Here is a 569,185-nt window from a genome sequence, read left to right as displayed (position 1 = left end):
AGCTGAGCTCTCGCCAGAGCTTTCCCCTTCCAACCCGCTCGAATTGCCCAGATCCCAAGCTGGGCTTCTCTCTCCATCGCCCCAGAAAGTGGGTCTTGGAGACCGAGGCAAGAATTTGGGCCTCCGCTTCTGTTCCAGACCCCGGACCCCTTGCCAAAATGCGGCAGATGTGCAGATTGGGCCGCGCTTGGTTCCTGGCTGGGTTTATGGAGCCTGCGGCTGAGGCAGGCTCCGCAGACCCCGAGCCAGAGTGGGATTTAACGGCGGCCGGTGCGCTGTGCTTGGTCAACCCCGGTAACCGTCACGCTGCTAGTGATATGAAAAAAACCTGCCAGCGTTCTGCTTTTCTGCCCCGCTGCAGTCTTTAGCACCCGCCAGGATTCTGTCCGAGTGTTTGGATTTTGCAATCCTCCTGTCTTTGGCCAACTCCCCATCCTTGGCGGAGCGCTCGCCCTTGGCCGGGCTCCGTGCTGCCAGCCTTGCGGGACCCTAGCCCCGGGCGGCTCTGTCTGAGGCCCACTTCTCACTGATGCGGAGTGGCCCAAGGGTGGGAGCAGCGGTTAATGCCGCACTGATTAATACAGGCTCCAGTGAAAGCGAAAGTAAGAAAATAAAACGGATTTCATTATACATATACAATGTGTGTATGGATACATGTACATACATATTACACTTATGTGTATGTAACGCACGTTTGTTAAAATGAGGTCATAATGTTCATGCTGTTTCATAACCCACTTTCTTTCAATGACCACCTTTTCATTTCAGTAAATCTTCGTATTCTCATGTTGCAGCTTCTCCATTTTTCTTTAACATGTTTACAGAGAGTCTGTGCAAACCTGTACCAAATCCAGAACCATGCATCTATAACGTGCTAAAAGATTGTCAACCTAGAATCCTATAACAACCACAAAAAAGGCCTACCTAAATGGAGGCAAAGTAATGACTTCAGACAAAAAAAAAAAAAAAAAAAAAGGAAATCTGAAAATCTGAGGGAATTTGTCACCAGCAGATCTTTCTTATGAAAAAATATTAAAGGAAGTTCTTTAGCTGGAAGGAAAATGATACCTGAATGAAACTCAGATCTACAAAACAGAATGAAGAGCACAGAAGATAGTAAATATGCAGATAAATATAAAAAATCTCTTTTTTACTGTTAAAATTATTCTTTTTTTACAATATAACAAAATGTATTTTCATTGGGAATTAATTATGAACCCACAATGCATGTAAACTAAATACAATACTTCAAATCATTCTGCCCAAAGAAATTACAGATCACATTTATTTAATAACAAAATGTCTAATTGTTTAATAAAATGTTTTTAGGAACTTACAATATAATTTTCAAAAACAAAGAATAAAAATATTAAATATATCACTTTATGGCAGAGGACAACATAAATTTATTTCTGCAACACAGCAGGCAAACTTTTGTGCTAGAAACAGTGGAGAAAAAATTTAAAGCAAAAAGTCAGGAAATGGGTGTTCACAAATTTCTGGTTAACTGAGGCTCAATAGTTATTGTAAGAAACGGGCGTTTGAACATCAGATTTTAAAATAAAATATTTTAAATATTTTTATTTTATAATATTTTAAAGATTTTATTTATAAGATTTTATTTATTTATAAGATTTTAAAATTTTAAAATATTTTTATTTTATAAAAATAAAAACTTCCTCAAACACCAGAGTTTTTCACCTCAGCAAATGTCTTTTCCTTTGATAATTCATAATCCTGCTGTTCATTTGTCACATATATGAATATCTGGTAACTTCATAAACAACTACCAATGGCACACTTCAAATGCTGAGTCTGTTGAATTTTCTTATATCTTTTTCCCCAATGAACCTAGAGCCTATAACAGAGAAGATACTGAAACATGCTAAGATAATAATTGGTCTTAGAGAGACTTCACAGCAAGTATTTAATGAAAGCCACTACATTTCCAGCTCTAAAAAGAGCCAGACAGACACAATCCCTGCTTCCAGAGTTCACCGTTCAGACAGAATACAGCAGGGCAAGCACTGATTCTGAATCATTATGAGCTTTGATTTCATCTTTCAAGATTTACATAGATACTGATTTCTTCTGGAAGGGCACATAAAATCTTCCCTTACACACATCATTCTTTGGATTCTCATAAGGGGTATTTTGAAGTCTGTATGTTGACAAGGCCAGTAGATACTTAGTTTTCTCTAATTGCCTTCTACTACTTAAGACTATGTCAAGTATTTTGTTTTCCCTTTCAGTTCTCCCCAACCTCTACCTTCTGCAGTGTTGTCTATCCAGTTGGCTTTTCTGTAACACTTTGCTACACCTTTCTGTTCCCCTTCACTGTTTTCCTCCGTTGCTTTCCTCCTTAACAGAAGCCTGGTCATCTAGGTTTCCCCATCTTTCCTTTCCTGGCTTCTTATTCACATGAGTGACTAATCTTAGCACTTCCTTAAAAGTTGGATCTTCAATAAATATAACTTGTCAGCACTTTCAATCTGCATCTCCTTGAGCTTTTTTTTTTTTTGATCATCAGATCTTCTGTGCAATAATATTCTCTTCCTGAATGCTATTTAGAAATATTATCCTCAAAACACCAATGGTTTCTTGAAGATACTTGTTTTAAAAGTTGTATCAAAAGAGATTGATAAAGGAATCTATAACTCAGCAAAGGATGCTTCTACTGTATTGTGAATTCCCACCATTACAAATATTGGATTCTGCAAGTCCAACATTAAAACCTGGTATGAGACATCAATTTATACACATAAGAGTTACATTATTATTTTAATTTTTTGTGGATACTAAACTGAAATTTATATAATACATGAGGTTTTAATCTTAGAAAAAGTAAATGATAAAAATTTAATATAGTTAATTGTTCACTGATATGTCTATTGACTTCATCATAACCTATATATTTAATTAAAAATCAAACTATGAGTCTGCAAATCAGATGCTATCAAGCAAATTGCCATCCAGGATCCGTAATTCTTTTTATATTTTTAAGTCAGATGAATATATAAGATTCAGTAAATTTTAATGTTCCAAATTGTTCTCAAAAAAAAAATTATCAGAACCTTGCAGTTAACACAGTTGGCTAATTCATTTCCCCCCAATGAACTACCTATTTGTGTTGTGAGGTAGCAAAGACTATGATCTTCTGTGACAGTAGTAGCCTTAATTCTTATGCATTCCCTCTTCATATGAAGAGTATGAACAACAAAAAGGGACAGATGAGTCACCTTTCATTATTCATTGACTCTTAGTGTTTTCATAGTATGTTAAATGCCTGATTTCAATTTTACAACAACAAAAATTACCAATATTTATTCTGAAAGGCAATCGTATGTTCCAAGTAGCAGATATTAACAACTTCCAACATGATCTCTAGGAATAATCCGCAGTTCTGAACCTTGTTTTAGAAAAACATTTCCAGCAGTCTGTGCAAGATTTATTCCTATTCCATCATTGGTAATAACTGCACTTGTTGCAGCAGGAGCTTTAAATTATTTGGCTGCAAACTTTAAGACTGCTGTGAAAGGTGTACTTTCAGGAAAGTACAAAGTACACTGAGTACTTTGTATGGCAGCTGCGTGTCCGATGTCAGCATGATCTTAAAGGAAACCTTCGACATGGTGGTACCAGGATGAATCTAGAACACACGCCAACTCTGCGGGGTAGCACGACTTCCTTCACTGTGCTGAAAATTATTCTTAAAATAATTAAGTTTTTAAAGGAATAAAACTATGTATTGTGGTGCTTATAATAGAAATATTTTGTTTTTAGGAATAGAAGAAATGGGTGTGTATTGTTATAAAGCTCTTACATAATTCACAAAGTCATATGCTATGATTAAACTGTGGTAAGTTGAAGGTGCATATTGTAAGCCCTAGAGCTACCACAGAAGAAATGGGAACAAAAACATATAGATAATAAACCAACAGAGGACTTTTCCTTATGACTCCTATTTTCTTCCTGTTTTTATAAAAATATTATTTTTCCTACCTGTTTTTGCTTTATAGACATGCAGTGGACTTTTTCCCCATAAGTTATTGGGGTACAGGTGGTATTTGGTTACATGAGTAAGTTCGTTAGCGGTGATTTGTGAGATTTTGGTGCACGTATCATCCAGGCAGTATACACTGCAACATATTTGTAGTCTTTTAATCCCTTGTCCCCTTCCCACGCTTTCCCCAGAGTCCCCAAAGTCCACCGCATCATTCTTATGCCTTTGCGTCCTCATAGCTTAGCTCCCACGTATCAGTGAGAATATACAATGTTTGGTTTTCCACTCCTGAGTTACTTCACTTAGAATAATAGTCTCCAATCTCATCCAGGTCACTGCAAATGCTGTTAATTCATTCCTTTTATGGCTGTGTAGTATATGTGTGTGTGTGTGTATATATATATATATATATGATGGAATACTACCGTAGTGTATATATACATATATCTCACAGTTCCTTTATCCACTCATTGATTGATGGGCATTTGGGTTGGTATCATGATTTTGCAATTGCGAATTGTGCTGCTACAAACATGCGTGTGCAAGTATCTTTTTCAAATAATGACTTCTTCTCTGGATAGATACCCAGCAGTGAGATTACTGGATCCAATGGTAGTTCTAGTTTTAGTTCTTTAGGGAATCTCCACACTGTTTTCCATAGTGGCTATACTAGTTTACATTCTCACCAGCAGTGTAGAAGTGTTCCCTGTTCACTGCATCCATGCCAACATCTACTGCTTTTTGACTTTTTTGTTATGGCCATTCTTGCAGGAGTAAGGTGGTATCACATTGTGGTTTTGATTTGCATTTCCCTGATAATTATTGATGTTGAGTATTTTTTCATATGTTCATTCACCATTTGTATATCTTTCCTTGAGAATTGTCTATTCATGTCCTTAGCCCACTTTTTGATGGGACTGTTTTTTTTCTTACTGATTTGTTTATGTTCATTGTAGATTCTGAATATTAGTCTTTTGTCAGATTTATAGATTGTGAAGATTTTTTCCCTCTCTGTGGGTTGTCTGTTTACTCTGCTGACTGTTCCTTCTGCTGTGCAAAAGCTCTTTAGTTTAATTAGGTCCCAGCTATTTATCTTTGTTTTTGTTACATTTGCTTTTGAGTTCTTGGTCATGAAATCTTTGGCTAAGCCAGTGTCTAGAAGGGTTGTTCCAATGTTAACTTCTAGAATTTTTATACTTTCAGGTCTTAGGTTTAAGTTCTTAATCCATCTTGAATTGATTTTTGTATAAGGTGAGAGCTGAGGATCCAGTTTCATTCTCCTACATTGGACTAGCAAATTATCCCAGCACCATTTGTTGAAAAGGGTGTCCTTTCCCCACTTTATGTTTTTGTTGGCTTTGTCAAAGATCACTTGGCTGTAAGTATTTGGATTTATTTCTGGGTTCTCTATTCTGTTCCATTGGTCTATGTGCCTACTTTTATACTAGTACCATGCTGTTTTGGTGACTATAGCCTTACAATATAGTTTGAAATCAGGTAGTGTGATGCCTCCAGATTTGTTCTTTTTACTTAGTCTTACTTTGGCTATGCAGGTTCTTTTTTTGGTTCCATATGAATTTTAGAATTGTTTTGTTCTAATTCTGTGAATAATGATGGTGGTATTTTGATGGAAATTGCATGGAATTTGTAGATTGCTTTTGTCAGTATGGTCATTTTTACAATATTGATTCTACCCATCCATGAGCATGGGATGTGTTTCCATTTGTTTGTGTTGTCTATGATTTCTTTCAGCAGTATTTTATAGTTTTCTTTATGGAGGTCTTTCGACTCCTTGGTTAGGTATATTCCTAAGTATTTTGTTTGTTTATTTATTATTTATTTATTTATTTGTTTGTTTTTGCAACTATTGTAAAAAGGGGTTGAGTTCTTGATTTGATTCTCTGCTTGGTCACTGTTGGTATATAGAAGTGCTACTAATTTGTGCACATTAATCTTGTATCCAGAAACTTTGCTGAATTCTTTTATCAGTTCTAGGAGCTTTCCAGAAGAGTCCTTAGGGTTTTCAAGGTAAATGATCATATCGTCAGCAGTGACAGTTTGACTTCCTCTTTACCAATTTGGATGCCCTTTATTTCTTTCTGTTGTGTGATTGCTCTGGCTAGGACTTCCAGTACTATGTTGAAGAGGAGTAATGAGAGTGGGCCTCCTTGTCTTGTTCCAGTTCTCAGAGGGAATGCTTTCAACTTTTCCGCATTCAGTATTATATTGGCTGTGTGTTTGTTATACATGGCTTTTATTACATTAAGGTACGTCCCTTGCATGCTGATTTTGTTGAGATTTTTAATCATAAAGTGACACTGGATTGTGTAGAATGCTTTTTCTGCATCTATTGAGATGATCATGTGATTTTTGTTTTTAATTATGTTTATGTGGTGTGTCACATTTATTGACTTGCATATGTTAAACCATGCCTGCATCCCTGGTATGAAACCCACTTGATCATGGTGGATTAGAATTAGAACAAAACAATTCTAAAATTCATATGGAACCAAAAAAAGAACCTGCATAGCCAAAGTAAGACTAAGTAAAAAGAACAAATCTGGAGGCATCACACTACCTGATTTCAAACTATATTGTAAGGCTATAGTCACCAAAACAGCATGGTACTAGTATAAAAGTAGGCACATAGACCAATGGGACAGAATAGAGAACCCAGAAATAAATCCAAATACTTACAGCCAAGTGATCTTTGACAAAGCCAACAAAAACATAAAGTGGGGAAAGGACACCCTTTTCAACAAATGGTGCTGGGATAATTTGCTAGTCCAATGTAGGAGAATGAAACTGGATCCTCAGCTCTCACCTTATACAAAAATCAATTCAAGATGGATTAAGAACTTAAACCTAAGACCTGAAAGTATAAAAATTCTAGAAGTTAACATTGGAACAACCCTTCTAGACACTGGCTTAGCCAAAGATTTCATGACCAAGGACTCAAAAGCAAATGTAATAAAAACAAAGATAAATAGCTGGGACCTAATTAAACTAAAGAGCTTTTGCACAGCAGAAGGAACAGTCAGCAGAGTAAACAGACAACCCACAGAGTGGGAAAAAATCTTCACAATCTATAAATCGTTTTGATATATTGTTGGATTTGGTTAGCTAGTATTTTGTTGAGGATTTTAGTATCTATGTTCATCAAGGGTATCGGTCTGTAGCTTCCTTTTTTGGTTATGTCTTTTCCTGGTTTTGGTATTAGGGTGATGCTGGCTTCATAGAATGAATTAGGGAGGTTCCTTCTTTCTCTATCTTGTGGAATAGTGTCAAAAGGATTGGTACCAATTCTTTTTTGAATGTCTGGTAGAATTCTGCTGTGAATCTATCTGGTCCTGGACTTTTTTTGTTGGTGGTAATTTTTAAATTACCATTTCAATTTTGCTACTTGTTATTGGTCTGCTCGGGGTATCAAATTCTTCCTGATTTAAGCTAGGAGGCTTGTATTTTTCCAGGAACTTATCAATATCTTCTAGGTTTTCTAGTTTATGTGTGTAAAGGTGTTCATAGTAAGGGAGGAGACCACACCTCATATTGTCTTATGCCCAATTTCTGCCTCCAAAGAAAGAAGAAGTAAAACCTAAAAGGCAGAAATGAAATCCACAAGCAGACAGCCTGATGCCACACCCTGGGCCTGGTAAAGATCGACCCCTGACCTAATTGGTTATGTTATCTATAGATTACAGACATTGTATAGAAAAGCACTGTGAAAATCCCTGTCCTGTTCTATTCCATTCTGATTACTGGTGCATGCAGCCCCCAGTCATGTAACCCATGCTTGCTCAATCAATCATGACCCTCTCACGTGGACCCCCTTAGAGTTGTGAGCCCTTAAAAGGGACAGGAATTGCTTACTCAGGGAGCTCGGTTGTTGGAGACATGAGTCTTGCTGAAGCTCCCGGCCAAATAAAGCCCTTCCTTCTTTAACTCAGTGTCTGAGGGGTTTTGTCTGCGGCTTGTCCTTCTACAATAGTAGCCTTGAATGATCTTTTGTATTTCAGTAGTGTCAGTTGTAATATTTCCTGTTTCATTTCTTAATGAGATTATTTGGATTTTCTCTTCCTTTCTTGGTTAATCTTGCTAATGGCCTATCAATTTTATTTATCTTTTCGAAGAACCAGCTTTTTGTTTTATTTATCGTTTGTATTTTTTTGTTTCAATTTCATTTAGTTCTCCTCTGATCTTGGTTATTTCCTTTCTCCTGCTGGGTTTGGGTTTGGTTTGTTCTAGTTTCTCCAGTTCCTTGAGGTGTGACCTTAAATTGTCTGTGCTCTTTCAGACTTTCCTCTTAGCATCACCTTTGCTGTGTCCCAGAGGTTTTGATAAGTTGTGTCATTATTGTCCTTCAATTCAAAGAATTTTTAAATTTCCATCTTGATTTTGTTTTTGACTCAATGCTCATTCAGGAGCAGGTTATTTAATTTGCATGTATTTGCATGGTTTTGAAGGTTCCTTTTGGAGTTGATTTCCAGCTTCATTCCACTGTGGTCTGAGAGAGTGTTTGGTATGATTTCAATTTTCTTAAATTTATTGAGGCTCGTTTTATGGCCTATCATATGTTCTCTTTTGGAGAAAGTTCCATGCACTGTTGAATAGAATGTATATTCTGTGGTTGTCAGATGAAATGTTCTGTATATATCTGTTAAGTCTATTTGTTCCGGGGTATAGTTTAAATCCATTGTTTCTTTGTGGACTTTCTGTCTTGACGACCTGTCTAGTGCTGTCAGTGGAGTATTGAAGTCCCCCACTATTATTGCGTTGCTGTCTAACTCATTTCTTAGGTCTATTAGTAATTGTTTTATAAATTTGGGAGCTCCAGTGTTAGGTGCATATATATTTAGGATTGTGATATTTTCCTCTTGGACAAGGCCTTTTACCATTATATAATGTCTCTCTTTGTCCCTTTTAACTGCTGTTGCTTTAAAGTTTGTTTTGATACAAGAATAGCTACCCCTGCTCGCTTTTGGTGTCCATTTGCATGAAATGTCTTTTTCTACCCCTTTACTTTAAGTTTATGTGAGTCCTTATGTGTTAGGTGAGTCTCCTGAAGGCAGCAGGTAGTTGATTGGCGAGTTCTTATCCATTCTGTGGTTCTGCGTCTTTTAAGTGGAGCATTTAGGCCATTTACATTCACTGTTAGTATTGAAATGTGAGGTACCTTTGCAATCATTGTGCTTTGTTGCCTGTGGACTTTTTTTTTGTTTTTCTTTTTAACTTGTATTTTTGTTTTATAGGTCCTCTGTGATTTATGCTTTAAAGAGGTTCTGTTTTGATGTGTTTCCAGGATTTGTTTCAAGATGTAGAGCTCCTTTTAGCAATTCTGGTAGTGGTGGCTTGGTAATGGCGAATTCTCTCAGCATTTGTTTGTCTGAAAATGACTGTATCTTTCCTCCATATATGATGTTTAGTTTTGCTGGGTACAAAATTCTTGTCTGATAATTGTTTGTTTCAGGAGGCTGAAGATAGGGCCTCAACCCCTTCTAGCTTGTAGGGTTTCTGCTGAGAAATCTGCTGTTAATCTGATAGGTTTTCCTTTATAGGTTACCTGGTGCTTCTGTCTTGCAGCTCTTAAAATTCTTTCCTTCATCTTAACTTTAGATAACCTGATGACAATGTGCCTAGGTGAAGATCTTTTTGCAATAAATTTCCCACATTTTCTTTGTGTTTCTTGTGTTTGGATGTCTAGTTCTCTAGCAAGGCTGGGGAAGTTTTCTTTAATTATTCCCCGAAATACGTTTCCCAAGCTTTTAGAATTCTCTTCTTCCTCAGGAACACCGATTATTCTTAGGTTTGGTCGTTTAACATAATCCCAGACTTCTTGGAGGCTTTGTTTGTATTTTCTTATTCTTTTTTCTTTGTCTTTGTTGGATTGGGTTAATACAAAGACCTTGTCTGTGAGCTCTGAATTTCTTTCATCTACTTGGTCAATTCTATTGCTGAGACTTTTTAGAGCATTCTGCAATTCTAAAAGTGTGTCCAAAGTTTCCTGAATTTTTGATTGTTTTTTTCTTTAAGCTATCTATTTCCTTGAATATTTCTCCCTTCACTTCTTTTACCATTTTTTGGATTTCCTTGCACTGGGATTTTCTCTGGTCCCTCCCTTATTATCTCAATAACTAACCTCCTGAATTTTTTTTTTTTTTTTTTTTTTGGGTAAATCAGGGATTTCTTCTTGGTTTGGATCCATTGCTGGTGAACTAGTGTGATTTTTGGGGAGTATTGAAGAGCCTTGTTTCATCATATTACTGGGGTTGGTTTTCTGGTTCTTTCTCATTTTGGTAGCCTCTGTCAGAGGGAAGGTCTAGGGCTGAAGGCTGTTGTTCAGATTCTTTTGTCCCACAGGGTGATCCCTTGATATAGTACTTTCCCCATTTTCCTAAGGATGTGGCTTCCTAAGAGCTGAGCTGTAGTGATTGTTATCTCTCTTCTGGGTCCAGTCACCCAGCAAGTCTACCCGGCTCTGAGCTGGTACTGTGGTTTGTCTGCACAGAATCCTGTGATGTGAACCATCTATGGGTCTCTCACCAGTACCTGTTCTGGTGGAGGTGGCAGAGGGTGCAACGGACTCCATGAGGGTCCTGAGCTTTGGTGGTTTAATGCTCTATTTTTGTGGTGGTTGGCCTCCTGCCAGGAGGCTGCACTTTCCAGAAAGCATCAGCTATAGTAGGCCCCAAGTAGGCCCCAGTGTCTGTTCTGCCCCTCTTTGTGTCCATTTGTTCTTATAATTTAGCTCCCACTTATAGGTGAAAACATGCCATATTTGGTTTTTTGCTCCTGCATTAGTTTGCTAAGGATAATGGTCTTCAGTTTCATTCATGATCCTGCAAAGGACATGATCTCATTCTTTTTTATGGCCGCATTGTATTCCATGGTGTACCTATATCACATTTTCTTTGTCCAGTCTACCACTGATGAGCATTTAGGTTGATTCCATGTCTTTGCTATTGTGAATAGCGCTTCAAGGAACATACGCATCAGTGTCTTTATGGTAGAAAGATTTATATTCCTTTGGGTATATACTCAGTAATGGGATTGCTGTGTCAAATGGTAGTTCTGTTTTTAGCTCTTTGAGGAATTGCCACACTGCTTTCCACAATGGCTGAACTAATTTACACTCTCACCAAAAGTGTATAAGTGTTCCCATTTCTCCATAACCTTGCCAGCATCTGTTATTTTTTGATTTTTTAATAATAGCCATTCTGACTGGTGTGAAATGGTATCATGTTGTTTTTGCTTTTGTTTTTTTGAGATAGATCTCACTCTGTCACCCAGGCTGGAATGTAATGGCATGATCTTGGCTCACTGTAACCTCTGCCTCCTGGGTTCAAGCAATTCTCCTGTCTCAGCCTCCAGAGTAGCTGGGACTACAGGCGTGCACCACCACGCCCAGCTATTTTTTTGTATTTTTGGTAGAGATGGGGTTTCACTATGTTAGCCAGGCTGGTCTCGAACTCCTGACCTCAAGTGATCCACCCACCTCAGCCTCCCAAAGAGCTGGAATTACAGTGTGAGCCACTGCGCCTGGCCCTCATTGTGGTTTTGATTTGCGTTTCTCCAATGACAAATAATATTGAATTTTTTTCATCTGCTTGTTGGTCAAATGTGTCTTCTTTTCAAAAGTTTCTGTTCATGTCCTCTGCCCACTTTTTAATGGGGTTGTTTTTTTCTTGTAAATTTGTTTAAGTTCCTTATAGATGCTAGATATTAGACCTTTGTTAGATGGATAGATTGCAAATATTTTCTCCCATTCTCTATGCTGTCTGTTCACTCTGTTGATAGTTTCTTTCGCTGTGCAGAAACTCTTTGGTTTAATTGGATCCCCTTTGTCAATTTTCGCTTTTGTTGTGATTGCCTTTGGCATCTTCATCAGGAAATCTTTGCCAATTCCCATGTCCAGAATGGTGTTGCCTAGGTTGTATTCCAGGGTTTATATAGTTTTGGTTTTACATTTAAGTCTTTAATCCTTCTTGAGTTGATTTTTGTATATAGTGTAAGGAAAGGGTCCAGTTTCAATCTTCTATATATGGCTAGCCAGTTATCCCAAGACCATTTATTGAATAGGGAGTCCTTTCCCCATTGCTTATTTTTATCAGCTTTGTCAAATATCTGATGGTTGTAGGTGTATGGCATTATTTCTGGAATCTACTCTGTTCCATTGGTCTGTGTGTCTGTTTTTGTACCAGTTCCATGCTGTTTTGGTTACTGTCGCCCTACAATAGAGTTTGAAGTTGGGTAACGTGATGCCTCCATCTTTGTTCTTTTTGTTTAGGACTGCTTTGGCCATTTGGGCTCTTTTTCAGTTTCATATGAATTTTAAAGTTTTTTTTTTCTAGTTCTGTGAAAAATGTCATTGGTAGTTGGATAGGAATAGCATTGAATCTGTAAATTGCTTTGGGCAGTATGGCCATTTTAATCATACTGATTCTTTCAGTTCATGAGCATGGAATGTTTTTCCATTTGTTTGTGTCATCTCTGATTTCTTCAAGCAGTGTTTTGTAATTCTCATTGTAGAGCTCTTTCACCTCCCTGATTAGGTGTATTCCTAGGTATTTTATTTTTTGGTGGCAATTGTGAATGAGATTTCATTCCTGATGTGCCTCTCATCTTGGCTGTTGTTGGTGTATTGAAATGCTAGTGATTTTTGTGCATTGGTTTTGTATCCTGAAACTTTGCTGAAGTTGTTTATCAGCTAAGAGAGCTTTTAGGCCAAGACTATGGGGTTTTCTAGGCATAGAATTATGTCATCTGCAGACAGGGATAGTTTGACTTCCTGTCTTGCTATTGGGATGCCCTTTCTTTCTTTGCCTGATTGCTCTGGCCAGGACTTCCAATACCATCTTGAAGAAGAGTGGTGAGAGAGGGCTTTCTTGTCTTGTGCAAGTTTTCAAGGAGAATGCTTCCAGCTTTTGCCCATTCAGTATGATATTGGCTGTGGGTTTGTCATAGATTGTTTTATGTCTGATTGTGTGGTGGTCAGTTATAGAGTACGTGCCATGTAGCAATGAGAAAAGTGTATATTCTGTTGTTTTGGGGTGGAGAGTTCTGTGGAGGTCTATCAGATCCATTTGGTCCAATATTGAGTTCAGGTCCTGAATATTTTTGTTTATTTTCTGCCTTGATGATCTTCTAATACTGTCAGTGGAATGTTGAAGTCTCCCACTATTATTGTGTGGGAGTCTAAGTCTCTTTGTAGGTCTCTAAGAACTTGCTTTATGAATCTGGATGCTCCTATGTTGGTTGCATATATATTTAGGATGGGTAGGTCTTCTAGTTAAATTGAACCCTTTACCATTATGTAATGCCCTTCTTTTTTTTTTTTTTTTTTACCTTTTTTGGCTTGAAGTCTGTTTTGTTTGATATTAGGGCTGCAACTGCTGCTTTTTTCTGATTTCCATTTGCTTGGTAGATTTTCCTCCATCCCTTTTTTTTTTTTTTTTTTTTTTTTTTGAGCCAATGGGTGCTTGAGAAATGGTTGTCCTGGAGACAGAATACCATTGGCTCTTGCTTTTTTATCCAGCTTGACATCCTGTGCCTCTTAAATGAGGCATTTAGTCCATTTACATTCAAGGCTAGTATGTTAGCAACTTGATATGTGTAGATTTGATCCTGTCATTGTGTTGTTAGCTGGTTATTATGCTGGCATGTTTGTGTGCTTGCTTTATGGAGTCACTAGTCTAAGTACTTACATGTGTTTTTCTGTTTGCTGGTAATGGCCTCTCCTTTCCATATTTAGTGCTCCTTTCAGGATCTCTTTTAAGGCAGGTCTGGTGGTAATGAACTCTCTCAACATTTGCTTATATGAAAACGATCTTACTTCTTTGCAGAGGAAGCTTAGTTTGGCTGGATATTAAACTCTTGGTTGAAGATTTTTTTCTTTAAGAATGTTAAATACAGGCCCTCAATCTCTTCTGGCTTGTAGGATTTCTTCTGAGAGGTCCATTGTTAGCCTGGTGGAGTTCCCTTTGGAGGTGACCTGTGCTTTCCCTCTAGCTGCCTTAAACATTTTCTTTCATTTCTCTCTTGGGGAACCTGATGATTATGGGTCTTGGGGATAATCTTCTTGTGTAGAATCTTGCAGAGGTTCTCTGTATTTCCTGAATTTGACTGTTGGCCTCCCTAGCAAGGTTAGGGAAGTTTTCTTGGACAATATTCTCAAAAATGTTTTCCAAGTTGTTTGCTTTCTCCCCACCCCTTTCAGGGATTCCAGTGACCCATAGATTTGGCCTCTTTACATAATCTCATATTTCTGGGAGGTTTATTCATTTCTTTTTATTCTTTTTTTCTTTATTTTTGTCTGACTGCTTTATTTCAAAGAATCAGTCTTCAAGTTCCAAGACTGTTTCTTCAGCTTGGTCTATTCTGCTGTTAATACTTGCCACTGCATTGTGAAATTATTTTAGTGTGTTTTTTCAGCTCTATCAGATCAGTTAGGTTCTTTATTATACTGGCTATTTCATCTGTCAGCTTCTGTTTTATTGTGATTCTTGGTTTCATTAGATTGGGTTTTGCTGGTCTCCTCAATCTCAGTGATCTTTGTTCCTATCATGTTCTAAAGTATACTTCTGCCATTTCAGCCTAGTTACAAACCCTTGCTGGAGAACTAAGTGTGGCTGATTGGAGGACATAAGATACTCCAGCCATTTGAGTTGTCAGAGTTCTTGTGTTGGTTCTTTCTCATCTTTGCATGTGGATGTTCCTTTAACTATGATGTAGATTGAATACACTCAGAAGACTTCTTTTCCGGATGTTTTCACAGGTCAAGGCTTTGTGCAGGGTCTTTATGTATAGCTGACTTATCTTTGGTTTGACTGGATTGTATGTTAGCAAGGTATTTTGGTGCTGAAGCTTTGGGGTGTGGTCCAGTTGGTGGTGCTTAGCGTACTGGCCAGTTAATAGACTCTTGCTCGGTTATGTGGTTTTCGTGTTTCCTCACAGTTGCAGCTGTGCTCTCTCTCAATGCTCTGAAAGTGTGAGCTCCTCTCCCACTTGAGTTCTGGCTGTAGATTGTCTTGGCACTCCTGGGCTGCCCACCACAGCTCTGGGGTGATCTCAGGGTTTATGTTGCCTCCTTGACTTGGAGGCAACTGATGAAGGGACCTTATTTGTAGTGGTCATGGCCAAGGGTCTTTTGCTTGTCTCCTGGAGGCTCCACCCTAGAGAGATGCAGATCAGCAATCACTCAGTGCAATCGGCCCAGAATGTGGGGGGTCTGTGCTTTGGGCCCCAGCTGGATCCACATCCCTGCCTAGTGATGAGCAGGTGGGTGGGTGGGGAAGCATGGGAGATGTTCTGGCTTCCTCTTCTTGGGTCAACTGCTGCTTGTTGGAGGTGTAGAGAATGTACTTAGGGTCTTTGCTCCTTTGCTAGTCTGAGGGCAGCAGGAATAGTACCACTGCAGAGGCAGTGGCAGAGGGGCTTTCAGTTTCCCATGGGGGTTCTACCTCTGAGTAACATAGAGCTGCTGTTACTGGGAATGTTCAGCCAGTAGGGTGAGGTGGCTGCACTACTGGCATGAGCTCAGGGTCCTGCTTGTTGGGAAGCAGGGGGCTGAGGGTTCACTAGGAGGAGAGCCTGGCCTCTTCTCCATATAGTGACTGTGGCATGCTGTAGCTTGGTTGCAGCCCTCAGGCTCTGTTTCTTCCCCAGATTGAGGGCAGCAAGGATAGAACCACTGCTGTGGCAGTGGCAGAGGGGCTGTGTTGGATGCCTCTGGAAGTCTCTCCCCAGGGTAATTCTGGGCCACTATCAGTGGGTATGCTCAGCTGTGGTTACAGTGGCTGTTCTGCAGTAATGAGCTGGGGAAACTGCCTGGCAAAGAGTGGGGAATGGGAGTTCCCAGGGAATAAGGGCTGGACTTCTATCCATATGGTGGCTGCAGTGTGCTGGCAGTGCCAGCATAGTGACTAGGTGCTTTTTTCTTTCTCCAGCTTGAGGGCTGCTAGGTCACTAACACTGCAACTGCAGAGGCAGAGGGATTGCAGGTTGACTCTGGGATTTCCTCCTCAAAATAATGTTGAGATGCCTCTGATTGAAGTGGCCAGGCAGGGGCAAGGTGGTTGTGCTGGAGTCCCAGGTCAGGTAGCCCTGCCCATTGAGGAGAAGTGAGGACCAGGACCTGCATGGAGAACAATACGGCCACTTTTCCATCAGGTGAGTGCTCTGTGCTTGGGGTCTAGACCAGCCCCTGACTTTCAGAGAGTCTCCAGATCCTGGAGACAGCAAGGGCGAGGGCTGCAAGACAGCAAAGACAGCAACCTACCCCTCCCACTTGGAGCTCTGTCCCAGAGAGTTGCCAAGCTGCTACTAGCTTGATAGCCCCAGTGGGGGGTGTCTGTAGAGGTTTTATAAAGGAGAGTGGCTTGTAGGGTTTTATAAATGGCAGTTCCCTTTATAATTTGATAGAACCTTCCAAACAGGAACATTTGGATTTAAAACCCTTCCCATCTCCATCAACCCAGTGAGCAATAATAGTCAACTTTTCAGAAGACAATCTTTCCTAGGAATTTTAAAACAAAATGCAAATGTAAATTACAAAATGTAAATTATAAAATGTAAATGTAAACTAAATATATTAGTTTACTAACTCTATGTTTTTCATACCCTGACAACTTCTTTTACTCTCCAGAAGGACTACATGTTGTAAATTAGGAGTCATTTGTCCTTTATATACATAGATAAATAAAACAAAATGCACAGACATAAGAGACAATGATTAATCTTGCCTCACTATAAGCACCCTGGCATAGAGTTCATACACTTCCTCCTTCTCCCTCCCCACCAAAGTAGTACACAAACACAATGTGTATTACGCAAGATGTGGTTTGGCCATTCCTCTCCAAAACAACATTTCATATGAATTTTAACACCAAAGTACCAAAATGTGTTATTTTACTACCTCTAATTTTAACAAGTGTCTGGCACTTCAGAACATCTAGAAAGACTAGATATTAATATTTCAAAAAAGTTCTTAGCATTGTCAGCTATGTATACAGTAGTGGTGAATAAAACACACACACACATAACAATGGTGAGAATACGAAAATGTCTTCTGAATATAACCAGTCAGGCATAGAACCTTCTTCCCTTCCTTCTCAGGTCTTCCGCTCCATGTCCTCTAACCTCCTGAATAAATGTGGACTTGTCACTCTTGGTGTCACTTCCAGAGGTGGTCTGACAACTCCATTTCAAAAAGTCATCTACAGAAGACATTTATTTTCTATGATTTCTTTTTAAACAAATGGGAATATACAAGATATGTGATTTTCTAACTCTGTCATACCATGGGAATCTCTTTACATCTAGAAGGGCTAGATTTAGCAAATGTTTTCTTTTAAAGAGTTGGGAGGAAAGTTGAGAACAGCTTTTTCATATTAAATACACAGGCCTTCTATAAATGGCCAGTGAATCTTCCCAAAGTGTGGTGGGCCTTTCAATGGGCCAAATGTGGCATGTTATTCTACCATGTTATTCTACCATTCTTCCAACATCAACATCTGGTAGGTAGAACCAAGACCAACCCTCACCAATGGGTGCTAACCGTTCCACCCATCATTCTTGGGGGACTCCACTCACCTTCCTGTGGTTAAGGCCTTTGTCCAGTGTCGTCAGGACTAGGTAGGTCTCGCCCAACTGGGACAGAGTGGTCACCCCAGGACCCGGATCTGTGTGGCTCCATGGCCTAAACAGGCTGCCGAGCCTGCTTCCGTAGACCTGCCTTCTCGGGCCCTACACACCCTATAAATGGCCTCTGCGCCCTCCCAGCGGCTACCATATTTCCCGCCCCCCCGATACCTGCCGCCACCCAGAGGCGCTGCATCCAGGTGGCACTCAGGGCTTCCTCTAGCCCCAGCAGGGTTGGGTCTGAAAACCCCCCAAGTGGCAGAGTCCTGGCAGGATCATGGCAGGGTCCAGGCTGAGAGATGGCAGCCACAATCAGGTCATCTTAGAAATAATATTCCATTGGATATACCACAGTTTGTTTTTTCATTCACCTATTGAGGGACATCTTGATTGCTTCCAGTTTTTGGCACTTATGAATAAGGCAGCTATAAACATCCACGTGCAGGTTTGCATGTGGATATATATTTTCAACCCTTTTATGTAAGTACCTAGGAGTGTGATTGCTGAATCATATGTAAGCCTGTGTTTATTTTTGTAAGAAGCTGCCAACCAGCAATGAGTGAGAGTTTCTGTTGCTCCACATCCTCACCAGTGTTTGGTATTGTCAGGTTTTTTGTGAGGTTTTGTTTATATATTTTTTGGATTTTAGCCATATAGTTGTATAGTGGTAACTCATTGTTTTGATTTAAAATTACCAGCCGGGTGTGTTGGCTCACGCCTGTAATCCCAACACTTTGGGAGGCTGAGGCAGGTGGATCACCTGAGGTCAGAAGTTCGAGACCAGCCTGGCCAACAGGGTGAAACCCCATCTTTACTAAAAAATACAAAAATTTGCTGGGCATGGTGGTAGGCGCCGGTAATCTCAGCTACTCGGGAGGCTGAGGCAGGAGAATTGCTGGAACCCAGGAGGCAGAGGTTGCACTGAGCTGAGACCATGCCATTGCACTCCAGTCTGGGCTGACAACAGCGGGACTCCATCTCAAAAATAAATAAATAAATAAATAAAATTACCAACCCATAATGTTGGCCATTTATTCCTACGCTTAATTGCTATCCATAAATCACTTTGATGAGGTGTCTATTCACATCTTTTGCCCATTTCAGTTGGATTGTTTTCTTGTTATTGAGTTTTTGGAGCTCTTTGTATATTTGGGATACACGTCTTTATTAGATGTGTGTTTACCAAGTACTTTCTCCCAATCTGTGGTTTGTCTTTTCATTATCTTAATAGTGTCTTTCTCAGGGCAGAAATTTTTAATTTTAATGAAGCCCAATGGCCTATTTTTTTTTCATGAATTATGCTTTTGGTGTTGCATCTGAACAGTAATCACCAAATACAAAGTCATGTGGATTTTTCTTCTTTAGCCTGATGATATATGGTGGATTACATTGATCAATTTTCAAATAATAGAGCCAGCCTTGCACTCCTGGAATAAATCCTGGTATATAAGTCATTTTATATATTGCTGATACTATTTGCTGGAAATTTATTAAGAGTTTTTGGTCAGGCATGGTGTCTCATGTCTGTAATCTCAGCACTTTGGGAGGCTATGGTGCGAAGCTCACTTGAGCCCAGGAGTTTCAGACCAGCCTGGGCAACATAGTGAGATCTTGTCTGTACAAAAAAAAAAAAAAAATCCAGGGATGGTGACCCATGCTACTCAGGAGGCTGAGGTGGGAGGATGGCTTGAGTCTGGGAGGTTGAGGCTACAGTGAGCCGTGATCGTGTCACTGCATTCTATCCTGGGTGACAGAGTGAGACCCTGCCTCAAAAAAACAACCAAAAAAAGAGTTGTTACATTCATATTTATAAGGGCTATTGGTCTGTGGTTTTCTTTTCTTGTACTGTCTTTGTCTGGTTTTGATATTAGGTAATACCATAAATGAATTCACAAAATGAATTGGGAAGTGTTCTCTCTTCTGTCTTTTGGAAAATAATATGTATAATTGATGTTAACTTTTTTTAAGTGTTTGGCAGACTTCTCTAATGAAATCACCTGGACACAGATACTTCTTTCTTGGGAGCTTGTAAATGACAAATTCAAATTGAGGAAGCAGTTCGTTTCATGTTTTCTTATTTATGAATGCAGAGTTGTTTGTAGTATTCCCTCATTATCCTTTGGATGTCTACGTGGTCTGTGTTAGGTTTTGAAGGGAAGGCAAGGGTTAAAGAAAGACACAGGGAAAGCAGCGGCTCTACAGCAAATGCAGGCTTTATGTCCAGCATAAGACCTACAGAAGTGGGGAACCGGAGGAGGAGCCAAGATGGCCGAATAGGAACAGCTCCGGTCTACAGCTCCCAGCGTGAGCGACGTGATTTCTGCATTTCCATCTGAGGTACCAGGTTCATCTCACTAGGGAGTGCTAGACAGTGGGCACAGGTCAGTGGGTGCGTGCACCATGCACAAGCCAAAGCAGGACGAGGCATTGCCTCACTCGGGAAGTGCAAGGGGTCAGGGAGTTCCCTTTCCTAGTCAAAGAAAGGGGTGACAGATGGCACCTGGAAAATCGGGTCACTCCCACCCGAATACTGCGCTTTTCCAACGGGCTTAAAAAACAGCGCACCAGGAGATTATATCCCGCACATGGCTTGGAGGGTCCTACGCCCATGGAGTCTCGCTGATTGCTAGCACAGCAGTCTGAGATCAAACTTCAAGGCGGCAGCGAGGCTGTGGGAGGGGCGCCTGCCATTGCCCAGGCTTGCTTAGGTAAACAAAGCAGCTGGGAAGCTCGAACTGGGTGGAGCCCACCACAGCTCAAGGAGGCCTGCCTGCCTCTGTAGGCTCCACCTCTGGTGGCAGGGCACAGACAAACAAAAAGACAGCAGTAACCTCTGCAGACTTAAATGTCCCTGTCTGACAGCTTTGAAGAGAGCAGTGGTTCTCCCAGCATGCAGCTGGAGATCTGAGAACAGGCAGACTGCCTCCTCAAGTGGGTCCCTGACCCCTGACCCCCGAGCAGCCTAACTGGGAGGCACCCCCCCAGCAGGGGCAGACTGACACCTCACATGGCTGGGTACTCCAACAGACCTGCAGCTGAGGGTCCTGTCTGTTAGAAGGAAAACTAACAAACAGAAAGTACATCCACACCAAAAACCCATCTGTACATCACCATCATCAAAGACCAAAAGTAGATAAAACCACAAAGATGGGGAAAAAACAGAGCAGAAAAACTGGAAACTCTAAAAAGCAGAGCACCTCTCCTCCTCCAAAGGAACGCAGTTCCTCAGCAGCAACGGAACAAAGCTTGACGGAGAATGACTTTGACAAGCTGAGAGAAGAAGGCTTCAGACGATCAAATTACTCCGAGCTACGGGAGGACATTCAAACCAAAGGCAAAGAAGTTGAAAACTCTGAAAAAAATTTAGAAGAATGTATAACTAGATTAACCAATACAGAGAAGTGCTTAAAGGAGCTGATGGAGCTGAAAACCAAGGCTTGAGAACTACGTGAAGAATGCAGAAGCCTCAGGAGCCGATGCGATCAACTGGAAGAAAGGGTATCAGCGATGGAAGATGAAATGAAGTGAGAAGGGAAGTTTAGAGAAAAAAGAATAAAAAGAAATGAGCAAAGCCTCCAAGAAATATGGGACTATGTGAAAAGACCAAATCTACGTCTGATTGGTGTACCTGAAAGTGACAGGGAGAATGAAACCAAGTTGGGAAACACTCTGCAGGATATTATCCAGGAGAACTTCCCCAATCTAGCAAGGCAGGCCAACATTCAGATTCAGGAAATACAGAGAACGCCACAGAGATACTCCTCGAGAAGAGCAACTCCAAGACACATAATTGTCAGATTCACCAAAGTCGAAATGAAGGAAAAAATGTTAAGGGCAGCCAGAGAGAAAGGTCGGGTTACCCTCAAAGGGAAGCCCATCAGACTAACAGTGGATCTCTCGGCAGAAACTCTACAAGCCAGAAGAGAGTGGGGGCCAATATTCAACATTCTTAAAGAAAAGAATTTTCAACCCAGAATTTCATATCCAGGCAAACTAAGCTTCATAAGTGAAGGAGAAATAAAATACTTTACAGACAAGCAAATGCTGAGAGATTTTGTCACCATCAGGCCTGCCCTACAAGGGCTCCTGAAGGAAGTGCTAAACATGGAAAGGAGCAACCAGTACCAGCCACTGAAAAATCATGCCAAAATGTAAAGACCATCGAGACTAGGAAGAAACTGCATCAACTAACGAGCAAAATAACTAGCTAACATCATACTAACAGGATCGAATTCACACATAACAATATTAACTTTAAATGTAAATGGACTAAATGCTCCAATTAAAAGACACAGAGTGGCAAATTGGATAAAGAGTCAAGACCCATCAGTGTGCTGTATTCAGGAAACCCATCTCACGTGCAGAGACACACATAGGCTCAAAATAAAAGGATGGAGGAAGATCTACCAAGCAAATGGAAAACAAAAAAAGGCAGGGGTTGCAATCCTAGTCTCTGATAAAACAGACTTTAAACCAACAAAGATCAAAAGAGACAAAGAAGGCCATTACATAATGGTAAAGGGATCAATTCAACAAGAAGAGCTAACTATCCTAAATATACATGCACCCAATACAGGAGCACCCAGATTCATAAAGCAAGTCCTGAGTGACCTACAAAGAGACTTAGACTCCCACACATTAATAATGGGAGACTTTAACACCCCACTCTCAACAATAGACAGATCAACGAGACAGAAAGTCAGCAAGGATACCCAGGAATTGAACTCAGCTCTGCACCAAGCAGACCTACTAGACATCTACAGAACTCTCTACCCCAAATCAACAGAATATACATTTTTTTCAGCACCACACCTATTCCAAAATTGACCACATAGTTGGAAGTAAAGCTTTCCTCAGCAAATGTAAACGCACAGAAATTATAACAAACTATCTCTCAGACCACAGTGCAATCAAACTAGAACTCAGGATTAAGAATCTCACTCAAAACTGCTCAACTACATGGAAGCTGAACAACCTGCTCCTGAATGACTACTGGGTACATAATGAAATAAAGGCAGACATAAAGATGTTCTTTGAAACCAACGAGAACAAAGACACAACATACCAGAATCTCTGGGACGCATTCAAAGCAGTGTGTAGAGGGAAATTTATAGCAGTAAATGCCCACAAGAGAAAGCAGGAAAGATCCAAAATTGACACCCTAACATCACAATTAAAAGAACTAGAGAAGCAAGAGCAAACACATTCAAAAGCTAGCAAAAGGCAAGAAATAACTAAGATCAGAGCAGAACTGAAGGAAATACAGACACAAAAAACCCTTCAAAAAATTAATGAATCCAGGAGCTCGTTTTTTGAAAGGATCAACAAAATTGATAGACTGCTAGCAAGACTAATAAAGAAAAAAAGAGAAAAGAATCAAATAGATGCAATAAAAAATGATAAAGGGGATATCACCACTGATCCCACAGAAATACAAACTACCATCAGAGAATACTACAAACACCTCTATGCAAATAAACTAGAAAATCTAGAAGAAATGGATAAATTCGTCAACACATACACTCTCCCAAGACTAAACCAGGAAGAAGTTGAATCTCTGAATAGAAAATAACAGGATCTGAAATTGTGGCAATAATCAATAGCTTACCAACCAAAAAGAGTCCAGGACCAGATGGATTCACAGCCAAATTCTACCAGAGGTACAAGGAGGAACTGGTACCATTCCTTCTGAAACTATTCCAATCAATAGAAAAAGAGGGAATCCTCCCTAACTCATTTTATGAGGCCAGCATCATCCTGATACCAAAGCCAGGCAGAGACACAACCAAAAAAGAGAATTTTAGATGAATATCCTTGATAAACATTGATGCAAAAATCCTCAATAAAATACTGGCAAACCAAATCCAGCAGCACATCAAAAAGTTTATCCATCATGATCAAGTGGCCTTCATCCCTGGGATGCAAGGCTGGTTCAATATATGCAAATCAATAAGTGTAATCCAGCATATAAACAGAACCAAAGACAAAAACCACATGATTATCTCAATAGATGCAGAAAAGGCCTTTGACAAAATTCAACAACCCTTCATGCTAAAAACTCTCAATAAATTAGGTATTGATGGGACATATTTTAAAATAATAAGAGCTATCTATGAAAAACCCACAGCCAATATCATACTGAATGGGCAAAAACTGGAAGCATTCCTTTTGAAAACTGGCACAAGACAGGGATGCCCTCTCTCACCACTCCTATTCAACATAGTGTTGGAAGTTCTGGCCAGGGCAATTAGGCAGGAGAAGGAAATAAAGGGTATTCAGTTAGGAAAAGAGGAAGTCAAATTGTCCCTGTTTGCAGATGACATGATTGTATATCTAGACAACCCCATTGTCTCAGCCCAAAATCTCCTTAAGCTGATAAGCAACTTCAGCAAAGTCTCAGGATACAAAATCAATGTGCAAAAATCACAAGCATTCTTATACACCAACAACAGACAAACAGAGAGCCAAATCATGAGTGAACTCCCATTCACAATTGCTTCAAAAAGAATAAAATACCTAGGAATCCAACTTACAAGGGATGTGAAGGACCTCTTCAAGGAGAACTACAAACCACTGCTCAAGGAAATAAAAGAGGATACAAACAAATGGAAGAACATGCCATGCTCGTGGGTAGGAAGAATCAATATCGTGAAAATGGCCATACTGCCCAAGGTAATTTATAGATTCAATGCCATCCCCATCAAGCTACCAATGACTTTCTTCACAGAATTGGAAAAAACTACTTTAAAGTTCATATGGAACCAAAAAAGAGCCCACATCGCCAAGTCAATCCTTAGCCAAAAGAACAAAGCTGGAGGCATCACACTACCTGACTTCAAACTATACTACAAGGCTACAGTAACCAAAACAGCATGGTACTGGTACCAAAACAGAGGTATAGATCAATGGAACAGAACAGAGCCCTCAGAAATAACGCCGCATATCTACAACTATCTGATCTTTGACAAACCTGAGAAAAACAAGCAATGGGGAAAGGATTCCCTATTTAATAAATGGTGCTGGGAAAACTGGCTAGCCATATGTAGAAAGCTGAAACTGGATCCTTTCCTTACACCTTATACAAAAATTAATTCAAGATGGATTAAAGACTTAAATGTTAGACCTAAAACCATAAAAACCCTAGAAGAAAACCTAGGTATTACCATTCAGGACATAGGCATGGGCAAGGACTTCATGTCTAAAACACCAAAAGCAATGGCAACAAAAGCCAAAATTGACAAATGGGATCTAATTAAACTAAAGAGCTTCTGCACAGCAAAAGAAACTACCATCAGAGTGAACAGGCAACCTACAAAATGGGAGAAAATTTTCACAACCTACTCATCTGACAAAGGGCTAATATCCAGAATCTACAATGAACTCAAACAAATTTACAAGAAAAAAACAAACAACCCCATCAAAAAGTGGGCAAAGGACATGAACAGACACTTCTCAAAAGAAGACGTTTATGCAGCCAAAAAACACATGAAAAAATGCTCACCATCACTGGCCATCAGAGAAATGCAAATCAAAACCACAATGAGATATCATCTCACACCAGTTAGAATGGCAATCATTAAAAAGTCAGGAAACAACAGGTGCTGGAGAGGATGTGGAGAAATAGGAACAGTTTTACACTGTTGGTGGGACTGTAAACTAGTTCAACCATTGTGGAAGTCAGTGTGGCGATTCCTCAGGGATCTAGAACTAGAAATACCATTTGACCCAGCCATCCCATTACTGAGTATATACCCAAAGGACTATAAATCATGCTGCTATAAAGACACATGCACACGTATGTTTATTGCGGCACTATTCACAATAGCAAAGACTTGGAACCAACCCAAATGTCCAACAATGATAGACTGGATTAAGAAAATGTGGCACATATACACCTTGGAATACTATGCAGCCATAAAAAATGATGAGTTCTTGTCCTCTGTGGGACATGGATGAAACTGGAAATCATCATTCTCAGTAAACTATCACAAGAACAAAAAACCAAACACCGCATGTTCTCACTCATAGGTGGGATTTGAACAATGAGAACACATGGACACAGGAAGGGGAACATCACACTCTGGGGACTGTTGTGAGGTGGGGGGAGGGGGGAGGGATAGCACTGGGAGATATACCTAATGCTAAATGACGAGTTAGTGGGTGCAGCGCACCAGCATGGCACATGTATACATATGTAACTAACCTGCACATTATGCACATGTACCCTAAAACTTAAAGTATAATAAAAAAAAAAGTGGGGAACCAGCTTAATGCCAGTGCCCACTGCTGCTTACAGGTTGGGTTACTTATAGATATGGGTGGAAGGGGTCTGGGCAGTATGGCTTGCTGCCCTGGAGAACGTTGATAATGTGTTCCCAGGATGAGGTGGTTCTGGCTCTTGTTCTGGCAGAATATGGTGTTCCTTGCACTTGCTCCCAGCAGAATATGAGGCAGGCTGTTTCTCATGGCTCCAACCCCCGTGGAATGTTTTACTTTCACCAAGGTCTGCGAAATGGCGGGGGACTTACAAAATGGTGCAGTTTGGACTAACATTTTGTATTGATATTCCCCCATTTCATTCCTGATATTGGTAGTTTATATGCTATTTTCCTTCGTTGTAAATCTCCCAAGAGATTTGCCAGTCTTGTGGGTCTTTTTTCAAATAACTGGCTGTTTGTTCTATTGATTTTCCTATTTTTCTGTTTCCAGTTTTATTGATTTTTGCTGTTTATTTCCTTCTTTTCTGCTGGTTTTGGGTTTATTCTGCTCTACTTTTTCTATGATCTTAAAGGGGGAGCATAGCAACTCTTCTTTTTTTTTTTTTTTTTTTGACAGAGCCTCACTCTGTTACTCAGGCTGGAGTGCAGTGGTGCGATCTCAACTCACTGCAACCTCCACCTCCCAGGTTCAAGCCATTCTCCTGCCTCAGCCTCCTGAGTAGCTGGGACTACAGGCATGTGCAACCATGCCTGGCTAATTTTTTTGTATTTTTATTGGAGACAGGGTTTCACCACGTTGGTCAGGCTGGTCTCAAACTCCTGACTTCAAGTGATTTGCCCGCCTTGGCCTCCCAAAGTGCTGGGATTACAGGCGTGAGCCACCATGCCAGGCCTCTTCCTTTCTAATTATATTAGTTTCCTATTGCTGCTGTAACAAATTACCACAAAGTTAGCAGCTTAAAACAACATGAATTTATCATACAGTTCTGAAAGTCAGAAATCCAAAATCAGTTTCCCTGAGCTGAAATCAAGGTGTCGGCTGGCTTGTATTCCTTCTGGAGCTGTAGGGGAAAATCCATTTCCTTGCTTTTTCCAGCTTCTAGAGGCTGACTGCGTGCCTTGGTTTGTAGCCCCTTCCTCCATCTTCAAAGCCAGCAGTGCACAGCACCTTCTCTTGGCTCTATCCTGTGCTTCCATCCTTATATATTTTCTCTTTCTGTGGCTGATTCTCCTGACTCCTTCTTATAAGGACCCTTGTGATAATATTGGATCCACCTGGATAATCCAAGATAATCTCATCACAAAAGTGTTAATTTAGTCACATCCAGAAAGTCCCTTTTACTATGTTAAGGCAACACATTCACAGGTACTAGAGATTAGGATATTTACATCGTTACGGGGGCTATAATTCAGCCTACCACACTAATGTGTGCATTTAGTGCTTAAATTTCACTTTCATCACTGAATCTCCTTACTGTCACTACCTATGTCTCACAAATTTTGATATACTGTATTTCCATTTTCACTCACTTAAATACATTTTTAAAATTTCCCATGAGACTTCCTCTTTGATCTATGGATTATTTAGAAGTGTGTTTTTAGTTTTTAAGTGTTTGGAGAGTTTCCTGTTATCTTTCTGTTATTGATTTGTAGTTTGATTCCATTTGGGCCATAGAACACCCTTTGAGTTTAATTTTAATCTTTAAAACTTTAATCTTTAAAATTTATTTAGGTTTCTTTTATGGCTCAGGTTATGGTCTATCTTGGTATATGTTCCATGGCATTTGAAAAGAATGTATATTCTGTTGCCGTTAGGTAGAGATTTCTGTATATGTCAGTTAGATCGTGTTGACTGCTGTTGACTGGTGGTGTTATGTTCTTCTATATCCTTGTATATTTTCCTTTTTTTTTTTTTTTTTTTTTTTGTAGAGACAGGTTCTCACTCTGTCACACAGGCTGGAGAGCAGTGGCATAATCATAGCTCACTGCAACCTCATCCTCTTGGGCTCAAGTGATCCTCCTGCTTCAGCCTTCCAAGTAGCCAGGACTGCAGGTGCACACCATCTTCCCCAGCTAATTTTGTTATTGTTGTAGAGATGGGGTCTTGCTATGTTGCCCAGGCTCCTGTTGCAGATTTTTTGTCTACTTGTTCTAGCAGGTATTGATAGAAGGGTGTTAAAGTGTCCAGCTATAATTGTAGAGTCTATTTCTCATTTCAGTTCTAACACTTTTTGTGTCACATATTTTGCAGGTCTGTTGTTTGAAACACATACACATACAATCACTATATCTTCCTGATGGACTGATGTTCATCATTACATAATGTCCCTGTCTGTCTCTGGCAATTTTACTAAAAGTAAAATCTTACTTAAAGTAATATCAGATATTACTTCATCTGATATTAGTATAGCCACTCCTGCTTTCCTTTGCTTGCATAATTCTTTTTCCATCCATTTACTTTCAATTTCCATACATTTGAAGTGAGTTTCTTTTGACAGCATGTAGTTGGGTCATGTTTTTAAATATACTCTACCAATTTGTTTTTTAATTGGTGTATTTAGACCATTTACACTTCCTGTAATTATTTATATGTTTGGGCTTAAGTATCCCCTTTTATTTTTTGATTTATATTTCTTCTGTCTGTTTTTCTTTACTTTTTCCTGTCTTCCTGTGGGTTGTATGAATATTATTTAGAATTCCATTATGATGTATCTATTATGTTTTTAGTGTATCTGTTTGTATAGTTTTTATAGTGGTTGCTCTAGATATTGCATTATATATACATAATTTTTCACGGTGTACTGGTGTCATCATTTTACCAGTCCTAGTAGGATCTAGAAATCTTACCTCCAGTTATGTCTCTTTAATCATTTTCACTTGTTTATAATAATATGTTAAGTATTTCCTCTATAAACATGTAGAATCACATCAGACAGTGTTGTAATTTTTGTTTCAACTGTCAAATGTAATTTAGAAGACTTAAGCAGAGAAGGAAAGCCTACTGTTTTTTGTACTTACTGTGTTCTTTTTCCTTCCTGATGTTCCATGACTCCTTCTTTTTGCATTTTTTTTCTCTTTAGCTAACTTCTTTTAGCTGTTCTATTAGGGTAGGTCCTCTGGTGATGAATTCTCTTACTTTTCCTTCATGTGAGAATGTCTTGATCTCCCTTTCATTTCTGAAGAATATATTCTCTGTGCATAGAATTCCAGGTTGAGAGTCCTTATCTTTCAGCATTTGAAAAATATTGTACCACTTCCTTTTGGTCTCCAACTGTTATTCATTATTATTTATTCATAAATGCCCATCTGTACCTATTTTAAATACATCTACATAGTAAAATATAGTTATGTAAAACTTCTGAGTTTACTAAGTCAGATCTAATTTTTTACTTGTAGCATCAATAAAATTTACTTCTGTACCAATAACAATTACATACAAGGGTCAACAATTTAGCTCCCTAAAATTAAGCATCCCTGAAATTCAATAGAAAGGATTCTCTAATAACATGGTCACATTTTTAAACCTATTTGGAGCAACAGTTGGAAATATGTGATGAATAAGCTGAATAAATTATACAGAAGTGTTCTATCTAATTTATTAACTGAGAGGCCAAGGCAGAAGGATCTCTCGAGGCCAGGAGTTCAGAACCAGCCTAAACAACATAGTCAGACCCCCATCTCCGCAAAAATTAAATGGAATTAAAATTTTAAATTAGCTGAGTGTGGGGCTGAGGTTCTAGTTACTTGGGAGACTGAGGCAGGAGGAACACTCGAGCCCAGAAGTTCAAGCCAGCAGTGAGCCATGATTATACCACTGCACTCCAAACTGGTTGAGAGAAGGAGACCCTGTCCCTTTAAAATAAATAAATAAATAAATTGTAGCAGGACAAGCCACAGACAAAACCCCTCAGACACTGAGTTAAAGAAGGAAGGGCTTTATTCAGCCAGGAGCTTCAGCAAGACTCATGTCTCCAAAAACCGAGCTCCCCGAGTGAGCAATTCCTGTCCCTTTAAGGGCTCACAACTCTAAGGGGGTCCGCATGAGAGGGTCGGGGATTTTCATGGTACTTTTCTATACAGTGTCTGTAATCTATAGATAACATAACCGATTAGGTCATGGGTCAATCTTTAACTACCAGGCCCAGGATGTGGGGCCAGGCTGTCTGCTTGTGGATTTCATTTCTGCCTTTTAGATTTTACTTCTTTCTTTGGAGGCAGAAATTGGGCATAAGACAGTATGAGGGTTGTCTCCTCCCTTAAAATCACGAACTGGTGGTATAGTGAGGAGCTATTCCTTCCAAAATCTTTTAAAAACATTACTGGTCATGGCTGAGAAAAGTGTCTCTGGAGTCTTAAAGTTAGCGAAAATAATTTTTCCCAATATAATTATCTTACTCCACATACGAAGTCTTGTAATCCAACCTGTAGAGAGTTGCCATGCACTGTGACTTACTTTGTATAATATAGTCTCAACCCTTTGTACTCATATGTGTGAGAAACTCTCAGTATCTCTCATTACACACAGTGATTTCAACATACCATAAATGGGCTGATTAAAAGTGAGGTCACTTTATGTACAAGGAAATACTATTCTCTGAGTTACATGGCTCAGATAACTCACAAAACCATCTACACCACATCAAAGTGCATTTGGGGTACACAAGTAAAGCCTCTACTATCAGCTACAAATTCATAGAGCCTGGAACTTCCAGGAAAATCAAGCAAATATAAAGAATCTGAATTTAGAAGCCAACTAATACAACAAAAAAGTAATTTTTAAAAGCCTGATTAAATTTTCAGTTAAAATATTCACATAATACTACACACTTTGAGAACTTTTAGTAATTAAAAGAATGGCTTTTAAAACTTACTTAAAACTGTTTAATGAGAACAGGTGGCTAGAGAAGCATTTTATACCACAGATGATTAAATGGACTCACCTTGTAAAGGGGTCATGAAAAAATAAGTTAAAAACAAGTAAAGTGCGTTAACAGATCAGTAAAATAATTTGGAAGACTATACATACTTCAAGAAAATGTTAATACATTTCCAAAAACACTAAATGTTAAGCTTTTTGTCTTGAAAAATACACAAAAATGTTTTATTTAAAAGATAAAAGTAGAAATTACTCTTTAAAAATCAACAAAGTAAAATTTTGAGATACAAAATGGTATATTAGGGGTGGGGGGAGTTTTCTTTTTAAACAATAATAATGACTAAAGGAAACTCATGAAGTTTAATATCAATGTGAAAAATTACTATAAAATGATTTTTAGCCCCACTTGTTAAGAAACTATATTATATAGTATTATATGCTATTTCTTTTCTAGAGCACCAAATAATCATCTTATATTAGGTGTTTTACACTGTAAATGAGCTAATTTGTTTATTTATTTATGGAGATAGGTCTCACTCTGTAACCCAGGCTGGAGTGCAGTGGAATAAACACAGCTCCTTGCAGCCTCGACCTCCTGGACCCAAGCAATCCTCCTGCCTCAGCCTCCCAAGCAGCTGAGACCACAGGTGCACACCACCATGTCTGGCTAATTATTAAAAAAAAAAATTTGTGTGGAGTTGGGGGTCTCACCGTGTTGCCCAGGCTGGTCTCAAACTCCTGGGCTCAAGCAATTCTCACATCTCAGCCTCCCAAAGTGCTGGGATTACAGGTGTGAGCTACTGGGCCCAGCCCTAATTTGTTTTTAAATCCAAAAATAAATCAACAACAGAAGATAGCACTCTAACTTTTAATATTTTAAAATATTTTCTGCATAGCTTCCCCAAATATTAGCATTCTAATTGTGACCAGCATTATGGTTTTTAATGAGCCTAATCCAAGTAAATAATAAACAAATGCGCATGAGAACTGTGAGAAATAACCATTGGTGTATGCTTATGTTCCATAAATAGTTATCAAGTTTACCTTTAAATTGCATGTTTAGTTTTTCCTTACAACTTAACACTAGATACAGGAAACTGTAGAAGTCATAAACAAAGACTAAACAAAATCCTCTCTTCTTGCTAAGATGTGTACATGATTGCAGTAGACTTATGCTGAATATAAATATATGTTACATACATGTCTCTTATTCTATACAAAATCTCAGCCAATATTTTCCCACAGAGGAGAGGAATCTGTTCTCTCAAATTGAAAGTTTTTGCCCTTTAAAAAGGTTATTTTAAATAGCCCTAAAGAAATATGTTCTGAAAATAACAGTTGTATCATATTCCACTTACTATTTTCCGGTTGAAAACTTCAATAAAATAAGTTTACCATAGTCAATAAGCCTGTTCAATGAACACTGAAAAATAAAAATTTATCCCCAGAGTGATTGCAAATGAAAATGTGTGCTATTTCAAAATTACATGTACCTCTTTAAAAATCAGGGCAATTAATAGAACACTTAAATCATATTAGCTAAATTCAAATTTAGCCCCTAACAATAAAGTTTTCTTATTCCTTTATAGTGTCTTACAAAATAATGAATTACTTAATTATCATAATTTTCTTTTGCTACTTATTTCAAACTATAAAGTTAGGACTGCAAATTGATGTAGGTATCTTATATTATTGGTCTACACCTACTTATTTATAAACATTAATGGAAACAATACTGTTCCAATCTACCACAAGGATTTCCTTCTATTTTACAAGCAAGAACTTCTAACCCAGCTCAACAACAAATCACACTTTAAATTTGGGTTTGAAAACATGTATTATTAGAGGCACATGTTTAAAAACAAGTACAGTATGAAATCTTGCTTTTCAGTGAGCCAGTGAATTTTCATTCGTTTGTTTGTTTCTATGAATATTTGGTTTACTTCCTTCTTCTGGGCAAGATTAGTATGCAATTCTCATTAGCAAGTCAAAAACCTACAGACCTAAACTATATGAAAACTTAACTTGGTATTGTTAGATGGAGACAGGTAAGCTAACACCAAAAGAACAACTGTACTAAATTTTAACACTATTCTTTAATAGTTTCATTTTCCTGAGTTTGTGTTTGTTCTTTGGCATTGGTTTAGGATATAATCCATTTTTCAGAAGGTGTTGCTTGCTGAGGTCAATTTTGGGCACCATGCTAAATCTGGAAAGGGCATAAAGCTTCAAGAGGGTGAAGCAAAGTCTCTTGTATGTAATTATTTTTCTCCAAGATGGAAAGAGCAACAGGTGCACACTCCAGTGTAGAAAGACATCTATTAATTGGCTGCATCCGAATTACATACTGACTAGAAATGCTCGTTTTTAACTGCACCTGTTTGGGGGTGTCAGAACAAGGAATTCTTACAGAAAATGTCCTTAGCCTGGCTCCGTGTACCATCAATGACGATGATTGTAGAAGGATAAACAGGAGAATCTAATATAAATTCTTCCAGATTAGCAGCTTCAGCCCCTGGATATAATATTAATGTACCAAACTACCGGCAAACAGTTGAAAGTTCAGGATCTCTTTCTGCACTGAAGCGACGACCAGTCTTCACTTTGCGCTTGTCCTGGGGGAGGCATGCTGCTGGTAGAGGAACTGTCCGCAGCATTTTGTCTTCCTCTGCTGGATGCTGAATTATGCACAAGTAGGTAGAGATATGCAAAGGGTGCGCTGGGAGAAATGGACAAAAACACACTTTCTGAGGCCGGCTTGCAGCGGCTGCACTCAGGCCTCAGCTCGGCCGGCTCCACCTGCAGCTCCCACAGCCCGCCCGCACTAGCGTCGTCCGCCTCTGTTCCCAGGGCAGCCGTCGCCAGCACTGCGCCGCCCTCCCGCTGCTCCTTGTAGTTTGGCGTCTGAGACCTTGAGGCCCCAGGCGGTCGCGTGACGGGGTCGCGCCTCTTTCTGCGACTCCATGGCGGACACTCTGGTCAGGCCTTCGATATAATATTTCAATATAGACTTAAGGAATAGATTGTATGTGTACATATAGATATGGGTATAACATAAGTAACTAAATTAAAACAAATGTCCATAATTTGGCCCAATTAGAAATCCAGAATGTATATACCAAAGAATTTATATTACAAAAAGATAAAAGGACATTGATTAGATTTTTTGTCTCTACAACATAAGGTCTAAATTAACTTTAGCATTTGCTAAAATATACCAGCTGACATACTTCATGGACTCAATCAATACTGGGGCTCCAATTATACTTGGAGTGGGCCGTGGTGGCTTACACCTGTAATCCAAGCACTTTGAGAAGCCGAGGCGAGTGGATCACCTGAGGTCAGGAGTTCAAAACCAGCCTGGCCAACATGGTGAAACCCTGTCTCTACTAAAAATACAAAAATTAGCCAGGCATGGTGGCAGGTGCCTGTAATCCCAGCTACTCGGGAGGCTGAGTCAGGAGAATCACTTGAACCCGGGAAGCGGAGGTTGCCGTGAGCCAAGATAGCATCATTGCACTCCAGCCCGGGCAACAAGAGCGAAACTCCTTCTCAAAAAAATACATATTATACTTGGGGTTCTCATTAAATTTAAATATTGTATGCCCTCTAATCTTAAAAAGGTAACTAAAGTTAAAAAATATTTTGGATAACTATCCCTCACTTTACTGCTTTGGTTGAATTTCCCATAGTTTTGTACCCATTGCTTTAAAGTATCTCATATTGGACACAGACTCTCTGACACAACATATAATAAACTAAAGTTAAAATTTTGGCACTTAAAAAATGGCTTGATAAAATGGGACCCTATAAATCCCTCTTTAAAATAGTTAATATGGCACAATTTAAGTTAGAATAGGCCCTTCAAGGATTAAGACTTGTTATATAGAACCTCATTATGAAAGGGGATAATTATCCCCACTGCTTCTCATTAAACAGCTCAATTTTGCCTATTCGAGCCGTTTGGGAGGCCAAGATGGGAGGACTGCTTAACCCCAGGAGTTGAGACCGGCCTGAGCAATGTAGTGATACCCTATCTCTACAAAAATTTTAAAAATTAGCCAGGTGAGTTGGTGGTGTCTGTAGTCCTAGCTACTCAGGAGGCTTAGGTGAGAGAATCTTTTGAGCCCGGGTGTTCAGTGATGCAGTAAGCTGTGATCACACCACTGCAATCCAGCCCAGCCAACAGAGCAAGACCTTGTCCCTAAAAAAAAAAAATAAATAATAAAAATTAATGGAGATTATTGCCTTCTCCTGGAGGTAGTTGTTTCCTATTAGTCAACTCCTTGACCCACTCACTCCCCAGTGCCCTCCCCTACCACTCCCTCAAGCTTCCCCCCGCCGACCTCTTGTCTTACGTCTCTGACCATGACCACCCCTTCCCCTTGGTTATACACACATACACGAATGTACACATACATTATTCATGTATCAGCCATACTGTTCAACAATATGACTGCCAGACCTGCCACTTTGATATATATATAATTCAGACTTTTAATCCACTTTACAACTCCACCAAGATTATACTAAAGACCCCCCAAAATTTCAGATCTACTTTCTTGACTAATGATGCACACATGAAAAACTTACTGATGGGCCAGATTGCAAGGACTCCTCGTATATCCACTTGTGTTCTTCCTTCTTACTCTCATAGTAAACATTTTCTGGGCTGTTTAGGTGAGCTTATGCCTCACTCTCTAAATACGTCCACTATCACTACCCCAGGTTTCTTGCAATGATGCCAAATAGGCACGGGGCCAATGACTCTTATTGTGTTTTCTTATATTCTGTATTTGTCTATTTGGCATCCAGGCACCTGGAGGCTTCATCAAAGTTTACATTTTCTTTTGCTGATGTTTCAATTTATCCTACAAAACTATGTTCCATGTAGATCTGGCCCATCTTGAGGCTGCTGTTTCTGCATTCATCCTCCCATGGTCACATTTCTTGGCCAACAGAACCACAGAAACTGGTCTGCCATGAGTTAACGTTTAGTCCAAATCATTTTTCCACTTTGGCTCTGCTTCAAATGGGGCTGGGCTGGTGATACTGAAGACAATCAATGCACCTATAAATTCCAGACAACGGGCTCTTGTCATTTTCCCAATCTTTCCTCATCGCAATGTTCCACAGCTGCAGTTGTGCCAAGGCCTCTGAGTCCCAGTGGAGCTCCTTCAGTGCACAGTTCACACAATGGTGAACTGGCTTGGAGATGCCACGAGGAGTTCTGGTGCACACAGTGTGTGATGATGATGGCCTTGCCCGTGCCCAGGTCACCCATACCGGCAGCTGGTACAGGCTGACACACTGTGCTGGCCACAGTTGAGGGCTGGAGAGAGACTCCAGGAGTGCAAGTATGCTCTCGTTTTAGGTTCTTCATTTTGATTCATCTCTTCATTGGCTGGATTTCATTGTAACATAGTTTTCAAGAAGGTAGAAGAGAACTACGTTCCGTTTCCTATATCCTTTGATAAGAATGTCTGCCTATTTCCTTTATAGTCAAACATCATCTCGTTTGGCAAAACATGTGTTAGTAAAACTTTTCTCAGAATACTGAATGCATTGATCGACTTCCTCTGGCATTGGACACAGTGGTGGAGAAGGCTGAGGCCCTGATGGGTAATTTAGGCTCTATTCTCTGTTCCAAGATCCCACTGAAGGTCTTAGGCATGAATTCAGAACACCCAGCCAAGGGTGTATCCCACTCTGCTGAGCTTCATCTTGGTCCCTTAGCTCATCTTAGATGAGTGGGAAATGCCAGACCCTGGTGCTCCTTCCTCTTGTTGATGAAAACTCTCGTTGTCTAAAAGAGTTTCTACTTATACCTTGGCTGCTTTCCTTCAAATCTTAGTTAGAGAGGATTTTCCATATTTTGTCATCTCACGCTTCTTTATTCAGAACTGCTTGTAGAAAAATAAAGTAACCATTCTTGTGAGTTCTTTAAAGGTGCTAGCTGACCAGTTAGGAAATCCACAACCCTTCCAAGTAAATAGTGTGAAAGTAGCTCAAGAAGATCCAGAGAATTCCTGGAGTTTTGTTTTGAGGAAATGAGTTTTGCCTTCTTATTCATTCCCACTGTGGAAATTCTGAGTTTCATCAAGGATAATCTTTTGTAAGTTATAATTGTTTTCTAGGTATATGCTGGGAGATTTTCACTGTTGTCATTAAGAATAAAAGTGTTGCAATTTTTCCCAGTTCAAGCATGGAAGAAAATTTATTCAGGAACTACAGACAGAGTAAATAATACTGTGCACAGACGAGTTAACAAATTAATTTTCCTAATATCCCTCAAACAATATCTGTGAAGATTATTTAGGGAGAAGTGAAAATAGACAAAATCCAATTATCCAACATCACATTAAGTTGCTTAACTTGCAAAGTTTTCAAAGAAATATTTTCACAGAATTAGAGAATGTTATCAAATATATAATGAAAAATATCTCAGTAGCCCAGTCCATTTTCCATCAGGTGAGCCTTCGACAAGATTTAAACATCTTTTTATCATTCTTCTGAAAGCAATCTATACCGATTATCTGGTATAGATTTTCTGCAAAGGAAAACTGGTCTCTCAGAGACTTGAGTCTCTTTAAGGCTTTAAAAAGGGCTTTCAGCAAGTATTTCCTTCTTGTAAAATAGTAGGATTCAGGGTAAATTACTTGCGACCTTAAATCATACTGGCAGCTTGTCATGCCTTCAGGGCTCAAGTAGAAGATCTTTGTCATGACACACACTTTTTTAGTGTAACCACCAATTTTTGCCAGCTTCTGCTTTAAGGTTAGGGCAGTTTGTGTAGAATAGCCTTTAAACTCCTCATCCTGTACCATGTGGAAGGTGTATAGGACTGGAGGACTGTCCTGGGAAATCAGAAGAGCATCACAGAGGACTTTGTGGTTCTCTTGCAAGCCCAGATCCACAGACCAGCTCCTAGAGAAGATCAGTGAGCCCTTTCTGACAGAGTCCATTTCTTCACATATTAATTGCTTAAGTCCTTCATGTTGTAAGAACAGTTTTCTGCAAAGGTTTTCTGGAGAATACGTTATCCTTCCTGATAGCCCTGAATAAGGAAATAATAATAATAAATTATAAAACACTAGGAAGTTCCCATTTAAGCCATGGCAAAGTAGCTTGTAAAAAACCAATCCTCCCATCAAAAACACTGTAAAAGTTGTATAAAATACATCAAACAATAATTTAAAGAACTAGAAAGCACCAATAAAAGCAGTATTTGAAGTGCCACAGTCTTTGATAGAGGTGAAACACAGAAAGTAGCTTCACATTCACCCCTGCTTTTTCCCTAAGTAGATTTTCTATATCATGGCATGGGTAAATAGAACCCAAGGAGAAATCATCAGTCTTATTAGGCTGAGGAAAAGAAGTAAGAAGAGCTGGAATATGAGAAGTAAAATCTCAGAGAAAATGAAGCTGCAGAGAAGAAGCCAAAGTCTACATACAAATTTCCCTCAACTCATTGGCTAATACAGGTCAGATGCTGGAAACACAGAAGAAAATATCAACTGGGAGACTAAAGAGCTGAATGTAAGTTTCTTCAGCCTCATGGTGCTCAGGAAACACAGACTGGAATTCCAGTCCCAAAAGAGTGGAGGGATCTTGGTAAACACCAGAGACATTACAGCAATAGAAAAGCCATGACCTAGTAGTAACGGCAAAATTAAAAACTATTATACCTAGAAAAGCATAAAAAAACTTCAAAAGAATAAAAGCAATGGGTGGTACTCTAACTACCTGTCAGAAGTAAATATAGCCCTTTTTGGAGAAATGTAATATCTATCAAAGTCTCTACAATTTGTAATCCATGATACAATAAAAAATTATGAGACAATAAAAATCAGAATGAATTACTAGAAAACAGGAGAAAAATCAGATCAGAGAAAAAGACTGACAAGTGCTTCAGATATTGTAGTTATCAAAGAGGGACTTTAACTGTAATATATTTAAAAACAAAAAATAATAATAAAATAGATGAAAAGATGAAGATGTCCTTATTCTCTTACAGCCTTAGAAAAACTAAAATTGAGGGATAAAAATTGTGTGGACATTCCTTAACTGAAAAATACAGTAGGTGGTAATAAGAACTTATTTGATAATATTTAACAGCAGACAGAGCATAGCAGAAAACAGGACTAGTCAATAGGAAGACAGGATGGTAGCAAAAGTCCGAACTCAAACTCAATTAAAAAAAAAAGGTAAAAACAGAAGATAAGAGATATGTCAGAAACTGTCAAAAGGTCTAGCAAATTTATAATATAAGTCCCACAAAGAGAAAGGAGAGAAAAATAAGATAAGCAATATTTGAAGAGATAAACGATTATAGTTTTTTCAAAGTTGATTAAAGATATCACTCACAAATACAAGAGTATACCAATCCTTCTCAAACTCTTCCAAAAAATTGAAGAGGAGGAAATACTTCCAAACTCATTTCATGAGGTCAACATTACCCTGATCATGAAGTCAGTCAAGGACACTACAAAAAAAAAGAAAATTACAGGCCAATATCACTGCTGAAACTAGATGCAAAAATTCTCAACAAAATGCTAGCAAACCAAATTCAACAGCACATTAAAAGGATCATTCGACCCAGTGTAGTGGCTCACGCCTGTAATCCCAGCACTTTGGGAGGCCAAGGCAGGTGGATCACCTGAGGTCAGGGGTGCAAGACCAACCTGGCCAACATGGTGACACCCCGTCTCTACTAAAAATACAGAAAATTAGCCAGAAATGGTGGCAGGCACCTGTAATCCCAGCTACTCGGGAGGCTGAAGTAAGAGAATCGCTTGAACCCGGGAGGTGGAGGTTGCAGGGTGCCAAGATAGCGCCATTGCACTCCAACCTGGGTAACAAGAGTGAAACCATGTCTCAAAAAAAGAAAAAGAAAAAGAAAAAAAAAGATCATTCATCATAATAAGTGGGATTTATCCTTGGGATGCAAGCATAGTATAACATGTGAATATCAATAATTGTGATATACCACATTAATAAAATGAAGGGCAAAACTATATGCTCATATTAATGGATACAGAAAAAGCATTTGACAAAATTCAACATTCTGTAATTTAAAAAAACCTCTTAACCAACTAGGTATAGAAGGAATGTACCTCACCACAGCAAAGACCATATATAAAAAACCTAGAGCTAACTCCATGCTCAATGGTGAAACGTTGAAAGCTTTTCATCTAAGATCAGGAACAAAACAAGGATGCCCATTTCACCACTTCTATCCAATATGGAAGTCCTAGCCAGAGCAATTAGGGAAGAAAAAAGAAATAAAAAGGATCCAAACTGGAAAATAAGAAATTAAATTGTCACGGTTTGCCCACAATGTGAACTTATATATAGAAAACCTTAAAGATGCCACAAAAAAATGATCAGAACAAATAAAAGAATTCAGTAAATTTTCAGAATACAAAAATCAGTAGCATTTCCATACACTAACAACAAATTATCCTATAAAGAAATCAAGAAAACACTCCCATTTACAATAGCTACAAAAAATACTTGATAATAAATGTTATCAAGGAGATGAAAGATCTCTATACTGATATCTATAACATGCTGATGAAGGAAATTGGAAAAGACACAAATAAATGGAAAGATAGCTTGTGTTCATGTATTGAAAAAATCATATTTTTAAAATGTCCACACTACCCAAAGTGATCTACAGATTCAACGAAAACCCTATCAAAATTCCCATGTCATTTTTCACAGAAAAATGATTGTATACCTAGAAAACCCTAAAGACTCATCCAAAAAGCTTCTAGATTTGATAAATGAATTCCATTAAGTTTCAGGATACAAAACCAACGTACACAAATTAGTACCGCTATACAGCAAGAGTGACCAAGCTGAGAATCAAATCAAAACCTCAATCCCTCCTACAACAGCTGCAAAATAAAATAAAATACTTAGCAATATACTTAGAGAAGGAGGTGAAAGATCTCTACAAGGAAAACCACAAAACACTGCTGAAAGAAATCATAGATGAAACAAACAAATGGAAACACATCCCATGTTCATGGATAGGTAGAATCAATATTGTGAAAATGACCATACTGACAAAAGCAATCTACATCAATGCAATTCCCATCAAAATACCATCATCATTCTTCACAGAACTAGAAAAAATAACCCTAAAATTTATATGGCACAAAAAAGAGTCCACATAGCAAAAGCAAGACTAAGCAAAAAGAACAAATCTGGAGGCATCACATTACCTGACTTCAAATTATGCTACAAAGCTATAGTTACCAAAACAGCATGGTTCTGGTATAAAAATAGGCATGTAGACCAGTGGAATAGAATAGAGAACACTGAAAGAAAGTCTAATGCTTACAGTTCAATTGGATCTTCAACAAAACTAGCAAAAACAAAGTGGGGAAAGGACACCCCATGCAACAAATGGTGCTGGGATAATCAGCAAGCCACATGTAGAAGACTGAAACCAGATCCTCATCTCTCACCTTATACAAAAACCAACCCAACAGGAATCAAAGACTTAAATCTAAGACCTGAAACCATAAAAATTCTACAAGATAACATCAGAAAAACAATTCTAGACATTGGCTTAGGCAAAGAGTTCATAACCAAGAACCCAAAAGCAAATGTAACAAAAACAAAAATAAATAGATGAGAAGTAACTAAACTAAAAGGCTTCTGCACAGCAAAAGAAATAGCAGAGTAAGAAGACAATCCACAGAGTGGGAGAAAATATTTGCAACCTATGCATCTGACAAATGACTGATATCCAGAATCTATGAGGAACTCAAACAAATCAGCAAGAAAAAAACAAAGAATCCCATCAAAAAGTGGGCAAAGGATATAAATAGACAATTCCCAAAAGAAGATATACAAATGGTCAATGAACATGAAAATATGCTCAACATCACTAATGATCACGGAAATGAAAATTAAGTCCACAATGAGACCATCTTACACCTGCAAGAATGGCCATAATTAAACGTCAAAAAATAATAGATGTTGCCAAGTATGCACTGAAAAGGGAATTCTTTTATACTGCTGATGTGAATGTAAACTATTACAACCACTGTGGAAAGAAGTGTGGAGATTCATTAGGGAATTAAAAGTAGAACTACCATTTGCTCCAGCAATCCCACTACTGGGTATCTACCGAGAGGAAAATAAGTCATTACATGAAAAAGATGTTTGCACACACATTTATAGCAGTACAATTTGCAATTCCAAAAATATGGAACCAGCCTAAATGCCCATCAGCCATCAAGTGGATAAAGAAAATGTGGTATATATACACCATGGAATACTATCAGTCATAAAAAGGAATGAAATAATGGCATTCGCAGCAACCTGAATGGGGTGGGAACCATTATTCTAACTGAAGTAACTCAGGAATGGAAAACCAAATATTGTATGTTCTCACTCATAAGTGGGAGCTAGGCCATGAGGACACAAAGACTAAGAATGATACAAAGGACTTTGGGGACTCAAGGGGAAGGGTGGAAGGGGAATGAGGGATAGAAGACTACACATTGGGTACAGTGTACATTGCTCAGGTGATAGCTGCACCAAAATCTCAGAAGTCACCACTAAAGAACTTATTCATGTAACCATAAACCACTTGTTCCCCAAAAACTAGTGAAATAAAAATTTTAAAAATTAACATATAAGATACCTAGAAAAAGCATACATTTTAAAAGTACTTACTACACAAAATAAATAAATTTTTGAAACCAATCTGCTTTGTTCTCACAAGAAAATAAAAATAGCCTGAAATAAGGATCTGAAATATAAGTCAGACTAATACTGAGATGCCAGCTATTGAATTTAGGATTCCTTAAAAATATCTTACCAAAATTAACACCAAAGGAAACAGAAAGAGTAGGCAACCCTTTTATTAAAAAACCAGAAATATGTCAGGCACAGTGGCTCAAGCCTGTAATCCTAGAGCCCCGATAGGCTGAGGCAGTTGGATCACTTGAGCCCAAGAGCTTGAAGCTGCAGTGAACCATGATCACACCGCTACACTTCAGCCTGGGTGACAGAGCCAGTTCCTGATTGAAAAAAGAACTAACAGTCTTCCCACAAAAGGAAGACAAACCATTTTACAGGCAAATTCCACCACAATTTCAAGCATATCATTCTAATCTTATATAAATTTTTTCAAAGGATAGGAAAAGAGGAAATAATCCCCAACTCATTCTGAGTTCAGCACAATTTTAATACAAATACTAGGCAAAGAAAGAGAGAAAACTATTCTTAGACCTTGTCACTCATGGATTTAGATACAGAAATTCTAAATTAAGTATTAGCAGCTGAATAAAAATGCATAAAAATGATAATACTGCAAGACCGAACTGAGTTTGTTCCAGGAATGCAAAAAAGGCTTAATAGAAAATATTAAACATCATTTGCCAATCAACATATTAAAAACATTTAATCGTGTCAACAGGAGTAGAAAATGTGTTTGATAAAATTCAGTATTCATCCATGATAAAAAAAGAAAAAACATTTAGTAAACTAGAAATATCATTAAACTTCCTTAGCCTGATAATGGTATATTCAAAGTACCTAAGGCAAATCTCAATTTCTTTTTTTTTTATTATTATACTTTAAGGTCTGGGGTACATGTGCACAATGCACAGGTTTGTTACATAGGTATACATGTGCCATGTTGGGCAAACCTCAATTTAAATGGGAAAGCCATAGACACACTCTCTTTAAAATCTGAACTAAGACTATTTGCATTAAGAATTGTCTAAAAGTTTTCTTCAGTTCATTAGGACAAGAAAAAAAGACATTAAAGGCAGAAAGATTGGAAAGGAAAAGACAAAACATTTTATGATCTGCATATTTGTTTATACAAAATGTAAATAATCTATGGACAAATTATTTAAAATAATAAGGAAACCTAACAATGTGGCCTTATACAAACTCAGTATGTAAAAATCAACTGCATTTCTACACATTAGCAATAAACAAGAAAATGGAACTTTTAAAGAAAAATATCTTTACAACAACAAAAATAAAAGGAACCTAGACATAAGTGTAATAAAAGATGTACAAAATGTGTACACAGAAATTTATGAAACTATAAAGGCATTAAAGAAGATATAAATAAGTAAAAAGATTTCCTATACTCAAGGATACAACTTACTGATGTAAATATGCCATGTCTTCCCAAATCTATCTAGAGATGCACTGTAACTGCAAATCAAAATCCCAAAAGTTTTTTTGGCATTTAAGCAGATTCTTAAGTGTGTATAGAAGATTAAATGATTAAAAATTGCCTAGACACTCTCAAAGAAAAACTAAAGGGCTTACCCTACCAGATATCGATACTTAATATAACATTACAGTGGCAGGGACAGACAATTTGATCAAGGAAACATAATAGAGATTCTAGAAAGAGGATTATCTATAGATATACAGTTGACCCTTGAACAACATGGGTTTGAACTGCGTGGGTCCACTCACGCCAAGATCTTCTTCCACCTCTGCCACCCCAAGATAGCAAGACCAACCCTTCTCTTCCTCAGCCTACACAACGTGAAGGCAATGAGTACGAAGACCTTTAAATGATCCATTTACACCTAATTTATAGAAAATATATTTCCTCTTCCTTATGACTTTCTCAATAACATTTTCTTTTCTCTAGCTTACTTTATTGTAAGAATATAGTATATGATACTTATTGTAAGAATATAGTATATGATACATACACACAAAATATGTGTTAATTGACTACGTTATTGGTAAGGCTTTGGGTCAAAAGTAAGCTATTAGTAGTTAACTTTTTGGAAAGCCAAAAGTTATACACAGATTTTCGACTGCATGCGGGTTTGTTCAAAGGTGAATTGTACTTAGTAATATGATGAAGGTGGCATGGCAGATCATGGTGAAAGTGAGACTTTTCAGTATTGCGGCTGGGAAAGTTGTTATCCACATGGAATAAAATGAAATAGCATGCTACATTACTGTCTATTGAGATGGATTGTGTATTTATTTATTTGTTTGTTTGTTGTTTGTTTGTTTGTTACTTACTGAGACAAGGTCTCACGCTGTTGCCTGGGCTGGAGTACAGTGGTGTGATCTCAGCCCACTGCAAGCTCCGCCTCCTGGATTCAAATGATTCTTGTGCCTCAGTCTCCTGAGTAGCTGGGTCTGCAGGTGTGCACCACCACACCTGGCTAATTTTTGTATTTTAGTAGAGACACGGCTTCACCATGTTGGCCAGGCTGGTCTCTTGGCCTCAAGTGATCCGCCCACCTCTGGATTGTGTATTTACATGTTAAATGTTGAGTGCAAAACTTTAAAATTTTTAGGAGAAAATTAAAAGAAATATCTTTATAATCCTAGTGTATAGAAGGATCTCTTATGCAAGGCACAAAGAGCACTAAACCGCAACATTTTAAATGATAGTTTTGCCTACATTAAAATTTAAAACTACTACTTATGAGAGTATACCTTAAGAAAAGAGAAAATGCAAGCCACCAGCTTGGAGAAAACATTTGGTAATGGTTAATACCTATGACTAAAAGAGGATTTTATTCTAGAATCTCTAAATTACTCCTATAAATCAATAAGAAAAAGACAAAGCTTATTAGAAAAATGGTCAAAGACAAAATAGACACTGCACAGAAGATGAAATATATATGGCCAGTAAGTATATGGAGAGATGCTCAACCCAATCAATAACCAGGGAAATGCACATTACAAAGACATACCATTTTATACACATTTGATTGAGAAGAAGGAGGTCAAGAGAAGGACAACCATAAATAAGAAAAATTTGACAATTGGAGAAGATGTGGCATTTCTAATATATTGCTGATGGGAGTAACATGACCTATCTACTTTCAAAACAATTTGGCATTATCTTATTACTTGAATATTCACACACCTCCTGAGCCAACAATTCTACTCCTACTTAGGCACCCAAGAGAAAATCTTGCACATATGCACTAGAAGACCGACTAAGAATGTTCAAGGTAACACTGTTCATGTCACAGAAAGCAGGAAATAACTCAATTGCCCATCATCAACAACAACAACAAAAACAGATAGATCAATGAGAGATCCTGAGTACTGATGGCGTTTCTTCAGTAACTGAACATAGCTATGCCTGAAGGTGGGCCTCAATCTAGACTGCTCAGTGACATGATATATATGCTTTCTTTTTTTGTTTGTTTAAACTAAACTGACTTGGGTTGCTCTTACTTTCAAGTAAGCGAGTTTGTATTGCACCAAGAAAATTCTAAGCCAAATATAAAGAAATAGGATTTGACAGATTCAATGACTTAAAACACCAAAGAATTCTCATAAACACAAGAATGTGCTTTCAGAGCAAATTTCAAGACTGAGCTGGTTTGAAGAGAAAGAGGTTTGACTACAGTCACACTAACAAATCCGAAGAAGCCAGAATGAAATTACCTGGACAGTGATGTCTCTGCCGTTGCCATTCCAAAAGAGGCCAACTGTGGGGAGCAGGTAATGACGTATTTATTTGAGAGATCACCTCTTCATATGAGCTGGAAAATTCTTAAAAACAAAAATATCACATTCTTAATTTCGCAGAAGGGAGACCCCAACTAACTAATGCAAAGTATTATATATTAAAAGTCTACTTGTAACTGATTCTGTTTTCCAAAAAAAAATTAATGTTAGATATTGTGGTTAGATTCTTAGGTCAGATACAAATTGCAAAATTAACTTTTGATGCCACTGACACACTATATTTCAAATGAAAATTAACAGTAAAAATGCATTAATAGTAATTTAATACATTACCATATAATTGGGTTTATTTTTAAAGCAGTTAAAATGAGACGTGATGGCTAGTGAAGGAAAGCTGACTTTTGTGCAGATTCTGAGGAAGAAGCTTACATTTTCAGACATTTTATAAGCTGCTAGTACTGGTCCAATTGCTAGTACTGGTCCAATTTCATTTGAGGCTTTCTTTTCCCAAACGCAGAGAAAATACCAGCATTATTCCTTCCTTACTAGTACAAATTAGGGCTACTACTTGGCTCACAAATGTGAGAAGAAAAAGGAAGGGGTTTTATAGGAAATAAATAGAAAGGGACGCCAGGCATGGTGGCTCACGCCTGTAATCCCAGCACTTTGGGAGGCCGAGGCGGGTGAATTGCCTGAGGTCAAGAGTTCGAGACCAGCCTGGCCAACATGGTGAAACTCCGTCTCTACTAAAAATACAAAAATTTAGCTGGGCGTGGTGGCGGGCACCTGTAATCCCAGCTACTCGGAAGGCTGAGGCAGGAGAATCGCTTGAATCCAGGAGGCGGAGGTTGCAGTAAGCCAAGATCCTGCCATTGCACTCCAGCCTGGATGACAGAGCAAGACTCCGTCTTTAAATAAATAAATAAATAGAAAGGGGACAAGAAACATGAAGGATCAAGTAAGTAAAAGAGGCAAATGTTCCTGAAAGAAAGCAATGGTTACTTACTGAAATAGAGCTCAGAAACAAAAAGGAAAAGGATTAAACGGGGTTTCCTTCAAAACTAGTATAGACGTGGTAGGGAAGAAACTTCCAGGTTTAATTGGGTCTTTGCACCAGGTAGGGCTACTAAAAGTAGATGATGTGCTTATTTTATGAAATATCTATCTTCTTCTAAGGGTATAGAAGAAAACAAGAGGCAGGGAACTTTTTTTTTTTTTTTTTTTTTTTTTTTTTTGAGATGGAGTCTCGCTCTGTTGCCCAGGCTGGAGTGCAGTGGCGCAATCTCCGCCCACTGCAACCTCCGCCACCTGGCTTCAACCGATTCTGCTGCCTCAGCCTCCTGAGTAGCTGGGACTACAGGCTCGTGCCATCACACCCAGCTAATTTTTTGTATTTTTAGTAGAGACGGGGTTTCACCATCTTAGCCAGGGATGGTCTCTATCTCCTGACTTCGTGATCCGCCCGCCTTGGCCTCCCAAAGTGCTGGGATTACAGGCGTGAGCCACCGCGCCTGGCCGAGGCAGGGAACTATTGATTGTATCCACCAGAGATTAATAGTTTAGGTGCTGAAATTTGAGGACTATTGATCTTGCCCCAAATCCCATAGAGAAAACCTCCCTGCCACCCAAGCCAAATGCATTCCTGTTGCGAATCCCCCGCTCTCAACTTGGTTCAGCCTCCACCATGAACTGGATCCATTCCTTCCTGGTCAACTGCATCACACGGTTATCTTTCACATGCCAGGAATCAGGCTCTTTAGCAAACACCGCACAGCAGAAGCGCTCCACTCTGAGTGCACAGACATATCCACAAAGACTTCCTTTATCATATACTCCAAGGAATTTGCATGAATAATTTATCTTCTTCTTCTCCATACAGAAGTGATGCACAGGCATCTTCCTAATGGACTTTTCGATTTCTCTTTCTAAGTTATCGAGGTCACTCATCTCTGCTTTAAAGCCAATTATTTCTTTATCTTCATTTAAACCAATGAACAAATATCCTCCATCAGTATTTGCAAATGCAGAAACATATTGAGGGAGAATCTCTTTAATTCGTTGTAACAACTTTTCTGTCGAGAAGTTTTTAATTTCAACATGTGTGGATTCAGTAAAGGTCAATTTTTCTTTCCGATCAAGTTCTGTTCTATCAAAAAAAACCCCGGCCAAGGCCTTCATGTTATTTTCTTCTTGTATATCAACACGGGGCCTCTTTGCCACCAGCAATTCTGGTCTTAAATACAATCTCCCTCTAGTCTTTTTCATGTCTTTGAGGAACTCCAGTGCAGCAGTGGCATTCATGACTTTTGCAGATGTTATATCTCTTTTGTACAAATTGGAGCTCAAGGTGGTAATCCGCAGACCAGAGGTGTTCAAGCTCCATGACTTCACAAAAATCAGAAAGTAGTTACCATTCTGCATGAAGTCTAAGTACTCAGGAACAAATAACAGAATGTTACTAAAAGAATTTTCCAAATCTAGTCCTATTCCATCTTTTGTATAACTATAGTCTTCATTCTCAATTTCAGCCTTGATCACTCCCCCTCCAGAATTGAGCAGAGCACACATAGCTCGTGAGACACTTTCATTCTGCTTTTTTCTCAGTTTACAATCCTTCATTTTTTTCCTACTGTTCTCTCCAAGAGTGACTCTTCCCACATCTAGAACCAACTCGGCATAAATCGTTTCCAAATCAACACTGATGTTCATTTTCCCAGCAGCTATGCAGTGTCCAAGCAGAAATTCTTTTCTGTAAAATAGACAGAGCCATTAGAATAGGACCTGAACTAGAAAGATAGCAAATTCTGTATTATGAGGCAAATGCAAAAAAATCCTGTGCTGTATATATTCCACTAGACTGGTAAGTATATGGATATGAAGAGACTGGCAAATTTTGAGCTAAGACCACAATAATTTATACTCCTACTGAATTTTCAAATTTGTTACTATAGTTTTATATAATGTATTCTAATTATGTAATCTCTTTATCCGCCTTTTTTCTCCTTTCTAGTCCCTAATATTGTACAACCTGTTTTCTCTCTCCTTTTCTTAAACAACCCCTGGAGTGAGTCTATGTTTTTATCTTCTCAGTGAACCAGGCTTTAGTTATACATATTATTTCTACTTTTCTTTTTATTTTAATAATTTCAGCTTTTACCTTAATTATCTCCATTTATGGGTATAAATCTTTTGGAAGATTTCCCATTAAGGTCTAATGACATCCAACATGTCATGTTAATTATTTTTCCTTCTTATAAGAATGAAATAGATTTATAAATTTTGGCCATTGATCTTAAGCAAAGTGGGCTAAGTCATTGTGCCCTTTTTAAATCTAATATCCACATATTTTCAATAAGGAAAATTCTTATATACAAAACACCTGTGCTATGGTTTGAATGTTTGTGTTCCCCCAAAATTCATATGTTGAAATTATAACTCCCGAGGTGATGAGGTTTTTGGGAAGTGATCAGGTTATGAGGGTGAAGCCCTCATGAATGAGATTAGTACTCTCCTAAAAGGGACCCCGGAACACTAGCTCATCCCTTCCACTATGTGAGAACACAGCAATAAGTAGGCAGTCTGCGACAGGAAAAGGGCCCTCACCAGAATCCAACAGTGCTGGCACCTTAATCTTAAACTTCCCAGCCTCCAGAACTGTGAGTCATAAATTTCTGTTATTTGTAAGCCACCCAGCTTGCGGTATTTTGTTATGGTGGCCTAAACAAACTAAGACAGTGTGCTTTAGTCTATGTATCCCTAATCCATTAGCTCTGTTCCCTTAAAATCTATTAGGATCACTGCCTTGCTCTAAATGGAAACTTTTAAGTTAAGAAGTGTAACTTAAGTTTAACTTTTTTTTAAGTGTAACTTTTTAAGTTAAGAAGTGTGACTTAAGTTTAACTATTTTTAAATGTAACAAGTGTAACTTCTAAGTTAAGAAGTGTGACTTAAGTTTAACTTTTTTTAAGTGTAACTTCAGTGTAACTTTTAAGTTAAGAAGTGTGACTTAAGTTTAACTATTTTTAAATGTAACAAGTGTAACTTTTAAGTTAAGAAGTGTGACTTAAGTTTAACTTTTTTAAAGTGTAACTTCAGTGTAACTTTTAAGTTAAGAAGTGTGACTTAAGTTTAACTTTTTTAAAAAGTGTAATTTAAGTGTAACTTTTAAGTTAAGAAGTGTGACTTAAGTTTAACTTTTTTTAAAAAGTGTAATTTATGTGTAACTTTTAAGTTAAGAAGTATGACTTAAGTTTAACTTTTTTTAAAATGTAACTTAAGTGTAACTTTTAAGTTAAGACATGTAATTTAAGTTTAACTATTTTTAATGTAACTTAAGTGTAACTTTTAAGTTAAGAAGTATGACTTAAGTTTAACTTTTTTAAAAGTGGAATTTAAGTGTAACTTTTAAGTTAAGAAGTGTGACTTAAGTTTAACTCTTAAGTGTAACTTAAGTGTAACTTTTAAGTTAAGTTAAGAAGTGTAACTTAAGAAGTGTAGGTTTTCCGAGTGGCATAGAGACAATTGAGAATAAAGTCCATCATAGGTAGTAATTGCTATACTAGAAAAGGAATGTAAAGGGGGTCAGAATATTCCTGTCCACAACTGAACCAATATCATGCAGATACTCAGCTAAGGTTGTGGATACCACCTGTGTCCATATAAATTCCTGATCACATGTAAACAATGTTAACATTAGAGCCCCAAACCATTTGGACAGTTGGGGTTGAATCCTTTAGTTCTTTGTCCATGTTTTCTCTTAGCTCTTTGAAGATACTTAAGACAGTGCCTGTTTTTTATTTTATTAATTTATAAATAAAATCCTATATATTGATCATGTACAATGTGTTTTTTTGAAACTTGTGTATATTGTGGAATGGCTATGTTGAGCCAACTACCATATGCATTACTTCACATACTTATCATTTTTTGTGGTGAACATTGCTACTATTTTAGCAACTTTCAAGAATACAGGCCCAGCACAGTGGCTCATGCCTATAATCCAAGCAGTTTGGGAGACTGAGGTGGGAGGATCACTTGAAGCCAAGAGTTCAAGACCAGCCTAGACAACAAAACAAAACCACATCTCTACAGAAAAGTAAAATAAAATAAGAATTGGCTTGGCACAGTGGTTTGTGCCTATGGTCCCAGCTACTTAAAAGGCTGAGGTGGGAGGATCACTTGAATCCAGGAGTCCAAGGCTGCAGTAAGCAATGATCATGGCACTGTACTCTAGCTTGGGCAACAGAGAAAGACCCTGTCTCCAAATAAATAAATACATAATAAAGAATACAACATATTGTTAACTATAGTAATCATATTGTACAATAGAGCTCTTGAACTTATTCCTCCTATCTAACTGACATTTTGTAACCTTTAACCAACATTTCCCCAAACCCCATCTTCCCCCAGTAACCACTATTCTACTCTATACTTCTATGAGTTTAACTTTGATAGATTCTACAAATAAGTGAAATCATGCAGTATTTGTCTGTCTCTACTTGGCTTATTTCACTTAACATAAAGTCCTCCAGATTCATCCATGTTATCAAAAATGACAGGATTTCCTTCTTTTTCTTAAGGCTAACTAGTATTTTATTATCTATATGTACCACTTTTTCTTTATCCATTCATCTGTTGGTGAACACTTAGGTTGCTTCCATATCTTGCCTATTGTGAATAATGCTGCAATAGACATGAGAGTACAGATATCTCTTTGATAGACTGATTTCATTCCCTCTGGATATTTATCCAGGGGTGAGGTTGCTGAATCATATGGTGGTTCTTTTTCTTTTTTTTTTTTTTCTTTTTTTTTTTCAGAAACCTCCATACTATTTTCCATAATGGCTAAGCTAGTTTAAATTCCTACCAATAGTGTGCAATGGTTCTCTTTTCTCTACACCATCTCTTTTTATCTCTTGTCTTTTTTATAATAGCCATTTTAACATGTGTGAGGTGATTTCTCATTGTGGTTTTAATTTGCATTTTCCTGATGATTAGTAATGTTGAGCATTATTTCATATATCTGTTGTCCATTAGAATGTCTTCTCTTGAGAAATGTCTATTCAGATCCTTTGCCCATTTTTTAATCTGTTTTTTTTTTCTTACTATTGAGTTGTTTGGGTTTCTTATATATTTTGGATATTAACCTCTTATCAGATGTATGATTTACAAATGTTTTCTTTTATTCTGTAGCCTATTCTTTTACTCTGTTGATTTTTTCCTTTACTGTGCAGAAGCTTTTTAGTTTGATGTAATCCCATTTGTCTACATTTGCTTTCATTGCCTGTCCGCCATTGGGATGACATCCAAAACATCACTGCCCAAGCCAATGTCTTGGATCTTTTTCATATATTTTCTTCTAGTAGTTTTATAATTTCAGCTCTTACATCTAAGTCTTTAATCCATGTTGAGTTGATTTTTGTATTTGGTGTGAGATGAGGGTCTAACTTCATTTTCTGCATGTGGATATCAAGAACGTTATTTTAAAATCTTTGTCTAATATGTCTGATGTCTGGCCTTCCTCAGAGATGTGTTCTGCCAATTTACTTTCTTCTTTTGAATAGGTCATATTTTTCTGTTGTGTGTATGCTTTATGAATTTTTGTTGGAAATTGGACATTTGAAAAAACAGCGATCTCTCACAGTCTTTGCAGACAAATGCTATGGCAAGGCAAACCTTCAATGATGGGCTAAGTATACTCTGATCTTAGGGATCAGCTCAAGGAAAAAGCTTAAGGTCTTCTCAGGTCTTTTCTGAGCATTTATCCTGCCTGGATTGAGCGGGGCTTTCTTGATTCCTCTACATACATGCCTGCTTTTGAATGTCTTAGTTTACCAAAGAATCTCACCCCAGCTCATCTTCTGAGCCTTAGATGGTTATTCTATGTCTCTAGCTATAATCTCTTGCCTAAGACATCTGGGGGTCTATAGTCTTCTTGCAGCTTTCCTGAGCAGTGGCTGTCACTTCTCCTCACCTGAGATCTGAGTTAGGGGACACAGAAATGAATCCTTCAGGCAGTCCCCAGACAGGTTACAACATTGAAAATAAGTTTTACTATGCCCCACCAATTCCAGGGAGGAAACTAGGAGCAGTGATGCTGCCTCCTCAAGACTAAGACCTTGCCATGCAGGGCAAAAACTTGGGCAAGGGTGAGTAAAAACACCATGAAATTTCCTACAGTTTTGAATGCTGCTTTTCCTTGATTGGGCATTCATTTAGTTGCAACAGATCTTTGTTGTTAGTTCAGCCAGTTTTGGGTTGCTTTTGATGTTTCCATGGAGAAACAGAGTTGAAGCTTCCTAATCCACTATTTTTCTGACATCATTCCTGTCACCATTTCTTTATATTAAATGCAATTCGATAATATTTTTAAGATTTTGCACCCATGATGTCCCTTTCTCCTATTCTTGTTGACAGACAATGCAATCAATAGCTTCACAAAATGAGTTGAGGATGTAAGCTGTATTTCTATTATTTCACATTTTACCCAACATGAGGACCTTTTTGCAGTGGGAGAGTTGGTCATGGTTGGCCATACTGCCCAAAACGAAAATATACTATTTGAATCTTGCTTTTCCATGTATCAATATAGTATATACAACAAGTTTTGCAAAAATAATAATTAGCTATTCTTTAAAAACCTTATTAACTGCATAATTTCATACATGGTATTAATGTACCATTATTTAACTATTACCTTACAACTGAACATTGAAGTTGCTTTCAATCATTCGATATAATTATACTAGAATCTTGACTCAGTTATTTCAATGTTTGGGTATGCTAATCACACAGTCTAATTTTCATTGAGTCTAAGAGTGCCCTGGCAAAGCACTTCAATTATATATACAGATACGGTTCAGATATATACAAAGATGGTTAAATCGAGTATGGGAGGCCAGAACATGTAGACAGAAAAGAAGCCAGATTTCAGGATATAAGAAATGGAACCTTGAAGGGGAAAAATTATGTAAGAGAAGAAAGAGTCTGAATCTGTGGAAATAAAGGTTCACGGTGAAACATAAGGTTATATTTGAACTTGTGCCTTAGGTACATAATTAAGCTGAAATTATGTAAGTATATAGAGTGTGTATATGTACACACAGAGAGAGACAGAAGTTTGTAAAAGTTAAATTACTGTACCAAGTGACAAAAACTTCAAAGATTTTGATATATATTATCAAATAGTTTCCCAAATAATTGTATCAGAATTATCACTAGCAAATTTATCTTAGTGGTGATTACAGCACTTTGCCCTGAACCTTTTGTGGGGGAGAGGATATGGTATGAAAGCTACTAGAAAGCATCTTAGTGGGGATTACAGAACTTTTCCCCTGTAATTTTTGGGGGTAAGAGGATGTGGTCTAAAAGCTATTAGAAAGCAGCATCTTTCCCTCAGTGTTTCCTGAAAACTCAGAGAGAACAAAGAGAGGCTGCCTTCTAAGAGATATTGGACCTAGCATTCATTCAAATAGGCTCCCTGGGCCTGGGTCCATAGAAGAAAGCATTTGCATATGACCCAGAGAGATTCCAAAAAAAGAGAACCTAAGTGGGGAGGACCTGACTCCTGGTAGTTGAACAAGAGTGAAGCCAGGTAAGCACAATCATTGAAGTTTAAATTTAAAACTCAATAGTAGTCTCAATGTGGCATAATTATGCTAGAAAGCAGAGGAAGATGTATATCTCTGCCATGCTGAGCTTTCTCCTTAGTATTATAGCGCAATTAGTGTTCTTTAGACCCAATTTCTTCATATTTCTTGCACATGAGGCTGCCCCAAAGGCAAGTCCACCTTCCCTGTTGACCAGACAGAAGAGATTCTCCATCTCTACCCACAAAGGCTGCAGGAGAATCAGTTCCACTTCTACCCAGGCACACAGCCCCAGCCCTACAATTTTCTGGTAATGCCTCACCAAGCAGCCTCTGCTCTGCTCCCCGATTCTTTTTGCAGCCTCTCTAACTAGAGTCTTGTCCCCTTTCCTCTTAGCCCACCTTTCTGCACTGTCTACATCAGGCTGGGCTCTGTGTAAACTTTTTTGCCTAACCCACCATACACAGAAGGGGACAGAAATCACATCTCACCCTCAGATTGATTAAGGAGGGTGCTCATACCACTGAGAAACTTGGAACCCATGGGAGCTGCAGTTGAGCCACCTTATAGAGGACCCAGCGCTTGTGAACTAGCCTGGGATCCTAGCCACCCCAGTCCAACATCTGCAGCTGTGTAAAACTTTCCATAGTTGAAAATCACTGCCTTCAAGCATACATCTGGGACAAAACCCTTAAAAAATGAGCTGGGGATTGAGCTTACCAAATCCCTAGGGCCTAAAACTTACTGGCCTCCCTTAAACCTTGGGTCTAGGTTTACAGGTTAGATGTTTCCACTGAAATCCTTTATACTTTTGACTATAGGGGAAATTCTATCAGACCTGAACTCACTATTTAGGCTATGTTGTTGGCTATCTTTAATGGGAAAAGAGACGGCATTCAGATCTCCTTAGAGTTATGTCAGAACAGCAGGTTAGTAGGAACTGCCCACAGGGTGGGACAGAAGTTGTAAGAGCTACCTCCTGGGAAACAAAAATCATGCAACACTCTTTGCCCTCCTAGGATGTCACTTTGCATTTAGTTCAGGACAGCACTGCTCTCATCCTTCCCCCCTTCTTGATAATAAACCAGCAGGGCATGAGGGTGCTTGGTTTTTCTTTTAGGATCTAGCAATGCAGTTCATCAGTGCCTGGTCGCATTTCACCTAAAGAACCTATTCCCCAACTCCCTGCATGTTCAGGACTCCAGGAGAATGGATAACCCTGGGAGGTCTGGACACCCACCAAGCCTGGCCTGACCATAGAGCACTCTGCCCTCCCTGCCTCTCTAGCTCTGCTTGAACACTGCAGATCCCTGGCTCACTGGCCCCACAGCTCTTTAAATTTTCTGGTAATGCTTTAAATTTTCTGGGCTGCTCCCCAGCCCATGCAGGAGCAAAAGTTCCACCCGACCTATAGCTTCCAAGTCCACCATTCTGAAGTCCTCAACAGCCTGCAGTTTATTAGAAGTTGCTACAGAGACAGGAAAGTGTTACCGGTGGAGGGTGTCCTGCTCACTGAAACATTCTGTTTGCAGGAGAAAAACAAAAACTTGGTCTGTTCTAGGATCTATGTGTTTCCTTAAAGTCTTAGAATGAGCAACTCCATTTTGGTTTGGTTTGGTCGGTTGGGGCCATGAGCTCAGTCCAAAACACTGGCCTTTCACTATTTTGTTTTTTAAAATTCCCCCTTTTTGTTCAGGTTCTCACTTAGGTGAGAGTGTAACCAAAACGTAAGGCCTTAGCGCCGCTCTCAGTTACCATCATTTTGGGTTTCCAGTCTCAGCACACCATCCATAGGTTACCGTGTCCTCATGGTCACATATTTGTTTCACTTCTCATCATTCCAGTTGAAGAGAGACCATTTGACATTCTAGAGATGGCTGCATGCAAACATCGAAAACCTTTGAGAGAATACAGTGCACCAGGGAGCCTATTATTATGATGACTATTGCGAGGATAATACCAAGAGTTTAGAGGATGCTCCTTGCCCAGGGTTCCCATAAACCAAACCAGTTAAAATTAAATAGATCAAATAATGAACTAAATAAAGAATCTACCAACTTAAGTAAACAATCTCCTCACTAATCCCCTACAACTGAATCTCTTAATCTTCATTTAATGTATTTCTCCATAGACTCTAAGTGCCAGCAGCTGCACAGATACTTCTCTGTTCAGCCAATTCTATCATAACTTTCACAAAAGAATTTAAAGTCTGTTGTGTAACTATGGCCTTTACAGTAGATGTTCTGAGAACATCTATCCTATGGGTTCTAGGTTGTGAAGGGGTTGATTGTTCTCAGTGAACCATAAAAAGCTTTCTTTACCTGGTGAAAATACACTGTAGCATAATCATGGGAAAAGCTTTTATACAACAAGAAAACATGCATTGAAAGTGACATTGAATAAAATCCCTTTGTAAATGTTTAAATGGCCCATCGGGTAGCCAAATGTACCTGAAGCTTTGATTGTCTTCCCAGGAATATGGATTTGAGAAACCAAACATTGGTTATAAACAACTTTAGCAATTTATAAGTCAGCGGTTTCCATGGCAGTTTGATTTTTAAAGGTCAAACTTCCTCGCACTTCAAAGAACGCTGAGGCCAAACAGCACCAAAGGAGAACATCACACTTTAACCCGACACAACCCTGCTTAGAACAGCAGCACAAGAGCCTGCATACATGCAACTCCATCCCACTTTACCATTCAACAGCAAACTCCAGATTCCAAACAATATTGAGGCCAAACACTACTGCAACTGGAAGAGAAAATTCTAAGGAGGGCTTAGTACTAGGCCTAAGAACCTCTACCAAAGGAACCCCCTTGGAGAGGCTGAGGTCCAGAGGATCCTCCAGAGCATCCCCCTTTAGGGTCCAATCTTAGAGTGTCAGACGTCTCTGACCTTAGGTGGTCACCAGTGCCACTTTACATGTTTTCCCTCCAGAGGCGATGGCCTACTGTGAGCTTTCCTTTTGTCTCTGGATGAAGGCCTTGACTTCTAGCATCCTTATAATTTGATAAGGCCATGCTTTCCCATGGTTCCCATTCCACTAGAGTGATAGTCATGAACTTTAATGATATGAAATGGAGGCTAGGTGGGTTTCTTTTATCCTTAGCCAGTAGAGTAGGGGAAGGGAAGAATTTAACATAAGGAAAGAAGGTTTAAGTCACCTGAAACACGTGTGAGTTCGCCCTGGAGAAGCTGCGTCACACATAGGGATCAGGGACCACAACCAGAAAAGACAGAAAAGAGCCCTTCCCGCTTCTGGGCAGGGCAACTATCCCCATTCACTCCTTGGCCTTCAAGGCAGCACTGGAGAGTAGCCCCCGGCCAGAAACCTGCAGTCGCCTCCGTGTCTAGGCGCTACCCACCAAGGATCCCACGTTGGAAAGGAAAAGAGAAAGAGAGAGATTTACCTGTATGGAGCAGAAAGGAAAAGGGAAAGGAGAAAAATAAATCCCAGACTTTGGGCTTACCTCCTGGTTGGCTTGCCAAAATATGTTACCAGTGAAGAGTGTCCAGGTTCTTGGCGTGTTGAACAAAGAACTGGACAAACACACAAACAAAGCAAGGAAAGAATGAAGCAACAAAAGCAGAGATTTATTGAAAACGAAAGTGCACTCCACAGGGTGGGAGCAGGCCCGAGGATAGCGGCTCAAGAGCCCGGTTTCAGAATTTTCTGGGGTTTAAGTACCCTCTAAAGTTTTCCCACTGGTTACTTGGTGTGCACACAATGTAAATGAAATAGGAGCCCGAGATCAGTCTGAATGGTTGCAGAAAGCGATCAACGGGAGGCTGAAGTGAAGTTACAAAGTTATGCCCTATGAAAACTTCTGATTGGACGCAGAAAGCGAAGTTACAAAGTTACATTCCTATGCACATGAAGACTTGGCCCTGGAGACCAGTCTGATTGGTTGCGGGAGGGGACCAATCAGAGGTATTTTCAGTTTTTCATCTGCCATGTAGAAAAGGAGGGGCTACAAAGGAAGTTTGTGGAAAGTTGGGATTTTCCTCCAGACCCTTATTCTCCTGCTTCAGAAGGGAGAGAAAGCAGACCGGGATGGGGGTGCGGGGATCTTCCCGGGAGTGGTGGGGTTGTGTTACCAGTGCCCCACCTCCTTCCGAGCCAGCAGACTCCCCAGAAATGAAAAACTAAGGCTGGAAGGTTTAGCGATGGAGCAGGACCAACTTACCAGCTCGCGGTGCTCCCTAGAAGCTGGATTCTTCGCAGGTGCGAGCACACCCCAGATGCCAGCGTGGACCCTTGAGCAACTGGAAGTTAAAAACCCACGAGAACAGCTCTGAGTGATCTCTAGGGAGCTCTCGTTTCATTTTCACCCATGTGTATTTTCTAAGACAGAAAGAAAAAAGGTAATTTAAAGAAAACAAAGAACAAAGGAACTTGGCGAGGCCCAGGCTACAGTCCGCGGGCTCACTCTCCACAGAGTAAAAAGAACGCGAATCCTTTTCTGTTTTCCGGCCCTCCCCATCCTGGGCTGCGGCTCCACACTTCCCCAGCGTGGCCTGCATTTCTATTGGGCAGTTGGCGCTCCGGAAGTGTCCGCACTCTTTATTATCGACTCTGCGCCTTTGGGCAATTGTCACTATTTTGGTTCATCAAAATTGAAGAAATACCAGGCATTCTTACCATGCCCCTAAAGGGGTGACTCAACCTTTCCAGCTGTACTCGCATTCCCAGAGCAGCACTGCTGCCCCCTTGCTTAAAAGCACGGTTGCCCCCAGGAACCGGGCCAGGGCAGCTGTGGATGGACAGGAGAGGACAAAGGTGCAAGGAGCGGATTGCTCCAGGACAGACAGATTCAAATACCTACCCCTGGCAGTGTAGGGAGCATCTTGGGGCCATTTGGGAGATTCCTTTATTGGGATGCTCCAAAGGCTAGTCTGGCCGGATACAGTCCTCCTGCCACTTTGCTTTCCTTTAGCCCCCTTATTATGGTAATTATGGTAATACATGTTTTTCCTGCTAACTTGTCTAAGAATTGGTGTCTCAGTACATAGCTTTTGAAATGCACACAGGCCACAATGACTCATCACAGGGGAATGTGCAAGTCTGAGTTGCTCCTTCTCCGCAAGCTCCACCTACCCCACTCTGGACTGCATTAACTGCCTACTGCCTATTCTAAAATCTTAAGGTACCTAGGAAGAGTACCTATTCACATTAAATAACGTATACATTGAAAGCACATAGCTGCGCTTTTCTTCTTCTCATCTGATCCAGACGCCAGCTCTATGGATACAGTCTCACCGAAGTTAAAAAACTATTCTTCAGTCATTGGCTTAGAAAATGCTAGTGCCGGCTGGGAGCAGTGGCTCATGCCCATAATTCCAGGACTTTGGGAGGCCGAGGTGGGTGGATCACCTGAAGTCAAGAGTTCGAGACCAGCCCAGCCAACATAGTGAAACCCCCGTCTCTATTAAAAATACAAAAAAAATTAGCCGGGCGTGGTGGCAGACCCCTGTAATCCCAGCTACTAGGGAGGAAGAGGCAGGAGAATCAGTTGAACCTGGGAAGCGGAGGTTGCAGTGAGCTGAGATCATGCCACTGCACTGCAGCCTGGGCAACAAGAGCAAAACTCTGTCTCGGGGGAAAAAAAAGGAAAGAAGAAAGAATGAAAGAAAGAAAGAGAGAGAGAGAGAGAGAAAGGAAGGAAGGAAGGAAGGAAGGAAGGAAGAAAGGAAGGAAGGAAGGAAGGGAGAGAAGAGAGAGGAAGGGAGGGAGGGAGGGAAAGAAAGAAAGAAGAGAGAGAGAAAGAAAGAAAAAGAAAGAAAGAAAGAGAAGGAAACAAAGAAAAAAAGCTAGCGCAGGCCGGGTGTGGTGGCTCACGTCTATAATCCCAGCACTTTGGGAGGCCGAAGTGGGTGGATTGCCTGAGCTCAGGAGTTGGAGACCAGCCAGGGCAATATGGATGTTGAACTTTATCAAAAGCTTTTTCCTCTATTCAGATGATCATGTGATTTTTCTCTTTTGAACTCTTAATCTGTGGTGAATTACACTGATTAATTTTTTTTTCTTGGAGACAGGGTCTCAAACTGGCACCCAGGCTAGAGTGCGGTGATGCAGTCACAGCTCAGTGCAGACTCAGACTTCTGGCCTGAAGGATCTTTCCTCCTTCAGCCTCCAGAAAGTCTGGGATTACAGGAGTGAGCCACCTCACTGGGCCTGATGATTGATTTTTTAACGCCAAAATCAACGTTGAATTCCTGACTGAACCACCTTGGTCGTGGTGTATTATCACTTTTACAAATTGTTGGATTTTGTTTGCTAAAATTTTGTTTAGAATTTTTCATGTAGATATTTGAGTGATAATTGAGTGACCTGCAATTTTCCTTTCATACTTTACCTATCAGACTTGTTATCAAGATTATGCCAGCCTCATGAAATTAGTTAGGAACTGTTTCCTCTTTCTAGGAAAGCATTTGAGTAAGACTGAAATTCTCTAGCACTGAAATTCTCTCCTCCTTAAACTTGCTTGTTAGAACCTGCTGTGACAATGGTTACAGAATTTCTGCTTTGATCCACGAGTTAAACACTTTTTTAATTCCAAAAGATATGAACATTTTTCTAGTTACCGTTTTATTACTAGTTTATAATGTATTTGCATGTGGGGTCAAAGAATGTGATCAGTATCAGTTCTCTGAACTCTTTGAATAATTACTTTTTAATTAGAAAAAAATCTCAAATATTATGCGTTCAGAAGCAAAAACACCCCCCCTCCACACACACACACACACAATTTATTAATTACAAAAAGCAAATTGTAACTGCACAGTAGGGAAACCTGGCAGACGCCACTTTATCCAAATGATCAGAGTTAACATCATCAGGAATGGAACTAATCACTATCAAGTGCCTTCTAATACCATGAACTGAGAACCGTAACAGCCCTTCTATAGAATTCATGCCAAAAATGCATAACCTGAATCTAATCATGAGAACACATGAAATGACCCAAAATCAGATACTCTGCAAAATAATAGGCCAGTCCTCTTCAACAGTGTCAAAGATATGACAAAGACAGATTAACATCTCCAGATTAAATGAGACTTAAAAGAAAGGAAAGCTCAATACAATGCAAGATCTTAGATCAAATCCTGGACCAGAACTTTTTCTCTTTTGAGAAAAAAACATAAAGACACTTGAGGCACAACTGATATAATTCAATAAAGTCTATAGATTAGATAATAGTATCAGGGTTAATTTACTGATTTTGATGATGGTACTATAAATGTCCTTTTAGGAAACACCCACTGAAGTATTTAGAGGTAAATGAGAACACTGTCCGCTACTTACTTTTGAATCTCAGGAAGAAAAATGGTAGAAGGAGGCACAGGGACAAGGCGAGAGAAGGCCATCAGGATCATCTGTGGTCAAAGGACTCTGGGCACACTGACATTTAATAACTAATTTTAAACTTTTGATTGTTTTATTATTATTTTGTTAGACATGGGGTCTTATTCTGTTGCCCAGGCTAGGATTCAGTGACACGATTATCGCTAACTACAGCCTTGAACTCCTGGAATCAAGCCATCCTCTCGCCTCGGCCTCTGGAATAGCTAGGACTGCAGGAGCACACCACCACACCCAGATAATTTTTTGTTGTCTTCTCGAGGGGGGGGTCATGCTATGCTGCCCAGGCTGGCCTCATATGATCCTCCCACCTCAGCCTCCTGCTAATATATAATTTAAATATTTGTCTTTCACTATGCTCAAGGCTTTACTAAGTTTTGTTAAAAGTAGGGCCAGGTGTTGACTGTTAATTCGTGCAACAAAAGATGTGACCGCTTTCCATGCTTGAGATTCAGAGCAGAAGAAGTTTAGGAAAGTCATTATGTCAAGCCAACTAGAAACTAGCAGAGACCTTGGTACAGCACTCCATAGCAAGAAGTGGCAGGAGACTACAAGGACAGATCTGTGAGCATTCCTGGAATTCTCAGAAATCTTAATGGAAATAAGCTAGGTTTAAAAAAATTTTAAAAAGGAGGGCACTAAGTGGGGTATACAGGAACTTTCTGTACTATGCTTGCAACTTTTCTATATGTCTGAACTAAAAAAAAAGGCTAATTTAAATTTTCAAAACATTTTGTTTCGTTTTACAATGGCTGGATAGATTTTCAGATCTTTAATGAAGCAGGTCCTATATGACTAGAGCCAAATTACAGAGATAGGCAGGTACCCATCAAAACCCAATTAAGCCTGACACAGTGGCTCATGCCTGTAATCCCAGCAATGGGAGGCTGAGGCAAGAGGATCACTTGAGCCCAGGAGTTCAGGGCTATAGTGAACTATGATCACACCACTACCCTCCAGCCTGGGAAACATAGTGAGACCTTTTCTCTTAAAAGAAAAAAAAAAAAAAAAAAAAAAAAAATTTAAAGTTAATCTTGCTTAACCTTTTACTGGCTCATTTTTGGCTGTATCATGGAGTTGCTGGCCTCAGTCTTCTCCTTTTCCTCCATTTAATCATTTATTTTACAGAACCTTTTTTTTCAGTTTAATGAAACACAAACTCTCAATTTTTTATTTAAAACAGAAATGCAATAAATATATAAGCTAAACATTTCCTCATCATATGGAAAAAGAAGAAAGCATCAGTAATCCTCTTTGGTCTAAACAAAAATTCATAAATATTTATATATTTTAAAATATGATACTGTTTCAAATATTACTAGGGCAATAAATCATATAGAGAGATTCAACCAGTCAGAATTAGACTTTTAAAGAATTACTCTCAAAGGCTGAAATAACTCCAAAGACCAGGGAGTTTACTAAGAACATTTACAAAGATAGCTTTTTGGTGCTGAGCTGTATCTCATTTAATGCAGCCAGAAAGAAAGAAGAAACATTTTTCTCCTTATTTTGCTGATCTGTCAGATTTTGCTCAAGTTAGAAGAGCCTACAATTTCAAGGCTAGACAACTGGAATTCCATGAGTTAACACAAAGAGGGGAAAGACTGGCAGAAAAGTTCAAAACTTACAATATGGAGGGAAATCAGCCAAATAGGATTACTTATAAATGGAATATTGGGCATGTGGTTTCTTAATTTTCATTAGTTATGCAAATATTTTATTGTTAGTATTTAGATTAGTGTTTTAGAATGTTTTGTAGAGACTGAAAAGCAAATAAGTAATTGCATTAGCATTGTTAAGTATCAGTGTTTTTAGTTTGATGTATGATCATACAGCTGTGGTCTCAGGCTGCAATAACAAAACACTAGAGACTGGATGGCTGAACCAACAGAAATTTATTTCTCACAGTCTGGGGGCTGGAAGTCGAAGACATAGGTGCCAGCAGGGTGGGGGGGGGGGGGTTCATTGTGAGGCTTCTCCTCTTGGTTTGTAGGTGGCTGCCATCTCTCTGTGTGCTCCCATGCCCTCTTGTTTGTGTGCACAGGGAGGAAGGGAACAAGCTCTCTGGGGTCTCTCCCTATAAGGACACCAGTCTTAGCAGATCAGATTCTCCACTGTGACTTCCTGTAACCTTAATTACTTCCTTAGCAGCCCCAGCTCCACAGTGAAGGTTGGGGCTTCAACATGGGAATTTAGGGGTGAGGATGGGACACAAACATTCAGTCCATAACAATGGCCCACCAAACTATGAAAGCAAATAGAAAAAAAAATCACAGTTCAAGAATGACATAAAACTTAAGTAGGTATGCTATAGAGTAATGCATACAGCTACGCTGAGATGTTACAATGTAACAACATAAACTCACTGCATTTTTTTTCTTCTTCTTCTTCTTTTTGAGACAGTCTCACTCTGTTGCCCAGGCTGGAGTACAGTGACATGATCTCAGCTCACTGCAACCTCTGCCTCCAGGATTCAAGTGATTCTCATGCTTCAGCCTCCCAAGTAGCTGGGATACAGGCATGCACCACCATGCCCTGCTAATTTTTGTATTTTTAGTAGAGATGGGGTTTCTCCATGTTGGCCAGGCTGGTCTTGAACTCCTGACCTCAGGTGATCCACCTGCCTCAGCCTCCCAAACAGCTGGGATTACAGGTGTGAGCCACCGTGCCTGGCCAACGCTCATTGATTTTTAAAGAAAATCTTTCCCAAGTTTGTTCACCGTACATCTGATACACACTTTCAGAACCAGATTTGGGTTTCTAATATTAACTTCTACTGAAAGCCAGCATTTTCTCTTGGCCTATAATTTCTCTGTAAAGGTACCATTAATGTTCACTATTACAATTAGGCCTTGGTCTGGGCTATTCTGATAACAAACTCTGGAGATCACAATTTTAAGGATTAAATAATCATAACAATATTGTTTGTTCTGCCAAAATGATTAATCTGACAGTGACTGAATTATCTTGGGACTCTCCCAAGCCCTAAATGAATACAGCAAAGATAAATTCAGGAAACAATTGCTTCTCCTATGGCCTGTAAGCTCCTAACATGCTTCTGCAGAAAACAATTCTGGACAAATTTTTTAAAGCAACAAACTACATGAAGTCACATAAAAGAGAACTCGAGAACTCCAGCCTTGGAAGAAAGGCCACAGGCTGAGTTTCTTATTTTTATGGCTTTTACCCAAAGTGCAAGACACAGGTCTGCATTGTGCAGGACAGCTAAAGTTCCTTTAGAAAACCACCATCTTTCTGGCTGCAAGAGTCAGGGGTCAGAATGGGGGGCAGCCACCGCTGCTGAAAAGAGTTGGGGGAGGAACCCCTGAAAGGAGAGCCAGAAATGGGGGAGCTCCAAACTCTTTGTGTCAGCTCCGTCCAAATCTCTAACTGACTTGTGAACTAAAAAGAAAGGTTTCTACCATCAGCAGACTGTCACCCATAGACATTTACATAGCATTTTGGTTTGGAGTTCTTCCTAATAGTCACTTCACAGAAAAATATATAGGTGCTGTTTTGCCCTGGAAGCCAGACAGATCAGAATATTGGGTAAGATAGCTGGGTCAGCTGTCCTTGGATGGATCCCAAACACTATGCTCCTTTCCAGGCCTGAGAATCGCCGGACACTGTCCAACACAATGTGCTCACCCAACATATCACATGCATCACTGAGCTGCACCACCATTTTTTTCTTCCTCATTGCTTTCAAGAGCTTAGACTGATACTGCTCCACTTCTGTCACGGTGCTGACAAGCACAGCAACATCCTTTGGAGAATAGCCCCTTTCAAAGAAGCACCTGCAGGTGTCTGCCACATAGGTCACTATTTGCTCCAAAGTAAAGTTTTTAATAATCTTTGTGTTGCCTGGAACACCTGGAACCCATTTAGCTTCACTGAGAATTGCCAGATACTCATGGGGGATATTAATTGGAGGATTTTCTATAATTAGTTGCATTTCTTGTTGTATGTACTCGGCTATTTCATCTGCATTGCGAACTACTCTGGTGAGCTCTTCTCTTGGATACTGTGCTGAGAGAGGGGGAAGGCCACTGTGACCCAAGTGACTGGTCTGAAAGTAGTCCAGAAAGATCCAGAGAACTCCTGGACAATCCTTTTCTCTCTGAGTGATGGTTTTTGCCTTCCTATACCAGTCCCCATCTTCAGTACGGAAATTCTGAGCTTCGTCAATGACGATGTGTTGAATGTGTTCAAAGTTTTCTCTTAGGAAAGTTTTCCGGGTCTCTGCTCGGCAGATATTTCTATGACTGTAAAAATTAAAAGAATACACTCAGGTTTTCTCTAAGAAAACAAGGGGAGAAAATGATTGTATCATGTTCCTCCGAGCACAGTACATTACCACAGATCATTTTACCACTCAATTCTCAAGGAAGAAGGTGACTTAGCAGAAAAAATTAAACCCAGATTAAATAATACTTAGAGACGTAAGATCCAACTGCTTACCTGATAAAGTTCCTCAGAGGCTGGTTTTCACAAACGTAGAGAATTCTGTGTGCCTCACAGTGAAACACATTCCTGATCTTCTCCATGATCTTCATGGCCATGATGGTCTTCCCTGAGCCAGGTAAGCCGTGGACAAACAACTCTCTGTTCTTGCGGAGGCTTCTGGAGAATATCTCATACTGCTGGGCTGTGAGCAGATTTAAAACTTCACAGCCGAGCTGGTCACTCAAGAGAGACCTGAAGCCGAGTAAGACAATCACGAGGGACTGCAGCAGGGCTTCCATGTGCTGGGTGCCTGCAAGGCTATAGGACGCGGGGTAATCCATCGGAGACACTGCAGCCTCCAAGGCCTCTGCGCTGCTCTCAGGACTCAGGCAGAGGACCTTGGCCTTCACACACACCTTCCCGGTGTAGCCCCCCATGTTCACTAGCTTCTGCTTCAAAGTAAAGGCGGTGCGAGTGCAGTAGTCCTGGCCCTCTGCATCCTGCTCCCTGAGAATGGTGTAGAGAATGGGGGTGCTGTTCTGTGCTATCAGCAGAGCATCACAGATGACTCCTGGCTTCTCCTGCAAGTTCAGGTCCACAGCCCAGCTTCTAGAGAGGATCACAATTCCCTGGGAGAAAGGTCGCATTTGCTTGTGTATTAACTCCTTTAGTCCTTCATGCTGTAAAGACAGCTCCTTCCAGAGGGACTCTGGAGTACATTCCAAATGTCCTGGTGGAACTAGACAGGAAGAAAATAGAAAGATGTTTTCACTGTGTTTATGTGATTTTGTATGAATCACATGTTACGTTTAAAAGAGAGAGGAAAGCCCCCAAAGAACTGTACAATTTAACAGAAATTCCTTCTGGTGCATCTCTGGTTTTTTGTTTGTTTGTTTGTCTGTCTGTTTTTGAGACGGAGTCTTGCTCTGTCGCCCAGGCTGGAGTACAGTGGTGCGATCTTGGCTCACTGCAAGCTCTGCCTCCCAGGTTCAGGCCATTCTCCTGCCTCAGCCTCCCAAGTAGCTGGGACTACAGGCTCCCGCCACCACGCCCGGCTATTTTTTTGTATTTTTAGTAGAGACAGGGTTTGCCCATGTTGGCCAGGATGGTCTCGATCTCCTGACCTCATGATCTGCCCGCCTCGGCCTCCCAAAGTGCTGGGATTACAGGCATGAGCCACCACGCCTCGCCTGGTGCATATCTCTTTAACCCACAACCTACAAATCTGGTAAAATGAATGATGTCACCCTTCTATGTATCTCATGGACAGTGGAGCATGTCAACTGAAATGTAATTTACTGAGCCTGAGAAAGTGAAAGCCATGTATTCAATTACTCTTGCACCTTGGATTCTTAATGTGGAATGTTTAAAAACTTTTCTGATAAGCTAATGACTATAAAGCTCTCAGGTAAGTAAAGAAACTATTTGGTGGTAAACAGACCTAAGGAAGGCCTAATATATGAATTACCTTGCCCTTGATAAATGTTTGGACATACGTAGGATATTTGTGTATCATATTCTTTTGTCAAATCTCATACTTAATATGTTCAATGCATGAAGTTAAGCCATTTCCCTCCTTGAGAAATCTAGGTTTCATTTTGTAAGTAGGAACTCCGAGAAAAAAACCTTGCTAAAAAATGTTTGGGCAGCAGGGAGAGGGGTTACATAACATTGTCTATGGGCTTGAATTATTATTTGGTGCCACCTCTGAAGCATTAGCGAGTCGTTCCCTCTAGCCTCTTCCAAAGAGAAATTATTTGTGGTTTTTCTATATTCTTATATTCTACCAGGTGAATGTTTTTATTCCTTTTAGACATAATTCCTCCATCCTTGAAAAGTAGACCAGAAGTGGCTAGTTATTCCATTGTTCCCCTTGTAGTTGTACTAGATCACTGGTTTCCAAACCCAGCAGGGCATCAGAATAATTTGGGAAGCTTGCCCAAATGCATATGGCTAGGCCTTTCCCCTGGAAATTAAGCGTTCATAAGTTCTTGGTGTGGGCCTGGAGATCCGCATGTTTAACTACCTCCTATGGCATTTCTAATAATCAGCCAGATGTGGCAACCAATGGGCCAGATGATTTCTAAAGGCACCTGAAACTCATCCCCAAGAGGCTTGTGGCATTGTCACTGTATACACCTGGATCTGCAGGACACAATCTTTCATGGATTTGTTTTCCACGAAATGTATTAAACGACTTCCCTCTCTCCTGATGTAAAAACTGGCAGTTAGTACCTGGAAATAAATGTTGTTGTAGATCAGCTTTGTGTTCCAGACCTTTCTTAGAATACACTGGTCTGCAAAGTGAAGGACTGTCAGATAGACTCAACTGAGACTCAAAGGCCTCAGCAAAGTCTGGAGGAAACTCTGAAAGAAAGAACATTTTAATTTACACTATATGATTTCATGTCTCGCTATTGGAATAGGCTGTACAAGGCTGTGTCTAAATTTCATCTAACATGGTACAAGTCAGGCCACAAAGTCAGATGCTTTACCCTTTCTTGACTCTATGTCCAGGTTCCCAAAGACTCATCATTAAAAGCCCTTTTTCTGATCCTTGAATGGTGTTTCCCCATGCAATATAATGCCCCCTCTTCCATGTTTGAATAGTTCTTTGCTTGAATTGCAGTGAAAAAAAACTCTCTTTAAGTTATAATCATCAGGTTTTTATATCCCTGTGCACGCACCTCCACTAACCTCAACTTAAACGAACCTCAACCAACACTAGCTCTTGTCTCCCAGAGTTGATTTTATGCTAATCTGAGGTACAAGCTAATCACTATTATGAGGCTCCAACAGATTCCAATTCAATGGTTTTATTAAAGGAACCAATTTCCAAGGTTTTTCCTTTGCTTCTTCTTTTGTGGGAAATCACCATTCACAAAATATCTCATTTTGGCTTTTTCTCACCCAATAAAACTTCCCATCTATGAAAAGCATGGAGATTTAGAGAAAGTAAATTTCAGTGGGTGTGAGAAGGTCAAGCTTAGAGAATAAAGAAGGAAGTGGTATTGGGGAAGAGGTAGAAAGGTCAGGAAGGGAGAATCTGGTTCCCTCTTACCTGGATCTGCGTCCATCATTTTCTCTACCCATTCCTCAGTTGTCAAGGGGCGGATGTACTTCTCCCTCACCATCCATGACTTGGGAGCTTCCGAGAACACCACACAACAGAATGCCTTCACTTTAATCACACAGAGATAGCCATACAACTCTTTCCCACAAAACACTTCTACGATTTTGGTGCTGTACTCTACCCGAGGTTTTGAAGAGCAAAAATGGACAATGGGCAACTTAGAAATTGCTCTTGCAATTACATTTTTCAAAGAGTCAGGGTCAACCTGTTCTTTGGCACATCCCAGGACTTTCCTACTCTTATCATCCACTCCAATAAAAAGATAGCCTCCCTCAGTGTTTGCAAATGCAGAGATGTACTCTGGAATTATATTTTCTACATATTGTTGGATGTGTTTTGTAGAGAACTGTTTAAACTCCACGGATGGAGACTCAGGAAAAGATAGGATTTCACCATATTCAATAGTGTCAGTTTGGAAAACTTCATATGCAGGATTTGACTCAGATATGTTCTGGTATACAGCTTTCATAATTTTACTAGGTGGAGACCCTTCATTAATCAGATTATATTTGGACTGTCTTTCCTTGGTCTTCAGGAAATCGAATGCCTGTCTTGAATTCATGCGAAGCACAGAGGTGCCAGATCTACAGTATAATGAAGAACTAAGGCTGCAAATGCGGGAATTGAAAGAACCATCTTTAAGGAAAGGATCACCACTCCAAGATTTAACAAAAATATAAAAACACCTTCCGTGTTGCTTAGTCTCAAAGAAAACCTGCAAATATGGATACTGAATAAGCTTTCTCAAGGATTCTTCTAAATCCAGTCCCATCTCTGTGGGACGCTCATCCCTGTTGGCCATTTCCATCTGAATCACTCCTCCTCCTGAGTTTAATAAAGCACACGCAGCCCGTATAACTCTCGCCCTCTCTTGGTCTCTCTGAGTTTTCTGCAGCTTTTTTCTGTTTTCTTCTCCCAGAGTCACTTCTCCGACATCGATGACCAGGTCTGGGTAAGATGGATACACACCCAGGGAGCAGTGATTTGCCTCCATGTTGAACTTGCACCTTAAAGTATTAGAATATTTGTTTCATTTTTGATTAAAAAATTGTTACAGGCCTGCAATTCATTTATTAGAAAATATTTAAAACGTGTCTAATATGTGCTGGGATAAGACAATAGCAAGAAAGACAGGTATAGTCTCTTTAGGAGCTGACTGGCTGGCAGGGAAGGGAACTAATGAAATTAGCCTTTACCATCATCTGTGACATGGGCTCTAAGAGGGAAAACACATTGAATAGGGTATCTGAACGAATCTGGAGACCATGGTTCCATAAGACTTCCAGGAGTAGGCTCCATTTAGGCCAAGACTTAAAGGATGCACTAGAACTGGCCAGGTGAAATCATTAGCATTGAAACACAGAGGTAGTGGATCAGCTGAGGGGCATGTGTACCATGGCATGAGAACATCTAGGTTTGGAACAGATTCTCCATGAACATCAACTTTAGAAGATAAGTAAAAGAAGACCACATTGAAAAGGAGACTGTAGAAAGGTCTGAGTATGAAAAATGAAAGAAGTAAGAGAAAAATCAAGGGTATTTGGTATTAACAAAGCCTGGAACAAAGTCACCTGCCAAGGTTTTAAGATGTCTAATACTGCTGACAGATACAGCTAGGTAATGACTGGAAAGTGTTACTAAACCTAAGTTTAGTAAAATCAAGGTTAACTGTGACTTTGAAAAATGCTCTTCAGACACCTGGGAAATGGGCATCAGGAGGCAATAAACCAAGGGATAAGGTCTTGGAGAACAGAGTCAATGAAGATGGCTTGAATTCCAGTTCTGTCATTTAGTACTGTTATATTAGTCTAGATATTTACTCTTTCTAACTCTATTTTCTTACTATAAAACATGGTGCAGCCACCTGTGACTGTTATTATGAAGATTAACTCAGATAGTTTACAACAAGCATTTAAAACTATGCTTTGGTTCACAGGTGTTCAGTAAAGGAACCTATATTAATTGACATTATTTTACAATGGGTTGAGGAATGAATGAGAGGTAAGGAAATAGCATCATCAAGTGTACACCTGCTGTCTTCTTACACCAAAATCAGTCCTGAAGTACCTGTAGGCAGAAACATGTTTAGAGAGAGGCAGCAGAGTTCAGAGGTCAAGATTCAGAAATAAAGGCTGGGACATTCACCATCTTACCAGTTTGCCTAATTTAGACCCTTGCCTAGAAATTTCTACCGTCAGGATTCTGTCTTGCATTCCGAGATCACTGAAACATCTTTGTCAAGTTACCTGTAAAATATTCTTTTTGATATATGGGGACTTCAAAGTTAAATCTTTTCTCTTTACCCCCATGAACTTTATTGTTAAAGCCTAGATAAGCTGATAGTTTTTCATTGGTAACTGTATTCAAATGGCAACCCCACCCATATCTTTTGCAGGCAGAAAAGTCTTAGGGAGCTCTATCCCAGCTCTTCCTTTGGGTATAAAGGTATTATAGTCAGTGCTACTTGCAGATTCTTTGTAAGGTAGAGATATTGTTTCCTAAATAAAATTGAAACCCTAAATAAAACGGAACTATTCAATAACAAATTGAGAATTCAGGCGAAAAAAATCAGGAAGCTTACCAATATATTTAACAAAAGCAATTGATTCTGTTGTATTTACAGAATAACTTTGCTAGAATCCCTTTCTTAATGTAACCAGACTTCCCACCAGCACAGTGAATGCCCACCGCCTGCTGTCTTCTTCCACCAAAATCAGTCCTGAAGGACCTGTATGCAGAAACATGTAGAGAGAGGCAGTAGAGTTCAGGGGTCAAGATTCAGACTTCTTTGAACCCCCCCTACACATGCATGGGAATAATTAGAGATAATTCTTGCCCTTGCTTCTCTGTGGAAATTGATGGAAACAGTTTCGCCTCCTACACAGGTATACTGTAGGTAAAATCACAACAACACAAATCCTCCCATCCACTCCCAAGCCCCCCACCCCACTGAGGAAAACTGGTGGGGACTGGCTAGTCTCAGGCAGAAACAGAAGGAAACAGCTGCGACAGAGTCTCCCTCTTGGGAAAACAAAACACGGAGCTCTTTGTCCTTCTCAGATAGCAGCTCTGTATTTTACAGACGTTGGGAGGGAGACATTTTTCTCATTTCTCCCCTTTCTAGATTGCAGGGTAATCAGGATAATGGGTACAGGGTAATGGCAATTCTAATTCTGTTTTGTTGTTTTGTTTTGTTTTGTTTTTGTTTTGATACAATGTCTTCCCGTGTTGTCCAGGCTGGAGTGCAGTGGCGCCATCACAGTCTCAGGCGATTTTTGCCTCAGCCTCCGGAGAAGCTGGAACCACAGGTGCGCGCCACCAGGCCCGGTTAATTTATTATTATTAATAATAATATGATTATTATTATTAATAATAATGATAATCATATTATTATTATTAATCATATTATTATTAATAATAATAATATGATTATTATTATTATTATTCATAGCGATAGGGTCTCCCTACATTGCCCAGGCTGGTCTCGAAATCCTGGGCTCAAGTAATCCTCCCACTTGGCCTTTCAAAGTGCTGAAGCTACAGGCATGAGCCACCACACCCGGCCTAATTCTGCTTTTTAACTCTTAGATTAAGAACAATCATTTACAGTGGTTAGTGAGTCAATGCCAAGAACCCTGAAACAAGAGTCCCAACCTTCGCAACGGGGGAAGCCTCCAGGACGCACTTGGCTCTGCCTGTTTGTTCCGCCCCCGCGGAAACCGCTGCTCGCTGGGCAGGGGCTTTCTGTTTTGCAGCCGGAACAGGAACACAGATACGCCCGCCAAGCCGCCGGCGACACCTTCCAACCCCTTTAGCTCTCTGCACCGTCCCTCCCCACCGCCCCGCCTCCACCCGCGCCGCGATCAAGTCCTCATAGCCTTTTAGGGAATTTGCTCAGCAAACTAGCTGAACCCCAAAGGCAGGGGAGAAGCACACAAATACCCCGACTCCACCGGCTGGCCAGAGCTGGGGGGCGGGGGTTGCTCTCCTAGCTTGCTCCCCATCCGAGTCAACGCCAGTCCAGGGTCGTGCCGGACTAGACCCTAGGGCGTGGGTACAAACGGGAGCTCCGCAGTCCCCGTAGGAGCAGGGACCCTCTCTTACCTCTCAAGCTCCAGCGCGTCAAGCTCCAGGACACTCCGCGTTTCCCTGGAGGCGCCAAGGTCAGGTTCTTATAACCAATGGTTGGCGCCTACCTGGGCAGGTCCCACACAGGGGATGAACGAACCAATGGGTCCCAGGCAGGGCATGGACGCGCCAATGGGAGTGTCTACAAAGCCCGGGAACACTTTGCCACGCTGTCTAGAAGGCCTGGCGGGAGGCTCGCGCCTATGAAATCCCAGCACTTTGGGAGGCCTAAGCGGGTTCATCGCTTGAGCCAAGAAGTTCGAGACCAGCCTGGACAGCACAGTGGGACCCCCGTCTCTACAACAACAACAACAACAACAACAACAACAAAATTACTCAGGCTTAGTGGTGCGCGCCTGTAGACTCAAATGTAGTCTCAGATGCCCGGGAGGCTGAGGCTGGAGGATCACTTGAGCCCGAGGAAGTCGAGGGTAAAGTGAGTCGAGATCGCACCACTGCACTCCAGCTTGGGCGACAGAGTGAGAGCCTGTTCCCCCTACAAAAAAAAAAAAAAAAAAAAAAAATGTCTGGAAACGCCAAGTTTTCTGATTGCTTTCGAGTGGTTCTTAGTTCTTTCTTACTCCCCCTCCGCCCCCCCTCCGTCCCTATCTCTCTCTCCTTTCCCGGAGCCTGCGGTCCCGCCTTCCCCGGACCCCTCCTCTGAGGGTCCAGCCAAGCTCTCGCCCGAGCTTTCCCCTTCCACCGCACTGCAACTGCCCATACCCCAGCTTGGGCTTCTCTCCCCACTGCCTGCCCCAGAAAGTGGGCCTTGAGACCCGGGAACCCCAGGTCGAAATGCGACGGATGCTCGGATCGGGCGGCACTCGGTTCCTGGCTGGATTTGTGGCTCCGCAGACCCCGCGCCAGAGTGGGATGTGGCGGCGGCCGGTGCGCTGTGCTCAGTCAACCCCTTGGAGAGGAGGACTACGAAACCCATATACTCGGACAGAACCCTGGCAGGTGTTAAAGGCTGCGGCAGAGCAGAAAAGCAGAACCCTGGCTGGTTTTCTTGTAACACGAGCAGTGTGACGGTTACCGGGGTTGACCAAGCACCGCGCATCGGCCAAGTTCTCACTGATGCGGACTGGCCCAAGGGTGGGAGCGGCGGTTAACACCGGGGTGATTAATATACGCTCCAGTGGAGGCTAAAGTGAGAAAATAAAACGTACTCCAATACCACCCCCCCTCCGCCCCAGAGATTACCACCGACCACTATTAACACCCTATTGTACATATCTTTACGGATCATACATATATATTACACAAACGTATATGTAATACTTTTTTATTAATACAAAGTCACACTGTATGTACTATTCTTAATCTGCTTTTTTCAATGACTTCCACCTTTCCATTTCAGTAAATCTTCATATAATCATATTCCAGTTTTTCCATTTTTCTTTAAAATGCGGTTTATAGATTGTGCAAACCTGTACTGAATCCAGAACTATACATCTGTAAAGCGCTGGAAAAAAAAAAAGGCTGTCAATCTAGAATTCTATAACCACCAAAAACAAAACAAAACAAGTCCTCCAAAATGGAGGCAAAATAACGACGTATTCAGACCAAAAAAAAAAAAAAAATCTTAGGAAATTTGTCACCAGCAGATCTTTACAAAAACTATTAACGTGTTTTTTTGTTTGTTTGTTTGTTTGTTTGTTTCTCAGATGGAGTCTCGCTCTTGTTGCCCAGGCTGGAGTGCAATGGCGCGATCTCAGCTCACTGCAACCTCCGCCTCCCAAGTTCAAGCGATTCTCCTTCCTCAGCCTCCCGAGTAGCTAGGATTACAGGCGCCCACTACCAGGCCCTGCTAATTTTTGCATTTTTAGTAGAGACGGGGATTCACCATGTTGGCCAGGCTGGTCTCAAACTCCTGACCTCAGGTGATCCACCCGCCTCGACCTCCCAAAGTGCTAGGATTACAGGCATGAGCCACTGCGCCCGGCCTAACAAAGTTCTTCATATTGAAGGAAAATGACACCAGAATGAAACTCAGATCTACACAAAAGAATGAGGAGCATGGAAGATAATAAACGCGTAGGTAACTATAAAAGATTCTCTTTTTCATTGTTAAAAATTATTCATAAAATAATTGATCTTTAAAGAAAAACTATGTATTGTGGTGCTTATAACAATGAAGACATGAAAATTGTGATAATTGCAACGCAAAGGAAGGAAGGGGAAAATGAGTGTGTATTGTTTTAAGGTTCTTATATCACACATGAAGTCATATACTATGATTTAACTGTATTAAGTTGAAGGTGCATATTGTAAGCCCTAGAGCTACCACTAAAAAAAGGGAACAAAATCATATAGACTATAAGTCAACAAAGGAGTTTTCCTTGTGACTCTTATTTTCTTGCTGTTTTTATAAAACTTTACTTTTACCTGTTTTTGTTTTATAAACATGCAATTGACTTTGTATGCTTTTTTTTTTTTGCCAACTTTGCTAAACTTTGTAGTTAATTTTGACGATCAATCTCTATGTTCTTTTAGGTCATCTAAGAAAACAATAATATCAAATGTGCATAATGAGAGTTTTATTTCTTCCTTTGTAATCTGCATACTTTTCTTGTTTCCTTTTCATGTATAATGCATTGGCCAGGACTTTCAGCACAATGCTAAATGAACGAACTAGTACCTAAAGACACAACCTAACCATACTAAAATCCCATCTTTGGGGATCTGTTTCCTGGGATCACCTTAAAGAACAGTTTCTGTGTTAGTCAGGGTCCTGTCAGAAGACCAGTTATTTTGAACAGAGATGTTTTAAAATGAAGAACTATTCACTAGACATAAAGACTTTTTAACTCAATCATGGAAAAGGCAAAAAAGTAACACCACAGTATTATGGAGGTAACTATGGAAAACAGCCATCACCCCTGAGGCTAGGAGAACAAATGGAAGAGATCTTTGAGGGAGTATAAGGCAGCCACTGTGAGTGTTGGGAAAATTTTTTTAAAAATCTGAAAGGTGTTTATGGGAAAGTTTATAAAACCTTATTGGAAAATACTAAATATATAAATAGGTTAAATCATATACCATGTCCATGGATTGGAAAACCCAACATATTAAAGACCACTTTGGGAGGCTGGGGCGGGCAGATCACCTGAGGTCGGGAGTTCAAGACCAGCCTGACCAACAGGCAGGAGAATCGCTTGAACCCAGGAGACAGAGGTTGTGGTGAGCCAAAATCATGCCATTGCACTCCAGCCTGGGCAACAAGAGAGAAACTCCATCTCAAAAACAAAAAAATAATAATAATTCTTACCAAACTGATGAGTAGATCCATTGAGATTCCATTTTAAATCCCAGCAGTATTTTCCTAGAACATTACACACTGATTATAGATTTATATATAAGACTCGAAACGCTCTTTGAAAGAAAAAGCACGTTGTGAGCAGACATCAAATTTTCTTATACAGCAATAATAATTAGAAAAAAATAGAGCATGGAATAAATGACAGAGCCTAGAACTCATATATTGATGGAAAAATCTATGACAGAAGTAGCATTGCAGTTAAGTGGGGAAAGGAGAGACTATTTTATAAATTGTGTTGAGATATCTGGTATCCCTAGAGAAAAAATATTAATTTGCATCCTGTCCTCCAAAATCTATTCTGCTAAAATAAAAACATAAATACAAAAAAACAAAATCAGTAAATTTTTAAGATAACACAGGGGCCAGGTGCAGTGGCTCATGCCTATAATCCCAGCATTTTGTGGGGGGTCAAGGTGGACTGATCACTTGAGTCCAGGAGTTCGAGACCAGGCTGGGAAACATAGTGAAGCTCCATCTCTACCAAAAATACAAAAATTAGCCAGGCATGGTGGTGTACGCCTGTGGTCCCAGCTACTCGGGAGGCTGAAGCAGGAGAATCACTTGAACCCAGGAGCTGGAGGTTGCTGTGAGCCGAGATCACACCACTGCACTCCAGCCTGGGTAACAGAGCAAGACCCTGTCTTCCAAAAAAAAAAAAAGGCAAAACCATGATGTTCCCACCTGTTATGGCTGTTAACGAACCTCTTCCTTACAGACAGCTGGAAAATGACTAGGCAGTGGTGATATAACCAATATATCCAAGGCCTGACCAATTACGTGGGAACCCTTCTTAAGTACAGATTCCATAAGTAGAAATTGTGCCTTTGCAAATTAGGTTACTCACTTTCTTTTTTTATCTTATATAAGATGCCTTCTTTTTCTCAGCTCACATTTCACATTCACATGCCTTTTTTAGTCTTTACATAAATACAGAATTTACTTTTTCATGTACAGTAAAATTTACCTTTTATGTATAGTTCTATTAACACATGTTTAGAATCATGTAACCACCACAAAACAGAATAGAGCCACCACCACCACACACACACACACACACACACACACACACACAAACTAATGATTTCCCCCAATTCCAGTCCCTGCAAAGCACATATTTGTTCTCTATCCCTAGTTTTGTCTTTTCCAGGATGGTGTATAACTGTAATCAAATAGTATGTAACCATTTGGGATTGGCTTCTTTGCATAATATCTTTGAGTTTCTTCCCTGCTGTGTCTGTTAATTTTTCATTCCTTTCGATTGCTGAGTGGTATTCCATTGTTTGGATGTACCACTTTTTGTTTAACCATTAACCCATTGGAAGACATTCAGGTTGTTTCCTGGGTTTGTTAATTATGAATAGAACTGCTACAAATAGCCATGTATAGCTGTGATGGTTAATACTGAGCGTCAACTTGATTGGATTAAAGGATACAAAGTATTGATCCTGAGTGTGTCTGTGAGGGTGTTGCCAAAAGATACTTGCTTTTGAGTCAGTGGGCTGGGTAAGGCAGATCCACTCTTAATCTGGTGGGCACACCCTAACCAGCTTTCAATGAATATAAAGCAGGCAGAAAAACGTGAAAATGAGAGATGGGCCTATCCTCCCAGCCTACATCTTTCTCCTGTCCTGGATGCTTCCTTGAACATCGGACTCCAAGTTCTTCAGTTTTGAGACTTGGACTAGCTCTCCTTGCTCCTCAGCTTGCAGACAGCCTATTGTGGGACCTTGTGATAGTGTAAGTTAATACTTAATAAACTTCCCTTTATATATATATATCTCCTATTAGTTCTGTCCCTCTAAGAGAACCCTAACTAATACAGATTTTGGTACCAGGAGTGGTTCTAAAGGAACAGATATTAAGGATGGAGTTTTTCATTGGTTTAGGGGTTTCTGGAGTTGGCTGCTTAATAGGATTAGACCCAAAAATGCTAAGGACTCTACTTCTAACAGTATGGAGAACACTGATAGTCCTTCACATGAACTGTTTAGAGAGTTGTGCAAAATAAATGCATTTGGCACTCCTGATTCACTGCTCATGAGAGGCAAGGGGTTTAGTGACACTGCCTAATACTTTTGACCATATGCGGAGAACCAAGGAACATAATGAAGCTGGTTGGTTGCTCCTAAGTTCAGTAGGCAAAGTGATGAAAGAAAATGATGAGTTCAGGGATTCTGTCTCCCGGCTTCAGAAGCAGATACTGAGCCTCAAATCTGCTAAGATTACCCTGAGTGAGAGCCTTATCTCCTGTAGAGAAAGAGCTGAAATTGTGGAAAAACAGACACAAGCTCTTATGCGAGTGGCTGACCTGCAACAAAAGATGCATGCATAGCCTCGCCAGGTGTCTACTGTTAAAGTGAGGGCATTGGTTGGAAAAGAATGGGACCCTGCAACTTGGAATGGGGAAATGTGGGAGCACCCTGATGAAGCTGGGGACACTGAGTTTGTAAACTCTGATGAACTTAGTGAGAAGGGAGAGCTTCCCCATCCCAAGTAGTGGCAACATCCCCTCCTCGACCCATGCTGCCATCAGCCTTTCCTCCTTCGTCTGAGGAGATGAACCCTGCGCTGCCTGAGGTAACAGTGATGGCCTCCCCTGAGGCAGTTGCCAGGCAAGATAATGTTGATTCTCCTCAGGAGCCACCCCCAACACCCTGTTTGCTTCTAGACCTATAACCAGACTAAAGTCCCAGCAGGCCCCTGGAGGTGAGGTTGAGAGTGTGACCTATGAGGAGGTGCAATACACTCAAAAAAACTGTTTGAGTTCCCTAATTTATATAAACAGCAATCTGGAGAACAGGCATGGGAATGGATATTAAGGGTATGGGATAATGGTGGAAGGAACATAGAGTTGGATCAGTTTGAATTTATTGATCTGGACAACCAAAGTTGCCATGGTGGCAGGGATGGCGGTTATGCATGGGCTCAGGAACATGGACTTCCACTCACCAAGGCTGACCTGGCTATGGCCACTGCTGAGTGCCCAATTTGCCAGCAGCAGAGACGAACACTGAGCACTCAATATGGTACCATTCCTCGGGGCGATCAGCCAGCCACCTGGTGGCAAGTTAATTATATTGGACCTCTTCCCTCATGGAAATGGCGGAGGTTTGTCCTCACTGGAATAGACACTTACTCCAGATATAGGTTTGCCTATCCTGCACGCAATGCTTCTGCCAAGACTACCATCGATGGACTCACGGAATGCCTCATCCACCATCATAGTATTCCACACAGCATTGCCTCTCACCAAGGCACTCACTTTACAGCTAAAGAAGTGTGGCAGTGGGCTCATGCTTATGGAATTCACTGGTCTTAACATGTTCCCCATCGTCCTGAAGCAGCTGGATTGATAAAACAGTGGAATGGCCTTTTAAAGGCACAATTAAAATGCCAACTAGGTGACAATACTTTGCAGCGCTGGGGCAAAGCTCTCCAAAAGGCTGTGTATGCTCTGAATCAGCATCCAATATATGGTACTGTTTCTCCCATAGCCAGGATTCACTGGTCCAGGAATCGAGGGGTGAAAGTGGAAGTGGCATCACTCACCATCACCCCTAGTGAGCCACTAGCAAAATGTTTGCTTCCTGTTCCCGTGACATTAGGTTATGCTGGCCTAGAGGTCCTAGCTGCAGAGGGAGGAATGCTGCCACCAGAAGACACAACAATGATTCCATTAAACTGGAAGTTAAGATTGCCACCTGGACACTTTGGGCACCTCCTACCTTTAAGTCAGACTAAGAAGGGACTTGCAGTGTTGGCTGGGGTGATTGTCCCAAACTATCAAGATGAAACCAGTCTACCACTCCACAATGGAGTTAAGGAAGAGTACTCATGGAATACAGGAGATCCACTAGGGAGTCTCTTAGTATTACCATGCCCTGTGATTAAGGTCAATGGAAAACTACAACAGCCCAATCCAGGCAGGACTACAAATGGTCCAGATCCTTCAGGAATGAAGGTTTGGGTCACTCCACCAGGGAAAAAAAAAACCATGACCTGCTGATGCACTTGCTGAAGACAAAGAGAATACAGAATGGGTAGTAGAAGAAAGTAGTCATCAATACCAGCTATGGCCACGACCAGCTGCAGAAACGAAGACTGTAATTGTCATGAGTATTTCCTCCTTCTTTTATTAAAAACATGTTTGTGCATGTATACACTTGTACTAAGAAAATATCTTCATTTTATTTCCTTTTCCTTTATCATGTGACATAAGATTTATTGACTTCATATCAGGATTTAAGTATTGTTAACTTTATGTAATAGTATTTGGGTTAGGGATTGGTGCATTTCTAGTTGTATGAAGGAGAGTTGTATTATGCTAAACATAATTATGACTTCATTATTGTCTTTATTTGAATATTATGTATAATCTCAAATGGAGATGTTTTTGGGTTCAAGTTGACAAGGAGAGGACTTGTGATGGTTAATACTGAGTGTCAACTTGATTGGATTGAGGGATACAAAGTATTAATCCTGGGTGTGTCTGTGTGGGTGTTGCCAAAAGAGATTAAAATTTGAGTCAGTGGGCTGGGGAAGGCAGATCCACCCTTAATCTGGTGGGCACAATCTAATCAGCTTCCAGTGAATATAAAGCAGGCAGGAAAATGTGAAAAGGAGAGACAGGCCTAGCCTCCCAGCCTACACCTTCAGATTCTTCAGTTTGGGAACTCTGACTGTCTCTCCTTGCTCCTCAGCTTGCAGACAGTCTATTGTGGGATGCTGTGATTGTGAAAGTTAATACTTAATAAACTCATATATATATGTTATATATATTAGGATATATAATAAGATATATATTATATATAATAGTTCTATCCCTGTTAGTTCAGTCCCTCTAAGAGAACTCTAATACAAGCTGCGTCCCAGAGACTCCGGTATTTTATCTCTTTGTTCTCATTAGTTTCAAAGAACTTTTTGATTCCTGCCTTAATTTCATTATTTACTCAGGAGTCATTCAGGAGCAGGTTGTTCAATTTCCACGTAGTTGTGTGATTTTTAAGTTAGTTTCTTAATCTTAAGTTCTAATTTGATTGCACTGTGATCTGAGAGACTGTTATGATTTCAGTTGTTTTGCACTTGCTGAGGAGTGTTTTACTTCCAATTATGTGATCAATTTTAGAGTGAGTGCCATGTGGTGATGAGAAGAATGTATATTCTGTTGTTTTTGGATGGAGAGTTCTGTAGATATCTGTCAGATCGCCTAGATCCAGAGCTGAGTTCCAGTCCTGAATATCTTTGTTAATTTTCTGTCTCAATATTCTGTCTGATATCGTCAGTGGGGTGTTAAAGTCTCCTACTATTATTGTGTGGGAGTCTAAGTCTCTTTGCAGGTCTCTGAGAACTTGCGTTATGAATCTGGGTGCTCCTGTATTGGATGCATATATACTTAGGATAGTTAGCTCTTCTTGTTGCATTGATCCCTTTACCATTATGTAATGGCCTTCTTTGTCTTTTTTGATCTTTGTTGGTTTAAAGTCTGTTCTGTCAGAGACTAGGATTGCAACCCCTGCTTTTTCTCTGCTTTCCATCTGCTTGCTAAATCTTCCTCCATCTTTTTATTTTGAGCCTATGTTTGTCTGTACATGAGTTGGGTCTCTTGAATACAGCATACCGATGAGTCTTGACTCTATCCAGCTTGCCATTCTGTGTCTTTTAATTGGGGCATTTAGCCCATTTACACTTAAGGTTAATATTCTTATGTGTGAATTTGATCCTGTCATCATGATGCTAGCTGGTTATTTTGCAGACTTGTTTATATGGTTGTTTCATAGTGTTACTGGTCTGAGTACTTCAGTGTGTTTTTGCAGTGGCTGGTAATGGTTTTTCCTTTCCATATTTAGTGCTTCCTTCAGGAGCTCTTGCAAAGGCAGGCCTGGTGGCTGTGAATTCCCTCAGCTTTTGTTTATCTAAAAAGGATCTGATTTCTCCTTCGCTTATGAAACTTAGTTTGCCCGGAAATGAAATTCTGGGCTGGAAATTCTTTTCTTAAGAATGTTGAATATTGGCCCCCAATCTCTTCTGCCTTGTAGGGTTTCTGTTGAGAGGTCTGCTGTTAGTCTCATGGGCTTCTTTTTGTAGGTGACCTGGCATTTCTCTGTGGCTGCCCTTAACATTTTTTCTTTCATTTCAACCTTGGAGACTCTGAATGATTATGTGTCTTGGGGTTGATCTTCTCGTGGAGTATCTTACTGGGGTTCCCTGCGTTTCCTGAATTTGAATGTTGGCCTGTCTTGCTAGGATGGGGAAGTTCTCCTGGATGATATCCTAAAGTATGTTTTCCAACTTGGTTCCATTCTCCCCACCTCTTTCAGGAACCCCAATCAGTTGTAGGCTTGGTCTTTTTACATAATCCCATATTTCTCCAAGGTTTTGTTCATTCCTTTTACTTCTTTTTTCCTCTAATCTTGTTTGCCTGACTTATTTCAGAAAGATAGTCTTCAAACTCTGAGATTCTTTCCTCCACTTAGTCTATGTGGTTATTGATACTTGTGATTGCATTGTGAAGTTCTCGTGTGTTTTTCAGCTCCATCAGGTCATTTATGTTCCTCTCTAAACTGGCTACTATAGTCACCAGCTCCTGTAATGTTTTATCATGATTCTTAGCTTCTTTGCATTGGGTTAGAACATGATCCTTTACTTCAGTGAAGTTTATTGCTACCCACCTTCTGAAGCCTACTTCTGTCAATTCATCCATCTCAGCCTCTGCTCAGTTCTGTGCTCTTGCTGGAAAAATGTTGTGATCATTTGGAGGAGAAGAGACCCTCTGGCTTTTTAAGTTTTCAGAGTTTCCGCATGGATTCTTTCCCATTTTTGTGGGCTTATCTACCGTCAATCTTTGAGGCTGCCGACTTTCAAATTTTGCAATGGTCTCAGCAGAAAATAAACAGTCCACAATTTAAACAGACCTCATAGCATTACAAAAGTTTACAGAACCCCTGTGTTTTCATCATTTGTTTCTAACAACAAAGATTACAACGACAGAATTGAATGATCAGAATGTAAAAATATTTGTGCAAAACTGCATTAATTGTTCTTACTATCTAATAGGGGTAAAACTTAAGAACACACAATGACAATAATGAAGAAAAACTACATTAAAAGTAATTCTACTTTAGATTTCAAACATGAATTATATTATTACTAAACATTAAAAAAAAAAAGTAGCACCATGAGAGCAGCAGGAGCAACAAATGATTCGACAATTATGCCAGCTAAGGAAAGCTGACACTGGAATATGCCAAAGTTAATCTCCACAATAGGTATCCATCTGAAAAGACTGGAAACAACTGTAGGGCCTAAAACTCACTTCGATTTCTTTATTCTTGAATTTGCAGGTCATAATTGAAGTATTTAAGAAAGTCTTTTCCCCTCCCTCGCAAGGAGTGTTTCTTGCTTTACTGTCAATCATTCAAAGAGTTGAATCATAGACTCTGGATTTACCAACACCAATCCATTTAACTGGAATTTGAAGCTCATCTTCAATAAATCGAACATAGTTTTGTGCATTAACAGGTAGTTCTTTAAATGCCCTTGCATTTGATATGTCTGTGTTCCATTCTCATGGAGTCTTATATTGAACTTCAACTTTAAGACTTCTTGATTTGCTGGAATATGAGGTATGATTTGACCATCTAACTTGTAAGCAACTCCAACTTTGATTTCCATAAACATGTCCAAAATATTCAACTTGGTAACTTCCAGCGCAGTAAATCCATTGATAATATGAGCATATTTGAGCAAAACGAGGTCCAACCAGCCACATCTTCTTTTCCTTCCAATAGTTACACCAAACTCTCTACCCTTTGTTTGTAATAATTCTCCAATTTCCTTGAGATTTTTGTAATTCACCTTCAATGTCTATTTCCAAAGTGGGATGTATAGATTTGTATTGTTTAGCTGGAACTTTAAACATCTCAGAGAAGCCGACAAGGTCAGAAACAAGATCGCACATCCTAAGTCCACTCCGAGCAGCTTTGGAAGAATAAACTGGGCCAATGCCCTTTTTTGTTGTACCCAAATTTTTTCCTGCTGGTTCTTGTCTCTGTTGTTCCTGGACACCATCAGCGGCTTGATGAAAATCAAATACAATATGAGCTCTGTCAGATAAAATAAGCCTTTTTCCCAGCCTTCTAGTCCTTTTCCTTTTTGAACATTTTTCTCTGCTTCTTCAAACAATCCAGGTAGATGAATTACCACACCATTTCCATTGAATGCAGTAACATTTGGAATAATTATTCCACTGGGTAAGAGATGAAAATCATACTCCACAGAATGCACAACAACTGTATGGCCAGCATTATTTCCTCCCTGGCAGCGGCGCATGGGGTCCTGCGCCAGCAGATGCGCCACCTCCCCTTTGCCTTCGTCACCCCACTGCACACCGAGCACCACCGTCACCCAGTTTCCTCCGGGCCGCGCCCTGGGGCGGCCGCAATCGCCGCTGGGCAGGGAGGATGCCTCCAGGTAGTTCTTGGCGAACGCCGCAGCTCCGGTGACGCGAGGAGAGCCGGAAGGAGACGCGGCCGGCGAGGGGTGAGCGAACTGTATTGCTCTGCGGCCGCCAGCCACCTGCGGAGGAAGAGGGAGCCAGAGGCCGGCCCCGCCCCCGCCCCCGCCCCCGCCCCGCTGGGCCGCCACACTCCAGCCAATCCCTGCCCCGCTCTCCGCCACAACCCGCTCAAGGAGGGGGACTCTGACTGCCCCGCGCAGGTGGCCTGCCTTGGCAGCACCGCCCGCGGGAAGTGGCGGCCTGGCGCGCTACTCGGAGAAGGCTATAATTTAGCCTACCACACTAATATGTGCACTTAAATTTTACTCATCACTGAATCTCCTCACTCTCATTATCTGTGTCTCACAAATTTTGATATGTTTTCATTTTCACTCGACTGCATTTTTAAAATTTACCCTGAGACAACTTCTTTGACCTACGGATTACTTAGAAGTATGTTTTAACTTTCTAAGTGTTTGGAAATTTTCCTGTTACCTTTCTGCCATTGATTTGTAGTTTGGTTCCATTTTGGTCGTAGAACACACTCTGAGTATAATTTCAATTCTTTAACATTTGTTTAGGTTTGTTTTATGGCTCAGGTTCTGGTCTATCTTGGTATATGTTCCATAGGTATTTGAGAAGAATATATGTTTTGCTGTTGTTGAGTAGCATGTTGACTGGTGGTGTTAAGTTCTTCTATACCCTTGCAGATTTTCTTTAAGACGGGGTCTCGCTCTGTCACTGAGGCTGGAGTGCAGTGGCATGATCACAGTTCACTGCAACCTCATTTCCTGGACTCAAGCAAGCCTCCCACTTCAGCCTCTCAAGTAGCTAGAACTACAGGCATGCACCAACATGCCCCCCAAGAAATTTTTTTTAAGAATGGGGTCTTGCTGTGTTGGGCAGGCTGCTCTCAAATCTGCCTTATAGATTTTTTGGTCTACTTGTACTACGAGGTACAAGGGTGATGACGTCCCTAACTACAATTGTGAAGTCTACTTCTCCTTTCAGTGCTATCACTTTTTGTGTCACATATTTTGCAGCTCTGTTGTTTGATATACATACATTTAGATGGCCATATCTTCCTGGTTAACTGATCTTTTCATCATTATTATAATGTCCCTATGTGTCTCTGGTAATTTTCTTTACTTTATCTGATATTTGTATAGCCGCACATATGTTTGCATAATATGTCTTTTTTTTTTTTTTTTTTTTTTTTTTTTTTTTTTTTAGACGAAGCCTTGCTCTGTCACCCAGGCTGGAGTGCAGTGGCACAATCTTGGCTCACTGCAGTCTCAGCATCCCAGGTTCAAGTGATCCTCCCACCTCAGCCTCCCAAGTAGCTGAGATTACAGGCACCCACCACCAAGTCCACCTAATTTTTGTATTTTTAGTAGAGATGAGGGGGTTTCACCATGTTGGCCAGTCTGGTCTTGAACTCTTGGCCTCAATTGATCCACCACCTTGGCCTCCCAGAGTGCTGGAATTACAGGTGTGAGCCACCATACCTGGCCCTACATGATATGTCTTTTTCCATCATTTTATTTTCAACTTTCATACATTTGAAGTGAGTTCCTTATAGACAGCATACACTGGGTCATAATTTTTAATCCACTCTGCCAAATGGTTCTTTAATTGGTATATTTAGACCCTTTATATATTATATAATTATTGATATGTTTGGGCTTAAGTATGCCATTTTATTTTTTGATTTCTATTTCTTCTCTGTGTTCTTAATATTTTTTTCTTTTCCCTGCCTTCCTATGGGTTATGAATATTGGGCAGAATTCTGAGTTATCTATTATGCTTTTAGTGTATCTCGTTGTATAGCTTTTATAGTAATTGCTGTAGGTATTACATTATATATACATAATTTTTCACAGTGAACTGGTGTCATCATTTTACTAGTTCTAGTGAAATATAGAAATTTTACCTCCAGTCATGTCTCTTTAACCACCTTTCTTTGTCTATAATAAAATTGTATTAAATATTTCCTCTACAAACATGTAGAACCACATCAGAGAATGTTATAATTTTTACTCCAACTGTCAAACATAATTTAGAAGACTCAAGCAGAGAGAGAAAGCATATTGCATTTACCCATATTTTTACTTATTATGTTCTTTCTTCCTTTCTGATGTTCCATATCTCCTTTTTTTTTTTCATTGCCTCTCTGTTTAGATAACTTCTTTTAGCTGTTCTGTTAGAGTAGGTCTTTTGGTGATGGCAATGAATTCTCTTATTTTTCCTTCATCTGAGAATGCCTTGGTTTTCCTTTCATTCCTAAAGAATACATTCTCTGTGCATAGGATTCTGAGTTGAGAGTTCTTTTTATTCAGTACTTGAAAAATGTTATGACACTTTCTTCTGTTCTCCATGATTCCACTGTCATTCAAATTGTTATTCTCTATAAAGAAGGTGTTTTCACTGGCTGCTTTAAATATATTTTATGTCCTTAGTTTTCAGATATTTAATTAAAATTTGTCTTGGCACAATTTTCTTTGAGTTTATCTTGTTTGGGATTTGCTTAGCTCCTTGACTCTGTGTTTACCTGAGTTATCAGGTAAATATCCAAGAGAACAAAAGAGGAAAAAAATGATTGGGACAAAAGAGACCAAAAGGAGTGAAAGAGAGAAGGAAAATTTTAGCCTAGAGATACAAGCCACTCTAAACCATTTTGTTTAACGAAAAAGTGGGAGAAAGGGGACTGCTGGGGCTTGTCCAGGGAAAGGCTACTGCCAAGAAGCACTGTGTCCCTTTCTCCTCCATTCTTTCCTCTTATCAGTCAGAGATAGAAACTAAAACAGCCTAAAACTGGGGGGTGTAGTGTGACGGATCCCCGACCAGGTTACTTAAGGGTTTATTTCTGCTGCTTGCACCCTGAAGGCTGAGCACTGAGCAAAGGCCATGATGCCTACCTGAGGAGAAGGTGTCCCTGACAACCCAAACATCCCAGAATGTCTCTGGGAACATACCAAGGAAAACAGTCTCATTGCAAACAGTAGGCAAAGAGCCAGAATATTCGCTTAAAAGAAGCTTAGGGCTGGGTGATGAGGCAGGTCTCTGGAGCTATCCTGCTCCCACCAGGAATACCTTGTATGTAAGTCCTGGTAAATTCATCTACTCACAAACCTAGATTTGTCTGAGCCATTCTTTGGTTTCTTGGCTCCTTCTCAGTTTGGGAGTATGTTGCAGTCCCAGTTTTTCTTGTAACAGCATGAGGGAGAGGAATAGAAAAAAAAAAAACCTGAATTCAGGGTGCCTAAGTCTATTTTGTGTTATAAGGAATTCCTGAGGCTGCGTAATTTGTGAAGAAAAAGGATGCATTTGGCTCACAATTCTGATGTCTAGGAAAGTTCAAGATTGGGCATCTGCATCCGGTTATGTCCTCAGGCTGCTTCCACTCATGGCAGGAGGCAAAGAGAAGCCAGTGTGTGCAGAGATCACAAGGCAAGAGAGGAAACAAGAGTAGAGAGAGGTGCCAGGGTCTTTTTAACAACCAACTCTTATGGGAACTAATAAAGTCAGAACTCACCCCCAAGAAAGGGCATTAATCTATTCATGAGACATCTTCCCCCATGACCCAAACACCTTCCATTGGGCTTCCTCTCCAACACTGAGGATCAAATTTCAACATGAGGTTTGGAGGGGACCAAACATCCAAACTATAGCACAGGGAGAGAAAAAAAATAACCAACTGAATTATATGTAGATAAAATTTTTGTTAATTTTTATTTTAGGTTTGGGGGCACATGTGAAGGCTCATTACACAGGTAAACATGTGTCATGGGGTTTTGTTATACATATTATTTCATCACCCAGGTATTAAGCCCATACCCAATAGTTAACTTTTCTGCTCCTCTCCCTCCTCCCACCCTCCCCCCCTCAAATAGACCCCAGTGTCTGTTGTTTCCTTCTTTGTGTTCATAAGTTCTTTCGTTTAGCTCCCATTTATCAGTGAGAAGATGCTGGACTTGGTTTTCTGTTCTTAAGTTAGTTTGCTAAGGGTAATGGCCTCCAGTTCCATCCATGTTCCTGCAAAAGACATGATCTTGTTCTTTTTTATGGCTGTGTAGTAGCCCATGGTGTATATGTACCACATTTTCTTTATCTAATCTGTCATTGATGAGCATTTAGGTTAATATAGACATAATGAATAGATTGTACATGTACATAGATAAAGATATCAAACGTATGTCTAAATTAAAACAAACATCCATAATTTCACCCAATTGGAAATCCAAAATTTGTATACCAAAGAATTTATATAACAAAAAGATAGCTAAGGTCGTGATTGGGTTTAGAACTGTAAGGTTTTTTGTTTTCTGTTTTTTGCTTTTTTTAGAGAGAGATAAAGTCTTGCTCTGTCACCCAGGCTGGAGTGCAGTGGTGCCATCTTGGCTCACTGCAACCCCCGCCTCCCAGGTTCAAGTGATTCTCCTGCCTCAGCTTCCCAAGTAGCTGGGACTACGGGAGCACACCACCACATCCAGCTAATTTTTGTATTTTTTAGTAGAGACGAGGTTTCACTATATGTTCGCCAGGCTGGTCTCGAACTCCTGGCCTCAAGTGATCCGCCTGTCTCGGCCTCCCAAAGTGCTGGGATTACAGGCGTGAGCCACCACGCCTGGCCAGGACTGAAAGCTCTAAATTAACTTTAACATTTGCCAAAATGCACCAATTGAGAAACCTCGTGGACTTAATAAATACTCAAATTATACTTATGCCTGAGGTTCCAACAAATTTAAACATTGTACCCCATATAATTTTAAAAGGTAGCTAAATAGCTTTTTTAAAATAGCTATGCCTTATTTTATATCTTGATTGAATTGCTCATAGTTGTTGTACTCAGTGCCTTAAAGTATCTCATATTGAACATAGACTCCACGTCACAATAAATAATAAATTAAAATTAAATTTTTGGCACTCAAAAATTGGCTTGATAAAATAGGATTATATAAATCCCATTAAAATAGTTAATATGGTTCAATGTAAGTTAAAATAGGCCCTTGAAGGATTGAAAGTTGTTACATAAAACCTCATTTATATAACATAAAAGGGATAAAGGAGATAAGTATTCCCTGCTGCTTGTCCGTTTAACAGCCCAGTGTTGCCTGTTCTTAAACCTGGAAAATAATAAGCAGCAGGCACCTCACGGTGGAGGACTACAACGTTATTGCTGTGGTCTTGTCGACTAGGGCCTCATAGCCAGTATCTAGTATGATTAACATTACTAACTCTATCCAATCAATAACTGCTAAATACTCTGTTCTTACAGACTTGGCTAATATGTTCAATATGTTCAATTCTCTGCCTATTTCAACAGACTCCACTGTAGTTTGCCTCCATTGCTGAAGAGACACAATATACCTCTTGCAGACTACACCTCAGTACCTTCACAATTTTGCCATCATGCACACATCTTACAGACAAGATCTTTTTTAATACTTAATTTTTCTAGAGCAGATTCACAGCAAAATTGAGCGGAAAGTACAAAGATTTTCCATATACCCACTGCCCGCACTCATGCATAGCCTCCCCCATTAGCAACATCTCCCATTAGTGTGGTACATTTGTTACAATTGATTAATCTAAATTAATACATCATAATCACTCAAAATCCATTGCGACTTTTACATTAGCATTCATTCTTCTTGCACATTTTATGGGTTCAGACAAATGTATAATGACATATATCTACTATACAGTATCAAAAACAGGATTTTCATGGCCTTAAGAATCCTCTGTGGTTCAACTATTCATTCCTCCCACTCCCTTAATCCTTGGAAACCACCGATCATTTTACTGTCTCCATAATCTTGCCTGTTACAGAATGTCATATAGTTGGAATCATACAGTATATAGCCTTTTCAGATGGCCTTCTTTTTAAAGAGACAGGGACAGACAAGATCTTAAGTGCATGCACCTTCCTCTGGGAGCACAGATATGATATTACATTAACAACCTCCTCCAAGGAGATGTCACTTAATCTACTCATATGGACATAAGAGTCCAACATCTTTTCATCCTTTTTGGGTTTTCATGGCAAAATATTCTTCACTTACAAATTTTACTTAATCTCATTGATGCTGTAACTCACAAAGGAACCCACTTTAAATGTGGCAGCCTCAAACAAAAAGGCTCTAAAAGCTATCCAAATTAATACCAACAGACAGACTCATTGGTGCCTGCATTGATTCCTTTACTGAAGAGACTTTAACAAGCTCTACTCATGCCTCCTAAAGTCTAGACCACCTGTGATGGCTACGAATTGCCTGAGGGCTCTCAGCCTCATGCTATATGCCATTAAAACCGCAAATGACTAGCTCCATACTGGGCTCTCCTGGACATAGAGGCTTTCACAGATTCTGAGTCTGTGACCCTCCATACCTGGCTACCTGTTATGCTTTCAGTCATGGAAACAGCACCCTGCAAGCTCAGCCTCTCAGAGGGCCCAGGTTTGTCTCTAACCTGTCTCAAGGAGGCTACCAAGTCCTGGGCTCTCTAGCATATTCACACGCAGAAGGGAGTGACGTCCCCAGTCCTTGGTCCCTTGCCAGATGCCATAGTGCTGGAGGAGGTCACCTCTCCCCCAGACCCCTTGGTTACCTGGAAAGCTCCTTTGGATTGACTGAGTGAACAGCAATAGAAGTTCACGGACTATATGAATGGCACTGCCAACCACCATACATGATGGAGCTAGGTGGAATATTACTGAATGCTGGATGCCCTGGCCAACAAATGGCCCCATCTCCACATTCCTTTTGAACAATTGAGCCATTGCCTAATGAATTGTCCCTTTCAGATTAAGGAACACTAAGAACCTCTTTCCTCTTAGATACCCAAAATCACGTGTCTATGTATATTAAGGCCACCATATGAGGCCTTACAATTACCAAGGTAATAACCAAGGCACACATTTCACATTGCAAAATACACACTGAATGGGCTCCCGAAACAAACAGGCATTCAATAAAACTTTCATGACCCTAATAGGTCCCAAATAGCCAGTTTAACAGAGAGACATAAGAGTCTCCCCAAACAACTTCTTTTAAAGTTCCAGTCCAACAAATGGACCTCTCAATGGGTCTTTATCTTGCCCCAGGCCTTAACCTATTTTTATAGATTTTCATTATCAAACCCCTCCCATCAGGAGGCCACAGCAGGTGTGTATATTCTCTGGGGTCCAATTAATAGTGATTGTCCAATGGGCTAGGCAGCTGCTTATCTGATATGGGACCCGTGTGAGCCTAAACTTCAACCATGAAGCAAGCAAGCAAGCAAGCAAAAACCAAAACTCTGTCAAATGCAACTGCACACCATTCTGTTTTCTGTTTATCTTTTTTGTTTTGTTTGTTTGTTTTTGCTTTTTGTTTTGGTCTGAGACAAGGTCTCACTCTGTTACCCAGGCTGGAGTGCAGTGGCGTGATCACGATTCACTCCCCACTCTACTTCCTGGGTTCAGACAATCCTCTCACCTCAGCCTCCTGAGCAGCTGCGACCACAGGCACACACTACCATGCCCAGCTAATTTTTTATGTTTTTTGTAGAGACAGGGTTTTACCATGTTGCCCAGGCTGGTCTTGAACGCCTGAGCTCATTGAAATTATAGATTTGCTTTGGCCTCCCAAAGTGCTGGGATTACAGGCATGAGCTGCCATGCTCAGCCTGCTGATCTTACTGCTGGTATGGGTGCTTTTGTTGTTTTATCATCTGGAGGCACCAACCCTCCATACAAGTCATTGTTTTAATCAATCATGGCAAATGCTAAGACCCACATCAACCTGAGTCTGTATTTACTTAAAAGAAATACTCAAGACCCATATCCTAGATGACATTTTCCTGGATAGGCACTCACTGCTGGAGATTATGCTGCCTCAGATGACATCGATCCAGCTTACCATCAGAGATGAATTTACCCCTGCACCAGACATGGCGTCACCCTAAACACAAAAACCTTCACCCCAGTGACACCCATGGACTGCCTCTTCTCAGGCACAAACTGCACACCGAACATTTGGCCTTTTTTCCTTTGATATCAGGGATTCTATTGTGTTTCTGAGTGTGCTGTCTGCTTAGCCTATCATCCTGGCATACTCCTTGCTCTCTGCCAAAACATACACCCCGCACTCCTATGCCTGAAGGAAAATTTAATAGTAGTTACCACTACCTACGCCATTCTAAGAATTAATGGAGGGCCAAGCACAGTGACTCATGCCTATAATTCCAGCACTTTGGGAGGCTGAGGCAGGACTGCTTAATCCCAGGAGTTCAAACCAGCCTGGGCAACATGGGGAGACCCCATCTCTACAAAACATATAAAAGTTAGCTGGGCATGGTGGTGTACACCTGTAGTCCCAGCTACTCAAGAGTCTGAGGCAGGAGAATCTCTTGATGTCGGGAGGTCAAGGCTGTAATGAGCTATGACCACACCACTGCACTCCAGCCTCGGTGACAAGGGCAAGACCCTGTGTCTAAAAAGATAACAAAAATTAATGGATAGTATTGCCTTTCTCTGAAGGCTGTTGCCTCCTGAGTCAATCCCTCAACCCACTGGGAAGAGGACCACTAACTCCCCAGTGCCTACCCCTACTACCCCCTCAAGCTTTCCCCCGTGACTTCCTGCCCTGTGTCTCTGACCATGACCACTCCTCCTTGGTTATACACACACGCTAATCTACACATGCATTATTAATGTATTAGTTCCTATCCCCCAACAACCTGACTGCAGGACCTGTTTTATATAAAATATATATAATAAAAATATATATATTATATATATTATATATAATATATATATGTATTTCAAACTTTTAACCCACTTTAAAACTCCACCAAGATAATAGTAAAAACCTCCAAAAATTTCAGATCTACTTTCTTGACTAATGACATGCAAATGAAGAACTTAGTTATGGACCAGCCTACAAGGGCTCTTTATACTTCCACATTGTTCTTCTATCTTACTCTTACAATAAAATATTTTCTAGGCTATTTAGGGCAACTGTACCCCATCCTTTAAATAAGTCCACTATTACCACCCCAGGTTTCTTACGATGATGCCAAATAGGCCCAGGGGCAATGGGTCTTACTGTGTTTTCCTAGGTTCTGTATTTGTCTATTTGGCATCCATTAATCACAGGGCCAAACTAATGGCCAACATTCTTTACATCCCCGCTGTGACCCAGAGCTCATACTCTAAGCTACTCACACATCGAGCCAATATTTTCCCTACCCTACATAAACCCAGGGCCATGTAACAGACAACTAGGGACCGTCCCTAGGCCCCAAAGCCCATCAGAATTATTCAAACTATCGAGTCCTAAGCTGTTCCCCCTGCCCAGCTGGACCTTTCCCACAGAAACCCTAATAATAAAGGTTCCGAATTAGATTTCCCCCTCACTTCTGCTCCTCTTTCCTTAACCAACTGGATGCTTTACCACATGACCCTGCATGACAGAGCATGTCCCCTTCTCTTGGAACTATAAGTAATCAAGTCTTTTTTCAATGGCGCTAGTCCATCTGTGTTGACACTCAGTCACCTCCATAAATCAAAACTTCAAGAGTACATTTTCATATAATATTTTATCAGGCATCTGAAGGTTTCACCAAAGTTTATATTTTCCTACTGCAAAACTATGTTCCATGTAGATCTGGCCCATCTGGAGGCTATTGTTCCTGCGTTCATCCTCCCATGGTCACATTTCTTGGCCAACAGAACCATAGAAATTGGTCTGCCATGTGTTAACGTTTAGTCCAAATCATTTTTCCACTTTAGCTCTGCTTCAAATGGGGCTGGCCTGGTGATACTGGAGACAATAAATGCGCCTGTAAGTTCCAGATAACAGGCTCTTGTCATTTTCCCAATCTTTCCTCATTGCAATGTTCCACAGCTGTAGGTGTGCCAAGGCCTCTGGGTCCCAGTGTAGCACCTTGAATGCATAGTTCACACAGTGGTGGCTTCAGGGTGCCAGCCAGGAGGAGTTCTGGTGCACTCACTGTTTGATGATGGTGGTCTTCCCCATGCCCAGGTCACCCATCACCAGCAGCTGATACAGGCTGCCTGAGGTTCAGGGCTGGAAAGACTCCAAGAGTGTGAACATGCTCCCACTGTTTTAAGTTCTTTTTTTTTTTTTTATTTTTATTATACTTTAAGCTCTGGGATACACGTGCAGAATGTGCAGGTTTGTTACACAGGTATACGTGTGCCATGGTGGTTTGCTGCACCTATTGACCCATCCTCTGAGTTCCCTCCCCTCACTCTCCCCGCCCCCCAACAGGCCCTGGTGTGTGTTCATCCTTTCCCTGTGTCCATGTGTTCTCATTGTTCAGCTCCCACTTATGAGTGAGAACATGTAGTGTTTGATTTTCTGTTCCCATGTTAGTTTGCTGAGGATGACGGCTTCCAGCTTCATCCATGTCCCTGCAAAGGTCATGATCTCATTCCTTTTTATGGCTGCACAGTATTCCATGGTGTATATGTACCACATTTTCTTTATCCAGTCTCATTGATGGGCATTTGGGTTGGTTCCATGCCTTTGCTATTGTAAATAGTGGGGCAATAAACATATTTGTGCATGTGTCTTTTTTTTTTTTTTTTCTGAGACAGAGTTTTGCTCTTGTCACCCAGGCTGGAGCGCAATGGGGTGATCTTGGCTCACTGCAACCTCTGCCTCCCGGGTTCAAGCAATTTTCATGTCTCAGCCTCCCAAGTAGCTGGGATTACAGACGCCTACCACCACTCCTGGCTAATTCTTGTATTTTTAGTAGAAACGGGGTTTCACCATGTTGACCAGGCTGGTCTCAAACTCCTGGCCTTAGGTGATCCACCCGCCTCAGCCTCCCAAAGTGCTGGGATTACAGGCATGAGCCACCGCGCCAGGCCTGCATGTATCTTTATAGTAGAATGATTTATATTCCTTTGGGTATATACCCAGTAATGGGATTCCTGGGTCAAATGGTATTTCTGGTTCTAGATCCTTGAGGAATCGCCACACTGTCTTCCACAATGGTTGAACTAATTTACATTCCCACCAACAGTGTAAAAGCATTCCTATTTCTCCACAGCCTCACCATGCAGTGGAGACTTTTTAATAATCTTTCTTTTAATAAAAGATTATTTAAAAGTTTTAAATAATCTTTTATCTTGACTTTTCAATAATCACCATTTGACTTGCGTGAGATGATGTCTCATTGTGGTTTTGATTTGCATTTCTCTAATGATAAGTGATGTTGAGTTTTTTTTCACACGTTTGTTGGCTGTATAAATGTCTTCTTTTGAGAAATGTCTATTCATATCCTTTATCCACTTTTCAATGGGGTTGTTTTTTCCTTGTAAATTTGTTTAAGTTCCTTGTACATTCTGGATATTAGACCTTTGTCAGATGGGTAGATTGCAAAAATTTTCTCCCATTCTGTAGGTTGTCTGTTCACTCTGATGGTGGTTTCTTTCCCTGTACAGAAGCTCTTTAGTTTAATTAGATCCCATTTGTCAACTTTGGCTTTCGTTGCAATTGCTTTTGGTGTTTTTGTCATGAAGTCTTTGCCCATGCCTATGTCCTGAACGGTATTGCCTAGGTTTTCTTCTAGAGTTTTTATGGTTTTGAGTTTTGCATTTAAGTCTTTAATCTATCTTGAGTTAATTTTTGTATAAGGTGTAAGGAAGGGATCCAGTTTCAGTTTTCAGTTTGAGTCTTTAGTCCATCTTGGCTTAATTTTTGTATAAGGTGTAAGGAAGGGATCCAGTTTCAGTTTTCTGCATATGGCTAGCCAGTTCTCCCAGCACCATTTATTGAATAGAAGATCCTTTCCCCATTGCTTGTTTTTGTCAAGTTTGTAGAAGATCAGATGGTTATAGATGTGTGGTGTTATTTCTGAGGTCTCTGTTCTGTTCCATTGGTCTATATGTCTCTTTTTATGCCAGTACCATGCTGTTTTGGTTACTGTAGCCATGTAGTGTAGTTTGAAGTCAGGTAGCATAATGCCTCCAGCTTTGTTCTTTTTGTTTAGGGTTATCTTAGCTATACAAGGTCTTCTTTGATTCCATATGAAATTTAATTTCATTTAATTCTGATTTGATTCCATATGAAATTCTGTGAAGAATGTCAATGGTAGTTTGATGGGAATAACATTGAACCTATAAATTACTTTGGGCAATATGGCCATTTTCATGATATTGATTCTTCCTGTTTATGAGGATGGAATGTTTTTCCATTTGTTTGTGTCTTCTCTTGTTTCCTTGAGCAGTGGTTTGTAGTTCTCCTTGAAGAGGTCCTTCACATCCCTTGTTAGCTGTATTTCTAGGTATTTTATTCTCTTTTTAGCGATTGTGAATGTGAGTTCACTCATGATTTGGCTCTCTGCTTGTCTATTGTTGGTGTAATGGAATGCTTGTGACTTTTGCACATTGATTTTGTATCCTAAGACTTTGCTGAAGTTGCTTATCAGCTTAAGGAATTTGGAGGCTGAGATGATGGGATTTTCTAGATATAAAATCATCTCATCTACAAATAAAGACAATTTGACTTCCTCTCTTCCTATTCGAATACCTTTATTTCTTTCTCTTGCCTGATTGCCCTGGCCGGAACTTCCAATACTATGTTGAATAGGAGTGGTGAGAGAGGGCATTCTTGTCTTGTGCCAATTTTCAAAGGGAATGCTTCCAGCTTTTGCCCATTCAGTATGATATTGGCTGTGGGTTTGTCATAAATAGCTCTTATTGTTTTGAGATATGTTTCATCAATACCCAGTTTATTGAGAGTTTTTAACATAAAGGGATGTTGAATTTTGTCAGAGTCTTTTTCTGCATCTATTGAGATAATCATATGGTTTTTGTCATTGTTTCTGTTTATGTGATGAATTACATTTATTGATTTGTGTTTGTTGAATCAGCCTTGCATCCCAGGGATGAAGCCCACTTGATTGTGGTGGATAAGCTTTTCTGACATGCCACTGGATTCGGTTTGCCAGTATTTTATTGATGATTTTTGCAATGATGTTCATCAGGGATATTGGCCTGAAGTTTTCCTTTTTTTATTGTGTCCCTACCAGGTTTTGGTATCAGGATGATACTGGCTTCATAAAATGAGTTAGGCAGGAGTCTTTCCTCTTTTATTGTTTGGAATAGTTTCAGTAGAAATGGTACCAGCTCCTCTTTGTACCTCTGGTAGAATTCAGCTGTGAATCTGTCTGGTCCTGGGTTTTTTTGGTTATTAATTACTGCCTCCATTTCAGAACTTGTTATTGACCTGTTCAGGGATTTGACTTCTCCCTGGCTCAGTCTTGGGAGGTTGTATGTGTTCAGGAATTTATCCATTTCTTCTAGATTTTCTAGTTTATTTGCATAGAGATGACAGAGTCTTGCTCTCTTGCCCAGGCTGGAGTGCAGTGGTGTGGTCTTGGCTCACTGTAACCTCCACTTCCTGGGTTCAAGCAATTCTCATGCCTCAGCCTCCCGAGTAGCTGGGACTACATGTGTGTGCCACCACACTTGGCTAATTTTTATATTTTTAGTAGAGACTGGGTTTCACCATGTTGCCCAGGCTGGTCTTCAACTCCTGACCTCAAGTGATCCATCCAACTCGGCAAGTTCTCCATTTTGATTAATCTCTTCATTGGCTGCATTTCATTGCAATATAGTTTTCAAGAAGATATTAGAGAACTATGTTTTCCATGTCCATTGGATAAGAATGTCTGATATTTCCTTTATAGTCAAATGACATCTTGGTATGGCAAAACATGTGTAGGTAATTAATTTTCCTAATTTCCCTTAAGGAATATCTATAAAGAACTTAGGAAGAAGCGAACATAGGCTAATCCCAGTTTTCCAACATCACGTCAAGTTGCCTAACTTGCAACGTTTTCAAAGACGTATTTTTAGAGAATTAGAGAATGTTACCGAATATATAATGAAAAATATCTCTGTAGCCCAGTCCATCTTCCATGATTCAAGTGAGCCTTGGACAAGATTTAAACATCCTTATCTATATTGATTATCTGGGAGATGCTGGAAATGTCAAAGGCTAATTGGTCTATAAAAGAATTGATTCTCCAGCCGGGCGCCGTGGCTCACATCTGTACTCCTAGCACTTTGGGAGACCGGGGTTGGTGGGGGGGGTGGATCACGAGGTCAGGAGTTCAAGACCAGCCTGGCCAAGACGGTGAAACCCCGTCTCTGCTAAAAATACAAAAAAAAAAAAAAAATTAGCCAGGTGTGGTGGCAGGCACATGTAATCCCAGCTACTCGGGAGGCTGAGGCAGGGAATTGCTTGAACCCAGGAGGCAGAGGTTGCCGTGAGTCGAGATCGTGTCACTACACTCCAGTCTGGGTGACAGAGTGAGACTCATCTCAAGAAAAAATAAACAAACCAACAAACAAACAAACAAAAACGAAACAAACAAACAAACAAAAAGATTTGATTCTCCTTAGGTAAGATATTTGAAAGGGCCTTTTCCAAGTCTTTCATTGTTTGAGCTGTTGTCCAATAGTAGGATTCAGGGTAAATTACTTGCGAGTTTAAATCATACTGGCAGCTTGTCTTGCCTTCAGGGCTCAAGTAGAAGATCTTTGTCATGACACACACTTTTTTAGTGTAACCACCAATTTTTGCCAGCTTCTGTTTTAAAGTTTGGGCAGTTTGTGTAGAATAGTCTTTAAACTCCTCATCCTGTACCATGTGGAAGGTGTATAGGACTGGAGGCTTGTCCTGGGAAATCAGAAGAGCATCACAGAGGACTTTGTGGTTCTCTTGCAAGCCCAGATCCAAAGACCAGCTCCTAGAGAAGATCAGTGAGCCCTTACTGACAGAGCCCATTTCTTCACATATTAATTGCTTAAGTCCTTCATGTTGTGAGAACAGATTTCTGCAGAAGGTTTTTGGAGCACAAGTTATCTTTTCTGATAGTCCTAGATGGGGAAATAATGATAAATTATAAAAGACTGAGAACTTCCAACTTAAGCCATGGATACAAAGCAGCTTGTATTAGATTAATTCTCCCACCAAAAGCAACTATAAAAGCTATGTAAAAGTGTATCAGGGCCAGGCATGGTGGCTCACACCTGTAATAACAACACTTTGGGAGGCAGAGGCAGGAGGATCACTTGTGCCCAGGTGTTCAAGACCAGTCTAGGCAACACTGTAAGACCTCTTCTCTACAAAAAGGTTAAAAAGTTAGCCAAGCATGGTAGTGCATGCTGGTAGTCCCAGCTACTTGGGAGGCTGAGGTGGGAGGATCACTTGAGCCCAGGAAGTTGAGGCTGCAGTGAGCTGAGATCATGCCACTGCACTCCAGCCTGGGCAACAGCATGAGATTCTGTCTCAAAAAAATTCTACATATATATATATTTTTTTAATTTATATATATGTATGTATATATATATCTCTCATAAAAGTATAATTTAAAGGACTGGAGAGCAACCAATACAAGCAGGACTTAAAGGGCTACAATCTTTAATACAGAAGAATCACAGGAAGTAGCTTCACATTCACCTCTGCTTTTTCCCTAAGGAGATTTTCCATATCACAGCATGGGTAAATAGAGCCCATGCAGAAATCAGCAGTTTTACTGGGCTAAAGAAAACAGAGGTCACACTTCAGGGCTGCCAGAGGAGCTGGGATTTCAGAAACAAAATCCCAGAGAAGATGAAACTGAAGAGAAGAAGCCAAAATCTACCCACAAATTTCCCTCAACTCACTGGCTAATACAGGTGAGATGCTAGAAACACAGAAGAAAATATCAACTAGGGCTGGGTGTGGTGGCTTATGCCTGTAATCCCAGCAGTTTAGGAGGCCAGGGCAGGTGGATTGCTTGAGCCCAGGAGTTTGAGACCAGCCTGGGCAATATGGTGAAACCCTGTCACAAAAAGAAAGAAAAGAAAGCAAGGAAGGAAGGAAGGAAGGAAGGAAGGAAGGAAAGAAGGAAGGAGGGAGGGAGGGAAGGAAGGAAGGAAGGAAGGAAGGAAGGAGGGAAGGAAGGAAGGAAGGAAGGAAGGAAGGAAGGAAGGAAGGAGAAAATATCAACTGATCAACTGGGAGATTAAAGAGCTGAACATCACTTTCATCAGCCTCACGGTGCTCAGGAAACACAAATTGTAATTCAACTCCCAGCCAAGTAGAAGGGTCTTGGTAAATACCCCAGACTTTAAGACCCCAGAAGAGCCATGACCTAGTAATTAGTGCAAAATTAAAAGCTACTATACCTAGAAAAGCATAAAACAAAACTTCAAAAGAGTAAAAGTTATCACTGGTGTTCTGTCTGCCAAAAAAAAAAAAATGTGTAACCCTATCTGAAGAAATGTAACATCTACTAAAGTCTCTACAATTTGTAATCCATAATACTATACAAAATTAAGAGACAGGATAAAAATCAGAACAAATTACTAGAAAATAAGAGAAAAACTGGATTATAGAAAAAGACTGGCAAGTGCTTCAGACATTGGAGTCGTCAAAGAGGGACTTTAAAATAACTGTTACATCTTTTTTAAAACCCCCCAAAAATAAAATAGGTGAAAAGATGAAGATATCCTGATTCTCTTACAGGCTCAGAAAATTGAAATCAATGGATAAAAATCATCAGGGGTTTGGTGGCCTTAAGCCCCAGTTTGTTCAAGGGTCAGTTGTATGCAGTAATATCCCAGAGGTGGCGATCAGCAGGTGAAACTGAGTTTTCAGTAACTGGATCTAGGAAAAGTGGTTATCCACATGGGATAAAATGAAATAGCCCCCTACATCACCGTTTATGGATGTGGATTACATATTTAAATGTTAAACGTTAAGTGCAAAACTTTAAAATTTTTAAAAGAAAATAAACAGAAATATCTTTATAACCCCGGGGTAGGGAAGGATCTCTTACACAAGGCACAAAGAGCACTAAACCACAAAATTTTTAAATGGCAAGTTTGACTATATCCAATTTAAAACTGCTAGGGAGAATATGCCTTGGGAAAAGAGAAAATGCAAGTCATGAACTTGGAGAAGACGTCTGAAATCTGTACTATCTGTGACTAAACGAGGATTTTATGTTAGAATCTGTGAATTGCTCCTAGAAATCAGTAAGAAAAAGACAAAGCCTATTACAAAAATGAGCAAAAGACAGAATCGCCACTTCATAGAAGATAAAATATCTTCTATGGGAGATATTTTCTTCCATGTATATACCCAAATAAATACCGATTTGACTGAGGAAGAAAAGAAGTTCAAGAGAAAAGAAGTTCAAGCAGAAAGATGAAGAGAGAAGTCTGGCATTGGAAAAGATGTGGCATTTCCAATATATTGCTGGTGGAAGTAAAGTGAGCCATCTACTTTGGAAATAATTTGACATTATCTTATTACTTAAATATTCACACACTGCCTGAACCAACAATTCTACCCCTACTTAGGCACCTAAAGAAATAGAATTTGACAAATTCAATGACTAAAAACACCAAAGAATTTCCATAAACAAAAGAATGTGCTTCCATAACAAATATCAAGACAGAGCTGGTTTGAAGAGAAGGAGGTTTGAACACAGTTACACCAACAATTCCACGGAAGCCAGAATTAAATTACCTGGAAGGTGATATCTCAGTGGCTGAATTTTGAAGTTAATATATTCACGAAGGCGACAACTCTGAGAGACAAGGGAGACAAGTGATGATGTACTTGCTGGAGAGGGCAGTTCTTCCCATACTATGGAATAATGTTAGAAAACAAAAATCACACTCTTAATTTGGCACAAGAGAGACTCAAACTAACTAATGCACAGTATACCAAAAGTCTACTTAGAACTGATCCTGTGTTCCCAATACAAAACATTAGATGTTGTGGTTATGTATTGTGGTTAGATTCCTAGGTCAGGTACAAATTGTAAAATTAACTCTTGGTGCTGCTGAAACACTCTATACTTGGAAGGAAAATTAACAGTAAAAATGCATTGATAGCAATTTAATACATTGCCATATAACTGAGTTTATTTTAAAAGAAGTTAAAATTAGAAGAATGTGATGGCTAGTGAAGGAAAACTGGGTTTTATGCAGATTCTGAGGAACAAGTTTGCATTTTCAGAGATTTTGTAAGTTGCTAGTTCTGGTCTAATCTCACTGGAGGCTTTCCTTTTCCAAAACCAGATAAAAAAAATCAGCATTATTCTTCTCTTATTGGTACAATTTAGGGTTACTCTTTGGCTCATAAATGTGAGAGGAAGAGGGGAAGTCTTTACAGGAAATAAATGGAAAGTGGGTAAAGAAAGATGAAAGAGCAAGTAAGTAAAAGAGTAAGTGTTCCCAAAAGAAAGCAATGGTTAGTTACAGAAACTGAGCCCCGAAAGAAAAAGGAAAAGAATTGAACAGGCTTTCCTTGAAAGTGAGTAAAGACGTGGTAGAGAAGAAACATCTAGAATCTTTGCATCAGATAAGGCTACTAAGAGTAGATATTTAGTTATTGTATGGAATATCTATCTTCTAAGTGTGTAGAAGAAAACAAGAGGCAGGGAAGTATTGGTTGTATCCACCAGAGATGTTGAAATTTGAAGACTTTTAATCTTGTCCCTAATCCCAAAGATACAATAAAACCTTCCTGCCACCCAAGCCAAAGGTATCCTTATTGCCAATCCTCCTTCCTCAACCTGGTTCTGAATCCACCATGAACTGGATCCATTCCTTCTCGGTCAACTGCTTAACTCTGTTATCTTTCACGTGCCAGGAATCAGGCTTTTTAGCAAACACTGCACAGCAGAAGCGTTCCACTCTGAGTGCATACACATATCCACAAAGCCTTCCTTTATCATATACTCCAAGGAATTTGCATAAGTAATTTATCGTCCCCTTCTCCACACAGAAGTGATGCACAGGCAGTTTCCCAATGGAATTTTTTGTTACTTCTTCTAACTTAGTAAGATAACTCTTCTCTGCTTTAAAGCCAATTATTTCTTTATCTTCATTTATACCAACGAATAAATATCCTCCATCAGTATTTGCAAATGCAGAAACATATTGAGGGAGAATCTCTGTAATTCGTTGTAACAACTTTTCAGTCGAGAAGTTTTTTATTTCAACGTGTGTGGATTCAGTAAAGGTCAATTTTTCTTTATAACCAAGTTCTGTTCTGTTAAAAAAATCAGCAGCCAAGGCTTCCATGTTACTTTCTTCTTGTACATCAACACAGGCCCTTTTTGCAGGGAATTCTGGTCTTAAATATGCTCTCCCTCCAGTTTTTTCCATGTCTTTGAGGAACCCCAGTGCAGCAGAAGCATTCATGACTTTTGCAGACGTTACATCTCTCTTGTACAAACTGGAGCTCAACGTGGCAGTCTGCGGACCAGAGGTTTCCAAGCTCCATGATTTCACAAAAATGTGAAAGTAGTTACCATTCTGCATGAAGTCCAGGAAATTAGGGACAAATGGCAGCATGTTACTAAAAGAATTTTCCAAATCTAGCCCTATTCCATCTTTTTTATAACTATAGCCTTTATTCTCAACTTCAGCCTTGATAAATCCCCCTCCAGAATTCAGCAGAGCACACACAGCTCGTGAGACATTTTCATTCTGCTGTTTTCTCAGTTGACAATCCTTCATTTTTTTTCTATTGTTCTCTCCAAGAGTGACTCTTCCCACATTTAGAACCAGCTCAGCATAGTTTGTGTCTAAATCAATACTGATGTTCATTTTCCCAGCAGCTAAGCCATTTCCACGCAGAAATTCTTTTCTGTAAAATAGACAGAGCCGTTAGAATAGGAGCTAAGCCAGAGAGACAGCAAATTCTGCATTATGAGGCAAACGTAGAAAAATCCTTTACTGTATATTTTCCACTAGACTGGTAAGTATATGGGTCTGAGATAACTAATTTCTAACAAATTTTGAGCTAAGGCTGTGATAATTTATACTCCTACTGAATTTTCAAATTTGTTACAACTGTTTTATACGATCTTATTCTAATAATTTTAATCTTGTCTTTATGTGTTCGTTGTGACCTTTCTCATCACTAATATTGTACAATTTGTTTTCTCTCTTCTTTCTTTAAGTAAATCCCTGGAGGGATTCTATGTTTTTATCTTCTCAGTGGACAAGGTTTTAGTCATGCAAATTATTTCTTCTTTACTTTTTATTTTAATAATTTTAGCTTTTACCTTCATTAATTATCTCCTTTTATGGGAAATCCTTTTGGAAAACTGCCAGATAGGGTCTAAGAGGGTCCAGCGATAATAATCTTAATTATTTTTTATTCTTATAAGAATGAATTAGATTCACAAATTTTGGGCATTGATCGCAAGCAAAACAGACCAACTCCTTGTGCCCTTTCCCTATCAAACATCCACGTTTACAAGGAGGTAATCGTGGGTGGCAAGCCACCCAGGTGCCAAGGCAAGAGACTGAGGGCACAAGCTCTTCCAGTATAATAAAGAAAATATATAGAATAAGAATAGTTATACTAAAAATAGATTATAGATATGATTATATATGATTATCATTAATCATTAGTTTGTGGTATTATTATTCCAATATTATAATAATCTTTGTTCTACAATTATAACCTAGAAAAAAACCAGGCCATACAGAGATAGGAGCTGAAGGCACATGATGAAAAGTGACCAGAAAACAAGTGTGAGCCCTTTGTTACGCCCGGACAGGGCTTCTAGAGGGCTGCCTGGCCTAGCGGTAACACCAGCGTCAGGGAAGGCACCCGTCACCTAGCAGACCTTGGTCTAACAGTAGCATCAGTGCCTGGGAAAGGCACCTGTTACTTAGCAGACCGGGAAGGGGAGTCTCCCTTTCCCCGGGGGAGTTAGAGAAGACTCTGCTCCACCACCTCTTGTGGAAGGCCTGACATCAGTCAGGCCTGCCTGCAGCCATCTGGAGGCCTAACCGTCTCCCTGTGATGCTGTGCTTCAGTGGTCATGCTCCTGGTCCACTTTCATGTTCCACCCTGTACACCTGGGTCTGCCTTCTAGATAGCAGTAGCAGAAATAATGAAAGTACTAAAAGTCTTTGAAATGCGTAGAAGAAATAATGGCATAAGCCGTGCTCTCTGTCTCCATCTTGGCTGCCAAACAGGGAAGGGCCCCCTGTCCAGTGGACACATGACTCAAGTGACCTTACCTATCATTGGAGATGGCTCACACTCCTTACCCTGCCCCGCTGTCTTGTATCCAATAAATAACAGCGCAGCCTGGCATTCGGGGCCACTACCAGCCTCCGCACCTTGGTGGTAGTGGCCCCCCAGCCCAGCTGTTTTTCTTATATCTCTTTGTCCTGTGTCTTTATTTCTACAATCTCTCGTCTCCGCACACGAGGAGAAAAACCCACAGACCCTGTAGGGCTGGACCCCACAGATACTATTGGTTTTTTTGTTTGTTTGTTTTGTTTTTTGTTTTTTGTTTTTGTTTTTGAGATGGAGTTTCGCTCTTGTTGCCCAGGCTGGAGTGCAATGGCACAATCTCAGGTCACTGCAACCTCCACCTCCTGAGTTCAAGGGATTCTCCTGCCTCAGCCTCCCAAGTAGCTGGCATTACAGGCACCTGCCACCACGCCTGCCTAATTTTTTTGTATTTTTAGCAGAGACAGGGTTTCACCATGTTGGCCAGGCTGGTCTCGATGATGATCCTGACCTCAGATGATCCACCTGCCTTGGCCTCCCAAAGTTTTGGGATTACAGGCATGAGCCACAATGCCCAGTCAAGGTAATATTCTTATATACAAAACACCTGTGCTCTACCTTGAATGTTTGCATCCTCTCAAAATTCATATGTTGAAATTCTAACACCCAACATGATGGGCGTTTGGGAGGTGATTAGGTTAAAGGGTAGATCCCTCATGAATGAGATTAGTGCTCTTCTAAAAGGGACCTCAGAAAGCTAGGGATGGCAGCCTGCCATCACAAAGGCTGCAGCAGGGAGGGGCAGCTAGGGCTGCACACTTTCTGGAGCCCATGGGAGCCCTGCCTCTTCCAAGTTGGGACGTGAGCTCCCCAGGTGCTGCTGCAGCCACCCAAACCACCACTGTAGACCCAGGCCTCCCGCTCTCTGCAGCATGCTAGAATCCTGCCCCACAACCCTGCCCCATGCAGCTGCAGCCACCCAAATCGAGATTGCAGATTCAGGCATCTCTGCACTCTTGGGGCCTGAGAAGGTCCCCCTGCCCTCGCAGGCTCAGAAGTGCCTGCTCCCACTGCCTGGCTTCTCCTTCTCCCTGCTGTCGGTGCCCACTCTGATCTGGGAGCAAAGGCTGGCCAAACTCCGGAGACATAAATGGCAGTGGGAGGCAGACAGATTCCTGGGTCAAAGGCAGCGGGTCCCCAGTAGGGCCACACCTTCAGGCCTGGGAGGGCCTGAAGGCTGGGGACCGGGCTGCCAGTCCTGTAGACTGTGGGGACTTGTGGTGCCTCTTCTGGGGCTGCATGTGGACCAATGGTACACACTTCCTCCCCTCTGAGGTCCATAAAAGCCCTGGGCTCAGCCAGAGCAGGGGCAGAGGAGGAAGAGATGAAGAGAGGACCAACTTCAGAGAGGAACTACCCTCTCTGCTGATAGCAGGAGAGGACAGGACAACCAGCTGCAGAGTGGAACTACCCTCTGTGCTGAGAGCTTCAGAGACCTGCAGAGACATTGGCTGCAGAGAGAAGCAACGGTCCCCAGGGCCTCCTCTCTGCTGAGAGCAGCAAACGTAGGAAGGACCAGTAGCAGATAGAAGCTACCCTCCCCAGGGCCTCCCCTCTGCTGAGAGCTGAACATTCCATGGGATGACCTGCCTACAGAGAGGAGTTACTCACTGCAGGTCTCCTCTGAGCTGTCCTAACATTTAATAAAGCTCATCTTCGTCTTGTTCACCCTTCACTTGTCTGCATACCTCATTCTTCCTGGACACAGGACAAGAACTCTGGCAAAGGTGCCGCCAGCCACAGAGGTTTCTGGCCAGAAAATCAACACCCTGAAGATCCTGTAACACAAGCTCACCCCTTCTGCCATATGAAAAACACAGAAGAAGTTGACAGTCTGCAATGGGAAGAAGGTCCTCACCAGAATCCAATGATGCTGGTATCTTGATCTTGGACTTCCCAGGCTCCAGAACTGAGTAATAAATTTCTGTTATTTATAAGTCACCCAATTTATGGTATTTTGTTGTGGCAGGCCAAACAGACTAAGACAGTGTGCTTTAGTCTATGTATACATAATCCATTAGCTCTTTTCCTTTAAAATCTATTGGGATCACTGTTTTGCTATAGATGAAAACCTAAAGACTGTAGGTTTGTCAAGTGGCCTAGAGACAGTTGAGAGTAAAGTCCATCACAGGTAGTAATCACTACACTAGGAAAGGGCTATAAAGGGGTCAGAATATTCCTGTCCACTGCTAGACCACTATCATGCAGATACTCAGCTAAAGTTGTGGATACCACCTACATCTCTAAAAATTTCTGATCATGTGTAAACAATAATAAAATTGAGGCCCCAGATCATTTGGACAAGTGGGGTTACATCAAGAGAATTCATATGCAAATCATGGTGGTAACATACAGAGGAAAAAGAACCGTCTATTCCATATAACACTTAACAATTTACAGGGACCAGACTAGATGTTCAATAAATGACACAACTCCTTGTGCACCAGAGTAGTCACCACTCCCCATGTGATTTGGGGACTCTGTGCTTCTGCATAGGTGTGCTCTGAGACTGTAATGTTTTCCTCCACCTTTGTCACCTGATAAACTCTCTATCATCCATCCCAGAACTCCCATATTTGTCCTTCACTCTCTGCTACTCCCACAGAACTTTGTACCTATACTTGGCACTAATTTCACCATAGATCTAGGGAAATATTTAGAAACAAAGCAGTGAAGTGGCCAGAGCAGTTGTTTTCAAACTGCAGGAAATCAAGCAAGGACTCCCAATCATTTAAGACACCAGAAGGAAAAGCTTTGGTTCAGTTCCTACCTTAGACACTGAACCTCAGGGGGTTCAAAGCACGTTCCATGTTCTGGAATGCCCTCCTTGAAATTATCTAAACCATTTCCAGTGCCAGGTACCAATCAGCACCAGCAGTGACATCCTGGCAGGGTGCCCCAGACTGGACAGAACTACTAGCATCCCTGTTCCTTCCATCTGGGAAACTCAATGGCCCTTCACCCAAGAAACCCTGGGACTTGTGGCTGTGGGGTTGTCCTAGGACCTCATGGCTAGGTCCTATTCCAGGAGAATAGCCTGGCAAGTGCATTGCTCTCACTATCTGGAGCAGGATTTCTTTCACAGGATCAAGTCAGATTGGATTGCCAGGATGGTGCTGATAATGCTGATTTGGGTTTATTCAAATTGTTTATATAGACAGAGGCTCACAAAAAAAAAATTTACTCGGGTAGAATTTATTACTGAAGTCATCTGGTCCATGGCCTTTCTTAGTTGGGTTTTAGATTACTGATTCCATCTCCTTACTAGACATAGGTCTATTCAGATTTTCTGTTTTTTCCTGACTCAGTGTTGGTAGGTGATGTGTTTCTAGGAATTTGTCCATTTCATCTAGGTTATTTGATTTGTTGGCATACAATTTTTTACAGTACACTCTAATAATCCTTTTGATTTCTATAAAATCAATAGTAATGTCCCTTCTTTCTTTTTTGATTTTAGTTGAGTTTTTTCTTTCATCAATCTAGCTAAAGGTTTGTCAATCTTGATCTTTTCAAAAAACCAACTCTTTATTTTTCATTAATTTTTTCCTACATATTTTGACTTTTTAGTATAGTCATTTTGACTAGATGAGATGGTATTTCATTGTGATTTCGCTTTGCAGCTCTCTGATGATTAGTGATGTTGACCTTTTAAATGTTTGTGAGCAGCTTGCATGTTTTCTTTTGAGAAGTTTCTGTTCATGCCCTTTGCACATTTTTTTAAATGGAGTTGTTTGTTTTTTTCTTGATTCATTTAAGTTCTTTATAGAGTCTGGATATTAGTCTTTTGTTGGATGCATGATTTGCAAACATTTTCTCCCATTCTCTAGGTTGTCCGTTTACTCTGTTGAGACTTTTGCTGTGCAGACGCTGTTTAGTTTAATTAAGTCCCATTTGTCTATCTTTGATTTTGTGGCATTTGCTTTTGAGATCTTTATAATAATTTATTTGCCCAGGGCAATGTCTAGAAGAGTATTTCCTAGATTTTCTTCTAGAACTTTTATAGTTCGTGGTCTTACATTTCAGTCTTAATTTTGACTTAATTTTTGTATATGGTGAGAGACAGGGATCCAGTTTCATTCTTCTGCATATGGTTAGCTATTTATTGAATAGGGTGTCCTTTCTCCATTGGTTATTTTGGTGGACTTTATCAAAGATGAGTTGGTTGTAGGTGTGAAGCTTTATTTCAGGGGTCTTTATTCTGTTCCATTGGTCTACGTGTCTATTTTTGTATCAGTACTATGTTTTGGTTACTGTAGCCTTGAAGTATAGCTTGAAATGCAGTAATGTGGTGTAAGGCTCCCTATCCTGTTTTGTTCTTTTTGTTTAGGATTGCCTTGGCTATTCAGGCTCTTTTTTGGTTGCATACAAATTTTAAATCATTTTTTCTAATTCTGTGAAAAATGACATTGGTAATTTCATAGGAATAGCATTGAATCTGTAGATTGTTTTGGGGAGTGTGAACATTTTAATGATATTGATTCTTCCAACACATGAGCATGGAGTGCTTTTGCATTTGTTTGTGTCATCTATGATTTCTTTCAGCAGTGTTTCATAGTTCTCCTCGTAAAGTTCTTTCACCTCCTTGATTAGCCCCTGCTCTCCAATTCTTCTTGCAGCCTCTGTAACTGGAGTCCTGTCCCCTTTCCTCCCAGCCCACCTTCCTGCACTGTCTGTATCAGGCCTTGCCCTGGACGAACCCTTTTGGTTCACCCACCATACACAGAAGGTGACAGAAATCACATCTCACCCTCAGATTGCTTAAGGAGGGTACCCATACCACTGGGAAACTTGGAACCCATGGGAGCTGCAGTTGAGCCACCTTATAGAGGACCGAGCACTTGTGGACTAGCCTGGGATCCTGGCCACCCCAGTCCAACACCTGCAGCCATGTAAAACTTTCCGTGGTTCAAAACCTCGGGCTTCAGGCATACATCTGGAACACAATGCTAAAATTAAATAAATAAATAAATAAAAACGAGCTGAGGACTGAGCCGACCAAATCTCTAGGGCCTAAAACTCACTAGCCTCCCTTAAACCTTGGGTCTAGGTTTACAGGTTAGATGTTTCCACTGAAATCCTTTATACTTTTGACTATAGGGGAAATTCTATCAGACCTGAACTCATGATTTAGGCTATGTTGTTGGCTATCTTTAATGGGAATGGGGGTGGCATTCATATCTCCTTAGAGTTATGCCAGAACAACAGGTTAGTAAGAACTGCAACCCACAAGGGTGGGACAGGAGGCAGAAGAGCTACCTCCTGGGGAGCAAAAAGCATAGAGCGTGATTTGCCGTCTTCGGATACCACTTTGCATTTAGTTTGGAATAGCACTGCTTTCACCCTTTCCCTCTTCTAGATGATAAACCAGCAGCGCAAGAGGGTGCTTGGTTTTTCTTTCAGGATCTAGGGCGCAGTTCGTCAGTGCCTGGTCACATTTCACCTAAATAACCCATTCCCCAACTCCCTGAATGCTCAGGACTCCAGGAGGGTGGGCAACCCCCATCCGATGGACACCTGCCAAGTCTGGCCCGTCCATACAGCACTCCCCACTTCTCCAGCTCTGCACCAACACCTCACGGGCGTGAGCCACCGCGCCCGGCCGCCCTGCGGCTTTTTAAGGCGCTCCCCAGCCCACGCACGGGCGGAAGTTTTGTCATCTACAGCTTTCAAGTCCTCCATTGCTAAGTCTACAACAGCCTGCGGTTTTGACAGACATTGCTACAAAGACAGGAGCCAACTTTCCCAGAAGGGAGAGAAAGCAGCCTCGGGTCTCCCCGAGATCGGTGGGGTTGCTCTGGCAGCGCCCCACCTCGTTCCGGAGCCCACGGACCCCCCCCCCCGGACCCCCGGAATAAGAAACGGAGGCTGGAAGGTTTGGCAGTGGAGCGGGACGAATTTATCTGCCAGCAATTCCCTGGAAACAGGATTCCTTGCAGGCGCTGTGCCAGCGCGGGCCCTTAAGCAACTGAAAGTTAAACGCCCACGTGAATAGCTCTGAGGGATCACGGAGAAGTTCTCGTTTCGTCTGTACCTATTTGTATTTTCTAAGGCGAAAAAAAAAGTTATTTAAAGAAAACAAAGAAAGAACGAACCTGGCGAGGTCCATGTCTGCGCACTCTTCACCAAGTAGGGGGACCTGAGTTCTTTTCCACTTTCCTGCTCTCCGCGTCCGTGTGAGGCTAGCCCCTCGCTCAGCTGCATTTCTATCGGGCACTCGACTCCCCGGAAGTGGTGGCACCGCACGCGCTGTTATAGACTCTGCGCCTTTGGAAACGGTGTGTCCGCGAATCCAACGACGGGCGCGGTGACTCACGCCTGTAATCCCAGCACTTTGGGAGGCCGAGGAGGGTGGATCACCAGCTTAGGAGATAGAGACCATCCTGGCTAACATGGTGAAAACCCGTCTCTACTAAAAATACAAAAAAATTAGCCGGGCATGGTAGCGGGCGCCTGTAGTCCCAGCTACTCGGGAGGCTGAGGCAGGAGAATGGCGTGAACCCGGGAGGCGCAGCTTGCAGTGAGCCGAGATCGTGCCACTGCTCTCCAGCCTGGGCGACAGAGCAAGACTCCGTCTCAAAAAAAAAAAAAAAAATTGACGAAGGACCAAACCCCTAAAGGGGTGACATTCCAGCTTGACTCGTATCCCAGAGCAGCCCTGCTGTCCCCTTGCTTGAAAGCGCAGTTGACGCCAGAAACCGGGGGAGAGCAGCTACTAATGCACAGGGGAGGAGGGAGGTGCGAGGAGCGGGTTGCTCTCAGAGAGACAGATTTGAACACCTACCCCTTGCGGTGTAGGAAGTATCTTGAGGCCTTCTAGGCCAATTAGTTGGCTTCGAACAGTCCAGTGGCTCCTCTAACTGGATACAGCCCTCCTGTCACATTGCTTTCGTGGGGCCCTTATTATGGTAATTACGATAATACACGTTTCTCCAGCCCACACGTCTAAGAACTGTTGCGAGAACCCATACTTTTTGAAATGCACACAGGCCAAAATGACTCACTAACTGAGGAGTTCACCAGTCTGAATTGCCCTTTCTCCCTAGCTCCATCCCACTCCGGACTCAATTAAGGGCCTGCCGTTGGAAGTCCCATCTAGAATCTTAAGGTACAGGCAGAGTACTTCTTCACACTGAATGAGCACATGCATTGAAAGTATATAGCTGGCCGGGCGCGGTGGCTCAGGACTGTAATCCCAGCACTTTGGGAGGCAGAGGCGGGCGGATCACCTGAGGTCAGGAGTTTGAGACCAGCCTGGCCAACATGAAGAAATCCCGTCTCTACTAAAAATACAAAAATTAGCCGGGCGTGGTGGCACGCGCCTGTAATCCCAGCTACTCGGGAGGCTGAGGCAATAGAGTCTCTTGAACCTGGGAGGCGGAAGTTGCAGTGAGCCCAGATCCCGCCACTGCACTCCAGCCTGGGCGACAGAGCGAGACTTTGCCTCAAAAACAAAACAAAACAAAAGTACATAGCCGTGCTTTTCTTCATTTCATCTGATTCTCACGCCAGCTCTAAGGAAACAGCTTCACTGAAGTGAGGAAACTCTTCTTCAGTCACTGACTTACAAAATGGTAGTACAGGGATTTTCCCAGACCACCAAGAAGGCATCCAAGAAGTAAGCAAAAAAGATTACGACGTCGTTCCTATACCGCGGCAGTGGCTCACGCCTATTATCCCAGCACTTTGAGCGGAGGAGACAGGAAGGTCGCTTGACCCCAGGACTTCAGGACTAGCCTGGCAATATAAGGAGACGTCATCTCTACAAATAATTTTTAAAAATAACCGGGCGTGGTGGCAGTGCACTTGTGGTCCCAGCTACTAAGGAGGTTATGGTGGGAGGATCACTTGAACTTGGGCTGTTGAGGCTGCAGTGAGCCGTGATCAAGCTACTGCACTCCAGCCTGAGCGACAGAGTGAAACCCTGTCCGTATATATATGTACATATATATATGTAAAATGAATGCAGTAATATACCCCCCAAAATTATATTAAGACCAACAGAGGTTTACTCCCGGTATCCAAGAGTGATTTAGATGTGAAAATCAATCGGCCTATTCACTGCATTAATGAAAAAAGGAACATCACATGATCATCATTTCAATAGATACCGAAAAAGCATTTGACTCTTGAAATTTATGCTCAGAAACAATACATATGACATCTGCACTTATTCCATAGGTCAAAACAAGTCACCTTGCCAAGCTTAATATCAATGGGGCAGAAAACTGTCATCTACTTCCGGAGAGGAACACCAACCTTGTGGAATATTATGACAGTTTATACAGCACAGCATCTTATGCTCCAAGTGGGACAAAAATCCCACAACCAGTCATGATTTTTAAAAAGAACCCTTAGCAAATTGGGAATAGAAAGAAATATCCGACATCCAGATCCTCACCACGAACACTTCCACCACCTCCTGTTCCCTCTCCCTCCAAAGCGGCGCCGTAGCCACCGGCCCCCTCCTCCCCAGTGCCCCAGGCGCGGAGCAGACCGCCGGCAACCTCCTCTACACCACGCCGCAGGGACCCTCCAGCAGAGCCGGGCTGCTGCAGCCACCAGCGCTGGGACGGCGCGGCAGTGGCCCTCTGGCAAAGTGAAGTCTGGAGCTAGGAGAAAGCGGTCATCAGTACCTCTCAGATGGTTCAAAAACCCCCAAGGGCAAAGGAAGAGCTGCACTAAGAAGTCCAGATACTCCAAAAACTCCAAAATCTACCTCAGAAAAAACACGGTAGGATAGTATCTTGATCTGCTCACCAAGAAGTTCATTCAGCTCCTGAGCCAGTCACCCGATGGGGTCTTGGTTTTGAACAAGGCAGCGGAAGTGCTAAAAGTGCAAAATAGAAGGATTTATGATATCACCAACGCTCTGGAAGGCATCCACCTCATTAAGAAGAAGTCTAAAAATAACGTCCAGTGGATGGGTTGCAGTCTGTCTGCGGATGGGGGCATGCTGACCCAGTGTCAAGGCCTGTCAAAAGAAATGACCAAGCTCACTCAGGAAGAGAAGAAATTAGATGAACTGATCCAAAGCTGCACCCTGGACCTCAAACTATTAACCGAGGATTCAGATCGTCAAAGGTTAGCTTATGTTACATATCAACATATTCGAAAAATTAGTGGCCTTAAAGACCAAACTGTTATAGTTGTGAAAGCCCCTCCAGAAATAAGATTTGAGTGCCTGACTCAATAAGAGAGCCTACAAATACATTTGGCAGGTACCCAAGGGCCCATTGAGGTTTACTTATGTCCAGAAGAGACTGAAACACAGTCCAATGACAACAAACAACCAAGACCCCAATGGGAATATCCTTAAACCCACCTCGTTGGCTTCAACCAACTCAGGACATAGTGATTGCTCAATTTCTATGGGAAACCTTTCTCCTCTGGCCTCCCCAGCCAACCTCTTACAGCAGACTGCGGACCAAATTCCTTCTAATCCTCTAGTATGACCATTTGTGAACTTACTGCCTCCCCTGCTGCAAGATGACCATTTGTGAACTTACTGCCTCCCCTGCTGCTCCTCCTGAGCCTCGGGGCGGAGGAAGGCATCAGCGATCTCTTTGATGCCTATGATTTGGAAAAGCTCCCACTGGTGGAAGACTTCACGTGTAGTTGATTATGCTTCATGTGAACTCTCCTTAAAAACCAATTTTTTTAAATCATGGAACCAGAACATATGCCATGCAATGTTGTCCCTTCCTACTTTCTTCCTCCAGGAGAGTATCATGAAGTAAACTACAAACTTCAGAAGAAAGCTGACATTTTCATGAATTTTTTAAAAATTAATAAACAAATTGTCTAAACGCACAGTTGCAGGCTCCCTTGGGAAAGCCCTGCTTTGCTACAGGCTCCAAGATCTCCTGGCTAGGTCAGCAAGTGAGAAAATGTACAATCAGGTGTCTCTCACCCCGACTTTTCCTTCCTCCTTCCTCCCCGGATTGGCTTGCTGTGCCTGAGGGATGGGCTGCAGAATGGGGTCTGGCCACCTGGCCTGCTGGGAAACAGCAATCTTCCTTAATAGCATTTCAAGCCATGCCTTCTCCACAGAATGCATGTCTTTGAGGTCTGCTGATATGGAATGGAACTGCAGCAAATGCAAACTTGAAGTCATGCAAAAGTATGAAATGAATTTCTTCAGCTCTTCTTAGGAATATTCAAATTACTGTCATAATTCAGTTTAAGCTATGAACTGTGTGTCCCAGTAGGAGGTCAAGAAGATCTCCACAGGCTTCTGGATGAAGAACCTGTTTTCAAATATACTTGTTGCAGATACAGAAGACTAGTAGAGTTCTGCCACTCTAAGCTGTTGTGGATTTTCCTGTCTCCATGAACCACTCCCATTCCCCTGTCCCCAGTGTGTTTGTGAGTTTCTAGTTGATTTGTAGCAAATGCCTACTTAGTTCTTTGTGGATTGTTTTGGACTTTTTATTTTTTTAGCTGCCATTTAAGCATTCCTGTGGCACCCATCACCATTTCAATTTAATTGTTTACTTTGAAGCGATTTTTGCAAATTCACATTACTTCAGCAGAGGGAGAGAACCTCTACTGATCAGAGCATCTAAACCTGTGTGATCTAAGGTTTATCAGCTTCTGCAAGGAGCTTTGTCCCATCATGCTTCCATTCCCAGAAGGAGGAGCTTGGAGCGAGTCAGTGCTGGGGCTTGCTAACATGGGTGGCCCATTGGAAAGGAGAACCAGGTTGGGTGACTTAGCCTCAAGGAGCAGCAGGCATGGGTCCCTCCATCCTTGGGCTTCCTGGGCCCCTGTGATGGGGGAAAGGGCTCTCTTATACCACACTCAAGGAGACCACTTCTCAGGATGGAGTCAGATGGAGAGACCTCTCGGGAGAAAGACATCCCCGTTGTGTGAGTGGCATTTCCTTAAGCTGGCAGGAACGGGGAGCTCCCACTGTGTTGGGGGCTGGAATAGTTCTGGCCAGACCCCGTTCCCCTTCCTCTATGAAGGAATAAGTTGGACCAAGGGAAGTTGGGGACGTAGAAAATGAAGCAAAACAATTCCAGGGTGTCTCCCGCTTTACTCTTCAGGAATGGTGTCCCAAGTTGGAGGTTTTGTGTCAGCTGCAAATCCTACCAGTTATGTCCAAGAATGGCTTTCCCTCGGGCAGGTGGCAATGGCCATCTCCCACTGGGAATATGGCGTAGTATCTCCGGTCCATTCCTTGGATGCTAAGGACTGTGGGAATGAGGGGGTCAGATAAAGAACAAACCTCAAAACAATTAAATTGAAATGTTATGTGCCTGACCCAATGGTAGGCACATAGTAGGCACTCAACTCATATGTTTAATTGAATTGAAAATATCCCTTAGGGGGAAAAAAAAAAACACACAAGCAAAAAACCACAAGAGCCTCAGCCAGTTTACTCCAGGTAGATTTCCACAATATGCAAAGTGGTGGTGGGGTCAAGACAGGTGACACCAGCACTTTAAATTCTTTGTGTGGGTATGCGTGGGTGTATGTTTGGGAAGAAAAACGAAGGTGCAGACTATCTTCCTTTTTTCTTCTCCAACCTCCATCCCTGGCTTCCTCCCCTCACACACACTGGACTTGGTACAAAATGTCAGTGTGGTCCTAGATGAAGCATTGGGGTGGGGGAGGGAGAGGGAGCTTTGTGTAAAGTGCCTACTGGAAATGCACTGTGGGGTTTTTCCTGTATGGGAAACCATTTATGCCAAGCTTTCCCCTATTTCCCAAATTTATATCATCTGGTTAGCTGCCTCTGCTTCCAGCTTTGTATAATTCTCTTTGCCAGCTGCACAAAGCTGATTTTCTCCAAAGTCTAAAGACTGAGCTCACCTGGCTAGATTGTTGTGTGTTTTGTTGAAATTTTTCATAATGTAATGCCATATTTATTGTTTTAAAAATGAAAGGAATACTAATAAGTCTTAAAAGTTCCTTCATGCCTAAGATTTTTTCCAGTTACTGGGCTTAACTGGTGTACATTAATTAGATGTCCATACTGTATTTTGTTTGCATCAAGTAATTTTCTTTTTGACTTAGTATCTGGCACACAAAGTGGGTTAGTACTACAGTATTTGCATTACTTTAAGTACAAAGTTAGGTATGTGCTTATATGTACAGAGTTGTGCATAGCAATCATTTTATGTAAGTTGACATGTAGTCTACTCGCATTTTCATTATTTAGCAGTTTTGTACAAAAATAGCAATTAATTTGTAAACACTACCAGAATACTTTCTAGCTGGCTTGTAATTTTTTAAGAGTGTTATTTTGTTTTGGTTTTGTTCTTAGTTGTGGTTCTTCTTTTCATTTTTGTTGTACGTGTAGATCTGTAAATAAAATTGCAGTATTCAAAGCTTAAGCTTTTGGGAAAAAGAAAATAAGAATTCAGTGTGTGCATGACAACTCGTGTGTATGAGAAGGAAGGATTTGAAGGAAGATGAGTTGCAGAGTAAGTCGGGTAGCAGTTGTCAGAGTGTGGGAATTTATTTTCCTACGGGGTACGTGATTTTGTAAAAAGGAAGTATTTCTCCCAAAATTGGGAGTAGGCAAACTACTAATCGGTTTAGCTTTGTGTTATATGCTAGTTTAAAAAAGAAAATATGTAATATAATGTAAAAAAAAACAACAAAAAAGCTTTTATGATGGATTTTGTAAACAGATTTGTTACAGGGTGACCTGTTCTCTAGCTGTGATCTTACCACTTCAAATGGGTGTAATTTGAATAACTTTTGTATGGTAAAGGATCAATAAAATGACTTTTTAAGAAAAAAAGAAATATCCTTAATCTGTTAAAGATTATTTATAAAATAAAAACTTTGAAAAAATCACACTCAGTGAGGAAATATTAAAAACTGTCCCAGGAGTTTTAGGAATGAGGCAAGGATACTCTTTACTTTCACTCCCATTGCAGCTTGTGCTGGAGGCCTTGGGCAGTGCACTAAGGCACACATAGCTGAACAACCCTGAAAAACAATAAATCTCTAATACGACAGCAATGTGCCAGGGCACACAAATAGACCAGCAGACCAATGGGACAGCAGAGAGGATCCAGAAGCAGGCAATATATAGTCACCGGATTTAGAATGCAGGAAGGGAGCAAGCTGGAGCAGGGGAGGGAGGGGCTTCTGTGGTGGGAGGACTGGTTCAGGGCCAGGACTGGGGTGAGGAGAGTGACGCAGGGCCAGGCAAAGGCAGAGTTGGATCCTGTCTTTATTTAACATTTTTATGTTTTATTTATCACCGATTTTTGCGTTAATTTTATTTATTTATTTTTTTTATTTATTTATTTATTTATTTATTTATTTATTTATTTATTTATTTATTGAGACAGGGTCTCCCTTTGTCACCCAGGCTGGAGTGCAGTGGCTGGATCTCTGCTCAAGGCAACCTCCACCTCCCAGGCTTAGATGATCCTGAGCCACTGGAATAGCTGGAACTACAGGGGCGCCCCACCACACTGGCTCATTTTTGTTTGTTTTCTGTAGGGAGGGGGTTTTGCTATGTTGCCCAGGTTGGTCTCAAACTCCTAGGCTCATGCGATCTGCCCGCCTTGGCCTCCCAAAGTGATGGGATTATAGGCATGAGCCACCACGCCTGGCCGCATTAATTTCGATTTTTAAAATATTGTTTATCTTGTTCACTGAGAGGTGATGTTTGTTTGGTGTCCCCTTCAATTTTGGACTAGCAAGTGCTTCACTCTCCTTAAACAGCCCTCCCCATAGGTTCATTGTCTTAAGTGCCGTGATGGTTTCAAGGGTTTCTAGGTAGGTCAGTTTCCTTCATATTGTACACTTTAAGTATGTACAGTTTCATGTATGTCGATTATAGCTCAATATAGCCATTTTTACAGTAACATATAAAGCAATAGAGTGAAGGCTCTGTGCACTGGCGGCAGCCGTGGTCTCCGGCCCAGTTTGTGGCATCTCCAGGACACAGGCCAAAACAATCCCCCAGGGCAACGGCGTTGGACCTGAGACTCCTGCTGCAGGTGTCCCTACTCCCCGCGCCTTCTTTGGCTCTCCCCGGGGTGGGTTGCGGCGCTCAGAAGCTTAGGCCCGCGCCCACCTCCCTACCCCACCCCACCTCCACCAGTCCGATTCTGCTCGCGAGCCGCAGAGATTGGTGCCCACTCGACCCTTTTCGGGGCAGGCAAGGATTAGACCGGGATCTGACACCAACTGGCGCTGTCCTTCGCGCCCACTAACAACTGGTCAGGGTGAGGACCGCCAGACCCACTGGGATGAGGGCAGAATCTGAAGCGTGCAGCGTGAGCGACAGAGGCTGGAGAAAGCTGATTTGAAACACACACACACACACACACACACACACACACACACAACAAAACGTCAAGACGTGGCAGTGTCTACAGCGCCTTCGAGGGCATTTAAATTCCCCACCAGGAAACTGAGACCCATGCTGAGGTCTCGCCTATTCCTGGGTGCGCAGTGAGGTCGCCCCCACCCCCGGAATGGCTGTCACAGCAAGCAGGAGAGCAGCCCTGGGAACTAAGGACGTGACCAGTTACCAGGGAAACATCCTGGAGACACCACCTGTGGTCATCCCTGGGGAATGAGGTTCAGAACTATTCCTTAGTCCAGACACGGTGGCTCACGCCTGTAATCCCGACACTTTGGGAGGCCGAAGTGGGCGAATCTTATGAGCCCAGGAAATCAAGGCTACATCAGCCGTGATCGCGCCACTGCACTCCAACTTTGGCGACAAGAGTGAGACCCACTCCAAAAAAAAAAAAGATTTATTAAATGTTAATTATGAAATATTTCAGACGTACAAAAAAAGTGTACCACCACCAGCGCATCCACTACCACCTTAGAGAATGAAGCCCCGCGTTTCCTCCTGGACAAGTTTCCCTCCCTCCCTACCCTTCCTTCTTCCGACTTCCCTCCGCCCCACAGTCCCTCCGGCCCCTCCTTTCCCTTCCCTCCCCTCCCCTCATGACCTCGACTCCCTTCGCTTCTCCCTGGAAGGAGCGAGGCGGAAGATCGAGCCCCAGCGCTGCCCCACAACCAGGCTGGATTTAAAGCCTATGCAGTAGGCGTCTGTCTTCGCGGTGGCAGCATTTTCCTGTCCTCCCCAGGACTGGGAGAGTGCAGCGCTCCTCTTTCCCTTTGCAGGTGTATGAAAGCGAGATCGCCTTCTCAGCCTTCTCTTTGCACCTCCCCAGACCCTCAGCTCTCCAGTGATTCTTTTGGCTTTGTGCAGGGAGCGGGTCACCCATTCAGCAAAAAGTCACCGAGGGCCCAAAACGTTTTGCCAGAGAAATAGGATGGCTGAAAATGTTACCCTAATGGTACAAATGGAATAACTCTGTAGGCGCACATAATTACCTGTGTTTTCCCAGGGTATCAAAAGCCACTGTAGGCTGGGCACGGTGGCTCACGCCTGTAATCCCAACAATTTGGGAGGCCAAAGTGGGAGGATTGCTTGAGCCTAGGCAGCCTGGGCAACAAAGCTAGACTCCTGTCTCTACAAAAAACAAAACTAGACCGAGCGCAGTGGCTCACGCCTGTAATCTCAGCACTTTGGGAGGCCGAGGCGGGTGGATCACCTTAGGTCAGGAGTTCCAGACCAGCCTGGCCAACATAGCGAAACCTAGTCTGTACCAAAAATACAAACATTAGCTGGGCGTGGTGGCACACACCTATAATCCCAGCTACTGGGGAGGCTGAGGCAGGAGAATCGCTTGAACCCGGGAGGCGGAGGTTGCAGTGAGCCGAGATCGCACCACTGCACTCCAGCCTGGGCGACAAGAGCAAAACTCCATCTAAAAAATAATAATAATAAATTAAATAAATATAAAAATAAAAAAATAATTTTTTAAAAAAGCAAAAAACAAAACAACGAGCCACCTAGGCTTAGTAGCACTGTCTGTAGTCCTAGCTACTCAGGAGGCTGGGCAGGGAAGACTGCATGCTAATATTCATTTCCATTATAACCCAATTTAGTGGAAGGCCACGTTTACATTCTCATACTGTTCTATTTAGTGCAATGAATACACTCATCTGACTTGGTAATAAAGTGTAGTTATTTTAGAAGTTCCAAAGCAATCCGACAGTCTTGAAAATGCCTTCTTTGCATTTTCAAAGAAAATGTTTATTTCACACCAGGGAGAATCAGGGAGAAGATTCAAAAGCATTGTGTAAACCTTGAATTCATGAAACAATTTTAACAAAGGGTATAACTTCAGAAGCATTAAATTTGATTCTCTTGTATTTTTGTTACTAAATAATACTAAAACCCTCTCAATCTTCGTGAAAAGTCTTAGTAAGGAAAGGATTCTTGGGCCAGGCGAAGTGGCTCATGCCTGTAATCCCAGCACTTTGGGAGGCCAAGGTGGAAAGATCGCTTGAGCCAGGAGTTTGAGACCAGCCTGTACAACATAGCGAGACCCTGGCTCTAAAAAATAATAATAATTAAAATAAAGAGTCACAGAGCGGCCGCCCAGAGCGGCTGCGGGGGCGGCGGGGCGCGGGGCTCCAGGACACAGCTGAGCCGGCGGTCAGAGCGAGACCTGCAGCAGAGACGACGGAGGCGGAAGCATCTCGATCCGGGAGGCGGCGGCGTGGGGAGCCGGCGCCGCCTGGGATGTTCAGTCATGAAATGAGTGCGTACCGAGGAGATCCAGATGGCAGTGTCCTGCTACCTCAAACGCTGGCATTACGTGGACTCTGACGGTCCCCTGAAGCAAGGACTGCGGCTGCCACAGACTGCTGAAGAGTTGGCGGCCAATCTCACAGTACACAGAGAATCTCATTGTGCCGACATAGTGTCTGCAGCCCCTTGCCAGGCAGAGCCCCAGCAATATGAAGTACAGTTTGGACGACTGCGGAATTTTCTCATCGATTCTGATTCCCCGCATAGCCACGAAGTGATGCCTCTCCTTTATCCTCTCTTTGTCTGCCTCCATCTCAGCCTGGTCCAGAACAGTCCAAAAAGTACAGTGGAAAGTTTTTACAGCCGCTTGCATGGAATGTTTCTGCAGAACGCTAGCCAGAAGGACGTCATTGAGCAGCTACAGACCACTCAAACCATCCAGGACATCCTATCTAACTTCAAGCTTCGAGCATTCCTAGATAACAATTACGTGGTCCATCTCCAAGAAGACAGCTACAACTACCTTATCCACTACCTCCAAAGTGACAGCTATACTGCCCTGTGCAAAATCCTCATCTTACATATTCATCTTGATGTGCAGCCTGCCAAGACAACAGACTAACAGCTGTATGCAAGTGGCAGCTCCTCCCGCCGTGAGAACAATGACTTGGAGGCCCCTGATATGCCCAGCCCTATTCTGCCAGAACGATGCTGCCCTGGAGGTCTTACAGGAGAGCATTAAGCAAGTCAAGGATGGGTCTCCCTCCCTCACTACCATCTGCTTCTATAACACCTAGCAGCTGTTGAACACTGCAGAAATCTCCCCTGATAGCAAGCTGCTTGCTGCTGGGTTTGACAACTCCTGTATAAAACTTTGGAGCTTACAATCCCAGAAGTTAAAATCAGAGTCCTGTCAAGTAGACATGTCCCGCATCCATTTGGCTTGTGATATTCTGGAGGAGGATGTGTGAATACCGTTTTTTCTTCCCTGCAACTGCCTTCCTAATTTGCTTAGAATGTCCTTACCAAACACGACATATCTTAGAATGGACTTCCTAATTTTCCTCATCATATAGCTAAAGCCAGACTAATGCCATGTAACCTGTAGCCATTGAATTCCTGCACATGCCTAACCTAAGGTGTAAAAACAATTTTTAGCAACGTAACTTAACATTATTAATGAATGGTAGTATTTATACTATCTGAAATGTGGATAACAACCCTAAGCCTAATTAAAGACCTTTAGCTAATAATGACTTTAGCTGAGATTTGCAGTAAATATGCACTTATGTGTGCATACATTTGCTCAGGTATAAATAATTAGAAGTAAGATTACTGAGTCGAAGGGCCTGCATTGTAAACTGTAATGAATATTTCTTTTCCCACAGAAGGTTGTACCATTTCACAGTCTCAGCAGCAGTAGTGAGAACACTGTTGTCCCTGCACCCTCACCACACTGGATGGTATTGCCTTTCTGAGGCCAGTCCGTATCCTGTGGATCCATGTACCCCAGGGTGTTCCCAGACCCCACTTTGAGAAGTAACACAGCAAGTAGAGTTGCTAGCTCTCCCCTGTCAGTCAGTGTTCAATCTTTTTTGGTTTGTAACCATTTAGTCATTGAAAAGGGCAGGCGCAGCTTGGGTTTCAGGTCACTGAAAAATCACTACCTTAGAAAAAAATGTAGGCCAAGGAAGATAGAAATTAAACTTCACAGAGTTAACTTTCCTTCAGAGTGTTCCTGCAAAAGCTGTGGGCCAAAATATTTTTGTCTTATCACCACTGAAATTCAGGTAGCTCTGCCTCATGTTACTTTGGATGGAAAATTCTTTATACGATGTTTAAAAATTAAGGATCAAAAATATCACGCTAACTAAGTTACAGTTAATGATAAGGATATCAAGAATATTCGGTGTACTAAATTAAGCCATTGTTTTCCTGTTTCTGTTTTCTGAGTCTGCGTCCAGTTAGTATGGCCTTTGAATTTTTGATTACTGCAACCGAGACAGTATAATTCAAGGATTTCCTTATGATCAGTAAAGAGTCTGATTCCTACGTAGAAGCTTTCATTTCTAGTTTTTTTTTTTAAACTAAGGGAGGAGACCACCCCTCATATTGTCTTATGCCAATTTCTGCCTCTAAAGAAAGAAGAAGTAAAAACTAAAAGGCAGAAATGAAATCCACGGGCAGATAGCCCGGCGCCATGCCTCAGGCCTGGTTAAAGATCCACCCCTGACCTGGCCAGGCACAGTGGCTCACGCCTGTAATCCCAACACTTTGGGAAGCCAAGGCGGGTGGATCATGAGGTCAGGAGATCTAGACCATCCTGGTTAACATGGTGAAACCCCGTCTGTACTAAAAACACAAAACATTAGCCGGGCATAGTGGCAAGCGCTTGTAGTCTCAGATACTCAGGAGACTGAGGCAGGAGAATGGCATGAACCCAGGAGGCGGAGCTTGCAGTGAGCCAAGATTGTGCCTCTGCACTCCAGCCTGGGTGACAGAGTGAGACTCTGTCTCAAAAAAAAAAAAAGATCGACCCCTGACCTAACTGGTTATTTTATCTATAGATTCCAGACATTGCATAGACAAGCACTGTGAAAATCCCCTGTGCTGTTGTGCTCCATTCTGATTACCGGTGCATGCAGCTCCCAGTCATATACCCCACTGCTTGCTCAATCAATCACGACCCTTTCACGCAGACTCCCTTGGAGTTGTAAGCCCTTAAAAGGGACAGGAATTGCTTACTCGGGGAGCTCGGTTTTTGGAGACGTGAGTCTGCCAATGCTCCTAGCTGAATAAAGCCCTTCCTTCTACAACTCAGTGTCTGAGGGGTTTTGTCTGTGTCTTGTCCTGCTACATTGCTTGGTATTCTGACCGGGAAGCGAGGTGATTAACAGACACATGGTCTAGGCAGCCCCTTAGGCAGCTTAGGCCTGCCCTGTGGAGCATCCCTGCAGGGGACTCCAGCCAGCTTGAGCAACATGGATCCTGAGAGCACTCCTGGGTAGGCGTTTTCCCTGGTGGAATGCCTTGTTAGAGCAGAGCACGGCAGGCCCCCGTGGAGGATCAATATAGTGGCTGAACACCAGGAGGAACTGGCACTTGGAGTCCGGACATCTGAAACTTGGTAAGACTGGTCTTTAGACCTTGCCCACTCCATTTGAGTGGAAGCATGGCCTGACCACCCACAGCGTGCCTGTACCGGCACTTAGGTTTTTGTTTTTGACTTGACTTGGATTGCTTGATACTTCGGTTTTGGTTTTGACCTGGCTTGGATTTCTTGATACTCCGATTTTGGTTTTGATTCTGGTTTGGTGTAAACTGTAAAAGTGTGTGTGTGCCCTTTTTACCCGTTCTTTGTTTTGTGGTGTGCATGAGGTGTGAGTGTGGTGTTTTGTCTCAAGGAAGCATGGGTCAGGCACAAAGTAAGCCCACCCCACTAGGAAATATGTGGAAAAATTTCAAGAAAAGATTTAAGGGAGACTATGGAGTACTATAACACCAGGAAAGCTTAAAACTTTGTGTAAGGTAGACTGGCCAGCATTAGAGGTGGCCATCAGAAGGAAGCCTGGACAGGTCCCTTGTTTCAAAGGTATGGCACAAGGTAACTTGTAAGCCAGGGCACCCAGACCAGTTCCCATACATAGACACTTGGTTACAGCTGGTTTTAGACCGCCCCCCACAGTGGTTGAGAGAACAGCAGCATAAGCGGCTGGCAGAGGCAAGGAAAGACCAGCAGAGAGAGAGAGAGGAAGAGACAGAGAGACAAAGAGGGAGTCAAGAAGAGAGAGAGAAAGAGAGGCAGAGAGAGAGGAAGAGACAGAGGCAAAAGGAAAGTCAAAGAGAGAGAGAGACAGAAAGTCAAAGAGAGAGAGAGAGAAATATACAAGTAGTTAAGAAAAAAAAAGTGTACACTATTCCTTTAAAAGCCAAGGTAAATTTAAAACCTATAATTGACAATTAAAGGTATTCTCCATAACCCTATAACACTCCAATACCACTTTGTTGTCAGTGTAAACAAGGGGGTATCCCAAAAGCACTGAGGCCTTCCTATCAAAAATCCTTAGCCCTGTATCCTATGGATGGCCCAAATGCATTCAATCTGTAGTGGCAACTGCTTTGCTAACAGAAGAAAGTAAAAAATAACTTTTAGAGGAAACCTCATTGTGAGCACACCTCACCAGTTCAAAAGTATCCTAAGGAAAAAAAAAAAAAAAAACGATGATTTAACATTAACCACTGAAAATTCCCTTAACCCAGCAGGTTTCCCAACAGGGGATCTAAATCTTAATTACCATACAAAGGTCCGACCAGACCTAGGAGGAACTCCCTTCAGGACAGGATGATAGATGGTTCCTCCCGGGCAATTGAAGGGAAAAAAAAAAGCCATCTATACCAATTCTAAGTTAGTTTGGACTAAACAAGGTCTTATTAATAGCAAAGGATAATTGAAATCCCAAACTTACAAGGTTTTCAACAAAAGTAAAGTTTGCTAAAAGTTAACACTGTAACATGTATTATAGTGACCTGTAATCTTGTGGCCTTAGACAATCTAGTCCACAGACATAAAGGAAGTTTGCTTTGGAAAAGAACGGTTATCTTCAGGAAAAAAAGGGGGGCAGAATTTATGCAAAAATAATGTTATATGGTAAATTCTTGTCCTGAAATAAATTAACCGGTTGTTTAAAGAAAGAAATGTTTGTAATAAGTCAGACAGCTGAGGCATGTCGAAGAATTGTCTGTGAAAGTCGTGAAAGAGAAAAAAAAGTTATAAAAAAAAGTGTGTTAGAAAAAGAATTTATGCAAGAAATGTTGTATAATTTAAAAGTAATTAGGCCTCCTGAATGTTAAACTATTGAAGAGACAGTTTTGTGCAAGGTGTATAAGGAAAGTAAAGTATACCTTTGGTAAAGGGATTATAAGGAGGCATAAGAATGTGGACTTTTTACCTACATTAAAGGGTTAAAAAAATGTTTTAAAGGTTTAAGCAAGTTTTAAAATGTTAGTTGTGTGTAAATTCCGTGTGTAAATATATTAGCTAAAGTTAAAGGGGTATCATCCAGTTTTTCTGAGAACTGGACATTAAAGTAAAAACACAACAGGTTTCTCTTAAAGCACTAACCTGCTCTTTAACAAAGATTATAAAAGGTTAAAAAGAGTCTATAAAAATCTTACCTAATGGTCCGACATTAAAAATTGAATAAATATGCCTACAAAGTTTATTAAAACTAACTTTAACATTAATAGCATACTAATATAAAGGTGAAATTTAGCTTATCTGGTATAAAAATCATACAAGAAGAATTGTCAAATATAAAATAGTGTTTGGCTTCTTTGGTCTAAAAACTAATAAAAAATATGTACTAAAGGAAATTTCTTAGTAGAAAGGCACCAAGGACTATAAAGTCCACTGCTGATGTCCCCACATTTAAAACAAATGGTCAATTTCTTTAAAAAATAATTACATACTTGCTTTATCTTCCACTTTCCTTTCCCTCAAAACTAAAAGTCTTTTAGCACATGTACCACCCCTAGAATTTCTGGTAAACCTGCACCAGCCTGAAGATCATGTTCTCATCAAAGGGTGGAAAGAAAAAAACTCGAGCCAGCCTGAGAAGGACCCTACCTTGTGCTGCTATCCACCGAGACTGCTGTTCATACAGCAGAAAAGGAATGGACTCATCACACCCGAGCCAAGAAAGCACCACCCCCTCCAGAGTCGTGGGCCACAGTCCCAGGAGAAAACCCTACCAAACTAAAGCTAAGAAAAGTTTAACTCCTTCTTCTATTCTATTACTCTTTCTTCTTTCTTCACTCTATTTCTGACCATCTAGTTATTAACATAACCAAGTCAATTTTGCCTCAAACTATTGCATTTAATGCTTGCCTTGTTATACCCTGTGGGGACTTGCCAAGTCAAAGACAGCTCTCCACTTCAGAAAAGTACCTCTGTCCCTCCTGACTCTCCTCAGACTGGGCATTAATAAATTGGGACCATTTAATCCAGGGAGATTTTGATTAAAAACCCCAGTGTCAACCAGGAGTCTTGCCCCCCAGTAGAGAGCTTTTATGCTGTAGTTGGTCCAATGTTCTGTGGACCACTAAAGAGCAAGGGTGGACTGCCCCAACTGGTTTTCGTAATTTCCTAAAATCATACATTCATTTTACTAGAGGATCATAGACGTTAAAGACTGAAAGCAAACTTTGGCAATTAAGCAGGATGCCAAGATGCAAATGCCTGGTTGAAATGGATCAAATATTCTGTCCACACATAAAACAAAAGCAATTGTTATGCTTGTGCACATGGCAGTCCAGAGGCCCAGATTGTCCCCTTTCCACTGGGGTGGTCCTCCAGTCGACCAGGCATGGGCTGCATGGTAGCTCTTTTCCAGGATTCTACAGCCTGGAGTAATCAGTCGTGCCAAGCTCCCTCTGCTATATCCCAAAGTCCAGCACCCTGTGGGTCAGCCCCCAGGGGACATCCAGCTTCCATCTCCCAACACTAAGTTCACTTCTTGTCTCTCACAACAGGGAGGAAACTTAGCCTTCTTTGGAGACCTGAAGGGATGCAAGGAGCTTAAGAATTTTCAAGAGCTTATCAATCAGTCAGCCCTTGTTCATCCCTGAGCAGATGTGTGGTGGTATTTTGGTGGACCTTTACTAGGCACTGTGCCCAATAACTGGAGTGGTACTTGTACTTTAGTCCAGTTGGCTATCCCTTTCACCCTGGCATTTCATCAACCAGAGGGAGGAAAAATAAGATATCATAAAGCAAGAGAAGCCCCCTATGGGTCTTTCAACTCTCACATCTATTTAGATGCAATTGAAGTCCCATGAGGAATACCAGATCAACTTAAAGCCCAAAATCAAATAGCTGCAGGATTTGAGTCAATATTTCGGTGGGTGACAGTTAATAAAAATGTAGATTGGATAAACTACATCTGTTAAAGCCAACAGCAACAAGCTTTTCATGAGTTAAAAGAAAAACTCATGTCGGCCCCAGCCCTGGGGCTACATGACCTGACAAAATCTTTAACACTATATGTGTCAGAGAGAAAAAAAAATGGCAGATGGAGTTTTGACCCAGACTGTGGGGCCCTGGCTGAGGCCTGCCTACCTCGTCAAACATCTAGATGGAGTTTCTAAGAGTTGGCCCCTGTGCTTAAGAGCCTTGGCAGCAACAACTCTGCTAGCACAAGAGGTGGATAAGCTAACTCTTGGGCAAAACCTAAACTTAAAGGCCCCCCACGCTATGGTGACTTTCATGAATACATCATTGGCTACCAAATGCTAGATTAACCAAGTACCAAAGCTTGCTATGTGAAAATCCCCGCATAACCATTGAGGTTTGCAACACCCTAAACCCTGCCACCTTGCTCCCAGTATCAGAAAGCCCAGTTGAACATAACTGTGTAGAGGTATCGGACTCCGTTTATTCTAGTGGGACCAACCTCCAAGACCACCCTTGAACAGTAGACTGTGAGCAGTACATGAATGGGAGCAGCTTCGCCAACCCCTGTAAAGTGACTCTGAAGAAGACGAGAAGCCCTGCTCCAGTCACACCCAGAAGCTAACTGGTCCACGCATGGCTGAAGCATGAGAAAACTCTTCATGGGACTCATTTTCCTTAAAATTTGGACTTGTATAGTAAGTACTTCAACTGACCTTCCTCAGACTGAGGACTGTTCCCAGTGTATATATCAAGTCACTGAGGTAGGACAAAAAGTTGCTACAGTCTTATTTTATGCTTATTGTAAGTGTACTGGGACTGTAAAAAGAACTTGTTTGTATAATGCTATTCTATACAAGGTATGTAGCCCAGGAAATGACCAACCTGATGTGTGTTATGACCCATCTGAGCCTCCCATGACCACAGTTTTAAAAATAAGATTAAGTACTGAGGACTGGTGGGGGCTCATAAACGATATGAGTAAAGTGTTAGCCAAAACAGAAGGAAAAAAAAAGGATACCCAAACAAGTCACCTTGAAATTTGATGCCTGTGCTGTCATTAATAGTAATAAGTTAGAAATATGATGTGGTTCTCTTAATTAGGAAAGAGGCTGTATGGCAGAAAATAAGTACATTTGTCATGAATTAGGACTGGGTGGAAATAAATGTAGATACCGGTCTTGTGTCATTTAGGCTATGTGGATAAAAAATAAAAAGAATCCTGTCCACCTTCAGAAAGGGAAAGTGGCCCTTCCTGTAGCAGTGGTCAGTGTAACCCCTTAGAACTAGTAATAACCAATCCCCTTGATCCTTGCTGAAAAAATGGGGAGTGTGTAACCCTAGAAATTGATGGGGCTGGACTGGATCCTCAAGTAAATATCGTGGTTTGAGGAGAAGTTTATAAATGCTCTCCTGAGCCAGTATTTCAAACCTTCTATGATGAACTAAATGTGCCAGTACCAGAAATTCCAGGAAAAACAAGAAATTTGTTTTTGCAATTAGCCGAGCATGTAGCCCAGTCTCTCAATGTCACTTCATGTTATGTATGTGGAGGAACTGTAATGGGAGATCAATGGCCATGGGAAGCCCGAGAATTAGTACCTACAGACCCAGTTCCTGATAAATTCCCAGCTCAAAAGACTCACCCTGATAACTTCTAGGTCCTAAAAGCCTCAATCATTAGACAATACTGTATAGCAAGAGTGGGGAAGGACTTCACCCTTCCTGTGGGAAGACTCAGCTGCCTTGGGCAAAAACTGTATAATAGTACTACAAAAACAGCCACCTGGTGGAGTTCAAACCACACTAAGAAAAATCCATTTAGTTAATTCCCAAAGTTGCAAACTGTGTGGACCCACCCAGAGTCCCACCAGGACTGGACAGCCCCCACTGGATTATACTGGATATGTGTGCATAGAGCTTACACCAAATTACCCGACCAGTGGGCAGGTAGTTGTGTTATTGGCACTATTAAACCATCTTTCTTCCTACTGCCCATAAAGACAGGCGAACTCCTGGGCTTCCCTGTCTATGCTTCCTGCAAAAAGAGAAGCATAGCTATAGGAAATTCGAAAGATGATGAACGGCCCCCTGAAAGAATCATATAATATTATGGGCCTGCTACTTGGGCACAAGATGGTTCATAGGGATTCCAGACCCCCATTTATATACTCAACCGAATCATATGGTTACAAGCTATCTTAGAAATAATCACTAATAAGACTGGCAGAGCCTTGACTATTCTGGCCCAGCAAGAAACTCAGATGAGAAATGCTATCTATCAAAATAGATTGGCTCTTGACAACTTGCTAGCAGCTGAAGGAGGGGTCTGTAGGAAATTTAACCTTACTAATTGCTGTCTACACATAGATGATCAGGGCAAGCAGTTGAAGACATAATTAGAAATATAACAAAATTGGCACATGTGCCCATGCAAGTGTGGCATGGATTTGATCCTGGGGCCATGTTTGAAAAATGGTTCCCAGTGCTAAGAAGATTTAAAACTCTTATAATAGGAGTTATAATAGTAATAGAAACCTGCTTACTGCTCCCTTGTTTGCTACCCATACTTCTTCAAATGATAAAAAGCTTCATCACTACCTTAGTTTACCAAAATGCTTCAGCACAAGTGTACTATATGAATCACTATCGATCTGTCTTACAAGAAGACATGGGTAGTGAGAATGAAAGTGAGAACTCCCACTAATGAGTGAGATTCTCAAGGAGGGGGAATAAGGGAGGAGACCACCCCTCATATTGTCTTATGCCCAATTTCTGCCTCCAAAGAAGAAGAAGTAAAAACTAAAAGGCAGAAATGAAATCCACAGGCAGACAGCCTGGTGCCGCGCCCTGGGCCTGGTTAAAGATCAACCCCTGACCTAATCAGTTACGTTATCTATAGATTCCAGACATTGTATGGAAAAGCACTGTGAAAATCCCTGTCCTGTTCTGTTCCATTCTGATTACTGGTGCATGCAGCCCCCAGTCATGTACCGCCTACTTGCTCAATCAGTCACGACCCTTTCATGTGGACCCCCTTAGAGCTGTAAGCCCTTAAAAGGGACAGGAATTGCTCACTCGGGGAGCTCAGTTTTTGGAGACGTGAGTCTGCCGATGCTCCCAGTGGAGTAAAGCTCTTCCTTCTACAACTCGGTGTCTGAGTGGTTTTGTCTGCAGCTCATCCTGCTACAAGACGGTGTCTCACTCTGTCGCCCAGGCTGGAGTGCAGTGGCACGATCTCAGCTCACTGCAATGTCTGCCTCCCAGGTTCATGCCATTCTCCTGCCTCAGCCTCCTGAGTAGCTGGGACTACAGACACCCGCCACCATGCTGAGCCAATTTTTTTTGTATTTTTAGTAGAGACAGGGTTTCACCGTGTTAGCCAGGATGGTCTCAATCTCCTGACCTCGTGATCTGCCCACCTTGGCCTCCCAAAGTGCTGGGATTACAGGCATGAGCCACTGTGCCCAGCCTAATTTCTAGAATTTTATATACTCTCCAAAATATTTTCATTACATTTATATTTGAATTTTCAAACTTCTCTTTCCCTTGGAGACAGTTCTCTTTTCCTTGGAGACAGTTCTTCTGATAAAACTGAGGAATATTGCCTGCATTTGCTTTCAGTTTTCTGTAAATACAAAAAATAATATTTATACTGACCTTATTAGCTTTGATGATACGGAGTTTGGGATTATTCTGGGCATTAAAAATTAATATTAAGGAAGATAGCATTATGACATCTTGTAACAGTAGACCAAAATAAAACATTTTAAGACTCTGGCCACTACTGAAAACTAGCTCTGTGACTTGTCCTATATATATTTCTGGGTATTATCTGAAGACTCAAAAGTGAGGAACAGAGTGAGGAATCCCAGGAACTGAAAGAAATTAAGTATGGCTGGAGTTAGGAGAAGGGCTAAGACAGGAAGTGATGTGATGACAGTGTCTTATATGAGCAATTATGACAGCCAAACTAAGGTAGTGACAGTGGAAAAGGAGGCATGGATGGACTAGAGAAGAGCTCAGTTATTAGATTACTGTAGGGGATGAGGGAGAGGAAGCACCAAGGGTGACGTTTGTGTCTCAGGCTTAAACAGTTGGATATCCATCAAGAAAAGAGCAAAAGATATCATCGGAATGGTGGTTTTGTTTAAATACTTCTGGCTTTCCACCACTGTTCATATTGAAAGTACTGCAGATGCTCGCCAGCCTCTGCCTTTTTTAAGAATAAACTTTTTTAAAACTAAAGAACTAAAGCTGAGATTCTTCTCTTCTGTTGTTGAGGGGCTTCCTGTGTGGGATTTCTGCATGCCCACCCATTTAGTCACAGCAATTTGGGAAGTTTTCTCTTTGGTTTCTGACAATGAGCATTTGGGGGGAAAGCCAGGCATAAATTAGTTACAGTAGTTGGTGTTTAATGTTTCTCCAGTGAAAATTTGGACTTTTATTTTTTCCTTGTAGAATGCATAATTAAAACTCATACTATTATTTTGAAATGAAATATTAAATATTTTTTAAAAAGAGACTCTTTTTTTTTTTTTTTGAGACAGAGTCTCGCTGTGTCCCCCAGGTTGGAGTGCAGTGGCGTGGTCTCAGCTCACTGCAAGCTCCGCCTCCTGGGTTCATGCCATTCTCCTGCCTCAGCCTCCCGAGTAGCTGGGACTACAGGTGCCTGCCACCACGCCTGGCTAATTTTTTGTATTTTTAGTAGAAACGGGGTTTCACCGTGTTAGCCAAGATGGTCTCGATCTCCTGACCTCATGATCCTCCTGTCTCGGCCTCACAAAGTGCTGGGATTACAGGTGTGAGCCACAGCATCCGGCCAAAAAATAGAGACTCTTAATGGAGGAGCCATAAACTCACATACCCATAGAAGCCAAGCAGGTAAAAGCAAGTAGTGGAACCACATGGATTCATGAGATGATAGGAAGTACAAAACAGCCATGTAAGTCAAATTAAAAAGCCAGCTTCCACTTTCTGCTTTAATCTTTTCAAAGCAATAACTATTACATAAATCAGTGAATACAATATTTCAGCAGTATTTGAAATGGTGTTCATACCCAGCAATTCCGCTTCTAGACATAAATCCAAGAGAATTGAAAACATATGTGCACACAGGCACTTGTACATGAATATTCATGGAAGCATTATCCACAACAGCCAAAAAGTGGAAACAGTCCAAATGTCTATCAAGATGAATGAATAAATAAAATGTAGTGTATGCATGCAGTTAAATATTATTTGGCCATAAAAAGAAATGAAGCACTGATGCAGGCTGCAACACGGATGAACTTGAAAACTTTATGTTACGTGAAAGAAGCCAGTCATAAAAGGTCACACACTGTTATTCCTATTATAGGAAATATCCAGATAGGCACGTCCATAGAGACAGAGAGGAGAGGAGTCGTTGCCAGGGGCTGGACAAGGAGAATGAGAGTGAGCGCTAATGGATGTTGCATTTCTTTGTGAGGTGGATAGTGGTGATCATTGCACAACTCCGTGAATGTACTAAAAATTATTGAATTGTACACTTTGAAAGAATTAATTATATAGGATGCAATTATATCTCAGTTTAAAAAAAAGGAAAACAGTAACCAAAATCTCCTATGGAAGCATAAAATTTTCTCTGTTAATTATGCCAAATAAAACTGAATTCACAGCAGAAAAAAAAAAAGAAGAGAAAGGATTCCTAAATTCTTTAATTACTACTAATATCTGACCTGAAGTTACTTTGAATGTCTTGCTTCTTCATCAGCACTGACCATAGTTCTAGTCAGATTTTCCTATTTTTTTAACTCAAACTGTTGAGAGAGAGAAATGGCGTATATTAGAAAGATGCAATATTGTTTAAACTTTACTACTCTTTTGTTTTTACATTGATTTTCATGTTTATCTTATTCTATTTTGACTGTAATGTATACATTTAACTAAAGATTGTATTTCTCAATTGTAATTTTTTTCTAGTAGAAAACATTTTAAGATGCAGAGTTCTTTTCTTTTTCTCCAATCCCTTTAATATTCACTTAAACAATTAAGATTGAAGCGATAATAAAACTGCATTTCTTACATTACAAGATTTTGTATGATATTTGTAGTATATACCAATTTTCTCATAATCTCTTCTGCAATAACATTTCATTAATACTCTGGTCCTCAGGTTGTTTCAACAAGGTCAGAAAGATAGGCAAGAAGATGGTAAAATAAACTTACTCATGGGTAAAAGGAATCAAATATTTACTATGTACACTATTCTAGGTTTTACACACTTTACATAAATTAAGTGTGACATAAGTTCTAGTTGTCTGTTAATAGAAAAGCATCACTTTGGGAGGCTGACGCAGGAGGATCCCTTAAGCCCAGGAGTTAGAGACCAGCCTGGGCAAGATGGTGAGACCTCGTCTCTACACACACAAACATACACACACACACACACACACACACACACACACACACACACAGAGCCCCTATAGTCCTAGCTACTCAGGAGCAGGAGGCTGAGGTGGAAGGATCCCTTGAGCCCAAGTATTTGACGTGGCAGTGAGCTATGATTGTGCCACTGCACTCCAGCCTGGGCAACAAAGCAAGACTTCATCTCTAAATAAAATAAAATAAATAAAAAACATAACAGCAATTCCAGGGCCAGCTAAGTCTATGTTTTACATGTGCTTTCACTTTAAGTACAAATTGTGGAAACAAACAATGTATCCTTGCCTAAAGATACATTGTCAACATGGCACTAATACATATTTTCCACTTCCAAAGGTTTTTTTGTAAGTGTACAACGTTAGCACATGGAAACATTCAAGCTGTTTATCATTCCACTGAAATCTGGGTTTTGTTATGTTTTGTTTTGTTTTTCTGTTCTCACCTGCTGAGCAGCATTTGGCCAGCATCACCACAGGGACTTGGTTCTATCACCTGGTAAACTTAAGATGGGAACAGAAAGTGGCAATTGTGTTTCTGGGAGAGAATTTTAAAAAGAGCTGATTTTTTTTTTTTTTTTTGAGATGGAGTCTCGCTCTGTCGCCCAGGCTGGAGTGCAGTGGCGTGGTCTCAGCTCACTGCAAGCTCCGCCTCCCGGGTTCACACCATTCTCCTACCTCAGCCTCCTGAGTAGCTGGGACCACAGGCGCCCGCCACCATGTCCGGCTAATTTTTTTGTATTTTTAGTACAGACGGGGTTTCACTGTGTTAGCCAGGATGGCCTGGATCTCCTGACCTTGTGATCCGCCTGCCTCGGCCTCCCAAAGTGCCAGGATTACAGGCATGAGCCACCGTGCCCAGCCTGTTTTCTTTAACTTAACACTGCTAGCTTTAAAAGGTAGTGTCTAATTTTAAAGCACTGAAGTTGTCATTTAAATAAGAAAATGTACTTGGCTTAATCAACTGTGAAATGAAGACGATATCACTGCCTTTTCAAGCATTAGACCAAAGCCAATTATTTTGAGCCAAGCGATACCAAGTTTGTATTGCACTACAGTTTTCAAGGACATAGTGTTTCTACCCTCTCTGAACCTAAGTTGCCCCCTCACTCCTCCAGCCAACCCCCCTTTCTCTGGGCCCGTTCTTTCCCAGCTGAGCTGTTTGCCCCTTGCTCCCTTTCCCTCCTCTATTTGCCTTTGACTGTCCCTCTATCTATATCTGGGCTAGTGCAAAAGGTTTCTTCACTGCCTGGTCAGTCACTGACCAGTCACCACTGCACTGGGGTGGATTTGGGATCCTATTAGTAAAACTGACTATCTGGTATGTTTGTGCTGGTCATCTCCCCTGAAAATGATATTGTGCCTCATCATCAAAAGTACTGTTTAAGGGATAAGGATGGCAAACCCACAAGGTATCTGAGAAAATCCTCAAATGTGTGAGTCACCTAGTCAAATGTTCACTTATATATGCTAGAGGTAAGTTCAGAGATGAACTGTGACTTGCCGAAGGCTGTGCAGCTGACCAGAGGGAGACACTGGAACTGTATTTCTCTTTCCACTATACCATAAAAAAAAAACAAGGTTAATGACACTTAAAAAGAGTTTGTAAGTAAACCAAAATGAAATGCCTAGTACATAGGAAAAGTCTTTGGGATCTCCCCACAGATTTTTAGGCAGAATGAAAGCTATCTGTACAATGAGAAATGCTGCTCAGTTCGACAGATGCCACCAAGTACCAACAGATGCCACCAAGTACCAACAGATGCCACCAAGTATCCTTACTGTCATTCTGAAACTGAGTCTGTGACTGCAGATAATATATGTCACTATTTGAGAATAAGAGGTCCCACCCTCTCCATTCTTTTCAGGTCCTCAGTCACAAGGTCACACTTTACTTTCATTGTTTAACAGGATAAATTAATCAGGTTGAAGTAGGACTTAGGAGGTACATTGAAGATAAAAGCAAAAGGCAGCAAACATTTTTACAAGTAGATCATCGCGGTTACCTTAAAAGTTAAGTTTCAGATTAATTTACAGAGTAGTGACAGAATCATATAATTTCAGTGAAAATCAACAAAAGAGTTGTATCACTGAAAAAAGATAAATTTGGAAATACTAAGTCAGGCAAGCACGCGAAATTCAGAATATTAAAAAAGGCAAGGCCTGGTTGCCAACATACGTTCCTCAGATGAAGGTGGATATGAAGATGCTAAACAGAACCAAATGAATGAGAAGCTGAAAGGGACACTTCGCAGGTCAGCAAATGGACTCCCTCGTTCAATACATTGAGGAAAGTGAGCTCACAAAGCTTGATTAGGGGTATACATAAATCTAATTCCTGGTGCTGTTTGCAACTACTTATATTTTAAATGCAAGGAGATAATTGCTTAGAACACATTAAGCTCACTGATTTAAACAAAACATTTCAAGACTGACACACTGGAAGGTGGTAATGTTAACACAGCACAACAGCACACCTTGCAGATTTATGTCTAAGAGATTAAATGGAATCATCACCTCAAAATTTTAATCCTCAGTTTTAACAAACACAATCAAGTCTCTATCAAATTTCCTGATTTATAGCATAATGCACTAGCCATAAAAATGTGCATTCTTCAGTTTCTCCTACACTTTTTTGCCTATCTTTCAACACTGAGCCCTGGGTGTTTTTAACATAAGCAAGGCCATATGCACATGTTAATCGCATGTTTTAGAAATGAACAAAATCTGTGATATTTCAGTAACTCATAGTGTACTTAAAAAATGAAAAGATCTCTATCAAAATATGCTTTTCACTGGGAAAAATAAATGAACCAAATGGATTTACACAAAGTAAACATTAACTTTGGTAGATTTCAATGTAGAATAGTTCATAACAAGCATATTTGCCCTTCTGCTTAACTACCAAGTTAAGAATTTTTAAAGTATTTTAACTGAGATTTTATTATGTTGACATTTGTTTCTCATTCCACATCGTCTTCCGCCAAGCGCCAGCACTTACAAGTCTCTGATTAACTGGTAGGGGCTTTGTCAGAAGCATCTGGATCACTGGTAGTGGAAGGGTTTGTTGTAACACTTGCAGTAACCACTGTGGCTGTCCACACACAGCACTTGGATTTGTCAGGTGGTCTACACCTTTAGCTAGGATCTCTTCACTAAAGCTATATCTCTTCAAGGAGGAATTTCTGGACAGCTTCAGCATCTTTAAGGTCAGCTAACTTGGAAAGCTCAACTCACTCCTCGGCCAGCTTCTGTTTCTTTCTTTATTCTGGACGCCTGTTCTTTAAGTTGGGGTCACTTCAGTCTTTTGCGGTCGAAGTAGATGCAGTACCCGATGAAAAGGGCCCCGAATACCCCAGCGGCGATGGCTCCGTTCCGAACCAGCCTCTTCCCCAGAACGCTGAGTGTGGACTGCGGCGGTGGGGGAAAGGAGCGGTTGCCCACGAACCATCCGAGCACAGGGAGCCGCTCAGACCCGACGCCGGCGGGACAGGCACTTGGAAAGCAAGATCCAGGGTTCTGAAGATTAAAATCGTTAATGCATTTACTGTATTTATGCAAGTTTGAGAGAGAGTCATGTGTATAGGATTACCACTGAGTTTATATTATTTTCTCCATGCCTGGAGAGTGTTTCTTTTGTTTTAGTTTATTTGTTTGTTTTGGTTTTTTGCTTGTTTGTTTTTGAGACCTATTCTCGTTCTCTCACCCCAGGTTGGAGTGCAGTGGCGTGATCTCAACTCACTGCCACCTGCGCCTCCCAGACTCAAGCGATCCTTTCGCCTCAGCCTTCTGCGTAGCTGGGATTGCAGGCGCGGCCACCACGCCTGGCAATTTTTTTTTTTTTTTTTTTTTTTTTTGAGACGGAGTTTTACTCTTTGTTGCCCAGGCTGGAGTGCAGTGGCACGATCTTGGCTCACTGCAACCTCCATCTCCCAGGTTCAAGCGATTCTCCTGACCTAGCCGCATGAGTAACTGGGATTACAGGAGCCCACCACCACACCCGGCTAATATTTGTATTTTTAGAAGAGACGGGGTTTCACTATGTTGGCCAGGCTGGTCTCGAACTCCTGACCTCGTGATCTACCCACCTCTGCCTCCCAAAGTGCTGAGATTACAGGCATGAGCCACCGCACCCTGCCAGTGTTTCTTAAAGAGTTAGCATATTTAAAGAATTGGATGTTTTGGGCTTAATTTCTTATTTTTTCCCTGGGATTCTTAGAGACCCCCTCTACTAGATTTATATAAACACTTAGTAACATCTTCAAACTGATCAATATAGGACCATAGAATTTGAGAGACATTAATATCCTTATTTCCTAATATCCACTGAAGATAGTTTATCTTTCCAAGGAAACTATTTCCCTTAGTTGTCCTTCACATATCACTACCACTTCACAAGAACAAACAGTTTTTGCAACTCTATTACTTCAGCATCAAAAAGGTTGGGGTCCCTACTAGGGGCATGGAATCCTCTAAGATTCTTCATTCCATTTTCCAGCTCCCCAGCATATAGGAACCTCAGTGCACCAGGCATTAATTGTCCTAAAGCAAAACATTCCATCACTTTGATCAGATTAAAACTCTAACCAGTTCTGCCCTTCCATTCTGGAATACGTGTTTAAGAAGGATAGAACTATACTCCTTCTTTTTGTAGTACAGGATTTGTCAGCCTTGACACTATTGAGATTTGGGGCTGGAAAATTGTTTGTTGTGGGGGGCTATCCTGTACCTTCTAGGATGTTCAGCAGTATCCCTGGCCTCTATCCACCAGGTACCATTAACACACTCCCCTCAAGGGGTGACAACCGGAAATATCTCCAGATATTATGTCCCTTGGAGGGCAAAATCCGCCACCCCCTCCACTCTATTGAGAGCCACTGGTCTAGTCTAATGATGAGCAGATTAATTTTAACAATGAGCAGACCTATTTTAATGATCCATATACCAGTGCCATCCAACAGAAATATAATGCAATACATAAATGTGATTTTAATATAGTAAGCACATTTTTAAAAGGTAAAAATAAATAAGCAGCTTTACTTTTAATAAAATATTTTATTCAACTAAATATTTCCAAAATATTATCATTTTGACACGTAATCCATTTAAAAATGATTCATGTAATTTTTCATTCTTTGTCAAACTAAGTTTTTGAATCCCAGTGTCTATTTTACACTTACTTGTCATCTCAATTTGGACCAGCCACATAGCAAGCACTAATTTTCTACACATGGCTAATGTGTGCCATGGGCACTGCAGTCATATACAGTGACATTTTGCAAAAGCCAGAATAGTCAACATAAACAAATTAAGAAAACAAACAAATAGCAGTGAGGGCACAGATCTTGGTTTTTGCCATTCTTCAGTAAAAAGAACCAGAGCTTCTTGGAGAAATGGCTGATTTTAGGGCTGGGGCAGAGAAAAAAAATCACAAGCATTCCTATACACCAACAACAGACAAGCACAGAGCCAAATCATGAGTGAACTCCCATTCACAATTGCTACAAAGAGAATAAAATACCTAGGAACACAACTTACAAGGGACGTGAAGGACCTCTTCAAGAACTACAAACCACTGCTTAAGGAAATAAGAGAGGACACAAATAAATGGAAAAACATTCCAAGCTCATGGATAGGAAGAATCAATATTGTGAAAATGGCCATACTGCCCAAAGTAATTTATAGATTCAATGCTATTCCCATCAAGCTACCAGTGACTTTCTTTGCAGAATTAGAAAAAACTACTGTAAATTTCATATGGAACCAAAAAAGAGCCCATATAGCCAAGAGAATCCTAAGCAAAAAGAACAAAGCTGGAGGCATCACACTACCTAACTTCAAACTATACTACAAGCCTACAGTAACCAAAACAGCATAGCACTGGTACCAAAACAGATACATCAACCAATGAAACAGAACAGAGACCTAAGAAATAACACCACACATCTACAACCATCTGATCTTCGACAAAACTGACAAAACAAACAATGGGGAAAGGATTCCCTGTTTAATAAATCGTGCTGGGAAAACTGGCTAGCCATATGCAGAAAACAGAAACTGTACTCCTTCCTTACACCTATACAAAAATTAACTCAAGATGGATTAAAGACTTAAATGTAAAACTCAAAACCATAAAAACGCTAAAAGAAAACCTAGGCAATACCATTCAGGACATAGGCACGGGCAAAGACTTCATGACTAAAACAAAAGCAATTGCAACAAAAGTTAAAATTGACAAATGGGATCTAATCAAACTAAAGAGCTTCTGCACAGCAAAATAAACTATCATCAGGGTGAACAGGCAACCTACAGAATGGGAGAAAATTTTTGCAATCTACCCATCTGACAAAGGTCTAATATCTAGGATCTACAAGGAACTTGAACAAATTCACAAGAGAAAAACAAACAACCCTATCAAAAAGTGGGCAAAGGATATGAACAGACACTTCTCAAAAGAAGACATCTCTGACCAGGTGCGGTGGCCCACGCCTGTAATCCCAGCACTTTGGGATGCCGAGGCGGGTGGATCTCTTGAGGTCAGGAGTTTGAGACCACCCTGGCCAACACGGTGAAACCCCATCTCTACAAAAATACAAAAATTAGCTGGGCATCGTGGCAGGTGCCTATAATCCCAGCTACTCGGGAAGCTGAGGGAGGAGAATTGCTTGAAGCCAGGAGGCAGAGGTTGCAGTAAGCCGAGATCGTGCCACTGCACTCCAGCCTGGGAGACAGAGTGAGACTGTATTTAAAAAAAAAAAAAAAAAGACATTTATGCACCGAACAAACATGAAAAAAAGCTTACCATCACAGGTCATTAGAGAAAAGCAAATCAAAACCACAATGAGATAGCATCTCACACCAGTTAGAATGACGATTATTAAAAAGTCAGAAAACAACAGATGCTGGAGAGGATGTGGAGAAATAGGAACACTTTTACATTGTTGGTGGGAATGTAAATTAATTCAACCATTGTGGAAGACAGTGTGGCAATTCCTCAAGGATCTAACACCAGAAATACCATTTAACCAAGCAATCCCATTACTGGGTATATACCCAAAGGATTATAAATCATTCTACTATAAAGACACATGCACACATATGTTTACTGCAGCACTATTTACAATAGCAAAGACTTGGAACCAACCCAAATGCCCATCAATGATAGACTGGATAAAGAAAATGTGGCACGTACACACTATGCAGCCATAAAAAAGAATGAGTTCATGTCCTTTGCAAAGACGTGGATGAAGCTGGAAGCCATGATTCTCAGCAAACTAACACAGAAACAGAAAACCAAACACCACATGTTCTCACTCATGAGTGGGAGTTGAACAATAAGAACACACGGACACACAAAGGGGAACATCACACACTGGGGCCTGTCAGAGGGTAGGGGGGCAAGGAAAGGGAGAGCGTTAGGACAAATACTTAATGCATGCATGGCTTAAAATCTAGATGACAGGTTGATTGGTGCAGCAAACCACCATGGCACATGTATACCTATGTAACAAACCTGCACGTTCTGCACATGTATCCCAGAACTTAAAGCAAAATAAAATAAATAAAAAAGAAAGAGCTTCCAATGGCTAATACTAGAACAATTTGAGGAACTAAATAATGTAATATTGAAATATAACCCAAAATATTAAATAAGTACCTATAAGTTCATTCATACAAGTAAAAGATTGAATGAATGAGTAAATGGAGAAAAGACAAGTCTCCTATACAGAAGAATTCCAAATAACTTATGTATAATAGCTACATCCTCTCTCCCCACATCAAGGAAGTGGCACTTCAATCCTCACCCTTTGAGTGTGAACTGCACTTATGACATCTGAGGGAGGAAAAGTAAATACGGTGGATCAACCTGGCAAACACTTCCTGACTCATACGGTCAAGGTTACTATCAACATGATAAGACATGTCGATCGCATACACCCCTGATATGATATGATGACAATTACAGTTCATCCCTGTGGTCTTCCTCTTGAAAATCTTGAGTATGAAAAATAAAATCCTAAGCCCCCCAACCACTGAACAGACCCCCTCTTGGCCAAGGGGACCCCAGAAAAACCTTAAAAGTTGAATTTGCAAGCATGATGGAATGGCAGGTCAGCCGCACCTCATTATAACTGCTCTCTTTTGCAGTTTAGACACAACAACTGACCAGCACTCAGGTTAAAATAAACATCATAAGACCGATGAAACAGTCTCTTCGTGGCAATAAGATACCAAGTTGTAAATAGGACCTAAAGCCTTGACAGGCAAGAGTTGAGTCACGCGTCCCTACACTTAAAGAATAAACTATGTTCTAATAGCCACAAGCTTTTTCTTTTCTTCTATCAGCTAAACAAACACTGGCCTGGAGATAAGCAATATTAAAACAACTGCAGCGCATCCACTGCCAGACGTGAACCAACTGACCCCCTGCTCCACCAGCCCTAACTACAGCTTTGACTGGACAAGAGACTGATTTTAGTAACTTTCTTCTGATAACAAGACCACCAACCATGGACTGGTTCTGGCTGGTTTCGATTCTGAGCACTTGAGTGCCTTCTTCTCCTGAAAAGACTTTTGATGTGTAAGGTCTAATTGTAATAGATATAAAAGTTAAAACATATAGGGTCTAATTGTAATAATTATAAAGTTTAGTCTCTACTGGCTGGGCACGATGGCTCATGCCTGTAATCCCAACACTTTGGGAGGCCGAGACGGGTGGATCACCTGAGGTCAGGAGTTCAAGACCAGCCTGGCCAACATGGCAAAACCCGTACTCTATTAAAAACACAAAAATTAGACAGGGGTGGTGATGCACGCCTGTAGTCCCAGCTACTCGGGAGGTTGAGGCAGGAGAATTTGCTTGAACCCAGGAGGCAGCAGTTGCAGTGAGCCGAGATCATACCACTGCACTCCAGCCTGGGCGACAGAGCAAAACTCGGTCTCAAAAAAAAAAAAGTTGTCTCTACTAAAAAGTGAACATGGGACAATACACACAATAAGCATGTTTACTCTCCATGCACATGCACAACCCCCTCTCAGGAGTATTCATATCTCCTCCTATAACCTGCTGAATATATATACTGCCCAAGCCATTCTGCACAAATCCTTGTTCCATCCTCCCTTCTTTCAAAGTGCTGCCTTTCTGTCTAAGCTTCCCCCCAATCAGGATGGCCAGCCTGCAAGTTGTAACACTTTATAATAAATAAAATCTCTTTTCTAAACTTATAAATTGTGTGATTTTTAAGTTGACAACCTATAACTCCAGCCTAACTATGAGAAAAACATCAGACAAACCCAAAAGGGACATTCTACAAAGTGCCTGAACAGTGCTTCTCAAAACTATCCAGGTCTTCAAAAATAAAGTCTGAAAAATTATCACAGATCCAAGGAAGCTAAGGAGACATAACTACTAAATGTCATGTGGCGTCCTGGATGGGATCCTGGAACAGACAAAGCACAATAGGAGAAAACTGGGAAATCCAGATAAATTGTGGAGTTTAGTTCACAGCAATGTATGATGGTTGTGAAAAGTGAACCACAGTAATGTAGTAATGAAAGAGGGAACTGAGTGAAGGGTACACAGGAACTTTCTGTACTATCTTTGCAACTTTTCTGTAAGTCTATGAATATTTTAAAATAAAAAGTTAACTTAAATTTTAAAAGCATTTTGTTTTATTTTACCATGGCTGGGTGGATTTTCAGATCTTTAATGGAGTAAGTCCCAGCTAGCTAAAGCCAGATTGCAGAGATAGGCAGGCACCATCAAAACCCAATTGAGCCTGGCACAGTGGCTCATGCCTACAATCCCAGCAATTGGGGAGGCTGAGGCAGGAGGATCACTTCAGCCCAGGATTTCAGGGATATGGTGAACTATGATCACTCCAGCCTGAGCTACATAGTTGTTTTTACAAAAATATTTTTAAATTATCCAGGCATGATGGCAGGCAACTGGGTCCTAGCTACTCAGGAAGCTGAGGTGGGAGGATTGCTTGAGCTCAGGAGGTTGAGGCTACAGTGAGTCATGATGGTGCCACTGCACTCCAGCCTGGGTGACAGAGCAAGACTCTGTCTCAAGAAAATGAAAAATGACCTGAGTCGGTTTTCTTTAGCTAAAAAAGGTAGAAAATGGACACAGGAAAGGGAACATCACACACCGGGGCCTGTTGTGGGGTGGGGGGAGGGGGAGGGATAGCATTAGGAGATATACCTAATGTTAAATGACGAGTTAATGGGTGCAGCACACCAACATGGCACATGTATACATATGTAACAAACCTGCACGTTGTGCACATGTACCCTAAAACTTAAAGTATAATAAAAAAAAAGGTAGAAAAAATTACCCCATTGTGCTCTCCTAAACACAGTTTGTTGTCACAGATAATTTTACCACTTAATTTTCAAGGGACAAGGTTACTTAGCAGAGAAAATTAAACACAGATTAAATAATACTTAGAGACATAAGGTCCAACTGCTTACCTGATGAAATTCCTCAGAAACTGACTTTCACAAATGTAGAGAATTCTGTGTGCCTCACAGTGAAACACATTCCTGATCCTCTCCATGATCTTCATGGCCATGATGGTCTTTCCTAAGCCAGGTAAGCCATGGACAAACAATTCTCTGTTCTTGTGGAAGCTTCTGGAGAATATCTCATACTGCTGGGCTGTGAGCAGATTTAAAACCTCATAGCTGAGCAGGTCACTCAAGAGAGACCTGAAGCCGAGCAAGACAATCACGAGGGACTGCAGCAGGGCTTCCAATGTGCTGGGTGCCTGCAAAACTATAGGACGCGGGGTAATCCGTCGGAGACACTGCAGCCTCCAAGGCCTCTGCGCTGCTCTCAGGACTCAGGCAGAGGACCTTGGCCCTGACACACACCTTCCCAGTGTAGCCCCCCATGTTCACCAGCTTCTGCTTCAAAGTAAGGGCAGTGCGAGTGCAGTAGTCCTGGCCCTGCCAGGGCTGTTCTATGCTATCAGCAGAGCATCGCAGATGACTCCTGGCTTCTCCTGCAAATTCAGGTCCACAGCCTAGCTTCTAGAGAGGACCACAGTTCCCCAGGAGAAAGGTTGGGTTTGCTTATTTATTAACTCCTCTAATCCTTCATTCTGTGAGGACAGCTCCTTCCAGAGGGATTCCAGAGTACATCGCAAATATCCTGGTAGCACTAGATGTGAAAAGAATGAGAAATTAGGGGAAGGAGAAGAATCATACTGATTATGACAATTAGTTATAATTAACTGATTAATATATTTGATTATTAATTACAGATATTTCAAATATTCTTCTATAAACATTATATTACAATTATAAAGGAAAAGAAGCTTTGAAATATCTGGTAAATCTCATCTAAACCCATGTGTTTATTATGCCTTTGACCTAACCTCTCTGAGACTTTGCTCTCTCATTTGTAAAACAAAACTAAGAATAGCACATTTCCTATGGAGAGGAATAAATGAAGTAACATAAAGAGTCTGGCTCATTGCAGCTGCTTGAAAAAGATGAGTCCTATTCCCCATCCCACTCTCAAAGTGCATGAATCTCAAAATGTCCCCTAACAGTCCCCACTAATGGGGGTAGCAGGAGCCTTCCCAGGAAGAAGGTACTCATTAGCACAATATTTGCGGAGAAGAGGAAGTTACGTAAAAGCTTTTATTGGCAGTTAATTTTCTTCAGTCCTCAACTAGGAGACCCTTGAAGCTATCTCTCCTGAAGCAGAATTGTTGCATCACATGCAGATCAATCTGAGGCTCCCCCCCATTACAAAAGTCTTCTCTTTGTCACAGGCAAACAAGGAACAATTACGTGACATGAGAGTATACTTGTGCTACAGAGTTATAAACTTATTTTAGGCTGGGTGCGGTGGCTCACTCCTGTAATCCTAGCACTTTGGGAGGCCAAGATGGGTGATCACTTGAGCCCAGGAGTGCGAGACCAGCCTGGGCATAATGGTGAAACCCTGTTTCTACAAAAAATATAAAAATGATCTAGGCAAAATGGTGCATGCCTGTAGTCCCATCTCCTCAGGAGGCTGAGGTGGGAGGATTGCTTGAGCCCAGGAGGCGGAGGTTGCAGTGAGCTGAGATTGTGCCACTGCACTCCAGCCTAGGCGATTGAGTCAGACCTTGTCTTAAAAAAAAAAAAATTTCAAAGATCATGGGGTCCAAAGGGAGAAAAACAAGAATGTTTTTGCCCTATTGTGGCAGTGGCCGAATACAAACCAGAATCAAGATTTGTAAGTGGTAATTTGAAATTGAAATTACCCAAACTTTACTGGTAATTGTTTATTGTTCATTGTTGCTTGTGCTTTCTCATTCATACCAGGTGTTCACACAACTTGATTATGCCTGCAACGTGGATGTTAGTGAGTAGGAGATGGCATCTATTATGACATACATCTAGATTTTAGAGATGTTAAGAAGTTGGGGGAGATAAATAAAACCCCCATCTCCCTGGGACAGAGCACCTGGGGGAAGGGGCGGCTGCGGGTGCAGTGTCAGCAGACTTTAGTGTACCTGCCTGACAGCTCTAAAGAGAGCAGCGGATCTCCTGGCACAGCGTTCGAGCTTGCTAAGGGTCAGATGGCCTCCTCAAGTGGGTCCCTGGCCCATGTGTATCCCAACTGGGAGACACCTCCCAGCAGGGGCCAACAAACACCTCATACAAGAGAGCTCTGGCTGGCATCTGGTGGGTGCCCCTCTGGCACGAAGCTTCCAAAGGAAAGAACAGGCAGCAATCTTTGCTGTTCTGCAGCCCACACTGGTGATACCCAGGCAAACGGGGTCTGCAGTGGACCTCCAGCAAACTCCAGCAGACCTACAGCAGAGGGACCAGACTGTTAGAAGGAAAACTAACAAACAGAAAGGACTAGCACATCCACTCAGAGACCCCATCTGAAGGTCACCAACATCAAAGACAAAAGGTAGATAAATCCACGAAGATGGGGAGAAACCAGCTCAAAAAGGCTGAAAATTCCAAAAACCAGAATACCTCTTCTCCTCCAAAGGATCACAACTCCTTGCCAGCAAGGGAACAAAACTGGACAGAGAATGAGTTTGACAAATTGACAGACGTAGGCTTCATAAGGTGGGTAATGACAAACTCCTCTGAGCTAAAGGAGCATGTTTTAACCCAACACAGGGAAGCTAAGAACCTTGAAAAAAGGTTAGACAAATTGCTAACTAGAATAACTAGTTTAGAGAAGAATATAAATGACCTGATGGAGCTGAAAAACACAGCACGAGAACTTCGTGAAACATACACAAGTATCAGTAGCCAAATTGATCAAGCAGAAGAAAGGATATCAGAGATTGAAGATCAACTTAATGAAATAAAGCAAGAAGACAAGAATAGAGAAAAAAGAATGAAAAGGAATGAACAAAGCCTCCAAGAAAATATGGGACTATGTGAAAAGACCACATCTACGTTTGATTGGTGTACATGAAAGTGATGAGGAGAATGGAACCAATTTGGAAAACACTCTTCAGGATATTATCCAAGAGAACTTCCCCAACCTAACAAGACAGGCCAACATTCAAATTCAGGAAATACAGAGAACACCACAAAGATATTCCTCGAGAAGAGCAACCCTAAGACACATAATCATCAGATTCACCAAGGTTGAAATGAAGGAAAAAAATGTTAAGGGCAGCCAGAGAGAAAGGTTGGGTTACCCACAAATGGAAGCCCATCAAACTAACAGCAGATCTCTCTGCAGAAATCCTACAAGCCAGAAGAGAGTGGGGGCCAATATTCAACATTCTTAAAGAAAAGAATCGTCAACCCAGAATTTCATATCCAGCCAAACTAAGTTTCACAAGTGAAGGAGAAATAAAATCCTTTACAGACAAGAACATGCTGAGAGATTTTGTCACCACCAGGCCTGCCTTACAAGAACTCCTGAAGGAAGCACTAAACATGGAAAGGAACAACCGGTACCAGCCACTTCAAAAACATATCAAATTGTAAAGACCATCCACACTATGAAGAAACCATCAACTATGGGCAAAATAACCAGCTAGCATCATAGTAACAGGATCAAATTCACACATAACAATATTAACCTTAAATGTAAATGGGCTAAATGCCCCAATTAAAAGACACAGACTGGCAAATTGGATAAAAGAGTCAAGACCCACCAGTGTGCTGTATTCAGGAGACCCACCTCACGTGCAAAGACACACATAGGCTCAAAATAAAGGGATGGAGGAATATTTACCAAGCAAACGGAAAGCAAAAAAAAGCAGGGGTTTCAATCTTAGTCTCTGATAAAACAGACTTTAAACCAACAAAGATCAAAAAAGACAAAGAAGGGCATTACATAATGGTAAAGGGATCAATGCAACAAAAGAGCTAACTATCCTAAATATATATGTACCCAATACAGGAACACCCAGATTCATAAAGCAAATTCTTAGAGACCTACCAAGAGACTTAGACTCCCACACAGTAATAGTGGGAGACTTTAACACTCTACAGTCAATATTAGACAGATCAACGAGACAGAAAATTAACAAGGATATTCAGGACTTCAACTCCGCTCTGAACCAAGCGGATCTAATAGACATCTACAGAACTTTCCACTGCAAATCAGCAGAATATACATTCTTCTCAGCACCTCATGGCACTTATTCTAAAACTGACCACATAATTAGAAGTAAAACACTCCTCAGCAAATGCAAAATAACAGAAATCATAACAAAAATCCTCTCAGACCACAGTGCAATCAAATTAGAACTCAGGATTAAGAAACTCACTCAAAACCACATAACTACATGGAAACTGAACAACCTGCTCCTGGATGACTACCAGGTAAATAACGAAATGAAGGCAGAAATAAAGACGTTCTTCATAACCAATGAGAACAAAGACACAACGTGCCAGAATCTCTGGGACACATTTAAAGCAGTGTGTAGAGGGAAATTTATATCACTAAATGCCCACAAGAAAAAGCAGGAAAGATCTAAAATCAACACCCTAACATCACAATTAAAAGAACTAGAGAAGCGACAGCAAACAAATTCAAAAGCTAGCAGAAGACAAGAAATAACTAAGATCAGAGCATAAATGAAGGACATAGAGACACAAAAACCCCTTCAAAAATTCAATGAATCTAGGAGCTGGTTTTTTGAAAAGATCCACAAGATAGATAGACTACTACCCAGACTAATAAAGAAGAAAAGAGAGAAGAATCAAATAGATGCAATAAAAAAATCATAAAGGGGATATCACCACGAATCCCACAGAAATACAAACCACCATCAGAGAATACTGTAAACACCTCTATGCAAATAAACTAGAAAATCTAGAAGAAATGGATAAATTCCTGGACGCATAGGCCCTCCCAAGTCTAAACCAGGAAGAAGTCGAATCCCTGAATAGACCAATAACAGCTTCTGAAATTGAGGCAGTAATTAATACCCTACCAACCAAAAAAACTCCAGGACCAGACAGATTCACAGCTGAATTCTACCAGAGGTATGAAGAGGAGCTGGTACCATTCCTTCTGAAGTTATTCTAAACAATAGAAAAAGAGGGAATCCTCCCTAACTCATTTTATGAGGCCAGCATCATCCTGATACCAAAACCTGGTAGAGATGCAACAAAAAAAAGAAAATTTTTTTTGATGAACATCAATGCAAAAAATCCTCAAAAAAATACTGGCAAACCGAATCCAGCAGCACATCAAAAAGCTTATCCACCACAGTCAAGTCAGCTTCATCCCTGGGATGCAAGGCTGGTTGAACATACGCAAATCAATAAACGTAATCCATCACATAAACAGAACGAATGACAAAAGCCACATGATTATCTCAATAGATGCAGAAAAGGCCTTCAACAAAATTCAACACCCCTCCATGCTAAAAATTCTCAATAAACTAGGTATCGATGGAACGTACCTCAAAATAATAAGAGCTATTTATCACAAACCCACAGCCAGTATCATACTGAATGGGCAGAAGCTGGATACATTCCCTTTGAAAACCAGTACAAGACAAGGATGCCCCCTCTCACCACTCCTAGTCAACATAGTATTGGAAATTCTGGCCAGGGAAATGAGGCAAGAGAAAGAAATAAAGGGTATTCAAGTAGGAAAAGAGGAAGTTGAATTGTCTCTGTTTGCAGATGACACGATTGTATATTTAGAAAACCCCACTGTCTCAGCCCAAAAATCTCCTTAAGCTTATAAGCAAGTTCAGCAAAGTCTCAGGATACAAAATCAATGTGCTAAAATCACAAGCATTCCTATGCACCGATAACAGACAGACAGCCAAATCATGAGTGAACTCCCATTCACAATTGCTACAAAGAGAATAAAATACCTAGGAATACAACTTACAAGGGATGTGAAGGACCTCTTCAAGGAGAACTACAAACCACTGCTCAAGGAAATAAGAGAGGACACAAATAAATGGAAAAACATTCCATGCTCATGGATAGGAAGAATCAATATTGTGAAAATGGCCATACTGCCCAAAGTAATTTACAGATTCAATGCTATCCCCATCAAGCTACCAGTGACTTTATTCACAGAACTGGAAAAAACTACTTTAAACTTCATATAGAACCAAAAAAGAGCCTGCATAGCCAAGACAATCCTAAGCAAAAAGAACAAAGCTGGAGGCATCAAGCTACCTTACTTCAAACTATATTACAAGGCTACAATAACCAAAACAGCATGGTGCTGGTACCAAAACAGACATATAGACCAATGGAACAGAACAGAGGCCTCAGAAATAACACCACACATCCACAACCATCTGATCTGACAAACCTAATAAAAACAAGCAATGGGGAAAGGATTCCCTATTCAATAAATGGTGTTGGGAAAACTGGCTAGCCACATGCAGAAAACTGAAAGTGGACCCCTTCCTTATGCCTTATACAAAAATTAACTCAAGATGGATTAAAGACTTAAATGTAAGACCTAAAACCATAAAAATCCTAGAAGGAAACCTAGGCAATAACATCCAGGACATAGGCATTGGCAAAGACTTCATGACTAAAACACCAAAAGCAATGGCAACAAAAGCCAAAATTGACAAATGGGATCTAATTAAACTAAAGAGCTTCTGCACAGCAAAAGAAACTAACATCAGAGTGAACAGGCAATCTACAGCATGGGAAAAAATTTTTGCAATCTATCCATGTGACAAAGGGCTAATATCCAGAATCTACAAGGAACTTAAACAAATTCACAAGAAAAAAACAAACAACCCCATCAAAAAGTGGGCAAAGGATATGAACAGACAGTTCTCAAAAAGAAGACATTTATGCACCCAACAAACATATGAAAAAAAGCTCATCATCACTGGTCATTAGAGAAAAGCAAATCAAAACCACAATGAGATACCATCTCACGCCAGTTAGAATGGCAATCATTAAAAAGTCAGGAAACAACAGATGCTGGAGAGGATGTGGAGAAATAGGAATGCTTTTACACTGTTGATGGGAGTGTAAATTAGTTCCACCATTGTGGAAGACAGTGTGGCAATTCCTCAAGGATCTGGAACCAGAAATACCATTTGACCCAGCAATCCCATTAGTGGGTATATACCCAAAGGATTATAAATTATTCTGCTATAAAGACACATACACACATATGTTTATTGTGGCACTATTCACAATAGCAAAGACTTGGAACCAACCCAAATGTCCATCAATGATAGACTGGATAAAGAAAATGTGGCACATATACACCATGGAATACTATGCAGCCATTAAAAAGGATGAGTGCATTGCTTTGCAGGGACATGGATGAAGCTGGAAACCATCATTCTCAGCAAACTAACACAAGAACAGAAAACCAAATACCACATGTTCTCTCTCATAAGTGGGAGCTGAACAATGAGAACACACGGACACATAAAGGGGAACATCACACACTGGGGCATATCTGGGGGTGGGGGGCTAGGGGAGGGACAACATTAGGAGAAATACCTAATGTGGGTGACGGGTTGGTGGGTGCAGCAAACCACCATGGCTTGTGAATACCTATGTAACAAACCTGCACATTCTGCACATGTACCCCAGAACTTAAAGTATAATAAGAAAAGAACTTGTCCATATAACAAAATACCACCTGTTCCCCTAAAACTATTGAAATAATAAAAATAATAATAGTAAATAAAAAATAAAATAGATTAGAAAAGAAAAAAAAGTTGAAGAGATGGAAGCTCAGAAACATTAATTAACTTTCTCAAAGTCACTCAAACCCATACTGAAAGAGAAACCCATACTCTTCCGACTAACATTATAACCTCATAAACGTCATCTGTCACGTCTTTTGGTGCCCTGGCTAGCCTCCTGGGTGACTGCTTTGTCTTTTTTTTTTTTTTTTTTTTTTTTGAGATCGAGACCATCCTGGCCAACATGGTGAAACCCCATCTCTACGAAAAATACAAAAAATTAGCCAGGCGTGGTGGCAGGCACCTATAGTCCTAGCTACTCGGGAGGCTGAGGCAGGAGAATCACTTGAACCCGGGAGGCGGAGGTTGCAGTGAGCCAAGATTGTGCCACTGCACTCCAGTCTGGTGACAGAGTGAGACTCTGTCAGAAAAAAAAAAGAGAAAGAAAGGAAGGAAGGAAGGAAGGAAGGAAGGAAGGAAGGAAGGAAGGAAGGAAGGGAAAGAAAGAAAGAAAGAAAGAAAGAAAGAAAGAAAGAAAGAAAGAAAGAAAGAAAGAAAGAAAGAAAGAAAAGAAAAGAAAAGAAAAAAGAAAAGAAAGAGAGAAAGGGAGAGAAGTTAAACTTTTGGACTATACATTCTTATGTAGATAGTGGGGGAAATGAAGATGGCCAAGGGAGGTGGTAAATCTGACAAATGGAGTAAAAGGAACATCAATGATTCTTAGTCTTTTTTATTTCAAAGAACTTGTATTTGGGAGTGGTTGTGCAAATCAATAAAACTTAACTGTGCTATGGTGAGAAGGGGGCTCTTAAGACTCTCAGAATTGTGCCACAACCTGCACAATCACTTTTTTCTTTTGCTTGACTATGCATTCGTGCATGCCGTGAAAACATTTCGTTATTTGATTCAGTAGCGCAGGAAACATTCAATGAAAGCTCACACTAAACACAGTGCTGTCAGAGATACTAAGAATCTGTCTGCTGGGGACATATGGTTTAGGTCACAACAAATTGCCATAACGTGGCTTAAACATATGTGAAGAAAAATCCATAGCCCCAAATGCCTATATTGGTTAAAGAGAAAGATAAAAGTAGAGTGAATTTACAGAACTTAGAAAAAGAACTAGATCACAAAGGAACACAAAATAAAGGGAATAATAAATGTAAGGGCAGGAGGAAATTGAAAAATTAAAAAACAATTTATTTGATTAATTAACAAGATTAAAAGTTTTGTTTTTCCTTGTTTTGCTTTTTTGTCTGGTTTTCCATCTTTTTAGACAACCCACTAGCACTTTTATTTTTTTCACTAGCATCTTTATTATTTTAAAGAAATGAACAAATAAAATGGTGGTTGATGCAGGTGTGAAAAGGAAATAGACTTCTGAGCAGGAAATTATGTAGAAGGCCAGATCTTTCACGATCTTACTCATATGTCTGATATGTGCCTTGTAATAAAGCTTACAACTGTCTTCTTCTGTATTTTATGACCATTAAAACAACCTTGTCAGATTATTTATACAAAGTGCCATTTGTGACATATAAGCTTTAAAGTTTTAATGTTTATTCCTATGGACATGTTCTTTCAAGTATAGCATGCCATTGGTTTCCGTGGATAAAATTTTCATATTGGCAACTCTCTTCTTTTATTATATTTACTTATTTATTTATTTATTTTTGAGATGGAGTTTCACTCTTGTTGCCCAGGCTGGAGTGCAGTGGCGCGATCTCGGTTCACTGCAACCTCCATCTCGCAGGTTCGAGTGAGTCTCCTGCCTCAGCCTCCCAAGTAGCTGGAATTACAGGTTCCTGCCACCACGCCTGGCTAACTTTTTAAATTTTTTTTATTTTTATTTTGTTTAATAGAGATGGGGTTTCATCGTGTTGGCCAGGATGGTCGTGAAATCCTGACCTCAGGTGATCCACCCACCTCGGCCTCCCAAAGTGCTGGGACTATAGGTGTGAGCCACCCGGCCCGGCCTGACAACTCTCTTCTACATCTAAAAGTGCGAATTATTTTGTATGAAATAGAAACCTCAAGAACTGCTAATCTTTTCTTCTCCCTTTAAGACCCAAAGAAAAAAATCAATACACAGAAAACTCTAGTAGATTTCTTCCTCTAAAATCATACCTGAGAAAGATTTGGTTCCATCAAAATATGTATTAAGAAATTTGAAAACATAAATGAATGGTTTTTAAAAATAGGCACAGGCCGCGCACAGTGGCTCACGCCTGTAATCTTAACACTTTGGGAGGCCGAGGCGAGTGGATCACCTGAGGTCAGGAGTTTGAGACCAGCCTGGCCAACATAGCGAAACCCCGACTCTACTAAAAATACAAAAATTAGCTGGGCATGGTGGCACATGCCTCTTATCCCAGCTACTTGGGAGGCTGAGGAAGGAGAATCGCTTGGACCTGGGAGGTGGAGGTTGCAGTGAGCCGAGATTGCACCACTGCACTCCAGCCTGTGCAAAAGGGAGTGAGACTCCATCTCAAAAAAAAAAAAAAAAAAAGGCACAAAAGCAAAGCTTGTTTAATAAAAAATTGATAATGCAGATAAATCAATAACAGAATAAAAAGCCTGAGGGACGTTATCAAGAAAAATTTTATAAAGTACCTGGCTCCGTTGGGATTACTGGAAAACGTTTTTTTAAAACTTCAAAATCAGGCCAGGCACCGTGGCTCTCACCTATAATCCTTACACTTTGGGAGGCCAAGGCAGGCATATCACTTGAGGCCAGGAGTTCAAGACCAGCCTGGCTAACACAGTGAAATCCTCACCCCTACTGAAAATACAAAAATTAGCCAGGCATGATGGCAGGTGCCTGTAATCCCAGCTACTCAGGAGGCTGAGGCAGGAGAATCGCTAGAACCCAGGAGGCAGAGGTTGCAGTGAACAAAAATCATTCCACTGCACTCCAGCCTGGTGAGACCCTGTCTCAAAAACAAAAACGAACCAAAAGACAAAAACAAAAAAACTTCAAAATCATATAATTATCACATTATTAAATATATATTGTTTGACACACAAAAAATGGCAGGCTACAACATTCAGTTTTATATACTTTATAAACAATATTATGGCGATCAATAATATTTTCAGCCTTATCTCTTATCATCTTAATAATATTACATTGTTTTACAATTTGTAAACATCAAATAAACAGAATTTTATATTCTGCTTTTATCACATAACACCTCTACAGCCCTTTCAAGTTGTTACGCTTTTAGTTATATGTTACATTTCATCAAGAAGATGCTTAATACAATGTTGTATGTAGAAACTATTTTTAAAAGATGCATATTAATGAACTAGGTACTTCTCAATTGTTAAAATTGAAATTGCTCTCAATTCATACTTAATCATAAATAATAGTCATAAATCATTTACTCAACAAATATTTATTGGAAATCTATTATTTGCCTAGCACTGTGCTAAATCCAGAAAAGACAGTGGTGAACAAAACAAACCTGGTCCCTGTTCTTGAGGAGGTTGACAGTAAACAAGTGACTCCTATGGACAAAAGTTTAGAATGTCAGGGGAGCTTAGAATGGAAACACTGCCCTCACCTGGCAGTTGGAGAGGGAATGGGTTCAGAGAAGGATTTCCAGAAAAAGTAACATTTGAGTTAAGATCTGAAGAATGCAAATGAGGTGAAGAGTTAATTTGGTGAAGAAGGGGGGGAAGAATTTTCTAGACAGAAGTAAGAAGGAGTATGTCAAGTTCAAAAGACTGACAGCACAGAGCTGGAAGGATAGAGGCAGGAGATGAGGTTGGAACCATGCTCAGGTGTCCGACTGTGCATTGTCTGGTAAGCCACTTTAAGGGTTCCTGGCTTTACCCTAAGAGTAATGGGAAGCTGGCCAGACACTGTAGCTCACGCCTGTAATCCCAGCACTTTGGGAGGCCGAGGCGGGCAGATCACCTGAGGTCAGGAGTTCGAGACCAGCCTGGCCAACATAGTGAAACCTCATCTCTACTAAAAATACAAAAATTAACCAGGCTGCACCTGTAGTCCCAGATACTTGGGAGGCTGAGGCACGAGAATCGCTTTAACCTGGGAGGCAAAGTTTGCAGTGAGTCGAAATCACGCCACTGCACTCCAGGCTGGGCAGCAGAAGGAGACTCTGTCTCAAAAGAAAGGCCTGGGCACGGTGTCTCATGCCTGTGATCCCAGCACTTTGGGAGACCCAGGTGGGCAGATCATGAGGTCAAGAGATGGAGACCATCCTGACTAACACGGTGAAACCCCATCTCTACTAAAAATACAAAAAATTAGCCGGGCATGGTGGCACATGCCTGCAGTCCCAGCTACTCGGGAGGCTGAGGCAGGAGAATCTCTTGAACCCGGGAAGCGGAGGTTGCAGTGAGCTGAGATCGTCCCACTGCACTCCAGCCTGGCAACAGAGCAAGACTCCGTCTCAAAAAAAAACAAAAAGTAATGGGAAGCCATTGGAGGTTGTTAAGCAGGAAGACACGGCATCAGACGAACATTTTTCAAAGTCCTTTCTAGCTGAAGCAGGTTAGAGCAGTCATGGAAAAGACCTTTCAGGATATGGTTTCAGCAGCCCATATGAGAACAGATGGTGATGTGGACTAAGGTGGGGACAGTGGAGAAGTAGGCAGAGTTGAGAGAGATTTAGAATTAAGCCGGCAGAGTTGAGAGAGATTTAGAAGTAAGCCGAGGGACCTGGCAATTGATGGGAATTCACGTCTATTATTTCAATTGCTCCTCTTCCATCTCAATCCAGTGGATAAGAACCAGAATGGGCCCAGTCACTGGCGGGAGCTGTTTATGAGATACTGCTTCTCACCCCAGATTAAAAACCATAGCTTAGCCAAACATTGAAAGGGAGAAAGGATCCAAATGTGGAGAGAGAACCTGGATATATGCCAAAGCTTAAGCAGCCAGAAGCAGAAATCTCTATCAAGGCCTGGGATCAAGAGTTCTGATACAGGAAGAGCTAATCAATCAAGAGCAAATAAAAACAAAGGGCATAGCAGGAAGGTTAACGCTTGTGCTCCTCATGAGCTGAAAGAGCTAACATTTATTGAGCCAGGAACTGTACCAAAAACTTTACATACATTATCTCATTGCTTTCTCACAACAAATACTATTATCTTTATTTTACCAATGAGGAAACTGAGGTTGGGGGACATATTCAGAGTCATATGGGTGAGGCTCAAATCCAGGAGTATTTGATTCCAAATGCTAGTGCTTCTAATCAAAACCTAGACTCTCTCTTTCTCCTTTTTTTTTTTTTTTTTAGATGGAGTTTCACTCTTGTTGCCCAGGCTGGAGTGCAATGGCGTGATCTCGGCTCACCACAACCTCCGCCTCCCTGGTAGCTGGGATTCAAGCTACTAGGTTCAAGCAATTCTCCTGCCTCAGCCTCCCTAGTAGCTGGGATTACAGACATGTGCCACCTTGCCTAGCTAATTTTTTTTTTTTATTTTTAGTAGTGACGGGGTTTCTCCACGTTGGTCAGGCTGGTCTTGAACTCCCGACCTCAGGTGATCCGCCCGCCTCAGGCTCCCAAAGTGCTGGGATTACAGCACCACACCTAGCCTTTTTTTTTTTTTTTTTAAGCAACAGGGTCTTGCTCTGTCATCCAGGCTGGAGTGCAGTGGTGCAGTCATAGCTCACTGCAGCCTTCACCACCCGAACTCAAGCAGTCCTCCCACCTCAGCCTCCCAAGTAGCTGGGACTACAGGTGTACGCCACCATGCCTGGCTAGCTTTTTTTGTTTTTGTTTTTGAGATGGATTCTTGCTCTGCCGCCAAGGCTCGAAGGCAGTGGCAGGATCTCAGCTAACCGCACCCTCCACCTCCTGGGTTCAAGTGATCTTTCCACCTCAGCCTCCTGAGTAGCTGGAATGACAGGCACGCACCACCACTCCCAGGTAATTTTTGTATTTTTAGTAGAGACAGGGTTTTACCATGTTGGCCAAGCTGGTCTTGAACTCCTGACCTCAAATGATCCACCTTCCTCGGCCTCCCAAAGTGCTGGGATTACAGGCGTGAGCCACCACACCCGGCCCTGGCTAGTTTGTTTGTTTGTTTGTTTGTTTTGTAGAGATGGGGTCTTGCTATGTTATCCAGGCTGTTCTCAAACTTCTGGGCTCAAGCGATCTTCCCACCTTGGTCTCCCAAAGTGCTGGGATTACAGGCATGAGCAACCACATCCGGCCAAAAATCTAGGCTCTTAATCATTGTGCAAACTGGTCTCCCAAATTATTAGGCCTCTTGGAAGACAAGAGAGTTTTCATTACTCTGGTAAGAATAACCATTCTGGAATAATCTCCCTGGTATTTGTGATAGCATTTATTTTATAAAACACATTTGATAACAAGAAAAACATAGGTCTATTTCTGTTAAACACAGGCAAGCAAAAGTCACATGTAAAAACACAGCTAGACAGAACATCTAGGGCCTTCACAAGTATCTGCTTTAATTAATGTTGGTAAACAAAATGACCCAATGCAGTGACACATTTGCAAACATTATATCTAAATCCAACTAGATCACAGTTTCCCAGTCAATATAGCTTAAGTTTCTCTGAAAACAAAATAGTTTATATATTACGAAAAAAAAAAAAACACAGTTGGGCTCAGTGGCTTATGCATGTAATCCCAGCACTTTGGGAGGCTAAGGTGGGCAGATTGCTTGAGCCCAGGAGTTTGAGACCAGTCTGAGCAAGGAAATCCAGTCTCTACAAAATATAAAAAAATTAGCTGGGTGTGGTGGTGCATGGTCTATAGTCCCAGCTCCTCGAGAGTCTGAGACGGGAGGATCACTTGAGCCTAGGGAGGTCGAGACTGCAGTGAGCCACAATTGCATCACTGCACTCCAGCCTGGGTGACAGAGTGAGATCCTGTCTCAAAAAAAAAAAAAAAATAAGAAAAATAAGAAACCCCTTTTCATAGTGATGAAGCAATCAGCTAACTGCTAAAGAATCTTCACAGGCGAGGCTGGGTACGGTGGCTAATGCCTATAATCCCAGCACATTGGGAGGCCAGGAGGTCAGGAGTTTGAAACCAGCCTGGTCAATCTAGCAAGACTTCCTCTCTACAGAAACGAAAAAAATTAGCCAGGCACCCTCAGGCTCAGTGCCTGTAGTCCCCGCACTTTCAAAGGCTGAAGCAGGAGGATCCTTTGAGCCCTGGAAGGTCGAAGCTGCAGTGAGTTGTGATCGCACCACTGCACAACAGCCTGGGCGAAAGAGTGAGAACCTGTCTCAAAAAAAAAAGAGAGTCTTCACAGGCATCCCTTCCTCCCAAGTCTCCTCACTTGTCTTATCTGAAGGTTTGTTCCCCAGAACTATGAGAACCCTCCACATCTCTTTCTCTCAGCCCAGCCAGGTTCCTCTGGGCTTGAGTCCTACATCCCTGGCCTCAGCTACAAGGTGAGTCCAGTCTAAGGACCAGCTCCTCTCATTGTCTATTTCATTTATTTATTAAAAGTGTAGACCTAAAGTGTCTACTTCATCCTCTCTTGCCTAAAGTGGGTATATCTGGAAGAGTCTGTAGCCACAGAGGAGATTTTCATCTTAGAGTTATGAGGTCTCTTTGAGAGACTCTCCATTCCATTGAATAAGCATGGCTTAGATCTCTCTGGACAATCTGTACTTACCTTGGGAGTTAAAAGATTCCACAGGGTTGAGATGCTGAAAAGATGAGAAAGTTCCAGGAGCTCTGATCTACTTAGGAGTCCCTGCAGTTTGGCTGAGGACAGTGGTAATCCTCAAAGGCTAGAAATGGCTTTCAAATCTGAGCGCTCTGCAGAACAAGTCCAGGAAAAATGCTGCTTTGGTATTTCTGAGAATGAAACTAGAAGGTTGCCGCCTTTTTAAAGTTTCCATTTCTCAGAATTCTCCTACTCATTTTAGGCCTGCCATTCTAGCCTCAAGGGGGGAAAATGTGCTATTTCCTGTTTATCAATAGACTAAGTGGGCCAAAGACTAGTTCTGGCTAAAGACTAAAGAAACTTTATCAGAAGAAATGCTTCAAACACTTTGGAGAATAATGCTACAAAAAAGCTTTTTTGGATACACACTAAACTGTTATTAAGGATTACTTTCTCAGAAGTAGAACTGGAGAGGAAGAAGATGGAAAGGGAGGAGAGAATTGTTACTTTGTACAGTAGGCCTGAGTTACTCAACAAATATTTTTTATTGGCAAGGAAAAGGGAAAAAACAAAACAAAAAGAAACAGTGAAAGAGCCAGAAAGGAAATTAAACAGTGCATCTCACTGACTTTCTCATTTAATTTTTATAGTAGCCTCCATAATCCTAATAGTTGTTGTAATTAGAGCCGAGATGAAATTCCTGCTGGATTCACTGCTATTAATTTAGCTGCTAATACTGTTGCTATTGTTCTGATCAAGTTTCTGCTACTTTTTGACCTGCTGTCTCCCTCAACAGCTGTAGGAGTCACAATTCCCTTGAGCTCTTGTTGGTTTCTTGTTCCATTTCTTTTGGGTGTCTATCCTTATACATTGAAAAAATTATTACAGTGTGGATTTAGCAATCATTTTTAGCTATAAGAAAAGGTGCTGTGCACTAGAGGGAATTGAATTAGAGATGTCACTCGTTAATCAGATAATTAGTTCCCAATCTTGGCTGCTTGTTCAAATCTTTTGGCATGCTTTTTAAAAATTCAGATGCTAAGGTCCTTCCCCAGACATTCTGAATTATACTGTCAAGTAGTGGTGCAATATCAGGAGGTAGAGACATATCACATATACACAACACACACATATAGGCATAAACATAGAGACAGACACAAATAGATCTTATAATTTTCATTTAAAATCTTAGCCATGATTAGGTATACATAAACACAAAATTTAATAATTTTGATAAAAATTGATTCTCATCTTTGCCTATTAATATTTTCTTTCGATCTCATCTTTCCATAGACATTTGTTTAGGATGACAGCTTTCTTTTAAAAAAAAATCCTTTTAGATATAAAAGTTCAAATCTTCAAAGGTATACCTGTCTTAATTGTGACTCAAAACCAGTAAGTTTTTATGGCTTAAAACCTATAAGCCTTTTATCACTTAACCATGGATGTAAGAGACATCCCCAAGGAGGATGCAAACCATGCAGCCCTTTTGCCGGGCGCGGTGGCTCACACCTGTAATCTCAGTATTTTGGGAGGCTGCGGCGGGCAGATCACTTGAGGTTAGGAGTTCAAGACCAGCCTGGCTAATATGGTGAAACCCTGTCTCTACAAAAAATACAAAAATTAGCCAGGCCTGGTGGTGCATGTCAGAAATTTCAGGTACTCGCGAGACTGAGGCGGGAGAATCACTTGAGCCCGGGAGGCGGAGGTTACAGTGACCAAGATCACGCCACTGCACTCCAACGTGGGCGACAGAATGAAACCCTGTACTCAAAAAAAAAAAAAAAAGAAAGAAAGAAAGAAAAGAAAAATGAAGGTTCAGATGACAAACGCCTCTTATGGACTGGGACCTTTTATTAAGACAAACTTCTCTGAGAGCTGGCACAGGCGGACGAAAATGCTGCTTATCTTAGATCTTGGGTTCCAGGCTGGTGGCCTGATGCAAACCAGCAACACTTGCGCCCTCTGGCGGCGAGGACCAGAGAGACTATTTTAAAGCCAAGCTCTCGGGACATAAAACGAAGGAAGAATCGAATCTCATGATTTTCTTCCTTATGACAAACAACACAAACGACAGAGACAAGGACATTTTATTATTCCTTGGAGGCTGTGGATCATACCCAGACCAAATTTATAAAAGTTACAATTCAAAGAACTCATTCTTACAAATGTTTTTCTCCTGCCAATCTGAATTTGGAAAGGAAGAGACAAGGAAAATTTACGTTCTCCTCTCTACAGGGCACTGCAGATAGATATGTCGGGGGGCTGACTTTGGTAAGAATTCTTACCTTCTGCAGGTTCTGTCAGCTCTTCCGGGATCCTACCCACAGGCTCTGAAGTGAGTGGCGCATCCCAACCTTCTAGGGTCCCATTTTCGTTGCCAGAAACCACACGGGAGGCAAAATTTTACCTCTGTTCTCTTAGGGATTTTGGCTAGGCCTGAGAATTAAATTGACCTATGACAGATTAACAAGAGAAAAACATACAGATTTTTACATATAGGAGCCCCTATAGAAAATTCAAGACCTAAAGAAGTGCCGAAACCTAAATGCTTGTATAGTAGGGTGAGCAAAGAGTACAACTGCAGAAAAGTAATTACATTAAAGTATGTGTGAAGGCAAAGTAAGATAAGGGTTATTTTAGCAAGGTCTGTTTGTACAGAATTATCCTGGGTATGACCCCTGTCAAAGAATGGTTTTTATTCTCCTGGTACAGGGAGGGCATCTTTCACGTGGGACTTTTATCTCCTGTTTTCAGGAAGAAAAAAAGATTAAGATTCACTTTTTGCATCTGCTGTTTTCTTTTTATTTTTATTATTATTTCAACAGTTTTGGGGGGGAACAGGTGGTGTTTGGTTACATGGATAAATTCTTCAGCAGTAATTTCTGAGATTTTGGTGCACCCATCACCCGAGCAGTGTACACTGCACCCAGCGTGCAGCCTTTTATCCCTCATCCTCCTCCCACCCTTCCCCCAAGTCCTCAGAGTCTATTATTTTTATGCCTTTGCGTCCTCATATGCATCTGCTATTTTCAAGTGCCTTTAGCTCCAAATAATCCTTATGCCAAAATGGCATATTTGGGGGCAACACATTCTGCCACCCTTCAGTACATTTGGCCAAACAGAGGTTTGCTTTCCAGACCTCCTGGGTTCTGTGACTGGCAACTGCACAAGCAGGGCACGCTCACATGCCATCTTCCCACAGTGACCCGTGGGGAAGTGACGAAAGAAGGCTGCTTCTGTCCTAATTGTGTTGCTCTGTTGTACAGTTCCCTAAAATGTCTGCCCCCACCCCACCCCACCCTACCCCATATTTTATGGAATTAGGTGAAGAGCTTTTTCCTCCTTTACTTGCCCATCATCCTCTTCTTCCCTGTAGGCATGAGTTCCTGTTCATGAAACCAATTGGAAAGTAAGGGGCACTACTGCACTGATAATCTTGGCTCCTTGCTCAAAGGCACGGAGAACCACCTCTCCCTAACCTGCAATGTGGGAAATGTCTCACATACTATATGGGAGGCTGCAGAGAAGAAAGGGGTCACCAGAACAATAAACCCAAACAGGATATACAATGGAATGTATGCTATGATTACAACTCTGCTAAAATATATCTGCCAGTGGACTAGCCCAGGAAACGAACAAGCAAAAGTGAAAGCAACTGCATGATTCAGCGGTAATAATAGGGATTGAATTTTCTTTTGTGGTTCTCTATTTTCTAATCTTTCTATAATGTAATTATATAGAACTTGTAATGACAGGTATATCTTTTATGTTTCTTGGTATACAAAATGCTCTCCTCTGAACGTTTCTTATTATGTAAGTCATTTAAGTAATCATATTGATTTTGTAGAAAAATTTTAGAGGCTAAAAATACCATCAGTATTCTAAGTGTATTTGATCCAAGCCTCAGCATAAAATCAAATGAATTACTGTCAACACAGAAGGAGACTTACGTCTTTAACTTTGATGTACAAACAGAAGAACATAGAAGCTAACATGGACTTTGGAGTCAGACAGACGTGAGTTCAGATCTCAGATTCAGAACTTACTAGTTCTGTGATCTTGGGTAAGGTATTATTATTCATTTGCTTATTTATTTACTTATTTATTTATTTTTAGAGATAGAGTCTTGTGGTGTTGTCCAGGCTGGAGTGTAGTGGTATGATCATGGCTCACTGTAACCTTGAACTCCTGGGCCTAGGCAATCTTTCCACCTCAGTCTCCCGAGTAGCTGGACTACAGGTGTGTGCCACCACGCTCTGCTAATTTAGAAAAAAAATTTATAGAGACAGGGTCTCTCTATATTGCCCAGGCTGATCTCAAACTCCTGGCTTCAAGCAGTCCTTCAGCTTTGGCCTCCTAAGGTGCTGGGATCGCAGGCATGAGCCATCGTAACTGGCCCTAAGTATTTATCTTTTAAGTCATAGCCTCCTCAGCTGTAAATTGGAACTAGTAAGATCTAAAATTTATTGAGAGCTTTCCACATATTATGCTTTATTTAAATGTCTTATTTATTTGTTTGTTTGTTTATTTTTTGAGACAGATTCTCACTCTATCGTCCAGGCTGGAGTGCAGTGGCGCGATCTTGGCTCACTGCAACCTCTGCCTCCCGGGCTCAAGTGATTCCTCTGCCTCAGCCTCCCAAGTAGCTGGGATTACAGGTGTGTGCCAGCACACCCAGCTAATTGTTTTGTATTTTTAGTAGACACGGAGTTTCACCATGTTGGCCAGGCTGGCCTTGAACTCCCAACCTCAAGTGATCTGCCCGCCTTGGCCTCCCAAAGTGCTGGAATTTCAGGCGTGAACCACCGTGCCTGGGCAATGTCATATTTATTTATTATTTTTAGTTTTTTAGACAGCATCATGCCCTGTTCCCCAAGCTGCAGTGTAGTGGCCCCATCATGGCTTTCTGTAGCCTCGACCTCCTGGGTTCAATTGATCCTCCCACCTCAGCCCCCAAAGTAGCTGGGACTAGTGGCACGCACCACCATGCCTGACTAATTTTTGGGGTTTGTTTTGTGGAGATGGGGTTTCACCATCTTACCCAGGCTGGTCTCAAACTCTTGGGGTCAAGTAATCCAACTACCTCAACTTCTCAAAATGCTGGGTTTACAGCTGTGAGCCACAGTGGTCGGCCTAAATGTAGTATTAACTTTCAATCTTCATCTTTACCTGAAGACATAGGTATGAATTTTACCTCTATTTTATAGATGAGAAATCTGAATCTTGAAGAGGTAAAGTAACTTGCTCAAGGTCATCCAGCCAATTAAGGAATAGAGTTGGAATTCAAGGCCAGAGTCAATCCGACCCCTGGACTCAAGCTCTTAACACTGCCTTATCGTACCTTACTGCTATACATAATTCAAAGACTGGTTGGGGGTTAAAAGATATATTTTAAAAACAATTTGCACCATGTCTAGTACATACTAAGCACTTAATATATGTTTGTTGTAACTGTATATATCAGAGGAGACATCAATGGGACTGTAAAGGTATTTTGATGTATTAGCTGTTGACTGGTGGGGTTTGTCATATTTGGCTGGCTAGGAAGGAAGCACCTGCTTCCTTCATTGTCTCCCCCTCTACCACATGCCTCTTTCAAGCTGTACAACTGGGCAAAGACAGCCTTCCCTGATTAAAGCAGGGATAAGGGACTTTATCTGCAATTGGCCCAAGAGAACTCTGAAGTAGTAAACAATAACAAGAGGAAATACATAAAAAAATTAAAAGGTCCTGTTCATGGTCAGAGGCATCTTTTCTTTTCTCTTTGTACCTTATGTCAGTTTTAAGTGACCACAGATTTTTTTTTAATACAGTGTCGAGGTTATATAATTCATGTTTCTACCCATAGTTCTCCAAGTTAAGTTCTTCTCTGCAGCTCCAGGTTAGGGTGGTGAGCCTTAGTTTCACTCTCTGTGCTCCCTTGCAGCCCTTTTAGAGTCACCTGTTTCCAAGATATCATTGCCTCTTTTTTGTCATCAGAACCTGATATCAGCATTTTGTTCTCTTAGTTAATGCAACAAAATTTATATGTTATCAGATGCAGTGACTGGGGTTTTCTATTCACTTCCCATCAGAACTAATCTGAATAAAGTGATTCTTTCATCCAAGTCACCTTTTCATCCAGTAAGCCCATCTCCAGGGATTTATAAATATACCAGAAAAAGAAAAGGTTGTATGCCTGAGTATGTGCCTGGCTTAATTAAATTGGTGTAAAATTGCTAGTGACACGAATGACAGGGGAATGATCGCTGAAATTTCATATGATCTGGCTAGGATGCAGTGCACCCATTAAAAATGATTATATTGAAGACTGTGCTACCACATGAGGAAATGCCTGCATTAGTCAGCTAAAGCTACAAAACAAACAACCTTGAAATCTCAGTCATTAAATAATAAGCTTTTATTTCTCATTCATGCACTTTCAGATCAGCTGGATTTTGGCTAAGCTAGTTAGGACTGGTGGAACTTGGCTCCAGGCCATGAGTTGAGTTCAAGTTGGATTCACATATCTCAGTGGCTGGTGGGCCACCCAGGGTACATTCTGTGTATGGAAACAGCAGAAACCCGAGAGAGTAAACCCAATGCTGAAAGTCCATGTACAGCCTCTGTGCACATCAGAACTACTAACATTCCAAGTCACATGACCAAGGCCACATTATAAGGGTGGAAAATATCTCTACCTCTAATGTTAGTAACTACAAAGGGTATAGATATAGAGAGGTAGGAAATATTGGGAACAATAATGTAGTCTATAGCAATATCTCACAAAACAATTAAATGGAAAAAGCACACATATACGATATAAAGTTGATGGCCAACTTGATCATAACTGTGTGAAAATATTTTTCCGTATCAACAAAGAATAGAAATAAATAAGCAAAAATGAAAAAATGTTACACCCAGATAACAAGATGATTTAAGAACTTTTTTTTTTTTTTTTTTTTTGAGACAGAGTTTCACTCTTGTTGCCCAGGCTGAAGTGCAGTGGTGCAATCTCAGCTCACTGCAACCTCCACCTCCCAGGTTCAAGCAATTCTCCTGCCTCAGCCTCCCAAGTAGCTGGGATTACAGGCATGCGCCACCATGCCCAGCTAATTTTGTATTTTTAGTGGAGACAGGGTTTCTCCATGTTGGTCAGGCTGGTCTTGAACTCCTGACCTCAGGTGATTCACCCGCCTTAGCCTCCCAAAGTGCTAGGATTACCAGCATGAGCCCCTGCACCCAGCCTGATTTAAGAACTTTTAATTTTGCCTTTCTCCATTTCCGAAGCTTCCATGATAATATTATATTACCGTTCTTTTTAAAAGTAAGTTTTAGAAGCTTCTCACAGTTTCTAAAGCTTCTCTTTTATCTTAGTTATTTCATTTAGTTAATTGCTTTATCCATCATATTAAGACTTTGTAGAAAACATTGAGAATTCTAAAACAACCAAGTTAGTCCATTATTCTTAGTCCCCACCAGTTCCTAATCTTACATTTGAATCTAATGAACTATCATCATAGATCCTTAATTTGACCTGTTGCCTAAAAACAATTGAGTTGCCTTTATTGTTCCCTTATTCTTCATTATTACAGTGTTAAAGATTATTCTCCACACTGACTTCTTTGAAATCTCTAACATTAGAAATTCATACTATCGAATTGAATCATTGTAGATTCTAGTTTTCTAAAAGCTACAAGTACAATTCAGCAAATATTTACTGAGCACCTGCCCTGTGTGAGGCACTGTACTAGTTGCTCTAGGGGAAATAAAGATGTGTAAGTGACTCATCCTCTTACTCTCAAGGAGCTCACAGTCTTAATAGGAAGAGAAATGTGCACACATTTTTTGAGGACAGAAAGAACAGACTAGGAGAAGGGTTCAATGGTTCTCAACCCTTGTGACATATTAGAATCATTTGGATTTTTTTTTAAGAGATAGAGTCTTGCTCTGTAACCCAGGCTGGAGTGCAGTGGAGTAATCATAGGTCACTGTAGCCTCAAACTCCTGGGCTCAAGTGATCCTCCCACCTTGGCCTCTGGAGTAGCTAGGACTAAAAGCATGCACCACCATGCCCAACTAAGTTTTTAAAAAAAATTTTTTTGTAGAGATGGGGTCTTGTTATGTTGCCCAGGCTGGTCTCCAACTCCTGGCTTCAAGTGATTCCCCCAGACCTCAGCCTCTCAAAGTTCTGGTATTACAGGCACCAGCCACTGCACCCTGCCTGGACAACATTTAATAAATACCGATGCCCGAGCCTGTGTTCAGACACACTGAGGTTAATTCGTCTGGTGTCTGGCCTGATCACTGATTTTTTTTAAGTCGCCCAGGAAATTATAATGAGCATCCAGGGTTGAGAATCACTGAGTTAGTTATTCTACTTTCATCCTGATTGAATTGTTTCACTAGACTAAGAACTGACAAAGACTCTCAAATTCAATATTTAAAACAATTCTTTACAAATCAATTCTTTTATTAAAAATTATATGATGCATGCATATATTTTAAAAAGTCAAATGGTACTAAGGCTTATGACTAAAATATAGCAATTCCTTGTCCCACTCATACTCCTTCATACTCTGTTGACTTTGACTGTTTAAATTATTTTTATAGAATTCATACATCTCCCTACATCAGAATGTCAATGCACTGGCATCTTTTGCAAAACCGATTGCTGAACTTCATTTCCTCCTATCCAAAACTACCCTAAAGCCCCCAAGGAAAGGTAAAAAGGAAGAAACACCAGGTAATTAGAGCAGTAGGAAGCAAGGGAGAGGTTTTTCTTTTCAATCCGTGCCTAGGTACAGACTAGCCCTTCTAATGGGCCTAAGCAATTCAGAAAGGCAGCTAAGAGAGCTTCTCGAAACCCTGCCTGCTCTTCCACCTCTTGGAAGGCTGAGGGGCTTTATCTAAAATCATAACCAAAATTTCCACATGTCTCCTGGATTCAAGCCTCCCCAGAGTCAATCAAGTTATCCTAAACTTTTCTAGAAGTTAAAAACAGTTTGGAAATATGAATACTTCCAAAGCAATTTAAAAATCCTTGCAAAAGCAAGAGTAATTTGAAGAGGACAGAATTGGCTCAGCCATTTGGGGAACTGACTAGAAAAGGGGAACTTTGATTTCATTTCTAATATGTATCATATACATTGGAAAGTTTCACTTAGGGAGATAGTAGAAGTTTAATTGAGGTAGTAGGCATTTGAAAAAGGATGTGATTGCCAAGTAAGGATTTCAAAGGTGGAGGGGACAGAAAAGGGTTTAAAGACTGAGAAAATGGCACAGGCACAGACCAGGAGTCGGGGATGTGTGTGGGTGGTGTTGGTGGTAAAGTTGCCAGCAAGGATCCCCATAAACTCCGAGAGTCGGATTTAAAAATTAGCACCAAGTCATAATGGAAGAGATCAGAGATGTGCAAAGGCCCCTTGTAGGAAGACTACTTTCCAGGCCAGCGGCAGAGTATAAGGCATTTCTAGCCTACATGAATGTATTCACATACATAGAGGAAAAATGTAGGCAAAATTTGTATATGTTGGGGGCAGTAAGGAGAGGGTTGGTGGTGAACCTGGAAATTTTAGAAACCAAGACAGAGAAAAAAAAAATTCATCTGAGGGCAAAGAATAATGAAAAACTAGTCATCCTTAGCATTCTAAATTTGCTTTAGCTTGTAAACTGTAATTTGTCTAGTCCTTGTGATAGAAATATCTTTATTTTAGAAATTATTGCAATCTTATTTTATATTAATTGGTGCAAAAGTAATTGTGGTTTTTGCACTTTTGCACCAACCTAATAGATATTGCAATAGTCTAATATAATCTGAAGATTTTTAAGATTTGAATCAAATTACCAGCTTCCCTTACCGTAAGGCTATGTTCATATAATTTGGCTTCCTATATTACTGTTGAGGGCACTGATTAGCAAAAGCATTTGACCCACTTATGACTATGGTCCTCACTATAAATTAACAGAGTAACATTTTGATTTACTCATTGGTCCTTTGTGAGCTTGATTAGCATAAAGCATCCCCAAGAGACTGATCTAGACTTGGTACAAAAAGGCAATCAAGTTCTGGACCTGGAAAGCTTGAGACCCATAGCCAGTATGAGGTGCCAGTCAATTGGCTACTTTTGAGACCTATGCAGTCAAAGTAACCAGCCTGGAGGGCACCATACCACCACCTAAAAATTATGCCAGGTGGGCTGGGGTGCATGAGAAACATGGGGAGATGGAGATACAATAAAGGATGTGGTTGGGAGAGCAAGTCAGGGCATATTAATGAAAGCCTTGAAAATTGGTTAGGTTTGAAGGCTGTGGGGACTCATTGAAGATATGTTAGCAAGGTATTACATAAAATCAGTTCTCTATTTGAGGAAAAATTCTCTGATGGATGACAGCTGGATTGAGTGGGAAAGCTGGAGACAGGGGACTAATGAAGTCTATTGTAATTGTATAGGTAGGAGGTGAAGGAGATTGTGAAAAGGCCAGTGGCATTGAAATAGAGTGGAAGGCTCAGCTCCAAGAGACATTTCTGTGGCTCCAGGCCATACTGATGTGCCTTGATTTCCTCACTTGTAATATTAAAATGGAGTCACTGCTACCTGTCTAAGAGAAAGGACTCTGCTCTTCCTGTCTTCCTCTATTATTTGTAATAATTTTCAGAAGGCTGCCCTCTTTTCATAAAGCAGGTAGAGGTGTTTAATGGCTCTTGAAGCAAAGCAGAGCTTATGAAATTCCTCTGACTGGTCACATTCTGGACTAAGCCCAAACACAACAGTCCTCTCCAGGCCTGAAAATTGCTGAATACTGTCTAAAACAATGTGACTTCCCCAAACACCGGTGGCCGGGCTAAACACAACCTCTGATGGTCTGTGGGTCTCAATTAATTCCATTGCTTTGAGTAGTGCAAGCCTATAGCGTCCTCTGTCCTCCCCTCTCCTGCACAGAATTGCTATATCTTTGGGCAGATAGCCACACTGGAACAGGCTGTGACATTTTCTTGCCACATAGTTAGCTATTTGTTCTGTTGTCAGATTAGTCTTTGTCTCACACACCCCAGGCAGAGCCTGGGCACACGTTGCTTCCTCATAGGCAGTCTCGCTGAACAATGCTAATGTGTCTGGAGACATGTTGGAGGGAGGATTTTCTTTGATCCTCTTCATTTCTTCTTTCATAACCTTCGCTATTTCCAGAGCACAGTGGATCCCACTGGTGATTGTTTTTCGAGGAAACTGAGCAGATGGAGGGGGAAGGCCATTGACATCTGCGTGATGGATTTGAAAAGGGTCAAGAAAAAGCCAGAGAATCCCATGGTGAAGGTTTTCACTTCCAGTCCCCTTCGCCTTTGGATGGGTGATGTTCTTAGCCTTCATGTACCAATTGCCATATTTGCTGCAGAAATTCTCAGTCTCATCCATCACTATGTGTTTAATCTTTAGAAACTCCCCTTGCATGAAAGTTTTCCGGGTCACAGCTTGGCAGGTGGTTTGTTGGCTGTAAGGATGGATAAAACAGGGCTTGAGGCATATCAACAAAGAGAACACCAGCAGTCATTACTCTCTGGAATGGAATCAGAGGCTGATTCTCATCTGCAGGCTGAGTCATTGATTCAGTAGTGTGAATACCACAAAACTGTTCTAATTACAAGTTACCTGACAGACAGAATGCATAATTTTACACCTTGCTCTTTGGGGTTATCCAGTTAAACCTGCATGTGAAACTTCTGAAATGAACCCAGGTAACAGATTGTATTATTTCTATTAGTAATCCATTCCTACTGTTTGGCAATCCTGAAGACAAGTTCATTACATCTAAAGGAAATCTCAAAGTTAACTTACACTTCTTACTACCATTTCTTTACTTTCTATCCTCTTTAGAGCTGGAAAACAGTTTCCTCGATGCATATCATAATTCTTATGTGCAAAAAAAGCATGGACTAGTTCAAATTCCTCTAAAGCTTCTTTAGATTTTGGTAAGAGAAACATCAAGAGGATGCTGAGTTCCACGACACATCAAGTAGGGTACCAAATCTACGGGGCTATGCCTCTTTGGAGCTACCTCATTTACTTAGCTCAATTTTCCTTTATAGTACGCTTTAGCATATATGTATTTTTTCTTAACAAATTTGGTTGTTTTTTGCCTCCTTTAATTTGGATCCAAGTAACATCACTCATCCCTACAGATTCCATGATTTTACATATGCAGTTCCTAGGGCCTTTACTCCCTATGCCTTGAATCATAACTATGTTCTTCTCTTCTGGTTTGGACTGTGTGGACTCAAATAAAAGCACTGATTCTTAGCCATCTTTGTATCCCTCTCACATTAAGGGTTTCATAGATGTTTGTTGAGTTAGCCTTTTGACTGGAGTATTTTCAAACTTAGCTATGAAACTTAATAAAGAACGTAGTCCTCAGCACAGTCTACAGGATCCCTGATAATCTGGCATCTACCTCCTTTTCAACATCACCACCTGCTGTATACCCACAGTCTGCACAGCTCTAGTCAGACCTACCATTCTGGTTCTCTAGTGTCTCCATGTCTTTGAACTTGCTGTGCCCTTTGCCTGGAAAGCCCTCCCCTACTTGATTCACTTCTCCTGCTGACTTCTTAACAGTGTGCCCAATGGTCTCCTTCACTGGGGAATATTTACCAACCAACCTCTAGCCTGTTAAAATGGGCATGAGGCCAGGTGCAGTGGCTCACGCCTGTAATCCCAGCACTTTGCGAGAAGGAGGTGGGCGGATCACTTGAGGTCAGGAGTTCAAGACCAGCCTGGCCAACATGGTGAAACCCCGTCTCTACTAAAAATACAAAAATTAGCTAGGTGTGGTGATGCACACTTGTAATCCCAGCTACTCGGGAGGCTGAGGCAAGAGAATCACTTGAACCCAGGAGACAGAGGTTGCAGTGAGCTGAGATTGTGCCACTGCACTCCAGCCTGGTTGACACAGCAAGACTCCGTCTCAAAAATAAATTAATTAGTTAATTAAAATGAGCATGTCTTTATTATTATACAATACTCACATTGTTTTTTTTATGGCAAGGTCTTCAATATGTTTTCTCCTCTAACACTAAATGTAGCACAGTAGATACCACATCAACAGTGCTCAAAAAGATTTATTGAATAACAAAACCAAACCAAAAATCATAATGATTTTGCCCTCTTTTGCTGAATTCTATAATGACCAATTCATTTTACTAAATTAAAAGTTAGAGATTTAAATCAGAAGTGAATTTGCATATTTTCTAAAATTACTGATGCAGAACAAGTCAAAAATGAAAATATTTTATGAACAAAATCAAACTGTATTTAAATTCAAGTTTCACTAGGTACAATGTCTAATTAGCAGAAATGCCCTATGACTTTAAAACATTACATATCAAACAGAAAGTATACTTAAAGCAGAATGGGTTCATTTCTACTTCTCTTAAATGTAAGGCCATGGATTGTGAGAAAAAAAAAAGTTTCTGGTTCTGTAAATTTAAGTTATGCACATGTGGGTTATTTATAATGAGATGTTTAAGGTTGAACATTATAAATTACCTGTTTACAGCTCAATTCCATGATTATTTGGAAATGTGTATATAGTTTGGGCTCTTGCACTTATGCAACTAAGGCATTGCAAAAACTTAAACTAAAAACACAAATCACTTTTATGACACTCTTGAAAAGACTGACTAAATATATTTTTGTGTGTGTGCAACCAACTCCCAGCACATCAGGTGGGTAACTCTTCCCACACGAATAGTCTGCCTACCCTCAGGAATATTTTTTGTCTGTGGTACCTCAGCCTATCGTTGTTTGAATGGCTCTTCAGAATCTATATGCTTCCTCTCATTCTTAGCGCCCCCTATGACCATCTACACTGAACAAGATTTATACAATCATGTCGTACCTAAGCCCTGCAACAAAAGAGTACCCATTCTTCCTTTTGTTATCGGAGCAGGAGTGCTAGGCGGAGTAGGTACTGGCATTGGCGGTATCACAACCTCTACTCAGTTCTACTACAAACTATCTCAAGAACTAAATGGTGACATGGAACGGGTCTCTGACTCCCTGGTCACCTTGCAAGATCAACTTAACTCCCTAGCAGCAGTAGTCGTTCAAAATAGAAGAGCTTTAGACTTGCTAGCTGCCGAAAGAGGGGGAACCTGTTTATTCTTAGGGGAAGAATGCTGTTATTATGTTAATCAATCCGGAATCGTCACCAAAAAAGTTAAAGAAATTCGAGATCGAATACAACGTAGAGCAGAGGAGCTTCAAAACACTGGCCCCTGGGGCCTCCTCAGCCAATGGATGCCCCGGATTCTCCCCTTCTTAGGACCTCTAGCAGCTATAATATTGTTACTCCTCTTTGGACCCTGTATCTTTAACCTCCTTGTTAAGTTTGTCTCTTCCAGAATCGAAGCTACAAAGCTACAAATGGTTCTTCAAATGGAGCCCCAGATGCAATCCATGAGTAAAATCTACCACGGAACCCTGGACCGGCCTGCTAGCCCATGCTCCGATGTTAATGACATCAAAGGCACCCCTCCCGAGGAAATCTCAACTGCACAACCCCTACTATGCCCCAATTCAGCAGGAAGCAGTTAGAGCAGTGGTCGGCCAACTTCCCCAATAGCACTTGGGTTTTCCTGTTGAGGGGGGCACTGAGAGACAGGACTAGCTGGATTTCCTAGGCTGACTAAGAATCCCTAAGCCTAGCTGGGAAGGTGACCACTTCCACCTTTAAACATGGGGCTTGCAACTTAGCTCACACCCGACCAATCAGATAAGAAAGAGAGCTCACTAAAATGCTAATTAGGCAAAAACAAGAGGTAAAGAAATAGCCAATCATCTATTGCCTGAGAGCACAGCAGGAGGGACAATGATCGGGATATAAACCCAGGCATTCAAGCTGGCAATGGCTACCCTCTTTGGGTCCCCTCCCTTTGTATGGGAGCTCTGTTTTCACTCTATTAAATCTTGCAACTGCAAAAATAATATATATATGTGTATATATATATATACACATATATATACACATATATGTATACACATACATATTTGTGTGTGTGTGTAGTTGGTAAAACTCTTACGTCACAAAATCCTTTAGGGAGTCGCTTTCACAAACATAGAGGATCTCTTTTGGTTTGCAGTGAAACAAGTCCTTAATTTTCTCCATGATCTTTATGGCTAGGGCTGTCTTCCTGACTCCTGGAAAGCAGTAGATGAATAATTCACGCGTCTTCTGAAGACTCTCAGAAAGCAACTGGCTCTGCTCCATTATGAGCAAGTTGAAAAATTCACAGCCCATCTGGTCACTCAGAAGAGATCTGGAGGACAGGGAGACCACCACCAGAGCCTGCAGCAAGTCTTCCATTTCCTCCTCATCTGCAAGCCTGTAGGACCTGGGGTAATGCAGGGGGATCTCACCAGGTCTACTCTGTGTGCTGCTCAGGTGTATCAGCCTTGGAATGATGCACACTTTCCCTGTGTAACCACCAACAGTTTGCAGTTTCTGCTTTAACTGATGAGCTGTGTTTCGGGCATATTCAAGTCCTCCAGGCCAATCGGGGTCTATTAAGATTGTATAGAGTACCACAGGGCTGTTAACTGCTATCAGGAGAGCATCACACAGGACATTCTGTTCTTTCCTGAAGCCAACATCACCAGCCCAGCTTCTAGAAAATATCACAATCCCCTGAGAACAAGGATGTATCAGGGTCTTCATTAAACCCTCCAGTTCTTTATGATCTGAGAACAGCTTCTTACAGAGGGATTCTGGTTTAAATTGTACCTCTTCCTGTGTCACTGAAAATTCAAGGAATAGATGTTACCAAAACTTACAAAAGCATGTGGTAAGTATTCCTGCAATGTTGCAGAAAAAAATGATACCTGGTGCATTTGGGAAAATAAGAGCTTTCCTTTAGAATTGTGATTCTTAATCAGGAGCAGTTTTACTCCCCAACTCTCCCCCATCCCCAAGGACATTTGGCAATGTCTGGAGAATTTTTTCTTTTTTTTTTGAGACGGAGTCTCGCTGTCACCCAGACTGGAGTGCAGTGGTGTGATCTTGGCTCACTGCAGCCTCTGCCTCCCTGGTTCCAGTGATTCTTCTGCCTCAGCCTCTGGAGTAGCTGAGATTACAGTCACATGCCACCACACCTGGCTAATTTTTGTATTTTTAGTAGAGACAGGGTTTCACCATGTTGGCTAGGCTGGTCTCAAACTCCTAACCTTAGGTGAGGTCACCCGCCTTGGCCTCCCAAAGTGCTGGGATTACAGGCATGAGCCACCATGCCCGGCCTGAGAATTTTTTATTGTCACAATTGGAGGGGAGCTACTGGTATGTAGTAGGTACCAGATAGGAATGCTGCTAAGTATTCTACAATTCACAGGGCTCTCCCTCCCCCAGCAAAGAGTTATCTGACTCAAATGACAATAGTGCTAAGGTTGAGAAACCCTGCTTTAGAAGAAGTTCAGATAACCCAATGGCTCCTTCTGCATTGGAAAGCTAGGGGCAGTTTTTTGATGGTTGAGACCTGAGAAATTCCCTGTACTCTCAAATTTGGAAAACAAAAGCCATATGTTATGAGAAGTTGGAAGGCACACAGAAATAGTAATAGTGGGAATCAGATGACTGGAAACAAGGGTCAGATATATAGATATATAAATATTATATATAATTATATATAATTATATAATAAATTAATAATAATAATTAATAATAATTATTAAATAAGTATATACATGACCCTTGTTTTCAGTCTTGTATATTATATATATAATATATATATGTAAAATTTCAGGATCATTATGTCGCTAAGTCCTTCATTTGACCTTCCCTAAGGAGAAACACCTGAATTCATTACTACTAACACCTCCCAACTCAATTTTAGAAAACAAATAGTCCCCTAAGTTGAAATCAAGAGGGAATACCTGGAAACAAATGTCGTTGCAGAGCCTCCTTAAATTCGTGGACTTTTACGGGATATCCGGGACTTTTTCGTGCAGATGAAGCTGATGAAATCAGGCAAGAGTTGTAGTCTGTGACCAAACTGGAAGGAGCTAGACAATTACATGGAAAGTTGTTTCAGACAAAAAATAAAAAGTAAAAAAAAAAAAAAAAAGCCTCTTTTTTGGGCTCTTCTTACTGGAGACCTGTGATGTGCATGGGTGCCTGAGCAGTCGTGCTTACTATGCGTCAGACAGCTCACCTATGTCAGGAAAGGAAGTCTGGGGATTCCTACAGGGGACATATCACACATATTCTAAGTCACTGTGTGACTCGGCTTGAGCAAGTCATTTCACCTCTCTCTCACGCAGGAGTGAAGTAATAATCCCTAAGCTTCCTTTCAATTATAATATTCTGACTCCAGGTTATCTCTAAGAAGAAAAGGCATCTAGTGGGGATCAGCAAGGATTAAAGCACAGTATTTTTTAAATGGTGTTGGCCAGATGTGATGGCTCACACCTGTAATCCCAGCACTTTGGGAGGCCGAGGCAGGCGGATCACGAGGTCAGGAGATCAAGACCATCCTGGCTAACACGGTGAAACCCCGTCTCTACTAAAAACACAAAAAATTAGCCAGGCATGGTGGCCGGCGCCTGTAGTCCCAGCTATTCGGGAGGCTGAGGCAGGAGAATGGGGTGAACCCAGGAGACGGAGCTTGTAGTGAGCCGAGATAGCGCCACTGCACTCCAGCCTGGGTGACAGAGCGAGACTCCGTCTCAAAAAAAAAACAAAAAACAAAAAACAAAAAAATACAAAAATTAGCTGGGCGTGGTGGTGTGCCTGTAATCCCAGCTGCTCGGGAGGCTGAGGTGGGAGAATTGCTTGAACCTGGGAGGCGGAGGCTGCAGTGAGCTGAGATCGTGCCGCTGCACTCCAGCCTAGGCGACAAAGCAAGACCCTGTCTCAAAAAAAAAAAAATGTTGTTACAGTTGTTTATGTCCCCATCTAAGGTTAGATGGAATCAAAAGTGGCAGGATCTTTAGGGGAGAGGAGAAGAGAAGTGAACTCAAACAAATTAAGAGAAAGAATGACCCAATAAAATTCTCCAATCACTCAAGTTTTGATGAAATCTGGAACATACTGGCCGTGAAGGCAAGCAGATAGGCGTAGTTCGGCCTATAGTCCTTTATGGATTGATTAGGAATCACCAAGGCTGATTCCAATCAAAACTGAAAGGTAAGTGAGAACACCAGGGGTTCTGCTCCCCCCAGCACCCCCTTGCCCTAGCATCTCCTTTTGCATCATTTTCCCCCACTTGGTGGTGCCCTAAGCCCAGTGGCTTAAGGTTATTAGCTCCTAATATTACTGAAACAATTCAAATTTGTCAACAATGTTTTGCTTGAAAGAATTAGTGGAGTAGTGTAGTCATTTATTTTTATTTTTTTATTTTTTTGAGACGGGGTCTCGCTCTGTTGCTTAGGCTGGAGTGCAGTGGAGTGATCTTGGCTAACTACAACCTCCACCTCCCAGGCTCAAGCAATCCTCCCACCTCAGCCTCCCATGTAGCTGGGACTACAGGCAAACACCACCACGCCTGGCTAATTTTTATATCTGGGGGAGAGATAGGGCTTCGCTATTTTGGCCAGGCTGGTCTCAAACTCCTGGGCTCAGGCAATCTGCCCACCTTGGCCTCCCAAAGTGCTAGGACTGCGCCCAGCCTCAGAGTTATTCTTAAACAGTGTTTCTCTAGAATATCATCTCTAAAATGAGGCTATTCCAATTTTGACTGGGATGATCAGCCTGCACAATTTTTTCAACAGGTTTATAGACAATAAAAGGAGACCTTTCCTAACTCATTGCTGATGGCATACTGTAACTTTCCTTTAAAAGTTGCTTAGGCTGGCTCACACCTGTAATCCCAGCAGTTTGGGAGGTTGAGGTGAGTTGATCACTTGAGGTTAGAAGTTCAAGACCAGTCTGGGCAACATGGCAAAACCCCATCTCCATTAAAAATACAAAAATTAGCCGACATGGTGGTGTGTGCCTGTAATCTCAGCTACTTGGGAGGCTGAAGCACAAGAATCACTTGCACCTGGGAGGTGGAGTTTGCAGTGAGCCGAGGTCACACCACTGCACTCCAGGCTGGGTGACAGAGTCTAAAGAAAAAAAAGTTGTTTAGGCCATAGAATCCAAACATTCCTTGACCTCAGTTTATATTCTGAGTCTTTGGAACTAAGAATGTTAGATAAGGAACACTGTAATGGGAGAACACTTATAAGAAAAATAAATTTCTATTTTTTAACTAACATATGTGATCAAATACCCACAAAAGGCAGAGAAAGGGGTTCCTCCCTGCTGATGGGGACAATGACTTCACTTCCCTTTACCTGACTGAGTATCCAGCATCATGACCACCCACTGCTCAGCTGTCAGCCGTGTGACAGAATTGTCTTTCATGATCCAGGAATCTGGGGCCTCTGCAAACACCACGCAACAGAAGGGCTCCACTTGAATCACACAGACATAACCATCCAGGACATCTTTTTGGTACACGTTCAGGATTTTTGTAGTGAAATTTACCTTTGGCTTCTCACAGCAGAAGTGGAATGTAGGCAATTTTTCTATGCAGTTTTCGATTTCTTTTTTTAATAAGTCAGGATTCACTTTTTCCCACTTACATCCAACCACTTCTTTGCTCTTATCATCCACCCCAATGAGGACATATCCCCCTTGAGTGTTGGCAAATGCAGAAACATAATGAGGCAGCATTTCCTTAATCCGAGGTATGACTTTTTTGGTGGTGAACCTTTTAAATTCGACATGTGTTGACTCAGTAAAGTTGAGTTTCTCCTTATACATGAGTTTGTCCTTTTTAAAAAATTCTGAGGCCAATATCCTCATATCTTCCTCTTCCTGAATGTATCTATTGAGAACCTGCTGAGGATGCAACTTCTTCACCCTTGGTCTTCCTCTTTGGGCTCTAAACCCCTTCTCTCTGAGAAGCTCCAGGGCACTGCTAGCACTCAAGTTGATAGCAGAAGTCACATCTCTCCGATACAAATTGGAGCGCAAGCTGCAAATCCTTAGTGGAAGGCTGAAAACATCTGGGCTCCATGACTTCACAAAAATCAGGAGATTGTGCCCCTGCTGCATGTAGTCAAGGTATTTCTGTGAACCTGAAGGAAGGAGCTTTTGAAAAGAAGTTTCCAAATCCTGTCCCAGCCCATGGCATTGGTAACTATAGGTTTTATCATCAATCTCTGCTTTGATCACACCACCTCCAGAATTTAACAGTGCACATATAGCCCGGATAATTCTAGAATTCTCAGATCTTTTCAAACAGCTGTTGGTCATCTTCTTCCTGTTTTCTTCTCCAAAAATCACTCTGCCCACATCTACTATTACCTCAGGATACGGCATTTCAGTATCAGTCTTGAGACTCTCCATTTCAGCAGCCCCTCTGTGCTCCAAACAATAAAAGAAAGGAGTTCCTACAATCAGGACAGAAATATTGTTTCTGTATTAATAAGAATTCCAAAGATTACAATATTTTCTTCAAAACTATCAATTACTGGAGATATATTTTAATGTTGGAAGTCATCTCTCTCTATATGTATATTTGTTGTTGTTGTTGTTTGTTTTGGGTTTTTTAGTTTTGTTTGTTTGTTTTTGAGATAGAATCTTGCTCTGTCATGCAGGTTGGAGTGCAGTGGCACGATAATAGTTCTCTGCAACCTCAACCTCCCAGCTCAAGTGATTCTCCAACTTCAGTCTCCCTAGTAGCTGAGACTACAGACACGTGCCACCAAGCCTGGCTAATTTTTTTTTTTTCTTTTTCGTTCTTGCTATTTTTTTTTTTTTAAGAGATAGAGTCTTGCTACGTTGCAATCCTCCTGCCTGGGCCTCCCTCCCAAAGTGCTGGGATTACAGATGTGAGCCACTGCACCCAACTGGAAATTATCTTTGATACTGCTGTTTTCTAATCACTTTGCCAAATATCCTTAGCCTTGCCAGAATAAGTAGGCATGGATAAAGGTGAATGCTTAATATTTGTCATAATGGAAAAATTAAGTCGCTAACATTTTCAGCCATTTTGCATTTCAAATCAGGAAACGCCAACACTGAGCCCAGATATAAAGGGCATGGGTTGGCACAGGAGCCCAGGAAGGTATTGGAGAATATGCAGAAATAGAAGTTGAAGTGAGAAGATGCCCTTATTTATAATTCAAAAGGGGAAGAAAGGAAGGCACTAGAGAACTAAGGAAGTATCATTTTACAGTATATGTACTGTAGAAGATCTTGCTATAAACACAAACATAGGCTGGGTGTGGTAGCTCACATGTGTAATCTCAGCACTTTGGGAGGTGGATGTGAGAGGATTGCTTTCGATCAGGAGTTGAGACCAGCGTGGACAACATAGCAAGACCCCATCTCGACAAAAGATTTTTAAAAAATGTTAAACATTAGGCAGGTATGGTGGTGCGCGCCTGCAGTCCCAGCTACCTAGGAGGCTGAGGTGGGAGGATCTCTTGAGCCCAGGAGTTTGAGGCTGCAGTGAACCATGATCGCACCACTGCACTCCAGCCTGGGCAGCAGAGTGGGAACCTGTCTAAAAAAATAAAAATAAAAGTAAATAAATAAAATTCTATATTTTTATGTATTATTTCATACACTTTGAAAAGCTTTATTTTACTCCTGAAAGAATGTCAGTTGATACCAAATGCAGAAACCTTTTCAACTCTTCACATGTTCTAAATCTCAAAAGTACATTGCCTCATATACAGTGTGATGTGACAGCAGCATTTTCCTTCCCTTCTAATAGTTCTGCCCCATGCTGTGGAAACCTCTAAGACTTGGAAAAGAACATGAGCTTTTGGAGCATGGTAACTAAACCATTGTCACCCTTCTTTTGCTTCCTAGACCAGAAAACAGCCACCTAAACTGAAATTTGAGCTCTGAAACAAATATTTCAGAAAAGATCTGCTTACCTTTAGTCAATTGCAAAACAAAATATTTGCTAACTCAACCAAAATTCTTCCTCTAGGAGAAGAGAACCCATCTTTCTGTGTGATCTTTGCAAAGCAGGGGCCCTGTGGGCGTTGTATATACTCACCAAGAGGAAGAAAGCAGGCATCCGGCAAGACATGTGCACTCCCCTGATATCAATTTGTTCTTGGTTGCCTTCTCACTTCCTTCAGGGAAACCAGAATCAACCTGGGGAATTCTTTTTAGAATGTGAGCCTCTTCTATAGGTACATGTAAATGTAGTATTTTATGGCTCCCTTAGGGAAATTTCCCATAACATTCTATTTATATCATAGAATCACAGAAGTGTTGGAAAGGACTTTAAAGATCCTCCAGTCCAACAATCTATAGGATTCTAAAATCTCCTCTATAATATTCCCAACTCCCAACAAGTTGCAAACCTCCAGCAATGAGCAACTCACTACCTGTCAAATAGTCCCTCTAGTCCCTTCTAATTTCTGACGTCTGTGTTAGAAATGGTCTCCTTACTTTAAGCTGCAATTTGTCTCCCCATAACTTCCACTGATGGGACCCACAAAACAAATCTAATTGATTTTGAATAGCAGACTCTATGGTCTCGTGACTCGTAAGTCTCATCAATGTTATTTGAATGCCGATAACAATTATGATAAATACATTTACTGAGATTCTAGCTCGAGATGAATATCCTTTCCACATTTCCCAGAACTTTTTTTTCTTTTTTTGAGACAGAGTTTTGCTCTGTGCCCAGGCTGGAGTGCAGTGGCACGATCTCTTGGCTCATGGCAACCTCCGTCCCCCAGGTTCAAGTGACTCTCCTGCCTCAGCCTCCAGAGTAGCTGGGACTGCAGGCAAGAGCCACCACTCTCGATACATTTTTGTATTTTTAGTAGAGATGGGGTTTCACCATGTTGGCCAGGCTGGTCTCGAACTGTTGACCTCAGGTGATCCACCTACCTGAGCCTCCCAAAGTGCTGGGATTATAGGGACGGGCCACCACGCCAGGCCTTCCCAGAATTTTTTACTCATTTTCCTTTATAAATTTTCCTTAAATACTATTTTACTAATCCCTCATGCCCTCAGATGTAGACTGCACCTAAAATTAGATAAATGAGATATTTTTAAGAATTTTTTTTTTTTTTTTTTTTTTTTTTTTTTTTTTTTTTTTTACCTATGCTCTTGTGTTTCCTCTTGCTGCTTCAGTTTCACATCTGGCTGTAGTCTGAATGTTTGCTTCTGTCACAGCCCCTTTTGCCCTTTGATATTAGCCTGGGAGGAGCAGACTTCCCACTTCTTCATAACACTGACATACTGAGGAAGGCCGATAAGGACTCATGAAGAGCCTGTGACAGGGCAGATTAGCAGGCCAGGGTCTGACCTCAGGGAGTGAATGAGGTCGTAATGAGAAAATGCAGGGGTGAATGGAAAAAGTTAAACTTAGCACTTCTAAGAGACTGAGCTTCATTTCCACATATCATACATGTACCTTCAGCGCTGGAAAATTTTGTGTGCAAAGCTCTGTTTTTATTTTAAATTAGGCTTCCTGTACATATTCATTGTGGGCAATATTAACCTATTTCATTACCACCTAAATGGCTTGTTCTTTTCTATTTACTTTTATTCTTTTTCCTACTTTTCATCTTTGTTAAACACAAGACCCAGCCTAGAAAAATCCTCATAGATTAGGAGCTGGCTATCCTGGGTAGGAGGATTAAAGGGAATTTTAAAATTAATTTATTTTTCTTCCCTTTATTATCTTTAACTGATCTGTATTTTTAATGGTTTACAATGAGTATAAATTGTTTTTCATAATTAAAAAACAAATGGTAAAAACCAACAGATGGGCTGGGTGTGGTGGCTCATGCCTATAATCCCAGCACTTTGGGAGGCCTAGGTGGGTGAATCATCTGAGGTCAGGAGTTCGAGACCAGCCTGACCAATATGGTGAAACCCTGTCTCTACTAAAAATACAAAAATTAGCCTGGTGTGGTGGTGTGTGCCTGTAATCCCAACTACTGGGGAGGCTGAGACAGGAGAATTGCTTGAACCTGGGAGGCAGAGGTTGCAGTGAGCCGAGATCATGCCATTGCATTCTAGCCTGGGCAACAGAGGGAGACTCCATCTCAAAAAAAAAAAAAAAGAAAGAAAGAAAGAAAAAGAAAACCCAACGGATGCTGGGGGCAGTGGCTCATGCCTGTAATCCCAGCATTTTGGGAGGCCGAGGCAGGCAGATCACCTGAGGTCAGGAGTTCAAGACCAGCCTGGCCAACATGGTGAAAACCCGTTTCTACTAGAAATACAAAAATTAGCTGGGCATGGTGGTGGACACCTGTCATCCCAGCTACTGGGGAGGCTGGGACAGGAGAATTGCTTGAACCTGGGAGGCAAAGGTTGCAGTGAGCCGAGATCGTGCCACTGCATTCCAGCCTGGGTGACAAAGCGAGACTCCATCTCAAAAAAAAAAAAAAAAACAGATGCCGGGCGCAGTGGCTCATGCCTGTAATCCCAGCATTTTGGGAGGCCGAGGCCGGTGGATCACGGGGTCAGGAGTTCAAGACTAGCCTGGCCAACATGGTGAAACCCCGTCTCTACTAAAAATACAAAAATTAGCCGGGCATGATGGCAGACACCTGTAATACCAGCTACTCAGGTGGCTGAGGTAGGAGAATCACTTGAATCTGGGAGGCGGAGGTTGCAGTGAGCCGAGATTGCGCCACTGCACTCCAGCCTCCAGCCTGGGAGACAAAGCGAGACTCCATCTCAAAAAAAGAAAAAACAACCAACAGATGGGAGGCAGTTAGTTATCTTATTTGAGGATGGTGGCTAAACTAGGTCAAGCTTTGATACACACAAAAGGGGAGGAGGCAATGTGATCACAGAAGCAGAGATGGAGTGATGCAGCTATAAGCAAAGGAATGCCAGCAGCTACCAGAAGCTGGAAGAGTCTCCCCTGGAGCTTCTGGAGACAGCAGGTCCATGGCAACACTTTTTTTTTTTTTTTTTTTTTGACAAGACTCTTGCTCTGTTGCTTAGGCTGGAGTGCAGTGGTGCAATCTCGGCTTACTGCAACCTCTGCCTCCCAGGTTCAAGCAATTCTCCCACCTCAGCCTCCAGCATAGCTAGGATTACAGGTGCGCACCACCATGCCTGGCTAATTTACATATTTTTAATAGAGGTGGGGTTTCGCCACGTTGGCCAGGATGGTCTCGAACCCCTGACCTCATGTGATCTGCCTGCCTCAGTCTCCCAAAGTGCTGGGATTACAGGCATGAGCCACCGTGCCCAGCCCATGCCAACACTTTGACTTCAACTCAGTGAAACTGCTGTTGAACTTCTAGCTGTAAAAAAAATAAAAAATTTAAAAAAAAAACGCAAAAACAAAAATAACCAAATGAATGGAGCTGGAGGCCATTATCCTTAGCAAACTAATACAGGAACAGAAAACCAAATACTGCATGTTCTCACTTATAAGTGGAAGCTCAATGATGAGAACACATGGACACAAAGAGGAGAACAACAGACACTGGGACCCACCTGAGGTGGGAGGAGGGAGAGGAGCAGAAGAAATAACTATTGTGTAGCAGGCTTAATACCTGGGTAATGAAATGATCTATACAACAAACCCCCGTGACATGAGTTTACCCATATAATAAACCTGCACATGTACTTCTGAACCTAAAATAAGTTTTCATAAAAGAATATGTTTCTGGGTCGGGTGCAGTGACTCACGCCTGTAATCCCAGCACTTTGGGAGGCCGAGGGGGGCGGATCACGAGGTCAGGAGATCGAGACCATGCTGGCTAACGCAGTGAAACCCCGTCTCTACTAAAAATACAAAAAATTAGCCGGGCGTAGTGGCGGGCGCCTATAGTCCCAGCTACTCGGGAGTCTGAGGCAGGAGAATGGCGTGAACCCGGGAGGCAGAGCTTGCAGTGAGCCAAGATTGCGCTACTGCACTGTATCACTGTGCAGTGATACAGTGAGACTCCATCTCAAAAAAAAAAATACGTTTCTGTTGTTTTAAGCCACCAAATTTGTGGTGATTTGTTGCAGCAGCCACAGAATACTAATACACCTCTCTCCCTCTAAATCAAACCAGCAAAGTACTCTGTATCTCTACTTCAATTCGTTTATGATGAAACGACATTCTTAAATAAGTCTCTGGACATCCCTATTTTTGTCGTTGTTGTTAGCTGACGCCACTGCCCAACAAAGTTCTGCTCTGCTGGCATCACTCTTTGTACATGTTTGGCTAAAAGGAGTTTCCAGGAGAGGAGGCAGAATGGGTACTATGATATATAATTCACACAGCAACAATAATAAGCTCCAAAGGCCTGCTCTCAGCTTTAACTCATTTTTCAGTCGTGTCACTTCTGAATCCAGTCTCACTTTTAGTTCTCCTGTCTACCTTAATTCTCGGCCTCACTTTCATATTGAAATCCCTCTGATATTACTTACATTTCAAAGGCTAAAAATGACCACCATTTACTGAAAATGTGCTTACCAGATGCAAGGGACCATGCTGGGAGCACTACACATCACACAAAAACTGAGACTATACGGCCAGAGAGTGGAAGAGTGAAGATCCCAAACTAGGTCTGTCTAATTCAAAGACTTGTACTCTTTCACTCTTTCAAGTTTGGGATTCTGGATTGCTTGAAAGCCTTCAAAATCAGAAGTCTAAGTACCTCCCCATTTTCTTCCCAATCAAGAGGAATAACATCATTTGGTCAGGAGAACTAGGAACTAGATTGCTGTTTTCTTCTTGTTCTTCTACAGGGTAGTACTGGGGATCAAATCAAGAGAAGCGGGGAATAACGTGGAAAATGAGCAATGGGAACTTTTTTTCCTTCTTCAAAGCTTCTTAGTCAAGTTCCTTGGATATGAATAGTTAGGTTGTCAGGCCAGGGAGGACTTCACATCTTGGCTTTGATAGCTCCCAAGCAAATGTTCCTGATACAAAACAACTTGAAATCAGTAACTTAGATTATGCTTTTTCCTGTCTCAGGAAAATTCATCTGGCCATGCTATTGATGATTGCTAAGAACGAGAACCCCGAATTTCTTTAAGATGTGTTTATTCACTAAGCATTTCTGTTTATCCACAGTTGTACTTATGTTCACCAGACGCAAGCCTGCATGTTCACCAGACATAAACTGTCAAATAGCAACTAAAGGGGAAAAGTTGGTCTCTTTACCCCCAGGTGCCTCCATCTCACCCCCAATTCTTTCATAGAGATGATCCAAAGAGTGTAAATAGAATAGTGACCAAGGGCTCCATTATGCCACTACCTGACTCCGTGTAAGTTTCCTCACTTTCATTCATTCTTTCATTCGATCAGCTATTTTGGGGCTCCTAAGGTGTTCAAATCTCAGCTCTGCCACATTCTAGCTATGAAAACTTTGTTAAACTAACCTAAGCCTCCGATTTCTTCTGTGTAAACTGGAGATAATAACAGAGCCTCCTCCACAGAGTATTTGTCAGAATGAAGTGAAATGATACACATGAAGAGTAAATGTGTGTTAACATGTGCTCTTTGCCACATATGGTGCCTGGCATGTAATGCCATTTTCATTCAATAATCAATTGTCGGCTAAGCGCAGTGGCTCACGCCTGTAATCCCAACACTTTGGGGGGCCAAGGCAGGCGGATCACTTGAGATCAGGAGTTCAAGACCAGCCTAACAAACATGGCGAAACCTCATCTCTACTAAAAATACAAACATTAGCTGGGCATGGTGGCATGCGCCTGTAATCCCAGCTACTTGGGAGGCTGAGGCATGAGAATCACTTGAACCCAGGAGGCAGAGGTTGCAGTGAGCCGAGATCGCACCACTGCATTCTAGCCTGGGTGACAGAGCGAGACTCTGTCTCAAATAATAATAATGATAATCAATTGTTGAGCGCTTACAATGTTCTAAACATGGTGCTACAATCTGGGGCTACCCATCAAAATAAAAGCTCTTATTTAGTAACTGCCTTCCTTGAGCCAAATATGCAACTTTCCTCCTCAAATATAATCCTCAGAATAACTTGCAAGACATGTTATTTTCACATTACATAAATGAAAAAAACTGAGTTCATTGAGGTAAAGCACAAAGTTACACATCTAGCAAGTGGCAGAGCTGAGAGCTGAACACTGACCTATCTGAATCCAAAGCCCAGTTACTCTCATCCTGCCAGAAAGCCTTACTATTAGCTGGAAGAATAAGACACACATCCCTGCTGGGCTCGGTGGCTCGCGACTGTAATCCCAGCACTTTCGGAGGCTAAGGTGGGTGGGTGGATCACTTGAGGTCAAGAGTTCGAGACCAGCCTGGCCAACATGGCGAAACCCCATCTCTACTAAAAATACAAGAATCAGCCGGGTGTGGTAGTGCATGCCTGTAATCCCACCTATTTGGGAGGCTGAGCCAGGAGAATTGCTTGAGCCCAGGAGGCAGGGGTTGCAGTGAGCTGAGATCATTCACAATCTAAAGAGGGAAAACATGTACTAAACAACTCATAACAATACAACATACACAATAACATCAACTGAGCACTCTATGTATTAGGCATTGTTGTCATTGATCTTGTAACAGTTCTATTAGGTAGATGCTATTATTAGCCTCCTTTTTACAAATAGTGATACTGAAGAACAAAGAATTCAAGTTACTTGCCAAAATAGTCCACATACATGACCACTACGCTCTAGTACCACTCTAAAGAGTTTTCAATGTATGAGCAGTGTTCTCTAGGTGTTCTGAGGAGTGACAATAACTATGAGTGAGCATCAGAAAAGATTTCCTAGATGAGATGATTTGTGAGCTGGAACCTGTAAGTAAGAAAGCAACAGGTTTCCCCCTCTCTTCCTTTCTCCGCCATCGTGGTATGTGCTTGACTCTGCTTCTTGCCATGTCTTCTCACAAGACTTTTAGGATTAAGAAGTTCCTGGCCAAGAAACAAAAGCAAAATCGTCCCATTCCCCAGTGGATTCAGATAAAAATTGGTAATAAAATCAGGTACAACTCCAAAAGGAGACATTGGAGAAGAACCAAGCTGGGTCTATAAGGAATTGCACATGAGATGGCACACGTATTTATGATGTCTGAAGGTCACAATCACATTATCATATCAACCTGAAAATGTCACCACTATCTGGAGAGTTGGACATGTTTTATTGGGGACATATTTTTTCTCTCTGAATCTGTTATGAACGCTTTGGTTGGCTGAGTTCAGTAATAAATATGTGAGACCTTTCATTTCAAAAAAAAAAAAAGAAAGAAAGCAACAAGTTGAGAGAAAGGGAGATGGATGGGAGAAAGATAAAGCAGGTAGAGGAAATAGCACGCGCAAAGGCACATTGTCTTCACTGTCTAAACTCTCCAATCCTTAACGAACGAAAGAGGCCTTGAGTGGGTCTGGTACAGAAGACTCTCCATTTTACTTCTTCATGTCCTTTTACCCATTCCTGTCTAACATTCATCACAATCCTCATTCGCCTTTCATATGCCACTCCTCTATTTCCACTGCCAGTCTAATTTAAGCTCCTATTAGCTCTCACCTGGACCATTGCAATAGCTTTCCCTGCTTTCGCTCTCTGCCCCCCACCAATCTAAAAACAGTTGAGGCCGGGCACGGTGGCTCACGCCTGTAATCCCAGCACTGTGGGAGGCCGAGGCGGTAGGATCACCTGAGGTCAGGAGTTCAAGACCAGCCTGGCCAACACGTTGAAACCCCGTCTCTACAAAAGTACAAAAATTAGCCCGGCATGATGGTGGGTGTCTGTAATACAGCTACTCGGGAAGCTGAGGCACGAGAACCGCTTGAACCTGGGAGGGGGAGGTTGCAGTGAGCCGAGATCGCGCCACTACACTGCAGCCTGGGCGACAGAGCGAAACTCCATCTCAGGAAAATAAATAAATAAATAAATAAATAAATAAATAAAACCAGCCGGTCGTGGTGACGCCTGCCTGTAATCCAAGCTGCTCAGAAGGCCGAAGCAGGAGAATAGCCTGAGCCTGGGAGGCGGAAGTGGCAGTGAGCCGAGATCGCGCCACTGCACTCCAGCCTGGGCGACTTGAGTGAGACCCTGTCACAAAAAAAAAAAAAAAAAAAAACCCAAAACCATTTCTTCCCGCAATCCCAGGGCACACACACTATAATCCTGCCTCAAATGCTCATTCCCAGTTATGAAACAGGGTACAGGCAAAACCACTCTGCCTAACAGCCGCCCCGACGGCCGACGGCGGGGAATTGTGGAGGGGGCGGGGAAGAATTGCTCAGAACTTGGAAAGCGACTGGTCTCTCAGGATAGAGACCGCGACGCAAAGAGGTGACGGAAAAGATGCGTCCGCCATCCCTTTTGCTCCACCCCTGACGTTCGCCTCGGCCTTCGATTGGCTGCTCCTCGCACCAGCCCCGCCTCAGGGGCGCCCACGTGACCCGATGGCCGCCGTGGGATTGGTTGTTCGGCGAGAGCCGCGCTAGGCTGTAAGACCTGAGCCGGGCGGAGAAGCAGAGGAGAGGGACGCTGGAAGCACGTTTGGCCCGGGACAGAAATCTGGAGAGCTTGGCTACCTCCATCCTCCTCAGGCCGGAGCAGGCTTCCTGAGAGAGTCCAGGTCGTAGGAGTTTTACGACTTAGAAAAGCGGGCTGCAGATTCCTTCCTGGGTGTTTGGTTCAAGCCTTGGCTCCGGCCTTACTCTCAGTCTTCCCGGGAGTTCGTGGGATTTGGACCTTAGATTATTAGTATTATTTTGAGGGCCTCCTGTGTGTAAGCACTGGTTGTGCGCAGATGGCTGTGCAGAGGGCCATGAGGTAGAGGCTGGGGAAATGAGGGCTTGGAGGTGCTTGAGGTATGGTCTTTACCTACGTGAAATGTTGGAGGTAAGTCGGATTTATAACTTGTGTTGATGCTTTTATAATCTAGGAGCTTAGGGTTTAGTAGGAAGAGTCGCTCATTCAATGAATTAAACGCTCATTCCTATGTACTAGGCACCATTCCGAGTGCAGTGGCTACAAAGACTAGTAGAACATAGTCCTGGTTCTTTAGGAACTCTGCGATTGAGCAAGTGGCAGAGAGGGCGGAAAACGTGAACTGGTGAGTAGTTGGCGTGTGATGCGTGCCGTAGTGGAAGAAAGTGCTGTGAGAGTTAGAAGAGGGGGATGATTGAAGGAATTAAGGACATTTAACAGAAAGTGATATTTGAGTAAAGTTTATTTTTGTTTTTTTGTTTTTTTTTTTTGAGACGGGAGTCTCGCTCTGCCTCCCAGGTTGGAGTCCAGTGGCGCTATCTCGGCTCACTGCAACCGCCGTCTCCCGGGTTCAAGCAGTTCTCAGCCTCAAGCCTCCCAAGTAGCTGGGATTACAAGCGCACACCACCACGCCCGGCTAATTTTTGCGTTTTTAGTAGAGATGGGGTTTCACCATGTTGGCCAGGCTGGTCTTGAACTCCTGACCTCGTGATCCACCCGCCTCGGCCTCCGAAAGTGCTAGGATTACAGGCCAAAGCCACCGCTCCCGGCCTTGAGTAAAGTTTAAAAAGTATACTTAGGGTGGGTATTTATCCCTCCATGAAAGCGCCTTTTACTCAGCCAGCACAGAGCCATCCCTTTGCCCTTCCAGATGCCTGACTGGGACCTTGCTTATGGATGTGTGAGCTTTTAATCTCTGGCTGTAATCTTACCCACTTCAACCTAAACTTGGAATGATTGCTCTTGACCCTTTTTTTGAGTGATAAGGCAAATCTCCCCCACACCTGGGCATTTTAAAGTTATATACTGTGTGTTTAAATATCCCCCTTAAAAAGCCTGAGCTATATAACAATCTAGATGTGTCTATCTTACTCTTTTCCCACAAACTAAGAATCCAAATAATGTTAAAAATCTTTAAAAAAAAGGGTACTTAGGTTTTCTCCCCATGGAAAGGGGTGGAGAAAGCAAAGCACTCCAGGAACTAGGAAAATGTACCTGCCGCATGTGGCTGGAGCACATGGGAGGTTTGCCCAGCTGATGATGAAGCAGATAGGGAGGGATTCAACTTGTAAAGATCTTGAATTACATGGTAGGCTGGCTGTCTGGATCTTAAAATACAAAGTGAAATAGGTACCACAAAACAGGTATTAAGGTGCTTTCATAATTCAGAAGGAGGACAGATACTCCCTGTTGGATTGATGGAAAAAGGCTTCATGCAAAAGATGGCATTTTGAAGGGCTGCAAACTGCAGGGATAGGATTTTGAAGTACAGGAAGGATTTCTACAGAGGGGGAAAGACTTTCTAGATGGAGGGCATAAGGTCAAATAGAGCCAATATGAGGACTAAGGAATAATCTGGGTTGATTAGACTGTAAGATATGTTTGGGGGCCCGGCACGGTGGCTCACACCTATAATCCCAGCACCTGGGAGGCCAAGGCAGGTGGATCACTTGAAGTCAGGAGTTCAAGACCAGCCTGGCCAACATGGCAAAACCCCATTTCTACTGAAAATGCAAAAATTAGCTAGGCCTGGTTGTGCACGCCTGTAATCCCAGCTACCTGGGAGGCTGAGGTGGGAGGACTGCTTGAACCCAGGAGGCAGAGGCTAAAGTGAGCTGAGATAGTGCCACTGCATTCCAGCCTGGGTGACAGAGTGAGAATCTGTCTCAAAAAATAAAATAAAGAGGCCAGGCGCGGTGGCTCACGCCCATAATCCCAGCACCTTGGGAGGTTGAGGTGGGTGGATCACAAGGTCAGGAGTTCAAGACCAGCCTGGCCAATATGGTGAAAGCCCATCTCTACTAAAAAGTGCAAAAATTAGCTGGGTGTGGTGGTGCGCGCCTGTAGCCTCAGCTACTCGGGAGGCTGAGGCAGGAGAATCACTTGAACCCGGGAGGCAGAGGTTGCAGTGAGCCGAGATTGTGCCACTGCACTCTAGCCTGGGTGACAGAGTGAGGGAGTGGAGTGGAGTGGAGGTCAGGTTTCTCATTCACAAATTGATTTTTCAGATTGTGAATTACCCATGCTTTGCCCTGCTTTATCTTCCATGTCCTTCCTCATTAGTAAATCTAAAGGTAGTACCCTAGAGAAAAATGAAATTGAACCTTTTATTTAGTTGTTACTGAAAAAATATAAATCTGGTAATCATACCTCAAGTTCTCTTTCCAGCTCTGCAGTTAATTTCCTATGGATCTTCGGCAAATCATAGCCTCTCTGGGTTCTTGGACTGTTCAGATAAAAGATTCTAGTTTAAAAACTTTTATGACTATAATTTTAATCTTTGTTGGCAGAAGAATTATAAATCAAATTGCATATTAAATGAACTGGAGTTTATAAAGAAATTTAGTAGAAAATCTTTTCTAGGCCCGGCGTGGTGGCTCATGCCTGTAATCCCAGCACTTTGGGAGGCCAAGGCTGGCAGATCACTTGAGGTCAGGAGTTCAAGACCAGCCTGGCCAACATGGTGAAACCCCATCTCTACTAAAAATACAAAAACTAGCTGGGCGTGGTGGCACATGCCTGTAGTCCCAGCTATTTGGGAGGCTGAGACTGCAGTGAGCCAAGATTGCGCCACTGCACTCCAGCCTGGGCGACACAGTGAGACTCCATTTCAAAAAAAAAAAAATCTTTTCTAGGCCAGGTACAGTAGCTCACACCTGTAATCCAGCACTTTGGAAGGCCAAAGAGGGAAGATCACTTGAGCCCAGCAGTTTGAGACCACCCTGGGCAACATGGCAAGACTCTGGGCGTGGTGGTGCTCACCTGAGATGTCAGCTACTCAGAAGGCTGGGGTGGGAGGATTGCTTGAGCCCAGCAGTTTGAGGCCACAGTGAGCCATGATCGTGCCACTGCACTCCAGGCTAGGTGACAGGGCAAGACCCTGTCTCCAGAAAAAATAAAGAAATTTTTAAAAAGAAAATATATTTTCTAAAGCTTTTGCTTTTGAACTAGGCTAAGGGCAGGCTTATGGGCTCAAGCCTGTGATCCCAGGGTTTTGGGAGGCCAAGGCAGGAGGATCACTTGAAGCCAGGAGTTTGAGACCAGCCTGGGAAACATACCGTGACTCTGTCTCTACAAAAATTTAAAAAGAATTAGCCAGGGATGGTGACATGCACCTGTAGTCCTAGCTACCTGGTGGATCACCTGAGCCCAGGAGTTTGAGGCTACAGTGAGCCATGATCACACCACTGCACTCCAGCCTGGTTGACAAGAGTGAAACCTTGTCTCAAAATAAAAATATATATATATATTAATTGAAAACAGGCCAGGCATGGTGGCTCACGCCTGTAATCCACGCACTTTGGGAGGCTGGAGAAGGTGGATTGCTTGAGTCCAGGAGTTTGAGAACAGCCTGGACAACATGGTAAAACCCTGTCTCTACAAAAAGTACAAAAATTAGCCAGATGTGGTGGCCTGTGACTGTAGTCCCAGCTACTTGGGAGGCTGAGGTGGGATGATCATCTGAGCCTGGGGAGGTTGAGACTGCAGTGAGCCATGATCAGGCCATTGCACTCCAGCCTGGGTGACAGAGTAAGACCCTGTCTTAAAAAAAAAAAAAAAAAAAAAGAAATATTAATTAGAAACCCATGGTTGAAACTTACCTGAACAGAAGGCTTTATTTTTTTTCATAGGTAAGCCTATGTTTTCTTGGATGTGAAACTAGGGCACTGGGTTGCTCTTAGGTAGTACAAGGAGATGAAATGCAGCGATGCGATGATGAGTGAAGTAGAGCCTGACCTGGTATTGCCATTGCTTCACTGTTGGCTTTGACCAGGGTATGATCTCTTAATCTTCTCTCTGAGCTGATTCTGATTGTGGTTTTTCCACACAGGTGTGTTGTATCCTGTTTGGACACTGGTTTTATTATGTTTAAGATGTTTCTTTTATTTTCTTTTGAATTACTGATATTCTCATGTTTTCCTCCTTAGGTTGAGATGAAAACTCTTGCTTTGAATTCTTCATGGAGGACATCATTTCAATCCTGAATCTGGCTCAATTCTATTATTCACTTATTACTGTATTAAAAACGTTTAATTGGCCAGGCACAGTGGTTCACGCCTGTAATCCCAGCACTTTGGGAGGCCAAGGCAGGCGGATCACTTGAGGTCAGGAGTTCGACACCAGCCTGGCCAACATGGCAAAACCCCGCCTCTACTAAAAATACAAAAATTAGCCAGGCGTGGTGGCACACACCTGTAATCACAGCTACTTAGGAGGCGAGGTGGCAGAATTGTTTGAACCCAGGAGGTGGAGGTTGCAGTGAGCCGAGATCACACCACTGCACTCAAGCCTTGGCATCAGAGTGAGACTCTGTCTCAGTAAAAAAAAATAAATAAATAAAAATGTTTAATTAACCATGATATTTGCTTTGGTAAAACCTTTGAGGTTTAACGAGAATTTTAAAATTCATTATACTTTTCTTATGGCATATAAAAGTTTTAATATTTTTTTATTGTCTCAACTAACATCATAAATGTCTTAATGTTAAAATCCATGGGATATTCTATTTAAAATTTTAGCTTTATCACCTTTGTGCTATCAGAGAATGTGCTTTGAACTGGTAAAATGAGTTAAAGTATTGGAAAACACTTATGTCAGCAGAGGCTCTTAAAAATCATTTTCATCCTTCCTCTTCTAGTGATGATTTTTTTTTAACCCATGTTTTCACCAGTCTGCCAATCCAATGGCATAAATGCTCCTACACAGGCAACTTAAGTGTTTCTTAAGTTGATGCAAGGTATTTTGCATGAGGCTGAATTCTTGTTGTTGGAGCAGAGGATTTTTGTTCCAACTACTGAATTGGCAAAATGTTAATATAAAAACACCTCAAAAAGTCAAAGGTAGTCTGAATGAAAAATTTATTTTAAACACCTCAAGTAATCTTTACATTTCTACAAAATCATAACATAGAAGTTCTTTTCCAGAAACATTTATTCTTAAAATCTACTTAAGTGTTTCATAGAAACTTTAGTAATAACCAGAATAATTCATGACAGTTTAGCAAACTTAGCAGCAAGCAGAAAGAACTTATTAAAATATCCTTTCTTTACACAATTAGATTAGTATTTTGCTTCATCTCTTCATTGCTTGTTAGCTTTGCTTTTACACAGGAATCTTCAGACTACTCTCTGTAACACTCAACCCCTATTCCTTTTTTAACCAGTTTCTCAAGAAGGATATGGAGAGCTCATAAAGGAATATCCTCAAATATCCTAAATATCCAACTTTTTAAATATCCTTTTTTATCCTTAAAAGCTGATAAACAATAGATGTCACTTAACAAATGTCTCACAGTATATGGAAGGAGCTTTTTTCCCCCCCAAAGTGTTTCTAAGCATTTCTATCAAGAGCAGGTCTACATTTCTTATCGTTTGCAAACTGATGAAATTTCCACCTTACAGACAGGCAGGTAAATGCTTTCTTTTCTAAAAAGAAGTCTTGCTACCACCTCACTGTTCACTTTATTTTTTATGCGGTCTAACCTGGGTTTTTCCTAAGAGCTTCTGTATTTCTTATATTTTAAGGAAAGGGATAGGCAAAAACTTGTGTACTCATTATTCTGTTTAATCTCTACACTGGCCCTCATATCCCCTGCCAGTCTGATTCTTCTACTTTAAGCAGCTTGGTCAACTGTAAGTAGGGTTCTAGAGAGCAGGCTAAAAGGTTAGGATCAAATGGGCATATCCTTTTAAAGAAATCCATATAATCATTTAAAGTTCATATAGTTATGAATTGAGGCTGAGAAGTGTCAACTCAATACCATGCTGAAACCAGCTCTGTGACATTACAGCGCAATACTTTTGTTGTGAGGATAAGACATGATTCCCTTTCAGTTCTCAGGGGAGTAGAGTTTAATCAGATGTTGTACTTCTGTTGGATAACCTGTGATGGGACAAGCTTGGTGACTCCTCACATAATGAAACACACAGCGGTAACAAAACACATAGCCAGAGGTGGCAAGAACAGTATCATTCACCCGGGTTTTACGACACAGTGGGCACACAGTCTTCATTTTGGGTAAGAGGGGAGAATCAGAGTTATAGTCTAGGTGTACAGGTGGTGGTGGAGTAGGCAGGGCAGTCAATGACTTGATGGTTTCTTGATTTTCAGATGAGTACCACCAGTCAAGGAACTGCAAGAAGAATACACCCACAGAAAGGCCAGTAGACAGGGATAAGGCAACACCCCCAACAGCTTTCTTCAGAGCTGACTTTATCTTCTCACTAACACTGTTGGGAGAAAAGAACAAGGAGGCAAAGAGAGAAACTTTATTTAGGTATCATTACAAAGTGACTAACATAAATGCAATTCTTACATTTTTCATCAGAATCACTGGGGGACTGAATGGTTGGTAGACTGGTACTATCTCCTTAAGGATCTATTCTAAGTGATTCTAACTTACAATATTTTAGGAGCATAGGAGCTAAGCTTTGTTTTTAGTAACATGATTAGGGTTTGGTTTTGTGTTTTGAAAGATAAATCAGTAGAGAATTTGATTATATAGACCTCTTCCCTTTTTTTAGTGGAAGATACTGATCCAGAAAAAAAAAAAAACCCCAATTCACTTAATAAAAAACTTAGCAGTATTGAGGAATGTATATATTTGAACTTGTAGGAGAACACAAATATGAACTAGAAGGAGCACAGCATCATGATTAAGAGCACAGTCTTAGGCTGGGTGCAGTGGCTCACAGAGCAGTCTTTAGAATTGTATTGATTTGGTTTGAATCCCAGCTCTGCCACCTTCTAACTATGTACCTACGTGACTTTGGCAAGGTACTTAACTGCTTGGGTTTAGTTTCCTCAACTGTGAGCTAATACATTTACTTCATTGGGTTGTGTTGAGGATTGAGATAATCTACGTACAGCAAGCACCTAGTACAGGGCCTGGGACATAGCAAGTATGCACTAAAGTATACCTAGAATGGTGAAGGTTACCAGGATGACAGTCCTTGTTTTATGGACACAAGGAATCGCTTTTCTATGATTCTATGAAATGCCACAAAGTTAACAGGGAGGTGAATTTTACAAAACTGGGATAAGATTTTCGAATTTACTAACTAAAGCTCTTTTGGAAATGTTAAGGCCTTACCTCCTGGCTGGACGCTGCATCATGCTGGCCTTAGCTGGTTTGTGCTCCAGAGCTTGTATATCCTGAACTGTCAGTCGACCTAGCTGAACTCCAGCCAGCCTCAGCAGTGGTGAGTGATGCTGAGCTTTTCCTAGGATGTATCGAAGTTGTTGTACAAGAAACCATCCTTCCCAGGCCATGTTCACAAATGGGTAGGCTGCCAGGAAGGCTCTGTAAAATCGTTTCCAGCGGGAAGAAGGGGGATGAATAGAATATTCATCCTCTTCTCTCAGGCTAGAAACCAGCTTCTCCAGCTTCACTTTCAGATAGGGAAGAAGAACCAGGAACATAATAGATTTCCAAAGCTGCTGCTTTGGGAGACCAGCACTAGCCAATCTCTGAGACTTGTGAGTGTCCCCCATTACAATTCTCTTTAAGCCGTAAAAGTTTTCAGAAAATGAGGCACTGGTTCTAGACAGATAATGTTGCTGGAGCAGAAGATCTAGCAGAGTAAAGATTTCATCAAACCACCTCCACAAGAAGCCATAGTGGGTGGGATTTGATTCTGCAAGAACCTAAAGCAAAATAAAGCAATAAGTGAAATTCATTCCATTACACAAGTTCTACACCTATTTACATTCCCCCTTTTCCTCTAAAGTCTACACAATTTGTCTTAAATAAGTCACTTTTGGACCCTGAAATGCTGGGTATTCAGTACAGGTCTCTACACATAACAGAGACTCAGTAACTCTTAAGTCATGGGATACAAGTTATTTGCAAATTGGCTATTTCAAACGCTAGGCTACCAAATAAGCACAAATTATTCGTTTGTTTTTTACCCAGTTGTCCCTAAAACCTTTCCAAGAATTAATACCTTACCTTGACCACATGCTGAAGAGCGGGTCTCACTGCTGTCATTAAACTGTCCTGTGCTACCACCTCAAAGATGGATGGCTGGTCATCGGCCACAGAAGCAGCTGTGAAGTGAGCCCCGTGCTCAGCCATAGTTTCCTGCGTGTACTGGCTTTCACTGTTCCCACAAACTCTCTCGTGAGCATGAACTTTTTCGGGAGGAAGAGTATCAGATGGGTGCTCAGTCTTAAAGGTAAACTTTCTGCATGATATCTGAAATTCGAAACTCAATCTTACGGGCAAAAATGAACTGGGAAAAAAAGACCTGGAGGCCGAGGGTAGTCTCAAGAAGGTTAAGAACAAAGTTAACTCGGACGTGGGTGGAAGTAGTATGTGGCGAGGGGGTAACTTGTCAAATGCTGCACGTCAGGGCAGAGCGTGACTGTGGGGGACAGGTATGGGGGAAGGAACGCAATCCTCTGGAGCTGCGAACCAGAAACGCCCCCTCCTCCCCAGTCGTGAGAGCTCAAAAGCCAGCCGACTCTGAGGATTCAGTCGTGCCACTGTGAGCCCGGGACACGAGGGCTGACTCCAGCTGTTGGCTTTGAGTATCCCCGCCCGCGCCCGTCCTTGCTCGCTGACCCCAGGCGAGGCGCAAACAACCCACGACGCCACGTTTGAAAGGAGGTCTCCGCTTTATGACAGAAGCCGCACCCGGAAATGAAACCACCAGGACCTCAGGGATGCCTGGCGGAAGAGAGGCGCTCTAGTTCCGAATGCGGTCCGGAAACCAGAACTAGAGAACTCTATGACCCACCTGAACTTCCGCTCCCGCCCCGCTGAAATAGAAGAGGGCCCTTGTGGGCTGGTTTTGGCTGTGAATTCTCCGCTAGTTTGGTTTACTTTTCGTAGCTGGGTCTGCATGGTAGCCTCGCTGGAAAGCTACAGCTCTGAACCTCTCTCTGCGAGGTCTTTTTGACAAGCTGTTTGGGGCACCGCGCAGACGTCTGGCGCCGGGAGCCAGAGCTCGGGCCCGTTGCTGAGCCCTGTGTTCCTGCAGGCGATGGAGCTAGGGGCGGAGGGAGGAAGGGAATCTGGAGGTGGAAAGGACTTTGCTGTACGCGCGCGGCAGGGATGGTGGTTAATTTATATGTCTTAGCCTTCCAGAAATGATGTAAAGCGACATAGCAGGAGATAGGAGCCTTAGATTTATTGCCGCCAATTATAAGGAAAGATGATTGGATTGAGAAAGGTTCATGCTTGTTCCTCAGTACTTGAGACGGTTAATTTTCATCCAAGCTGGTAGTTTAACGTCTTCCAGGTTTTGGCTATATTCAAGCATAACTGCATGCACTTGCTATACTGGATGAAAATGGTCTCCATCCTTGAACACAGTTGTATATGTCACCACCAGCGATATGAATACAGTACTAACGCAGAGGGAGCTTTATGAATTGTAACTAGCATGCACTGGGGACACTTGACAGTTTCCTTTCATGCCGTTTTTATACCAAAATGAATGTGATTTACCTTAAGGTTTGTAAAGTGCTTTTATGTTATGTACAGCTTTGTGTCGCTGAAGTTGGCTGACACAGCCTTATTGAATTTGGATGAGAGTTCCACCTCTCCTCCCTTCCTCTAGGAAGTGCCACCTCTGGGCTAAATAGCTGGGAATAGAAGGTATTGTTTACTGCCCTAGAGGCCCTTATGTTATAAAAATAATTGGTTTGCATAATGAGAACCCTCAAAAACAAGGTTTGGATTTAGTTATTCCAATAGGAGAGAAAACCTTACAAATTGTCCTTAATTATAGTTACAAGAAGTGTTTTTTACTCTACCAAAAGACATTATATTGATATATGATTTTTACCTTACAGAGTTTTAAGACTAGACATAGTTTATCCATATGAAGCACCTGGATACATATTAGGTGCTTGTTTAATAGTAACTGTTATGTACAAGCTTTTCTTAAGTGAATAGCAAAAATACAAAGTTGAGAGGTAGCATCAACTAAATCAAGCAGGAAATTAAACATTTTTGTCACTTAGGGATCTTTGGTTACAAGCAACAGAAACAAACAGGCTAATTTAAACTAAAACGGAATTTATTAGAAGTGTATGGAGTAGCTCACAAAATAAGTAAAGCCAGCCCTGAAAGAACAAGAACTTAACGATACTATTGGGACTGCCTAAGAGGAATTAGAAGTTCTTATCCAGGCAACGTTGTTGCAGTGAACGAGCTTCCACCAATTTCTGTTTGTGACTCTGCTCATGATACAAATTTTGACTGACCTCTCTTGGTTCAAGTTCCCTCTCCACCCTGTCTTTCACTCTTAGCCAGGGGAAGGCAAGATGTCTTGATTGATAGTCCCATGGAAGTACTCCAAAAGTTAACTAAACGTATGGCATAAGAACGCCTATAATCCCAGCACTTTGGGAGGCCGAGGCGGGTGGATCACCTGAGGTCAAGAGGTCATGACCAGCCTGACCAACATGGAGAAACCCTGTCTGTACTAGAAATACAAAAAATTAGCTGGGCGTGGTGGCACATACCTGTAATCCCAGCTACTCGGGAGGCTGAGGCAGGAGAATCGCTTGAACCCTGGAAGCGGAGGTTGTGGTGAGCCGAGATTGCACCATTGCACTCCAGCCTGGGTAACTGAGCGAGACTCCATCTCCAGAAAAAAGAAAAGAAAAAGGAAAGGTAGGGCCTGGTGTGGTGGCTCATACCTGTAATCCCAGCACTTTGGGAGGCTGAGACGGGTGGATCACGAAGTCAGGAGTTTGAGACCGGCCCAGCCGACATGGCGAAAACCCATCTCTACTAAAAATACAAAAATTAGCTTGGAGTGGTGGTGCATGGTGGCAGATGCCTGTTATCCCAGCTACTCTGGAGGCTGAGGCAGGAGAATCACTTGAACCCGGGAGGCGGAGGTTGCAGTGAGCTGAGGTCACACCACTGCACTCCAGCCTGAGGGACAGAGTGAGACTCTGTCTCAAAAAAAAAAAAAAAAAAAGAAATTTGCAACTCGAATAAGAGGTCTGGGAGGCCCAAATCTTTTAGACGTGATAATCGGAATGCCCTTCTGAGGACATAACAAAGACCTAAATTATGAGGAGCCAGCCATATGAGGAGTTGGGGAAAAGAATATTAGGCAGAAGGAAGAGTATTGTGAAGACCCTAAGGTGGGAAAGAGCTTGGTGTGTTTGAGGGCTATTATAACTGGCAAAAGGTGAAATGATGAGGAAATGAGCAGTGACTGAAAAGCACAAAATGATGTTAGAGAGGTAGACAGGCCAAACCATGCAGGGACTCACAGGCCATGAGAACGACCCTGGATTTTAGCCCAAGTGCAATGGGAAGCCAATGAAGGATTCACACACCAGAGATGTGTGATCAGGTATATATATAAACAAATATATATATATATAAAATATATATACATATATATAAAATATATATACAAATATATATAATATATATAATATATACAAATATATAAAAATATATATATACAAATATATATAAAATATATATACAAATATATAATATATACATATAAATAAAATATATAAATATATAATATGTATTTGTATATATTATATATTTATATATATTTTATATATATTTGTGTATATATACATATATTAAAATATATATATATATATATATTTTTTTTTTTTTGAAACAGAGTTTTACTCTTGTTGCCCAGGCTGGAGTGCAATGGCATGATGACTCACTGCAACCGCCGCCTCCTGTGTTCAAGCGATTCTCCTGCCACAGCCTCCCAAGTAGCTGGGATTACAGGCGCCCGCCAACATGCCCAGCTAATTTTTGTATTTTTAGTAGAGATGGGGTTTCACCATGTTGGCCAGGCTGGTCTTGAACTCCTGACCTTGTGATCTGCCCACCTTGGCCTCCCAAAGTGCTAGGATTACAGGCGTGAGCCACCGTGCCTGGCCAGGTTTATATTTTTTTAAAGATGTCTCTGATGGTTTTGTGGGTATGCAGTATTTATATCAAGCTTTACATTTATGATATATGCACATTTTTGTTTTTGTTTTTGTTTTTGTTTTCTTGAGATAGAGTCTGGCTCTGTAGCCCAGGCTGGAGTGCAGTGGCACAGTCTCGGCTCACTGCAACCTCCGCCTCCCGGGTTCAAGTGATTCTCCCACCTCAGACCCCCCAAGTAGCTGGGACTACATGCATGTGCCACCACACCCGGCTAATTTTTGTATTTTTAGTAGAGACAGGGTTTTGCCATGTTGGCCAGGCTGGTCTCAAACTCCTGGCCTCAAGTGATCCCCCTGCCTCAGCTTCCCAAAGTGCTGGGATTACGGGTGTGAGCCACCACATCAGGCCAGATATGCACATTTTTAAATGTATGTTATACATCCAAAAAAGTTAAACAACCTGGCCACTATGTGGAGAATGGTAGAGAGAAGACTTATAGCCTTCTAATAGTCTAGGCAAAAGGTGATGGTGGCTTGGATTTATGAGATTGAATAGAGGGAGTTGGATGGCTTGGAGTTTTTTTTTTTTTTTTTTTTTTTTTTTTTTTTTTTTTTTTTTTGAGACAGTCTTGCTCTGTTGCCCAGGATGGAGTGCAGTGGCGCAATCTCGGCTCACTGCAACCTCTGCCTCCCGGGTTCAAGCAGTTCTGTACCTCAGCCTCCCGAGTAGCTGAGATTACAGGCGCCCACCACAACGCCTGGCTAATTTTAGTAGAGATGGGGTTTCATCATCTTGGCCAGGCTGGTCACGAACTCCTGACTTTGTGATCCACCTGCCTCGGCCTCCCAAAGTGCTGGGATTACAGGTGTGAGCCACAGCGCCCAGCTACGGCTTTGAGATTTTAAAGGTAGAATTGACAACTGGAGATGGATTGGATGTGGCAGTTGAAGGAAAGGGAAATCAGGAATGACCCCTAGGTTTCTGGCTTGAGCAGCTCAGTGCAATTTATTAAAATAATCACAATTACAGGAAATAGTTCCATAGTCCATGCTATATGCCAGCCATAGTTCTAAGTGCTTTACATGTAATTTATTTCATTGTTCAATATTATGATTAGATGTTACTATCTTCCTCCATTTTATAGATGAGAAAACCAAAGAAAGGAGCACATAGATGGAGGAAACTGGGGGAAGAATAGCTTTCAAACATGTTAGGCAATGAGAAGTTGATGAAAGTTTTTGAACAGCAGAGAGGTATGAATCAAAGCTCTTAAATATTTTTCTTTTTCTTTTTCTTTTTTTTTTTTTTTGAGATGGAGTCTTACTTTATTGCCCAGGCTGAAATGTAGTGGCGTGATTTCGGCTCACTGCAACCTCCTCCTCTCAGGTTCAAGTAATTCTCCTGCCTCAGCCTCCCTAGTACCTGAGACTACAGGCATGTGCCACCATGCCTGGCTAATTTTTGTATTTTTAGTAGAGTCAGGTTTCACCATGTTGGCCAGGCTGGGCTCAAAGTCCTGACCTCAGGTGATCCACCTGCCTTGGCCTCCCAAAGTGCTGTGATCACAGGCATGAGCCACCATGGCCAGCCTCTTGAAGATTTTTCTAATGACATCTTTACGAAATCTACCTCTGTCTGCTAGGAGTTGTACCTTGAACGAGTTTCTCTCTCTCTCTCTCTCTCTCTCTCTTTCTTTTTAGAGACGGTCTCACTCTGTCACCCAGGCTGGAGTGCAGTGGCATGATCATGGCTCACTACAGCCTCAAACTCTTGGGCTCAAGTGATCCTCCCACCTCAGCCTCCCAAAGTGCTGGGATCATAGGTGTAAACTGCTGTGCCCAACTCTGTAACCAGGTTTTTCTAACCTTCTCCATTCCTTATGATTTAACCCAGCAGTATAGTTATCGATTTGGTGATGAAATTTGGGGAATAGGTCTAGGCTAGAGATAAGAGATTTTGGAGCCATATACGTAAGAAAGATAATTAAACCCATGGTATGCTAAAGGGTTAGTGTAGAGAAAATGTATGAGTATAGAACTAAACTTGAAAAAATTGGCTGAGTTTGCTGGCTCATGCCTATAATCCCAGCATTTGGGGAGGCCAAGGCAGGAGGATCACTTGAGCCCAGGAGTTCCAGACCAGCCTGGGCAACATGGCAAGACCCCCTCTCTACAAAAAAAAAAAAAAAAGAAAGAAAATTAGCTAGGTGTGGTGACACATGCCTGTAGTCGCAGCTACTTGGGAGGCTAGGTAGGAGGATTGCTTGAGCCTGGGAGGTCAAGGCTGCAGTGAACTGTAATGGCACCACTGCACTCCAGCCTGGGCAACAGTGCAACACCCTGCCTCAAGAAAGAAAAAATCCTTGCCACTCTTTTCTTCAGATACCATTTCTGCTTTCTTTGGTCATACTTTCTTATGAGTTATCTGCAATTCCTGTTTTTATTTCCTCATTTCTAATCCATCTTCAAACATCTGCAGTATGACTTTTGCCTTCATATCTCTACTGATTTCTCAGCAATAACATCAAATACCTCCATGTTGCTAAATCCTGTAGACACTTTTTAGCCCTTCTCCTGTCTATGGCAATTAATATTGTTGATCACTTATTTATGCGTTTAGTCAACATATATTAATTTGTGTGTGTGTGTGTGTGATGGGGCTAGCCTCACGTGTGCAAGAGTGAACAGGTTGGTATAGTCCCTACTTTCATGAAACTCTGAAAACATTCTAAAATATACTATTCTGCTTTTCCTCCTACCTCTCTGACTATTCCTTCTCAGTCCTCTTTGCATTCTTGGGTTTATCTGTTTCTACCCCAAGCACTCACTCTCCACATTCTTCATGAATAATGTTCATGCCCACAGATTGAATTATCATCTGTATGCTCACAGTTCACAAATTTTTAACTCCAGATCATTCCTTATCTTCAGACACATATAATCAAATACCTCTTGGATAGAGATCTTCACTCTAACCTAACGTATAAAATGAACTCATCACCTCCCTATTCTTCCCCAAACTTCTGCCATTTCTTATATTTTCCTATTTTCAGTGACTAGTACCACCATTCCTCCCTTGCCCTAACCTAAAACATAAGCCTTATCAGCCCTAGTGTCAGACTTCCTGGGTTCAAATCTTAATTCTACCTTTGTGTGTGTGTGTGTGTGTGTGTGTCTGTGTGTGTGACTGCAAGCTCCGCCTTCCAGGTTCATGCCATTCTCCTGCCTCAGCCTCCTGAATAGCTGGGACTATAGGCACCCGCCACCACGCCCTGCTACTTTTTTTTTGTATTTTTAGTAGAGATGGGGTTTCACCATGTTAGCCAGGATGGTCTCGATCTCCTGACCTCGTGATCCGCCCGCCTCAGCCTCCCAAAGTGTTGGGATTACAGGCGTGAGCCACTGCGCCCAGCCATCTTAATTCTACCTTTTAACTTCTCTGTATCTCTTAAAATAGAGGAAGTAATAGTACCTACCTGGTTATCAGGTGGTGAGGATGTAAAAATGTACTTAGCAGAGTAACTGACATAAAATCATAATAAATATCAACAGTTATTTGTTTAAACCACCATCATCATGTGGCTGGATCATGTCAACAGTTTCCTGAGTGGTCTCCCATTAGATTATGAGCCCGTGATGGTCCCAAAAGGTGAAAAGAAGGGAGATTGGTCCATACTTTCACCCAAAAGTGGAAGAGAATGAAGTTGGAAAAGCTTTCGGATTGATGCTATATTTTGAAAATAGTATTGGTTCATTTTTCCTTAAAATATATGCATTTTTCAGAGAAAGGAATGGAAAATAAAACAAATATAAAGAAGATAACATTTGTAATCAGCACCCAGAGGGAACCACTAATAGGTATATATACTCCTCTGGATTTAGAGTTTTGTATCTTTTTTTTTTTCTTATTTCAAAGCATTTTTCTGTATCATATTTTTTAACAATATGATTTAAAAGGCACATCCCAACATAGAAATAAATACATGTTCATTGTAGAACACTTTGAAAAATACAGAAAAATATTAGGAATAAAAATAAAACTCTCACTATCCTGCAATAACCACTTTTAATGTTCTGCTGAATATCCAAGCTTTTTTTTTTTTTTTCTTTTGAGATGAGTCTGGCTTTGTTACTCAGGCTGGAGTGCAGTGGCGAGATCTGGGCTCATTGCAACCTCCACCTCCTGGGATCAAGCCATTCTCCTGCCTCAGCCGCCTGAGTAGCCGGGATTATAGGCGTGTGCCACCACCCCCAGCTAATTTTTGTTTTTTCAGTAGAGACAGGGTTTCACCACATTGGCCAGGCTGGTCTCAAACTCCCGATATCAGGTGATCCACCCACCTCAGCCTGCTAAAGGGCTGGGATTGCAGGTGTAAGCCACCATGCCTGGCCTAACCTAGCCTTTTTTTTCTATACATACATAGTCTATACTGTATTGTTTGGTGTCCTTTTTTTGCTTAACAATTTATGAATTTTCTGTCATAAAATATTCTATAACATTATGCAGCTATCTGATTTACCATAACTGTTTGCATTCTCTCACTTTATACCTGGCTTTCTAATTTCCCCTATTCCCCTATTTTAATAACAGAGGAAATAATAATACATGAGTATGTTATACAAAATTTTAATGTACTTCTCATCACTTTGTTAAGAATGAAGTTTTAAAATACTGAAACACTTTTTGACTCACAGAGTTCATGGGCAAAATGTGAGAAAAATCATCACTTTGCTCTCCATCCTTCCTTACACCCTGAAATTAACCTTAGGGACAGCTAGTTCATTTAACATCATCAATCTTGTTCTCCAGTTCCAGGTCCTGGAATCTAGCTCTTAGTGTCCGAAAGAAACTTACTTTTGTGTAAGCACACCTATTATATACTAGGCACTTTACCTAATTTATCTGGTTTAAACTTCACATGCCCGAGAGAGATACTATCATTGTCTTCATTTCACAGATAAGAAGGTTGATGAGACATTAACTGTCTCAGTCACATTCAGGGTAGGGATTCAAACTCACATCCAATGCCTCCTCAACCTCTTTTACGTGCAGCACTATCCTCTAGCCCCACTGCCCGTATATAGGCCTGGGCTATATCACCATTGTCCGCTCTTGAGCCTGGAAGGAAAATGAGCTGAGGGGTTTTGTTTTTTCAGAAAGGAACAGGATATTTCATCATCTCTATGTTTACGTTTTTCAGAGAATTTCTGTGCGAGGAAACAAATCCATTGTCAGCTTTTTAAATATATCCCTTTGGAGTAGCCACTTAACATCCTCTGAGGCCCTGATGGGCTAGCTTGCCAGGACCAAAGGAAATCTTTGGGTCTGGAAGGCGACAAGAGATCACAGGCTTTCTAGGTCTCCCGCGCACCCCGATGACGTCACGCGGCGACGTTCTCTGACGTCAGAGTTTCCTGCCCACCATCTTTGTCCCTGGCAAAGTGGGTTTTGCGCAGTGGCTTAGACCTAGAAAAGAATCGTGACGGGCAGGAAACCATTACACCACCACCCGGGCTGTGCTCTCCGGCTCCCGCCGCCACCCCCGCCCTCGCCTTCGCCTCCGCCTCCGGTGAGTTCAGGGCGGTTGCCTTTAGGGTGTGTCCCTAATTGACGGGGTCGGGGACGGAGAGAAGGGTAACCCCAGGCTGGGTCGGAGACTGGCGGAGGCGAGGAAATCCTAAGAGCGTGACCGTTGATGATGCAGGGAACCGTCGGGTGTGACCATTGACAGGGAAAAGGTTGGAGAAAGGGTCTCTACCATGATGCCTGTGGTGCGGTGAGGGAATCCTCGGGTGTGGCAGCAGGTAGTTGGGGGCAGGAGGGGAAGATGTGTTTCGGAATTGAGGGTTTAGGGGGACCAGAGGCCAGGGGTGTGGCTGATAGAGCCTGGAGGCCGTGGGGGGAACCGTCTTTCTTCCCCGCTCGGCGTCGTTCACTGAGAGGCTGAGACGTGTCCAGCAAGCCAAAGGGAAAAGGGATTCCATCAAAGGTTTGCTCATTGATGGGCGAACGTCGTCTCTCGGGTAACTTGAGGGTAAGAGACAACCTCTTCCCTGCTCCGTAATGGAGGAGCATATCGCTAGAATCTTGACCACCTGGGGAAAGAAGAGGCATTCCTTACTCTTGGAGGAAGGAAAGAGTAACCTCCAGAATTGACCCGATGTAAGAGAGGGGGAAGCAAATGGGGGCAAATCTTAACCCAGCATCTTTTTTTTTTTTTTTTTTTTTTTTTTTTTTTTTTTTCCTGGGCTCTGCAGTAATGGTCTGGTTTGGGAAAGGCTGTAGATTAAGCTGAAAGTAAAGAAACTGGAACGTCCTGTTATTTCCTTATCATTTGAATCCAAATCATTTGTTCATGCTGCTTGTTTTCAAGAGTAGTCTTCTATTGGCGGGGAGGGGGGGGGACAGGCCTTTATTGAACTCACGCGGATGCTTCATTAAACTTTTGGCTTTTATTTTATTTTATTTTTGTATTTTTAGTGACAGGGTCTTACTGTGTAGCCCAGTCTGATCTCGAACTCCTGGGCCCAAGCGATCCTCCCGCTTCGGCCTCCTAAAGTTTTGTGATTACAGGCGTGAGCCAGCGTGCCCAGCCAAACTTGACTTTTGAGAAGAAAAAATGTTTTGAAAACTGCCAAAGACTTATCATAACCATTGTGGTTTAAAAGAAAGTAAATGCATTAAGCTTAGAAAGGCAGAATGACTAAGAAAGAAGGTGGTCTCAATGAGAATCAATTTAAATGATTAGTTACCTTCCTTGTATACGTCAGTTGCTTAGCCTCAGGGTACACTTACAAAGTAGTAATAGAAAGCAGCAGATGAAGGAGGTGCAGCTCTATAAGAAAACGTGTTAACACATTCCAGTGATGACTAAGCGTGCTGGTAAGGTGAGAACTGTTTGCAGTATCTTAGCCGTTGAAACTTTCAAGGAAGCAGAAAGGATGATGTGTAATGCAAGCATCCTCACTAAAAGCTGGGTGGTAAAATCAATATAAATCTAATATTCTGACTGTGTATGAAGAAACTCAAGGAAGTCCAGTTCTTTCATTCTTTCTTTCCTTAAAAGATCCATATTTTGAAATACTAACTTTTTAGGCACAGGTTTGAACGAAGCTGAGCAAGGAATATATTAAATAGGGCAAGTTCTCCTTTCTCTTGTCCTTTCTTTCCTTGTAGCCTTAGGTTTTCCAGAGTTTAATGTTATTTTGGTTAAGAATTAGATGTAAAACGTTTGAACTCCTTTGCTTCGTTATAATATTAAGAAGCTACTTTGTAGTCTGTTATGTTTAAATAGAAATTACAGGTGATTTTAGCTTTTGTGTCTCATAATTTCTTATGAGCAAGATAATACCTGATGATGCTATTGTCTTTGCATTATTACTGAATATTTGATTAGAAATGAATTTGGCACCTCTCACCCTTATAATAAAAGATTACTAGAATGACATTTCTGCTTTATAATTTGGTTAACTTTGGCCAGTTTTTCACTATGAGCACTGAGCTTTGTAAAGTCCAACTTTGTGAAAAGAAGGGTTTAGTGACTTTACAAACTAATTTAGCTTCCCAGAGAGCCATTTGAATTAAGACCCTATTAATTTTTTTCTGACCTTATTCTACCCAAGGTATTAATCTTATTTTGCTGCTCAGTTTCTCTTTTGGGGGACTGGAGGGAGGTATAGGAGAGGAGGGACTTTGACAACCTATATTTGGTAGAAACTAGGTTATGTTAAATCTGGATATATAATCCTGTGCAGGGAGGCCTTCTCCGAAATGCAGCGACATCACACTCTGGTCGAGGGCAAGTAAGAGTGATTATGTGCTTTGACTCTGGCAGCTTTGTTGTTTAACAGTGGCCTTAGGCCATACCGTAAATCCTCAGAACAGCCGTGACTTGTCTGGTTTGATCTGATAGAAAGGTAGTGTGAGTTCAAATTCCATCATGGCTTTGCTTATTTCTCTGGCTCTTCTGAAGGAACATTTTCTCCCCCAATAGGAGCAGCTTGATTTTTGAGGCACTTCAGCAAATATTAGATTTTTTTTTCTTTAGCTCTATTTTGTTTACTTTTTCTGTAACTTCTTTGTTTTTTTTTTTTTTTTTTTTTTTGAGACGGAGTCTCACTCTTTCACCCAGGCTGGAGTGCAGTGGCGCGATATTGGCTCACTGCAAGCTCCGCCTCCTGGGTTCACACCATTCTCCTGTCTCAGCCTCCCGAGTAGCTGGGACTACAGGCGCCCGCCACACGCCCGGCTAATTTTTTGTATTTTTAGTAGAGATGGGGTTTCACCGTGTTAGCCAGGATGGTCTCGATCTCCTGACCTCGTGATCCGCCCGCCTCCCAAAGTGCTGGGATTACAGGCGTGAGCCACCGCGACCGGCTGTAACTTCTAATGAAGACGTCAGTTTTTGCCATCCTGTATTTTGGAGACTCTGGCTATGTCCATATCTAGCATGTGATTAAGTGTATCTCTCATTATATGAGGTGAGAACTCATATGAGAGATACACTGAATCATATATATATGTGATTTTTTTTTGAGGTGAAATTCACGTACCATAAAATTAACCAGGTTAAGGCATACAGTTCAGTGGCATTTAGTACACTGACAGTGTTGTGCAACAGTCTGTCTTCTGATTTGTTTTTATTTACACTATTTTCATTTTTCTTGGAGTTTCTTTTGGCTTAAGGCAAGAACCAGCTTGGCACCATGTTTCTCTGCCAATATGGTTAGGGAATATTTTGTTACTATTGTTTACAATAGTGTTGGTTACTAGAGTGATATCCCTTCTCTTTAGAGCAGCAGGGACTCTTAATTTAGAATCTATCTTATAGGCTTCTAAAGATACTTGACCCTCCTCTCTTCCCTGAAATTTTGTGGGTGGGTGCATTATTTTCTAGTTAAGACAAGAACACTTAATGCTCACAGTGAACAGGATAGTAATATATTCCTTGACATTGAAATTGTTAGGGGAGATAATGAAATATGTGAGCTACTGATAAAGGTATGACTTAAGACTTAGGTTAATTTATTGTTTAATAGAATGTAGTGAAAATTCCTGTTAAGAATTTACTCATGTCTGTAATTCCAGCACTTTGGGAGGCCGAGGTGGATGGATAACTTGATGTCAGGAGTTCCAGACCAGCCTGGCTAACAAGGAAAAACCCTGTCTCTACTAAAATACAAAAATTAGCTGGGCGTGGTAGTGGGTGCCTGTAGTCCCAGCTACTCTGAAGGCTAAGGCAGGAGAATCACTTGAACCTGGGAGGCAAAGGTTGCAGTGAGCCCAAATCGAACCACTGCACTGGAGCCTGGGCCACAGTGAGATTTTGTCTCAAAAAAAAAAAAAAAAAAGAATTTAATGGGCTGGGCACGGTGATCCCAACATGTAGTCCCAACTACTCGGGAGGCTGAGGCGGGAGGATCGCTTGAGCCCAGAAGGCAGATGTTGCAGTGAGTCCCAGCTGGGACTACAGGCATGTGCTATGATGCCCGGCTAATTTTTGTATTTTTATTAGAGACGGAGTTTCGCCACGTTCCCCAGACTGGTCTCGATCTCCTGAGCTCAAGCCATCCACACGCCTCGTCCTCCCAAAGTGTTGGGATTACAGGCATGAGCCACCGTGCCTGGCCAAAAAAAATTTAATATGTGTATGTATAAGAGGCTTTTCAGAGAAATTGGGTGACAAATTCTAAGGAGGTTTTGTTTTAAAATCTGAAACAAGTTTTAAAGGACATAGCATAGCATAGTAAATATCCTAGATAGATTGTAATGGATTTGAGCTATAGTCTTTCTTTGAGGCTCAAGTAATCATTTCTGTTTACTGGTTTTTCTGTTTGTATATATACATTCATAAATAACTTCAGATTTATTCCAGGTCTTTTATGTGAAGAATTCCTTTCTTCATTTGCCCACTTCACATTTAGTTTACATTATGAATGGACAAAATGATTATAACATTCTTTGAATTTTTGCTAGAAACGCATTGTAAAAACATTGCATAAGGCAAGCTTCAGTATAATTTTTAATTATAACAAGTATTAAAGGAGAAATTTCTATATTCTGTAATGATATTTGTGAGTCCTAGCTCACTTCTTTTAACAAGATCATTCTGTGAATTTCTGGTACAATCTAAAGAGCTATTAGGATCAAGACTATAAATAGTAATTAGCTGGTTGGAAAGATAGCAAATGAGTCTAATTTCCATTAAACTGTACAAGTAGCACGTTTTAGAGATCAGATTTGAACCAGAAGTTTTTCATTATTTTATGTTTATCTGGCTCTTTTTTCTTTTCTTTAATTACATTGATTTGTTTGGTGCTTAGGTCTTTTCTCCTAGATCCATATTTACTATTGTTTGCCAAATACATTATGTCATATTGACCTGATAATAATGAGCAGGTGCCAGCATGTCTTGTCCTGAAGTTGGTGATAAGTATTATTAGTGATGGTGATAAGGAAAAAGATACTCATTTTGAGTACAGAAGGAATATTATTAAAAAATATATGTATATTTATATATTTTTTTCCCCTTGAGACAAGGTCTCTGTCGCTGAGGCTGGAGTGCAGTGGTGAGATCATAGCTCCCTGTAGTCTTGATCTCCTAGGCTCAAGTGATCCACACACCTCAGCCTCCCAAGTAGCTGAGACTACAGGTACATGCCACCATGCCTGAGCCACCGCGCCCGGCCCAAATTCCTATTTATTTATTTATTTATTTATTTGAGATGGACTTTTGCTCTGTTGCCCAGGCTGGAGTGCAGTGGCGTGATCTCGGCTTATTGCAACCTCCGCCTCCCAGGTCCAAGCGATTCTCCTGCCTCAGCCTCCCAAGTAGCTGGGATTAAAGGCACGTGCCACCACGCCCAGCTAAATTTTGTATTTTTAGCAGAGACAGGATTTCACCATGTTGGCGAGGCTGCTCTTGAACTCCTGACCTCAAGTGATCCACCCGGCAGCCCCCCAAAGTGCTGGGATTACAGGCGTGAGCTACTGTGCCTGGCCCCAAAATTTTAATATATTTAAAGAAGTCTGGTACATTGGACAAAGTCTTATAGTTTCTCAAATCAGAAAAAGTAGTCTTATTATTTAGTAAAAATGTGACCAGACTGTGCCGTTTTTGTTAGTAGAGCCATTTGTCATCTGGATTACTTCTTCTGGAAATTGGGATGGAAGAGTTAAGGTTGAGGTTGAGATCCACGTTCTTTTGTTTCAACACCAGTTTGATTCTCGTGTCTGAACAGATGTCTCAGTCTTTTGCCTTGTTTTTAACTATAAACTGGCATTATTTGGGAATACTCTTGGGCTAAATCTGGATTGTTGGAAGTAAGAAAGCCACATTTTTTTTTAAATCCAAAAATATAGTTAGATACAATGAATAAGATCTAGTATTTGATAGCACAAAAGGGTGACTACAGTCAACAATAATTTACTGTACATTTAAAAATAACTAAAAGAATGTAATTGAATTGTTTATAATACAAAGAAAGGATAAATGCTTGAGGTGATGGATATCCCATTTACCCTAATGTAATTATTATGCATTGTCTGCCTGTTATCAAAATATCTCATGTACCTATACGCACCTACTACATACCCACAAAACTAAAAATTAAAAAAAAATTCCATGCATAAGTCATGGTTGCCTCTCTAGATGTTTGTTGTGAAAGAATATTGTCCTACTAATTTTGAATTTTTTTTTTCTGAAAGAGATTCTTTTTATTGAAAGTTTCACGTCATAGATCAGCAAAATTGTTTTTTCTTTTGACCTTACACTGCTTCAGAATATATGTTGTGGAGTGATTCCAGCTTGAGGCAAGGAAGTTACCAGATTTTCCTGAATGGAAAGTAATTGCAGATATATTTATAAAAAGGTCCAGCTTTAGCTCTTGAAAGCTTTGAGGAGTTACTGTGGATAAAATCACAAAGCCATAATAGGTTCATACTTTTACCCAGTTGCATTTGGCCTTTAGATTTTTGCCCCATTAGCTTGAGGAGTTACATTCTTAGTTTTTCTTGAACCATCAACAGTGGTGATAAAGGAAGATGATACTCATTTTTAGAAATTCTTAAATATAAGTGTTCCTAAAATTAATTGGATGTTCTTAAAATTAATTGGATGCCTTGTTGGATATCTATAACCTGAATGAAGGAATTCTTTTCTCTTGTTATAGGTGCACATTAAAGATCCAAAGTCATGACTGACTCCAAGTATTTCACAACCAATAAAAAAGGTAAGTATGAGAATACAATCAAATCTTTGGAAATTTTCAAAAGTTGTAGTGTAAGATTGCCCCAAGCAGAATGTTGCTGACCTCTTCCTTCAGACATACATGTAGTTGACAATCTCACTGGACATCTACTACTTCTATAGATGAATGTATTCAAGCAAGTTATTAAAGAGTAGGTTTTATGAGAGGGCTGTGATGCACATTATTATGACTTGAAGGTTCTGTTTAGTGAAAGAGACTCCTCTTTGCTGTTTGAGATGATCCATTGGAGATTGGTTAAGTGTGAGGACAAAAGCAGCGTACTTTTTCCCTTTTATTAAATAATTTTTACTTGGAAATAAACATTTTATAACAGAATACAATTAAAGCAATACAGATATGTATGTAAAAGGTAAAAATGAAAGTTCTCCCTTCCTGTTCCTATTCCCAAGGGAACTTGGTGTATCTCCTCAAGTCTTTTTCTCTGCATATGAGTGCATATATTAATACATATGATTTAAAATTTTTTTATCTTTAATGAAAAAGCAATCTTGCAAAACAATGAATAGAAATGGGTTATTTTCATATCCGTCCATATACATCTACCATGTTCTTCGTCTAGATGTGTATTTAAAACGGAATCTCTAGAGCCATCTATGGTTTTTAGGTCATAGACGGAATTACTTGAGGGACTTTGCACTTATTAGTCTCATCATCTTTGTTATCAGTAATATAATGCTTGTTTTTACATATGAGTTTGGGTCTAGGAACAAAGGATTCTTCTGGGGAAAGTCCAACCCTTCATCTTTTGCAAAATTGTTCCTAAATAAAATAGATCATTTCTAGAAATGTGGAGGGTTTTCCCATCAAAGACAAACATTTTAGCCCATCTCAGCTTATTGTACCTGTGGCTTAGCTTGCTTTATTTGTTGCTTAGGATCAGAATTCTGTGCTTTTGTGTTCAGGAGTCCTTACATTTACCAAAGTATTCCAGACATGACGCCAACTACCATTCTTCTTTTTCTCTTGTTGCAGTGAGTTGCTTAATTATGTCAGTTTGTTGTCTGTAGCTTTCAATCTTGGCAACACATTAGAATTGTTCAGCCAGGGAACTTTGAAATAATACTGATGCCTGGGTCTCAACCTCAGCCTGATTTCAGTTGTCCTGGATATGGTCTGGGTGTGAGGATTTTAAAGGTTCTCCAGGTGGCCAGGCATGGTGGCTCATGCCTGTAATCCCAGCACGTTGGGAGGCTGAGACAGGAGGATTGTTTGAGTGCAGGAGTTTGAGACCAGCCTGGGCAACATGGTAAGACCCTATCTCTATGAAAAAAAATAAAAAAATTAGCCCTGTATGGTGGTGCACACCTGTAGTCCCAGCTATTTGGGAGGCTGAGGTGGGAGGATCACTTGAGCGCAGGAGGTTGAGGCTGCAGTGAGCCGTGATTGTGCCGCTGTACCCCAGCCTAGGCAACAGAGAGAGACCCTGTCTCAAAAGAAAAAAATTAAAAAGAAAGCTCCCCAGATTATTTTAATGTGCAGCCATGATTGAGAACTACTGCTAGCTGCTAACAGTGCTTGGTAGATTTGATTGGGGGGAGGAGGAGGGAGAAAAGATAGGAATTTAATAAAGTTGTAGAATATATGACTTTGCCTCTTTTAGTACCCCTCTTTGGTCCTGCCCAACTTTTTCCTCCTTATTTTTATTACTTACACCTCACAAAAGCCATTAGCCACTTGTCATTCAGTCTCAGCTTTTTCTGATTTTCTTTTGGAAATATGTTTATTTCTTCTTCTGTTAGCATTTTGTGTGCTTTGATGAACAAAATGTCTATAATTATATAAAGGGATATAATTACAATTAAATAGTTATAATTTTAAAACTCTCCTAATTCTTCAAACCTACTCTTGAAAAGTGTCCTGGTGACCTTTTTTTAATTCAGGCATTTGTAAAAGTTTGAGACTGCAGATTGAATCACTGCTAATAAACATCATACTTAAAAAAAATTGATAGATTGTGTTCCCTGTACTTCCTGCAACACCCACCAGAACTGCCACTGAAACATATTCTTTAAATTTATGCTTTTGGAATTGGAATAATTTCTGTTACATCCTGCTTTGATTCTATAACACCTGCTGCTGTTCACAATTCAGACTTTCTGAAACCCCGCCGTTTGTCCTTCAATGTTCCCGGAAGTGAATGAGAGGAACTCTAAGAGCTGGATTTGGCAGGATGGGACATGGTGAAGAGTCCTATGAAGAATGACTCTTTAAAGGGCCCAGCTTTTCTTGCTATGCTACTTTTGTAGCTGTTGATTAAATAGAAATTTTGGAACAATTTTTTTTGCCTTATTGGCCATGGATATTGAAACGAAAAAGTGCTCTACTTCTGTGTCTTACTAATTTCATCCTTTCCACATAAGGGTTTCAGGCAAATCACGTAGTGTTCTGTCCCCACTATTTCTTTCTTTCTTTTTTTTTTTTTTTTTTTTTTGGAGGAGGGGAGGTCAGGTTTTAATGTCCCAGTCCTCGGGCGCCGTCATCCAGCGCCTGCCAGGCCCGGCGGCCATGTCGCTCACTCGGGTGGCGGCCAGCCTGCCTCATCAGGGCCTTCCGCGGAGGCCGCCCCGTCGCCCTCGAGCACCAGCTTCACGTCCAGCTCCAGCTGCCCGGTGTAGAAGCCCACGGCGGCGCACACCCAGAGCGGGCTGGTGGCGAGTACAGCGCCCGCAGCTGCGCCCCCTAGGGTCAGCTGCATGGGCCCCCGCAGCGCTGCCAGGCCCCGCAGGCGCTGCCCCACACCGCACACAGGCCACCCAGCCGGAAGAAGCCATATGCTGCTTCGTGATCCATGTCACTCTGCATGAAGGAGATAACCCCGATGCCCGATGCCAGGAGGCCATTGTGGAACCAGGAGAAGAAAGCTGTCTCGTGCGCCTTTCGGAGAGGAGCCTGGCGCCTGCACGGTCCAGCTCGGATACAGGTGGCGGCGAAGCCCCGTTGTGGGGGCCGTGGCTGGGGGCAAAGGACCCCTGGGCGCCCCCGCTCCGGGGCCACTGAGGCAGCAGTACCGACCTCCGGAAGCGGAGACTGTCCCCACTGTTTCTATGCTGGTAAATGAGATCTGGTTGAAAGGAACGACAGGAACAGTCTTGAAGGTGGAGGAAAGTCTTTTGAGGCAGTATGGTAGATGAGCTGGAGGATGTAGATGGAAAGTTGAGGTGGGAGTAGTCAACCTCTTTTTCATGGACTTAGTGTTTTTTTTTTTTTCCGTTTCTTTTAAACAATATTAGGGTTGTTACTTTCTTTTTTATTTTGGTTCCGGCTTCTTGCAGATAGGTGAGCCTGGAGACCAGGCCTTAAAATAGTGGTTACGGTCCCTGACAGTTTACAGTGCGGAGCCTAAGCAGTCATTCAAGATTGTACCTTTGGAAATGACTCCATTGTGTACCATTCTTGGTTTCAAGATTATTCTTGTTTGATTGAATAGGAAGGGCCTTAAAGCCCACTGATTTATTAAAGTACTGATTAAAGTAGTTATTCTCAACATTGGGTGTGCGTTAGAGTCACTTGGTGGAGCTCTTAAAGGTATAAATATGAGTTCTCTTTGACATTATGATTTATTTGACCCAGAGTGGAGCCTGTACTTTGCTATATTTAGTATTTCTCAGGTAATATTAGTGTGTGGCCAGGGCTGAGAACCTTTGAATTCAAGAGTCAGGAGACACAGTGCTAAGCCCAACTTTGTCACTCACTCTGTGAACTTTGAGCCTCATTTCTTAATCTGTAAAGCCGAGCGTGGGTAAATGAGATAATACGCGCCTGCTCCCTACCTACATTTATGTTCTCCTCCAGACTTTAACATTCTGATGGAAGATCATCCTTCATATACTGTTCTCTCCCCACTGTAGCTAGATATAATGAGATTTGGTTTTTCCCACTCTTGTGGTTCTTGAAGATCTGGATTGCACCTTCCTCTCTGGCCATAATTTAAAAGATTTTTAAAACTTACTGATGGCTTCCTTATCAGTGAGTCAGGTAATATTCTAGGGCTTTGAATTTTATATATTCTATAATTTTAAAATCTTATTTTAGTTGCTGCCCTGCTATCCTGGTATTGGTTATTACATAGTGTAGTATTCTGCTCTAAATCTGTTGTCCTGGAACCTCACCAGTTTGCTCTCATCTCTTGCAGGAGAAATATTTGAACTAAAAGCTGAACTCAACAATGAAAAGAAAGAAAAGAGAAAGGAGGCTGTGAAGAAAGTGATTGCTGCTATGACCGTGGGGAAGGATGTTAGGTAAGAGTAATCACCCTTGCCATTGATCACTTCAGAGGTCCATACCCCATCTTATGGCCTTTACTGCTTTTCCTTTAAAACTATTATAATCATAGAACCTCTAAGAATGGGTTTGTCCCACTAAAAACATCATTAGGAAGTGCAGTTGCCTTTGTATTAATACTCTACTTTTTGTTTGTTTGTTTGTTTTGGGGTGTGTGTTTGTGTTAGAACAGTGAAACGAGTTTGATTTCATTGCATTCAGATCTAGCATAACACCTCCTGAGAGCTGGCACAGTTACAAATCTTTTTGCTGAGGTCGTTTTAGAAGATGATAAAAATACACTGAGAAGCATAAGTTCACATGATCTTTAATTGGCTCAAGCCACTGCCCTCAACTTTACAACTGTACATTCAATTGCTGAATTCAAGATGAAAATCAATGTTAACCAAATCCATGTAGTCTTATTTTTTATTTCTGTAATTAAGACCGTTTGGAAATAAGTAAGGACTATATGCAGGCCCCTAAGGATTATCCTAAGACCCTTTCGGGGGGTCCGTGAGGTCAAAGCTGTTTTCATAATAATACTTAGATGTTACTTGCCTTTTTCACTATTTGGATGTTTACAGTGATGGTGCAAAGCAGTGGTGGGTAAAACTGCTGGTGCCTCAGCATGAATGAAGGCAGTGGTGCCAACCATAATGGTAGTCATTGTATTCCTTAACACCATGCGCTAAAAAAGAGCAGTTTCACTTAGGAATGTCCTTCATGAGCCGTAAAAATTTGTTTTATTAAAACTTGAACCTTTTAAATATTGTGTTTGATGAAATAGGGATTACCCATAAATCTCTTCTGCTGCATAGCAGTGCAATGGTCGACTTGAGAAAAAACCCTTGTGCAGTTGTTTGAACTGCAAACACCATTTTTATGTGAAAGAATGATTGACAGGCAAACTATATTTAATCAGACTTTGGTATTTGGGAGATATTTTATTCAAAAATGAACAAAGTGAACCTGTCACTTCAAGGGAAAAAAATTGACAATAGATACGTTTCAGGTTTTAAAGTAAAAAATTAGAATTTTGGAAAACCTGTATCTCCCATCATAAGCTTGACAGCTTCCTAATGCTTAAAGACTTTTCTGAGGAGATTGGTGGTGAAATTAATGATTGTGATTATTTGCTGTTTTATAATGAAATGTGTCAGCATAGCTCAGTGAACCAATATTTTTCCAAATGACCAGAGCATATGTATATCACAAAATTATGCATGGATAAAAGATCTATTCGAACTAAAATGTGGAGGCCAGGCGTGGTGGCTCACGGTTGTGATCCCAGTATTTTGGGAGGCCGAGGCAGGCGGATCACTTGAGGGCAGGAGTTCGAGACTAGGCTAGCCAACATGGTGAAATTCTGTCTCTACTAAAAAAAAATACAAAAAAATTAGCCGGGCATGGTGGCATGTGCCTGTAATCCCAGCTACTCTAGAGGCTGAGGCAGTAGAATTGCTTGAACTCAGGAGGCGGAGGTTGCGGTGAGCCAGGATTGCGCCACTGCACTCCAGCCTAGGCAACAGAGTAAGACTCTGTCTCAAAAAACAAAAAACAAAAAAACAAAATAGAATGTAAATTAATGGATTTTAATACAATCAAGTACAAAAAGTTTATCGATATGGCTTCAGATTCTATATTGCAACTAACTTTTAAGAAACTACAGTGTGTGGACTCAGAAAGAGGAAAACAACCATTTGTCTAGTTTTATTTATTTATCATTATTTTTTTTGAGACAGGGTCTTACTCTGTCACCCATACTGGAGTGTAGTGACGTTATCTTGGCTCACTGCAACCTCCGCCTCCCAGGCTCAAGCGGTTCTCCTGCCTCAGCCTCCCAAGTAGCTGGGATTACAGGCGTGCACCACTACCACCTGGCTAATTTTTGTATTTTTAGTAGAGACGGGGTTTCACCATGTTGGCCAGGCTGGTCTCGAACTCCTGACCTCAAATGATCTACCTGCCTTGGCCTCACAAAACTGCTGGGATTACAGGCATGAGCCACTGTTCCCGGGCTGTCTAGTTTTAGTGTAACATCAAGAATTTCTAGTTATAACAAAAAAAAAAAAGAAAATATGGAATATGTAGTTATATGAAAAAGCTATTAAAATATTATTTCCTTTTCCGAGTTATATACATGTATGAAGCTGGATTTTCTTCTTATATTTCAAAACAACATTCTACAAAAGGTTGAATGCAGGAACTTATGAGAATCTAGCTGTTTTTATTTCAAGTAGATATTAAAGAGAGTTGCAAAAAAATAAAAAAGCAGCGTCACCATCTCATTAATTTAAAAACAGTCCATTTTACCTTTAAAATGTTATGAAATGGATTTATTCTTATTTTAATGGATTAACTTTTTAAAAATTTCTCAGTTTTAATTCCTGACATGGTAAAATATCAATAGGTATATAACCCACATGAACAAAAACTCTTTGGGATGTCAGTAATTTTTAAGAGTATGAAGGGATCCCGAGACCAAAAAGGTGAGGGCTGCTTCCCTAACCAGACAGGGAGCCCAGATAGAAATGGCAGCGTAGGAAATGACTCTCTATCTTCTCTTGCTCCAGGTGCTGCTCTTCTGAGGTGAATTTTTGTTATTTTTCTTTTGTTTGTTAGCACATAAAGCACATTTGGTTTTTAAATTGCTGTCCTGTGACCATCTATCTAAGGAGTTGGCAAACTTTTTTGTAAAGGACAAAATAGTAAGTACATCAGGCTGGCATAGTAAGTACTCTTTGCTTAGCAGGCAAAGAGGCAAAATTGAGTTTGTTAGGTAGGTACTTACATAACAAGAGAGAAGACAAATTTCCACAAATTTTTTATTGAGGATATTCAAAATAAAATAATAGTTAAGTATGTTTTGTACCACAGGTGTACTATTAAGTGGGATTCTTTTTGGGGGATGATAACATTTTGCGTAATTAGGATTCATAGTATTTTTCATCATCAGATTTGTTTTATTTATTTATTGTTTTGAGATGGAGTCTTGCTCCATCGCTCAGGCTGGAGTGCAGTGGCGCAATCTCGGCCCACTGCAGCCTCTGCCTCCCGGGTTCAAGGGATTCTCCTGCCTCAGCCTCCTGAGTAGCTGGTACTGTATATGCGCCTGCCATCACTCCTGGCTGACGCCAAGTGATCCGCCTGCCTTGGCCCCCCGAAGTGTTGGGATTACAGGCATGAGCCACCATGCCCGGCCAAGATTCATATAGATGAACACTTAGTTCATCTATAAAAACCACTTTTAGCTCATGGATTGTACAAAAATCCAGCATTGGGCTAGATTTAACCCACAGGCAGTAGTTGCCTATCTGTGATCTGTTTAGTCACTGAAGGGCTGTTTTTGCCAAAGAATAAATCTGGATTGAAAACATCAGTACAAACGAATTGGTAAAAATTGTCATAACTCTTTTTTTTTTTTTTTTGAGACAGAGTTTTGCTCTTGTTGCCCAGGCTGCAGCGCAATGGCGTGATCTTGGCTCACTGCAACCCCGACTCCCGGGTTCAAGTGATTATCCTGCCTCTGTCTCCCGAGTAGCTGGGATTACAGGCATGCGCCACCACGCCCGGCTAATTTTCTATTTTTAGTAGAGATGGGGTTTCCGCATGTTGGTCAGGCTGGTCTCAAACTCCCGAAAAATTGTCATAACTCTACAGGGGCTGTTGTGGTTTTGCCAAGCTTATTTCTGTATCCTGCAGAAAAGTTAAAACTCTTGAATTTTTTTTATATGCTTGTTATTGCTGATACTTTATTATGTACTTAGCACTATACCACTTATCATTATTCAAACAAAAGGCTAGTGGATGTCTGTTTGCCTTCATGACTTTTACTGTCTAGTTGATGAAACCCAAAACTTGAAAAATTAGGGCAAAATAAAATATACTTATGTAATTAGGCACTAAAGTGTATATTTTAAAGGCAATACGAGTTCTACCACAGAGAGATACAGGTTAACAGGAATAGTTGAAGAACCCTTCTTGGAGATGAAATATGAGCTGTACTTAGAAAGATAGTGCAAAGAAATAAAATGGAGATTAGCTATTTGTAGATTGTGATATTTCAGCCTTTCCTGCAAGTAACCTCAAGTGCAGCACTGTCCAGTGGAAATACAGTGTGAACCACATATGTAATTTTAAATTTTCTAATAGCCATTTTGAAAAAATGAAAAGAAACAGGTGAATTAATTTTAGTAATACATTTTATTTGACCCAGTATATCTAAAATATCCTTTCAGCATGTAATCAACATAAAAATTATTAATGAGATATTTTACATTATATTTTTCATGCTAAGTCTTCAAAATCCAGTGTGTGTTTCACATTTACATCACATCTCAGTTCACACTCGCCACATTGTGTTTAGTAGTCACATGTGACTAGTGGCCACCATATTGGAAAGTTCAGGTTTCTAGTTTATAGGTTGGCACTTAACACTTTTTACTTCTTGCTTGATCTTTGGCTATTAAGTCTTCTTGACCTCGTGTAGATTGCTAGAATTAAACTATTTAGGATCTTGAATTTATTATTGGTTAATGTTTAACATTTACTGGTTATCGTTGTTTTGTGCATGAGCTAGTCTAGGAAATAGAAAACACATTTTTGGAGAGTATTTACTAAATATCTACAGGTGCATGAAACTACCGTAGGTACCATGCATACAAGTGAAACACATAGTTTGCTTTCTAGGACAGAAGTTACTGGTTCACTGGAGATATGGTGGATTCTTTGACCTGAGTCCAGCTTCCTTTCTGTGAATAATTTCTACTTCTGTACCCTTTTGTGTATATAGGACCATTGTGTATATCCTGTGACCAGCTATTTCATTCCCTTTTTTCCCCTTATTTTCCTTGTGGAAATATACCTACATTTGTTTTTTCTTTCTTCTTTGCTAGTAGCAAGATGTTTAGCAGTATTAAAAATGTATAAGATACTTTGATAAAGCATTGTGGGGAAGATTAATTGCTAACTTCCCATAAAGTTACAGTTATCCTATATTGTAAAGATACAGCTTACACTTTAGAATCTGACAAGCTCAACCCTTCCAAGCTAATGGTGCTCCTTTAAATTTATTTCCTGTGGCTTATAGGAGAATGGTAAATCATGAAATAACTAGAACTTAGGAAAGGTATAAACTCCTTTTATATTTGATTACTCTCAAATTTTCATTTGTCTGAATATGTAATGTTAAAAAAAATTTTCACTAAAAGGGAATCAGGACATCTTGGAGGATGACTGATTCTAGGTCTGGAATTAGAAATGTACAAAATGAGCCTGGATGGAGCATCTTGTCATAAAGGAAAGTATGGAAAATACCAGGTCATATCACAAGGATTCAGGAGCTCAGTTCCCACTGGTCAAGAATGGAAGAATATGAACTTTAAAAAGCGTAACTGAAGTGCTTTTAAGCTGTAGTAGATGGATATGAAGAATTATTGTTCCTTTTGCCCTGTCGCACTCCTGAAAGCAAGATGATTCACCAGCAGCTCTACTGGAGCCACCCGCGAAAAGTCAGCCAGGGTTCTTGCTATTGTGTCTGCTGAAACTGGGCACAGTATGATCTGGAAATTCAGCCTCGTTACATGCCACCAGTGTTTCCATCATACGTGAAGGATATAGATTTCATTAAGTTGGACTAAGTGATCTTCCACGAATGGATTATCTAAGGCACCCACCCAATGAGAGAAACCATGTTACCTTTTTTTACATAAAATAAATATTTTAAAATAATTATTGTTATTTTTTATTTCATTTTTTATTTTTATTTTTGAGATGGGGTCTCTCTCTGTTCCTCAGGCTGGTGTGCAGTGGCATGTTCGTGGCTCACTGCAGCCACCGCATCCCAGGCTCAAGTGATCCTCCCACCTCAGCTTCCTGAGTAGCTGGGACCACAGGCGCACACCACCATGCCTGGCTAATTTTTAAAATTATTTATAGAGACGAGGTCTCACTATGTTGCCCAGGCTGGTCTCACACTCCTAGGCTCAAGCAGTCCTCCCACCACGGCCTCCCAAAGTGCTTGGATTACAGATGTGAGCCACTGGGCCTGGCTTTTTTGTTTTTGTTTTTGTGTGTTTTTTTGGATGTTTTAAAGGTAGTGGAAAAAAAAAAAAAGACACTTGCCTGTGCGTGGTGGCTCACATCTGTAATCCCAGCACTTTGGGAGGCCAAGGCGGGTGGATCACCTGAGGTCAGGAGTTCGGGACTAGCCTGGCTAACATGGTGAAACCCCATCTCTACTAAAAATATAAAAATTAGCCGGGAGTGGTGGCGCACGCCTGTAATCTCAGCTACTTAGGAGGCTGACACATTAGAATTGCTTGAACTGGGGAGGCAGTGGTTGCAGGAAGCAAAGATGGTGCCACTGAACTCCAGCCTGGGCGACAGAGTGAGACTCTGTCTCAAAAAGAAAAAAAAGGATTCTTAAGATACACATTAAAATATTATAGATGAAGCTGGGCACAGTGGCTTATGCATGTAATCCCAGCACTGGGATTAACACTTTTCATAATAAAAAGCTTTTTCTAAAACTATAGAGACCTTGTTGAGAACAGCACTACAATTTTTTTCTTGTTTTTTTTGGATGGGGACAAGGTCTCACTCTGTCATCCAGGCTAGAGTGCAGTGACGTGATCATGGCTCACTGCAGTCTCGACCTCCTGCTTCAGCCTCCTGAGTAGCTAAGACTACAGGTGTGCACCACCACACCTAGCTTTTTAAAACAAATTTTTGTAGAGAGGATCTCGCCATGTTGTCCAGGCTGGCCTTGAACACCTGGTCTCAAGTGTTCCTTACACCCCAGCCTCCCAAAGTTCTGGGATTGCATACCTGAGCCACCATGTCTGGCCTACAGTTTCTTTTCTTTTCTTTTCTTTTCTCTTTTCTTTTCTTTTTTTTTTTTTCCTTTTTTTTAAGACGCAGGAGTCTCGCTCTTGTTGCCCAGGCTGGAGTGCAATGGCGTGATCTCAGCTCACCACAAACTCTACCTCCCAGGTTCAAGCAATTCTCCTGTCTCAGCCTCCTGAGTAGCTGGGATTACAGACATGCACCACCATGCCTGGCTAATTTTTTGTATTTTTAGTAGAGACGGGGTTTCACCATGTTGGTCAGGCTAGTCTCAAACTCCCGACCTCAGGTGATCCGCCTGCCTTGGCCTCCCAGAGTGCTGGGATTATAGGCGTGAGCCACCGTGCCCAGCCAGTTTCTTTAGTAATTCATTTCTGTGACAGTTACCACTGTGGGGACATTTGTTCTTGCATCAAATCACTGTTAGTTAAGGCTATTCATGTTCTGTCCAACAGCTTGGCACCAACACCTGCTTACTTTCCTTTTCTCTTTTACCCTCTCTTCTCAGTTCTCTCTTTCCAGACGTAGTGAACTGTATGCAGACTGACAATCTGGAACTGAAGAAGCTTGTGTATCTCTACTTGATGAACTACGCCAAGAGTCAGCCAGACATGGCCATCATGGCTGTAAACAGCTTTGTGAAGGTAACTTTTCCCAAGGCCTCAATAACAGAGTTTGAATTGCAAATAAGTAACCTCTGTTCACAAGGAAGGAGTGTAGGGAAGTGTTGGCAATGACTAGGAATGTTCATGTTTTAAGCGTTCTGTATACCAGTGTGTGTCATCCAGGGAAATTCAAACCATGTGCTGAGCTTTCTGTTAGTGGGGCTTGGTGCATCCTTGCCAGATGCGTAAAAGAAAACCTGGTGAAACCCCACTGTTTTACCTTCTGAGGCTGACAAAGGTGGGCATATCATTGTACTATCAGTAATTGGGGGCTTTACCTATTTTATCTTCGTAGAAATTATGCTTATGAGTCAGCAGTAGTGGAGACTGCCGGAGTTTCTACTTTCATTTCATTTAATACGTCTTACATCATTTGATTAATTTTTTTTTTTTTTTTTATACAGAGTCTCACTCTGTCACCGAGGCTGGAGTGCAGTGGCACGATCTTGGCTCACTGCAACCTCTGCCTCCCAGGTTCAAGTAATTCTCCTGCCTCAGTCTCCCAAGTAGCTGGGATTACAGGTGACCGTCACCATGCCCAGCTTATTTTTGTATTTTTAGTAGAGACAGGGTTTCACCATGTTGGTCAGGCTGATCTCGTGCTCCTAACTTCAAGTGATCCACCCACCTCAGCCTCACAAAGTGCTGGGGTTACGGACACAAGCCACCACTCCCGGCGTGATTAATTTTTTTTAATGGAAAATTTTAAACATATTCAAGAAAAAGGACTAGTATAATAAATTCCTAAATATCCGTCTTGCAGTTTTAACAGTTACCGACACATAACCACTCTTGTTTGTAATCCTCATACGTATTTTCTGACCTCCAACCCCCTCTCCTGCTGGATAATTTTAAAGAAATCCTGAACATCGTATATTAAATAGTTTTGTCTTTATATTTGTCAAGATAAGATCTTTTATTTAAACATAACCACAATATCATCATGTCTTTAAAAATGGACAAAATATTTTCTTATTATTGAATATCCAGTCAAATCTTTCCTATCATAGATTTAAAGAAAATAATAATGGGATCATTCCCATTAATTTTTTTTTTTTTTTTTTTTTGGTGACAGAATTTCACTCTTGTTGCCCGGGCTGGAGTGCAATGGCGCAATCTCAGCTCACCACAACCTCCGCCTCCCGGGCTCAAGTGATTCTCCTGCCTCATCCTCCTGAGTAGCTGGGATTACAGGCATGCACCACCACACCTGGCTAATTTTGTATTTTTAGTAGAGATGGGGTTTCACCATATTGGCCAGGCAGGTCTCGAACTCCTGACCTCAGGTGATCCACCCGCCTTGGCCTCTCAAAGTGCTGGGATTACAGGCATGAGCCACCATGTCCAGCCTAATATTTTTTTAATAGTTGTTTTTTCTCTGTTTGGAACTTAGTGTACATTAAAAAAAACAGACAGCATTTCTAAAATTAGCTTCTATTTAAAATGTTTTGAAAAATAAGCAATATGCTTTCTTCTTTCTCATGAACTTTTTGTTCTTTTCCTGTGTTTAGCTACATTATAGAGTCAGAACGTAACAGTTTGTTCTCCATGACTGGTGGTTCATAGAGGGAATATATCATTGGGAAGAATTTAGTTTATATTTTGGAAGTTAGAGTTGTGCATAGATTTACATGGGCTTAAAGACATTTTTTAGTGTAAGGCAGTTTAAAAGAGTGTTCTTTCTCCATATTCTATTTACTATATTTGGAAGCACTTGCTAGTAAAAGAGAATGTATGTTAGCCAAGAGCTCAGAGGGCCTTCTCTGCTGCTTAACTCCAGGTACTTATTTCAAGCCCAGACCGGCTCCTGTGCTCCCCTTTGTTTTCTTGGCTGCAGGCCACAGAAATCTAGCTCTCTTTTCTATTTGATGTTTAGGAACTCACTGTGGAGTAGGGCACGGTCTTTACAGTTCCTCTTTTTTTTTTTTCCTGTGCCGGAATACAAGCCCAAAAGCTTTTCCTGTTTTTAGGGTAGATCCTAATGGCTGTGGGATGGTACGAACTCCCTAAACCTCTGCCTGGCACTGGAGTGAATCCTGCTGAGCTGTTTCTCATTTTGTATTTAAAACAGTTAAATGACTTCTTCACCTAAACTCTTAAATAGGGCAGCTAAGATTTGTACTTAGGAAAGGAATAGCATGGAAGATTGGAGCTCATGTAGAATGTATCTGGAAGCTTAAATTAATGAGGTAATTCTTTTGCAGCTTACATAAACTGGACTGTTTACTTTTAGCCACCATGTATACCTACAGTTGTCGGTGATTGTTTTCTGCAGGACTGTGAAGATCCTAATCCTTTGATTCGAGCCTTGGCAGTCAGAACCATGGGGTGCATCCGGGTAGACAAAATTACAGAATATCTCTGTGAGCCGCTCCGCAAGTGCTTGAAGGATGAGGATCCCTATGTTCGGAAAACAGCAGCAGTCTGCGTGGCAAAACTCCATGATATCAATGCCCAAATGGTGGAAGATCAGGGATTTCTGGATTCTCTACGGGATCTCATAGCAGATTCAAATCCAATGGTAATAAGCTTCTGCTTTTATAAAGAGAGCAGTATTTAAAATGAGTCCCTTGTTAAAGCGTGTTTAATATGAACCTTGTCTTTGGAATACTGGGTTATGGGGTAGCTATGGGAAACATGACTTTGTGTGTCTCACAGATTGTATATTTCATATCCTAGGTGTTTTTGAGGTGAGAACCAAGTACTAAAAGGCAGGGATCTTAAAGCAAATCTTTGTATTGTACTTATGCTCATATTTGCCCATACTGCCCATGATGAAAACTTTCATCATTTTCTTCAGGAGGTTTGGCCGTAAATTTATATATATTTAAGATTATTTTCTTCAGATCAATATTTGTGGTATTTTCTGGTGGTGTGGGACTAGAAACTGAATGAAAATGATCTTTATTACCTAATTATTATCATGCATTTCTCTATAGGGGAATTTCTAGGGCAAGATTATTTTTAGCCAGCTTGGTTATGTTGTAAATGTTTAGCAGCCAGAACATAGCTTAACAGCTTTAAGTTTTGGGACCTTTTCCTTATTGACATTTTAAACTTTGCTTATATAATGAAGAAGGTCAAGTCCCAAGTGATATGTTTGACTCCAGTAATAACTAAAGCTCATTTGAATTGGGTACTAATTGAATATGTTGGATGGGTCATTAAATATTGTTGCCAGGAAGATGGAGGAAAATAGCCACTTTCTTTAAAGTGCTACCTTTTTGGTCTAATGCAATGTTTACTGAAAGGTGCATAACACTAAGAGTTAATCAGTGGATAACCTTTGAATATTCCCTTTTAAAAATTATTTATCTATCTATTTATTTATTTTTTACAGATAGGATCTTGCTCTGTGGCCAAGCTGGAGTGCAGTGGTGCAGTCATAGCTCACTGTAACTTTGAACTCCTGGGTTCAAGCACTCCTTCTACCTCAGCCTCCTGAGCAGCTAGGACTGCAGGAACATGCCACCACATCCAGCTAATTTTTTTTTTTTTTTTTTTTTTGAGACAGAGTCTTGCCTTGTCGCCCAGGCTGGAGTGCAGTGGCGTGATCTCAGCTCACTGCAAACTCCGCCTTCCAGGTTCATGCCATTGTCCTGCCTCAGCCTTTTGAGTAGCTGGGACTACAGGCGCCTGCCACCACGCCTGGCTAATTGTTTGTATTTTTTAGTAGAGATGGGGTTTCACCATGTTAGCCAGGATGGTCTTGATCTCCTGACCTCGTGATCCACCTGACATGGCCTCCCAAAGTGCTGGGATTACATGTGTGAGCCACCGCACCCGGCCTTATTTTTTATGGAGATGGGGTCTTGCTATGTTGCCCAGGTTGGTCATGAATTCCTGGCCTCAAGCAATCCTCCCACCTTGGCCTTCCTCAGTGAATTACTGTGCTTGGCCTGAATATTTTCTTAGTGAACTTTAAATGGAGAATTAGAATTTGGCTGGACATAGATGCTGTCTCTCATTTGTAAATTACCTGTTCACATCTCTGCTTTGACATTTTGTTTGGTTCATTTTATTTTACAGGTAGCCTTGGCTTCTGTTTATTATCCTTCAAGATTAGTATTAAATCCACAGGATGAAGCAAGTCATAATTTTTTAAGGTTTTTATGGTACTAACTACCATTAGAAATCTTTCAACCTAGGCATAAGGGTGGGCGTCGGTGTGGGTGTGGAAGTGCAGATGCTTTAACCATGACTTCTGACAGAGCATCACCACCAGTACTAGAAGATACAACCCTGCCTTTTATTTCCCCTAAGTAACACCATATGGTACCTTTTATTTATTTTTATTTTTTATTTTTTTTTGAGATGGAGTGTCACTCTGTCACCCAGTCTGGAGTGCAGTGGCATGATCTCGGCTCACCGCAACCTCTACCTTCTGGGTTCAAGCGATTCTCCTCCTGCCTCAGCCTCCCGAGTAACTGGGATTACAGGCGCCCACTACCATGCCCGGCTAATTTTTGTATTTTTAGTAGAGACGACGTTGCACCATGTTGGCCAGGCTGGTCTCAAACTCTTGACTCAGGTGATGCACCTGCCTTGACCTCCCAAAGTGCAGGGATTATAGGCGTGAGCCATCACACCCAGCCCCCTTTTTAAAAATTACATAAAGAAATTAGTTGGCTAGGCATGTTGGCTCATATGCCTATAATCCTAGCACTTTGGGAGGCTGAGGCAGAAGGATCACTTGAAGCCAAGAGTTTGAGACCAGCCTGGGCAACAAAGTGAGACCCTGTCTCTACAAAAATTTTTTTAAAAAATTCGGTGGGGCCGGGTGCAGTGGCTCATGCCTGTAATCCCAGCACTTTGGGAGGCCGAGGTGGGTGGATCACGAAGTCAGGAAATCAGGACCATCCTGGCTAACACAGTGAAACCCCGTCTCTACTAAAAATACAAAAAATTAGCCGTGCGTGGTGGCAGGTGCCTATCGTCCCAGCTACTCGGGAGGCCGAGGCAGGAGAATGGTGTGAACCCAGGAGGCGGAGCTTGCAGTGAGCCGAGGTCGTGCCACTGCATTCCAGCCTGGGTGACAGAGCGAGACTCTTGTCTCAAAAAAAAAAAAAAAAAATTTTGTTGGACGTGGTGGTGCATGCCTGTAATTCCAGCTACTTGGGAGGCCGAGGTGGGAGAATCCCTTGAGCCCAGGAGTTTAAGGCTGTAGTGAGCTATGATTGCACCACTGCATTATAGCCTGAGTGACAAAGACAGACCCTGCCTCAAAAATATAGAAAAATAAAAATTGTCTAAAGTTAGTAGTATCTACTTTACAGAATGTTTAGCTGGCACCAACTTGTGTTTTTGGCATTGCTTTTGATTCACTGTTATTCTGAGCAACTGTCTATAATTCTCTACCTGAGGACAGATGAGATGAAAAGTGTTTGTGCTGCAACCATCAACCAGGTGGGCAGAATATCATGTACCCCGTGGAAACTTATTAAATATTCAGTGGTGCTAAGAATATGGAATGGCTCAAAGGGAAAATGAGTTCTAACTTACAGGCGACTCCAGTTTGAGGCAGCATCTCTATGCTAATGTAAATTCTTTAATGCAGAACCTATACAGTTAGATGGTCAGGTATAAGGCCTAAGGGATGTTTAGCAGTAGTCATTTGTGTGTGTGTGTGTGTGTGTGTACGCGCGCGCGCGCACACACACACTCAAGTAGCACATTTAGAGATCTTTATCCAGATAAACCGAGAAGAATAAAATGATTCTGGAACAAGCTTAGTTTGTCTGATTTATTCAAAGTTTACATTGCAAAGGAGAGCTAGTTTTCATCTAGTCCATAAGATCAGGTGGCATACGTATGCTATTTATGTATTTGTGTTTTTTATTGTGGGAATCTTCAAACATTCAAAATTAGGACAAATAAATGAATACAATAAATAAAATGAATTCATTGATCATCACTAGATTCACTGGTCATCAATACATGCCAATCTTGTTTTACTTATTTTCTTTCCCCATCCCCTAGCTATATAAAATTTTAGCAGGCAGCACATGAATAGGTCTCTATTTGAATTTAGTATATCATAATATTATAGTAAACTGTATAGTGTTCTTAATTTTTAACCTGTTTTTACTACAACAAATCAAAACGTGACTTGGGGAGATTTTCATAAATATTTTTGAGGAGACTTTTAGAGAAAATTTAAAGCTACTTGGTAGATTTTTGAGAAACAGTTTCAGGAATACCTCATATTTTGTTGTCTCTTTATTTATAGATTTTCCTAGAGCAGGGTGTCAGCATTAGATAGCAAATTATTGGACCAACTGCTCTCTGAATAGAAGATCTTTGCTGTTTTGTCAGAACTCAGTAGCAGAACTTTTCTGATAATGTTTGACTTAGCCTAAAGAGGTGCCTGGAGTGTAAAATTTAAGAAGACACTCATTCTCAGGTGCAAACTCTGTACCTCACAAGCCTGAGAACAGAGTGCCTCCTTAGTTTTGTGCCTGGAGTGCCTCACTTGCCTTACTCTTGTCCTGGCCTTGTTACGCATACTCATATTAAAATCATTTTTTGAGCTCTTCATTCTTGTTTTAGTGAAGAACTGAAAAGCTTGGGCTTAAGAGGTAGCCAACACACATAGATACATACCTACTTTTTATTTTGAATTTATACTTTTCATCTCAACTGTATTCCCTACTTATTACCTTAGAGTATTACAACTGTCATTAGAACACTTAAATTTAAGTGCCTTCTATGCCATGCACAGTGGTAGATGCTTTTACTTACAATGGTTCACTTAGTTCTCACATCTCTCCTTAAAGCAGAGGTTATTCCATGTTACAGGTCAAGAAATGTTTACTCAGACTGAAGAACTCTTCCTAAAGTCATGCAGCTAGTAGTAATGTAGCTAGGATCCCAACCTAGTTCTGAGTCCCAGACTCCATTGCTGGTTACTACCTTCATGGATGAATGTATACCAGAGAATTTAGGCCAGGTGTGGTGGCTCACGCCTGTCATCCCAGCAGTTTGGGAGGCTGAGGAGGGTGGATCACCTGAGGTCATTTAAATGTGTATGTGCACACACATACACACACACACAGAACTGCTTCATTTTCTCAAAGTGTTTACGTTTGAATTCATAAAGACTGAGTTATCTGAACACTGCTTCATTATAGAAATCTCAAAAAAGAAAAAAAAATGAAAGATACAAAAAAAAAAAAGAAGTATCAATCCTCTTATTCCAGTGATGGATATGAGTCCTTATTTTACTGCTCTTGAGGAGTGATTTTGTTCCACTTTTTCAGAGGCTGCTCCACATGGTGGCAGCACTGCACCAGCACATATTAGATTCTCTTAGAAAAGAAAAGAATGAATGCTTCCAGGGGGTTGTGCCTTAGTAGTTTTCTTGTAGCTCACTTCAGAAGGGCATCCTAGATTTGAAAGCACTAGAATATCTGCAGAAATGACTTTGAAATCTTCTAATATGAGAGATGAATGTTGGTCGAGGGCTGAAAATTCTTGTTGTTATATTGACCTCAAGTCTGGTTCCTAGTGACACTGTGCCTTGCTGCAGGTAACAAAGCTTTACCATAGTTTTGTTTCCTGTCTTTTGCAGAGAATCACATACATCTTACTTTCCTGCAGTTGTTTTACCATTTATAGTTTAGTTGAAGCTAACTTTTGATGAAATACTAGTTAAGAGAGAAAAGATGAATTTAGAAGTAAAAAAATCTCACTCTATTAAGTCCTAGCTTTATGTTCACGTTGTTTAACTTACCCAAGTCTGTTTCCTTTCCTGGAAGATGAAGGCTACTATCTTAGAGAGTTGTTTGGATTATTAATTGAGCTTTTGCATGAAAAGTGCCCTGTAAAGTGCTTGGCTTATGGGAGCTCATAAGTGGTGGCTGCTACTGTAATTATGAAGTAGGTATTAGGCAGAGGTTAACATTATTGCTACAATATTAATTTAAAAGGTTCTGATTCCTTTAATATTTGTATGGACTATCTGTTCCGAGGGAATTAGAGTTAAACTTGTCGTCAGATGTGGACTTTATTAGTTCATTATTTTGAAGGTAAACCTCCATCCAGAATAAGGAAACATTTTAGAGCTATAGGGAAATAGCTTTTGTGGTTTTTTTACAAATGTCACAAGTATATATTTGCAAGAAAATGTGTATCTTTTTGGTATGTGACTTGTTTTATTGAGATATGCACTTTTGAATGAATGATAGTATTCTCTAGCTTCGTTACTATGGTTTTCTTTTTTGCTCTCAGAGGCATTTAGGGGTATTCAAACCTCAGTTAACTTACGTATATTAGAATTTGCAACTCCAGAGATGCTCTTGACAGCCCCACCACATGTGCTTTGCTTTTTGTTTTTATTTATTTTAAAAATTTACTTTTTATTTTTTGAGAGACCTGGTCTTGCTCTGTCACCCAGGCTGGTGTGCAATGGCTTGATCATAGCTCAGTGCAGCCTCAAACTCCTGGGCTCAAACAGTCTTCCCGAGCAACTGGAACTACAGGCATATGCTACCATGCCCAGCTAATTTATTTTATTTTATTTTTTGTAGAGATGGATCTTGTTCTGTTGCCCAGGTTGGTCTCAATCTCCTAGCTTAAAGCAGGCCTCCAGCCTCAGCCTCTCAAAGTACTGAGATTATAGGCGTGAGCCACCATGCCTGGCCTGCTTTTTGTCTTTTTGGGTTCAGTCCTCGTAAGTCCCTTTGGTTTACTGCCTAGCCCCTTTGATCTTCATCTTCCAGACTGTCTATCACTCTCACAGCTGCCCATGAGAATACCTGTGCTTCATTGTTTTGTCCTCTCTGCAAAATTACAAACTGTTGAATTAGTAAAAAAAAAAAAAAAAAAAAAAAAATTTCTCATTTGTTAAGTGTTCTTCTGCATAAGCAGCATGCTCTCAGAATAGCCTCAATTCAGGCCAAATATAATCTTTAGCAAAAGTTGTAGTTAAACTTCCAGCTTCTTTTAATTTGAACTTTTGCTTGAAAACCATTTTATGAAAAATAACATTTTTCTTCTCAGAAAGCAGTATGTATTTTGACTATGTGCTAGCCAGCACGTAGACACAGCATGGAATTATGATGGTGGTTCTCAACCAGGAGTGATTCTACTCTCCAGGGGACATTTGGCAATGTCTAGTAACATTTTTTTGGTTGTCAAACCTGATGGGAGGAGTGCTACTGGCATATATCGGGTAGAGTCCAGGGATGTTTTCAACATCCTTCAGTGTACAGGACAGTCCCCCCAAAACAAAGAATTATCCAGCAGTAAATGTTAATAATGCCAAGGTTGTGAAACCCTGGATTATGGAAATAGCATTGAGGCTTCAGAGCCAGAGTGGCTGCTGTTTGAGTCCTGGCTTGGCTGCTTACTAGAAATGTGGCTTTGAACAAGTTATTTAAAATGAGCTTCAGTTGTCTTATATGTAAAACTGAGGTAATAATGCCAATTTTAGTGAATTATTTTGAAGATGAAAGAATAATGTATTTAAAATTTTAAACTTTGCCTGATATATGGTAAATGCTTAATAAACTGCAGCTATTCTTGAGGAAGTGGCCTAACATTATGCACCTTCCGGTTGTTATAAAATCTTCATTTAGGCATTAGGAAGTTTACTTGTGTGGTGATTTGTTGTCAACCTAAGATGATAAAATATTGAAAAATGCCATCTGTCTAGATCTCTTTCTAAGGATTTTCGTCAGAATATATTTGGTATTCATGTAGGCTATGTTAAACTGCCTATTAAAGGTAGGCCCAGAATGCGTAGAAAAACTTAATGACTTCACTTAATTTAGTACGTTAATTATAGGATTGTTGTTATCCTTAAATATATATTAGTAAGTAACAATTACAAAATTAAAATATTATACATAAATGAAATTTAAAATGTGTAATACTTTTCATATCAAATGTCCATGAAGGAGTTAGAGCTGGTAGAATTTTAGGCACATATGATAATGTCAGTATGTGGTGAGCACTTGATAAGAGTAACATTGAAGGTAATACATTCAGTCTGTATCTGAGTTCCTCAAATTGTGTTTCATATTATGAAAGGAGCTGCTGTTAATTTTTGCAGGATTGAAGTTTGGGTAAGTGGAATCATTGGGGGCTGCTTTGATATGAGGCCAACTTCCCAGCTCTTGAATTTCCCACCAGTTGGTCTGAGTGTATTTCTGTCTCTACTTATAGAGAAAGCAAACACTTTTTGTTTTCCTTTTATAATGTGCTTTGTGGAAATCATTTTCTGTGTATTTTCACTTTTAAAAAATAATTTCATCGTTTTATATTATTATGAACTTAGGTTTTAAAAAATATCTCTTCTTTTTTTTTTTTTTTTTTGGAGACGGAGTCTCGCTTAGTCGCCCAGGCTGGAGTGCAGTGGCGCGATCTCGGCTCACTGCAAGCTCCGCCTCCCGGGTTCACGCCATTCTCCTGCCTCACAATTCTGAGTAGCTGGGACTACAGGCGCCCGCCACTATGCCTGGCTAATTTTTTTTGTATTTTTAGTAGAGACGGGGGGTTTCACCGTGTTAGCCAGGATGGTCTCGATCTCCTGACCTCGTGATCCGCCCGCCTCGGCCTCCCAAAGTGCTGGGATTACAGGCATGAGCCACTGTGCCCTGCCAAAATACCTCATTTTTTAGAGGAACAATTTTAAATTTACAGAAAAGTTACAAAGACAGTACAGAAAGTTTTCATATACGCTTCAGTTAGTTTCACCTAATGTTAACATCTTACGTAACCGTGGTACATTTGCCAAAACTAGGAAATTAGCATTGGGATGTTACTATTAACCAAAGTAGAATTTTACCAGTTTCAACACTAATGTCCTTTTGCTATTCCAGGATTCAGTCCGGAATACCAAATTGCGTTTAGTCACTTCCTTTTATAATGCATCAGTCTACTCTGTTTGAAGGTAGCTCGAAAACAGAAAAGTGCTTTACAACCATGAAATGGCATTTTTCATCCAGTCACCATAGCATAGTGGTTGAAACTCAGGCTCTAGAACCAAATAGACTTGGGTTTGTACCCTGGTTCTGCTATTTCTTAAACGTGTGGTGTCTCTAAATTTTAGCATCCTCATCTACAAAGTGGAGATTACAAATAGTGCTACTATCGTAGGATTGTTGTGAACATTAAAGGACAGAGGGCTTGCAAAGCACTTAATACTGGTCCTCATATGGAGTAAGCCCCTAATAATAACAAACACATATCCTTTTTTTTTTTTCTTAAGAGACAAAGTCTTGCTCTGTCGCGTAGGCTGGAGTGCAGTGGCACAATCTCGGCTCACTGCAACCTCCATCTCCTGGGCTCAAATAATTCTCCCACTTCAGCCTTCTGAGTAGCTGAGAGTACAGGCACATGCCATCATGCCTGGCTAAGTTTTGTATTTTTAGTAGAGACAGGGTTTCACCATGTTGGCCAGGCTGGTCTCGAATTCCTGACCTCAAGTGATCCGCCTGCCTCAGCCTCCCAAAGTGCTGGGATTACAGGCGTGAGTGAGCCACCATGCCCAGCAGAAACATATATTCTATATTGTACAGTGATTGTAGTGCCGGATATTAATAATTTTAGAAGGGTTAGTATTTCAGTGGCAAAATTTACTTTTTTAATTTTATAAGATTAAAATTTTAAGGTTAAGATTAAAACTTTTAGGATGAAGAATTTTAAAGATTAAATTTTTTAAAGCTCTGAGGGCAACTTACCCACAAATGAAGCTAAATCTAAGAGTACTACTTACTACTTTCACAAGGTAATTATTCAAGGGTGTACGTTTAAAGTAGTTCTCAACAGCAACTTCCTGAAAGCTGGATCTGTTGTGTGTTGTTTTGGTGGTTTGCCAGTAGATCAAGGCTCATTTGTCACTTTAAGATGACCTCAAGGCTGTAATTTGGCTGGGGAACACTTTACTCTCAGAAATGGGGAGATCATAAGTGGTGTGATAATAAGTGTTTTATTTTGTTCAAGTTGCAGCTTGCTTTAATGAATTTTAGGGGCTATGGTCCAAATAACTGTGATGGTTATAGGCATGCCTTTTATTTGTTTATCGATATTTATTTGTAGTGTTTTGGCTTTGAGAGTACTTGAATTTTGTTAAATCATATCTTAAACCACTTAAGTAATGAATTTTATTTTTTGTAAACCTTGTTACTATGTAATCAGACTTTCTTTTCATAATGAGATGTGTTGGCTCACTAGGTAGTTTTACCTCTCATTCTAAGGAAGAAGATGGGGAAAAAATGGAATATTCTAGATTGTAATGTAGCAGGCATATTAACAGTTGGCATTCTAGACAGTGTTTTGGATTTAAGTATAAGCCCTAAGTTTTACTTGTTTGACTGGTACTGCAGTCATTGTCTCCTTAAGGAGATAATAATGACTGAAACTCTCAGAACAAATATGTTGTCCTATGCCTCACATGTCATTTGAGGTCATTCTGTAAAGGAGATAGCAATATTCTAACACTGCTAATTTAGAAGAGAACAAAAATATGTAAACCACCTGTGTATTTCCTCATAATAGTTTTGGTCAGTTACTCTACTTCTTTCACTTTATTCAAGTCTTCAGGGATACCAGCCAAAATAATTGTAAATTGAGCAGAAAAACTGAAGCATAAATCTGTTCATAGTGTGTGACCTTGAAGGTCATTGCTGGAAATCAAAGTCCTGTAAATAGTAATTTACTTAACAGGAAGAAGTCACTGAACTGGAAAGTGGTAAGTTTCTTAGGTTCCAAGGCCACGAAAATGAGTGAAATTAGAGTGCAGGGTGAAAATCATTTTAAGGGACAGAGAAATGGGTGAGAGATTCCTCATAAGTGAGCTTATGTGTGTGATATTCCACTCCCAGTTTACATCTAGATTTCCTTTGAGAGTCCTTTTTTTTACAGGTCATTTTTATTCTAACCATACCTACTGTACCAGCTCACTCCTTTTTTTAACAAAATGAGGTCAAATTTATTATCCTCAACTGCTGCATATAAGACAGGTATAGATCATAAATCATATTTTATAGCTAGGTAGTAAATCTTTCCCTCCTTAAGTGTACTGTAGGATATGATTATCTCTGAAATGTATAAAGTAGAATACATTTTTCTCCTTGTATATAAATCTACATGTCACCTTTGCTGGAAATAATGTTTGGATTATATTATCCTCCCCTACTCTGAATCTTCTTTCCCTTCCCTTGGTTGAAGTTCACAAGTCTTGGAAGCTCTATAAATGCTGGAGACCAAGTATTAGTACTCAGACACTGGAATCAGATGCAGATCTTGAGTTCAGATTCAAGCAGGAATCCCTTTCTGGCTGTGTTGACCCTAAGCAAGTCACTGAACTTCTCTAAGTCAGTTTTGTTATCTGTAATAGGTGGGTGGCTTTTAGTAGCAGCTACTTCAGAGTTGTTATGAGGATTAATAGCACAAAGTAAATATTCAATACATTTTAGCTATTCCAGTCTTTTATCTCTGTAAAACTCATTCTAATAGTATAATGTAAGTAAAAATACAAATTGCTTATCATTAAAAATTCAGGCTGGGTATGGTGGTTCACACCTGTAATATTAGCACTTTGGGAGGCCAAGGCAGGAAGATTGCCTGAGGCCGGGAGTTTGAGAGAAGCCTGGGCAACATAGTGAGACCCTGTTTCTATTTAAAAAAAAAAAAAAAAACCAGCAGATTCCACAGGTCCATAAGGAAATACCATATTGAAGAGAAGTCTGTAATTAAGGCAGAGAAAGATTTGTCTAGGATTGAGTATGATTTTACACATCTACATATGCTGCTTTTATATATATGTTTGTGTTTAATATCTGTCTATGTAAAGTATACATAATTGGGTTAGCTCTTTGAGGGGATGTGAGGGGTGGGGAATGTTTAGTTGCAGTCTCCCCAAGAATAGAATTTACCATAATTGGGAGGCAAGATGAATAAAGGATTTTTTTTAGTTTTTTATTTTACTTTTATCTTTTTGGAGACAGAGTCTCATTCTGTTGTCCAGGCTAGAGTGCAATGGTGTGATCTTGGCTTACTGCAACCTCTGCCTCCCATGTTCAAGTGATTCTCGTGCCTCAGCCTCCCGAGTAGCTGGGATTACAGGTATGCACCACCATGCCTGGCTAATTTTTGGTATTTTAATTAGAGACAGGGTTTCACCATGTGGCCAGGCTGATCCCAAGCTTCTGGCCTCAAGTAATCCACCTGTTTCAGCCTCCCAAAGTGCTGGGATTACAGGCGTGAACCACCGTGCTCGGCCAAGGATTTATTTTTTTAATGCTGCAGATGTGTCCCTTTGTCACCTGGATGCCAACTTTTTATAAATCAACTTGTGCTGAGGAAGCTCTCTTAAGAAACCCTATTTGTAGGCCAGGTACCTTATGGTGGCTCACACCTGTAATCTCAGCACCTTAGGAGGCCAAGATGGGAGGACTGCATGAGGCCAGGAATTTGAGACCAGCCTGGACAACATAGTGAGACCCCTGTCTCTACCAAAAAAAATAATTAGCCAGGCATGGTGGCATGCACTGTGGTCCCATCTGCTAGTTCAAGATTACAGTGAACTATATGATTATGCCACTACACTGTAGCCTGGGTGACAGGCAAGACCCTGTCTCTTAAAACCAACCAACCAAACAAACCCCAAGGAAATCCTATTTAAAAATTCATTTTTAAAGCGAAACTTTCTCTAGAAACCCCCCTTTTTGGCTGGGTATGGTGGCTCACATCTGTAATCCCAGCACTTTAGGAGGCCAAACTGGGAGGATTATTTGAGACCAGGAGTTCAAGACCAGCCTGGGCAATATAGCCAGCCCCATCTCTAAAAATTTAATTAAGAAACTTGACTGGGTGCGGTGGTACAAGCCTGTAGTCTTGGCTACTCAGGAGGCTGAGGTGGAAGGATCACTTGAGTCCAGGAGTTTGACATTACAGTGAGCTGTGATCAGTGCCACTGCATTCCAGCCTGGGCAACAGAGTGAGACCCTGTCTCTTTAAAAAAATACAATTTTTTTTTTCTTGGAAACTCTAATTTTTCTGAAATGGTAGCTAAAAGACCATTGTTCTCTTTCTGTCAGTATTTCCTAAGAGAAATGCCAATTTTTTGACAGGAGAAGTGTTACACATAGTTGTGTTAACAGTTCTAAATCAAAGTAATAGTTCAAATGAAAGAAGCACACCTTTGTCTTAGTATACAGGTGAGTCAAGGCAGTTATTGTAAGGGTTGGATGTGTTCTTTTGTGATATTATTGTCTAGAGAAGACTCTGGAGGAAGAGGAAGTAAATCTTAAGTTTCAATCTATTATTTTAAAAGTTTATTTTAAAAACGGAACAATATATATTCATAGTACAGAATTCCAAAGAAACAGTATAAACATTGACAAGTGAGTTGTCATGTACTCTCTAGCCACCCAGTTGCTGTCTCAAAGTTAGTCTTTTTCTTTAAGATACTTTAGATTCAGTGCGACTGATTTATTTTAAGTTTTCATTGAAGAGTGAGAGAAACTCGGCTTACGGACCAGGAAAACTGAGAGTGCTGCCTGGTGAGCCTGCCTCAGTATGTTGCTAAAAATGTAACAGTCTGACTGTGGAGATTAGGAGATGGAAGTGTAGAGATAGGATGGTAGGAACTTCAAGAAATTTTAGAGAAACATTAGAGTTTTGGTATAGAGGGGTAGGATAGCATCTCCTCTGGACGGTCACCATTTGGCAGTGATCTCTCTTATTTGTGCAGGCTTTGCTAAACAATCATCTAATCTGATCTTTCTGGATCCTTAAGTTAGACTTACTTTTCTCCATTTCGTTTCTTGTTTTAATGTCATGATAAGTGGCAATTGCCTATTTAAACATCAGACCATACACTTCATTAGGTGCATTATACACTTGGTTTAATTTCCAGTTGCCTATAATAACAGAGGATTTCTAATTGCTCATTCTGTTTAGCATTCTTCTGGTCTTTTTCTCCCCATTGCTGTTTTTAATTCTCCCCCTTCTCTCGTTTTCTTTGTCTATATTTCCTATTACTGGACCTTATATTTAATCTTTTTGTTTTTTTAAACATGAAAAGGGTTTCACTGACAGAAGTGGTAATTTATTTCAGACAGCTGGTAACCAAGACTGGGTATGTGTTGGCAGCAATAAATCAAAACAGGCATTTGGCCTTCTGATATGATACTTTGATTCTTTAGACTATAATAAGGTCAACTAAGTACGTTGTGCAAGGGAAATAAAATATCTTTCTTGCATGTGAAGCACATGGAAGGGATTATTATTTCTCTCTTTATGGCTTTTCTCATGCTTGATGATAGAGTTAGCAAACAAAAATTAAGTCAGAAAAGAGCCTCATACATGTTACCATCCAGTAGGTGGGCTAGATAAGTTTTCCTGATTTGTCTTAACAAGTATAAAATAGTATATCTGTAACCATATTTACCAAGTGAGTCTCTGATTTTTCATCTTAGCATCTTTGTTCTGATCACCAAAGTATAGCTTGAGATGATTGCATTTGTGGCATCATTATCCTTTACATAATAATGGACATTGTTGTAAGTATATTATTTGTTAAATAAATCTCATTCTGTAGACATTTATCTTCTAGATAAAATCATATGCTGGGATAATCTGAAGATTACACAGATGATGTGAATACTAAAATCAATAGCTAGATTGTAGTCATTATGTTTCTTCCCTTGCTAACAAAAGGATAATCATACAAATCTTAATTTCTCTAGTTTTTATTAAGGGACTTCAGTAAGAACTAACAATGGTTTTACATTTTTGAGAATATTTCCAATATATATAATTGCTGAAGCTTGTCTCCTATCACGTCTCATTTATACTTGGAGAATATTTATTTATTTATTTATTTTTGAGACGGAGTCTCACTCTGTCGCCCAAGCTGGAGTGCAGTGGCGTGATCTTGGCTCACTGCAACCTTCACCTCCCGGGTTCAAGCAGTTCTCCTGCCTCAGCCTCCTCAGTAGCTGGGATTACAGGCACACACCACCATGCCCAGCTAATTTTTTATATTTTTAGTAGAGACAGGGTTTCACCATGTTGGCCAGGCTGGTCTCGAACTCCTGACCTAAGTGATCCGCCCATCTCAGCCTCCCAAAGTGTTGGGTTTACAGGCGTGAGCCACCACGCCCAGCCAACTTATACTTGGAGAGTATTTATATTCAGCCTCACTTTGCTAATCTTTCATCAGCATCTGGGAACCTCACTGCAAAACATGGTCTTAAATTTACTTGTACAAGGCCACAATATATAGTATTTTGTATGTATGCATTTTTTTTTTTTAGTATTTTTGCAACTTTTAAATGACTTTAGATGTTCTTCCTTTGTAGATTTCTTAGAATTAATTTGTAATTTTGATAAAGTGTTGACTTTTCTTCCTGCAGCTAAATGGATTCCCAGATCTGTGAGTCAGGATACAAGTGTACTTTCTAATATAAGTTAGCAATTTTTCAGCCGGGCATGGTGGCTCACACCTGTAATCCCAACACTTTGGGAGGCTGAGGCAGGCAGATCACCTGAGGTCAGGGGTTCGAGACCAGCCTGGCCAACATGGCAAAACCCCATTGCTACTAAAAATACAAAAATTAGCTGGGCATGGTGGCATGCACCTGTAGTCCCAGATACTTGGGAGACTGAGGTGGGAAAATCCCTTGAACCCGGTAGATGAAGGTTACAGTGAGCCAAGATGTGTGCCTACTCAGAAAGAAGGATACATTTGAAATACTGTATTTCATTGAATCTTTAATGCCACTGATTATAAGATGTATTATTATTTTCTGTATTACTAAGAAAGAAAAATGCTTCCTATTGAACTGACAGGCCATTGATTATAAAATGCAACCCAGTTTCAAAGGTGTTAATGTGAAAAACTGTAGCTTACACTTGATGAATTATGGTATTATAACCAGCCACCTTAAATTTACATAAGGCTTTGTAGAAAGCACTTACACATATGTCATCTGATCTTATCCTTAAACTAAAACTAATCTGTGAGGTGGATTAAATTATCTCGTTTTCAGATGAAGAAACTGAATTTCACAGAGATTACATATTCTCTCAGCATTGTATACTAGTGAACTAGGGTCTCAGGCCCACATATTCTCACTCTAAGACTTGTAGTATGATTAATGGTGTCACCTCCCCCAAACCCATACATATACAGCTACACAACTATAAGATTATTTGGCCTAGATTTTTCTCTCTGTTGCCTAATGTACATATTTCATATTCAGACTTTGTCATTTTTCATATGCTATTCATATGTCTTGATTTTGAAAGTTTTGAGTGCTGTTAACATGGTTAATGTATGTTTTCCTATTAAATAACATGTGACTCTGCTAATATATGAATTGTTTTAATTCTGGGTTGCCTTACCACTATATATAATATCATCGGTGGTTTAATATATGTTTTGAAGTGATTTATTTGTTTCTATCTGACTAGGTAAAATGTTCAGGAATGGTTATGAATTGAGATCCGTGAAATGACCCAGAGAAGGCTGATGAAGTGTTGTTCTTGGTGAATCAAGGTCATACCCCCTTCTTTTCCAGGTGGTGGCTAATGCCGTAGCGGCATTATCTGAAATCAGTGAGTCTCACCCAAACAGCAACTTACTTGATCTGAACCCACAGAACATTAATAAGCTGCTGACAGCCCTGAATGAATGCACTGAATGGGGCCAGATTTTCATCCTGGACTGCCTGTCTAATTACAACCCTAAAGATGATCGGGAGGCTCAGAGGTCAGTCTGTTTTCCCGGCTACTTTCTGGTAGTCTTGCCTGATTCAGTAAGTTCTGGAGTCTGCTATTAGAATAAATCTGTTGAGGAAGGTCAGTGGCTTCTGGGGTAGATATTGCTATCTCCAGGGTATTTTCTCTCTGGATTTAGGAATATTTTAGGTGGTAGAATAAACTATGCAAAACTATTTCTAAGAAATGTATGTTTTTCATACAGTTACTTCTGCTAAAATCTCTCTTATCGTCTTACGTCTCCCATGCACAGTTCTTGGCCATTTGGCCAGCAAAGATTATTGAGTATCTCTCTTTGGGGTGACAGATTTTTCATTCTATTAGATATATAGAAAGTGGCTTCATATTAGTTATTGAGCTGACCTGTATATATAATTCAGTATGAGAGAGAGTATGTTAAAGTCAGCAGAATATACCCTGCTTTCCAGTAGATATGGAAACCATGTCAGTCTGAATTTGAAGATTTTAGAAGGCACACCTAGATTGTTCTGCTCAGCCTGTTACCATGTAATGTTGCAAATTTTCTTTGGTTATTAGAAATTGACTACTAAATTTCATCTACACATACATACATTTTAGTTTACAAAGTTGGAATTATCCCTAATTTTTATTGAGCATTTTGTATATGCAGGCACTGTACTAGGCAAAGTACTTCTGAAGAAATGTTGGCTCTTCATTAAAGTTGGTTTAAAGTTGGTATATTTTAATTATGGTATTTAAGAACTGGTCTGGCTGAAGCTGATTTGCAAGCTACTAGAATGTAAGTGATCTTCACTTATCTGGGAAATTGTCCCTCTAGACTGAACTAGAGCTCACTCTGATAGTTTCTTTCCATCATTGAAAGTACAAATATAGTCTGGAAATAACTTTACTGAGAATTTTATTTTCTTCTGTTGGCCATTGACATCACATTCATTCATTCACTCACTCAGCAAATATTTATTAAGTGCATACTGTGTGCCAGGCAGTGTTCCAGGCTCTGAGGATACAGCAGTGAACAAAGTCATGACCCTCTGGGATCACTTATTCTGAAGGATGGGGGTAGGAATATATATAATATGTATAGATAATATAATATGTATAGATAGTGTAATATGTAATATGTGAGATGGTGATAAGTACTAACAAGAAAGTAAAGTAGAGAAGAAATCTAAGAAATGCTGGGCATTTGGGGGTGAGGGGTTGTATTTTCTTTTTAAAGGATGGCCAGGGAAGACCTCACTGAGAAGGTGGCATTCATATAAAGACCCAAAGGAAGTCAGGAATAGGAGGAAGAGAGAAGTACAGCCTATTTATTTTGTTTCTTTAATACAGTAAGTTAGCTACTTGTGTTGCCCAAGCTACCAAAATTGGATTAATTTCTAAAGAACGCTCAACAGATAATTAAATATCTACCATTTTATGAGGCATGTAAGTGTAGGTGGCAGGGGCTAGGAGAGGGGGGAGACAGGAAAATATAGTAGTGGTGTCCTGCTATTTAAAAAACAAACCCTTTTCAGAGAGTCCCTTATTCTCATTATCCTTAAGAGAGGAGGTTGGATTGTTTTCCCTACCAACCTGCCTCCTTCTGTATCTTACAATGAAATCTTCAGCCACAACTGGGTTTGCTGTCTCTTCCTATGAAATAACTCTCAGAATGCTTAATTTGACTTCCTATAGGTTGAGTAGAAATGGGCTGAGAGACAGGGAGCCCTAACATAATATGGGGAGACAAAGAGGACTATAAAACAAGAAGGTAAATGGTATGAGCTCAAGTGTCTTGGGTATTGCTAGTTTCTTTCCAGTTTGAACATCCCTTATTGCTGGTTTCCTGAAGTCTTCTTATGTCCCTGCTCTGCCTGTAGTTTGCTGAGAATGAGGCTTCTGCATTGTTGGATCCCAATTTTACCTAAGCATGGAGCTTTGACTTTTCTAACTAATTCTTTAATTTTTTGATACTTGGCCATTAGACTCTGACATATTACCTTATAGAATGAATTCAGCAAATAAATTATAATTCATGATATTAATTTTCATTCTCCGCCCTCAGCATCTGTGAGCGGGTAACTCCCCGGCTATCCCATGCCAACTCAGCAGTGGTGCTTTCAGCGGTAAAAGTCCTAATGAAGTTTCTAGAATTGTTACCTAAGGATTCTGACTACTACAATATGCTGCTGAAGAAGTTAGCCCCTCCACTTGTCACTTTGCTGTCTGGGGAGCCAGAAGTGCAGTATGTCGCCCTGAGGAACATCAACTTAATTGTCCAGAAAAGGTTGGGAAATAGCGAAGTGTTGATTAAAGTGTTTGTAAGTTTGCATTAAGCTTAATAATGTCAATGTTAATTAGGCTAGTGTTAATCTCTTTTTAATATATGGAAATGAAAATGTTATATGGCAGAAAAACTTGCTTGCCTAGCACCAGGAGGCTAACAGTTGATATTACAGTGTTTCTATAATAAATGCCATGCGTTGCTCCACAATCCAGTTTGTTTTCTGAAGGGTCTCTTTCTGATATACTGTCTAGTGCCTGGTTGATATGGTTCAGGCTGTAGTTTAGAGCCAGATTGTTGTTCTAGCAGTTCTTCATGGCAACATGTGCCCTGATGCTTAAAAAGGATAAAAATAATCTGCCAAGTGGAACTGATAAGAATAGAGGCGTATAAAGGAAGTTTATGCTTTTTTTTTTTTTTTTTTTGCCTGAGTGGAGCGAGAGGAGAGCAGAGAGGCACAGATTAGGTATTAATACAGTCTCAGAAGGGTATATCAGTATATGCCTTCACCTTCCTTTCTTCTGTTTCTGTGTACCCTAGGCCTGAAATCTTGAAGCAGGAAATCAAAGTCTTCTTTGTGAAGTACAATGATCCCATCTATGTTAAACTAGAGAAGTTGGACATCATGATTCGTTTGGCATCTCAAGCCAACATTGCTCAGGTCAGACTTTATGCAGACTCAAGTTGATGATGATTTAGCTCTTAAGGTCTGGCCTTTAAAGAAGCTAGGCTGTGAGATTGCTATTTGAGAATCCTTAATGATTAACCACTTCCTGGGTTTAACAGGTTCTGGCAGAACTGAAAGAATATGCTACAGAGGTGGATGTTGACTTTGTTCGAAAAGCTGTGCGGGCCATTGGACGGTGTGCCATCAAAGTGGAGGCAAGTGTCTGATGGTAGTTAGGATCACGTATTGGGGATTCTGAGAGTTCTCTTCACTTTTTTCTTTAAAATAATTTTTAAGTTTATCAAAATAATAAAGCACACAGTTTCAATGTTAAAGAATTTTTAATGGAAAGCAGCTGTCTCTGGTTCCTCCCTTCCCTACCTAGACTTTCTTCTCAGAGGGAATATTTTTAACTCTGATTTTGCTTTTAGTTATTCTTTTGATTAAAATAGATCCTCCATATCCATGAGTTCCACATCCGTGGATTCAGCTAACTGCGGATCAAAAATATTCAGGGGAAAAGAAAAAGGATGGTTTTGTCTATACTGAACATGTACAGACCTTTTTTTGTCTATATTCCTTAAACAATATAACAATTATTTACATAGTATTTACATTGCATTAGGTATTATAAATAATCTAGAGATGGTTTAAAGTATACAAGAGGATGTGTATAAATGCAAATACTATACCATTTTATGTAAGGCACTTAAGCATCCATGGATTTTGGTATCCACAGGGGCCCAGGAACCAATCTCCCATGGATTTGGAGACATGACTGGGCTGCCATATCTCTAAATAATATTCTTGGCTGGGTGCAGTGGCTCACACCTGTAATCCCAGCACTTTGGGAGGCCAAGGTGAGAGGACTGCTTGAGCCCAGCAGTTTGAGACCACCCTAGGCAACATAGTAAGGCTCTATTTCTACAAAAACTTTTTTAAGTTAGCTGGGTGTGGTGGCACACACCTGTAGTCCCAGCTACTTGGAAGGCTGAGGCAGGAAGATTGCTTGAGTCTGGGAGGTTGAGACTGTAGTAAGCTGTTATTGTGCCACTGCACTCCAGCCTGAAACCTTTTCACTCTGGGTGACAGAGCAAGACGCTGTCTCAAAAAAAGAACAACAATAATATTCTTATGCTATTATTTATTAATTTACCTATCATAGACTTTTTCTGTTAACTATCTGCTATAAGAAGTTTACTTCATACACCCACCATTCCCACTTCTGTCTCCTGTTTTCCAGTGTAGTTACATAATGAAGGTTTTTGTTCCTATATCCATTATCATGGTAGATTGAAATAATATGCCTTTGTTTCTTATTCTATCAACTGTTGGCTTGCAAAATTTATGCATATTATGACTGTGTAAATATTTAGGGCCAATGTAATGCAAATGATTACATTTTCTTTCTTATAGCATCTTTTTTTTTTCTGGAGGTTTTTTGTTTTGTTTTGTTTTTTGAGACAGAGTCTCTGTTGCCCAGGCTGGAATGCAGTGGTATGATCTCGGCTCACTGCAACCTCTGCCTCCCGGGCTCAAGCGACTCTTATGCCTCAGCCTCCTGAGTAGCTGGGATTACAGGCATACGCTACCACACCTAGCTAATTTTTGTATTTTTAGTAGAGACGAGGTTTTGCCATGTTGGCCGGGCTGGTCTTGAACTCCTAGCCTCAAGTGATCCGCCTGCCTCAGCCTCCCAAAGTGTTGAGATTATAGGTGTGAGTTACCACACCTGGCCCTGGAGTTTCTTTAATTGCCTCTTTTTTTCTTGCATGTGTGTCTTTATCATGCCCCTATATTATTCCTGTTCCTTAAGCATAATATCAAATCTGTAAACTTTCTTTTGTCTTAGACCCTTCTCTTTTGCAGTCCTCTGTCTTCTTGTTTGTTCTACTCTGACTGATTGCTTTTCTGGCTTCTGCACATCATTCCATACAGCCTCCCTATTTCTTGTTATTGGTATATTTTTCCTTGCATTCCTCTTTTTGTGGTTGCAGTAGCTTCTTGAATCTCTGAGGATATGAATGATTCGTTTTTTTGTTTCTGCACTTTGAATTTAATTATCGGATATTTTTTGGTGATGATTGCATATCTATACATATAATTTTTTAATTGAGATGTATACCATGCATACAGTAAAGTGCAGCTCGTTTCTGTTTAAGAAAGAGGTAACAGAAAAGTTGATTAGGACTTCTGTATACATAGGCAAGGCTGTCGACTATCAGGTTTCTGCTTTAGGGAAGGGGGTTTATCTTTACATGGAAGACCTCTTGAAGAGCCTATCTGGTCTTAGAGGGCAGATTGGTTTCTAGCTTGGCTGCAGCCTTCCGGTAAGTATTATGGGCTGTAATTTATATTGCCCTGCTTCATCAGTCAGCAGTCCTCCATTTGTTTGTCCTCATTCAGAAATTTGTTGAAATTAACAGTGGCTTCTGTTCACTGTTTTTATGGGTTCAGAGCCCCATGTTTGTTCTTGCTACTTGATTATATGCAGTTCTGCCTAGAGTCAGAGGATTGGACCATATGATTTCTCAGGAATACGAAAACAATTTGTACAGTATGACCAGTACTTTACCGGAACAAAAGGAGGCAGGTGTGTGTCAGAGAATCTTCTATGAAATACCTGTTCCTAATTGGCCTTCCTTGTTTTTTTTCAGTTTAGTGCTGCTTCATGTAGTTTCTGTTGATAAATAATTTAATAGAAAGGCTGTTACAGCAAGAAGTTAGCTAGTCCTGGGTTCTATTCCTGGTTCTGCTAGCTCACTTGATTCAGATATTTAATGTTTCTCTTCATTGGAGAAATGGGAAAGTCTTTTTGTTGGATCTTGATATGTTAACGTCATTTTTATTACCACTATCACCACACGTCACAACTTGTTTTTCTTTTCTTTTTACGTTAACATATCTTACTAGCCGTCTACTTAGTATTAATGTAGATAATTTTCGGAGAGATTTTGGTAGCATAAGAGTAAGGTGGTTTTGTTCTCTTCACTAGTGTACATAGCCATCTTTTCCACGAGACTGCCATTGTCTTATGACCTACCTCTCTGACAAAGCTGTAAACAGTAATACAAAAATTATATCTTATTCTGAAGTTCCCAGACTTTCTAGCCCTGGAATTACTAGAAAGTGTTCTCAAAGCATCTAGATTCCTCAAGGCTGTTAGTCATCTATTGTGACTAATGGAAAGGTTCTCCATAATCTTCTGGAAAAGACTTCTGATGGCTTTTACTTCTTCCTTTGACTAAGCGTGCTTTGATGGGAGTATGACAGGATGTGAGGAATGAACTTTCTCAGGAAACTTAAGGTCACCCTTCAGGAATCCTGTCTTATCTAGTGCTGTCATTTCAGATTACCCAGATTTACCTTAGAACTTTTCCTATAACTGTTTCAGCCATGAAGGTTTTCAGTTTGACAGAGTTGCCAAGCCAAACAGTTAATTGGACCAGGAGAGGCAATGATTGCCTGTTTGCACTAACTCATCCATGGGACAGGAATCAGCAGCATAAGAATTGTAATGAACTTTCTGTATAGCTTTGGGAAGCAACAAGCTGTTGAGCAAATAAATAGCACTGAAAAAGCAATCCTATGGTGCTATTTTTTTGTTCAGTAACTTTTGCCTATTTCTTTCAGGAGTAAACAAACTCCTGGTCCTTTTCAGTTTTAAAAAGGAGAGAGGTTGAGGCACTAGGTTAAGACCAGGAGTTCTTCACTTCCTGGTCTTCTGGTTATTTTCTGTTTACTATTTCTGATTTTTATATATTAGAATAAAATACTGGTTTGTGTGTCATTTCTTAAAGACAAAAAACATATTTTTCCTATTAGGAAAACCATATTTGTTTACTATATATAATTATAGAACAAGTTAAACAAAAAATGGGGTACCCCGCTTCCCCCATCTTCTGTTTCACTCTCTCAGATATGCAGTGGACATAATCTGGTAGACATCATTTTATATCATTGTTTATATAGTGTTCTATACAAAGATGTATTTTTTTATAAAAATGAAATCATTCCACAAATGCTATTTATTTACTTTGTTTTATCCTCTACTTTTTTTTTTTCTTACTAGTAATATCATGGACATTGATCCACATTATAAAGAAAAATTTATGTCATCTTTAGTTTCTGGTTTATAGACATAACATGTGATTACTTCATAACTTACTGAATTTGTAACTTTATCCCTTATTATAGGACCTTAAAGTTGTTTCTACTCTTTTTCCAAATGGTGGTATAAGGAGTATCCTTGCAACGAAATCTTTGAACTCTAGTTGAAGTGAACATTTTTTCATAACAGTTATGCTTATTAGCCATTTGGGAATTGCTCACTCATGTCCTCTGCACGTTTTTCCAATATGTTATCTTTTCCACATTGTTGTTTTAAAGTCTTTTGTAATTGAGATGTTAACCCTTCTTTTAGTTAGCATTTATTTTCCTAGTTTGTTGTCCTTTAGATTTCTTCTGCTTTCTTGATGCACAGAAGTTTAGATTTTTGTATCAGCTTTTCTCAGTCAGTGTTTTTCCTCAGTGGCACACTTAGAAAATTGTGCTTCACCTAAAGTTATATAAAATTCACTATTTTTTTTTTTTTTTACTTCTATGGCAATGATTTTGTTTTATTTGTTTTTTGGGGGGTGATGGGGAAATGGAGTCTTGACTTGTCGCCCAGGCTGGAGTGCAATGGCGCAATCTCAGCTCACTGCAACCTCTGCCTCCCGGGTTCAAGTGATTCTCCTGTCTCAGCCTCCAGAGTAGCTGGGATTACAGGCATGCACCACCACGCCCGGCTAATTTTTGTATTTTTAGTAGAAACAGGGTTTTACCATGTTGGCTATGCTGGTCTTGAACTCCTTACCTCAGATGATCCACTCGCCTTGGCCTCCCAAAATGCTAGGATTACAGGTGTAAGCCACTGCGCCCAGCCCTTGTTTTATATGTTTAAGGGTAATTTTAATCAACCAGGAAATAATTTTAGTGAAAGATATGAGTAGAGTGGATCAAACACCAGAACAAATTGTTCTTTCCTTACTGTTATGAAATGTTGTCTTTATCATATACTGAATTTTGTATGTATTTCTGTTTCTGGACTTTTTGTATATACAATGATGGGATGTTTACTTCTGTTCCTCTGCCATACTGCTTTAATGGTAGTTTTTTTTTTTTTTTTTAATCAAAAGCAGTATGGTTGAGATGATAATTTTCTTTGAAAATTAATATCCCTGACATAAATGTTTTTCAAATGTTTATACATCATGAGTAACATCCTTTTATTTGTATTCATTTTAATGATAATACTAAGGAGTTACTAAATATGAGCTTTATATCAAGCACTGTGCTAAGCACTTACTTGTATTACTAATTTATGGTAATTCAATGCTTACAGTGGCCCATATTCTACATACTACATAATTTATTAATATAACAATTATAATATTAATAAATATAGCATATTTAAATTTTTCCAACTGTTTTGCTGTTGCAATAACAGCAAAGGAATTAATAGCTGAAAATGAATAAAATAGAGGACATAAATAGAATCAGAAGAAGGACAGAACTACATAAAAGACTGCAGAATCGGCTGGGCGCAGTGGCTCATGCCTCTAATCCCAGCGCTTTGGGAGGCCAAATTGGGCGGATCATGAAGTCAGGAAATCGAGACATCCTGGTCAACATGGCGAAACCCTGTCTGTACTAAAAATACAAAAATTAGCTGGGCGTGGTGGCCCATACTTGTAATCCCAGCTACTCAGGAGGCTGAGGCAGGAGAATCGCTTGAACCAGGGAGTGGGAGGTTGCAATGAGCATGGATTGCACCACTGCACTCAGCCTGGTGACAGAGCGAGACTGTGTCTCAAAAAAAAAAAAAAAAGACTGCAGAATCATTTCATGGTACAGCAGAACCATCCTATATATGACCTCATATAAATGATCTCAAGGTACAATTTTGTTTTTATTAAATTGCTTATAGTGGTTTAGATTGTTATAGTACTTCTAAAGATTTTATTACAGAAATTTTCAGGTGTACAATAAAGTAAAACTGAATAATGAGATCTTGTGTAGTCATCATCCATCTTGAGCAAATACTGATATGTTAACTGTTTCCGTTTTATCTTCTCCCTCTTCCTCTTCCTTCAGGTGGGTGGGATGCAAATACAAATCCCATATATCATCTTACTCAAGTAGTCCAGTGTGTATATCTAAGAGATAAGATACTTTAAAAAATATATTGTCACATTACCATGCCCAGCAACTAACAATAATTCTTAATTTTATTGAATATTCAGTCCACGTTCAATTGTCCCTAATTATGTAAAAATGTCTTTTTTACAGTTTGTGCAAATGAAAATCTAAATATGGTCTGGGCCAGGCGCTGTGGCTCACACCTGTAATACTAGCACTTTGGGAGGCTGAGGCGGGCGGATCACTTGAGGCCAGGAGTTCGAGACCAGCCTGGCCAACACGGTGAAACCCTGTCTCTACTAAAAATAAAAAAATTAGCCGGGCATGGTGGCACACGCCTGTAATCCCAGCTACTCGGGAGGCTGAGGCAGGAGAAATGCTTGAACCCAGGAGACAAAGGTTGCAGTGAGCCAAGATCATGCCACTGCATTCCAGCCTGGGCAACAGAGTAAGACTCTGTCTCAGGTCTGCACATTGCATTTGAATAATGTGTCTCTTAAGTCTTTTTACTTACTTATTTTGGTGCCAGGTATTGAAGAAACTAGGTCATTAGGCTTATAGAATTTCCCACAGTCTGGATTTGGCTGTTGTATCTTAGTGATGCAGTTTTATCTGTTCCTCCATCCTCTTTAAATAATTAAATCTAGAGGCTTGGTAATTTTCTTGTTCAGAATTTTTAGCAAGAATACCTATTGGGTGATTCTCTGTACTTCCTGTTGCATCTTATCAGGAGGCAGGAGTGACCCATTATAGTACATTGTAATATATGATAGGCTGGTCCTTGACTTTTAGGGTCTCTGTTCTGGTATCTCTCTCTTTTAAAAATGATCACTTATAGTTTCTGTACATTTGTTTTTTCACCTGTATTCTCTCATATTCTCTTCATTAATAAAAGATTAACAGATAAAACTCCATTTTATAGATTAATTATAGGCTATGGAAAATTGTTGTTTATCTAATGCCATAGACTTTTAAGTTTCATAGCCCCAAAATTGGTAAATTGTCGAGTACTACAGTTCTTTGGAGTGTTTTGGATCATGTGTAACTTTGAAAATGTAATGGAAGTTGTAGACCCACTCACTGGAAAATATGCTTGAAAGCTCCTACAAAATTTGGCAATTTCATTTCAGTAGGTTTAAAGACACCCTCTGCTATCTCCACTCATCCATGAACTTCAGTTAAAGACCTCCTACTTTGGCTTATTCTTTAATTCTTATTCTTTCCTCCTACGATGGCTTATTCTTCTTACTTCTATCTCCTGGCTATCCAAGATGGGTGTGTGTGTTTCTCTGTTTCTGGACTTTTTGTATATACAGTGATTGGATGTCACTCTGCTTCTCTGCCATACTGCTGTAATGGTAGGTTTTTTTGGTGGGGGTGGAGGCATAGTCTCGCTCTGTCGGCCAGGCTGTAGTGCAGTGGCACGATCTCGGCTCACTGCAACCTGTGTGTCTCCCGGGCTCAAGCAATTCTCCTGCCTCAGCCTCCCAAGTAGCTGGGATTACAGGCATGTGTGACCACTCCCGGCTAATTTTTGTATTTTTAGTAGAGACGGGGTTTCACCATGTTGGCCAGGCTGGTCTAGAACTCCTGACTTCAGGTAATCCACCCACCTCTCACCTCCCAAAGTGCTGGGATTACAGGCACGAGCCACTGCACCTGGCCATAATGGTAGTTTTTTGTTTTGCTTTGTTTTGTTTTGTTTTGTTTTTTGAGACGGAGTCTCGTTCTGTCAACCACATTGGAGTGCAGTGGTGTGATCTCGGCTAACTACAACCTCTGCCTCCTGGATTCAAGCAATTCTCTGCTTCAGCCTCTGGAGTAGCTGGGATTACAGGTGCCTGCCACCATGCCCGGCTAATTTGTGTATTTTTAGTAGAAACAGGGTTTCACCATTTTGGTTAGGCTGTTCTTGAACTCCTGACCTCATGATCCAGCTGCCTCGGCCTCCCAAAGTGCTAGTGCTGGGATTACAGTCATGAGCCACAGTGCCTGGCCTTTTGTTTGTTTGTGTTTTTTGTTTTGAGACAGAATTTTGCTGTTGTTGCCCAGGCTGGAGTACAATGGCGCGATCTCGGCTCATTGCAACCTCCACCTCCCAGATGCAAGCGATTCTCCTGTCAAAGCCTCCCAAGTAGCTCGGATTACAGGCATGCGCCTGGCTAATTTTTTTGTATTTAGTGGAGACGGGGTTCACCATGTTAATCAGGCTGGTCGCAAACCCCTGACCTCAGGTGATCCACCTGCCTCAGCCTCCCAAAATGCTGGGATTACAGGCATGCGCCATCACGCCTAGCCTTGGTAGTTTTTTTTTTTTTTTAATCAAAAGCAGTACGGTTGAGATGAGAATTTTATTTGAAAATTAATATCCCTGACATAAATGTTTTTCAGATGTTTATACATCATGAGGAACATCCTTTTGTTTGTATTCAAAGGATTCATTTGAACTGATTCACCTATCAGTTCAAATAATAAATAAAACTGTATCATATAGCTTGGTATCTAGCCTGTAGTACAGCTTGGTCAAATTAAGTGCCTGATCATTTAGTTTGGTTTAGTTGATGCACCTGCATGTTTCCAAATTTTTATGTTGAGGTGGTGTTATCGCATAGATCATCTGACTTCTCATTTTTTGTATTTTTCTTCCCAGCAATCTGCAGAGCGCTGTGTAAGCACATTGCTTGATCTAATCCAAACCAAAGTGAATTATGTGGTCCAAGAAGCAATTGTTGTCATCAGGGACATCTTCCGCAAATACCCCAACAAGTATGTCCAAATACCTTTACCCCTCTTTCTCAAATTACTTAGGAAATGTTTAAGGCACTTTGAAATTGCCTAGGTAAGAATTACTCTTTTGAATGTTCCTGGTCATAATAGGATACTTTATCAAAAATCGGAAACATAAAATGGTTAGCACAGGGATTAAAACCTGAGTTTTCACTCTGCTTTCTTTCTTTAGGAAGAATTGAAGCTCTGCCTGAATATGCATTGTCTATTGGCATATATTAAAGTTAACCAGATTCTTTGATGGCAAAGTTACTGTTAAATAGGATATCTATATATTCTAGGTTGTTCAGGCATAATCTCAGTTTATACCTGTTATCCAGACATAATTAATGATTGTGCACCTTTTCTTCTCAGAAATGTATAAGTTTGGATGATATATCGTATAGCACCCTACCATAAAAGCCAGGAAGGGAACAGCTGTGCTATTTACTTTGCATGTTACCTGCTACATTGTGGAGAATTACAGAACATGTAACATTATCAGTCTCATGCCTTTTCTGAAGTATTGTAGTTATTCTCATACAGATATATTAAAAAAAAAACTGCATTTTTACTTCACAAGTTTTTCAGATTGAGGGCCTCTTAGTATATGAAGCAAAAATACTTTTTTAGATTCGATTTTTGAAAAAAAGTAATTAAGGAATCTGAAAATGAAATAAAAGCAGGTTTTATAAGCATCTTAAATCTCATTTTGCCTTACACTCATAGAGCTTCTGATTGTCTTTTTTGAGACGGAGTCTCACTCTGTTGCCCAGGTGAGTGCAGTGGTGCGATCGCAGCTCACTGCAACCTCTGCCTCCCGGGTTCAAGTGATTCTCCTCCCTCAGCTTCCCAAGTAGCTATGATTACAGGTGCATGCCACCATGTCTGGCTAATTTTTGTATTTTTAGTGGAGACGGGGTTTCACTAGCCAGGCCAGTCTCGAACTCCTGACCTCAGGTGATCCATCCACCTCAGCCTCCCAAAGTGCTGGGATTACAGGCATGAGCCACGATGCCCGGCCCACTTCTGATCGTCTTTAAAGATAGTGTTAAATGAAGCAGCTTGTAGTAAATTAGCTTAGTGGTGGGCTCAAGAATTAGTAGATATATTTTGGCAAGGTAGTGGTTTATTAAGCATTGTGCATATTTTTAAAATTTTAGAAATAGTTATTTTGGAAAGAGAACCACATACTTTTACTACTCTCCCAATAAAGAAGAGGGTCGGTTTCTAAATTTTTTTTTTTTTTTTGAGACAGTCTCACTCTGTTGCCCAGGCTGGAGTACAGTAGCGTGATCTCAGCTCACTGCAACCTCTGCCTCCCGGGTTCAAACATTCTCCTGCCTCAATCTCCCGAGTAGCTGGGATTACAGGTGCCTGCCACCACACCCGGCTAATTTTTGTATCTTTAGTAGAGACAGGGTTTCACTGTGTTGGCCAGGCTGGTCTCGAACTTCTGACCTCAAGTGATCCCCCCCACCTCGGCCTCCCAAAGTGCTAGGATTATGGGCATGAGCCACTGTGCCCAGCCTAAACTTTTTTTAATTAACTTTTTTGTTTGTTTGTTTTCAGACAGGATCTCACTGTGTTGCCCAGGCTGGACACATACTCCTGGGCTTAAGTGATCCTCTTGCCTCAGCCTCTCCAGTAGCTAGGACTACAGGCCTGTGCCACTGTGCCCGACATTTAAACTTATTAAGGGTGAAGATGTGTATCTGAATGTGATTGTTAGAGAAATGTATCCATTTCTGGTTTATGGTTAATAAAGAGTTAGGACGGTTTACGTTTAAGAAAGCAATCAAGAGCCTGGTTTAATCAGTAAAAGTAGGCAGATACTTAGTTAAGTGTGCTATTTAGTTGTCCACATCTAATTTATTATACAGGGTCATTCTAATCGTTAAAACTACATTAGCCAAGGAGATGGATTCAACATGGTAAGCCTGAGAGAGCTGTAGATATGTAAAAATAAATATTTTAATTACTTCTTTCTTTGGAGAAATAAGTCAGTGCAGGTACCTTTAGAAGAACTAACATAAAGAAAGATCTCTTTGGGGCCAGGCGCGGTGGCTCACGCCTGTAATCCCAGCACTTTGGGAGGCAGAGGTGGGCGGATCACGAGGTCAGGAGATGGAGACCATCCTGGCTAACATGGAGAAACCCTGTCTCTACTAAAAATATAAAAAAAATTAGCCAGGCGTGGTGGCGGGCACCTGTAGTCCCAGCTACTTGGGAGGCTGAGGCAGGAGAATGGCATGAACCCGGGAGGCGGAGCTTGCAGTGAGCCAGGATCGTGCCACTGCACTCCAGCCTGGGTGACAGAGCAACACTCTGTCTCGAAAAAAAAAAAAAAAGCAAGCTCTCTTCTATAAAAAGGAGAGATAAGTGGATTAAGGGACAGATTTACCATTTCTTCTCTGGACACTGTTGTTGTCTAACTTCATTTGCCTAAAAATAAAGTGGAATTTCTGTTCCTCTCTACCATGAAGGCAAAATGGAACAATAGGAAAATTTTCTAATGTACTTATATGAAAGATTGTTACAAATACAAGGTAGTCGTATTATCTTACACCACAGGTTAATTTTTCCTTGTAAAAATGGCAGTGTGGCTCGCACCTGTAATTTCATCACTTTGGGAGACCAAGGTGAGAGGATCACTTGAGGCCACAAGTTTGAGACAGCCTGTCAACATAGCAAGACCCCCATCTCTACAAAAAAATTTTTTAAATTTAGCTGAGTGTGGTGGCACTCAATTGTAGTCCTAGCTACTTAGGAGACTGAGGAGGGAGGATCGCTTGAGCCCAGGACTTTGAGGTTACAGTGAGCTATGATCGTGCCAATGCACTCTAGCCTGGGTGACAAGAGTGAGACCCTGTCTCCCTGTCTCAAAAAACAAAACAAAAGAACATCTGATGAATTTTTATAAAGGTTTTAAGGTCTAGGTCTTAAAAAATAATTGAAGGGAAATTTAAGTCATTAAAATCTTCTGACTTAAAACCTATTCGTTCTCTTGACTAAAAGCTTTTACAGTTTGGTGGTTTGGTTTAGGGTCCCTTGTTTGTGGTTTTGCCTTTAGCCTTCACTGTTAAATATAGTTCTTAGCTTTGCCCTCAATAACCATAGGTCATTTTTTTTCATCAGGTATGAAAGTATCATTGCCACTCTGTGTGAGAACTTAGACTCGCTGGATGAGCCAGATGCTCGAGCAGCTATGATTTGGATTGTGGGAGAATATGCTGAAAGAATTGACAATGCAGATGAGTTACTAGAAAGCTTCCTGGAGGGTTTTCACGATGAAAGCACCCAGGTAAGTTCTTGTCTCTTGTCTATTCTAGTAGTTTTAGATGTCTTTGGGGAGATTTCAGAGAAAGCAAAGGTTATAGGCAGTTTCTTCTGTGTCTGTATTTACATATAGTATGTTCATTTTTCTCCCAACAGGGATGTCTCTTCTCAGTTTTACTGATTTTTTGTTTTTGTTTTTGAGACAGAGTCTCGCTTTGTTGTCCAGGCTGGAGTGCAGTGGCAGGATCTTGGCTCACTTCAACCTTTGCCTCCTGGGTTCAAGCGATTCTCCTGCTTCAGCCTCCCAAGTAGCTGGGATTATAGGTGTGCACCACCACACCCGGCTAATTTTTATATTTTTAGTGGAGACAGGGTTTCACCATGTTGGCCAGGCTGGTCTTGAACTCCTGAACTTAGGTGATCCACCCGCCTCGGCCTCCCAAAGTGCTGGGATTACGGGCATGAGCCACTGTGCCTGGCCAGTTTTACTGATTTTTTTTTTTTTTTTTTTTTTTGAGACAGTTTCACTCTTGTTGCCAAGGCTGGAGTGTAGTGGCAGGATCGTGGCTCACTGCAACCTCTGCCTCCTAGGTTCAGGCGATTCTCCCACCTCAGCCTCTCGAGTAGCTGGGATTACAGGCATTCACCATCACTCCCAACTAATTTTTTGTATTTTTAGTAGAGACAGGGTTTCACCATGTTGGCCAGGCTGGTCTCGAACTCCTGACCTTAGGTGATCCACCTGCCTCGGCTTCCCAAAGTGCTGGGATCACAGGTGTGAGCCACCTTGCCTGGCCAGTTTTACTGATTTCTAATGTTAAAAACCTACATAACTCAGACCAGTAGTTCTCAAACTTCAGTGAGCATTATTAACACCTGGGGGGCATTTTTAAAGCACATGTTGCTGGGCTTCACCCCGAGAGTATCTGACTCAGTAGGTCTGAGACGTGCCTAAGTATTTGCATGTCTTACAAGGTTCAGGGTGATGCTGCTGCTGGCAATCCGGAACCACACTTTGACAACCACTGGCTTAGAGCAGTAGTTACCACTACTTTTTTATTTTCTGTCACCTAAGAATGACTACACATTTCTGTTAGTAATGGCTGTGGCTCATTACAGCAGGGATTTTCGCTAGAGGCTGTGGTGAGGTTTGAAAAGATTATCTTTGGATGAAAATTCTGAGACTGCTTCTCACTTTCCCCTACCAAAATTAGAGCCACGGGACCAGGAAGCCAATAAATTATTAAGCCCTTTTTTCTTGGCATTTGTACTCAAAGCAAATAGAAAATCATGTATGTAATCTACTATAGCAATTTTAATAGACCTAATTCAAGGAGTATGTACAAGTCAATAGCTTTGTGGTTTAGCAGCCAACTCCTAATAGGCTGTAATCTGACATAATTCTACTGTCTTGGCTCTTGCCCCAGTATGACAGATGATTCCATAATTCCCCCCAAATTGTAGCTTTTGGTAGAAGTAAATAATGAAAGACTTGCTCAGGAGCCAATTTTATCACCATCAGTATGTTAACATATACTTTAAGAAATACAAGCCAGGCTCAGTTACTCATGCCTGTAATCCCAGCACTTTGGAAGGCTGATGCGGGAGAATCGCTTCAAGCCAGGGGTATGAGACCAGCCCTGGCAACATTGCAAGACTACAACTCTACAAACAATACAAAAATTTTAAAAATTAGTTGTAGTGGCTTGCACCTGTAGTCCCAGCTACTTGGGAAGCTGAGGCAGGAGGATTGCTTGAGTCCAGGAGTTTGAGGCTACAATGAGCTATGGATGTGCAGCCTGGGCAATAGAGGGAGACCTTGTCTCAAAATGATAATAGTAATAATAATAATAATAAACACAGGTAACTATCTGGCTTAGAAACAGGCAATATTTTGTGCCAAAAATGCATTTTGAAGTTAAAAGGGTAGAGTTTTCGGTTGAATACCTTTGTATTTCCCACGAATACTTTTGACTGCTATTGTTGATATTGATTGAGTTTCAGCCTTTTGTCTCTTAACCAAAATCAGAAAGGCTCCATAGTAATTCATAGTTGGGGAAACACCACTTTGGAGATGATGGCAGGGAATAATGCCAGTGCCATTCTTTCACTCTATCACAAATTATGTCTGTTTAGGTGCAGCTCACTCTGCTTACTGCCATAGTGAAGCTGTTTCTCAAGAAACCATCAGAAACACAGGAGCTAGTCCAGCAGGTCTTGAGTTTGGCAACACAGGTAAGAAATCTGGAAAAAGCAAGATGTTGATTTGTCTTGTTTCAAATTGTAGGAAATTATGAAACTCTTCCTAGGGGATTCATTTGGGGAAGCTTTATTTGAAGGAAGTATGGCCTTTAGATCCTGTTAAAATATTAAAACCATGCCTTTTTACGTGTTCAACTGAATTGTAGCTAATTCTATGGCTTTTAAATGAGTTGACTGATTCCAGTTTTCATAATTCATGAAAATTGAACCTAGACTCTTAGTTTAGTGAAGGACATACTTAGATGAAAATGACGTGATCTGATAGTACCTGCTTCACTGTGACTTCATTTCAGCTTTCAAATGAAAGTACCATGTGGAGATAATAGATGCCTCAGCAAAGTTTCATGCATTGTTCTACCTTCCAGAGTAGTTGCCTTTCTCACAGAAATTAAGTGTTTATGCTGCTTCCTTGTATTATTTGATATATTTGGATCTCCTTGGAATTATTTCGTTTTTTAGGTCAAAGAAAAGAAGTTTAGATGGATTCAGATCTCAGGAAAGTGGCAGCTGGCTTTAAATATCAGGTCATTATATTAGATCCACAGAAATCAAAATAATTAGGTTTTCTAGTGTAACTAGTATAATGATCATCAGTCCATTGATGATTTAGTAATGTTCATAAATGGATTTGCTAACAGGCCGGCTTTTTAGCAGGCTGTCAGAGTTGCGATATGTGTCTGCAAATGGAATATGATTCAGATATCCAGTTTACCATTTTTCTGTCTTTGTCATCCCTTTATACTGGTGTGTAATCAAAATTTAAAACCCTTTCACAGTACTTTGCCTAGTTCTGAGCCATAATTTTTCCTGTTATTACAACTTAAAAAAATTTATTTGTATGAGCTTTTTGAAGTATTTTAAAAACTTTCTTAAGCATCTTCCTCTGCCTGAAGCAAAGCAATTATAAACATCAGTGGTTAATATTATCTGTATTGAATTGAGCATTCTAATTTCCTGGATCCCATTTGCATCTCTAAGATGAATTCAAAACAATTTCTTTATTCCTCCCACACCCCCCACAGCCAATTTTTTTTTTTTTTTTTTGTACTCTCTTTCATGTTTTAATTTTAAACTCCTAAGTCAGGAGTGTCCAGTCTTTTGGCTTCCCTGGGCCACATTGGGAGGAGAATTGAGAATTGTCTTGGGCCACACATAAAATACACTCACAATAGCTGATGAGCTAAAAAAAAAAATCGCAAAAGAATCTCATAATGTTTTAAGAAGGTTTACGAATTTGTATTGAGTCACATGTGGCCTCAGGTTGGACAAGCTTGCTGTAAGTGGTCACATAGAATGACATTATTAGAGCAGCTCACATTCTGTCAAAACAATTTCTAAAGAGAATTTTGGCCTTTCTTCCTCTCTGCTTACTGTAAATATTCAAGCAAGTATGTTTAGTAGTTTCCTCTGTTTTCACAAGTTCTTAACCTTATCATCATTGTCTGTTAAGGCCTATGTGATTGTATTTAACAGGCACCATAGGAGAGCTGTATTACGAATTCTGGCCAGACTTCAAACTCAGTCTCATTACCTCTTAAGTATTTATCAAAATTTGACTGAGATAAAGTATTTAGGAAGGATTGCTTAAAGGATACACGGTAGTGCTGTTCTTACAGATAGTCTGAAATTCACCTCTGAATCAAGCATTATTAATAGACATCTGGATACCTGGACTGCATTGTTTTTGACCCCTAATAAAATTGCTTTTGCTAAATTATGCTGATACTAAAATACTATCAGTCTGTAGTAATAACAGTCGTCATGGGAAACTACCCTGTTTGGATCTGTTGTTAGCTTGTTATCAGAGTCATTACTTACTTCATTATGTTTTCTTCTTTATGAAGCCCCATCAAATTTCTAACAAGTTTTGGATTTTTCTGTGTATCAGTGTAGCATGCCTGATCAGCTTTCTTTTCCATATTGGTTGTTTGAAACCTTAGAATCACATTTAACAATCTCCCATGGAAACTATGTAGGCCATTGTGGCATGCAGTTTCCTGACTCTGGTTTTAATTAACGCTCTTTAGCCTTAGATGCATTTTTCATAAGCTTCCTAGAACAGGACAGGCTAGAAACTCACTTAATCCTAGTAAGGGTTAGTAAACGATTTCTGTTTTATAGATGAGGAAACTCAGAGAGGCCTAATTATTATGGGGCAGAACTAGGACTCAGACTCAGATAGTCTGGCTCTAGGTCTTGTCCATGGTCTTGTCCACTGTGCTATGCTTCCTCTCTAGTCTGAAGGTTAAGAATGACTTGGAGAATACCTATTCCCTGCCTGAAGCAATATTGAGCATAAACCCATATGTATATGTGTGTTTGCTAGTTTTAAGGTCTTTGTGGATGATTATTTCATACTATAAATAATAAGCAACTTCTCGAGGCTTGCCTTTTTTCAAGACTGAGTCTAGCTCTGTCACCCAGGCTGGAGTGCAGTGGCGTGATCTCGGCTCACTGCAACCTCCACCTCCCGGGTTCAAACAATTCTCCTACCTCAGCTTCCTGAGTAGCTGGGATTACAGGTGCATGCCACCACGCCCAGCTAATTTTTTTTTTTTTTTCCAGTAGAGATGAGGGTTCACCATGTTGGCCAGGCTGGTCTTGAACTCCTGACCTAATGTGATCCTCCTGCCTTCGTCTCCCAAAGCACTGGGATTACAGGTGTGAGCCACAGAGCCCGGCTGAGGCTTGCTTTTTCTGTCCAATTAATTAATGAAGTCTGAGAAGTTATCATAAAACAGTAAGTATGCTGCTGGGTGCTGTGGCTCACACCTGCAATTCCAGCACTTTGGGAGGCCAAGGCGGGCGGATCACTTGAACTCAGGAATTCGACCAGCCTGTGCAACATGGCAAAATCCCATCTCTACAAAAAATACAAAAATTAGCGGAGCATAGTGGCACACGCCTGTAATCCCAGCTACTTGGGAGGTTGAGGTGGGAGGATCGCTTGAGCCCAGGAGGCAGAGGTTGCAGTGAGCTGAGATCATGCCACTGCACTCCAGGCTGGGTAATACAGCAAGACTCTGTCTCGGAAAAAAAAGAAGAAAGAAAAAAAGAATAAGTATGCCTATGTAAGTCTTTTTACCTGGAAGTTTTCTGTTTTTTCCCCAAGTTTGTGAAATAAGAACCTAGATATTTATGGCTAGTGAGTACCAATTTAAGTTTAGGATGCAATGTGGTCGGCTGAATTGTGTTAACTTAAATTGGGTAGTGAGGTTCTGATGATGCTACTTCCACTGATTCTGGACATGACTGAGCAAATTTCTTTCATACTGCTTTTCTTCTGTCTCTATAGTAGAGTTAATTAATACTGTTCTTTACCTGTGCTGAGAATTAAGTGAAGTATATGTGAAATCTTAGTGCTTTTAAGTAAAATGGGAGTATAATTAAAAATATTATTAGTTAGGGGGAAAAACCCAACCCTTGAATCTGAGGCTTCATTTCAAAAATTTATCTTTTTCTCTTACCTGTTACACAGAAATTCAATACAATATTCACTTCAACTCAGTAAAGAATACAAACAAAGGCCGGGCATGGTGGCTTACGCCTGTAATCCCAGCACTTTGGGAGGCTGAGGCAGGTAGATCATCTGAGGTCAGGAGTTCGAGACCAGCCTGACCAAAATGGAGAAACCCCATCTGTACTAAAAATACAAAATTAGCCGAGCGTGGTGGCATGCGCCTGTAATCCCAACTACTCGGGAGGCTGAGGCAGGAGAATCACTTGAACCCGGGAGGCAGAGGTTGCAGTGAGCCAAGATCGTGCCATTACACTCCAGCCTGGGCAACAAGACCTAGACTCTGTCTCAAAAAACAAAACAAAACAAAACAAAAAAATGTCTAGACGTTAGTAATTATTCTTTGTGATACATGGAATAGAAGTCTTCATGTTTTTCTGTCTATGAACTAGGGGCCACCATCATCAGAATCATTTGGGCTGCTTGTTAAAAATACTAATTACTAGGCCCTACTTCTGATGTAATGAATCAGAATCTCTGAAGTATGGCCCCTGGGTTCTGCACTTTCAGTGGCATTCCTGGTATGTTAAAATGTTGATGCACATTATAGTTGAAGAATTACTGTTTTAGTGCTGGCCTGGTAAGTATTGTTTTGGGACCTCTTCCCCTGAGGAAAGCCTATGGGTCTAGCACTACAGTAGATCCAAAACCAAATTATCTGAGTCACCAAACATTTAATGGCAACTTAAGATCACAAAAAGGTCCTGTATTTTTATTTATCTCGGTCTTGACGGTCTGAATTACTGTGGCCTCCATGTAAAATGTGAGGCAGTTGGTGAGGACTGGCTTACAGTAGGCCTAACAGGTCATCCCTCAGAACGACAGAGTTTGAGCAGTAGGAGATTCTTCCCTACTCCTGACTTTTCAGCCTTGGGAGATCTGCACTCATTTCTCATAGGATTGTGTTTTTCAAGTTAGTGTCTATTTAGACTTTGATCCAGTAACTCTATCTCCAGTAGTTTGCCATATTGCAGCATTTTGAATAATCTGTAGAGGAACTCTCAAATTTTTTATATATATATATATATATATATGGTTTTTTTTGTTGTTTGTTTTTTTTGTTTGTTTGTTTTTTTTGAGATGGAGTCTCACTCTATTACCCAGGCTGGAGTGCGGTGGTGCAATCTCAGCTCACTGCAGCCTCCTCCGCCTCCTGGGTTCAAGTGATTCTCCCTCCTTAGCCTCCCAAGTAGCTGGGATTACAGACATCTGCCACCATGCCTGGCTAATTTTTGTACCTTTTGTAGAGATGGGATTTTGCCGTCTTGGCCAGGCTGGTCTCAAACCCCTGGCCTCAAGTGATCAGCCTACCTTGGCCTCCCAAAGTGCTAGGATTACTGAGCCACCGTGCCTGGCTGAGATTTTTGAATTTTGTGAATCCCTATAGGAATTTTTCTGTTTGGTCATTTGGTTAAATTGTTTACATTACATATGGGAGAAATAATTTGAAGAAAAAGCATTTTATTTTGATGAGTATATTATTAAACTATGTATTATAAAGTTGAATACCTTTAAGATATTACTAGTCCATAAAGACAGACTGAATTTTCTAAGTTAATAAGATAAATGCAGTGTTTAATTGTGTAATAAAAACCATACTTTACAAATTCTAAAGTACATGTGCTTTAAGGACTGCATATATAGGTTAAAATTTAACATTTATGTTATGTATAAAAAAATGTGGGAGAGAGGAGTTGCTTCCCTGACCTGATATTTTGAGAAACTTGTATTCTGCTCTTTTAAAAAAATCAACTTGTTTTTGTTTTATAATGTTCAAGCTTTGTTTTCAAATGAAGATCTAAATGAGGAGGTTTCAGGCTGCTATTTATAAACACTTAGGAGCAAGTTAGTCCCTCAGTGCCCCCCCTCCCCACACACACACAAACACACACACACACACACACACACACACACAAACAAAATCAACTAAATTAGATATAATTATCACTGTTTCTTTTTTTTAACCCGGGCATTTCAAATACTAGAGACATTTTGATAAGACATTCATATGTATACATATACATATACACATACACACATTTCTATTAGAATAATGCAAGTTATAAATGTAAAGATTATCTTGAGATAAAATTTACTGTTTTAATATTTTATTAATTTGCTGTATTGCAATGTTCTATATGCTTTTCGTCTCTAACCACCAATCCATTATGAGTGCAATTTAAACAATCTGTGACTGAGAAAAACCATTTAAATCTATATAGTCAAAAACATCAGGGTAACTACTGCTATTGAACTGGATGATAAGGGCCTTAAGTGGCTAAATCGTGAATCAATTCATCTGCTCACTTAGAAACTAAAATGGAAGCCCTCAGATTGTCCTGTTTTAAAGAAAATGTTTTTTGTTTGGTTATGAGTTTTTTGGGTTTTGGGGGTTTGTTGTTTTTTTTTTTTTTTTTTTGAGACAGAGTCTCACTCTGTCACCCAGGCTGGAGTGCAGTGACTTGATCTCAGCTCACTGCAACCTCCACCTCCTGGGTTCAAATGATTCTTCTGCCTCAGCCTCCCAAGTAGCTGGGACTACAGGCATGAGCCACTGTACCCGGTCTGGTTATGAGTTTGAAATATAGAAATTGAAACAGGGACTTATTGTTGCCTTTAATAAGTTGCTGTTGGAACAACTCGTGCATAAATAAATGCCATCATGTAGACATACTTTTGAGGTAGGTACCAGGATATTTATTGCCACTTTATAATGATGACAAAAACAATAAAGAAAACAATAGGCCAGACACGGTGGCTTATGCCTGTAATCCTAGCACTTTGAGAGGCTGAGGTGGGCGGATGACTTAAAGTCAGGAGTTCAAGACCAGCCTGGCCAACATAGAAAAACCCTGTCTCTACTAAAAATACAAAAATTAGCTGGGTGTGGTGGTGCGTACCAATAATCCCAGCTACTTGGGAGACAGAGGCAGGAGAATCACTTGAACCCGAGAGGCAGAGGTTGCAGTGAGCCGAGATTACGCCACTGTACTCCAGCCTGGGTGACAGAGCAAGACTCTGTCTCAAAATACATGCATACATACATGCATACATACATACATACAAATAAAACAATAATAAAGGTAGAAAGGGAAAAATGGGCAACAGTGAAAATGTCCCTCAATAGTGGACTAATAATTAATGGTGCAGTGGGCATTACAGTGGAAAAGTGCAGTCGTATATATCAACATGGAGAGCAACTTCAGAACAGTATATATAATATGAAACTGGTTTTATATGAAATAAGTGTTTGTGTGTGTGTGTGTGTGTGTTTGTGTGACCCATCTGGACAGATATATACCACATTACTAATCATGGCTATTTGGGGGATTGGGAGTTGAGATGGAGAAGGGTTGGATAATTGGGGGAGATTTTTTTTTTATGTCACACACTTAAAAATTGTGATGTGGTGTGTTTGGTAATAATTTCTTTTTAGCCATGAACACGTATACAATTATTTAAAAACCACCATAGCACAAAACAAGACCACCAAATTCAAGTGTTACTCCTTTTGGAAGCAGTTATGTCCTCTCTTTAGCAGTTTTTGATTATTTAGATAATAGTACCTTTCATACTCTATTGAAATAGTTAATATTATGTGAGCTCCTTAAAGTCAAGCAGTGTATTGTTACCTCTTTATTTCCAGGGCTTAGCCAGTGTCTCAATAGGAGATACTTAATAAATATTTGAATGAAGGAAGAAGGTATGGGTACAATATATGGAAGATATAATATATGTTATTAATAAGCCTGCTAATATTTAAAGCAGTTAAAAAAAATTTTTTTTTGGGGGACGGAGTTTTGCTCTTATTGCCCAGGCGAGAGTGCAGTGAAACAATCTCCACTCACTGCAACCTCCGCCTCCCGGGTTCGAGTGATTCTCCTACCTCAGCCTCTTGAGTAGCTGGGATTATAGGCATGTGCCACCTTGCCTGGCTAATTTTTTGTATTTGTAGTAGATACGGGGTTTCACTGTGTTAGCCAGGATGGTCCCAATCTCCTGGCCTCAGGTGATCCTCCCGCCTCGGCCTCCCAAAGTGCTGGGATTACAGGCGTAAGCCACCGCGCCCGGCCCTAGTTTAAAAAATTTTTATGTCCTAAGGCCGTCTCAACCAGTTAACTTTTGCCAGATTAAACATTGTTTTTCTATTCTTTATTTCTGTTTGAATTTGAGTCTTAGGATTAACCCATCTTAATTTATAGTTACATCCCTTGAAACATTAGAGATTACGGAATTATGACTATATTAGGACCATGTTGAGTTAACACGTTTGTTTGCTTTTTGAGACAGAGTCTCACTCTGTTGCCCAGTCTGGAGTGCAGCGGTGCAGTCATGGCTCACTGCAGCCTCAACCTCCTGGGCTCAAGTGATCCTCCTCCCTCAGTTTCCTGAGTAGATGGGACTACAGGTACATGCGGCTCTACACCCCGCCCTGATAATTTTTTTATTTTTATTATTATTATTTTTTGAGACAGAGTTTTACTCTGTTGCCCAGGCTGGAGTGCAGTAGCGTGATCTCGGCTCACTGCAACCTCTGCCTCCTGGGTTCAAGCTATTCTCCTGCCTCAGCCTCCTGAGTAGCTGGGATTACAGGCACACGCCACCAAGCCCAGCTAATTTTTGTATTTTTAGTAGAGGTGGGGCTTCGCTATGTTGGCCAGGCTGGTCTCAAACCCTGATCTCAAGCGATCCATCCCCCTTGGCCTCCCAAAGTGCTGGGATTACAGGCATGAGCCACTGCGCCTGGCTGGCCCTGATGATTTTTTATATTTTTTGTAGAGGCAAGGTTTTGCCACGTTGCCCAGGCTGATCTCAAACTCTTGGGTCCAAGTGATCCGCCTGTTTCAGCCTCACAAAGTGTTAGGATTACAGGCATGAGCTACGAGCTACCACATCCAGCCTGAAGTATCTTCTTAATACCCAGTCTGCATAAATCACTACAACATTGGTTGATGATAAATCCAGCAGTTTGGGTTTCTGTATGGAGAACAGTTTCATCTCCACCTCCTTGCCTTTGCCTTTTCTTTAGGATTCTGATAATCCTGACCTTCGAGACCGGGGCTATATTTATTGGCGCCTTCTCTCAACTGACCCTGTTACAGCTAAAGAAGTAGTCTTGTCTGAGAAGCCACTGATCTCTGAGGAGACGGACCTTATTGAGCCAACTCTGCTGGATGAGCTAATCTGCCACATTGGTTCTTTGGCCTCTGTGTATCATAAGCCTCCCAATGCTTTTGTGGAAGGAAGTCATGGAATTCATCGTAAACACTTGCCAATTCATCATGGGAGGTAAGAAGGTGTGAACTGTCTCTGAGTGAGAAATGACTCTGTTTAGACAGAGTTGCTCTTCTTTATGCTTTTATAGTCTGGAAAAGAACTGCTGTACGTTTTTAGACACCTACTACTATACAACCCCAGGGAGCTCCATCTGAATACCAGTGACCACGCATAAAATGGGTGAAAGACTCCTCTGTGTTCCAATCTAGGAGTACATTATGGCTTTAGAAAATTGTGGTGAAGACCTTCTAAATTGATAAAGTCTGAAAGTTGCTTAAGTCTGCAGTAAGAAGAGACTAGAAATAACCCCATAGTTGAAAACTTGGAAAAAAGCCTGTGTATACATTTAGCCATCTTGATCCATTACTGTAGCTTTTGTTGAGCCTTCTGGATAGTTAGCAGGTATAACTTATGCTGTAAAGCTGTTAATGAAATAATATTTCAGTATTGTTTTATTTTTAAAAAAAAGCCTGACTTCTATGTGGACTTAGTTTTTCAGTTACCTGTACTTTTTTATATTGGCCATATCAGCAAGGAAATTGTTATGAAAAGGCTCTTGGGTAACATGGAGCTCTTGCTTTGTAGCTATCTTAAAATTCTAATTAGGGAGAAGAAACACTCTAATAAACTCTTATAATGGGTATCTCAGAATCTTTTCAGAATCTGATTCCTTCATCAATCATAGTAGACCTTGATTGAAGTAGGATTTCCTCCCAGAGTAGTTAGAATAATTGGGCTTCTATTAATGAGTGTCTTGTACCATCGTCTAATATATATTATTGTTTAAGTGGTTTTTGTGAATGGCCAAAGTGTAGGATTTATTGCTTTACAAATTGGCGTGGTCAGCATTTTGGGTTCTATGTAAATAGACTGTGGATACAGATAAAGGAAAAAAAACAGCAACACCCAAGGAGATTATTAATCTTTCATAATTGAGTTGAATCTTTGGGTTTACAGCAGGTGCTATAATTTTAATCCAGAGGAGATGTGAGCTTCATAAGGATTAGTCCTTATAGTAAGTTAGGGTGTTTCTCCTTGTAGGCAAACATGTTTAACATTCTATAGATGAGACTATTTAACTTCTAAGAATTTCTCCCAGTCTGTGCTTCAAGTTTCGATGTAGATACGGATTTTCTGTTGTAACTTCCCTCTGTAACCGTGTTTGTATCTAGCCTCCTGATAACTTTTAACCCTCACATGGAAGTGGGGAAATGAATCAACAAACAAAAACAACGCTTTCTTAAACACAGGGAGAGAACCAACATTTAAACTACCTAAAAAGAAAGTGTCTTACATAAGGCCTTTATCTGATTAATAGCCTTTAAGTTCTTATCTTCACAATTTCTTTTGTGGTTCCTTTTTGGATAACCTCCTTTTCGTCATTTGTGCATGTTTTGTGTTTTTTTAAAAAATGCAAGTACAGGGAAAATCTGTTTTGATATAAATGGGAATGATACGTTGCTGCAAATGACATGTCTGTAATAGTATTGACATTACCTAGCTCTCTTCTGCAATGTGAGGTTAATAAGTGATACACCTCTCATAGGAAACAAAGCAACACTTTAAACCTTATTCTGCATCTTCTAGAGGTTTAAAAATACTCACTTCACTAGGTCTTTTAAAATCATCTGGGAAAGAGAGAAGTGATTTTTACTTGGATATTGCTTACTATGCTTATACTTGTCAGCTGCTCTATGGGGGTGAGGTAGTAAATAGTTGTCTAATTCAGAAAAATCTCACCTTTAAAAAATACTGCTTTAATGACAGTTATGCAGTTATTTCCCTTAAAATTGGAAATGTCTTTATATTAATTTTCTTATATTTTCCATTGAGAAAGATGTATAATAATGACGTATCATATTCTTGTAGAATCTATAGGATCATTTATATCTTTTCATTGAACTCACTTTATCTTCTCACATTATTCATTCCTTTCCATTAGAGTGAAGAAAAATATGTGCATGATACCTATTCTACCTTCTTTTTAGACATACTGATAGAACCATGTGTTCTGTCACATTTTCTAAATGGTATATGTCAGAAGATGACAGAATTTCATGGGTAGAGAATACTCTGTGAAAGATTTTATTTATTTCTTGTCAGGTGTATGAAATCATTTCCCCGTTTTACTTCTTTCTTAAAGCCTTTTCATCATGGCTTCCTGGACACTTTCCTTGTAAATTAGCTTTCCTAGATTGTATTTCTGTCTTTAATCTTTGCAGTTCCATGTTTATTCTCTTCTCTGATTATTAATCTTGGTTGTATCAAAAGGTTCAATCTGAACCCTTTCTTTCTGTGTTTCTCTACATATTCCCTTAGGGAAATTACCCACTGACCACTAATATATTATAGAGCTTTACCATTTAGACCATGTTTTCAATTGATCCTTGCCTTAATAAAACCTTATGCTTCAGTGATATTGTTATCACTGAAGAAATTTTGTCTCACAGAGGTTGTTGCTTTCCGAAAATTATGCAGCTAGTAATTAATGGAGCCAACACTTAATCCCCTGTTTTTACCACCATCCTACACTGACCCACACCCTCATGATTTCACCTGAGATGTGTATGTGAATTTCTAACCAAGCTTACTTCTCTAGCTCTGACTGCCAGTCCCTTGGTTTTGTTTTCGTTTGTTTGTTTGTTTTGTTTTGTTTTTGAGACGGACTGTCATTCTATAGCCCAGGCTGGAGTGCAGTGGTGCAATCTTGGCTCACTGCAACCTCTGCCTCCTAGGTTCAAGAGGTTCTCCTGCTACAGTCTCCTGAGTAGGTGGGACTACAGATGTGTGCCACCACACCCAGCTTATTTTTTTGTACTTTTAGTAGAGGTGGGGTTTCACCATGTTATCCAGGCTGGTCTCGAACTCTTGACCTCAGGTAATCCAGCTGCCTTGGCTTCCCAAAGTGCCAGGATCGCAGACGTGAGCCACTGCGCCCGGCTGGAATATGAACAGGTTCTGAATTATCGACCCCAGTGCTCTACCCTGAGACTCTGGGCATGAGCCACCGTGCCAGCCCAGTCCCTTGTTTCTGTCAGGCTTCTCTACTTGTTTTTCTTACTTATCTTAACAGAATTGAAACCTGCACATATAATTTTTCCTGTCGTCCTTCTAGAGTCCCCTGTGATTATTAGCTAATCTTTTGCTTCTTAGTTTTTGTTTGTGTCAAAATTTAACTAGGCTTTTTTAAAGAAAACATTTGTTTTTTAATTAAATTTTTACAATTTTTTTTACTTTTTTTTTTGAGATGTAGTCTCGCTCTGTCTCCCAGGCTAGAGTGCAGTGGCACAACCTTGGCTCACTGCAAGCTCCACCTCCTTGGCTCAAGTGATTCTTGTGCCTCAGCCTCCTGAGTGGCTGGGACTACAGGTGCCTCCCACCACTCCCAGCTAATTTTTTTGTATTTTTAGTAGAGACCGGGTTTCACAATGTTGGTCAGGCTGGTCTCGAACTCCTGACCTCAGGTGATCTGCCCACCTTGGCCTCCCAAAGTGCTAGGATTACAGGTGTGAGCCACTGTGCCCGCCTGTTTTTTTGTTTTGTTTTACTTTTTATCATATAAATCTTAAAATATGCAAGATAGAATGGTATAACAAACTTGGATATACCTATCACTCAGCTTTAGCAGTTATCAGTATCTTGCCAGCCTTATTTCATTTATTGCCTGTACAGTTGTTTTTGAGGTGGCTCAAATATTTTAAATCCAATCCCAGACCTCGTATCTTTTCACCCATAAGTACTGTACTTGGTATCTTTAACAGATAAAGACTTGAAATTACAATATTATCAAGCCTAACAAAATTGGACATAATTACTTAATATCATCCAATAAGCAGGCTAACCTACTTTCAGATTTTCTCAATTGCCATTCTCTAGTCTCGTTTAGAGTTTATTTAAGATTGGCTTTACTTTTTCCTTAAATGTTTGGAGGAATTCACAGTGAAGCCCTCTGAGCCTGGAATTTTCTTGGTGGGAATTTTACTTTTTAAATTGACATCTAATTTATAATAACCTTAGCATTAAGGTTATTGCCTGACCTTTGCACGGTCAGGATACCACAGCCGTTGAACAAATGTCACTGGGCAGGCAGTGCCTCTACTACTGGTAATGCTAGAGGTGATGTTTTTGGTAAACAAGCTGGGTAAGATTTGCCGAGTTCCTTTTACTGTTTGTAATCTTTCCTTAGAGCATACCTGTGTTGGATTAACAGTATAAATAATAGGGTGTTTATTATATTGTTTATTAATATTAGGCTGTCAGTGGATTATTCCGGTCTGATATAAGCTTATGCAGTGGAGAATATCTTCATGTTACTTATATTAACATTATTGCTTCTATTAAGTAATAGATTAGTCCAATCTATTAGTAATAGATTAGTTCACTAATCTTAGCATTTAGTGCTCAATGAATTTTTACATATGTATACACTCATATAATCACTACCCTGATCAGATATAGAATATTTTCAGCACCCTAGAAGGTTCCTCGTGTTCCTTTACTGTCAGTGTGCACACTTCAGAGATTACCACTGTTCTGATTTCTATCACTATAGATTCATTTTGTCTGTTCCTGAGTGTGCTATAAATGGAATCTACAGTTTTTACTCTTCTGTGTCTTGTGTCTTTTGCTCAACATAATGTGAGATTAATCTGTGTTTTTAGTAGTTTGCTCCTTTTTATTGGTGTGTAGTATTCCATTCCATGAATATACCATTTATATCTTCTGTTGCACCTTTGGGTTATTTCTAGTTTGTGGCTGCTGTGAATATTCTTGTATTTGTCTTTTGGTAGACTTATGTATATATTTCTCTTGGGCATATACCTAGGAGTAGAATTGCTGGATCATAGAATAGGTTTCTAATTAGCTGTAGGAGACACTGCCAATTTTCCAAAGCAGTTGTACCAGTGTATACTCCTTCTAGCACTGTATGAGTTCCATACATCTATCTACATTGTCAGCAATGCTTGGTAGTTTAGTTTTAGTTTTAGCCATTCTGGTGAGTGTATAGTGGTGTCTTGTTATAGTTTTAATTTGCGTTTTCCTGATGAGTAAAGTTGCTAAGCACATTTTCATGTTACTGTATCCTCTTTTGAGACTTGCCTATTTTTAATGATTTGTCTTTTTCTTAATGATTTGTAGGAATTCCTTATATAATTTGGATGCAAGTCCTTTGTTAGTTATATGTGTTGTGAATATCTTCTCTCAGTTTGTAGAGAATATCTTTTCCCAATCTCTTAATGGTGTCATTGGAAGACATGTTCTTAATTTTAATGAAGTTCAGTTTATTACTTTTTTTCTTTTGTGGCTACTGCTTTTTGTTGAAACCATTATCTTCTCCAAGCTTATAAAGATGCTACTCTAGGTTTTCAACTAGGTTTTACCTTTCACATTTATGTCTGATTTATCTCAATTTTTGTTTACCTTGTGAACCACAGGGGGCCAAGGTTCATTTTTTCCCCCACATAGCTATCCAGTTAACCCAGCACCATTTATTGAAAAGATCATCGTTTCTCCTACCTAGTCCTTTTAACATGTCTTGAAACTTACCACTTTCTTTTTATTTTTATAGCCTGTTGAGTTGTTGTTATTTCATACATTGTTGATTACAGTAGCAGTTTAGATTACTCTTACCTGATTTTCATGTCCATTCTCCTAACTTCAGTCCATTATACACACAGGTGCTAGAATAATGTTCCTCTAATGTTATTTTTAGTTTCTGTTCTTTGTTCAAGAAATAAAAGTGATTCTGCATTTCTTATCATATAAAAAATCAACTCTTGGCCGGGCGCGGTGGCTCACGCCTTTAATCCCAGCACTTTGGGAGGCCAAGGTGGGCGGATCACGAGGTCAGGAGATCGAGACCACGGTGATACCCCGTCTCTACTAAAAATACAAAAAAAATTAGCCGGGCACGGTGGTGGGTGCCTGTAGTCCCAGCTACTTGGGAGGTTGAGGCAGGAGAATGGCGTGAACCTGGGAGGCGGAGCTTGCAGTGAGCCGAGATGGCGCCACTGCACTCCAGCCTGGGCGACAGAGCGAGACTCCGTCTCAAAAAAAAAAAAAAAAAAAAAAAAAAATCAACTCTCCAGACTAGTTTTCAAAGTTTTATTTTCCTTATTCTCTCTTCCTCCAAATTTTACCAATCCCAAACTCTGCTCCTGCCAATATAATTTTTTCACCACCCCTAAAGTCAAATTGTTCATTTCTGTGCCTTTGTACAAACCTTCTCTTCCTCTTTGGAGGTTTCTCTCTGGTAGTTCCTCATAAAACCATTCTGAGAAGCTTTTAGAATCAGCACCATTGATTTTGTTGTGTTTCTCTCTCATATCCTATCAATTATGCAGACACACAATACATGTTTCTGCTGTTACACAGTAAACTTGCTTTTTATTCATTTTGTAAATGCTGATTTTTTTGTTGGTGTGTGAGCCATTCAGGGCAGGAACCATATATTTTACAGTTTCTACAGAGAACCATAGAATTCTCCTTACAGTGTTCCCTCATAGACGTTTAATTAAAATTGACCAATTATATTATATAACTGACAAGGTTTACATAATATAATTTATTTTCGTTTTAGCAACTGTATTTTGATAAAAATAAGAATTGCTATTATCTCTTCATGAACATAAACAAATGGTTATAAAATCAGAGAGTTTTTCCCCCTTGTATTTGATAGTTATATATAGCTATATGTTTCACTGTTGTTGCGATGTTATGTCCTAGGTGAAACTGACTTTTCTCTTTTCTCCATTTTATGCGTATGTGACTTTAGCACTGATGCAGGTGACAGCCCTGTTGGCACTACCACTGCAACAAACCTGGAACAGCCTCAGGTTATCCCCTCTCAAGGTGATCTTCTAGGGGATCTTTTAAACCTTGACCTCGGTCCCCCAGTCAATGTGCCACAGGTGTCCTCCATGCAGATGGGAGCAGTGGATCTCCTAGGAGGAGGACTAGATAGTCTGGTAAGCATCTTTCTTCCCTTGTTCTTTTGGTTATTTTTAGTTCTTGATATGCTAGAGAGTTTTAAATTATTCAGCTTTTTAGAACTAGACCTTTCCTTGATGAGCAGTAGTGTCCTTTGATAAAGGACAGGATTCTTTGTCTTTAGTAAGACAAAATTATAATTAATACTGTTCATCATCAGTAATGGGTATGTCTGCAAGTGTATGGGATTATTTCATTGTCCTGCCTCTAAATAGAACTTTTGACATTTAACCATCCTATTGTTCGGCAATTTTAATGTTTAGTATCTTTTCCAGAGTTTATTATTGTTCCTAGCTCTTAACTCTGGATAGCCCACATAAATTCTCCTTTTGACCTGAACGGCATTAAAGTGACCTCACACAAATCATCCTATTTTGAGGCTTTCAAACCTTTGCCTTTTTAATATTTTATTTACTTATGCCCTAATTCTGAAAGGTTTTGAGGCAGCCTTTTTTCTTCTTCTTTTTTTTTTTTTTTTTAAGTAAAATGTACCTTTATTACAGTTGGGAAGGGCTGCTTGATTGGTTCTTTTTTTCCCTTCTTCCCCACCTACTCCATTCTATCATACTTCCAATTTAATTAGCTTCCAGGATTCTAATACTAAAAGGCTCCAAAGTCCAGAATACCTGCGAACATTTGCCACCAATGGGAACCAAAATTATTTTTTGTTTCTGTACAAGATAAATGAATTTTAAGGGTGACCATCAATCTATGAAGAGAAGGCCAGAAAAATAAGAAGTCTATTACATGACTGCCTACATAGTAGGTACTTAACTGTGGTGGAATTAGAGAGGCTTTTCTAGCTAGACCCTTGCAAAAGAGATTTTTGTCAACCCAATGACTATAAAGATGCCCAACAACGATTTATTTACCAATATCATTGGAGGGCTGACATCTTAGATATGAAAATATGTGTTCCCAGAGATGACAGACACAAAACAACTGCACTCTCTGCTGCATATACTGGCATCTTCTCTTCTACTTTATGAGCAGTTTTATGTCTGGGATTTATACCAGCCAGTAGAGGTTCATTTACTTTTCGGCTAGCAGAGAGTCTAAGGAAATAGGGTTATAGTCATATCTCCATGGGTTGTGCATTTTACTAATGGAAAATCACTGCTTCTAGAATTTATACATTGACCAAGCTGTGGACTCCAGCTTATATTGACACAAATGAGCACTTCTGTTGTCTTTCTTGGGAATATAAGCAAATACTTTTTATATTCATATCTTTAATGATTGAAACTGACTGATTGAATAGCTTCCTCATATGATCATTCTACTTATATTGCTGTATAGCCTCCTTATAGACTCCGGAGAGTGACAAATATTTAAATGTTCATGGAGGCTCCTAAGAATCCCTTATAAAATTAAAATAGCTCTTCCTTTTCTGTTCACATTCAACCACAAATTAAATATTGTATCCTCCTCAAGTTTATTACATTCCCTGGTGGGGAAGCTTAGTAAAGGTGGACTCATTGAACCTAAAAATGAGAAACAAAGTTCAAGGAATAGAGGGGAGAAAGAGGCCCTGCCTTTTCATGTTGCCAGACCCAGGACCCTGCTTGACCCACTATAAGCATAGAAAAAAAGAGACATGTTACTTTCATTTGACTTTGTATTAGCTCATGCCAACTCCAAAACCAATGGGTTTTGTCATCATATTTTACATAGCTGCCCAGTTATCTGCATTAGAATTCCTGCAAGTATTGTATCAAAGGGAAAAGCTGTTAGAACCTGCTTGGATTGTAGTAGCCAAAGTTGCACACAGGCCTATTTCCTTTTTTTTTACATAAGGGATATTCTTTTGGGGATGGGAAAGTTGTTGTTTTTCTAATTGGATTTCTAAATATGCAACCTTTGCTAGATAGGCCCAGTTATGTTTTTATGTAACTCTAAATTTTAACATTTCCTGACTTTGGGATCTAAAATGGTATCCTTGGTGTTATAGCCCCAGAAATTGTTTACAGTGCAGTTTTCTTCAGCTTATTCTGAGATTGAAAGATATCCCAGAAATCAAGATGAGAAGAAATTAAAGCCCTTATTTTTGCTTTGGATCTGTATGTGGTTAAATATATATTCACTCAGAGAATCAAGGTTCCTTTTTCGAGAACATCACAAGGAAGACCTAAATTTGCCTGTGTGGAAGAAGATGAGTTTCTAAGGCGGCAGTGGACTTTTAAAATGCTTTTATTGTTCTTATGCAAATTACCTAAAGAGAACATTAATCCTCAAAGCCATTTTTTGAATGCATCCTTGCCTTACAGAGTGCTTCTCAAAATAAATTATATACCTTGAATCTCCTAAAGATTTTGTACAAGAGAGGGTTTGTTTTGTTTTGTTTAGTTTGTGGAAATGGGTTCTCACTATGTTGCGTAGGCTCATCTTGAACTCCTGGGCTCAAGCAATCCCCCTGCCTTGGCCTCCAGAAGTGCTGGGATTACAGGTGTGTGAGCCAGCACACTGAGCCTGCAAGAGATGATTTAGTTGGTCTGGAGTGAGACCTAGAGTCTGCATTTCTAACAAGGTGACACTGAAGCTGCTGGTCCATGGGCCACATTTTGCATAGTAAGGACATAGAATATCTTGTGACCACTGTGAACTACTTCAGTTTAGTGTTTGAACTATAGCTACCTAGATGCTCAGATACCTTTTTCTTTTTCTCTCTCTCTCTTTTTTTTTTTTTTTTGGAGGTGGAGTTTCACTCTTGTTGCCCAGTCTGGAGTGCAGTTGTGTGATCTTGGCTCACTGCAACCTCACCTTCCAGGTTCAAGCAATTCTCCTGCCTCAGTCTTCCGAGTAGCTGGGATTACAGGTGCCTGCCACCACGCCCGGCTAATTTTTTGTATTTTTAGTAGAGACGGAGTTTTACCATGTTGGCCAGGCTGGTCTCGAACTCCTGAACTCAGGTGATCCACGTCCCTCAGCCTCCCAGATTGCTGGGATTACAGGCGTGAGCCACCATGCCTGGCCCTTTTTCTCTTGACTTCAGTAGTAAACAGACTTCTGGAAAGAGGGCTCCTCCTCTCCCTTAAATTAATTCAGAGGGCAAGAAACTTATTAAATTATTTTGTTAAAGCTCTTTCTTTTGCCCTGTAGGGAGAATAGTGTAGCTAGGAGTGGTAGAATTCAACCCAAACCCCTGTTTAAAATATGGCCATGGTTAGAATTGTGTGGTGGTTTGGGAAGCAGCGTTTAGGTTAGCTCAGTGATCATTTCAGGAAGGCTATCAACCAGGCCACTAGACTGTTGGTACTACTTTTATCATGGGTTTCTAACAGAACCTCACCCATAGAGGTCAGTGGTGTACTGCTAACAAAGTATTGCCTGGTTCCTGATGACCATACGGTTCTCAACTCTATCTGCAGAATTGGTCCCACATAATTACCAGTTTAAAAAAAAATACTCTCTAGCCACTGAAACTATAAAGAAAAAAAATGCTATCAATACTTAAGTCCAGGAGTAATTAAATACCACCTCTGGGAGGCAGGACCTAGACATTGCTATTTTTAAAAAGTTACCTGGGTTATTTTAATCTTGCAGCCAGGGTTGAGAACATTAAACCAAATGAAATTCCAAATGGAGTTAGGTAGAGATGTTAAAAACTGATCTCTAAGCCAAGACAGTGACCGCCACAGAAGAATCATATTCTCGAGATCCTCTTTGGCACCTCCTACAAAAACAGATATCTCTGACTTTCCTTTTGTTCTTTTCCCCCTGAATATTTTTCTGTTATGATATTCTGTGAGGTCATCCATCGTGTCAGAAGTTGACTGAAAGTTGAATTTGACCAATTTAGATATGGTCGCTCAGTCCCAGGGTCCTTTTTATCCTCGCTTACTTGCCATAATTGGAGACCGAAAATTGAGGGCATTTTATATTTTGGATTGTCTAACCATTTTCTATTCTTCTATCTTAAAACTTGATATTCATGAGAAGATATTTTTATTCTTCCTTTTTCATAGCCTGGTGATCTTCCCTTAGATCTTGTTCTGTTTCATCTTCTTTTACTGTCACACTCATAAAATTTGGCCAGCGTTAAGACGTAGTGAGTTGTGACCTTTTCTTATTAGGTTGGAGCAAAAGTAATTGCGATTTTTGCCATTAACAGTATTTACTTTTGCTCCAACCTAGTAGAACTGTCACAGTCAGGAAATACTTATCAATTTATTATTTATTTGTTATTATTACTAGTCAGGAATGTTTTGCCACAACATTCCTGAAAGCTGTGGCCTTCTTCCATCAATAGTAGTGACTCTCAACATTGGTGATTCTTTAAAGAGGAGTAGGGTGGGCCATTGCTGTGATATAAAGAAAGTAAACATACTGTAGCTCCCCAGGTGATTGATTCTTGTATGCTTTTTTAAAGAAAGCAGACATCTTTGAATGGAATGCCTCTTCATCTCAAGACTTGGATAAAAATGGATTTCTACCTATTCTTTTTAGTCTCCTTACTGAAACATCCTTATTTTTTGCTCGCATTTCAGCATATTCTCTTTTGCTTGTACTCTACAGGTAGTTTATTCCATCTGTCAGTACAAACTGAACTATCGCTTTGATTTGGAGTAAATTCAAGTAATGTAGTTTATGCAGTTGATCTGCTCTACATGTAGAGCATGACAGTTTACTAGTTAGGTATAGACTTGCTTGCAAAGTAGTTATTTGGGCTTTTTTTTGTTTCCTTTGGAAGCCATGTATGTGGAGTTTTTTGGGTTTGTTTTTTTTTTTATGACTCTGGTACTTAATCTAAGAAACTGCTCGTTCTGAGTAGTGTGATTTTTCTCACCGTGCAGATCCTTCTGGTTTGGGGTAGTGTGGGAGGTGACCTGATGCCCATGTGTATAACTCTTGTATATGTGTTATGTGCTCATGAGTCTGACATCTGCGAGGATCACTGAAGTAATAATTGAATCTCAATTATTTTCTTGCCTTTACTTCCAGTCTGTCAGCAGAGGCCTTGGCTAAATTACAGCCTTTTGTTCATCCAAGGTGCTGTGCATTATTCTTATACATAAACAGTGCTATTGTGTATATCAAAAATGGAAAGGAAGAATTATCCAAAGTGTCCTTTCTCTGTGCTGATGAAGGATTTCATCCTGGAGAAATATGCTGTGTGCCCAGCTTGAGTGGTATGGAATTGAAGAGAAACTGCCTTTTCCTGACCCTCAGTCCATGTTTTTCCCACTGTTTCTTTCAGGTTTTTACCTTTCAGATTATTAAGTCATAAGCTATTTATTAATAGTTTTGAGATTTTTTAGCCCACAGGAAATCCATCATCTATACTAGTTTTGCATCTTTATTTTTCTTCCTTTGGAGGAGCTTTGCAATGACTTAAAAGTTTAGTTTTTAGAGTTTGTGTAATGTGGAAAGATCTTTGTAAGTTGTTGCCCGTTAAATTTCTCAGTGAGGCTTCCATAACCACCATCTTTGTATCAGTGCATACATTTAGTCAAGGCTGGCCTCAGACAGTTTTGAGAATAATTACTAATTTCTGAGTTCTAGTCCCTGTGCTAGAATTTTTACAATTTCTAATCCTCAGAACAACTCAAGAAGATAATTGGTATTGGGCCCCATTTTACAGAAAACTGAAGGTCATACAGTAAGTTGCAGAGTTGGGATTTGAACCCAGGGCTTCTTTAAAACTTCAAAGTTTGTACACTTTATACTGTCCTATGATTTTCCAGTTTGTTTGTTATTGTCATCTTGTAGAATAGAATACAGTTTCACCTAACTGGTCCTTCTCAAACTGGGAAATGCAGTCTCTGGAGTACACAGCAGAGTGCAGGATGCATTTGAAGCTGCAGAATAAATATGGCTCATTGTCTTGTAGTGTCAGTCTTACTTGATGGTAAATAATGTAAACAGAATATACACTGGTGTGTTACCACTTAGAATGTAAAATTGCTTGACTTTAAGATAAAAAATACAGCTTGCTTGCCCTGGGCCTCTTGATGGTGTACATCCCAGGTCCCTGAGTATATGAGTTTGGGTTAATGTGTCACATGAAAGTTGGAGGACTACAGAAGTGTGTTCATTCATGAAGAAAAGAGACTGAATAATGAATGAATAAGTTCATGCACCTTTCTTGCAGCAAGAGGAACAGATTGTTCATCTTATCCTTATTTATTTATTTAAAGACAGGGTCACTGCAACCTTGAGCTCCTGGGCTCAAGTAGTCCTCCCACCTCAGCCTCCCAAAGTGTTAGGATTTACAGGCATGAGCCACTATGCCTGGTCATTTTATTTTCATTTAAGTAAAACCACAAAAATCTCCGTTTCCCATCTCTTCACCAGTGAGCTGTAATAAAGCAGTAGTACTTTGAGGGCAGTTAAATGATGTGCAGGCATTCTTCTTCTGAAAATTTGCTATCAAAACCACTCAAATAATACATTTCCTCCCTAGAATGAGTTTTGACCCGGCTGGGAGATGTTTGTTTATTTATTTTTTTGAGACAAGGTCTCGCTTTGTCACCCAAGCTACAGTACAGTTGTGTGATCATAGCTAACTGCAGCCTCAAACTCCTGAGCTCAAGTGATCCTCCAACCTCAGCCTCCCAAGTAGCTGGGACTACAGGCACATGCTGCACACATGGCTAATGGGTGTTCATTTTTTTTCCTCAGTTGGTTCTATTCATATGTTTGGCAATGTTGATGCAGATATTGTGCTCTAGGCCAGTTGGTAAACAATTTTGTCAGGCTTTTGTCCTTTTGGTGATAATTTTCCCTAATAAAATGATTCACTTCAAGATTGTCTCCCAGGAAATACTGCCAGTAGCCGTATATATATTACTGCCAGTAGCCATAAATTTATATTTACGAAACATTCATTCATTCAATAAGTAAATATTTGAGTGCCTAGTATTCAGGCTCTATTCTGTGTACTAGGCATATAGAATGGTCCTTGCAACCTTACGAAACAGTCCTTGGAAGCTTACATTCGCGTAGGGGAGACAAATGATAAAGTAGCAAATGCTGTGAAAGAAAGTGAGACAGAATAAAGAGGTTCTCTTGTTGATTTTTACTATATTCATCATTGAGTTCTGTCTGACCTAAGAGACCTATGGTGACCATTCTAAGGACTTTTTGTCTTACATCAGGAAGTAATCCGTTCCATCCCCCTACTTTTCCACTGATAGAAGCCTTTTCCCCCCTCAGGTTATGGAGTCTTCTGATGATTTTTATATGTTCTCAATGCGTTTATGCTATTCCTTATCAAGTCTGCTCTCAGCCATCAGTTTATTAGCTTTTGCATGGTTACAGAGTCTTTCCACCAATTTGATTCATTATATTTTATGATGCTTTTTGGAATAGCTTTTTTTTTTTTTTTTTTTTTTGAGACAGGATCTCACTCTGTCACCCAGGCTAGAAAGCAGTGGCACTATCACGACATACTGCAGCCTTGACCTCCCTGGGCCCAGGTGATCCTCCCACCGCAGCCTCCGAACTAGCTGGGTCTACAGGCGCCCACAACTACACCCAGCTAATTTTTGTATTTTTTGTAGTCATGGTTTTGCCATGTTATTCAGGCTGGTCTTGAGCTCCGGGGCCCAGGCAATCCACCTGCCTCAGCTTCCGTAAGGGCTGGGATTACAAGTGTGAGCCACTATGCCCAGCCTTGAATAGCTTTTTGAAGATCATATTAAAATTTGCAGCCTAGTAGCTAAAAACCATACTTTAACCTACAAGATACTGCGTGCCATCTAAAATTTAAACTCTGTTAGAAAGACACACACTGATGGTTTTGATACCAATAGGATTTTGACAATAGTTAAGTTTTATTGTTTGTGATGGGAATCATTGTATACTATTTTTGCACCATTCTGTTGACTCCTGAATAATAGAGCTATTGGTAAGCTATATGGCTTGGAGCATTCCTTAGATTCCCTTCAATTCAGTAAGTTCTAGAAAACAGTAAATAAAAGAGACTCTAGCTCTAAACAGGAGCATAGAAATGTCTGAGCTTAAGATATACACCTGCAGTTAAGAGAATGTCTTCAGATACCTAGACAGCTCCACAGTTTTAGAAGCAAACAGATGTACTTTGGACTGGCCAGACATAGGTCAAAGGGGCTAACCCAGATCAGTCATTATGATAATTTGTGGGATTTTTTTTTCCAGTCCGCTCAGTGGTTATCTCAGATGATATTCCTTTATAAAATTTAAAAATTCCTTTTCAAATTTTCTTTTCTTGGAGTCAGGCAGATTTATTCCCTTATATAACTTCAATCTTGAGTTCTTTCTCTGTATTTCTGCTGTTGTAGCACATTGCCATTGGCCAAGGGCATTTCCTTTTGTTATCTATAGCTGAACTGAGCCTGTATGCAGGCTCAGCTCTGAGACTTTTGGCTCTACCTGGCTCTACAGAGCTCATGTAACCATGCCGAAATCCCTTTAGCCCATAAGTTACAATAAGTCACCATAAAACCCCTGTTTTCTGTCCAGTTACTGAACATTATTGTGCAATGACACATTATTGTGTAGTTTAACATGAACCAAGTTCCACTCAGCATTACTTCAGATGTGGTAAAGTGACCACTCTTTGGCAGTAGACAAATGTTAGTATTATTCTCAGCGCCATTTAATGACTACAACAATTATGGGGGACTACCGTGATTGGAGACTGGGGGAACTACACCACTAGCAGAAAATTTGGATTTAGGTATCATTTACAGACTTTTAATACAGACTGTTCAGTTCTCAGTATTTGAAATATTCTTTTCCTGAAGTTGCCATCTTTCCCCCTTCTTTCTGTATCTGATTTAGTTGACCTATAATTGACATCATTTTCTTCATGGAGAAAATGGCAGCCTCAGTAAGGCAATCCTGGGAACAATAGTGAGTGGACACCTCCAAGAGACACTTAAAACACAGTATCTAGACATTTAAGATCAGGATCAAAGCCATACCCTGCACTCCTATTCCTTTTCCCTCCTGTCTCCTACCAGCTCACTGGATAACAGATATCACTCTGAGTTTTACAAGTTCTAGTTTGATTGATTTTGTACCCTACCTGATAAGTATGGGCTTAGAGTATGTCCAGACAGATGAACCTGAATCCCAATAATCTCAGGCTGGGTGCAATGATTCATACCTGTAATCCCAGCACTTCGTGAGGCTGAGGTGGGAGAATCGCTTGAGCCGAGGAAGTTAGAGCCCAGCCTGAACAACGAAGTAAATTTTTTTCTTTAAACAAATAGTGTCCAACTGAACTGAAATAGCTACTGTCTAGTTCAGGCTGATATACAACAACTTTCTTGTGTAGTTGTTCACTTTCTAGCTTTCTTTTTTCTTGATGAGTATCTCCTTCCTCCTGTTTGTCACTTGTAGATAGGAGAGGCCACTCACTGGGTAATTCGCTTCCATTCCTGCTGACATCTCCCTATTAGTCACTCACACCCATCATCATGCTGTCACCTTGCCATGGTTTCAGAGAGTAGGATAATCTCCATTAGAATATTTTTCAGTTAAGAGGAAAGTTGCTGAATAGTCCGCATAAGCTGTAGTCTTGCTAGTTAGAAAACATGTACAGTATTGAAATTGTCCTTTCCCTTTGCTCTCTGAACATAGTACAATTAGGTGAACCTTTGTATCCCTGGCTGTGTCTCTGATATCTTTTGGACCCTGTCTTTGTGTCAGATCAGAGTTCATGTTTCTAGCTGAGTTGTATCTGATATACTGAACATAAACAGAGGAATGTCAAGATTGCTTTTCAGTTCTTCATGATTTTGAATAAAATTGACAAGCAGCACTGGGGGACAGTACTTTCAGATCCTTTCCAGCTAAGATAATATTCATATATCATTCAAAGATAAAAAGAATGAAATCTAAGAAAATAAGGGCTATGAATGTGCTTTCTTTCCTTTGGTCTAAACACTACCCATGAATCTCTTTTCTCAATGCCTTTTATTGAATTTAGCAAAACTGCTGTTTCCTTTCCAATGTGTTTTTCTTTCTTGCTGTTCTGTGCCAAGCAGGTTCATAAAGAATTCTATCTCTTTGAATCTTGGATTATAAGCCTAGCCAGAAGAGGGGAGAATAAGTTGCGGGGAGAGGGGGTAAGCCCATCAGAAAGTCGAAAACCACCTCAGAGTATCAGGACAAATGAAACATTTTTCGTAGGATCCTTTCCATGGGTTTTCCTCGCTGCTCAAATTTTTTTTTTTTTTTTTTTGAGACGGAATCTTGGTCTGTTGCCCAGGCTGTAGTGCAATGGCATGATCTCGGCTCACTGCAACCTCTGCCTCCCAGGTTTAAGCAATTCTCCTATATCAGCCTTCTGAGTAGCTGGGACTACAGGTTCCCGTCACCAGGCCCAGCTAATTTTTGTATTTTTAGTAGAGACGGGTTTCACCATATTGGTCAGGCTGGTCTTGAACTCCTGACCTCAGGTGATCAACCGGCCTCAGTCTCCCAAAGTGCTGGGATTACAGGTGTGAGCCACCACGCCCGGCCTCTCTGCTCAAATCCTGACTTCCTTTTTATTCACAAGTTCCAAAGTCATTTCTGAGCAGATGAAATCTTGTCTGACTCTAAATAACTGATTTTCTAACGGCAGTGTTTTCAACCTTGGCTGTACATTAGAATCAACTGGGGAAGCTTTTCAAAATTCTGATGCCCAGGCTACACCCCAGAACAATTAAATTACCATCTCTGGGGGCGAGTACTTTTTAAAGCGCTACTCTCTGCAACCCCCACACACAGATGGTTGATTCCATTGTGTATCCAAGGTTGAAACCATACTACTGAAACATAATTGACATAGTTATTAGTATTCTTAGAAAGCTTAGTCTAAGAAACCTCCAGGTTTTTATGAAGGGGAAATTAAAAAATTAAAAGACAGCCTTTGCAAACTTATTTTGTATGAGTATTTTTTTAAAACACATATCAACCCTGTGTTCCAGTCTAACTGGCCTTTTCATTCTTCCATGCTTTCTTCACCTTTGTTCATGCTATTTGAGAAATGGCCTTCCCCCATTTTTGCTTTTTATAATTCCACACTACCACCTTTTTGAAGTTTCTCTTCATTCTTTCAGCCAGAGGGAGGTTCTTCCCTTCAGAACTTCGCTTTTTTGCTTTAGTATATTCTGTATGGTTTTGCATTCGTGTTTTATTTCTCCAGCTAGTTTGCAAAGCTTCATTCTTATCTATGTAGTCCCCTCATTGCCAGGCATCTTTATATCCCTTGTAATGCCTTGCATCCAGTAAATGTTATGTAAATGTTTGTTTGAATAAAAGGAATTTCAGACGTCATGCTGCAGATGTGTGCTATTATAGAACTAGGGAGAAAGCAGATGTGTAATATCTTTTCTATTCCCTTCACACTTTTCTAGTTACTCAAATTCTTGGTTTGGGGATGCCTTTTTTTTTTTTTTTTTTTTTTTCCCGAGATGGAGTCTTGCTCTTGTTGCCCAGGATGAAGTGCAATGGCATGATCTCAGCTCACCGCAACCTCCATCTCTTGGGTTCAAGCGATGTTCCTGCCTCAGTCTCCCGAGTAGCTGGGATTACAGGCGCCTGCCACCACAGCCTGCTAATTTTTGTATTTTTAGTAGAGACGGGATTTCACCATGTTGGCCAGGGTGGTCTCAAACTCCTGACCTCATGATCCGCTCACCTTGGCCTCCCAAAATGCTGGGATTACAGGCATGAGCCACCACACCCAGCCAAGGATGACCTTTTTATTTATTTAAGTATGTGATTTTCATCCCCTGTGCAACCATTAAGTAGTCTTCAGGAATCAGATTCTGGAAATGTTAGCTCTGGTTTGGAATGCTCTATAGTTTACAACAGAGCATGCTTGCTAATGCCAGTTATGAAGCACCTACCAGGGTTATTTTCTTTCATGGTTTAAACAGAACTTTGTTGTAGTCATCACTATTTTTCAATATTTAAGATTAATTTTTAGATTTTTGAGAATGCCATTTTATGTACTCCTCTCTGTTCATTGAGAAGGTAAATCCTCTTTCCCCAGTCTTAAAGATACAAAATAATTTTTACAGCTCAACGACCTGCAACTTTCTACCACTAAATGACTATAAAGGAGAATGTGCTTAGAGCAGACAAGGCATTTGATGATTCAAGGAAGTGTTTTAGATGCACAGTAAGAACTAGGGAAGAAGCAACTGTGGAACTGTAGCAAAAAGTAGATTTTGCTTTTTAAACAGCTCCATTAGTTGTGTTTATGTGTGTTTTACATTGCCTGCATGCCACCTATTTTCAGCTTGAGTTCTTTAATGTTTTTGTCAAGGAAGACCGACTTCAGAGTGAATTATATCTATCAGAATCCTGAGAAAAAAAGCAAGACTAAGACCATGTGGAGTTATTTTCTTGTCAGCTAGGTAATTCAGTTAGTCTAATTCTCTAATGCATAACATCCTTTTTAAATGATCTCCAAATAAATCCACATTTCTCCTTAGTAGAATTGACTGTGAAAGAGATTTGAAGCACTGCATGCTTCCCCACTTCCTCCTTAGATAGTTCAGATATTTTCTTTTTTAGGAACATTCCAAACTCTAAAAATCACTTTTGTTCCACCTATAATTTTTGCAGCTTGAAGTTGCAGCTCAATACTAGTTTGGCTCTTACTTTTTCAGTGGGGCAGCAGGTTTTGTAAATTAAAACACATTAATTGTTTTGTTTTTTGGCTTTTCCTTTTCCAACACCTCCCCACCCTCTCCGTCCGCCCCCCACTATAAGTTTCCTTTTAAAGAAAAAATAAAGCATATTCAAAATATTGCCGCTTGGGGATAGAGCGTCTTAGAATATGCAAACTCTTTAAATCTTGTTTGGGTTTGTGCCTGTGTACCCCAGTGGAAAGATTGGATCTGAAACATCCCTGAGATGTCCCAGCTCCGTCTTCTTTCCAAGTTTTCTCCAAACTGTTACACCATCACTACCACCACTTAGTTCCCCTAGTACATATTTCTTTGTAATCTAGAATTTTTTTAGGCTTTGGGAGACAAGTTGAATGGCATGTATTTCCAGCAACTTGGTAGAGCAATTTACAGATTCTATATGGGCATCTAGTATTTAGCTAAATGAACTCTACCTCTCTCTCCTCTCTCTCCTTTCTCTCTTTCAGCTTGGCAGTGACCTTGGCGGGGGCATTGGAGGAAGTCCGGCAGTAAGTGCCATCTGTTTTTTTCACCATGAGAAGCACTGCCCCCTGTTTGATGCCTTTCCTATGTACACATTATCAGACCAGCCACTGCTGCTGTCTAGCACTGCACACCAAAACCTCTATAACAGTATATGGGTAGTAGAAAGTAGTATAGGGTTACTTGGAATTGTTGGGGTCATGCACCACATGGTGTAGAGACATCTTTAAGGTTTAATGTTCCAGTGCCTATAGAGATCTTTGTCTTTCTGATATTAAAGAGCTAAAGGAAATGGACCCTTCCATCTTGACTGGAGAATGCTTATTCCCTGGTGTCACCTAGAAAGAACTTGAGAGGGTCAGCTGGACTCAGAGTGAGACTCTCCTCATAAATGAGTTAGTTTCAGGGGTGTGAATGTCCATCTCCCTGAGGAGAGCTTCCTACTAGGTATTTATGTCTAAATGGGAAAGGAAATAAGACTTTGCTGAACCCAGGTGGAAATGGAACTGCTGTTTAAGTTGGATACTTCTCCCTCTTTCTATAAAAACAAACTCCTTTCTTAGGGTACCCGTAGGCCTTTTGCACAGAATCATGGAAGCTAAAATTGGAAACAAACACTGTGTTCCTGTATCCTACTGAGTACTCTCTTGATAAAGCTTCTAAAGAATGTGTGTTCTTATCAATGATGAAAAAATAACTGTCATGATTAAAAAGATGAAGAATATACTAATTTGACTCCTAAGAATATTGTAATTATGGTGTTTTCTTATTGATTTATCAAAACTACTAAGATATATAGCAATATTTTAAGGACTGTTAATCTGTTCTTCCCAATCTCCCCTCTCCCTTTTTTTTTTCTCCTGCAGGTGGGACAATCCTTCATCCCATCATCGGTGCCTGCAACCTTTGCTCCTTCACCTACACCTGCTGTGGTCAGCAGTGGACTGAATGACCTGTTTGAACTCTCCACAGGGATAGGCATGGCACCCGGTGGATATGTGGCTCCTAAGGCTGTAAGTAAAGAGTTAACATAGCAATACTTTCTTAATGGACAGGACCCAAACTGTTTCACTTTTAACATTTGTGTTACTTCTACTGGTAATAAATCAAAGGTTTGGGCCCTTGTTCTGGAGGACTTAGAGGAAGATGAAAGGTGGCTTCAAACTTAGCAGTAGGAAGCACCATTAGCATCCTTGTTAAACACTTTTATAATTAGACTTAAAATTTGACATATTAATTATTTGAGTTTTGTTCTCATGTTTAGAAATATTGTCTAGTTTGTCAACATTGAAGTCAATCTAGTGGTATGTAGTGCAGCAGCAGGAGAAAAAAATGCAGAGAAGTCATTTCTCTTATTCCTCTTTCCCCATTGGTATTACATATGGATTCTAGAATGCCACTACTCAGATGTGGTTTTCATGGATTTTAGTGTACCTTTTTAGAGTTCCGATTTAGGTTTGTGTCACTGGGGCTCTTGTTGTCTTGTCTTAACCTTACTTGATGTCACTCACATTGAAATTCAAGAGGGGAAACTCCCGGTTAATGAAGCTCATTTAAGCCCTTGGGAAAAGCACCATCCAGGCTAGGCCAGGCTTCATATAGTCTTACCTTTCTGAGGACCAGTTTGGCTGAATTCTCTGCTTTCTAATCTGACTCCTTATGGGGGATCCCTGCTATAGAGATGTAGACCAGTTGTCCATTCCAGGAGTCGTAACTGTGATAACTGAGTGTATATAGTTATTATAGTACATAGCAAAACCGAAGATATTCAAAATTGAGCCATAGTGTTTTGGCACAACTCGGTAGCTTTGTTGTAAGGTTTACTACATTGGATATTATCTTCAGACTTTTAATTATTAGTTATCTAATGCACTCATTTACTAACATAAAAGTATTGTATACAAATGACCAATGTAAATAATGTAAAAATGTAAGAAGGAAAATTGTCTCCCCCTGCCCCCATTTCCCATGTATAGCCACTGTTAACTTTCTTGTGTGTCCTTTCAAAAGAAAAAGATCATGCCTATAGCTGTATATTTGTATCCTTTGAACATTCTGTGTCAGTGGGATATACTATTTTGCGCCTTGGTTTTTCTCTACCATATTCTTTTGAATCCGTATATCTACTGAATTGATACACCATAATTTATTTAATCACTCCTCTGTTGATGAACATTTAGGTTATTCCCTGGTCCTCCCCACCACCTGCCACTCTTTTAGTATGGCTGAGTACATCATCATGATTATTCACCACCCACAGATCCTTTGGTATTCTGTCTTAGGTGGTCAGAACAGCTCATGACTCCTGATTTTTTTATTTTATTTTTTTTTAGACGGAGTCTCACTCTGTCGCCCAGGCTGGAGTGCAGTGGCGTGATCTTGGCTCACTGCAAGCTCTGCCTCAGCCTCCCCAGTAGCTGGGACTACAGGCGCCCACCATCACTCCTAGCTAATTTCTTTTTGTATTTTTAGTAGAGGCGGGGTTTCCCTATGTTTGCCAGGATGGTCTCCATCTCCTGATCTCGTGATCTGCCCTCCTCAGCCTCCCAAAGTGCTGGGATTGCAGGCATGAGCCACCGCGCCTGGCCTTAAATTTTTTTATCTTTATTTTTTTAATAGTATAGGCCAGGTATACCACAGGTTCCAGGACCAAGGGGTGTGTTATGAATTATTTAGGTAGATAAAAAGAATAGGCATTCAGATTATATGAGCAATATCTGAGTATTTACTATTTACCACAAACTATAGCAAGAGTTAAAAACGTATATAAGACATGGTTGATGCCTTTAAGGAAATTACCAATAATGGCTTTGGTTGGAAATGATGAAAAAAAATCTTCAAAGATTACAGGCATGCTGTTTTCATTAGTAGATGCAGTTTCTTCCCTTTGAACCATTTTACCAAAACTAACAGAAAAACACATTATGCTCATTGGAATTTTTCTTTTCCTCTTGGTAGCAGTACTTAAAAGTAGTAAAATAACCAAGCTGAACAGAAGGTAGAGCAGAAGCCAGGGTCGTTTAAAGACTGGTTTTTTTGAAATTATTATTATTTGGTTCTTAAATAATTGAGAACGATCTCAAAATTCAGAAAATAAGACTCTATCCGGAGTCTTTTGCACTGGCTTGATATTTATAGTATAAAAATTACTATAATTGCCTAAGGAAGTGAATTTGTTCACTTAATTGTTAATCTTAATTTGTTCTTTATTTGTTAAAAAATACATAGCATCAAGATAAATCTTGTCTGATTCTATTGAGCTTTATACTGTGTTTCAGGTCTGGCTACCTGCAGTAAAGGCTAAAGGCTTGGAGATTTCAGGAACATTTACTCACCGCCAAGGGCACATCTATATGGAAATGAACTTCACCAATAAAGCTCTGCAGCACATGACAGATTTTGCAATCCAGTTTAACAAAAATAGGTAAGCAATCTGAGTCCCTAGCTTGATGTTGAGACAACAGTTTGCCTTAGAACCAACAAGAGAACATTCCATTTAGCACTGGTTAAAAGCTCACATATTGGGCCAGGTACAGTGGCTCATGCCTATAATCCCAGCATTTGGGAGGCCGAGATGGGCTGATCACCTGAGGTCAGGGGTTCAAAAGACCAGTCTGGCCAACATGGTGAAACCCCGTCTCTACTGAAAATACAAAAATGAGCTGAGCATGGTGGCAGGTACCTGTAATCCCAGCTACTCAGGAGGCTGAAGCAGGCAAATCCCTTGAACCTGGGAGGCCAAGGTTGCAGTGAGCCAAGATTGCGCCAATGCACTCCAGTCTGGGTGACAGAGTGAAACTCCATCTCAAAAAGAAAACCAAACCTCACACATTGGCAGATGCTGTATGTAGAGTGAGCCCTGGCTCTTGCAAGCCTTTTCAGTTATCAGCTTCAACTCTGGAGGCACTAGGGAGTTTGTTGGGAAACTCATCCAAATGCGATGAAGAAACCAGAACTTATTTACTATCTTGGATTCTAGGATTAGAACGTTTTTGATAAATTTTTAACTGAAATCCATTTATTCATTCAACAAATCATTGTTTAACATTAGCATGAGCCAGACATTTCTAGGTACTGGGGCTAGAGTAGTGAACCAAACAAAGCTCCTGACTGAAAGTTCACATTTTGGTGGGGAAAATTAGCATATTTGGTTGGTATAAGAAATATGGAAGTATATATGCTGAACAAATAATCACATAAACCTTGACAACCTCCTTTTAGCAATGAATTCTCTGCCTTAATAAGGAAGAGAGCATGAAGAAGTAAAATGTTAATGTCTTATTCTTTTTGAAACATCAGTGGGTTTTATTCAGTTTTATGGTTCAGGAAACTGGCTGTTAGACCTTAATGGCATGTCCATTCATTTGTAAATACAGGATATTTAGCCCTGCATATAAAAAGTAGTAATTGGACCCTTAAAGCAGATTTCATAAAATTTGTCAATGACAATTTGCATAAGTGACTGTCTGATTTATTTCTCATCATTTGGAAACACTTTTGTACTCTGGATTTGAGAGCTTGGCATGTTAAAAATCATTTAACTGTCTAGAAAGTCTGTGTTTCTTTCTGTCAAGACTACCAATATTTCCAGCCATTTTTGAGGAGCTGGCCCTGTTAAAGGCCAGGGCTGTTGGGAAAATAAATAAATAGGCCAAGGCTATTGGTGGAATCTGTTGTAATAAAGGAAATCTGCAGATGCAGAGTCTGCATTCATCTCTAGCCTTTTTTTTTTTTTCTTTTTTTTTTTGTGAGGGGATGGAGTCTTGCTCTGTTGCCCAGGCTGGAGTGCAGTAGCACAATCTCGGCGGCTCACTGCAACCTCTTTTGTTCTGTTCCATGGTTTTGTTTTTGTTTTTCTTCTTTGGGGTTTTCAATTATTCATTTATTGACTCTTTGTTTATCTTTTATATACTGTTTTTCTCTCTAATCGTTAAAAAAAATCATCAAATTCTTTTATATCAGCAAATAACCAATTAGTGTCAGATTTTCACAGTTGTCTAATGTTTTTGTACTGTTTACTTTGTCTGAACAGGGTCCCAATAAGGTCCCATACATTGCAATTGGATGATAAGTGCCTTAAGTCCCTTTAAATCTATAGGTTCCTCCTCCTTCTCTGTTTTGTTCCTTAAAATTTATCTCCTCCTCCTTCTCTGTTTTGTTCCTTAAAATTTATCTGTAGAAGAAATTAAGTCTTTTAGTGTGGAGTTTCCCACAGTCTCAATCTTGCTGATTCTACCTGTAAATTGGAGGCAGATTATAGATTTAATCAGATTTAGGCTGATATTCTGGCAGAAAGACTTCATAATTGGTGGTGATTGCAAATCCTGTTTCTTTTAGTTATTTATTTTTCTTTTTCTCATTTTATTCTCTATGTTTCTTACCATGTTTACTATGATGTCTGTTTCCTTGTTCTTTGTAAGTCAGTCTTTTTGTCACTATAATTGTACCTTTTCTATAATTTTTTATAAATGAAATTACATAATATGGAATCTTGTATCTGGTTTCTTTCTATTAGCATAATGCTTTTGAAATATGTATATCAGCAGTTGATTTCTCTTTTGTTGTTAAGTAATACTCCATTGATGAATATACAGTTTGTTGACGTGCTCACAAGTTGGGGGAGTTTGGTTGTTTTCAGTTTCATCTTTATGATAAAGTTGCCATGAACATTTGTGTATACATCTTTGGTTGGACATATGTTTTTGATTTTCCTTGGTAAATAACTAGGAATGTTATTGCTAGGTTATATGGTAAGCTTGAGAATTCCAGATCTTCCACATCCTCACCAATTTTAGCCATTCTTGTCGCTGTGTAGTAGTGTCTCATTTTAATTTGCATTTCCCTAATGACTACTAATTTTAAGCATTTTTTAAAATAAGCATATTGGTCGTTCTTATATCTTTCACTTAAGTATCAGCTCAAATCTTTACCTTTTTGTTGTTTTTGGGGGGAGAGAGAGGATCGTCTTATTATGGAGTTGTTAAAGTTCTTTGTATATTCTGGATACAAATCCTTTATTGCAAATATTTTTTCCCAGTCCATGGCTTGCCTTTTCTTAATAATGTTTTCAAAAAAAACCAAAAGGGTGTTTTTGTTTGTTTTTTTGTTTGAAACAAAGGCTTGCTCTGTCACCCAGGCTGGAGTGCAGTGGCACAATCAAGGCCTACTATTGCCTCAAATTCCTGGGCTTAAGTGATTCTCCCACCTCAGCCTCCTGAGTAGCTGGGACTACACCTGTGCACCACCACACCCAGCTAATTTTTTTATTTGTTGTAGAGATGGGGTCCCACTCTGTTGCTCCGGTTGGTCTCAATGTCCTGGGCTCAAGTAGTCATCCTTCCTTGGCCTCCCAAGGTATGGGAAATACAGGCATGAGCCAGTGCACCCAGTCGAAAGTTTTCAATAAAGTCAGGTTCATCAATTTTTTTTCTTTTTATGACTTATGCTTTTTGTGTTCTAAGAAATCTTTGCTTAACCCCATGGTTACAAAGATTTTTTTGGCATGTTTTTAAATATAAGCCTTATAGTTTTTGTTCCTACATTTAGTTTTATAATTCATTTTGAGATTGTTTTTAAATATGTTGTAAATTAACAGTCAATGTAAAAACTTTTTCCGTAATAGGTCTTGAAATCAGATGGCGTAAGTCCTGCAACTTTTTTTCTTTTCAAAGCTTGTTTTGGCTATTCTTGGTCTTTTACATTTCCCTGTAAATTTTAGAATCAGCGTTTCAGTTTCTACAAAAAAATGCTGAGATTTTTATTGGAATTGCAGTGAATAAGTAGATCAATTTGAGGGAGAATTGACATCTAAACAATATTGAGTCTTCTAATCCATTAGCATAGTATATCTCTCTGTTTAGGTCTTTAATTTCTTTTTGCAATGTTTTATAATTTTTTTATGCACAAATCTTACCTTTTGTCAGATTTAAGTATTTCAAATTTTTGATGTTATAGTAAATAGTTTTGTTTTTTTTTTTTTTTGAGACAGAGTTTTTCGCTTGTCACCCAGGCTGGAATGCAATGGTGTGATCTCTGCCCACTGTAACCTCCGTCTCCTGGGTTCAAGCAGTTCTCCAGCCTCAGCCTCCTGAGTAGCTGGGATTAGAGGCACCCGCCACCATGCCCAGCTAATTTTTGTGTATTTAGTAGAGGCAGGGTTTCACCATGTTGGCCAGGCTAATCTTGAACTCCTGACCTCAGGTGATCTGCCTGCCCTTGGCCTCCCAAAGTGCTGGGATTACAGGCGTGAGTCACTGGGCCCAGCAGTAAATAGTATTTTTAATTTTAATTTTTTGTTATTGCTAGTATATAGAAATATAATTGATTTTTATATATTGAACTTGTTTCCTGCAACTTTGTTAAACTTTTTCTTTCTAGTGGCCTTTTTGTAAATTCCTTATAGTTTTCTACATAAATAAGTCATGTCATTTATGAACAGAGACAGTTTTATCTTTTCCTGTTCAATCTTATGCCTTTTATTTTTTCTTCTTGTCTGATTGTACTAACAGGACCTCCAGTAAATGTTGGATAGGAGTGGTAAGAAAAGTGTTCTAATTCATGGGAGAAGCATTCAGTCTTTCATCATTAAGTGTGACGTTAGCCATAGGTTTTTCGTGGAGCTTGAGGAAGTTTCATTCTGTTCCTGGTTTTCTGAGTTTTATTATGAATGGGTATTAAATTTTGCCAGATGCCTCTTCTGCATTTACTAAAATGATTATGTGAACTTTTTTAGTCCATTAATATGATGGATTACATCAGTTGACTTTTCAAATGTTAAACCAACCTTGCATTCCTGGGATAAATCCTACTTGGTTAGGATGTGTTGTCTTTTTTTGTGTATTGATGGAGTTCATTGGCAGAAACTTTTTTACATCTATGTTCATGATATATTTACTCTTCATTTCTGATATGATTTACTTTTTTTTATTATTTCTTTCCTGAGTTAGATTGGCTCCCTTTACCTTTTCCTGTTGTCTTGCCCTCACCTCACATTATCTGGTCATCCCTTCCCCAGATGTTTTCTTTTCCTGTTGTGTGGTCTTCCTTGGTAGCTAGCATTGTTGTTTGTTTGTTTGTTTTGTTTTTTCAAGTATGTTTTGTTTGTCATTAAGGAAGTTGTACTGCTGTCTTTCCACTTTTTTATAATAGGACTTTGAACAGTTGCTGTGTTTTTTACCATTATGATACTCATATTTGAGTGAGTTGGAATTTGCAGGACTAGCTATTAGTAGACTTCGATAGAAAAGGAAGCTAGGCAGGGTAGTTTTTTAGACTTTGCTCCTCAAGAACGTTTCCTCCTTTGCTCTGGTGTAGCCACAGCTTCTTAGCCTCTCTGAATCTAACTTGATTCTACAGGGCTGATCTTTGCCTTCAAGCCCTGTCTTTCAAGGAAGCCCTGTCTTCCAAGGTGTTTGTTTTCTCTTTAGAAGGTGGTGCTTTTTGAGCTCTTTCATCTCCAGGGCCCCCTTGGTAGAAAGGGACTTGCTACCTTTTTTTTTTTCCAACCTTATTCATATGCTGCTCCTGTTTGATCTTGGTCTACTCTGGGAATGGGGCTGTCTTCTGAGAATGAATATTTGTGGTCAGTCTCTAAGACCTACTACTACTGGTTTCCTCTGAACTCCTTGTGCCTGCCTACTGTATCACCAGAGCATCTCACCAGTTCTGTGGACTTTCTTTGACTAGTAGTTTTGGAGAAGGTGAAATTACAGCTTTATAGGGACTTTTCCCCCTTCTTTGTTTCCTCTATTTCATTTCTTAAATGAGCACTTGGAAGATTTGGAACCATGCTGCTGCCATGTTTCCCAATATTGACTTAATGACAGAGTTTTGATGACTGTGAGAGCAAAATCAAAAGAGTAAAATTTTTTTTGCCTTATAACTATTATGCCTAAATGAGTGATGTGAATTCTCAAGATCATTTCATTATTACAATTTGGTACTCTTAAGATGTAGTTTATCTAGGAAAAGGTAAATATTTCTTTAGCCACTCTAACTCTTGGAAGAGTATCTGTGTAAACTCTTTTTTTTTTTTTTTTTTTTGAGACAGAGTTTCGCTCTTGTTGCCCAGGCTGCAGTGCATTGGCATGGTCTTGGCTCACTGCAACCTCTGCCTCCCGGGTTCCAAGTAGCTGGGAATTACAGGCGCCCACCACCACGCCCGACTAATTTTTTTTTGTAATTTTTGGTAGAGATGGGGTTTCACCGTATTGGCCAGGCTGGTCTCAAACTCCTGACCTCAGGTGATCCACCAGCCTCGGCCTCCCAAAGTGCTGGGATTATAGGCGTGAGCCACTGCACCAGCCTGTATAAACTCTTTAGTTAATTTTATAAACGTCGTAGTCCCATCTTCCATCCTGTGGCTATTTAGAATATAAATTCAATATAAATTTGTATCATTTTGTTTGTTATCTTCTAGGCCAATTTTTTCTTTCTGCTCCATCTTTATAAAATTTTGTTTTCTTCTTTTTTTTCCACCCGAAACAGGGTCTTGCTCTTTTGCCCAGGCATGGTGCAGTTGAGGCTCACTGCAGCCTCAACCTCCTGGGCTCTCAACCTCCTGGGCTCAAGTGATCTTACCACCTCAGCCTCCTGAGTAACAGGGACCACAGGAACACACCACCACACTGGCCAATATTTGTAATTTTTTTCCAGAGACAGGGTTTCTCTATGTTGCCCAAGCTGGTCTTGAACTGCTGGGCTCAAGTGATCCACTCGCCTGGCCTGGGTCTCCCAAAGTGTTGGGATTACAGGCATGAGCCACCATGCCCAGCCTATGTTTTTGTTTGTTTTTTTTTTTTCAGACAGTCTTGCTGTGTCGCCCAGCCTGGAGTGCAGTGGCACAATCTTGGCTCACTGCAACTTCTGCCTCCCAGGTTCAAACAATTCTCCTGCCTCAGCCTCCCGAGTAGCTAGGATTACAGGTGCCTGTTACCTGGCTAATTTTTGTTGTATTTTTAGTAGAAATGTCATTTCACCATGTTGGCCAGCCTGGTCTCAAACTCCTGGCCTTAAGTGATCCGCCCGCTGCAGCCTCCCAAAGTGCTGAGACTACAATTGTGAGCCACTGTTTCCAGCCCCAGCCTATAAAATTTTATCCTTATGCTTCTCAGACCATCTGTCCTCCCACATATGTATTTGTTTTCTATTTAACTTCAGATTCAGACTGAGTTTCCCATCTCTTTACCATTCTTGTATTATTAAACAAGTTTTCCTGGATAAAACTGGTAGCTATTCATTGCCTGCCTGAAGCTTAGAAAGTGGCCATGTTTGGCTCTACAACTTATCGTAATTGTTTGGAATTTATAAGCCAGTCAATGCCACTTAGACTAGCTCTTTCCCAGTGATTGTGTCCTATGTAAGTGAAAAAAAAAGGAAAGTGAGAATTACCAGTAAATAATCCTCTGGACTTACCAGTCAGGTTATCAAGCCTGTAAAATAATTTATTATACTTCTCTTTACAGAGTAGAAATTGGTTTTCGTTTTTGTTTTTGTATTTTTAAAGACAGGGTGTTGCTCTGTCATCTAGGCTGGACTGCAGTGATGCAGTCACAATTCACTGCAACCTCTAATGCCTGGGATCAAGCAAGTGATTCTCCTACCTCAGCCTCCAGAGTAGCTAGGACTATAGGCGTGTGCCACCATGCCCAGCTAATTTGTTTTCTTTTATTACTTTTTTTTTGGTGGGGGGTGGGCAGTAAAGACACGGTCTCATTATATTAAGTGACCCTCCTGCCTCAGCCTCCCAAAGTGCTGGGATTACAGGCGTGAACCACCACACCTGGCCTCAGGGTGGAAATTCTTAATTCTTCTTTCTCCCAAGAATTATCTAAGGAAAGATTTATTAAAAATGATATTCATCAAACCTGCCCTCTAGTGACGTTTTAAAGAGAAGGAACTTTCAGAGTCATAGCACTAGCAAAGCAGTTCTGCACTTAAGAATATTTTCTCCTTCCTCAAATTCATTTAATGGAAGACAGAAAATTATGATGTAACCAGTGTTATAGCAAATTGGCATTGAGCACCTTGATTCCTGCTATCCCTTTTATTTAATTGTATTAAAAATTTTGTTTCCTCACCTGTAATCCCAGCACTTTGGGAGGCCAAGGTGACCAAATTGCTTGAGCTCAGGAGTTCGAGACCAGCCTGGCCAACACGGTGAAACCCCATCTCTACTAAAAATACAAAAATTAGCATGGCATGATGGTGCATGCCTCTAGTCCCAGCCACCTGGGGGACTCAGGTGCGAGGATCACTTAAACCTGGAAGTTGAGGGCTGTGGTGAGCTGAGCTGAAATCATGCCACTTTGCTCCAGCCTGGGTGACAGAATGAGACCCTATCTCCAAAAAAAAAAAAAAAAAAAAAAAAACTTTCCTTTAAATGGAGCAAAATGCCATTAAAACCCAAAGATATGGCAAAATCCTGCCTCTTTTTTTTTTTTTTTTTTTTTTTTGAGATGGAGTTTCACTCTTATTGCCCAGGCTGGAGTGCAATGGTGCAATCTCGGCTCACTACAACCTCCGCCTCCCAAGTTCAAGCGATTCTCCTGCCTCAGCCTCCCAAGTAGCTGGGATTACAGGCACCCGCCACCACGCCCGGCTAATGTTTTGTATTTTTAGTAGAGACAGGGTTTCACTATGTTGGCCAGGCTGGTTTTGAACTCCTGACCTCAGGAGATTCACCCACCTCAGCCTCCCAAAATGCTGGGATTGCAGGCGTAAGCCACCATGCCCAGCCTAAATCCTGCCTCCTGATTAACCTCTGTGATTTATGTATCCTCTCTTCTAGCTTTGGTGTCATCCCCAGCACTCCTCTGGCCATCCATACACCACTGATGCCAAACCAGAGCATTGATGTCTCCCTGCCTCTCAATACCTTGGGCCCAGTCATGAAGATGGAACCTCTGAATAACCTCCAGGTCAGAGATTTACTTCACTCAGGTGGTACAAGTTAATATCTTGACAATTATTATTATTATTATTTTTAAAGACACAGTCTTACTCTGTTGCCCAGGCTGGAGTGTAGTGGTGCGATCTCGGCTCACTGCAACCTCCGCCTCCTGGGTTCAAGTGGTGCTCCTGCCTCAGCCTCCCAAGTAGCTGGGATTACAGGCGCAAGCCACCACGCCTGGCTAATTTCTGTATTTTTAGTAGAGATGGGGTTTCACCATGTTGGCCAGGCTGGTCTCGAACTCCTGACCTCGAGTAATCTGCCCACATGGACCTCCCAAAGTGCTGGAATTACAGGCATGAGCCACCGCGCCTCGCCCAATTTTTCATTTACATGTAAAAAAGTCCCTCTTTCTTCCTTAGGTTTGAGTTAGTCATGGAATCGGATTTGAAATAAATCTTTGTGGACGAGAGTTTTATGTTTTGTTGTTAAGAAAAACAAAAGTCATGCATGACATAGATATTCATTCTTTTACTCAACAAACACTTAGAAACTTTTTTCTTAACTTCTTATTTGTAAACCTTTTTTCCTTAAGACTTTTATAGCAAAATTTGAAGGTCATTAATGTAAGAAGAGATTTATATGGAGGTTATCATTGAACATTGGACCACAGGTAGCTAGGCTGTTTGGATTTAAATGCCCCATTAGCACCTATCTATGATAAGTATAACAGCATCTTAGAAGAATTTTATGTGGTCTACAAGAGCCTCTTTATCTTGAAAATGTCGAATTTTTTAGAATGCTTGGGTGTTAGCTTAGAGTTTCATTCAGTTTTCACCTACCTCGAAGTTTCCTTTGAAATATAAACCTTCTGGGCTTCAGGCAACATGAAGGCAGAGCAGTAAGCTCATAAGTCAGAACTGTAGCAACCCTGGAGGTTGCTAGCGGTTATGGTTTTAATGTTCACAAGAACAGGAAGAAAGCCTTGGGCCACCCAGAAATGGGGAACTGTAATCGATCCCTGCATAAAGCAGAGACCCTGGAAGGGCAGCTCCCTCAAAGAAAGGAGAACTAGGAAAATGTTTTCGCCATCCCCCAAAGATGACAGGAAAGTTCTGAGCAGGGTTCTGGGTATAGCCCCTTGTGAGAAATTCAAGGCCCAATCAATGCCATAGATGAGTTATATATTCCAAATTTACACTACTTATGTAGGTGTAGTAACCTCCAAATCAATAAATTAATATATAATTGGCCCAGGACTGGTGAAACCTAAAGTCCTGTCAGAAGCAAACACAAAGCAGCCCTTTAACAACAGTTGTAAAATTTAGGGCCTTCAAGACCCCCAGCTGAAAAGAAAGTCTCTACTGAAAGTGAGCTCACAATTTAACAGGAGAGAGAGAGAAAGATACACTGTGAAGGATAGTCAAAAGACATTGCAAAGAGGAGGACTGGTACTGTCCCCACCCCCACTAAGAACTTAAGATAGAACAGTCTGAATGAGACTACGAAATATATTTAAAATGATGAAAGAAAAATGTCAGCTTTCCAGTCAAGACAGGTGGGATCCCATTGTTTAATCTTCTAGAAATACCTGTGTGAGATACTAGTACTGATGGTGAGACGTCAAGAGTAAAATATCTTGGAGTTAAAACTAAACGTTCTTCAGTCATTTAAATACCAGCACAGCAGGCCTGTTTGCCAGTTCACTAACTACCTTGTTGCCACAGTAGTTGACTGCCTTTTTTTCAGCAAAGGGAGTAATGATTTAGAGGGTAGACGAGTGAGTCACAATGTAACTTGGCTCAGACAAGAAGAATAAAGCAAGGATTACTATGCAGATGGAATTGGCTGTTACTATGATGACAGTAATGTGTTAAGGGGCTTTTCCAGCACAGGATCCTGAAGAAACTTAACCCAAATCTACATCTGTTCCCTTTTCATTGAAATCTAACCTCCCATTGGCCAGAGCCTCAAGCCTAATATTTGAGGACAGTCAGCATGCACGCAAGAATGCTTTACCTCATAAGTAGGAAAGAGAATTTGGGTCACAGAAACCAGGGCAAATTTTCTGCTCTTAAAATGAAAAGAAAAAAAAGAAAAGAAACAGTAAACAAATTAATGAATGTCAGTTTACTTTCCTGTTGGCATTTCCATTTGACTAACTCCTGAACAGGAACCCTCACAAGAGAAGTTGAATCTTAGTCCAACCCTTTCCTCAGAAGTATTGATGTGATATTAGAACTAGCAAGTTTTAATTTTCATAAACCTGATGTTATAAGAAGCAAACTTTAAATTTTTCCATCTATAGTTAACTACTGATTTTTCAAGTTTCCCACATGGATTCTCTTCTTTTGGGGATGTCATAATTGTGGCTATTTTCTCATTAATTGGCATTTCCCAATGGAGATGATAAGCAAAACTTGAAAAGAGAAAAACTTTTTCCCCCTGTGAGCAGCTCTACTTAGTGTATGCTGGTGAGAGTTGGAACTAATGTAATGGCTAGCTTAGGGATGTGTAGGGTACTTTAGATTTCAGCTTCCATTCTGCCCTTTTCCCTGTATGAACAAGAAGAAAATCAAAACATCATTCCAACAAGGTTAAACTATATATACATCCAGATAAAGCCAGGTAAAGATTGATCTAGCTTTTAAATATATTTGTATAATGTTTAGATTCAAGAGCTCATGTGGGAAAATTAGTGTTTTTCTAGTACTGCAGACCATAAAATTGGGGAAAAAAAATGTTGGGGATTGAGGAAATGAAATTTTGAATTCCATGTGGATTTTAGCTATTTTGGCTAATTTAATATCAATGTGTAGAACAATTAAATCAAGCCCAGCTGCCAGAACTGTAGTATAAAACTTATTATAAAAACTTTTCATCAGAACACTCATTAAACTACTTATTGGCTTATAGACTATTTGAAACACTATTTAAAAGTTTAAAAGATACCGTTCATTCTTTTTTTTTTTTTCTTTGAGATGGAGTTTCGTTCTTGTCACCCAGACTCGAGTGCAATGGTGCAATCTTGGCTCACTGCAACCTCCGCCTCCCAGGTTCAAGCGATTCTCCAGCCTTAGCCTCTGAGCAGCTGGGATTACAGGCGCCTGCCACCACACCCAGCTAATTTTTGTATTTTTAGTAGAGACGGGGTTTCACCAATGTTAGCCACGCTGGTTTCGAACTCCTGACCTCAGGTGATCCACCTGCCTCCGCCTCCCAAAGTGCTGGGATTACAGGCGTGAGCTGCCATGCCCTGCCTATTCATTCTTAAAATGTAAAATACATTATGCCTTAAATATGGGAATTAAATACCTAGTAGAGATCTGAACCTGGAAGAATTTTTCTACTATACTGACATCGACTGTAAAAGCTTTTGTGAATCAGCTTATAAACATTATACAAAGTAAAGTTAAGCTTGCTCCTACTGGGAGGCTTTCTTGAGTTTATTTATATCACATAATTATATTCCTTAAAAAGAGAATTGATTCTCTCTGTTTAAATAAAGCAGAAACCTTAATAAGTGTCTAAATGTGTTTCCTCTAAATGAGTTTTCTCTGACTCTTGATGTCCTTGTTTCTCATTTCATGTGTTAGTTGTGCTTAGAAACATTTTCCCAGTGAACTTCTTCAAACTTGGACTGCTTTTTCAAGTCAGTGTCTGCAAGGAGACAGTGGAATTATGATTTAACATGTGTTCATCTCCAGGGTAATGCTCATGGTCTTTATGTAGATGCTGCAGGGTTCCCACAGCTGCTTGGCCTCCTTTTTCCAGGGCCATAAACTCTTTTGAGAACATTGATAGCATCATTCTTTCAAGTTTTCAGGATGATAAAGGCACAGTTTAAAGAGCCAATTAATTCTACAATTATTTAAGAAAAACTGGCCGGGCATGGTGGCTCACGCCTGCAATCCCAGCACTTTGGGAGGCTGAAGCGGGCGGATCACGAGGTCAGGAGATCGAGACCATCCTGGCTAACACGGTGAAACCCCGTCTCTACTAAAAATGCAAAAAAAATTAGTCAGGCATGGTGGCGGGTGCCTGTAGTCCCAGCTAATCGGGAGGCTGAGGCAGGAGAATGGCGTGAGAATGGCGTGAACCCGGGAGGCGGAGCTTGCAGTGAGCCGAGATCACGCCACTGCACTCCAGCCTGGGTGACAGAGCGAGACTCCGTCTCCAAAAGAAAAGAAAAGAAAAGAAAAACCCAGTCCTGAGACTTTTCTCCCTAACAAGACCTCCAATATCTCCTCCCACAAAGCCAATTTCGTTCACCTCTTTTGATAATTACCTAAATAACATGCTCATATTGGGACTCCTGGATTTTTATTTATTTTTTTTTGAGATAGGGTCTCACTCTGTCACCCAGGCTGATGGTGCAGTCATGGGTCACTGCAGCCTTCACCTCCTGGGCTCAAGCAATCCTCCCACCTCAGCCTCCCGAATAGCTGGGACCACAGGAGCACACCACTACACCCAGCTAATTTATATTTTTTAAAATTTTTTGTAGAGACAGGGTCTCTCCATGTTGTCTAGGCTGGTCTCAAATTCCTGCGGTCAAGCAATCCTCCCACCTTGACCTCCCAAAGCACTGGGATTACAGGTGCGAGCCACCACACCCAGCTGGATTTTTCTGTTTTAGATATTCCTGTACATGTCCCCACTCACTGCCATCATCTACATACTTTTCATGTTCCCATTTTTTCTGACAGAACTATCTTAAAATTTACTTAAATCAGTGTTCAATGTTTACATCAATTTTTTTTTTTTTAAGAGATAAAATTTTGCTCAGTCACCTGGGCTGAAGTGCAGTAGTATAATCATGGCTCATTGCAGCCTCAAACTCCTAGGCTCAAGCGATCCTGCTACCTTAGGAGAATCTCAAGTAGCTGGGACTACAGGTGTGTGCCACCACGCCTGGCTAATTTTTTATTTTTATGTAGAGATGGGGTCTCACTATGTTGCCCAGGCTGGTCTGAAATTCCTGGGCTCAAGTGATCCTCCTGCCTCAGCTTCCTAAAGTGCTGGAATTACAGGTATGAGCCTCCACACCCTGCCCAGTGTTTACATTATTATGACTGCATATATTCTTTGAAGCTGAGCCATATATTAAAGTGATTTTTCCTCAATAAAACTTTTTGTAGATAATTGGAGTTAATACCCATTTCTGTTGGTGTTTTTAACTGTAATTCAATCCCAAATTCCATTGAGATCAGACCCTTCAAAGTATACTATTGGTTTCCCTTTCTTAAAGTCTCTTCTAGACTGATTTACTTGAATGCCTGGAACATAGCTGTCTTCCTGGGACCTCCTTTCATCTTAACCCTGGAGATTCATTCCCTTCATCAGCTCTCTCCTACTCAGGGTCTCCTGTTATAGTGTCCTTTTCTTGGTTTACTCCCTCTTTTGATGAAACACAGTTTCCAGTGGATTCCTGAGAATAGGTATGTAGACTATTCCATAGGTTTGAGCCTTTACATGTTTTTAAATGTCTGTTGTAGTCTGTCTTCATACTAGGTTAGGAATCATTTTCCTCCTAATCAGAAGCCGTTCTGATTCTTGATACTTGCCTTAGCCCTGTTTTTTTCTCAATGAAAGCTTGTACTTTGTCCCCAGTGTTTTAAATTTCAGTGATGTGCCTCATTGTGACTCTGTCTTTTCACCCATCATGCTGGGTACTCATTGGGTTCTTTAAAACCGGAAACTCATGTCCTTCAATTCTAGGAATTTGTCTTTAACTTCTTTGCTGATGCTCTCCCCTTCATTTTCTCTATTTCTTATCAGACGTCTTGCTATTTGGATGTTGATTCTCCTGGACTGACTCTGTTTTCCCCTCCTATTTTCCATCCCTTTTTCCTTTTGCTCTACTTTTTAAAACCTTGTTTATGGGAACAGGCACAGTGGCTCACACGTGTAACTCCAGCACTTTGGGAGGCCAAGGAGGGCAGATCACTTAAGGCCAGGAGTCCAAGACCAGCCTGGCCAACTTGACGAAACCCTATCTCTACTAAAAATACAAAAATTAGCCAGGCATGGTGGCACACGCCTATAGTCCCAGCTAATCGGGAAGCTGAAGTAGGAGAATTGCTTGAGCCAGGGAGGCAGAGGTTGCGGTGAGTTGAGATTACGCCACTGCACTCCAGCCTGCGTGACAGAACGAGCCACAAGCCTTTATCTCAAAAAGAAAAAAAAAAACACTTTTTTATGAAACATTTTTAACATTGCAGAAATAAACAGAATAGTATAACGAGTCCCTGTGTACCCATCATCCAGCTTCAATAATTATCCATGGTTAATATCATTTATACCCCTTTCCATAACCCTACTCTATTATTTGAAACAAATCCCAGACATTTATATCACTTAATCTGTAAGTATTTTAGTATGTCTCGTATTTTGTTTGTTTGCTTGTTTGTTTGAGATGGAGTCTCGCTGTGCCACCCAGGCTGGAGTGCAGTGGTGCGATCTCAGCTCACTGCAACCTCCGCCTCCCGGGTTCAAGTGATTCTCTTGCCTTGGCCTCCCGAGTAGCTGGGATTACAGGCACGTGCCACCATACCTAGCTAATTTTTGTATTTTTAGTAGAGACGGGGTTTCACCATGTTGGCCAGGCTGGTCTCGGATTCCTGACCTTGGGTGATCCGCCCTTGTGGGATTACAGGTATGAGCTACCACCCCCAGCTCAGTATGTGTCTTTAAAACAGGTCTCTTTTAAAAAATTTAACTACAATAACTATTCTCACAACTTAAAAAATTAGCAAGAATTCCTTAATATCACATATCGAATCAATGTTCAGATTTTGTCATAATTTTTTTTGTTTTATTATTTGTGTTTGAATCAGTAAAGTGCACATATTATGGTGGGTTGATAGCTCTTAAGTCTCTTTAGCTACACTGTTTAATATGATAGCCACTAGCCACATGTGGCTATGTACATTGAAATTAAACAAATTCAGTTTCATCATTTCATCAGCCACATTTCAAGTACATGTGTGGCTAATGGTTACTAGATGGGACAGTGCAGAAGTAAAACATTTACATTACTTTAGAAAGTTCTGTTGGCAGTGCCAATCTGTAGGCTCCTCTTCCATATTTCTTTTACCTTTGGTTTTCAGCAGTTTGGCTATTATGTATGTAGTTGTTTTTCTTGTATTTCTCTGGCTTGGAGCTCACTGAGCTTGGATCTGCAAGTTGATAGTTTTCCCCAATTTTGGAAATGTTTTGTCATTCTTCAGATTTTTTTTCTGCCTCATTATGTCTCTTCTCTCCTTCTAGAACTCCAGTTACATATGTGTTAGGCTACTTGATATCATCCCTCAGATCACTGAGGCTGCTTTTTTTAAATTTAATCTTTTTTTCTCTCTGTTCTTCAGATTGGATAATTCCTATTGATCTGTCTTCATGTACACTGCTTCTTTCTTCTATAGGCAACAACCTTCTGTTAAACTAATCCAGAGCATTTTCATTTCAGATATTGTACTTTTTAATTCTAGGATTTCCATTTGATTTTTTGCTGAATTTTCCTCACTGGGCTGGCTCACTTCTTTCAAAAGTTATCTTTAAGTCTCTGTCTACGATAGAAAGGCTTTCTGCAAGCCTTGTGGGGAGCTAAATTGGGAAAGAGGGCTGGAGAGTCTTAGCATTCAGTATGCATTAATTCATTTAATTCACCACCCCTCAGCCATGTCTGGCTTTTACTTCTAAGTGCCATCTATTTTATCCTCTCTAAAAGAATCAATCTTCAGTTTTGTGCAGGGCCTAGAGACCTAAGAGCTGTCCAGCAGTATAGAATCGGGGTTGGTATCTAGAAATCCTATTGACATCTTAATCCTCTCGTTTTTAACACTCCCCTCCTCTCCCCACCATACAGTTCCAGAGGTGCTACCAGTCCTAAGCCTTTGAGAATTCTGTGGTGGTATTGCTAATCCATCTGTTTTCCAGGTACCAAGTTTTTGTTGCTGTTATATCTTTTTGTTAGTATCTCTATGAATTTATACCTTGAAAATTTTTTATTTTCCCTTAGTTATGGCAGAACTTTTTCCAGGAGAAAGGAAACTTAAATGTGATTTTTCAATCTACTGCCTCTGCCTAGAGGTCTGATAGCACCTTAACATTTTTTCTTTCCTTCCTGCGATACAACTTTATAATTAAGAACCTTAGAGGTGAACCTGTGGAGAAAGAATTGACCCTTTCCCATATATAGTTTTTGTTGTCCCTGTCTTTATTGCCTTTAAATCTCACATAAACATTGTCGAATAAGAGGCTGAATATTAATTAGAGAAAAGAAATAGACACAATGTCTCTTTTTTTTTTCTTTGAATATCTTTCTAAAACAAGGCAATATTCATCAGTCTGTTCATGTAACCTTTGATTAGGGCAGAAAGTGCTGAAGACACTAGCTGCAAAGAACACGATCTTACAGTCCTGTTTATTCATGTCTTAAGATCATTGTCAGCCAAATTTTGCTAGTATATGGCTCTGAGGAAATTCTGTCCCTTGCTACTCCTACATGTAGTTCCAGCCTGTGAGACAGTCAGTTGCAGATGGTGCTTGTCCCTGATATTTCATGTCTTGCATATGTCCGTTCACACTCAGAAAGCCCACAGCTATAGCTATTGTACCAGAAAAACTGGTAGACGCTTCCAAGCGGAAGACCTTTTCAGCAGCTTCCATGAAATGAAGCAAACCAGCTTGGCATTTGCTGACGTTTCTTGACTGTTGTGCAAGCCAAACCAGTCAGTGTTGAAGCCTTCTTTGGTCTTCCAAGATCCACAATTGAGGACTGCACACTCTGATTGCATTTGTGGGACCACGATGCTCCTTGAATAGATAATGAGTCCTTGAAGTGGTGGATCTTTCGGAAACTATATAGAGATTCCCACGTCAGACAGTTGGATCCAGTGTTGGATCTACTATCCAAATGATCCCTGTAGACCTAAAAATATTCCACCTAAAATATTCCATAAGCAGTATGTAGGTACTGGAGTCTTCATTATGAAAGATTAAAACATTTTGCTGTCAAAAAATAAAATAGAAAATTACTTACTGTGATTGCTACTTCCAGTTTGACATATTCTTCATGTCCCATCAGGACTATAAACATATTATTTAATCTCATCTGAGAAATTCAATATATTATGTATTAGATATTCCTTTTTTGCTAGATTGTCCTTAGTGAGAACACTCCTTTATCTTTTTTTATCAAGATAATCGAGAGTCTACTAAGCAGTATCTTTTGTCTTTCTGTAACCAGCACTCAACTACTGGTTTCTGGGATCTTTTAGCAGTATATCTATTAATAATAACTGTCTTGTTTGAATGGCCACACATAAGCAATCAGCAAGAGTTCCATATTCTGATAAGCAAAGGTGTCTGATGGATCAGAAATCTGTCCTCAAAGTCAGGAGACAGTTAAACACCCAAACTTGGGTCACATTACCCAAGTAATAGAAATCTATGCTGATATCCTGAGAAAGGATAATGAATTTCACACAGTAGTTCTAAAATAGTAATAAAAGTGATTTGTGGGCTTTTATTTGTTAAATTCACAGGCATCTTTTTATCATGATTATAAGCTAGGAGTTAATGATGGATAATGGCATTAGTTTTATGTTTCTAATTTAATAAATGATTAGAAATAGATTTAACCTTGTGGTCTTTAGATTTAGCTTGTAATGCAGTAGAGGACTTTGAATTCTGGATGTAAAATAGCTACCTCTTTCTCGTCCCAGCTGATAAAAACCTATATTATAGGTTGGAATTACAGAGAACTCACTCAGATTTTTCCTCAGCTGGATTGAATTTGAGAGCCATACCCTGCTCTCATTCATGTTTACTCTCTTATATTTTGCTATAGCATGATGTTTAATGAGATGGGGAAGAAAGTACATTATTCATACTTTTTAATGAAGGGGTTATGCATGGGCTTTGTAGTATTAAGGTCCATACATATTTGAATAAAACTGCAGGAAAGCTTTGAGCCATGTGACCATGTACACATAAGGAATGTAAAATCTCATAGTTGGAAGGGATGGTCTTTAATTTTGTCTATTTCAAACCCTATCTGTTTTTGATGGAATTCACTCTTTCTTGGCAGTGATGGGAAAATCAGTGTGTACATGAATACCACCAGTGATTTGCTACTCTAAATGACCCATTCTGTCTTCATAAAACCCTGTTAGGGAGTTGTTTATTTGGCGTTTTTTTATTTTTGTTTTCTTTTGGGGGGGGTGGCGGGGGGGCAGTAAATCGGAGTCTCACTCTATTGCCCAGGCTGGAGTACAATGGTGTGATCTCAGCTCACTACAACTTCTGCCTCTCAGGTTCAAGTGATCCTCCTCCCTCAGCCTCCTAAGTAGCTGGGATTGCAGGTGCCTGCCACCACGCTCAGCTAATTTTTTGGATTTTTAGTAGAGATGAGGTTTTTTCACCATGTTGGCCAGGATGGTCTCAAACTCTTGACCTCAAGTGATCCACCCACCTCGACCTCCCAGAGTGCTGGGATTACAGGCGTGAGCCACCACACCTAGTTGTTTATATGAAATAAAATGTCTTCCTTTAGGTTCTATCTGTAGATCTTAGTTCTACATTTTGAGATTTTTATAAATTAAGTTTCTGAATCAAGGCACCCAGGGCCTGAAAGTCAATCAGGTGGGCCTGTAATGAAAACATACTCTGTCTGAATTTATTTTCTTTTTTTTTTTCTACTTAAGGAAAGCCTAAGTTTATGGAAAGGCATTTATATAATGTCAGTTTTATTGTTCTAATTTTAGAAGAAAATCCATTTAGAAGGAGGGACCTTGGTAAATGTAGTTGGAATCAGTTATAGTTTGGAGACTGAAGGAAAATATTATCTAATCACTTTTGAAAAGTGTATGAATGAAAGATGATCCTTGACTTGGTAGCAGTCTTCCTTTCCAGGAACCCCTGAAGGAGTTGAAGGGCAAGTACTCAGAACAGGAAAGCACAGAACTTCTCGATTCCATAGCTCCCACTGTGCTCCTGACAGTAATTTATGTCCCTGTATATGACCTTCTTCCCCAGTGGAACTACCCAGAGACAGCATCTGTGTTCAGTGGCCTGCCCATCTGTCCAGTCATCTTGACGGCCGCATGTCCTCCTTTTGTCCATGTAAGGTTGTACTGTCCACCAGGCAGAACATAGGCATAACAGTGAACTCATTTGATTTTTATCTTGCAGCTAACTAATCTGAGGATGTATGCTTAATATCTAGAACCTAGATTTGATTCTAGATCAGTTTTACCCCTGGATTGAAAAATCAGTTATGTTCATTGATACCAATTACTGCCTATTATTACTGAAGTCTGTTCTTTTATTGAATTTCTACTAGGTCTTCTATGACATATTAAATTAGAGTGGAATTTTAATCACTTTAACTGATAGTTTTCTAGTCTTGCCTTCACGATTTTTTGATTCAATACAATATGTATTAAATGTTTTTGTTTGTTTTTTTTCAGTCAGGGTCTTGCTCAACTTCCCAAGTTGGAGTTCAGGGGCACAAACATAGCTCACTGCATCCTCAACCTCCTGGACTCAAGTGATCTTCCTACCTTAGCCTCCCAAGTAGCTGGGAATACAGGTACATGCCATCACACCTAGCTGACCTTTTTTTTTTTTTTTTTTTTTAATTTTTTGTGGAGTTGAGGTCTGGCTACGTTTCCCAGGCTGGGATTGAAGTCCTGGGCTCAAGCCATCCACCTGCCTTGGCCTCCCAAAGTGCTGGGATTACAGGCATGAGCCACCGCACCCGGCCTAATGTATTTTTAAAGTTTAACAGTAAACCCAGGCTGGGCGCCATGGCTCACACCTGTAATCCCAGAACTTTGGGAGGTTGAGGCAGGTGGATCACTTGAGGTCAGGAGTTCGAGACCAGCCTGGCCAACATGGCAAAACTCTGTCTCTGTCTCTACAAAAATACAAAAAAGTTAGCTGGGCATGGTGGCACACGCCTGTAATTCCAGCTACTCAGGAGGCTGAGACAGAAGAATCGCTTGAACCCAGGAGGCGGAGGTTGCAGTGAGCCGAGATTGTGCTATTGCACTCCAGCCTGGGGAACAGAGCAAGACTTCATCTCAAAAACAAAAACAAAACAAAACAAAAACCCAGTAAGCCCTACATAGCAAATAATAGCTCAAGTTGTCCCTCTGCCCCCCTCTTCCCACCCCTGACTATTAACATAAACAATATTCGAAGATGAGACAGCAGCAACCAAGGGCACATCAGCCAGTTCATGTAGCTGTGTAGCTATCATTAAAGGGAAAAAGAAAGACTGGTCCCTTTCGGCTTATCTGTCAGGCAGGCTGAAAGGCCTGTGAAATTATTGCTGACTGTTTCTGGCAACTGGAACTATATAGAGTAATTCTATTGTAGGCTGCTAGAAGAGGAGAGGATTAGGGGCCAGATTTCTGAAGAGTAACTGGGTTGATCAATATAGTATCACAGGTGGGTTATACATTGGCAGAAAGCAGTCACATATACATTTGCTATAAGTTCTGGATTTATTTTATTTAACTTATAAAACTTTCAAAATGAGGGAGCTACCCAGGAGTAGGAACAGATGCAGTGTATCTTAGCATGATTTTCCCTTGATCCTGGGTTCCCTGTGAGGCACAGCTGCCAGTGACATAGGTATGTCACTGGCATACCTATGTCAGTGACTTTCACATAGTGGTGAAAGTTGCTTAATTCTTGCTATACCACTGGCCTGTTCCATTCAAGTAACCCTCAGGTAAGTTACCTGTTATACTCAGATATCTAACTTATAGCAAATGTATATGTGACTGCTTTCTGCCAGTGTATAACCTCCCTGTGATACTATTCTGACCAATCTTTTTTATTGGCCCCTAATCCTCTCTACTTCTAGCAGCCTACAACAGAATTACTCTATATAGTTTCAGTTGCCAGAAACAGCCAGCAATAATTTCACAGGCCTTTCAGCTTGCCTGACAGATAAGCTGAAAGGCACCAGTCTTTCCTTTTCCCTTTAATGATAGCTACACAGCTACATGTACTGGCTGATATGCCCTTGGTTGCCGTTGTCTCATCTTTGAATACTATTTATGTTAATAGTGGGGGTGGGGCGGGGCTGAAGGACAACTTGAGCTATTTGCCAAGTAGGGTTTACTGTTAAACTCAGGTAACCATGAATATAACTGGCCAGTGCTATAGGAAGAATTAAGCAACTTTCATCTGCCCACTCGGAAGAACTTGCATTAACAGTTTCTAAGCAGAAAAGGCAAAATCCTACCAAAGGTCTCCAAGACCTTGGGTGATCTAGCTATGCCTTTCCCTCCCTCCTTTCCTCATTAACTTCATCTGCTACTCCTCCGCTTCACTATAGCCATTCTGGTCTCCTCACTTATCTTAGAATAGGGTATGCTGCCACCTCATGACCTTTTAATTGACTATTGTCCTTGTCTGGAATGTGCCTTCTCCTAGTCTCCATATCGTATAGCTTACTTAATTACTTTAGGTTTTTACTAAAGTAGTACCCAAAGAGAATAGAATGATAGTTACCAAAGGATGGGAGGTGAGGGGAATGAAGAGAAGTAGGTTAATGGATACAAACATACAGTTAGGTAGAAGGAATAAGTTCTTTTTTTTTTTTTTTTTTAAGTCTCACTCTGTTGCCCAGGCTGGAGTCAATGGTGCCATCTTGGCTCACTGCAACCTTCGCCTCCCAGGTTCAGCCTCCCGAATAGCTGATTATGGGTGCCCGCCACCACACCCGGCTAATTTTTTTATTTTTATTGGAGACAGGAGTTTCATCATGTTGGCCAGGCTGGTCTCGAACAACTAACCTCAAGTGATCTGCCCACCTCAGCCTTCCAAAGTGCTGGGATTACAGGCCTGAGCCACCGCACACCTGGCTAAATAGTACCTTTTTAATAAAAGATTTTCTCACTTCACTCCCAGTACTACCAATCTCCCTTATTTTTACCCCATAGCATTTCATTATATTTTAATTACTACTTAATTATTTATTACCACCTCCTGCCCCTCTCCTACTAGAATGCAAATTCCAAAGGAACAGCAGTTTTTGTCTATGTTTTTCCCCCCACTGCTATGTCTCCCAGTGCCTGGAACGATGTCTGGCACACAGTAGGTGCTAGATAAATATTTGTTGTTGAATGAGTCTTTTTGCTTTCATTTAAGAAAGTATTAACCAGCATCAGATTCATCTAGTTCTTGAACCAAACTAAGCAAGGCTATCTCTTCATCTTAACAAACAGAGTATCCCTAAACACAGCCTCTGCCTGTTGTTTCTCAGCAGCCTTGCATTCTATCCTCTGACTCTGATACAATACCCTTTTATCTGGATAGGTCTGGTCCTGGTCCCAAGTTTAATCTGAAGACTATAATCACCAATTCATTTTCTCTCAAGTAGGCAGAGCAAATATTAGAAGCTGTTGCTTCCTTATTATTAGGAAAGGCAAGATCACAGCACATTAATGGACCCTGTTTTCAAAACTGGAGATGACTAGCAACATAGCACATGTTAACTGTGCTCACATTTTGGGAATTTTTTCTGTTGCTAACTTACGTCTGTATGTCTCTTTAAAATAAAACCAAATTGCCACCATGAGACTATTAAATTATTATCCTAAAGAGCCTTAGACTATTTTGGTTAATTTAATATTTCTAGAGTAAATTTGGAAGCTCAAAATCAGAGTAAATGAGGAAGTTCAAGGATGCTCTTACAAGTGTTTTGGAGCCTCAGGGAAAACCGAAATCATTTAGATGCCCGACAGGAAATGGTGCTGAGCAAGCCCTTTTTACTGTGAAAACAGAAAGAACCCTGTCTTTTTCCTAATCCTGATAGACACAAAAGTGTAAGGAGGCAAACTTTAAAAGCAAGTGCCTGCCGGGCACGGTGGCTCTCGCCTGTAATCCCAGCACTTTGGGAGGCTGAGGCGGCAGATCACTTGAGGTCAGGAGTTCAAGACCAGCCTGGCCAACATGGCGAAACCCCATCTCTATCAAAAATATAAAAATTAGCCGGGTGTAGTGGCATGCGCCTGTAGTCCCAGCTACTCGGGAGGCTGAGGCAGGAAAATCACACAAACCCAGGAGGCAGAGGCTGCAGTGAGCTGAGATCCCACCACTGCACTCCAGCCTGGGTGACAGAGCAAGACTCCGTCTCAAAAGCTAGGGCAAAAAAGTTGTCTTTTAGCAATAGATATTCATTATTTCTCTTTGCTTTTAAGAAAACAATTTTTTCAGATATTCAAAACAGTCTTTTGCCTTTAAATGGAAAAAAAAAGTTTTTTAAAAAGGGTAGTCATCTAGCACTTTTCAATATCAGGTTTTTCTTTACTTGCTATTAGAAAGTTTACTTTGGTGGGAAATCGGTGTGATAAGGAGTGAAAAGACTGAGACACATAAACTGAAATTCAACTTTGGAAATGAATTTTTTTCACTCAGTGAGACTTAAAAAATTAACCACCCAGCTGCACTGGATTTTGTGTTGGGACTTTAAGGGTGTTTTTTTTGTTTTGTTGTTTTTTTTTTGGAGACAGCGTTCTCACACTGTCTCCCAGGCAGGAGTGCAGTGGCGTGATCACAGCTTACTGCAGCCTCGACCTCCCAGACTCAAGCAATTGTCTCACCTCAACCTGACCAGTAGCTGGGACTGTAGGTGTGCACCACCACGCCTGGCTAATTTTTTATTTTTATTTTTGTAAAGATGAAATCTCACCATGTTGCCCAGGCTGGTCTGAAACTCCTGGGCTCAAGCAGTCTTCTGCCTTGGCCTCCCAAATTGCTGGGATCACAGACAGGTGTGAGCCATGCCTGGCCTCCACAGTTTAGATGGCTGCAGTGATGGCTATGGGTGGGCTACTTTTTCTATCCTCCACAAAGGTAGTCTTTCATGAAAATTGTGACCTACTCACCCTTTTTCCAAATGGCTTTACAGGGGCGGGGTGGGGGATTCTCTTTTAAAGAAGTACTTGAGAATCTATTTCAGTTGCAAAATAGTTAACAAAATTTGATTTGAGTAGTTCTGACCTTGCTGTGCTTTGGACTTCTCCCATTTGACAGCCCTGAAGGTTCGTCATTCTAATTTACTCCTGCCCAAATGGTGATTTTGACAGTTTAATCCAAAGTCTTTTAAAGCAATGTCTATTCATACCACTTTACAATCTTTATCTAATCTTTAGTGTTCTGAAGATTTAATTTGCTGACATTTCTAATTTATGGTCTAAATTATTTGAGAGTTTTTTGAGATTGAGATTAAGCAGATCTCATAGCAGAATGGGTACTACAGGAGAAGTCATAGTATTTCAGTTTCAGTGTCTTTTGGTTTCTGTTGGCTTCCTTTCGAATCAAGGCTTTACTAAGAGAGATTGGCTCTTAGGAGCTCATTGCCTTTTTAAAGCCCAATAATTATATGTGCTACTAGAGGATTTACAATTTTAGAGATCATCTGGAGGCTCTGTTCAAAGCTTTCATTTCTGGTTCTGAGAACTGTTTAAATATGGAAACTTCAAACGCTGACGTGCATATTAGGGACATGGAACCACTGCCTAATCTGTCAAATTTTCCCTATAAAGGGTTCCACTGTTCACATACTCTTAACGAACAATGTCCTAATGTCTCCTGAGAATAAATCAGTATGGCTTTATACTCAGGATGAACAGCAGTTTGGTACCGTTTGAGGCCTCCTCAGCTATCATGTAATCCCCCTGATCTATTGGGTGGACTAAGAAAGAATATGGGAAGAGAGTTCTTGTTTGAATCCTAGCCTTGGAAGTGAACTAAAGACGCTGTCCAGTTTAAAATGGAATTCGCACTGGAAGGAAAGTCAATTGACATTTCCTGTGGTTCATTACTCTTTCTGCTATGTTTTTAACTCTATCAGATACTGTCTAATATCATAAATAGACCTTTCTGTTTTGTCAGGGTCTCTGAGAATTCCCAGATAATTCACTGGTCAATAGAGTTTGAAATGCTATTTAAACTTTGGATCACCAAGCACAGTGGCTCATGCCTGTGTAATCCCAGCACTTTGGGAGGTCAAGGTGGGAGGATCGCTTGGGGTCCAGGAGTTTGAGACTAGCCTGGGCAACATAGTAAGACTAGTATGTCTAGTCTATTCCAGTATGTAGACTAGTGTCTACAAAAATAACAGAGTTAGCCAAGCATGGTGGCACATGCGTGTGGTTTCAGCTACTCACGAGGCTGAGATGGGAGGATCACTTGAGCCCAGGAGGTCAAGGCTGCAGTGAGCTGTGATTATGCCTCCACACTCCAGCCTGGGTGACAGAGCAAGACCCTGTATCAAAAAAGAAATTAAAATAAATAAAATAAACAAGATGGTAGATACCTTTTGGCGTTGATTAGAAATGCAGAACTACATGTTAATTTAACTCCAGCACCTAGCAGAAAGGGCCGCTTCTGCTTGAGTCTCAGATGATATACATCACATAGTTGGAGTAAGTACCATTAAAAACCTGTCACTCCGAGCCATTCCCCTAGGATCTGTTGACTAGGTTGTGTGGTACTTAAAACACATCTGAATCATCATTCCTCAGAGAACTGGAGATGGTTGACGTCACTGCCTGGTCCTAGCTTGGACCAGCCTGCATATAATCATTCCAAAAGCTAAAAGGAGAAGAGAAATAAAGGAAAAAAATAATTCTTCAGAAATGTGGAAAGGTCACAAGTGACGTTATGGAAGAGCAGATGATATAATCTCAAAGGCGAGCCCTGTACTATTTCACTTGGTTTTCCTTGTGGCAGTGCCTCGTTTGGTTACCTGTGGTGAGAGGTGGGATAAGAGGCCTCATTTGCCAGAGTTCAGACTGAGTTCATGTTGTACCTTTTTATAGTACTTTTGAGTATACTGGTACAAGGTTAGAATATTAATTTAGCCTGTTCATCTCCAGCTGTCCCACCATAAAGAGATTGTAGCTCCTGCAGCAGGCTTTCTATACTATGGAAAGAAACTAATTGCTGGTTACAGGCTGAAGCTGACAGGTTGCTCTTTCCTTAGCAGCCTCTTAAAGTAACTTTAAACAATCATTGTTATTATTAAGCATTTATGGCCCACTTTTATGTTTTCAAAGTGCCTTATAATTTCTGTTTGCTTTCCTATTGATGTCCCTAAAAAGCAAGTTAATATTGTTATGGTCACATGTTGTGCATGACATACCAAAGAAACAGAGGGTTAGGTAATCTTCTTGGTACCATCTGTGATCTGCTTTGGGCATTCTCAAAGCAGAAGCTGAGGTGTGCATTCTCTTCCTTCACTCATTGAACCCATTTTCTCACTGCTTGCTTTAGTGTGTGTGTATTGGGGCTTTTATACTTTTTTGACTGCAACTTACAGTAAGAAATGTATTTTACATAGTGTATACACACACACAATATGTAAAACTGAACAGTTTCAGGAAATATTACTTACTCTTCATGAGATGCACTGTGATATTTTTCATTTTATTTTTTTAATGCCAGTTTGAACCCACTTAGTTAATTTTAAGAACTACCGGTTGGTCATGACCCACCAAGCTAGGGATACTTGAAGCTAAAGGATACACAATAGCACATTTTCCTAGAGCATCAGTTTTATTGAAAGGTAAAGAGAGAAACACATATTAAAACATATATGGGTACATTATGGGATATTTCAAAGATATTTTGTTCTTATGATAGTCTACTTCATATTATACCCCTAATCTTGACCCAGCCCCATGCCTCCTTCACAGTATGTGTCCATTCTTTCCTCTTCTGTTACGGGAAATACACTAGAAAAATGTGAGAAGTACTGTGCTTTTGGGACTTTGTTTGTTTGTTTGTGAGACAGGATCTCACTCTGTTGCCCAGGCTGGAGTACAGTGGTGCAGTCATAGCTCACTGTAACCTTGAACTCCTGGACCCCTGTCGTCCTATCCTCTTATCCTCGTGCTTCAGCCTCCTGAGTAACTGGGACCAAAGGCTCATGCCACTGCAGTCAGCTTTTTTTGTTTTGTTTTGATAGAGACAAGGTCTCACTTAGGTTGCCCAAGCTTGTCTCGAACTCCTGGCCTTAAGTGATCCTCCCTCCCCCTTTGGTCTCCCATAGTGCTGGGATTACAGGAGTGAGCCACTGTACCAAGCCCCATAGAACTTTTAAGTTCATTATTGTGTAAACCCAAGTGAGGTCAGAAACTTTGTATAGTTTATTTTACAACTGTTATTCTTACTCAGTACCTATTCTGTGCCAGTCACTATTCTAGAAACTGAGACTATTGTGACAAATAGAAGACAGGAATTCTTTCCCTCATGGAATTTATATTCTACCACAAGTGGGGTATGTGGCATGGGGACAGGCAATAAACCAGCAAATCAGTACAATACATAGTATATCAGATGGTAGGGAGGACAGTGGAAAAATATAAAAGAAGTATTAGGACAGTGGAAAAATATAAACTGGAGTTGGAGGTTGGGTGGTACAGTTTTACAAAAATATGTTGGTCATGGAAGACCTATCTGAAAAGATAATATTTGGTTAAAGCAAAGACTCAAAGGAGACAGGGAAAGAATCATGGATTTCTGGAGGAAGAGCATTGTAGACAGAAGAAACAGCAAATGCAAAAAGCCATGAAGTAGGAGTGTACCTGCTATGTGCAAGGAAGGAACAACAGGCTCCTGCAGCTGGAGTAGAGCTAGCAAGGAGGAGAGTATTAGCACTACCTCAGAGAGGTTGGAGGAGTTGGATTATAGGCAATTGCAACTTGGTTTTTATTCTGAGTGAGATGGAAAGGTTTGAGCAGAGAAATGTTTATGAGCTGACCTACATTTTAAGATCACTCTGGCTGCTATGTTGAGCATATACTGGGGAAGCTAGGTGCTGTGAAGGGAATGTATAGGGGGATGTGGCTGGAAGACTAGTGGAGAGGCAGAGAGACTGTTAAAGGCTTTGCAGAATCCCATAGTAGTTACCGAGTTTGGAAAGACAGCAGGAGGTTGTATTTGGAGGTGGGGAGGGGAGATTAAGAGTTTGGTTTTACCACAGTGAGATACTATCTCACACCAGTTGGAATGGCTATTATTAAAAAAATTTTTTTAAATAACAGATGCTGGTGAGGTTGTAGAGAAAAACACAACACTTATACACTATTGATGAGCATGTAAATTAATTCAACCCTTGTGGAAGACAGTGGTGATTCCTCAAACACCTAAAAATGGGCCGGGTGCGGTGGCTCACGCCTGTAATCCCAGCACTTTGGGAGGCCGAGGCGGGTGGATCATGAGGTCAGGAGATCGAGACCATCCTGGCCAACACGGTGAAACCCCATCTCTACTAAAAATACAAAAAATTAGCCGGGCGTGGTAGCCAGCGCCTGTAGTCCCAGCTAGGCTGAGGCAGGAGAATGGCGTGAACCTGGGAGGCGGAGCTTGCAGTGAGCCGAGATTGCGCCACTGCACTCCAGCCTGGGTGACAGAGCCAGACTCCATCTCAAAAAAAAAAAAAAGACCTAAAAATGGAAATACCACTCGACCCAGCAATCCCGTTACTGGATATATACCCAAAAGAATACAAGTCATTCTATCATAAAGACACATGCACACATATGTTCATTGCAGCACTATTCACAATAGCAAAGACATGGCATCAACCTAAATGCCCATCAGTGATAGACTGGATAAATAAAATGTGGTACATATATACCATGGAATACTATGCACCCATAAAAAAAAGAATGAGATCATGTCCTTTGCAGGAGCATGGATGGAGCTGGAGGCTATTATCCTTAGCAAACTAACACAGGAACATAAAACCAAATACCACATGTTCTCACTTATAAGTGGGAGCTAAACGATGAGAAAACATGGACACAAAGAGGGGAATAGCACAGACTGGGGTCTGCTAGAGGGTGGAGGGTGGGAGAAGGGAGAGGATCAGGAAAAATAACTAATGGGTACTAGGCTTAATAGCTGGGTGATAAAATAAGCTGTACAGCAAATCTGATGACACAAGTTTGCCTATGTAACAAGCCTGCACATGTACCCCTGAACTTGAAATAAAAGTTAAATTTTTTTAAAAAGAGTTCAGTTTTACACATATTCTTTTTGAGCAACCTATTATCCAAGTGAAGATATTAAGTAGGCAGTTGGTTATATATGTGATCATTGATTTCCCTCAAGCAATCTAGGCATGATGTTATAGCTTTTGGAAAATAGTTTAGAACTTGTCTGGATTATATCTTCCTACTATCTCTACCTGTTGGGATAGTGAATTTTTAAATAAGAAAACAAGAAACTGTCTTTCTCTTTTCCTGTCTCCCTCCAACAACAATATCATGCTCTTTAAGGCTGATTTAGTTATATTTAAGAGCAATCAGCATCAGGATTGGAATTAAACTGGCTTCATACTGTGTTTTTCCCTTGGTTCTTTTTTAACACCCAAAATATGATTGGCATATCCTTGGAGGACCTAGCATTCTTTGGGTTGTGATCCACTACCTGTGTTATCCTTTCTTAGCATGTAGATATTATTTAACTCAGTGATTTGAAACCAAAAGAACCCATACATCATCCCATCCCCCCATTCCTGCCTCATTGAGAATCAGTGTGCCTAATCAGAGATGTTGCTGATGGGATTCTGTTATGTATATGAATGATATGGAGGTAGAAAAAATGTTGAGACACACAGTGTTTCATTTTTATTTGTTCAACATCTTCCCCTTATTTTCATGCAACAAATATTTTTTGAGGTAGTCAATATGCTAGCGAAGATGAGAGACAGACCCTCCACTCAAGGAGCTCATTGTATTATAGGTGAGCCGGAAGTAAGCCATTATTATATGCTATCATAGAATTGTATGCGTTGGGTGCTGTGGGGAGGTGTTAGAGCTTTCTGGGAAGTGTTAATCTTGAACTGAACCTTAAGGTTAAATAGGTATTTTCCAGACAGTGCTAAGCTTAAGGAGAAGAAAATATTAAGCAGAAAGAACAACATATAGGCTGGGTGCGGTGGCTCACGCCTGTAATTCCAGCCCTTTGGGAGGCTGAGGTGGGCAGATCACGAGGTCAGGAGTTCGAGACCAGCCTGACCAACATGGTGAAACCCCGTCTCTACTAAAAATACAAAAATTAGCTGGACGTGGTGGCACACGCCTGTAATCCCAGCTACTCAGGAGGCTGAGGCAGGAGAATCGCTTGAACCCGGGGGGCGGAGGTTGCAGTGAGCCGAGATCGCGCCATTGCACTCCAGCTTGGGTGACAGAGCCAGACTCTGTCTCAAAAAAAGAAAAAAGAAAGAACAACATATAAAAAAGGTACAAAGCTGTGACTTTCAGTGTTTGGGGAATAAGAAGTAATTTTGATGTGGTTGAAGTTAAGGAAATAGGCTGGAGAGGTAGTCTGGAGTCAGATCTGGGGAAGCCTATGTTCTTGAAATGAACCCAGTTCTAGCCTAGAGTGAAAATATGAGAGCTGCAAAATACAGATTTTGAAAAGCTAATGTAAAAGAGATGAACTGCTTCCCCCAATGAATGACCTGTGTAGTTGATCCTATAAAGAGATGATAATTTACCAAGGCAGTAGCAAAAGGAATCATTAAGCTAACAATCTGCCGATAAGCCTTTTAAAAAGTCTCTTCTAATCTCTTTTTTAACATAATGGTAGTACTACATCTGAGCATATGTAAGATTTCAGATAAGTCTAATGTGGTTATCCTTAATTAGGATGCTGAGTAAAAAAGGTAAAACAGGAGATGGTGAAAGCAGAGTGAATTTTTTTTTTTTTTTTTATTTGAGATGGAGCCTTGCTCTGTTGCCCAGGCTGGAGTGCAGTGGTGCAATCTCAGCTCACTGCAGCCTCTGCCTCCTGGGTTCAACTGATTCTCCCACTTCAGCCTCCTGAGTAGCTGGGACTACAGGTGCATGCCACCACGCCCAGCTGATTTTTGCATTTTTAGTAGAGATGGAATTTTGCCTTGTTGGCCAGGCTGGTCTCAAACTCCTCACCTCAGGTAATCCGCCTGCCTCAGCTTCCCAAGGCTCACATGGTGGCTCACGCCTGCTGGGATTACAGGCGTGAGCCACTGTGCCCAGCCGAATTTTTCTTTTTTGAACAGACTTTCTACAGTACTTATGAGTCAAGGCTGTTCACTGTGCTGTGCAAATATTAACTCATTATCCTCATAACAACCCCATGAATTTAGTACTTTGTGATCTACATTTTACAGACAGGAAACTGTCAGAGTCAGAATTTGAAATCAGGTGTTCTGGCTCCCAAGTCCATGCTCTGAACCTCTGTATCTGCCGCTTCTGATGTGTGGGTATCCTAGCTCCTCAGAAAATTGTTCTACAGTAGAAGTCCCAGGAAAGCCCTCAGGGTGTCCCAAAACTCCTGAAATTCTATGGCAAAATGTTGTGTGTACATTTTTCAGCAAGAGAGTCAGTGGCTTTCCTCTGTTTGTCCAAAGGGTCTACAGTGCAGAACAGTTTAGCACCACTTACCTAGAGGACCTTTTCGTGTCCTTTCCATTGTTAAAAGGCTCCTGTTGGCATAAGGATTCTTTTGGAAGAACAAGATGTTTACAAACCCATTCAGACTTCTTAGATAACAATGTTCGAAATTAATTGCTTATCCGGTTGATCTTCCTGGGAACTTTTTCCCAAATATTTATGCCAGGTCCCAGATTCAGAGATTGTAATTATTTCATGTAGGGTAGGGCCTGGCATCTGTTTTGAAAAGCCTTTCCAGATGATTCTGATACAGGTCTTCAGTTAAGAACCACTAATATTATCCTCTAGAGAACGGGGATACTACTTTATAGTCAAAGATAATCACTTGCATTTCACATGAGACCTTTACATGACCCACCATTAGTCTACCCCCATCACCCCAGTTTTCACTTTTTTTTTTTTTTTTTTTTGAGACAGTTCACTCTTGTCACCCAGGCCAGAGTGCAATGGCACAATCTCGGCTCACTGCAACCTCTGCCTCCCGGGTTCAAGTGATTCTCCTGCCTCAGCCTCCCAAGTAGCTGGGATTACAGGTGTCCGCCACCACACCCAACTAATATATATATATTTTTTTGTATTTTTAGTAGAGATGGGGTTTCACCATCTGGCCAGGCTGGTCTCGAACTCCTGACCTCAGGTGATCTGCCTGCCTCAGCTTCCCAAAGTGCTGGGCTTACAGGCATGAGCCACCACACCCGGCCCCAGTTTTCGCTTCTAAATGTTCTTTACAGAGCCTAGTGCTGTCTCAAGGTCTTCTTGGTGCCCTTATTTGAAATAAGAATTCTCCTCTCTTATCTGCCAAGTACCAGATGAGTTAGAAAATACTCTTTCCCGGAAGCCCATGGCTGGCATAAATCTTTGAAAGTAGTGCTCTAGTACATCCCTTGTTGTTGTTGTTGTTGTTTTGTTTTTTGTTGTTGAGACGGAGTCTTGCTCTGTCACCAGGCTGGAGTGCAGTGACACGATTTCGGCTCACTGCAGCCTTGCCTCCCAGGTTCAAGCGATTCTTCTGCCTCAGCCTCCCGAGTAGCTGGGACTCCAGGCATGTGCCACCACACCTGGCTAATTTTTTGTATTTTAGTAGAGACAGGGTTTCACCATGTTGGCCAGGATGGTCTCGGTCTCCTGACGTCGTGATCTGCCTGCCTTGGCCTCCCAAAGTGCTGGGATTACAGGCGTGAGCCACCGTGCCCGGCTTCCCCTTTTTTTTTTTTTTTTTTGACAGAGTCTTGCTTTGTCACCCAGGCTGGAGTGCAGTGGCGCTATCTCAGCTCACTGCAGCCTCCACCTCCCAAGTTCAAGCTATTCTCCCACCTCAGCCTCCTGAGTAGCTGTGACTACAGCCACACGCCTCCATGCCCAGCTAATTTTTGTATTTTTGGTAGAGACGGGGTTTCTCCACGTTGGCTAGGCTGATCTCGAACTCCTGACCTCAAGTGGTCTGCCTGCCTCATCCTCCCAAAGTGTTGGGATTACAGGCGTGAGCCACTGCACCCACCCATGCTCTAGTACATCCTAAAGAATGCCTTTAGTTCCTCTTTCCTGACATTACGCTGCTTAAATTCCCCAGATTCAAGCTTTTTGAGAATCCTATCTCAGCATTTTGGGCATCAGGCCATGTAATATATAGGTCACAAACTCCTAGCCTTGTTAGTTGACAGGTTAAAAGCAAGGAGAATAATTGGATGGACACTTCTGGGAGAGAGAACGCAAATATTATGGAGAAGGGAATACAGGCACCATTTAAAGTAAGGAAGGTAAGTTGATACTAAATGTAGAAGGACTGGAAGTACTTTAGAAAGAGGATATTTGGATCTCATAGCCACAGTTTTAAGAGGTCAGTATGCTGTTGAAGTGTAGACATTTGCCATAAAAGACAGAGAGTGAGAATAGTGTACTAGATAAGCAGTTTTTAACTCTATGTTTTTAGAGCAAAATGAGAAAAACAGGTATAGTTACTGATCATAGAACTTGCTCAGATAAATGTTTTCCTACAGCGCTAAGAGCATAGGTAGGAAAGTCATTAGTGACAGAAACCAGTGGGAGGTGGTGACTTAGAGCAAGTCTCCTCCTACTCCCTCTTCTTACAGTATAAGGGCCTTATGATGTGCTGCTGTGCAATCTGCCTGTTCCTGAATGTATATACCAATCAGTGTTGCCCTGAATAAAAGTACTTACTGTAGCTTTAAAAAAAAAAAAAAAAAAAAGCATGCTCTGAATTAAGCAGGCTATGGTAGAATCATAGTCGAGAAGTTTGTATTGTGAGAAGAAAATTTATTTATTTGCTCGCTTAAAGGTTTTTTGTTCTTATAGTCATCAGGTTTACCAGTGTTGGGCCAAACAAGCTTTTTCCAACCATAAGACCTGGGAAATAAGGTTTTATAAAAGAAACAACTTTAAAACTGATATTTAAAAAAATAAAAAATAAGAGGTAGTATGGCACTAGTTATTGTGAGAAATAAAAATCAAGGTTTAGCGTCGAGTTTCTGTTTGAATCGTAATTCTTCTGTGTACTAGCTACATGACTCTGGATGTTACTTAGTCTTTCTAAACCTGAGTTTCATTGTCTGCGAAATGAGAGGGGAATGATATCTACTTTGTTTAAGATCATTATAGTGTGAGTTAGAAATAATATCATTAATAGGTAACTTAGTAAGTGGTAGCAGCTACTATTAATAATCATAGAGAAAAAAAATCACAGACTAGATTATTCCTGGTATACAAGTTGTGCCTTGAAGACAGGCCTTCTGGAAGGAGGTAGAGTTGCAGGTTGTCACAGTTCTGTGACAATGGAGTAAGTAAGGGTGTGCTTTGCAGTATATGGGCCAGTTTGTTTGATTTGGGGAGACCTGCACTGAGAGAAAGAGGAAGGAAATAGGGAGGCCTATTTCTAGACACAGCGCTGTTCTTTTCCTCCTACCTGGCTCCCTGCGATATCCTCATTTGACCTTGTTGCTTTCCTGGCAGGTGGCTGTGAAAAACAATATCGATGTCTTCTACTTCAGCTGCCTCATCCCACTCAATGTGCTTTTTGTAGAAGATGGCAAAATGGGTAAGTACCTTCCTGCCTATCCTGCTGAATATACCTTTGCCCTTCCTCTGCATGTCAGGCAGAGCATAGCCCCAGAAGTTTTGAATTATTTTGAGGTTAAAAAAAAATGGGTTAAGGATATTCTAAAGCTCTTAATAATTGCTCATTATTTACTCTCCTGTGTCACAATTGTTCTTGCTCTGCCATTGGTCTCTAAATCACAGTGCCCAATATCTGAATAATCCAGTCACCCCAGGATACAGAATAAGAGGTTTGGGGACCAGGTAAATATGGATTTGAATCTCAGCTCTGCTATTTATTTGCTGTGTGACTGGTCAAGGTGATAAACTTTTTGGAACTTCCGTTTCCAAATTTGCAGTGTAAATAATTTTTATAATTATTTCATGAGATAATACATGTAAATTTAGCACTTTACTCTGTACTAAGTTCATACTGCCTCAAGCTAAGAATTCAGTAATTTGTAATAAACCGTCAGAACTCCCGATGTGCCTATTGACATTTCTCTCTTCCCTTATTTATGAATCACAATCTAATAAAACTGGCTTATATTGGTGCATATTAAACTATGTTGGCACTTAATTGATTTGATTCTTACAATAGCTCTTGGAGTAGGCAGGACAGATATAATTATAGATAAAGAAATTAAGGCTCAGAAAGGTCATAAGTCACCAAAATAGGAAAACAAGGGAGCCAAAATGAAACCCTAGATATAGACTCTTTTCCAATTATCCTAGTGTTACTGATGACGGATTAATTGATCTGAAGTATAGCACTTTTGTAGAGCTCAGCATTGGCTCCATTCCCAGTCTGCTGCTAGCTGTATTGCAAGAGCCAACATGCCAAAGGAAAAATGATGCAAGGCATCGAAAATCAGAATACTGACAGCTTATGCACATCCATCCTTCCCCTCTGCTTTCCCATACAGAGCGCCAGGTCTTCCTTGCAACATGGAAGGATATTCCCAATGAAAATGAACTTCAGTTTCAGATTAAGGAATGTCATTTAAATGCTGGTGAGTAATATACTCTAAATTTCAGTTTCATCTTAGTAAATCAAATTAGATATTTGAAATTTTAATCTTTCTTTTGCCTACCCTTTTATCCTCCCCCGTATCTACTATGTTTCTAGTGGGTATATATGGTAGATGCATTACTTTGCAAACCTCTGTTTAAAAACGTGATATGTTTTGATGTAGGTACTAGATTACTTACAAGCTAACATTTAAGAAACAAGCTAGAATCGACCCATCTACCCAGTTCTTCACTAAAGATGTGTTAGTTCTGTTACTTAAACATCCTAATAATCAAAAACTGAAGTGGCACTTGAGAACATGCACTCCCTTAGTAATTGAAAGGACCATTTTCTTCTTTTATATCAATTTTTGGTGTTGGAGGAAGGTTGACTTTCTTAGATTCTGTACTTAGAACCCTGTGTTTATAATGAAATAATGTATCATCATTAGTGAAAGCCTCGTTGGGCCAAGTATGGTGGCTCATACCAGTAATCCCAGCACTTTGGAAGGCCAAGATGGAAGGATTTCTTGAGTCCAGTTCAAGACCAGCCTGGACAACACAGTAAGACCCCATCTCTATAAAAGAAAAAAAAGCCTAGTTGGTAACCTTTTACTACACTGCCCTGTGCCACCTTTCATATGATGATACTAACCTCTTTAATCACCATTAAAGAGCTCCGTACTCTTTCATAGTTAACTTTGTTACTGTAAAAGAATATGAAAGGGGTATCCCAAGAAGAGAAACAATAGCAGCTATTAGTCCCTGGGCTGTGTTTCTCTGAAGGATTTCTCAGGAATGAAAGGAGCCCTAAGTTATTTAGAGTCCTGCCTTTGTTTCACTGTTGCTCTCTCTTTCTCTTTAGAGCTCTTTCTTTCTCTCCTTTTGAAGTTAGTACTAGGCTTTGTGAGTTTGAATGAAAGTGAGCCGCCGCCCCATCCGGGAGGGAGGTGGGGGAGTCAGCCCCCCGCCCGGCCAGTCGCCCCGTCCAGGAGGGAGGTGGGGGGGTCAGCCCCCCGCCAGGCCAGCCGCCCCGACCGGGAGGGAGGTGGGGGGTCAGCCCCCCGCCCGGCCAGCCGCCCCGTCCGGGAGGTGAGGGGCGCCTCTGCCCGGCCGCCCCTACTGGGAAGTGAGGAGCCCCTCTGCCTGGCCAGCCGCCCCATCCGGGAGGGAGGTGGGGGGGTCAGCCCCCCGCCCGGCCGGCCGCCCCGTCCGGGAGGTGAGGGGCGCCTCTGCCCGGCCGCCCCTACTGGGAAGTGAGGAGCCCCTCTGCCTGGCCAGCCGCCCCGTCTGGGAGGGAGGTGGGGGGGTCAGCCCCCCGCCCGGCCAGCCGCCCGGTCCGGGAGATGAGGGGCGCCTCTGCCCAGCCGCCCCTACTGGGAAGTGAGGAGCCCCTCCGCCCGGCCACCGCCCCGTCTGGGAGGTGTACCCGGCAGCTCATTGGGAATGGGCCATGATGACAATGGCGGTTTTGTGGAATAGAAGCGGGGGAAAGACGGGGAAGGGATTGAGAGATCGGATGGTTGCCATGTCTGTGTAGAGGGAGGTAGACACGGGAGACTTTTCATTTTGTTCTGTACTAGGAAAAATTCTTCTGCCTTGTGATCCTGTTGATCGGTGACCTTACCCCCGACTCTGTGCTCTCTGAAACATGTGCTGTGTCCACTCAGGGTTAAATGGATTAAGGGTGGTGCAAGATGTGCTTTGTTAAACAGATGCTTGAAGGCAGCATGCTCGTTAGGAGTCATCACCACTCCCTAATCTCAAGTACCCAGGGACACAAACACTACGGAAGGCCGGAAGGCCGCAGGGTCCTCTGCATAGGAAAACCAGAGACCTTTGTTCACTTGTTTATCTGCTGACCCTCCCTCCACTATTGTCCTATGACCCTGCCAAATCCCCCTCTGTGAGAAACACCCAAGAATGATCAATAAAAATAAATAAATTAAAAAAAAAAAAAAAAGAAAGTGAGCCTTGGTGCTTGGTCGGTACCTCCTCTTTCCTCATTTACCCCTCATTTACTCCTGCATACATTGGTGGTTCTCATAAGGGATTTCCAGCACATTGCCATCCTCCCATTGCAGCTGGAGCATAGCACTGGGGAAAGGAGGCAACACGGTAGCACAGAAAGCAAAAAAAAAAACAACACACACACACACAAAATAATGCCTTCTCATTCCAGCTTCCCCCACCCTGCTCCCCGGCCCAAGATGGAGTCTCGCTCCATTGCCCAGGCTGGAGTGCAGTGGCACAATCTCGGCTCACTGCAAGCTCCGCTTCCCGGGTTCATGCCATTCTCCTGCCTCAGCCTCCAGAGTAGCTGGGACTACAGGCGCCAGCCACCATACCCGGCTAATTTTTTTGTATTTTTTTAATAGAGATGGGGTTTCACCCTGTTAGCCAGGATGTTCTTGATCTCCTGACCTTGTGATCCGCCCGCCTCGGCCTCCCAAAGTGCTGGGATTACAGGCATGAGCCACTGCACCCAGCCCAGCTTTTTGTTTTTAATTTTAGTTTTTTATGGCTCTATGTAATATTCATCTTCTGTGTTCAGATGAATCTTATAGGGCTTTTGAAATCCAACATCATAGTGATCCGCTTTATCCTGTGATACCTCTTTTAAATGTGATGCTCCTATAGGCCCTCTCTGAGACATTCAGGAGACTGAAGCCCTCCTGGAACCCTCAGAATAAAAGACATTCAGACAGGCATCTTTGCATATAGAAGCTTCAGGCAGATGTTTGCCTCTGATAATTGTTTCACGTCTCTGGAGCTCTTGGAGAGGTGTTTGAAGCATGGTCTTCTGTAATTTCCATCATAATAATTAATTGTTTCAATTAATTCAGTAATAATTGATTTTTTTCATTTTGTGTCATATTTGAAGAAGATGACAGTGTCATCTTTCCCTCACTTTGAGGCTCACTGGTGGATCCTATTAGAGGAGCCACCTCTGTACCCAGCTAGGAAGAGACCAGGCCCCTGGTTATATTCACCTTTGTGGGAGTTGGTTCAATGGCAACATTTCAAATAGAATGTTCCTCAGAACACTTTTCCCTTAAAAAGGGTTTTGGGCCGGGCACGGTGGCTCACGCCTGTAATCTCAGCACTTTGGGAGGCCGAGGTGGGCAGATCACGAGGTCAGGAGATCGAGACCATCCTGGCTAACATGGTGAAACCCTGTCTCTACTAAAAATACAAAAAATTAGCCGGGCGTGGTGGCGGGCACCTGTGGTCTCAGCTACTCGGGAGGCTGAGGCAGGAGAATCGGCTTGGATCCAGGAGGCGCTCGCTTGCAGTGAGCCAAGATCGTGCCACTGCACTCCAGCCTGGGTGACAGAGTGAGACTCCGTCTCAAAAAAAAAATAAAAATAAAAATAAAACAAAAAAAGCGTTTTGTTATCCATGAAAGTTGAAAAATACAGCATATGCTAGGCTTCACCTGGAAATTGCCATTGCACGTTAGCAGACTAAAAGTTCTGAGAAGTGCTATACTGAAGAAACCTATTTAACTCAGTGTTAACTGAACTTATTTGGCCTTGGAATTTAAAATCACAAAATATTTATTAGTAACATCATGTGGACCACCAGTATTCCTTGAACATGATCTGGAAAACACTCTCCGAGAGAGAACAGAGATAGACCAGAGTGATTGGAAAGCAGGTTTTGTTTCAGACATGTTCAGTATGAAAGGGACATGGTTGTTCAAAAAAGAAAATAGAAGTTGGGGTGACTGAGGACTTTGGTCTGTCAAAATAACAGAAAAGAAAAAATCCTCCTGCTTTTAGACTGGAGTTTTGAACTCTTATTGCACCTCAGCATGTTTTTGTGATCTTATCAAAGAGAAAGTGTCTGGCATTTCTCCTAGTGGGGCTGTGCCCTTTGATGTCGTTTCTCAGAGCAAATTCAGTTTTGATCAATTCTGTCATGGCCTCACGCCAATCGCTCCATGCTGTAGGTGCTCCAAATACCAATGAATCAGATTCCAGTGATACACTGCTCTGTGGCCATGCCGCACATGAAACATAGGGGAAAACAGTCATTGCATTTTCTCCAGGAGTCCAAGGCCAACATTTTCCCACATTAAATCACTGCTAGTCTTGCAAGACCACTTCCTGCAACTAATCCTTTCCAGCTCTTCCTTTGAGTCCACCCCCAGGTCTGGAGTGCCCTGGCCTTTAGATTTCCTTCCAGTCTCGAGGGCTCTATTAACATGAACGTTTTTGGCTTTAGTGCCTTCTGATTCAACACCCTGGGTCTAGCTAAGAGCTAAAAATACCATCCTTTCCAGCTGATCTGCCCTAATCACAATAGCACCAACACTTTAAATAGCTTTTCTGTGCTAGCATAGACATTTGACAGATGGAACTAACACTCTGAGGGCTACAGGAAGTCACAGGCTTAAAGGACTTACCAACTTAGCACTGAGCTTTACTTTGCTCTTTCATGTCTTTCTAGAGAATAAAGAAAGAGACCCTCTTCCCAAGTCTTAATAATTAATCAGATCTTAAGAGAAAAGTGTATGGTGGGAGTGCTTATGATGCCGCTAATTGTGTTAAGTACTAGAAAATGTTAGATCAGAAAGCTGCTAACAGAAGTCTCTCCTTTCTAGCACCGATCATTTCTGTGGATGTTGGGAGATCTGTATGAATCTGTTTTACATCTTACCATTACAGCTGCATTTGGGGTTAATAGGTATCTGGGACTACTATCTTAAGTGCACAAGAAGTAGTTGCATCTCCAGCCATATCTGGAAAGGAATCTTTGTGACGAACAGTTCTACAAACCTGTTTTTTAAAATAAGTGTTTATAATATTAAGAAAAGCTCAGAGACTTAATGTATCTATTTTCATTAGTTAGGTACTGTAATGAGAGACAAATATTTGTTCCAGCATGGGGGTTAGGTAAGGATGAATTCTGTTTCATTGTTTTGTTGTGGCTCTCCCCATCCTTTGGGATATTTCAAAAATGGAAACACTCTTCCACCTAGCACCTAACTATCATTTGGTGGCTTAAATGGTAAAAAGCATTCTTTTCAGCAGTCATAGTGGTTTTGAACTTGCTAATAAATACCACAGCAGGGCCCCAGATGTAAATTCCCCCATTCCCACTCTCTAATATGAGTACCTGCTTCACCCTTGTTGCTGTTAGAGGATGTGTGACCTTAGCTAAAGTAGAAAGATAAAGGAAGGAAGATCACATCGACACCTTCTAAGAGTTGAGGCCCCAGATTCAAAATGCCAAATTTATGGAAGGATACAAATGAACCATAAGAAATCTTATATTGACTGGGCTCAGTGGCTCACACCTGTAATCCCACACTTTGGGAGCCTGAGGCAGGAGGATAATGTGAGCCTGGGAGGTCGAGACTGCAGTGAGCCATGATCACGCCACTGCACTCCAGTCTGGGCAACAAAGAAAGACCCTGTCGAGAGAGAGAGAGAAAGCAAGGAAGGAAAAAGAAAAGAAATCATATCTTGAATGAAGGGTAACTATATTTGACCATCTTTTTTTATTCTATGCTTTGGGATAAATCTCAGTGTCTTATGCCTCAGATGATATCATCAGCACACAGTGAAACAATATTACATTACATTCTCATTATCAAACTCTCACAACCATAAGATTCCGTCCTGTTTCCCAGAAGGTCAAAATGTGTTTTAAAAAATTAAAAACTATGATATCTTGTCAAGAATTCTATCCCAGTCAGACCAGGAAGCCTCCTTATATCTGGCTTCCCTTGCCATTCATCATACATTTAGCAGAATCTCATCATTCTGCAATCCGTAAATCTTCAAACTCAAACCTAATAACTAAAATGTGTAAAAATCGAATCACACATACTAATGTTATGGAACCCTCTCTCTAATCTTCTGATAAAAATCACAGTACAATCATTCATTAGGAACAGAGTCAGGTTGCTGGCCAGAATGCTTCCAAATGTATTAAAGTTACATCCATTCAACTTGCTTATTCTTCCTGGCTGTTTGGCATGTTTTCTAATTCTAGAAGAGTGAGAATAAGAGAGAGAGAGACAGAGAGAGTTTCTTAGCCTGTCATCTCTTACATAGGTGGTGAAATAATTGAGAATATTTCATGATTATTTCTGTAGGAATCTGGCCCTTGCCACATGTATATGCTAGAATGTATTTGTGCCTATGCAACAAGGTGGCTGTTCAACAAAGGCTCCTACTTTGTGTGTTTTTGGGTTTCCTGGGAAATGGGCAAGGGCCTAGAAAGTTAGGAATGATTTTTACAACTTAAAGCAAGCCCCTCTGTGTTCAAGACAATCCTGTCAAAAGGCATTAGCCAAACCCTAGCTGATGATGTTGCCTAGCAACCCACTCAAAGCTGCAAGAGCCCTTCATTGTGGGAAGCAGGGTGGCAACCAGAACTGCCTCATCCCCCACAAGGTGATTAAAAGGGCATATTGAGGTCCCTTCTTCCAGCAATATTGCATAGATGTACCCTGAGATACATTTTTTGACTCCTCAAATAGAGCCATTTCTTAACTACTCTGCTTGGTGTCAGTGAAGACCTAAGAAATAAAAGGGGAAAAGCTAAGTAATAACTAAGTGTGGTAAAAATGTCTCATGAAAGGAGTCTTAGTGCCTCCTCTCCTGAGCTGTCAGTGGTTTGAATGTGCGAGAAAGACATCAGGGTGAGAGCTACCTGCAAAACTAGTTCACGTCTATGTCTATGGTATTATGTAAATATTGGCATCTCCAACACCTATCAGAGCAGATATTGATGAAAGGTACCCGTTGTATTGCAGATAACGTGGGAAACATAGTGATGAAAAACTCCAGGATCCCTTTGTTCAGAGAGCTTACCATTTAGAAGGGTAGAAAGACCATCCATCATGGCAACCTTTTCCCAGAGAGCACAATAGAATATGACAGATTTTTATGTGGGGAGAATTTAGTTCTTGAAGTAGGCATGAGTAATTTGAATGCTGTCTTCAGAAATGAATGTAATAAACAGTCAACAAAGAAGCAGTGCTTGTCATCTCTATTCTTAAAGTTTCTCTTTCTCTGATACAGCAACATCTCATAAAGAGAGAAATAACCTTTAATTCTGGAACGTTATGTCCTTTTTGAAACTGTAGTCATGAGGAAGAGCCAAAACACCAACCCATTCTTACCCTGAGTTGGTGACTATGAAAACTTCTGTCATAGTTTCTGTCATAGCTGGGATCTTAGGATCTAGCAGCAATCACCTTTGCACAGCTTCAGTCTTTCTCAAAATCTGTGGTTGAGACAGTTTGTTTCGTTATTATTTTCGAGGCATAGTATTCCCTAAAGGCTTAAGAAATCATTTCTGCCTGCTTTGAAAAAAAAAAATCTTAAACATCTAGGTTAATAAATTTGATTTGCAGTTGACTTCTGTAGCTCTGGGCCCTTCCTGATCCTGGCAGTTGAGGCCCAAATGGCTCACAATGAAGTAGTAGTGACTTGGGAAGTAGCACTATGGATGTGGTCATCAGTCTGTGTGTCCCCATTGATCTGGAACCAGCATCCAGAAACAAATACCAACATGACAGTCACTATGGCATGCCCACACACTTATTTCTGTCTTTATCCTCTTCAGAGTCTTCTTTACCTGTCTAGCACCTAATTTGAGATTGCCAACTCCTTAGGCCCACCAATATCATAATCTCCAAAGGTAACTCGCACTAAACCATAGGTGTACCTTATTCTGTTTTCAGTCCTGGAATCTGATAGGCAGACAAGTCATGAACCTGTTCTTCACTTTTTGCTGTTGTGTGGGAGAATGGCTTCTGAAATGTACACATGTCCATGTGACAGTACTTGTCAGGGAACTGAACACACATGGCTCATAAGGATGTTAGAAGAGAGTACATTTGTTTGAGATTTTAACTGAAGGTGTTGGATTTTGAATCTGTATTTCTAGACACTGTTTCCAGCAAGTTGCAAAACAACAATGTTTATACTATTGCCAAGAGGAATGTGGAAGGGCAGGACATGCTGTACCAATCCCTCAAGCTCACTAATGGCATTTGGATTTTGGCCGAACTACGTATCCAGCCAGGAAACCCCAATTACACGGTAAGGCCTTTCTCAGAATGGGTGAGATGGATTAGAGGAGGGAGGTGAGAGCCCTTTCATGTTTACTTAGCACCCTAGAAAGACCTGGAGGAGGTGCTTTAAACCTGAGATATACAAAATAAGTAGTCAATGAAGAAGCTTCCATTTGCCTCAATGGAAGACCTCCTCTCTGCAGTGTCCGCCCCATCCAACAGGAATGGTATCTCTGGCAAGTGCCTCAAATCCATCCCTCCCCCCTGGTGTATACAGAGTTGCTCACAAAACTTGGCAACTTCATCCTCAATATCAGTTAATACATATCTAGTGTATCTGTGCATGTGGTACTATAACAAGCTGCCGAGAGGATTGTTTACATAGTTAATGTCCAGAAGACCTTTCTTGCTGTTGGAGTTCATGACCTAAGGCTATCAGAGTCATTAACACATGAACTTTTTTCAGCAGCATTGTATGACGTGAAATGCTTGTTATTAAAGGTGAGGCAAAATGGAACACACCTTTGGAAGCGTATAAGGGGACTTTAGTTTGGGAAATTTCCTTCAGTATCAGACTGAACTAAAGTAAAACTTCTGGCAATAATAAGGCAGAAGCAGTTGCTTTGTTAAACAGCAGATTGATAGCCAAGCACTAGGCATTTATTTGCTGTTGTAAAATGCAATTTCCCAATAGGATGTCATCTGCATTTTCAAAAGTAAAGGAAAAACCCTTGGGATGGGAGAAATATCTTATTCCTCTGTTATGTTTGAGGGTTTTATGGGGATCTATTTAATTCTGAGGAAGCTGAATAGTCCGTAGCTTAAGGGAGCCTTTTAGTCATTTAGCTGAGAAAACTCTGTGACCCGTTCCTTAATTTTGACAGCTAAGTCTGTTTTCACTAGCATATATCAAGGGAATAGTACCATCCGGAACTGAAAATTCTTGGTGTTTTTCCCACTAGTTCCCATCCTTGTAGTAAGTTAGAGTAGCTGTGTGTGTGTGTGTGTGTGTGTGTGTGTGTGTGTGTGTGTGTGTGCTCGCTCCTGAGGCCTATCAAGTTAGACTTTTGCCCAAGCACTTATGAGCTGAAAAACTTCAGGCTTCCCTCATAAAATGTATGCTCCTCTCCCCAACCCCCCACCAGTCTCATCTCTTTTGGAGAGTAACATACACTGTCATTTATCTTGAGTTTCCCAAGAAAGGAAAACCCCTCTGTGCTGTTTCTGGAGGGACAAGTTTTACTATAAAACCAAGATAGCACATGCCTGTAATCCCAGCTACTGGAGAGGCTGAGGCAGGAGGATCACTTGAGCCCATGAGTTCAAGACCAGCCTGGGTAACATAGTGAGACCTTGTCTCAATTGGAAGGAAAAAAGGGTTGGGGGGAAAATAACTCCATTTACTCTCTAGAAATTTGCCAAAAGTTTATATATGGGTGTGCGTGGTTTTTTTTTTTTCCTTTTTTTCTTTTTGCTTACTGTCCATTATTTTATTGTATATAGTCTTCCATCTCAGCTAGGTTAAAGAAGCATGATTACTCCCAGGTTGCAGATAAGTAAACCATGGCTAAGAATGATTAGTGACTAGTTCAAGATCATGTAATTTGTTGGTAGGTGAATTTTGTTTAGAATTCAGGTGTTTCTTGACACTCTTCTTACACAATATTCTTGATTTTGAGAAGAGCGTCTTAGTATCACTGTCCTAAACATAGTTTGTTAAAATTTTAAAAAGTATTTTATTTTGAAATAAAGACTTAACAAATCTTTTAAATGGAACAGTAGAGTTTCTACATCTCTTTTACCCAGTTTTCCCCATTAATAATAACATCTCCCCGTCTCTACTAAAAATACAAAAAAATTAGCCTGGCGTGATGGTGGGCACCTGTAGTCCCAGCTACTCGGGAGGCTGAGGCAGGAGAATGGCGTGAACCCGGGAGGCGGAGCTTGCAGTGAGCCGAGATCGTGCCACTGCACTCCCACCTGGGCCACAGAGCGAGACTCTGTCTCAAAAAAATAAATAAATAAATAATAATAATAATAATAATATCTTACACACCCATACTACATTTTCAAAACTAAGAAATAGGTATTAGTACAATATAATAAACTATAGACATTATTCTAATTTCACCAGTTTTTACATTACTTTTGGGGGTGGGGGATTGGTAGTGGATAGTACTATGAACTCTTATTACATGTATCAATTTGATAACTGCTGCCAGAGTCCAGACACAGACTTGTTCTGTCACCACAAAAAAAAAAAAAACTCCCTCTTGCTATCCCTTTATGGTCAGACTCTCACCCCAGCCCTAACCCCGGCAGCCTTTGTCCATTACTATAATTGTGTCATTTTTAGAATGTTGTATAAATTACACATGTAACATGTAACCTCTTAAGATTGTTTTTTGCACACATAATACTCATAACATTCTTCCAAGTTGTTACATGTATCCATAGCTTGTTCTTTTTTATGGCCAAGTAATAGTTCACTGTGTCCATGTACCACAGTTTCTCCATTCATCCTTTGAAGAATATTTTCTCCTTTATATTTAAACAAAAGTTTGGAAGTAATTGTAAATTCATATGTAGTTGTGAGAAATTATACAGTGACCCGGTGTGGTGGCTCATGCCTGTAATGCCAACACTTTGGAAGGCTATAATGGGAGGATCGCTTGAGGACGGGAGTTCAAGACCAGCCTGGTCAACATAGTGGGACCCCATCTTTATTAAAACATTTTTTTTTTAAAGAAATACAGTGAGCTCTTCCTGTAAGTGACCTGAGATGATCTCTGTTCAGTTGGCCTAGAAAACCCCCAAAATCATACAAAGCAAGAGATTCAAATCTTCATGTTTACTTTAAGAACACCCGTGGAAGTGCCCAGGCCATCAAAGGTATGCATATCCAAATAGCCACCAAGTACTTGAAAGATGTCACTTTATAGAAGCAATGTGTGTCATTCCATATTATTATAGTGGAGTTGGTATGTGTACCTAAGCCAAACAGAGGGGCTGGGCACAGGATGACAGGTGGCCCAAAAAAAGTGCTAAATTTGTGCTGTACATGCTTAAAAAGGCAAAGAGTAATGCTGACCCTAAGGGTTTAGATGCAAATTCTCTGGTCATTGAGCACATCCAGGTGAACAAAGCCCCAGGATATGTTGCTGTATTTATAGAGCTCAGGTCACATTAACCCATACATAAACTCCCCTGCCACATATTGAAATGATCCTTACTGAAAAAGAGTAAATTGTTCCTAAACCAGAAGAGAGGGTTGCAGGGAAGAAAAAGATATCCCAGAAGAAATTGAAGAAAACAAAAATTTATAACCTGGGAATAAATTCAGCATGGAATAAATGCAAATAAAAGTTAAAAAAAATAGATTCTGTCCTCGTGGTTTAGCCACATCCACCTTCCTTTGTCATATATATATATATATATATATATATTTTTTTTTTTTTTTTATAGAGATAGGGTCTCGCTATGTTGTGCAAGCTATCTCAAACTCCTGGCCTCGAGCGATCCTCCCATCTCGGCCTCCCAAAGTGGTGGGATTGCAGGCGTGAGCCACTGCACCTGGCCCACCACCCCGCCCCCCCGCCCCATATTTTTAAATGGTGAATTTGTTTATACTTCCTTGCCCCCTTTCCTATTCTTCATCCTATCTGGTGACTAGGTTCTCTGCCCACAATACCATCTAAATCTCCCATCATAGCACTTGACAAATAGGTCTAATTTGTTCCCCTAAGTGGCACCCTTTTAGTCATTAGACTAAAAGAAGAGGTGGTGGTAGAGGGGTATCAGAGGTATCTGATTTGCCTATCTAAAGAGGCAGACTCTAAAGTCATTCTGATCCATTCCCTTCATCACCTTAAGTTCCCATTACACTATTAATCTGATCTGAGCTAAGTATTAAGAAAGAAAGAAATCGGGTTGAGCCAGCACTAATGCATGACAGACTGATGGTCCCTTAGTCTCCTAAGAGGGGTTAATAAAACACTTCTCCCCAAACCCCAGTTTTTATTGTATTTTATTAAGAAGATAGGTTTATCCTATAAGGGTGAGGCTATATCTCTGTAAGTAGGTAATCCTCACCTGAAAGATAACTTGTCCCACGTGAAGCAGTGTATGTTCCACACCATATGCCAAAAGTGGATGCATAGCCCCTTAATTTTAATTAGGCAGGACAGGGTGACTCTTCTGCCCTTGGTGTGTCTAGTTTGGACTGGATTCCTGAATGGCTGATGTTAAAGACATGTCACATAAGGAATTAGCAGTTGGAAAGTTAAGCCCCAAGGAAGGCCTCTTTCTCCCTGGGAGCCATACAAAATGAGAGCCAGAGTCCTAGCTATATGTAATAAACTTGACACTTTGTCAGAGGCTGGGGTGGAGGTAGGGGTGGGGAGGTGTGGATATTAAGAGTCCAGAGACAGGGAAAGTTTCTTCCCCATCCTCCAAAGACCAGCGGTAATGCCCAGGGCCTAGGGTCTGGTCAGTCCATGACTTCCCACCAATGCCAGCCTTGGCAGTTTGAGCCATTGTTGAGGAAGGCAACATTTCCTTACTAGTTGTAAACATAAAAATGAACCTCCAGCTGGAGGAACTTCAAGTATTGTTACAAAGATGTGGAAAAATACAAGATAGTATTTTGGGGGAGTATTTGGGGACTACCTCTCCTTAGTCTGGGAGTTAACTCTCTTAAGCTGTTGTTTCTCTTTTTAGATTCCTCTTCTCTTCCATTTCTGAATCCACATATTCTCCCACTAGAATTTTCCACAACACTGGCAGTAGAGAAGGCTGTAGAGAAGGAGGTACAAGAATTGCTTTAGGTCCAGCGCAGTGGCTCATGCCTGTAATCCCAGCATTTTGGGAGGCCGAGGTGGGTGGATCACCTGAGGTCAAGAGTTCGAGACCAGCCTGGCCAACATGGCAAAACCCCTTCTCTACTAAAAAGACAAAAAAAAAAAAATAGCTGGGTATGGTGGCACGCATCTGTAATCCTAGCTACTCGCGAGGCTCAGGCAGGAGAATTGCTTGAACCCGGGAGGTGGAGGTTGCAGTGTACTGAGATCACGCCACTGCACTCCAGCCTGGGTGACAGAGCAAGACTCTGTCTCAAAAAAAGAATTGCTTCAATAGGGAGTTTGAAAGTCAGGGAAATGCCTAAAGATGCAACTTGGACCAAAATAGGGAGCTGTTTTATATATATAAGGAACAGCTATATTCTTAAGTTGGTTGTTTTGGTTTTTTTTACATTTATCAGAATTGTCTTCCTGACTAATACCAAGCAGCAGTTTTGGGAATGCCTTGGAGACTGAATATTAAAGCTGTAAATCAATAGAATATCTTCCCATGTTCTTTTGTTTGGTTTGGGGTTTTTTTGCATTTTAAATTTTACTTTAACTTTTTAGGTTGTTAGTTTTTAGGAAATTCACCGTTGACCAAAATCTTCTTGACCTTTTATTCAAAGATAGTCTCACCTTTTGCACTATGTTAAATTGTCCTTAGTCTCTAATAAGAGAATAAAGAGGTAAAATAGTCTAAAATCTCACGGTGCTACATCATTCAAGACAATTTTTGTTGACCTGCCCTAATTAACAAGAGGAATGATGTCAGCAATATAAAATATATAGCTATTAAATTTTCTGGTTCTAGAGTGCGTTTTGCATGCTTATATTATTGTTAATAATATTCTGCCTAATCTAATACAATTAAGATTCTAAATCTGGGTTTAAATTTTGTCCTTACTGACTCACAAAGTGAAATTCTCAATATTCACCATTAAGATCTTTTTAATATTGATGTTTAATTTGGTATTCATTAGACTAAAAGAAGAGGTGGTGGTAGAGGGGTATCAGAGGTATCTGATTTGCCTATCTAAAGAGGCAGAAAATAAAAGATTAAGCTGTTGACGTGAATTGAGGTTGGGTTATACTAAGTAAGTGTCTTTTCATGTTCTTGTCTTCCCTCTTAGGGGTGTATACTCTCCTCATTATAATACAGAAAGGACTAATACCTTGGACCTACCTAGTTTATGGTTTTATTTCACTTGATTGTACATCCTCCTGAAGTTGGGACTGAGATATAGCCATCCTCTTGTCAGACTGAGAAACTGAGGCAGGCAGCTGAAAGGACCATCAACAAGTTAAGGGCTTTGGCCCTTCCCTTTTCATTTAATAATAATCCCTATAACTCTTAGCAAAGCATTAGAGCAGCTGTTGCTCTGCAGTCAGTGGCTTTGATGTTTTTAGTATGGATTATTTCCTAATCTTATAGACCCACATGGAATGGAGGTGGAAGCACAGCACAACTTGATATTGATTAAATTGAAATGCTAAAACCCACAGCACTTATTAACATAATCTCTTTGTTTAGCTACTCCAGTGATAGAAGTTTCTCTCCCACTGTGTCAAAAGTTTTCTTGAACTGAGTGCTTGGATACCTTTAGAGCTAATGCCAACCTCTGTGCTAATCTTCCATCTCCTTTTTCTCCTAACAGCTGTCACTGAAGTGTAGAGCTCCTGAAGTCTCTCAATACATCTATCAGGTCTATGACAGCATTTTGAAAAACTAACAAGACTGGTCCAGTACCCTTCAATCATGCTGTGATCGGTGCAAGTCAAGAACTCTTAACTGGAAGAAATTGTATTGCTGCGTAGAATCTGAACACACTGAGGCCACCTAGCAAGGTAGTAACTAGTCTAACCTGTGCTAACATTAGGGCACAACCTGTTGGATAGTTTTAGCTTCCTGTGAACATTTGTAACCACTGCTTCAGTCACCTCCCACCTCTTGCCACCTGCTGCTGCTATCTGTCCTTACTTGTGGGCTTCTCCATGCTGTGCCAATGGCTGGCTTTTTCTACACCCTCTTTTGAGTGTAGTTTGGTATTTTGTAATTGAGAGCTCATTTCAAAAGCAGAAAAAGACAACAAATATTAAAGCAAGGAAAAGTGTAACTGAAACACTGCACTTTACTGTTTTATACTTTTGTACATATGAGAAATCAAGGGATTAGTGCAACCGGTAGAAAGCATTGAAATGACTGTCATTAACCACACAGTCCTGGAGGCAGAGATGCAGTTACCTACCCTAGCTTTTGATGGGTTCTCTTATCTGTGGTAGCCTTATCCCTGGTCATTTGGATTTTCAGTTTGCTTTTTTCTTTTTTTCCCCTCCAAACTCCTTTTCCTTGGCCAAGCCTTCATGCTTCCCCCTTTCCATATTATAATCTCATTTGATTGCTCTGCAGTTGGGAACGGTGATCTTGAATGATGTTTCAGTGTGCAAAAACTATAGAGCCTGTCAGCACCAAAGCTGACAGAAGTTATACCTTACTCTCCTTTCCTTTCCCCTGAACAAACTTGCTAATCCCACTAATTCAGGAATTTGAGTAGAGATGGGGAACAAGAACCCAGATGCTGTCCCCTCACCTCCTCTCCTGTATTTCTCAGGTCCAGTTCAAATCTAAAATTCTACTTTTAGAGTTGAAACAGAGTAATAACTTATCCAACCCTCTTTTCCTACAAAGGAGAAAGATAAAAGGCACAAAGGTTACCGCCAAGGCCTGTCAGCTGTGTAGTGGCAAAGCCGAGACCGAGTCTCCTAAGTCCCCGTCAGTGTGGTTTTCACCACAGGACTGTCTCTTGTCGTTTTCCCCTAATGCCTTCTCCTGCCTTTTCTGTGCCTACTTTTTGGCTCTTCACATATTCCATATTGATTTTGACGCTCTGTATATTGGCATCAGGTGGCAGCTGAATATCTTTTGAATTACTCGAAGGTGAAGCCAGATGCCAGAATGAAGGCGTAGCCAGTGTTTCCCATATGCCCCTGGAGCCCCACTTATTGAGGCCAGCAGAATAGGTGCAGAGATGAAGTGAGCTTAGAGATGTTGCAAATGCTCTTTATCCCTTCAGCTCTCTGATCTGCTCTTTCTTCATGATACTTAGTCTGCAGGACATATTAAGATCATCCCAGAGGTTCAGGCAGTTCCTGTCATCTCTGAAAAGACTGGGGGATATGAAATCTTCCCCCTACCCCCCCCTTAATGCGTTGGGTATGATTTTTCAAAGAATGCTTCATGCCCAAAATACCAGCCTGTTTAGCAGTGTTACACTGTTTGATCTGCGGGCACTTGTTGCATTGCCTGGCACCCAATATTCAGGGTCCATGACTAAGACTGGTCTTCTCAGATGCCCTGCTTAAATCAGGGGCACTTCAGGCTCCACAGGCGTCATGTTGGACTGCGACCTAACTCACTGGACTCAGAGGAGGAATCATGGAAAACAAGAGCAAAACTACCCCACACCCCTATTTCATGTCTGAAATAACCCTGCTTCATACCAGTTGCAAAGCTTGTGGGGAGCGGTCCCACAAAGCACTTTCTTAAACCTTGAGAATCTCCAAGAGAAAAATATTTGGGGAAGGAGGGAGGAAATATGTCCCTTGCACACCACACCTGAAGCACATGGCAGTAGGAAACAGCATAGGATTGTATGTGGGAGGTGGATAGGTCGGTGATGTGTGGGGTGGAAAAGCAGGTTGGTAAAGTTCCCTTCTTGGGACTCATTCCTGGAGTCAGTGGATACAAGCAGTGCAGAAGGTTCACACTGCAAATAGTGTTCTCATCTCAAAGCAAACTATCATTCCAGAAGGAAAAGTGTGTCAGGGCAAGCAGACAACACAATTTCCTATCAGAATATGTCCCTCAACCCCCGAAACAAGGCTTCTCTCAGCCTCCCCACCAGTGATGGATAACAGCTCCTATTCTCAGCTGACCTGACTGAGCCAACCCATGAACTCTTCACTCCTTGGGGAAGCCACCTGCCATCACACCCCTGAGCAGAGTTAGGGAGGAATTCTACTTCCCATAAAAGGACCTCTCCTGAGAGGCAAAACCTGTTGCCTCCACCACGGCTTCCCTCTTGGCTCATTCCAAGCTTGGCCAAATTGGGGAAGTGGGATGGAGGTTGCCCTGCATCCCCCCTCCTCTGCCTGAGTGTGTCTTTGTAATGTCAGCTGGCATCATACAAAGAGCAGGAGAAGCAAACACCCAGAACTCTTTTGCTGGTCAGAGATTCCGAGTGTCTGTCCTCACCCAAGCCTGCTCTGTGTGTCTGTGTTGTGAAGCTTGAGACTCTGGAAAGAAATGGGGAGGGGGGGCAGGGGAAATGTTGCCCTAAGAATGCTTCTCATTCCTCTGTTCTTATTGGGTCCTGTTTTTCGGGAGGGTGGGGGTTGGGGGAAGCTTGACGTTGTGTCTTCGTCAATAAACTCACATTTACACAAAATGAAGTTTGTGGTATGTATTTTTTTCCCCACAACTGACATTCTAGGAGAAAACACAGCAGGCCAGAGAGGGACAGAACATTCATAACCACTCTATTAAAACTTTTCTGACTGCCCCAGCCCTCCCAGGGATTCAGCCACATGAAATTAAGAGTGACTTGAGGGAGAATCATATACCTCCTGGAGGCTCCTTTTGACCAAGCCCCAAAGCACCACTGCAACTCCAGGCATCTTTGCAGGCAGGGAGTGCTCAGAGGAGTCAATCTGTCTTTTCCTGGCAGTTCCCCTGCTGGGGCCCCAGGCAAATGGTCCCAGGGGCAGTAGCCGGAGCCACAGGGCCTTTTTCTGACTTGTCAGTTGGCATCCAGCCAGCAGGGCCCAGGGCGAGAGGAATGCGGCAGAGCTTCTCATTGGTTTATTACCCAGGATGTCTCAATCATCTCTCAAGTTACAAAAGTCTCTCAAACCCGGCCTCAGGGCCTGCATATTCCCAAGCAAATGGAATTAATCCTGCTTTAAAACAAGCTTCCCAGGGAGTTCAAGACTAGAGGCCTGCATTTGTGTTGTTGGGGGCATGTGACCCATATGTTGTCAAGACAGGAGGCCCCCCGCCAAGCCTAGGTTCTGATAAGCTGACAGCTGCTGAGATCTCCCACTGCCTGGAATGGGGGGAAGAGGCTGGAATGAGGGATCTAATACCAAGATACCCCTGGATAAGTCCCTGAACCTCTCTCACCACTAGAATGAGTGTAGATAAAGCACTCTGCAGCATTTGAGACTTAGTAGGTGCTCAGCAACCGTAGCTGCCTTTATTACTTGGATGTCCAAACCCCATGAGCAAACTGCCTTTTGGCAGCTAGGAGCTTTCTGGTTGTCTCCATGTTGCCAAGCTGCAGTTAGCTGTAATAGGAAAAACACTTGGTGAGAGGGGTCAAACCGGGGTTGCCAGTTAAGAATGACATTAATTTGGGCAAAGAAAGTCCTGAAGGAGAGGTTCTCAACTCTTCGGTGCACATTAATGTCACCTGGAGAGCTTTCAAAAAAGACATGGCTCAGTTCAATCAGTCTGGGGTGGGACCTGGGGGGAATCAGCATGTTTTAAAACTCCCAGGTGTTTTCTAACGTGCAGTCAAGGTCAAGAATCACTGCCAGAGAGAGAGAGGCTCACACCTGTTCACCTACTTCCTCTTCCACAGTAATACTCATGTTCTGTGGCAGTTGAAAAATGGTTAAAGCACTTCCATATGTACAATACCTGCCTATTCCCTTACCTATCTCATGAATTTAATTTCATCTCCAGTTTACAGATGAGATGTGGCAGAGCCACGTCTTCTGACTCCCTGTCTGTGTCCTTAGAACTACACTGTAGCTTCCTCCTTCGTCCACTGGAGGTTCTGTAACAGGTTCTCTCCTACCTCTGCTCTCAGCCACATCCCAGCTTGCTAAGCCCCTAGGATACCAGTATGTTCAGAGCACACTGGTCCCAGACTTGCACCTGAGACTACACTGTCTTTCTCTGCCTGTAAAGTGACAACTAGGAAACACTGAGATGTCAGGTACATTGTTTCTGAGGTCAGAAAACAGCTAAGGACTCGCAGGTTTGGGCTTTCTACTCCCACTTCATGCATTAATGCTTTTTCTGGTTTTGCTTAGACCCAGATTCTTTTTCCCTGCCACCCCCAGCTCCAGGAGGCAAGAGCCTGTTTATTTTAATACCTGGTATGGCACTTGGAAAAGATCACACCTCCCCCGTTGTTACCCAATTCTATCTCCTGAACACTAATCCTAGAATCCCAGCCAGCCCCCAGACATGTTATTAGCAACAAGGGATGTTTCTTGAAAAGTTTCCGAGTTGGCTCCAAACTTACCATCTCAATTTCTCATTTAGCTTTTGCCCTGCCATGCTTGATGCTGCCAACAAAGGGAAGGCTAATTTGGGGGTTGGTTAGACCCAGATTCTCAGCTGGAAAAGTGCTTGCAATGGCTGTTTCCAAGAGCATCGTTTTGAGACAAGACTGCCATCTCTGGGATCATTTCTCAATGCTCTGGGGCTGAGATTACTCCACTCATCCCACTTCTCCCACCGGGTAGATGTTAGAGGATGATGTTGAAGTCCAGCCTCTAGCTCACCCTCTCTTGTTTCATTTACTCTTCACTTATGGTCGGAGACCCCAGGATCTGGCCTAATAGCCTCTGAAAGTAGGATCCTCAGCTATGATGGAGCAGGGGCAGAGGTAGGCAGGTCTGGGTTTTTGACATTTCTGTCCCACTTCGTGTCTGGGCCTCAGCTACTGCAGGCGGTCCCATGTGTCTGCTCCCTGAGTTTGCACCTCAGCCAACAGGCAGGCATCCTCAGCTGAGCCAGACCGACCTGAGGCTCAAGGTCAGACCCAAGTACAGAGTCTTTCACATGTTCCCATCAAAGTGCTCCTAATGATGGGGGAGAGTGAACAGGCCCCTAGGGGTGCATGTTCTTAGGCCAAAGTGACTCTCAGCAAACCAAGATGACAACTGTATCCTAACTTCAGGCAAATCTTCCACTTCATGTAGACAGAACTGCTGTTTGTTTTTTTAAATAAAAATAATCCTTTAAATGACCTTTCACTGAAGGCCAGTATGAGGCCCCATAATTAACCTGCAGCTTTGTGTTTCCCTAGTGCAGTGGCACTATCACGGCTCACTGCAGCCCTGACCTTCAGGTGCAAGTGATCTGCCCCAGGTAGCTGAGACTACAGGTGTGCAACCACCATGCCCGGCTGTTTTTGTATGCTTTTTAGAGACGAGGTTTCACCATGTTGCCCAGGCTGGTCTTGAACTCCTTGACTCAAGCATTCTGCCCCCCTTGACCTCCCAAAGTGCTGGGATTATAGACATGAGCCATTGCGCCTAGTGTATTTTAATTTCTTACTTCTAGTCCACCTTTGGAATGGAGGGCCACAGCCTGGGGAAGCAGACATAAAGCCTGGGATCCTCGGGCAGGGTGAGGATTAGAGATTTTCAGATACAGTGGAGGGACAGGTGATGCAATCAAGAGGCCCTTAGCCACCCCATGTGATCCCACAGGGCCAGTTAAAATCTGATTTATTCTCCCCAAAAGTGGTGCTCCAGGAGGAAGCCAAATTCATTCCAGCCCTATACTTGCTTCTAGCTGCTGCCCTGGTCCTTTCATACCCCCACCCCAACCCTCTGGGAGCCTACCTAGAATAAATGGAACCGCTGTACCACGGTGTTGCTCATCCTCCTGTAGAATGCCTGCGTGTCCCTAAAAAGGCAAAAAGTAAAGTCCCCATGCTGAGACTTCCTACATGCCAGGCATTGTGTTAAGGATTTTACACACCTCAGCTCATTTACACCCTGTCAACAACAGTGAGGGACAATTAATCACACTCCATTTAATAAATGAGACTATAGACTTGAAGTTACTTGCCTCAGTTACAATAGTAAGTGGCAGAGTCAAGATTTAAATCTAGCTCTGTCTGATTCTGAAGCCCAGGCTCATACCCATTCTCCTCTGTGACTGAACAGGAGAGGGAAGGGAGGAATAGGGAAGGTGCCCAAAATGCAGAGGTCAGACTGTGGAGGAAAACTGAGTTCTGTTTGGGAGCCTGAGAGCCGGAGCACACGGTAATAGGAGGTCACAGTGGAGGATGCAGGGTCCCAGGGGTAAAAACACTTGGGATCTCTCTCAAGCTTCTGCTCCTCCTCCTGCCCTGGAGGTTCTAAAATGCAACCTGAGCAAGTGTGTCCCTGCTTTAAAACTCTTCCATAGAGCCGGGTGCAGTGGCTCACGCCTGTAATCCCAGCACTTTGGGAGGCTGAGGCAGGTGGACCACCTGAGGTCAAGAGATGGAGACCATCCGGGCCAAGATGGTGAAACCCCATCTCTACTAAAAATACAAAAATTAGCTGGGTGTGGTGGCGCGTGCCTGTAGTTCCAGCTACTCTGGAGGCTGAGACAGGAGAATTGCGTGAACCCAGGAGGCAGAGGTTGCTGTGAGCCAAGATCGTGCCACTGCACTCCAGCCTGGCAACATAGCGAGACTCCATCTCAAAAACAAAAACAACAACAACAAAAAAAAACTCTTCGATGACTTCCCATCCAGCACAGGGCTGGATCCCAACTCCTCATCCTGTCAATCAGGGCCTTTGTGACCAACCTCTCGCCTCTTCACCCACCATGCTTCCTCATGGGCTCCTGTCTGGTTCCCAGACTCACTTCTCAAGCCTGTGTAATTGCTCTTGACTTCCGTAGCTTTCTTCTGCTACAATCTCCCTCCACCCGGCCCCAAAATCTACTTCTTTCAAGGTTGCTTCCTTGAAAGTTGCCTCCTGCGAAGCTTCAGTGACTCGTCTAATGAGTTGTCCCACTTCCCCTGCCCTCCGCAGAACCTTGACTTTGCACACAGCACATTTTAATGTTGTGTGGTCTGCTTTTGATCTCACATTGGACTGTGAGCCTCCTACCAAACTCTTCAGTGACTGCTCAGCTAGGGACTCCCAATCTTTGTATTCACATTTTACATCTAAGTGAGACAAGCTTCTCGACCTCAACTATCTCATCTGTAAAGTGGAGGAAACAATCTACCCCATAGAATTGTGAGGATTCAATCTGAGGATGCATGCAAAGCTCATAGCGCACTGGCAAAATAGAGGTTGCCTATCAATGATGACATTGATTATGACATGACATTGATCATCAAAGGTTAGAGATGATGACTTTTAGAATAAATACATGGGTGATTTTGCCCTCAATCCTGACAAATGCTGGTATCTCCCATTCTGGAGAGAAGAGGCCTATGGCAGTTTTAGGGGTGTGGAGGTCACGCATTGGCAGGGGAGACCTTCTTTGTGCCAGCCAGCTCTGCCTTTCACTGCAGCAGTGAAGGGTGAGAGTGATCACCCTTCGCTCAGCCCTTGAGGAGGGTGGAGGAGCAGAGCCTGGATGTCTCTAACACACAGTGCAGGGCACACTGTGCCGGGCACACAGTGGCCTGGTGACAGGCCTGGGCGAGGGGCATATGAGGCCAAGAGTCGGAATGAGCAAAGGCTTGAGGGCTTTCCCATGCCTTTCTTCAGCTCCTCCAAGTTACAGCTAAATTCCCGCAGGGAGAGTCTGGAGGGGTGCGAAGGTCGAGGCCAGGGATTAAAGAATTCGTCCAGGGCCGCCCAAGCGAATATGTCAGGCTCAGGGACCCAGCGGAATGCCAGCCCGCACCCCCGCCCCCCCTCCTTCTTCCAGCGCGAGCAGGCGGCGCGCTCCGGAGGGAGAGCTGGGGCTGGAGGTTCCTACCCCCTCGGCGGCCCGCATCTGCCCCCGCGCGTCCGCCCTGAGCCCGCCCCGACTGGGCAGGCAGGGGCGCCCCTACTTCTCTCCCCCCGGGCGGGGGAGCCGGGGGGCAGCGCCGGAGCCCGGGGGGAGCTCAGCCCCGCCGACCGGCCGGCCAGGGCAGGGGGCAGCTAGGACGGCCCCGGGTAAGCGGCGGGAGGAGGGGAAGGGGTCAGGGGTGGAGCGGGGCCGGGTAAGGGGCTCGGGAGGTCGGGCCGGGGTCGGCCCGGGAGGAGGAGACGGCCTGGGCGAGGGGCGTCCGGGACTAGGAGGGGGCCGGCGGGCGGGCGGGCGGGCGGGGAAGCGGTGCGGGGCCGCCACGTGAGAGCTGGAGCTGGGGGTGGGGGTGCCTGCAAGGTGCTGGAGGCGGAGAGCCAGCTGGGCTTCTACACCCCCCCAAACTCCTACCAATCAGGTCATGGGGAGCGCAGCATCCTCTGTCGCCCCCAGCCCACCCCCAGGCGAACGTGGTTGGAACAAACAGCTGGCAGACTTGTGACCCGGCCCTCGGGATCCACGAAGCCCCCGCTCTCAGCCTTGGGCAGCGACCCAGGTGTCCAGACGCAGGGAAGGGGACGGAACCAGGCTTCGCCCCCTGTGTGTGTCTCTGGTCTCTTGCCTCTCTTTCCGGGCAGTCTCTTGCCGGGCGCTGTCTGCAGACTCACTGCAGAGCGCAGGCCTTGGGGAGAAAGCGCTCAGGGGCCTGGGCCCTGCTTCCTGGGACAGCCCCCTCCCTTCCGCACTCAGCCAAGGGTGTTGGATTAATATACTCTTAGATCCAGGACCTCTGCCTGGAAAGAAGGAAGGGGCACCGATCGCTTCTGAGTTGGGGACAGGGCCACACTTGGGCCTGATGAGTTCCAGGAGGCTGGCCCCAGCCTAGGGGCCTCCTGCGCCCCCTCCCTAGCTCCTGGGCAGTGCCCCTCTTGCATTTCCCTGCCACTCCCCAGAAAGGGCTGGTTTCTGGGCAGGGAGTGTGGTGTCCACGACAATCTGCAGGTAGGGTGCATCCTAGAAATCTCTGAGCTGCCACACCCAGAGAGAGGCCAGGACTCTTCTTGGCGTTCCTTGCCCTCTCTTCCTCCCCTAGGACTCCCCACTCCCCACCTGCCTGTACTGGTTATGTAATTAACCCAGCTGAGTCTCTCTGCCATGCTGGTGGTAGTGGTGTCCAGGGATGCCTGAGGGGCTTCGGGACCTGGAGGGACACATGGGGAGGAGGGATAGGTACTTCCCCCTAGTTGGGAGCCCATGTAAGTGTATAAACACCTGTTGGAGAAGGGACACTGCATGGGGCAGGAAGGAGTTCAGGGTCCTAATCTTAGTTAACAACTCAACTGGCTATGAGGTCTTCACTTCCCTAAGTCACTGGGTTTGTTTTTGGGGGGGGTTGTTTGTTTTTTAAACCTTCAATAAAATGAGAAGAATCTCTCACACACACACTGCATGCATGTGAGCTCATGCAACAGTAGATAGCAGCCCCTCCTGGGATTGCTAGGAGGTTCCATTGCTAAGTTTGTGGGAAGCTTAGATGAATGAATGACCCCTGCCCATAGCAGTGGTCACTGTTTATCGAACACCTACTCTGGCCTAGGCACTGGGCTTTACATGCACACATCATAACACTTAATAAAGTTTCTTGCCCAAGGTCACACTTCAGGTGAATGGCAGAGCTAGGAATCAAGCCCTGGCGGTTCTCATTCCACATCCTGACCTGTATTTACTATGCTGTGTGCGCACGTACCCCGTGGAGTGAGTCCTCTGAACCAGGACAACCTGGGGGACATTCAGCTGTGGCTTGTGCATATGTGGAAAGAACATGCATCTGCAGAGAAGTATGCACCCATGCGGAAAAGCATGGCCTTGCCAGAATCCGGCGAACCCACCTGCCCTGGAGCCAGTTAGCAAGTGCTGATGTCACCCTCCTGGGAATCCAGACAGGAGGTCTCAGGCATGTAACAGCCTCTCTGGTCACCATCACCAACAAAAGAAGAAAGGTTCTCTCCTTTTCCTGGCTAAGAGATTTACTTGGATTTTCTCAGAAGTAGGGGCTGTTGACCTCATTTTACCTATGTGCAGAAGCATGGCTCCAGTTGAGAAGGTGATTTGCCCACTGACCTGCAGCAAGGACACACCAGAGCTGATGAATTCATAGCAAGGCCCAAACCCCTAGCAGCCCTTTTCTGGGCACCTGCTATGTGCCAGGCCCTCTGGGCTCTATGGGATGCCAGAGAATCAGACCCAGACCTTGGCCTATATGCATTCACTGGTTAGAATCACTGAACTTGGCCAGGCGCGGTGACTCATTCCTGTAATCCCAGCACTTTGGGAGGCCAAGGTGGGTAGATCACCTGAGGTCAGGGATTCCAGGCCAACATGGCGAAACCCCATCTCTACTAAAAATACCAAAATTATCTGGGTGTGGTGGCAGGTGCCTGTAATCCCAGCTACTCGGGAGGCTGAGGCAGGAAAATGGCTTGAACCCAGGAGGTGAAGGCTGCAGTGAGTCGAGATCATGCCACTGTACTCCAGCCAACTTGAAAGTTGGAAGAAGTACTGCGACATCATAGAAGGGAGTAGCTGCCCTTCGGGTTGTGATTGGGCACACTTCTTACTCCTTCTAAGCTTCTCTCTGAAGTGGGAATAACAGTACTTATCCCTTAGAGATGTCGTACTGACCAAGGATAACCATATGGGCATGCCAGCAGAGTAAGTGCTCAGCAGTGTTGCACCCCAGAGGCGACGTGGTCATCTAGTGCAGAATTCTCAACTAGGGGCATTTGGAAATGGGGGCAGGGGGAGTTTTTGGTCATCATGGTATCTGGAGGCTGGCAGTTACCTCTTGGGGGCCACGGAAAGCAAATGTCCTGCAATGTGTGGGCAGTCCTGCACAATCGAGTTCTCTCCCCACAAAATGTCAGGAGTGCCAGCACTGAGACACACCTGCCCAGTCCCACCCATTCAGGAGGACACAGACTCAGAGGTGTTGCCGTCTTGTCCCAGGCTCTGTGGGGAAGCTGGGATCAAACCAAGTCCAGTGCCCTTCCCACTCTGCTCTGCAGCCTGTTTTGGTTGGAGTTGGACCTGGAGAAAAGTCAAGTCATAAGTCAAGAAAGATTGGGCCCTACTACTGGAATGCAGGAAGAAATGGAGGAGGGATGGAGAGGTTTTGGAAAGGCAGCCACAGGGGTTCTGGGAGAGGGAAGGCATTCTAAGTGGCAGTAACAGCTTCAGCAAAGTCCCAAAGGTGGAAAAGTGCAGGACACGTCCAGGGATAAGCCAGTGCACTAAGCCCACCTCTTGTCCCCACAGTCCAGGTGGAGGCCGCAGAGGGCCCAGGGCAAGCAGAGGCAGCAATGGTTGGTCCTGACGGTGGCTGAGCCCCCAGCCCCTGGAATATGCAGCCCGGGGGAGCCCCAGACAGCGGCAAGGACGAGGTGGCGGAGTGGGGCGGGAGGCATGGTCTCCACCTACCGGGTGGCCGTGCTGGGGGCGCGAGGTGTGGGCAAGAGTGCCATCGTGCGCCAGTTCTTATACAACGAGTTCAGCGAGGTCTGCGTCCCCACCACCGCCCGCCGCCTTTACCTGCCTGCTGTCGTCATGAACGGCCACGTGCACGACCTCCAGATCCTCGACTTTCCACCCATCAGCGCCTTCCCTGTCAATACGCTCCAGGTAGGAGGACCCTGGGGGGCATGGGTTAGTGGGGAAACGGATGGGTAGGGGAGAGGCTGGATTCCAAACTGCTGTAGCTTGGGCCCTATTGCCAGGGCCCCATCACTGAGTTTGGGAGCTCCACACTGCACCTTGGGCCACTCTGCTTAGAGCCATTCCAGGAATCCATTCATTGGTGTGCTAGTTTATTCAACAAATATTTGGTGACCGTTCAATGTGTGCCAGGCCCTGCAGTGGGCACTGGTGCAGAATGGTGAGCAAAAAATTTATGGAATTTGCTTTCAAGAAACTCATAGTCTGGTGAGAAAAGGCGAATATGGTGTGATAAGTGCTATGATTGGAGGAGCAGGGAGCTGGGGCAGCCCTTAAGGGGGCATCTAGGCCATCCAGATGTGTTAGGGTGGAGTTGGGGGGTCACAGAGGGTGATGTCTCAACTAAATAGGTTTTAGGCAGGTAAGAGTCAGTAGAGAAAAGGACAGGGAACACTAGGCTACTGTGAGTATTCAGAGCTGTGCCTACCATAACCTCACTCCACATCCTCTGGAGAAGGGACAGCAGCAGAATAGACGGGGCCCTGGGAAAGGTGTGTTCTTGGAGACTCTGGAGACCCCAGTCAGGTCTCTTGCCCAAGGCCCTCTTCTCTTAAGTGATGCTCTGCCCCTGACCTCAGGACCTGCCTGCTGGGCACCCTCCCTGCCAGGTTTGGATTTAAATGCCCGAGGGTCCTCACTTATTGTGTTCCTTCCCCACTGCCTGCTGGAACCAGGTCCTCTTGCCCTCTCTCAACCTCTGACTTGAGAGGGAGTGGAGAGAAAAAGGAAGCTGAGCTCTAGGACATGTTTGCTCACTGAAGGAAGCCTCTGACCAGAGTGTACAGAGCTTTTCCAGGAAGGACAGGCACAGTGGTGGAGGCCCAGAAGGCAGGGGACAAGGCTCGTCCAGGTGTAACTGAGCAAATCAAGCAGTCTCTCAGGCTGAGACCCTGGGCTGGGAGCTGGCGGGCAGCTCAGCACTCAGCACTCTCAGCAACACCAGGCAGGAGGGCCCTGGCCTAATCTGCCGGAGACACCTGTTCACCCATCCCAGGCACCTGGGGTCAGGAGGAAAGATGGAAGCCTGATCCCGCATCTGCCCTGGAAGCAGTGAGGCTGAGCCTGTCAGGGCAGACAGTCTGGATGCAGGGCCTTCTAGTTCTCTTCTAAAGGAGACTTTAACAATCACCTGATTGGACATTCAAATCTTGCTTCAAGCCTACACACTGAGCTTTGTTTATTTCATCTTGCCCCCTTTACCTTGATTCCTGCCCCACTCTCTATAACCACTCTTATCGAATTTTTCTTTCTTTTTTTAAATTTATTTATTTATTTATTTTAGATGGAGTCTCCCTCTGTCGCCCAGGCTGGAGTGCAGTGGCACGATCTCGGCTCACTGCAATCTTCGCCTCCCGGGTTCAAGCGATTCTCCTGCCTCAGCCTCCTGAGTAGCTGGATTACAGGCGCCTGCGACCACACCCAGCTAATTTTTGTATTTTTAGTAGAGATGGGGTTTCACCATGTTGGCCAGGCTGGTCTCAAACTCCTGACCTCAAGTGATCCGCCTGCCTCAGCCTCCCAAAGTACTGGGATTATAGGCATGAGCCACCACGCCTGGCCTCTTATCAGATTTTTATCCATACTTTCAGTGTTTCTTTACCCAAGTAAGAAAATGCATTCTTCCCTGCTTCTTACATAAAGAACAAAACAAAAACAAAAACAAGAACCATACTGTTCTGTACCTTGATTTTATTTTATTTTTAAAATTTTTTGTATAGATGGGTCTTGCTGTGTTACCTAAGCTGATCTCGAACTACTGGCCTCAAGGGATCCTCCTGCTTTGGCCTCTCAAAGTGCTGGGATTACAAGTGTGAGCCACCGTGCTTGGCGCTGTACCTCAATTTTTTTAACTTGCTATTATAACCTGAAGATTTTTCCAGGCCATTATCTAGAAGACGTCCTCATTCTTTTTTCATGGCCACGCCCTACTCCATTGAAGAGCTATACCATGGAGTCCTTTCTTGTTGGATAAGTGGGTGGTATCCAGTCTTGTGCTGTTTCAAACAGTGCCACAATGAACGGCCTTGTAGATAAGTCATTTTGAACGTAAGTAGGTATATCTGTGGGATCAATTACCGGAAAGGGCATTGCTGGAAATGGCACTGCTGGATCACAATGCCTGGAAATGGCACTGTGAATACAGAGCCAGGTGAGGTGGCTCATGCCTATAATCCCAACACTTTGAGAGGCTGAGGCAGGCGGATCACTTGAGCTCAGGAGTTCGAGACCAGCCTGGTCAACAGGACAAAACTCCGTCTCTACCAAAAATACAAAAAATTAGCCGGGCATGGTGCTCCATGCCTGTGGTCCCAGCTGCTTGGGAGGCTGAGGTGGGAGAATCGCCTGAGGCCGGGAGGTTGAGGCTGCAGTGAGCTGAGAGTGCCACTGCACTCCAACTTGGGTGACAGAGTGAGGCCCTGTCTCAAAAAAAAAAAAAAAAAAAAAGTGTGACAGTAACTGGAGTTTGGAGGGGAGGTTATTTCCAGATTGCCCTCCATAGCAGTGGCGTATGCTGTGCTCCTGTGAGCAATGTATATGAGAGCCCGTTTTCCTACAGTCTTGCCATCAGAGTATATTGTCAAACTTTTGACAATATATTTGATAATCTGAGAGATGAGATATGATATTCTCCTTGTAGTCTCCATTTGCATCTCTGATCTTGGGTGAAACTGAGCATCTTTCATAGGTTTAAGGGCCTTTGTGTTTCTCTTTTCAAGAACTATTGATGTCCTTTGCCCATTTTTCTATTGGGTTGTTGGCTTTTTTCTTCTTGACTGACCCTGAGTTTTGGACTCTAAGATATCCAAGATTTCACTCCTGGAGCCCAGTAAGGGACTTTCGGCAGAGAAATACTGTGAAAAAGGTATCCTCAAGGCACCAAAGATTAAGTATAAAACCTAAGAATCCTGATGGCCACCATCTGAAAACAAAATAATACATTCTTCTCCAATGCCAGATGAGATAGAGCCCAGGAGAGTAGTGTTTCCTGGGTGTGAGCCTCAGTGTCTTCTGCAGCCCCTTCTATCAGAGAAGGAAGCTGAGATTATCAGGTGCTTGCAACTCACCAAAGGAATTATCAGCAAATGCATGGTTGAGATGCAGGTGGCTGAGCCTTGTCCCTGAAACTGGACTCCCTTTCTATTGCTCCTTCTCTGTCTTGACAGAGCCCCAAGATGGCCTTTTACAGTTTGGAACCCTGCTTCCTCCCTTCAATCAAGGGGGAAGGGATAAGCTAGCCAATCAGGGGCCTTCCTCCTCTCTCTTTTAGGAACCCCCAGAGAGGAGTGGGTGGGAGGAAGCCAGGAGTTCCCCTCAAGGAGGCAACATGTTGGGGGAGAGGTGGGGCTGTCACCCTCAAAAGCTGGCAGCTGCTCCCTCTCCCCAGCAGACAGCTTGAAGAGACTGGGAGCCTCTCATCCCTCCCACTTCTCACTGATCTCCATTGGTCTTGGGGGATCGTGGGAGCATCCGTATACACAGGTTCCAGGCTCCTGGAGATCACTGTGTCCAGCAGAGTGCAGTCTTCCCTGGACTAAGAAACCAGTTTCCTATGGTTTTAGGTTTGTCCTCGGCATCCTCCTGCCGCACCAAAAATTTAAACCTCAGCACAAAGAAAAGATGCCACATCATCTCCCTAGGGAAATCCACTGCAGCATCTTCTAAGCCTTTGAGTTGGGAAGTGCTGTTCTGAAGTTGGACTTAACTCTGCACTACTGCCACCAAAGTCGTTTCCTTTTGATCCTTCTTGGAAGTGGAGAACTGTAGTCCTCCTTTGTGCCTGGCCCCTGCCCCACTCAATTGAGATGCTGGGACAGGAGACATACCTCCACCTTCTTCTAGTCTTTTGCCTGGGCTTTGGTGGGAGAAGACTCTGGTTTCCTTTGTCCTTGGAGGCCTCTGTCCCCCCACCTTTAGGGACCCCCTTCTTTCCACACACTGGCTGCCTGAAACCGCTCTTGCAGCTGGCATGTTGACTAATGAATCTGTTAAGGAAACTTCTCTTTAGTGTACTTGGCCTTTCTAGGAGTCTCTTCAACTTGAGCTGTACCCCCCAATCCCTTGAGAAGTTGCCACAAACATTCAGGAAGTTCATCTCCCTGGAGCTGCCCAGGGGCCCTACTCTACATCAGCCCATTATGCATCCAGTCTGAATCTTTTTCTGTTTCTCAACCCTGAGGGCAGAGAGAAGCATACAGAAGGGGCACATCAGGTAGCAGTCTAAGGGCAGTGGCAGAGGCAGGAGTTGCATTGATCCCGGCTTGGGCCATGGAGAGCTCACCAGCCCAGGTAGTGCTATTAAGGAGCACCTGCTTTGAGCCAACAGTGCTAGACACTCAGGGAGGAAGAGGGAGTATATAAAAATGAGGATGGCCTGGCTGTGGCCTTCTCAGGAGCTCACAGCAGAAGTGAGGAACTGGAGATGGAACAGCTCTAATGAAAGTGTAATAGAAGGATTGTTAGAACACAGGAGATGAAGGGAGTAGTCCCCTGCTTGCAGGAAGGATGGGAAATCAGGAAGCTTCTTGGAGGTGGTGGCACTTTAGCTGAACCTTGGAAGATAGAATTTTAACAGGTCCAACACCCAGCTCAGAGCTGGACTCTTAGAGGTACTTAATAAATGTACTTGTTGAACAAAGGCCTCGATGGATGGATGAGGGCATGACATGGAGCAAGGCAGAGCTAAACTCCAGATGTGCACAAGACAGTGCAGTGGCCCTGAAGATCAAACAATGTGACCTGCTCCATCCTAGCTTGGGAATGGGGAGGCTACAGCTCCTCCATTCTCCCTGGGCCTGGTCTCCTGGGGATGGTCGGGTATGGAAGGCTTCAGGTGCAGTGGCAGGTGAGAGCACTGCCCCTCTGATGGGAGGTGTCTGGGGGCTAGGGGAGCCCTCATGGCTGCTCTGACCCTGGTACTGGCTGGGGATATTGCAGGAGTGGGCAGACGCCTGCTGCAGGGGACTCCGGAGTGTCCACGCCTACATCCTGGTCTACGACATCTGCTGCTTTGACAGCTTTGAGTACGTCAAGACCATCCGCCAGCAGATCCTGGAGACGAGGTGAGAGGCTGGAACACAGTCCATTGCCACCTCTGTGGATGCCCCAGTGCTAGCCAGTCCCTGTGAAAAGGGCACAGTATAGGGACACAGATAGAGGTATATGTGTTCTAAGATTTCCACACACACACTCAAACATGCATACATTGTGCTGTTCCCATTTCTGTCGACTCATGTTGGGACCCTGGCTGTGGGGGTGGCTAGAGTAGTGCAGTAGTTAAGAACTGGGACTTCTGGAACAAGACTTCCAGGGCCACTCAGCTGCATGACTTGAAGCCAGTAAACATTTAAGCCTATGTCCTCATCTGTAAAATGGGGATAACAGTAGAACCCATCTTTTAGATCAGTTGTGCTGATCAGAGAATATAACACCTCCAGGGCTTAGGGCTGCGCCTGGAGCAGAACCTACGGTGGTGGTAGTATTGGCCAGGCACAGCCTGCCCTGCTGGGAGTACAGCGGTTGTGGGGCTGACAGAGTTCTGAGCTGCCTGCCTCGCCCCACAGGGTGATCGGAACCTCAGAGACGCCCATCATCATCGTGGGCAACAAGCGGGACCTGCAGCGCGGACGCGTGATCCCGCGCTGGAACGTGTCGCACCTGGTACGCAAGACCTGGAAGTGCGGCTACGTGGAATGCTCGGCCAAGTACAACTGGCACATCCTGCTGCTCTTCAGCGAGCTGCTCAAGAGCGTCGGCTGCGCCCGTTGCAAGCACGTGCACGCTGCCCTGCGCTTCCAGGGCGCGCTGCGCCGCAACCGCTGCGCCATCATGTGACGCCTGCGCGCCCCTCGGGCTGCACCGGCACTGGCCGAGCGGAGGGCGGGGCCGTACTGTGGGGCTGGGGCGGGGAGCGGGCGGGAAATGGAACTGTGACGGTCCCGGCCTGAGGCCCCTGCAGCCACGCATCTCCCGGTGAGAAGCAGAGCGCGAGAGGGAGCCCTCCGTAACTGCCCAGCCCTGCCCCTTGCCCCCGTGGCTTCCTGGGACAGCCGCCTTCAGTGCTGTATTTAGTGCAGTGCCCGGCCCGACCCGCGGGGGTGCCACAGCCTTTTGGGATGGGGGTGAGCGTGCAATGGAGGCTGGGGGTGGCGAGGTGCCGCCTTGGCCGGGCCCCCACCTGTCTTCTCCAGAATGTGTCTGTCTTTGCCTGGTGTCTTCCTTTCCCGTGTCCGCCCACCCCAGCGTCTGTTGGTACTTACCTGTCTCACCTACCCTCCAGTCCCCTCCCAGCTCCGCTCACAGGGCTCTCATTTCGTCCATCCCCTTGTCGCAGATCCTGGCAGCTTCTTTGTGAGGCCAGGCCTTCTGACTGTCAGCACCACCGGCACAGGGCAGAGATGCGGGTGGCCCAAGGACCACGATCAAGGGGTCCGGGGGACCGAGGTCCCAGATCAGTGAGGGGAGAAGGTTGAGCTCTCCGGCTTCCAGGGAGACCTCCCCGCCCAGCAGCCCCCAGAGACACAACAACCTACCTTCCAGCCTTAACTCGATGGTCCGTCCCTGCCAGGTGCCCCTCACTCTTCCTGACCCCAAAGCCAGATCACCCCCTGGGTTAAAACTTTTTTTCTTTTTTTTTTTTGGACAGAGTGTGGAAAGGGAGCCCCCCAAAGGATAGCTTCTTTTTCATGATGCCAGGCTCCAGTCCTTTATTCCCTTCTGCATACTGCAATCTGATCTGTCAGACTGGGGAATGTTGGGTTCTGGGGTCTGGTCGTGGGCAGGATGGTGCCCAGAAGGGGGTTAGGTTGTCCCAGTGAAAATTCTGTTGCCCCGTCTCAACCCCATCTGACTACCCCAGACTCTGCCTGCCTCAGATCTCAGACTATCCTGATTAATCTGGGGAAGAACAGAGCCAGGGAAAGAATGGTGGGGACCCCCGTACTTGGGGGAGACACACCTGCATCTTCCTTCTGCCACAGATGGAGGCCCTCAGGATCTGACACCCTCTTGTCCCAACACCAGTCAGCCCTATACCCTAACTCACTCCACCCCATTTTCTCCGGCTGCCTGGCCGGGTTTCTACCTCTCGTCACCGGAGCTGATCACTGTCAGTTTTGTACCGATTTAGAAATAACAATAATAATGAAGATTCTAGGAATGGCATGAGGGATTGATGGGGGACTTGGAGGGAGGGACAAGTGGTGCCCTGTCCCCTGCTCCCCTGGCCAAAGAAAGCTGTCCTTGAGGCTGAGCCCTCAGCCCTGGCCTGGTGGGGGGACAGCAAGGTCCCTTGTTATAAGAGGGGCAGAGAGGACAACTCCGCTTTGGCCAACCTAGCCAAGGCTGCAGCATATAGACCAGGAAATCAGGTAGCCCAGAGTGGTGATGGAGCAGAGTCTGGGGGAAGGGTCGTGGATGGGGGATTTATCACCAACATCCATTGTAGGGGGAATCTATGATTCTGCTTCCCCAGCGGATTCCCACTCTGTCCACCAAGTGGGGGGTAGCACAGCCTCACAGCAACCTCCCTGACCTTGGGCAGTCTAGTGTTCCTGCATTCTAGTCCCTGCTGTGCTGCAGGACTTTGGGCAAGTGACCTGCCCTCTGTGAGCCTCCCTCTGACACAGAGGAGGTGGCTCCCCTTCCCCACACCTTAGAGTGGCTGGGAGGGTAACAAAGAGGGCCTGCCCCTTTAGTCTCCTGCACCCCTGCCCCCTGGTTCACCAGAGGGAGCGGATGAAGGATGGCAGCATCTCACATGCCCCATCACCAACTCTGAGGCACCTGGGGTGGGGGGGTGGGGCCCAGGCCTCTGGCTGCTCCCCTGTGGGAGCCATTGGAATGTATCCCCTGACAGGCCCCCTTCCGCCTCCACCTCAACCCAGGTCTTGGATTTCAGGTCCCTCCACCCCCATTCTGAGTCTCTGTCCTTCTCCTTCCACCCCCTCCCAGGGTTTCCCACCACAGGGTCTGGAAGTGTGTGTGACGCCCATTGAGCTGTTACCCGAAGTCAGATTAAAAATCAGGGAGTGTTTTCCCTCGTTTCTGTACCAAGGTGTTGGCTCCATTCCTCATGGTAGGAGGGGAGGGGTCCCCACAGGGCTTGCCTGCTGAGCTCCGTGTGGAAAGAGGGTGAAGGTGGTGAGGTGGGCCCCAGTCCCAAAGCCCAGGTCAACAGGGAGACCACCGGTGAAGAGTTTGGGATTTATCACCTTTCCACCTAACCCCAAACCCTCCAGCTAATTCAAACCATTCAGAAGGGAAGCAGAACTTCTCCCCTGCCACTGTCTGGAAAATTTCCATAATGGGACTCAATCCCAGCTTCTCCGTCTGCGTCTCGTCCTTCCCACTCAAGGCTGAGACTTTACAGCCTCTCAGTCATAACTTCTTGGATGTAGATGTGTTAGGAACACTTTCAGCCACCCGTCTTGTCCCTGAGTGATCTCAGGTCCCAAACTCCAGAGCAAAGCTTTGAAATCTTGGGCAAGGGTGCCTTGTGGGAGCCTGTGTGTTGAGGGCAGGACTGGTCTCTGTCCGTGGTGCTGACCCACCAGCCACTTCCGGGAAAGATGGGGCTGCCTGGCAAGGTTGGCTGAGCCTCAAAAGAGGAAGCCTCTCTCACCACCAACTCCTTCCTTCTAGTCCCCATCTCCTCCAGTGGGATAACATCTGAAGCTATACCTCCCCGCACCACCACAGTCCTGGAGTGAGGGACTTAAGAAGCTGGGGGGCAGGGGGAGGCGGGCTCAGTGGTTCACATCTTTAATCCCAGTGCTTTGGGAGGCCAAGGCAGGAGGATCACTTGAGGCCAGCCTGGACAACATAGTAAGACCCCATCTCTAAAAAATAAAATAAAATAAAATAAAATTAGCCAGGTGTCATGGCACCTACCTGTAGTCCCAGCTACTTGGGAAGCTGAGGTGAGAGGATCACTTGAAGCCTGGGAGTTCGAGGCTGCAGTGAGCCATGATAGCGCCACTGCACTCCAGCCTGGGTGACAGAGCAAGACTCTGTTTCTGAAATTTGAAAAAAGAAGCTGGGGGCTCAAGGGCAGAATCACATGCATTTAATAACTTATGGGAGTTATGGAAACAGGTGGGCATGGCCAGGGGCCAGAGGCCAGGAGTGTGGTGAGCCGTTCTAGGGGAGAGTAATGAGATATAGGATGGTCCTACTGCCCCTGGCCTACCTCTGGAGTTGGAGTGAGAGCAATGGGTTGCCCCTTTGCTCAGATGAGCAGATGGAGTCTATATTTGTCTTCTGACCCACTCCTGCCCAAGGCCCTGTGTGGAGGTGAGGGAACATCCCTTCTGTTCCCGCAGCTGTGAATCCAGTGTATACATGGCCATCCTTTTTGCTTCCCTCCTACCCAACACGTTCATGTGCCTCAGACCCAGGACTCCTCCTCAGGTGGAAGTGGAGCTTGATTAAGCCAGTGAGGTTGCAGGCCCTCTGGAGGTTGGGGGCTGCTCTCCAATGGAGCGGCTGGCTCTTTCTCCTCCTTTCCTTCCTCCTCCTCCTCACCTACTGAAGCTCCATCCACCCGGGATGCCTCCCCTCCCTTGCTGCCCAGCACAGCTCTCAACAGCCTGTCCTTGGGGGGCTGCCTGGCTGGACCCAGGAAGACATAGGCCAGTGGCTTGGGGATTCGTGAAGGCTGCTTCTCAGGCCTGTGGTCTCTCCGGGGCCGAATCCTGGGTCTCAGCTTCAGCTTGTAGATGGACGGGACCCTCTTGGGCTTTCGGAGAGTTCTCCTGCCCTTGCTCAGACATACCTTGGCTTTGTCAGAGTTGGGGTCCAAGGGCGAAGGTGTGGGGGCCTCCGGGCTGGCAGACACAGTAGAAGCCGAGCAGTCCTGCCCTCCCTGAGGTGGGACCTTCCTCATGTGGGTGCCCTTGGCACTCAGGCTTGCCTTTGTCCTGGGCCCACTCTGTCTGGCTCCCAACTTCCCTTTGAGGCTTCCCGGTCCTGGGGTAACAGCTGGCTTAGGGGAGCCAGTCGGGGCTGCCTTCCAGGCTTCCAGGTCCACTTTAAGGAGGGATGGGGGGCCCTGAGCCAGTTCTTGGATGACTTTGTCATAAGGACCCCCAGGCTCAGGCCACTGCCCAACCAGCCTGGGGATGTAGACCCCACTGCGAGGGATGACCCCAGACCTTGTGCCCTGCAGACAGGCACTCCTGACTTCTAGCAGCTTCATGTTGCCCAAAATCTCCTCTTCAAGGCTACAGTAGATGGCCTGCTCCTTGTTCCTGCCCAAGGGCAGAGGTGTGTACCGCCCCTCGTGCTCCTGTGGGCCCAGGTCCCAGGACTCTCTGGCCTCTGCCATGACCTGGATGTCCAGCTGCTGGTCCTCCTGCCTCACTTCCACAGAGCAGTCCCCATGCGTGGACCCAGCCAGGTCCACAGTGACGGCCCTTAGTGGGATGGGGTCTCTCCCAAGTTCTGTCCTGGGACTTCCACTTGTAGCACCAGGAAAGCTCCTTCCTGGTGTCGGGGGGCGAGCAGGGGGCAGCCGGATGGGGATCTTGGTTAGGCCTTGGACAGGGGTTGGAGAACGGACAGACTCTGGCTCCCTGAACTGAAAGAACGCACCCTTGGCCTCATCCCGGAGTGGCAGCCTGAGGCCCAGGCACTCGGCTGGGCCAAAGGAACGAGGCAGGGGAGATGGTCCTCTTGCTGATATCCCTTTGGTGGTGGCCTCAATGGCTCGGAGTCTTTGTGGGGTGGGGTTCCCGGCATCGGTTCCCCAGCTGTCTGTTTCTTCATGAACCCAAGATGTGGGAATCCTTCCCCTGGGGAGTTCAGGGGGGTATCTCTCCTCCCTCTTTCCTGACAAGGTACACTGTGGGTCTCGGCCTTTTTGGGTAGATGAGGACTGGGGGCTGGGTGGGCTGTCCCCAGCTGTCGGCTGCCTCCAAGATGGGATGAGAGACCTCTCCTGGCACCTGAAAGGGAGAATCACAAGGCTGCAAAGGGAGACTCATCAGGCCGGCAGGGTCATCTAGTGTGGTCCCTGGCTTTGGGAAGTGACAGTCTTTCCCCAGTGAGAACACCCAGGGGGCTAGACTTCACGCTGAATGAAACCTATGCTCCCTCTCCTCCGTGACTGCCCAGAAATCCTCCTTATGGCAGTCACTGCCTAAGTCTATTCGCCCTTGTTCCCTGTGTAGCAGATAGAAGGAAGCCTGATCCTGGCCTGAGGTGACTTCAGATCCTTCGAGGGATGGCCTCAGACCAGTTGCAGGGCAGTGGAGAGACAGAGGGGAATGCACAGTCTCTGTCTTAGTCTCTGCTCTACCATGAAATGGTAGGAAACCTTCAGTAAGTCTGTTCCATTTCTGAGCTTCAGCCTCCTCATCTGTGAAATGGGAAGGCATATGAAGTAACCACATTATCCCAAAGGTACTGGGTATGCTTCTGGTTCCAAAACCTGTGGTCTCGGGGTAGAGGCACTGCTGAGGATCTGCTCCTTTTATCTTGGAGTGTGGTGACCTCTGAGAATGTGCACTCCAAAGGAAAAAGAGCCCCGTCCCTGTCTCTTCCCCATACCTCAGGAATGGTGCCATCTCTCTGGAGGCCCCCGTCCCTGCTCCCCGTTCCCTGCGGGGTCTGGGGGAGGATGGGGTGGGGGGCCTCAGCCTTCGGTCTGAAGAGGTATATGTCTTCCAGTCCACAGGGGGTGGTGGACTCTGTGAGCGGCTGATGGTCATTGTAGGCTGGGTCTGTGAGGGTCCATCCTGTACCCTTACTTCATGCTGCACTGGTGGGGCCGGGGGCTTCAGGAAGCTGCCTGGCTTGTGTGCTACCAACAGTCCCCCGGAGAAAGGACAGGAGAGAAGGGTTCAGTTCCTGCCAATGGGGACCATTGTTCCTCCCCCAGTGATCCCATGCCCCGCATCCCACATTAAAAACAGTGGGACCTACAGTGGCAACACCGGAGTTTCTTTATGGGAGGGGCTTAGGGGACCCAGCTGGGGGATTTATTTAAAGCTATGTTTTTAGTGCGGGTACACAACTTTCCCTTCGAGCATGTGCTTATCTGGAGTGGCTGGAGGCGTTGATGGAGATTATGGAAGAATTAAAGACCCTCCAAGTCACACTTGGTGCCAACACTGTGGATCCCAGAGCCAGACCTAAGCTCTGCTAAAATGCACCGTGGCCAAATGCTGCTTCTGCGTGTGTTGCCCGCCATCTTGTGGCGACATTTAGTACTGTACTGTGCCCAACTACTGCCTGCCTTCCTCCAGCCTCCCCCACACCTCCCCACCTACCGCTCCCCTCCTGGAGATCAGACATACCTCCCACCTCTGCCTCCAGCCTCCCAACCCAGAGCTAGGCCTCTTCAACCAACCCCACAGGGAGAGGACCCTCAGGGGACTCACAGAGGGATGTGCAGCGGCAGGGGTCATGTTTGTCCAGATAATGGCCCAGTGTGTCCCAGCCGCCCCCTACACGTACCATCACATGGTTCCGGAGGATCTGAGGGGGCAAGGGTGAGGTTAAGGGCGGGGTGGAGGGCAGCCCCTCTTCCTGGACCAGCTCGCGGGCTTCCGGCACTCACTCAGGGATGCTCTCATCCATGTACCCATCCACACGTAGATGTATGTGTGTGCTGTAAAAAGGCAGCCCGAATCTCCTCCTCCATGACTGGCGTCAGATAACACATGCGGTCAAGGTGGGAGCCAGGCTGAAAGCTGTCCCACAACTGGTCAAGGGATCCCAAAGGCATTGTATAGCCTGCCCCCAGAGCGCTCCTTTTGCTGTAAACGGTTTTGCATCTGTACATGCCTGTACCCAAAACAGGGCCCTAATGCCACTGGCTTTGCCCCTGTGGCCTGTGTGGAGAGCCCATGGGAGTCCTGGTCCCACTCCACCCTCAGGCAAGTCACATGTCTCTTCAAGCTTCAGCTTCCTGTGTTGGAAAGTGGGGCCACAAGTTCTTGCCCCTATCTGCATCACAGGGCTATTGCCTCAGGTCTAGGGGAGGGCCCAGAGAGCTGGCTCTGCTCCCAGGTGTGGCCTGTGCCCAAGGAAATGGCTGGGCCATGCCCCGAGCTGCTGGCCGCTCACGTGGGTACAAACCGTTTCTGGTGAGGCACAGCCAGGTATTGGGGTAGGAGGCACATTTTCAGACCTGTGCTGCTACTCACTCTGCTGAATGTACCCCCAGGCAAGTGGTAGGGGTGGAACTATGGGGTCCATGTGGCTGGGGCCGTGCACTGAAACCAAACTTGGGGTTCTCAAGCTGCTTCCTCTAATCAAGTCTGTGGGTGGAGTGGAATGGAAAAGTGTGATCACCCTTCTCCATACCCCACTCTGCCTGAGAACATGCTCTAGATTAGGCTACGGTGGAGGAGAGGGAGGGTGGTGGCTCTGGCTGCCCTGATGGGAGGAGGAGATAGGCTTGCCACCTTTGCCAGGAATCTCCTGGAATTCTCCCAGGGAGAGAAGGAGAGCTCCAAGGCCTGATGGCTTGGGGTGAATGATGACTTACTGTCATTGTCCTCAAGCCTGGACAAAGTCCCATATTCTGGGAGGTGTCATTGTTCCAAGCCTGGGCAAGGTCCCATATTCTGGGAGACTTAGTGTCATTGTCCCAAGCCTGGGCAAGAAACCCTATTCTGGGGGTCCCTTGACCCCCAGCCTGGACTTACCCGGATGAAGATGAGGGTGTTAGAGTCACCCACACGGTACTTCCCCTCAGACACTTTGACCATGGAGAACTGCACTGGGCACGTGCAGTGGCTCACGAGGTTCTGCACCTGCGGGCGGGTGGTGAATTCAGCCCTCTCCTTTGCCCACTCTGGGTCAAAATGGGGGCCCTACCTGTCCCCCAGGTCACCCCTGAGGTTTCTGCTGAGGTCAGAGCTGGGGAATGAGAAGCAAGGAGGGAGTAGATAAGGCTGTAAATGACCCAGCGAGAACGAGACCTGGGTGGTCACCCATGGACCTACCTACCATGAGGTCCAGAGCTGATGGAAGCGGCAGAGTGCCACGGGGGGACTGTGGGATCTGACAGGCTCAGGTCAGTGCCCTGTATCCACTGCATCATAGGCTTTTCATTAAGGAAACTGCCTGAGCTCCATTTTCCCCAGGGGTTAACCACACAGAACTAACTGCTGTGAAGTGGCCCTCTGTGCGGACCCTGTTCCAAACACTTTGTATGTGCTGGCTCCTTTACTGATCACAGCATTCATAGAAGGTAGGTGCTGTTACTGTCCCCATGCTGCAGATAAGGGAAGCCAGACACAGAGAGGTTAAATAATTTGCCCAAAGTCACACAGCTGCAAAGCAGTGGAACTAAGACTTGAACTAAGGTGTCTCGGAGAGTGCCACAGTCGGTGTTCTTGAAAACTGTCCCAGCAGGGGTTAAATGAGAGGGGCATCCAGTGCTGGGTTGGTAAGAACACCTGAGAAATGACATGGCCATTAATTACTACGCGTGGTTAGGGTTGAGGCTCAGAGTGGAACCGTGCCTTAAAGCCACACAGTGAATTCGGGTCAGGGTGGACAATGGAGCTCAAGAAGGGGGTGGGTTAGAGGGGGCTGGAGTGGGACTGGGGAGAGGAGGACGAAGGACAAAGGGAAGGGGGCCCTGAGGGCGTGTGCAGAGCCCCTCACCATCTGGTCCAGGTTGCGGAAGTGGCAGGGCTGGCGCCTGGGGGGCGCTGGCGGCGAGGGGTCGGGCGGGGGCAGGGCCAGCTCCCGCCGCACCTCCTCCTCGATCTCCTCCTCCAGCTGCACGAGTGTGGGCGCCGCAACACCAAAGCGCCACGCCCGGCGGCCCAGCTCCAGCAAACACAGCACCACGTTCTTCACGTTCTTGCGCAGCACCAAGTCCTCCGTCTCGAACATCAGCACCTCTGGAGTGGAGGCGGGGAGAAAAGGGCAGAGGCAGCGTGAGCCCCCAGAGGACCTGACCCTCCGGGGCAGGGGCGAGCGGGGAGGAAAGCCCTGGGGTCATCCCCGGTCTGGGGCAGCAGACATGGGGAGTGGTTTGGGTCTCAGAATCTTGGGGTCAAGTCAGCCCCCTAGGAGGGGTCTGGGCGGAATTGCTCAGGTGCTGGGTACAGACACGCGGCCCATCTCACAGGAGAGGCTGCGGGTGAGAAGAGGTGACAGCAAAGCAAAGGGACCTGGAGACTGGCTGTGACTGTGGATGAGAGAAGGATGAACTCCACCTTCCCCTCTCCCCACTCAGCTTGCCTGGATGGGTCCAGGAGCAGGAAGCGGTTTGTTCCACTTTCCACCCACGCCTCTCTCCTCCGATCTCCAACAGGCATCTCAAACTCAGCTCCCACCCAGGCCCAACCAGGCATGCTGAGGACATGCTCTGGAGCCAACCACTAAGGCTGGAGTCCTGACTTATTACCAGCCGCATGACCTTGAGCTAGACCCTGAGCCTCAGTTTCCTCTTCTGTAAAATGGGGATGTAGTCTATTTCGTGGGGTTGTTGTGAAGATTGGATATGCTAATAGTTGCTAACCATTCACAATGTCCGGCACATGCAAGCATTCCTTAAAGCACTAGCTTCTATTAACCTTCCAATTCTGTTCCTCAGTGCCCGGCCACCAGCCAGTAGCCCAGGCCTGACCCTTTCCCCAGTCTCACCCCTGCCACCTTTGGCCTGGAGAATGGCACAACATCCAGTCTCATCCCATTCCTGGTTTCAAGGCCAAGGAGATGAAGGATCCTGACATGTCACTCCCTGAGCCCTACAAGCCCCAGCATGATGGGGCCCCTCCCTGGTGTCATCCCATCTGTCTCCTCCCATGTTCTCTCCTCATCCTAGCCCTGTGCCCTCACCACCAGCCCTCCCTAGTCATTCACACACCATGCTTTTTCTGCGCCTTTGCCCCTGTCATCCCCCCTGCTTAGAATTCCCTTCCCACAAACTTCTATTTATCCCTCAAGACTCAGTCCAGCTGGGTGTGGTGGCTCACACCTGCAATCTCGGCAGTTTGGGAGGCTAAGGCGGGCGGATCACTTGAGGTCAGGAGTTCGAGACCAGCCTGGCCAACATGGTGAAACCCCATTTCTACTAAAAATACAAAAATTAGCCGGGTGTGGTGGCGGGCGCCTGTAATCCCAGCTACTCAGGAGATGAGGCACATATAATTGCTTGAACCCAGGAGGTGAAGGTTGCAGTGAGCCAAGATCGAACCACTGTACTCCAGCCTGGGTGACAGATCGAGACTCAGTTTCAAAAAAAAAAAGACTCGGGCCAAATCTCCTTCCTTTATGATGCAAACTTTCTCGGCCCCATTCCACCTAATCAGGCTGCTATTTCCTCCCCTGGCTCCCAGCATTGCACCTCTAGGTCAAGCCTTTGCCACAGTAGGCTATAATTTACGTATCTATCCCTCTACCTCTCTCTCTCTCTTTTTTTTTTTTGAGACAGACTCTCACTCTGTCACCCAGGTTGGAGTGCAGTGGCGCCATCTCAGCTCACTGCAACCTCTGCCTCCTGGGTTCAGGCAATTCTCCTATCTCAGCCTGCCACTATGCCCAGCTAATTTTTGTATTTTTAGTAGAGACAGGGTTTTGCTATGTTAGGCCGGGCTGGTCTTGAACTCCTGACCTCAGGTGATCCACCGGCCTCAGCCTCCCAAAGTGTTGGGATTACAGGCATGAGCCACCACACCCAGCCTTCTGCCTCTCTTGCTAGACCATGAATTTGTTGGGCACTGGGTCTCTTTCCTCTCTGTCCTTGGTGCCCAGCAAAGTGCTCAGCACAGAAGAGGTGCTTGATATATGCTTATTGAAGTAATCATCAACAAACATTTATCAATCATCAATATATTTATTTATTGAGGATTTACTATGAGGTGGGGAAACTGAGGCATGAAAAAAGAGCTGGTTCAAGGCAAATCTAGAATGAGGATCCAGGCTCCTGCCCCCCAGAGCTAGCCTGTGCATTTGAGAAAGGACCAATACCCCCCAAGATAAGCATCTGGAATGGGGACGAGGGTGCAGCATGGTTACCTTGGATGCCCATCTCCTTTCGACACCACTGGATGAAGTTAGAGACATTGTCCCTGGCCTGGAAGGTACCTGGCTGGGCGGCCCCATTGTAGGAGACCCCAACCTGGGGCATGGGAATCTTCTGGGCTTGGGCAGGTGCCTCAGCCAGGAAGGCCAGGGCAGCGTCAGTGACAACGTTGGCGTGTCGGCACAGCACCAGGCCCGTTTCCAGCACCTGCAGGAAGTTGGCTGCGTCGATGTCCAGCCCATAGAGGTCGCGAAGCCACTCAGCCAGGTCTTCCTTCATGGCCTCCAGGTACTGCTCACTCGACTTGAAAGGCCGGATACTGCACACAGGCGGCCCTAGGGTCCTGGGCTTCCTCCTGCCTCCCGCAGGCTGGGACATGGCTGGACCCTAGCAGGGGAGGAGGTGGGCACCTCCCCTCTCCCACTGCCGCCTCTTTCCTCCCGCTGCTGCTGGGTCTCAGCTGGGTTCTTCCTGATTCTGAGGTTCCCGTGTACTCGCTGAGAGCCCGGGACCTCCAGTGCTGCTACTTGCCACTGGCTTCAGCTGCCAGGCCTGGCCCAGCCCCTGCTCCCCCACATTCCTCAGTCCTTGCCAGAGCTTTCCCTGGTGGCCCTGCAGCAACCTTGCTCTCAGGCTGCCCAGTCCACTCAGAGTTCACCCCTCTGAGGCCAGATGGAAGTGAGGACACTCCTCTCTTTCCCCAGAGCTGGAGAGATCAAGCTGGCTGCCTCCTACCCTCTGCTGGCTGCGGCCACAGAGCCTGGGGTGGCTGCCGGCCTCCCCACTCTGCTTTCCTCCCCTCTCCTTGGAGACAGCGGCTGCTACAAACACTCCTTGTTAACCCTTCCCAGCAGGCGAGGACTGGCCTGCAGAACCAAGGGAGAGGGAGGAGAGGTTGGGGCTGGGGCTGGCTTCTCTCACGGGGCTGGCCAAATGGGAACTTTGGGGGAGTGGAGGGAAAGCAGGGGTAGGGGTTGCCATACCCCTTGGTGTTTAGTGAGTACAGGAGAATGGGAATGAAACAGACATAGAAATAGGGCCCAAAACTCATGAGTGTAGCCTTAAATCCTGTGTGACCATCATATACTACCTAGCCTCTCTGTACCTTAGTTTCTCAACTGTAAAATGGGGGTAATGTTTACCTTTTTGGTGTGTTGTGAGGGATAAAGAAATAATGTATGTGAAAGTATCAGACCATCAGAACTCACAGGCAGGCACAGGTCTGAGTGGGTCCCAGTTCTCCCGGCAGCTCTGTTAGCACCATGATCCCCACTTTCTCTGAAGAACCTGCCCCACCCCCCACCCTAACCATGTGATTGTGCTACAGCAGGCTGTGGGTCATAACACCCTACCACCCCCAGGGCCACAGCAATGCATTCATTCAACCAACATTTCTTGGTTGGTCACGGTGTAAGTGCTGCCTGTAATCCCAGCACTTTGGAAGGCCAAGGCAGGAGGATCACTTCAGGCCAGGAGTTGGAGACCAGCCTGGGCAACATGATGAAACCCTGTCTCTACAGAAATAATACAAAAATTAGACAAGCATGGTGGCACGCACCTATAATCCCAGCTACTCAGGAGATCGAGGCTGTACTGAGCCATGATTGCACCACTACACTCCAGCCTGGGCAACACAACAAGACCCTGTCTTAAAAAAGAAAAAAGTCTTGAGCACCGACTATGTGCCAGGCATGACTGCAGGCCTGAGGATACAGCAGTAAACAAAAAAGACCAGGTCTCTGACCTTATGGGGGCTACTTCCATGTTACCGAGTGGTGAATGACAGATAGACAAATAAATCTAAGGCTGGGCGTGGTGGCTCATGCCTGTAGTTCCAACACTTTGGGAGGCTGAGGTGGGTGGATCGCTTGAGCCCAGGAGTTGGAGACCAGCCTGGCCAACATGGCAAAACCCCTTCTCTACTAATACAAAAATTAGCCAGGCGTGGCGGTGGGCGCCTGTAATCCCAGCTACTTGGGAGGCTGAGGCAGGAGAATCACTTGAACCTGAGAGGCGGAGGTTGCAGTGAGCCGAGATCGTGCCACTGCACTCCAGCCTGGGCGACAAAGACTCCATCTCAAAAATAAATAAATAAATAAATAGTCAGATGGTGATCCATTCCAGGGAGACAAATAAAGGAGTAAAGGAGGTGAGGGTATGTGTGGAATTTTCTATAAGATGGTTAAAGGCCTCAGGGATAAGGTGATAATTGAGCAAAGACCTGAAAGAAGATCGGAAGCGTGCTCTGCAGCTGTCTGGGGGAAGAGTGCTCAGGCAGAGGGACAGCCAGTGCAAAAGCTCTGAGACCCCCATCTCTACAAAAACTTTTTTTAAAAGTTAGCCAGGCGTGGTTGGCACACACCTGTGGTCCCAGCTACATGCGAGGCGAGGCAGGAGGATTACTTGAGCCCAGGAGGTTGAAGTTGTAGTGAGCTATGACTGCACCACAACAGAGTGAGATCCTGTCGAAGAAGGAGAAAAAGTAAAAGGAGAAGAAAAGAAGAAGAATCCCTAAGAGAGGTAGGGTATGTAGGATAAGAATCTAGGAAATGAGGTCCTAGATCATGCAGGGCCTTGTAGGTGACTCTGAGGAGTCTGGCTTTTTCTCTGAGTGAAATGAGAAGTGCCCTAGAGTGTTTTGAGAAGGGTAGGGGTGGCCGGGCGCGGTGGCTTACGCCTGTAATCCCAACACTTTGGGAGGCCAAGATGGGCGGATCACGAAGTCAGGAGATTGAGAAGAGTAGGGACATGCTCTAATTCAGGCTGCTGTGCGAAGAAGAACTGCAGGGGCAAGGACAGAATCAGGGGGACAGTTAGGCTACTGCAGTCATCCAGGGCAGAGCAAGGGTATCTTAAACCAAGTGGTGCCTATGGAGTTGATGACAAGTAGTCACATTCCATATTAACCCTTGAAAAGTTAATAGGATTGGTCCAAAACAGGGTTCCTTGACCTTGGCGCTGTTAACATCTTAGGTCAGATAATTATTTTGCTGTGGAGGTTGTCCTGGACGTTGTAGGACATTTAGCAGCATCCCTGGCCACTACCCACCAAAAGCCAGTAGCACCCCTGCCCCCATTTTTTATTTTTATTTTTATTTTTCTTTGAGACAGAGTCTCGCTCTGTCGCCCAGGCTGGAGTTGCAATGGCATGATCTGGGCTCACTGCAACCTCCACCTCCTGGGTTCAAGCAATTCTCCTCTCCCAGACTCCTGAGTAGCTGGGATTACAGGTGCACAGCACCACGCCCGGCTAATTTTTTGTATTTTAGTAGAGATGGGGTTTCACCATGTTGCCCAGGCTGGTCTCAAACTCCTGAGCTCAGGCAATCCACCCACCTTGGCCTCCCAAAATGCTAGGATTACAGGCATGAGGCACCACACCTGGCCCCCTGCCCCCATTAAAACAACGAAAAATGTCTCCAGACATTAACATTTGGCAATGTCTTCTGGGGGACGATGTCCCTGGGGGGCAAAATCCTCTCCCTCCCCACTGAGAGCCACTAATCTAGGAGGTAAGCATGGGACTCAGCTAGTCCAAACGGCCCTTCCCTGGGCTTTTAAAATTGGAGCTATAGGGCCAGGTTCTTTTCCCAATCAGATGGCGAAGATTTGGGGGATGCATTCCTATCACACAGAGAAAGCCCTTCTGCAATAGAGGCAGCCACATGTCTGCCTTTATTAGTTAGGGCCAAGCTAAGCTGCTATATATAACAAAAAGGCCACTGAAAACAGTGGCTCACACAAAAGAAAAGTTTATTTCTCTCTCTTAGAGACAGATGATCCAAAGTAGGCAAGTGGCTCTGTTCCATGAAGTTCTCCAGGCACTCGGTTCCTTTCTTTCTTGTTGCTTCTTTAGGCCGTTGTTGTTACCTACATAGTCAATGCCGATCTCCCAGAACTTTGTCCTCAGGCTGCAGTAAAGCAGAACAGAGAGGACAGAATGCACCAAGTTCCTCTTTCTTTTTTTTTTTTTTTTTTGAGACGGAGTCTCGCTGTCACCCAGGCTGGATTGCAGAGGAATGATCTTGGCTCATTGCAACCTCTGCTTCTCGGGTTCAAGTGATTCTCCTGCCTCAGCTTCCCGAGTAGCTGAGATTACAGGTACACCATCACGACTGGCTAATTTTGTATTTTTAGTAGAGACAGGGTTTCGCCATGTTGGCCAGGGTGGTCTCGAATTCCTGAGCTCAAGTGATCTGCCCACCTTGGCCTCCCAAAGTGCTGGGATTACAGGCATGAGCCACCATGCCCAGTGAAGAACATCTTAATAGAAAGATAGGCCGGGCGCAGTGGCTCACGCCTGTAATCCCAGCACTTTGGGAGGCTGAGGCGGGAGGATCACTTGAGGTCAGGAGTTTGAGACCAGACTGGCCAACCTGGCGAAACCCCTGTCTCTACTAAAAATACAAAAATTAGCCGGGCGTGGTGGTGGGTGCCTATAATCCCAGCTACTCAGGAGGCTGAGGCAAGAGAATCACTTGAACCCGGGGAGGTGGAGGTTGCAGTGAGCCGAGATCGTGCCATTGCACTCCAGCCTGGGGGACAAGAGCAAAACTCCATCTCAAAACAAACACAAAACATTCAATGGACCCTCCTGGAAGGTGGAACGGCCTCAGTGGATAGGAAGCTGGAAGTGGACCATCATCTGGTTGGTTCCTGATTAGACTCCTAAGGATTAGAGAGGGAATAAAGGTCCCCAGAGTTCAGTGTAGCCTGGATCCAAGGAATTGCATGGATTGGGGCAGGGAAAGACAGAGACCAGTGGTTGGGCAGCTGAGGAGAAAAGAGAGGCAGAGAAAGAGGGTAGAGGGACCATGTCTTCTGCCTCCCACACCATCCTATTTGCAGGTCACTGGCCGTGGCAAGCCTCAGGGTTTTCTATTTCCTAAGAGGACTCAGAATAAGTCATAGGGCCTGTCTGAGTTGTTCTCCAGGGACAAGGGAAGAAGTATTTTCCTCCCTTGAGCATGTTTAAAAAGACTGGGCCGGACACAGTGGCTCATGCTTGTCATCCCAGCACTTTAGGAAGCCAAGGCAGGCAGATCACTTGAGGTCAGGAGTTCGAGAACAGCCTGGGCAACATGGTGAAATCCTGTCTCTACTAAAAATACAAAAACTAGCTGGGTGCGGTGGCAGGTGCCTGTAATTCCAGCTACTCGGGAGGAGGCAGAATTAGCCACTGCATTCCAGCCTGGGTGACAGAGGGAGACTCTGTCTCAAAATAAATAAATAAATAAATAAATAAATTAATTAATTAATTAAATTAAATAAAAAATAGACTGTAGGAGACAAAAATGAAATTGTTTTATAACTATACTCCATGAGTCCCACTTGATCAAAGGTACCAATTACAACTGGTCTAGGACAATCTTGACAACCCTCTTTTTGCCATAAGTTGGTTTAGGAATGGGTTTGTGCTCCAGTTCTGGCCAATGAGATTCAAAGAGAAGTCTGTTGGAGAGCTTCTGAGAAGTCTCTGCCATTCCTTTTCTTCCTGCTTTGGTCATAGTTGCATGAAGCCACAATGCCTGGAGCTGCAGCAGCCATTTTGTAACCAAGAGGAGACAAGGAAGGCAAAGAGGAAAGGTGAGAATAAGCAGGGCCCTTAATAACTCCATCAAGACACTGAACCAATCCTGGAGCCCTTTACTAAGTAAATTAATAAATTGTATAAAGTTTGAGCTATTATTAGTTAGGCATTATGGATTTGACTAGCCAGTTACATCTTAATTGACATGATGCTCTAAGTTTAGGAGGCCCCATTCCTTTTCTCTATACAAATGTAAGATGTTGTTACAAATATTCCCAATCAAGTAGCACTTACATACTATCTTACTGGATTATTGTTCTTTGTTGTTCTTAATAAAATTTTTTTTAGAGATGGGGGTCTTGCTATGTTGCCGAGGCTGGAGTGCAGTGGCTATTCACAGGCACAATTATTGTGCACTGCAGCTTCAAACTCCTGGACTCAAGCAATTTTCCCATCTCAGCCTCCTGAATTGCCAGGACTATGGGTTCCCCTCACTGTGCCCCGCTTAGATATTATTTTCTCTTAAGTTATATTTATGGCCCAGGCAAAACTAATATTGCATTTCTGTGTCATACCTATTAGAAGTTAAGGAGCTATTTATACTATTAATTTCAAAAGTTAAAGTTTAATATGAAAAAATTGTAGCTTTACCTGTGATAACTGACTTTGTCTTGTCTTTTAGGTATTATTTCTATAAATAGCAGAAAATAATGCTTGAGCTTGCCAATAGAATATAGCCCATTCTCTTCTGGTTTCAAACAGTCTCTTTTGGAGAGATATTCAGTCAATTCTGAGTTTTCACTCATTACCGGGATGGTTTCACCCCTCTCAAGAGGTCTCCCAAGCAGATGTCTGAGTGCAGGAGGCATGCATATGTTCCTGGGGCTAGTGGGATTACCTGCTTGCTCTCACGTTTTCAATGAAGACTGTACTAGTCCTCTGTGAGATCAATTTCTAGTGTGCTGGGTGGGCATGGTGGCTCACACCTGTAGTCCCAGCACTTTGGGAAGTCGAGGCAGGCAGATCACTTGAGGTCAGGAGCTCAGGACCAGCCTGGCCAACAGGGTGAAACCCCGTCTCTACTAAGAATCCAAAAATTAGCCGGACATGGTGGCACACGCCTGTAATCCCAGCTAATCAGGAGATTGAGGCAGGAGAATTGCTTGAATCCGGGAGGCAGAGGTTGCAGTGAGCTTAGGTCATACCACTGTACTCCATCCTGGGCAACAAAGCAAGACTCTATCTCAAAAAATAAATAAAATAAAATAATAAAATAAATTCTAGTGTGCTTTTATGCTAGCATGGGTTGTTTGACAATCTGACTTGTTAGGAAGGTCCCACAAAACCCAAAACAGCCTTGGGAAGAGGGGATGCACATCCTAAGGATGGATGGCAAAGGGCTACTGGGCAGATTAGGGTTGGGGAGGCAGGATGAGAAGAATGACCATGCCAGGGGACACTCTGTTGTGGTGTCTTGGTGGGATGGTCTTTGCACAGGCTCACTGGTTTAGATGTGCCTGCCAGGGGCATTAAATCTTAGTGAGTGTCTCAGTGAGATTGCTCGTGGTGCCAGTGTCCATGGGTGATCCCCAGCAGTGGCCTCCAAACTGAATTGTTCCTGTAATGCGATCTTGACTGTGTTCTTATTCGCCGCCCTTCCTTGATTCCTATCCAGTTCTCAAGTCTTTTGGTCGTTCTGTGAGGTCTCACTATTCTTTCTCTTTAAATCAACCAGACTGAGCTTTTGAATTTTGCAATCAAGAGCCATGGTGGCTACAAATGCTTTCAGTAAATTTAAAGAGAATGAGCTTGTTGGGAGACAATTCTCCTTGAGCCTTTTGTGTTTATGCATGTCTTGAAAGCAGAGGCCCTGACTTTTCAAGGGTTTTTGTATAAGTGAGCAATCTTGGAAAATAGACGTAGTGCCTCCTTTCTGAGCAAACAGCAGGTTTGCTCACTACCCATTATAAAAGATTCAGGTTTCCTGGCTGGGCGCAGTGGCTCAGGCCTGTCATCTGAGCACTTTGGGAGGCCGAGACGGGCAGATTACGAGGTCAGGAGATCGAGACCATCCTGGCTAACACAGTGGAACCCCATCTTTACTAAAAATACAAAAAATTAGCCAGGTGTGGTGACACGCGCCTGTAGTCCCAGCCACTTGGGAGGCTGAGGCAGGAGAATTGCTTGAACCCGGGAGGCGGAGGTTGCAGTGAGCCGAGATCGCGCCACTGCACTCCAGCCTGGGTGACAGTGAGACTCTGTCCGCTACCCCCCACCGCCCCCCCAAAAAAGATTCAGGTTTCCTAAGCTTGGGATTTCTCTAGTAATGCAAACCTCTGCATATACCGGTATCCACTGGCACTCATTTGTGTCACTCATAGGACACCGAAGCAAGGGAAGCTGAGGCAAACAGGCCGAAGTTGCTGTGCCACGAGTAATAAAGTCCTTTGTCTCTGACTTGGAGCCTCATGTTTTCTGGCAGCACCCATGAAACTACAACTGGTTAACATGGTAACTTGCAAATAGGATAACATTTCAGATCCTTCACAGTTCTTGATAGGGTTGCCCCCTTGTGACTACGAGATTCCTGGTGGCCAGGTCTGCTCTCTGTTCTCCAGCCCATCAACTTGCCTCCACCAAACTTAGATGCCCAAAGGAAGGGACTCCATTGCCCTCCACTCTCAGACTTGGATGGAGGATCGCAGATCACTATTAGACTGGGCTCTCTTTGAGGTCAGCAACTTCATCTCAACAGATGGAGGGCTTTCCAGAGCTGAATCTGTCCATTGTCCATCTGCACATTCCTCTCTGTGCCAACACACTCCACTTCGAGTCCAGGAAAGGAAAGGATTTTCCTGAAGCTCCTTGATTTTACTCCCTCCCTCACCCCTGCCCCCCAACAAATACACAATATCCAGGAGCTATACCAGCCTGGTACCCGAGTCCTACTTCCTACTGGACTTGGCACCATTCCCTTGTGTTCCTTGGTACTGGCAATGAAATGGAAATAGGAGAAGTGGAGAGCATGGGGTGAAGAAGGATAAGGATAAGAAAGGAGGAGAAAGACAGAATATAATGATACAAACAAACCCAGGGCTTTCAGTGCTTCCCATAGGCCAGGTAAAGCGTGGTACTGTATTACTATCTCTGACTTACAGTTGAAGAGACTGAGGGTCAGAGAGATACCATGCTGAACATCAGATAACTTTTATATTTATGTGGTAGAGCTGGGATTTGAACCCAGTTTATTGGGGGCCAAAGCCATCCTCTCTTCCCCATTAATGCCTTCCTAAGAGGGAAGGTAGGAGATATCTGAGTTGTTAGTGCTTTGGGAGGCTCTGGAAAAGGAAATTATTCCTGGGCAGAGCCTTATGGGCAGGTGAGGTTCTAGCCCCACCCCTTGTGACCTAATAGAGGCCCTAGACATGAGACAAAGTTCTATGGGTTCTGGGCACCCTCTCACATCCCAGTCTCTGATCAGGGAAAGCAGGGCACAGCCTTGGGAAGAATGGATAAGCATGGTGAGTGGGGCTGGAGGCAGGGTGGGGCTGGAGGACAGGACCTCTTGACCCTAGCTTGGACAATCCAGCGCATCACCATGAAGTCCAACCTTTTCTCAGTTACCCATCCATGTAGCTGCAAGCCCTCTCCTTTCCCCTTCCTGAATTTTTTTTTTTTTTTTTGAGATAGAGTCTTGCTCTGTCACCCAGACTGGAGTGCAGTGGTGAGATCTCAGCTCACTGCAGCCTCTGCCTCCCGGGTCCAAGTGATTCTCGTTCCTCAGCCTCCCGAGTAGCTGGGACCACAGGAGCATGCCACAACACCCAGCTAATTTTTGTATTTTGTATTTTTAGTAGAGATGGGGTTTCACTATGTTGGCCAGGCTGGTCGCGAACTCCTGACCTCAAGTGATCCACCCACCTTGGCCTCCCAAAGTCAAAGTCCTGGGGATTACAGGCATGAGCCACTGTGCCTGGCCTGTTTTTTTTTTTTTTTTTTTTTAGAAACAGTCTTGCTCTGTCACCCAGGCTGGAGTATAGTGGCGTTGTCACAGCTCACTGCAGTCTCAACCTCCCAGGCACAAGTGATTCTCCTGACTTGGCCTCCCAAAGTGCTGGGATTACAGGTGTGAGCCACCACATCTGGCTCCAGAATAGTCTTAACATCTGCTTCATCATCTCCACCTGCTCCTGTTCAGACCTTTGTCTTCTCTGGCCTGGACCACTGTAATGACTCCTAAGTGGGGTCTCCCTCTGTCTTGTCAGAGGGAACATCCTAAAACACAGCTTGGAACACGTCCCTCTACAAGAATGTTCAGCGGCTCCTCACTGCTGAGAGGCAAAGTCCAGATTCCATAGCGCAGCACTCAATGTCCAACCCTTTGTTTTCAACTCCTTTTCCTCCTCCCCTTCCTCTTGAAACATCTCTGGAACCCTTTTCTAGCTGTGAACTACGCCTGGCCTTTTACAACCAGAAGGCTAGAACACCAATCATGAGCATTACCTTTGCTCTTTAAATAGGATGGACTGGGATCAAAAGAAACGTTTCTTTTTCTTTCTTTCTTTTTTTCTTTTTTTGAAACGGAGTTTCGCTCTTGTTGCTCAGGCTGGAATGCAGTGGCGTGATCTCGGTAAACCACAACCTCCGACCCCTGGGTTCAAGCGATTCTCCTGCCTCAGCCTCCTGAATAGCTGGGATTACAGGCATGCACTGCCACGCCCGGCTAATTTGGTATTTTTAGTAGAGACGGGGTTTCTCCTTGTTGGTCAGGCTGGTCTCGAACTCCCGACCTCAGGTGATCCGCCTGCTTCGGCCTCCCAAAGTGCTGAGATGACAGGCATGAGCCACCGTGCCCCACCTAGAAATGTTTCTTGACTTTTCCATAGCAAACTCCACGAGTTGTGTCTTCCCTGCCTTCCTCCCCTCTTTCCTTTACAAACCTAGCTATCCAGATGTGACAGACGCAGGATGCATGAAGCCTGGTGAATGTTTGCTGAATGGGCGACGGACACCTTCTAGGGGAGGCCAGCTTAGTTTCCATGTCAGCCCAGGAACTTTCTGCTGGGGCTACTGCTTGTAGTTGTAGTAACTGTGCCCTGAACAAAGGCACCAGCAAGAGGGGACAGTGGTGGCTGAAGTCAAGCCTGGAAGAAAGAAGAAGCGTCTTTTCCTAATTGGCTCACCCTAAGGACAGCCTTTTCCCAATTGGTCTGCCCATAGAAGGTCCTTTTTCCATTTCCCTGACTATAAGGCGCCTTTTCTAATCATACAGAGGTGCTATAAGCCCACCCGCCTGCCCACCCCACCAGCGGAGATGCTGGGCTTCCTTAAGGCAAGACCCACTTGGAGGAAGGAAATCCCATTCAGAAAATAAAATATTCTATAAATAACCACCTATTAAAATGGGATCAGTGGCCAGGCGCGGTGGCTCACGCCTGTAATCCTAGCACTTTGGGAGGCCGAGGCGGGCAGATCACGAGGTCAGATCGAGACCATCCTGGCAAACATGGTGAAACCTGGTCTCTACTAAAAATACAAAAAATAAGCTGGGCGTGGTGGCAGGCGCCTATAGTCCCAGTTACTCGGGAGGCTGAGGCAGGAGAATGGCGTGAACCCGGCAGGTGGAGCTTGCAGTGAGCCGAGATGGCACCACTGCACTCCAGCCTGGGCGACAGAGCGAGACTCCGTCTCCAAAAAAAAAAAAAAAAAATGGGATCAGTAAGCCAGGGGAGGTGGCTCGTGGCTGTGATCCCAGCACTTTAGGGAGACCTAGGCAGGAGGGCTGCTTGAAGCCAGGAGTTCAGAGACCAGCCTGGACAACATAGTGAGACCCTGTCTCAAAAAAAAATTTTTTTTAATTGTGGAGACGGGGTCTCACTCTGTCACCTAGGCTGGAGTGTGGTGGTGCAATCATGGCTCACCATAGCCTCGACTTCCCTAGCTCAGCTTCCTCTCACCTCAGCCTCCCAAGTAGCTGGGACCACAGGTGTACACCACCATGCCCAGCTTTTTTTTTTTCTTTTTTTTTTGGAGCGAAATAAAAAGAGTCTCACCTTTTTGCCCACACTGGTCTCGAACTCTTGAGCTCAAGCCATCCACCGACCTCGACCTCCCAAAGTGCTGAGATTACAGGCGTGAGCCACCATGCCTGGACTTAAAATTTTTTTTTGAAAAAGTATCCAGGGCCGGGTGCAGTGACTCACGCCTGTAATCTCAGCACTTTGGGAGGCCGAAAAGGGCAAATCACCTGAGGTCAGGAGTTTGAGACCAGCCCGGCCAACATGGTGAAACCCCGTTTCTACTAAAAATACAAAAATTAGCAGGGCGCAGCGGGGCGTGCCTGTAATCCCAGCTACTTGGGAGACTGAGGCAAAAGAATCGCTTGAGCCCGTGAGGCGGAGGTTGCAGTGAGCAGAGATCACGCCACTGCACTCTAGCCTGAGCTACAGAGACACTGTCTCAAAATAAATAAATAAATAAATAAATAAATAAATGAAAAATTATTCTGGACCCTTTCTCGGGGACAGCAGGACTGCCCTGATCTCCTCCCGGCCCGCAGGTGTGAAGACCCCCTTGTGGAAGAAGGAAACGGAAGAGCTCCGGGCCGAGGAGGCGGAGCAAGAGGAAGGGAAGGAGGGGTCGGAGGACGAGGACGAGGACAACCAGAGGCCGCTGGAGGACAGCGCGACGGAGGGCGAGGAGCCGCCGCGGGTGGCGGAGGAGGGCGAAGGCCGCGAGCGGCGCTCAGTGTTCTACTGCCCGCTGCGCCAGGAGTCCAGCACCCAGCAGGTGGCGCTGCTGCGGCGCGCGGACAGCGGCTTCTGGGGCTGGCTCGGCCCCTTAGCGCTGCTGGGCGGCCTAACAGCTCCCACCGACAGGTGCCTGCGCGCTCCTCGACCGGGGCACGAGGGAGGCGGTGCCCGGGCCCCAGGGAGGAGGGGCTGCCCCAGGCACTGAGCGCCTGGTCCCCGCCGGCAGGAAGCGGAGCCTCCCGGAGGAGCCGTGCGTGCTGGAGATCCGGCGACGACCGCCGCGCCGCGGGGGCTGTGCTTGCTGCGAGCTCCTTTTCTGCAAGAAATGCAGGAGTCTGCACAGCCACCCAGCCTATGTGGCGCACTGCGTTCTGGATCACCCGGATCTGGGTAAGGCGGGGGCCGCTGGGAGCTCCTGAGCGCCCCCGCTCCCAGCCTTTGTGCCCTCCATCATTTCCTGGCCCCAGACCCCCTACCGACTTTCTCTCTTGGAGCGCGGAGCCCTCTTCGACGCATTCCACAGGACCGCCCCTTCTCAGCTGCTGCCCAGAGCGCCCCCATCCGTCAAGAAGGCCCACTGTTGGTGCTTGGTTCCCATCTGTCACCTAGCGCCCCCAGTGCAGAGCCCAGCATAACCTAGAGCCCGCTGTCAACAGCGCCCACCGAGGGCTCCCCGCCCCCACGCAGCACCAGCGCCACCGCACACCTGACTCTGTCCGCTCACACAGCCTCACCTTCACCTCTTGGGTATTTCAGATCCGCTCTGGCCCAGTGGGCAGAGGCATCGCCTAGAGAAAATAACCTCAGGGTTCCCTCATCCCTCTGACAAACCTGCCTCTTTCCCTGAAACCATTCAATAAAACCTCTGATCAAAGTGTCAGTGCTTTGAGGTGGCGCAGGTGGCTCCGGGTGGGGATGATCCTCCTGGGGTTCAAGCCAGAGGTAAAAGTGTGGGCAGGGAGCCTCTTCCCTCTCTACCCCAGAACGGTACAAACATTTGTATCCAAAGGCAAAGGCCCTTCTGCCCACTGCGCAGAGAAGAAAATGAACGGGCAGGGCCAACAATGGCCCTGGGGAGGCGAGGGCTGAACCCTTGCCAGACCATTCTCGCCTGCCCTAGACGCCCTGGCTTGCTGAGGTCAATGCTGTGCATATGAGGCACTAGCAGGTGTGGAGGGGTGGGAGAAGCCTGGAAAACCAGATGCTAAAATAAATGCTGGCATGGGTGGAGGCAGAAGACAGGGAGGCTGGGGAGCTGGTTCCTTCTCCAGGAATCCCAGCTATTCTTGGCCAGACAGCAGGAGCTTTGGGAATGCCTCGTGTGTGGCCTGGAGAATGCGGCCATTGTGAGAGCACAAGGCCACCCTCAGCCTGCAGGGCTGCCTGTTGTGGAGGCTGCATCCCCAGCGCCTGCAGCGTTGCAGAGCCCCAGGAAGGCCCCTTGACCTCTCCCTGCTGCACATCATTCTCCATCTGGCCTGGAGCTGCAAGGACATTTTGCTTTTTGAGGGGAGGCAGGCCCCTTCTCTCCATCACAGCTCTGCACACACACACACAGCTGCCTAGCCCTGGCTTGGATGGAAGAGCATGGCCCTGGCCTCCCCTGCACCCATGCCCACCTGCTCTCACAGCAAAGGATGGAAGAACTGCTCCAAGGAAGGCTGCTTCCTGCCTCTCGGCCCACCAGCTGAAGGCACCTCTTTATTCTAGCCCCAGACAAAAAGCCAGGGACTGGTAGGCCTGCATCAGTCTCCCTCCCACTCTGTGTCCTGACCCCACAAAGGGCCTCTGAGGTTGGAGACGCCTGTGCCTTCATCCCCATCCATGCTTCCTGGGGGTGGGGCCTCTGACTAAATATGACACCGTTTTTCAAGAACTGAGCCAGGGGGTCCTGAGGAGAAGGGCACAGTCTTGCAAAATGGTCTCGAATTTCTCTGTTGAGTTTTTCATCCCCCTGCTTGGATCCCAGTGCTGTTACCTCTTGAAAGGAACTGTGCCTTTAGCAGAAGAAACAAAGGCCTGGGGAGGATAGAAGTCCTTGGAGGAAAGGGCCAAGGGATCTGGGACCCTTTTTTGCTTTTCCTAAGATCAATCCCACCCCCACCTCCATGTGGTGGGGACAGACAAAGACAATGCTGCATTCTTCAAGGAACAAAGGCAGACAGACTTCCAGATGGAGGCTTTGCTGCCCGGTCTTCTGCAGAGGGACTCAGAGGCTTCTAAGAGGGGTTCTGCCCCGGGGGTGGGGAACATGATTTCGCCCTGAGAGCACCACCAGTTTCTGAGGTGAGGAGGTGCCTTCAGAACAGGGCGCTCCCCGAGTTGGCATGCCAGCAGCCCATCCAGGGCAGCTCGGTGGCCCAGCGGCCCGAGGTGGTCGCCCGCAGTTTGGCCTGGTCGAGGCGCCAGTAGCGGTCATCTCGGAAGAAGATGATGGAGCCATCGGGCCTCGGCAGGGCGCCGCTGACCTCCTCAGGGATGCCTCCCCAGTCCTGCAGACTTCGGGGGTAGTAGGGCTCCACTTGCAGTCCCCCTCGGGCCAGCACGTAGTAGCGGGCACCCTTGAAGAGGATGAGGCGGCGCAGAGGAGGGAAGAAGAGGGCGGCATCGGGATGGCGGGGCAGGCCCCCTGCCCGGCACAGCTGTGGGAGACCCCACACTGGCTTGGGGCCCCGGAACCTCCAGCATCGACCCCCTGCGGGGAATTGGGAGAGCCAGGGTGAGCTGGAGGCTGTCACCCACTGGCCCTCTACCCCACTTCTGTCCCCCATACCTCTGCTCTCCTTTAAGCTGGAGCCCACGATGGTTGGTATTCATATCAATCAAACGGATTGCACTACAAATTAGTTATAAATAGCAGGGTGGTAGTAGCGACTCCTATTATTGTCTAGACTCCCAGCAGGTGTCAGCAGAGGGCAGATAGCCCCGAAAGGAAGGCCCAGAGCTTTCTCCACTGCCATCATTACTAATAATTCTATGAGGGCAAGGATTTTTGTTTCATTCACTGCTGTATCCCTAACATATCCAACCACGTCTAGTGCATACAAGGCACTCAATATTGGTTGAATGAATGAACAAATGAATGAATACTATTTACCTAAGTATTAACATGTATCTAGTAAGATATTGCACACTCTTCAGGCAATATTCTCTTTTCATACTCCTTCCCCAGCAAGTGTGAGGTATTGTTTTCCCCATTCGAGAAATGCACACTCCAAAAGTTAAGCGACACGTCCAACCCCACACAGCTAGGATTCCAAGGAAGATCCAGCTCTTTCTGCTCAATTGCAGAACTCCAGAGCAGTCCTCTGCTTCCCTCTAGACTCCTCTCTGAAACTCTCCCTGGGACTTTGACACTTGCTGCTCCCTAATCCATCCCTGAAAGGTATCTTCTGATAGAGTCTTCCCTGGGGTCACAGGTTCAGATTGGAATGGAGACTCCACCATGGACTCGTGTGAGAGTCTTCCCCTCTTTTGTCCTCTTTTGACCTTGGGCAGGACACCTTCCCTCTCTAGGGCTCAGTTTTCCCCGCTGCCCCAGAGCCAGTACCTTTGAAGAAGTAGAAATCTCCATCATTCAATGACACTGCCGCAGCCTCAATGTTGGGGGGCAGCCCGACCCATCTTTCCTGCAGTGGACGGGGCTCTGAGACGTTGCCATCAGCTGCCACCTCCCAGAAATGGCTCCCTTTAAAAATGTACAGTTGCTGTTGCCTGTCTGCCCAGAGACAAGAGAGAGTTGAGGAGTGACCATCAGCTTCCTGCTGTCTTTCCAGGGAAGATGCTGTCCTGGAAGCCAGTTTCCCAAATGGACAAGCGTAGGGTATGGTGTGTACAGTTGGCGCAGAGGGGAAAGTGGGCAGGAAGAAGCGGTGTTTTGCTGGGTGTGGGGTTGCTACCTGCAGCGTGCTTGTGGCTTGGGATTTCTGGCTTTTACAATCCATCCCCCCAACTTGTACTGCAGCTCTGGAGACACTAAGAGATGTGGAAGGAGAGAAAGAAGCAAAGCACCAGTGGGACCTTCTTACCTACAGTGATGGCATCGAAGGAAGAGTGGCAGTATTTAGGGCCCTGCGTTTCAGGGCGCCTTCCTTGGGGGCTGTGGGAGTCCCAGGTCTCAAAGTCAGTGAACAGCTTTCCTGGGAGCTGGACGGCCACTGAGCCCCCTAGGGGCTTCCCTTTGCGAGTAAGGAAATAAGAGAGAGAGAGAACACACACAGGGTAGAGGGTATGCTGTGCACTCAAGACCTTCCCTTGGTTACTTTCATGATTATCTAATATGAGGGGCAAGGAAGGAGAGTGGGAGTGGGGGTTAAGAGTTGTTCCTGGGCCAGGAGTGGTGGTTCACACCTGTAATCCCAGTACTTTGGGAGACCAAGGCAGGCAGTTCACTTGCGGTTAGGAGTTTGAGACCAGCCTTGCCAATGGTGAAACCCTGTCTGTACTAAAAATACAAAAATTAACCAGGCATGGTGGTGCACACGTGTAGTCCCAGCTACTTGGGAGGCTGAGTCAGGAGAATCGCTTGAATCCGAGAGGTGGAGGTTGCAGTGAGCTGAGATCATGCCACTGCACGCTAGCCTGGGTGACAGAGCGAGACTCCGTCTCAAAAAGAAAAAAAAAAAGAGTTGTTCCTGGTTGTTGGTGCTAACCATCAAACTAAACTCAGGAATCTTCTTCTACCCAACATCCTGGGACAGAGGAACCTCCTGAGATAAAATTGGAGTAGGGTATCAAGCAAGGGAACTAAGCGGGTCAGGGAGTGCTCTTCTCTGATTCCTGGGCAACACAGGTGTCATGAGGGCAGAGTCCGGAGACCCAGGCTGTGATAACTACAGCAATTATAATAATTACATCACTATCCTTCACTTATGAGAGGAGGGAAGCAGAGTCCAACAAGCTTATTATTTGGTACCATCACCTGAATCCCAGTCTGCAATTTCCTAGCTGCGTGACCCTGAGCAAGTTACCTAACCTCTCTGAGCCCCATTATCTTGATCTGTGGACAAAAAGATGCATACTTCATGGGTGTGTTGCATGTCAAGTGCCTGGCCCACAGTAGGTACTCATGAAATAGTAGCTGTTAGTATTACAGGGTATAAGTTTCTCAGGCTACAAAGCATGCTCATACCCAGTAGCACAACAGCCCTGTCAGGTAAGCAGGACCTCAGTTGTTATCTCTTTTCACAGAAGGTAAAACTGAGGGTTCACAGAGGGAAAATGCCCAAGAGCATCTGCTAATCAGGGATGGAAGGTGACTTGAACCCAGGCCTCCTGGCTCTGCCCATGGCACTCTGAGGGAGACAGCCCTGGGCTGAGATAGATCCCAGGGCAGTAGCACTGGCCCACCCTGGGGAAGAAGACCTGGTCTGAGCCCACCACCAGGCAGAGGTGGGCAGGCTTTGGGGGTAGAGGGCATCAGCATCGTGGTGAGAGAAAGGCTGGGGGAGAGCTAGTGGCTGGGGCAGGAATGAAGGCTTTGGGGTCCGGGATGGGGGAAGAGGTGGGCCCAAAGATTGGGTATGGGTGATGGGGCGGGCACATGGTGTGAGCGGGAGCTGCGGGGGCTGGGGGTTGGGCAGAAATCCAGTAAGTGGAACGCAAGGGGCGGGGTTGGGGGTACTGTGCACAGGAATTAGTTGGGACTGATGGAGAGATGAGGGCCATGGACTCGGGGGAGCAAGAATCCGAGGTTTTTCAGATTTGAGGGGGGGCATGGGGCTTTAGAATTGGGACGAATCGGCGACAGGGAGGGCAGATCTATGAGCTTAGGATGGGAAATCCTATTTGCAGAGCCGGCGTTCAAGGATAGGAGGCCTGGGGGGCAGGAGTGGGACCAAGAGCGGGGCATGTCCCGGGGCCTCACCATACAGGCTCTGCACGGCCAGCACGTCGTCCCAGCTGAGCAGCGCGTCGCGGCCCAGCCTCTTGTAGTAGGGCGCCATGAGCGCGCGCGGCGCGGGCGAGTGGGTGAGGCCAAGCGTGTGACCGATCTCGTGCGCCAGCACCACGAACAGGTTGCGCCCGCGGCGGCGGCTCAGGGACCAGCGCTCATCTTGGTCGAAGTGCGCTTCGCCGCGGCGGGGCAGGAAGGCGTGCGCCAGGGCGCCCCCTGCAGGTGGGGCAGAAGGTCAGGGGGTGCCACGGCCCACGACGCCCCCAGGTACTCGCGGCCCAGCGCAAATGCCACTGGGGTGTTTGTGGCTGTTCTCTGCTGTATAGTTTCCCTCCTAAAATCTGGCAGAACCTGAAGTGTGCAGAGGTGAACAGATGAGTAGGCTGTGGACGCCTAAGAGGCACTGTGGTGTAGATATGGCATGGGCCCACCAATTTGGGTGCCATTCCTACTTTTACAATCTACTAGCTGTATGACCTTCAGCATTTAGCTTAACCTCTCTATGTCTTAACTTCCTGATCTGCAAATGGGAATGATGATGGTGAGCTTCTTCCTCACAGAGTTGTTCTGAATAATAAATGTGTGTGCATGTGTGTGCGTGTGTGTGTGTGTGTGTGTGTACATGTGTATTACAAATGATGCAGCAGGGTGTGGTAGCTCACGCCTGTAATCTCAGCACTTTGGGAGGCTGATGTGGGAGGAACATTTGAGCCCAGGAGTTCGAGACCAGCCTGGGGAAACAAAGCAAGACCTCATCTCCACTAAAAAACAAAAACATTAGCTAGGCGTGGTGGTGTGCACCTGTAGCCCCAGCTACTTGGGAAGCTGAGGTGGGAGGCTCTCTTGAGTCCCAGGAGGTCAAGGCTGCGGTGAGCTGTGATTGCGCCACTACACTCCAGCCTGGGTGACAGAGTAAGACCCTGTCTCAAACAACAACAACAACAAACACGAAACAACAACAACAAAAAAGTGATCCTTGGAACAGTGCCTAGCACATAATAAGGGCCACTTAAGAATTACTTTCAGGCTGGGTGCGGTGGCTCACGCCTGGAATCCCAGCACTTTGGGAGGCCGAGGCGGGTGGATCACGAGGTCAAGAGATTGAGACCATCCTGGCTAACATGGTGAAACCCTGTCTCTACTAAAAATGCAAAAAGTAGCCAGGCGTGGTGGTGGGTGTCTGTAGTCCCAGCTACTCGGGAGGCTGAGGCAGGAGAATGGTGTGAACCCGGGAAGCAGAGCTTGCAGTGAGCCGAGATCGCGCCATTGCACTCCAGCCTGGGTGACAAGGCGAGACTCCGTCTCAAAAAAAAAAAAAAAAAAAAAGAATTACTTTCAAAAAGATCTAGAAGTAGGTAGAGTATAGTAGTTACCCCTAAAAGGAGGCATGATGGGACCTTCTGTTTCTTGATTTGGGTGCTGGGAGCATTCAGTGTATGAAAGTTCATCAGGCTAAACTTGAGATGGTTCACTTCTATATGTATGTGTATTTTATTTAATAAAAAGTATATATTTTTATTTTTATTATTTTATATATACTTTTTGTTAAAGAAAATATACATACATATAGAAGTGAAATATATATATATAAAATTGTGTTCTTGCCCTCCTCTGCCAGGGCACCTCTGGGGGGCCTCTCTCTACTTCTAATAGGAATGAGCAGAGGGAGTTGGGCTGGATCAGTGATTTTCAAGCTTTTAGTGTGCCCCAGATGGAGCTTATTAGATGTGCAGGTGCCAGGGTACCACCCCTAACAATTCCCCTTCCACAGCGGCAGGTGACCCTGACACAGGAGTCAGAAAACTGCACTATGATAAAGTTTGCATAGAAGCTTGTTGAGGGTCCCTCCAGCTTTGCCTTCTTGGACCCCAGGCCAACTGTGACTGGCAAAGATGGGGGTGCTAGACTAAAAGGAGAGCCTCCTGGGGGCATGGAAAGTCAGCTGCATGTAGGAGGAATACATGCCTATTTTGAATATGTCTCCAGCTGTTTCGAGCACTGTTCACTCTATTCAACTCTCACTGGGAGACGGATGGGCAGGTTTGGGAGAGAAGACCACTATTCAAAAAGACAAAGTATCTGTCCCAAATCAGAGGGCTGCTTGGGGATCCTGATGTCCTTACTCCCAGTGCAGTGCTGTCTTAACTAGGTATGGATAGAACCATGTCAGGTAGATCACATGGATGAAGTCAGTTACAAATAAGTGCATGTGTGCACTACATGTGGATTCTTGCAAAGCCTAGATTCCTCCTGGTCCTAACCCAGGTCTCAGCAGTAGGGCCTGGATGTGGGCTTTGCTGTAGGTGGGCTTGACTGAAAGCAGGAGGGTGCGAGGGAGGTGGGGGCTCAAGTTCCCAGGCCATACAAGGGCTTAAGTCCCCAGCTTGAAGGGGTCTGATTAGGTTTCCTTTCTTCATTAGGAGGGGAAACGTGCAAACAGCCTATATTCAGGTTCTGAAGGCTAGTGTTGGGCAGAAGGGGAAGAGAGCGGTTTAAACTGCAGCCAGAGTCTTCAGGTTGGGGACAAACAGAACTATCTGTGGCGTAGGTATATGAAGCACTTCCCTGTCGGGGCTGTCGGGAGTAGGGTGCCTCTTGCCCTGTGGCAGCGGCTCTGGTAGTTGGGGGTGGGGGAGCAGTGGTGGGCAGTGGATGTTTTTTAGGGCTCTGGAGTGAACATCCACTCTGGAGAACAAGAGAAGCACAGGCCTGTCTAGAGGCAGAGGATGGATGACGGAATCTCGGGAGATTCTCCCAGAATGCATAATACTCTTGAGAATTTGCAAAGCACTTCCCTTGCAGAGCTTCATCTGACTGTCCCTTCAGACATGTGACACATAATAGGGCAGGGACCACTGTTCCCATTTTAGGATGAGGAGACTGAGGGTTCTCTGCAGGGAGATGTGCCTCAGCCAAGGCCACAGGGAGGGTGAATGCTTCATTGCCACCCCCAAACTGCTTCTCCAAGTTGGGGTCCCCTCCTGCTGTGTGGGAGGGAGGCTTTGTGCCAGCACCTGGGCCATCAAAGGCATTGCCCAGCCCATCGTTGTGGTCCCCTTGGAAGAAGGTGAGCCGGATGTCAGCGGGGCCTGTGGCTGGGGCCTCCCAGAACTCCAGCGCTGAGACGTTGCTCCACAACTGGAAGGCGGCGCGCACGGCGCCCCGAACTGCCGGCTCCGGCAGATGCTCAGGCCAGTTCACCAGGCGGTAGGAGAGGTGCTGCTTGTACCATTTGTTACCTGCCACCCAGAAAGCTCACGTCAGTCACACCTGCTGCAGAGCCTGAGTCTGGTCCCCACAGACCCAGTATGATGGCGAGGGGTAGGCCCTCCCCCAGCAGCCCCTCGTCTGACGGGGAAGACACAGTTTTTGCCCTGGGCAGCTCCCCCTTTGACTGGGGCGATACTGCCTGGCTGAGGGCAGCCCTCAGACTGAGAGGACTCCCCTTACCCTGGACAGTCCCCAGTACAGTGGCTTGGACTGTGGAGGTCCCAGTGTGTTGGAGGGGAAGCAGCCTCTGCCCAGGAGAAGCCCCCAATCTGAAGAAGTCTGTCTGAACCCTTGGTCTAGGGTCTTATTCTTCCCCACAGCCTGGGCTGAGTCTGAAAACAGTTCTGTGTCTGTTGCTACCAGCAAATCCCAGCCCCTCCCTGCAGTGTCAGAGTGGAGGAGAGGTGGGGCCACAGAGGCCACAGCTGTGACCCCCCTGCCCCCCACCATCTCTCTTCAGGCCTCACACCCTCCTGCCACCTCTAGACACTTCACTCTGCCCTTTCCAGGGCCTGGGGCCTATGGCCAGCCAACAACCACAAGACTCATTCATTTGAGGTTCTTTCCTGCCCCTCTCCTCCTCGCTTCCTCAGGGACTCTGGAGAGCTCTGAGGTGAAAACAAATAAGAACAAAGCGTGTGTTTTGTCACTGACTGAGAGAAAGTTTTCCATCTCTGCTTTGTTAAGGGTTTCTCTCCCTTTGCCCCAAATTGCAACTCCTCCCTGAGGGCTGAGACTCTGGCCTCTTACCCCAGCCCCCGTCAACTGAGTCTGGGCCCAACTGCAGCTCAGCGTGCACCCGGCAGCAGCATGGCCGGAAGGGCCAGATCCCGAGTTTCTTGTGGGCTATTTCTGAGCCCTGCAAACTCAGGGGCTGGGACTGTAACCTCAAGTGGAAGACTCGCGGCTTGGAGGCAGGACTCTTGGGCTAAGGGTGTGGTAACTGAGACCTGAGACCCCAGGACAAGGGGCCTGCCCAGGGTCCCGGAATGAGTAAGTAGCTGAGGCAGGCCCTGACACCTAATCCAGGGCTCTTCCATTATTCCACATAGACAGGCAGGCACATTTGCCAGGACTCCAGGCTTATAAATCTGCCCAAACATCATTCCTGCCGGTCAAAGCATGAACTAAGATTCTCCAGATGTAAGGGAGGGTCTTGGAGAGCAGAGGAGCTGGACTCTCTTCTCCTCACCAATGCAAGTGGGGGAGGGGTACATCCCTTCTCCCACCCCTGAGCCAAGCTCCATTCAAGGCAATGCCGCCTCCCTGGGCCTGTTTGGCCTGGCAGCCACCCAACCTCTGCCTCCCAGCCAGTGACCAACCCTTAACGAGGAGAGAGGGAATGACTCTAAGGAAGGGAGGGAGACAAAGAAGGCAGAGGGAAGACCTGGGGTCCAGAGGTGCGGCTGAGGGTTTGTGATGTACCAGTCATGCTTCTGCTGGGCACACTGTGAGTCTTCAACAGGCGCTGGGCTCTTTCACGCCCTTGCTGTGGGGGACGGTCTCCCAGGCTCTTTCTTTCCCCTCACAAACCTCTAATCCATTAGCATAGTGTGAGATGGCTCCTTCTGCCTCTTTGCAGCTAGTGGGGTCCCTCACTTCACAGGCAGAAGAGGGGGTGGCGGGCAGTTTTCTCATTCTAGGCCGCCAGTGAAGGTGACAGGTCTCAGAATAAAATCCTGTAGGAAACTCTGAGTATGTGCATGTGTGTGTTTGGGGGAAGGATAGGGAGGATGAATAGGAATGGGAATGGGAATTGAGAGAAAACGAGTGTTTTCCTGAGAGGACCAGGGGAGGGGGTGTCGCTGGTGTGCCTGCCAGGAAGAAAGGACCTGGCTGGGGGCCAGCAGTCTGAGCCCTTGCCCCTGTCTCCCTCCAGATTTGCTCCCATGGAGAAAGCTAGCCGCTTCAGGCCCTGACCCAAACTCCTGGCCAGGGAGGGCTGGTTTTCGTGGTGACCCCCAGGCCCTAGCAGCACCTGGCATTGTACTCCCTGACACCCTTGCTCCAAAGTTCAAAAAGGAAGGGGGAAGGAAAAAGTATGGGAAGGGGGAGGAGAACTAGAAGCTTTGCCTGGGCAGAACCCTGGAGTTCCGACTCCCAGCAGGGAACTGACACTGTGGAAAGAACATGGGTTAGAATCCCAGTACCTCTACTTGCAAACTTACATAACAAATTATGGAATCTCTCCAAGCCTCAGTTTCCCTATGTGCAAAATGGGGTTGATAAGACTTTCCCCATGGTAAGATGTGAGGCTTAAATGAGACAGCAATGTGGAGCTGCTGGGCGTGTAGTGCATACTCAATAAGTATACATTCCCCTCTTCCTTCCTTTTCCACCCCAGATACACCCTGGTGCCCCCAACCTCCGCCAGCTTAGTGAAGGAACAGGAAGCCTGCAGGCAGGCAGGAGGAGCAGGTACCTGCAATGAGGTTGCCAGATAAGTTTCTTTTTTCTTTTTTTTGAGATGGAGTCTTGCTCTGTCACCCAGGCTGGAGTGCAGTGGTGCCATCCGGGCTCACTGCAAGCTCTGCCTCCCGGGTTCACACCATTCTCCTGCCTCAGCCTCCCAAGTAGCTGGGACTACAGGCGCCCACCACAACGCCTGGCTAATTTTTTGTATTTTTAGTAGAGATGGGGTTTCACCGTGTTAGCCAGGATGGTCTCGATCTCCTGACCTCGTGATCTGCCCGCCTCGTCCTCCCAAAGTGCTGGGATTACAGGTGTGAGCCACCGCGCCCAGCCTTTTTCTTTTTTTTTTGAGACAGAGTCTCACTCTGTCACCCAGGCTAGAGTGCAGTGGCGCGATTTTGGCTCACTGCAACCTCTACCTCCCGGGTTCAAGGAATTCTCCTGCCTCAGTCTCCCGAGTATCTGGGATTACAGGTGCGTGCCACCACACCAGGCTAATTACTTTTTGTATTTTTAGTAGAGACGGGGTTTTATCATGTTGGCCAGGCTGGTCTCAAACTCCTGACCTCAGGTGATCCTCCCGCCTCGGCCTCCCAAATCGCTGGGATTAAAGATGTGAGCCACTGTGCCCAGCTGCCAGATGAGTTTCTTTTTTTAACTTTAAAAAACTATCTGTTGTTCATCTGAAATTCAAATTTAACTGGGCATCCTATATTTTATGTGGCAACTGAGTAATACTATCCTCTATCAAAAAGAGATGCTCTGGCTGGGCACGGTGGCTTGCGCACTTTGAGAGGCCGAGGTGGGAGATCACCTAAGGTCAGGAGCTTGAGACCAGCCCGGACAACATGGTGAAACCCGTTTCTGCTAAAAATACAAAAAAAAATTACCCTGGCATGGTGGCGTGCACCTGTAATCCTAGCTATTCAGGAGGCTGGGGCAGAAGAATTGCTTGAACCCAAGAGGTGGAGGTTGCAGTCACCTGAGATTGCGCCATTGCACTCCAGCATGAGTGACAGAGCAAGGCTCCATCTCAAAAAAAAAAGAGAGAGAGAGAGAGATGCTCGAAATTGTATAGTGACAAATGAACTCTATTAGATCCTTCCTTTGGGGCATGAGAAGGTGAGATACAGCCAGAAGGAAGCAGCCCCGGAGCTCAGGTCAAAGTACAGCTGCTGAACTCTTTCTGGGGCTGCCCCACTTTCCACTGCATTCTCACAACAAGCCCCTTCCACCTGGTAATCAAGGACCATCTCTCCTTTGCAACCTGGAAGGGCCTATGTCTCAGATGAAGGAACGGAGCCTCAGTGAGAAAAGTGACCTGGCCCAGGCCACATAGCTGAGACTTGAACCCAGGGCCTCTGGCTCTAGGGATGCTGCTCTCTGTTCTACCAGTGCCTCTTGAACTCATAGCTCTCTGCTCTTCTACTTCACTCTTCCTCTCCATTGCCCAGAAACACGGTGGGACACAGAACATGCTGACACCAAGGGCATCCTGACTCCGGAGCCGGACCCCATTGCTGACTCCTTGCTTTACCAGGAAAGCAAGCAGTCAGTACTGAGGACCCAGAGTGGCTGGGCATGTAGGTGAAGCAGAATTGGTTTGGCAAACACCTGGAAACAGCCACCCTCCAACAGTGAAGGGGAACTGCCCACAATTTCCTTACAGGTTAGCTAAGAAATGAGAACAAACTATGTGCCTTCTGTCCTGTTCCTAATGAATACTATCAGTAAAAGTAGTCAACACAAATTAAAAGTGGCAATGGCCCAAAGTGTTCACAGTAAAATTAATGATAGATGAAAACCTGGTTAAAAACCCCCATCTCGTTAGAAATCTTGAAAGCTGCAAAAATTGAGCAGAGAAAATTAGACTTAGTTAAAACAATCAGGTTGTTAATATTATGCACGGTAGGCCAGGTGCGGTGGCTCACGCCTATAATCCCAGCCCTTTGGGAGGCCAAGGCGGGTTCGAGACCAGCCTGGCCAACATGGCAAAACCCTGTCTCTACTAAAAATACAGAAATTAGCTGGGTGTGGTGGCATGTGCCTGTAGTCCCAGCTACTTGTGAGGCTGAGGCAGGAGAATCGCTTGAACCCAGGAGGCGGAGGTTGCAGTGAGCTGAGATTGCGCCACTGACTCCAGCCTGTGTGATGGAACAAGACTCTGTCTTTAAAAAAAATTATGCATAGTGAAACTTGTTATTTGTGAAAAACTGATAAAAGAATCAAATCTTCATAAATCTTAGATCTGTACCATTTAACCCCTGGAATATTAAATTTGGCTAAAAGAAGGAGGAGAAGAAAAGAAAGAAACAAAATAAAGCTACAAGAGGAAAATCACGACAGCAGAAACTGTAATGTGTAAACTGTGCTATGATGAAATGTTCAGAAGAGGCAAATCCATTGAGACAGAAGCGGATTAGCGGTTGCCAGAGGCTAGGGGAGGGGGAGAAGGGGGAATGACTGCTAATGGGCATGGGGTTTCTTTTCAGGGTGATGAAATGTTCTGGAATTAGATTGTGGTAATGGTTGCACAATTCCGCAAATATCCTAAAAACCACTGAATTGTACACTTTAAATGGGTAAATTGTATGGGATGTGAACTATATCTCAATAAAGTGGTTAAAAATATGCTATGGACAAAGTAAATCAATGGATCACACATTTGTTTAATAACTTATGAAAAAGAATGAATTCTGATGAAAATAACTTCAGTAAATATAAATGAAAAATGTTAGCAACAGTTTAACTGCCCTGCATTGAAAATTTATCAAGGAATTACATGGGTTTTGTGTTTGATCTGGAAAAACACTTGTACAATGAAAATTCATCAATGTAGGTGTCACTCTGAATTAAATGTCTGTATTCACAATCATGGTCCTCAAGCCAAGAGGGCCTATTCACCCACTCCTCCCGTGCCCTAGGGAAGAGAGGTTACTGACGAAGTCCAGTCCCAGGCTCAGCTGTTTTCCTAGCCATTGGCTTCAAGACATTGGGAAATCTTGGCCTAGCCGGATTTTAACAGTGCTCACCTTGCTTTGCAAAGCGTTTCTTACGCCTCATTTTGGTCCGGTGTCTAGCAAACAAGTCACTGATCCTCTCAGCCCAGGCCGCATAACTGTTGGTATCTGTAACCCCGCAGCGGGGACGAGTCATCTGGCGCAGGGTGGCACGGTCCAACACGCCGCTGACAGGTAGCTGGGACACCCACTGAAACGCTCTGTCAGGAGGAAAGGACCGCAAGGGGAGGGTGAGTGGTAAGGGTGAGGGCAGGGAAGTCTGCCTCCCTGGGGTGTGGCCAGCCAGGCTTCCAGGAGGAGGGAGGAAATGGTCAGAGCTTGGCATCCTAGCACCCCTACCCCAAGTCCTCCACATCCCTCCACCCTACCTGATGGCATCGCTGAATCGAGTGGAGGTGGGAGCTTTGGGGACCTGTTCATTGAGGTATCCGTACTTCTCTAGGAATGCCTGCGGGAGAGAGGAATATCTGCTTTTTCCATAGCATCCTTTCCCCTCCCTTGGTCCCCAAGGGCCCAGGGCACATACATCCTGCCCAGTCTCACCTCTTGTCTTTTGCCCAAGAGGGTCTATAAGCTATAGCAGAATGAGTTCTGGGATTAAAGTCAAAAGGACCTGGACTCAATTCCAGGTCACCACTGACTAGCTGATGATCTCAGGCAAGTCACTCAATATTTCTGAACCTTTGCTTCCTTATGCCTAAAACTGGGCCAGTAGTACCTGCCCCGCAGTACCTACTGGGCCAGCAGTACCTACCCATATCTTACGGCATCAGTAGGAATCTAGCAGCACATGCTAGGCAGTACAGTAACAGGCTCTGGAGTCAGACCCACCTAGGTTTGAATTCAAACTAGTAAGATACTTCTCTAAACCACAGTTTTCTCAACTGTAAAGTGGGCTTAATACTAGTACTTACCTTACAGGGGTTTTTTTTGTGTGTGTGAGGACTAATCGCAAGAGTGCTTATAAAGCACTTAGCACAGTGCCTATTACATAGGAGGGACTCCATACAGAGTGGCTATTATAATATGTGTTATGCGTTACGTGCATATACACTATTCATATGCATCCTGAAACAACTACATTCTCTAGAATATCTTTTGGTATTGATTAGGAGCTTATCAGGTGCTAGCTCTGCCATGGCTGGGTTGTGAATTGTCTAATTCTGGATTTTTAAAAAAACAGTTATCTTCCCCACCGATGTAGATATATTTATTTATTTATTTATTTATTTTATTTTTTTCTGAGATGGAGTTTTGCTCTTGTTGCCCGGGCTGGAGTGCAATGGTACAATCTCGGCTCCCTGCAACCTCCGCCTCCCGGGTTCAAGCAATTCTCCTGCCTCAGCCTCCCAAGTAGCTGGGATTACAGGCATGCACCACCACGCCTGGGTAATTTCTTGTATTTAGTAGAGATGGGGTTTCACCATGTTGGCTAGGCTAGTCTTGAACTCCTGACCTCAGGCGGTCCACCCACCTCAGCCTCCCAAAGTGCTGGGATTACAGGCGTAAGCCACCGTGCCCAGCCCAAATGTAGCTATATTAAAGGTCCTAGAACAACAAATGCACTTACCACTAACCTTATAATTGATATAAAAACTTGACTCTCTAAAAGATGTATTTTTTGAATTAGAAAGCTTCTTTTATTCATTCGTTAATTAATGCAATGTACTAGGTACCCTGCTAGGTACAATAAAAAATAAGACATCCCTAAACCAGGCACAGTGGCTCATGCCTGTAATCCCAGCACCTTGAGAGGCCGAGGTGGGCACATCACCTGAGGTCAGGAGTTCGAGACCAGCCTGGCCAACATGGCGAAACCTCATCTCTACTAAAAACACAAAAATTAGCTGGGCGTGGTGGTGGGTACCTGTTGTCCCAACTACTCTGGAGGCTGAGGCATGAGAATCACTTGAACCTGGGAGGCAGAGGTTGTAGTGAGCCGAGATCACGCCGCTGCACTCCAGCCTGGGCGACAGAGCAAGACCCTGTCTCGAAAAGAAAAAAAAAAAAAAGTAAATAAATAAAGGACATAAATTGGTACTATGAAGAAAATAAACCAAGTGATATGACTGAGAATAATTTAAAGAAACTTCACATCGGAAGGTCAGGAAGGAGTCGAGTCTCTGAGGAGCTGATACGTAATCTGAGTCCTAAAGAATGAGAAGCTTGCCATGCAATGAGGTGGGAAAGGGTGTTCCCGACAGAGGAAACAGCAAATCCAAAAGCCCTAGGCTAAGAATGACAGCGACATGTTTAAGGAACAGAAGGAAGGCTGGAGCACAGCAAGTGTGAAGAAACAGAGCGTGAGATGAAGTCAGAGAGAGAGGCAGTGCTGTCAGCCAGGATAAGAAGTGTAGGTTTGTTTTAGTCCTGCTGATGGATTAATTGGTGGGGAATGAAAGACAGAAATCCAGGATGCTCCTAAGTTTTTGGCTTGGAAGGTGATGCTATTTAATGTATGAGGAAGCCTGCAGGAGGTACAGATGGGGGTGCGTGGGTTTAAGATTACCTTGGAGATTTCAAAGTGGCACTGGCTGTATGATCCTAGAGCTCAAAGCAGCAGCCTGAATATTTCAGCATGTAGGTGATATAAAGCTGTGGACCAGGACGAGCTCCTCTGGGGAAATTGGTATAATTGAGAACATCTCAGGGTCCAGGTACCTTTGACTCTGCCTACCCTAACACACCTGGAAGCTGTTCTCTCAGTAATCAAGTTATTTGAGGCCAGTGGAGAGAAAAGTGTGACTATTATTCTCACCTATCACCAGTTCTACCCTTTGGGCAGACAATGCACTTGGCTCCCTGCTTGCCCTTCTCACTGATAAAGTTACATAAATGTCACCTTGGATAAAAAAGAATGTTGCCTCAGCTGCATAATTCTTCTATACGGAGAATTCTTCTACCTACATAGCCTCAATTTTTACCCCTCCTTGTTGTGTTACCTATACAGAAATAATTTTCAGTCTTCTTCTCTTACCCCTATTTTCTTTGCTGTATTTCTTTTTTCTTTTCTTTTCCTTTTTTATGTTTTATGTTTTAGAGATGGGGGTCTCACTATGTTGCCCTGGCTGGAGTGCAGTGGCTATTCACCGGCATGATCATTGCTCACCACAGCCTCAAACTCCTGGACTCAGGTGACCTTCCTATAGCCTCTTGAATAGCTAGGACTACAGGTGCTGCATGCCACCTTGCCTACCATGTTGTATTTCTCTCTTTTTTTTTTTTTTTTTTGAGACAGAGTCTCGCTCTGTCGCCCAGGCTGGTGTACAGTGACGTGATCTTGGCTCACTGCAAGCTTCATCTCCTGGGTTCACGCCACTCTCCTGCCTCAGCCTCCCAAGTAACTAGGACTACAGGCGCCCGCCACCACACCCAGCTAATTTTGTTTTTGTATTTTTAGTACAGACGGGGTTTCACCATGTTAGCCAGGATGGTCTCAATCTCCTGACCTCATGATCCGCCCGCCTCAGCCTACCAAAGTGCTGGGATTACAGGCGTGAGCCACCGCGCCCAGCCACCATGCTGTATTTCTTAACTCAAAATAATTCCAATCATAGCTGCTGTCTCAAGGAAAATGCACAAGTTGGGAATGAAGCTAGATACTAAGACCAGCAAACCCCTAAATCTTTGCAAGTATCCAGCTTCCCCTTGTGGATTTAATTCACATTAATTTTCAGCAACCTCCACATCCTCTTCTCAATAAAGTAACTTTTCACAGACTCCTCATTCTGCGTAACTTTCCTAGTCCATTTCATTGTTTTTCTGCATTAATTCATTAGTATTTCAGAACTATTGTTTCCTTTTTTCCCTTTGCAAATGTACACTATTTTTGGATGCATAATGGATTGAAAGTGTTCTGGTGGCTTAATTTGGGAAGTTATTTCCTGCTCAAAATCGTGTGGCATCACGGTATAGCCACCAGGTTTGGGAATGAAAATCTGTTCCCAACCCTGACTCTGCCAGATGGCTGGGGACAAATTATTTTTTTTTAATTTTTATTTTTTGAGATGGAGTCTCGCTCTGTCGCCCAGGCTGGAGTGCAGTGGCGCCATCTCAGCTCACTGCAAGCTCTGCCTCCAGGGTTCACGCCATTCTCCTGCCTCAGCCTCCCAAGTAGCTGGGACTACAGGCACCTGCCACGATGCCCGGCTAATTTTTTGTATTTTTAGTAGAGACGGGGTTTCACCGTGTTACCCAGGATGGTCTTGATATCCTGACCTTGTGATCCCCCTGCCTCAGCCTCCCAAAGTGCTGGGACTACAGGCGTGAGCCACCACATCCAGCCAGCTGGGGACAAATTATTTAATCTGTCTAAGCCCCTCTTTCTTTACCCACAAAGTGAGAATAAGTTCAATTTATTCTTGATCTTATTCAGCGTTCTCAGAAGGACTAAATAAAAGAATGCACATTTAGCATAGTGCCTGGTACATAGTAAATGCTCAATAAACAATTGATCTGGTTGATTTACCTTAGAGGGAACGTTAACAACAGACTTTTGGAATGCAATCCATCTGTAAAAAGGGAACTGCTTTGAACATGGCAGTTACACCTCTGTTCTCAATTCAGGTGCTTCTGTCTCAGACTTGCCTGACCTCAGCTGGTTGCCTGGTTCTCTTCCTTGTCCCCTCCCTTTCCCTTGGGGAGGATGGACAGAGGACTTTCTAAAGGTAGCCAGGGAATTAATGTCTCCTTAGAGGCAGTTTTGCTAGGTGAGTGACTTGGGAGAGACCAGGTCACAGGTCGGCATGGCTGGCACTCCCTTGTGCCTCTCTCCACAAACACACCCAGCCCTTATCAGGGAGTTGGCTCCGGTTCTGGAACTCTGAAGCCTTGGACAGAGTGGGAGGGAGGGGAAATTAACTGGCGGCGTCTCTTGTTTCCCGGCTGGGCTGCTGTGCCTAGTACTCTGGCAGGCAAGACGGGGTGGAGGGCAGGATGGGGGTTGGGGGTGAGGGCCTTTTTCAGGGGTCCCTCAGAGGGGAAGTCCTGGGCCTTTCTTCCTAACTCGCCTCTGGGACCCTGTAGGTTGCAAGGCAGAGTTAAAATCTCAGTAAGCAGAATGAGCATGTCCCCGGGACACGAGCCAAGCAGAGCCACTGAAAGAATGAGAAAAAGAAATTTTAAGAATTTGACATTTTGTATTTCTATAAAAGCACTGAAGTGGCTGTGCGCAGTCACGCCTGTAATCCCAGCACTTTGGGAGGCCGAGGCAGGTGGATCACTTGAGGGCAGGAGTTCAAGGCCAGCCTGGCTAACACGGTGAAACCCCGTCTCTACTAAAAATACAAAAAATTAGCTAGGCATGGTGGTCACTGCCTGTAATCTCAGCTACTCGGGAGGCTGAGGCAGGAGAATCGCTGGAACCCGGGAGGTGGAGGTTGCCGTGAGCTGATATCACGCCATTGCACTCCAGCCTGGGCGACAAGAGCAAGACTCCATTTCCAAAAAAAAAAAAAAAAAGCACTGAAGTATTATAACAGGGATTATCAGGATTTATGGGCTCCCTTATACTTTTATGCTTAACATGTGTATATTCAAAAAAATTTAAAACACATACAGGAAGGGGCTCCTTAATGCTGTCAGGGCTGGGTGCTCTCACATTCTGTGGAGTGGAGGCAGATCCAACTTCCCGGGTGAGGAGGTGGTGGGGTTGAAACTCCCTCTGCTCCTGGAGGTGTCCCTAACCCTCTTCTGTGAGGCATTTTTCATGCCTCAGTTTCCTCCTGCAAAGGTAAGAGAAATGGTCTACTCTGCACAGTAGAAGGAGCAGGGGTGTGGGGTCAGGGTGGAGGAGTGGCAGCATGACAAAGGGATCCCAGGAGAAGACACAAAACCGGGAGGTGGAGCTCCAGTTCTTACCCCAGCTTGACCACAAACCCTCTTGGGGGCCATTTTCCTTCTAGGCTTCCATTGTCCTGGGGGCTTGTTCAGTGGTTCTCTTAAGGACTCTCTGAGTTCCACCTGGCACCATTCCTGCCCCACTTCAAGGAGGCAGAGTCTAGACCACTCCTCCTGGCCTTGAAGTTCAAGGACCAGGTTTTCTCTCTTCTCTATTTTCCACCCGTCCTCTCTCTTAGGGAGCCCAAGGCTTGAGCTGAATGGAGAGGAAGCTGGAAGGCTGTGACCCTTAGGTGACTCACCCTACTCTGGCCTAAAAGCTTGTGCCAACATGCCTTACCCCCTTGCTTAGGGCTGGGACCACTTTCCTGGGGAGTCACCTCTGAAAGTCCCTGGGAGTGGCTGTGGAGTCTGGGTAAAATGGAACTAGTTCTCCTGGGACCCAGCCAGCTTGGTGGAATCACACAGTGCTAGGGATTCTAGGCCTGCATCAGTCCTGACTTGTCCTGGGAGGGTGCATATAGCCTAGCCTATTTAGTGCCTGAGGGAAGGGAAATTTTGGCCATTTCTGCGCAGGGCAGGACCAATGATAAGGTGCAGCAAAATGAACCCAAGGCCTGAGTCAGGAAGTCTGCATCATTGAACTGGCAGGGCAAGGGCACTGGACTGAGAGTCTTGAGTGTTACTCCTGGTACTATGGCTAACTGTATGTCCTTAGGTAAGTCCTGTGCCTCTCTGAGCTTCAGTTTCCTCTTCTATAAAATTAGGAGGTTGGATTATTACTATTATTGAGACAGAGTCTCACTCTGTCACCCAGGCTGGAGTGCAGTGGCGAGATCTCAGTTCACTGCAAGCTCCGCCTCCCGAGTTCACACCATTCTCCTGCCTCAACCTCCCGAGTAGCAGGGACTACAGGCGCCCACCACCATGCCCGGCTAATTTTTTTGTATTTTTAGTAGAGACCGGGTTTCACCGTTTCAGGCAGCATGGTCTCGATCTCTTGACCTCGTGATCCGCCTTGCCTCGGCCTCCCAAAGTGCTGGGATTACAGGCTTGAGCCACCGCGCCCAGCCAGATTAGATTATTAGAGCTCTAATATATATTCCAGCTCTATCCGTTATTCTATCCCTGCTTCTGCAACTGACTAGCTGTGTAAACTAAGACAAAGTTACTTAATCTTTCTGTGCCCCAATGTATAAAATGGGAGAAAGAATACTGTTTTACCTTTCTCACAGGAGCATCATCAACATCTAAGAAGATGGTCTGGGAAAGCTTTATGACAGTTGCCCCATTAACAATGTTATTTTTACCTCTATGTTCATGGAGCTTTATTGCTGGAAGGGACATTTGGTAGGTGAGCGTGTAGTACTCACCTTCTTGTTGTTTTTTTTTTTTTGACATGGAGTTTCGCTTCTTGTTGCCCAAGCTGGAGTGCAATGGCATGATCTCAGCTCACTGCAACCTCTGCCTCCTGGGTTCAAGTGATTCTCTTGCCTCAGCCTCTCGAGTAGCTGGGATTACAGGCGTGCGCCACTACGCCTGGGTAATTTTTTGTATTTTTAGTAGAAACGGGGTTTCACCATGTTAGCCAGGCTGGTCTCAAACTCCTGACCTCAGGTGATCTGCCCACCTTGGCCTCCCAAAGTGCTGAGATTACAGGTGTGAGCCACCATGCCCAGCCAGGACTCACCTTCTTAGACATCCTCCATATCACAGAATTTCAGCAGCAGAAATGAAATTAAGGATTTAAAAATTGCCAAATGCATGCAGAAACTGTCACTTTACCTATGATATACTCCATCTCATGTTACATTTTATTATTATTTTAGTTCCCATAGTGACTATTTGAGATTGTGCTTATCATTCAAGTGTATCTTTGGCATTATTAGCCAAGTCAAGATGCAAAGGATGGCAAGGCGTAGTGGCTCACGTCTGCAATCCTAGCACTTTGGAAGGCTGGGGCAGGAAGATTTCTTGAGGCCAGGATTTCGAGACCAGCCTCATAGTGAGATCCTGTCTCTACAAAAAAAAAAAAAAAAAGATGAATGATAGCTGGTATTCTGCCTTGATGTGTTCTACATATGAAAATATTTTCTGGTAGTCAGGAGCACAATAAGACCAGGCAACTGTAGAGCTTTTTAAAGATATCACACCTTCTTTGAATCTCACAATGATCTTGCAAGAATATAGACAGGACAGGTGTTGCTATTCCCATTTTAAAGATGAGGAAATTAAGTCTCAGGGGAGTGTAGTGTCTTACCAAAGTGATCTAGTGTGTGACAGAACCAGTACTCTAATCTGATCCTCTGACATCTACCCTAGGATATTTTATTTTACATTTAAACAAGTGACTCAGAGGCTTTAAAACTAAAGGGGCAAGGGCCAAGCTGCTCTCTCTACTGGGGAGCTGACTCTCAATTAAGAAAAAGGTCAAACTGGGGTGTTTCTGGCTGGATTTCTCTTATCTGCTTTACAAGAAAGTTCAGGGTTAGAGCAGAGGAAAGAAGTTGCTCAGGCAGTGGGCTCTGGCTTTCAAATAGGGGCTGGGATCCTGTTTTCCATCACAGCCAGAACAGGTCGTCTAACAGGCCAGAGGCATTTGACAGGACTGAAGCATGTTCCTGCGTAAAGATAAACATCTGCTACCAGAATGCTCTGCTTTCACCCTCTGGCTCCTGGGAGCTAGTGAAGACTTCAGGGCAGTGGGGTTAACTCAGCTCCTTTCCTTTATTTTGGGTAAAGGCTTCCCCTTCCCTCTGCCTGACTCCCTTTCTTTTTCTCCTTCTTTCTTTTGTCCTTCAGTTTTTTTGTTTGTTTGTTTTGTTTTGTTTTTTAGTCAGAGTCTTGTTCTGTTGCCCAGGCTGGAGTGCAGTGGCGTGACTTCAGCTCACTGCAATCTCCGCCTCCTGGGCACAAGCGATTCTCCTGCCTCAGTCTCCCGACTATCTGGGATTACAGGCGTACACACCATGCCCGGCTAATTTTGTATTTTTAGTAGAGATGGGGCTTTGCCATGCTGGCCAGGCTGGTCTCAAACTCCTGACCTCAAGTGATCCACCTAACTTGGCCTCCCAAAGTGCTGGGATTACAGGTGTGAGCCACTGCACCCAGCCCCTTTGTCCTTAGTCTTATAGTCACAAAGTTCTGTCTAGGTGTAACCTAGATACCTCTTGCTATAATCCCTGCTCCTTCTTTCTCTCTCTCTCACTCTTTTTTTCTTTTCCTTTTTTTTTTTTTTTGAGATACAGTCTTGCTCGTCGCCCTGGCTGGAATGCAGTGGCATGATCACAGCTCACTACAAACCTTGACTTCCTGGGCTCAAGTGATCCTTGTACCTCAGCCTCCTGAGTAGCTCGGACTACAGGCATGTGCCATCGTGCCTGGCTAATTTTTTAATTTTTGTAGAGATGGGGGTCTCTCTATGTTGCCCAGGCTGGTCTCGAACTCCTGGCCTCAAATGATCCTTCTACCTTGGCCTCCCAAAGTGCTGGGATTACAGCCATCATGAGCCATTGTGGCCAGCCCTCCTTTCATTTTCTGCCCTTAAGGAAGATGGAAAACACTAGCCAGTTAGTCTTTATCCAGACCACATCTTGTACTCTTTCTCTAATGCCAAATAACTATACCATATGGACTCATGGTTCTCACGAGACTTGTGGGGCTAAGTTTAGGGCACAAAATAATGGCTTGATCAAGGGTGGGTTTAGGGAGATATTGTCCAACCATGTCTCCCTGCTATTAGGGTCATGCTTCCACTACCCAAATCCTGGTAATTGGCTAGACAAGTGCTTTTCCACCAACTGTGGTCCTCTAGGACCCTTCAGAGCCTCTTCTGCACTTCTATTCATCCTATACCCATGAGTCACTGAGCTAAGTTCTTGGGAACGGCTTCCACACCCAGGCTTCTGGGTTTCTGACTCACAAAAAGTCAAACGAATGGCTCTGGGGTATGAGAAACAGACACTGCATCTGGGGGTGGATACTCCACAGAAGCTCCAGTGTCTCCCTGGAGAAACAAACTATCCAGCTCCTGGTACTGGCACACTGGGAGTAGCTATACAGATATAGCTAGACCACCCAGTGGAAGGCAGGTCCTGAAATTACTGCCTGGCTGTTCTAAAGAAGGTCCAAGCAAAGCAAATGATAGATAGAGCCCTTGGGAATCTGTGTTACCCAAGGACAGGACAGTGTCTGGCTTGGAATGGGAGTGGGGGACAGGGTGATGATGTCATCTGTTAATTCTCAATCTTGCAACTCAGCAGAGCATGCTCTTCCTACTTACTAGTGCTGTGAGCAGCTCTAGTTTTCCTAAGTTGCCCACTGAACTTGTTCCTAAGTTGCAACAATGAACTTGTTTGTTCACAACACAGCTTTGTAAGCACTTAATCTCCTCCCTGGCAAAGCCCACTCTGGAAAGGCCTCAACTTTGTTACATTGTGTGCACAGAGGGGACACAGAACCATGTACACAGGGTACAGGAATACACACAGAGACTTGAGAACACAGGCACATCCAGACAGACAGACATGGACACAGAGGAAGATGATGTATATACACACACAGGCACACACATATATAGAGGAACAAGCATACAAGCACACCAAAGCCAAACAGTGTTAGAGCTAGAGAGAATCTTAGAAGTCATTTAAGAAATTTAGCCCTCTTATTTTACAGGAGAGGAAACCGCAGCCAAGTGAAGGAACTCTATGATCACACAGTTGTTTTTTATTATTTCTTTCTTTCCTGTGCCGTTTTGGTTTAATTTGTTCTTTCTTCAGATTCTTAAAGTGGAAGCTTAAATCATTGACCTAAAACTTTTCTTCTTTCTTACTATAGGAATTTAAAGCTGTGAATTTCATTTAAAGCACTGCTTTAGCTGCATCCCACAAATATTGGTATGAAATGTTGTATTTTCATTATTATTTAGTTTCATTGCTCTGATGATTTCTGAATCAACTCATGGGTAATTTAGGAGTGTGTTGTTTAATTTCCAAATATCTGGGGCTTTGCTAGATGTCTTATTGTTACTGATTTTAAAATTAGTTCTGTTTTGGTAAGAAAACATAATTTGCAACATTTAATTAATTTTTTTTTTTTTTTTAAAGACGGAGTCTCGCTCTGCTCAAGCTGGAGTGCAGTGGCGCGATCTCGGCTCACTGCAACCTCCGCCTCCTGGTTTCAAGCAATTCTCCTGTCTCTGCCTCCTGAGTAGCTGGAATTACAGGCATACACCACCATGGCTGGCTAATTTTTGTATTTTTAGTAGAGACGGGGTTTCACAATGTTGGCCAGGCTAGTCTCGAACTCCTGATCTCAGGTGATCCACCTGCCTCAGCCTCCCAAAGTGCTGGGATTACAGGCATGAGCCACCACACCCAGCCTTTTGCAAAATTTAAATTTTTTAAATGAACTGAGACTTATTTTATGGCCCAGCCTATGGTCTCAGTTGGTAAATTATTGATATGCACCTGAAAAGAATGTGTATCTGGAGTTCTCAAGTGTAGTTTTCTATCAACATCAATTAGGTCAAGAAGGTTTACGGTATTGTTCAAGTCTGCTACATCCTGACTGATTTTTTTTGTCTATTTTTTCTATTCATTATTGGGAGAGTGGTGTTAAAGTTTCCAACTATCCAGTTCCAAAAGGCCACATATAATATGATCCCATTTATATGAAATGTCCAGGATATCCAAATATATATACACAGAAATTAGTCTGTAGAGGCTGGGTATGGTGGTTCAAGTCTGTGATCCCAGCAATTTGGGAGCCCAAGGCAGGCAGATCATTTGAGGTCAGGAGTTCGAAACCAGCCTGGCCAACATAGTGAAACCTCCATCTCTCACTTCCCACTTGACACATCCCATTTCCCACTTCACACTGACATTCCAATTCACAAATGTATTAATGTTTTTTTTTTTAAATGTGTAGAGACAGGGTCTGTCTATGTTGCCCAGGCTGCTCTCAAACTCCTCGGCTCAAGCAATCCTCCAGCCCCGGCCTCCCAAAGTGCTGGGATTACAGGCATGAGTCACTGTGCCCAGCCACAGATGTACTAATCTTACAATAGTAGAATTCCATTTACCTGCCCCCGCTTGCCTTGTGCCATTGTCATAACTGCTACTTTTACATGTGTTTTAAAGTCCAACTTATGGCCATAAGGGGGCATGGCCATAAGTTGGACTTTAAAACACATGTAAAAGAAGTAGTTATGACAGTGGCACAGCACCTGGCCAAGGGAAGCAGGGGTGGGCAAATAAAATTCTACTATTGTAGAATAGTAGAATTCCAGCCTTAATCCCAGCACTTTGGAAGGCTGAGGCAGGAGGATTGCTTAAGTCCAGGAGTTTGAGACCAGCCTGGGCAACATGGGGAGCCCTCATCTCTACAAAAATATTTTAGAATTAGTTGGGCATGGTGGTGCGTGTCTGTAGTTCCAGGTACTCAGGAGGCTGAAGCAGGAGGATCACTTGAGCCCAGGAGATTGAGGCCGCAGTGAGCCACGGCTGTCTCAAAAAATAAAAATAAAGTCCAATTTATGATGTTATTATTTTGCTTTAAGCAGCCAGTTGTCTTTTACAGAAATTATGACAAGGGAAATAAGTGTTTTATGTTTACTCATTTCCAAGCTTTGTTAGAGTAGGTCTTACTCTAGTTCATGGTGCTTACACCTAAAGCATGGCATTGCTGGTGTTTTACATAGATGCCCAGGGTGTTAAAGAGTTTTTTCCATTTTGGCTGGCCCAGACTGCCAATATCTTCCAGAACTGCTCAACTTCTCCAGTCTTTTTTTCCTGTTCTCAATCACATAGCAGCTGTTCTCTGGTAAGCATCACACAGTCTCACCCTACACGTGCTAGCACAGTCCCCAGGCAAGGACTTGCAGTGAACCCCATACAGACTTATGGGAACCCCCTTCAGTATAGCTCCCTCCTCTGTGACGCACCGCTCCACAGATTCCAGCTACTTCAACAGCCCTGAACGCTGAGCTTTGTCACTCAGCCCAGCAGGACTGCTGTGTTCTGCTTGAGGTCTAGTTCCCCGCACTGCAGTCGGGAATTGTCTCCAAGCAAAGAACTGGGGCAACTGTGGGGCTCACTTTCTGGGTTTTCCTTCTGTGGATGGTTGTTCCCTAAACGACACAACAGTATCTCCCATTCCCACGTTCTTCTCACGATGTGACTTTAACACTCCTCTCAGCAATCGTGGGGTCTATGTTCCCTCCCCTTGAACCTGGGAGGCAGCTGTGACTGCTCTAGCCAATGGCGTGCAGTAGAAGCAATAGTAGGTCATAAAAAGGATATAGTTCCTCTCTCTTCTTCCCGCTCCCAACACTCATCCCCAGGACCCAGACACCATGTTATAAGGAAGCCCAAACTAGCCCACACGGACAGACCATGTGGATAGGTCTATGTGAAAAATAACTGAGGCCACCAGCCAACAGCCAGCATCGACTGCCAGATATCTAAACACACTTCAGATGATGCCAGCCCCAGACACTGTAGAATGGAGACAAGCTGCACTGATGTGCCCTATTTGAAATTTCGACTCACAGTTATCTGTGAACTTAATAAATGGTTGTTTTACTTCACTAAGTTTTGGGGGTAATTTGTAATGTAGTCATAGTAACTAAAATACTCTCTTTAGGAATTGCAGCTCTGTGCTGTCTGTTGTCCAATGCTGAAAATAGTTGCCTTACATATTTTGTCCTGTATTATTGTTGTGGGGGAGCTAGTCTTCAAACCCAGACTTTAAGCCGAAGCTCGGTTCTCTAAAGTAATGATAAAGGTAATAACAACATTGAGAGCAACTTCCTTTTATAGACTGCTTTCTATGTCTTATGAGCTGTGTTAGGCATTGTACATATGTTATTTCAATGAAACCATACAACAATCTTGTGAAATAGGCATTATTAACCCCCATTGTATGGAGAAGAAAACTGAGGTTTATAGAGGTTAAATGAGTTATCCATGGTTTACGTATGGGTTTGTCTGGCACTGAAGCTCATGCAATTAACCACATACAAAAACACATATAGACATAGACACATCCCCAGTTGTGTGTGTATATATGTAATATATGTATATATACACACACACGTGTGCTTGCATAGGCATATAGAGACACGTACACACCCATTACACATTTCCAGAGTTTTTATGCTTTTAAAATATTTTCTTGTTCTCAGAGTTAAAAATCCCCTTCCCCAAATTTATGTTAAATAGACTGAAAGAAACTCAATCTGCTGGATATTAAGTTTCCCAAGCATACCCCAAGATGAAATTCTCTCCATCTGGGGCCACCACAGGCATGGGCAGCAGAGATATGCCTCTGTTCCCTTGCCAGGGATTGCCTGGGACCCGCACTTGCAGGGAGGTGGGGTGGGACTCTTAACAAGACTTGGCTTGGCAGACAGAAGCCTTCTCCTGGGGCTGCAAAGACTCTGTACTTGATGTTGTAAGAGTCTCAATTCAGAGAAACAAAGTGCTTCTCTGAATATGCAGAGAAACCAGAGAGCACAGAGCAAGAGCCCAGTGCTAGGAAGGGGAGGGGTGGAAGGCAACGAGAGATGATCCCTTGTTGAAGCAGGGTCATTTCCAAATATTCCCCAGTAGTGATGGGAGCTGGCTGATGGAAGGATGAGGCATTCGGAGAGGGCCCTCTTCATTCTGCAGTTTCCCCAAATTCAGCTTGCCCTTCTAGGGAAGGGGAGTAGGGAGGATACTGAGAAGCTCTCAACGGGCAGTTTGAGGGCAGGAAAGAAGCTCTTAGAGGAGCAAGAGTCTCAGGGCAGAGCATTGGGCTCAGTAATTCAGAACCTGTTCATATTCCAGCTGGATGCAGTGGCTCATGCCTGTAATCCCAGCATTTTGGTAAGCCAAGGCAGGCGGATCACTTAAGGTCAGGAGTTCGAGGCCAGCCTGGCCAATATGGTGAAACCCCGTCTTTACTAAAAATACAAAAATTAGCCTGGCATGATCGTGCATGCCTATAATCCCAGCTACTTGGGAGGCTGAGGCAGGAGAATCGCTTGAACCCGGGAGGCAGAGGCTGCAGTGAGCCGAGATCTAGCCATTGCACTCCATCCCGGGCAACAGAGCGAGACTCTGTCTCAAAACAAAAACAAAACAAAACCTGTTCATATCCCTTCTCCTTAAAATAGTGGAGACCCTGGCCGTATTCTTGAGAAGTAAGAACACAAGCAGACATGCTTCTTTGGGGGAGGAAAGAAACGATACTGTTGTGTTATTACAACCACTTTTTTTTTTTTTTTTTTTTTTTTTTTGAGACAGAGTCTCACTCTGTCGCCCAGGTTGCAGTGCAATGGCAGGATCTCGGCTCACTGCAACGTCTGCCTCCCGGGTTCAAGTGATTCTCCTATCTCAGCCTCCCGAGTAGCTGGGATTACAGGCGCCTGCCACTACGTCTGGCTAATTTTTGTATTTTTAATAAAGACAGGGTTTCACCATTTTAGGCAGGCTGGTCTCGAACTCCTGACCTAAGGTTATCCGCCCGCCTCAGCCTCCCAAAGTGCTGGGATTACAGGCGTGAGCCACCGCGTCCGGCCTACACTTTTATCTAGAAAATAGATGCCTTATATTGATCCCCACCCCTACCTCACAAAAAAATTCCCCTTGCGCAACCTACAACAAGCAAGTTGAGTCCAAAGCAAGAAAATGGAAAGGGAGCTCTCTAAGGTTCACCTTCCTGCCCCCTTAAGTTCAGTCCTGAAGCCCCGTTTAAAGCTCCTTAGAAGCAACTCTTGAGAGTATACTACTCTTGCCCATTTTACAGACAGAAAAACTAGTTCTGAGCAGTTTAAATGGCTTGCCCAAGCAGGTCAGCGGCGGTCCCCGGCCAGGAAGCCAGCGCTGTGTCCCGCGTCCCGGCCAGCCAGCGGTACCCTCTCCACAGCACCAAACTGAGGCTTCCACACGGTTCGGGGGCATCCGACGAATGAACCTCATTCTCCCCAGCCTAGGTGGTGAGGGAGAGTGGCCCCGTGCCAAACTAGGGTAGGATGTCCCCTCTGGGCTCTTGCCCGTCTGTCCGGTCTCGTCTCTGCACCCACCCCAGCCCATCAGTGCGGATCCGCGTGCCTGTGTGGTTCCAGCCTGGCACGGGGAAAAAACTGCCCGGCTCTTTATGTTCAAGTGCGAAGGGGGCGGAGGACAGGGGTAGGGTAACGCAGATTGTCTGCTCACAGGGGACTGCCGGGTGGCCTGACTGCCGAGTTCTGACAGGTCTCAAGCACACGCACCGCTCTCCGCCAGGTACACACGGCGTACCTCCGCCTCCTTGCGCAGCTCCTGGCCTCCGCGCTCCGCGGGCTGGGCGTCCAGGTGGCCCCACAGTAGCAGCTGCAGGGCGCGCAGCAGGAGGCCGACGCGCGCGACCATCTCGCCGCCTCCGGTGCGGCCCGGCTCGGGGAGCTACTGCGCGCAGGGAACCAGCCGGCAGTCAGCCGCGCCCGGGACCCCGGGGATGGGACTGCTCTGCGCGACCCCCGCACGGAGAGGGACAGTCCCGGGGTTTCGCCAGTGCCCTAGCTGCGCGCTCTGGGCCGCTCCTCCGCTGCCCTTCGCCGGGAGCCGGCCAGACGTCGTCCAGCCCGGGCAGTGCCTGCCCGCGGGTCCGCCGGCCCCGGGGACCGAGGGAGGGAGGAAGGAAAGGCAGGCGGAGGGGGCGGAGGCCCGGCACTCCCGCCCCACCCACCCCGCGCCGCTGCTGGAACGCGAGGCGGTCCCGGAGCCTCTTCCGTTCGCTGCACAGCCTCGCCCTGCGCCCGCCACCGCCCTGCGGATCGGTCCTCTCGCCCGCCACCTCCAGTTGACCCGGATCTGTCCAGGGAGGGTGAAGGAAGAAAGGCCTTCTCCTGGCAAGCGTGGCTACCTAAGACTTCGATGAAGAGAAGTCCTGGTCTACCAGAGGGTCGTTGATTGTTTCAGCTGGGTGGGGAGCGAGGCCCCCACCCAGGGTCGGGGTGCGAGAGAAGGAGCACAGAGCTGGAGTCAGAACTGGGTTTGAGTTCCAGACTTGCTCCTTTGCTAGCCCTTTGAGTCCTGCCTCAGCCACCTGCTGGCTGTGTGGTCTTGGACCAGTCACTCACCCTCTCTGAACCCACTTTTCTCATCAGTAAATGGGATAATAAGAATACCGATATTCTGTGACTGTTGGGGAGATTTAATGAGATAATAACGCCTGTAAATTACTGAACAGGGTGCATGGCATCACGAAGTGTGCACTTAATAAGGGGCAGGCTGCAGCTGTGTGATCTTTGGCAAAGGATTTAACTACTTCGAGCGTCAGTTTCCTCATCAATAAAATGACAGCATACGATATTTAGTGCCCAGCGTTGCATGAGGATGAAAAGAGAAAATGAGTGTAAAGTGCCTGATTTTATATACCCCATAAGGATGGAGTGAAACGGTTTACGTGAAAGCCTTTGCTAAACTCATATTGAGCAAAAAGTAAACTGTTTTCATTATCTGTCTGTGTAACTGAGAGCTGGTTGCTGTCTCACTTCTACCCAATTCACTACATTGTAAAATGCAAATGGAAAATGATACTGAGCTCTGGGGGTCATTGTGGGATTAGATGAGTTAATGTGTGTAAAAATAATCTGGAATCCCTAAAGTGCTGAACAAAAATAATGCTGTGTTCCAACCCTAAGGCTCAGGGCCTCGGTATCACACAACGTTTTTGTACTATTTAGAAAAATACACCACTTGTGTGGAGGAATTGGAAAAAGCCCTTTTAATAGACATTTTATGTGTGTATATATGTACATATGTATTTTTAAGACAGGGTCTTGCTCTGTCGCCCAAGCTGGAGTGCAGTAGCACGATCACAGCTCACTGTAGCCTTGACTTTCAAGGCTCAAGCAGTCCTCCCATCTCAGCTTCCTGAGTAGCTGGGATTGCAGGCATGTGTCACTGTACCCAGCTAATTTTTTAATGTTTTATAGAAGAAGGGATGGAAAGATTCTGCCTGGAGAAAGAATTGGCAAACCTAGGTCTGACTCCAGCTTGGTCCACAGTGTCCTCACCAACTGATGATCATCAGAGCTCCCTGCCCAAAGCAGGGCTATCTGGCCTGTCAAAATCCATCTACTGGTAAAAGCCACCATATATCATGCCATACCTGTAACTACAAACACACACACACACACACACACACACACTCTCTCTCTCTCTCTCTCTTGCTTTCTCTCTTTCTAAGGTTGCCAGATGAAACAGAGGATCCCCAATTAATCCTGAATTTCAGATTAATTATGAATAATTTTTTAGTATAAGTGTCCCAAATATTGCATAGCACCCAGTTACTTTTAAGAATATTCATTAATCTGAAATTCAAGTTTAACTGGAGTCCTGTATTTTTATTTGCTAAATCTAGTAATATTGTCTCACTCTCCTTCAGAAGCTCCCTCCCCAAGGTCCACTGCAGGGTTTTGATTGAATCAGCAGCCGTGTTACAGTCTGTTCTTTTTGGGGGGATATGGGTTGAGTACAGGGTCTTGCTGTGTTGCCCATGCTGGCCTCAAACTCCTGGCCTCAAACGATCCTCCTGAGCAGCTGGGATTACAGGCATGCACTGCCACGCCCACCTCGCAGAAGGAAGGAGGACCTTCCTACTAGTTGCCTGACAAGGCTGGAAGCTCTCTAAGAGCAAGGGGCAGGCCAGCTTCATGTCCACTATCTCTGGGGCACCAACCCAGGCAGGGATGCTTCTTATGAATGTGCAGAGGGCATCCTCAAAGAGGGGACATAGATGGCAAAGAGATCCATCCTCAACTCCAGAAATCTTGAGGCTCCCTGACGGGGATGCGTCTGCACATCCTTTTTCTCATTGTTCTGCCCAGAGAAGTGCCTTTTTAAAATTGGTATGCCCAGGATGGATGCCCCTTTTTCATTGGTTGGTTGGAAGGTGAACAGGACCTGTTTCCAATTAGTCTCCCTCAAAGGAATGCCTGTTTCTTTTTATTTCGTTTCTTTTTATTTCGTTCTTTAGAGACAGGGTCTTGCTCTGACTCTCAGGCTGGAGTACAGTGGCATAATCAGGGCTCACTGCAGCCTTGACCTCTCAAGCTCAAGCCATCCTCCCACCTCAGCCTCCAGAGTAGCTGAGACTACAGGACACACCACCACGCCCGGCCAGGAATGCCTGTTTCTAAAATATTTATTCTGGCTGGGAATGCCTGCTCTAAAATGTCTATTCTGACTGGGTGCGGTGGCTCACACCTGTAATCCCAACATTTCAGGAGGCCAAGATGGGAGGATCACTTGAGCCCAGGAATTCAAGACCAGCCTGGCCAACATAGTGAGACACACTATGTCTGTGTCACATCCCAGAGGTTCTCCATTTCAGCTTCACTGGGAAGAGACGGCAAGAGGAGAAGTCATGGTTCTCTGGAGGGCTGAATGTCTGGGAGGAGACAAGCTTGGCCACTTGGAAAGCTGATCCTGCCTCTCTCTGCATCCCAGCCTAGCTCTGGTCCCTGAACCCCTCAAACTAGCACCACTGTGCATTTGAAAGTTGACTTTCTCTATTTTCCTTTTGTGTTCTTGGTTGGATTATTTCATCCCATCCTTTCCTCTCCCTATGCCATCTCTGCTTGTGGTCACCTTGAAGTGCCATCCAGACTTGAAACTGCCTGCAAGAATTTATGCAGAACAAAGCTTTCTCCACCCATATGCTTACCCTGGGCTTCAACCCTGCCTTTGCGTAGGATGTCTCTTTCCCGGGAAGATAACATATTTCCATGGTTTGAATTTGGGCAGCAGGAGGTTCCGGTTCCCTTCGTCCTCTGAAGATTACTCATAAATCCCAGAGCACCAAATTCTGTGATCTTCAAAATCCAGGGGCCTGTGAAGCCCCACAAGTGTGACTTGCTGCATGTTTTCATGTCTAGTACACGTCCTGAGCCAAAATCACTTTGGATGGGGTGGGGAGGGTGGGCAGCAGCTTGCTGTGTGGATGCTGGGAGGATGGGAGGGGGTCCAAGGAGAAAAGGAAGATGAAATCGGGGCAGTTTATTGAGAAGAGACTCAGTTCATAGCAAGGGTATCTGGAGAGTGACTGGAGAATGGCTTTGGATCAGGGATTCTCAAACCATGACCCAAAGATTACCCACATCCAAAAGAATACTGTGGTGGCAAGTCCCTATGTTAATCCAATACCATTATTTCCTACTCTGGTAGGAGTGGGTGTGGGGATGGGAATGAGGAGTTGGAACAAATGATAGTGATTAATACTTGTTGAGAAATTAACATGGGCCACATATGTGCTATGTGCTTTACATAAATCATGTCATTGACTCTTTGCAACTTCCTTATGAGAAAGCTACTATTACAAGCATCCTAATTTTAAAGATGAGGAAACTGAGGCACAGAGAGATTGTATCATTTGTCCAGAGTCACAAATCTTATAACGGTTTCTCGTTTTTTTGTTTTGAGACAGAGTCTCGCTCTGTCGCCCAGGCTGGAGTGCAATGGTGTGATCTCGGCTCATTGCAACCTCCACCTCCCAGGTTCAAACAATTCTCCTGCCTCAGCATCCCAAGAAACTGGGATGACAGGCGCCCGCAACTACGCCTGGCTATTTTTTTTGTATTTTTAGTAGAGACGGGGTTTCGCCATGTTGGCCAGGCTGATCTTGAAGCCCTGACCTCAGGTGATCCACCTGCCTCAGCCTCCCAAAGTGCTGGGATTATAGGCATGAGCCACTGCACCCGGCCACAAATCTTATAATGGAAACTGTAATTCAACCTGGATGCTATAACTCCAGATCTAGGGCCTATAAATACTACACTATCTTACCTCAAGTCAAATTTATAAAATATGATTCTTAGATCACCTGCATTGAATCACCTGAAAAATTCAGATTCCAGACCCCTACTCCAGACCTACTGAATTACTCATTAGTAAATACCAGCTTCCAGGAGGAAGATAGGTTTTCCCAGGGTCTGTTTCTCTCCTTCCTTTTCTCCCTGTTTTGGCTGGGCAGATTCCTGACCCAGCTTGGATGGTAGTTCTCTTCACACCTCCTTTTCAAAGAGAGCTGCTTCTCCTCCCTCCCTCTCTCTGCACTGGGGCTTGGCTTAGATCCACAGTGCCTCCCAGCACTCCCAGAGTGGACAGGATTCTGTGGAACTCATGCCAGGGCCTGGGCACATTGCCTGCCCAGGGGAGTGTCTGGCAGTGGCTGCTTCCCAGCCATTCCTCCTGCTCTGACAGAAGACAACAGCAGGACCCCTTGAATCAGGCAGGATGTGTGAGCCTGGACAAGATTCCTCTGGGCCTCAGTTTCTCTCTTTGTAATATGTGGAACAATCAGCTTTGTCTCTGCCCCTTCCTCCTCCCCAGGAAGTGTGTGGAACACAATGTAGATTTTCTCAGGAAGAATTCTGGGCTCCGGGGACAGGCACTCAAGAGACCAACCTCAAACACATAAGCAGAGGAATAATTAGCAGAATAATGAGGACATGATGTTAGATTGGGAGAGCTGAAGAGGAGGCCTTCCTGAGTTGTGAGGACTTTTGCTGTGATAATTTAAATTCATTTTTGAGCATAGCCTCTGCATTTTTAGCTGTGATTCAATTCCAGAATCCCTGACTCTAGCAACCGTCTCTGCCTCTGGAAGGGAAATGTCCTCTCTCTGGCACGTGGGGATATGGTCTCAGCAGTCTGGGTCCCATTCACAGGCATACCTCACTGTCTGCTCCCCCGTACATGTACACATATGCTCATACGGGACTGGAAAAAGTAAGAAATTTGGAGCAAGATAAACCTGAGTTTGAATCTCAACTTTTTCACATTCTCTGTGACTTTTGCAAGTCAACTAACCTCTCTGAGTTTCTGCCATTATAAAATGGGAGGAAAATAATTCCTGCCTTTTCTGCTATCCCGTGTGCAATGTGGAACAAGCTAGACAATTAGAAAGTGTTAAATCCGGCTGGGCGCGGTGGCTTAAGCCTGTAATCCCAGCACTTTGGGAAGCCAAGGAGGGCAGATTACTTGAGATCAGGAGTTCGAGACCAGCCTGAAAAACATGGTGAAACCCCGTCTGTACTAAAAATACAAAAATTTGGCTAGGTGTGGTGGCTCACACCTGTAATCCCAGCACTTTGGGAGGCCAAGGCGGGAGGATCACCTGAGGTCAGGAGTTCGAGACCAGCCTGACCAACATGGAGAAACCCCATCTCTACTAAAAAAAATACAAAATTAGCCAGGCATGGTGGTGCATGCCTGTACTCCCAGCTACTTGGGAGGCTGAGGCAGGAGAATCGCTTGAACCCGGGAGGCGGAGGTTTCGGTGAGCCACGGTCACGCCATTGCACTCCAACCTGGGCAACAAGAGCAAAACTCCATCTCAAAGAAAGAAAGAAAGAAAGAAAGTGTTAAATCCTGCAAAGTGCTGGATATTGGGTGCACAGACCTGAAAGCACAGTCATGCATTCTGTGCACAGGTTCACACTGGAGCACGCTTACATCCAAATGACATACACAAACCTGCCCCAGGACAGTCACACGAGCACCTCCGCTCCTGGCAATGATCTGTGTCTCAGAGCAGCCCCATCTTCCCTAACTCTTATCATGGTCTAGCAGGGCGTCATCCTCTTCTTGTTTTTTACTCACACCAGGACCCAGCAGACTTGCAAGGAGCACAATAAAAGCCTGGCCAATCTGGCGCTGTGCCCCACTTCCCTTCCACATAAAGGCTGTCTAACCACCAGGCATCTGGCCTGAAAGCCTGGGCCAGGACCTGCTCAGCATCTGCTGCTTTGCTTAAAAGACCTGCTAACAGGAAAGTGTCTGGTTCCTTTCTACCCAAACAGGAAGCGCCTGCCACTGTTGGGAGGACGGGGTAGCCTGGTCATTTACAAGGAGCCTCCCTCTCCTGCACTGGAGCCTCAGAGTAATCACCCTGGCAGGGCCACTCTCTAGGAAGGCCAGGGGAGAAGGGCTTCAGGGACGCCTCCACTGGGGTGGGGGTGGGGTGGTGACAACAGCTACACACTGCCTGTGGCAATTGGCACCAGGTGGTTGTCGTTCTTTCAACAAACACTCACTGAACACTTCTCTGTGCCCCGTGGGAGACATAAGGAAGTCCTAGATAAGGCCTTTGAGCTTGAGGAGTTTAAAGACGAGACAGAAAGACAAGTCATGCTCTTTTTTTCCCCCATTTATTTATTCATTTATTACATGCCATTGTTTTTTCCTTTTTAAAAATGCTAGTGTTGGGCCAGGCGCGGTGGCTCACGCCTGTAATCCCAGCATTTTGGGAGGCCGAGGCAGGTGGATCATGAGGTCAGGAGATCGAGACCATCCTGGCTAACATGGTGAAACCCCGTCTCTACTAAAAATATAAAAAATTAGCTAGGTGTGGTGGCAGGCGCCTGTAGTCCCAGCTACTCAGGAGGCTGAGGCAGGAGAATGGCGTGAACCCGGGAGGCAGAGCTTGCAGTGAGCAGAGATTGCGCCACTGCACTCCAGCCTGGAGGACAGAGCAAGACTCCATCTCAAAAAGAAAGAAAGAAAGAAAAACGTACACCATGCAAATAGTAAGCATCAGAAAATTGTATTAATATCAGACAAAGTATACTTCAAGGAAAAGAATATTACTAAAGAAGAAGGGAGAGATTTCCTAATAAAAGGATCAACTCATCGAGAAGATATCATAGTCTTAAATGAGTATAAGAACTTCAAAATACATGAAGCAAATATTGAAAGAACCAAAGGGAGAAACAAAAACTTCCCAATCATATCTGGAGATTTTAGTACCCAACTCTTAATAACTGCTAAATAAACAGAAATCAATAAGGATATGTAAATCTTAACACAATGAACCAAATGGACCTAACCGACATTTATAGGTTATTACACCCAACAAGTGAAAAATACATATTCTTTTTCATATACACATGGAAAATTCACCAAGACACACTGTATGCTGGCCCAAGAAACAAGTCTCAATAAATATTCAAGAATCAAAATAATGCCAAGTATATTCTCTGACTATAATGGAATTTGATTAGAAATCAATAACAAGAAGATATTTAACCCCCCCAAATATTTGCAAATAAAGAATGTAATTCTAAATAATCTGTGGGACAAAGATGAAATCACAAGGGAAATTAGAAAATAACTGAATGATGAAAACCTGTCACATGAAAAACTACGGCATTATGAAGCTAAAGCAGCATTTAGAAGAGAATCTGTAGCGTTCAATGCTTCTATTCAAAAAGAAGAAAGGTGTAAAATAAAAGAATGAAGCTTCCACCTTAAGAAGCTAGGAAGAGTTGAGGAAACTGAACCCAAAGGAAACAGAAGAAAGAAAATAATAAGATTGTTATTCACTGAAACAGAAAACAGACTAAGAAAAAAGAAAATCATCAAAGTCAAAATGAGTCATTGGAAAGATTGATAAAATTAATAAACTCTTGCTGCTTCTCAAACATTTTCCAGTAGGTTATTCACAAATTTGCATTAGAGACCAGCAGTTGATGCTCTCAGCATGTAGGTGTAGCCCTCTTGCCACTCGTGGGGGAGAGACATGGAGGGACGCACAGCCCCCAAGACTCAAGAGATGGAGGGGGAACCTGGGAGACCCAAACCTCTAGGAACCCATTAGACATGCAGGACATAGGGATAGGTCCCTGGGGTGTTTTCTGCATGGACCCACAGCCTGTAGGGAGCCAAGGAAGAGCCACCTTCATGCAGAGAAGAGGAAAGGAAAGGATAGCAGAGGGAAGTCAACCTGAGAAGAAACTCATGAACAATTTTTTTAAAAATCTAGGTCTTGGGGCTGGGCGCGGTGGCTCACGCCTGTAATCCCAGGACTTTGGGAGGTCGAGGTGGGCGGATCACGAGGTCAGGAGATCGAGACCATCCTGGCTAACACGGTGAAACCCCGTCTCTACTAAAAAATAATAATAATAATAATAATAATAATAATTAGCCAGGCGCCGTGTAGTCCCAGCTACTCTGGAGGCGGAGGCAGGAGAATGGCGTGAACCCGGAAGGCGGAGCTTGCAGTGAGCCGAGATAGCGCCACTGCACTCCGGCCTGGGCGAAAGAGCGAGACTCCGTCTCAAAAAAATAAATAAATAAATAAAAATGCTAGTGTTGGACTGGGCGTGGTGGCTCATGCCTGTAATGTAACTTTGGGACGCCAAGGCAGGCGGATCGCTTGAGGCCAGGAGTTCGAGACCAGCCTGGCCAACATGGTGAAACCCCATCTCTATTAAAAATACAAAATTGGCCGGGCGAGGTGGCTCACGCCTGTAATCCCAGCACTTTGGGAGGCCGAGGTGGATGGATCACGAGGTCAGGAGTTCAAGACCAGCTTGGCCAAAATGGTGAAACCCCGTTTCTACTAAAAATACAAAAATTAGCCGGGCACAGTGGCAGAAGCCTGTAATCCCAGCTACTCGGGAGGCTGAGGCTGAACCCAGGCGGCAGAGGTTGCAGTGAGCGGAGGTCGAGCCATTGCATTTCAGTCTGGGTGACAAGAGTGAGACTCCGTCTCAAAAAAAAAAAAAAATTAGCCAGGTGTGGTGTCACATGCCTGTAATCTCAGCTACTTGGGAGGCTGAGGCAGGAGAATCCCTTGAGCCTGGGAGGCGGAGGCTGCAGTGAGCTGAGATCGCGCCACTGCACTGTCTGGGTGACAGAGTGAGACTCTGTCTTAAAAAAAAAAAAAAAAGCCTACTGTTTCAGGCATTGTGCTGGGCACTGGACGTTCAGAAAGGAATTATGCAACCCAACTAGAGAGCAAACAGGCAAAGCATGCAAGCCTTGAATTACGCAGTACAACTGTGAGTTCCAGAGGATTTCAAAAAAGGCAAAAAATCATCATGGTCTGGTTTTTACTTTGGTCAGAGCAATAACCTTTCCCTGCCCTCTAGAGTCTATGCTTTAAACAGCAGGCAGAGTAATCCTGGTAAAGCAGTTCAGATCTTGCTGGGCCTCTCTGTTCAAATGGCTCCCTCTAATGGTTTCCCCTCACACTCTAAGTGAATCCTTACAATGTCCTTACAAGGTCCTATACCATTGGTAGAAGGGTTGGGGAAGCCAAGCAGGGGATGGAGGCAACTCAGAAATGATCAATAGCAAGAAGACTATAAGCTGTAGGTGGGGGGACAGAGGGAGGAGGCAGGTTACTAGGGCCAAGGAGCCAGGGTCACCAATGGAAACTGGAGCTCTGAGACCTCCCTGAGGCAGAGTGGGAGGGGGAAAGATAACCCTCTTCTTTCCTTTCTTCCTCTCTTCTTCCACCTAATTTCCCACCACGTCTCCCCTTGGCCAATTCAAGCTGAAAGATACCACCAGAGGGACTTTCTGAAACTGAAACAAGGCAACCCTGTAGGGGTCTGCTCCCCTGTGAGGACAGGAAGAATGGATCCAGGGCCAACAGGCCCAGTACCAAGACTTTCTTTTTTTTTGAGGCGGAGTTTTGCTTTTGTTGCCCAGGCTGGGGTGCAATGATGTCATCTCGGCTCACTGCAACCTCTGCCTCACAGTTTCAAGCAATTCTCCTGCCTCAGCCTCCCAAGTAGCTGTGATTACAGGCATGCGCCACCACGCCCGGCTAATTTTGTATTTTTAGTACAGGCAGGGTTTCACCATGTTGGTCAGGCTAGTCTCGAACTCCCGACCTCAGGTGATCTGACCACCTCGGCCTCCCAAAGTGCTGGGATTACAGGCATGAGTGAGCCACTGCGCTCGGCCTGGAGACTTTCTCAGATACATTCTGCTAAAGCTGATGTGTAAAAATGTACCTGCTGTCTTCCCTAAATATGCAGCCTGAGGCCAGGAGGGAGGATGTAGAGGGAGCAGGATCTTGCAGCATGAAGAATGCCTGGGTGATTGCCAGGCGCAGTGGCTCAAGCCTGTAATACCAGCACTTTGAGAGATCCAGACGGGCGGATCACCTGAGGTTGGGAGTTTGAGAGCAGCCTAACCAACATGATGAAACCCTGTCTCTACTAAAAATACAAAAATTAGCTGATTGTGGTGGCCCACACCTGTAATCTCAGCTACTTGGGGGGTTGAGGCATGAGAATTGCTTGAACCCGGGAGGCGGAGAGCCAAGATCACGCCACTGCACTCCAACCTGGGCAACAGAGTGAGACTCCGTTTCAAAAAAAAAAAAAAAAAAATGCCTGAGTGATGGCTTAAGTTTGTTGCAGATAACCATTTGCAATGGAATCATTTCCAGGCAAAGACCTGGAATGCAGGAGGGCACAGGAGTCAGTCTGTGGTAGAGAAGGACCCTTGGAAAGAGGCCCCAGAGCAATGCAGACCTGGGAGGAGTTCTTTGTATCAAGTGTGGGAGAACAGCGACACTGCGAAAAGAACACTGAGCATTGTCCGAAGGCCTGGGCATGAGTTCTCATCAGCTGTGTGAACTTGCTCAAGAGTTTCACCTCCCTGAGCTGCAGTGTCCTAATTGACCAAATGTGGATAGCAGCACTACCTGTTTCATAGGCCCATTCTAGAAATAATGGATATAGAAAATGTTAGTCCTTTGATTACATTCCTCAGAAGTTCCCGATTGTTTTAAATTTAATGTTCAAACTCCTCTGTAAGGCACACATGGCTCTTTGGAATGTGGCTTCTGCCTACTTCTTTCACTCCATTTATTACAACTCCTCACTCCTGCAACTCCATAGACCAGCCAGACGGAACCACTTGCAATTCCCAGAACTTTGCTCTCTCCCAGTCTTTGCAAATACAACCCTTTCTGCCTGGAGCATGATGTTCCTGGTATATCCTCGCTGCCTAATTCCTGTACTTTCTTCAAAGTTCAGCTTAGGGGGCACCTCCCACAGGAAGCCCTCTTTGATACCCCCCACCCTTCATGTGGGCAAGGTGCCCTTCTTTTGTGTTTTCAGAGCGCACTCTGCATCCTCCAATCCTAGCACATCCAGCAGTTGATTGAAATCACAGGTTTGGCAGGACAAGATAGAGTTAGTGCAGGTCCTGATGCACGGGTGGCAGCAGGTCAGCAGACACGCAGCCTCTGAGACTATCTACAGAATTTTATCAGGACAAATGATGTGAGGGTTGGTACATTAGTAGGGGAAGACAAATACAGAAACAAATACTATGAAGACAACAAGAAACTTTTTGGAACATGGATGGAGCTGGAGGCTATTCTCCTTAGCAAACTAACAGGAACGGAAAACCAAATACTGCATATTCTCACTTATAGGTGGGAGCCAAATGATGAGAATTTATGAACACAAAGAAGGAAACAACAGACACTGGGGTGTACTTGAGTGGGGAGGGTGGGAGGAGGGAGAGGAGCAGAAAAGATAACTATTGGGTACTGGGCTTAATATGTGGGTGATGAAATAATATGTACAACAAATCCCTGTGACATGTGTTTATCTGTGTAACAAACCTTCACATGTACCCCGAAACCTAACATAAAAGTTAAAAAAAAAGAAATCACAGGTTCACACTGATCCTGTTATGAGACTGTAGTTCCTGGAAGGCAGAGGCTCTCCTTCCTATTTCTGTCTCTCCAAGGCCTTCCAGAGCCTGTCACATAGTAAACCTCCAGAGATGGCAATTGAAGGAGGAGTGAATGAATAAATGGTGGTACGAACTTAAGGAGTCGATGAGTAACACTTTTGGTATTTCCTTCTTTGAAAAAAATTCTCAAAAAAAGAAAATAAATAAAAAAGAACAACCCTCTAGGTCCCTTTAGGGATCTTCTAGAATTACCTCTTCCCCTCCCCTCCATAACCCAATTCTCTTCTGTTGGACATGCCCATCTTCTCTGCTGAGCTGCCTTCCTCAGTATATATGCTAAACAGTTTAATGGTTTTTAGTCATGAAATAATTTTCATTCCTTTAGTCTTGCTTGTTTGAACTTATCTAGAGCGTTCTGTGACCCTCTTTATCTAGAGTTGAGGGCACAATCACTGCTGGTATAATGGGGAGAGATGACCTCACGTCTTTTTTCTGACCTGAAGGCATTAACTCTGAACTTCCCTTTTCACCTCCATTGCAACCTGCTCCTCCTTTTCTTCCCTATCACAGTCAATGACACTACCACCCGGCCCCCGTGTCTACGCAGGAAACCCAGAATTCACCCCAGACTCTTCTTTCTCCACTACCCTCTCCAACCCAGGTGATCACCAGCTCTTGTCTAGTCTACCTCGGGGTATCTCTGGGATCGCTTCACTTACCTCTGTCTCCAGAGCTACTACCTAAGTCCAGGGCACTATCATCTCTCACCAAAATTACTGCACTGGCCACCTAATTGGTCTCTGCTTTTAAGCGCCTCTCATCCCCGTGCATTTTTCATTTGGCAGCCAGAAAATACAAATCTGATATTACTCCTCTCCTATAAAATCCTCTGGTGAGTGGTTCTCATTTCCTTCAAGATAAAGTGGGAACTCTAATGCATTTGACAAGGCCCCAGCTATTTAGCCCCCTCCTTTTCGGGCATCATCTCCTTCTACTCTCCCCTTGAAGAACTACTTGTTACACAACTAGTCTGCAAAGTACTTTGCTCACTTCTTTACTCGGTCAACTTCTGCACATCACCTAGGGTTTGGCTCAGATACCATGCCTTCCCGGAAAACGTCTTTGCTGGCTCTCTGAGCTTTTCCAGCCCGTTTCCTGCTACAGAGCCCAAGCGGCCTTGGGCCCACCCCGCTGGGCCGTGCAGCATTTTGGTTAAACTCATATGCAATATATCGTTGGGTTACCAGGCTTCAAATTCCACCTTGGCCGTTTACTAGCTGTACGACCTAGGTCAAATGAATTCTGTCTTCTCATCTGCAACATGGGGAAAATATTTCATCAGTCTGTTGTGAGAATTAAATGAGATGATGTAAGGTGCCTGACAATTAAGAGTCAGCTATTATTATAGTGCTGAAAATTAAAGCTCGATCCCTCCGCCCCGCCACATTCTCAGGGTCAGATTTGTGTACGATTTCGTTTTAATGTATCCTTTTCTTCCAGCATCCTTGTTTGCTACTCGGCGAGACAGTTACAACAAACCGGGAAGCGATCAGGTACGCGAGCTGGTCACGACTCACAGTCCCCGAGCTCGCCGACTCCGAACGCCCCCAGGTGGCCCAAGCACTCTGCAGCAAAAGCCGCCAGCTAGGACGTACCATTCGAAATTGTAGGGAAAGAAAGGCTTTGCATAACCAAATACTCTGTGTTTATAAGGTCCCTCCTCTTTCGTTTCCTAACCGCAAATTCCATCACACCCAATAAAGTGAGAAATAGGATTGTAAATAAGACGGAGCAAGTAGGTTCCACTTCCTCCCCTATCGTGATCGTGGCATTGGTACTTTCTCTTCTCAATTCCCTCTCAATAATGGTACGGCTAGCGGAGGGGGGAATAGAGGGCCCTGGGAAGGCCTCAGGGCTCGGCGGCTAGTACCAGTGCAGAAACACCCCTCCTGCCGCAGCTTTGTGGTACCACCCGCTGCCCGCTGATTGGCTGCCGGGGCCCCGCAGTCCGCCTCAGCCCGCCGCGCCGCCCTCAGTACAGCTTCGGCCGCCGCGCCGCCTGGCTTTCGTATTCGTTGTTCTCGGCGGGCTGTGGGGCCTCCGCGCCGCGGCCGTTAGTCATGTCGGGTAGGTGACTTCTTCAGCGAGCAGCGACAGCGACGAGAAGGTCCTGGCGGGGTTGGGCTGTCTTCCCGCCCACCGGAGGGCCCTGAGGAGAAGCCTCCGGCCCTGAGGGAGGCTTGGGGTGGGGGGGCGGCCGCTGCCGCCGCCATGTTGAACTGGAGGCACGCACGCTCCCAATGGCTCTCCAGCTGCAAATCACGGCGGGAGCGCCTCGGGCCTCTTGTCTTTTGACCCTGTCCTTGGAACCCGAGGAGACTTGCCGTTCCCGGGGGAGGGTGTGTGTGAGTCGGGGGGCGGAGGCCGTCTACGCCATCGTAGGGGCGCGGGGAGCCGAGATTAGAGCATCAGCCTGAGAGAAGCGGTGCTTCTGGTTCTCCGCTCCGCCTCGGATCTTTCAGCGAGGCCTCGGGCCAGTCATCTCGCCGCCTCGTACCTCAGTTTTCCCATCCTCGAAGTGGAGCTGGGCCTGCCTGACTCACCCATTCATCAGGTGGGGGCCTTGACGCTCTGGGAGCCCTTTCAAAGGACGTTGCCTTACACGAAATCGTACTTATCGTTATTCACTCTGCAGTAACCACCTGGATTTGAGTTGGGGGTGTTTGCATAGTAATTTAGCTTCCTCTTCACCCTCCTGCCATTCGTCTTCCCCACCAGTTTATCTCCTGAAAGAGTTTGAAAGTGAGCCTTGTCTATCTATTATTGATAAGCTCCTGTAGGTGTATGTGGCATTTACCTTAAAACATGCAGACCAAAGGAAAGGCAATCTTTTTTTCCCCCCACGAAGCAGTTAACTTGGCAGAGGCCACCCATTGTGTGGAAGAGAAAGAGAGGCATTAGTCTCTTCAGGACAACCAGTTTGGATCCTGCTAAACCAGAATAAAAAATCTAGAACATGCATGTCCTCTTGATTTAGCAGATCTAGCTGTTCACACAGGGTCCTCTATTGTTAGGCTGCATCACGGGCCGCAAAGACCCAGGTGTCTATCCACTTGCTAGAAACCATCATGAGAGTTAGATACCACTTTTCTGCTGGAAATATAGAACATTTCCTGAAACCGTATGGTTGAGGTGAAACAGGCATTTTGCAGTCTTATATTTTGAGTAAGGCCAAACCTGCCTAGTGTTATAAAACCAGACAAAAAACCCAGGTACCCGGTCTTGCAGGATAGAAATGTGTGACTAAAATGAAGCATCGATCTGAGAAGACTACAAATTAGCGGGAACGTTTGGACAGGAGCATGCTATACATTACTTAGATTAATGTTGATATTTAAGGAGCCAGGATATTGATTTGTTTTTGAGGGGTGCCCATCTACTTCATATAAGAGGCTATAAACTGCACTTCTTAAAGTTTCTGCTTAATCCTTGCTCAAACAAGAAGTAATTTCTTATTCCAAAGTAGACATTGGTACATCTTTTTCTAGGTACGTAATTTGGGATGAAGTCTGATAAAGCTCCTTAGAAGTTCTTATAGTACACCCTCACAAGAGTGTATCATCTACCCATGGTTTAAACAGAAATTAAAATTCTACCCTCGTGGAGAAATTTACCAAGTTTAAAGGCTTCAGTCCTCATTAAAAACTTTTAGCCTGTCTTGATCTTTAACATAATTATTGATATAAAACAATGGCTTCTGTGGAAAGTTGAAGTTTTTGTGGTTTGCTATTTGTAAAATACAGGCTTTTTCATGTATCATATAAGCATATAAGCTGGCTTAATCATTAGTATTGATCTTCAAGTTACTAAGACACCAGATATTTGTTATTTTGTAGTTCGAGTATTTTTTAAAATACGAAATTGGCTTTTCGGTGTGTGAAAGGGGCTACTTACTAGACGCTTGTTTTTAAATTAACATTCAATTAATTAAAGCTAGACTCGTTATATTCTTAGGCTTGGTATACTATTTATATGTTTTGTAATAAGTGTATAAAAATAATACCTTTGACTTTGTGTAAAAATAATGCTTTTGACTTGTTCTCTGATGAATGTTTATTAAAATCCCCCAAAACAACTAATGCCATTAATAATTTTAGTTAAGTCCTTTAAACATTCCAGACTACACATGTAAATTTAATATATCAAATTGACTCAACCGCTCCAAAAAACCTAATAAAGTGTAAGCACTGAAGTAATCAATAAATCAAAATTGTAGAAATTATAAGTCAGAGTCTAACATTCAAATACTGTTTACAACGTGAATTAGCTAACACCTTAACGAATTTAAATCAGTTACACACATAAAAATTACAAAGTCAAGATAACTTCTCATTCTGGCAGTGTGGCAGACCACGATTAACTTGAAAATCTATCTACAAAGATTTAAAAAAATGCAAAAACTAAGAAAGGACAAACCCCCAGTGCCAAAAATGAAGTAGGAGCCAGCATGGCAGGCAAAGAGCTAACTTGTCAGCTACCCTGGAGAGGAGGGCATACACCTTTTTTAGACACCTGGGTTTTATTGCTCAAGTAACTGTGTAGGGACCAGAGATAAAACGTACGGACCATTAACGCCAGGTAATGGGAACTGAGACTCTTAACATAAATTCTAGACTTATGTGTTATGGAGTTAAAGGACTGTACATTATGTGAAGGAATGAACTGGAAAAAACCTTAGTACCAACATAAGAGATGACAAAGTGGCATGGACGTTTAGGCTCCAGGAAACTTTAAGACAAATTAACGTAAAAATGGTTTTGGGGCTGGTAATACCCTTGGTGTTTCTGTTAAAAACATGAAGAACGGCTGGGCGTGGTGGCTCACGTCTGTAATCCCAGCACTTTGGGAGGCCGAGGCGGGTGGATCACCTAAGGTCGGGAGTTCGAGACCAGCTTGACCAACCTGGAGAAACCCCATCTCTACTTAAAAAATTAAGGCATCCTACATGCCTGTAATCCCAGCTACTCAGAAGGCTGAGGCAGGAGAATCGCTTGAACCTGGGAGGCGGAGGTTGTGGTGAGCCGAGATTGTGCCATTGCACTCCAGCCTGGGGAACAAGAGAAACTCTATCTCAAAAAAAAAAAAAAAAAACCTGAATAACATTTTCTGGAGGAAATTTCACGGTTTAGATCCCAAGGAATTTCAGATAAAGCAAGCCTTGCAAAAGATATGTTCATAGTAAATTGCAGAGCTTTAGGAAACATTTCACTGAAATGAGAGTCAATGACAAATAGGATTAGAGCCTCTAACAGATTATCTGAGAGAATATTTTTATGTTTAAAATTGTTAAAATAAACCTAAAGGAAGGAATCAACCCTAAGATCAAGGTTGGCCGGGTGCGGTGGCTCATACCTGTAATCCCAGCCCTTTGGGATCCTGAAGCAGGTGGATCACCTGAGGTCAGGAGTTCGAGACCAGCCTGGCCACCATGGCGAAACCCCATCTCTACTAAAAGTATAAAAATTGCCAGGTGAGGTGGCGGGAACCTGTAATCCCAGATCCTTGTGAGGCTGAGGCACCAGAATTGGTTGAAGCTGGGAGGCAGAGGTTGCAGTTTGAGCCACTGCACTCCAGCTTGGGTGACAGAGCAAGACTCTGTCTCAAAAAAAAAAAAAAAAAAAAAAAGATCAAGGTGTTAATAAAACAAGCCACATAGATTTGAAAAAGAATCAAGTAAAACGTTTAGAATTAATTAGGAAAAGTGAATAAGTTGGAATAGCAGGCCTAGCAGAAGAAAGAATTACAGATATGATGGATGTGACTTATCTCACAGATGTGGAAGGTAGATGTGATCTTCCAGCATTCAATTCAGGGGGATAAGATATGAAAATGAAAGATTTCAGGCATGGTGGCTCATGCCTATAATCCCAGCACTTTGAGAGGCTGAGGTGGGTAGATCGCGTGAGCTCAGGAGTTTGAAAACAGCCTGGGCAACATGATGAAACTCCCATCTCTACAAAATACAAAAAAGATCAGCTGAATGTGGCGGTATGCATGTGTAATCCCAGCTACTCGGGAGGTTGAAGTGGGAGGATTGCTTGAGCCCAGGAAATCGAGGCTACAGTGAGCTGTGATTGTCCTACAGCACTTCAGCCTTGGCAACAGAGCGAGACCCTGTCCCCCCCCCCCCCCCCCGCAAAAAAAGATTAAGAAACATGGGAAATAGATTAAAAACTCCTGTCATATATCTAATAAGAGATTGAGAAGGAGAAAATGGAGGAAGAATCAATAGTTGATTTCCAAAGTAAATGAACATTTTGAATTGAACACTAGATTTAAACATGAAACATTCATACCTAGATACATTGATGTAAAAATGCAGGTTATGAAGTACCAGTAACCTACTAGAGAAAATAGGAAGCAGTGGTATGATTAATAACAGACTAATTAAATATTTGAAGAAGCTGGAAAATAATGAAATTATCCATTAGAGTTTAGAGAGAAAGTAACCATTGACTTTGAATTTTCTTTTTTCTGTTTTTTGTTGTTGTTGTTGTTGTTGTTTTAAGAGTAGCGGGGACTGACAACAGGTGCACACTGCCTTACCCGGCTAATTTTTAAAATTTTTTGTAGAGATAGGGTCTTTTTGTGTTGCCCAGGCTGGTCTTGAACTCCTCAGCTCAAGCAATTTGCAAACACCAACCAAAAGGTGATTTTTTTTTTGAGATGGAGTCTCGCTCTGTGGCCCAGGCTGGAGTGCAGTGGCGCAATCTCGGCTCACTGCAAGCTCCGCCTCCCGGGTTCACGCCATTCTCCTGCCTCAGCCTCCCGAGTAACTGGGACTACAGGTGCCCACCACCACCACGTCCGGCATATTTTTTGTATTTTTAGTAGAGACAGGATTTCACCATGTTAGCCAGGATGGTCTCGATCTCCTGACCTTGTGATCCGCCCACCTCAGCCTCCCAAAGTGCTGGGATTACAGGCGTGAGCAACCGCACCCAGCTGATTTTTTTTTTTTAAGTTATGTTACTAGCCAAAATAAAGTTCAGACGTAATGTTAAAAGGAAATTCACCAGGAACATAGGCCTGTACTTTTGTGTGCCTAATAATAAATACAGAAAACAGGCCCACCTGTAATCCCAGCACTTTGGGAGGCCGAGGCGGGCGGTTCACCTGAGGTCATGAGTTTGAAACTAGCCTGGTCAACATGGTGAAACTCCATCTCTATTAAAAATACAAAAACTAGCCGGGCAAGGTGGTGGGCACCTGTAATCCCAGCCACTCAGGAGGCTGAGGCAAGAGAGTTGTTTGAACCTGGGAAGCAGAGGTTGCAGTAAGTCAAAATCGTGTCACTGCACTCCATCCTGGGTGATAGAGTGAGACTCTGTCTCAAAAAAAAAAAGTTGTGTGTGTGTGTGTGTGTGTGTGTATATATATATATGTATATATATAAAACCTAAATGACAATTACAAGAACTTGACAAGTCTATAGTTATATGGGAAGTTAAAAAAAATACCTCTTTGTGTAATTAATAGATCAGGCAAACAGTAAGAATATGACCAAACATTAGTAAGACTAGACCAAACATTAGTAAAATATGAGTGATACAACTAATGAGCATAATGTTATAGACTGATAGAATTCACTTGAAATTTAGAAAATACATAATTATTTTCAGGCACACAGGGAACATGTGCCAAGGGGGAAAAGCAAAACAGGAAATCTGAGCAAATACCAAGAATAATAATATAACTTTTCTGGCTGCAGTGGAATATTAGGAAAAAACACAAAGGGAATCAAAACTATACACTTGGAAATTCAAAAGCACTTTAAATTTAAATTCGTAGGTCCAGACACAAAGCACAAGTGTCAAATAATCACAATGAACAGTTGTTTAGGATGCCTTAATCTATAAACTGATTTTCTCTGATGAATATAAAACACCTGCACTTTATCACTCAAGGATTTATACCAAGGGACAGATTTACTAGTCAGTACGCTTATTTCTATATCATCTTGGAGTTTTTAAGCTAGCCAGCTAAAGAAGTTAGATTTATAATTTCAGAGGGCTGAAATGACTGGGTTAAGATTAAGGGCCTTACTGTTAGATTTGAGATGGGGTTACAGGACCTATGTGCTGTACCCTACTAAAATTTTGCCTGAACCTAAAGAAAATATGCTGCGATTATGTATTTTGTCACTGGGAGAACCTACATCCATGCTTCAGGATATAGTTTAACCTAAAGCTTCATGCATCCACAAATACCTTGTTTTACTCATTGTTTTCCCCCTCATAACCCTTTTCATCCTTTGATTTGGGATAATCTGATTTCCTGTCATTTCATAGAGGCATCTAATCTCTTAATGGTCTAATTAGATTGTGTATTCTTTTCCGATTTTTCTTAATTGGTGGTTAGCTACAACTCTAGCTATCTTCTCATGGGCCTGGCAGTGATGTGTAATTTTTTCTTTTTCATTTCAGCTAGTTTTATGCCCTCCATATTCATAGAAGTAGTAGTTTGTGTCAAGATTTCATTTAATACTTTTTTTCTCTTTTGAGACAGGGTCTCGTTCTGTCGCTAAAGCTGGAGTGCAGTGGTGCAATCTTGACCCACTGCAGCCTCGACCTCCTGGGCTCAAGCAGTACTCCTGTCTTGGCCACCCAAAATGCTGGGATTACAGGGATGAGCCACTACACCTGGCCTTCATTTACTATTCTTAAAATTAAGCATTAAACAAAATCTTGTTCGGTCTAATTGGAGAGCTTTACTGCAGAAAAGTGGCAAATTTGGTATCACCCACTTATATTCGGTGGCAATATTTTCATATTGTAGCGTTATATAAATTGGATGAAAAAGTTTGTTCTAAGGACATATTGTATAATTAAATTTTAAAAAGAGAAAGTTACTGAGCCCCTATCTCTAAAAATTAAAAATAGCTGGGCGTGGTGCTGCACACCTGTAGTCCCAGCTACGCAGGAGGCTGAGGCAGGAGAATGACTCAAGTCTAGGAGTGAGCTGTGATGGCACCACTGCACTCCAGCATGGGTGACAGGAAGAGTTCATCTCTTAAAAAGAAGAAAGAAATTTCATTAGGTTTTGGTGCGTTTTAGAACGATTTGACAACAGTGATTTTTGTTTCAAATTGAGTGAGGTTGGGCCTGATGGTCAACAGTTTGCGACTTAGAGCCATTTTTTGCAGTTGCAAAAGCGTTTCATAAAAACTGCTCTTATGCGTCACATACTTAGGTCATTCATTTGACTCTGAGTAAAGCCTAAAGGATAGATAAATAGAACCTCTTCAGTAATTTTTGATATGATTGACATTTTGAAGTATTGAGAAAAGCTCATAGTTCAAATTCTTTATTTTTTATGTTACCACTCCCACCCCACCCCCACTTTTTTTTTTTTTTTTTTTTGAGAAGTGTCATTCAGTCGTGCAGGCTGGAGTGCAGTGGCACAATCACAGCTCACTGCAGCCTTGACCGCCCCTGGATCAGGTGATCCACCTCAGCCTCTCGAGTAGCTGGGACTACAGGCACATGCCACCATGCCCAGCTAGTTTTTGTGTTTTTTGTAGAGATGGGGTTTCGCCATGTTGGCCAGGCTGATTTCAAGCCATCTGCCTGCCTCAGCTTCCCATAGTGCTGGGATTGTGTGAGCCACCATGCCCGGTCCCTTGATAATTTTTTTAATTGCTAAATTGAAGCTACAAGCAGGTATTGCTGACTTGCTGTGCCAATTGGCTGAATCCCTGAAAGCTTGGTAAAATCAGAATAGAGCAACTAACTTAGCTGCTTTTTTTTTTTTTTTTAGCAAGTCTTTGGAAATATTTTTGTTGGTGCTGACAGCCAAAGCAGTCCAGTACAGAGGAATGGTGTATATCTTGGGGTGGTAAGGATGTTCAAGTAGATGTAATCCTGGGGATGTCATAGTGCATGTCTTTCCCCTTTTTGGACCTGATTAGTTTTAACAGATGTCTTTTTGTATATAATAATATTGCTTAAGGTCTTGAGTCTGTTTAAAGAATGGATTTTCACTGTTTACATTTGTTCACTGGGTTCTTGTGACCCTAGCACACATGTAGAATAGTAGTTTGCAAATACGTAGTTATTGTAAAAAGTAAATACTATTTGTACAAATTTCTTGTTTCATAGTATTTAACTTGAGTTAGTTTTTCTTTCTGCAGTTCTTTACATTTTCTTACCACATTTCTTCTGTATGAGCTAAAGTCAGCCTTTGAAGGAACCATAATTTTAAATAAGATTTAAAATTCTTTTTATGTGTTCTAGATTCTGGAAGTTACGGTCAGTCTGGGGGTGAGCAGCAAAGGTAAAGTATACATACATTTTAATAATATGAAAGAGTAGAACTGAGGTGAATTTTGTCAAGCTTCTTCTCTTGAGACTTGATGCTGGATGTCATAAGTTAAATATTAGCTTGTCACAGAGTGAAGAGAGTCAGTGTAAATAGGTGCTGTAAGACATTTATTCCCTTTCTGTTTTTCTTTATGTTTTGAGACAGAGTCTTGCTGTTTTGCTCAGGCTGGAGTGCAGTGGCAAATCATAGTGTACTACAGCCTTAAATTCCTGGGCTTAAGCGATCTTCCTGCCTCAGTCTCCCAAGTAACTGTAATCTCCACTGCAGACATGTGCCACTCTACTGGGCTTCTTCCTTTTCTTTACTTTTCTTTTTTTTTTTTTGAGACTGAGTCTCGCTCTTTCGCCCAGGCTGGAGCGCAGTGGCGCGCTCTCGGGTCGCTGCAAGCTCCGCCTCGCAGGTTCACGCCATTCTCTGGCCTCAGCCTCCCGAGTAGCTGAGACTACAGGCACTCGCCAGCACACCCGGCTAATTTTTTGTATTTTTAGTAGAGATGGGGTTTCACCGTGTTAGCCAGGATGGTCTCAATCTCCTGACCTCGTGATCGCCCGCCTCAGCCTCCCAAAGTGCGGGGATTACAGGTGTGAGCCACTGCACCTGGCCTCTTCCTTTTCTTAAATCTGTTTGCATCAATGAATATACCTCCTACAGATTAAAACAAATCTCCTTGGTATTGTAAAGTTTATGTTTTATTTAGGAAATCTCTTGGAAGAAACAATTACTAAAGAAATTTAATGTCAGACGCTATGGCTCATGACTCTAGTCCCAGTACTTTGGGAGGCCAAGATGGGAGGATTGCTTGAGGCCAGGAGTTAGAAACCAGCTTGGGTAATATAGCGAGACCTTGTCTCTAAAAAAAAAATTTTTTTAATTATCCAGACATAGTGGTGTGTACCTGTAGTCCTAGCTACTTGGGAGGCTGAGGTGGGAGGATCACTTGAGCCCAAGAGTTCAGGGTTGTTACAGTGAGTTATGACCATGCCACTGCATTCCAGCCTGGGTGACAGAGCGAGACCCTGTCTCGAAAAAAAAAAAAAAAAAAAATTTTTAAGCAATTGAACTCAACAGTTTTTTTAGAAAAAGCGTTTTATAACGGTGTATAATATGCTAATGTGTTTTTTCAGAGCACATTTTTTTTAAATACCATAAAAAATATTAAGCGTTTTTTTAGTGTGCTTACCATCCTCACAGTAAAAAGGAAGTTCTATTTTTATGTGAGTGTATATATGCAGTGGGCTTCTCTTACCAAAATACAGCCTTCAACTTATAGGATAAATGTTTTACAGCTCAGTGTAAGATACTCAGAATAGCACCTCAGATATCTTGTCAAATTTTAAGCTTCCTGAAAAACAAAACTGATTTGACTTTTTTGATCTCGTAAGATAGTGCTAACTTCCTAGTAGGTATCTAGCAAAATGTTTATTTGGTGAAATGTATTTTCAAAAGTTAAGGAATCTTGTTAGCACTTGATACCTTTAAAATGATAAAAAATTTTGCAAGTGTTTTAGTTTTCTTTGGATATTAGAAAGTCATAGTATAGATTCAGAAAGTTTGTTTCTGACTTGTTAGAGCTTATATACTATAAAATTAATATTCAGATCCCAGGAGGGTACATTTATTTAGTCAGTCAACAAATATTTATTGAGCTATGTGCCAGGCCCTGCTACAATACTGAGGATACGGTATAATTTCATTCAATGACTGTACTGTGGGGATAAACATGCCTCTAATTATTGAGACTTTTAAACTGGACTTCTAGTGCCTCCCTGTGCATCTTTTAGGAAGTTAAAGCCATTTAACTAAGGCAAATGGTAGGAAAAAATTAATCTGTCAAGATGTGATTAAATTGAGTAAGGTGTTCATTTTTTGTGTAGTCATCATTTTTGTGCTTCAGGTATTTATTATAAGTCTTGCTATGTAGTTTTTATTCCCCCCATACCCAAGCATAATTCTCTTGGAATTTTCTAGCTCTTACCAAGTTTTGTTTATTTCTGCAAGATTGTCAAAACAAAACTTTGGGTATTTGTTTCACATTCAGGAGATCTGGGAGTGACTTCATGTATTTCTTTAACAGTCTTTGATCGTCACCTTTCAATTTAGACTCTAGAGACAGGGAGATTGATGATTTCTCAGCAAAGAAGCTTGTATTTGAGTTGAAAGTTGAAAATGAAGGCAAGGTCTTCATTTAAACTTTAAAATTTCTACACATTTCTTTCAAGTATTGAATTTTTCTTTTGCAGTTATTCTACCTATGGAAATCCAGGCAACCAAGGCTATGGACAAGCATCACAAGTAGGTTGAAATATAAATTGTATTCTTCATAAGTAGTTATTTTTATCTTAAGTAGGTGATGAAACTTGAGTATTTACCTAAATTTCAGAGCTATTCTGGCTATGGGCAAACGACTGATTCCTCTTATGGACAGAACTACAGCGGTTACTCCAGTTATGGACAAAGTCAGTCAGGTTGGACTAGTTTGTTAAATTTGTTGTTTCAGAGATTGAAAAATCAGAGCCTTCACTAAATGATATACTCATCTAATCTTTAGGTTATTCACAGTCCTATGGTGGTTATGAGAATCAAAAGCAGAGCTCATATAGCCAGCAACCATATAATAACCAGGGACAGCAGCAAAACGTGGAATCATCAGGAAGGTAAGGAAATAGTAAAGTACTGAGATTGTTTTGGGCAGTGGAAATAACACTGATATTAAACAGATTTAACCAACAAAATCCTAGCTTTAAACTTTTTTTTTTTTTTTAAGGAAATTTTAATGGAGTGTGGATTTTACAACTGTATATTATGGAGAATGTGGAAATAGCATTGTCATTTGATTCTTATGATGTATTTGTGAAATCATTGTTTAGCTATAAATTGATGTCCTTAAAAATGTTAGAAAATTTTGGACCTCTGCTTTATCCCTGAGATTAAATAAAAACCTGCCTTTAGAATAAGACTTCTCAATATCTGTTTTTAAATTTCCATTTTATTTTTGAACCATGTGAATATATTAACTTTTCAGGGACAAAAATATTTTTTAAAAGGGTCAAAACTTACGCATATATCAGATACCCTAAAATGTGTTTTCTTTGTTGATATATGTAGGTGAATATTTACTGATAAATTTCAGGTTTTATAAAGTTTTTTTACCTTTCAGATTTAAAGAGCTGGTACTTAATTTTATGCTATTTACTTAATAGCAAGTTACTTTTTAAAAATTGTGCTTTACATTCTGTGAAATGCTTTTGCATTCTCTAATGTGATTGATCTTCAGATACCACTGTGAAATAGTGTCAGTAATTCCCATTTTACAGAGGGTAAAGAATTATTTGGCCTATCAAGTGACGTGGCTAAAAACTGAGGTCTCTAGTGTTTTCTTTCTACAGTGAAGACATTTATTCTAAGTGAAAATTAAATAAAAGCATTGAGGAAAGATTGGTGAGGTCAAATTATCACCCTTACAGATGTGAGAGTGTTTTGAAAAGTAGAAAGTAGAGTACAAATGTAGGGAATAATATCCAGAAGGCATACTACATTAAGAGAAATAACTCTTCAAGCCTTGTTGGTTAGTTTTAAATTTAAGGAGAATCGTTTTATAAATGATGTATTTTTGGAAGCATGACATATAAATATAGTCTGAAAAGAAATGTTAAGTTTGATTTGACAGCCATTTTAAAGTGCTAGGGTTTGGACTGTGGTTGTGTTGTGCTTTCGACAGGGAGTTAGGGAACATACTGATCTTTTATTAGATTGTTCTGATCCTCTGGTGAAGAATAAAATGTAACTATTAAGTTATGAGATCTTTTTTGTCCCCCCCCAGCCCATTTTTATAATAAGTAAACCTACTGGAACTCAAATCCAATTAAATGTTGCCTTTTTAACATTCCCACTCTGAGAGCATGTAATTAATACAGTAATATTGTTCTGAAGATACTTAGAATTTTCCTTTCAAATTGCTAGAATAAGCAGTCTCATTACCTGATAGAGTTTTTTTCAGATAAAAAAAATTGTGTTACAAAGCAGGTTCTTTTACTGTTTTCTAAAATGTACTATCACTGAAGATGTTTAGAAGACTGTACTATAGGTTCTAAAGATAATTCTAAGAGAAAAGATCTAAAAATATTTTAAGAGAAGACACTTGTTAAACTTCAGTGATATAGAGCCTTTCATTGTAACTATTAAAAGGACTCAGCTCTTGTGGCATGTTTATTAAAGAGTCAGACATATTACTGTACTTTGTAGCATCTTTTACTTTTTTTTAAAAATTCATGGAGATAGGCCAGGCTCGGTGGCTCACACCTGTAATCCCAGCACTTTGGGAGGCCGAGACGGGTGGATCACGTGAGGTCAGGAGTTAGAGACCAGCCTGACCAACATGGAGAAACCCCGTCTCTACTAAAAATACAAAATTAGCCGGGCGTGGTGGCACATGCCTGTAATCCCAGCTACTCGGGAGGCTGAGGCAGGAGAATTGCTTGAACCCGTGAGGTGGAGGTTGCGGTGAGCCACGATCGCACCATTGCACTCCAGCAGCCTGGGCAACAAGAGTGAAACTCTGTCTCAAAAAAAAAAAAAAAAAAGTTCAAGGAGATAGTAAAAAACCATAGTAATTTTTTGCTTTACTGCAGTTTTCAAAGATACATTTTTTTTCATAATGTGGCACCTCTTCAATGTTGGCAGAATCGTCTTTCGCAGGGAATTCCAGGAGACTGCAGATAACTAATTACCATGAGAAGGTAGTCATAAATATGGTTAATGTCTCTAACTGGTCAGGACTCTTAACATCAGTTTCAGCCAACTTGCTACAGCAAATGTAATCTTCCTATAAAGTCTCTTAAGTTCTCCATTTCTATTTAGCCAAGGTGGAAGAGCACCTTCCTATGACCAGCCAGACTATGGTCAACAAGATTCATATGACCAGCAGTCAGGCTATGATCAACATCAAGGCTCATATGATGAGCAGTCAAATTATGATCAGCAGCATGATTCCTATAGTCAAAACCAGCAGTCCTATCATTCACAAAGGGAAAACTACAGCCACCACACACAAGGTAAGATTTACTGACCTCTATTATTATTTTTCCCCCTCTCAGAATTATTTGTATGAATTTCGATTAAAAGAACCACAGAGGATTTCACCTGTTTGTAAAAATTTAGGGTAACCTTGAAGATATGTTCCCTGTCATGGTAATCAAAACTAGTTTATCGGATTTCTACTTCTGAACTTGGAGGCCCTCAGATGGTCATGACTTTTGATGGCTGATTACGTGAATTTGTCTCAGTGAACTCTGATCCTTGACAATACTGCTGGTACCAGTTCTTTTGGTGTTGGTGTTGTACTTGATTTGGGGTACTTATTTATGTACCTTTAAGGCCTAGTACATGGTTTGGTTCATTGTAGGTGCTCAGTTGAATAATTGTAAGTGTAAGTAAGTGCTTGTTGAATAATTGAATAGTAAATAGTAAGTGCTTGTTGAATAATTGAATGAATAAGTAAATAAGTAAAAGTGGAAGCACATTCACTAAATATCTTCTCTCAGTTTGAAGATTCAGTTATTCCTTGTCCATGCTCAATTTACATTTAAATGTTTCTGAAGTGAAGAAAGTGGTAACTTTTAAGATTCGGGGGCTGGGCGCAGTGGCTCACGCCTGTAATCCCAGCATTTTGGGAGGCCGAGGTGGGCAGATCACGAGGTCAGGAGATCGAGACCATCCTGGCTAACATGGTGAAACCCTGTCTCTACTAAAAATACAATAAAAAAAAAATTAGCCGGGCATGGTGGCGGGCGCCTGTAGTCCCAGCTACTCGGGAGGCTGAGGCAGGAGAATGGCGTGAACCCGGGAGGCAGAGCTTGCAGTGAGCGGAGATCGCATCAGTGCACTCCAGCCTGGGCTACAGAGCGAGACTCTGTTTCAAAAAAAAAAAAAAAAGATTGGGGTCGTGCTTTTCATCTAAGTTACTAAGGTTCTTGTAGCTAAGATTGTATTTTAACTCATACTGTTCCACATTACTGTTTTGCCATGTCAGTTCAGCAGAATGGAATTTGACACAGATAAAATTCTCAAAAACATGTAATTCCAGATGATTTTATGATGACTTGCATTTGAGTTGTGTGCACATGTGCCATTTTCTATAAGGATATGTGTGGCCTAAAGAGCCATTTAACATTGTTATTTGAAGCTTTAGAAATGAGAGTGGTTATTTGTGTGTTATATTTTCTTTTTTGTAGATGACCGTCGTGATGTGAGTAGGTATGGAGAAGATAATAGAGGATATGGCGGGTCACAGGGAGGAGGTAGAGGGCGTGGGGGATATGACAAGGATGGAAGAGGTCCTATGACAGGATCAAGGTAAGTATGTAGATAAAGATGCCTACATTTCTTCTTCTTCCTCTTTTTTTTTTTTTTTAAGGTGTTACTTGGCTGGATCAATTCCAGCATCTAATTTAGTTAAGAGACTTTAAAAAGGGATTATATATTGGAGAAAAAGGCAGAAATTAAAAGTGTATTTTCAGTCTTAATATCTCACATAAATGACCTTAGAATTGGCTATGTTAGTAGTTAGTTTATGTGGTACATGTTAAACACCAGTAGAGAAACAACTATGGTTGCGATTAAATCACTTGACTTTCCTGCCAGAGCTAGAATCTTAACTCCTTTAAAAGACGACTCTGGGAAATCCAGTGTTTGTATGTAAAAATAAAAGGTAAGTTAATTCTGGATTGAGGGGCAGAGGCTATTTCTTAATCTCGAATCTCCTTGGGAAGGGAAAGTATTAGGAGGCAGTAATGGAGTAGAAAGGTGGGGATGGCAAATAAGAGAAAGATTTAATGTAACAAAACTGTTTTGTCCCTCTTCTTAAGTAAATAATTATTGGAATAATTAGTGTAACATCACATAGTAATGTGTATTTTGTCTTGACTAAGTTGTGTAAAGGAATGTCTTTTTAATTCAGCTTTTCTTTTCTCCATGCTAGTGTTATCAGGTTTTGGTATTTATTTACTTACAGCATATGTTATGAAGCTGGTTTGAAAATTGGTTTTAGATATATCTGCAAGTTTACTACTTTGACTGTAAAAAAAAAAAAAATGAAAAAGTAGTTGACATCTGTCCTCAGAAGAAGTTTGCAGGTTGCATATTTGTGTGTAAATACACAGGCTAAAAGGTAATTTATGTTCCTTGGGAATTGAAATGGTCAGTGGCCCGTTACAGAAACTTATCAGTCATATATCAGCACCAGTTCATTCTTTTGCACCTTAGGGATCATCTGTCCCCTGAGGTGACCTGAGAAACAACCAGTTGCCCACAGACTGTGATTTCTTCAATGAGCCAGGATTTGATTTCACTGCCTTATATTCTATTTTTAGTGTACAGTGCTTTGATTTTTTGGAAAAACTAAATTTTAAACATATTTGAAAAGTGTTATAAGACTTGGACATTAAGTCTGTTGATAGCCAAAGTCAGTTTACCAAAGTAAAACAAATAAATTCTATGCTTCTTCATTGTCAAAGAGCAGTCTGCCATCATGTGGATATAAATGGACTATGTAAAGTGACATGGTGCTTACTCTCTACCTAATAATAGCCTCCCTCCTGTTCCAAACAAGATAACCAACAGGTATATTTAATTTACCAGTTAATATGTTTTGGATAATTGGCTGCCTTGAAATGCTATATGTTTTATAGTACATCATAGCTTTAGTTTTCTTCATAAGGAAATTACAGTTACATCCTAATCGATTATTAAACTATCACTGTGTCTAAGAATGGAGGAAGAAGATAGGGGATAGGTAGGGAAGTCATTATAAATATATTTTCACTGGCCAGGCATGGTGACCCATGCCTGTAATCCCAGCACTTTGGGAGGTCGAGGCGGGCGGATCACGAGGTCAGGAGATGGAGACCATCCTGGCCAACACAGTGAAACCCCGTCTCTACTAAAAATACAAAAAATTAGCCAGACGTGGTGGCAGGCGCCTGTAGTCGTAGTCCGAACTACTCAGGAGGCTGAGGCAGGAGAATGTTGTGAACCCGGGAGGCGGAGCTTGCAGTGAGCCGAGATCATGCCACTGCACTCCAGCCTGGGCAACAGAGCAAGACTTCGTCTCAAAAAAAAAACATTAAAAAAAAATGTATTTTCATTTGTGACTCATCTTGTAACTAGAGGATCGAAAGGACTTTGAATGATCCTCCTGACAAAGGAGAGAAGGAGTACCTTAATCAACCCTGGGGTCCAATTAAGTACTTTTATAAACCCCTTGCAACATACTTCATATTTTCCTTTAATACCCCTTAATACAAAATCATATGCAGAAGTCCAATATCTAGTTGGTCAAAATGATGCTGATCTGGTTTCAGTGGGGGAAAGATCGGGTGAGGAAGGGATCTGCAATCTTGCCTTATACTCTGTTATTTGTTGAGATGTTCATGAAAGGCCTTTTTTAGAAATCCGTATGGATGCCGATTACTCTTTATATTGAGTTGGCAAACTGTGTGAAAGGCCAGATAGTAAATGTTTTGGGTTTTGTGAACCATATGGTTTCTATTGTAACTATTCATCTCTGCCCTTGGAGCACCAGAGCAGCCGTAATTAATATGTAAATGAATAAACAGGGTTGTGTTCCAGTAAAGCTTCATTTATGGATACTGAAATTTAAAGTTCATATAATTTTTTTTTTTTTTTGAGATGGAGTCTCGCTCTGTTGCCCAGGCTGGAGTGCAGTGGCACCATCTCAGCATACTGCAACCTCCACCTCCCAGGTTCAAACAGTTCTCCTGCCTCAGCCTCCTGAGTAGCTGGGACTACAGGCGTGTGCCAGCACACCCAGCTAATTTTTTTTTTTTTTTTTTTTTTTTTTTTTTTTTTTAGTAGCGATGGGGTTTCACCGTGTTAGCTAGGATGGTCTCGATCTCCTGACCTCGTGATCTGCCCGCCTTGGCCTCCCAAGATTACAGGTGTGAGCCACCACGCCTGGCTGAAGTTCATATTATTTTTATGTGTCATAACACATAAAATTATTTTTATGTGTCATAACATCTTTTTAAAGATGTGCTTTTTAGCTTATTTATTGGGATAAAATGTTTTGAATTTGAATATAGATGCCCTGTTTTAAGATTTTTTTTTCCCCACACAGTTTTGCATTTAAGTACCAGAATACCCGAACATTTTTCATTAGTCTTCATCAACACTCCCATTTGTGTTCTCAGTCAAATTAAAAATAGCAATTCTTGGCCGGGTGCGGTGGCTCACACCTGTAATCCCAGCGCTTTGGGAGGCCGAGGCATTTCCACTAAAACTACAAAAAAATTAGCCGGGTGTGGTGGCGGGCGCCTGTAGTCCCAGCTACCCTGGAGGCTGAGGGAGGAGAATGGCGTGAACCCAGGAGGCGGAGCTTGCAGTGAGCTGAGATCGCACCACTGCACTCCAACCTGGGCAACAGAGCAAGATTTCGTCGCAAAAAAAAAAAAAAAAAGTTCTTTTGGGGGCTGTTTGAAGAATATCTGGCATTAGTCGGGTTTATATTAAAATAAGAAGGGGCATGGGCCAGGTATGGTGGCTCACGCCTGTAATTCCAGCACTTTGGAGGGCACAGTGGGTGGATCACCTGAGATCAGGAGTTCGAGATCAGCCTGACCAATAGGGTGAAACCCCGTCTCTACTAAAAATACAAAAAATTAGCTGGACATGATGGTGGGTGCCTATAATCCCAGCTACTCGGGAGGCTGAGACAGGAGAATCACTTGACCTGGGAGTTGGTGGTTGCAGTGAGCTGAGATCACACCATTGCATTCCAGCCTGGGCAACAAGAGCGAAACTCCATCGCAAAAAAAAAAGAAGGGGCATAATTTGTGGATGAGGATTGGATATAAGGTAAAGGATGGGACATTCTTGGACTTACAGATGGTGTGATTGCCTGGCTAGAAGAAGAACTCCCGGTCAAAAAGAAACCATCAGCTTTCCAAGTGTGAAAGAGAGATAAGTGAAGATTATAGGGACTACAGGAAACTTAATCTTTTTCTTTGAAAAAGCAATTGTAGCAAAAAAAAGAAAATTTCTTACTGTCATCTAAAATTGACATGGACATCTTAGTGGACTAGAAGTTAAGGGCATAAATTCTCCCAGTGATTTTTAATTTTAGCATTGTGATTAACACCTTCTAAAATTGCCAGAACTTAATAAATAATTGCTTTTCATTATTAGTATGCCATCAAATTTAGTAGCTGTTTCAGGCTTTAATGTGTCAAGCCTAAAATCCAGATTTTTGAGGATCTTCTCCCTCTTAAAAGAGTATTCAGTTAACTGCCGTAGAAATACACATGTATACAAGGGCACTGTATACATCAGTCTAAAAAATAAAAATATGTATACATTCTGGTGAGTCTAGCACAGCATTGCCCAATAGAAATACAATGGAGGTCACAAATGTGACCCATATAGTTAATTGTAAATTTTCTAATAGCCACATTAAAAAGAAAACAGCACAGATAAACAAATGAGAAAATCTATTTAACTCAATATATTCAAAATATTTCATCATGCAATCAATATAAAAAATTTCTTTTTGTTGGTCATGATGGCCTGCGCCTGTAATCCTAGCTACTTGTGAGGCTGAGGCAAGAGGATTGCTTGAGGCTAGGAGTTTGTGACTAGATGGGCAATATAGTAAGATGCCATCTTTTAAAAATGAGAAAATTAGCTGGGCACTGTGGCACACGCCTATAGTCCCAGCTACTTGGGAAGCTGAGGCAGGAGGATTGCTTGAGCCCAGGAGTTCAAGGCTGCAGTGAGCTATGATTGTGCCTATGAATAGCCACTGCACTCCAGTCTGGGCAATAGTGAGCCTGTCAAATTCCATTTCCCCCTCCGCCCCATACCTCTTCAAATGTTTAAAAAAAAAAAAAAAGTACTGTACATTCCTTTTTTCATATTAAAATTTAGAAATCCATTTTGTGTTTTGCATTTAGAGCACATCTTAATTTAGACTGGCTACATTTCCAGTGCTCAACAGGCCACATGTAGATAGTGGATACTGTATTGGACAGTGCAGCTCTAGAATGATAGATTGTTGGCCTCCTGAGATGTTGATAAATGCTGAATCCAGAAAGCCTTTTTACCATGCATGTAAGACATAGGAGGAAATAAAATGTAAATACAGCTGTTATTGAGAATAGTACTTAAATCCATTGAGTCACTTAAATGTGGAATTAATGTTGGTCTTTTCCTCACACTCAGAAAATTGTATTCTGGATTTAGTAGTCTGAAAACCCAAGCACAGCATGGGTTTTTAAGCTAACTTTTCTCCATTTTTAGCTAAGTCCTTTCTCTCTAGTTAGTGAAATTTTCTAAGAATAGAGATTCCTGCATTGTCCTTTTACTTCTTGGCAGTTTTAGTCCATAAATAGATATAGTTAGGTTTTTATTTTATTTTTATTTTTTTTTTAATTAAAAGATTTGGAGTCTGGGCGTGGTAGTCACGCCTGTGATCCCAGCACTTTGGGAGGCCGAGACGGATGGATCACGAGGTCGGGAGATCGAGACCATCCTGGCTAACATGGTGAAACTCCATCTCTACTAAAAATACAAAAAATTAGCCGGGCGTGGTGGCGGGCACTTGTAGTCCCAGCTACTCGGGAGGCTGAGGCAGGAGAATGGTGTGAACCCAGGAGGCGGAGGTTGCAGTGAGCCGAGATCGTGCCACTGTACTCTGGCCTGGGAGACAGAGCGAGACTCCATCTCAAAAAAAAAAAAAAAAAAGAGAGAGAGAGACCTGGAGTAGAGATTCTGTCAAAGAACTTTTTCTTTCTTGAGAAGCATCTGAAATGGAATCTGTTGTCTCTTCGAAATATGTACTGCTGTAACAGTGAAAGAACCCTCAGAGTATGCCTTCGTGTGGGCTGCTCGTTGTGGTTTTGAACTTGGGGAAACTGTCTGTGTTTGGGTCAAGAATATGCAATGGCTGGGCACATTGGCTCACGCCTGTAATCCCAGCACTTTGGGAGGCTGAGGCAGGTGGATCACCTGAGGTCAGGGCTTCAAGACCAGCCTGGCCAACATGGTGAAACCCCGTCTCTACTGAAAATACAAAAATTAGCTGGGCATGGTGGCAGGTGCCTGTAATCCCAGCTACTCAGGAGGCTGACGTGAGAGAATCGCTTGAACCCGGGAGTTGGAGGTTGCAGTGAGCCGAGATTGCACCATTGCACTCCAGCTTGGGCAACAAGAGCGAAACTCTTGTCTCAGAAAAAAAAAAAAATATGCAACTAGCTGGGGGCTGTGGCGCGTACCTGTAGTCCCAGCTACTTAGGAGGCTGAGGTGGGAGGATCACTGATGCTCAGGAGTTCGTGACCAGACTAGGCAAAATAGCAAGACACCATCTCAAAAAACAAACAAAAAAACCAGCTAGTTTTCTTATGCAGGGGGTACTCTGCCAATAAAGTTGAGTATGCTTATATTATGTCCCTGTTAAATATCTCTGCTACTTCAGGAATTCTTTATGTGTAAATGTTTTCTGCTTTTTCTGGGAATTAAAGCAAATTTGTTGTGTCAACATCTTGACTCATAGATGTTCAAGTACCTTTGTGTCTTGATTTGCCTTAGCATGTAGAAAAGGGACTTGTAACATTAATGCAGATTTGAAAGAAAGATTGTTAACCTCAGGCACATCTTCTGTTAATATCTAATAGTACTACTTGAAGGTTATTTTCTGTATTTAATAAATTCCTTAAAAAGGATAATTTTCTAATAAGGAGAGAGAAAATGATTGAAACGTTTGAACTTGAAAGAAGGCTTTGCATAAAATTACAGATCATCTAGATCAATGCCTAAACCAAATGTCTAGACATTTTAGACTTAAATGTGCATATGAATTACTTGGGGGATCTTATTAAATGCAGGTTCTTATTCAGTAGGTCTAGGGTGGGGCCTGAGATCCTGCTTTTCTCAGAACCTTCCAGGCTATGCTTACGCTTATATTCCATCACGTTTTGATTAGTAAGGGGACAGACCCTTATTTTGTTAAGGAGATTGAAGCTTATGGAGAACCACTGACATGTCCAGATTTTCAAGATTGATTAGTTATAATTAAGACTGTACCCTGAGTCTCTTGAAGACTAGTTCTTTTTCCAGTGTACTATGGTATTTCCAAATTTATGGCCATGTGTTGAAATCTTCAGCTGCTTTATTTTCAAAGGAAATGCACAGTAAAGATGACGTTCAAGGCCGGGCGCAGTGACTCATGCCTGTAATCCCAGTGCTTTGGGAGGCCGAGACGGGCGGATCATGAGGTCAGGAGATTGAGACCATCCTGGCTAACACGGTGAAACTCCGTCTCTACTAAAAATACAAAAACAAAAATTAGCCGGGCGTGGTGGCAGGCGCCTATAGTCCCAGCTACTCGGGAGGCTGAGGCAGGAGAATGGCGGGAACCCAGGAGGCGGAGCTTGCAGTGAGCCAAGATCGCGCCACTGCACTACAGCCTGGGCGACAGAGCGAGACTCCGTCGCAAAAAAAAAAAAAAAAGATGATGTTCAAATGTATTATATGGAGGAATAGGAAATCATAAACCTATTTAAATGTCATTTGTTTTATATCCCTTTATTTTTGCCAGGGGTATGTCCTTTTTCTGTTGTTCAAAGTTATATTACTGGCCAGAATGGAAATTATAGGAACTAGCTATGTATGAAATTGCATGTTTTCCATCCATTGTGGCCAGGTTTGGTATTCCCTTAAGATGGCAACAAAGTAAGAGGCATTTCTTCTAGCACTTATTCGTGAACCCAGTGACCTCCAATTTCCCATTTTAAAAGTCATCTTTATCCTCGGAACTTTAACCTACTGGCATAAGAACGTGGGCTTAAGTTCTTTTCTATCACTTTTTGGAGTTAAAAAACCTCTTGAGAGGCCGGGCGTGGTGGCTCACACCTGTAATCCCAGCACTTTGGGAGCCTGAGGCGGGCAGATCACGAGGTCAGGAGATCGAGACCATCCTGGCCAACACAGTGAAACCCCGTCTCTACTAAAAATACAAAAAATTAGCCGGGCGTGGTGGCGCCTGCAGTCCCAGCTACTCGGGAGGCTGAGGCAGGAGAATGGCATGAACCTGGGAGGCGGAGCTTGCGGTGAGCCAAGATTGCGCCACTGCACTTCAGCCTGGGCAACAGAGCAAGACTCCGTCTGGGAAAAAAAAAACAAAAAAAAACCTCTGAGATACCTTGGTTTCCATTAATAATATTTTCAGCAGTTTAATCTCAACTCTGTTGGCTTCCCTTTCTTAAAGAGTTAAGCAGTGATATACATGTCATTTAGAAGTAAAGGGAGGGCTTTAGTACTGCCTGTTCTGAAGTAGGAGTCTTAGAAATTCAGTGGCAAACTGTATAGGAAGGGCCTGAGTTTCATATTGTCTATATTGCCTTGAAATAGCCTTAGTCTCCTGCTTAAAAAGGCATCCTGGAAATCATATAAAAAGTAACAACAAATTAAAATGCATGTGTCTGTACCTAAGGCAGCTGTAAGTGGAAATATTTTTACCTCATAGTGAAATAGAATGGATCTATTAAGAAGGGAGAATTTTTTTTCAGAGTGTTTTATCTCAGTGTGGCTCAGAAAAGCCATTTATAGGGTAGGGTAATCACTAGAGTTGAGGGTTCCTCCCCCCACCCCCCATAAGATTGGTATCCGTAAAGCAGAGATTTCTAAGCAGTGAGAGACTTCAGTATTTTAGATTAGATTCTTGGGTTATAGTAGAATAAGATCAGTAGTAGTAGAACATCTGGTATCAGAAAACTTTTGAGTGTTTTTATTGCCATGTTAGCATATGAATCTTAAAGGATTACAGAATTCAGTTAAGAGAAACAAGCTTTTATTGGATGGGTATTTAAAGAGTTTCTTGATAAGAGAGACCTTAGATTTCTTACGTAAAGCCATGTTCACAAGGACCACTGTCCTTGTGATTCTGATTTGCCAGATAAAAGTCTATGTCCTGGCACGGTGGCTCGTGCCTGTAATCCTGGCATTTTGGGAGGCTGAGGTGGGTGGATTATTTGAGGCCAGGAGCTGGAGATCAACTTAGCCAACATGGTGAAATCTCATCTCTCTTAAAAACACAGAAGTTACCTGGGTGTGGCGACACGCACCTGTAATCCCAGCTACTAGGGAGGCTAAGGCAGGAAAATCACTTGAACCTGGGAGGTGGAGGTTGCAGTGAGCCAAGATCCCACCACTGCACTTCAGCCTGGGTGACAGAGCGAGACTCTGTCTCAAAAAAAAAAGTTGTCCTGTTTGGAATATGTTGCCTGCTGTCTGTAATGTGCACTACTGATAGTGTACAGAGCATGTGGCAGCATGAACCTCCGTAGCTCTGATGTGAAGAGATGTAGTATAGCGGGTATGGAGTAGGAGGGCAGTTTTTAAGTGATGCTCTTTTAGTCTTTTATAAGGGTTTTGAATGATTTGAAATTTTAAGACTGCTTTTATTCAGTCTCAACTTTTGTGTATATTTGTATTTCACTTTTAAAATTCATCTCATAAAATCCATTATTTGGTATCATAGCAGATCCTAATACTCAAGTTTTTATTCTCTCCCGTTCTACCATCAAAATCTTAACCTTGCTTTCTATTCTTCTAGTCTTTTTTCTTTTTCTCATATTTAGATAATAACCTTTTGGAAAAAATACTTGCTCTAGTTTAGTATTTTTCATGCTGTGCCTCCAGCTTTATGTTATGGTTTAATAGTATCCCTTTGGCTTGGGGTTGGGAAGATTTAGAAATAAGAGTATATTAGATATGTAATAAGCTTGAAAAGACATCTTGTGGAAATAGATCCTTGGGAAAACACTTAGATGGAAACAACATTTAGAACTCTGTGAAATGGAATTTACTGAAAACTTAGAGGTGCTACTGTTTTCCTAAGCACTCTACTTGTGACAGTTAAGTGTAGATTGAGCCCAGGGCTCAGCACATTAGAGACTTAAGGAAGAAATCATTTCTTCAATTTTTCCTCTGCAGTGGTGGTGACCGCGGTGGCTTCAAAAATTTTGGTGGTAAGTGCTGAGTATCCCAAAATGTTTCAGTGGAAATGCTATATAAATCTAAAAGCCACCAATATCCCGCAGATGTAGTCAAAAGTCCTTTCTTACTCTGTTGAGGCTGGTGTGTGTTGTGTGCTTTAAAAAAAATTATATATATATATATATACACATATATATATCAAAGTAAACATTAAAAAGCCAAAGTTGATCTCAAAACAGTCCAATGGGTTTTCTACACAGTGAATTTGCATGAAAGAGTCTGTGGTGACCAATGAATGACACCTTCACTGGATTTTGACAATTTGTTCTTATAAAGGTAGCTGACATGGTGTTTTTAAATTATTAGGGTTGTCCAATCAGCCTTTACAACCAGAGCTTAACAAAAGTGATACTAGCATAATGCTAAAGTGGCAGGTGCTGTCTAGGACAAGTTAAAGGAAATGTTGACATTCATCTTGATTTCCTAAACTTTAAATAAAACATAATTTATATATTTACTTTGTAAATCTGTGATGGTTGACTTTCAAGGATTTTGGAAGTATTGACTTTTCATGCCTTGGTTTATTACTATTTTTTTGTTAATGATTTTAAATAAATTGCCTTAAATAGCTCTTTTTTCTTTTCTTTTCCCTTAGGTCACAGGGATTATGGACCCAGAACAGATGCTGGTAAGGTTTATGGTGGTTTGTCACTTTGCCATTAAGAAAATGTAATTTTTTTTTCCTTGATGGGAAAAGTGTGTGTTTGGAGGGGCTTAGTACAGGAGGAAGATTTAATTTGATAGTGCTGCCAGAACTGGAGAGCTTTATTTCTTTTTTTTTTTTTTTTTTTGAGATGGAGTTTCGCTCTTGTTGCCCAGGCTGGAGTGCAGTGGCACAGTCTTGGTTCACTGCAACCCCCACCTGCTGGGTTCAAGCAGTTCTCCTGCGTCTGCCTCCCAAGTAGGTGGGACTACAGGTGCGCGCCACCATGCCCTGCTAATTTTTGTATTTTTAGTAGAGGCAGGGTTTCACCATGCTGGCCAGGCTGGTCTTGAACTCCTGACCTCGAGATCCGCCTGTCTCGGCCTCCCACAGTGCTGGGAATACAGGTGTGAGCCACCACGCCCGGCTGGGGAGCTTTATTTCTAAAGAAGTGTCAGAAAAATTCAGGAGTATTGATGGGACAGTTTGCTGGGGAAAATTGCTGTTTGTGCTTTCCCATATTCTTTCTTCCGTGAAGAAATACTTGAATTTTTACTGCTAGTTAGCATTAATTATTTAAAATTATTGCAAATCAGATTAATGAAAGAATTTATATCATTGTGGAATTAGAAGTAGAAAAACTATTAAAGAAAATCCTACGTTGGATTGGTAGTCTGCTTAAGTGTGCTGACTTAGTGAATTCAAGAAACCTGAATTCATACATGAGAGAATTGTCTTATTTTGGGTAGAGGTCACTAATTTTCTGTGGCTTTTTATTTAAATGAAATTCAAGGCTACAGATTTACCTGTGGAGCCTGTTGAAAGTTACAATTTAGAGGTTAAAAATCTATTTGAGCTAAAAATTTGAAATCAGAACTTTCGTTTTTATTAAGATGCCAAAGTATTCTATGTGGATGGCAATTTCTGAATTATCCCTTCATGGACTGAATTTTTATATATCTTTCTTTCTTTGTTGTACTAATCCAAAAGTGAGCATGTCAGGTAACATGTACAAGATGCCTCTGCACTCTGGTATATACAAAGCTTATTGCAATGAATGGGAAACCAGCAGTTCTGCTTTGTGGCTTGCTTGGAAGTTCAAAGTATCAGATGTGGAGAATTTTCTACTAGAGAATCTTAAAAATGTTTAACCATAAAGAATTAGAGTTCTCCAGAGAAAGAAATGCTAAACTAACTCCATCTCTTCATGACGTTTAGCCCTATGTCTGAATCTGAAGAGTGAGGTTTGTAAGATCATCCTTAATTGGTATATAGGTATTTCACATAGTGTGGACTTGATCCACTTTACTTGAAATTTAGTTGTAAGAATTGATCAACCAAATAATTATTGTGAATACTTTGCATGTTTATATAAGGTTGTTCTTATATTGGTCCTTTCCTTTTGGTCATAGAAACAATTGAATATTGGACAATAAATTATTGTCTTTGATTACTGAACAGAATGTCATAACCAAGGAATATGTAAAATTAACCATCACTTTTTTTCTCTTAGATTCAGAATCTGATAATTCAGATAACAACACAATCTTTGTGCAAGGACTTGGGGAGGGTGTGTCTACAGATCAAGTTGGGGAGTTCTTTAAACAAATAGGAATTATCAAGGTGAGTAAAAATATTATATGTTGAAAATTTCATAATTAATGTTCTGATTACAATACATAGACTATGTAGTAAGCCTACATACTTCAGTACGCCTTGTCTCTTAAAATTTTGTGATGCACGTGCTCGTTTATGTCTGTAGACCTTTGCTAAATTTGTTGAATATATGAAGATTTTATTCCTTGCTTGTGTTTACCTTTCCACAGTCTACCTGTGCTTTAGCTTCCATCTTAGGACTCTAAAATTAGTCTCTGCTTAGTTCTTATAACTGTGAGAAATAAAGGAGTTACTGAGAACATTTTATAGACTGAAATATATGCAAATTCAAGTTGTTATAGCTCTTGGGAGGGGTTATTTAATGTTTATGCTAGAGATAATACGTTATCTTGTAATTGCTCATTGTTCACTAAAGCGTCTTTTGCTCTATTTTCATGCATATGTTTTTCATCTCTTCAACTAGAAGCAGCCTTAGTAATGTTTAGATAGTAGCAGTTTCTTGAAATCAGTTTACATCTGCCCTTGTTTTGGTGTCTGTGGAATTACTCTTTTTTTTTTTTGAGACAGAATCTCACTGTTTCACCAGGCTGGAGTGCAGTGGCGCGATCTCGGCTCACTGCAACCTCTGCCTTCCGGGTTCAAGTGATTCTCCTGCCTCAGCTTCTTGAGTAGCTGGGACTACAGGCGCTACCACGCCCAGCTAATTTTTGTATTTTTAGTAGAGATGGGGTTTCACTGTGTTGGCCAGGATGGTCTTGATCTCTTGACCTCAAGTGATCTGCCCACCTCGGCCTCCCAAAGTCCCAGGATTACAGTAGGAATGAGCCACTGTGCCCGGCCTACTCACTTTTTTATTTTTTTGGGAGTTATAATTTGTTAAGGAATTAATTACACACAAAATATGTAATTTTGTTGTTGTCGTTGTTGTCTTGAGACAGGGTCTTGCTTCATTGCATCCAGGCTGGAGTACAGTGGCATAATCATGGGTCACTGCAGCCTCAATCTCTTGGGCTCAAGTGATCCTCCTAACTCAGCCTCCTGAGTAGTTGGAACCACTAATGCATGTCCTCACACCCAGCTAGTTAAAAAAATTTTTTTTTAGAGATGGAGTCTCCCTATTATTGCCCAGGCTGGTCTTGAGCTCCTGGGCTCAAGTGATCCTCCCACCTCAGCCTCCCACCAAGTGCTGGGATTACAGGCGTGATCCACCATGCCTGGCCTGAATTCACAGAGTTCTGAAAAAGTAAAATTCTCCCTTGTCTTATCCCAGCCAAATCCCAGTGTAATGTTTTAGAAGTTACATATTTACGGCCGGGCGTGGTGGCTCACACCTGTAATCCCAGCACTTTGGGAGGCCAAGGCGGGTGGATCACAAGGTCAGGAGATCAAGACCATCCTGGCTAACACGATGAAACCCTGTCTCTACTGAAAATACAAGAAATTAGACGGGCGTGGTGGCATGCACCTGTAGTCCCAGCTACTTGGGCGGCTGAGGCAGGAGAGTGATGTGAACCTGGGAGGCGAAGGTTGCAGTGAGCCGAGATTGTGCCACTGCACTCCAGCCTGGGCAACAGAGTGAGACTCCAGCTCAAAAAAAAGTTACGTATTTACATGAAGCATTATCTACATTTAATTTCTGTGGATTTAAAGAAATTATAAACTGGATGTGGTGGCTGATTCCTGTAATCAGCACTTAATCACAGCACTTTGGGAGGCTGAGGCAGGAGGATCGCTTGAGGCCAAGGGTTTGAGACCAGCCTGAGCAATATAGCAAGACCCCATCTCTACAACAACAAAAAAGCCGGGCGTGGTGGCACTTGCTTGTAGTCCCAGCTACTCGGGAGGCTGAGGTGGGAGGATCACTTAAGTCCAGGAATTTGAGGCTACATTGAGTATGATCGTGCCACTGCATTCCAACCTGGGTGACAGAGTGAAACCCTGTCTCAATTAAAAAAAAAAAATTATACATAGATAAAACAGTATACTATATCATTTTTATAGCTTGGTTTTCACTTAGTGTAGCTTAGAGAGTCATGCTTGTCTAAACCTACAGGTAACTTATTAGGTGCATAGTATTTTATAGTATGAATGTGTGAATTCCTTGTAAAAAAATAAATCTTTGATTAGCTAAATGATACATGATTACTTATTTTAAAAATGCTAACACCAAGTGTTTCTGTTTTTCCTCAGACAAATAAGAAGACCGGAAAACCAATGATAAATCTTTATACAGACAAGGACACAGGAAAGCCAAAGGGGGAGGCAACAGTGTCATTTGATGACCCTCCTTCAGCTAAGGCAGCCATTGACTGGTTTGATGGTATGCCTCATTCGTATAGTTTTCAGCATGAAGTTGGATAAATGTTTTCTAGTCTGAAAGTGAGAATATGCTCTGGGTGACAGTGATTATATTCATGTTTACTTTTGCAGATATTAAGAATACAGGTCAGAATTTTTATGTACCTTTAGAAATGAGATGAGCTCTATCGTTGTTGGTCTAGCATATTTCCTTATATCATGCCTTGTGCATGAGGCTACCCTGATACAGATGTAGAGAGTTGGCCTGGTTGACAGTATGTTATTTTTTCTTTTTAAAAAAATAAATTTAAAAGGTACAGAGATGGCATTTTGTTACATGGATATATTGCATAGTGGTAAAGTCGGGGGTTTTCTTGTATCTATCACTTGAATAATGTACATTTTACCCATTAAGTGATTTCTCATCCCCTGACTTTATAGTTTGAAATTTAGGCCAGGTGGCATTGCTTATGCCTATAATCCCAGCGCTTTGGGAGGCTGAGGCAGGAGGATCAGTTCAGCTCAGGAGTTGGAGACCAGCCTGGGCAACATAGTGAGAGCTTGCCTCTACTAAAACAAAAAAAAAATTTTTTTTTTTTTAAAATAACCTGGACATGGTGGTGTGCACCTGTGGTCCCAGTTACTCAGGAGTCTGAGGTGGGAGGATCACTTGGGCCCAGGAAGTCGAGGCTGCAGTGAGCTGTGATTGAGTCACTGTGTTCCAGCCTGGGCAACAGAGCGAGAACCTGTCTCCAAAAAAAAAAACCCTATAAATAAATAAAGTAAAATTTAGGCTAATTTCCCTTCAAATATAAAGTTAATACATACTTAGAAGAAATAGACTTTTTTTTTTTTTGAGACGGAGTCTCGCTTTGTCTGCCGGGCTGGAGTGCAGTGGCGCAATCTCGGCTCACTGCAGCCTCCGCCTCCCGGGTTCACACCATTCTCTTGCCTCAGCCTCCCCAGTAGCTGGGACTACAGGCGCCCGCCACCACGCCCTGCTAATTTTTTTGTATTTTTAGTAGAGACAGGGTTTCACCATGTTAGCCAGGATGGTCTCGATCTCCTGACCTTGTGATCCGCCCACCTCGGCCTCCCAAAGTGCTGGGATTACAGGCGTGAGCCACCGCGCCCGGCCGAGATACTTTTTTTAACAGAAAGTAGAAGAAATGAGTAAAACATCTATAGCCCTCTACTCAAAGGTAGCCACTGATAATATTTCTTAATAATTTTCCTTCTGGTGTTTTAAGATGTATCTTGTAATACTCCAAATAGAGTTTTGTCTTACGGTATTTTTCATTTAACATTTAAAGGTAGTCATATCCCCATGTTACAAATTCATCATTTTTATTGCACCCTAATTTAATAGTAATTAACACTTACTGCATGTTTACTGAGGTTTATGAGCTAAGCACAACTTTAAGAGCCTTACACGCATTAACTCAATTTAATCTTCATAATAATCTTATGAGACATACGCCCTGTTACTCCCGTTTTACAGAGAGTGAAACTGATGCATAGAGAAACTAAGTAATTTCCAGGATCATAGAGTAAGTCGCAGAGTCAGGATTCAAACTCAGCCATGCTGGATCTACTCTTTCCAAAGTACTTAACTATGCTGGATTGACAGACACTTGCAGTTCCTTTCAGTTTCAAGATTATTGTACCTCCATCTTCCAAAAACATAATTGCGTTATTTTACTTTTTTTTTTTTTTTTTTTTGAGACTGAGTCTTGCTCTGTTGCTCAGGCTGGAGTGCAGTGGCGCAATGTCGGCTCACTTGAACCTCCGCCTCCTGGGTTCACGCCATTCTCCTGCCTCAGCCTCCCAAGTAGCTGGGACTACAGGTACATGCCACCACGCCCGGCTAATTTTTTGTATTTTTAGCAGAGACAGGGGTTTCACTGTGTTAGCCAGGATGGTCTTCATCTCCTGACCTCGTGATCCACCCGCCTCAGCCTCCCAAAGTGCTGGGATTACAGGCGTGAGCCACCGCACTGGGCCAGCTCTTTTACTTCTTTAAAGGTGAGATTGTAGGCCAGGCGTGGTGGCTCATGCCTGTAATCCCAGCACTTTGGGAGGCTGAGGCAGGTGGATCACAAGGTCAGGAGTTCAAGATCAGCCTGGCCAACATGTTCGTGAAATCCCATCTCTACTAAAAATACAAAAATCAGCCAGGTGCGGTGGTGAGCGCCTGTAATCCCAGCTACTCAGGAGGCTGAGGCAGGAGACTTGCTTGAACCCGGGAGTTGGAGGTTGCAGTGAGCCGAGATCACGCCACTGTACTCCAGCCTGGGTGACGCACAGCAAGACTCCATCAAAAAAAAAAAAAAATGAAATTGTAGTACCCTATCTGTCCCCATCTCTGTATTCTTTACTTTTTTAGACTAATTTGTCAGGCTTCATCACCTTGCTCTTGAAGGCTAAGTCCATTCTTTCTTACTTTGCTGCTTTCATAAGAATGAGAGAAATGAGTCATGAAGCTATGTCTTTTGCATATGGTATATTCAGAAATTACAGTGACTTTTACCCATAGGGCATATGAGCCTTTTAAACCTAACTCCATAGTTCAAATCTTGCCAATTCTTATTTACTACTGTTTTTTAAAAAGTTACCAATTACTATATTACTTTGGAAATGATAAAAAAATTTCAAATGGTACCAAGGGCATATGGTAAAATATGAGTTTCTTTTTCACCTTTGAATCCCAGTGGTCTTGTGTCCCCTAGTAAGCACAGTAGGCAATGCATGTAAGCATATGTGTAGATAAATAGGTACATGTTACTGCACTTGCACACGTATTCATTCCCTTAAATAAACAAATGGTACCGTACTTCACATATTCTACAGCTGGCTTTTTTTCCCATGTAAAAATATTAGATACAGGTTTTAGTTTTTTTTTCCCCATGGGAACAGGTAGACATGTGCACCTGACTCTTTTTTTTTTTTTTGACTTCCTGGGCTTAGGTGATCCTCCTACCTCAGCCTCCCAAGTAGCTAGGACCACAGGTGCCACCACACCCAGTTAATTTTTTTGTATTTTTTGTAGAGACAGGGTTTCACCATGTTGCCCAGGCTGGTCCCAAACTCCTGAGCCCCAAGCTTTCCTTGGCCTCCCACAGTGCTGTGATTGCAAGCTTGAGTCATCACGCCCAGCTTTTTTTTTTTTTTTTTTTTTTTCGAGAGAGAGTATCACACTGTCTTCCAGGCTAGTACACAGTGGCACGATGATAGCTCACTGCAGCCTTGAATTCCCAGGCTCAAGTAATCCTCCTGCCTCAGCCTTCTGAGTAGCTAGGACTACAGGCGCATGCCACCATGCCTAGCTAATTAAAAAATTTTTTTCAGAGAAAGGGTCTCATTACGTTCCTCAGGCTTGTCTCAAACTCTTGGCCTCAAGTGAGGCTTCTATCTCAGCCTCCAAAAGTGCTGAGATTACAGATATAAGCCACTGCACCTGGCCTTTTTCTCCACCCCTGACACCATCTCCTTCCCCAGGCTGGTCTCGTGCTCCTGGACTCAAGTGATCTTCCACCTCAGCCTCCTGAGTAGTTGGGAGCTGGTGCTACAGACACACACCACTCCGCCTTGTTTTTTGTTTTTGTTTTTTTTTTAAGCTTAGTAAGAAGTGACTGTCTCCCAGTGACAGATATGCTCTTTTCACTAGATAATGTCACTTTTAGCACTGTTATCTTGACTCTTTGCATTTGAATTTCTGTGAGGACATGTCAGTTACTCCTCTGAAACTAAAAATTTCCAAGACTTTTTCATTTTTGTTGACAGGTGGAGGTATAGAGTAGCATTGCTTCAAAGCTGATTTCTTTTTTCTTAGGAAAAGAATTCCATGGCAACATCATTAAAGTGTCCTTTGCCACTAGAAGACCTGAATTCATGAGAGGAGGTGGAAGTGGAGGTGGGCGGCGAGGTAAGATCCTTGCTGCGTACAGTCCTGGATGCTATCCAAGGGTTTAAGTTTGAGTTCATACTCTGTTTCTATTTGTGTGAACTTGCTACTGCTTTTTCTCTCGCTAGGTCTTTTTCCCTCTATCTTAAAATGAGTTCAGGTACTGAATATATTAGGTAAATGGGATATTGTAATAGCTAAGAAAGTAGTGGGAAATGGTTGTAGAAATCCCTTTGGAAAGCTGTATTGTGATTTGCTGTTCACTTGGAAATCAGGAGGCAATTTTTTTTTTTGGTTTTTGTGTTTCTTTTGAGATGGTGTCTCACTCTGTTGCTCAGGCTGGAGTGGAGTGGCGTGATCTCGGCTCACCACAACCTCTGCCTCCCGGGTTCAAGCGATTCTCCTGCCTCAGCCTCCCAACTAGCTGGGACTACAGGCGTGCACCACCATGTCCAGCTAATTTTTGTATTTTTAATAGAGATGATTTCACTATGTTGGCCAGGCTGGTCTCAAACTCCTGACCTCATGATCCAGCCACCTTGGCCTTCCAAAGTGCTGAGATTGCAGGCATGAGCCACCGTGCTTGGCGAGGCAATTGTTTTAATGATACCTAATTAGGTAATTAATCTGACCAGTTTTTAAGCTGCCTGATACAGTTACTGCCAGCTTTTTTTTTTTTATTTATTTTTTATTTTTTATTTTTTAGACAGAGTTTCGCTCTTGTTGCCCAGGCTGGAGTACAATGGCGCGTTCTTGGCTCACCGCAACCTCTCCCTCCCGGGTTCAAGTGATTCGCCTGCCTCAGCGTCCCAAGTAGCTGGGATTACAGGCATGCGCCACCATGCCCAGTTAATTTTGTATTTTTAGTAGAGATGGGGTTTCTCCATGTTGGTCAGGCTGGTCTCGAACTCCCGACCTGAGATGATCTGCTTGCCTTGGCCTCCCAAAGTGCTTGGATTACAGGTGTGAGCCACTGCACCCAGCCCAGCTTCTTTATTTCTAATGGATTCATATTCTTGCCTTTTTTCTTTTTCTGTTTTGTGGGTGGATGTTACTGTGGCCTTTGCATTCATATCCTTACATTTGGAGTTTTTGTCTTCTCACCTAATCTTCATCATGGAGATTCTCAAACTAAGTAAGGTATAGGTTAGGCATCCTAAGTTTGAAAATCTGAAATTGGAAATGCTCTGGAATCCAAAACTTTGAGCACCGACATAATGCTCAAAGGAAATGGTCATTGAAGCATTTCAGGTTTTGGGTTTTTGGATTTGGGCTACTCAACTCGCAAGTATAAGGCAAATATTTCAAAATATGAAAAATCCAAAATCAGAGACACTTTTGGTCCCAAGTATTTGGGGGAAGGGATACTCAACCTGTATTACAGAAAATGGACTTTGAAGTTTTCTAGTGCATTATTTGCACTGTGTTGTGTGCCTAGGGTCTGTTTTCAAGGTCCTCTGTTTACTAAGTACAAGACCCAAATCAAAGAATTACAAAGTCCTGGTATAAGGGGTTAATTTGCAGAGTGCTGCCTAAGTATTGATGGGTATCTACTCTTATGTTATCTGATGCTTTTCTGCTGTTTTGTTAATATCTGCTGCTGATTTTTCTCCCCTGGCCCCATCCCCCTAGGCCGTGGAGGATATAGAGGTCGTGGAGGCTTTCAAGGGAGAGGTGGAGACCCCAAAAGTGGGGATTGGGTTTGCCCTAATCCGTAAGTGTCTTGTTTACTTTGGTGAGAGTAGGGGTTGGGATTGGGGCTGTGGAGGATACAGAAAGGGGTTCTGAGTCCATTAGAAACTATATAGGAGCATTATATTTTCCTCCTTTCTTAGGTCATGCGGAAATATGAACTTTGCTCGAAGGAATTCCTGCAATCAGTGCAATGAGCCTAGACCAGAGGACTCTCGTCCCTCAGGAGGAGGTGGGTCAGCCTTTTAATAGCATCTGCATCGTGCTTATCTTCTGACTAGCATTAAGGGGGCTTTACGTTGTTTCTGCTGGCCTCATTGTTTGCATTTCTACCTTGCAGATTTCCGGGGGAGAGGCTACGGTGGAGAGAGGGGCTACAGAGGTCGTGGGGGCAGAGGTGGAGACCGAGGCGGCTATGGTGGAGACAGAAGTGGGGGTGGCTATGGTGGAGACAGAAGCAGCGGTGGTGGCTACAGCGGAGATAGAAGTGGGGGCGGCTATGGTGGTGACAGAAGTGGGGGTGGCTATGGTGGGGACAGAGGCGGCGGCTATGGTGGGGACAGAGGAGGCGGCTATGGAGGAGACCGAGGAGGTGGCTATGGAGGAGATCGAGGTGGCTATGGAGGAGACCGAGGTGGAGGCTATGGTGGAGACCGAGGAGGCTATGGAGGAGATCGAGGAGGTTACGGAGGAGATCGAGGAGGTTATGGAGGAGATCGAGGAGGCTATGGAGGAGACAGAAGCCGGGGGGGCTATGGAGGAGACCGTGGTGGTGGCAGTGGCTACGGTGGAGACCGAAGTGGAGGCTATGGAGGAGACAGGAGTGGTGGCGGCTATGGAGGAGACCGAGGTGGGGGCTACGGAGGAGACCGAGGTGGCTATGGAGGCAAAATGGGAGGAAGGTGAGTATTAGAATGTGTTTATTAACCTTTTTATCTCACTGCACCTAGATTGGGGGATTTGAACCACATTTTCTTTTTAACAATTTTTTGGAACTTGAATTTCCCATTGCCATTTCTCTCAGGATGGAGAAGATGATTTAGTTTCCTGCTTAGCAATTTCTAAAATTTTGTTTTGGAACTTTTTGTTTTTTAACTTTAATTTTTATTTTTTAGAGACAATAAAAATTAAATTTAGTGACAGACAGGGTCTTGCTCTGTCATCCAGGCTAGAGTGCAGTGGTATGATCATAGTTCATTGTAACCTCAAACTTTTAGACTCAGGCAACACTCCTGCCTCAGTCTCCCAAGTAGCTGGAACTATAGGTGTGTGCCACCACACCTCGCCAATTTTTTTTATTTTCTGTAGAGACAGGGTCTCACTATGTTGCCCAGGCTGGTCTCAAACTCCTGGCCTCAAGCATTCCTCCTGTCTTGGCCTCCCAAAGTGTTTGGATTACAGATGTGAGCCACAGCACCTGCTGGAAATTCTTTGCAGTGGCGCAATCTCGGCTCACTGCAAGCCCCGCCTCCTGGGTTCACGCCATTCTGCCTCAGCCTCCCAAGTAGCTGGGACTATGGGTGCCCGCCACCACGCCCGGCTAATTTTTTGTATTTTTAGTAGAGACGGGGTTTCACCGTGTTAGCCAGGATGGTCTCATCTGCTGACCTCGTGATCCACCCACCTCGGCCTCCCAAAGTGGTGGGATTACAGGCGTGAGCCACTGCGCCTGTCCACCTGCTGGAAATTCTTATTCATAAATCTTTATTTGTTTCGGTGTATCTGTGTATTTTTTTTTCTCATAAAGATAATTGAGATTGAGAGATAATAACTTGAAACTGTGTAAATCAGGAGTTCCTAATCTAAGTGAAGGAACATACCTTTCATAGGGTGGTTCTTTTTCAGATCATATATACTACCCTGCAGTTGTTTTTCTGGAGATTCTGATAACTTTTCCAGATGAAAACCACTGATGGGAATGCCTTGTGCACACGAATGGTGTAGAGACAGAAGAAGACCAATGATAGAAAGTAACTTCAATTATTATACTAAGGACCTGTATGCCAGCGGCAATATAAGGCAGTGAGAATTAGTATAGAATATGGTTAAGAGCATGAAGTTGGGAAGCAGACTGTCTGGGTTTCAATCCTAACTCTACCACTTATTAGCTGTGTGATCTTAGGAAAGTTACTTAATCCTTTGGAGTGTCAGTATTCTTATCTGTAAAATGGGGCTAATAAGACGTCCTTTTTAGACTTGTATTAGATTACGTTGTACTAGTTGCTGGCCCAGAGTAAGCACTATATAATTTTTAGCTATTAGTAATTATGAGTAACCTAATTACCATCTATTGAACACTGCTTACTGTATGGCCAATACTGTAAAGTGTTCTTATATTCTTTAGTTCTAGTCCTTCTGTCATTCCTATGAAGTAGGTATACTTCCCATTTTACAGAGTCAGTCATTTAGTGTAACTTTTCCAAGGTCACATAGTAAGTGGCAGATCCAGAATTCATACATGTAAGTGCTTGCTCATTCCACTATGCCACTCTCCTATTTAGAGTGCTGGAACTGGGACAGTTTCTGATCTTCTGAAATATTTGTGGTTTGGAGTTTTAAGTGGAAAATTTTTAAGAGAGTGAAGCAAAGCTTCTAGGAACTTTGTGAATCTTAAAGCTGGTAAATTAGACATTTAAGTATCTTCTAGGAGTATAGAAATAAATGAGGCACGGTGTCATTCTTTAGAAATTGTCTAGCTGATGCCAATCACTAGTACCCCGAAGAAGTGTCTAATGCTCCCCCTTCGTAGAAAATTAGAATTTAGTCCGGCTCTTTATTTTTCATTCCTAGAAACGACTACAGAAATGATCAGCGCAACCGACCATACTGATGACTGTTTTGAATGTTCCTTTGTCTCTGACATGATCCATAGTGAAATTGCCAGAGTTTTGCCTGCTGCTTTCCTCGTGGCCTCTTCTTGGGTAGTGAAATTAAGTGACATTTGGATTTTTATTTGGGTGGGAGGGCTGGGACAGTTTTTCTTTTAGAAATGTCTGTTGAGATTTCCCCCTTTAGTTTCCAACCTTCTCCCCAACCCTTGGAGCTAAATGCGTTGTAAAATATTGCCAAAATGAAAAGTGTTTTGTAATACTGCAATAAAGGCTGCTTGTTTTTGTGGACTTTTGTACATACTAGTGCATTGTTCTGTCACACTCAGGACTCAGTTACATTAGACTCTAATCCTAAAGAATTAGGAAATGAATTATATACTTCAGTAAATTAAAATGTTACTTTAAACAATATTTATTGAGCTCCTACTGTGTTTAGTGGTTCCCAGGAATGACAAGTCAGAATCACCTGAAGTTTGTTAAAATTAGATTCCTAGGTTGTTAAATTTAGGTTCCTAGATTCCCAGCCCTCTAGGTCTGCTGGATCAGAGCTCAATGAGGTATGGGGAGTTAGGGCTGGAAATACTTATTTAGATCAAGCTTACAGGTGATTTTGATATAGTTATTTAGTATCACTTGACAACGATTTATTTAGGGGAGTGTTTTAGATGCTGGGAATATGAAGTTCCAAGGAAAAGAAAGGATTTACAAGCCGGGGTTAAGATGGCAACATATGTATGTTATTTGCTGTTTATTAGAGAACTATTTATTCTACTCTTAACTATGGGTAAGGCACTGGATCAGATTCTAGATATGTTGCTGACCAAGTAAACAGAAAGCATAGTCGATAAGTGCACCAGTAACAAGTTCAAGGTGCTTAGAGGGCTGATTTGAAGGACACTAAATTTAGTCACATGGGAGTAGGGAAAGGCGAATGTGGAGGGAAGACTAGGAGTTCACTAAGTACAGAGGCTGAGAAAATAGTGTTCACTAAGTACAGAGGCAAGAAAATAGTGTTCCCAGAAGGAAACGACATGAACAAATCAGGAGCTAAGACAGAGTGGGGAGCAGGATCTGCACTTGAGGAGAATTGTATGTAGTTCTTTGTGACTGAAGGGAAGAGTTCAAGGGTGGTCATGCAAAAGAAAAGACTGGAGAGGTAAACAAGCTCTGTGACAAGGTCCTTGCATTTCACTTTTTACCTCCCTCCAAACAGGGAGTCATTAAAAGATGGTAAATGAGTGTGGCATGATCTGATTTGAGTGGCATCGGATGATGATTATGACTGCCTTGTGGGAAGGCTGGACTGGAGACAGCCAGGTAAGGGATTATATTGGCCTGAGGCTCAGATAGTGACTAGAGGGAAGGAGATAACTAGATTTGAAAAATCAAGAGGGAAATTTGACAGGATTTAGTTTGATGTCAGAAATAGCGGAGAAGGAAGAGTCTGGTTTCTGGCCTGCGTGATTGGGTAGATATGTTGTTCATTAGGGAAGGAACAGCTTTGCAGGCAAGATGGGAATTCCGTTTTGAATGTGTTGAGTTCAGAGTGCTCATGAAACTTCTAGGTAGAGACATAATTCTGCAGCTCAGAAAGTAGCGTTTAATGCCATGTTCCCCTGATTATCTGCCTTACCCTGGGCAAGCTTATCCAGGATATGGCTTGAAGTATCATCTAATATGGTGATGCCTACCAAATTTACATCTCCAGTCCTGACTTCTCCCCTCCCAGTTGCCTACTTGACCTTTGCAGTTGGATGTAAAATAATTGTGTTTAAAAAAAATGTGGACTGAATAGAACTTTTGAGCTTCCCTTCCAAATGTTTCTTCCTAGTGTTCCTAACCTCCAAAACACATCTGTGAATGAGACCTGGGCTTTTTTTTTTTTTTTTTTTTTTTTTTGAAACACAGTCTTGCACTGTCACCTGGGCTGGAGTGCAGTAGCACGATCTTGGCTCACTGCAACCTCCGCCTCCTGGGTTCAAGTGATTCTCCTGCCTCAGCCTCCCAAGTAACTGGAATTACAGGCACCTACCACCACGCCCAGCTAATTTTTTGTATTTTTAGCGGTTTCGCTATGTTGGCCAAGCTGGTCTCGGAACTCCTGACCTCATGTTCCGCCCGCATCGGCCTCCCAAAGTGCTGGGATTACAGGCGTGAGCCACTGTGCCCGGAGGCTTGGGCATGTTTTAAAAGAGCCCCAGGTGATTCTAGTTTTTGGAGACAATATATGGAAAGAGAAGAGCCTAGGAGGAAACTTGGAGAAATACTGACATTTAACAGATGAGCAGAAGAGGATCCTAAAACAGACTAGAATGGGAACGGCCAGTGAGGCGTGGTCAGTGGAACCCAAAGGAAGAATGAATTTTAGGAAAGGAGAAGCTAATAGTATCAAGTACTTAAGCCAGGCTACCTCATGTAAAGGATAGAAGGCATTCATTCATTACATTGAGCAACATAGTTACACATTATTTTAGCGCAGGGTTTGATACTGTTGATATTTTGGGTTGGAAAATGCCCTGTGGGATGCTGCCCTGTGCATTGTAGGATGTTTAATAGCATCCCTGGCCTCTACCTACTGGATGCCAGTAGCAGCCCTTACCTCTCCATGTTGTGACAACTAAAAAATGGCTTCAGATGGCCACTAGGGGGCAAAATTGCTCCCTGTTGAGAACCACTGCCTTAGCAAAAGCAATTTGGGCAGAGAATTGAATTCTGAACTCAAACTGCAGTGGGATAATAGAAACGCATAATAGAAAGTTAATAAAAATTGGGGAAATGGATACAGGGAATGTGGACAAAGAAATTTGATTATGAAGGGTAGAGGAGGCATGATGTGAGAGGAGGAGGTAGCTAGATGGGGATACTTGGCTTGTGGAAGGTTATTTTTAAGATTGGTGAGAATTGAGCATGTTTATACATGAATAATTGACGTTCAAGTCCCTTGAAGGGGTGGCGTCTAGAAGGTCGGTGAAGGATTTGCCTTAGAAGAAGAGAATGCCTCTTGCATTGCAGTTGGAGGTAAGAATAGGTGTGGATGCTGATAGTAGTAAAAACGACTAACATTAATTGGGAGCTTACTGTGTGCCAGGCACTGTTAGAAGCAGTCTATGTGTGTTATCTCATTTAACTCACAACAATCCTTTGATGCTAGGAGATACCGGAAATACTTCACAGAAGAGGTAGATGGTGTAAATGATTTTGAATGCCATTGGGAAGGGGCTTTTTAGGGGGTACAGTAAGGAACAGAGGCACTGAGAGATTGAGCAACTTGCCCAGATCAAATCTTTAGTAAGTGGCAGAGCCAGGATTCTAACCTAGGCATCTGCCTTAGAGCCTGTACTCTTACCTACTCTCGTGCCATAAACAAGGATGCGTATAGCCAAGGTGGCAGGAGGAAGTTGAGGTAATTCCATCTGATGTCTTTTTGTTTTCCTGATGAGAAAGTATAATAGTCTGCAGAGTTTGGGGAAGTAATATAATAGAAGGGGTTTTTTTTTGTTTTGTTTTATTTTTTTGAGACGGAGTCTTGCTCTGTCACCCAGGCTGGAGTGCAGTGGCGCGAACTCGGCTCACTGCAAGCTCCGCCTCCCGGGTTCACGCCATTCTCCTGCCTCAACCCCTGAGAAGCTGAGAATATAGGTGCCCGCCACCATGCCTGGCTAATTTTTTGTATTTTTAGTAGAGACAGGGTTTCACCGTGTTAGCCAGGATGGTCTCAAATCTCCTGACCTTGTGATCTGCCCGCCTCGGCCTCCTAAAATGCTGGGATTACAGGCATGAGCCACCACACCCGGCTGAAAGTTTTAAGAGATTGTAGGATATGTGAGGTTAGGAGAGAAGGCTTGACTTATAACCACTGTGGGGATCAGGGAAGTGTGTGCCTAGGAACCCATAAATCTGCCAGGTGACAATAAGGGCTCAGTTGAAGTAGGAGGCAAGCAGGCCAGGCGCGGTGGCTCACGCCTGTAATCCCAGCACTTTGGGAGGCTGAGGTGGGCTGATCACGAGGTCAGGAGATAGAGACCATCCTGGCTAATACGGTGAAACCCCGTCTCTACTAAAAATACAAAAAATTAGCCAGGCATGGTGGCGGGCGTCTGTGGTCCCAGCTACTCGTGAGGCTGAGGCAAGAGAATGGCGCGAACCCAGGAGGTAGAGCTTGCAGTGAGCCGAGATCGCGCCACTGCACTCTAGCCTGGGCGACAGAGTCAGACTCCTCAAAAAAAAAAAAAAGGCAAGTATTTGGGGGTTCCAGTCTGTATGGATATGTGATTTTTCAACAGCTTTGATAGCAACGTGGTTATAGGAGCAGAGGCAGTTTGATTTAGAGTAGGGGTTTTACTGATCAGAGATGATCAGAGATGACAAAAGTGAGGGTAGTGATTAATGGATGGGATCCAGGTTGAGTAAGAGAAAAAGAGGGAGGATGGAAGGAAGTCAGGAGCTTAGTGTTGGTGATGAGATTCAAAGAACTTGTGTGGATAATAAGAGCTGCACAGATTGAAGGTTGGGTCAGAAAGTGAGATGTGAACATTTTGGAGATAGAGCAATTCCTAGGGATGACAAAGGTTAGGTGTAACGTTGGAAGTGGGTAGCTGAAGTGAATGGAAGGGAAATGTCTTTGTAATTGAGATGAAGGACTGAGGGGCTGGAGTACTGAATGTTTGTCCAAAGGGATGCCATCAGAGAGGTGACAAAGAGTCAGGCAATGAATGAGAGGAAATGGAGAAATGGACCAGTGGGTAATTGCTGGTTGGTGAGCAGGATCCTCAGAGAAACATTGATTTTCTTTTTCTTTTCTTTTCTTTTTTTTTTTTTAAGATGGAGTCTCTATTGTCCAGGCTGGAGTGCAGTGGCACCTTCTGGGTTCACTGCAACTTCTGCCTCCTGGGTTCAAGCGATTCTCCTGCTTCAGCCTCCCAAGTAGCTGGGATTACAGGTGCCTCCCACTGCACCCAGCTAATTTTTGTATTTTTATTAGAGATGGGATTTTGTTATGTTGGCTGGTCTCAAATTCCTGACCTCAGGGGATCCACCCACCTCGGCCTTCCAAAGTGCTAGGATTACAGGCGTGCGCCACCATGCCCAGCAGATTTTTCTTTTTATTTTATTTTTTATTTTTGAGACAGAGTTTCACTCTCGTCCAGGCTGAAGTGCAGTGGCATGATCTTGCCTCACTGCAACCTCCCCCTCCCGGGTTCAAATGATCCTCCTGCCTCAGCCTCCCAAGTAGCTGGGATTACAAATGTGTTCCACCACATCCAGCTAATTTTTGTATTTTTAGTAGAGACGGGGTTTCACCATGTTGGCCAGGCTGGTTTTGAACTCCTCACCTCAAGTGATCCTTCTGCCTCGGCCTCTTAAAGTGCTGGGATTACAGGCGTGAGCCACTGTGCCTGGCTGAAACACTGATTTTTATATAAATGTGCAAAACAGTGGTGATATTGGGGGGGATTTAGGAGAATCAGCAACACCTGAGCGATTTCAGAAAGGGGCCCAGTCAATAGCCAGTTTTCAGTTACAGCCTGAAAGATAGATGAGAAGGTTTGAGGGAGAGTGGAGGGTGTGAATGCTTTTTGTTTGCCATCAGAAGCAGCATCCAGAGATCCCATTAGAAAGGTTTGGGTTAGAGGAGAGAAAAGAGAGGGACTTACATTTTGAATAGTGTCTAAGGATCAGTCCCAGTAACTGAGACCAGTGGGTGTCTTTGGACTATGAGAGAAGCCAGCGACTGCTTGGATAAAGTAGACTTCTAAGAGTGTTTGATCTAGGTAGCTTTGGTACTGGGAGGGCTCTGGTACATTGGTGGTGTACCAGATGGTGACTGCTCTGTGAAAACCTTTATGCCCTTCACTGCCATCTTGTCTTCTCGTGGGGACTGGTGAAATTAGGATTGAGGTGCTACTAGGCAGATATTTGTATCTGGTTGAATAATAAGACGTCCTCTGGAAATACCTAAAAATATGGAGGTGGAGTGGTTGGGGATCTGTGGGCAGGATTTTGCAGAAGTTGAGTTTGAATTATGTAGTTAGTAAGGCCATGTTTTGTACTCACAGGCTTTTGAGGCACAGGGAAATTTGGGTTGTGTTGCTCATGGACCCAAAGCAGTGGAGTGGGCAAAAGAGGAACATCTTTCCTATCATTGGACTTTGGTGTCACAATATTAGAGGGGTCCCCAGGCAGTGCTGCATACACTCAAAATAGTGAAACCACCCTTGGTTTTTACTTACAGCTCGCTCACAGGCAAAACATGAATCTAGAAGTGATGGGGTAGGTTGGGAGATAATTCTGAGTGACACACTATACAGGTTTAGTATCCCTTATCCAAAATGCTTGGAACCAAAAATGTTTTGGATTTCAGATATTTTTTTCAGAGTTTGGAGTATTTACATTATACTTACAGGTTGAATATCTCTAATCCCCAAATCCAAAATGCTGCAATGAGCATTTTCTTTGAGTGTCATGTTGGTATTCAAAAAGTTTCTAGTTGGAGCATTTTGGATTTTGGGATTAGGAATGCTCAGCCTGCACTGAATTCAGAATAACTGTTGGGATTACTGTAGAACCTGGGGTGCGGGGAAGTAGAAAGGAGCGTCTGTTTTATTTTGACTTTTCTATGCTTGAGGGGAAGAACTTGACCTCCCAGTAAATCAGTAGGATTGGGGGAAGAAGAGGAGGTGAAAGGAGACAGTCGTTTTTAACCTCTGATGGTCACAGGCTCACATGACAACATTAAAGAGGAAAGGAGAGAAAAGTTCATATTTGATTGTTTACTATGTAATGACAGGCACTGTTAACCTTTATGGTAATCCTCATAGGAGCTTTCTGAGGTAATAGGTATTATTCTTTTCATTTTATAGGTGAGGAAACAAAATCACAAAGGTTAAGTATTAACTTTTAATAATAATAACTTGTTCAAAGTTAAAAGTGATTAACTGGCCAGGCGCAGTGGCTCATGCCTGTAATCCCAGCACTTTGGGAGGCCAAGGCAGGCTGATCACGAGGTCAGGAGATCGAGACCATCCTGGCTAACACAGTGAAACCCCGTCTCTACTACAAATACAAAAAATTAGCCGGGTGTGGTGGTGGGCGCCTGTAGTCCCAGCTATTCTGGAGGCTGAGGCAGGAGAATGGTGTGAACCCGGGAGGCGGAGCTTGCAGTGAGCCAAGATCGCGCCACTGCACTCCAGCCTGGGCGACAGAGCGAGACTCCGTCTCAAAAAAAAAAAAGTGATGAACCTTAGGATTAGATATCAGATTTGTCTGACTCCAAAGTCTGGGCCTTTCCTTCTTGATAGGGGTTGTAGCTTTTTGGGATTGGTGTGGTAGGTCCTGTTGGCAAAGGGAAACTAAAGCTTCAGTAGAAATAGGGGAGAAATTAAGGCAGTTTTAGAGAATAAGAAGGGTCTTTCAAAGGGAATGACCTAGAGAGTAAATAGGGTCTTTCAAAGGAAAGGATAGAAAGCAGGTACCTAGATTGAAGAGGCAGCAGAGAGGATGGTTGGTTCTGATTAAAGCTTAATTATCTCCTGACCACTGGTAGGAAGGTGGGGGGTGAGGGCAAGTTAGTAAGAGGACATGATCCAAGCTTTCCAGCATTTTCTCCTAGTTTTCTGTCTCTAGGCAGACTCCTCTCTAGCTTTGCCATCAAATTCTGGACACAGATAAGCACTTGATTTAGGGAGGCAGGCTGGCCGTCCAGAGAAGCTTTGGCTCTGTCCTTCCCTCCTTCCTCTGGTAGAAGGGCATGTGGCTGAGTGGAAAGTATACCCAGGTAGGAATGAGGAGACCTGTGTTCCAGTGGAGCTTCTGATGAACAGAAGTGGCAGTAGTGATTCAGAGAAATGTGGTAGGTAGAGTGACACTTGTTTATTCACGGAAGATAAGTATAGATTGTTTTCTCAGGGGAGCCTGAGAAGCATCTTCAGGGAGGGAGTCGGGGAGTAGGCCCAAAGAACTGACTTATTTGGCAATTTCAGCAAGGACCCGGAGCTGTTTCTTGATCCTTGGCTGCCAGGGCCCTATGGCCTGTGGCCTATGTTTTTGTGGTTTCGAGCAGCACGGTGGGAAAGCAGGCATTTTCTTTTGGCCTACTTTGGTGATGGACTTTGCAATGAACAAGGGGTTCAGCTTTGCAAGTCGAAAGTCTTGAATAGTTAACTCTTCTGGGTTCTCAGGCTCTTTCTGGAACCTTGTGGGCTCTGCCTTCACATTGGTCTTAGGTGCCTCATATACAAAGAGAACCTTGTTTTTCAGCTTGTTTTGGATCCAGGGATCAGTTGAGGCACAAAGGATTAATGTTTCTTGTAGCTGCATTGAAACAAAGGTCCTAGTGCTGGCTCACTTTGGGTTCAGGCTGGGAGGCTCCAGAGAGGGGGCACCCAAAGTAGGGGGGAATTCTAGCCACAGGGCACTGTGGCCCCAAGGAACAAGGTCAAGGGACAGTGTCTAAGGGCTCATGACCCTCTCCTCCTGACAAGGAGCAAGTGGTGGTGAGATAGGTGGGAGAAGCTTGGAGGAGGGCTAGAGAAGAGGAAGAAGTGGGCAGGAACGCCTTACTTACACTCTTCTTCACAGCCTGGTGGTTTTCTGCATCTAGTAAGTCCAGGAGCAAGTGGAACACTTGTGGACTGCGGATCCCCAGGACACCCTGGCAGAGGCAGAGTGAGAGTGCCTATGTAGCCAGCCCCAGGAAGACACCTTATACTCTTTCCCATTCTAGCCCCTTTGTGAGACTCTGCAGCATAGAGAGGGGGGAGATAGGGTTTCCCAGCTGAGATACTCCTTTCCTTGCCTTTTGGAACCACTGCATGGGACTTTAATGCCCATTATTTGCTAGGAAGACTCAAGACAATTTCTGCAGCATCTAAGCAACACCCCTCACATCAATCTTCTGTCCCTTAGCCCACCTACCCCCAACCCTGAAGAAAAGGTTCGGTAGGGCTGGAATTCTAAAATAAACAACTTCCCCGAAGTTTACAGGCCTTTATTCCCCTCAGTGACTCTGCTCAATCGCCTACTCCCCCTGCCATCAACACAGGAATTGGGTCAGAGAAGCAGAGCCTGCCTTACCAAAGAGATGACTGCTTCCTGGCGTGCAGTGGCATCTGGGTTCATCAGTTGTCTGTGTAGAAGGGAGTGAGTATGTTATAGTTGAATTAAGGAGTAGGGGAAGTGGAAGGGAGGCTGGTTGCTTTTCAGGTCTAGAGCGAATTAGGCAAAGTGATGCTAATTTCATTCATTTCCTTCTCTTGTTTCTTGGATCAGAAAAGGGGCAGGGAGAGGAAAAAGAGGCACCACAGTTTGCCAGGAGGCACTGAATGATGATCAGGACTGTCCAGAAATTTTATCTTTTTTAAAAAAGTTCTTTTCATGTCATAATTTGAGCTTTATAGCAACCTATACCTAACCTTGGTAGATACTATTACTCTTTCTTTACAGATGAACAAAAGCTCAGGGGTCAAAGAGTTACTTGGTTAGGGGCATGGGCAAAGGAGAACTGAGGACCTGCTGCACTGTAGGTTCTGAGCTCTCACTGACCCTCTGACCCCTTCCCACTGACCCTCTCACTGACCCTCTGCCCCCTTCCCACAGCCTAGGATTTGGCCCTGGCAGCTCCCAGGCCACTCACGCCTCCACCAAGTTCATCATCGTAGGCTTCAACTTGAGCTCTTCCACAGTTTGAGCCACAGCCTGCCTCACAGCCTGCAGAGGGATCAAAATGAGTCAACAGAGAGGGAATGCAAGGGTGTACACTTAAGAGCCTCTCAAATCTTTACTGAACATTTCCTTTGTGCTATGTAGAGTCCCTGCCTTAAGGAGCTCATAGTCTGGTGGAGGAAGCAGACAAGTAAATAGGCAATTATAATACTGTGTAGGGTACACATAGGAGGGTCTCTAACTCAGTCTTGGGTGCCAGGAAGACTCCCTGGAAGAGGTGATGCCCGAGCTGAATGAAACTTGGAAGGTGAGTGGGAGTTAACCAGGCAGAGGGTTGGGGTTGGTCAGATTTTAAGAGCAGAGGGGAGAACATATTTAAAAATCTGGAGGCAGGAGAAGGTGCAGAGAGGATGGGGAGCTGAAAATAGTTCAACTCAGAGAGGTGACCAAATGGACTCTTCCAAGCACTCTGAGTGCTCTAATTACCCTGGGACAACAGGTATAAATCAGGACATGGTTGTCCTAAGCATAGTTGGTACGTGGTTCTGGCGGGGAGAATGGTGAGAGATGAAGCTAGAGAGGCAAGCAGGCTTGAGCTGTGGAAGCAGCATAAGCCATCCACAGGGCATTGGGAGCCAATAGAAAGTTTTATGCAGAGAAGGCACAATCTGATTTATATTTTTTAAAAATGTCTTTAGAAATATAACACCTAGGGCTGGGCGCAATGGCTCACGCCTGTAATCCCAGCACTTTGGGAGGCCGAGGTGGGCGGATCACGAGGTCAGGAGATCGAGACCATCCTGGCTAACACGATGAAACCCCGTCTCTACTAAAAATGCAAAAAATTAGCTAGGCGTGGTTGCAGGCGCCTGTAGTCCCAGCTACTCGGGAGGCTGAGGCAGGAGAATGGCGTGAACCCAGGAGGCAGAGCTTGCAGTGAGCCAAGATCGTGCCACTGCACTCCAGCCTGGGCAACAGAGCAAGACTCCGTCTCAAAAAAAAGAAAAGAAATATAACACCTAGTTTTATAACAAGCTATAGTAAATATAAAAGCAAGGGAACATAGAGGAAGGTAGGGTTAATGCTGATTGGTGATTTGGGAAAGCTTCCCATAGGAGGTATCGTTGGGATCGGTCTTGAAGGAGCAATACAGTATTTTTAGTAGGCAGAAGGGGAGACGGATTACTTACTGGTGCAAGTGAATAGTATGAGACAGTTTTTTACCTTATAGAAGGAAGGATGACTCAGATCATTTTAACCTGAGTGAACTGCCTGAGCAAAGGCAAGGTGATATAAAAACCTGGGCTGCATTAGTTGAACAGGAGTAGGTCAGGATGAATGTGATACTTCGGTGGAGGCCAGGGGAGGTCTCCAGAACACGGAAAAGAGAAAGGTTTGGGTGTCTCTGGGCTTGGGAGCTTTGGTCTCACTTACAAGGAAGGGTTCATTATGCGTCTTCCTCCTGAGCAGGTTAAATGTGAGTTCCTCTAGCCCCTGTGCCTGGATCTGTTCCAGCCCAATGGTCTTGAGCATTTGGGTGGCTTCAAAGCGGTCCTGAGGTCGGGGGTGAGGGTTAGTGGGGAGGTGTGAAAGATGGATTCCCTTCTTCATCCCCTAACCCTATCCTAGTGCCGGGAAAGGAAGGGTTCAGGCAGTCCAGAGCTTACCTCAAGGACACTGGAAGAACACAGCTGGTCTAGGATGGCCCTGATGACTGGGGCTGAGTGCACGTGCATCACCTTGACCAGCATCCTAAGTGCCTATAAGGGGCAGGGTAGGGCAGGGTGTACAGGGCCTAGAGGCATCTGTGTGGCCAGGTGGACTTGAGGTCTGAGCCTAGAACTGGTGAGGAACAGCTAAGGTCCTTTTTTCTGCCTCTTCGCCTCTTGACCACAGAAGTTCATGTGTGCATATACATAAACGAACACCCACACCTATCAAATATACACAGACACATGTACGCTTATATGTCCATATGACCCCATACTCATACATGGACATAGTCATAAGCACACAGAGGATCCTGCAGTGCTCCACCACCAGGATGGCAGGATCCAGACCACACACAATTCAGCAGTGGCTTCTGTTTCCCCAGGGATCCCAGCCTCCTGCCCCTCACACCTTCATCCGCTGGGTCTTGAGTCCTTGGCACAGGCACTGCAACAAGAACTCTTGGACCATGTTGCTGCAAGGCCTCAGGAAACCCAGGCACAGGGCTGCCTCCAGAGATGCTTCACTGGACGACTTCTTGATCAGTGTCTGTAGTACAGGCACCAGCTTGCCCTCATCCCCGACTTGAGTCCTCTGTGAGGGAGACAAAATGGCTAAGGGGAGGGGCTATGTACTTTATGCCAGGCTTTGTGCTTTATGCTTCCAGACTATATTCACCTTCCTCCCTAAAATGAATCTTGTGCATCAGATTATTTCAACCAATTAACTTATTCTTGCTGTCACCTACTTGCTTCTAGGTCAGATCTCATTTCTCTATAACTATCTCATGGATGGATCACTGTTACTCTCTTCAACACTTCTGCTGTGTTAATTCCTGTCATTTAAAAGAATATACATGTGAGTGATCCCATACCTCTCCTCCAATATCCTTGTCCTCTTCTCTGCCTCAGCCACTAATCCCACTGAGAGACCTGATCATTACCCACAAATGCAGCTTCTCCATAATCTCCATTTCATGGATCCCACTCTCTGACCATCACCTCTTTTTCCAGCTCCCGAGTCCAACAATTGTTTGACTCCACAAGGGACTAAATAATCCATTGAGCCTGCCACCTTTGCACTCCTCCACACCTCTGTCCCTCTTGACCCAGCTTAAATTCCATGATCCTGCTGTAATCACTCCCCTTCCTCACCCTCAGCTCCCTTACCCACTCTTGCTTCATTCTACTCCCTGGACAGAACTACAGTCCAACTCTCTACTTTGTGCCAGCACTTCCTGGAGAAAAACACTATTGCAGCGAATGATCTTGTTAAAATGTGTGAGCACAGACCTCATATAGACCCTTAATGCTGTCTGGTAATCATACTGTTTTTCCCTGGGCAGTTCTCTTTCTCACTCTTCCAATTCACACCCTTTCTGGAACACTTCTTCCTCTATTCTTACTCTTGGCTAGTGACCTTGCTTTCTACTTCAGTGAGAAAATCAAAGCAACTAGAAAGGAAGTTCCATAGACTCCTATGACTACTTTTGTCCAGCTTCCAACACTTGCACCCATACACCCTTCCTTTCTACTTGTTAACTATAGACTATAACCATCTATCTAAGGCCAGTCTCCACTTGTGTCTTAGACCTTATCTCTTCTCGCCTATTTAAGGACATCATTTAAGAACATTGCTATTTTTCAGCGGGGCACGGTGGCTTACACCTGTAATCCCAGCACTTTGGGAGGCCAAGGCGGGCGGATCATGAGGTCAGGAGATCGAGACCACAGTGAAACCCCATCTCTACTAAAAATACAAAAAAAAAAAAAAAATTAGCTGGGCGCGGTGGCAGGCGCCTGTAGTCCCAGCTACTCGGGAGGCTGAAGCAGGAGAATGGCATGAACCTGGGAGGTGGAGCTTGCAGTGAGCCGAGATTGCACCACTGCCCTCCAGCCTGGGTGACACAGCAAGACTCCGTCTCAAAAAAAAAACCAAAAAAACAAGAACTTTGCTATTTTTCACACTCTCTTCAAAGTCCTTATTTTTATTTATTTATTTATTTATTTATTTATTTATTTATTTATTTTGAGATGGAGTCTCGCTCTGTTGCCCAGGCTGGAGTGCAGTGGCACGATCTCGGCTCACTGCAAGCTCCGTCTCCCGGTTTCACGCCATTCTCCTGCCTCAGCCTGCCAAGTAGCTGGGACTACAGGCGCCCGCCAGCACGCCCAGCTAATTTTTTGTATTTTCAGTAGAGACCGGGTTTCACCATGTTAGCCAGGATGGTCTCGATCTCCTGACCTCGTGATCCACTCGCCTCAGCCTCCCAAAGTGCTGGGATTACAGGTGTGAACCACCATGCCCGGCCTATTTATTTATTTTTGGGAGGTCGAGTTGGGTGAATCACAAGATCAGGAGTTCGAGACCAGCCTGGCCAATATGGTGAAACCTCGTCTCTATTAAAAATACAAAAAAATTAGCCGGGCGTGGTGGCACATGCTACCTGGGAGGCTGAGGCAGGAGAATTGCTTGAATCCGGGAGGCCAAGGTTGCAGTGAGCCGAGATCATGCCACTGCACTCCAGCTTGGGTGACAGAGCGAGATTCGGTCTCAAAAAAAAAAAGAAATGGTTACAGAGATTTTAAAGAAGCATCCTCTTGTCCACATCCTCTTTTAACTGTTGTACCATTTTCTCTTCCAACTGCTTCCCTTTGCCTGCAAGAGGGGCTCGGATAAGATGGATGTTTTGCTTGACTTCTTTGATATCCTGAACTTTCTGTAGCTCTTTATTTTTCTACAATCTGTTCATTATAAATTTAGCTTGACGTTTCTGTTTGATCTCTTCAACTCTCTTCATTGCGTCAATAGTTTTATTCCATAGCTCTTGCTAGTATTTGATAGGTTCATTTCTATGTTTTTAAAATTCAAATGAATTATCCACTGTAAGCTCTTTACCAGCTGCTTTCCGGAATGCTTTGGTCCACCTAACTTTGCGAGGATTGCGCTTCTTTTTAAAGTTTCTATGACATTTAGATTTACAAAATCTGAACACCTTGCAATCGTTGCAGACAAACATCATGTCATGGCTGGGGTAGATGGGCCTCGAAGAGAAATAACACTTCTTGATACGCATGTTGAACCTGTGTTGGTCCCCACCGACCAAACGCTGTACTTGAGAGCCCTCTTGCTTTCTTAACCATGCCAAACATACTCCTCCCTTTGCATTGGTCCTTCTGCCTGGAATGTCTTCTCTCAGATATCTGTAAGGCTAACCCACTCACTTTCTTTATGTCTTTGCTCAAATGTACCTTCTAAATGAGGCCTTCCCTGTCTACTGTATTTAACATTGCAACCCATCCCTACTCCTACTTGTCACTCCTGATCACTCTTATCCTGCTATGTAATTGTTTCCATTGTACCTGTCACCTCTAACATACTACATAATTTTCTTTTTCTTTTTTTTTTTTTTTGAAATGGAGTTTTGCTCTCGTTGCCCAGGCTGGAGTGCAATGGCGCGATCTTGGCTCACTGCAACCTCTGCCTCCTGGGTTCAAGCATTTCTGCCTCAGCCTCCCAAGTAGCTGGGATTACAGGTGTGTGTCACCACGCCTGGCTAAGTTTTTATTTATTTATTTATTTTTATTTTTTATTTTTAGTGGAGACAGGGTTTCACCATGTTGGTCAGGCTGGTCTTGAACTCCTGACCTCAAGTGATCATCTGCCTCAGCCTCTCAACGTGCTGGGATTTGTGAGCCACCACGCCCGGCCTAATTTTCTAAAAATAAATTTATTGGTTATTATGTGTCTCCCCCACTAGAATGTAACCTCCTCCATAAGCGCAGAGATCTTTACCTGTCTGGTTCACTGCTATATCCCAAGGGCCTAGGACAGTGCCTGGCACATGATAGCTGTTTATTATATATTTGCTGAATAAATGGATGAATGATGGATTTTCTTTTACATAGAGCAATGATGGGGTCAAAGTAAGAGAACACTAAAGGAGGAAAAAACAGTAGGGTCTGAGGACTCTCTTGGGCCCCGTCCCTTCTTGACAGGTTTTTTTACCTTAATAAGTTATTTTAGAGATGATGATAATAATGATGGTTACCATTTAAAGAGCATAGGCATTGTACTAGGTGTTTTACATACATTATCTCATTTAGTCCTCTCAACAGTACTATCAGACAATTACAGATGCTCCTCTATTTACAATGACGTCCCATGGATGGGTTTATGAGGTTGTAATGCCATGCCCATAGTAAGTTAAGGAGTGTACTGACTGTGTGTTGTTTTTGCACCATTGTAAAGTCGAAAAATCGTAAGTCAAACCATCTAAATCAGGAACCATCTGTACTGTCTCCATTCTCCATTTTAAATACAAACTGCAGCTCTGAAATTTGGCTTTTCAGAAATGGACTAGTAAGTGGCCAAGCCATATGCTTCTATTCAACTCCCGAGGGAACTCCTCAAGGACAGTGTCTTCCTCTATCAAAGCTGTGCTAGGTTACCTTCTTCCTCACCCAACCCCCAGCTAAACCTATCAATTACCTTGTCCAGCTTTGCCCCCAATTAAAGACTGTCCTCCCAATCACCTTGTCTTTAGAGACAGCAGCCCAGGAGTTAAGAGCCATTCGTAGCCCCGTCAAAGTCTCCATCCTTTGACCCTCATTTTTCTCCTTCAGCTGTTTGATGAGAGCCCGGATCACATGCTTATTCAGGCAACCTGGACAGGGAGGGGCCTCAAGTCAGGGCAGAGCCTCTGGTACTGCCCCTCTCTGCAAGGACCCATTGAACTCCACTGTGCCATCGAGACCTAAGTTCCAAGTCCTAGGTACCACGGTGTTGCTCATCTTCCCAGGATACCAGGGCAGCTGGCTGAACGTGAACACTATTCCAAGAGCCCTCCCTCTCCCTCTTTCTAATCTCTTTTCCCTTTTCACCCCACCTTCCTCTCTTGGTTCAACATAACTGGGATAGTTCTCAGGCCTTGCCAAATGGTAGGTTGGAGCAAGTGTATGCTCCTCACCCATTTGTCCTTACCCAAAGGAGAAAGTGGTTGCACTTTCCCAACTCCCCACCAAGGGAGAAGACATACTCACCCAGGATGGCCAGGGTTCGGTAGGCCTCGTACTTCACTTTCTCTGGACCAGTTTGGGCCTAATTTAAGAGGCGGGTGGTAGCAACATATAATAAGGTGATGGAATGTCAGAGCTTTAGGGATTGTCTCAGCTTAACTTCTCATTTTACAAAAGAGGAAACTGAAGCCTAGAAAGTGACCTATCTATTCTCAAATACAGAATACAGCCAAAATGGTTCAATGGAAGGAACAATACAGTTGGGAGTTAGATGTTTGTTCAAATCTCTATCTGGTATCTTGTAGCCACTTGGCCTTGGGCAAGTCCCTTGGTCTCTCAGAGCTTTCATTTTCTCATTTAGAGAAATACAGATACTAATTCCTGGTGTTGTTGTAAGAGTTAAATGAGATTATGGATATAAAGAATGCATGTTCCCAGTGGTAAGCTGATGTATACATATGCGGTGTTTCCAGTAAAGGCAGAGAATGTACTCTGTTCTGGCTTTCAGACTTTCCTGGCTTTTCAGTCCAATGTCTTTTCGGTTAGACCAGGGAGATCTTCAGATTCTTCCTTCCCTATCTTTTAGATCCAGCTGCTCTTCGAAGAGGCCAAGGACATGGGATGGGTCATGCTGCACAGTGGTGGCTGTGTCCTTACTGGATCTGACCCGCCATCCTAGCACCCCGGGGAGCCTCGTCTGTGCCCACATGCCACACATCTCAGACCCTGTTTCCTTCTTTCCTGAACTCCAGCAGTTCTCAGACTCACCACCTGCTGTAGTGCCTCCATGACAAACTTGTCACTGATGCGTAAGCATCCCAGAGCCTGCAGGAAGAGGGATGGAGGAAAGAGAAGGAAACTTGGACATCATCCCCAGGAGTTACCATTCTCTGGACACAGCTGGAGTTTGTGCTTGGAATACCACCCCCACAACCACCATCACGTCAAGCAGCTTTTTACTTTCCAGCTTGGCCAACTCCTGGCTGTAACCACCCTCCTCTATCCTTGCCTCTTCTCACCTGTGCTGCATAGAACTGCTCATCCTCTCTGGGAGATTCCAGGCTTTTTGTGAGTTCCTGCCCATCCAAGGCAGCCAGTGGAAAGGAAGACAGAGAAAAATAAAGAATTTCAAACTAAAGGGAGCTCATCCAATCCAATCCCTTTTCCTACCCTACCTCTGTTTTTCAGGCAAGGACTGAGGGCTGAAGGATGGTGTGAGCCCAAGGAAAGGGCACCCACAGGGAGGGAGTCCCCCACATCCTCTCCCACATGGTCCTGACCCTTAATCTTTGCCACTTCAGGGGGTCCTGGGTAGGCTCTAAGGGCCTGGATCGCATCTCAGATTTTATAGTCAGCTTGCTCATCGGGAGATGGAACATTTTGATGTGGGTTTGATGTACCTCTTTGATGTACCTGTGTGAGAAATTGCATAGGCAGCTTTGGTCCCTTTGTACCTTCCCTCCTCAGGTTGCAACCTCACTTCTGCCACAGGGCTGCAGCCCAGCTCAGACATGGGACCAGAGGAAGACAGATGAGGACTCAGTGATATCCACCAGAGCCGAGCCGAGCCGAGCCGGCCGAGCCAGATGAGCTGAGCCAAGCCGAGCCGCCCTAAGCTCCTCTCTGGGACCTGTAGGCTGACTTGCCTTACTCCCTGGCCCACCCTTCCTTGCCCTTCCTCACTTTCCTAGAAGATGTGGAGGGTGAGAAGAATATGGAGGCCGGCAAAACACACCTACAGTCATCTCTCATTTTCCTCAACATCTTTTCAGCCTCCCTTTCCTCTCGCTGATCATACAGGTTGTGCCAGTGCGTGTAGATCTCAGGTTTCTTGAAGTAGCAGTACGGGACTGAGTTTGGCTTGCTCGGATGCTGCCTCCAGCACTCTGGACTTGGGGGAAACTCTTCCTTTGGCATCTGGGGGTTGCAAGTGGCAGAACAGTCAGAGGGGTCCCCTAGGCCCTTACTTGTGGGGGTATGGGGAGGAGGGGGTAAAGGGAGGGAAGGGCAGGGTGAAACAGATGCCCTCTAGCCTCTCATCTGAGCTGGAGTCACAGCTACCACCTAACCCCTTGCATAACTTGGGCAAGTTACTTCATCCTATCAAAGTCTCAGTCTTCTTATCTGTAAAACAAAGCTAATAATCCTTGTTCTGTGTCCCTACCAAGGTTGTTGTAAAGATCAAAAGAGAGATCCAGATTGTGAAGCCACTGGTGATCTGTAAATCGATTTGAATACATAGTTTGGTTTGTTGAGGATCTCAAAGCACTTTGAAAATGACACTTGGGTAGGGAAATGAAAAGGCAAGGTGTGGGGAGGATGTGGAATAAAGGTGGGGAAAAGACAGACTATTGCTCATTCAGATATTTATTTGAGTACCAACTATGTGCCAGGTACTGCGCTGGGTGCTAGGGTTGCAGTTATCCCTGCCCTCATGGAACTTAACAGTTTAGCAGGGAAACAGACTTTCTTAAAATAATCTATCACTTAAACAATTGTGAAACTACCGCTGTCACTGTAATGGAGGATTTTGAGTGGGTCAGGGGCTTTCTCTGAAGATTTGGCTAGGATTCATCCCTGTCTCTTCTTAAGCCTTTCTTTCACTCTTTGCAACAAATCTGGGCAACAGGGAAGAGGGGCTTCAGCTGTGGTCCCAACTTTGTACTGAGGAGATCATAATAAGGGTTCTCAAGTGATTGGCATAAGTTCAAAAAATGGAGCATGACTCACAGTGAGTAGGGTTGCAGATTTAGGAAGAAAAAAAAAAAGCTCCCCCCTCCCAAACAAAAAAATACAAGGATGTCAAGTTAAATTTGGATTTTAGGTAATGAATGAAATATTTGAGACACATTTGTACTGAAACACCATTTGTTGTTTATCCAAAATTCAAATTTAATTGGGCATTCTGTATTTCATCTGGCAACCCAAACTGTGAGGGTTGCTAACTGTCCCTGTGTTAACTAATAAAAATGACTTCCATTAGTAAGCACTTTCTGCATAGCCAAGGCCTCATAGACTTTGTTTCATAACAACTCTACAAAGGGAGGTGGACAGGGGTTAGCCTGGGACACAGGAAGCTCCTGAGGCTCTGAGGGGGAAAGTGACTTGTTCAAGATCACAGTTAATGGCAGCCCCAGGGGTAAATGTCAGGGTTCTGTGAGCTGGCTTTAATGGGAAGGGATAGTTTGCTGCCCCTCCTAACTTTGATACAGCTCCCAGGGTAGCAAAAGTAAGGGGTCTTACCTGGTAGCAGGACAAGGGCAGATGAACAGGAGCCATGGCTTTTCTGAGTTCTGGCAAGAGGGATAAGAGTATGTGTGTGGTTCAAATGAGATAGCAGTTGCAGGCCAGGCTTGGTGGCTTCTGCCTGTAATCCCAGCACTTTGGGAAGCCAAGGCAGGCAGATCACCTGAGGTCAGGAGTTCGAGACCAGCCTAGCCAACATGGTGAAACCCCATCTCTACTAAAAATACAAAAAAAAAACATTAGCCAGCTGGGCGCAGTGGCTCACGCCTGTATTCCCAGCACTTTGGGAGGCCGAGACGGGCGGATCACGAGGTCAGGAGATTGGGACCATACTGGCTAACGTGGTGAAACCCCGTCTCCACTAAAAATACAAAAAAAAAAAAAAATTAGCCATGTGTGGTGGTGGGTGCCTGTAGTCCCAGCTACTCAGGAGGCTGAGGCAGGAGAATGGTGTGAACCCGGGAGGCGGAGCCTGCTGAGATCGCATCACTGCACTCCAGCCTGGGAGACAGAGCGACAGAGCGAGACTCTGTCTCAAAAAATAAATAAATAAAATAAAAATTTGCCAGGGGTGGTGGTGCACGCCTATAGTCCCAGCTACTTGAGAGGCTGAGGCAGGAGAGTCTCTTCAACCTGGGAGGTGAAGGTTGCAGGGAGCCGAGATCATGCCACTGTACTCCAGCCTGGGTAACAGAGCAAGACTCAAAAAAAAAAAGAGATAGCAGTTGCAAAGGTAGGTTAAAGAATTAATACATTCAGGCATTCATTTATTCAGCATTTAGTGACTACTAGTACCAGATATTTCACCAGGCACTGGGGAGATAAGTAAGGCCAAAGCGGGCAGATTGCTTGAGCCAAGGAGTTCGAGACCAATCTGGGCAACAAAGTGAGACTGCCCCCTAACCCTCAATTAGAAAAAAAAAAATCACGTGGAGAGTTTGCTAAAACACAGATTTCTGGGACTCATACCCACAGTATCTGATTCACTAGATTAAGGGTGGGGTCTGAGAATTTGCATTTCCTGTTTTTTGTTTTGTTTTGTTTTGTTTTGTTTTGTTTTGTTTTGTTTTTATTGAGACAGAGTCTTGCTGTCTTGCCTGGGCTGCTGGAGTGCAGTGTCACAATCTTGGCTCAGGTCAACCTCTACCTCCTAGGTTCAAGTGGTTCTCGTACCTCAGCCTCCCAAGTAGCTGGGATTATAGGTGCCCGCCACCACACCCAGCTAATTTTTGTGTTTTTAGTAGAGATGGGGTTTCACCATCTTGGCCAGGCTGGTCTGGAATTCCTGGTCTCAAGTGATCTGCCCGCTTTGGCCTCCCAAAGTGCTGGGATTAGAGGCGTGAACCACCGTGCCCAGTCGAGAATTTGCATTTCTAACAAGATGCTGATGCTGCTGGTCATGGGATCACGCTTTGAGGACCACTGTTCTAGCTGGAGAGACAGAAGTGTTTCTTAGTGATTAACAGAGGGAAACAAATGTGAAGATAGATGTAGACACAGGTGGTAAACATGAGGGGTACCTAACCTGGCTGGGAGGATAAGGGAAGGTTTCCTAGAGTAAACTCCACAAGCTGAGTCTTCAATACAAACAGGAACTAGCCAGGTAGATAAGGGGGAAGAGCATTAGACACAGGGAACACCCTATGCAAAGATTTGGAGGTGCAAGAATTGAGGGTAAAGAGCAGGGTACAGGTGTGGGAGCAGAAGCTGGGGAGACACACAGGTGTCCCATCTTAGAGGTCCCTGTAGGCCCTGCTGAGGAGCCTGAGACTTACCTTGAGGACTGTGCAGAGCCATCAAAGTCTCCAAGGGCCTGCCCTGATGTTTCCCAAGGGTTTGCTGAACTCACCTAGACCCTTGCCTGGGAGTGAGAGCCAGGTAGCATTTCTTTTTCAGTCCCCTGCTCTTGGCTCCATTTCTGTCCATCCCAGCCTCACCTTTGGTCCTGTCTGGATATTCCAGCCATGGGTACAGGAACATTGACCTGGAGACATCAAAGATATCAGTTGATTTTTCATAGGCCATCTTCTTCTCCTGGTGGGGCCAGAGGGAACCTGCAGAGGGGAATACAAGGCTTTTAGGGGAGTGGGGGCACAGCTGGAGGAGACCTGTCCTCTGTGGTACGAGAGGTACAGGTGAGGTGTCTGGACTTCTGGAGGTAGAAGCTTCCAAGTGCTAAGCGACCAGGTTACTTTGGTAAATAGAACACTCAGGTTTCACTTCTGAGCCCCAGCTGTGGTATCTACTGGCCTGGACTTGAGCTAGTCACTTTATTTTCTGAGCTTCAGTTTCCTCACTGGATGAGTAGGAAAGTCATGCCTGTCTGGCTTAACTAGAGGGCCTGTGGTGAGGCATAAACTGGAGAAGAAAATCAAACCATTTGGTGAACTGTCAAGCTCAAGTAAGCCCATGTTAGGATCAAGACCTGTTCTTAGGATTATTCACTGGGAAAATGGCAGGGATGGGAAAGTCCCTTTATTTATTTGTTTGTTTGTTTGTTTGAGAGGGAGTCTCATTCTGTCACCCAGGCTGGAGTGCAGTGGCATGATCTTGGCTCACTGCAGTCTCCGCCTCCCAGGTTCAAGCGATTCTCCTGCCTCAGCCTCCCAAGTAGCTGGGACAACAGGTGCATGCCACCACGCCAGACTAATTTTTGTATTTTTAGAAGAGACGGGGTTTCACCATGTTGGCCAGGCTGTTCTCAAACTTCTGACTTCAGGTAATCTGCCCACCTTGGCCTCCCAAAATGCTGGGATTACAGGTGTGAGCCACTGCGCCTGGCCCCAGAAAGTCCCTTTTATACACACCCTCTCCCCGTCTTTGGCAGCAAAAGACTGAACTCTTATCTGTGTGGTAAGGAGCTGCCTTTTTCTTTTCTTTTCTTTCAACTTTTTATTTTATTTTATTTTACTTTATGTTCCAGGATACATGTGCAGAACATGCAGGTTTGTTACATAGATAAATGGTAAATGTGTGTCATGGTGGTTTGCTGTACCTCTCAACCCTTCACCTAGGTATTAAGCCCAGCATGCATTCGCTATTTGACCTGATGAAGGAGCTGCCTTTTATACCTCTTGCTTTTGCATATGCTGTTCCCTCTACCTGTCAGTCTTTTCCTTGTAAACCTGTTAAACTGGCACTCAGATCTTTCAAAAAGTCCACTCAAATGTTTTCTCATCTCTGAAGTCTTTATTCTCCCTCAGGGTTCCTACCCCCTGCCCATCCACCCACTCAGTGATAGAATTCCCTCTCTCCACAGTGTGACCACAGTTTTTTGTACACTTTGCTTTACTTTAAGTCTTTTTCATATGTATAATCTGCTCACAGGTCTGTCTTCCTTACTGGACTATGAGGAATTTGATTATGGACTGTATATTGTGTCATTGTTAAGTTTCCTGAGTATGGTACGCATGTTGTGGTTATTTATAATGTCCTTGTTATTAGTAGATACATGCTGACACTTTTAAGGGTGACATGATATCACATTTGCAACTTACTCTCAAGTGGTTCAGAAACAAAATGTGTATACTGACCACACACTGCCCCCACACACAGATAAAGCAAATTGGTAAAATGTCAATATTTGACTCTAGATGAAGGGTATGTGGTGTATTCTTGCAAATTTCCATAAGTTTGGAATTTTGCAAATTAAGGGTGGAAAAAAAAAGCATGGATTTTGGCATTAGATCTGATGGGTTTAAACTTAATTGTAAAGCTTTATCACCTGCTTTATTTTTCTTTCTTTCTTTTTTTTTTTTTTTTTTTTTTTTTTTTTTTTTTTTGAGACTGAGTCTCACTCTGTCGCCCAGGCTGGAGTGCAGTGGCGTGATCTTGGCTCACTGCAAGCTCTGCCTCCCAGGTTCACGCCATTCTCCTGCCTCAGCCTCCAGATAGCTGGGACTACAGGCACCCACCACCACGCCTGGCAAATTTTTTTTTTTTATTTTTCGTAGAGACGGGGTTTCACCGTGTTAGCCAGGATGGTCTCGATCTCCTGACCTCGTGATCTGCCTGCCTCGGCCTCCCAAAGTGCTGGGATTACAGGCGTGAGCCACCGCGCCCGGCCCACCTGCTTTATTTTTCTTTGAGCTGTGGGGCTTTTGGCAAATCATTTCCCTCTCTTGCTAAGGGTTTTCCTGACTATAAACAGGGCTAATAACTGTACCTAACCCTATAGGGTTATAAGGATGAAAAAGAATGATGAATGTAAGGGGCTAAGCCAATGCCTGGCACATAGTGAGTGCTCAATTAATGTTAACTATTGTTATGGCCATATATATTGTCAATATATGTTTACATAAAGGGACAAGCTTGGGAAAGTTGAAATACCCCACCTTAAAGGAGCTGGTGTGCTAGTGGAAAAACACAAAATACCTCATTGTCCTTATTTGAAAGACCTGAGGCATTTGGAATTGCCATTGAATCTCATTCCAGGAGCAAGGGTGGTGTTAAAGAAATCCACTGGGGATAAGGTAGAGGGTAGGCCAGGGAGGAAGGGCCAACCAAGGTCTGCGGAAACAGAGAGACGCTGTGGCAGGCAGTAAGATAAACTTGGGGACTCAAGGGTGGGGACGTAGTGACTATTGTCTCCCCTCCCCCTCCAGAGTGGGTAAGTCACTGATTAGTTTAATTGCTCTGCCTACCCATGCCCCCTTCTCGGAGAGCTTTTGTTTTCAGCCCTGTCATCCAAATCTAGGATGGACATCAGGTGTTTGCAAGCCCTGGACCCCTGTGTGCTTAATGCTCACGGGGAAGGACAGTTCCCCAGGAGGAAATCAAGAGTCAGCTTTATGGTTGCATTGAGAACTTTAATGGTAAGCCGATTTTTCATGTTTGCCAGTAAGCTCCTGTGAGGGGTTGAGACGGCGGAAGCTTAAGAGTGCAGTGTTCCTCCCCTCCTTGCCTCTAGAGGCACGCTGACTTCCTTCCTGGTCACAGAGCCCTGGCAAAGCCAAGGGGCTTCAGAGCTCAGAACCTAGAGACTTCCTTTTGACAAAGCAGCGCCTCAGAAGCTCTTCTAGGCTTTAGTTGGGGAGGCTTTTTGTTGTTGTTGTTGTGACGGAGTCTCACTCTGTCACCCAGGCTGGAGTGAAGTGGCACAATCTCAGCTCACTGCAGCCTCCACCTCCTGGGTTCAAACAATTTTCCTGCCTTAGCCTCCCGAGTAGCTGGGATTACAGGCGTGGGCCACCACGCCCGGCTAATTTTTGTATTTTTAGTAGAGATGGGGTTTCATCATGTTGGCCAGGCTGGTCTCGAACTCCTGACCTCAAGTGATCCACCCACCTTGGCCTCCCAAAGTGCTGGGATTACAGGCGTGAGCCACCACGTCCAGCCTGGGGAAGGTTTTTGTAACTGCTGCTGTGTGGTAGAATGTGGGCCCTTCAAGGAGCGGGTGGGGTAGGATAGTGAGGGGAAGCCTCCCAAGCTAGGACAAGAGCAAGCAGAAACAGGCAAATTTGTGTAAGTTCAGGTTCAAGGACTCTCCATCCTAGCTCATCTCCAAAGAGTTGATGTACTCCCGAACCCATTTCTTCTCTGGGTTGGCACACACTTGGCGGTTCTTTCGGGTGACAAAGCTGTGGGAGAGGAGAAGAAGAGGGAGGATGAGACCTTGTCAGTACCGGGACAGCCAGTTTGGGGGATGAAGTGGATTAAGGTATAAAGGGAAATGATAATGATATCGGGGTAGGGCATATTTGGAGCTCCATAAGATTTTATTTGTGGCTTTTAAGGAGAGAACATTTCCTCTTCTGTTGGATCAAAGGGCTCCAAGCCAGAAACAAATTTGTGTGCATTTTAATCACCTTCACACAGATGCATGTAGCCTGAAAAGCTAAGAGGATACGGAGCCTTGAAGCCCAGGGCTGAGCCTGCCAATCACTAGACTTTTCTCAGCACTTCCTCTGCTCCAGGCCTTGTGCTGGGTGCTTAAGATGCAGAGAGAATAAGGTGTCCCTCAAGAACTGAGTCATGGTTGAGTAAGTGGGAGACAAGAAGTTCTTTTTTTTTTTTTTTTTTTGAGATGGAGTCTTGCTCTGTCACCCAGGCTGGAGTGCAAGTGGCACGATCTCAGCTCACTGCAACTTTCGCCTCCCGGGTTCAAGCGATTCTCCTGCCTTAGTCTCCCAAGTAGTTGAGACTACTGGCGCCCGCCACCATGCCCAGCTAATTTTTGTATTTTTAGTAAAGATGGGGTTTTACCATGTTGGCCAGGATGGTCTCAAACTCCTAACCTCAGGTGATCCACCCACCTTGGCCTCCCAAAGTGTTGGGATTACAGGCGTGAGCCACGGCGCCTGGCCTTTTTTTTTTTTTTTTTTCCTTTGAGACGGAGTCTCACTGTCACCCAGGCTGGAGTGCAGTGGCACGATCTCGGCTCACTGCAAGTTCCACCTCCCGGGTTCACGCCATTCTCCTGCTTCAGCCTCCTGAGTAGTTGGGACTACAGGCGCCCCCCACCACGCCTGGCTAATTTTTTGTATTTTTAGTAGAGACAGAGTTTCACTGTGTTAGCCAGGATGGTCTCGATCTCCTGACCTCGTGATTCACCCGCCTTGGCCTCCCAAAGTGCTGGGATTACAGGCATGAGCCACCGCGCCTGGCCGAGAAGTTCTTAAAAGAACATCTGATTTGGCTTTAGACAACGCAGTGCCTGGCACACTCAACAAGTGAATACATCTGTGCATGGGTGGGTGAACGAAAGACGGGCATGACCTTGAGTCTTCATTTCACCATTTATTAGTTTGATCATTTTGTGCAAATCACTTAAAGCCTCTGCGTCTATTTGCTAAGCTCTGAAATGTAGATAGAAATAATTCTTTGCACAATTACTGTGAAGCTCAAAGGATAATATGTATGAATAAGTTTGGAAAAATACCATTCATGTGTTGTTACTAGAATGCTCTGAAACTTCTCCTTTAGGGTGGATGAGAGCAACATGAGACTAAAAGTCCTGGTACTAGACACTGTGGCTCAGGGGAGTTGAGGGCCATGAGATAATGGCAATGTCAAAGCACTTGCACCAAGTAACCAGCCAGAATGTGGAGGCCTATGAGAATCAGAGGCCTTATCTCTATAGTCATTGATGATAAAGCTGGAAATGTAAAAGTTGGGGGTCATGAGGGTCAGTCCAGCTGCCTGCCTCACCTGTCTGCTGGGAAACTGATTCTACCTGTGCGAGACCTTGGGCCTTGCTAGCAGCGCTGCCAATTAACACATTACTTCAGGGTCAGTCCTGCCTACTTACCCTTTCCCATTTTGGCTTTTCCTTTAGGATTTTTTCCTGCACATTATTCTTATTATTATTTGAAATTTGAACACTGATTTTACTTAAGTTCAAATACTGGATATGTTATTTTAGAGATTCTCATAGGAAGAAAATCAACTATTTATTGTGCAGCCATCCAGAAGTTTATTTATTTATTTTTATTTTTGAGACAGGGTCTCACTGTCACCCAGGCTGGAGTGTAGTAACATGAACACAACTCACTGCAGCCTCAACCTCCTGGGCTCAAGTGATCCTCCTACCTTAGCCTCCTGAGTAGCTGGGACCACAGGTGTACACCACCACACTTGGCTAATTTTTTAAAATTTATTTTTGTAGAGACAAGCTCTTACCATGTTGCCCAGGCTGGTCTCAAATTCCTGGGCTCAAGCCATCCTCCTGCCTCAATCTCCCTAAAATGCTGGTATTACAGGGGTAAGCCACCACGCCTGGCCAGGAGTTTATTTTATTTTTTATTTTTGAGATGGTGTTTTGCTCTTATTGCCCAGGCTGGAGTGCAGTGGCACAATCTTGGCTCACTGCAACCTTCGCCTCCTGGGTTCAAGCGATTCTCCTGCCTCAGCCTCCTGAGTAGCTGGGATTACAGGTGTGCGCCACCACGCCCAGCTAATGTTTTTGTATTTTTAGTAGATACGGGGTTTCATCATGTTGGCCAGGCTGTTCTTGAACTCCTGACCTCAGATGACCACCCGCCTCAGCCTCCCAAAGTACAGGGATCACAGACGTGAGCCACCGCACCCAGATAGAAGTTTATTTTTTAAATCTTATTGACCCATGCAGTATGCCACATGATTACATAGCATAACAAAGGTATTACATGTCTCAAACACAGAAATTCCGCCTTTGCTTTTGTGATTACTATCACATTAAAAAAAATAGAAATGTATTCCCTAGATGGAAGTATTATTCCCAAATATGTTCTGATGTGCTATGTACCCACCTTATTTAAATATTTCATCACTCATTCATTCTTTGGTTTAATATTTTCATTCTTTCTCTATGCATGTATTGGTGTGTCTGTCAAAGTCATTAAGCTCTTGTGGTTCTCCTGATTCTGTGCCTAACAGCATTAAAATTTTTTTTAATTGTGGTAAAATATTCATAACATAAAATTTACCATCTTAACCATTTTTGGATGTATCCTGCACATTCTTGAGCCTAAATATTTTCAGACAAAGTGAAGCCTTAGATTGTCTGGTGAGAATGAGGATTTCTTGGTTTCTCTTTGGGTTTCCCTTTCCCAGCCTCACTCAGAGCCACTTGACCATCTCTTTTTCTCCCACCCCGGTGTGCAGAGATGAAAAGGAAACGGAAGCAATATTCTGGCCTCTCATACTTTCTAGAGTTTGTGTTCTTATTTAGGATGGTGTGAGAGTTTCAGACACAGACCTTGCCCTTGTTCAGCCGGGAGTCATACAGGAAATCCTGCCAGACTTGCTGTCCCTCTCTCTTTGGCATCCTTGACCTGTGGCTAGGAAGTCAAAAGGCCAGGAAAACAATACCTGAGATGAGGGTAGCTCAGGCCTCCATTTCCTGCCCCCAACCTCCCCGCAGACTGTGATACCAAAGAACAGCCCCTCCTTGCCAAGTCTTCCCTCCTTACCTCCATTTTTGGCACCCTCTGCTTGCCTGACTTCCTCCTTCTGCCTACCCCTTAAGAGAGGATGTTCTCAAAGCTGCTGCCCTTTTCTCTTCTTTGCGTTTTTTCCTAAGTCTCTGGCCCTGGGCCTGGCACATAGTTGATGCTTAATGGATGTTTATTGAATGAGTAAGTGAATGAATGAATTGCATTCATTCCTTAAGTTTCACCTGTTACTTTTGTGTATGCAATAATGCATTTAGATGATAATGATAATAATAAGCTAACATTTATGCACCTACTGTGTACCAGAGCATATTCTAAGCATTTTCATCTTACTGTGACCCAGTGGGGGAAGTACTTCTATTACCCTATTTTGTAGAGGAGGTAATTGGGGTTACGAGAGGTTAATTGAAGGGCCTACACTCACCAAGTGTCATAGCTGGAGTCCTAACAAAGCAAACTAGCTCTAGAGCCAGTACTCACCAAGGCAGGCTGCATTGCCTTTTTAAAATTGGGATACCCCTTTTTCCCACAAAAGAATGTCATATTTTCAGCCCTAACAACCTTTCCTCAGCTACCAACTCTTCATTTCACCATCACCACTGGACATATCCACAGGGTTATCTTGCTGGCACCTTAGCTCTTTCCTCTTTAAACAGCTCTTTCACAAGGCTTAAGATGGTTCTACACTTCTCCAGCCAGAGGTGGAAACCTCAGTGTCATCCTTAACCCCCATTTTTCTACCTTGCTCTTGAGCTCAAATCACCTGCTAGGGCTTGCAAATTCCACCTTTGAAGGTTTCAAAAGTGTCTGTCTTTGAAACCTCCTGTCTCTCCTTTTCTTCAGGCACTGTTCAGCCTCCAATACTACTCACATGGATAACAACAGTAGCCGCTAAACTGGACTCCTGTTTTCTCAGCTTTCCCTGTTCTAGCTCATTTTACACTTGACAGCTGCATTTAGCACTTTTGCTGCATTTTCCTGACACTCCGTGCTTTCCTACATGGAGACTGTACATAAACCAAAGTAGAATCCTGGGGGACAGTCCCTTTTCCTGATATATCCCATTCCCTAGGCTTTTCTCTGCCAGGCCAAATCTCTCCTCAGATAGCACCATTTACAGCAAACTTGTAAATCCCTGAAGCTGAATGTGTTTCCTCTCTCCCTTGTCATGTTTTTTTTTTGCTGGGTACTCTAGTCATTGCTGTGTCTGTCTTGCCCCTCTTATTAGACTATGAGCCCCATAAGGTTGGGCTGGGACAGTGGCTTTAGTAATCTGTGTCTGCCAATAGTATGTGCTCAGGGAAGGATTTTCTTCTTTTGAAAAATATTTGTTTTCAGAAATAAAATTAGTAATTGTTAAATATTACCATTATACTTAAAAGGATTCATCAGACCCAAAGTCTGTCTTTGAGTACCTCTAACTTTGCCAGTGTCATAAATTTTTGGACTAAAAAACTTCACCCTGGCTGGGTACAGTAGCTCACACCTGTAATCCCAGCACTTTAGGAGGCTGAGGCAAGAGAATTGCTTGAACCCAGGAGGCAAAGGATGCAGTGAGCTGAGATTGCACCATTGTACTCCAGCCTGGGCAACAGAGTGAGTGAGACTCTGTCTCAAAACAAAAACAAAAACTTCACTCTTATATAAGAAACTTCAGAATTGCACCATTTTCATTTTTTAAGTCTCTACCATAAATTTCTTAAGCAATTGTCACTAATGACTTTGCTATAGTAGAAAGAGGAGGCTCTAGAGATGGACTTCATCCCTCATTTACTGTGCAGCCTTGGCTAAATCAATAAACCTCTCTGAATCTTAGTTTCAATACCTGAAACATGGAGAGAATTATGCATACTTGTCAGAGCTAAGTGTAATTTAAAGATCATGCACATAAGACATTTGACACATAGTAGGCATTTCCTATATAGTAGGGTTTATTATATTTTTCCAAATATACTAGCTTGCATATTTAAAGGTGAATCTCATTTCCTTATTTCTTCTCTGATGGATGGCTTTTTGTTTTTTTATTTGACTACAGTTATAGATCCCTGACCTCTGACCTCTTCTCCCTAGTTCCTCTGAGGTTTAGGTGGATTTGACTGGGTGTGAAATATGGGGGACTGTGTGAAATATGGGGTTCTTCACTGAAGGGGATGACTGACTTGATCTTCCCCACATAGGAGCATTCCAGACCATGTTTCAAGTAAAGGCCACACTAGTAAAGATTGGAGTCCTAGGCCAGGCACAGTGGCTCATGCCTATAATCCCAGCACTTTGGGAGGCTGAGGCGAGTAGATCACGAGGGCAGGAGATCGAGACCATCCTGGCTAACACGGTGAAACCCTGTCTCTACTAAAAATACAAAAAATTAGCCAGGCATGGTGTGGGCACCTGTAGTCCCAGCTACTCGGGAGGCTGAGGCAGGAGAATGGCATGAACCCAGGAGGTGGAGCTTGCAGTGAGCCGAGATCGCGCCGGTGCACTCCAGCCTGGGCGACAGAGTGAGACTCTGTCTCAAAAACAAACAAACAAACAAAAAGATTGGAGTCCTGGGAACATAGTCCATTGGAGTGGGCACGATTCTCTAAGGACAGCTTGTCTAGTCTTTTTACATGATAGCAGGGGACTCTGAGGCTAGAGATGGAGGAGCTGTGGCTGCTTGCAGCTGGAGGATAGGTGGAAGTGGGTAGGGCATCCTCTCAGAGGACTCCTGGGGGAAAAGGCTCTGGGAGGGCTCCATGGGGCTGAGACTCACACGACTGCTGGGTTGGAGCACTTGCCACTGGTGTAGAAATACTCCTTGATGTGGGCACGGGGCAGTGGGCGGGCAATGTAGGCAAAGCAGCAGGGTGTGGTGTCCGAGGAATCTGGAAGAGGAAAGGAAGGAGGGAGACCCTTTTATTCATTGCTACTGCACACTTGACATTGTGCTGGACACTTTATATGATTTATTTAGAAAGAACTGTTATCTTCCTTGACAGAAACTGAGGCTCAGAGAGGTAAAGTCACTTGGCCATGGATAAACAGTGGCAGAGTGGGGATTCCAATGCCTCATCTAATCCTTGAGCCAAGCTTGTATCCATCCCTCTACACCGTAACCTTCTGCCCTGGGCTTTCAGGGCCTCCTCCTGGCTTGTCCTGGGTCCTCTGGCTTCATTCTTGCCCTTCCAGCATCCTCAATGGATTTGGAACTTGGTTTCTTTGAGACCTAGGGCAGGTTGTGGGGAGGCTTCCAAAGCTCAGGCTCCATGACTCAGCCAGGATCCTAAGAGGGGCCTGGAGATGCATATTGTATCTTGGGAGCTCTGGTTGAGCTGCAGTGAGAAGGGCTCTCAACAGAGAACTTCTTGTTGGTCAGTTAATTCAAGATGACGTTGGGAAGCATCAGTTGCCACTTCCCAGCAGAGGAGTAGTTTTTATTTTCCCAGCAAGATGGAACCAGGTTTGAATACCAGTCTCCCCATTTCCTAGCTGTGTGCCTCCATGGACAAGTTACTTAACCTCTCTGTTTTCCCATCTGTACATCAAGGACAGCTACTCAAAGAAGGGTTGTGGGTATTAAATAAGATGTACAAAAATCGGCTGGGCACGGTGGCTCACGCCTGTAATCCCAGCACTTTGGGAGGCCGAGGCGGGCGGATCACGAGGTCAAGAGATCGAGACCATCCTGGCTAACATGGTGAAACCCCGTCTCTACTAAAAAATACAAAACATTAGCAGGGTGTGGTGGCGGGTGCCTGTAGTCCCCGCTACTCCGGAGGCTGAGGCAGGAGAATGGCATGAACCTGGGAGACGGAGCTTGCAGTAAGCCGAGATCGTGCCGCTGCACTCCAGCCTGGGCGACAGAGCGAAGACTCCGTCTCAAAAAAAAAAAAAAAAGATGTGCCAAAATCAGCACAATGCCTGATCCATAGTAACCATTTAATTAGCTTTTATTATCCTCTCCTTGTTTTTATTTGTTTTTTAAATGTATTCACTCTAATAAAGCCACATACCCTCTCATAAGCCAATTTTTTTTACATTTATGAAATGAGAGAGAATGTGGCTGTCTCAGGGTCTCAGGAAGTTTTAGTTTAGTTAAATTTCTTAGAAACCCTGCTGCTGACAGGCATGAGTCAGACGTGTTTCAAAGTCAGTGTGAGCTACTGATGACTACTAATCTCCCCAACATGAGTCCACACTCAGTGAACACCTGTAGGCCTTGAGGGTGTAGACCTTGAAGACAGAAAAACTGATCAGGAGATCCCTGCCATGAAGCAGCATAGAGATCTCTCAAGGACAACAGGACATATGGGTAAGACAATTCATAAGAATGTAAATAATGGGGTTCAGACAGTATTCATGCTACAGTTGAAAAGAGGGCAAGGTGTGGGACAGTCGTTGGGATGGGGTAGGCATTCTAGGCAGAGTCTGACTCCAGGGGCTGTGGTGGTCAAGACCAGGACTTACATGGGGAGGCAGATGCAGGAGCGCAGAGGGCAGTAGCAATGAGGATGACAGCGAGAGCTGCCGCGGAGACCTTCATGGTACCTGTGGGAGAGGCTGTGCGAGGTCCACGTGCTGTCTTGATCCTCTGCAGGAATCCTCTGCAGCTCAGGCTGGCCCTTTATAGGGCCAGTTGAGGGGCATCCCCTAAGGGGAGTTTCCAAAATAGCAACCAAGCATTGGCCGGTATCATAAGTGAAATTGCACAAAACGGAAAAGAAAACTGAAATAGCCTCCGGAAATTCGAGTCTCTGTCTCTCCCTCACTGCTCTCTCATCTAGAGTGAGCTCATCAGTTTCCTCTTTGACCAAGCACCAATGGTGGAAAAATTTCTCTGCTGACATCCTTAGTTTTACCTTCCAGGGAAGGGGTCCTCCTCAGAGAGCAGGAAGCCGCTTTCTTGGGGACAACAAGGAGCGGCAGTTAGGACAGGATCAGAAGTCACTGAGTCTTTATTACTCACTGAGTCACTGAGTCTTCAAAGTTCCTGCTTATTCATTACAGATCTTATCTCCTTTCCCTCATCCATGGAAGGATGTTATTTATAAAGTGTTTTATTGAGGAGGGTCCTCTGGATATACAGTCCCCAAAGGAGGTGAGCACACTCACACTGTAAATTGAGGCAGTTGATGTGAGCTGGGCATTGGGAAACTTTTCACAAGATATGAGTTGGAATGAGTCCTCTTGTGGGAATTTCTTGCTTTCATCCTGGTCATAGGGTCTCTCCCATTTACTTGCTAAGCGACCTTTGGGAAAAGTGCTTAATGTCTTTGAGTTCTATTTCCTTGTTTATAAAGTGGAATAATTGATTAGAGACTTGTTGAGAAGCAGAGGGAGAGAAAGGTCTCTTACAGCATACTCTATCATTATTGGCTACCATTTACTGAGGGCTTATCTGTGCCAGCCACTATTCCACTGTCTTAGCGCGTGTCAACTCATTTACTATTATTATCCCCATTTTATGAATGAGGAAACTCAATAAATACTGGGATCCCATCTCACTGTAAGGCCTTCTTGGGCACAAAAGTTACAGAATATGAAAGCTTCAAAGGACTTTAGGGATCATTTTTTCCATGTTCTTCAGTTGCACAAGAGGAAACCAAGGCCCAGTGAGCAGGAGTGACTTGCTAAGAACACACAGCAAATGAATGACAGAGTTGGGATCAGAACCCAGTTGCCCTCACTCCCACTTCAGTGCTCTGTCCATTAAGTACTGCCCAACATTAAAGGGTTCGTGGTTAGGAGTATCCTCAAAACTGAACCCATGTGGAACCTCTGGATTAGAGCTAGGGTCCTTACTGCATTCCAAAGAACTGGATACAGTAAGTCTTCATCAATTCCTATTTTAGTAGTTCAGAATTAGCAACAATTTGGTCGGGGCTAGGCTGAAATTGGCATCTGAATAATAATAATAATTATTATTATTATTGAGACAGTCTTGCTGTGTCGCCCAGGTTGGACTGCAGTGGCACAATCTCGGCTCATTGCAAGCTGTGCCTCCCAGGTTCACGCCATTCTCCTGCCTCAGCCTCCCGAGCAGCTGGGACTACAGGAGCTGGCCAGAATGCCCGGCTAATTTTTTTGTATTTTTAGTAGAAATGGAGTTTCACCATGTTAGCCAGGATGGTCTCTATCTCCTGCCCTCGTGATCCGCCCGCCTTGGCTTCCCAAAATGCTGGGATTACAGGCCATACCCGGCCGGCATCTGAATTATTTAAGAGAAAAGTGTTTATTGAGAGTGACAAAAGCGGCCGGGCGCGGTGGTTCACGCCTGTAATCCCAGCACTTTGGGAGGCAGAGGCGGGCGGATCATGAGGTCAGGAGATCGAGGCCATCCTGGCTAACACAGTGAAACCCCACCTCTACTAAAAATACAAAAAATTAGCCGGGCGTGGTGGCGGGCGCCTGTAGTCCCAGCTACTCAGGAGGCTGAGGCAGGAGAATGGTGTGAACCCGGGAGGAGGAGCTTGCAGTGAGCTGAGATCGGGCCACTGCACTCCAGCCTGGGCGACAGAGCGAAACTCCGTCTCAAAAAAAAAAAGAGAGTGACAAAAGCAAAATAAACAAAATGTAACCCCCTACTGAGATCATTTTCTGTTAGCTACTCTCACACTTGTAACATGGTGGTTGATGGTGACTAAATCACCCAGAATGGGAAGACTTTGCCACATTTCTTCCTCACGATGACTTTGAGGCAGAGTGGTTGTTCTTCTCATTTGACCAAAGAGGAAAGTAAGCCTCAGAACAGATAATTAACATCTTCAAGATCACGCAGCTGATAAGTGGGATTTGAAGGCAGGTGTTTCTGATGACCATGCTCAAGCTCTGTCCAGTCAATCACATCAGTAAGTCAGTTAACAGTTATCAATACCTTTCGGCCGGGCGCGGTGGCTCACACCTGTAATCCCAGCACTTTGGGAGGCCGAGGCGGACGGATCACGAGGTCAGGAGATCGAGACCATCCTAGCTAACACGGTGAAACCCCGTCTCTACTAAAAATAGAAAAAATTAGCCGGGCGTGGTGGCGGGCGCCTGTAGTCCCAGCTACTCGGGAGGTTGAGGCAGCAGAATGGCGTGAACCCAGGAGGCGGAGCTTGCAGTGAGCTGAGATCGGGCCACTGCACTCCAGCCTGGGCGAAAGAGCAAGACTCCGTCTCAAAAAAAAAAAAAAAAAAAAAAAAAAAACCTTTCTAGGTTACAGGTGCCATTCCAAGCTTTTTTTTTTTTTTTTTTTTTTTTTTGAGACAGAGTGTCACTTTTTTGATCAGGCTGAAGTGCAGTGGCACGATCTCGGCTCACTGCACCCTCCACCTCCCAGGTTCAAGCAATTCTTCTGCCTCCTGAGTAGCTGGGATTACAAGCGTCCGCCACCATGCCTGGCTAATTTTTGTATTTTTAGTAGAGACAGGATTTTGCCATGTTGGCCAGGCTGGTCTCGAACTCCTGACCTCAGGCGATCCGCCCACCTCGCTCGGCCTCCCAAAGTGCTGGGATTACAGATGCGAGCCACTGCTCCTGGCCTTGTTCCAAGCTCTTTACAACAATCCTCTCATACCCTCCTTACAGCTCAATCAATTAACAATGGAAACGTAATTTTGGAAAGTATGGCCATCTCATTTAAAGAAACAAATTGCAAGCACTTTAGAAACATTCATCCAACCACACAAAAATGTTCTACCAATTGTTTCCTTCACAAAGCCCCGTTAGGTCTAAGGTAAGTTACCAAACATGTGAGAGGTTCTGGAAAAGGCGGTGGGTTAAGAGCAGGGACTCGGCAGTTTCTCCTGTTTATTGTCCAGGTGGCCTCAGGTAAATTATTAATAATCTCTCTGGTCTCAGTTTCCTTACCTATAAATCAGTGATAATAATAATAATAGTTCCTCACACAACTATCGAGACAATTAAGTCCCTATAAATGTTCTCATGCTTGCAAAGCTCTTAGTGCAACGTCTGACGCATGTTAAGTACTTAATAACATTGCCTATTATTATCATGTTATCATTAAGAGTAAGATGTCAGTGCCTTTAAGGATATTCTGTAATTTATGCTTTTCAGCAGTCTAAACTAAACCCCCAGTCAATATGTATTCGTATTTGTTACAAAAAAAATTTATTTATTACAAAAAGCCTTTTTTTTTTTTTTTTTTTTTTTAAAGACGGAGTCTCTCACTTTCGCCCAGGCTGGAGTGCAGTGGCACAATCTCGGCTCACTGCAAGCTCCGCCTCCCGGGTTCACGCCATTCTCCTGCCTCAGCCGCCCGAGTAGCTGGAACTACAGGCGCCCGCCACCTCGCCCAGCTAGATTTTTCTGTTTTTAGTAGAGACAGGGTTTCACCATGTTAGCCAGGATGTTCTCGATCTCCTGACCTCGTAATCTGCCCGCCCTGGCCTCCCAAAGTGCTGGGATTACAGGCGTGAGCCACCGTGCCCGGCCACAAAAGGTCTTTTTTAAAACAGATGGGTAGTTGAGGCTTAGAGAGGTTAAGTGACTTATAGTCTGGGTTCATGGGCTTTCTACCACACTTCATTGTTTCTAGAGAAAATCATAAAACGATTGCCAAGGCTCAGTTTTCTTCTGTGAGCTCAATTTCTGTTTTCTTTCCTTGATTTCAGTTTCCCTCTTTAAGGAAGAAAGGAAAGTGTTTTCCTGGATACTAGATATGCTGAGTTGGGACAGGAGCTAAGGACAGAGGTGAGGAAACCTGCAGACAACAGCGACATGCTCCTCATCTTTGAGTCCCAGCGAACCTTTCCACTGTGTGTGTGTGTGCGTATATCTGTGTATAAGTGGTGGTGGGACAGAGGGTGGGTGAGTAGGATGGTGGGATGTTGGGATTGCTGAGTGGGAATAGGCAGTGGGAATGTCAAAAGTATTTTTGTTGTTGTTGTTTGAAACAGGATCTCACTCTGTTCCCCAGGCTGGAATGCAGTTACTGATCACCTGCAGGCTTGAACTCCAGGGTTCAAGCGATCCTCCTACTTCAGCCTCCTGAGCAGCTAAGGACTACAGGTGTGCACCACCATGCTGGGCTAATTTTTTTTTTTTTTTTGAGATGGAGTCTGGCTCTGTCACCCAGCCTGGAGTGCAGTGGCGCGATCTCGGCTCACTGCAAGCTTCGCCTCCCGGGTTCACGCCATTCTCCTGTCTCAGCTTCCCAAATAGCTGGGACTACAGTCTCCCACCACCATGCCCGGCTAATTTTTTGTATTTGTAGTAGAGATGGGGTTTCACTGTGTTAGCCAGGACGGTCTCGATCTCCTGACCTCGTGATCTGCCCACCTCGGCCTCCCAAAGTGCTGGGATTACAGGCGTGAGCCACTGCACCATGCTGGGCTAATTTTTAAATTTGTTGTATAGATGGGATCTTGCTATGTTGCCCAGGCTGGTCTCGAACTCCTGGCTTCAAGCGATCCTCCCACCTTGGCCTCCCAAAGTGCTGGGGTTGTAGGCATGAACCACCACACCCAGCCATGGGAGTATTTTTCTTCCCTTTCAGTGATTCTAATGGATTGTGAGGAGCACAGGAGGGAGGAGAATCTAATTTTTATTTCATGTCTACCATTCATTTTCTCCTGTGCAAAATCAAGGTTTGGACTTGATGGGCTATCTTCAATTTTTTCTCTGGTGCTAATGTACTGATTCCATAAGCAAATTCGAGAGCCCATGTAAACAGTATGGTGCCTGGTACAGGGTGGGTGTTCAATGAATGGCAACTATCATTATTATTCACCCAGCACATTATGTTCCTGAAAACCAGGAACTGCTTCCTGTCTGACCCACTGCAGTGGTGGAGAGGATCAAGGGAAATAATGATCATGGATGTGCTTAGGAGACGTAAGGTGAGGTACACCATCATGGAGCTGTCTCTGCTCTCCCTGTCCCTTCAGTGTGCATGGTCCATACCACTCAGTCATTCCTTACCCACTCTACAGATTTTACTAAGAATTGCTGTGAGCTGGGCACCCTTCTACGCTCTGCAGACACCATGGCTAGTAAGACAGGCAAAGACCTGCCATCTGGAGCTTGTTTGGATATAGGGTAGGGGGATGGGGAGAAGGGAGATAAACAATAAACAAGTAAATTTACACTCTTTTATTGTGAATCATCCTTTCACTGGTCTTGTCTTAACTCCATGAACACAGCGACAGTGTCCTATGTGTTTTCTATTTATTTGTATTCTCCACCTGCTTTCCAATAAATGTCTTAGATAAGCTGCTATATCAATGCAGATTAAGTCATACTAACTTCTTGTAGCATCTTAATTAAATGGGCTCTCTGGAGTCAGACTTCTAGGTTCAAAATCCAGCTTCATGACTTATTATTTATTTATTTTTAATAAAAACTATTTTTAAGAAACATATTTACAACATGACGTTTTGATATACATATACATAGTGAAATGATTATTCCAGTTAAACAAATTAATATATCCATCTCCTCATACAGTTGCCGCTATTTTTGTGTATGTGGTGAGAGCACTTGAAATCTCTTCTCTTAGAAAATTTCCAGTATTCGGCTGGGCGCGGTGGCACACACCTGTAATCCCAGCACTTTGGGAGGCTGAGGCGGGTGGATCACCTGAGGTCAGGAGTTCGAGACCAGCCTGGCCAACGTGGTGAAACCCGGTCTCTACAAAAAATACAAAAATTGGCCGGGCATGGTTAGTGGCACACGCCTGTAATCCCAGCTACTCGGGAGGCTGAGGCAGAATTGCTTGAGCCAGGGAGACGGAGGTTGCAGTGAGCCGAGATTGTGCCACTGTACTCCAGCCTGGCCGACAGAGAAAGACTCTGTCTCCAAAAAAAAAAAAAAGAAAATTTCCGGTATCCAATATAATATTATTAACTCTACAGTAGCCCTCCCTTATCTGTATTTTGGTTATTCTGGTTTTGCTTACTGAGGTCTCAGTTACTCTCGGTCAACCATGGTCAGAAAATATTACATGGAAAATTCCAGACATAAACATTTACATAACTTTTATTACAGTATATTGTTATAATTGTTCTATTTTGTTATTATTGTTGTTAATCTCTTACTGTGCCTAATTTATAAACTAAAGTTTATCATAGGTAGTATAGGAAAAAACACATAATAAAATAGTATATAACAGGTACTATCCATGGTTTCAGGCATCCACTGGGGGTCTTGGGACATCCACCACAGATAAATGGGAACTGCTGTAGTCCTCATGCTACACATTCGATTCTACATAACTGCAACTTTTTGCCCTTTGACCAGAATCTCCCAATTTCTCTTACAGCCCCGCCACTGGTAGCCAAAGTTCTACTCTTTGCCTCCATGTATTTGACTTTTTTAGATTCCACATGTAAGTGAGATCATGTAGTATTTTCCTTTCTATGTCTGCCTTGCTGTTATTAATGATGACTTTCAACAAGTTGCTTACTTTCTCTGGGCCTAAATTTCTTCATCTGTAAAGTAAGATATTGGACCTAACCTGTTTGGGGCAATTGAACCATTAAAGAATCTGATGAGGGCTGGGCACTGTGGCTTATGCCTGTAATCCCAGCACTTTGGGAGGTGGAGGTGGGTGGATTGCTTGAGCTCAGGAGTTGAAGAGCAGCCTGGACAACATGGCGAACCCCATCTCTACTAAAAATACAAAAATTAGCTGGGCATGGTGGCATGCCTGTAGTCCCAGCTACTCAGTGGGGAGGCAGGAGGATCGCTTGAGCCCAGGAGGCAAAGGTTGCAGTGAGCCAAGATCGAGCCACTGCACTCTAGCCTGGGTGACAGAGTGAGACCCTGTCTCAAAAAAAGAAAAGAAAAGAAAAGAAAGGGCCGGGCGCGGTGGCTCATGCCTGTAATCCCAGCACTTTGGGAAGCCAAAGCGGGCGGATCACCCGAGGTCAGGAGTTCGAGACCAGTCTGGCCAATGTGGTGAAACCCTGTCTCTACTAAAAATGCAAAAATTAGCTGGGCGTGGTGGCGGGTGGCTGTAATCCCAGCTACTCGGGAGGCTGAGGTAGGATAATTGCTGGAACCCAGGAGACGGAGGTTGCAGTGAGCCGAGATCATGCCACTGCACTCCAGCCTGGGCGACAGAGCAAGACTCTGTCTCCAAAAAAAAAAAAAAAAAAAAAAAAGCCAGTGCTGTGGCTCACACCTGTAATCCCAGCACTTTGGAAAGCCGAGGCAGGAGGATCACTTGAGGTCAGGAGTTTGAGACCAGCCTGGCCAACATGGTGAAACCCCGTCTCTACTGAAAGTACAAAAATTTAGCCAGGCGTGGTGGCACATGCCTGTAGTCCCAGCTACTTGGGAGGCTGAGGCAGGCGAATGGCTTGATCCTGGGAGGTAGAGGTTGCGGTGAGCAGAGGTCACGCCATTGCACTCCAGCCTGGGCCACAGAGCGACACTCTGTCTCAAGAAAAAAAAAAAAAACCTGATGAGGATGTGAGGGTGATCTGGCTGCAACATCTGTCACCCTATTGATCACCAGGGTTGGTTCTGTTACCGACCATAGTTTCTTGCGTTCTCCATGCAATAGAAATTGACATGAGGCTAAAAGACTTTTCCCAGACAAGACTTCATTGGAGCTTTTGCCTGGACATAAGGGAGGCAGCACAAGAGAGAATTCCCTGACTGACTCTGTGCAAAGAGCCAGTAGGGCTTTTTAATTAGGCAAAGCATGAGAATTGACATCAGGGGTGGGGTATGCAGGCTGGGCTGGGCAAAGCATGTGAGGGGTAGGGTATGCAGGTTAGCACTATTTGGTTGTAATGGTTACCTTGAGTAATGGGCTACCTGGTGGTCTAGCTGGGGCAACAAGTCTGTAAATCAGTTGTTCAGCATTCCTTCCTGAGGTGGAATACTCCACAACCTTGGTTTGATACTTGGATTTCCTAAGGCCAGTTCCTGGAATTTGTTAAGTAAAAGACATGGTTGAACATGGTGTCAGTGAGATGGTGGTGTGGGGTTTGTGATCAGTGGGAATTCATGAAAGAAAGTTCAGTGCTGGTGAGCTGCAGCCAAGCCCCACTCCCAGTCTGTCTCAATTTGGCTGATCTAGCTGGCTAGGCCCGTGTCCCCTTCTCTCTTTACCGTTCCATGTGCGTCCCTCCTAAAGCTGCGCACTTGGTTTAACCACCCAATGGGTTCTTCTTGCCCGCTGCCCAGATACAGCAAGTTTATCAAGACACAGGAATTGCAATAGAGAAAGAGTTCGATACAAATAGAGTCAGCTAAACAGGAGACAGGGGTTTTATTATTACTCAAATCAGCCTCCCTGAAAATTTGGAGGCTAGGGTTTTTTAAAGGTAGTTTGGCGGGCAGGGGGCTCGGGAAGCGGGAATGCTGATTGGTTGGGTCGGGGATGAAATCATAAGGAGTTGAAGCTATCCTCTTGCACTGAGTTGGTTCCTGGGTGGGGGCCAGAAGACCAGATGAGCCAGTTTACTGGTCTGGGTGGTGCCAGCTGATCCATCGGAAGGCAGGGTCTGAAAAATACCTCAAACACCCTTCTTAGGTTTTACAATAATAATATTATCTACAGGAGCAATTGGGGAGGTTCATGATCTCGAGACCTTTGGCTGCATGACTCCTGAGCCGTCATTTCTAATCTTGTGGCCAATGTGTTAGTTTTACAAAGGCTTTCTGGTCCCCAGGCAAGGAGTGGGTTGGTCTCAGGGAGGGGCTGTTATCATCTTTGTTTCAAAGTTAAACTACAAACTAAATTCCTCCCAAAGTTAGTGCTCCCTATGCCCAGGAATGAACAAGGGCAGCTGGGAGGTTAGAAGCAAGATGGAGTCAATTAGGTCAGATTTCTTTCACTGTCATAATTTTCTCACTGCTATAATTTTTGCAAAGGTAGTTTCAGAAGAGGACAACCTTCCCCAATACAGGAGGACTGTTCTTTGGTCAAGGGTATACGAGTAGCTGCGCTCCCCTGCTAGAACCTCCAAACAAGCTCTCAAGGTCCATTTGTAGGAGAATGTAGCGTAGTCAAACTTCCAAGACTCCAGACACATCCAAATGAGGTGTTGCATGCAGCAGTGTGCCTTTCTTAAAAATAATAATAATAATAATCTCATGAAAGCTGTGAACACTTCCACCAATCTGTAGAGACCTACACAGACAGACACATGTAATTTTGCATGTAAGGAGTTCATAGACCCTGCAGGCTCACTGATGGGCCTCTTGATCCACAGGGCTTGTTCCTATCAGTTTTCACGCCTCTGGCACCCCTTTTCCTAGCATAATCCTCTAAAGCCAGGCCCATATCCCCTCCAGCCTAGTGTAGCCCCTCTCCTCCCCTCCCTTCCTGGCACAGTCTTTTTTTTTTTTCCCCCATCATTCACTCTTTTCCAAAGCTAAGCTGGCTGCTAGCCAAGGCTCACATTGTGATGTTAGGAAACCAAATGCAGGCAGAGAAAATGAAACCTTACTCCATCTGGATTCCAAAGCTTTTATCTGACATGGAGTTCCTCTCCTGACTTCAGACTGTGGGCAGCAGCTCTGGCTGTTCCAGTGCTCTTAAAAACATGCCCAAAGCAGGGACATTCCCCCCATCCTCTAGAAATCTGGGATCCCAAGAGAAGCCTGAGGCAAAGTCATTTCCTCCTGATGAAACTTAATTTTCCCCATCTGCAAATTGGAGGTTACTTCCTGGTTGTTTCTCTCCTTCTTTGCCCCTGTTCACAAGTCTAAATATTCCCCACCTGAGACTGGAAGCTATCTCACTCTTTGTTTCTAAAGGACCCTGCATGGGGTAGGTGCTTCATTGGTGCTGGTTGGAGGATCTGCCAGAGGCAATAGGGTGCAAGCCAAGACCTCGTAGCAGGCTCAGGGGATTTCCCAGGAGGAGGCAGAATTTGAACCCAAGACTCTACAACATCCTGGCCTCGATTTTTGGTCCAGCTCTGGTTGGTTCTTTCTGTGTTATTCTGTTCTGCTCCTCAATTCCTCTCCCCTCCCCTCCCCCTCCTCTCCCCACCCCGTCCCCCACCCCCCCCTCCCCTCTTCTGTCACCTTGCACTGTGCACTTTAATGCACATTGCACTATGTCAGGGTACTAACTTTGACAACTGCTCTCATAATTCCAACCACATTCAGGCTGAGGGTTGCAGCTTGGCTCCCCCTCACTCTTCTCACCTTCACCACACAGGACATTGGCTGTGCACAGCCACTTGTTTATTGCAGCTGGAGACCACATGCGGTGTGTTTGCTGATCAGAGCAGCGCTCACCTGCCTCTGGTTACTGGAGGAGCCTGTCACAAGATATCTTGGGGGTGGGGTGACCATGGGAACAAGGCCCATGGAGAAGCATCAGTTCTTCCAAAATGGCTGGGTGCCAGATGACTTCAGACTGTCCTTCTCCTGATACCTTGGGGTCTGTTTTTGTTGTTGTTGTTTTCCTCTGCATGTTGGTGGCTGGTGGCTTCCCCTCTATTGGTGTATACCCCCTCATGAAGTACTCTTCAAGAACTCTTATTGCTGGAGCACTGCTGTCCCCTGCACACCCCACCCCTGCCCTTGGCCCCACTGCCTCCAGGCCCCAGGAGAAAGCCTGGTAAAGCAGGACAAACTTGGGGTTGAAATCAGATAGCGCATACTTTCTGTATGTCGTTTTTTGTTTGATTTTTCTTTAGAGATGTTGCCCAGGTGGGAATGCAGTAGCTGATCATTGCTTACTGTAACCTCAAACTCTTGTGCTCAAGCAATCCTCCTGCCTTGGCCTGCTGTGTAGCTGGGACTACAGGTGCATGCCACCATGCCTAGCTATTTTTTTTAAAAAATGTTTTCTATTGAATGTGGCTTTTGTGGCAGAATTTTTTTTTTCCCCTAAAGAGGGGATCTCACTATGTTGCCTAGGCTGGTCTCAAACTCCTAGCCTCAAGTGATCCTCTCACTTTGGCCTCCCAAGGTGGTGGGATTACAGGTGTGAGCCACCACATCCAACCCTTTCTGTATGACTTTTTTTTTTTTTTGAGATGGAGTCTCACTCTGTTGCCCAGGCTGGAGTGCAGTGGCACGATCTTGGCTTACTGCAACCTCCACCTCCCAGATTCAAGTGATTTCTGGCTAATTTTTGTATTTTTAGTCGAGACGGCATTTCACCTTGTTGGCCAGGCTGGTCTTGAACTCCTGACCTCAAGTGATCCGCCCGCCTTGGCCTCCCAAAGTGCTAGGATGACAGGCGTGAGCCACCATGCCTGGCACTTTTCCGTATGTCTTTGAACAAATTATTAACTATTTTTCACCTTGGTTTGCTTTCTGGAAATGGGGCTGAGAATACCTAACTCCTAGGATACGTCAAAGGATTAAATGAGGCAATCAGTAAATTGCCCAACACCATTTCTGGCACAAAGTAGATACTTGGAAAACAATTCCTTCCCTTTCTTTCCCCAAATGTCAAGGTGCCAGCATTTCTTCCCTCAATGGCTTCCCTCCCAGTAGAGATGTTCATCTCACCGAGAGTTAGGAGGCATGGCGGTGGGGGAGGGGAAGTTGGGGATTTTCTGTGAGCTGTCAGGCACTGTGCTAGACACTACACATTATTTCACTTATTAGGAAGAAACACATAGAAAATGGTGATGACTCAGACCTGCCCTGAGCTCTCCTGCCCTCAATGCAGTGGGCTACAGACACTCAGCCCCGTGCTCTGTCCTTCACTGGATTTCTGTCTCTCAGAGCCTGGCCACGGAGGGGGATGTGATCCTTCTCCCTTCTGGCTGTCCTTGCAGGCTAGCCCACATACCCCTTTTCAAAGAGTTTCACAGAGAGGCTTAGGAAGGAAGCCTTAGAAAGGAAGTGACAAAGTTTCAGAATCTTACAGGATTCTGTAGTTGTAGTCTGGATCTGCTCTTTTTTAGCTTGTCCTGGGAAGCCCCTTGGCTTCTTGCCTATTACTTCCGTTCTCAGGGACGGGGGTCCCAGTCCCCTGCTTCCCCACTATGCTGCTTGCCCTGCTTTCTAGTGTTCAGGTTAGAATATTAGGGCCCTTAGAAACTTCCTAGGCATTCATTGCATTTTTGAGGCTCTCCAGCTTGCATGAAAAAGTCCCCTTGGGGAATTTCCTCAAATTAGGGTTTGGAAATTCTGCACCGTAGTCATTCCTTCTAGTGTCAGCTTTGGGTGGTGAAAAGAGCAAGGAATGGGAATTAAGAGACCTAAGCTCTAGTCCCATTGCAGCTCCAAACCCACTTGTTACATTTTGGCAAACCACTTGCCCTTTGTAGGCCTAAGTTTCCTCATCTGTGAAATGAGGGTCTGACAATGTTATTTATTTCCCTCTTAGTTAAAAGATACAAAAGTAAAGGATTTCTAGTATACTAGAGTGAGATTTGGGGGTAAGTGTCCTGTTTGCTCCTAAAATCAGTTCACATTACTTCTCCTATGGGTAAGGCTGAGGGAGTAACATACCTTCTTTCCCTCTTACCCATCAAAGGCCTAGGACTCACTTTACCATTTAGCTCATGAACTTCTGTGAGCAGCACTGTCCTCCTCCGCTTACCCACTCATTCCTACCTTTTCACACATCCTTTCACTCCATCCTGTCCAGCACACGTCTATTCATTCACCTATTCCTTCATATCTGCATCTTGTGTCTGTTAAAATTCTTTGTATTCATGGCCAGGCACAGTGGCTCATGCCTGTTATCCCAGGACTTTTGGAGGCTGAGGTGAGAGGATCGCTTCAGAAGTTCAAAACCGGCCTGGGCAACATAGGGAGACCCTGTCTCTACAAAAAATTTAAAAATTAACTGGGTATGGTGGCACACACCTGTGGTCCCAGCTACTTGGGAGGCTGAGGTAGAAGGATCACTTGGACCTGGGAGATTGAAGCTGCAGTGAGCCATGATCACACCACTGCACCCCAGCCTGGATGACAGAGTGAGACCCTGTCTCAGGAAAAAAAAAAAAAAAAAAAAACAAAAACACACACACACACATTATTTGTTCATAAGTGGAGAAAACTTTTGTGGACTGGGAGTGTGGAAAAAACAGTCAACATGCATTTCTCCTGTTCTCTTACACCATAATAATACAGAAGACTTCTGTGACAAAATATCTAGGGGTTTCTTCCCACACACCAAGAAAGCAATTAGTTCTGCAGTGGACACAGCCGGGTGTCCACCAGTTAATTCAACTGTGACACCATCTACCTGGAAATAGCCTCAGAAACCACAGGTTGAGGAATCAGTTCCACAGAACTGCTCCCTCCTTCCCACCAGTCACGAGTCTGGGCTTCCAGAATGTCTGACCAGCTGGCTTCAAGTTGGGGTTACCATGACCCACCCTCTTCGGGGTTGATTAATTTGCTGGAGGAGCTCACAGAACTCATGGAAGCACTTACTTACATTTAAAAAGGATGCAAATAAATAGGCAGATGGAAAGACACACAAGGCAAGATCTGGAGGAGCTTCCGTTCCTGTGGAGTTGGGGTGCACCACTCGCCCAGCGCGTGGATGAGTTCTCCTTCACTGTCCTGTCAGCCTCCATGCATTCAGCTATCCGGAAGCTCTCTGAACCTTGTCTTCTTGGGCCTTTTATACACTCGTTGGATAAGCATGACTAAAGCATGGACAACCATGTCGAAATGTGATTGGGCAAAAAGGGTATGATTTAATACTAACAGACCGAGGGTGGACTCCATCAGGGCCTGTCTGCTCAGATTCTTTTCGGCCTTTCTGTGCAGCATTCCTTCCTCCAGGGTATGGGGCAGGGCCCTCTCTGGAATGAGGGTCTTATGACCTACAATTAGATTAGAACCCTGCCTTGGGCAGGCAAAAGGAGGGCAGGAGAGGTCAGAGAGAGAGAAATTCTGCTTCCTGAGGCCTGTTTCTAAGGCCTAAAGTGTCCCAACATTATAACAGATGACTGTAAAAGGGCTATGGGAGTTATAAGCCAGGAACTGTGGATGAAAACTTATATACACGTAATTATATATATATATACACACAGACAATTATATCACACTAACTTAATCAGGAAAGTAATGTATTGGGGGTAATGTTGAGTAGCTCATAGAATGGGTAGGATATTGGAGAACTTGGCTTGGAAAAATGACAAGTGAGAAACCAGAAACACTCTGCGTGTGTGGGCAGCAGGAACTACTTGGCAGTGCCATCAGGGTGCCACTGTTGATATAGATGTATTCCAGTTAATTTTCCTATCCTCGTCTCACTCTACTAAGGATTCACAGTCCTAGGAGAGGGAGTATGACCAGCTAATCTTGTGTCATTTGCTTGCTTCTTGGCTGGGAGAAGTTAGCGTCCCTGATATGTCATACTGCTGAGACTGTATACCCTGGAAGGAAGAAGTAATTGCATAAAAAGATGTCAAGGTGATTTTGAAGGGGTAATGGATGCTAGTAGAAAAATAAAAGCAAAACAAGTAAACAAGTGAACCAATGTTCAACTCACCAGTCACCCACCCACCCACTCATCCATCCATTCATCTGTTCACCTATTCATTCATCCTGTCATCCATATATCATCCATTCTCTCAGCCAATCAAGCAACACAATTTTATTGAGTACCCATCGTGTTCCAGAGGCCATGCCAGCACTTAGATACAGTAAAAGGACACCACTCAGAAACATCCCAAGAGTATCCTCACAAAGGACGCAGCTATGAAGCTGAAAGATACAGAGAAAGGAATGCATATACGTCCATGTACTGGAGGGTTCAAAACAACATTGCTAGGGACATGGTGACTAATTCTGGATGTGGGCAGATAAGAGCTGGTTTTTATGAACATCTCATACTGCCAGGAGACTGCTTAACATGGGGCAGAAATGGGACCAGGATTAAGCACCAGAAAACCTGGGTCGGCCTCTGGTCTCTGCTTCTCTAGAAAAGGCATATTTCCTTTTCCTTATCTGCTCAACAAGAAGAATGAATATAAGAATCCGTGTTTTGTCTAATTCAGAGAACTGTGGAGGTGAAATGAGTTAATGGATGTGAAGGCATTTTCCGATACGAAGAAAGATAATTATTTCACCACGGTGACTTCTGTTTCCTGAGTGGCTGGTAGCTCTGTGGCTAATGTGCTTTGACTTCTTTCACGCCCTCGCTGCCCACTATCTGGTGGTAACTGTGCAGGGGTCTGTTGTGTTTCAGTTCCTTAGGCTGGTCGATGAATGTCCAGGGTCATCACTGCTACCTGCCTCAGAGAAGTGGACGCTTAAGGTCCTGTGGGCCCCAAGGAAGCTGGAAATAGTAGCTGTGTGAGTGTGTATGTGTGGGACTGGGGCTGGTTTCTTGTATGTGGGAATGAAATAACCAGGGGAAGTTCTGAACCATGTGGTAGGCTCAACTACTTTCAGCCCACAATAGGAAGGAGCTCCAACTTGTAGCCAAGCCAACACAGGAGACCACAGCTTGAGGTCAGAGGGTGAAGCATATACTGTCTAGAGGAATTAGCCCTGAACCTACAGCGTTCCAGGCCACAACCCTGAGTGAGGCAAGTCGGCTCTCTGAGCCCCAGTTTTCTCATCTGTGAAACGGGTGGCTTGCCTGTAGGAAACAGGTTGTTGGTGGTGCTGGCTCATCTTCTTCACTGGTCCTAGGATGAATTTCTGGGCCAGGCATGGGCCTGCCTGTTTACTTCTCAGCTAGTCTCTTCCAGCTTTTTCCTCATCTAAAAAGCACTCCCGGCAGGGCACGGTGGCTCACCCCTGTAATCCCAGCACTTTGGGAGGTCAAGGCGGGTGGATCACTTGAGGCCAGGAGTTCCAGACCAGCCTGGCCAACATGGCGAAATCCCGTCTCTACTAAAAATACAAAAAATTAGCTGCGCATGGTGGTGCGTGCCTGTAATCCCAACTACTTGGGAGGCTGAGGCAGGAGAATCACTTGAACCCAGGAAGCGGAGGTTGCAGTGAGCCAAGATGGTGCCACTGCACTTCAGCCTGGGCAACAGAGCAAGACTCCACCTCAAAAAAAAAAAAGCACTCCCTTGACTGCCTTTTATTATTATCACTATTATTTTATATTATTATTATTATTATTACTATTTTGAGACAGAATTTCACTCTTGTTTCCCAGTCTGGAGTGCAATGACTCGATCTCGGCTCACTGCAGCCTCCACCTCCTGGGTTCAAGCCATTCTCCTGCCTCAGCCTCCCAACTAGCTGGGATTACAGGCCATGTGCCACCACACCCGGCTAATTTTTTCTATTTTTAGTAGAGACAGGGTTTCGCCATGTTGGCCAGGCTGGTCTTGAACTCTTGACCTGAGGTGATTTGCCCACCTCTGCCTCCCAAAGTGTTGAGAGTACAGGCATGAGCTACTGCGCCCGGCTGTGCCTTTTATTATTGATGGGCTATACATTGCTACATCCTCTATAAAGTTTGAAAAAATTTAAAAGTACATACTGTATTTAATAAGCACTAGTATTCCTACTTCTAGGAATTTATCTTACAGATGTAGCCACATATGTACAACTTGATCTATACAAAATATTCATGGTTTGTAATAGTGAAGATTGAAGTTTATCAACAAAGGACTAATGAAATAATTCTGGCACTTCCATATAACAGAATGCCAGGCTGCTACTAAAAAGAATGAGGAGGCCGGGCGTGGTGGCTCACGCCTGTAATCCCAGCACTTTGGGAGGCCGAGGTGGGCAGATCACGAGGTCAAGAGATCCATCCTGGCCAACAATGGTGAAACCCTGTCTCTACTAAAAATACAAAAATTAGTTGGGCATGGTGGCGCGTGCCTGTAATCCCAGCTACTCAGGAGGCTGAGGCAGGAGAATCGCTTGAACCCAGGAGGTGGAGGTTGCAGTGAGGCGATATCGCGCCACTGCACTCCATGCACTCCAGCCTGGGTGACAGAGTGAGACTCAGTCTCAAAAAAAAAAAAAAAAAAAAAAGGGCAGTCTTCATACTTGCAGAAATGAATAATCCCTAAGACACACTAGATGAAAGAAACAAGGAGGATAGAATGGCTTACATAGTATGCTACAATGTATGTGTGTTTAAAAAGAAGAGAGAGACTCATCTATGTTTGTAAATGCTTTTGGAGGCTGCATAAGAAATTGGCAACAATTCCCTTCCTGTTAGGAAGGGTAATGGGAGAGAGGCCTGGAGGACAGCGGTAGGAGGGAGACCTTCTTTTCCTTGTATACCACTTTGTATCTTTAGAATTTTGTATCATGTGCATATTTGATCTATTTCTAATAAGTCATGTGGTAGGGGGTTACCCAGGTATTGGAGGGAGAATTCCCATGGAGCTTCAGTCCGTCTTAGAGCTTCTTTTACCCCTTCAGGCCAGTAAGAGATTCAGGCTCTCTCAGCAGAGGTTGAGGTGCATGACTCACCCAGTGGCTCATTCCTGCCCCAGCCCCCTCACCCAACCCATCACCCCACCCTTTACCGCATCAGGGAAGTGGGCTTTTAGAATCATATTTTGACACCAAAAACAACCATACGTGCCCTCCCCCAAAAGAAGAAGAGTGATATTTCATCATCTCCGGGGAAGGAGTGGTAGACATTATCTCCTCTGATGGAGGGTATTTCATAGTGGAAACAGGATAGTCTTTGGAGTTGTACAAACTTTGGTTCAAATTCCAGCCTCTGCTGCTTATGCTGTAAAAGCTCAATAAACTGCTGTGCTCTTGCTGGACTGTTTCCTCATCTATAAAATGGGCTGACTTTCTACTGAGCCCACGTGACTGGTAAAGACCAGATAAGGTCATTGCATATGATGCCTGGCACATACTAGGTGCTCAGTAAATGGAAGTAGTTGTGCTCACAGTCACTGAGATCAGCTCAGCCTACTGGAGCCCTTTATCACAAAGGAAGGAGGAAACAGTAGTGGTTGGAATTGGACTCAGTTCAGCAAACACTGATGCCCTCTCTGGGCTTGGCCCCTTGCCCAGTAGAGGTAGAAAGGCACAGTGCCTCCTTGCCAGGGATGCACGTTGATCAGAACAGTCCGGGAGAGCCTCAAGTTTGCAGCTGCCTCTCTATAGTTCTGAGGTCTAGAGACAGTGTGGTCAGCCCAAAGGGGGCTGTTTCCAGGGCAGACTCAGCATTGGTGTTTGCAGTGGGGACTCTCTTGTCAGGGAACAGGCTGAGTTGGGAGTGAGAATCCTGGAGGTTGCTTCGTGAAGATGGTGTGTTGGACCAGTAGGGACCTTAGGAACAAGCTTCCCCAGCGTCGAGGGCTCCTGTCTCCTGGCTTGTCCCCTCCACAGAGGCCCCTGCAGTACAATGGCCTTTCCTGCCACTTGGGAATTGATTTTGAAGATGGGGTTTGCCTGTCAGCTGCAGACACATATCTCTTTTCTCCCCTGATGGGCAGTGGCGGAGAGCATGGGCATTTAGAGGAAGCAGACCTGGGTCTGGGTTCTTGCTTGGCTGTTGATTCACTCAGTGGCCACGCTCCCTAACTTTGCTAAGCCTCAGTTTCTTTGTGAAATGGGTATAATAATATTACCTACTGCTTCATGTGAGGATTCAAAAAAATACCCCATTACAAAAATGTTTGTAGGCATTACACAACTATTTTAGCAAAGCTGCCTAACATTGAGCTGGCTGATCTAAAACGAGGGCAAAATTCTTCTTAGGGAGGGAATTACTCTTAGGATTAGGGGGAAAAATACCTTAATGGGCATGTGTGATTATAAAAAGGGAAATCCCTCCATTCCATCCCGCCCCTACCTCATATTGCCTAGAGAGGGCTAACTCTGTGTAAGAAACAGGATTGGAAGTCATTCATGGTCAGTGTGAGATGGGGTAAGGATATGCGGTGGTGAGGGAGAAGAGGGGAGATGTGCAGGGATCTAGAACACAGTGGGCCAGATCCTGGGAATAAAATCAGGCCAGGGAGAGATTAATTTATTCTGTCAGGGAATGGCCAGTGGTTTTTTAAGGCAGGGATTTTTATGGCTGGTATCCAAATTCAAGTTCTCACCTGAATTATTCTGTGCTACATTCAATACCTATCTTGTGTGCAAATCTCCAGTAAACATGTTACAACCAATAGCCTTGCATCGTGGTTGTTTTGGGGGAATGAAGAAATGAGGGCCCTGACCCTCGTGGGGTGAAGCAGCATGTGAAGAAATGGAGAATTCCGTGGAAGCTGGGAATCAGAGGAAGAGGTGCCATGATGTAACAGGAGCCTTCAGTTCTTGGGGATGTAGATGGGGTGAGTCTTGACTACTTGCAGTATCTGAGATGGAGAATGGGAATGACTTTTTGGATATTCTGGTGAGGTTCCGGATGCCCACATAGCAGAGGCTGCCAAATGGGCAGTTTAAAAAGGATAGAGGACATGCTGAGGCTCAGATCAGTGAGAATTGGGTGGGGCCCAGGCAGCAAGTGGCTGTGGGTTCTGGCCTCAGCAAGAGAACAGACCACAGGGTCCGCCAGCTGTGGCACTGGAGCATCAAGAGGGTCCCGGGGCAAGGTGAGATGAGCCATATGTCAACACGTCAGCTGCAGTCAGCAGAATGAGAACCATGCCCCACCCCCAACCAGGACCATGATGCCCTGCATCCTGAAGCCACCTTGGGAGGTAAGAAACAGTCCTGACAAGGAGTTTGAACTTCACATTGGCCATGAATATTTACCTGAAGTGAAACTGCTTCATTTCAGAGGAGCCCATTTTCCTTAATTACCCTTGTTTAAATGTTTCTTCCACCATTGGTGAGAGTGGGTGCTCCAGTGTGAGCTCAGTTACTGAAAAATAGACAGCAACTCTTTTCTGCACGTCCAAGTTGTAACATGTACATTTTTGACACTGCTACATGATTAATGATGAAGAACTACCCCCAGGGTCACATAAACACACAGTCCTCCAGCCATAAAACTTCCCTCTCATGTTGCAGACACACAGGCTGCTTTCTAGCCCCATCGCTGCAGACGCTCTAACCACCCGTTTGTCTCGTCAAAATCCTTTCAGTGCTTCTGAAAACAGGAGAGAACCACTGACAGCTCACACCCTCACTTTTCTGTCCTGCAGCTGCTTTTTGATTGCTCCAACCCCTTAAGAAGGCTTAATTTCCCTGCAGGGACCAGCCAGGATATGCTCAGAAAGTAGGACATGGAATTGTTTTGTTAAAAAAAAAAAAAAAAAAAGTAGAAAAAAGAAAAGAAATGGAAAACATAGAGACAGTCTGAGTCACAGTGAGGCAGGGCGTGACCTAGACATACTGGGTATCAGGGTGGCTGGATTTTCTCTTTACTGTTCCATAGAACGTGGCCTTTCCCGTTCTGAAAAGTAAAAGATAATATTAGCTAATGTGTCCCTCGAGCCTTGTTGGGAAGATTAAAGAATTGAACGGTGTTTGGCACATTGTAAACTTTCTCTCTCATCGTCTATACTTCTGCTCTTTCTTTTTCTTTCTCCATCTCTTCCACTTTCTCCATCAGTGACAAGTTGAATGATAGTACCATTAAAAATCCCCGCTGTGGCCGGGTGTGGTGGCTCACGCCTGTAATCCCAGCACTTTGGGAGGCCGAGGCGGGTGGATTTCCTGAGGTCAGGAGTTTGAGACCAACCTGGCCAACATGGTGAGATCACTTCTCTACTAAAAATATAAAAGTTAGCTGGGCATGGTGGTGGGCACCTGTAATCCCAGCTACTTGGGAGGCTGAGACAGAAGAATCGCTTGAACCTGGGAGGCGGAGGTTGCAGTGAGCCGAGATCATGCCACTGCACTCCAGCCTGGGAGACAAAGCGAGACGCCGTCTCAAAAAAAAAAAAAAAAAAAAAAGTCCCCCTATGAGGAAATAGGAACTTTCCAGTTGGGAGGCGGGGCACATGGAAATAGGAGTTGTCATAACCCCACATTTTGGGCAGCCATGCCAAAAAGCAGTGTGGACTTTCTGCCTCCTTCATCTCCTGTTCTTTACAAATCAGCTCCACCACTTACTAGCTGCCTAATTCTGGGCAGCTGATTGACGTTTCCAAGGCTGTTTTCTTATCGGAGATATGAGGATGATGCTATACACTACACAATGTGGCTATGATTAGGAATTGGCCTAAAATATGTAACATGGTACTTGGCAGATACTCCATAAATGTGGCTGTTTAAGCTAAAATGATGAAGCTCAATGGGTCAGGCTAACAATCTAGGAGTTGACTTTTCTTTCTTTCCCACCTTTCTTAGGTTGTCTCCTCCAGAAGCTGAACCTGAGAGAGGATTTGAGTGCTAAGTATTTTTTTTCTCTTTCTTGAGACAGAGTCTCACTGTTACCTAGGCTGGAGTGCAGTGGTGTGATCTCAGCTCACTGTAACCTCTGTCTCCTGGGTTCAAGCAATTCTCGTGCCTCAGCCTTCTGAGTAGCTGGGATTACAGGCATGCACAACCATGCCCGGCTAATTTTTGTATGTTTAGTAGAGACGGGATTTCACCATGTTGGCCAGGCTGGTCTCGAACTCCCAGCCTCAGGTTATCCACCTGCCTCAGCCTCCCAAAGTGCTGGGATTACAGGCGTGAGCCACTGTGCCCGGCTGAGTGTAAGTAGTTTACTGAGAGGTGATCTCAGGAAGCTCCAGAAGGGAAATAGGGAAATGAAGTATACCTTATCTTATTTTAGCCTCAGATCAACCCTCTCTGGATATTGTTATTATTCTTTATATTCTATAGATGAATTAAGTGGTGGTTTTACCACAATTCTATGATATTTGTACCACCAAGTGGTGGAAAGTAGGTCCTCTGTTCTTGGATCTTTGCAACATTCTCAATAAATGGATCAAAATGATTCTCAACGCTAGATTAGAAAATGTTGCCCAGATGCTTGCTATTCTTTTTGAAATATTGGCTCAGGAAGCCTTTGAAGTGTAGCTACCCTGAGACTGCCATGCTGGAGAGACCATGTGGAGAGAGACAGAGAGAGAGAGAGAGAATTAATGTCTGACTGTAACTACCTGAGAGACCCCACACCAGAACCTCCCAGCCAACCCTTTCCTGCATTCCTAATCCACAAAAATTGTAAGAGATAAGAAATGGTTATTGTTTTAAGCTTAAAGTTCTGGGGTGATTTTTCTGTACAGAAGTTGATTACTGGAACATGATCTTGATGGGGTATGGAGCATGCTACCCCAAAATGTGGCACCTTGGCCTACTGATTATTTTAAGCTGAAAGAAACTGAGAAAACTACAGAAACAGGGAGGTCACTCTCTGACCTCCTCCCACCTTTCTCCCTTGAAGCAGGCTGTAAAAGAATTCTGATCTACCTCCTCTGAAAATAGGTCATAAGATCCTCATTCCAGAGAGGTCCTCCCCAACCCTGGAGGCCAAGAAGAATCTGAGCAAACAGGCCTTGATAAGTCTTCCCCTCCCTCAGTTTATTACCATTAGAATATACCCTTTTGTCTTCTAATCATACTTCTGCATGACTGTACATAAAAGTAGTTTTTCTTTAGTATTTGGATTTTCATTTCTGAAGTCTCTTGTTTTATGTAAAACTTACCATAAATAAATTTGTATGCTTTCTCTTGTTAATCTGTCTTGTTATAGGGGCCTCAGCCATGAAACTCGCGATGGGTGAGAAAAAGATATTATATTTCCTCCCCTACAATTTGTGCCCAGATTTTTCTGACTGCAGAGATCTCCTTCAATAACTCCTTATTTATTTATTTATTTATTTATTTATTATTTTTATGTTTTGTGGCAGGGCCTTGCTTGTACCCCCGGCTGGAGTACAGTGGTGCAATCGCAGCTCACTGTAGCCTCAACCTCCTGGGCCCGAGTGGTCTTCCCACCTCAACTTCCTGAGTAGTTGGGACTACAGGCATGCGACACCATACCCAGCTAATTTTTGTATTTTTTATAGACACAGGGTTTCGTCATGTTGCCCAGACTGGTCTCAAACTCCTGGGCTCAAGCTGTCTGCCCACCTCAGCCTCCCAAAGTACTGGGATTACAGGTGTGAGCCACCACACCTGGCCAATAACTTCTTATTTCATAAAAACTAAAATGCAGACTCCTTTGTATGGCATTCAAGTGTTGACAATTTGGCCCCAGACTACTTTTCAACCCAAACCCCAGCCATCCCAGCCTGCGACTTCATTGTGAAACGATAGAGGGGACCAAAAAAGCATGAGCTTTGAAGAGAGTGTGGTATTGTAGAGGAGAAAAAGTAGTTATCTTTTCCTCACCCATTGTTTCATGGATGACAGACACCCTTATAACAAAAGACAGATTAACAAGAATAAAGCATAACAAATTTATTTAATTTTAAAAATCAAAGTCTTGCATGACACTGGAACCTTCAGAAATGACACAAATACCCAGGGGAAAACTGCTGTTTTTTTATGCTTAGGTTTGATGAAGAATGGGCTGTAAACCAAAAATAAAATTTGAAGCCCTTCAGCCATCTGAATGGGCACCTCCTCTCGGCCAAGGGCATTCTAAAGTTAACCTGAAAAACTAGTTCAGGTCATGATCGGAAGGGGGGAGTCAGACACACCTTGTTACCATTAACGTCAAAAAGATCTTAAGACTGATAGAACAGACTCTTGAAGTCTGATAAGAAATATTTAAAATCTACTCTCTCTGAAGCCTGATACCTGGAGGCTTCATCTGCATGATAACAGCTTGGTCTCCACAACCCCTTATGGTAACCTAGACATTCCTTTCTAATGATTCCAGGTTTTTAGGTAATAACTCAACCAATTGCCAATCAGAAAATCTTTGAATCCACCTATCTGGCCCTCCATCAAAAAAAAAAAAAAAAAAAAAGTCTTCAGTTATTCAAATAGTTGTTTTCCCATATGTATTGTGCCACTTTTCTCTCCTGCTTTCAAAATTTTCTCTTTTTTTGCTTTCAGCAGTTTGACTTTGATATGCCTAAGTATAGGTTTCTCTGGATCAATCCTATATGGGGTTTGCTGACCTTGAATTTGTAAATTCAAGCCTTTCAGAAAATTTGGGAAGTTTTCTGTAATTATTTCTTTATATTTTTCCCACTTCATTCTCTTTCCTCTGCTTCTTCACTTCAAGTGTCCGTATGTCGATGAAAAGAGTTGAACTGTAAAATATTTGAAGATATTTATTCTGAGCCAAATATGAGTGACCATGGCCTATGACACAGCCCTCAGGAAGTCCTGAGAACATGTGTCCAGGGTAGTCAGGGCGTAGCTTCGTTTTACACATTTTAGAGAGGCATGAGACATCAATCACATACATTTAAGAAATACATTGGTTTGGTTCAGAAAGGTGGAACAACTCAAGGTGGAGTTGGGGGCTTTCAGGCTATAGGTGAATTTAAACATTTTCTGGTTGACAATTAAGGTTGAGTTTGTCTCAAGACCTGGGATAGATAGAAAGGGAATGTTCAGGTTACGATAAAGATTGTGGAGACCAAAGTTCTTTTGAAGTCTTATAGTGGCTGCCCTTAGAGAAATAGGTGACAAATGTTTCCGATTCAGATCTTAGTGAATCTCTTTAGGATTGGGAGGTTCTAGAAGAAAAAGATCTAGCTATGTTAATAGAGATGCTTTACAGATACAAAATTTCTCCCACAAAGAAAAGCTTTGCAGGGCCATTTAAAAATATGGAAAAATAACATGTTTTGGGGTAAAATATTTTGATTTTCTTCTTTGTCTTGTAATGTTATGACACGGTCAGGCTGGAAAGTAAATCATGATATATAGGGTTAAATAAGACCCATCTGATGAGAATTTACGATTTGTAGGGCATGACTCCTCAGACCCCTTAGATAGGAATTCAGGCAAGATAAAAAAATTAGTCCATACTTATGCTAGATCCTTTTTTTTTTTTTTTTTGAGATGGAGTCTCCCTCTGTCGCCCAGGCTGGAGTGCAGTGGCGCGATCTCGGCTCACTGCAAGCTCTGCCTCCCGGGTTCACACCATTCTCCTGCCTCAGCCTCCTGAGTAGCTGGGACTACAGGCGCCTGCGACAACACTTGGCTAATTTTTTGTATTTTTAGTAGAGACGGGGTTTCACCATGTTAGCCAGGATGGTCTGGATCTCCTGACCTCGTGATCTGCCTGCCTTGGCCTCCCAAAGTGCTGGGATTACAGGCGTGAGCCGCCATGCCCGGCCCATATTCACATATTTAACTGTGGTATTAGGCAAAGTTGAACTACTTCTGAATACGGAAGACACATCTAGAGATGAAAATACCATCTTACAATTAAACGAACTTACAATGTCTGAGGAGAGCTGAGTTGGAGATGGAGTCATGGGCTCTTGATAGATTTGGCGGAAGTTCATCATTTCCAGGGGTATTTAGCTGCTGAATGATAATCTTTTGCTGGTCTTTCAAATGTTTAAACTGCTCAGGGGATATTAAAGGCTGAGCTGGGGCCCTGTGTTGGGTTAAAACTTCAACCTGATAGGTGAACTCTGGAGTCATGGTAACCATGTGATCCACAGGCTTAACAACGACATGGTGAAATGTTGGAGGCTGAACTTCCTCATGACTTATAGGAGAAACTATTACTCTGTGATGCTCTGGAGGTTGAGCTACAACTTCATTAGGGAGCTCTGAAGGCTGAGCTGGGGCATCTTGCTGGGTTGGAGAAGACTCGACCTACTCAGGGGTCTGTGGATGCTCACCTGAAGCCTCCTACTGTATTGGAGAGGGGTTCTCATCTTTAGTAGGTTCTGGAGATTCAACTGAAGTCTCCTGTTGAACTGGTAAAGGTCCAGTCTCTTCCGATGACTCTGTAGGCAGAGGCGGGGCCCCATGCTGGATGTCAGAATGTTCCACATCATTAACTGGCCCTGAGAGCTGAGCTGTAGCCTCCTGATGGATTGGAGAAGTTCCCACCTCTGCAGTAGGCTGTGTTGCTATGGTGAGCTGCGTATCTGGAGGCTTAACAGTGACACTGGGAAAATCTCAGTGTTGAACTTGATGGTGACCAGGAGGTGGAACTGTTACTTGATGTTCTGGAGGCTGGGCTGGGGTCTCCTGCAGGCTAGAGAGGACTCAACTTCCCCAGAAAACCCAGAAGGCAGACCTGGCTGCTCCTGCTCACTGGGGAACGTTCAGCATTCACATGAGGACCTGGAGGCTCAGTTGTGGCCTCCTGTTGGGTTGCAGAATGTTACACCTGCTCTGGATGCTGGTTTGGGGCCTCCTGCTGGGCTGGAGAAGAGTCAGTGTCCTTGGTAGGCTCTGAAGTTATGCTAATCTCTACATCTGCAGGTTTAACTGTAATGCTCGGCAAGGTATAATGAGCTTGATCCTCACCCTGAGTTTGAACTGTCACTTCATGATTCAGTGGAGTTTGAGCTACACTCTCCATAGAAGACTCTGGAGGCAGAGTTGGGGGTCTCCTGGGTCTGAGAAAATTCCACCTCCCCAGAAAACTCAGAAGGCTGAGCTGGCTGCTCCTGCTGACTGGGGGAAGGTTCAGCCTCCACAGGAGGACCTGGAGGCTCAGCTGGGGTCCCTTGCTGGGGGCAAAATATTTCATCTCCTCAGTGCACTCTGGTGTCTGAGCTGGGCCCTCTAATTGGGTTGAGGAAGAGTCCACCTCCCTGGGGTTCTCTGGAGGCTGAGCTGCAGCCTTGTCTACCAAATTTCGACCATACCTGTAATCATGACTTTGCCTAGACTGTACTCCCATTTGTCTTCTATTTAACAAATTATAGCTACACTTTAAGTCCCAAGTAAGTTTTAGCTTATTGATGTAGCTTTCCCTGATCTCCACACCTCAAGGATCACAGATTCTGGTGAATCCTAGCACCGATGGTCTGCATTATCTTGTAGTATTTCATTATATATACCTCCTTTTCATGCCTAGTCTCTTTCTTCCCTCCTATCATTTTCATTTCTGAAGACAGTATCATACTTGGCCAAAGGTTGACAGAAAACGACTGCTACATATAGAAAGTCAGGGACAAAGATGCGTTCTGGACATAACTAAAGGACTGAGTAATCATGTTAGCAGCCAACACTCCCACATATGCTAGGCACCAATGTAAGCAATACATGTATGCACTCACTTAAATCTCACAACAATCCTATGGCATGGTAACTAGCATAATCCCCAGTTTAAAGATGAGGAAACTGAGTCACAGAGAAGAATAACTTGCTCAGGGTAACCAAGCTAATAAATGACAGACCTGGGTTCAAACCCAGGCAGCCTGGCTACAGAATCAACTCTTAACCACTTAGAGCATCATCACTGAGATGGGAAGAGGGACAGGCTGCTGTAAAGAGGGTGAAGTGAAAATGGGAGGAGAGCCGCTGTTAAGCAATGATGTGATGGGGCTAAAGGAAAGTGGATAAGAAAAGGGTTAAGAGCAATCACAAGTAAAAGACCAGAGAAGGGGCCTAACAGTAAAGGAGAACCAGGAGAAGGAAGAATTGACAAGAAAGGTGAAAGCAGAAAGTCCGCTGTCAGTTCGGTTTGGTGAGATAAAGGAGGCCCAGGAAGGCCTCCACGAAAAGGCTGTCATGTCAGGCAGGACACAGAACAATTGAGGAAAGACGATTCTCACAAGATGGTGAAGGTGTCATTGCAGGTGCTGGGCTCTGGTACAGGCACTTGGTGGAGCCTCTGCTTTGGGCTGAGATCAATACATGAGAGTGTTTCATCTCTGCAGGTACAGAGATCACATATGTTGGTGCTTGTAGAGGCCTTCTGTTCCTCCTGTGCAGTTAAAGCCTTATTTTGGGCATAACTTTCAGACTGCACCAGTGAATTCTGAGTAGGTTCTAGTTCAGAAGGTGAAATGTGTGACTTCAGTCAGGTTTCAATGCTGAGTCTGAACTTGGTCTGGATGTGGAGCTGTAGTCTTGTCCAGGCCTGTAGAATGTTGTCTCTATGGTGAGTTCTGGAACTATGGCAAATCCCAGGTCTGAAGGCTGAGTCGAGGTCTCCTCCATGGTTGGAGAAGTTTTAACCTCTGTAGTAGGTTCTGTAGTTATGGTAAGCTCCAGGTCCAAAGATTGAACTGTGAATTGAGTCAGGTTTGGATGCTGAGCCTGGTTCTTGTCTGGAGGTGGATGTGTCACTTCAGGATGCTTTGGAGGAGGAGCTGTAGTCATCGGGGCTGTAGAAGGGCAGAGCTTGACCTTGGCTTGGTGTTGGAATGGGTATCTGATAATAATACACAGGCGGTTGAGCTACAAACTCCTTAGGTAGCTCTGGAGGCCGAGTTGGGGTCTTCTGCATGGTTGGAGAAGGTTCAATCTCCATAGAGGATTCAACCTCCATAGAGTTAAGGTAAGTTTCAGACCCAAAGGTTGAACTGTGACTTGAATCAGGTTTGAATGTAGAGTCTGAACCTGGTGTGGATGTGGAAGTGTCACCTCAGGGTGCTTTGGAGGAACTGTAGTCTTTTTCAGGGGTGTAGAATGTTCAACCTCTGTAGTGGGTTCTGGAGTTATGGTAAGTCCACCAGGTCCAGAGGTTGAACTGTAACGCTAGGTGACATTGGATGCTGAGCTTGATCCTGACCCGGTGTTGGAACACTCACCTCTTGATATACTGGAGGTTGGGGTACAAATTCCTTAGGAGGCTGAGTTGGGGTCTCCTGCATGGTTGGAGAAAGTTCAATTTCTGTAGTGGATTCTGGAGTGATGATAAACCCCAGGTCCAAAGGTTGAAGTGTGACACTGGCCAGTGTTGAAAGCTGAGCTTGATCCTGACCTTGTGTTGGAATTGTCACCTCATAATGAGGTGGAAGTTGAGCTACAACCTCCGTAGGTGGTTCTGGAAGTTGATTTGAGTTCTCCATGGTTGGAGGAAATATATTCTCTGTAGTAGGTTGTGGAGTTGTGGTAAGTTTCAGATCCAAAGTTTAAACTGTGACCTCAGTTAGGTTTGTGTGCTGAGCCTGCACATGGTCTGGAGTTGGAAGAGTCACTTCAGGGTGTTTTGGAGGAACTGCAGTTTTTCTCAGGGTTGTCGAATGCTCAGCCTCCTTTGTGGATACTGGAGTTATAGTAAGCCCTAGGTCTAAAGGTTGAAATGTGACACTGGGTGACACTGGATACTGAGCCTGGTCCTGCCTTGCTGTTGAAATTATCATCTCATAATGCATTGGATGTTGAGCTGCAACCCGCTTAGGTGGCTCTGGAAGCTGACCTGGGACCATCTGCTGGCTTGAAAGTTCTATATTCCTGGGGGGCTCTGAAGCCTGAACTGTGGCCTCCTACTGGTTTGGAGAAGGCTCTGCCTCCATAGGGGGTATGGAGTCTGAGCTGGAAAGTTTTGCTGAGTTAGAGAGGGTTCCACTTCCTGAGGGAGCTCTGGAGGCAAAGATGGGCTATCTGCTGGACTGGAGAGGGTTCTACCACAATAGAGGGCTCTGAAGACTGAGCAGGGACTGCCTGCTGGACTGGAGAGCATTCTACCTTTTTAAGTGGCTCTAAAAGCTGAGTTGGGGCCTGCTGTAGGACTGGAGATAGTTCAACCTTCTCAGGTGGCTCTGATGGCTGAGCTGGTATCTCCTGCTTTGGTGGAGGATTGACCTCTTTTGTGGACTTCAGAGGATGACCTGAGGCTTCCTGCTGGGTTGCAGATGGTTCAACCTCCTTAGCAGGCTCTGTTGGCTCAGCTGGAAACTCTTGCTGGACTGGAGAAGGTTCTACCTCCTTAGGGGGATTTGGAGTCTGAGCTGTAGCCTCTTGCTGGGCTGAAGATTCACTCTCTTCAGGAGACTCCAGAGGTAGGGAAGGGGAATCAGGCTGGGCTAGAGAAAAGTCAGTCTGCTCACTGGAAATAGGAGGGTTGTCCTGCTGGACTGGAGAAGGTTCAACCTCTATAGTGACTGCTGTAGGTATGGTAAACTCTATATCCACATTTTTAACTGTGATTTTAGGCAAAGTTGAATTATTTCTGAATATTGAAGACAGATCTTCAGGTGAAAAATTCCATCTCATCATTCAATGGACTTACAATGTCTGAGGAGAGCTGAGCTGGAGACCAAGTTGTGGGCTTTTGAGCAAGTGGAGAAAGTTCATCATTTTCAGGGGTAGTTAACTGCTGAATGATAATCTCTTGCGCATCTTTCAAATGGTTAAACTTCTCAGGGGACATTAAGGACTGAGCTTGATGGTGAGCTGGAGGTGAAACTGTTACCTCATAATGTTTTCAAGGCTGAGCTGGAATCTCCTGCTGGGCTGGAGAAAATTCAACCTCCCAGGAGACTCAGAAGGCTAAGCTGGCTGCTCATGCTCACCGGGAAAAGGATCAGTCTCCACAGGAGAACATGGAGGCTCAGTTGGGGCCTTCTCTTGGGTTGTGGAAGTTTCCACCTTCTCTGGAGGCTAGGCTGGGGCCTCCTGCTGGACTGGAGAAGATTCATTATCCTTGGCTCTCAAGTTATGCTAATCTCTATATCCACAGGCTTAACTGTAATGCTTGGCAAGGTATAATGAGCTCCATCCTCACCCTGACGTTAAATTGTCACCCATGATTCGGTGGAGTTTGAGCTGCACTCTCCATAGAAGACTCTGGAGGCTGAACTGGGGTCTTCTGCTGGGTCTGAGAAGGTTCAACCTCCCCAGGAAACTCAGAAGGCTGAGCTGGCTGCTGCTGCTTACTGGAGGAAGGTTCAGCTGCCACAGGAGGACCTGGAGGCTCAGCCGGAGTCCCTTGGTGGGTTGCTGAAGATTTAATCTCCTCAGGGTGCTCTGGTATCTGAGCTGGGGCCTCTAATTGGGTTGAGGAAGAGTCCACCTCCTTGGGTTTCTCTGGAGGCTGAGCTGTGGGTCGTTCTACTCAATTTCGACCATACCTGTAACCATGCCTTTGCCTAGACCGTACTCCTATTTTTTCTTATTTAACAAATTATAGCTAATTTTTAAGCCCCAGGTAAAGTGTTAGTTTACTGATGCAGCTTCCCCTGACCTCCATAATTCAAGGATCACAGATTTGGTGAATTCTAGCACTGATGGTCTGCATTATGTTTTAATACTTTATTATTTACACCTCCATTTTTATGCTTATTCTTTTTCTTCTATCATTTTCATGTTCCAGAGACAGTGTCATACTTGTCCCTGGGTTGGACACAAAACGGGTGCTACATATAGAAAGTCAGGGACAAAGATGAGTTCTGAACATAACTAAAGAGCTAAGTAATCATGTTAACAGCCACCACTCTTACATACACTAGGCACTGATGCAAGTATTACAGGTATTCACTCACCTAAATTTCACAACAATCCTATGAAATGGTAACTAGAATAATCCCCAGTTTAAAGATGAGGAAATTGAGTCACAGAGAAAAATAACTTGTTCAGGGTAACCAAGCTAACAAATGACAGACCTGGGTTCAAACCCAGTAACCTGGCTTCAGAATCAACTCTTAACCACCTAGAGCACTATCACTGAGATGGAGAGACAGACTGCTGTAAAGAGGGTGAAGTGCAAATAGGAGGACAGCAGCAGTGAAGCAAATGATGTGATGGGGCTAAAGAAAAATGGATAAGAAAAGGATTAAGAGCAATCACAAGTAAAAGACCAGGGAAGGGGCCTAATAGTAAAGGAGAATGAGGAGAAGGAAGAAATGACAGGCAAAGGCAGAAGCAGAAAGTCAGTTGTCCATGTGGTTTGGTGAGATAAAGAAGGCCCAGGAAGGCCTCCAGGAAAAAGCTGCTATATCAGACAGGACACAGAGAACAATTGAGGAAAGGTGATTCTTACAAGATGGTGAAGATGCCATTGTAGGTGCTAGGCTCTGGCACAGGCACTTGGCGGAGCCTCTGCTTTGGGCTGATGTCAATACATGACAGCGTCTCATCTCCGCAGGTACAGAGATCACATATGTTGGTGCTTGTGGAGGCCTTCTGTTCCTCTTGTGCAGTTAAAGCCTTATTTTGGGTGTAACTTTCAGACTGAACCAATGAATCCTGAGTAGGTTCTAGTTGAAAGGTGGACCTCTGACTTCAGTCAGGTTTTGAAGCTGAGTCTGAACCTGGTCTGGACGTGAAGCTGTAGTCTTGTCCAGGGCTGTAGAATGTTCAATGTCTGTATGGGGTCTAGAGTTATGGCAAGCCCCAGGTCTGGAGGCTGAGTTGAGGTCTCCTCTGTGGTTGGAAAAGTTTCACCCCTGTAGTAGGTTCTGTATTTATAGTAAGTTCCAAGTCCAAAAGTTGAACTGTGACTTGGGTCTGGTTTGAATACTGAGCATTGACCTTTGTCTCGTGGTGGAAGTGTCACCTTAGGGTGCTTTGGCAGAGGAGCTGTAGTCATCATGGCTCTAGAAGGTTCAACCTTTGTAGTGAATTGTGGAGTAACGGTAAGCCCCAGATCCAAAGGTTGAACTGTGACACTGGGTGAGGTTGGATGATTAGCTTGATCCTGGCCTTCTGTTGGAAGAGACATCTCATAATAATACCCAGGAGGGTGAACTACAACCTCCTTAGGTAGCTCTGGAGGCTGAGTTGGGGTCTTATGCATGGTTGAAGAAGGCTCAACCTCCATAGAGGATTCTGGAGTTAAGGTAAGTTTCAGATCCAAAGGTTGAAATGTGACTTGAGTCAGGTTTGAATGCTAAGTCTGAACCTGGTGTGGATGTGGAAGTGTCACCTCAGGGTGCTTTGGAGGAACTATAGTCTTCTTCAGGGGTGTAGAATGTTCAACCTCTGTAGTGGGTTCTGGAGTTATGGTAAGTCCCAGGTCCAGAGGTTTAACTGTAATGATGGGTGATATTCAATGCTGAGCTTGATCCTGACCTGGTGTTGAAATTGTTACCTCTTGAAATACTGGAGGTTAAGGTGTAACTTCCTGAGGATGCTGAGTTGCGGCCTCCTGCATGGCTGGAGAAAGTTCAACCTTTGTAGTGGATTCTGGAGCGATGGTAAGCCCCAGGTCCAAAGGTTGAAGTGTGACACTGGCCAGTATTGAATGCGGAGCTTGATCCTGACCTTGTATTGGAACTGTCACCTCATAATGAGCTGGAGGTTGAGTTACAACCTCCATAGGTGGCTCTGGAAGCTGAGTTGAATTCTCCATGGTTGGAGAAAATATACTCTCTGTAGTAGGTTGTTGATTCGTGGTAAATTTCAGATCCAAAGGTTGCACTGTGGCCTCAGGTTTGTGTGCTGAGCCTGCACATGGTCTGAAGGTGGAAGGGTCACCTCAGGGTGTTTTGGAGGAGCTGTAGTCATCCTCAGCATTATAGAATGCTCAGCCTCCATAGTGGGTTCTGGAGTTATGGTAAGCTCCAGGTGTAAATGTTGAAATCTGACACTGGGTGATACCGGATACTGAGCTTGGTTTTGGCCTGCTGTTAGAATTGTCATCTCATAATGCTGGATACTAAGCTTGGTCCTGGCTTGCTGTTACAATTGTCATCTCATAATGCATTAGAGGTTGAGCTGCAACCCCCTTAGGGGGCTCTGGAAGCTGAGCTGGGACCATCTGCTGACTTGAAGGTTCTGCCTCCTTAGGAGGCTCTGGAGCCTGAACTGTGGCCTCCTGCTGAGCTGGAGAAGGTTCTGTCTCCATAGGGGGCTCTGGAGTCTGAGTTGGAACCTCCTGATGAGTCAGAGATGGTTCCACCTCCTGCGGGAGATTTGGAGGCAAAGATGGGGCCATCTGCTCTGTCGAAGAGGATTCTACCACCATAGGGGGCTCTGAAGACTGAGCAGGCACTGTCTACTGGACTGGAGAGCATTCTACCTCTTCAGGTGGCTCTAAAAGCTGAGTTGAGGCCTGCTGTAGGACTGAAGATGGTTTGACCTTCTCAGGTGGCTGATGACTGAGCTGGTATCTCCAGCTATGGTGGACTGACCTCTGCAGTGGACTTTGGAGGATGACCTGAGGCTTCCTGCTGGGTTGCAGTGGTTCAACCTCCTTAGGGAGCTCTGGTGCCTCAGCTGGGGACTCTTGCTGGACTGGAGAAAATCCACCCCTTTAGGGGAATCTGGGGTCTGAGCTGTGGCCTCTTGCTGTGATGGAGATTCAATCTTTTCTGGAGAATCCAGAGGTGGGGAAGGGGTATCATGCTGGGTTGGAGAAAAATCAGCCTACTCAGTGGGAATAGGAGGATTGTCCTGCTGGACTGGGGAAGGTTCAACCTCCATAGTGACTTCTGTAGGTATGGTGAGGTCCATATCCATATTTTTAAATGTGGTATTAGGGAAAGTTGAATTATTTCTGAATATTAAAGATAGATCTAGAGGTGAAAATACCATCTCATCATTCAATGACCTTACAAAGTCTGAGCTGGTGACTGAGTTGTGGGCTCTTGAGGGACTGGAGGAAGTTCATCATTTTCAGGGGTATTTAGCTGCTGAATAATCATTTCTTGCTGGTCTTTCAAATGCTGAAACTGCTAAGGGGACATTGAGGACTGAGCTGGGGCCCTGTGTTTGGTTAAAATTTCAACCTGTTAGGTGAACTCTGGAGTCATGGTTACCATGTGATCCACAGGTTTCACAGTGTCACTGTGCAATGTTGGAGGCTGAACTTGATCATGACTTAGAGAAACTGTTACCTCATGATGCACTGGAGATTAGCTATAACTTCAATAGGGATCTCTGAAGGCTGAGCTGGGGTCTATTGCTGTGTTGGAGAAGACTCAACCTCCTCAGGCATCTGTGGATACTCAGCAGCAGCCTTCTGCTGGGCTGGAGAGAGGTTCTCATCTTTAATAGCTGGAGATTGAACTGAAGTCTCCTGTTTAACTGGTAAAGTCATCTTCTGATGACTATGGAGGCAGAGTTGGGCCCCCGTGCTGGGTCATGGAAGGTTCCACATCATTAACTGCCCCTGAGAGCTAAGCTGTAGCCTCCTGGTGGATTGGAGAAGTTCCCACCTCTGCAGTAGGCTCTGTTGCTATGGTGAGCTGCATAACTGGAGGCTTAACAGTGACAATGGGCAAATCTGAATGCCGAGCTTTATGGTGACCTGGAGGTGAAACTTTTACTTCATGATGTTCTGGAGGCTGAGCTGGGGTCTCGTGCTGGGCTGGAGACGATTCAACCTCCCCTGAAGACTCAGAAGTCTGAGCTGTCTGTTCTTGCTCACTCGGGGGAGATTCATCCTCCACAGGACTTGGAGCCTCAGTTAAATCCTGTTGGTTTGCAGAAGTTTCCACTCCCTCTGGAGGCTGGGTTGGGACCTCCTGCTGGGCTGCAGAATATTTAGTCTCTTTGATAGGCTCTGAAGTTATGGTAATCTCTACATCCACAGGTTTAACAGTCATTTGTATAATGAGCTTGATCCTCACCCTGAGTTTGAACTGTCACCTCATAATTCAGTGCAGTTTGATATGCACTCTCCATAGAGGACTTTGGAGGCTGGGCGGTGGCCTCCTGCTGGGTCTGGGAAGGTTCAACCTCCCCAGGAAACTCAGAAGGCTGAGCTGGCTGTTCCTGCTCACTTGGAGAAGGTCTGGCCTCCACAGGAGGAACTGGAGGCTCAGCTGGGGTCCTGTGCTGGGTTGTAGATTTCATCTCCTCAGGGCACTCTGGTGTCTAAGCTGGGTCCTCTAACTGGGTTGAGGAAGGGTCCATCTTCTCAGGGTGCTCTGGAGGCTGAGTTGTGGCCTGTTCCCGGCTTGATGTAAGTTTCTTATCTGGCTTTGGACTTATTGTAAGCTCCAAATCCACATGTTTGACTGTTACATTGGGCAAGTGTGAGTGATGAGCTTCACTCCAACTTTTTTTGTTTGTTTGAGATGGAGTCTCACTCTTTCGCCCAGGCTGGAGTGCAATGGTGCAATCTCAGCTCATTGCAACCTCCACCTCCCAGGTTCAAGCGATTCTCCTTCCTCAGCCTCCTGAGTAGCTAGGATTACAGGTGCTCACCACTACACCCAGCAAACTTTTGTATTTTTAGTAGAGACAGGGTTTCACCATGTTGGTCAGGATAGTCTCGAACTCCTGATCTCAGGTTATCCACCCTCTTTGGCCTCCCAAAGTGCTAGGACTACAGGTGTAAGCCACTGCACCTGGCCTCACTCCAACTTTTTAATGCAACATTTACCTGATGATGTATTCATAACTGAGCTACAATCTCTTCAGGGCAGGTAGCAGCTGTGTTGGGGCCTCCTGCTCTGTTGAAGAATGGACCCCCTTAAGGGACTGAGAAGGAAGAGCTGGGGCCTCCTACTGGGTTGAAGAAGTTTCTACGTATTCAGGGACCTGTGGAAGCTGTGCTGGGGCTTCTTGCTGGAGTGAAGATGACTGGATCTCTTGGAGGGTCTGTGGATTTTGAGTTTCGGGCTCTAGATAGAATTGGCAAAAGTCCAACTTGCTCATGGGGCCCTGGAGGCTCATCTTTCACCTGGACTTCTGGAGGAAGGCTGCCCAGATACAGTATATCCATACCTGAATCTAAATACTAAATGCTTGTAAAGTTTGTTTCTGACACTGAGGTTTTGATACAAATCGGTGTGGAGTTCCAACAACAACCTTAGCAAGCCTCCGATGCTTAGGTAGATCTTTCTTCTTCAGGTTTTTGGGTGAAACACTAATCTTCATTGCTTTTGAATTCTGACTATCTAGAGGTGGAACAAGTATTTCATATGCCTGATGATCTGCAGCCTGATCTAGACTTACAGTTTGAACCTTACTTTTGAGGCAAAGAGGCCGAGCTACCGTCTGGTTCTGATCCCAGTCTAGCATTGGAACCAACTCTGGGAGCCTTTCTTGTGAGTCAGCTTATCATTTAGATCCTGGTGTGCAACAGCGAACTTCTCTGGCCCCAGGGGCAGCTCTCCAGCTGAATCTGTGTCCAGAAATGGAACCAAAGTCTCAGTCGGTTCCTGAGGCGAGGCTGACATCTGGGTGGCAGTAGAGGACCTCAGGTTATCAAAGCTCCCGGGTCTGTATGGGGGTGGGGGTGGATAAACGCATAGGGAGGTTCCGGGGGGGGGATCGGAGGAACGCCAAGCCCAGGGCTCAGTTGGCCTCAGGGGGTCGGAGGTCAGCTGGAGTGGGCCCTGGACCCACTCCAGAGGCTGAGCCTCCTGGACTAGTAGTCACAGTAGTTGTCACGTGAGGAGGGGCCATAGGGACCAGAGACGCAGCCGGTACTTGACAGAAGTTGGCATCCTGCACTGAGCAGAAGCCATTATGGCAGCCACCAGATGCCCGCGCCCTTAGCAACCGCGGCCCCGCCTCGTCCGTTATTTACCATATCTTTATCTAGGCAACCTTTATTAAGTTCCGTTCGAGATCCGCTCCTCGTCACCAGGGCGATCTTATCCCACAATCCTACCCAAGCCTCCCTTCCCACTCCACCAGAACACCCCTTCCCTCCCCTTCGCCAGGAAAGATTTGGGCGGCCGACCCAGGTGGTTCCAGGACTCCAGCAGCCTATAGTGGTGGGGCGGGGTGGGGTAGGGGCACGGCAGAGCTTCCCAAGGAAGTTACATGACCTCGCCTTGGGATATTCAGAAATGCTAGTCAAGTTCTGGCAGCCTGAACTCTTCCTCCTCCAAGCTGAAATCCGAGAGATACTCTTCCTCCTCTTGGCCATACTGCTTCCAGGGAGAGCAAGGGACCTGCAAAATGTGCGCTAGTTAGGGTGTCAGGCAGAACGCACATTACGGTCATTCATTCCAAAATGTTGCCGTTTTTGCTAAACTTTCCATATCCTTTGTTGCATGTTTGATAATTCACCACTCTATTAGGTAGGGGCTGCCAGGGAATAAGTGAAGACTCCAAATTTTCTGTAGGAGGGGTTTTGGGAGGTGGGCAATTCAGTCTGGGAGAGAAGTTTGAACTGTCATCCTGCCTTGACTTAACACAGCCATTACCCTAGAAATTACAGCGCCACTCTTCAGAGGTCTACCCTGTGTGCACACATGGAGAAGAGGCTTAGGTTGTTAAAGTCAGCTGTTAAGTAATTTCCTGAAATGCGACTATAACTGGAACCCAGCTGACTTCCTCCACAGCCATTGTTACCTATTTTATTACTCATTGTCTGGCACAATCACCAGCATGTGAACTCTAAGAACGTGCTTCATCTTATGCCAGTGCCTAGCATAGGTATATGGTGCAGATTAATGGTTTTACAATGGAAGGGATTCCAAGACTTGCCTCATTTAGGGATGGATCTATTGTTATAATCAGATTTCTGAAATCAGTGCTGACTTTCTCTCACATTTCACAGGAAGCTAGACTTCTTAAAGCTTGAAGTTTCCTTGATGGGTTTTATTTAAATTGAATTAAAATAACTATTTTACAGGGAAAAACTTCAAAACAAAACGCTTTGCAACTTTGGGGTGAAAGTTAAATAAAACACTCTAGCCCCAAATTAAGTTCCTACTGAAAAAAAAATACTTTTGCTACTTTTTAAAAAAACATTCCATATGTAGTAAATAATGACTGTTTTCTTTCAGAGATTAATTTAGAAACTTAATCCCTATTTAAGAGCTTTCATATACAGTCATGCGTTGCTTGCCATGTGAGGGGAAGCTTGAGAAATATGTCATTAGGTGATTTCACCCTTGTGCTAACATCATAGCATATACTTCCACAAACCTAGGTGGTATAGCCTACAGCACACCTAGGCTATATGGTATGGCCTATGGCTCCTAAGCTATAAACCTGTACTGTATGTTACTATACTGAATACTGAAGGCAATTGTAACATAACGGAAGGTATTTGTGTATGTAAAATGGAAAATGTACAGTAAAAATACTGTTTAAAAGATAAAAAATGGTATAGCTGTATAGGGATAGCTCCATTATACTCTTATGGAACCACCATCATATATGTGGTCTATTGTTGACCGAAACATCATTTTGTAGCACATGATTGTAACTGATTTACAGAAAGATCTCAGCAAAATATTCTACCCAAGATATACGGGAGATATTGAGATCCAGTTAATAAACTGTATTTGAAAGGCATTATAGTTTTCAAAAGCTGTAGCGCGATCATTCTTAAGGCCAGTTACTTTCTCCCCATATCTCTGGGATCCTGTTTGAAGAAAGTTCTAAAAAGGCCTGTGTTCAAGCAGCCTGGAATCCCTAACTCCTGGAGGAAGACTAATCCCTCTCCTGTGTCCACAACTGTAGTAATACTCTGATAGTCCTCAGTTCTCCTCTCCAAACTTCAAATAAGCGGTCAGAGCCAAAGGTCAAGACTTCAGGAAAAGCCCCAGAAATACTCTGCACTCAATAGTAGTATCAGTTTTACATTTTCCTAAGAATGAAACAAATTATCCTCCAAATTATGCTGCTTTTTTTGAATTATGGTTACACTGGCTATGTTACCCCTGAGTTTTTATCTTCACATACTTGAATTAAACCGTGTAGTTCTTCTTCGCATCTGACATCTACGATGTCTTCACTGGGTCTGTACTCCACAGCTATTTTACCACTTTCTGAAATAAAGTTAGCGACAATCAATTCAGAATCTTTTTCATTCTAAAACTTCCTGCATGTAATGGTAGCACCCCATGATGAAACATTGTTTTGGTTTCTAAAAGCAGAAAATAAGAGCATTTTCCTGGAAGTTTCCTTATCTCCTCATCTCACACTTCAGTTTTTTCTTTCTTTCTTTCTATTTTTTTTTTAGAAGACAGGGTCTCTCACTCTGTCACCCAGGCTGGAGTACAATGGCACTGTCACAGCTCACTGCAGCCTGGAATTCCTGGGATCAAGTGATCCCCCTGGCTCACCCTCCAGAGTAGCAGGGACTACAGGTACACACCACTGTGCCTGCCTAATTTTTTTTTTTAGAGACGTGGTCTTGCTTTCTTGCCCAGGCTGGTCTTGAACTCCTGGCTTTAAGTGGTCTTCCTGCCTTGGCCTCCCAAAATGCTGAGATTACAGGTGTGAGTCACCATGTCTGGCCTCACACCTCAGTTTTTAACATATGTATGAAATATCAACCATATTCGGTACAAAGGACTTTATGATCTTACAGATAGGAACTAAGGAATAACATAAGAAATAAAAAATGTGGAAACCAAAATGTTCAATCATAATATGACTAAATGGTAAGGCATCAGATGGGGGTCAAAGCAAGTTCAAATTTGGAATAGAGACCACTGGGCTAGTAGACACTTCACATTAGAAGCAATGGCCAGGTGTCTACTCCTTTTGAACCAAAATTCATTCCACCAGATACAATGAACAAAGCTTCTGAGAGAGAGAACATTTGAACATTTTATTGGCAGACACAGGCTCACATACCCTTATAGACAATAGAACTACCTTCAAGGCAAACTAGAGCCATCAGGCTTTTGGTCTAAGAAGTTTTCAGTGTGTGCAAGATACCTTTGTGTATTAGGGAGAGGTAAACAACACACACACTTCGTTTGGTTCTTAAATGTTGTTACTCAGACTTGACAGTTGATGACCAAGGAAGTAAGACTTTCACTAGAAGGGCTGTTGCCCAGGTTGGAAAGCTGAGAGCAGTCAGGGCCACCTCCTACAAGCAAATAAAGGTCTGTGGTAACTTAATTAGGATCTCTCAGTCTCTAAGCCTTTAGGGCTGTGAAGCAGAAGAGCAACTCTGTTCAGGGACTCTTTGCTAATCGTCAGGCTTCCTTTGGGCACAGCCTATAAGATTCGTGCCACTGTAGAACTCAATAGGGAATACAAGCAATAGGGAATACATTCAATAGCATGACCAATTCCAAGGCTCACAGCAAAGCAGCTGATTGTTGTATAAGAATCATACTTGCCCAATGTGTCAGTGCCAGAAATGAAAGCTGAAACTGAATTCTTGATTCAGGAAACATAATCTAATAAACTCTTCAGCAGAGAGCTTATTTATTCAGAGATAAATCAACAATGACAATAATAGTTAATATGTCTGCTTATCTTGTAAGTGTAGCTCTGAGTTTTTACATTTGTCATCTCATTTACTCTTACAATGTCCTCCATAAGGCTGACTGAATTACTAACCCCAGTTTATAGATGAAGAGACTGCAGCTTAGAGATATTAAGTATTTTCAAATCTCTCTGGCTATAAGACCTAAAATTGCATTAAAAAATCTTTTTTTTTTTTTTTTTTTTTTTGAGATGGAGTCTCGCTCTGTCACCCAGGCTGGAGTGCAGTGGCACAATCTTGGCTCACTGTAAGCTCCACCTCCCAGGTTCACGCCATTCTCCTGCCTCAGCCTCCCAAGTAGCTGGGACTACAGGAGCCCGCCACTACGCCCAGCTAAATTTTTTGTATTTTTAGTAGAGACGGGGTTTCATCGTGTTAGCCAGGATGGTCTCCATCTCCTGACCTCGTGATCCGCCCATCTCGGCCTCCCAAAGTGCTGGGATTACAGGCGTGAGCCACCGCACCCGGCCTAATTGCATTAAAAATCTAAGAGACAGAGTTAGGACTCAAATCCATGCATCCAAAACTTATAATCACTATTCTGTATGATAGGCAAGCAATTAAAGAAGACCTGGCTTAAACATTTTCTGTGGGAACTGAGGCAAGTCTTTTCACATCTGTAAACTGGGGACAATATTTGCTGTCATTTTTTTTCACAAATGTCACACAGAACAAATTTGAGCCTGTTGGTGTGAAATAATTTAGCAAATGAAAGCATACTATAGAGTGCTTTAGATATCAATATTTTTATTCAATTAACTTTTCAAAATGAGTTTATTTGCTTACTGAAACTGAAGTACTTCAAGGATGATCAAGACAGTCTTACCTAGAACAACAATCAACAGTTTCTGGAATGCATCTGACAAAGCCTTCTGAATAGCAAGCTTCTGGGCTGTCTTCCTTTTCATAAGGAATGATAACGGTCCTAAATCCAACCAAAACAAATGGATTTAAGGTGCCTATTTGAATGATAATTGCTATATGTTTAAAAAATAAAAAAGCATCCACGATTCTTAGCTCAAAACCTTCATGACTAAGGGCAGACGGCACAAGCGTATGGTTGAATGGCTCTGTTATAGGTACATCCTGGCAGGGCCCATTTTTACTACCTCCATCTAGTAGGGAAGTTCCTGAAGTATTAGAAGGGAGATAAGAGCCAAGAACCTGGCACATGTCTCACATCACCCAGAGATTTCAAATTGATCAGTTAAGGCTACACTCCTACAGACCCTACCCTCCTATGCATCAAGGGCTGGAATCACTCATCGAAAAAGGTTTGGTTGGCTGGACCTGGTGGCCCATGCCTGTAATCCCAGCACCTGGGGAGGCTGAGGCAGGTGGAGGCCAGGGGTTCAAGAACAGCCTGGTCAATGTGGTGAAACTTGAGGCCAGGAGTTCAAAAACAGCCTGGCGGACATGGTGAAACCCTGTCTCTACTAAAAGTGCAAAAATTAGCCGGGTGTGGTGGCACACGTGTAATCCCAGCTACCTGGGAGTCTGAGGCACAAGAATAGCTTGAACTGGGAGGCGGAGGTTGCAGTGAGCCGAGATCATGCCACTGCACTCCAGCCTGGGCGACAGAGTGAGATTCTGTCTCAAAAAAAAAAAAAAAAAAAAAAAAAAAAAAGAGGCTAGGCACAGTGGCTCATGCCTGTAATCCCAGCACTTTGGGAGGCCAAGGTGGGCAGATCACTTGAGGTCAGGAGTTTGAGAGTAGCCTGGGCAACATGGTGAAACCCTGTCTCTAATAAAAATACAACCACAAGAAAATAGCCAGGTGTGGTGGTAGGCACCTGTAACCCCAGCTACTTGGGACGCTGAGGCAGGAGAATCACTTGAACCTGGGAGATGGAGGTTGCTGTGAGCCAAGATCACGCCAGTGCACTTCAGCCTGGGCGACTGAGTGAGGCTCCATCTCAAAAAAGAAAAAACTTTGGTACAGATAATCTGGCTCCTCCCTGGGCATCACCCCCGGGAGCCTACTCCACTCCATTAGCCTACAGCCCTGCCTCTGACTTCAAACCCTAAGCATGATGGCCATGAATACTAAAAAAATACTCAACATCAGTATCAACTGAGTACCCTTTCTAGGTATCTATATTAGACACTTTTTCTGCTGAAACCCTTTTATGAGTAAAAAAAGGAACTGAATGTTTACACAAAAGTTTATGTAAATCTTTAGATGATGACCTGGCATGGGGGCTCATGCCTATAACCCCAGCAACTTGGGATCCTGAGGCAAGAGGATCACTTGAGGCCAGGAGTTGGAGACCAGGTGGGACAACACAGAAAGACCCCATCTCTAAAAATAATAATAATAATAATAATTAGCCAGGTGTGGTGGTGCACGCCTGTAGTCCTCGCTACTCAAGAGGCTGAGGCAGGAGGATCCCTTGAGCCCAGAAGTTGGAGGTTACAGTGAGCTATGATCATGCTACTGCATTCTAGCCTGGGCAACAGAGCAAGATCCTATCTCTAAAAAATAATAAATAGATAAAAAAAAAATCTTTAGATGGTTTTTCTGGGATAACCGAGAGCTACAAGAGACACATATTTGAAGGACTATTTTAGTTCGAAGCAAGTTCTTAACCAAAAACTGTAAAAACATTACTTCCTTCTTCCTCCTAAGCTTCTCGGCAGGAAGTCAGCTGTACGATTTTAAATTTAAAGGTTCAATCAGGTATTGCCTACAGTAAAACCCTATATTGTAAGACAGAAAAACTCTGCCCAGGACTTCAGTAACTCAGAGAGGGAGGGGCTTGATATGTATCTGAAAAGATGAGTTTTGGAAAGTAAGAAAAAAAGAAAGATCCTTTCCACTCCAAATCCCTACCCTCCTCCACTCCCAGTGAAAACAGACCTTCCTCCACCTTATCCATAGGCTCCTCCACCAAGCCAATGCCAGGACTCCTGCAATCATAGGATGGCAACACCACTTCTAAAGCACAGAAAAACTTCAGGCTTTGCTTCGGAAGTGGCACCATGCTATCTTCATTTTCCCTTTCTTCAAGGTCAGAAAGCTCCTGAAGCTGTAAGGATATTTAATGTAAGGTCCTTCCTGGGGTCTTAATGTAGGCTTCAAAATGTTTTGTTATTAAAAGTAAAAACTTGGCTGGGCGTGGTGGTTCACGCCTGTAATCCCAGTACTTTGGGAGGCCGAGGTGGCAAGTGGATCACGAGGTCAAGAGATTGAGACCATCCTGGCCAACATGGTGAAACCCCGTCTCTACTAAAAATACACAAATTAGCTGGGCGTGGTGGTGGGCGCCTGTAGTCCCAGCTACTTGGGAGGCTGAGGCAGGAGAATTGCTTGTACCCAGGAGGCAGATTTTGCAGTGAGCTGAGATAGCGCCACTGCACTCCAGCCTGATGACACAGCGAGCCTCTGTCTCAAAAACAAAACACAATAAAACAAAAACCCAATAAAAAAAAGAAAACCCAAAAAACAACTACACTCCAGTCATTCAAGCTAACAGATGAGGTGTCCTATGGCTTCAAAATCAAGTTAGATTTGCAAATGAATTGCTAGATAGAGACAACCATTTTTTATTATATGCCACAAAAACAGTGGAGAAAATTACGGATACCACCATCCAATTGACTGAGATTATTAATTCTAGGTAGCAGGCCAATTCAGACATGTCAATTTATCCTCAATGGTAGAGGCCTCTCACATCACCTCCCTACAATCCAGTTCAATACTTCTGTCTAAAATCTAGGATTTCAATGTTGAAAGGAGAGTGTGGTAAGTGAAAAAAAATCTACAAGGTTTACCTTGATGATCCTTTTGGACCACCCATTGAAACCAAAGTAGTAATTCGCCAGTTCTTGGCATTTGGAACTGTTCAGGGCAAGGGCTTGATGTTGAACTGCCTTATGTCTGGTGCCAAGACGAACCTAAAATCATAAGAGATAGACCCATAAATATCACAACCGCTAGAGATTTTATTTTGGATAGATCTGAGATTTGTCAATACCAAGTGTGCAATGAAAAATTGTTACTGTCTTCCCATTCAGTAGTTCCTGCTTGAGAATATGACCTGAATATAGATAAGATGAACCCACCACCCATCCCCCTCCCCAAGTTACTAACCCGTTAAAAGATGAAATAACACCAGGTGCAGTGGCTCACCCTTGTAATCCCAGCACTTTGGGAGGCTGAGGCAGGTGGATCACAAAGTCAGGATATCGAGACCATCCTGGCTAACATAGTGAAACCCCGTCTCTACGAAAAATACTAAAAATTAGCCAGGCATGGTGGCACGTGCCTGCAGTCCCAGCTACTCAGGAGGCTGAGGCAGGGGAATCGCTTGAACCTGGGAGGCAGAGGTTGCAGTGAGCCGAGATGGTGCCACTGCACTCCACCCTAGGTGACAGAGTGAGACTGTCTCAAAAAAAAAAAAAAGGAAATACAAATACTTCTATAAATTTTACACGCAACTGAAACAACGAGAGGTATATCTGCATTTACGTGCTTCTTTGAGAACGCAAATATCTACTGAGTGTTAATTCTTAAAACATTTTATCCATTTTTGTGGATTTCTTACATCACAAGTTTTCCTATATATTTCATTTTTTAAGTGTAGTATATTATATTCATGAAATTCAAATGATACAAATAAAGTCAAATTTATTTGTATTAGAAATTAATAAGAATTAACAGTAAAGTTCTTTTTTTTTTTCTGAGACGGAGTCTCGCTCTGTCACCCAGGCTGGAGTGCAGTGGCGCGATCTTGGCTCACTGCAAGCTCCGCCTGCCAGGTTCACGCCATTCTCCTGCCTCAGCCTCCCGAGTAGTTGGGACTACAGTCACCTGCCACCACGCCCGGCTAATTTTTTGTATTTTTTAGTAGAGATGGGGTTTCACCGTGTTAGCCAGCATGGTCTCGATCTCCTGACCTTGTGATCTGCCCGCCTCGGCCTCCCAAAGTGCTGGGATACAGGTGTGAGCCACTGCGCCTGGCCGTAAAGTTAATTCTTTATTGATTTGTTTATGCACCTTCCTCTATCACTGGTTTATAAGTTCCTTAAGTCCCAGATGAAACCATAGCTTATTCTTTTTTCATTTCCAGAACTAAGCATAGTTCTTGGCATATAATAGAGCACAGATGATCTATCGATTGAATGAATAAAACAATGAGCAAGTAAAAAATGAAATTACTTTCTCCAACTGAAAAGAAGGAGAAATGCCTGTTGGGAAAGAAATGAAGACCAGTTTTTAAACGTTGAGTGCCACTGGCGAGACCGGCCTGTATCGTGAGTCACAGTGGAGCCTTTCCAGACAACCAGGAAGCTTCAGAAAAACTCTGAGCCTCTGGGTGGCACAGACAGCTGTCAGCTTGGATAACTTTGCAGCAACCATTTTCCTTCATTTCACCAAAAAAAAAAAAAAAAGAACCAAAAAACCCTCTTGGCCGGGCACGGTGGCTCACACCTGTAATCCCGGCACTTTGGGAGGCCGAGGCGGCAGATCACTTGAGGTCAGGAGTTCAAGACCAGCCTGGCCAACATGGAGAACTCTTGCTTCTACCAAAAATACAAAAATTAGCTGGGCGTGGTGGTGCATGCCTGTAATCCCAGCTGCTCTGGAGGCTGAGGCAGGAGAATCAATTAAACCCGGGAGGCAGAGGCTGCAGTGAGCTGAGATCATGCCATTGCACTCCAGCCTGGGTGACAGAGCAAGACTCCATCTCAAAAAAACAAAACGAGAAAACCAAACAAAAAAACAAAAACCCAAAAAGCAAAAACAAAACCCTCTCAGGTGCCTTAGGCCTTTCCTTGATTTTACTTTAAAACATTATTCTCTTTTCTGTATTTAGAAAGGCAAAAAAGACAGGAACTAAGTGTACGTGCTAAAGTAGAAAAGAACACTTAAACTAGATTACAGTGGGGGGTGAGTAGTAACTGAAAGCTTTGAGTTTAGTAATAAATCTAGTATGAATGCCCTCTCATCTCACCTATCTATTGAGTTGTAGAACATTTCCTTCATTACTGTCTCAGTGATAGGCTTTATGCTGTGAAATTCTCAAAACCTAAAGCTTATGAAATGGTCTCAATGTCCAAAGAGCACTAAAAACTCATTACTTGCAAAATGATACCAAGTAAATGTTTCATAATCTTAGTTGTACCTTTATAATATTTGAGTGGCTATGTGAAATGGTCACAGGTTAGAAACAGACCATAGTTCAAAAGTTAAATAATATCTCACAGGTAATCATTTCAGTCACAGAAAGTGGAACCAGGATTGAAGAGGGTGTTGAACAGGCTAAGAGGGCATTGAACAGGCTACTGAAGTGGGAGTAGTATACCTAGAGTCATTACTAAGCAGAGTTCTCAGATTTGATCAAGGTTAATTCAATGAGGAATGGAATATAGAGAAGAATAGGCAGCAAGATTAGTAGGAAGCTGTCAGATCAAGTAGCCAATCAGGAATTGAAATGGTCCTTGAAAAGGGAAAGATGACTGAATTGAGGCATACAATGAGATATCATTCTGTGGCTCTGGGAAAGTATAATTGGTTGGCATGTTAATATGGAATAGGGTTTCTACAATACCGCTTAAAGAATGTTCCCATCCTCTCAGAACTGAAGGGAGTTTCAAACAGGCAGTTTGTGAGCCATGGTGAGCGTGATGATGATGATGTGATGATGATGATACAGTCTCCTTTATGTAACAGCTGGCAGAAGACCTGGTCACACCCACACATTTTAAATTCACATAAAACTAAATATATAGGCTGGGCGTGGTGGCTCACGCTTGTAATCTCAGCACTTTGGGAGGCTGAGGCGGGTGGATCACCTGAGTTCAGGAGTTCGAGACCAGCCTGACCAACATGGAGAAACCCCATCTCTACCAAAAATGCAAAATCAGCCAGGCGTGGTGGTGCATGCCTGTAATCCCTGCTACTTGGGAGGCTGAGGCAGGGGAATCGCTTGAACCTGGGAGGCGGAGGTTGTGGTGAGCTGAGATCACACCATTGCACTCCAGCCTGGGCAACAAGAGCGAAACTCCGTCTTTAAAAAAAAAAAGTAAATATATAATATATGGCTGGGCGCAGTGGCTCACACCTGTAGTCCCAGCACTTTGGGAGGCTGAGGTGAGTGGATCACTTGAGGTCAGGAATTTGAGACCAGACTGGCCAACATGGCAAAACCCCATCTCTACTAAAATACAAAAATTAGCCAGGTGTGGTGGCAGGTGCCTGTAGTCCCAGCTACTCAGGAGGTTGAGGCAGGAGAATCACTTGAACCCGGAAGGCAGAGGTTGCAGTGAGCCAAGATCATGCCACTGCTCTCCAGCCTGGGTGACAAAATGAGACTCCATCTCAAAAAATAAAAATAAAAAGTAAATATAGCTGGGCATGGTGGCCTGTACCTAGCTACTTAAGAGGCCGAGGCAGGAGGACTGCTTGAGGCCAGGATTTAGAGACCAGCCTGGGCAACACAGGGATACTCTGTCTCTAAAAAAATTAAAAAGTAAATATAAGCAGAAGTCTTCTGGCGAAGACTTCATTCATTCAGTCATTTTTTAGAGATAGGGTTCCACTCTGTGGCCCAGGCAGGAGTGCAGTGATGCAATTATTGCTCACTGCATCCTCAAACTCCTGGCCTCAAGCGATCCTCCCACCTCAGTCTCCCAAGTAGCTGGGACTACAGGTGCATGCCACATCTGGCTGATATTTAATTTTTTATTTTTCTTTCTTTCTTTTTTTGAGATGGAGTCTCACTCTGTCACCCAGGCTAGAGTGCAGTGGCACAATCTCGGGTCACTGCAGCCTCCACCTCCTGGGTTCAAGTAATTCCCGTGCTTCAGCCTCCCGAGTAGCTGGGACTACAGGCGCATGCCACCATGCCCGGCTAGTTTTTGTATTTTTAGTACAGATGGAGTTTTGCTATGTTGCCCAGGCTGGTCTCAAACTGCTGGCCTCAAGTGATCAGCCCGCCTCGATCTCCCAAAGTGCTGGGATTACAGGCATGAGCCACGGTGCCCAGCCTTATCTTTACAATGTTTTTAGAGATGGGGTCTCATTTTGTTGCCCAAGCTGAGATTTCTTAAAAAGGGACAGCATAAAATGACATGAGGTTTAGCATCAGTAGGTTTTAGTTCAATCTCGAGTTTCCATAATTCTTGTCAGGAACCTTAAACAAGTCACTCAACCACCTTGAGTTTGAGTTTCTTCATCTAAAAAACCCAGAGAACTGGAAGATTAGTGTGGCAATGCATCTGAAAATATTCTGTAAACCAGAGTGCTAGACAAATGCTAACCTATTATTGAATTCAGCACTTCATTTCAGTGGAGCTAGGAATTCCATATTTGGACCCACCTTGACTGGAGATTTCTGAAAAAGCTGCTTCCGGTCGCATGCCTTTTGGGCTCTGTGGGCAGCCCTTGCAGAATAAAACTTAATGACGGCATAGAAACCAGGATGGGCCACTGCAGCATTTGGGAAGACCCGGACTGAATACAGAAGGCCAAACTGGGAAAATGCTGTGAACAGAGAATGCTGTGGGGGTGGGACAAGTAAATGCATGAAATCTCACGCCCAGAAAACAAAACCGCACATGCCCTCATATTCCCCAAACCTCTCTTCGCGAAGGATGCGATTCAAAACACTTCCCACTTAATCAACAGGTTTTCCTCTTAAAATCCTAAACTTTAAGAAGCACTGGAAGGTAAAACGTTCTGACGGTGGAGAGATACCTCTCTGGGACTCTAAAAATCTGTTGGGGGTCGTCAGTTGTCAGTTGGGATCCCCTTTATAATTAAGAGTCCTTCAGCGGAGGCTCAGGCAGGTGAGGGTCTGAGGCAGGACTCCGGAACTCCCAGTCAGCGGGTGGGCAGCTTTCTCCATCCCTCCCTCCATCCTGGCCCCGGCTCACATGCAAAGCCTCGGCCGTGGGTCCGGAGCTCAGCTCCCACACTAGCAAGGTTTTGTCACTCTCGATGGGAACCGCAAAAGGTACCAACTCCGCCATCCTCCCTTCACCGCGCGTGCGCAGCTAACCGTCGCCCCAGCATTGCGCCTGCGCAAGGCACGCCCGCGCTTTTTTAAAAAGAGGCGCATGCGAGGGGCGGGGCCGGGGCTCGGATCGCTCCCTTGCCCCTCCTACCTAGGGCCGGCCTCCGAGTCTGTTCCCCTCCTCCAGTCACAGTCACAAGATCCCTGAGTTTAGAGCTTCCGTTCAATGCATGTTTAGGGTAAAGTCCCAAAATAGGCTGACAGGATGGAAGGGTAGGGACGTGTTTATAGCAGCCAGCTTCATCTTCACTCCTGAAGGAGATTAGCGTACTAAGTATTAGCACTATCTACTGAGCTTGTGGGAAATAACCACGAAAGATGCAATCTTTTGACTTAAGAGGTTTTTTTTAAGAGTTTTAAATTGCAAATAAAAGTATAACTCACTAAACCATTAACAGTCTGGCATGAAATCCTTAAAAAGAATTCCCTGACTGTCCTACGTCATTCTGGTGAATCGTGTATGTGTACTTGTGGGGGTCAGATGATGTGACAGGTTGGAGGTACGAGTGAGAAGGAGAGATTAATTTTGAAAAAAGAAAAACAAACAAACAAACAAACAAAACCCACAAAGAATAAGTCCAAATAAGGCACCAACATTGGAGCTGATGGTGTCTGAGAAGGGTAGGTGTCATAATCAGCTACGTGGTGGAGGAGCGTAATCAACTGGTGGCTTCATCATACCCACTGCCCAGAAAAGCTGATTTACTGAGACAGTGTTATTGAAATAGGCAAAGAGTTTCATAAGCACAGAACCAGCTAAATAGAAGACCGGAGTTTTACTATTACTCAACTTAGCCTCCCTGAAAATTTGGAAGCTGGTGTTTTTTAAAGGATAATTTGGCAGTCAGGGGGCCAGGGAATAGGAAATGCTGACTGGTTGGGTCAAGGATGAAATCATAGAGAGTCAGAGCTTGTGTTCTTGTGCTGAGTGAATTCCTGGTTGGGGGCCGCAAGACCAGATGAGCCAGTTTGCCCATGTGAGTGGTGCCAGCTGGTCCATCAGAATAAAGGGTCTGAAAAATACCTAGAACGCCAATATTAGGTTTTACAATAGTAATGTTGAAAGCAGTTAGTTAGCTTGGACACAAAGCAAGGGAAGGTTCCCCGGAGAGATCCCGGCTCACAGGGTCAATGCCTTACCCCCACATAACATAAAAAGCAGCCTGGGAAAAAATTCAAGCTACCAGCACCCATAAGAGAACTAGCATAGGGTGTTGTGCCTGGAGACATGCCCACGTCTGCACAGATGGAAAAACCTCTGGCCCATTTGGATAAAAGCTTGCACAAAACTTCAGCTCACTCAGACAAAAGAACAAGGCCTGGCATAGAAATGCCTTTGTCCTTTGTATAGTCAGTGGGCTCCCAGGATGAAGTTGCTTCTACTTTTGTGGGCATGGGCATAGTGGGCTCCGGTGAGTTCCAGTGGGCACTCTACTTTCCTTTTTGGACCTGTAAGTCCAGCCTCTATGAATCATCACTTCAGCCCCTGATAGGTCTTGGGCCAAGCTAAGCAGCATCTAAGAATCATTTCAGCTCCTGATTGGTCTTGGGCCAAGGCTCCTTGCCAAGCTGAGTTCTCCAAGACAGCTGGCGGACTAAGCACATTGCTTCCCCTTCCCAGTCCATAAAGACCCCAGCTTCACAGGGGACACCCGTTCTGGCCCCCACGCTCTGCTGGCAGAGAGCTTTCTTCTTTTGCTTATTAAACGTTCGCTGTAACCCCACCTTTGTGTCCACGCTCCTTAATCATCTTGGAGGTAGGACAAAGAACTCCGGGGGTTATATCAGACAACTACAGAGTGTTATATCTTGGTGCATTGCTGAGACTACAACAGTGTTTTGTATAGGAGCAACTGGAGAGGTTAGGAATCTTGTGGCCTCTGTCTACATAATTTCTGAGCCATAATTTCTAATCTTGTGGCTAATTTGTTAGTTTTACAGAGGAGATCTGATTCCCAAGCAGGGAGGTGGTTTGTTTCAGGAAGGGACTATTATCTTTGTTTCAAAGTTAAGCAGCAAAAATTCCTCTCATAGTTAGCTTGGCCTGTGCCCAGGAATGAGCAAGGGCAGCTTGGAGGTTAGAAGCAAAATGGAATCAGTTAGGTCAGATTTGTCATAATTTTTATAAAGGCAGTTTCAGTAACACAAGAAGTAAAGTGAGTCCTACTACTGTTTATTTTAATCCTAGAATGTCAGAGCCAGAAGAGACCCTACAGGACAAGTCTCTTGTGGTTTCTGAATAATGATCCTCAGACTCATGCTGTGATAAAGTTTTCACCCCTACTCTACAAAATGAGGACCATATGGAAAATATAATCAGGTTTTTTATAATTTCATAAAATAAAATAGATTCCACTCCATTCTTCTACAAGTATGACCTCCCTATAATGTTGATACTAAAAATTTTTCTATGAAAAGATGCTAATAGAGGATAGTTGCTTTAATGCTCTTACTTGGACATTAAAATTAAAAATTAGAAACCTCGGCCAGGCCTGGTGCCTGACATCCGTAATCCCAGCACTTGGGAGGCTGAGGCAGATGGATTACTTGAGGTCAGGAGTTTGAGACCAGGCTGGCCAACGTGGTGAAACCCTGTCTCTACTAAAAATACAAAATAGCTGGGCATGGTGGCTCATGCCTGTAATTCCAGCACTTTGGGAGGCTGAGGTGGGTGGATCACCTGAGGTCAAGAGTTCGAGACCAGCCTAGCCAACACCGTGAAACCCCCTCTCTACTAAAAATACAAAAATTAGCCGGGTGTGGTCGGGGGCGCCTGTAATCCCAGCTACTGGGGAGGCTGAGGCAGGATAATTGCTTGAACCCAGGAGGCGGAGGTTGCAGTGAGTGGAGATCATGCCACTGCACTCCAGCCTGGGTGACAGAGTGAGACTCCATTTCAAAAAAAAAAAAAAAAGATTAGCTGGGTGTAGTAGCACACACTTGTAGTCCCACCTACTTGGGAGGCTGAGGTAGGAGAATTGCTTGAGCTTGGGAGTTGGAGGTTGCAGTGAGCCAAGATCCTGCCATTGCATTCCAGCCTGGGCTACGCAGTGAGACTCTGTCTCAAAAAAAAAAAAAAGAAAAGAAAAAAGAAAGAAATCTCAGGTTTAATTATTTTTTACATTTTATCATCTGTGAAATACAAAAGTCTGGCAACTACTGAATAGTCAAATCCCTCCTTCTATAGTAGAAACAGTTAAGGCTCAGTGGTAGAGAAATAAGTGGTCCAAGATAAAACCCCAGTTTGGTCAGACACTACTGACGGTGGCTATGTGTAGGACATTCCTTCAACTGTCACTTTTCTGATTTTGCCTTTTCTTTAAGCATGTTCTACTCCACCTCAGCACCCTCCAGGCAAACCAGATCCTGTCCAGAGCACCTTTTTAAAATCATCTAGATCCTAGCTTATTCTCCTAAAGCACCCCCAAATTATTGGTATCTGCCACTATTTCTCCATCCCATCACTACTTTCTCCACATCAATACCAGACCCCACCCATTGCCTACTTCTGAGTTTTCTCTTTTACTTCAAAAATTGTTCTTTGGAAGAATTACTTGGATGCTGATACTGTTTCAAAGCAATAATAATGGATTTTACTATACATTTAATTACCTATTGTAATGTTTGTGGATGTCTCTGCTTCTCCACCTAGATTATGAACACCTAAACAACAATAGCTGTGTTTTGTCTTCCTTCTACTACCTAGTACACTCCCACTGTCTTAGGTACTCAAATATATGTAGACTAATGAATAAATGGACACAGTCTTTGCAGAGCGAGTGCTTTAATATTTCGATAAATATAAAGATTTCTTTATTGTGGTCCTCAGTTTACAAATAACAGACAGGAACCAGGGGACTGGGTCCAGATGGGAGTAAGGAGGAAGCCAAGAAAATCATTTATGCTTGGGGCTCTGGTCAGTTTTAGTTGTAAATGGGAAGGGAAGAAAATAACATGAAGTTGAGGCAGTAGGAAGAAGAAATGAAGAATCCCTGAGTGAGGACAGGAGTCTTGGAATGACTCCACGGTGCACCCGCACCCTGTTTCATCTCAGGCGGCATCCTGTCAGCCAGTAGGAGAGTGGCTGGCCTGAACAGTGCAACCTCCATTCTACCCTGCGAAGAAAAAAGACATGGTTCTTGCCTCACACTCAGTAACTCTTCCACACACATGACCCAGTTCTTGGTGAGTCTCGCATGTGGATAAACGCCCAGAATCCCCGTCATTGCTAGCCCTCTGGTCTGTCCTCCACTGTCCCCTCTGACGAATCCTGTAAAACTCTCTCATCTCTGGTGTTTGCCTGCTTCCCTGGATCAACGTTTCCACATTTTAAAATCCTCATATCTCCCTGAAGGGGTGAGCACTGTTTTACAGGGCTGAGAGTTACTTATTAAAAAAAAAAAAAGTCCCAGGTACAACCATTGATTCTCCCTCCAGAAAGGATCAGCATAATCATCGCTGTCAATTCTTTTCTGTGGTGTTTTGAGTATGCAAGGGATTTGACTCCTTCCACAGTTGCCTGTAGAGGCAGCCATTTGTGTTACTTATATATCTAGTTTGAAGCTCAGAAAAGGTGACTATCTGAATGTCCACCGTTGGTGAGCTCACAGCTATGTGGGTGTCTGCCCAGCTGATGAATGCCACATTTTTTTTGTTGTCGTTTTTTGTTTCTTTTTTTGAGACGGATTCTTTCTCTGTCACCCAGGCTGGAGTGCAGTGGCGCGATCTCAGCTCACTGCAACCTCTGGCTCCCGGGTTCAAGCGATTCTCCTGCCTCAGCCTCCCATGCAGCTTGCCTTAAGGAGCAAGGACAGAAAGCAAGGGAAGGGTCCCCAGAGAGATCCCGGCCCACAGGGTCAGTGCCTCATCCCCACATAACACAAAAAGCAGCCTGGGACAGGCACCCACCACAACGCCTGGCTAATTTTTGTATTTTTTAGTAGAGACAAAGTTTCACCATATTGGCCAGGCTGGTCTCGAACTCCTGACTTTGTGACCCACCCACCTCAGCCTCCCAAAGGGCTGGGATTACAGGAGTGAGCCACTGCGCCCAGCCGCCACATTTTTTTTTTTTTTTTTAAACAGAGTCTCATTCTGCCGCCCAGGCTGGAGTGCAGTGGCGTGATCTCGGCTCACTGCAGCCTCCACCTCCCAGGTTCAAGCGATTCTTCTGCCTCAGCCTCCTGAGTAGCTGGGACTACAGGCAGGCGCCACCATGACCAGCTAATTTTTTGTATTTTTAACAGAGACTGGGCTTCACCATGTTGACCAGGCTGGTCTCGAACTCCTGACCTCAAGTGATCCACCTGCCTCAGCCTCCCAAGGTGCTGGGATTACAGGCGTGAGCCACCATGCCCGGTCCACATTTTTAAATAAAAAAATATTGTCAATTATGGCCACAGGGCCCGAGCGGCAGCCATAATTGTATTGCTTAACTCCTCCCATCCCTACAGTTGATTGGACCAAGGGGGCACACATGGTCCAAGTGGAACCAATCAGATTCTCTATCCCAGGAACTTGGACTGGGACTGAGCCTAGCCAGTCCCTATGGTTGCTTAGGACTTTAGCTTATTAACTTTGCAGCACCCTTTGTCCTTTAGACTGTGGAGCAGAGAAAATCTGTGGAGAGAGAAGTGAAGCAAATGCACCAAGAGAAGCTGAAACCTGCCATGGACAGTGTGCTGACAATTTCCAGCCCTGGTTCCATGCTCTTCCTGAGGCCCAGCTGCAGCCCTTGAGTGGGCTCAGTGAGACATCTGGGCCTCTCAGAATAAATTTCCCCCAGCTAGCTCAAGTTGTTTTCTGTTACTGCAACCAGAAGAGTTTTGTTTAATACAATATCATAGAAGAACCAGATCTCAGAGTTCCGAGCCCGTCCGCTATCCCACATCTTTCTAGACACTGCAAGGGCGTGCCCGTGAGTCCTTGCCTACTGCCCTTTTCTCTGTCACGTCCTCCTTCGTGGGGCTCTGCCTGCTGAGTCCCACCGTGTCCTCCTCACCAGTTGTTCATCCCCCGTGCTCCGGACACAATCCTTTTTGCGCAGTGGATGCCTGCAAGAAGGTTGGGATTCAGCAGATCTGAAAGGGAGGAAGAGAAAACCTGTGAGGGCACAGAAGACAGTCCCAAAGATGGAGGCAGACACCAGCCCTCCCTGGACAGCCCTATGCCACCTAGAGGCTTCCAGTTGAGGCAAAGGCTGTCTCCCAGGGGGCCCATTTAGACATCCCTACAATGGCTGCTAGAGGTTCGAGGTGAAAGGGGGTGTGGGCAGAAGGGGCAAGAGGCCTGAGATTTGGGCCTGTTCACTACTATTCTTCCTAACCAGGGTAGATAGTGGTTCACTTAAAGTTTGTGGGAGGTTTCTAGGGAGAGGAAATGCCAAAACACCACAGAGGTATGTCCCGCCTAGTGAGCGGGGGTCTTCAGGTGAGGAGCCGAGGGACATCGGTCAGTGTGCGAAGGCAGAGGTGAGGGGCAGAGTCATGGGCCCTGTCGAGCCTCCTGGATCAGCTCTGAGGTAGGGAGTTTGCACTTGGTCTTTGGTCAGATCATTAGCTGAAGAGGGTACTCCGGAATGGTTAAGAGCCTGTGAGGCCACTAGTCTGACATTCAATGCTGGTTCTCTTTTTGAGCCTCAGTTTGCTGTTTTGTAAAGTAGGGATCATAAATGGTTTCTACTGCATGAAAGTTGGATGAAATAAGCCAAGTATGTAAAGCGCTTAGTGTATAATATTCTCTCAATAAACATTGGCTGCTGCAACTGTTCTACTACTACCAGCTGTATACGGAGCCTTCCTGGATCCTACTCAGGGACTCTATAGAATCTCCTAACTGGATGGGCATTAGGGACACTACTCCAGCCCTCTGCTCAGTAAAGGGATTCCCTGATTTTTTGAACCATATTTCTGGGGCCATTCCCAGGCTGTGGGTGGGAAGAGAAGTTCTGTGAGCAGAGCCTGGTTGCCGCTCTCATCTCTCCCACCCTGGGGCCCTGGCCAGACCTTGACAGTCTACGTGGCAAAGGTTTTCCGAGTAACTCTTATAATCGTTGCACCAGTAGTGGCTGTTGATCTGGAAGAGGCCATAGTCAAAGCTTCCATCTGCATTTTCATTTATCTTTGATATGTTGAACTTGCTTTCCACAAAAGCCAGGCACAGCCCTTAGAGTAGGGAGCAGAAGGTCAGGATTTAGAGGGGACCAAGCTGAGTGAGAAGGGAGATGGAGGAGAAAGGGAGGCAAGGTATCAGACAAAAGGAACAAGGCCTGGGAGGCAAGATAGGACTAGAGGGCTTGAAATCTCCATTGACTTGCCCTCTTATCCTGTGGTCCATCCACCCACTCATAAGTACAATTACTCATCTGTCCATCTATTCATGTGTTTTGCACTTACTGAGCATCTACTGTGTGCCAGGAACTGTGCAAAGCCTAGTGAGGGACATTTCAGTTGGGTCAAACACAGATGCTGCCTTCAAGGGGCCTGTATTACAAGCTTAAAAATATGCACCTAAGCTTGTAATACAGGCCTTGTAATAAGCTTGTATGTACAAGCTTAAAAATATGTACAAGCTTAAAAATATGTATGCCGGGCGCGGTGGCTTACGCCTGTAATCCTAGCACTTTGGGAGGCTGAGGCGGGTGGATCACGAGGTCAGGAGATCGAGACCATCCTGGCTAACACGGTGAAACCCTGTCTCTACTAAAAATACAAAAATTAGCTGGGCATGGTGGTGGGTGCCTATAGTTCCAGCTACTGGGGAGGCTGAGGCAGGAGAATGGTGTGAATCCAGGAGGCAGAGCTTGCAGTGAGCCAAGATCACGCCACTACACTCCAGCCTGGGTGACAGAGCGAGACTCTGTCTAAAAAAAAAAAAAGGTACCTAAAAAACCCACAAAGCAAGATTAAAGGACAAAAGTATTGCAAGACAGGTGCACACAACTCCTGGGCAAAAGGGAGATATCCCTTCCATGCAGGAGGAGAAAGCCTTTGTACTAGCTGTCCCCTCTGCCTAGAGTGTTCTTCCCCCAGACATTTGGGTGACCAGGTCCTTCATTTAATTCAGTGCTGCTTAATGTCACCTCCTCAGAGAGGCCTTCCCTGACTTCCCCATCTAAAGAATTCACCATTGCTCCCCCTGCTTTATTCTTCTTCATAGCATTGGTCACCACCAGGCAGTACGTTATGAGTGTGTTTGTTGCTGCTCTCTTCCCCTAGGATGTGAACATTATAAGGGAAGGGAATTTGTTTATCTCTACAGCCCCAGCGTCTAAAACAGTTGTTGGTACATAATAAGTGCTCAGACAATAACTTGAGTGAATACAGCGTGTTGGGAAAGGCTTTTTTGAAGGGGGCTGCTTTTTGAACTTGGCTTTGAAAGATGAACAGGAGAGAAAGAAGCTGGCCATACAGGACATGACTAGCAGAGGAGGAGAAATGGCTGGGGAGGGGCGGATGGTACTCACAGTCACTCAGGGAGTAACCCTCAAACCCATCCAAGTCCTCCAGCTGCAGCACCTGGGCCAAGTCACAGCGACTGATGAGGCTGGCCTGATTTAGGGCAAGAAAGCTGCTGACCAAATAGATGAGTAGCGCCTTTGTCATCCTTGGAGGGGAGGAGGTGCAGCTGAGGGCTGACGGTTCTTAGGGTCTTGCAGACTTTCTGCTGATCTTCTCTGAGAGCCTGGGGAATCTGGAGAGGGCAGCCAGGTTTCCTTACTCACTCACTACTCCAACCTGGCTGTTTCCAATCTCTTTTCTCTTGTTTATTATTTTATAGATTTTTATTTATCATGGAAAATTAAACCTTTAAAAAAGGAAAGAGAATAGTATCATGAACCTCCATGTACCCACTTCTGAGCTTCAACATTTAAAAACCAAGGCCAATCTTTCTTTGTTGTTGTTTTCTTTTTATTTTTTTATTTTTTAGAGATGGGGGTCTCACTCTGTTGACCAGGCTGGTCTTGAACTCCTGGCCTCAAGTGATCCTCCCATCTCAGCCTCCCAAAGTGCTGGGATTACAGGTGTGAGCCACCATACCTGGCCAATCTCATTTCATCCATAGGTCCTCTTATATGGGCACCCAGCTATGGGTAGTATTTGGGTATTGGGATGGGGAGTGAGGTTGGCAAAGGAGATTACTGAAGACTATCTTCACCAGCATATATGTGTGTGTATCTGAGCATGTGCTTTTAGAAAGAGGGCCAGGACACTGGATGCTAATCTCCCCACAACCCCACTCCCCCAGACACATGACACATGATTTTTCCCAAGGGCATACCCTGCCTGGTACAATTCTTGGTGGGCTGGCTGTAGACGTAACCTTCACTTTCACATTGTGTATGTGTATGTGCGCGTGTGTGTGTGTTGAACAGCAAGGGCCCTAGATTCACACTGCCTGCTTTCAAATCCTGGGGTGCTATGTGACTTTGGGCAACATACTCAACCTTTCTGGGCCTCATTTGTAAAATGAAGATATGCTGATACCTACCTAAAAGGGTTGCTTTGATGATTAAATGAAATAATGCCCAGATCTTGGTTCACGTTCCACACAAAAGGGAACCAGGACTCTAGGAAATATGGCTGATTCCCAGGCTGGAGCAGGAAAGGGTTATGTCTGGATTATCTTGCTGTACAAGAAATTTTAAAAGTGCTCAAAATATGGATTGGGGCATGTCAAATGGACACAAGAGCTAGCTCAAAGGGGCACTGACTGGCCAGATCTGAAACAATGTTTTTTGGTAACAGCATTATTGAGATATAATTCATGTATCATACAATTAATTCAGTTAAAGTGTACAATTCAATGGTTTTCAGTATGTTTGCAGAGTTGTACAACTACTACCTCACTTGATTTTAGAATATTTTCATCAATCCAAAACAAAACCCTGCACCCATTTAGCAGTCACTGCCCATTCCCCTCCTCCCAACCCCTGGCAACCACTAATCTACTTTCTGTCTCTATGGATTTGCCTCTTCTGGACATTTCATACACACGGAGTTACATAAAATATGGCATTTTGTATCTGGCTTCTTTCACTTAGCATAATGTTTTCAAGGTTCATTCAGGTTGGAGCATGTAATGATACTTCATTCCTTTCTATGGTTGAATAATATTTCATTGTATGAATAGACCATACTTCGTCTATCCATTCATTAGTTGATGGACATTTGGGTTGTTTCTATTTTTGGCTATCATGAATAATCCTACTATGAACATTAACATACTAGTTTTTGTGTGGATATATGTTTTTATTTCTTTGGAGTAGAGTTGCTGGGTCATGGGGTAACCCTAGGCTTAAGCTTATGAGGCCTACCAGATTTCCAAAGTGGCTGCACCATTTTGCATTCCCATCAGCAGTGTATGAAGGTTCCAATTTCTCTACATCCTCACCAACACTTGTTATTATCTGTCTTCTTGACAAAAGGTATCCTAGTGGGTATGAACTGGTATCGCCCTGTTGTTTTAATTTGCGTTTCCCAGATGGCTACGGATGTTGATCATCTTTTTATGTGCTTATTGGCCACTGTATATCTTTGGGAAAATGTCTATTCAGAACCTTTGGCCAGTTTCAAATTGAGTTGTCTTTTTATTACTGAGTGGGAAGAGTTCTTTATATATTCTGTATACTAGACCAGCATCAGATATATGGCAGATATTTTTTTCCCATTCTGTGGGTTGCCTTTCACTTTCTTGGTGGTGTTCTTTGAAGCCGCAAAGTTTTTAATTTTGATGATGTGCAAGTTATCTATTTGTCCTTTTGTTGCGTGTGCTTTTGGTGTCATATCTAAGAAACCATTGCATAATGGTTTCCAACCCAATCTGGAACAATTAGACCATCAAAATAAGTGACAGTAACAGATTATACATTAAATGCAATAGGAATCCATGAGCCCATAATAATAATAAATTGACAAAAAGATACATTGTGTGGAGCTGAAGCAGAGACCTCTTCCTGACAATAAAAGGCCAACCGATAAGCGTGGAGGAAGTCATGGAGTTGAAAAATAATCACCGTTTTGCAACTATCATAGATTGGTTTGAGAACAAATCATCATTGCATGCTAAACCTGAGGTGGTGGGAAGAATGCTGAAGAACTGGATATATCGTGATCTTATAGGGTCTCCCCACAGATTGCTTATTAGTTGCACAGAAAGAAAAAACAAAACAGTATACAGTGGATAACCAGACAGTATTTTGACCTTGCAATCAAAATTAACATCTCCAAAGACGGACAGAGGGACATTGTGTGCCTCCAGATGTGATTCCCAAGGAGGACACATCGCTTATGCAGTATTCCGTCCAGGGATGCATAGCCTGTGTCTAATCCTGAGGAAACATCAAAGCGAAACTCACTGAAAATCTGTAAGATAACTGGCCTGTATTTTTCAAAATGGCCAATGCCATGAAAACTGAAAAACTGGCCAGGCATGGTGGCTCATGCCTGTAATCCGAGCACTTTGGGAGGCTGAGGTGAGAGAATTGCTTAGGCTAGGAGTTTGAGACCAACCTGGGAAACAGCAAGACCTCATCTCTACACTAAAAAGAAATAATACTTCCAATAAATCTGAAAACCTGGGACTATTTCTGTCACTGAGGGAAGGTGTGTTTTTCCCCTTAACTTAGGTATATGTTGCTGAGGGGGCAGAAGCCTGAGTTCTTCCACCCACCGCCTTCAAGTGTCAGGTGGCTTCTGCTTGGACAAGATGGCTACCCTGGTGGGCTTGTTTCTTCTCTGGTCTTGTTATAGGAGGCAGAAAGAAACTACTTAGGTAGACAGTTAGGGTAAAGTGAATCCCCAGCAGAAAACTTTCCTTTTAACACAAAGCAGCTCAAAGATAGCTCCCTTTCTAACCTCACGCAGTTCAAGGAAATCACTTTTCTTCTAACAACAACCAGCCTGAAAGAGCAAAGGGTAAAACAGATAAGAGCTCAGGCACAGAAGGATGGGGGAAGTCTCCTGGGTAATCACCAAACTTCACACTTATACAATGGGCCCCAGTAAAACAGTGGGCCTTAATAACTACATTCCTTTCTCTTTAGGCGCACTAAGATAGGGAAGCTAAAAGCAGAATCGAGGGGTATGCCTACAGCTGCAAGATGTGTGGGAATAGACACAGAAACTCTCGCTCCCAGATAAGCAAGACAAAGAGACACAGACTAAAAGTTGATGTGGTCGGGAACGGGGTGAGAGCCTATTAAAAACTCTGCTCTATACAGATAGCACACCTGGTCCCAACTGAACCATCGGGCTCTAGGAGGATAAGACATCCCCTCCTCACGAATGCCCCCTCTCTAGCCCATTTATAAAACCCTGACGTTTTTACTACCACCCGGCAACCTGCCTGGGACCTCTGTCTGTGACAGAGAGCTGTTCTTTCCTTTTGCCTATTAAATTCCTGCTCCAAACTCACTCTGCGTGCGTGTGTGTCTGCGACCTCGATCTCCTTAAACGTGAGACCACGAACCTTGGTATTTACTTCAGACAATGAGGCTGCTTCTGTCTCTTGTTCTATCTGAGACTCGTTCCACACCAGCCTGAGCTTCGGGCCATTCTTTTGCTTCTCCCATCATTCTACCCCCAGAGCTGACAGATTTGGCAAATAAAATTTACAAGATGCCCTGTTAAATTAGAATTTCAGACAAACAACCTACTCCACACTGACTCAGGAGGGTCCCTCAGAGATAGATGTCACTGAGCCTCGGGAAGCAGGAAGCTCCATCCCTGCCCATTAAGCCCCCTCTCAGGGTCCCCTCAAGGAAGACAGTGGCTCCAGAAGGTATGTTCCCACCCCTTCCACAGCTTACCTCTCTCCCATCCCTCTCTGACCCTGGGTTCCACCTGGCCCAGAGATTTCTGGGAGGATCTGTAGAACAAGGCTGTCTACAGTAGGAGCCTCTTCTTCCTCACCACGTACGCTTCAGCCCTGCCCAACTAACAGCTCTCCATGTTCTAAAGAAGGCTTCTGGAACCCCAGTTCTGTGACGTCATCCATCTCCTGGAAATACACTGGTTTTAACCAGGCAAATTGGCCAAGCATCAGGCAGAAGTAGCAGCTGGGCCTGGGAGGACAGGTGACATCTGTGAGGAAAATGGCCGGGTGGGATAGGGTGGAGAGCACTGGCTGTTTCCTTCATTTTTGGGAACAGCACCACCTTTGGGGGGACTCCTTCCCTCATGGGGTTTTAGAGGGGGCTGCCAGTCCTGGGGTCCTGCCCCCCACCACCCCCCATAAGCATAGGAATGCTTGTGTGCCAGTCACTATATTTGTAAATGGAAGCTGGTGGAGCTGCTCAGCTTCCAACAGGAAGCCCATGTGTGCAGGGCCAGAGGACATAGCCCATCTAAGGTGCTAAGCCTCCGTGAAGAGGGAGCTGAGTCTGGACGAGATTCCAGCCCCAGGGTCCACCCTTTCTGGGACCCAAACACACCCTTCCCCTCCCTTCAATTCTGAGATTCAATAAATGTCCCCACTCAGAACAAGTTTGAGTTGGGTTTCTGTCACTTGCAGCCAAAAGAGCCAGTTGTAGTCGGCATGGGGTCAACCATCTGTGATATGGTGACCTGATACCCTGTCCCCTCCCTGTGAAGGCCACAACATCCCAACATCATTAGTCACCGAGGAAGTCTGGGAGAAATTTCTACCAACTGTAGCAAAAAAGAGGCAAGGGAGAAAACATCTTGTTACTGACGGCCCACTCTTCCCTCTGAAACAGGGAGGCAGGATCTGACAGAAAAATAGGACAAGGGGCTTCTAAGTGGGCAGTGCTGCCCCATGCCCCTCCAGACTTCTCTTCCCAGCAGGGCAGCAGTGCATGGCACCCTGGGATAGAAGGCCTGCAGGGGCAGAGGGGAGGCTGAACATGCTGGGGGCACCACTTTATGAGAAACCATTTGTGGCCAAAAATCTACATGGGCTTCAGATGACCTGAATGAACTCATCTCTGTAGAGTGAGAGTCCTGGGCAGGAGGAAAGGTTTCCATAGCTGAGGACCACATGCTTGGAAATTTGATCTCTGAAACTTAAGATCTGAGAGAGGATGGTCTCCCAAGGAAGTTACATGAGCCTCAGTTAAATCCTGTTGGTTTGCAGAAGTTTCCACTCCCTCTGGAGGCTGGGTTGGGACCTCCTGCTGGGCTGCAGAATATTTAGTCTCTTTGATAGGCTCTGAAGTTATGGTCATTCAAAGGGGGTCCAGAGGGACCTTCCACCTCCAGCCCCCTAGCTGTGGCAAACATGGGT

At 43.1% G+C, this 569,185-nt stretch overlaps 16 protein-coding genes, 3 long non-coding RNA genes, 1 other non-coding gene and 9 pseudogenes across 59 annotated transcripts; 10 read left to right on the top strand and 19 right to left on the bottom strand.

The window, feature by feature from the left end:
- Positions 1-3,061: 3,061 nt before the first annotated feature.
- LOC107969068 (ubiquitin-fold modifier 1-like) lies at positions 3,062-3,682 on the bottom strand (annotated as a pseudogene).
- A 29,127-nt stretch (positions 3,683-32,809) lies between these two features.
- LOC129137664 (tRNA-uridine aminocarboxypropyltransferase 2-like) lies at positions 32,810-33,770 on the bottom strand (annotated as a pseudogene).
- A 3,151-nt stretch (positions 33,771-36,921) lies between these two features.
- SLFN12 (schlafen family member 12) lies at positions 36,922-59,298 on the bottom strand. 4 transcript variants are annotated; one of them, XM_016931986.4, is made up of 6 exons: positions 58,958-59,297; positions 58,241-58,310; positions 56,524-56,666; positions 47,848-48,929; positions 46,157-46,264; positions 36,922-37,790 (listed from the first exon to the last, which is right to left on the bottom strand). In XM_016931986.4, the coding sequence occupies exons 4-6, from the start codon at positions 48,887-48,889 to the stop codon at positions 37,201-37,203; spliced, it is 1,740 nt and encodes a 579-aa protein (XP_016787475.1). In that variant the 5' UTR covers positions 48,890-48,929; positions 56,524-56,666; positions 58,241-58,310; positions 58,958-59,297; the 3' UTR covers positions 36,922-37,200. The 4 variants fall into 4 exon arrangements, with proteins under 4 accessions (XP_016787475.1, XP_054526928.1, XP_063655707.1 ...); XM_054670953.2 differs by lacking the exon at positions 56,524-56,666 and having other exon boundaries at positions 58,958-59,298; XM_063799637.1 differs by lacking the exon at positions 58,241-58,310 and having other exon boundaries at positions 58,958-59,250.
- A 4,711-nt stretch (positions 59,299-64,009) lies between these two features.
- On the bottom strand, positions 64,010-73,971 carry SLFN13 (schlafen family member 13). 3 transcript variants are annotated; one of them, XM_063799634.1, is made up of 5 exons: positions 73,817-73,971; positions 69,641-70,719; positions 68,815-68,946; positions 66,595-67,318; positions 64,010-66,398 (listed from the first exon to the last, which is right to left on the bottom strand). In XM_063799634.1, the coding sequence occupies exons 2-5, from the start codon at positions 70,704-70,706 to the stop codon at positions 65,624-65,626; spliced, it is 2,697 nt and encodes an 898-aa protein (XP_063655704.1). In that variant the 5' UTR covers positions 70,707-70,719; positions 73,817-73,971; the 3' UTR covers positions 64,010-65,623. The 3 variants fall into 3 exon arrangements, with proteins under 3 accessions (XP_063655704.1, XP_001174230.3, XP_063655703.1); XM_001174230.7 differs by lacking the exon at positions 73,817-73,971 and adding an exon at positions 72,294-72,440; XM_063799633.1 differs by lacking the exon at positions 73,817-73,971 and having other exon boundaries at positions 69,641-70,837.
- Positions 73,972-84,891: 10,920 nt separating this feature from the next.
- On the bottom strand, positions 84,892-93,673 carry LOC101056897 (adenylosuccinate synthetase isozyme 2-like; annotated as a pseudogene).
- A 4,826-nt stretch (positions 93,674-98,499) lies between these two features.
- SLFN12L (schlafen family member 12 like) lies at positions 98,500-162,793 on the bottom strand. 5 transcript variants are annotated; one of them, XR_010153235.1, is made up of 6 exons: positions 162,504-162,793; positions 147,223-147,913; positions 104,254-105,332; positions 103,200-103,319; positions 99,927-100,558; positions 98,500-99,103 (listed from the first exon to the last, which is right to left on the bottom strand). XR_010153235.1 is itself a non-coding variant. In XM_063799636.1 (6 exons), the coding sequence occupies exons 4-6, from the start codon at positions 105,290-105,292 to the stop codon at positions 99,996-99,998; spliced, it is 1,722 nt and encodes a 573-aa protein (XP_063655706.1). In that variant the 5' UTR covers positions 105,293-105,332; positions 115,539-115,608; positions 147,223-147,913; positions 162,504-162,658; the 3' UTR covers positions 98,500-99,995. The 5 variants fall into 5 exon arrangements, 3 of the variants coding, with proteins under 3 accessions (XP_063655706.1, XP_001156165.6, XP_063655705.1); XM_063799636.1 differs by adding an exon at positions 115,539-115,608 and having other exon boundaries at positions 98,500-100,558; positions 162,504-162,658; XR_010153234.1 differs by having other exon boundaries at positions 98,642-99,114.
- Positions 114,994-116,413, top strand: LOC104002866 (transcription factor E2F3-like; annotated as a pseudogene).
- Positions 123,377-124,440, top strand: LOC101057796 (TAF5-like RNA polymerase II p300/CBP-associated factor-associated factor 65 kDa subunit 5L; annotated as a pseudogene).
- Positions 162,794-168,881: 6,088 nt separating the features above from the next.
- Positions 168,882-185,646, bottom strand: SLFN14 (schlafen family member 14). 2 transcript variants are annotated; one of them, XM_009432388.4, is made up of 6 exons: positions 185,590-185,642; positions 184,528-184,606; positions 181,802-182,905; positions 179,399-179,527; positions 177,556-178,270; positions 168,882-173,969 (listed from the first exon to the last, which is right to left on the bottom strand). In XM_009432388.4, exons 3-6 carry the CDS (start codon positions 182,859-182,861, stop codon positions 173,135-173,137), a joined length of 2,739 nt encoding a protein of 912 aa, XP_009430663.1. In that variant the 5' UTR covers positions 182,862-182,905; positions 184,528-184,606; positions 185,590-185,642; the 3' UTR covers positions 168,882-173,134. The 2 variants fall into 2 exon arrangements, with proteins under 2 accessions (XP_009430663.1, XP_511414.1); XM_511414.7 differs by lacking the exon at positions 184,528-184,606 and having other exon boundaries at positions 172,733-173,969; positions 185,590-185,646.
- A 5,665-nt stretch (positions 185,647-191,311) lies between these two features.
- LOC107969067 (large ribosomal subunit protein eL39-like) lies at positions 191,312-191,519 on the top strand. Its single transcript, XM_016931079.4, has one exon. It carries the CDS (start codon positions 191,312-191,314, stop codon positions 191,465-191,467), a length of 156 nt encoding a protein of 51 aa, XP_016786568.2. The 3' UTR covers positions 191,468-191,519.
- A 1,342-nt stretch (positions 191,520-192,861) lies between these two features.
- Positions 192,862-197,734, top strand: LOC129137662 (uncharacterized). Of its 2 annotated transcripts, XR_008540387.2 has the most exons (3): positions 192,862-193,286; positions 193,395-193,500; positions 197,303-197,734. It is a non-coding gene; the product is annotated as an uncharacterized LOC129137662 (long non-coding RNA). The 2 variants fall into 2 exon arrangements; XR_008540386.2 differs by lacking the exon at positions 193,395-193,500 and having other exon boundaries at positions 192,885-193,286.
- On the top strand, positions 197,083-197,179 carry LOC112206159 (Z30 small nucleolar RNA). The gene has a single exon (XR_002940360.1). It is a non-coding gene; the product is annotated as a Z30 small nucleolar RNA (small nucleolar RNA).
- Positions 197,735-198,215: 481 nt separating the features above from the next.
- On the bottom strand, positions 198,216-202,338 carry PEX12 (peroxisomal biogenesis factor 12). The gene is made up of 3 exons (XM_523610.8): positions 201,325-202,338; positions 200,467-201,020; positions 198,216-199,603 (listed from the first exon to the last, which is right to left on the bottom strand). The coding sequence occupies exons 1-3, from the start codon at positions 201,448-201,450 to the stop codon at positions 199,204-199,206; spliced, it is 1,080 nt and encodes a 359-aa protein (XP_523610.2). The 5' UTR covers positions 201,451-202,338; the 3' UTR covers positions 198,216-199,203.
- Positions 201,463-348,737, top strand: AP2B1 (adaptor related protein complex 2 subunit beta 1). 8 transcript variants are annotated; one of them, XM_063798696.1, is made up of 22 exons: positions 201,463-201,550; positions 217,422-217,481; positions 221,653-221,758; positions 229,138-229,273; positions 231,570-231,815; positions 247,828-248,018; positions 250,056-250,277; positions 250,815-250,935; positions 251,061-251,156; positions 259,775-259,890; positions 263,029-263,194; positions 265,306-265,404; positions 273,978-274,237; positions 281,001-281,193; positions 294,297-294,338; positions 295,179-295,325; positions 297,591-297,736; positions 306,101-306,230; positions 332,644-332,728; positions 333,654-333,740; positions 341,650-341,804; positions 348,273-348,737. In XM_063798696.1, the coding sequence occupies exons 2-22, from the start codon at positions 217,445-217,447 to the stop codon at positions 348,345-348,347; spliced, it is 2,856 nt and encodes a 951-aa protein (XP_063654766.1). In that variant the 5' UTR covers positions 201,463-201,550; positions 217,422-217,444; the 3' UTR covers positions 348,348-348,737. The 8 variants fall into 8 exon arrangements, with proteins under 8 accessions (XP_063654766.1, XP_054526925.1, XP_003953110.1 ...); XM_001174152.8 differs by lacking the exon at positions 201,463-201,550 and adding an exon at positions 210,639-210,820; XM_003953063.6 differs by lacking the exon at positions 201,463-201,550 and adding an exon at positions 210,753-211,055.
- On the bottom strand, positions 220,033-220,911 carry LOC112206058 (transmembrane protein 160-like; annotated as a pseudogene).
- Positions 348,738-356,293: 7,556 nt separating the features above from the next.
- RASL10B (RAS like family 10 member B) lies at positions 356,294-368,202 on the top strand. Of its 4 annotated transcripts, none has more exons than XM_024350370.3 (5): positions 356,294-356,532; positions 358,035-358,487; positions 359,699-360,061; positions 365,090-365,214; positions 365,716-368,202. In XM_024350370.3, exons 2-5 carry the CDS (start codon positions 358,458-358,460, stop codon positions 365,984-365,986), a joined length of 789 nt encoding a protein of 262 aa, XP_024206138.1. In that variant the 5' UTR covers positions 356,294-356,532; positions 358,035-358,457; the 3' UTR covers positions 365,987-368,202. The 4 variants fall into 4 exon arrangements, with proteins under 4 accessions (XP_024206138.1, XP_529832.2, XP_016787471.1 ...); XM_016931982.4 differs by lacking the exon at positions 356,294-356,532 and having other exon boundaries at positions 356,712-358,487; positions 365,716-365,812; positions 366,486-368,202; XM_529832.9 differs by lacking the exon at positions 358,035-358,487.
- A 1,001-nt stretch (positions 368,203-369,203) lies between these two features.
- Positions 369,204-378,414, bottom strand: GAS2L2 (growth arrest specific 2 like 2). The gene is made up of 6 exons (XM_001174066.6): positions 377,138-378,414; positions 374,774-375,015; positions 373,807-373,914; positions 372,535-372,631; positions 371,702-371,954; positions 369,204-371,097 (listed from the first exon to the last, which is right to left on the bottom strand). Exons 1-6 carry the CDS (start codon positions 377,520-377,522, stop codon positions 369,540-369,542), a joined length of 2,643 nt encoding a protein of 880 aa, XP_001174066.2. The 5' UTR covers positions 377,523-378,414; the 3' UTR covers positions 369,204-369,539.
- A 2,466-nt stretch (positions 378,415-380,880) lies between these two features.
- On the bottom strand, positions 380,881-387,695 carry LOC134808952 (uncharacterized). The gene is made up of 2 exons (XR_010153233.1): positions 387,615-387,695; positions 380,881-381,055 (listed from the first exon to the last, which is right to left on the bottom strand). It is a non-coding gene; the product is annotated as an uncharacterized LOC134808952 (long non-coding RNA).
- Positions 386,090-390,306, top strand: C17H17orf50 (chromosome 17 C17orf50 homolog). Its single transcript, XM_001174062.8, has 3 exons — positions 386,090-386,195; positions 389,234-389,552; positions 389,653-390,306. The coding sequence occupies exons 1-3, from the start codon at positions 386,183-386,185 to the stop codon at positions 389,843-389,845; spliced, it is 525 nt and encodes a 174-aa protein (XP_001174062.1). The 5' UTR covers positions 386,090-386,182; the 3' UTR covers positions 389,846-390,306.
- A 770-nt stretch (positions 390,307-391,076) lies between these two features.
- MMP28 (matrix metallopeptidase 28) lies at positions 391,077-420,976 on the bottom strand. 9 transcript variants are annotated; one of them, XM_063799626.1, is made up of 9 exons: positions 420,149-420,677; positions 404,393-404,472; positions 404,037-404,224; positions 398,337-398,561; positions 395,293-395,538; positions 393,455-393,604; positions 393,326-393,401; positions 392,977-393,140; positions 391,077-392,121 (listed from the first exon to the last, which is right to left on the bottom strand). In XM_063799626.1, exons 1-9 carry the CDS (start codon positions 420,257-420,259, stop codon positions 391,727-391,729), a joined length of 1,635 nt encoding a protein of 544 aa, XP_063655696.1. In that variant the 5' UTR covers positions 420,260-420,677; the 3' UTR covers positions 391,077-391,726. The 9 variants fall into 9 exon arrangements, with proteins under 9 accessions (XP_063655696.1, XP_063655699.1, XP_054526919.1 ...); XM_063799629.1 differs by having other exon boundaries at positions 420,065-420,505; XM_054670944.2 differs by lacking the exon at positions 393,326-393,401 and adding an exon at positions 409,582-409,747 and having other exon boundaries at positions 392,977-393,144; positions 420,149-420,496.
- A 13,340-nt stretch (positions 420,977-434,316) lies between these two features.
- TAF15 (TATA-box binding protein associated factor 15) lies at positions 434,317-472,065 on the top strand. Of its 4 annotated transcripts, none has more exons than XM_016931972.4 (16): positions 434,317-434,470; positions 442,639-442,678; positions 444,967-445,018; positions 445,107-445,191; positions 445,275-445,380; positions 447,566-447,777; positions 448,957-449,077; positions 458,730-458,764; positions 459,388-459,420; positions 460,949-461,058; positions 463,243-463,372; positions 467,183-467,275; positions 468,887-468,968; positions 469,090-469,178; positions 469,287-469,848; positions 471,737-472,065. In XM_016931972.4, exons 1-16 carry the CDS (start codon positions 434,464-434,466, stop codon positions 471,774-471,776), a joined length of 1,797 nt encoding a protein of 598 aa, XP_016787461.1. In that variant the 5' UTR covers positions 434,317-434,463; the 3' UTR covers positions 471,777-472,065. The 4 variants fall into 4 exon arrangements, with proteins under 4 accessions (XP_016787461.1, XP_016787464.1, XP_016787462.1 ...); XM_016931975.4 differs by having other exon boundaries at positions 434,340-434,470; positions 445,107-445,182; positions 447,584-447,777; XM_016931973.4 differs by having other exon boundaries at positions 434,340-434,470; positions 445,107-445,182.
- Positions 472,066-479,631: 7,566 nt separating this feature from the next.
- Positions 479,632-493,587, bottom strand: HEATR9 (HEAT repeat containing 9). 3 transcript variants are annotated; one of them, XM_016930518.3, is made up of 16 exons: positions 493,520-493,587; positions 493,187-493,395; positions 491,409-491,458; positions 489,901-490,082; positions 489,446-489,578; positions 489,185-489,241; positions 488,934-488,990; positions 488,190-488,247; positions 487,683-487,813; positions 483,559-483,741; positions 483,105-483,197; positions 482,872-482,991; positions 481,409-481,482; positions 480,850-480,901; positions 480,341-480,427; positions 479,632-480,087 (listed from the first exon to the last, which is right to left on the bottom strand). In XM_016930518.3, exons 2-16 carry the CDS (start codon positions 493,206-493,208, stop codon positions 479,740-479,742), a joined length of 1,647 nt encoding a protein of 548 aa, XP_016786007.1. In that variant the 5' UTR covers positions 493,209-493,395; positions 493,520-493,587; the 3' UTR covers positions 479,632-479,739.
- LOC107969186 (probable ribosome biogenesis protein RLP24) lies at positions 485,730-486,225 on the bottom strand (annotated as a pseudogene).
- Positions 493,588-493,684: 97 nt separating the features above from the next.
- LOC134808867 (uncharacterized) lies at positions 493,685-514,250 on the top strand. The gene is made up of 2 exons (XR_010152902.1): positions 493,685-493,812; positions 508,879-514,250. It is a non-coding gene; the product is annotated as an uncharacterized LOC134808867 (long non-coding RNA).
- CCL5 (C-C motif chemokine ligand 5) lies at positions 496,199-504,960 on the bottom strand. 2 transcript variants are annotated; one of them, XM_009432380.5, is made up of 4 exons: positions 504,731-504,960; positions 503,037-503,148; positions 500,089-500,170; positions 496,199-496,990 (listed from the first exon to the last, which is right to left on the bottom strand). In XM_009432380.5, exons 1-4 carry the CDS (start codon positions 504,804-504,806, stop codon positions 496,796-496,798), a joined length of 465 nt encoding a protein of 154 aa, XP_009430655.2. In that variant the 5' UTR covers positions 504,807-504,960; the 3' UTR covers positions 496,199-496,795. The 2 variants fall into 2 exon arrangements, with proteins under 2 accessions (XP_009430655.2, XP_016787460.1); XM_016931971.4 differs by lacking the exon at positions 500,089-500,170 and having other exon boundaries at positions 504,731-504,938.
- An 18,318-nt stretch (positions 514,251-532,568) lies between the features above and the next one.
- Positions 532,569-534,006, bottom strand: LOC134808866 (leucine-rich repeat-containing protein 37A-like; annotated as a pseudogene).
- Positions 534,007-536,801: 2,795 nt separating this feature from the next.
- On the bottom strand, positions 536,802-542,272 carry LOC746991 (leucine-rich repeat-containing protein 37B-like; annotated as a pseudogene).
- RDM1 (RAD52 motif containing 1) lies at positions 542,271-554,946 on the bottom strand. 4 transcript variants are annotated; one of them, XM_523614.6, is made up of 7 exons: positions 554,802-554,946; positions 554,246-554,425; positions 549,696-549,818; positions 548,782-548,950; positions 546,748-546,846; positions 544,379-544,464; positions 542,271-542,634 (listed from the first exon to the last, which is right to left on the bottom strand). In XM_523614.6, the coding sequence occupies exons 1-7, from the start codon at positions 554,895-554,897 to the stop codon at positions 542,533-542,535; spliced, it is 855 nt and encodes a 284-aa protein (XP_523614.2). In that variant the 5' UTR covers positions 554,898-554,946; the 3' UTR covers positions 542,271-542,532. The 4 variants fall into 4 exon arrangements, 3 of the variants coding, with proteins under 3 accessions (XP_523614.2, XP_001174001.1, XP_054525991.1); XR_010152901.1 differs by lacking the exon at positions 548,782-548,950 and having other exon boundaries at positions 554,802-554,945; XM_001174001.7 differs by lacking the exon at positions 546,748-546,846 and having other exon boundaries at positions 554,802-554,945.
- Positions 554,947-558,708: 3,762 nt separating this feature from the next.
- On the bottom strand, positions 558,709-567,917 carry LYZL6 (lysozyme like 6). 2 transcript variants are annotated; one of them, XM_001173983.5, is made up of 5 exons: positions 567,750-567,917; positions 563,406-563,746; positions 561,946-562,104; positions 560,943-561,021; positions 558,709-559,056 (listed from the first exon to the last, which is right to left on the bottom strand). In XM_001173983.5, exons 2-5 carry the CDS (start codon positions 563,542-563,544, stop codon positions 558,987-558,989), a joined length of 447 nt encoding a protein of 148 aa, XP_001173983.1. In that variant the 5' UTR covers positions 563,545-563,746; positions 567,750-567,917; the 3' UTR covers positions 558,709-558,986. The 2 variants fall into 2 exon arrangements, with proteins under 2 accessions (XP_001173983.1, XP_523777.1); XM_523777.5 differs by having other exon boundaries at positions 563,406-563,632; positions 567,750-567,909.
- Between the last annotated feature and the right edge of the window lie 1,268 nt (positions 567,918-569,185).

Source organism: Pan troglodytes, chromosome 19 (genome assembly GCF_028858775.2).
Source record: "Pan troglodytes isolate AG18354 chromosome 19, NHGRI_mPanTro3-v2.0_pri, whole genome shotgun sequence".
Taxonomy (NCBI): Eukaryota; Metazoa; Chordata; class Mammalia; order Primates; family Hominidae; genus Pan; species Pan troglodytes.
The sequence above is the reverse complement of the archived record's forward strand: the minus strand, read 5'-3'. Positions and strand labels throughout refer to the sequence as shown.

Coding starts and splice junctions, on each gene's coding strand:
- SLFN12 (XM_054670953.2), bottom strand. CDS start 48,889: ATGAACATCAGTGTTGATTTGGAAACGATTTATGCCGAGTTGGTTCTA. Junction 46,265..47,847: donor CATGGTGGAGGCTGAACCAA/GTTGAGAGCGGG, acceptor TTTGTTTTTAAG/AATTTTCCAGCTCATATGAA. Junction 37,791..46,156: donor GCAGAGACATCACTGTCCAG/GTAATTTCATTC, acceptor TTCCTTATTCAG/GGCTATCAGGAAGGATAACG.
- SLFN13 (XM_063799634.1), bottom strand. CDS start 70,706: ATGGAGGCAAATCACTGCTCCCTGGGTGTGTATCCATCTTACCCAGAC. Junction 68,947..69,640: donor AATGATGGACGCAGATCCAG/GTAAGAGGGAAC, acceptor TCTTTCTTTCAG/AGTTTCCTCCAGACTTTGCT. Junction 67,319..68,814: donor ACAACAACATTTATTTCCAG/GTACTAACTGCC, acceptor CTTCCTGTCTAG/TTCCACCAGGACATTTGGAA.
- SLFN12L (XM_001156165.8), bottom strand. CDS start 147,323: ATGGCCATGAAGATCATGGAGAGGATCAGGAATGTGTTTCACTGTGAG. Junction 105,333..147,222: donor TTTCTGAGGAATTTCATCAG/GTAAGCAGTTGG, acceptor TCTATTTTACAG/AAAAGAATTTCTGCGTGGAA. Junction 103,320..104,253: donor CATGGTGGATTCAGAACCAG/GTTGAGGAAGGA, acceptor ATTATTCCATAG/TATGGGAAGAACTGCCCTCT.
- SLFN14 (XM_511414.7), bottom strand. CDS start 182,861: ATGGAGAGTCTCAAGACTGATACTGAAATGCCGTATCCTGAGGTAATA. Junction 179,528..181,801: donor GATGCTGGATACTCAGTCAG/GTAAAGGGAAGT, acceptor GTAATTGTCTAG/CTCCTTCCAGTTTGGTCACA. Junction 173,970..177,555: donor TCCCTAAAGGATTTTGTGAC/GTAAGAGTTTTA, acceptor CCATCCTTACAG/CCAACAAACCACCTGCCAAG.
- LOC107969067 (XM_016931079.4), top strand. CDS start 191,312: ATGTCTTCTCACAAGACTTTTAGGATTAAGAAGTTCCTGGCCAAGAAA.
- PEX12 (XM_523610.8), bottom strand. CDS start 201,450: ATGGCTGAGCACGGGGCTCACTTCACAGCTGCTTCTGTGGCCGATGAC. Junction 201,021..201,324: donor CTCTTCAGCATGTGGTCAAG/GTAAGGTATTAA, acceptor ATTTTGCTTTAG/GTTCTTGCAGAATCAAATCC. Junction 199,604..200,466: donor ATGCAGCGTCCAGCCAGGAG/GTAAGGCCTTAA, acceptor TTCTCCCAACAG/TGTTAGTGAGAAGATAAAGT.
- AP2B1 (XM_063798696.1), top strand. CDS start 217,445: ATGACTGACTCCAAGTATTTCACAACCAATAAAAAAG. Junction 294,339..295,178: donor GCATTGGAGGAAGTCCGGCA/GTAAGTGCCATC, acceptor TTTCTCCTGCAG/GTGGGACAATCCTTCATCCC. Junction 333,741..341,649: donor GGAATGTCATTTAAATGCTG/GTGAGTAATATA, acceptor CTGTATTTCTAG/ACACTGTTTCCAGCAAGTTG.
- RASL10B (XM_024350370.3), top strand. CDS start 358,458: ATGTGCAGAAGCATGGCTCCAGTTGAGAAG. Junction 360,062..365,089: donor TCCCTGTCAATACGCTCCAG/GTAGGAGGACCC, acceptor GGGATATTGCAG/GAGTGGGCAGACGCCTGCTG. Junction 365,215..365,715: donor CAGCAGATCCTGGAGACGAG/GTGAGAGGCTGG, acceptor CTCGCCCCACAG/GGTGATCGGAACCTCAGAGA.
- GAS2L2 (XM_001174066.6), bottom strand. CDS start 377,522: ATGTCCCAGCCTGCGGGAGGCAGGAGGAAGCCCAGGACCCTAGGGCCG. Junction 372,632..373,806: donor ACACCCTCATCTTCATCCGG/GTAAGTCCAGGC, acceptor TTGCCCCCTCAG/ATCCTCCGGAACCATGTGAT. Junction 371,955..372,534: donor CTGCCGCTGCACATCCCTCT/GTGAGTCCCCTG, acceptor GACTGTTGGTAG/CACACAAGCCAGGCAGCTTC.
- C17H17orf50 (XM_001174062.8), top strand. Junction 389,553..389,652: donor CTAACAGCTCCCACCGACAG/GTGCCTGCGCGC, acceptor CCCCGCCGGCAG/GAAGCGGAGCCTCCCGGAGG.
- MMP28 (XM_063799626.1), bottom strand. CDS start 420,259: ATGGTCGCGCGCGTCGGCCTCCTGCTGCGCGCCCTGCAGCTGCTACTG. Junction 404,225..404,392: donor CGATTCAGCGATGCCATCAG/GTAGGGTGGAGG, acceptor TCCTCCTGACAG/AGCGTTTCAGTGGGTGTCCC. Junction 393,141..393,325: donor AAGCCACAAGCACGCTGCAG/GTAGCAACCCCA, acceptor CTGGGCAGACAG/GCAACAGCAACTGTACATTT.
- TAF15 (XM_016931972.4), top strand. Junction 459,421..460,948: donor TGGACCCAGAACAGATGCTG/GTAAGGTTTATG, acceptor TTTTTCTCTTAG/ATTCAGAATCTGATAATTCA. Junction 469,179..469,286: donor CTCTCGTCCCTCAGGAGGAG/GTGGGTCAGCCT, acceptor TCTACCTTGCAG/ATTTCCGGGGGAGAGGCTAC.
- HEATR9 (XM_016930517.3), bottom strand. CDS start 493,391: ATGTTCCTGTACCCATGGCTGGAATATCCAGACAGGACCAAAG. Junction 491,459..493,348: donor ATATCCAGACAGGACCAAAG/GTGAGGCTGGGA, acceptor CCCTCTTGCCAG/AACTCAGAAAAGCCATGGCT. Junction 488,248..488,933: donor TGGAGGCACTACAGCAGGTG/GTGAGTCTGAGA, acceptor CTCTTAAATTAG/GCCCAAACTGGTCCAGAGAA.
- CCL5 (XM_009432380.5), bottom strand. CDS start 504,806: ATGAAGGTCTCCGCGGCAGCTCTCGCTGTCATCCTCATTGCTACTGCC. Junction 500,171..503,036: donor TGCTCCAACCCAGCAGTCGT/GTGAGTCTCAGC, acceptor TTGACTTCCTAG/CCACAGGTCAAGGATGCCAA. Junction 496,991..500,088: donor CCCGGCTGAACAAGGGCAAG/GTCTGTGTCTGA, acceptor CCTCTCCCACAG/CTTTGTCACCCGAAAGAACC.
- RDM1 (XM_523614.6), bottom strand. CDS start 554,897: ATGGCGGAGTTGGTACCTTTTGCGGTTCCCATCGAGAGTGACAAAACC. Junction 554,426..554,801: donor CCACGGCCGAGGCTTTGCAT/GTGAGCCGGGGC, acceptor CCACCCCCACAG/CATTCTCTGTTCACAGCATT. Junction 549,819..554,245: donor TTCAGAAATCTCCAGTCAAG/GTGGGTCCAAAT, acceptor TTATGATTTTAG/GTTCGTCTTGGCACCAGACA.
- LYZL6 (XM_001173983.5), bottom strand. CDS start 563,544: ATGACAAAGGCGCTACTCATCTATTTGGTCAGCAGCTTTCTTGCCCTA. Junction 562,105..563,405: donor GGGTTACTCCCTGAGTGACT/GTGAGTACCATC, acceptor CCCTACTCTAAG/GGCTGTGCCTGGCTTTTGTG. Junction 561,022..561,945: donor TTGCCACGTAGACTGTCAAG/GTCTGGCCAGGG, acceptor CCTCCCTTTCAG/ATCTGCTGAATCCCAACCTT.